This window comes from Eptesicus fuscus, chromosome 24, assembly GCF_027574615.1.
Source record: "Eptesicus fuscus isolate TK198812 chromosome 24, DD_ASM_mEF_20220401, whole genome shotgun sequence".
In the NCBI taxonomy this organism is placed as follows: Eukaryota; Metazoa; Chordata; class Mammalia; order Chiroptera; family Vespertilionidae; genus Eptesicus; species Eptesicus fuscus.
Window position 1 is genome coordinate 14,108,213 of NC_072496.1, and position 487,587 is coordinate 14,595,799.

The following is a 487,587-nucleotide window of genomic DNA, read 5'->3' on the forward strand; positions in this document are numbered from 1 at the left end:
GTGTTGTTGTTCTCACTGTGTAAACGAAAAGGCTGAGGCTCAGAGGGGTTAGGTAACATGCCCAAGTTCACAGCGCTAGTGGCAGGGATAGGATTTGAACTCAGGACCGACTAGGATTAATACCCACGCTCATCCCACTTGGTACACAGCTCCATAATTAGATATGGAGTCACAATGCTCCTGGTAAGGAAAGAAGTCTCTAGCAACACAGGATTTTTTTTTTTTTTTTTAGTCTGAAATGAGAAAATATATTGAAAGCACACAGCCTGACACGCAGTAGGCAATTTATTTATTTATTTATTTATTTATTTATTTATTTATTTATTTATAAATCATTAGCTTACATCCTGGAACATACAAAGATCTTCTGTAGGGCTTTAAACGGGGACAGCTATTACGTCTTTAAAAATAGCAACACTCACGTGGCTCCCTAGTAAGTCAGTTGGCCAAATTAAAAATAGATTCTAAACATAGCAAGAGCAGAAATTCAATCTACGGTACCAAGTCATGGCAAGCAGGGACAGTGGTTGCAACAAAGAAAGGAGAGCGTGCAAACCCTGATGGGCATTTGTATAAAACCATTCACCTCCCTTTCACATTGCGTCTATCCCTTCTCTACAGCCGAAGACACACAGATACACGCGCGTATACACATGCAAATAAGCAAGCGAGGTTATTTTTGTTCGTAGAGGCATCACTTAGAAACCCGTCAATGTCGAGGCTTCAGCATTTCCTAACACATACTGGATAAGCTACAGCAACATGCATTTCCTCCAGATCTTTAGGTGGAGGGGAGGGGATAAAGTTTAAAATGTCTGGGGTGCCGATGCACACATGGCTAGACCGTAGATGGCTAGAAAGGATGGGGACAGAAGCTACCTTCATGATGACTCCCTCTGTGCCCCCTACATTCACAGCGGCAGGCTTAGAAAGTTGGGTTAACGTGCTGGCCCGCCATTTGAAACTGGGGTGGCGGGGGGTGGGGGGGGGGGGGTGGGCTGGCTTGCCAGAGAAAAACTCCGGTCCCTGCGTGAGGGCCCCCTCCCCAGAGCTTTCAGGAGAGAGCATGGAGCTTTGCCTCTCTTTGGGTCCCCTACTTTACAGATGTCCGGGGCACGCAGTTAGTTTTCTCTCGTCTGCTAGGGAGCTCCAGCTGTGGGTGTGATCACTGAGGGAGGAAGCCATGGAATCTGCATCCTTACATCACAGCATCTTGCCGGGCCGACATGGCTCAGTGGCTGAGCGTCAACCTATAAACCAGGAGGTAAGGGTTCGATTCCTGGTCAGGGTATATGCCCAGGTGGCGGGCTCAATCCCCAGTGTGGGATGTGCAGGAGGCAGCCAATCAATGATTCTCTTTCATCATTGATGTTTCTATCTCTCTAGCCCTCTCCCTTCCTCTCTGAAATCAATAAAAAAATTTTAAAAAAAAAAATCACAGCATCTTATTTCACAAACATGAGGAAGATCATGATAGATGGATGTGTATTATAACTTGAACTAATGACTCACTGCATCAAGCAACCCTTTCCGTAAAAATACAAATGTAAGAACAGATGCCTCTGATGTGGAGAAAAGGGAACCCCAGGCCCCTACTGATGAGAATGCAGACTGGTGCAGCCATTATGGAAAACAGTATGGAGTTTCCTCAAAAAATTAATATGGAACTGCCATTTGACCCAGTGATCCCACTTCTAGGAATATATCCTAAGAAATCTGAAGCACCGATCAGAAAGAATGTATGTACCCCTATGTTCATAGCAGCACAATTTACAATAACTAAGATCTGGAAACAGCCCAAGTGCCCATCAGTAGACGACTGGATGAAAAAGCTGTGGTACATTTATACCATGGAATTCTATGCAGCAGTAAAAAAAGAAGAATCTCTTACCCTTTGAGACAACCTGGAGGGACCTGGAGAATATCATGCTAAGTGAAATAAGCCAGTCAGAGAAAGACAAGTATCCCATGATCGCATTCATATGTGGAATCTAAGAAACAAAATAAACTGGTGAATTGAGAGCGGAATCTCAGAGGGAAGGTGGGGGAGGGTGGGAGAGGGTGAGAGGTAATCAATCAAAGACCTTGAAAGTATGTATGCATAACCCATGGACATAGACAATAGGGTGGTGAAGGCCTGGGGTGAGGGGTGGGGGCCTGGAGGAGGGGGAGAGAGAGAGAGAGAGAGAGAGAGAGAGAGAGAGAGAGAGAGAGAGAGAGAGAGAGGAGCCAGTCAGGGAGGCAGTTCTAGAGAATCGGGCAGCAATAGATTATTTGCTGTTGTGGCATAACCACGACGGTGAGGAATTTAGAAATAAACAAACAAACACAGCAGATACCTCTGGGGAATGAATGTTTGGGGAGCTGAAATAAAACAACCTAGTGAATGGGTTTAGTCAAAATACTTAAAGATTCATTACAAATGGGTGTAACCCACCACTTAGGAGAAGACCCCATTGGCTTAATGCAATGACACCCTTCTATGGTGTTCTGGATAACTGGGAATTGATCACATACTGTAGCTACAAACCACTGTTGGGTACGCTGTGGTATGGTAAGGGATGAGCATGCACTGTGCATCATTTGAAGGAGAAAGTAGCTTTGGGGGGTGAGTGTTTCAGTTCTGTGGGTCAATCATTTAGTAAACATAAGGACAAAACAGCCCCCAAACCAAGGCTTGTAGCTTAAAACGACCAGCTCTAAAAGCATGTCGGGCCGAAGAGAGCAGCTTTCCTGTTTGCGGACTCCCCACTGTGCCCGGCAGGCTGTCCCTCATTCATACTTTATACATACTTCATAAATATTTTCTGAAGGCTGGGTGAGTGTTCTTTCTCCGCCAATGGGGAGGGCGGCTAAAATGAACAAGACTCCCACCCCCCTGGAGTCAGCAGCTGCCTTCCTTTTATTAGGATTGTGAATGAGTAAGAAGAAATGAGAGGGGCTAGAGAACTAGTTATACCCTTTACCAGCTAACCAGCTTTCTCTTGGCTTGCCCCTCCCCCACCCCTGTGCATAGCAGACTTTCCCTTTCTATCCAAGCCTTCCTAAAAATAACTTCCTTTCTCACCTCTCCTGTCACCAGGATTCACCCCCCACCCCCGCCCCGCCCAATCTCACACCTTCCCTTCTTAAAAATACAGCTGACCTGAAAAACAAGGAAGTGTAACAGAAACCCAGCAAAACCTGTGAAGATGTTTTTAATCTTTGTCCATTTGTACTGTTTTATTTAGTGACGAGAGTCCCAGTGCACGAAATTTGTGCAAGGGGAGGGGTCCCCTCAGCCCAGCCTGCACCGCTCCAATCCGGGACCCTTTGCAGCCGGGCATGGCTGTCTGAGCCTCAGGCCTGTCCCAGGCAGCGGCAGCCACCATCCGAGGCCTGCCTGAGCCTCAGGCAGTCGCTGTGGCTTTGTCCAGAAGGATGTCCAGATGGTCATCCTAATTAGCATATTACCCTTTTATTAGTGTAGATGTTCTCTGTGGCGGAAGGGGTTACCGATCCGTGGTCTAGGGAGGCTACTGGGTAATGTGAAACTGGATCAAGGAATTAGCTTCCAATTCACAAGAATGTTTAGTCTCAACTGATTGTCCTTCACAAGCATTTTTTGAGGGTAAGTGGCCATGATCACAGGCCAGGCCTACAGCATCAAGGTGAGGCCCAGCCCTGAGCTATTCTCTCAATTCTAAAGCTGCAAAGGGTATTGGAATCACCTATAACACAAGATAATAGGACAAATTTACTTTTCAGTATCTGTTTGGTGATAATAGATGGCAATTAAAAAAAAAATCCATATGCAGTACATCTATAACTATCTATTTATTTATCCCCTAGGCTATTTTTCTTTTATTCTGTATGAGCCACATGGACTAGCATTGATCTGTGTAAACTCTGGGAAGGAAAATGACTGATGTACTAGCAGGAATGGCAGGGTGAAGGAAGAGCCACAGGTACCAGGCACACTCTCTTAAACCATCTCAGAGAGAGTCAAGAATCATTGAGCAGCCGAAGCCGGTTTGGCTCAGTGGATAGAGCGTCGGCCTGTGGACTCAAGGGTCCCGGGTTCGATTCCGGTCAAGGGCATGTGCCTTGGTTGCGGGCACATCCCCAGTGGGGGGTGTGCAGGAGGCAGCTGATCGATGTTTCTCTCTCATCGATGTTTCTGACTCTCTGTCCCTCTCCCTTCCTCTCTGTAAAAAATCAATAATATATATATATATATAATCATTGAGCAAAAAAGAAGAAATAAAGAGAAAGAACTCATGGACACAGACAACAGTGTGGTGATTTCGGGGGCCAGGGGTGGCGGCGGAGGAGGGTACAGGGGAGATAAAAGGTGATGGAAAGAGAAAAGAATCAGGAACCACATCTGTAAAGGTTTTCTAAGACTCCAGGATGTTCATTACATCCCCATTTTGTTAATTTTATTGTCCTGTCTCTTTAGGTCACAGTGAAACCCTGAACATTTAAAAAGTGCTCTAGCCCTAGCTGGTTTGGCTCAGTGGATAGATCGTCGGCCTGTGGACTGAAGGGTTCGATTCCGGTCAAGGGCATATGAAGGGTTTCAGGCTCACTCCCCAGTAGGGGGCGTGCAGGAGGCAGCAGATCAATGATTCTCATCATTGATGTTTCTATCTCTCTCTCCCTCTCCCTTCCTCTCTGCAATCAATAAAAATGTATTTTAAAAAATGCTCTATAATGTTATGAACCAATATCACCCCAATACATTCAATTAACAAATGCTCACGGGGTAGCAAGGAAAGTGGAGCTAGACAGATTGGGATGCCCCAGCCCCTTTCACATCCCCTCCTCACCCCATTGGCTGGACAATGCCCCCTTTGGGAGACAGGGGAGCAGGTTGAGACCCTGGGGTTCGGTACAGGGTATCCAGGGTTAGATTCTGAGGCAGACCCTCAGGAGAGGGTTTGGGGGACACAGCAGGAGAAAAGCCAGCTTTTCTGTCAGAGAAGAAACTTGGGGATGTTAAGTCTTGGTTTCTTCACCTTTAATATGGGGATTATATTAGTATTCTTCTCATAGGGTTATTGTGATGACGAAGTAAGAGTCAGTAGAACATGGCAAATGCTCCTAATATTGTCAGTATTGGTCTTAGAGCCATTAGTCACACACCCTTAGACCAAAGAAATTAAATCAGGCCGAAAGTCAAGGGAGAAGTCTAGATTGCCTTCATGTGTCAATTGGTTAATCTTCTCCTTATCTCCATGTAACCTCTATGTAACCTCATATGGGGAAACTGAGGTTAGACAGAAGAAATAACATGTTCAAAGTCATATAGCTAATGAGTATTGGAATAAGGTTCAATAATGGGTCCATTTACTTCCTAAGACTAATTTGCTTGGTCCTTCTATAAGGGTTATCTCCTAATGTCAATGTTAACATAAATGAAACTTCATTTCAAAGATTTCTTTCTGGAGCCAGAACTAAAAAATCATTCCAAACCCTTCCACACTTTTCCTCTATTCCCCACAACTTAAGGAGGAATGGGCTACGTGAGTAATCGTAAACATTTATTCAGTCTCTGGATCAGCTCCTGCTCTTCACCTGCCTGGTCTTATTTTCTTCCAGTATTTTTTCAGACAAGTTCTCTATCCCTTTCTCCCTTTCTGCCTCTTCTGGCACACCTGCTATTCTAATGTTGTTACATTTCACATGGTCCCACAGCTCCCTTAAGCTGTCCTCCTGTTTTATAATTTTTTTTGTTTTGTTCTCTGATTGATTTTTTTCAATCCCTGTCTTCTGATTCACTGATTCAATCCTCAGCTTCCCCTAATCTGCTGTGTATTCCTTCCAATGTATTCTTTATTTGTGTTATGTCATTCTTTATTTCCTACTGTTCTTTTTTCATAGTTATTATATATTTTTTTCATGCTGTTCAGCATCTTTACCATCATTACTCTGAACTCTGTTTCAGATAAATTTCTTATCTCTGCTTGATTCATCTCGTCTTCTAGATAAGTCTCTTTTTCTTTCATTTGAGGGTTGTTCCTTTGTCTCCTCGTTTTGGCTGTCTGTTTGGGTTTGTGCCTATGTATTAGGTAGACCCTCTACAACTCTCAATCTCTAGTGCAGGACAGTGTCAAACGATATTTCTAATTAGATCAGGCAAAGACTCAAAGCCTCCAGAGACTGCCTCTGCCTACAGACTAATAGGATTCCAACTTGAATGGCTCCAGGCAATTGTCCTCAAGTGTAGTGAGAGTTTTTTTTTTGACAGGGTGGGAGGGTTACTTCTGCCTGGAGGCTAATTGTTATTTATAGTCTTTGAAGTAGCCTCAGGGCAAGGTGTTTTCCAATAGGGTGTGTTGACTTAACTTCCTCCCAGGCAAGGCAAATGTCTGTGTGGGAAAGATGTCCTCCACTGTGTGAGGGAATGACTCAGTCCATGAAACTTGGGGTGTCTGCTTTCTGAGCTCTTTCCCCCAAGTCTCCAGTCCTGGCTTCTGCTCTCACATCTCCAGTCCACTTCACCCTCCCTCTCCCGGAGCACAAGGTGGGTGGCTCCACAGGGAATTTTGTGCGTTGGTCCTTTAAGAGGGTGCCTGAATTTCCAGCCCTCCTTCCCTGGCAGACAGCAACCCCACTGCTTTTCACAGCCAGATGTTAAGTGGGTACCCTTCTGAGTTCTGGTGCTCTCTGCAGGGGGGCCCAGCTTGGGGATTAGATCCCAGAGTTCTCAGTGGCAACCTCTCACAGCTGAGATATCTCTCCAGGACTTCAGTTGCTCTCTGTGGGCACCTGGCCAGCACTTTTGAGCCTCTGCCCCTCCTACCCATCTCTATGTGGTCTCCACTTTCGGTCCTCGGTTATCAGGGTTCTCTCCGGCGAGTTTTCTGTTAATTATTCAGGAAGTTTTCCTGTGTTTTAGTTGTAATTCCAGTTTGTTCCTGGGAGCATATCCGTGTAGCATCCACTAACTCTGCCGCTATTTTTAATCCTCCTGGTCTTATTTTCAATGAGTGAAGAACAGAGACTCACCAAATTTGCTTAGCAATGAGCGTCCCTGAAAATGCACCTTACGACAGGAAATGTTTAAGTTATAAATTAAACAATGACTTGCCTTGGTGATGTGTTTTTAAGAGAAACAGAAAGAAACATGCTTTTGAGAGAAATAGGGCCAGGAGTGTGATTTTCCAAATGCTTTAAAGAGTTCTGGTTTCACCCAGCCAGCGTGGTTCAGTGGTTGAGCATCGACCTATGAACCAGGGGGTCAAGGTTTGATTCCTGGTCAGGGCACATGCCCAGGTTGCAGGCTTGATCCCCAGTGTGAGGCGTGCAGGAGGCAGCCAATCAATGATTCTCTCTTATCATTGATATTTCTCTCTCTCCCTTCCTCTCTGAGATCAATAAAAAAAATATATAAAAAAAAAAAGTTGTGGTTTCACTAAGATTTACTTATAAGCTGCCCACAGAGCTGCGGTCCCAGCTTCCTGTTCTGGGCCTCCCTGCAAAGTCCAAAGGAGCTCTGGCACTGAAAACGCTCTTGTCCAGGGCCAGGAACTTAACACAATTCTCCCTTATGATGACAGGACGGAACCTGCTGGAAGGCAGGCAGGCAAGAGAAGGGGAGCAGATCAGGGAGTTCCTCCTCCTCTCCTGCCAAGCAAAAGCCAGGCCTGTAGGTTAACTATTTTTCTGGGCAGATAAGGACAACGTGCATGCCATTATCTGGTTCCCTTCAAGTCCCTAAGGGACCCTGCCAGTTGTTTTGGATGATATTTTGAAGTAAAAAAAAAAAAAAAAAGTAGGGAGGAAGATGACTAATCTCCCCCAGAATTTTTGTCCTTAGCCTTCTTCTAGAAATATTCAGGTTGCTAAATGGAATGGAACAATGATCCTAATATATAAAAACCCTGGGTCGTAACGACCAGTAACGACCGGAGGCTGACCAACTGGAAGCCAGTGCTGGCCCCGCCCCCAAGCAAGCAGTAAGGGACAATCAGGCAGGCAGGCAGAGGGGTTAGGGGTGATCAGGTAGGCAGACCAGCAGTTAGGGGCGATCAGGTAGGCAGACGGCCCCTTGCAGGGCTGGCCCCGCCCCCCAGCAAAGAAAGAGGGAGGCCCAGGCCAGCCAAGCCATTGCATCCCAGCCTGTCGCCTGCAGAGGGAGGCCACTGGTGGCAGGGGAGGAGGGGCAGCACTGCACAGATGGCAAGCAGTGGCAGCGGTGGGGGCGGGGCCAGCTGCCTGCAGCCCGGGGAAGGAAAGCCCCGATAGGCCCTGATCTCAGGCCAGGCCAAGGGAGCCTACCTGAGGTCCTGGATTGTGAGAGGATGCAGGCCAGGCTGAGGGGACCCCCCCCCCCCCCCCTGCCCTGAGTGCACGAATTTTCGTGCACCGGGCCTCTAGTATATTTATAAAGGAGCAGTGTTAAAAAAGAAAACAGAAAAAAAGTAGCAGCGTAGCACTAGAACCAGGATACGAGTATCAGCTTCCTAAGGACTGAAAGAGAGAATGTAACAAAGGACTTAGAAAAGTTCTATTATTATAACTGCAAGGAAACCACGCCGGTGTTCTGTTTGATTCCCATAAGGTTTCCCTTTTGAGATCACAGGGTAAAGCTACTGCATTATGGGTAGGGGTAGCATCTTCCTCAAAGGGAAGACACTTCATATTGAGTGTCCAGGGAAGGGATGTATCCTCAGTTAGGAAACTGGGTCTAGAGCTCAAGGAATCTAGATATGCTTAAAGGCCACTCCTGCTGGGTAAGGTTTAAGAAATGGCAAGGTGGAAGCCAGGGAGGGACCACAAAGTGAAAATGGTGAACTCCATCATGTAAAGTAGACCGTGTTATTACCGTACCCGAAATAATTCAGTTTTATTTTTTATATATTTTATTGATTTTTTTATGGAGAGGAAGGGAGGGGGATAGTTAGAAACATCGATGAGAGAGAAACATCGATTAGTTGCATCCTGCGCACCCCCCACTGGGGATGTGCCCACAACCAAGGTACATGCCCTTGACCGGAATCGAACCTGGGACCCTTCAGTCCGCAGGCCGACGCTCTATCCAACTGAGCCAAACCCGCCAGGGCAATTCACTGTTTTAACTTGTTAGTCCCACCTTCTTGCGTCTATAAAATCTTCCATTTTGTAAACTCATCAGAGCTTCCTTCTAGTTACCAGATGGGATGCTGCTGGATTCATGAACTGTTTAATAAAACCAATTAGGTCTTCAAATTTACTCGGTTGAATTTTGTTTTTAACAAAACGAAGTCATTACAAATCTATGTGAGAGGCTGTATGACATGAATACAGGAGGACAGGGAAAGAGGTTGTTGACAGGGAAAGCTTCAAATAGTCCCTGACCTTCAGGAGGTCACTGACAACCAGGAGGGAACAACATGTGTGACTGTGGGATGGTGACTGTTGGGAGAGGAGAGAGAAGGGAAAGGCATTCCAGAAAAAGGGAACTGCAAACAGCACGTGAGAAGGCACAGAGGGTAGGCAGTAAACCTGAGGCCAGAGCCCTTCATTATCTGTAAGGCAAGAGGGACTCTTTAAAAACAAATAACTAGACCAGAATGACTATGAAAGTTAAATAGAAACGTTAATGATTACTTTCTCACATTTTGGGGTGTTATGCATTTACTGTACGCAATTGTGTTCACGTTACATAAATATCTACCTTCTAATATGAGCCATTTTGTGATTTCGTCATTTATATTCAGTTTCAAAGAGAATGCTGGTCACAGCACCATATGAGAATATCTTCTATATAAAAAACTTACTTTTACTAAAGAATAATAGTTTGCTGTAGGGTTTAGTGAGAGATTACAGAAACAGAATCAATAAAAGGGGCGTAAAAACTTAAAATCATTGAATACTAATAACTTGCATTTGGTAGGCCTCTTAAAATATAGTCAACAGTTCAGAAACTGTTTTTATAGAACAGCATCATTTAAATTAGTACAAATATGCACTTATGATCATCTCAGTTTTACATATATTCGTTTGACCCTCATCATTAGGCAAATTATCCAAAAAAAACCCCACTTTTAAAGAGAACATGTTTTTTATATAGTGAACGTATCCTTAAAAATGGGACCAAAACTGAACACCACGCTCCAGCTGCAAAGCTTCAGCAAAGCGGGATCTAAAAACTTTCCAGTCGCTGGAGGTCAGGTCCCATTTCACAACCAAGCACATCCTCACATGCGTAACCATCCTCACGACACGGGCACGCTTCGGTTGCTATGAGAACCCTCTATTTTGTATCAGAAATTGCAGCCCTGACGACGCAATGCTTGCGCCTTCTCACACGTGTTTCTGCAGCCATGCCCCTCTCCGGGTCACAGCAGCTTCGTGGCTCTGTTTTCCTCCCGCACCGCCCGTTTCCGTTCAGCCCCGGTTCCGGCTGCGCTGCCGCCGGCCTGGGAGCGGGCGGCGGGCCCGGGACGGGAGCAAACGAGGGGGCGGGAGGCGGGGGAGCTCGGCCACCCCTCGGAGCCGGGCGCTGCACCCAGCTCTCCTGCGTTTTAAAATCTGCAGTAAAAATAAAATCGAGCCACACCACGTCGTCCCAACAGGAGGGGAGGGGAGAGCTGTGAGGTCTCCAAATGGGTCGGAAACCAGGGAACGGAGACGCGCGGAACTTGATTAACATGAACGAGGGCTCGGGCCGCGGGCGGCGGACGGGACTTCAGGTCTCGCGGGAGCTGGAGGGTCGGGGCGGGAAGGGGGGGCGCGCGCTCGGAGCCTCCCCTCCCCTCCCCCCACCCCCCCGCGCCCGGGGTCTTCGCCCCTCGGGGTTCCGAGGCCCCGACCCTTCAGGCCCGACTCGCCGCGGGGCACGAAGGGGGCAAGGACGCCGCGTCCTCGGGCGGCGACGGGCGTCTCCCGGGCGACGGGCTCCACACAAGATGGCGGACGAGAAAGAAAAGGAAGGCACAGGTAGGCCGCCCTCGCCGCCACCGCGACCCGGCCGAGGGAGGCGCCGGGTGGGGCCGGGCCACCCCCGGCCTGAGGCTCCCGCCGCTGGAGCGGGGGACTGTGGAAGGGCCGCCTGCGGGGGACGCCGCCCTCCCGGCTCCCGCCGCGGTCCTCGCCGCGCCCGGCCCCGCCCCGTCCTCGCCCCGCCCGTGCGGCCTCCTCCTCCTCCCTCTCGGGCCTCCCGCCCCCTTTCCTCGGCCTCCCCCTGGGGACCGAGGCTCGGTGGCTGCGCGGGTTACGGCCTAGGCGCCGGGCGGGGAGGGCCTCAATGGCGTCCTTGCTCGCGGCTGCGGGGACCCGCCTCCAGACCCTCGCCCGGGCTCTCGGGGCCGCAGGCGCCTCCCCGGCCGCTGCCCGGGCTGTGGGCCCCTGGCCGGCCCGGGGGGAGACGGGTCTGCGCCGACAGCTGGCGGGTCCTCTCCGGCCGCCCCGCCCGACCCGGGCGACGGCTTCCGCGGCCACCATTTTGGCTCCTGGACGGGGACATGGGGGGGACGGCCCCGAGGTCACAGGGTCCCCTCCGCGCCGCCAGCCTCCGGCCTCCGAAATGTCTGCTCGCGGCCGGCGCTGCGCCACCGGCTGGTGTGTCTTTTAACACAAACACACGACACAGTTTTAAGAAAGACGAAGAGCTAACGGGGCGGGGACGCGCACGAGCGCTGTGCGCGGGCCACGGCCACGGCCACGGCCACGGCCACGGCCACGGGGATCCCCGGCGGTGGAAGGATGGGCTGCGGGCTCGTGGCCACGGGCACCGGAGGGTTGGCGTGTGGAGGGAGAAGCGATGATCCACGTTTATTTGCATTCAGCAGTATGCTTGCAGACCTGGTCCTTGGTTGCCGTCCTGTTCCTCAAAAATAATAGACTGTTTATATTTGGTCGTTGTCAGACTTGCTGCAAAAGTTACATAAAAAAAGATAAATATTTTAGAAAGTAAAAAATATACTCTGCATTTGTTTCCTTTCTTGAGTGCTTACACCACACCATTTTTTCCTAGCATGGAACTAAGTGTTTCAGGTTGACAACTAATCTTTACAAGTGAAAACACCAGTTCTGAGAGTCATTTGTCAAGGCGATCACAGAAGAATCAGCGGAGAAACACGTGAGATTGAGCCAAAGATCTAGCAATTGATAACAGGCTGTTCTTTTTTAAAATGGTACCGTTAGCCTGAAAAGTCAGAATTGTTTTATACATGTTACCTTTCCTAAAATGTCCTTATGATTTTATTGTGCTGCTTTAAAGTATTACATCCTAATACAATTATATATATTTTAGATTAATTTTAAACTTCCCAGAAAACCAAATGACTTAATTTTTATTAAGTTCTTACTCATACAAACGGAAAAATTAAGTAAACAGTGGAATTTAAAAAAAAGATTTGATTAGGTCAGCATGAGAAAATGTGCTGGATTAAGCTGCACATACAAATTTTTTCTTTACCTTTTAAAAAATAAAAAAAATTGAAAGCTTTCCTGATTTTTCAGTTTTCAAAAATAGTTTTCTATTTAAAATAAAGTCAGAGGAGGAAGCAAGTCTGTATAAGAAGGACTATTAAAAAGCCTGTGCCAAAACCGGTTTGGCTCAATGGATAGAGCATCGGTCTGCGGACTGAAGGGTCCCAGGTTCGATTCCGGTCAAGGGCATGTACATTGGCTGCGGGCACATCCTTGGTGGGGGGTGTGCAGGAGGCAGCTAGTCGATGATTCTCTCTCATCGATGTTTCTAGCTCTCTCTCCCTCTCCCTTCCTCTCTGTAAAAATTCAATAAAAAAAAAAAAAAGCTGAGTTGTCAGGTGGGCACAAGATTTAATTAATGTATGATCACTTATTAAAAAGCTGAGTTGTCAGGTGGGCGCAAGATTTAATTAATGTATGATCACTTAGTAAGTTATGTCTAATCACTGGGGTGTACACCTAAAACTAATATAATAATGTATGTCAACTGTAATTGAAAAATAAAAGATGATTTTAAAAAGAGGTGGATATCATTCATTCAGTTGGTACAGCTATAATACCTATCAGATGGAAGGAATTTTGGAGGATACAAAGGTGAAAAAAAGTCTCTTCTCCCAAGGAGGGTGAGATCCCTAAGGAAAATAAGACGTGAGAAATGAAAGGGAACAGTTAACTGGGCTGAGCAGCCTGTGTGCCAGATGCTGTGCCAGATGTGTGACGTCCCCTCCTGGTTTGTGAAAACCAGTCAGCGTCCCTGGAAGCTGATCAGAAATGAAGGCTCTCAGTAGCCCTGAATCAGAGTCTGCATTTTAAGAGATCTTCAAGTGATTCACATTAAAGTGTGAGAAGCACTGTTACATGTTATATCTCACTTATTCCTAACAATATTATAGTTTACTACTAGAGGCCCAGTGCATGAAATTCGTGCATGGCGGGGGGGGGGGGGGGGGGGCGTGTCCCTCAGCCCAGCCTGCACCCTCTCCAATCTGGGACCCCTTGAGGGATGTCCGACTGCCCATTTAGGCCTGATCCTGATCCTGATTGCACTTAACCACTTCTGCTTGCCAGCCTGATCACCCCCTAACCACTCCCCTGCCAGCCTGATTGATGCCTAACTGTTCCCCTCCCTGCCTTTTTGCCCCAAACTGCCCTCCCCTGCAGGCCTGGTCGCCCCCAACTTCCCTCCTCTGCCAGCTTGGTCACCCCTAACTGCCCTCCCCTGCAGGCTTGATTGCCCCCAACTGCCCTCCCTTGCAGGCCTGGTCCCTCCCAACTGCCCTCCCCTGCTGGCCTGGTCTCTCCCAACTGCCCTCCCCTGCTGGCCATCTTGTGGTGGCCATCTTGTGTCCACATGGAGGCAGGATCTTTGACCATATGGGGGCAGCCATCTTGTGTGTTGGAGTGATGGTCAATTTGCATATTACTCTTTTATTAGATAGCATAGAGGCCTGGTGCACGGGTGGGGGCCGGCTGGTTTGCCCTGAAGGGTGTCCTGGATCAGGGTGGGAGTTCCCTTGTGGCGTGGGGCGGCCTGGGCGAGGGGCCTGTGGTGGTTTGCAGGCTGGCCACGACCCCTGGTGACCCAAGCGGAGGCCCTGGTATCTGGGGTTTATTTATCTTATATAATTGAAACTTTGTAGCCTGGAGTGGAGCCAAGCCTTCTACTCCCTTCGTGGCGGCAGCCATTTCTGGTGGGATTTATGTATCTTCTATAATTGAAACTTTGTAGCCTTAAGTGGAGGCCTGGGCCGGCCAGGGTGTACGGAAAGCTTGGCTTCCTCCATTGCCAGGGGCAACCCAAGCCTTCCTCCTGCTCTCTCCAGCTCCAACATTTCTGTTTGGATTTATGTATCTTCTATCATTGAAACTTTGTAGCCTTGAGTGGAGGCCTAGGCCGGCAAGGGCAGGCAGAAAGCTTGGCGTCCTCCATTGCCGGGGAAACCCAAGCCTCCCTCCTGCTCTCTGTGGCCGTAGCCATCTTGGTTGGGTTTATTTGCATATTCGCTCCTGATTGGCTGGTGGGCGTGGCTGGTGGGTGTAGCAGAGTGATGGTTAATTTGCATATTACTCTTTTATTAGATAGGATAATGCAATTTGAAGAGCATGATGAAATGAAGGTGTGTTGTCTGAGGATAAACTAGGGCAGTGATGGGCAACGTTTTGAGCTTGGTTTGTCAAACTTAGCCAAAAAACTGAGCATAACTCGGGTAGTGTGTCACTTTGAGGAAAAAAAACATTATTTCGCAAATGTTTCATCCTCAGGAGCAGCAAATGTTTCATCCTTGGCATGCGGCTGCCTCAGCGGCCGCGTGTCATCAGAAATGGCTACGTGTGTCAGTGCTGACACGTGTGTCAGTGCTGACACGTGTGTCATAGGTTCGCCATCACTGAACTAGGGACTCATTTATGATATCTTTGTACGGTCATGGACATTCCATTCCTATATTTGATTTTCAGCTCTGAAGATTTAGAATTACATGTAACCAATTAATCATAATTGTCAGGTTTTGGGATTCACTCAAGCTAACTAAACTCATGAACAGGGATGTGCAAACCTGAGTAATGATTTATTAATGTAAATAGGGTATGTTGATACACTGACCAGAAAGCTGATCTCTGCAATGTAATATGAAGTTTTGGGGAGGGTGAATTTATATTGCAAAATTTGCTTGTTGAGCATGAACTCACACAAAAGAAAGGTTAATTTTGGAGGATATATACATGACCCTATATGATCCGGAGGGTGGGGGCCATTTTCTGATCAGTGATGAATTAGATCATTTGAATTAACCCTTTGCACTCGCTTGCTTTTTTCTCGATTCCTTTATTCTAATGCTAACCGTGTTGAGTCACACTCGACATCTGAGTGCAAAAGGTTAATTAATGTGTTTATGTTTTAACCAAAGCATTATTTGCTGTTTCCCAAAAATCTACTCTATTCCTAAAGTATATGAAACTATTTTTAGGGTTTCCCCCCTTCTTTGTTTACAGATAAGCTATATGCTTCTATTTCATGTCGCTCAACAAACATGTTTTTGAGAGCCAAATATTCACTGGCCTGTCTTTAAAAAGCAATTACAAAAGTCCTTTTTATAGAAATAATGTTTTATTTTTTTATTTTTTATTTTTTTTTTAAATTTCTTTATTGATTAAGGTGTCACATATTTGTCCTCATCCCCCCATTCCCATCCCACCCCTCTCCCCACGCATGCCCCAATCCCCTGTTGAACTTAACCGTTGGATAGGCTTATATGCATGTATACAGGTCCTTTGGTTGAACTCTCCCCCTCCCCCCACCCTTCCCCTCCCCTCCCCTATCCTCCCTCTGAGGCCCGATAGTCCGATCGATGCCTCCTTGCTTCTGGTTCTGTTCTTGTTCCTCAGTCTATGTTGTTCATCATTTCCCCTAGATGAGCGAGATCATATGTCACTAGATATATACTAATAAGAACTGAATGTGAGACGAGCAATAATAGTTATGCTGACAGGCAAATGAATCAATCTGTAGCGAGCTTCCCCCTGGACCAACAGTTCTTTTGAGACCCAATTTCAATGTCCAGTAGTTCCTTATGTGTACATGTCAGCACGGACCCCTCAGCTCTGGATGGTGGACAAATGGTGGTAATGGAGGTCCGACTCCCTCTGGTTTGGTCTCAGCCGAACCCAGGGGCACGGCGTCACCCGGACTAAGGGGCACGTGGCCTCACCCATACCCAAGGGGCACGTGGTCTCACCCGGGCCTGGGACCCAGCCTCACCCGGATGGATCCAGGGGCGCACGGCCTCACCCGGACCCAGGATCTGGCTTCACCCGTACCCAGGGACGCTTGGCCTCTCCCAGACCCAGGGGCACGTGGCCTCACCAGGGCCTAGGTGCACGAGGCCTCATCCGGATCCAGGGACGCATGGTCTCACCCGGACCCAGGGACGCTTGGCCTCTCCCAGACCCAGGGCCACTTGGGCTCACCCGGGCCTAGGTGCACACGGCCTCACCCGGATCCAGGGACACATGGTCTCACCCGGACCCAGGGACGCTTGGCCTCTCCCAGACCCAGGGCCACTTGGGCTCACCCGGGCCTAGGTGCACGAGGCCTCACCCGGATCCAGGGACACATGGTCTCACCCGGACCCAGGGACGCTTGGCCTCTCCCAGACCCAGGGCCACTTGGGCTCACCCGGGCCTAGGTGCACGAGGCCTCACCCGGATCCAGGGACACATGGTCTCACCCGGATCCAGGGACACTTGGCCTCTCCCAGACCCAGGGCCACTTGGGCTCACCCGGGCCTAGGTGCACGAGGCCTCACCCGGATCCTGGGACACATGGTCTCACCCGGACCCAGGGACGCTTGGCCACTCCCAGACCCAGGGCCACTTGGGCTCACCCGGGCCTAGGTGCACTAGGCCTCATCCGGATCCAGGGAGGCATGGTCTCACCCGGACCCAGGGACGCTTGGCCTCTCCCAGACCCAGGGGCACGTGGCCTCACCCGGGCCTAGGTGCACGAGGCCTCATCCGGATCCTGGGACACATGGTCGCGCCCGGACCCAGGGACGCTTGGCCTCTCCCAGATCCAGGGCCACTTGGGCTCACCCGGGTCTAGGTGCACGCGGCCTCACCCGGATCCAGGGACACATGGTCTCACCCGGACCCAGGGACGCTTGGCCTCTCAGACCCTGGGGCACGTGACCTCACCCATGCCTAGGTGCACGAGGTCTCACCCGGATCCAGGGACACACAGTCTCACCCGGACCCAGGGACGCCTGGCCTCCCCCAGACCCAGGGGCACGTGGCCTCACCCGGGCCTAGGCGCACAAGGCCTCACCCGGATCCAGGGACACACGGTCTCACCCGGACCCAGGGACGCCTGGCCTCCCCCAGACCCAGGGGCACGTGGCCTCACCCGGGCCTAGGCGCACGAGGCCTCACCCGGATCCAGGGACACACGGTCTCACCCGGACCCAGGGACGCCTGGCCTCCCCCAGACCCAGGGGCACGCGGCCCCACCCGGGCCTAGGTGCACGAGGCCCCACCCGGATCCAGGGACACATGGTCTCGCCCGGACCTAGGGGTGCATGGCCTCTCTCAGACCCAGGGGCACGTGGCCTCACCTGAACCTAGGTGCACGAAGCCACCCGGACCCAGGGGCGCGTTACCTCTCTCAGACCCCTGGTCGCGTGGTCTCACCCGGATCCAGGGGCTCACGGCCTCACCCGTACTCGGGACCCAGCCTTACCCGGATCCAGGGGTCCACGGCCTCACCCGGACCCAGGGTTCAGATTCGCCCGGACCCAGGGGCACATGGCCTCACCCGAACCCGGAATCCAGCTTCACCTGGACCCAGGGGCGTGTGGCCTCACCCAAACCCAGGGGCGTGAGGCCTCACCTAGACCCAGAGGCGTGTGACCACATCTGAGCCCAGAGGCTCGCAGGCTCGCCTGGACTCGGGTCTCAGCGGGGTTTCGTCTTCTTGATCCCAATTCCTGTTGGTCAATTCCCTCTCAGCAATTCCTTCGGTCATTTTCTCAGAGCTCCAGGGCGGCTGCCGCAGAACTCGTTGGGCGGCGGGCTCGGCAAGGCTCCGGTGTGCCCGGTGCCCGGCGGTGGGCTGGTCCGGTGTCGCTGCGTCGGCCCTTGGGTCTGCAACGGTGGCCAGTCGCTGAGCGTGCGCACCTGGCCACTTCGGGGCATTGAGATTCTTGAAGGACTCGGAGGTCAGCAAGCATGGAGTCTCCCACCCCATGTCTCCCAGGGGCTCGTCTGTCCGTGCTCGGCAGCGAGGGGAGCCGTCCCCTCAGCCGGAGACCGCCGGGGGAACTGCGCCGAGCACGTTCCAGGCCACCATTGTGTCGCCTGAGCCATAGTTCTTAAAGTGTGGACTTTGGGTCACCGGCATCAGCATCATCCTGCGTACCCCTCTCTTTTATTCTAGTTGTAGAGCATCTGCTCAGCCAGCCCCCCGGTCTTTCTGGCTGGTGTCTGCTCTGCTCTCCCGTCGTAGTCTCAATATTGTTGTGGTAGGCAACGATCAGGCTGCCGCCCTATGTCTCCATCTTGGTCCTCCTTTGTACAGTTAAGTCTTGATTGTTGTTGGTGTCACTGGGAGGAATTGTCCTCCAGGCCAATTGGCCATGAGGACCCTCTTTGTCCATATAGGAAGAGTTGCTGTGCAGGAGACATGTTTGTGGGCCGGGTCTTGATGCAGCAATGCCTTGGCGCTCACTGAGTCTGCCTCTAGAATGCCTCCCTTATGCAAGTGATTGAAATCTGGTGTCATCTCCCACCAACCACTAGATGCCCTCGTTTCTGGGTCTCCAATGCAGTGTGGGTCAGCCACTACCTGAGGCATTCAGCAGGAAAAAGCTTCTGCTCAGCTTGGCTGGGGCGGAGCTACAGGGTGGAGCCTACAACCTTGGCTTCCTGTCAGCCCCGCCCTATGAGGCTCCTGTGTCTGTGTCCCTCTGTATTCCTTGCAAACACCTCTGAGAGAAACGCGCCCTGGAGTTTCGCCCATTGCCAAACAGTCCAGTCCCTCCCCTAATGAATCTGGACTCCCAGATTCTCGCCTGGAACTGGGTTTCAGTGCAGTTGGAACTGGGTCTCAGCGCAGTCTGGCGTCCCTGTCTCCTTCCCAGCAGGGCCACCCAGTGGCGCAGGCAAAAGTCCGTCCTCTGCGCACCTTCCAGTGCGCGCGTCTGGGGCCGCCGCTTCTCTGTGCCTCCGCCACCACAGCCCAAATTCATTCCCCCAGCGTGCGCCTGGCTTCCCAGGGTTTCGCCAGGAACTGGGGTTCAGTGCAGTCGGAACTGGGGTTCAGCACGGTCCTGAGCTTATGTCTCCTTCCCGCTAGGGCAGTTCAGTGGCGCAGGCAACAGTCCGTCCTTTGCGCCCCTTCCCGTGCGCGCCTCTGGAGCTCTGCCTTCCCCCGCCCGCTCCTCTGTGCCTGCGCCCCACAGCCCAGATTCATTCCCCCAGCCTGCGCCTGGCTTCCCAGGGTTTCGCCCGGAACTGGCGCTCAGTGCAGTCGGAGCCGGTGCTTAGCGCACTCCGGAGCCTTTATCTCCTTCCTGCCAGTGAACGCCGGCCAGGCCGTCAGCCGCCCCCTCCTCTCCGGCTCCATCCTCCCCGCAGGCGCGCGCGCTCGTGTCTCCGCCAGTTTCTCCATACCTCAGGCTTTTACGGCTCCCCCGACTGTCCCCGTGGCCTTCTCCTTCCCCCCAGCTGTGGGCATTTCAGTCCGCCAGCTCTCCTGTGGTTCTGGACGATGTCCGTTCTGACCTCTAGTTGTGCCTTTGAAATTGTTGTGCCCGGCTGCAGGTTAGGTGTTTCACCTATGCCGCCATCTTGGTTTCTCCCCTAGAAATAATGTTTTAAATAGTTCCTCTTTAATCTTAAGGGTTTTTTTGGTTTGTTCAATTTATTTATTTTATTTTTAATATATTTTATTGATTTTTTTACAGAGAGGAAGGGAGAGGGATAGAGAGTTAGAAACATCAATGAGAGAGAAACATCGATCAGCTGCCTCCTGCACACCCCCGACCTGGGATGTGCCCGCAACCAAGATACATGCCCTTGACCGGAATCGAACCCGGGACCCTTGAGTCCGCAGGCCGACGCTCTATCCACTGAGCCAAACCGATTTCGGCTAATTTATTTATTTAATATATTTTATTGATTTTTTTTACAGAGAGGAAGGGTTAGGGATAGAGAGTTAGAAACATCAATGAGAGAGAAACATCTATCAGCTGCCTCCTGCACACCCCTACTGGGAATGAGCCCACAACCAAGGTACATGCCCTTGACCGGAATTGAACTTGGGATCCTTCAGTCCGAAGGCCGGCGCTCTATCCACTGAGCCAAACTGGTTAGGGCTATTTATTTATTTTTTAAAGCTGAAAGGAGGATTAAATCTTTGAGTAACCATCATATCCACCTTTTCTTCAACATTTAGGGATTAATCTTAATGAAAATATTGAGAATACAGGGGTGGGCAGAAGTAAGTTACAGTTGTGACATTCTTTTGAGTTAATAAAGCTATTGTAATAATCATAACTTGCATGTCTTTTTCCATATGAATAAGCATAAACCTACTTTTGCCCACCCCAGTATTGATTAGAAAAAGTTAAGTCTATGGCAAGGGCTCTTATGTTCTATTTATAAAATTTTTCTATAAGATTGTGTTTATTGAAGTTGCTAATCTTACTTGTAGTATTTTTGTGCTTTAACATTGTATAATTTAATTTGTCTTAGATTAAAAAATGTTTAAATGGAAAATCAGTGCAGATTCTTTGGATCTTTACATCTTATTTTATTGGTTCTGTCTCCTAGAGAATTTTATTATAGGACTGGAAGGATCTTCTGTTTGTAATTCAAATCATCCCTAGGAAACAAACTGCTTAGAAATAAAATTCTAACTTTTGGCAGTCCTGTGAGTTTTGGAAGATAAGTCAGTTTTTTAGTAAGCCTCAAATACTCAAAGCTCTCTTTAGGATTTACTATTTTTGTTTGTACTAAAATATTCTTTGTTACTTTGCATGCTTTGATAACATTGCTTGGTAAAGTTCCTCCAATATAATTATTAACTCCTAGATGGAAAAGGTTTTGCAGGTTTATCATCATAATTATTATTATTATTATTATTTTAAAAAAATATATTTTATTGATTTTTTACAGAGAGGGATAGAGAGCCAGAAACATTAATGAGAGAGAAGCATCAATCAGCTGCCTCCTACACACCCCCTACTGGGGATGTGCCCGCAACCAAGGTACATGCCCTTGACCGGAATCGAACCTGGGACCCTCAGTCCCCAGGCTGACGCTCTATCCAATGAGCCAAACCAGCCAGGGCAATTGTTATTATTATTTCTCTATAATCATGCCACTTCCCTCAAAACCTAACATTTGGAAATCTAAGATAAAGAAAAACACAGAAATTACTGGTGAATATTACTTTTTAAAAAAGGGAACTGTTGATAGTACAGAATATGGTATGGAATAGTAGAAAAAGTGAGCTCTTGAGTAAGACCTGAATTTGAATTCTAGCTTTTCCAGCCTCTATCTGATCTTAGCCAAGATTGTTAACCTAAGGAACCTCAGGTCCTTCAAATGTAAATTGGGAATGATTGTATGTATTCATAATGTTGTTGTAGTGGGGACAGTGTCTTTTTATTCATGTTTCTATCCTCAGTACCTGCCACAATGCCTGACACTAAAGGAATGCTGAATAAATAGGAAGGGAAGTGCTTGGTACATTTAGGGAACAGCTCTTAGTAAATGTGTGACATGGAATATAAGGAGTAAGAAAAACTTAAATCCAAGTCTTACCAACTATTGATCACATATGATGCATTTGTACATATATTTGGGGCCATTTCACAAGTTTTGTCCCTGTTTTAGACTGATAAGTCTCTAGGTAGAGACTAACTGAGGAAGAAAACTAGCTTATTGAAATCTAACTTACTTCCTCTAATTCAGAATTAATAAAGTTTGGAGAAAAACTGGATTTAAATTTATCTTTGATTAATGTATAAAAATTTGTCAAAAATTCTTTATTTAAAAAATCAAATGGACAATGTATTAGTTACTATAAAAAGAAGTGTTGGTGAAGATGTGGGGAAATGGGCACCCTTGTATATTGTTGATGGGAATATAAAATGGTACAGCTTGCTCTGGGTGGTGTGGCTCAGTTGGTTGAAGCGTTGTCCTGTACATCAAAAGGTGGTGGGTTCCATTCCCAGTCAGGGCACATACCCAGGTTTCCAGTTCCATCTTTGGTTGGGACCCATTCGGAGGCGGCTGATTGATGTTTTTTCTTTTTCTTTTTCTTTTTCTCCTTCTAAAATCCTATATAACTCTATATAATAAAGAGCTAATATGCAAATGGTCATCACACGTTCATGCCATAAGGGCTCAGACACTCAACACTGGTGAGAGAGGAATGGGGACCAGCCAGGCACAAATGAGCTCGCCAGAGAGGAATGGGGACCATTCAGGCACAAATGAGCTCACAAGAGAGGAATGGGGACCAGCCAGGCTGTGGCCCGGTAGAGGGACAAGCCACCTGCCCTGCGGTTCTGGGTGCCAGCGCCTGCGACTATGGCCCGGGACAGGGACAAGCAGCCCTGCCCACGGTCCAGGGTGCCAACGGCTGCACCTGCGCCTGCGGCCCTGCAGAGGGACAAGCTGCCTATCTCGCGGCTGCATCTGTGGCTGCCGGCTGGCAGAGGGACAAGCCGCCCACCCTGTGCTCCCTGCGCCTGCAGAGGTGGTTAGGGGTGATCAGGTAGGCAGAGGTGGTTAGGGGTGATCAGGTAGGCAGAGGTGGTTAGGGGCAATCAGGCAGGCAGAGGTGGTTAGGGGCGATCAGGTAGGCAGAGGTGGTTAGGGGCAATCAGGTAGGCAGAGGTGGTTAGGGGCAATCAGGTAGGCAGAGGTGGTTAGGGGTGATCAGGTAGGCAGAGGTGGTTAGGGGTGATCAGGCAGGCAGAGGTGGTTAGGAGCGATCAGGTAGGCAGAGGTGGTTAGGGGCGATCAGGTAGGCAGAGGTGGTTAGGGGCAATCAGGCAGGCAGAGGTGGTTAGGGGCGATCAGGTAGGCAGAGGTGGTTAGGGGTGATCAGGCAGGCAGAGGTGGTTAGGGGCGATCAGGTAGGCAGAGGTGGTTAGGGGTGATCAGGTAGGCAGAGGTGGTTAGGAGCGATCAGGTAGGCAGAGGTAGTTAGGGGCGATCAGGTAGGCAGAGGTGGTTAGGAGCAATCAGGCAGGCAGAGGTGGTTAGGGGCGATCAGGCAGGCAGAGGTGGTTAGGAGTGATCAGGCAGGCAGAGGTGGTTAGGGGCGATCAGGTAGGCAGAGGTGGTTAGGGGTGATCAGGTAGGCAGAGGTGGTTAGGGGTGATCAGGCAGGCAGAGGTGGTTAGGGGTGATCAGGCAGGCAGAGGTGGTTAGGGGTGATCAGGCAGGCAGAGGTGGTTAGGAGCGATCAGGCAGGCAGGCAGCTAGCGGTCCTGGATTGCGAGAGGCAGTCAGACATCCTCTGAGGGGTCCCGGATTGGAGAGGGTGCAGGCTGAGCTGACGGACCCCCCCTGTCCCCTTCGTGCATGGGGCCTCTAGTCAATAAATAAAATGGTGCAGCTGCTATAAAAAATAGTATGGCAGTTCCTGAAAAAAAAAAAAAAAAAGATTGAATTACTATATGATTCAGCAATTCCACATCTGGGTTTATACCCAAAATAATTGAAAGCAGGAACTAGGAATAGTTAATTGTATATCCAACGTTCATAACAGCATTATTCATAATGACCAAAAGGTGGAAACAACTCAAGTGTCCACCAGTGGATGAATAAACAAAATGTATTATACACATACAACGAAATATTATTTAGCTTTAGAAAGGAAGGAAATTCTGACGTGCTACCACAAGGATGAATCTTGAAATTATGCTAAGTGAATTTAACCATTCACAAAAAGACAAGTACTATATAATTTCACTTATTTGAAGTACCTGGAGTAATCAGACTCAGGAACAGAAAGTAGAATGGCAGTTGCCAGGGGAAGGGGAAAAGGGAAGTTGTTATTTAATAAGTGTAGCGTTGAGGTTTTGCAAGATGAAAGAGTTCTGAAAATATTGGTTGCACAACAATGTGAATGTACTTAACACTAGTGAACTGTACACTTAAAATGGTTAAGATGGTTAATTTTTAAAAATATATATTTTTACTGATTTCAGAGAGGAAGGGAGAGGAAGAGAGGAATAGAAACATCAATGATGAAGGAGAATCATTGATCGGCTGCCTCCTGCATGCCCCCAATTGGGGATTGAGCCCGCAACCTGGGCATGTGTCCTTGACCAGAATTGAACCAGGGACCCTTCAGTCCACAGGCTGACGCTCTATCCACTGAGCCAAACCAGATAGGGCATGATGGTTAATTTTTTATATATTTATCACAATTTTAAAAAATCAAATGGAAATGTTGAGCACACCCAAAATGAAAAAAAAAAAACACACAAAAAACACAAAACATGGCTGGTTTGACTCAGTGGATAGTGCTGACTGAAGGGTCCTGGGTTTGATTCCTGTCTAGGGTACATGTCCAGATTTCGGGCTCGATCCCCAGTATGGGACATGCAGGAGGCAGCCAATCAATGATTCTCTCTCATCATTGATGTTTCTATCTCTCCCTTCCTCTCTGAAATCAATAAAAATATATTTTAAAAAATTGGTATAGTGTTTTTAGAAGGCAATTTGGAAATTACTATTTAAAAAGATATTCACATGCTGTGATTCTTTAATATACTGCTGGTTATTTTATCTTTAGAAGTATATTACTGAATGTAATAAAATAATTTATTTTTTAAATGCAGCAATAAATTTGAAGTCTAAAGACCAGTGCTTGAATTTGGACACTGCTTCCCCCCTCCAATTTTACCTGGGCATCTCATTTAATTCCTCTGAACAGTGGGAGAGAGAAGGGAATTTGTGTGATGTTTTTCTCATAATTAAACAGGTATGGAATTTGGGGAGGAAGACCACAGAGGTAAAATGCTATTTTCTTCACATCATATCACAGGTACATATGATCAATATAATTTATATCACTGTTGATGTTGACCTGGATCACCTGCCTGGGAGTTTTGTCAGGATTCTCCAGTGTAATGTTACTCTTTCTCTCCCTTTTCCATACTGGACTCTGGGAAGGAAGTCATTATGTAGAGCCACACAGAAGGAATGGGAGTTTGCTCTGCCTTCTTGAGGACAGAGAATCTACATAAATTATTTGGAATTCTTCTGCACAGATTTGTTTCCTGTCTCCTGTTTGTTTACTCAGTCATTTCTTTATGTCAGTGCAGACTTGTGGATGTTAATTTATACTTAGAATTATAATTATAATTTAATGCTCCTTTTTGTTGTTCAGATTGTTACAGCTCTAGCCAGTGGGAGCTCTTTCCGTGGTTTCTGTGGCTGTTTGACATAGGCCCAATCAATGTGTGGGCAAATATTGGAAGGTTCTTAATTAGGACTTAATCTTACTGTCCTGAACTGATTCTGGATGGCTTTTAGCTCTGCCCGTTGGCTCTGGGTTCCACCCTCTGTGTCCCGCTCCTTTTTATGAGAGAGAGTACATGTTTTCAACTAAGCAATTTTCTAAACCTGTTTACTACCAATAGAATTTTTGGGAGTCCAGTTGTTTCGTTTTATTTTTTTTTTATTTTGTGCTGTCTTTATCTTCTTTCAGTCCATTCTGGAGCTGCAGATATAATTCTCTTAAAATCTTCATGTGTGTCTTATGAATCTTAATGTCTACTGGACAAAAGCCACATTTATTTGAGATAAGCCATTCTCTACTTTGGGCTTCTACTGACATAACAGAGGTATTAGGCTTCTTTTGAAGCCTTCTTGTTTGATTGAAAGTATTTCTGAGACACATCCTTAAACTCCTAAGAAGTTCTTTTGCTAGTTTGTGTGGTGCCTGAGATGCTAGATTTGATCTTTCTGAGGTCTTAACAAAGGATTTTATAGACATATATATACTTTGTTTCATGTTTAAGCTGTGTTTTTCTGCCAGTGCTTTAAATTTGATTTTGCCCAGAAGCCATTTCTTATCTTAGCATCTGTTGCCATCTGGAGAGGCAGGTAACTTCATAACTAGCAATTCATGGCTCCTTTTTTTTTTTTTTATATATATACTTTATTGATCTTTTACAGAGAGGAAGGGAGAGGGACAGAGAGCTAGAAACATCGATGAGAGAGAAACATGGATCAGCTGCCTCCTGCACACCTCCTGCTGGGGATGTGCCCGCAACCAAGGTACATGCCCTTGACCAGAATCGAACCTGGGACCTTTCAGTCTGCAGGCCGACACTCTATCCACTGAGCCAGACCAGTTAGGGCCTTTTTTTTTTTTTTAAAAAAAAAATATTTTATTGATTTTTTTACAGAGAGGAAGGGAGAGGGATAGAGAGCCAGAAACATTGATGAGAGAGAAACATCGACCAGCTGCCTCCTGCACACCCCCCACCGGGGATGTGCCCGCAACCAATGTACATGCCCCCGACCAGAATCGAACCTGGGACCCCTCAGTCCACAGACCGATGCTCTATCCACTGAGCCAAACCAGTTTCGGCTCATGGCTCCTTTTTGTTTAAGTTTTTCCTTTAGGCGATCTTTCTCCTCCATCCTATATAATAAGAGCCTAGGATGTGTCTGGTCATCGAGTCAGCCGTTCAACCAAAGTGTAATCCTCTCTAATAAAAGGGTAATATGCAAATTAACCATTACTCCGCTATATAAGCCATGCCTACCAGCCAAGCCACGCCCACCAGCCAATCAGGGTGAGTATGCAAATTAATCCCAGCCAAGATGGCTACTAGAAGGGAGGCTTGGTTTCCCCGACAACAGAGGAAGCCAAGCTTTCCACACACTCTGGTGGGCCCAGGCCTCCACTCAAGGATACAAAGTTTCAATTATAGAAGGTAAACAAATCCAAGTGGCAGCCATAGATCCAGCAGGAGGCTTGGCTCCGCTCCAGGCTACAAAGTTTCAATTGTAGAAGGTAAATAAATTCCAGATACCAGGGCCTCTGCTTGGGTCGTCAGGGGCTTGTCTAGCCTGCAAACCACCACAGGCCCCTTGCTCAGGCCTCTCCACGCCCCAAGGGAACCCCACCCTGATCCAGGACACCCTTCAGGGCAAACCAGCTGGCCCCCACCCGTGCACCAGGCCTCTATCCTCCTATCTAATAAAAGAGTAATATGCAGATTGACCATCAATCCAACACACTATATGGCTGCCCCCATGTGGTCAAAGATCCTGCCCCCATGTGGACACAAGATGGCCACCACAAGATGGCCAGCAGGGGAGGGCAGTTGGGAGGCACCAGGCCTGCAAGGGAGGGCAGTTGGAGGCAATCAACCCTGCAGGGGATGGCAGTTAGGGGTGACAAGGCCGGCAGAGGAGGGAAGTTGGGGGCAAACAGGCTGGCAGGGGAGCAGTTAGACATCAATCAGGTTGGCATGGGAGTGGTTAGGGGGTGATCAGGCTGGCAGGCAGAAGCGATTTAGGGGCAATCAGGAAGGCAGGCAGGCTAGCAGTTGGGAGCCAGCAGTCTTGGATTGTGAGAGGGCAGTCGGACATCCCTCGAGGGGTCCCAGATTAGAGATGGTGCAGGCTGGGCTGAGGGACACCCCCCCTCTGTGCACGAATTTCGTGCACCGGGCCTCTAGTCTATACTAATAAAAGAGAAACATGCAAATTAACCATCACTCCGCTACGCCCACCAGCCACTCAGGAGGGAATATGCAAATTAGAAGGACAAAGATGCTGGCTGCCCGGCTGCCCAGCTGCTCCAGGCACAGGAGTGGGGCAGGATGCCTGCTATGAGAGGGAGGGCGGGGGCCTAAGGGATCTACAGGAGTGGCACTCCAGGTGCAGCAAAGATGAAGACTCCAGACTCTGGCCTGAGTGTGCAGAGAAGACAGCAGACTCTGGCCAGAGTCTGCAGCGAAGACGAAGAAGGCAGACTCTGGCCGGATGCTGCAGCAAAGACGGCAGATTCCGGCTGGATTGAAGGCCTGGGTCCCGGGTGCCAGCAGAAAACTGGTGCTGGGAGCCAAGGGAAGGAAGGCCCATTGCATGAATCTCTTCATGCAATGGGCCTCTAGTATGATAATGATATGCTAAGGCTGCTCAACTGCTCGCTGTGACATGCACTGACCACCAGGGGGCAGATGCTTCGACCAGTAGGTTAACTTGCTGCTGGGTTCCGGCTGATCCGGACTGAGCGATATGGGCTGGACATGCCCTGGAGCCCTTCTGTGGTCCCTCCCCAGTTGGCCAACTTCCCATATCCCTTCCCGGCCCCAGTTGTGCACCGGTGGGGTCCCTGGGCCTGGCCTGTGCCCTCTTGCAATCCGGAACCCCTTGGGGGATGTCGGAGAGCCGGGTTTGGCCTGATCCTGCAGACCAGGTCGAGGGACCCCACTGGTGCACAAATTCATGCACCGGGCCTCTAGTTTTATTAAGTGCAGCCAGAAGGAACCAAGGTGCACCTTTAGTAGTTTTCCTAGAAAATTTTTTATCTAGACCATTTAGTTTATCATGAATATTTAATATTATTAATATTATAATGTTAATATTAATGTTAATATTATTTATTGTTAATATTATTTCTTCTGCTATTCATAAAAAGGACCCCCCTTCACAGTTTGCAGTGTGATTTTCCTCACTTTCCGTAACCTACAGCATACTCAAAGGCCAGCACTTCCTGACTAAATCCTCTCCCACATTTTTTGGCATTTGTTATGGCAGCATCTCACTTTCAGGTACCAAAATTCTGTATTATCTATTATTACTATGATCTAAGTGGTATTCTGTCACTTTTGCCATGTTCCTGCCTTTAAGAATTTAATAGTCTAGTGAGTGTTTATTAGTGCCTACAGGTTCTAAGTATTGGGTTAGACCAACTCCTGTTGTTCATTTGGTATTTACAGTCCTGAAAGGAACTGCTACCCCACTTGAAGCTTACAAAGATCAACTAACTTGTCAATATTTCACCAGAGGACCCAGATTTGAATCTAAATTTGGGTAAGAAGACAGGAACCTGGGCCTTAGGTAAAAGAGGGGAAATATCCTATAAGATTATTGTCTTTGTATTTAAATGTGAATTTTCTTCAGCATACTTATATTCAGCTGTTTGACTTCTGTTTCATATGCAGACATCTCCGGTTATTTTATTTTCTGTGTTCCCTTCTTTATATAGTATGACCTTCTTTACCTGTCCTTTCTCTTCCTCCTGACTTTCTTCTCACTACTTTGTATGAGTCCTTTGGTGCTTGAGGCTTATTCTCATGTAAATAAATTTCTTTACAAATACTTTTTTTTTTATTGTCTAAAGTTTTACATATGTTCCCTTCCCCCCACCCCCCCATTGACAGCTCCCCCACCCCAACCATTCCCACCCTGGGCAAGCCCCCACTGCCCCAATGTCTGTGTCCTTTGGTTATGCTAATATGCATGCATACAAGTCCTTTGTTTGCTCTCTAACACCCCCATCTCCCCTGCCATTTGTCTCTGGATCTATTTTTGTTCATCAAATTATGTTGATCATTATATTCCACATATGAGTGAGATCATGTGGTATTTATCTTTCTCCGACTGGCTTATTTCGCTTAGCATAATGCTCTCCACTTCCATCCATGTTGTTGCAAATGGTAAAAGTTCCTTCTTTTTTATAGTGGTGTAGTATTCCATTGTGTAGGTGTACCACAGTTTTTTAATCCACTCATCTGCTGATGAGTAATCCTACTTCTAGGACTATATCCCAAGAAACCAGAAACACCAATCAGAATGGATATATGCACCCCTATGTTCATAGCAGCACAATTCACCATAGCTAAGATTTGGAAACAGCCTAAGTGCCCATCAGCAGATGAGTGGACAAATAATCTTTTCATATAACATCCCTCTCCTCCCTTTTTCTTAACTTAATCTCCGCTTTCTCTTGGCCTACCACTTCTTTTGGTGCAATTTCTGAGTAAGGACTCTTCATTCTCCCATGTCTTTTTGCTTTCAAGTAGAAGTTGAATCAGCCCACTTCAAATTCCAAATTATTGCTCTTTCATTCTTACATAAAAATTCTTCCTTTGAAATTTGTTCTTCTTCACCGTTTCTCTTTATTACTGTCTCCCTTTTGCTTACTGTTTGCTGATCAAAGCCTTTGGCATTTCTTTCCATTTCTGTCCATTCCAAATTCCACCATCATTCTGGATGACTTCACTGACTAGGTAGGCCATTCATCCAACACAGTAGTTTCATAATTCTTTATTCTTTTCAACTTCAGTGATCTTCATTTCCATTATTTTTTAACATCTTATTCTCATATCTAGATCCTGTGAGGCACTTTGAAATCCTGACTCTTTTTTACTATCAACTGACCACACTCTCCCAGATTTCCAGTGGTGTTCTGTTTCCTTACATAAAATACCTGCTGTTGGACCTTATCAAGTCTCTGGTTTCTGCACTCCTTCTATCTCTCCCCCTCCCAATTTATCAACCAAATAAAACAGATAGTGGCTAATGTAAGTAGAAAAGGAATTTATTAGAAGTTAGTAGGGAGCTCACAGAATCAACAGGGAATCTGGAGAATGAACTTGGACAACACAACTAGCAAAAACCAAGGAGGTTGTATGGCTGAGGTCATGCTACAAGGACAGTTTGGTTAATCTTCTACTGCTGTGCTGAAACTGGACAACCAGTGGGTCCAGGCTGCCTGTCACTATTTAAGCCAATTAAGCAGAGACAGGGTTGAGTCATATATGAGTGTTTATTCCAGTACTGCCGGCAGTATGGGAGAACAGCAGGTCATCCACCAAAATCTGTTCTGCACCCTCCATAAGCAGCTGCTTATATTGGGTAGGAGAAAGGTTACATGGGAAAGTAGGCAAAAGGAAAAAAATGGGAATAATGGTTACTGAGAGATTACAGGCAATGTGGGCTTGGGGCAGGCCATCCTTATTTGGGCAACAATGTTGTTAACCTTTCTGTGATAATAGGCAGTTCTTGGATGAGAATGGACCCCATTCCAAGGTTGACTCCCAGGTCCAAGGTTGACTCCCAGGTCCAAGATTGACTCCCAGGTCCCGGGGGTGTACAACTGCCAGCCAGGTTTGAATGTGCTTTCTATTTTTTAAAAAAATATGTTTTTATGTATTTCAGAGAGGAAGGGAGAGGGAGAGAGAGATAGAAACATCAATGATGAGAGAGAATCGTTGACCGGCTGCTTCCTGCACACGCCCCACCCTGGGGATTGAGCCCGCAACCCAGGCATGAAAACTGATAAAGAAATGCCAAGGAATTGAACCGTTGGTGCCTGGTTCATAGATCGACACTCACCCACTGAGCCATGGAGGGTGAATGTGCTTTTTTTAATCAGAATAAAACAATCATGGTTAACAGAGCATGAATAATATTTCTTACAACTAATAGTCCCCAATATTCTTTTTCTGTCCCTAACAGTACTACTGCCCTTGAACCACTGTTAACTAAATTCTTGCTGTTATTGCTTTTTCCATCCCCATATGTAATTCAAAAACTGTCCCTACTTTTTTGTATTAGCTCCTTAAAATTCAAAATCCTGCACAAGAATATTGATTGGCTGCGCCTGGGTCACATTCCTATTCCTTTACTACCTGAAGACGGAGAGGGAAGATCTAGCCCTTTTGGCTTTTTTAGTGAGATGACATTGTATTCTGTTAATACAATAGGAATTCCCTCAAAATAGGAAGTATTTGGATCCTGGTTGCCAAAAAAACAAAGAAGGGAAAGGAGAGGAAGAGGAGGGGAAAGAGCAGAAGGAGAAGGAGGTGGAAGTTGAGAGGTGGAGGGGGAAGAGGAAGAGGAGAAGGCAGAGGCATCCATCAATGTCTACTTTAGTCTCCTACTGGCTTGGGGTGGGGAGGAACTTTGCTTAAAACTGATCTAACTTCAACCTCCTTATTCTCATTAGAGGATCTTGCTTTGTTTTCTTAAAAATGGTAAACATTAGACCTGAACTCCCTCAGCTTGTTGCCTCTACCTTTAAACATATCTTCAACACTCCTTTCCTACGCCCCTTAGTTATTTTAGTAGAAGAGCGTTCCTTTTCTCATTTGTATTCATGAACTCATCTACTTTTTTCTTCTCCAGAACTTACTGTCATTAATTAAGCCTTTCATCTTTTTAGTTAAGAGTATTTATTAATATCACCTTTATGCCAGACATTGTTCAATGCCAGATATATAAAAATGAACTTGATATAGATGTGAAGGACTTAGTATTTAGTGGGGAAAAACAGACACAAGTACGTAATTGATTGCAGTGCAATGATTTGATCACAATGAAAATTACTTATGTAATTTTTTTAATATCTTCTTTTCTATTAGAATGTCAGCACATCAGTTTTGTTCTCTACTGTGCCTTCACTGTCTACTAGTATATCATAGGTGTTCAATGAATATTATTTCATGAATGAAGAGAAGTGATGTGTAAGCATCGATGACGAGTACTTGGCCTAGTCTAGAGAAGGAGAAGGAAGATGGGTGTCTGTGTGAGTGGAGATCAAAAGAGTGGCTTAAAGACTTACATGTTTGCCCAGCCAGCGTGGCTCAGTGGTTGAGTGTTGAGCTATGAACCAAGAGGTTACGGTTTGATTCCTAGTCAGGGCACATGCCCGGGTGGCGGGCTCGATCTCCAGTGTTGGGCGTGCAGGAGGCAGCAGATCCATGATTCTCTCTCATCACTGATGTTTCTATCTCTCTCTCCTGCTCCCTTCCACTCTGAAACCAATAAAAGTATTTAAAACAAAAAAAAGCAGGGAAAAAATGGGAGAGGACCAGCTTGAGAGAGGAGCAGGAACAAAGGTAGGGAATGGAGGAGAGGTGGATGGTTTGGGCAGTTAAAATAGTTATTAACAGTTAACATCTATTTAATATTTACATACATATTGTAAGTATTTATATATATTTTCTCATTTAATACTTACAATATTCTGTGTTCAAGGCTTTATTCTCATTTTAGAAAAGTATGTTTGAACTTTAGGGAAACTGAATAGCTTGCCCAAGCCCACTTAAGTCTATAAAGGTTAGAGTAGGGATTTGTTTGGGGTTGTTTCTGACTGCAAAGCCTGATGTTCTTTAACACTACCCTAATTAATGTAGTGATTACCAAACTTGGCCCCTCATCAAATCCCCTGAGGTACTTTGTAAAAATACTGGTTCCTGGCTGTATTCAGGATACTGAATCAAGTTAATATAAAGGATATCATTTGAAAGAGTACACTTAAGAGTTAATATCTAGTAAACACTCATAAGAAAGAACACAATAAATGCGTTCTTAATGTTTAACACAAAAAATACTCCTAAGATTCTTATTTTATCAACATTGATAAACCTTTAATCAGTATACAACATATTTTAAATATACATGATCGTCTGAAATGTGGCATCTTTTGTAGTAAAAGTGTGCTTGTTAACTAGTATTTCTGGTATTATTTCACCATCTGATCATCATGTAAAGTGCTTATTTTCACATATGGTCATTTCATTTTTGCTAAATGGGCACTCTATAAAAAATAACATTTTCTAGAACACCTGCTAACATGACATTTCAGTGAAAATAAATATATTATTGCTAATATTTTCCTCCAAGCTTGGCAAAATTTCATAAAACTTACTGAAAACCTACATATTAATTTTAGCTTCATTTAATTTTTGAGATATTATTTCTGATTTTGAATTAGATGTAATCATCCTAGCTCATAAAGAGGGAATATGCAAATTGACCATCACACTGTCACAAAGATGGCGGTGCCCATAGCGGAGGCGGGTTTCTGTAACACAAGATGGCTGCTCCCACAGCAGAGGCTGAGTTCCAGTAACAAGCCTTAAGGAGCAATCAGCAGGGACCTGAGGCTGTGTGGCGCTGGGTCGGGGCATGGGACCTGAGCCTGCACCCCCTGCCCAGTGGGGCTTGACAGGGGGCTTCAGGCCACGCCCCCTAGCCCTGGAGTCAGGCTGGGGACCCCAGGTCGCAACCCCCACCCGGCAGGGCTTGATGGGGGACCTTAGGCCGCACCCCCCGCCCTGGCACCGGGCCAGGGAACCTGAGGCTGTGCCCCCTGCCCTGATGCTGGGCCAGGAGACCTCAGGCTGCTCCCCCTGTCCTGGGCCCGGTGACCTCAGGCCATGCCCCCGTCCCGGTGCTGGGCCGGAGGACCTGAGGGTGTGCTGGGGGACCTGAGGCTGCGCCCCCCACCGGTGGGGCTTGATGAGGGACCTGAGGCTGCACTCTCCCTCCCCCCTCCCCCGCCTGGCGCCAGGCCAGGGGACCTGAGGCTCTGCCCCCTACTTGGCAGGGCTTGACGGGGATGGGGCTGGCCGGGTCTGGGTCTCATACGATTTTGAGGCACCGTGAGTGGGAGGGGACTTGACTCTGAGTCCCATGGCACTCTCCGGCCTCTGACAGGAGGAAGGTTTTCACATACATTTTACTAATTTTCTTTCATCTCTGACACTTCTATTATAGAGAAAGGGCAAATAGCAATATTAAAATATTTCCTCTAATTAATCCTCTTTTAATGTGCACAAATTTCGTTCACTGTGCCACTAGTGAATTAAATAGAATTACTTGGATTACCAACCAACCAGTTTCTCATATATACCAAGGGTATAGTTTAAACATGTTCTGTAGCAAGACATTATTTCCAGAGTACAATGATGAATTATGGCTTTATTTACATTTCTGTATTTTTAAAAAATATTTTTATTGATTTCAGAGAGGAAGGGAAAGAGAGAGAGGTAGGCTGCTCCCCCGCATGCCCCACACTGGGTATAGAGCTCACAACCTGGACATGTGCCCTAACAAACCCTGACCTCCTAGTTCATAGGTCAGTGTTCAACCACTGAGCCAATCAGGCCAGGCTTTACACTTCTATTGACATGACTAATCAAGAGTTAAGGTTAAGTAAGATTTTTGCCTGGTGAAGGGGAACTGAGTATGGATCTTTAAAAAACATTTTTAAGATCTCAGTAAACATATTTTTTCATTTGTGGTGGCCATAGTCAATACAATGCTTTTTAAAACAAAAGTGATTAGTCCTTACAGTAGAGAAGAATAAACCAAACCCTGGTCCATGACCACATAAGCATGTTTCAGAGGGGTTTTTCCTTTAGTTGAGAGGGCTAAATGACATCTAAATTCTCTTTCATCTTGAGATTCTGTGGTTTTTAATTGATTTTATTTCTGCACTGACCTAAGTTTGACATTAGCCAAACACTTCATGGAAGTTTCTAAAAATTTGTATAACATCTTAATTTGTTGTGTGTTAATAACTAATGAAGATATATGGATTCCAGTTAGTACTTTTGCGGCAAAATGGCACCATAATGTTACTGGCGATTGGACCTAGGTTCAGCAACCTCGGTACTTGAGCTCTGGCTAAGAAAGAATTCAGAGCCAAGACTCAAATACAAGTAAAAGTTTATTTAGAAAGTCACAGAGTGCCAGGCTGGAGTGACTCAGTTTGCTGAGCGTCATCCCATGCACCGGAAATTGCTGGTTGGATTACCAATCAGGGTACATGCCTGGGTTGTGTGTTTGACCCCCAGTTGGGGAGTGTACAGAAGGACACTGATTGGTTTTTCTCTCTCACTTCAGTGTCTCTCTCTCTGTCTCTCTCAGCATGCCCTTGGGTGAAGATTAAAAAAAAATAAATAATTAAAGTTAAAAAAAAAAGGCACAGAGGTAGAGGAAGTGAGCTGTGGAAGAAGTGAGCCAGCTGGGCTTTGTGGGCTCAGGAAATAAGTTACAGAGGCAAAAAAATGGGCCTTTGGAATTTAGGAGAAAGCAAGCAAGATGTACACGCCTGGGGGGAAGGAGAGGGCAAAAGGCGAGGGGCACACTCCAGAGAGAAAGAGCATACTGAGTCCTCCATCCTGAGGGGTTTTATTTGCCCTCTAAAGGCTGAGGGAGATCTTAGGGAAAGTCCCAGGGGAGGATCTCAATGGAATATTCATCTGTTTTCCAGGTGTTGTTCTTTTGGGATTGTGGTTCCTACTTATCGGTTGGTGCTAGGTTAGGAGGTCATCAGTCATCACAGCTGGTCCTAAAGTCAGCCATGGCATGTGTGGTGCCACCTCTCCCCCCCTCTCCTTACCCCCTCTGTTAGCCTTGCTGCCTTTCTGGGCCTGGAGCTGAAACACAACTGAGGCATGGTTTGACCAGAACTCTGTCAATAGACCGGAGACTTTATTCCTACGGTTATTTGATGTGGGTCAGAACCTCATTGTCTTGAGGGATTAATGCTTAAGGGAGTGGTCATGCAGGAGCTTGCATGGAAGTCCTTTGAGGCTATTCTCCGGCTCCTGTGTTTCTCCTCTACGGGAGTCTACCACGTGACTAGCGACATGCCAGGGGAGGAAAGTCGGGGGAGGGTCTGAACATCGATATGAAAGTCAGGGTGTCTAAACCTCCAGACCAGCAGTATCCTAGGGGAGGAAAGGTCATCTTGGGGGTGAGGTCCTTGTTTTCCCAGTTGTGCCCATTGCTAGGCACCCGGGGCTTTCCATCCTGGTGATATTCCTTCCATCCTGGTGATATTCCATACCAGGCCTATTGCTCTTGCTCTGCTCATGTCTGTCTGTCTACTACTGTACCAATTTATACAAATATATTGAGAAGCACAGAATTTTTTTACTCAGTGATTATTCATTTGTTCACATACATTTTATTCTAATGAATATATAGGCTAAAAATATATTTCTTAAAACAATAATTTCCTTAGGTACTGCATTTGTTATATCCTATATAATAATAGACAAATATGCAAATTGACCATACCTCCGACACATCCACAAGCCACGCCCACAAGCCACGCCCACCATCCAATCAGAGCGAGTATGCAAATTAACCCAAACCAAGATGGCTACAGCCACAGGGAGCAAGGTTTCCTAGGTAACAGAGGAAGCCAAGCTTTCTGCCAGCCGTTGCAGGCCTAAGCCTCCACTCAAGATACAAAGTTTCAATTATAGAAGGTAAACAAATTCAAACAAATGGTGGAAGAATGGAGCTTGAGAGAGCAGGCCAGGGTTGCCGCCAGCAACAGGGGAAGCAAAGCTTTCCACACTCCCTGGCCAGGCCCACCCGCTTAAGGCAACAAAGTTTCAATTATAACCCCAACACAAATGCCTGCGGGCCTCGGAGGGAGCCCCAGGCTTGGCTCTGCTCCAGGCTACAAAGTTTCAATTGTAGAAGGAAAATAAATTCCAGATACCAGGGCCTCTGCTTGCATTGCCAGAGGGCGTGGCCTGCCTGCAAACCACCACAGGCCCCTCACTCAGGCCGACCCACGCCCCAAGGGTACCCCACCCTGATCAGGGACACCCTTCAGGGCAAACCAGCTGTCCTGCCCCCATGTGGACACAGGATGGCCACCACAAGATGGCCAGCAGGAGAGGGCAGTTGGGAGGCACCTGGCCTGCAAGGGAGGGCAGTTGGAGGTGATCAACCCTGCAGGAGAGGGCAGTTAGGGGTGACCAGGCCGGCAGAGGAGGGAAGTTGGGGGCAAACAGGCTGGCAGCAGAGTGGTTATGGGGTGATCAGGCTGGCAGGCAGAAGCGGTTAGGGGCAATCAGGAAGGCAGGCAGGCAAGCAGTTGGGAGCCAGCAGTCCTGGATTGTGAGAGGGATGTCCGACTGCCCGTTTAGGCCCGATCCCAGGGATCGGGCCTAAACGGGCAGTCGGACATCCCTTGAGGGGTCCCAGATTGGAGAGGGTACAGGCTGGGCTGAGGGACAACCCCTCTCCGTGCACGAATTTCGTGCACCGGGCCTCTAGTAGTCTAATAATCCTCAAGATTTTCTTCTATATAAAAGTTATTTTTTCATGAGATATTTTAAAATCAGAGGCATTGTTTCAGGTGTTGTTTTGAAATGTTGATTTGAGCAGTGTAAGTTGCCAAATATTTTTGCAACCACTAATATCCATTATTTAGACATCATGCAGAGACAATTGTTATAGTTTTACTTTCATTTAAATTTGAATAGTTTAAATATATTTTTATGACAATAAAAATTTCTAAAGCTTATTAATCTGTCACATGAAAATATTAATAGTTTAATATAACTTTCTGACATGTTATGTATCATGGTATTTTAGCCATGCTTTGGCAAGAATATACACAGTCAGTCTGACTATAATTTTCATGAAAAGGGCAAGAAGGGGAAAGTGATGTTTTAGTTTGGGTTTGGCTTGCTGGTTGGCTTTACTATCTGGAACCTTGGATAATAGTGTTCAGAATGAGTATTAGAATTGTTAAACCCATTTTATTGTGTAATATGTATGCCCTTTAATTTTATAACCAACAACACATTTTAATTAGGATGCAGTGTATTACCATTTTTTAAGTGCAGTTCAGTGACATAAAGTACACATTGTTGTGCAACCATTGCCACCATCTATTTTCAGAACTTTTTCATCATCCCAAACAGAAACTTTGTACCCATTAGATAGTAACTCCCAAACCCCACTCCTGGCAACTTTTTTTTCTCTATGAGTTTGACTATAAATGGATACCTGTAATGGATTTAAGCAGTACTTAACCTTCTGTGTCTGGCTTATTTCACTTAATGTCTTGAAGACATTCATTCATTTTGTAGCATGCATCAGAATTTAAATTCTTTTTAAGGCTGAGAAGTATTCCATGCAATGTATATACAGCATTTTGTTTATCCATTCATCCATATATGGACCTTTGGGTTGTTTCCACTTTTTGGCTACTGTGAATAATGCTGTTGTGAGCATTGGTATGCAAATATCTGCTCGAGTTCCTGATTTCAACTCTTTTGGGTGTTCATCCAGAAGTGGACTTTCTGGGTCATTTGGTAATTTGATGTTTAACTTTTTGAGGAACTGCTGTACTGTTTTCCAAGGATGATGCTATTATTATCACCATTTAAGTTGAGGAAACAGGCACAGAGAAACTCAGCCACTTGCCCAAGATCTCACCGCTAGTATGTAGAAGAGCCAAGTTTGAGCCTAGATGTCTAGCTCCAGGGCTAGTGCTCTTAATCAGATTACTGTACCTACTATCTCTGTTGTATCAGTTTTAGCAATAATGGACATTATGCCCTCCTAATTGGGGAAGATTGGCTGATATCAATCTTTTGAGAATTGGACTATATCAAACCAATATTTTATTCCTAATACTAGAGGCCCGATGCATGAAGATTCATGCCAGAATGGGCCTTCCTTCCCGTGGCTGCCAGCACCATCTTCGCTCTGGCCCGGAGCTGCCTTTCTGCCTTCCCATGCTGCCCAGAAGCCCGGAGCTGCTGGGGCGGTGCAGAACACCTGCGTTGTTGCCACGGTGATGACGCAAGCATCCCTGCCTGCCCCCAGCCCCTCGGCGCCTGCATATGCAAATTAACCCGCCATCTTTGTTGGGTTAATTTGCATACTACTGATTGGCTGGTGGGCGTTGCAAACATACGGTCGATTTGCATCTTTCTCTTAGTGTAGATTTCCCTTTTGGGGTTGATTTTTTACATGACTAAATTGTTATAATTTGTACTCTTAAAAGTTTTCTAGAACAGTTCTAGATAATTATACAGGAAAGTCCCTTTCTTTCCTAGTTATTTGAGTGTTTTATCATAAAAAAATGTTGAATTTTGTCAAATACTTTTTCTTTGTCAATTGATAGGACCCTGGTTTGTTTTTTTTCCTATATTTTATTAATGTGGTGTGTTACATTGATTGATTTTTATGCATTCTTGGGATTAATCTCATTTGGTCATGTTGTATAATCCCTTTTATATATGGCTGGATTTGATAATACTATTTTGTTGAGGATTTTTGTGTCTATATTCATAAGGGATATTGGTTATAGTTTTCTTCTGATATCTTTTTTTTTTTTTTTTTTTGTAACATTGACCTTATCATATGCATTGGGAAGTATTTCCTCCTCTTCAATTTTGGATGAGTTTGTAAAGGATTCAGTTAATTCTTTAATCTATACACTTTAGATGTGGCACCATATACTATATGTTTGCATCTTAAATTTATGATTAGGAGCATACGTCACAAAAATACATTCAACAATAAACAAATGGAGACATGTTCTGCACTGTGATATGTAACTTGCACTTTCAATATTGGAAAAGTAGAATAGAAGGCACGTAAAGAAGTCTGATGAGATTGCTTTTCTCAATATATTGATTAATTGCAGGATAGATAAGGATCTGTTGTTAAGCTATTTTATAGCAATTTTTACCCTTTGAGTATAGGTACATTAACAAATGATGGAAGGGCATGAAATAATGGCAATATATTATCATATACAGTAGTATTTTGGAAATTTTTACTCTCTATCCTATACTAAGACTTTTTGAGAATATTTCTACCACACAGGTTTTCTGGTCAATAGTTAAGTAACTTGGCTTTGGAAAGGTAAGATTGGGAATTATCATAGAGTTGAGAAAATTTTGGCTATTAATACTTTAAAACATTATTTCGCTACAAAAATTTTAAGCAAACATTTCAGATTGAAATCCTTTGGCAGGAAAATAAATGTCTGGAAACCTACCCTTAATTTATTAATGTGCTTCCAAATAAAATGTTTATTTTACAGGGACACATTTGATTTAAAGCCAGTATATGTATTGGTTTCTTTACACATGAAAACTTATTGAAGACATTAAGTGAGGAATTACTGTGCTAAGGTAAACTTAGAAATTCATCTTTCACTTTAATCAAGTCATAATAAATTTTAGATGGCTCAGCCATTATGGCCCAGGGGTTGATCTGACCCATGCACCAGGAGTTTGCTAGTAACCCAGGGGTGGGGGCCCATGCAGGAGGCAGCTAATCAATGTTGAGGTCTCTCCCTCATCCATGTTTCTATCTCTTTCTTCCTCTCAGTTCCTTTCTCTCTAAAATCAATAAAAACTTTAAAATAAAGAAAAATTAAGTTTTAAATAAAATAAATTTTGGATGGATCAGAGTAAATATATTTTTTAATTGTAGAAGAAAAAAGAATTGACTATTCATCAAACATTCAGAAAAAGGATGATTTTTGTCCCTCCTTCTTGTTCTTTTAAAGAATAAGTTTCTTTTTCTTCTCTCTCTCCTGTTTTTTAAAAAATAAATGCAAGTTGTAATGTGTTCTTCCCACAACCCATTGAATTGTCTTGCATATACACGGGGGGACGTATATTCTGTATTTAGACAAAAATGAAACATTAGAATAATTCCCCTCTAAAGAAGTTTTGGGTAAAATGAACATCATTTGTACTTGACTTAGGAATGTGACACTAGCACAGTATAAGAAAGTGTACCATAGCTTTGCGGTAGGCTGCCTTGGGGTGGTTTTCTATCAGCATCAGTGGAAATATTCACAACTGCAATCGAGAGTTGGACTGAGTACCCTCTGATATTCCTGCTAAGATTCTAACTCAGGAACAGCTGAGTGGAGAATTGCACAGGGCAGAGTAGGAGGGGAGGGGCGTGGAACTTCCACGATACTCCTCCAGGACCTCCACTTGTTCACCAACCCAGGATATGTTTCTAAACTTTATAAGAAATCTCAACAGCTGTGACTACCTAAGAATGAAAGATAATGGACTTTAAAGATGTTCTTAAATTTAAAAAGCAGATATCAGCTTTGTGCAATGGCAGTGTTCTAACCAGTGTGATCATCCCCAGGTACTATCATGAGTAATAGGAACCTTTCCAGTGCCTCACACAAATTCAGATGTATTCAACTCATTGTATTTCAGTTAGGTAAGAAGACAATACACAAGGGTGCATTGTGCAAGATTGATCATTGAATAATAATTATAATAATGAAAAATCAGAAACCTAAATGCCTACAATTTGGTGTTTTGTTAAATAAATTATGATAAAGCTCTAATACAATGCCAGTCACTAAAATCTACACTAATAAAAAAGAAAGATGCAAATTGACCGTACCTTCGCTATGCTCACCAGCCAATCAGGAGTGAGTATGCTAATTAACCTAACAAAGATGGTGGGTTAATTTGCATACATAGGCGCCGAGCAGCCAGGGGTGGGGCAGGACGCAGGCATTCTGCACTGTCCCAGCAGCTCCAGGCCTCTGGGCATCATGGGAAGGCAGAAAGGTGGCTTCCACTGGAGTGAAGACGGTGCCGGCAGCCAGGGGAAGGAAGGCTCATTCTTGCATGAATCTTCGTGCATCGGGCCTCTAGTGATAATATAATATTTTTTGAGAGTGAAAGACGCTCACAGTTTATTGTTGAAAAATTGGATTACAAAAAGACAACGAGTAGTTAACTCTGTGGTAGGATTTGAAATGATCTTTACTGAATCTAAACTCTAACATATCCTTTTCTTCCTCCAGTAATCATGATAATCAGAAAGGGTATAGGACCATTTTTATTTTAGAAAAACTAATCCAAACTGACCTGGAAAATTATTTGCACTTAGTATGACACAAGATTAAGTATTTAAAAAAAATCTTTATTCTTGAAAGTATTACATGCCCTGGCCAGTTTGGTTTAGTGGATAGAGCGTCAGCCTTTGGATCAAAAGATCCTGGTTTCGATTCCTGTCAAGGGCATGTACCTCAGTTGCAGGCTCCTCCCCGGCCTGGCCCTTGGTCAGGGCATGTGCAGAAGGCACCAATTGATGTGTTTCTCTCACATTGATATTTCGATGTCTTTCCCTCCTCCACTCACTATAAGGATCAGTTGGAAAGGTATCCTCAGGTGAGGATTAAAAATAAATTATTATATATGTCCCCCATTGACCCCTTCCAGCCTACTGGTTAAATCTTTATTATTTAAAGAGCGCAAAAAATTTAAGAAAAAAATGGAGGAACTTATGGAGAACATGAACAGATAATATATAACAAAATAGAGGTGATAAACAAACCTATGGATCATTATTCAGATTCATTTGTAATCAAAGAAGTGTAGATTAAAATGAGATGACATTTACTTTTACTGTTAAATCAGCAAAAGTTGTTCACTGCCTGTAAGAAAAATTAATATCAATAATTGTAGTATATTCCTTTGGTACTATTAAAAATGGAAGATTATGGAGATGATGTTGCAGCCTGGAAAAAACATAACATTTGAGTGAAATAATTAGGAATTAAAGTATTTAAACTAGTTAGGTGGAGTAGGGAATGAGAGAGCAGGATCCCTCAAGTGAGAAAAATCTGTGTTCAGTCCAATTCTGCCGCTTAGTAATTCTCTAATTTTGGGCCAGTGTATGAACCTCTCTGAGCTTCGATTTTTTCTTCTTCTAAAAATGAGATGCTTACCTCTCTGATTGTAAATGTAGACATAGCACCTGACCAGAATCTGATATAGTGTTCATTCAGTAAGTTTTTGTTGAATGAATGAATGTGGTTACTAAGTGCTATATATAGCAGGTGTGTATGAAGAAAGATTAGAGGAAAATACAGGAAAATGATGGTGCTTATGTAGGGTAAAGGGAATATGAGTTAAATGACATTTTCCCCTATTTTCTATAATTTATGATATTTATAATTAAAATAATTATTAAACTCTTACTTTTTAAGATCTTTTTCTTTTGGGTGTCCTATTGTACTTACTATCTGAACAACAAATCTTGAGACTTGATTGCATTTAAAATATATTTCCCACACCTTGGTGTCAACCTCAACCCCTTTCTTTCTCTCTGCACCTTATATCAAACCTATCAGCAAGTCTTGTGGCTCTGCCTTTAGAATATACACTGAGTGGCCAGATTATTATGATCTCTGAATGCATAATAATCTGGCCACTCAGTGTATATCCTATATAATAAAAGGTTAATATGCAAATTGTCCCCTCGACCAGGAGTTCAACCAGCAGGCAGGCCGGCCAACCGCCCATGTCCCCTCCCCCTGGCCAGGCTGGCTGGACCCCACCCATGTACAAATTCATGCACCGGGCTTCTAATATATATATATATATATATATATATATATATATATATATATATATACACACACACACACACACACACACACATATGCCCCAAGTGGCCAGATTATTATGTGTTCAGAGATTATGCGTTCAGTGTATATCTGAAATCCTACCATTTCTCACCATTTCCACTGCTACCATTCTGGTAAAAGTCACCATCATTCTCTCACCTGGAATTGCAATAGCCTCCTACCTGGTCTCTTTGACTCCACCCTTGTTCCTTTCCAGATTTTTAGAGAGAGAGGAAGGGAAAGGGAGAGAGAGAAACATTGATTTGCTGCCTCCTGCATAACCCCTACCAGGGATGGAGCCCACAAGCCAGGCATATCCCCTGACTGGGAATTTAACTGGTAATCTTTCAGTGCACGGGGCAGTGCTCACCAACTAGTCACACCAGCCCAGGCTCTAGTATATTCTTTTTTTTTTTTTTTAATGTATTTTATTGCTTTTTTACAGAGAGGAAGGGGGAGGGATAGAGAGTTAGAAACATCGATGAGAGAGAAACATCGATCAGCTGCCTCCTGCACACTCCCCACTGGGGATGTGCCTGCAACCAAGGTACATGCCCTTGACCGGAATCGAACCTGGGACCCTTCAGTCCACAGACCAATGCTCTATCCACTGAGCCAAACCAGTTAGGGCTCTAGTATATTCTTAACACAATAGCCAAAGCAAATATAAGCCAGGCCATATCACATCACTTCCTAGAAACCTGTAGTGATTTCTCATCTCATTGAAAGTAAAAGACAAAATCCTTAATGTAGCCCCTGTGTAGAATCTGTCCTCCACCCCAAAACTCATCTTTTCTGACCTTATTTCTTGCCATTCTGCTTTTCTGTTCTCTCTGCCTAAAAATTATTCTTGCAGTAATTTATTTATAGGGCTCTTTCCCCTCCTTTGGTTTGCATAGACGTCAACTTATGAAGTAGGCCTTCCCAAGCCATCATACCACCCTTCCCTCCACCCACACACCTAGCACTCTTCACATCCCTTCCCTGCTTTGTTTTTCCAGCACCATTGGACTTACTTTAAATCTTTTACCAAATATGTGTAAGCTTATGTATCTCCCCCAATAAAAAAATCCCAGGGAGCCCTAGCCGGTTTGGCTCAGTGGATAGAGCGTCAGCCTGTGGATCAATAGGTTCCGGGTTCGATTCTGGTCAAGGGCACATACCGTGGTTGCAGGCTTCCCTGTCTGGGCCCTGGTTGGGGTGTGCGTGGGAAGCAACCAATTGATGTGTTTATCTCATATCAATATTTCTCTCTCCCTTCCCCTCTCTCTTCCATTCTCTCTGAAATCAATGGAAAAATATCCTCGGGTAAGGATTAAAAGAAAAAAATCTCACAGAGGCAGAGATTTTTGTCTGTTTTGTTCCTTGCTATAACCTGAACACCTAGAATAGTGTCTAGTACGTAGTAGGCACTCCATAAATATTTATTAATTAAATTACTTTTTAATTGTCTCAAAACCAGTTGTTGCTTTTGTATGCTTCCCATCCCCCAACTTTAGCCCTCCTCAAGTGTAGGAAAAGCAAGGCAGATGAGCAACTAGTGCACCCCAATCAATATCAGTGGCACTGAATCCTTGGCCTCTCAGGCTGCTGCTTGAGATAGAGGGTAGGCTGTGTGGGAAATGTTCTATATCTTTATCTGGGTGGTGGCTCCATGGCTCCATGACTAAGTACTTGTGTAAAAACTCATGAAGCTGTGCATTTAAGATTAATGCACGTTTGGTACTAAAAAGGTCTAAAAAAGTTTGTTCCCTTCTTTGAGATCGCCTGAGGAAGTTAAACACGCTAAGTGACAGATTAAGATGATTAGGAAGGAGTTCTGCATATTCTTTCTTACTGAGAATTTCTAGTTTATTGAAAATTTTCTGTTGAATTCAAAATTAAAGTAAAATAATTTTTATTTCCTTTGTCTTTTACAGAGATAGTAGTAGCAGACTTGCAAAGAAAAATCAAAGAGGCTTTTGAAGTGTTTGACCATGAGCTGAATAATACAGTGGATGTGAGGTTTGGAAATATTTTCTTTGTTCTTATTCTAAATTACTGATATAACTCATAAAATAGAAGAAGGCTCTTTTTTCTTTTTCTTTCTTTTTTTTTTTAACATTCCTTGGATTTATCATGCTATTTTAAGTATTTATGTTGCGGTGCCCTGTAAAAGGTCTTTTGCTAACTACTGCTTCAGATCCATGCTGTTTCTTATTCTTTATGGTCTGGTGAAAAGAATATATCTGCACTGCCTGTTCCAAACTAATTCTGTGAGTTAGAGAAACTACTGTAGCTTTAGTGCTAGACACAAAGTTGGCATTCAGTAAATATTTGTTGAGTGAATGAATAGAATTTTATTTTAAAACTAGAAGCCCAATGCACGAAGATTAGTGCAAGAACAGGCCTTCCTTTCCCTGGCTGCCGGCACCCCCTTTCTGCTCGGGAGCCGCCTCTTTCCGCTCCGGTCCCGCTTTCCCATGCTGCCCATAGGCCCCGCCGTGGCCGCTTGGTGCCTGTGTATGCAAATTAACCCACCATCTTTGGTTAATTTGCATACTCACTCCTGATTGGCTGGTGGGCGTCACAAAGGTATGGCCAATTTGCATCTTTCTCTTTTATTCGTGTAGATGAGTAGGTATGTATTACCAAGCCGTGAATGGGAAATTACACTGATTAATAATGCTTAAGGAGGGAAACACGTCCCAAGTAAAATAACAAAAAGAAGCAAAAACAAAAGAACGTAAAATGATGAGAGAAAGACATGAATACCAGTAGATCTAGAATGGAGGACAGGAAACAAAGAGTAGTTTGAGACCAGAAAAAAATAAAGGCAGAAGGCAGCAGAGACATCCATGGGTGTAATAGAAGTTGTAGGATCCATGCCCCCATTCTGTGTTCCTTCCCCTTACTCTGCTTTGCACACATTGAAAGATTTAATGGAAACTGTTACCACAGTGGATAGAGAGGAGGTCAGGTGGTGTCTCCGCATTGTTTTAGAAGGAAACTCAAGGATAGTGAACTTTCTGTTTGGGCAGCAAGCAGCCATTTGGCAGTGCTGAGTTTGGAATTATTTAGACCTTTCACAACAATGAAAAATGTTTCAGTCAATTGATTTAGTAAATGTTAGGGTTGCCGAAGGAGGCCTGCATGGGGCCAAAAGTGGTAAGGGATTATAAATTAGCTAGGCCATCTGGAGACCAGATGGGCTGAGCCCCCAAATGGCGCCAGCACCTAGGGGTGGGGGAGGCAGAGGTTTTCAAGGACTCCAGGCTTTTTCGGGCTCAGTGGTTGAGGGTTGGCCTATGAATCTGGTGTTCATGGTTCAATTCCAGGTCAGGGCACATAACCCAGATTGCAGGCTCAATCCCCAGTGTGGGGTGTGTGGGAGGCAGCCAGTCAATGATTCTCTCTCATCGTTGATATTTTTATCTCTCCCTCTCCCTTCCTCTCTGAAATCAATAAAAAAAAATATATATTTTTTTAAAATAGGGAATTTGGCAGAGACATGAGGGGATGCATGTACAGGGAGGAAAGACCAAGTGAGGACACTGAGAAGATGGCCGTCTGCAAACCAAGGAGAGAGGTCTCAGAAAAACCAACCTTGCCAACACCATGATCCTGGAGTTCAGCCTCCAGACTGAGAACATAAATGCTGTTCAGTCTGGTATTTTACTCTGGTAGCCCTGGCAAACTAATAGTGAGGATCATGATGATGGTGGTGGTGCTTTCTCATAAAGTTAGCTCATATGTGTACTTACTTCTGTGTGTGTGTGCTTTCTCCCGCTTGATTGTGCATTCCATGGTTAGAGCAGGGACCTTGTCTGTCTAATTCTTGACAGTAACCTCAGTCAGTGCCTAAGGAGTGCCTGAGCCATAGGAGATCCAGGGTTCTTCATTTGGGGGCTGCAAACTCTAGCACATAGGACAGTGCAAGAAATAATAATGTAACAAGTTAGAACCAGAGGGTTTGCTGAAAGCATATTTTAGTAGCAGAAAAATGACTGTCACTTCCTTAGAGGGATATTTGGAAAAAGAGGCTTTTTTTTTTTTTTTTTTAAATAGTTCTGCAAATAAGGAGATTTAGCCATTATTTGAACTTCATTTCATGGCTTTGTCAAAATAAGATTAATCTGTGAAAAATGCCTTCCTTGAGGGCAAGGTTTTCTCTGTGTTTTCTGCTCTACTATAAGTGGTTCTAGGCACATAGTAGTGTGCAATAAATATTTATTAAATGAATGAAAATAATTTCACATCTTTTTTCCTTCTTAAGAATTTTTAAATTGCTTTTAATAGTCTCTCATCCTTAGCCCAATGTCAGTTATTCCACAGAGGGTAAAATACTTTGCCTGTTCTTTTCTCCTTAGAATTGCATCAGTTGTCTTGAATCAGGTCTTCACTTTTTGATGTTTTGACCTTAGATTGCCCTTAAACTGAAGTCTCACAACCTAGCTCAATGGCACTGGCTCCCCCTTGTGTCAGAAACGCGGTACCACACACACTGAAGGCTGGCTTGCCAAGAATCAACCTGCCCCTCCCATCCCCCTCAAACATTTTAAATGGCCCAAATGCTATACATAAATCAAATGGTGATGTCACTCTTGGGCAACCTTATTGTGCCTCATTTGTTGTGAAATGATTTGTCTCCATGTTTAGTACTGTCTGTATACTCCAAGTACAGAAACAAATTCTTAATATTTAACCACAAAGGCTTTTGGAGTTAGTTTGTAGTTCATACCAAGAATTAATGGCCTGATCTTTTTCTGGCCTCTGTTTTTTCTTGCCCTGCTCCTTTTTCCGTAGCTGACTTTTGGGAGCCTTACTACGCCTCAGTTAGCTGTATGGTTCTCCCAGAATGGCCAGGTTCCCAGCTCCATCCAGAGGCCATCTGGAGTTCTTCAGGGCCCACCTGACCCCTCTGCTGCGTTCCCAGGTCTGGACACAAAGTTGCAGAGTGAAAGGAGCTCACAGGTTCACCATATTCTGTCCTCCGGGCGTGTTTCAGGACATGAGAGCAGGAGAGCCTGAGTCATCTGTGTTCCTGCTCTAATTTCCCTTTCCTCTCCTCCCAGGGACTCTGTGCAGGAACTTGGGAGGCCTCCTGAAAGAAATGCACTCATTCCATTGCCTTTTGAGGAAGGAGCACATTTGAGAAGAACGGCCTGTTAGTGTTTAAACATCGCCTCCCTTCCTCTACCTCTGTCCTTGGTTCATGTTCTTCTTAGTCACCCTCTACTTGGCCTTGACTGGGCAGGGCCATCAGCCAGCCTTCTTGGGCCAGAGGTCACTCTGACCGTTTGGCTGGGAACTGCTCATCTTTTGAGAGCCTGAGCCCAGTGCTCAGTACAAGTCAGTCATGCAGCCCGGCTCTCAGCCTGTGGCAGCAGGAGCAGTTCACAGCGCTGCCTTCCTCATTGTTCCACCATCTCTCCTCATACTTCTTATTTCCTGCAAGGAACAGAAGACCCTTAGCAGCCTCATCTCAGCTCATACTGCGTGGATTTTAATCTATTCAGTGTTCCCAAGTTTCCAATTTCAGTTCCACAGTGCGGAGTAAACAGGTGTAACTCACTGTGAAACTGAAGGTTAAGGCATCCTTGATAATCAACATTGCAAGCCAAAGTGGTAAAAATAGTATAACACAAAAAAGCCAGTTGTTTTATAAGTAGTTTATAAAAGGCAGGATTTCTTTTATTATTCCTTATTACTTTGGTTTTGATTGTTGAGACTGAAATGTGCTTATGTGTATTTTTTTAATAAACACTTTTTCATAAAAAAATTTCAAACTTCTAGACAAATAGAAAGAATGGTGTACCAAACTGCTATGCACTTTCACCTAGATTCCCCAGTTCTCAACCTTTTGCCAAGTGAGCTCTTGCTTGCATGGACTCACTCTCTGTCTCTCTGTATATACAGGGTGTCCTAAAAATTGTATACCCACACTTTGAATAATTATAAAGGAAGTGTTTATAAAAATACATTTTATTTTCAAAATTGAGCTATCAGCTGTTAAAGTGTGTGTACATTTTTTGGGACACGCTGTATGTGCACATATATGCATTTTATTATTTAATGATTCTTTTCATTTTGCTGGACTATTTGAGTAAGTTGCAGACATTGTGACCTTTTTCCAGAAATACTCCAGTATATATTTTCTTTTAAAAGAAATGTTTTTATTGATTTTTAGAGAGAGAGGGGAAGGGAGAGGGATAGAGAGATAGAAACATCAATGAGAGAGAAACATCACTGATTGCCTCCTGCATGCCCCTACCGGGGATTGAGCCTGCAAGCTGGGCATGTGCCCTGACCGGGAATCGAACCAATGACCTCTGGGTTCATAGATTGATGCTCAACCACTGAGCCACACCAGCTGGGCCAGTGTATATTTTCTGAGAACAAGAGCATTCTCTTACATAAGCCACCAGTTTTGTGTGTATTTTTAAAGGTAATCTTAGAATCAGAGCATTGGGGGAGACTTATTTAAGAGTCATTTGCTCATTCCTTTGCTTCTTGCAGATAAATTCTTTGACAGAACAAAATTGATATTTTCCAAGGGTGATAAACAGGGGCCAGGTCTGTAACATAAGTGTGTGAATGAGAAGGTATAGGACAGTTCTCGTGACATGTATGCGCCATATAAACACACCAACACTATGCAAACAAAACCTTCTCTGAGGGCCAGGTCTGTCCCTTGTGTTAGGGTCTTTTCCGCAGCTAGGGTTCAGGAATCGAGAAGGGCTGTGCATAAATGAATAAAGAGACTAGAGAAGAAATATAAATTTGGGAGGCATGGGGGAGCTGGGGAAGCTCCACTTTCTAATGAAGTGGGCTCTCCAAATGTCCAGACCCACGGCTTTTATTTGCTGGAAAACACATTGGCCCTTTAGGAATGCAAACAGGTAAAGTTGCAGATCTTCAGCCATGCTGAAGCCCCAAGGTCCATCAGCCTTCTGATGAACTTCTTGCATAATTATGACCTGCTGGAATTTGCCACCAGCATATCCCCCTTTTTGATTTAATAAATTTAACAAGAATGTATGCCATTTGCAGAGCTCGGGTCCTTTTAAGATTTTTAAATTCAATGGAAAGAATTGAGTTCTTTCATGTCCTTTTAAATTGCTGCCAGGCATCAAAGGAATCAGTCTGTAGTAAGCTCCTTTCTGGGCCAACAGTTCTTTGAGTCCCCTTTCCAGTCACTGTCCCCTGTGACATGACAGCAATGATATCCCAATTCTGGATAGTGGACAAACAGTGAGCAATGGCAATGCAGTTCTGACCTTTGGCTTTGTCCCAGGCAACCTGCAGCGATGCACAGCTGCTGACTGCTAACATGGCAAGGTGTCTTTACTATCTCCCATCTCTGGACTGTTTCTCCTCTTTTTCCTCAGCATGTTGCTTGGGGCCACCGCCATCTGTGGCTGGAGTAGTCTGGTCAGTTCTTCTCTCGGATCCATTGTTGCAGAAATCCACACGGCTTGGAGGAGTTTTTTGGAAATATATAAGCATATTCTTGACCAAAGGTTAATAAAGAGACCTTTCTATAAACTAGACTTGGGATCTTTTCATTCTGCCCAAACCATTTTCCTTTAGCTTATTCTTACACCATGGGTGTCTTGCCATCAGCATTACAAGTGAAAAAATTTTTAAGTAAGGCTTAATGTAGTTTATTTACAGGAGATTACTCCACTATCCCCCCTTTTTTGTTTTAATACATTTCAGAGGCTTTTGGAAATCCTGCAAAGCAGTCTTGATAACTTTTAATTTAATTCTTAGCACAGAAGTATGACTGACCTGAATTCATTGTGTGATAAGTAGCTTTTACTATGAGATGAACCATCAGTAAAAAATTAGTTGAGGCGGAAGATGGGGCCGGACGCTGTGGCTCAGATGTCATGTGGCCTGTGTTTTGGACCATGTGTGGCCTTCATGGTCGGGGCTGTGGGCTACCACCTGGAATGGTTCATCCGGGGAGGAGGAGAAGAGCATCAGAGCGTCGGGAGGACTGAAAGTTGGATGAACTGCTAGGCAAGGACCACACCCAGTGGTGAGCCTTAAGGACAAGCTGGAATTTGCTCCTAAAGCTGTCCTGAACAGAAACCGCCCGGAGAAGAATTAATAGAGGACACAGGGCCATATGGGTCCCTCCATAGGCTGTGACTGGTCCTGCCACCATGTTGACCCAGCTCCAGAATCCACATCTAATTTGCATTGTTGCTTATTCTGGCCCCTCGGGCACCACCCAGCCACACACATACTGGGAGCTCTCCTACAGTCAGGCACACGGACACACTAGAAGCTGAGGGGCCAGTGAAGAGGAAGGCCCTGGAGGGTTCTGGCCTGCAGGCTGCATCTGCTGTATGGTGGGCACAACTGCCCCGGCTTCTGGGCGCACTTCTGGGAGTAGCGTTATGAAGTGAACCTGGGCTGTCAGTCCCTGCGGGGAGGCAGTTTGGCCTCAAGCTCAAGTGCATGGGGGTGGGGTGTTGCCTTAAGAGAGATACTACATGTCTAGTTCCTGTTTGCATGGGAAGAATTCAGAAATCTCCCTGGTTCCTCCCCTCATTTGCCCAGTCCTTTGTGCTTGCTCTTGCTGAAATCTTGTCCTACCAGCTCAGGAAAGGGGGGGACTCACTGGGGAAGGGCTGTTCTTGGCAGCCCAGGCTGTTCACTTGGGGTAGGCGAATTTCCTTGAAAATAGTCACCATCTTTCATCCCCCATCACTGTATAGTGCAAAACTTGATTACAGTGGCATCTGAGAACCATATTGATCTAATTCTAACTTCCAAATGGTGTGTGGGGTCTCCTTAGGAGTTACACAAGTGCAAGCATTTCAGGATTTCAGGATGGGATAACATTGGCCTTTAACTAAGGACTCCAGGGTCCTGGAGGCTTTGTTTTGCTAGTGTGGTTGCACTGGGTCCTGGAGGTGGGAGTCCTGGAGGCCAGGTTCCCAGAGGCTTTTCTGTCATGGTGATAAGAGGCTTATTGGACCTTTCAGAATCTAAATTAGAATAGACCAGGGTGCTTGACAGTTGCTATCAAATTTTCCAATTTCACACACACACTTTTCCCTATAAAAATAATCGATGTAGTTAGAACATTTGGTAGGGATTTTAAAAAAGGGCTCTAGGACAACTCCCAGGGCTCTAATACAACTAAAACGCTAACATTTTGTTAAGTTTTTAACAATTTCCCTATTGTTGGAGGACATTTAGGTGGTTTCTGGTTGCTCACCAGTATAAATAGTGCAATGAATATCTTTTTTTTAATATATTTTATTGATCTTTTACAGAGAGGAAGAGAGAGGATAGAGAGTTAGAAACATCGATGAGAGAGAAACATCGATCAGCTGCCTCCTGCACACCCCCCACTGGGGATGTGCCCGCAACCAAGGTACATGCCCTTGACTGGAATCGAACCCGGGACCCCTCAGTCCGCAGGCTGACGCTCTATCCACTGAGCCAAACTGGTTAGGGCAGGATGAGCAGTTTTAAGGGTCTCAACACATAATATAAAATATCTTTCCTAAAGAGCTGTAGAAGATTATACTAAAAGCTACCACTTAAGATGCCGCAGGGCCCTGGCTGGTGTGGCTCAGTGGGTTGGAGCATCAACCCGTACACAGAAAGGTCATAGTTTCGATTCCCAGTTAAGGCATATATCCAGATTTTGGGTTTGATCCACACAAAGGAGGCAGCCGATGGATGTCTCTCTCACACTGATGTTTCTCTCGCCCTCTCTCTAAAATCAATAAAAACACCCTTGATGAGTGTTAAAAAAAAAAAAAATTAGTTAATGATCCAGGAATGGGTTCCTGCCTAGTACAACTAAGTTCCCCTGAATATTCACTTATTTCAATTTGCTAATTTAAATCAGTCTGAAATAAAGCTTATTTTCTAACTTTACTTATCCTTGGGTATGGACAGTAAATGACATTAATTACATTTCTGCTATTAGTCTTTGGGTATACCCATATAAGCTTTGTTTAGGGAGGCAAAATGTAAATTACTTACTTTTCTTTTTGAGGCCTAATATGTTAACTTTTAATTACAGTTTATAAATATTTGAAGGAAACCTCCCTTTATTTCCTCCCAGAGTAATTTCTAGGCTACATTTAGGGAGCTTCTTTTAAAACCTTTTTCTTTTAAACTGAGAAACACACTTGGTTGATATTCAGATGCTGGCTCATGCTACCATGACTATATTTCAAGTGACTCTCTTTTTATTTATGCTGACTGATTAATGATCAGATTTAATGCTTGAATAATAACCTTCAGTTTACCCTGTAAATATTAGCTGAAGAGATTTTAAAAATTTAAAATTTCTCCTTTTTATTAAGCTTAAAATTTACTTTTAAACAGTATTCTTTTTGGTTAGTGCTCATTTGCATACACAGAGAGGGATTTTGTGAGGTCTTAGTAACTATTTTAGAGGACTTTACTAGAATTAATTGTTTAACACTTCGGCTTCTCATATAACTGAAATTATATGACACCTTGATTATATTTTAAAAATGTTAATTTATTAAGTAATTAAAGTAGGCATCTTTATTGAAAAAGCAAAGTAAGCAAACTTACACTTTTGACCTATGAAGTATAAATCCCATCCCATCCCCCCATCCTATCTGAAAGCAGGCTGCCTGAGGGCTATTGCTTGCTTTTGTTTTTAAAATTCCGCTGCTGAAGAAATATTTAGCAACTTTGCCTTGCCTCCCTTAGAGGTTAAAATCCTCATAACATTTAAAATATATGTATATAAATAAAATAAAATATATTTATTAATTTCTATTTGATAAAGCTTTCCACATGATTTCAAGTATATTAGATCAGCCTATTTCAAAATTATTTCTTTTAAGAAGAGAGAATAAATTCTTGAACCACTCCAAGGCCCTTGGGGTGTCCTAAAATCATCTCTCGGTTAAATTCTTGAAATTTAACTTGGAAAGATCATCAAATATATATCAAAGATTATATTATATACTTTTTATAATTATTCTAAAAGATATCAATTAAATTTAAACTGGTTTTTATATTAAAAATTTGGTTAAGACCATAGAATTAATCCTCTTTTTTAATTAGACCTAGGTTGAAATTTTACCATATGTAGTACTAAAATATATTTTGAACTATTAAATTCTCCAGAGAAAATACAAGAATTATTTTCTCAAAATAAATTTCTATACTTTATGTATTTTGTTATCACAACTATATGATTTCTCCTAAATTAATTTGAACTTTAAACTCTTAGAAGCCTCAAATTTTAGCTGGCAAGTTAAATACTTAACATTTCTCAGATTAATAATAACTTCACATTTTTAGAATATATTTCAAAAATAAAATACAAGACATATTTAATTAAATAGATTCAATTCTGTCCTCTAGATTTTTATATGAGGCAAACTCAGATTAACATTTCAGTATTATGTCATTTCAAAATACCTAGATATTTAATACATTTTATTTAATTCAGCAAACTCCAAAGTTTTAAGTTGCCAACGGCTTTGGAAGCAGCCTGGTCTATTTAAATGTAAAATCGCTACATTCTTTCTTTAGAAGTTGCTGCCAGCGGGAAACTAGCCCCCTCCATTAACAGTGTGCAGCCAGTCTTCACCTGGGCTACTGGACCTTCATTATCAATATACCTATAGTTATTACTGAAAAGCTCTACCACAAATCCTTTACTTTAGTTATATTTACTTATCTATGTTTTAATAAGTTTGAGACTTTAAAGCCAATTATTATTATCCAAGGCATTTACTTTGGCAAATTCTGTAACAGAGATAATTTACTGACTTTGAGGAATGCGGTCTATTATTATTAAAAAAACTACCTTTAATTATGGAAATACCAATCTTATTGCCTAAACTCAGCTATATTTTTTCTTTTGGGTCATTTTTGATATATATATTTTTTTTTTTTTTTGAGAAAAACAGTCTCTGTAAAGAGATTAAACTTAGTTGAAGAAGCCAACCAAGATCGGACAGGGTGTGTCATTTTTCTTAAGCCAGTCTTTTTCTCTTCACAAGTACAGAAATCCCAGACACATCCCTTAAAATTCTGCAAAATTTTACTGGGATAAAAAACATGGAGGAAATGAGACTTTTCTAATAGTACTCTCGGGAGTGGGCATCCATGTTACAGGATCACCACGTGTCTCCCCACCCCCACATCCTGTTTCTTCTGGGGAAATGCAGTATAAATGGTCTGGGCGCCCAGGTGGTTTCTTTTCCCAATTAAACTAAAGGCATGCTTAATATACTAACAATAAACAAATTAATATATTACAGTTCTTTTCCTGAATCTTTTCCTATTCCGCTCTTCATAGCATTGACTGGCCTTTAAAGTTATTTTAGCTAAAATCTGCCTGTCCCAAGGCATCCTATGGTAATTTTTAAACAAAGCAGAACAAGACCCCACATAGTTAAAGATGACAACGGCACTCTTTTTCCTTGAGCCTGATTTAAGAAAGTACTTTTGGCATTTGAATTTCTTTATCCTTGAGCATGGAAGCTAAAAATTTACAATGATATTTTTGCCTTTTGGTTGAATCCTTCCCCATTATGGCCTGGCTTAAAACAAAAGACGTTCCTGCCCACTCTGGATCTCGAATTCCAAAGTTTGGTACGGGCTTTATGCGCAGTGAATCTCCCCACCGAATTTACCGGTGAACCCCACCTTTACTGGTGATTAACTTCTTCGCTCTGGTGAATCTTCTTCTCCAGTTGTCCCTCGTTGAGGCGCCAGAAATGCTAGGGTCTTTTCCGCAGCTAGGGTTCAGGAATCTGGAGAAGGGCTGCGAGTAAATGAATAAAGAGACTAGAGAAGAAATATAAATTTGGGAGGCAGTGGGGAGCCAGGGGAGACTCCACTTTCTAGTGAATGTCTAGACCCACGGCTTTTTATTTGCTGGAAAACACTTTGGCCCTTTAGGAATGCAAACAGGTAAAGTTTGATAAACAGGAAAAGATTATCAGGTTAGAGGAAATGCCTACAGCTATTGCAGATATTCAGCCCTGCTGAAGCCCCAAGGTCCATCAGCTTTCTGATGAACTTCTTGCATAATTATGACCTGCTGGAATTTGCCACCAGCACCTTGGACCATCACTTTGTGACCCCTGGATCTCTCTTCAAGGCTCCCATGGGGTGGAATTTCCAGATCTCTCTTTAGAAGCACCTGTTACAGTCAAGAATTCTCCTTTAAGTCTAATTAAATTCTCAGCTGAGATTTATGCGAGTCAGCAGTGTGCAGTGGTTAAAAATACGGATTCCACCTGCCTGTGTTTGAATCCTTTCCTCTTTTTACTAACATCTTGGGGAAATTACCTAACTTTTCCTCATCTGTAAAATAATAAAAATAGTACCTACCACACAGAGCTAATGTGAGGATTAAGTGGATATGAATATTTAAAGCACTTTAAAACAGACAGAGCCTGTAAGACTTAATAAAAACTTGCTATCTCTGTATTCTATTACTATTAACCCGACAGCCTGGAGGTATTTTTTCTCACCTCCGGACAGTTCATGATCATGGTATCAGGGACATGAGTGAGATGTGAAGATTGTTCTTTCTAGAAGTCTTAGGGGAGATGTCTGCTCCTAAGCCAGAAAGCTAATTAACCTGCTGTTCTCACCTTCGAGCGACTTCGTTTCTGTCTCATCCCCTGTTCTACTTGTCCCTCCTGTCAGACTCTCCACAGCTCCCGAGATTCCCCTCGTCCCGTGGAGGCTGCTGCTTGAATATGTTGGCTATAAGTGACTCGGAGCAAGTTACCTAACTATTTCTCATCTGTAAAAGGAGGTTTAGAGTGTATGTTCTAAGACTCTTGACCACTTTCCCCCCAGAGAGATCGGAACCATCATCAGGTCGCTGGGATGCTGCCCTAACGAAGGAGAGCTGCATGATCTGATTGCAGAGGTGAGTGGCCGGGCAAGGTTTGTCAGCAGACTCTGTGCGACTCCGGCTCCTTGTTATTGAGAACATTTTCACCTGAAAGTAAAAATGCCCTACGCCGAGACCGGTTTGGCTCAGTGGATAGAGCGTCGGTCTGCGGACTGAAGAGTCCCAGGTTCGATTCCGGTCAAGGGCATGTGCCTTGGTTGTGGGCACATCCCCAGCGGGGGATGTGCAGGAGGCAGCTGATCGATGTTTCTCTCTCATCGATGTTTCTAACTCTCTATCCCTCTCTCTTCCTCTCTGTAAAAAATCAATAAAATATATTAAAAAAAAAAAAAAAGAAAAAAAAAAAAAAAAAAAAAATGCCCTAAACTGATAAACGGCTCAGTGAAAGCATGAGGGCAGCTATGTGAGTTATCCAAGCAGCAGGATCTGAAAGAATTAATAGCAGATCTGAGAAAATGGCTATAACTAAGTAACGCAATGGATCAAGTGAGAGCCCACTTTAGGTAGTGTATTCTCTAACATTAGTTGAAAAAAGGCCAGTAGCCACAGGGACTGACTATATACAGAAAGGGTATTGACAGATGACAGGAGCATTCTAAATAAAGTCAGTTCAAAGGGGATAGGTAGAAGCAGAAGTAGAGACTAAGGAATTTATATTATTTTGGAAATGGGGACAAAAGGGGCCACATGCTAACCTGACAGCTCAGGGAAGGCCTGCATGGCGGTCTTGCAAACTCAGAGACCTAAAGTTACCACAAAGGATGGTCTGAACTGAAAGCAGTTATGGTGGGTAGTTACGTCCTAGGCCGGTACCTTCACTGACAAGGTCAACCTTTACCTTAACTGAGCCTATCTGTCTTTTTGCATCTACAATAATGTATCCTTGAAATGTCTGGGTAACTTGTAACTTCCCTTTTTCTGGACCCCTTGGGGCACAACCTAATGTGCCTGGGTGCCAGACAGATACCACAAATTCCTTCATTGTTATCATGTTAATTGTTGACTGTTGGCTATCCTACACCATCTAAGTATGTGCCTATCATTTTACTTTTTATCCAATCCCAGAGGTCCCCCCCACCCTGCTTTGCTTTCTCCCGCCTCTCTAGTCATCAGTGGATTTCATGTAACCCACCTACGTCCCTCCTTTGATTGTAGTGTATAAAATAGATGAAAACCTGCCATTCTCCGAGCACTATCCCAATCCGTTGAGGTTCTGCTTCCCTGCAATTGTTGACAGTTTGGCTCAAATAAACTCACAAAAGTTCTTTACAGGTGTGAATGTTTTTACGTTAACAGAAAAAAAACTAGCTTTCAGAACAAGTAATAAACAATAAAATAATGACTACTGTGCATTGACCAAACAGTCTAAGAATTAAAAATAACTGATTATTTGCAAGAGTGTAGACGAAGGATAGACTTATCTCGTGCAGCTGTACTGAGCAGCCCAGGCCAGAGCTCCATGCCTGTTCGGTTTTCCAGAAAAGTGTCTGATCTCATTTCAAGTGCAGCTTTCAGTTCAACAAAGCAGAGCCCGAAAGGAAAATCGCTGCTGGGCAACCACCCGGAGAAGAGTGTTTTTCAGAAATGCCCTGCTGGTTTGGCTCAGTGGATAGAGCGTTGGCCTGCTGACTGAAGGGTCCTGGGTTCAAGTCTGGTCAAGGGCGCATGCCTGCGTTGCGGGTTCCATCCCCAGTGGGGGCCGTGCAGGAGGCAGCCAATCAGTGATTCTCTCTCACCATTGATGTTTCTATCTCTCTGTCCCCCTCTCCCTTCCTCTGAGATCAATAAAAATATATTTAAAAAAAGGAAAAAAAAGAAATGCTCATCTAGGTGTGTGGGTTTTGGTGGAAGCTAAGGGCAGCTAAGAGAATAAGAGGAAAAGAGAAGGAAGTGGGATTTTATTCCCTTATTCCTCGCACCTAGCACAGTACTTACTTGCTTAACGGGTTACAGAAGAGAAGCAGTTGTGGCTGGATGAGTAGCTTAATCTCTATCAGTTTCTCCATAAGTTTGCTTTGAAGGTGAGTGAAGTGATGTATAAGAAGACATGTTTTGAGTCCTCAAGCACGATATAAAGTTAAGAAATGGAAGATTAGAAAAATGATTCTTTTGCCCGCATGCCAGTACCTTGGTAACTAAAAAGCACTACCGATTTTTCATTAGCATTTTATTAAAAATATTCAATAAAGCAGGAAATCTTTACATTGTTTTTCCATTGTGGGATCCAATGAAGCTATTCTTAGTTTTTGGCTACACATCTGTTTTTGCACCTAAGAGTATATTTCCTGGGCTCCCTCTTCAGCGTTACTGGCCTTATATGCGACCTCAGCTTCTGTGGTTACACCACTCTGCCTGGCTTCCATTACTTGGGGGCGGGAATGGGGCTGCTGGCCAGTCATTCCATGGATATTACCTCGCCCAGATGTGTGTGCGCCTGTTCTAGTTGGCCGTGGCCTGCAGAGGGCCACCCCAGAACTTCTCAGGGTTCCCGTGCCTTTCTCACCAGCACATTCCGCATGTCCTTGGTGGGGGTGAGTCCTCTGAACCCTCCCATGGAACATCATTCTCTGCTGTGTTTCCTGATTCATAATATACCCATTCCAGCCAGCCCCCTTTTCTCAGCTCAGCATTTCGACTTCTCTCAGGCTGGTCACCACTTATTCCAGGTGTCTAAGGAGCCACCCTCTCCTGTCATCCTTGCCAGGGTGTTAGGTCCTGTGTCCTGAGAATGTGCCCAAAGCCAATGAATTCTTGCTGATCCAGTCTTCTATTCCAGCACCTTTGACAAACTTTCAGCCAATATCAGGGGCACTCCTCAGCTCCTCCTCGTTCATGCTAGCTAATTCTTTGGGCTGTTTCAGTGTATAGTCTCTTCCCTCCATTATCAGTCCCACACTTCCCCAGCCTGATGGCTATTCTAGGGTTTAAGCCAAGTATTCTGTGTCCCTGCTAGGGGAGGAGAGGGGGCAGTTCCTGAGGGTACTGTGGCCAGGCCAGGGACATGTTCTGCAGCACAGTGTGCTGCCTCCTATCAGGGAAGGGTGGGTGCAAGCCAGCGTGTCCGGGGTCTCTACGCGGATGTTTCCATCCCATGTTTCAGTGTGCCAGGGTTTTGTGGCCAGGGCCCTGACCTCAAATACCGGTCTTGGCTGTGCAGTTCTAACTTCCATGCCTTTTTTAAAAAATATATCTTTATTGATTTCAGAGAGGAAGGAAGAGGGAGAGAGAAATAGAAACATCAATGATGAGAGACAATCATTGATTGGCTGCCTCCTGCACACCCCCTACTGGAGATCGAGCCTGCAACCTGGGCATATGCCCTGGGCCGGAATCGAACCTGGGACCCTTCAGTCTGCAGGCTGATGCTCTATCCACTGAGCCAAACTGGCTAGGGCATAACTTTCATGCCTTTTATTTGTGGATGTCAAACTGTGGCCCACAGGCCAAATCCTCCCCACAGCCTGTTTTGTACAGCATGCTAAGAACTGTTTTTACATTTTTAATGGGTCGGAAATACTCTCAACAATAAAAATAAATGAAAAAAAAAAAAAAAAGTGCAGAGGTTGACCACCCTGTTTTATATGTTGCGGAGTCTGCTCTTTCACCGCCGTTGGTAAGGGCTTCTTTGTAAGCCATCAAAGAGGCTCCCAGGCTTTCACATGCAGTTTGCAACCGCTTGGCAATGGCCCTCAGTTCCTGCTTATTCTGCAGGGCATCAGTGCAGCTACAGTCACCTCGCCTGTTCGTAGGCCGTGTTCTCCCCATCTTTCAAATGCCTGAATCCTGGCCCCTGCAAAGGCATTTCTCTTCACTGGGATTTCCCAGGTCACCTCTGGTTAACTCTTTAGCGGTGAACTGCCTGAGACTGTCCCCAACACCACAGCATCCTTCCTTTTGCCTGCTTGGCAGAGTGACCCTGTCTCAGAGCTCCATCTAATCACCTGTCTCCTCCGGCCACTGCTGGCACCACTTGTGATACTTTGGGTGCTGAGAAGCAACAGTGAGCATTAGGTGGTCAAAGGTTCATTGTGGAAAACACCAGTGAGGGGAACATCAGCCAGGGGAGGCCAGGAGAGCCATCAGAACCCAGTACAGGTCTGACGCCTGTGAAAGAGGGAAGGAAAGGGGGGAGGGAGGAAGGGAGGAAGGGCTTTAGACTGAGCAACTCCAGGAAACAAAGCAGTGGGGGATTCTCAGTCCAAACTTGGCCATCAGAGGAGTCCGCCTCCTCAGGATGGCACTTACTTCAGTATCCCCACCACTCAGTTACTGGCTGGGAGCAGCACAGGACTAGGGTGGCCTTGGCATAGACCTGATGGCTAGAGACAGCATGTAATGACGGTCCTGCGGTTGGAGGTCTGAGGTGGGTTTTCATGGCTGCCGCAGTTGTCGTCTGGGAGAGCCGTAATGTGAGCCAGGGGTGGAATGTCCAGTAGGATATGGCCAGAGAGTTGGCTGCCCCGGATTTCCTACCTCTGAGCTCACCATGGCCTGCCTCTCGTGTTCAGGAATGGAACCGAGAAGAAAGCTGCTTAGGGATGAAATGAAAGCCCTCATCAGGGCCAAGCAGCGGGCATGGGAGAGTGAGCCGAAGCATTACCAGCCAGGTAGGTCAGTGACGGATCAGAACGGGGCCAGGCTTATCCTGGAATTCGGTCCTGGGGTAAAGAGATGACTCGATAGCAGGGACGATGGTGCTAGTGTTGTCCTCAACATATCTGTCTCCTTAGGCAAACAGCTTTCCTGCACGTCTGGCATTGTGGAAGGTGGGAGAAGGGACTAGATCCCCCTGATTTGTGTCATGTTAAATGATAGAGTTAAAGAAGTGTAGACCTGAGGTACTTGGGGATTATCTGGTATTGGCTACCAGCCATTACTTCAGAATAGAAATAGGTGAAGTTGGGCTGGGGTGGGGGTTGGGAGGAATGTGTTGTACAGAGAATACACTGAGTGAGTTGTTTCATTGTAGTTGGAAGAAAATAATAAATGGTGCTAAAGTGTGATCAACAGCAGGGAAATCGATAACAGTGGTTTTTCCTCTCTCACATAAATGTACAACATTTATAAGTAAATACATTTCATAGTTTTATAGAAAGTTCAACCATGACTAATACAAATTAAACTAATACAAATTTTTATTTTAAATATTTTATTGTATAAGTAACATTCACATTACAGAAAACTTTTAAATAGAGAATAATATCCTTTCCAATGATCCATCACCTTAACATAATCACTGTTAGTATATAGTGTACTTCCATGTAATTTTTCTGTACATGTTTTTAACATGACTAATTTTATAGTACAATGCAGTATGTACAATTCTGAACCTTGCTTTTTTCATCTAATTATAACAAAACCATGTTATTACAGACTTTTCATTATTAAAAAATACATTCCAATTAATTAAAATTGGGCAAGAAAAAAGTAAGGGAATGATCCCTGTGGTAGCTATCATTCGGACACAACCGGAATATTTTACTTTTTTAAAACTCAAAATTACATCAAAACAATTCTTCCACAGTTATCTAATTTTTAAAAACGAACATTTCAAGAAGGAAACCCTATCATACAACAACATGGATGAGCCTTGCAGATATGCTATGTGAAATATGCTAGTCGCAAAAAAGGCATATATGTCATGATTCCATTTACATAGGCGGACTCTTAGAAACAAAGTCTTGCTGTTGAAGATGCATTGAGTTCGGATACAGTTGCTTAATAAAGTGTAAAAATGAACAGTGATATTTAAAAATTAACATGTTGTTATATATGTGATATTGAGTATATCTGTGGACTAATACATTTATATATTCAACTTGACCACAATTCCTTTAGGGCAGTGATGGGCAACCTTTTGAGCTTGGTGTGTCAAACTTCGCCAAAACACTGAGCATAACTCGGGTAGTGTGTCACTTTGAGGAAAAAACATTATTTCGCAAATGTTTCATCCTCAAGAGCAGCAAATGTTTCATCCTTGGCTTGCGGCCGCCTCAGCAGCCGTGTGTCATCAGAAATGGCTACGCGTGTCAGTGCTGACACGCGTGTCATAGGTTCGCCATCACTGCTTTAGGGATTTTCTCATTAGGGAGAATGAAGATAACTCTTTATTCATCACTCTATTCAGATCTGTATTGTGTTAATCACCATGGCTTCCTTGCCTAAACCAAATCGCAACCCAGGATGAAGCTTTCCTCCCATCTATTGCAACAGTTTGAAACATTTGCTTTTGGGATAGATGGATGGAAGAGGACCGTAGTGGTGACCATGGCTCCAACACTTGTTGCCCCTGTCAAATAGGAGCGGACACCCCTGGGGGTAGGAGGGACGCTCATGCCCAGGTGGAGAGAAGCTGACACTGACGGGTGTGAGATACTTGGTGTAGTGGAGCCCCTCAAGACCCCCTGCCACTCCTAGAGGATAAAATGGGGAAATTCATGGCTCAATGGCCACTGATGCCCCCATGGCTCCAGATTGTAGAGACTCACAGTTGGAAGGGAGGGACCTTTATCAATGACCTGGTTTAGCCACCTGTTAATTCTTGGAATCTGATGGTCTAGCCCAGAGATGGTTCAGTCATTTTTAAAATATGCTTCCAATAATAAGAAAGGGACTTAAAACCCCAAAGAATCTCATATCCTAATTTTTGCACAACAGCCTCTGGAATGTTTGGAGTAAGTTATTTTTCTAAAATAGGCAGATTTACAATTTTCATATGATAGTTTGGACAAATGTCAATGAATTTTTATTATTATATCCAAGGTAGAGAAATATTTTTTAAATTGTATTTGTGGTTTGTTTTGAAACATGATTTATGTTAAGATTTTTATATGTGGTATTTAGAGTTTTACTTGAAATATCTTATGGTTTTCATATTCCTACTACAAATAGTTAATTCATTTGCATATCTTATTTGGTGACCTGGAACTTGTTGAAATGGAGGTGCTTTATACACCATCTTAACTGCTGATCTGATCTTGCTTTCGTGAAGCATGAAATAGTTCAGTGTGTTGACTGATCGTCGTGTCACTGGGGAGAAATGAATTTCCACTGTGTGTTTTATTGCACCTGTTCGGTGAGTTCAGCATTAGAATAAATAAGGCTTTAATGAGGAAAGAGATGGCCTGCTGATTTCCCTGTGGGAATGGGAGCAAAGAGCTCTGGGCTGTGGTCCCACCAAAACACCAGCGCCGGTGAGGACCAGGACAGGCACTTCACCTCCCTGTGCCTGGATACCCTCAGACGCAAAATAGAGGAAGAACATTGACCTTTACCAAAGGAGAGTGCGAAGCAGTATTTGCCTCATGCTTTGACACTTAGATAAGGTATATTTTAAAATCCCACAACATTTACATAATTACTGAGACTCTTCCATACTGGGCAAGAGGATGCAGAAAGTCTTGTGGAAGCTGGAGCAGTGGCTTTTCCTCAGGGCGCTACTCGCATAATTCTTAGGAGCAGGAGAAGTCGTGTTGGTGTGTCAGGGCCTTGGTCTCCAGGGGAACATCTGCTCACACTGTTAAGATGAATTCACTATAAATGGTATGTGGAGGCTACACTGGGGGATCTTCCTGCAAAGAGGTTTTAATACATTTGCATTCATAAATGCTGGCTATGTTACTTTCCCATCATTACCTCCTTTTCAGCACATTAGCCCTTTTCTTAGGTGAAACAAACTAGATTTGCCTCATACATGTTTGCAATAGCACGATATATTTGCTTTGTTTGTTTTTGCCTTTTGAAGAGAAGGGATGTGTTTGGTGGCTGCCTGTCACTCTCCTCTTGTCATTCCAAAGAGGCAGGCAGGGAAACAGCGGAGGCGGAGTCCTCACTGCTAATGCACATACCCTGTCCACTAGGCAGGGGTCCAGGGGCGAGGGACGGGCTGGTAGATATGCCCAGCAATTGAATACATTCTCACCACATTCCATGCTGCACTGTATGGTTGGGAGGCAGAAACAGTTAGGTCTGTATGGTGAGCCAAGGAGGATGTGTGTGAAATTTTAGCACCAGAAATTGATTCTTTCAGGAAGAGGTGTCATTGCATGATATAGAACCAAAAGTGTGTGCACCATTGACAGAAATAATGATCATAGTAGACTCTCAAGGTTCATGAAGCACCTTCATGTCATCGCATGTAAACTTCACAACAACTCTGTCAGGTATCACTGTTCTCTATTACAAACAAGGACACGAAGCTAGAGCATGAATTTAATCAGAGTATTTTAAACTAGTCTTGGCCTAACATGGTGACTACACTGTTGTATTTTCCTATGAAGAAGGCAACATCTCTTTTTAAAGACCCTAAGCCGTATCAAAGTGAAGTGGTTTTCCCAGCCTGACTTGGCTGTAAGTGAAGAAATGGCAATGAATTTCTGGTCTTGGAACTTGTCTGCTGTAAGTTAGGGAATCTTTCTTGACTTCATTTCATTATAAGTTGGTTAATTGAGTTTTCTGCTGAGAAAGTAGGTCTGAAATGCATCATTTTGTCTCAACTCTGTAAAATCAGTTCTAAATTTGGACTATCTGCTTTGGTAATCTCCAGTAGATGAGTAAGGAATTATGCTTGATGACAGTGATTCAGAGTCTTTGGATTAAAATGTGCCATGCATAGTTAGTAAGTAAATATATCTCACAGCTCCAGAGGTCAGGAGTCTGAGGTCAAGGTGTCGGCAGGCTTGGTCCTGCCATGAGGGGAGGACCTGTTCCAGGCCTTTCTCCTGGCTTGTGCATGACTGTCTCTATGTTCACGTGGTGCTCTTCCTATGTACATGCCTGTGTGTCCACATTTCCCCTTTTTATAAGGCTGCCAGCCATAGCGGTTTAGGCCCTACCCCAGTGACCTCATTTTAATTTGATTACCTCTGCAAGTACCCTATCTCCAAACAGGTACATAGAACTTCAACCTATGGATTTTGGGAGGACACAATTCAACCCCAAGTACTCCCTCTTACTCTGCATCTCTCTATCTTTATCACTATCTCTATGTGCTTACTATATGTGTATATATACATATTTGTGTCTTTATATATATGGTTCAGTATTTGATATATTTCTATTAAATCTTAAAGGCATTGCAATACATGGGATTTAAATAATTATTGAGCCATCACTGGATAACAAACATTTCTAGAAAATAGTATATTTGTATTATCTTACTAATGACCTCATAAATTATTCTGTACCAGAAATAATAGAACCATGTCTTATCCTTCCATATCTTACACTGCTTCCAGATTCTCGGAAGGGCTATTCTACTCTGCTCCTTGTTTCTCTTCTGTGATAGAGGAATAGACCATCTTTTAAAATGCCTTTTAGATAAACTAATGGAATTCAAATAAAGCATGGAGTTTAGTAAATAATTATGTATCAGCTAGAGGCCCGGTGCATGATATTCATGCACTTGGGAGGTGGGGGGCCCTCAGCCTGGCCTGCACCCTCTTGCAGGCCAGGACCCCTTAGGGGATGTCTGCTGCCAGCTTAGGCCTGATGCCCCCAGGAATCGGGCCTGGCCTAAGCTGGCAGTCAGACATCTCTCTCACAGTCCGGGACCTCTTGGGGGATGTCTGCTGCCAGCTTAGGCCTGATGCCCCCGGGAATTGGGCCTAAGCTGGCAGTCAGACATCCCTCTCGCAGTCCGGGACCTCTTGCTTCTTACCACCTGCCTGCAGCGGAGGCAGGAGAGGCTCCTGCCACCGCTGCTGCGCTCGCCAGCCGTGAGCCGGCTGAGCAGCGCTTCCCATGGGGGAGCGCACTGACCACCAGGGGGCAGCTCTTATGTTGAACATCTGCCCCTTGGTGGTCAGTGCACATCATAGCAACTGATCGTTCTGCCATTTGGTCGATTTGCCTATTAGCCTTTTGTTATATAGGACATTGATTCATTAGTTGTGACAATGAACCAACTATAGTTTTATGTACTACTAGTAGCCCTGTGCACGAATCCATGCACCAGTATCTCTCTGTAGGGCCTGGCCACTCCACGCCTGCTGCCCAGAGGCTCTCTGTGGCCCAAAAGCCCATCATGGCCGGGCACGGAATGCTTGTGTCATCGCCACGGCAACAAAGCAAGTATTTTGCCAGGCCGCTCACGCTGCCTGCTCTCAGTGGCTACCCCTCCCCCCCCCCCGGGACTGGGGGACTCCTGTGGGGTTGAGAGGACTGGGCACTGCCATCTTGTGGCTATGGGCGCTGCCATTTGTGTGACAGTGATGGTTAATTTGCATATTATCCTTTTATTAGATAGGACTAGTGGCCTGGTGCATGAAATTCTGGGGGTGTCCCTCAGCCCGGCCTGTACCCTCTCCAATCTGGGACTCCTCAGGGGATGTCTGACTGCTGGTTTAGGCCCAATCCCTGTGAGCAGGGCGACCCAAGTCACGCAAGCCTCCCACGCTCTCAGGCCAGATCTGTGGCCACCGCCCATAGGCCCCTCCTTCAGCGGCCGACCAGGGCTGGCGGGAAGCTTGGGACATCCCTCTCGCAATCTGGGACTGCTGGCTCCTAACCACTCACCTGCCCGTCTACCTGATTGTCCCTAACCACTCTGCCTGCTGGCCTGCTCGCCCCCAACTGCCCCCCCCCCCGCCAGCCTGCTCGCCCCCAACTGCCCCTCCTGTTGGCCAACTCATCCCCAACTGCCCCCCCTGCCAGCATGCTTGTCCCGACCTGCCCGCCCTGCCAGCCTGATTGCCCCCAATGGCCCCCTCCCACCGGCCTGATCACCCACAACTTCCCTCCTCTCTTGGCCCCTAACTGCCTCTACCTTGGCCCTGCCACCATGGCTTTCTCCAGAAGAACATCTGGAAGGTCTCCTGGAAGGTCTCCCAGTCTAATTAGCATATTACCCTTTTATTAGTATAGATAGAGGCCTGGTGCATGGGTGGGAGCTGGCTGGTTTGCCCTGAAGGGTGTCCCAGATCAGGGTGAGGGTTCCCTTGGGGGCGGGGCGGCCTGGGGCAGTTTGCCAGCCAGCTACGCCCCATGGGGTGGGGGTCCATGCTGGGGGTGTGTGGCCAGCCTGGGTGAGGGGCTGAGGGCCGTTTTCAGGCTGGCCACACCCCCTTTAGGGTGGAGGTCCCCACTGGGGTGCCTGGCCAGCCTGGGTGAGAGGCTGATGGCTGTTTGCAGGCTGGCCATGCCCCCCAGTGGGGACCCTCACCCTATGGGGGTGTGGCCAGCCTGGGTGAGGGGCTGTGGCCACTGCCATCTTTGTCCCGCTAATTTGCATATTCCCTCCTGATTGGCTGTGGGCGTCATGGAGTGATGGTCAATTATCGTATTTCTCTCTTCCTACCTAATAAAAGTAATATGCTAAATGAACACACCTTCGCCACGCCCAAGCCACGCCCACAAGCCAATCAGGGAGAGTATGCAAATTAACCCAACCAAGATGACAGTTAATTTGCATATCAAGACAGCATAGAAAGAAGCCAAGCACTGCAGAAGGGAGCGAAGCTGCGGAGAAGCAAGCAGGTGGATCGGGGAGAAGGGAGGCAAGCAGGCGGGGCTGGCGGAGAAGGGAGGCAAGCAGGCGGGCCAGTGGAGAGCGCAGCAGGAAGCCCTATTGCAGGAATCTTCCTGCAATGGGCTACTAGTATTAGTATAAATAGTAATGTAAGAGTTGACAATAGGGGAAACTGGGTGGGAGGAATATGGGAAATCTCTATCTCTTTTCTGTAAATCTAAAACTAAAAAGTTTATTTGAACAGTAAAAAACCTTTTATAATACAAAATAGTGTTTGATATATATAAGACAGTCTATTCTACTGTATTTAGAATCATCATATACCTGTTTTATGCCATTGCTTATGTATCTTTTTGTATAAAAAGTAGATAAGATACAGCCTCCAGAGGATAGTGTTCGGTCATAGACAGATTTTCACAATCTGTCCAAGTTGAAGATGAACTTACTTTTCCTTCACTTTGAATTACAAGGCTTTTATTCATTATCCCTCTTTTTAAAAAAGTCAAAGAAAATTTATGCCTCTTCTGCTATCCTGATTGGTTGGAGATCTGCTTTAACTAACTATTTTTGTGCAATTTTGGCTTACACTGATCTCTCAGGCCAGAATGACCCACAGAACGTTCACCCTAGTGTTCAGTGTTCAGTGTTCAGAGCACCAAGGGCTGCCGGAAGTTGTATGGAAGCTGGAGTGGGTGCGAGTGGGGCTTTATTAGACACATGTCATGTGTTCGTGAATTCTCATGGTGGGGGCGTGCTGTAGAGCTGACGTCCATTTGGAAAAACTAAAAACCGTTGGTAGATTGCTGAGGGTGCTGTGAAATAAAGGGGTCTGTCTTTCACAGTTGAGACTATGTGCTCTCGGTGGGTTGTTGGGGGTGGAGGGAAGGAAAGCAAACAAACCATTGCTCTGGAGTAGATTTCTTGAGGAATCAGAATAGAAACTCAACATTTTACTTTAAAAATAATCCCTCCAAAGGTAGTCTCTTGAGATTGACGTTTCATTTTTAAGAAGCTCCTGGGTTTGGGAATCACAGGGTGCGACTCAGTCAAGCACATCAGGGCCATGTGAACATTCATTTGCAAAATGCTCGCCTTGGACCTAGAGGCAGCTGAAGACAATTGTTCGTATGTTGACGGGCTCAGAAATTCTGAAACACATCATTTTGTCATTAGATAGAGGACATATTCTGCCAATAGTGGAATCTGAGGACTCCACTCATACTAGGCGAGAATCTAGGATAAACATTAACAAATAGTTGTCATTCGGAAGACAGTGTGTTCCATGTAGCAGCGGCCTATAGATTTCTTATTTTTGTTCAAAGAATAAATCTGTTAAAAGCTCTTCTGTTGAGTTGGGATTTATGAGCCTTTTAATAGGATTTTTGAAAGGCAGTGGAAAATTTACAGCTCCTGGTAAATAGCCTGACATGAAAGTTAAGATCGATGGAGTTTTGTTCAGCCACACCATCACAGTTGAACCTATGAGCAAGAGTCTTTCTCATTCTCATCTAATAGTGCTGGGCACCAAAAATTCTCTTTCCAGGTGTAGTGTTCTCTTAACTAGTGATGGTAGAACAAAGTTCTGTTGACCATCTAGGTGTTTTTTAAAAAAATATATATTTTTTATTGGTTTCAGAGAGGAAAGGAGAGGGATAGAGAGATAGAATCATCAATGATAAGAATCGTTGATTGGCTGCCTCCTGCACGCCCCCCTCCCCATCACCCCCTGGGGATCAAGCCTGCAACCCAGGCATGTGCCCTTGACCGGAATCGAACCTGGGACTCTTCAGTCTTCAGGCTGATGCTCCATCCATTGAGCCAAACCAGTTAGGGCGACCATCTAGGTGTTTAATAGCTGTTTTACAATGATTAGATACATGGTCATTGAGATTATGATTGGTCCCCTAACCTGGTCCCTTATCCAGTGTTCCTTCTCTCAGGGGAAAACATCACTCCATCTCATTTGTGCAAGTTAGAATCCTAGAAGCTGTCCTTGACTCTTGTCTTTTTTCCTCATCCTTGCCCAACAGGTCCTATTGATTTTACTTCTTGAGTAGTTTTTGACACCATCCACTTCCCTCTCCATGGCCACCAGTCTAACCCAAACCCTTAGATTTATTGCTACAGAAGCCACCTTACCCACAACCAGTGTATTTTTCAGACATACGTCTATGAGACCTTCAGTGATAACAACCAAAGTCACTTTTGTAGACAGTAAGGCCCTGCAAGGTCTGATCCCTGTCACTGCAGCCTCATCTGGAAACATTCTCCTCACTCGCTGTGCTTCAGCCTCCTGGCCTCCAATGCATCACATCACACAGGGTCGTAGTGCATGTAATTTCCTCTTCCTGGGAGTCTCTTCGCTGTGGTCTTTGTCTGATGACCTTCTCCTCATCCTTTATTCATCAGCTCCAGGCTGATTTCCTCACGAATGCCTTTCCTGGTCTCCTGGCTGAGAAAAGTTTCCTTTACTCTAATAGCTCCCTGCCCCTTTACTTCTTTGTGCTTAGATAAACTTTAATTAGACACTCAGCTTTGTTGTTTTTTGATTAATATATGTCCTCACTATCAGAATATAAACTCTGGGAGCAGGGACCATGCCCAAGGATGCTCATTATCAAATCCCCACCACTTGGCACAGTGCTTGGGAAAAGTAGCTGCTCACTGTATTTATTGAATGAATAAGTGACTATTTTTTATTGATTGTTTAGGTAGAGGAAGAAGAACCCACTGGATACATTCGATTTGAAAAATTTCTTCCAGTGATGACCAATATACTACTGGAAAGAAGGTAAGAAAGTAAGTGCAATGGTAAAGTAATGGCTATAATTACATTAATTGCAATTTTTTTTTTCTTCACTTCATATATTATCACCCAGTATTTTTCCCAGGATTGCTTCCTTCTAACTTTTCACTATACTCTGCCAGTTGGTATGTATTTAAAAATATGAATCACTTCAGTATTAATCTAATAAGCAAAGTGTAATTAAGGGGCAAATAAGCTACAAAAAGAATAAGTCAACAACATTCTTATTTTGAATTATAAATGATAAATAAGAATTAACCCTAATTATTTTTCTAGAGAGAGGGTAACATTAGCTTACTGTAGTTGGTTTATTGTAAAAATTTTATTCCCAGATAAGTTGATTTCTATGATGAAAAAATTAATAGGTAATATTAAACATGTCAGTGATTTTGAACTAAGTATTTCCCATGGATGTGGAATGCTTTCAATGTTCATATCTAGAAACCAAAAGAGTTCAATGAGGGAAGCATTATTTTTCTAGTATATTAGCAGTGTTTGTTTTATTTTATGTGATCATTTATTATGTAGAGCCTGAACTAAATACTGTGGTATTTACATCTTTTTTTTTGCATAATTAGATACAGACCAATTCCAGAGGAAGTCCTTCTTCGAGCTTTTGAGGTATATAAGCTCCAGATTTTATATATATTTATCTGAATAATTCATCATGTAGAATTTATTCATCAAACAAAAAATATAACTTCTACTTTCCTCTAGGTATTAGATCCAACTAAACGTGGATTTCTTTCTAAGGAAGAACTGATCAAGTATATGACTGAAGAAGGTAAGAATTATTTATTACATATCTTGTAACACTGACTTATTTAAGTGATTAACAATTTAATAATTATGCAAAAATTCTAGGGGATACTTTAAAATCAATCATTCTGGTTAAAAAGTTATTTACTATTCCTATTATTTTGGTATTGGGATGGTTTCTGTTTAGTAGTAGGTAAGAGGAAAAGGGTATGTTAAGGGGAGATGGATTTTTGCCTTTATAGGACTTCTTTAAAGTATAATGATACTTCTATAAATTGAAGGCATTCCATTCACTTAGAGTATTTCCAGAATAAAAGGTATGCCACCTAGAAAACATGAACTATCGAAAATTTTCAGTTTTTTATGCTCATGGAACCATAGATTCTTGCTTTGAACTTGAACTCTACACACACATAAACACACATAGACACACACATACACACACACACTTATACACAATATCTCTACACCAAATAAGCCAACATATTTCCTGTAGGAATTCTCTCTGCTTAGGCTGGTGTGTCAATTTATTTTTTTCTGACTGTCAGTAGCCTAATGGGCATTCTTTTGGCTATTCTCATATTGGTCATCTCCTCTTCTCTCATGCAAAGTTGTTAGAGTTCTATCTCCTTTGCTCAATCTACTGGTTTTCAGATTGAATCCTGATTCAGAGTTTCTGATCACGTGATACAAAAAAGTACAAGTAATTTTGAGTAGGAAAGACTAGACTGTGTCTCCATATACAACTGGTGTGGCCATTTTGCCTTGAGCCAGTGTAGGTGAGAATACAGGGAAAGAGCTGACACTCAGAGCTGCCACCCAACAACTCTGTGACATTGTTAAAATGACCTGAGGGATTAACCTTGATGGAAATGTGATGACTTTCAAAGCATCAACCTCTTAATCCTAAGAATTAATTTAAGGGAAGTAAATCCTAGATTATATTAGGCAATGTAAGTGTAGTCAAAGTGGCCAAAACAGTTCAATGTCATTTAGTATGGTGTACCTACTAAGAGCAGTGAGAAGTAATGATACTAAAATCTGTTCCCTTTCTTAAGGATATTAAAGTCTTATTGGGGGAAATGAAACTAACTTATAAAAGTTCAAAAATATAAGACAATAGAAAAGATGAGTATCAACCTGGAAAGTTTAAAGAGAAAATAGGTTTCTTAAGATGGTGGAATTGTGTGGGTGAGTTATTGAGAGCAGGGGTGAAATCTTACAGGTTATAGCACCCCCAACATACTAAGTCTTGACAAATATTTGTTAAATGAATGAATGAGTGAGTAGGTGAATAAAGAGTGGGTGAAGGGGCCCAGCCAGTGTGGCTCAGTGATTGAGCATCGACCTATGTGACCTATGAGAAGACAGGGCCAGAGGGGCTTGTTGGCCAACAGTAGGAATGAGTCTAGATAGATTTCCTGGGAGGAGATTTTGGAGGCCTGGGCTCAGGAGTTTAGAATTCATCTTGTGGGCAGAGGAGAAGCATCATAGTGTTTTGAGCAGACGAGTCACACAGTGCAAGAGGGATCGTGGGAAAGTTACTCTGGTGTTGGTAGCTTTGTTAGATGACTAACAAAGAGGTTATATTAGGGAGATCAGTTAGGGGGCGATTTCAGCATTTGAAGGTACCCTAATAAGGTCCTGATCTGGCAGCGGCAATGGGAATGGAAGGAAGATTGATACAATAAGACTGTCTACAGTGGGATCACGGGGCAGGATGAGTGCACGGGACGAAGATGGGAACGGAGTCAAAAGGAACGAGCCCGTGGCCTGGGGGATGGGATTATGTGATGCTACCACTGAAACAGGAAAGTCAAGACCAGACTGCGTTGGCTACAGAGACAATGAAACGTTCAGTGTCCACAGAACATGAATCGTTTGAGAATGTGCATTCTAAATGCCCAGGATGTCATCTGATGAACATAAATACCACTGAATCATGTTCCTACAAGATAGAAGTCCATGTGTGTCAGGCATGTGTATTGTGTCAGACAGTAGTTAGCAGGGAAGATCTCAAAACATTAAAAACACACATGTTGCTACTTATGTTCCAGGCAGTGTTCTAAGTACTATTCAAATAACATTTTAATCCTCATAACCCTATGATAGGTAGTATGATCACCTCCGTTTCTGAGACAGGAAAGCTGAGGCACAGAGAGGTGCAGTGACTTGCCCGAGATCTTAGAGCTAATGAGACAGCTTAGCATTTGAACCCAGGCAGTCTGGCTCCCATCCTTAGTCAGATGCTGCACTTCTCCTTCCCCACCCGAGGAGGCATGGACGGTCTTCTGTCATTTCCTGGAGCGAGGCCTTGTTCTAAGGGGAGGTGTGGTCACTGAGTTCAGGGCCTGGTGTGGGCCTGCTGGCCCTCGGAGTCCAACCCACCACTCGCTGGCTGGACAGGCTGCTGCGTTTCTCTGTGTGCCGCTGTCCTCCACTGTGAGCGGGGGTGGCACTTTGTACTCTCAGGGAGCGGTGGGAGGTTAACTTAGTGAATGCAGATGAACACTAGTTCTCATGAGGTTTATTAGTATTCTCTTAAGCACTTACTGTGCCCATCAAAGTTTATTGGTAGCATATTTAGTATTTAACAATCAGGCATAAGATTTAGAATTTGTCCTTTTGAGCATTTCAGGTAGTCTTTCTTTTTTTTGTTAATCCTCATCTGAGGATATTTCATCCATTGATTTTTAGAGAGAGTAGAAGGGAGGGAGGAAGTAGGGGGGAGAGAGAGAGAGAGAGAAATTTTGATGTGAGAGAGACACATCAGTTGGTTGCTCTCTGGGCTAGGGATCAAACCTGTAACCCAGGTAGATGCCCTTGATTGGAAATCAAACCCTTGTGTGCATAGGCCGATACTCTAACCACTGAGCAGCACTGGCCAGGGCAGGCATTCTTTTTTTCTTATGGATGTAAGCATGATAAAAGAACTCAGCACATTCCCTTGTTTGATAATACCATCATCATTATCATCAAAATCCCCATTTGAATAATTCCTGGATTATTAAATGAATTCCAATTTAGAAAGCATTGTTTGTAGAGGCAGGTGACTTAAGCTCAGAAGGCGGGTGATCCCCAGGCCTAGGTAACTTACCTGTTTGCATAAGACTCTTTACAGGTAGGACTTGTATGCATGCATATAAGCCTAACCAGTGGTCACAGACAATAGGGGGATGGGGGCATGCGTGAGGAAGGGTTTGGGATGGGAATGGGGGGATGAGGACAAATATGTGATACCTTAATCAATAAAGAAATTAATAAAAAAAGAAAACAATACTCTTTACAGGTAAGGTGGCAATTTGGATATTTCTCTATTTTTGTTTAAGATCAGGGAAAAGTTTTTCATAAATAGTCGACAGCCTTTCCAACATTCTTCATGAGTTGGCTTCTCATCTTGGTAAAACCAGTATCCAAGATGGCCCTCAGCCCTCAGCTGTTACCTGAATCCGACTAAAGCTCACAGATTTTCTCTCCACCTTCTGGTTTCATTTGACAGCAACACTGGACGAAACTGTAAGAAACAGAGAGGAATGCTTGGAGCGTCTGCTGCATGGCATCTGCCATTGGGTGCAACTGCCATCACTACGTTGGCCAGACCTGGTTAGGGAATATTCTGAGATGCAATCCTTACAGTTTCAAGTCTCCGTTAGCTGCTCTTCAGCAGTTTTGTAAAGCAATCATTGAATCCTCTTTTCATACTCTTACTAACTAAAAATTAGACTCCCGGGACTCAGGTTACTCCTTGGCAATTTCAATAGTTTTAATTTAAGTGAATAAACAGCCTTATTCATGCTGCCCTGATGGCCTCTGCTATTTTGACTGGAATGATCGATTCCAGGGTTGCTTGAGCTATGACATCTGCAAGGTAAAGTAAGTCCCAACTCTGCCCGGGGTGCAGCAGCATGCTCTCTGAGCCCCTGGACTGTCATGGCAGGTGGCTCTCTGCCCCAGGGAGAGCGACACGATGGGGCTTGTGGGGTCCCGTGGCAGTGAAGCTGGTAGTGGAAAGAGAAAGAAAAGCACCAGAGGGTTGTGAATGATGAATTTCCCTTCTTGTTCCTGCCAGGTGAGCCCTTTTCTCAGGAGGAAATGGAAGAAATGCTGTCTGCTGCAATTGGTCCAGAATCGAATTTCATTCATTACAGGGACTACATAACAATGATGGTGATAGATGAAAATTAAACACTCCAAAGGCTTACTTCCTAATTGAAAGGATAATTTTTAAAAATTGCTTATCTTTGTTCATTTCACATTATATCTTACAATTCCTTAATATGCTAGTTAATCCCTCATGACAACTATTTCAAGATATTCTATTTTTTAAAAGATGATCATAACAATTTAAAACAAGTTTATTTGGTATGTCTTGCATTGTGGAATGACAAATTGCTAATTATTTAAAAACTATTCTTAAAACACTTTAACATTACCCATGGATGGTTGTTAATTTTCTGCAATAAAATCTAGGTTACCGTCCAATGAATTAAGCTGACACAATGGAAAATGCCTGGAATGACCGTAGGTTTGGCATGTAAAGGTCTGGGGAGGGAGCAGCGTGGCCACAAATGGAAACTGAGTAGCATCGTGATGAAAGCTCCTTTTTAGACCCACATGAAGCACTGCAGCAATCTGAATGTGGAAGCGAGGTATGAAAATGAACATTAATAATCAATTCCTAATGAATGCCAATTACGGATTTCATTTGAGATGATAATAACTTAGTGTAAAAATGTAAATGCGCTGATCCAGCATGTCACCATTTGCGGAAGAGCTAAAGGAGCTGAGATAATTGAATCTAGAGAAAAGAAGACTGAATAGAATTCGGTCATGTAAGGAAGTGGCAATTATCTTCTCGTCTTTAGAATGCTCACCTCTTCAGACTCCCTGTCGTGCGCATGCCGCCCTGGATGCTGGGAGGGAGCACGGAGAGCTCAGGCTGTGCAGGAGGTGCGGCTGTGAAAGAGCGGGGCAGTTATCCGAGCACAAGCATCACAGCAGAAACTGCGCGGGATTGCAGGCAAAGGGAGAATCCCGTAAGGAAAATTATTAATCTTCCACAGCCTGTGTGTGCTTTTCCACACACCTCTGAAGACGCTTCCCCACTACATGTGTGTACATACATGTAAGCATTTCATGTTGCCTGTGATCTGCCTGCTAGTACCTGAGACTGTCACTGTGCCTTCATCCAGGGAACATTCACAGTGCTACTGGGTCATGTGTCGGAACTGGCGTTGCAAGGTGAATCACAGTTCAGTGAGGGAGACCTGCAGGTCAGCCAGCAGCCACATGCCGATGGGCACATCCAGGGGCTGTGGACGCACCTAAGAGGACAGCTAACAGCCTGGCGGGAGCTTCCTGGGAGACAGAAGACAGCTGTGAGTGGAGGGCTTCCCAGAACAGGGAGCACTGGACTTAAAGCCAGCCTTTTACTGAGTGGTGGCAGGGCACAGGGCATGTCAGCAGGGCCCGCAAGCCCCAAACTCCCAGAAGTGTCATGAAGCATGGAGCGATCTGGGAGCTGAAAGTACTTCCTCATGTTTGGTGTGTGTGAGATTTGAAAGACGTGCGAGAGAGGAAATTGGAATGGTGAACAGGAGCTGTATCATTAAGGAGATTAGGTTAGCCATGCAGTTAGGGTTTTAGTGTTATTAGAGTTTGGACTTTTTTTTTTGAAGCTCACAGAGAAAGAAAGATTATTTGTTAATAGCACAGAAAGTAGACACGAAGGGTCAAGACTAGGTGGATGGGAAGAGTCAGGCATGAGTGCCAGGTCTCTGGCTTGGACAGTGGGTGAATTACAGTGTCATTCACTTGGGTAAGAAATCCAGGAAGCCAGTCGGGCTTGGTAGGCAAAGTGATGTTTGGCTCTGGATATTGTGAGGTTGAGCTAGTGACACACTCAGGCGAAATCCAGTAATCAGTTGGATTAGTAGGAGGAAAACCTGGCTAGAGACGTGGGTTTGGGAGTTCATATGCGTAAACCAGGCTCGGACTTGGGGCATAGGACAGTGCTGAGCTATTTTCTGAAAGCCCGTTACCCTGTATGGCCCGGTTCTGCCAAAGCAGTAGCCCCAGTCCCTTCATGGTCAAATGGTGACATCTTGTTTTTCTAGGCTGTCTCAGGATTGGGTGCCCCCAGGTCTCCTAGAATTCTTCAGAAGTTCTTGCTGATGTCAAACTTCACACGCTGTTTCAGGAAGGAGTCACAAGGGTTAGCTTTATGGAATACTAGAGGCCCGGTGCAGGAATTCGTGCACGGTGGGTCTGGCCAGCCCACCCCGATGGGGGCCCATTGGGCCAGGCTGGCTGGGGGGAGGGAGGCCGATCGGGGTCCAGATCAGGCTGGTTGGCTGCCGCAGTGCATGTCATAGCCACTGGTCATTCTGTCGTTCTGGTTGCTGGGCTTTTATATATATATAGATGATTAATTTTTCATCTTTGGCACAAATTTGTTGCTTTTTTAAAGGCCATCAAAAAAGTACAACACAGGTGTCCATAGAAATCTCATTTTATCTCCTAGTTGCAGAATAAATGTAGCATATTTGCACAGGGAACATTTTTCTTTGTATGCAGACCATTTCGGTTCATATTTTGTCCCTCTCATTCACCTACTCAGCCCTCAAGATCCAATTTAAGTCAGCATGGCACTGGCCTGGCAGGAGGTTGCTTGGTGCAGAGTTCTCTTATCTTTGTGACCCGATTTCTGCAGAGCCTGCTCTGCCCCAGCTCTGGGGGCCTTGGGAAGGACAGCTGGTTCCCACCCCTCTGGGCAGGGAGCTGCGGGGAGCTGGCAGCCTGGAGACTCTTGCCTCCACCCGGCTTTGCCGGCGACTCACTCTGGGGCAGGTGCTTCCCTCCTGTGCTCCTCTGTCTGGCCCAGCTTTAGTCTTCTCCCTCCTTCCAGAAGCAGTGCTGATATAGTCCCCTTTGCGTGCACCAGACGTCCAAGTGCCAAATGCTAAGGGACAGAAAGAGTGTCGAGAGGGCAGGCTGTGCGATGGTCACGGGCAGGACCGTCTTCCGTGGACCCGACTGTGGTTAGGTCTTTCTCTTCTTCCTGCCGTCCTCCGTCCCCCTTCAGGACTGCTTGCTGCCAGGTAAGAATCTGTGTTTGTGCAGCCAGTTCCTTGTAGAATATCGGGGTCACTACACTGCCCCTGAGGGCAGCTCAAATCCGCAGAGAGCGTCGGGGTGCACATGCCCCACTCGTGCCAGGCGTGGCGGCTGGCTCCTCGCCTGTGCGTTTCGGGAGCGCGCTTACCAGTCACCTGCTTCAGAGGCACCTGGGCGGCTGCTGGTTAAAAGTCCAGACTCCAGACCCTAGACCGTCCCCGGGGTGGGGCCCGGAGCCCCGTTCTCCTCAGGAGTGTTGTGCACACAGCAGTGTGAGAACCACTGTTCAGGACGGCAGTCGAGGGGAAAGGGGGATTTGGAGCTGGGCTCTGCCACTTACTGTCAGTACTGGCACCGACACTGAAGGCTGCGTCTCTGCGCTTAGTTTGTAAAGTGGGAAGAACACCTGCCTTACAGGGCCGGCGTGGAAACTAAATGAGGGAAGAAAAGTGCAAGTTCTTTAACGTGATTATTCGTAGGAAACCAGCTAGGTAAGAAGGGGGAAGGAAGGAGAGATGAAAAGGAAGGAAAGAGGGTGGGGGGTGGGAGGGAGAGACGGAGGCGAGGCTCGCTCTCTGGGGTGGGCAGGCAGCGTGGCAGGGCGGGTAGGTAATAACTGCTTCATCTTGGAATGAGGGCCGTGAGCCGCCTGAGGTAATGGTGGGGAGATGCCGGGGTAGCTACCAGGGTGCTATTAATTACAGACTGTGAAGTCTATTTCTAGATGCGAAACTAGGAGGTGTTTGTCTTTTATAAGAAACTGTGCTAAAACACAGAGCATCACATTTGTCATCTTAACGACTTTTAAAGGTACAGTTGGTGGTGTTAAGTACACTCACATTGTGACTAGGTCTCAGAACGTTTCATCCTGCAGCTCTGAAATGCTGCACCCGGGGAACAAGCCCTCTTCCCCTGCCCCAGCTCCCGGCAGCCTCCACTCCACCTACTCCCGGGAGGCTGGCTTCTCTAGGAGCCTCCAAGTGGAATGACAGTGTCTGCCTCTGTGACTGGCTCATTTCCCTTTGCATGGTGTTGTCAGGGCTCCCGCGTTGTGGCACGTGACAGGAATGCCTTCCTTTGAAGCTGAGTAATACTCCATTGTTGGCGAGACCCCGTGTTGTTTACCCACTCATCATCCATTTGTGGACATTTGGTTTGCTTTACCTCTTGGCTATTGTGACTAATGCTACTAAGAACATGGGAATACATCTTTGAGGCCCTGCTCTCAGTTCTGTTGGATACATACCCCGAAGTGAGATCGCTGCATCTTTCTTCTTTTTAAAAAATTGTCTTCAGTGCTTTAGAGCAGCATGAATTATTCACCAATCACTGGAGCAAACTCTTACTCATTTGTGGAAATGGTGTTTTGTTTTTCTAAACTCACCAGGTTGAAATGTTGAGGCAACTTGCTATTTAGATCGGAGTTAGCCAGACTAGCACGCCTGAAGTTCAGGACAGTTTTACCCGGGGGCTCTGCAGAGCGCCGGGCGGCTCCTGGTGTTGCCAGTAAGTCTTCGGTCCTCAGTCAGAAACCTTGAACCAGCTTCTCACCATTGATCACCAGGTTCCTGACATTCATAAAGGATGGGTTGAGTATCGCCCTTAAGCACAGCTTAAAAAGTGCCAAGGTCTGTTTGTGTTCTGAATACAGTCTTATGTTCCAGGCAGTGTTCTAAGTACTTGCGTGAGACTCTTTACAGGTAACCACCGAGCAGCACTGGCCAGGGCAGGCATTCTTTTACTGTGATAAAACTACCTAGCACAAAGTCCTCGAGTCACCTATCCCCGTTTTTAAATGTTCTGCTAAATGTCTTGGCTCCATTCTAAGCCTGGTCACCAGCTCAAGGCGTGATAGTCACTTAGGCAAAGGTCATTGTTAGTGACAGTAAAGGTACATATATTTTCCAACTAGTATTCTTTTTTTTAAAAAATATATTTTATTGATTTTTCACAGAGAGGAAGGGAGAGGGATAGAGAGCCAGAAACATCGATGAGAGAGAAACATCGATCAGCTGCCTCCTGCACACCCCCCACTGGGGATGTGCACGCAACCACAGTACATGCCCTTGACCGGAATCGAACCTGGGACCCTCCATTCCGCAGGCCGACGCTCTATCCATTGAGCCAAACCGGTTTCGGCAGTATTCTTGATAACTTACAATTTTTTTGTTACTTCTCATCAAATCAAACTAGACTATCATAGTTTTACCTTGTGACATGGCTGACAACACTCATAGAGGAGAATTCAAGCTCACTTCCACTTACAGTATTAGTAGACTCTTCAAGGTTACTTCATAGGAAACTTTTAAAATAGTATTTTTATTGATTTCAGAGAGGAAGGGAGAGGGAGAGAGAGAGAAAAAACATCAATGATGAGAGAGAATCATTGATCGGCTGCCTCCTGCATGCCCCCACTGGAGATCGAGCCCACAAGCTGGGCATGTGCCCTGACTGGGAATTGAACTGTGACCTCCTGGTTCATAGGTCGATGCTCAACTATTGAGCCACGCCAGCAGGCCTGTAGGAAAGTTTTTAAGCCTCTTCTCTGTTTGTGAGGGCCAAACTAGATGACATCTTCGAGATCCTCCACTTAACTGGGTCCCCAGACATTTAGTGATGACCCTGCCCTGAGCCAGGTGACAGTGCGTGGAGTGAAGGCGGGGCAGTTTGGATAGGAGGTACAGCCGTTTGCTCAGTTCTTTAATTTCTCACAAGAAATGCTTCTTGATTTTTTTTAGAAGCATGCATTTTATTTTTTATAATTTCGTGTGTGACAGGTGGGGTTTAAAATTGCATGTGCCCTTACCAGAAGTATAAGCCCCCATGTGACCTGTGTGCTGGTCAAATCTGCTCCAGATAACAGTTTTCTTCCCTTGTTATTTTCTGGCGACGCAGCATTTACATTAGCAATCACACTGCTGTGTTTGTCATGGTGAGTCTATCTTCTTCTCGTGGGAGTGGCAGTGAAGTGTTTGGACTAGATGTAATTAAGTTGTAAATGGATAAAACAGATTTTGAACACCATAGGGCTATAAGAAAAAAGATGATTTAGAATAACTACTTATATAAATAATACAGCAGGAATTTATAAAAATTCTGAATATAATTCTTTGCTAAATAAACACTTTAAAAATCAATGAACACAGTTTATTTTGATATTTAATATATTTAAATTATATATTTTAAAGTAATGTATATTTTAAAATAAGAAACCACTCACACACCTCAGATTCGCAGCTTGTTAGTTCTGTGTTTCTTCCATTTTAAATTTGGTCATTCTACAACACTGCACTGGGAGTTGTAAGTCAGGTAGAAATTTTGTTAATTTCTGCAATAATTAGGGTTAACCAGATAACTTCAGAATTTTCTTAAGCTAGGAATTAGGGCTTCATATGATATATAAAATAGAATTATTTCTAAAGAGTTGTAAATTAACTCCAAAGAAAGGTTGCATTTCCTCCCCCTCTCCTCCCCGAGGGACACACTGGCACTTTATATATACACGGCGCAAAGTACACTCTGTAAGAAAATACACTCTCTGCTGATGTGTACCACCACCACCCTTCAGTACATCCCAGATGAACGACACAGGAAAGGGAACAACCATAAACACAGGGGAGGCGGGAAGGTTAGTGCTCTAGGGGGCACACAGGCAGGGACACACTGCCGGGAGGAGACACAGCCTCTTCTTCCCGGGAAAGAGCAATACGGCGGCGGCACAAGAGAACAGTCACCACAACTAAGCCTGTGAGGCCTTAACCTACACGGTTAAGAGGACAGGAGCGGAGGGGAGAAGGAAGAGAGCAGAGAGAGCTTCCTTTCCTGCTGTAGGCCCGAGGTGGGTCAGTTTATATCCATGGACTCAGAAAGGGGGTCACAGGCAAAAGGTGCTGGGGGGTCAGGTTGGCCAGGCTGGGGCTTGGTTTGCAGCCGACGCGCCACGTCCTGGCATTGATAGAAGAGGACATAGGCTGCCTTGGACTCGATCTGATTCTCCGTCACAGGCGAGACGCTGTTGTATCAAAGTAGTGCCACTGCCCACTGTCCTTGTTGCAGGCGAATGTTGTGTAGTGTCCATCACGCAGGCCGCCATAGTGGTTGGATACGGCTATGAGATGGTATTTGTACCGCTCTGGGGCTGACTCGTCCTGTAGCTTGATGACAAACTCGGAGAAGTCCAGGTCCCGAATAGGAAACTCCACAAGGGTGTCCAGCTTCTCTCGGAGAACTTGGTGTAGGATAAGCGCTTCAGGGGTATACTGAGCGTCTCGGGCAGTGTCCACAGGGCCAGCTTCTTGGTGGCCAGCTGGTGCTGCTTGCAGTTGGGGCAGTACCAGGGGTTCTCCTCCAGGGTCTCCACGGTGGTGAAGAGCTCAGTGCGCTCCTGCAGCCGCACAGGAGCCGCCTTCAGCACGTACCCCTCGCAGTCTTGCTTGACGTAGCCCTCAGCTTCCCCCTCATCGTAGTAACGCTTCTTCATCTCTGGGTCCCAGGCGATGGCGATGTAGGGCTGGGCTTGAGTATCCTTGTTAAAGTTGGAGCGGTCGCTGGTCCCGTTGGAGTTCACCGTTTGCAGGGTGAACAGGTGCTTGCGCCGCGTTCTCTGGGGCCAGTGAGATGGTCCAGGAGAGCTGTCTGCAGGGGCCCGGCTCCCACTAGCGACTCCAGAGCTGGGGCCCAGCCTGCTCCGGCCCAGGGTCTTGGGGGCTGCCCCCAGCCACGTTTCCAGGCTTGGGGATGTTCTTACCACCCTCTCTGTCTTTCCCATCACCATCATCCTCATCATCTGCGCTGGGTCTGGTCACATAGCGTGAGAGGCGGTGCAGCAGAATGTGGTACAGGGCGTCCCAGGAGAGGTCCCGGGGCACAGACACCAGAGCGGGTGTCCGCAGAGCATGAGGCCATAGGAGGAGCACGGGCTGGGGTACGCTCTCGCAGGTAGATGGGGATCACGACGTCCTCCCTGGTGTTCTCCGCGACAGAAGGCCTGCCTGGCACCTCGTAGATGAATATATCGTCCTGATCCAAGATGGTGCTCAGACTCCTCTAGCTGGGAAATCTTATAGAAGCGGTGACTGGACACATCGGCTACCATCATCCTTTCTGGTGAGACACCAGTGTGCTTGGCCAGGACCATGCACAAATCCGAGATCTTGCCTTTCCTGGGGACCACGAGCCAGTGCTGTTCTGGCTTGCGGCGGGGGTCCATGGAGACAAAGAAGACCTCCATGACCCTCTTGTGGCTGACAGGCAGTGGGACACTGAGGTAGCAGAAGGGGTCAAAGGTCACGGACACGTTGCCACAACCAGGGCACACCAGCGGGGACTTGAAGAGTCTGTGGAAAGTGTCCACAATCCCAGAATCGTTCCGCCGTTTGTGGTTCTGCCAGGCCTCCACAGCAACTTCTTGATCAGGCCGCCCAGCAGCATCACACTGCCCCACGTATTCCTTCTTCTTGACACGATTGAGGTCCTCATGCCGCCCATGCAGAAGGAATGACAGCAGCTCCTGCGAGTCATGTGCTGGTAGCCCAGAAACTGGGATGCAAAGTGGCCGACTTTGGTCTTGAACACATTGGGCGATGGAGCGGCGGCGGCCGGGCCAGGCCTGCTCCAGCAGGTCCGCGTAGGCCTCTGCCGTCGCCCTTCGTGCCCAGCGGGTGGCAGAAGTTGCGCTCCTCCAGGTGGCGGTGTTGAGGAAGTACTCGGTGAGCGGGGCCGTTGCTGAGGCGCTGCAGGCTGAGTTCAGGAAGCACGTGCTGCCCAGGGGGGTGAGACCGCAGGTGCCTGGCTGGCCCTGGAATGCCGCCTCCTCCTCCTCCGGCCCGCTGCTCGCAGTGCGGGGCTGCTGGCTGGGCCAGGTACCACCCTTGCTTCGGGTCTCCATGACGACCACCTGCCCAGAGTTGAGGGCAGCGTGTGTTGCACAACCTCTCAAAGGAGTCCTCTGCGTTCTTGACCCAACGCCATGTCTCTTCCTGGGGGCTCACCACGCACTGGTCTTGGGCGATACGCAAAACTAGGTCAGTGGAGTCTGTGTGGCTGGAGTGAGCGGTGTGAGGTGTGTCCATATCACTGTGCTGGGCAAGCAGCAGTTCTACTGGGTACACTTCGGCCTCACAGATGCCACGCAAACCCACAGCCTGGCGTTCAGTGGGCGGTTGGCCATGCTCTAGGCCAGGCGTCCTCACACTACGGCCCGCGGGCCACATGCGGATGTTTTTGCCATTTTGTTTTTTTACTTCAAAATAAGATATGTGGAGTGTGCATAGGAATTTGTTCATAGTTTTTTTTAAACTATAGTCCGGCCCTCCAACTGTCTGAGGGACAGTGAACTGGCCCCCTGTTTAAAAAGTTTGAGGACCCCTGCTCTAGGCCATACCAGCTGACCAGGTGGTTCCAAGCAGTGGTGGGAGCAGCACATAGTCCTCACCTTCCACCAGGCCCTTCCTGAGGTGCCAGTTTACGTTGTCTTCAAAGAGCTTATCATTACTGATACAGCCAGGGATGATGCTGGGTCTCCGTCTTCTACCTGCACGTACACTTCCCACTGTTTGTACCAGTTCCGCTCCACAAGGAGCCTGCGCTTTCTCCCGTCCTGGGAAGGAGGCTTCCGCCAGAGGCAAAAACCTTGCCGCATCACAGACTTTGCTCATCCGAAGACGCCATTTTCTGCTTCAGCTGAAAGGTGGCATTTCTAGGTCCCTGAAGGACATTATCCGAATACCTGGCTACCATCAAGGGCTCGGGTCCTGAGAGCAATGAAGCAGTAGGGAGGCTGAGAGGCAGGCATCAGCACTAACTACCGAGAGAAGTGCAAACGATGGACCCAAAAGGTAGACACCAGGCACAGTCACTAATGGTTGAAAACCGTGCGGAGAGGAGGGTGATCAGGGCTGGATATGGAAGCTGTGAAACCTACAGGCTGCCATGCCCAGGGGGGCCAGCAGGGGGCAGCTTTGGTTTCATGTGCTTGCACATTGCAGAGGTGGCGGTGGGGCCAAGCCTGGGCCAAGGTGTGGAAAGACATGCGTGTGCATTCAGGTACCAAGTGCGGTCAGGCTGTTCACTGGCCCCGGCACGCCGAGACTGAATGCTGCACTCCATCACTGTCTCCTTTAATAACAATAAAATTAAAGGCTGCTCCAGCTCTTGATAACTCGCCTGCAAGTTCTTATCCCACCTCTGGGCTTCTGTTCCATTCGGAGGACCTGGCTTGTTATTTGACAGAAAACATAGGAACCGTTAGACTTGCATATTCTCAGATCTCCCTTGTCAAAGACCACATGGCACCTCGAAGATCCGGGGCCAGAGGTGCAGCTGCCGGCACAGACCCAGCAGGGCTGTCGTCGGGAATTCTGCTCCTGGGAACTGGCACGCTCCTGCCTCCGCGCAGCCCTCTGCCTGCTCAGTCCCCTGGAGGGCCCAGGCTTTGGGGGTTCCCTGGGTACCACGTTAGGCTGGCCAGGCAACGGGGTGATTTTCATTCGAGACAGTTTCCTCCACAGACAGAAGCAGCCCCTGACTCAAGTCAGGGTATGCTCTACCTATTGTTCCTCCTCAGTTTATAGGCAGAAGGTCAAACCGTTAAAAAAATTCCTCATAAGCTCTTAAGGCTCTGTGCTTTGGGGTATGTTTTAAAATTGTGATAAAAAACATGAAGTTTATCATCTTAATAATTTTTAACGGTACAGTTCAGTAGTGTTAAGTATATTCACATTGCTGTGAAACAGATCTCCAGAACTTTTTTATCTTGCAAAACTGAAATTCTGTATGTTCAGTATTCTCTCACTCAGCTGTAACTATCCCCAGTGCGGGGCGTGTAGGAGGCAACCAGTCAATGATTCTCTCTCATTATTGATGTTTCTGTCTTTCTCTCCCTCTCCCTTCCTCTCGGAAATCAATAAAAATATATTAAACAATAACAACAACGTAACACCTTTTGTCCCTGAGCCACCTAAGGCCACAGCACAGGACTGGGGACGTCTTGAAAGTCCTCTGGTCAACATCAGCTCTTCCGAATGATGTTGTTACTGTTGTTTTATGTGAATGGTCCACATTGAATTACTTCGTTTAAGGCCAGCTTCAAGATGATTGGAGTGTAAAAGAGATCGTTAGAGCTGAGTGAGAGAAGAGTGCTGAACATTTTACAAATGTGTGTATTTATGTTTAGAGAGATGTGTTAAAGTGTGTGATTTTTAAACTTCTTTATACTCTTTTTTACTGTAATAAAACTACGCAGCACAAAATATACCATTTTAACCAGTTTTTGGGTACAGTTCAGTGGCATTAAGTACATTAACATTGCTGTGCGACCGTCACCGCCATCCATGTCCAGAGGTTTATCATTCCAAACGAAGCTCTGCACCCCTAACCAACCACTCCCTTTTCTTAAACTGGAAAACCCGTCTTCCTGGGTGTCTCCAGCTCCTCCCTGTGGAACCCCGGCACCGAGCTCAGTGGTTGGCTGGAGGCCCGTGTCTGCCGTTTTTCATGTCAGGCCAGGACTTATTCACGAGGAAATTCATTGGTGCTTCAAGAGCCTGCCTGAGTGTTTGGCAAAATATGGCCTAGTATTTTATTTCTTAAAAGTGTATTAAAGGGAAATTAACTGATTTAAATTGTTAGTTTTAGAAACACTATTGCCCACTTGTGAGCAATGAGGAAGGAAGGGAGTTACTTCTTGGGTCCTCAAGTATGGCTGTTACACCTGGGACGGCAATTCTCCTGGAGACCAGTGACCTGCTCTTAAGTTGAGAAGGTGGTTGGCAGGACCTGGCACAACCAATTCATCTTCCCGCAGTCAGCTGTTTGCCAACTGTGATGTGGGTCTCATTCATTCTTTCACTCTTTCGCCCACTCATTTATTTGTTCATCAGTAAGTTCCTTCCTTGAGTGAGGCACACCGGCCATGGGCAGGGCTTGCTGTCCGTGCGGGAGTGACTTGTGAATGGATAAATCCCAACCCCAATGGCAGTGGCTGCTGGGGGCGTGTAGACATGAAGAAGTGACATCTGAGCTGTGACTTGAAGGATAGCGAGTTTCCAGGCAAGTGGTCAGGGAGGGGGGCTATTTCAGGTAGAGAGAGCATTTGCACAAAACCTGCAGAGCCAGCTGGTGGTGATGTCTCATCCGAGAGGGACAGGTGTCCAAATGGGAAGGAAGTGCCTGGCTGCTGGTGTCTATTTTGTACGTAAATATAAACTCTTACACTTTTCTAAAGCTTTCAGTCACCTGGCTAAGACCTTTCTTTGTCTTAAACTATAGAAATAAAGATTAATGTTGGCAAAGTAGCATAAAAGCTGGTCTTGTAGAAATATTTTATCAACTAAACACACAGATGAGCTGTATACTAAAATCCTGGCTCTATAACTCTTGATCGTGTTCTGTGTGGTTCAGAGTATTTTGCTTTTATCTCCCTTCTTGTGAGTAACGCTTCTGGAGCCAGCAAGGATGTTACCGACAGAATGTCAGTGCCAAAGCCTCTCCTGGCTGCTCGCTGAGCATGGCCGCTTTGCTTCTTTCTTTGCACCGTATTGCGATGATCCCAGAGGTGCCCCGGGTTAAGCAGTCTGTGTTCATCGTGTGGTTCCCAAATCTGGCTTCCTTCCGCTGGAAGTGATAACAGCGAAACTAAAGCGCATTCACTTCTTTTTAAATATGCATCAAATGGGAAACAGTGAGGCAGGCAGATAGCAAAAAGCCACAGGAACGGTCCATGAAGGTTACCAACACTTGAGTCACTTTGAAACCGTGGGGTGGGCCTGCTCTGCTCCGTATTTATATTATACTGGCAACAGAAAGATCTTAGCGTCAAGAATATCCAAGATCTGCTGTGGCAAATAGATGAGAAGGGGATTAGAATGAACTGTGGCACCTATCATGCATTTCTGATATTCAAACTGTAGAGCAGACTCTTCCAGGAAGTCAATGGAAAATCTTGAAGGAAAGAAAAAGGGTCGAGAATAATCTATGGGCAGGTGGGCTGTGCTGTGCTGGTGAAGTCAGGGGAGGTGGTTACGCTGCCTGAATGCCTTTGAGGTTTGCCTTGTAGCTTCCTCTGGAGAACTGGGAGAACGCTTCCGATGACTTTCTAGGGCTTTTAGGAACGAATGAGAAACCCTAAAGGAAGGAAGATGCTACACGCTATAAAATAATGACAATTGTTAGTGGAGTGCTTTGATTTCTAAGAGACACTATATATAGAGAAAATTGTCCCTGCACGGGAGAGCTGGCAAGCTCTCAGCTAGGAAGAGGGGCATGGTTGACTCACGCCATGATAAAGCTAATTTAAAGGACACAAAAAGAGGACTTTATGGGCATGTACACACACACACACACACACACACTCACACACACACACACACAGCCATTTCCGACTGGTGTTCTGTGGAGTGGCTGCTGAGCCCCGCTGTGGCTGTGGGACCAGGGCAGGTGTAATCTGCCTCATTGAAGGACATCCGACATGCACTGCTAGGGCATTTCACTCTATTCACTAGCTCTTTTCTGGCTCAGTGAGAACTTACAGCCTGGGAAGGGCAGGCAGAACACAGGCTACAGGGGGAGAGGAGAGTCAGGGAGGGAGTTACCAGAGCTCTCTTCTCTCTCCCAGGTCTGCCTCCTCTGCATACTCCCTTCTGCCTAGGGACAGGAGAAAAGGGGGTGACACCTTCCCCTCCCTGTCCCTGGCCCATGTCACCTCTCATCACTCCCTGCACCGCCCAGGCTCATGACAGACAGTGTGGCCTTTCTACTTTGGAAAATGAGAATCCTCAGAAGACGGCAGAAATGGACGTAGTAAATGATGGAAATTACTGGGTATCCGGAGAGATGATGCCCCGAGAGAGAAGATTGGGGAGGAGTTGATAGGGTGGAATTGCCTGAGATTCTATAAAGAAATATGCTTATTTTCTGTGGCTTCTGCTCCAAATAAGAGTTTTGTTTCTCACACGGTGCAGTGTGCAGTATAACCCAGTGTTCATCACGGGGACCCCCAGGGGGTGGTCCAGAGGTCCCACAGGCACGATGGAGGGAAGTTGGGATACTGGCACCCTAACCAGAAAGAAGCAGGAAGAAAACAGAAAGAGACTGTCGTGGACAGAATGTGTTCTCCCCAGTTCACATGTTGAAGTGTAACCCCCATGTGATGGTTATGTGCTAAAGTGGGGCCTTTGGGAGGTGATAGGTCATGAGGGGGGCCCTCGTGAACAGGATTTACCTTGAGAAGAAGAGGCCGAGGGTGCCCTTGACCCTTCCACCATGTGAGGACACAAGGAGAAGTCAGCAGTCTGCAACCCGAGAGAGCTCACCGGAACCTGACCTCGCCGGCACCTTGACTTATGACTTCCGGCCTCCAGGACTGTTGTCTCCACTAAACTCCAGCTCCACGAGGGCAGGCCTTCTGTTTGGCCTGCTGCTGTATTCCTAGCATCCAGGACGGCGCCTTGCTTGTCTTCCGCACTCAGTAGTTACTGACTGAATATGGTGAGACACCTCCCTAACCCTAACCCTCCCCAGAAGTATCACTCTAGGGCTAGGCTCACAAACTTGGTTCACACCCTTTCTCTTTCTTCGGAATGATCAACTTTGGACCGAAATCAACTATCAGCTTTGGAATTTAGCATGAAAGGAATTGATGAGGATAAAATGATTAAGGACCGAAATGAGAGCCCAAGAGTGGAAAGTCTTTCTCAGCTTGTGGGCTAACAACCCTCCCCTTAAACTGCAGTAGTGGCCACGCCCACAGATGGAAGTTACCAGTCTGCTGCTGACTGGCAGCCCGCACATGATCAGACGGTCCCCAGGACACCCGTAGATCGTATGCAAATATTGTTTGCATATTCATCAAGCTACCACATGGACAGTGTAAGCTGCTTTAATTATCTTTAAGAAGAAACAGCCGCCTCTGGCACATGCATTCGGCTGCCTCTGTTGGCAACCGACCTGGAAATTATTCCAGAAGACAGATATTAAAGAGGAGTGGAATCTGTTCTGTTCTGCCCTCTGCTTAGCAATTAGAAGTTGCCAGGCTGATTCTGGACTTTCATTTCTGATTCATACTTTTAGACCTGGACATATTTTAGCTATAAAATTAATGAGTGACTCCTGAGGTATAAATAATGAACAAGCTAAATTGCATTTTATGAAAATATAGAAGTCTCATGAAGCATTCCCAAAGAAGTTATGTTGGTTTAATAATTAAGCAACAAGGAATATGGAATAAGAATTTAATTCTCAGCCAGGTAATTGACCTTAATTTTTTGCATTTTGTGCTTAGAGTTAGGGAGTCACTGTTTTCACCCAGGGATATCAATGGAATAAATAAATAAATTGTTGTTTATAGAAGCTCTGGACTTTTAGAAGCCAGTATGTAATTTTTTTCATTCATAAAGTGAGTGGGTTTTGTTAACCTAACCTGAGGTTAGGTTAATCCTCACCTGAGGATGTATGTATGTATGTATGTATGTGTGTGTGTGTATATATTCATATTCCCATTGCTTTTCAGAGAGAGTAGAAGAGGGAGGGAGGGAGAGAGAGAAAAGAGAGAGAATCATTGATGTGAAAGAGATATGTGGACTGGTTGCCTCCTACACGCACCCCTACCGGGGACAGGAAGCGAACCTGCAACCCAGGTACATGCCCTTGACTGGGAATCAAACCCAAGACCCTTTGGTGCAGGGGCTGACACTCTAACCACTGAATGAACAACACTGGCCAAGGTATAAGCTAAATATTGAATTAAAGCTGTCAAATCCATAAATGTGAAGACATGAGAAATCTATCAGTCATCTAATTTATGTATCAATGAATGGTTTGGTTGCATCATTAGAATATTTCGGTCTAATAGAAGGTAAAATTATAGCTAGTTTCTTTAAAGACTAACTCTTTAGGCTGCTAAACCCACAGAATGAAAACCCTTCAAACTACAAGAATTCTAAAAGGCTAAGGTGGACCTGAAAAAGCCACCATTAAAACTAAAATTAGGGAGTACTTTATACACAATTGAATTTTCCAAAGGAAATGATGACAAACTGGATAACAACAACATGAAACCTGTATAGAGGCACTGGAGAGTGGCCCAAAGCAGGCAGAGTCTGGCGGGGATTCAAGGACTCAGAGGGTTGGATGGGGCTTTCCAGTCTGCTGGGCATGGGGATTATAACTCAAGGAGATGGCCAGCTTTTGACTTGAGGTGTTATCACGTGGTGGAATTCAGGGCTGTGACTGGAAAGGGAGGAGGGGAATCCTGTAGAGGAGAGAGCCAAAATGAGGCAACCCCAAAATCCACATTAAATTTCCCTCAAATCCTTGGGTAACAGTTTTGAATTTTGCATACATGGAAGAGTCCAGAGGAAAGAAGCATTTAGAAGCTGAAAGAGTTGAGCAGAGATTTCAACTGCTATCTCTTCAGGGAAGCAGAGCTTGGACCCAAGTTAGAGGGCTCAGCAAACACTTTAGGCTTCCCACGCAAACCCCAGACGTGCCATACGTTAAGGGTAAAGAACAAGTCCCGGAATGAAGGGATTTTTTTGGGTCTAAGGGCAAAACCTAAATAGAACCACCTTTACAAAGCATAAAGCCAAGCCTCACAAGTTCAAAGTGATCAAGCACTAAACACCTTGCTGACCAGTCATGAGAGAACTTGTATCTGCACTTCCATTAATCTAAATAATTTGAAGGTCTGAAAGCACTAGAGTTTTAAAATTACTTAAATTAATGTAAGTGCGGACATGAGTTACCTCATGACTGGTCATCAAGGCGTTAACTGCCTGCTAGAACACAAATCAATACTCCTCAAAGGAAGATAATAGAATCTAGCATTTCTATGCTGTAATAGCCACAATATTCAACATACAGTTAAAATTGGATGTGAAAGAAATAGGAAGATGTGATTCAGAGTCAAGAGAAAAATCAGTTAATAGAAAGTGACCCCCAAATGAGCCAGATGTTGGAATTAGCAGACAAGAAATGTAAAAGTGCTATTATAACTATGTTCAAGGATTTAGAGGAAAAAGAGGTAGAGTCAAGCTGACGTGGCTCAGTGGTTGAGCATTGATCTATGAATTATGAGATCACCATTTCATTTCCGGTTAGGGCACATGACTAGGTTGTGGGCTTAATCTCCATTAGGGGGCATGCAGGAGGCAGCTGATCCATGAGAGAGTCTTAGAAACATCAATGATGAGAGAGAATCATTGGTTGACTGCCTCCTGCACATTCCCCACTGGGGATCAAGCATGTGCCCTGACTGGGAATCGAACCGTGACCTCCTGGTTCATAGGTCGACACTCAACCACTGAGCAACACTGGCTGGGTTATGCTTTTATTTAAAAGTATCTAATATGAAGAATTCACTGGATAGGCTTAAAAGATATTGGAAATAGCAGAAGCAAGGGTGGTGAACTTGAAGGAACAACAGACATTATCCAATCTGAAGACTAGAGAAGTAAAGATTGAAATAATAAACAGGCCTCAGTAACTTACGGGATAATCATAAATTTTCCCAAATTTGGTGAAAAACTTACAGATCAACTTATAGGTCCTAGAAATTCAGCAAACCTTAAGCTGAATAAATACAGAGAGAACTAGATCCAGTAATACAATAATCAAATCGCTGAAAACCAATGGTAAAGAGAAAATCTTCCAAGAATCCAGGGGAAAAAAGGCATTACATAGAGGAGAATTCCCATAAGAATTACTGCTGACCTTCAAGGAAGGCCAGAGGCAGTGAATGGCATCTTTAAAGAGCTGAAAGGAAAATAACTGTCAACCAAGACTTCTACATCCAGTTAAACTAGTCTTCAAACACAAAAGTGAAACAAGGAAGTGACCCAGTTGGAGAGCTGGCTCTTTAGGGGGAAAAGAAGTCCTAGAAATGGTAAAACTGAGTAAAATATAAAAACTACACATTTAATTTTTTCTCATTTCACTGAAAGACAATAGATTGTTTAAAGTAAATTGATAAGGTTATATGGTGGGTTTTATCTTATGTATATATTATCCTATATAATAAAACCCTAATATGCAAATCAACCAAAAGGTGGAACCACCGGTCGCTATGATGCGCCCTGACCACCAGGGGGCAGATGCTCAACACAGGAGCTGCCCCCAGCCCAAAGGTCCCTACCGAAGGAGGGTGGGGTTGGGTGGCTCCAGGCCAGCCAAGGCGGGTGCCAGTGGGGGCCTCCCCCATTACCCCACCGGTTGCCTGGCAGATTGGTCCTGATCACAGGCCAGGCCTAGGTACCCTACAAAAACATGAATTTTGTGCACTGGGCCTTTAGTGTGTGTGTGTGTATATATATATATAACATCAAAATAGCACAAAGGAGGGAGATAAAATAATTACACTGTTGCAAGTTTCTTATGTTTTTGGTTAAGTGGCACCATGCTAACTCTAAGTAGCCCATGATAAATATGCATATTATAAACATTAGGTTGAAAAGGATGAAAGAATACTAAAAAATATTCAGTTAAGAAGGCAGGAAAGGAATGAAAAACAGGGCAAATAGAAAACGGGTACTAGCAACAATGTGAAGCTCAAAACTCGAGTTAAAGCGAAAAAGTCAAACACTGAAAAATACATGTTGCATTGATTTTTTAGCAATAAATTCAAGATTAGGCAAAACTATGGTGATAGAAATCAGAGCAGTACTTGTGTATGAGGGATGGGGTTCTCCTAGGCCCTAGGAAGAGACAGAAATTTCTGGAGTGGTGGAAATGTATACTTTCATTGAGGCTGTGGATTAACTGGGAGTATACCTTTATAAGATTCATATAATTGTATGCTTAAAATGTATGCATTTCTCTGTAAATTTTACATCCACTTTTTAAAAGCCTCAAATCAAAACTCTCTTGCGGGGCCTGCGACTGTGAACTTTGATCAGCAGAGGGCGCTCCGAGCTCACCAAACACGTTTTAGGGACCCAGCCACTTGGGAATGCAAACCAGACAAGCTGTGGGCCTCGGTCTCCAAGGTAGCTTTCCCCGGACACCCCATCTTCCCCAACCCCGGCAGTCCATGTCGCCTGGCCATACGCTGCTTTTCGGCTCAGAAGCAGCGCGTAGCTAATGGCGATGCTATTTCCCGCCACATCTCCCCGGAGTGCAGATGCGGGTGGGATCTGGCGTGGGCTGCCTGGAGGTGTACCTGCCCCCCACCCTGAACCCCAAGGTCTCTTGATGTGATCGCTTTTAAATTGGAAGTAGGAACGCAAAGGAAACTTCCGCACTGTTCTCGACATCTTCATTTTGACCTCCTTTCCTCGCTTTGGTGACTGTAATATTCCCACGCAAGGGTTGTGGAGGGCGGGAGGGTGGGTGGATGGCAGCGCGAGGGAGGCAGGGTGTGTGTGTGTGTGTGTGTGTGTGTGTGCGCGCGCGCGGGGGGGGGGGGGGCGTTGCCCGGGGTTCCAGGTTCCAGCACCCCGGAATTCAGTCTTCTTGTCCCTCCTATCACAGAAGGAAGCCAGTGACAGAAAGGCACCAAACGTCCTTGGCGCCCTCGCCTACCCCAGGCTGGGTCTCTCCGGGCGCCGGGATGCCAGTACACCTCACGTGACCCCCACCCTGGGCCGGTCCTTCCAGAGGCGTCTCGCGGGGTGTTAATTAAAGGTCACAACAAAACGGACCCGCCGGCTCACCAGGAGAAATGCACTCCCGGGAAATGAAAAATGCCTCCCCGGAGCAGCCACGTGTGGAGCCCGGCTAGGCTGGCTTCCTGCGCTCCCGGGCGCTGCGCCTCGGGTGGGTGGGGGGTCCGAGAGGGGGCGATGACTGGCGCTCCCGGGGCTCCGTGAGTCCCAAGGAAGACATGGAAGGACGGGTGCTGAGGGGACCGGCCCGGCAAGGCGAGGCCAAGTCCAGTTCGCACACACCCCTCTCCAGGCCCGCGCCGTCGCTCCGTGCGCCTGCAGCGCGGCGAATCCCTCAGTTTCCCCTGCCCGAGGCTGCCTTCTCGATCCCGGGCTCACCTGTCCCAGCGCTGGGCGACTGGGCGCCTCACAGATAGGGGCTGGGCGGGTGGGGACCCCTGTCCTCGGGCTGGGCGGGTGTCCTTGGGAGGGGGGCCCGTGGCCGGCCGGGGGTCGGTAGGGCCATTCCAGAAAAGGTTTGCAGGGGAGGTCCGGGAGAACAAAGGGCGGGGGGAGGACCCGGCGTGTTTGCGGACTTGTTTGTGACTCAATCCCTTTTTCCCCGGCGTTTCAAAGGCAGAACTGCAAGCCTCGCCAGGAAGAGAAAGAACTTGGGGGCGGGGGAGGCGCGGGCGCATGTCGGTCCAGCCCCGCGGGCTGGGCTCGGCGCGGCCCCTCGGCCCCGGCGCGCGCAGCGGTGTTTCATTAGAGCCCTGGACGCAGGCCACTCACCAGGAACTTCCCCGCAAGGAGCGAGATTTACGACCCCCTCCCCCCGCCGGCTCGCGGCCTCTCAATGTCAGGCAGGAGCGCCGCAACCTAAAATGGAGCCGGGCCGGCGCGGCGGCGGCATCCAGGCGGCAGGCTCCCGGGCGGCGGGGCCGCGGGTCCCCACGCTCCGCGCTGCGCCCGGGCGCACACGCGCGCTCTGACCGCGGACGGCGCCCGGCCCGCCGAGCCGCCCCTTTCCCTGCCCTCGCGCGGCTGTCAGGCGGCGCGGGCCGGCGGATATTGGCTCCCACACGCCGAGGCTCCTCCCCGAGCTGGATCTTTATATTTTGGGAGAATTTCTTTGAACTCAGTTACCGAGCTGCGGGGAAGGAGACGCGTTCCCACAGCCGGCTCGCTGGCGGGGGGCCCGGCGGGGGCTCGCCCACCTTCTCCGCGGCGGCCACGTGCCCCGATTGTGAGGCCCCTTCCCCTCGTGGAGGAACACGGACTTACTCGGCTGCGGGCAATGCCGATGGTCTGGATGTGACCGTGGAAAGCGAACGTGTGGCTGGAGGCGGAGGAGAGGATGAGGGGAAGCAGCCTTTGAAGAAAGGATAAGCCACCCGCTCCAGCCCCTTGTGCAAACCGGTGCTGTTACTTCTGGGGCCCGCTTGCCTTTATGCCCCCTCCCCCAATTCAGGAGCCTCGGCCTGAGGACCAAAAGACAGCCCCCCGCCACCGGGAGACCCCTCTGGGGTGAAGACCTCGTGGATGTAGCGCCGGGGGCCCGTTCGACACTCTCTTCTGGACAAGCCACCATGAATTCGGTAGCTGGGAATAAAGAGAGGCTCGCGGTTTCCACCAGGGGCAAGAAATACGGGGTGAGTTGTGACGGGGACGACGCGGAGGCGCGTGCCCAGACCCACGGCCGCCGGGGTCCCCTTCCCGGGAACCGCGCGGCGCGGCAGGGCGGCTCCGAGCTCTCCTCCGGCTCCGAGGCGCCGCCGCCGCCGCCGCCGCCGGGCGTGCGTGCGCGGAGGCGGGTCTGTCGCGGGGACCCGCACACTCGCCTGGCCCTGGGGATGCTCAGCCCTCGCCCGCCTCCCCTTCCCCGCACCCCTCTAACTTTCGCAGCATTCCTGCACTGAAAGGGAGAGCTGTGCCGAACGGGGTGGTGGTGGGGGGTGGAGGGTGGTTTTCCACGAATTCCCTGCGGCTCCTTGGGACCATTTCCCGGTGCCTTCAGGGTCCAGAGGCTGCACCCCGAATGAATGAATGAATGAAGTCGCAGCCCCCTCCCCTCCCGCCCGCTCCGGGAGAGCGGCTCCCAGGACCCTGCACCAGGGCTCTTGCTGGATGGGTGTCGGGTTCAAAAGCGCGGAGCTCTGAGTCTCTGGGTCCCCCGGCAGAAACCACGGGACCCCCCCGAGCGAGGCATTTCCCCCGCCGGCGCCCGGGGCCGCGGGGCGCTGGGGACTCACTGAAGGAGCCCGAACGCGGCCGATGTGGCCGCCGGGCTCGGCCGGGCCCTCGGTGGCGCGCAGTCCCGGGAGGGCGCCCTGACCCCGGCGTGTCTCCCCGCAGGTGGATGACGTCTGCTCGCCCACCAAGCCCGCGGCGCCCTTCTCCCCGGAGAGCTGGTACCGGAAAGCCTACGAGGAGTCGCGCGCGGGCAGCCGGCCCACCCCCGAGGGCGCGGGCTCGGCGCTCGGCTCGTCGGGGACCCCGTCCCCCGGCTCGGGCACTTCGTCGCCCAGCTCCTTCACGGGCTCCCCGGGCCCCGCCTCCCCGGGCATCGGCACCAGCTCGCCGGGCTCCCTGGGCGGCTCGCCGGGCTTCGGCACCGGCTCCCCCGGCTCGGGCAGCGGCGGCGGCTCCTCCCCCGGCTCGGACCGCGGCGTCTGGTGCGAGAACTGCAACGCCCGCCTGGTGGAGCTGAAGAGGCAGGCGCTGCAGCTGCTGCTCCCCGGGCCCTTCCCCGGCAAGGTGAGCGCGCGGCGGGCGGGGCGGGGGCATGGGGGGCGGGGGGGGGCGGCCCAGGGCGTCCGCGGCCCCGCAGCCCACGGCGCCCGCCCCTCCCGCGGCCACTGCGCGCCCGGCCGCGGCCGGAGGAGCCTCGCACCCGGGGGCGCTGCACGGGTGGGGCAGATGCGGGCCGGTGTCGGGGGCGACCCCGCCCGTCTCTCTCGCTCGGACCCGGTGGGGCGCAGAGCGTGCGGGCTTTCCACGGTTTGGGGCCTCACAGCCCACGGGTGGGGGTGGGGGTGGGGGTGGGGGTTCAAGTGACTTGTCCTGCTGCCCCCCACTCCGTAGAGTCCCTTTGTGATCCCCGCACCTGCCCGCCATCGGGCTGGACCTGCGCGGCGCTGGGCCCGTCTCCCCGGCGCCCGCAAACCTTTGCTGGGGGGTGAGGTGGGGGCAGGCGGGGGACACGCCGGCACCCGCTCCCGGGAGTCTTCCCTTCCGCCGCGCTCCGGGCTGCCGGCCCGCTCATAGGTGTTTCTCCCCACCGCACCCCACCGCACCCCACCGCACCCCGATCCTCCGCAGAAATGCCGGTGGGGGAGGAAAAGCAAGCGGAGTCGGTGCTTCTCCTCGCCTGCCTGCGGCCCTTCCTTCCTCCCAGAATCGCAAAAACATGCACTCCGGCTGGGGGAGGCCGGGTGAGCGCACCCCGGAGCACCGCTACCCCCAGGCCGAGCGCGCGGGGCCCCCGGCCTGGAACACAATGCATCTGCTCGGTGGGTCCGAGCGCGCTCCAAGGACAGTATTGACTCTCGCACTTCAAAGAGCTCTTATCTGCGGTTAGAACATCAGGAACACAGAGCGGATTGCCGGGCGGTGCTGGTAGGGTTTGCTCAATGGCGTTTCTAATTGGCATTTCGGTGACTTGAAACACTGGTTGTGAGTGGTGGGCCCGAGGGGCAAGGGCCTCTGTTTGCCTCACCTGCTTATCCAAACACACGCACCCTGATGGGGTCCTGTGCAAGGGTTAAACCAAGCAAACACCCACACCCACACCCACACCCACACCCACACCCGCTGTAAAGTCCTAACCGGGGGAGATCACCGCCCAGAGGATTGGTTTTATGAATCCCGAACGCACCTCAGGAATCATTAACTCGTGGGTTGTTGTCAGCGTGCCATTTTGGCAGTTTTGGTGATAAAACCCCGAGAATAAACCTCAGGGATCCTAAGACTCCTCTCACTCCTCCGTTTTCACACTGTTGCTTCCCTCACAGGTTTGTTTAAGCTCTTCTGAGCATGTGCCAGTGCTCTCTGATTTCCTAGGCATCCGAGGCGCCGTGGTAAGCCCCGCAGTGAAATAACAGGGACCTACAGGCCTCGTCCACATGGAGCGGATATCCTAACAGAGGACACAGACATGAACCACAACACGCACAATTCGCAACTTACTCTTCTGCCAAGACGCGTGTGGGGTGCTGTGAAAGCGTATAACCAGGACAGACCATGTGATAAATTGGGGAGGACCTTGGCTCTTAAATAGATAACATCTGATATTTGGAAATCTTAATAAGCTGCAGTCTTCCGGACCATTCTAGAACATTCTTGAGGACGCATTTTTAAAAATCTTTATTGTTGAAAATATTACATAGGTCCTCCCCCACTCCCTGTATTAACTTCTTCCAGCCTACTCCCATCTCCCCCACCCCAGGCCCTCAGCACCTCATTGTCTGTGCCCCTGGGGTAGGCATATATGCACACAAGTTCATTGGTTGATCTCTTCCCACCCTCCCTCCCCTGCCTCCCCTCTGAGCCTGTTCATGCTCCTGTAGGACTCATTTCTATAATAGCGTCATGTTTGAGTGCTCTCGTGTGCAAAGGGAAATCAAACTATACCCTTCTCACGCAAATGGAGGGAGGGAAGGAAATCGCTAGGAAGAAGAAACCAATGTTGGGACCCTCCATCTTGTTTTGTGGAGTCATGTGACACAGGAGCGTTTTGGTTTCGTTGAAGCCGCCTGGGAGGTTCATTCCCGGGGTTACAGCAGGCAGCTCAGCATATTCGCCCATTTTGGTTACGGGATGAAATAAGAGGTGCTGGGAAACGGATCATATTGTCACAGGGATGGGTCTGCTACACCTCAGTGCCCTACACCCACGGGGACAGTCACACGGGGTCGCTTTAGGTGCACATGGGAATATCACACAGTGCCTGGAGTTTCATACGTGACATAGCATGATGGAGCATGACCTTGGCACAGGGAGTGCCCAGGACTCCAAGAGAACCAGTGGTGATTTGGATCACCGTATTGTTAGAAACCAGGAGCGGGGCTTCCATGTTAACTGAAAACACCCTGGCTGTCTCCGGGAATAACAATTGTAGTGTTATTTTTCCTTTCGAAAGCATCGGTACCCTCGGATTTTAGGTACAATTTTCATCGCACCTTGAAGTTTGCAACGTTTGAATCAAATAAACGCCGTGTTATCCCGAGCACCACGGGTGGAGGCCCTGGTAACTCGGAGACAAGGCCTTTCTCCTCCCCAGAGCTGGCTCTGCGAGCAAACGGGGGACCCTTGTAGCCCTCAGGAGGAGTCAAGTTCATCAGAACAAGAGCGTCATTGTGGCTCCAGCATGTAGTTCGCCCTCCAGAGTAAGCGCCTGGAAGATAAAGGCATGTTGTGGAGGGGTGATTAGCAAAAATCGTCTTTGTAATTTGCTTTAAGATGCTTAGCTGTATGTGGGGGAATATTTTCTCGTAAATAGAGTATTCAGTATTAAGTGAGGTGGTATTAGAAGTCTCCTGGGCAGGCCGGACCCGCACTTCCAGAACCTTGTTATTTTGGGGGGATTTGGGTTTAGGTCTTTTCTCCAGCACGGATTACGTTTGTGACATTGAGTCCGTCGGTTTTCCTGTGTGTGTTTCACTTTCCCACGGACACACTAAGGAAGGAAATGATTCACAGTTAGAATGTCGTGAAAACGACTTTAGATACGGTTAGAAAGGTGCTTCCATCCTTCAGAGACTATTAGACGAGATTCTGGTTGGTTGGTTTGTGTCTCATGGAACGTAAGATTTTTCTTACGAAACATCTGCTTTCAGTCTCTCATTTCGTCGGTGCCTTTCCCAAACGTCACACCGGCATACGGTTTCTCGAGCGCGGTGCCCTGGAAGGTAGCAGGCCCTGTTGAGTCCCCCAAGTTGTGTCGCTAGGACAGTTGGTTAAGAAGGTCAGGTGAGCTCAGGCTGGTGTGGCTCAGTGGTTGAACATCAACCCATGAACCAGGAGGTCCCCGGTTCGATTTCCCGGTCAGGGCACATGCCCGGGTTGTGGGCTCGATCCCCAGTGGGGGGCGTGCAGGAGGCAGCCGATCCATGATTCTCTCTCATCATGGATGTTTCTATCTCTCTCCCTCTCCCTTCCTCTCTGAAATCAATAAAAATATATTTAAAGAAAGAAGGTGAGATGAAGTGCTGGTGGGCCCAGGCAGGGGGTCTGGCTGGTCTCCGTAGTCAGGTGACCCCACTTCATGGAGGGGGGTAATGTTAACTGAGGCAGGCAGTGGGAGGAGACCCAGATTTGGGGGGAGCTCAGAGCGAAGGAGGTTGCTAACGGATTTGGTGCTGTGCGTAGAGTTTGAGGCAGATTTAGGAAAACACAGATGCTGGGAGGTAGACAGTGACAGCTGAGAGCTCACATGCCCTTAGGAATGCCCTGGATCCAGCCTTTCAGATGGCAGCTTACCCGGCCGAGCCAGGACCCGTGCCTGGTGGCAGACGGTAAAACGCTCGGCTTGGTTTTCACCATCTCGGCCGGTGAAAAAGGACGTCCTGGGTGAGAGCGGTTCTTGTCTAGCGCTGGTAAGTGGAAGTGGTGAGAAAAAAAACAAAGCAATGTGATTTGCAAAGTGTCGGGATTTTAAGGAAAACAGCCCTTTTACCCACTGCCGCGTTTCCATGTGTAAATATAAAACCATTTTATATCCACTGGCAAGCGCGCCCTTCCTGTTTCATACACAGCCGGGGCACCGCGCCAGGAACGGGGGCCAAGGCACGAATCTCCCGTTCTGGGCGATCCGGGATCCTTCCGATCCCAGCCGCGGGGCAGCCCTGCGAAACCTCAGCCCGAAGGAATTCCCCGGAGTAAGCAGAAACGGCCCAGCTTGGCGAGAGGTTATCAGACATCTGTTCATTTCCATATCAATAAAAGAAAATCTTCTTTTATGTGAAAAGAAAAAAAAAAAAAAAAAGAAAGAAAGGTCCAGGAAGACACAGTCCTATCTGATTTGTTCTCAGTCATAGGCTCCGGGGCCATTTATGCCCCAGAAATACCAGGAAGATTAGCCAGACACACGGAGAAGGGTGGCCAGGAGTCACCCAGATGAAAGGAAGGAATGTGTCGCGGCTTTAAAAACACCAAGCGTGGCCTCGAAATAGCCGGGGCCCCGAGTGAGTCTAGACTTGGAGATTGCATCTATATGTTTGCGTTTTCCCAGCTCCAAAACGGGGGATGGAAAAAGAACCCCACTTAAAAGGTCCCCGAGAAGCCATTGTAAGGCACTCTATAAATAGATAGAATAGACTGCCTTCTGAATAGTTATTAACGATGAGACAATTCTAGCTGAAATCCAAGAACACGTGACTATTTTCGGAAAGCTTCCTTCGCATCTTTTCCATCTCAGAAGTATTCGCGGTGAAGGACCAGCTAACAGATGCTATCAGGAATGGAAAAGTCCCGTAGCAATGATCATTCAAAGAAAAATTTCTGAAACATTTGAGGGATTACAAGAACATTCCCTAGGAGAGCCATGTGACAGCAATCTCTTCTTTAAGGCTTAGTGAGCTGTGGAATGATGGCATTGCATTCTACCAGACTTTTAATTGTGCACCAACCAGGTCAATTTTTATAGCGACTTAATTCACTTTGTGAGAATCCCTGGCCCGTAGTAATTTCTCCCACACTCACTGCAGATAGGATTATTGCATTAGAAATGTGATTTTTAAATGGCCGAGGCTAGTCATTTGTCAGCATTTGGAGGGATTAAGTCAATAAAATTTAGGCAACATTATTGTTGCTCTTTGGCATGTCACAGATCGTACTATTCATCAGCGCGTAGTAATGGCGATGGTAATAATGATGATTATAAATGGCTCGCAGTTACCGTCGGTAGGTGCTAGACGCATCACGTCTATGCACACGAGCCTACATAAACCTCAGAGCAAAGTGAAGACAAACCTGATTCCTTTACCCTTGGATTTCCAGGTGATCGAAACGATTTCGGTCACAAAAGGAAGCAGCATTAAAGATGCAAGGAACAGCCCTGACCAGTTTGGCTCAGTGGATAGAGCGTCAGCCTGCGGACTCAAGGGTCCCAGGTTCGATTCCGGTCAAGGGCATGTACCTTGGTTTCGGGCACATCCCCAGTAGGGAGTGTGCAGGAGGCAGCTGATCGATGTTTCTCTCTCATGGATGTTTCTAACTCTCTATCCCTCTCTCTTCCCCTCTGTAAAAAATCAATAAAATATATTTTAAAAAAAGATGCAAGAAACAGAGACACCCCACAAGATGCTTGCACCCCAGTGCCATTGAGGGTCCCCTCACTGCTACTGTAACTGCCCGAGCGGGAAGCTGAGCTGCAGAGAGTATGTTCTGATGCCTCCTCCTGGGCTCACAGATGGTAACTTCACTTCCAAGGTGGGGTGGGGTGGGGTGGGGAAATCGGTGAGTTGTCAAGGTTCTGAGCGGAGCCGTTTTCCCGGCTGGGAGGGAATGGAGGGAAAAGGACCCTCCTCGTAGCGAGCATTCACTCAGCTGCGGCTGCTGTCCGCTCTTCCTGTGCTGACCTTCAGCGGGCCGGCCCAGCAGAGCGGCGGGGCTTCCGGACTCCTGCTCTGTTCTTTCCTGGCCAAGACTGCAAACTGGGGGGGCCCTGAGGGTCCACTCTCCTTTCAGGAACACAACGCTGACTTCCTTTTCACCACGGTCTCCAGTCACAGGCTGAGGATAGCATCTTTTCTTGTTTCTTTGGTCAACCTCCTACCTGGCCTTGCCCTCCAGCAGGGCTGCCCTGGACCATTCATACTGACATGCACAACCAGAAACATCTTAACGGGTGTTCGCAGAGGTGCAGAGGGAGGGAGAACACACCGGCATTCCTAAATTACTCTGGAAATATTTATCAAAATAGTAAATCGGGCCCGGCTGGTGTGGCTCCGTGGTTGAGCGTTGACCTATGAACCAGGAGACCAGGGTTCGATTCCCGGTCAGGGCACAGGCCTGGGTTTTGGCCTAGATCCCCAATGTGGGGCGTGCAGGAGGCAGCTGATCCATGATTCTCTCTCATCATCGATGTTTCTATCTCTCTCTCTCCTCTCCCTTCCTCTCTGAAATCAATAAAAAAACTAAGTAAATAAAAGTAAAAAAAAAAAAAAGGAAGCTCCTACTGAAGTCTGTCCCCCATGAAAGCGTCACCCAGAGCCCTTTTACCACCAAGTTCACGTGGACGCGCCCCTCCCCTGCTTCGCTGGGATGTGAGTGTGGCCATAGCACGTCCCGGAGGTCTTCAGAGTCGAGGGAATAAGCGACAGGACAGAGATGCCAAGACGTGGGGCTGACGGTCATCCTATATAATAAAAGAGTAATATGCAAATTGACCCTAATCTCAGAACAACCAGTCGCTATGATGCACATTGACCAGCAGTGGGCAGATGCTCAACGCAGGAGCTTCCCCCTGGAGGTCATTGTGCTTCCACAGGGGGAGTTACGCTCAGCCACAAGCTGGGCTGATGGCTGCGAGTGCAGAGGTGGTGGCAGAAATCTCTCCCGCCTCTGCAGCAGCGCTAAAGATGTCCAACTGATGGCTTAGGTCCAATCCCTAGGGGAGTGGGCCTAAGCTGGCAGGTAGACATCCACTGAGGGGTCCTGGACTGCGAGAGGATGCAGGCCAGGCTAAGGGATTCATTCCCCTCCCCCCCGCCAAGTGCGTGAATTTTCATGCACTGGACCTCTAGTTTTGTATATTAGCCTGGAGGATAGTTGGCGTTATGATGATGTTGAATCTTTCCCAAGAGCGTGGAGCGTCTTCCCATTTGAACCACTCGACTTTTCAACAATAGGAGAGGTTTTTCTCGTACAGGCTTCGCACACTTTTTGCCCAATTTATTCTTAGGTTTTATGTCTTTTGTTGCTATTACAAATGAGCTCTTCACTTTCATTATCTCTCCTAAATGATAATTGTTTATATATAAGAAGGATAGTGATTTATATATAAATTTTATATCCTATTACCTTATTACATTTTTTTATTTTTTATTTTATTTCTTTATTGATTAAGGTGTCACATATTTGTACCTTATTACATTTTATTCATGTATTCATTAGTTTTTAAAATTGGTACTCAAATTTTTAAGAGAATTTATCTTCTGCAAATAGAGATATCATTACTCTTTTTCTTTGCTGCTTTTATTCCTCTAATGATTTTCTCTTGTTTGTTACATTGATTAATGCTTCCAATACAATGTTAAATGGTAGTGATGTAGGGGTCTGTGTATAGTTTTTCCATGAAGTGAGATACCGGCATACACACACACACACACACACACACACACACACATATGGAAATCACCATCAATTTCTATTTTACGTAGTGTTCTTAATGAGGAATGGCTGTTATATTTTGTCAAATGTCTTTCCGGTATTTAGGGAGATGATCATAAGATTTTTCTCCTATCTATTATTATTGTGAATTATAATTGATTTCCTAATAGTGAACCATCCTTGCATTCCAGTAATAAACCCCACAATGTATTTTTTAAATATGTTGCTGGATTCAGTTTGCTAACATTTTATTTATTGTTTTTGCTTTATTTTTTAAAAAAAAAATATATTTTTATTGATTTCAGAAAGGAAGGGAGAGGGAGGGAGAGATAGAAACCCCAGTGATGAGAGAGAATCATTGATCAGCTGCCTCCTGCACGCCCCACACTGAGGATTGAGCCCACAACCCGGGCAGGTGCCCTTGACTGGAATCGAACCTGGGACCTTTCAGACTGCAGGCCAATGCTCTATCCATTGAGCCAAACTGGTTAGGGCTGTTTTTGCTTTCGTATTCATTTGCTAGTAAGCTCTTTTTACTCCGGCTTATGTGCCCAGCTACAACACTATGCCACATTATAACCAAGCTATAAAAAAAGGCTAACATTCTTCCCCTGACGTCTGTCATCAGAGACAGACAGGGAACCAGAGAGCTCCAGTGCAGTGTACCAGTGCCGGGCTGGAGCTGTGCGGGCTGCAAGGCGAGGCGCCCGCTGCCGGGCAGGGTGAGCAGGAGCGGCCTTGTGAACGGGGACACCCCGACGCGCCAGGCCGAGGGGGTAACAGGCTCACGGCACACAGCGGTCACGCACGCTCCGTGCTCCTGGGAACCTGCGGTGTCTTGTCACCACAGCAAGGTGTTTGCATGGGCGAGTGACAGGCTGGGAAGGAATGTTCCGGAAGGGTCCAAGGCTGAAGGGCCTTGCAGGCTGCCGTCTGGTATTATCCCGTGGCCATGGGCTGGCATTCAAGGGCCTACAGGAAGGGAATGCAGTGATTAGATACGGTCGTGTAGGAGGGATTGCTCTGATGGTGAGAGGGACGGAGTCCCGGTAAGAGGCCCCCTGGCCTGCGTGGACGATGGCGCGGGCCCGAACTAAGGCAGGAGCAGTGGGAGTGAAGGGACAGCGTGGACCTGACCAACCTTGGGCCCGGAAAACCCATGAAGGTGGGAGGGAGGGAGAGGAGGACGACGAGGCCTCCTCCCAGACCTCTGGCTAGGGCCGGCGTGCGGATGGGGCTGCCATTCATTGAATTGGAGAATACAGACAGAGGGTTTTTGTTACTGTGGGTCTGATTTTTTGAGGATGGCTGTGGACAATAAAATTGGGCTGGGCTCTGTAGAGCTTGAGGTGGCATGTTCCAGAGGGGTCCAAGCTGGGGGGGGGGGGCTCTAGGGTGCATGCGGAGCTGGAGATGGGGATCTGGGAGACATCACCCTGAAGAAGGTGGCGAATCCGCAGATGGGTGAGGTCTCCACGGAGCATGTGCAGAGTGGGACAGCAGACACCCGAGCATGGAGCCGGGGACTCACTGACATTGAAGGGACGGGGGGCGGGAGGAGCCAGGAAGGCAGACCTGGGAGAGGCCAGAGAAAGGGGAGGGACGTGGGGACATTGGTGTCAGAGAAACCGAGGGAGGAGAGGGCTTCAGGGCGTAGAGCGATAAAAGGTGTGATCCCTCGGAGGGCCAGGGAGGCGAGGACTGGGGTTTCCATTGAATCCGCAAAGAGGGGGCCACTGGGGGTCTTTGCTAGAACATTCTGGCGCCCTGGGGAAGGACAGGCAATGACAGCGTGCACGGGAGTGGACGGAGAGGGGAGGGCATCGCGGCAGCATAAACTGTGGAGGACGCGGAGAGGTTAAGAGACCCATTTTTTCAGGCTCTTATGACCTTAGAGGTGAAGACTGACTGGGTCAGTCCCCGGGTGCAGACCCAGGCCACCTCACCGAGTGTGCGACTCCGGGAGGCCGCTCAGCCGCTCTGAGTCTGGGGATTCCCGCTATACCCTGGGGGTAGGGACGACACCGCGGCAGGGCTGCTGTGAGACCATATGCAGCCATCACTTCCTGCCTTTATTCCGGTGACGTTGAATTTTATTTTATTTTTTAAATATATTTTTATTGATTTCAGAGGAAGGGAGAGGGAGAGGAAGAGAGAGATAGAGACATCAATGATGAGAGAGAATCATTGATCGGCTGCCTCCTGCACGTCCCACACTGGGGATCGAGCCCCAACCTGACGGGGAATTGAACTGTGACTTCCTGGTTCAACGCTCAACTGCTGAGCCACACAGGCCAGGCCCAATGAAGTTGAGTTTTATTTATTTATTTATTTATTTAATATATATTTTTAATTGATTTTTTACAGAGAGGAAGGGAGGAGGATAGAGAGTTAGAAACATCGATGAGAGAGAAACATCGATCAGCTGCCTCCTGCACACCCCCTACTGGGGATGTGCCCGCAACCAAGGTACATGCCCTTGACCGGAATCGAACCCGGGACCCTTCAGTCCGCAGGCCGACGCTCTATCCACTGGGCCAAACTGGTTAGGGCTGAAGTTGAATTTTAGAAAAGGCCCCCTCCCCTCCCTCTCCTTCCTCTCCCCTTCCTATTGCCACTGCCCTGACACCAAGTGGAAAAACACAGCCAGAGAAAACGCAACCTCCCAGCTCGCCTTTCGTGTCTCTTCACCTGCAAGTGACACCGCATCTCAGACTTGCGTTCATCGGTAGCAGGTGGCTCCCTGGGAAATGGCGGAAAGCTCAGTTGCTGCAAACAGCGACTCCTTTTAGCAGAGCCGCCACGAATGTGGACGGAGGGTCTATCTCAGAGGGAAGTCCCTCCCTAAGCCCTGCCCCTCTCGGCCCTGCGGGGAGCATGGCAGGAGGCATGGCAGGGAGCTCAGCAGGAGGCATCAGCTCTGGGTGAGGGAGAGCAGGCCTCCGTGGCTGCAGCACCAGGAATTTGGGCTTATCTGCCTTCCAATCCAGGGCTATCTTTCCCAGACGGTTTTCTCTGCAGTTATGCTTTGCTGATCCTATCGCATCGATTCCGACCAGAGCCCGTGAGAAGTCTGGAAATAGAGACCCCCTCCCCCACCAAGAAGCATTTCCTGCCCCATCGCAGCTGGCGAGCAGGCTGACCGCTGACCGCTGAGCGCTGAGCGGCGCGGGGAGCTCCGAGCAGCTGGAGGTGGAAAGAGTCGCTATTTTTATGCTGCTATCCGGAGGCTCTGGGCAGAGTGAGTTTTCTGATAAGCAGAACTATGTCTAAACATATCTTAAGTGTGACAGACTAGGTGACTGCCAAGGGCCTTTTAACCCAGCTTTTCTACTGAGTGGAGTTCAAGCTCAGAACTCCAACCGCCAGGAGTTCTCGGGAAAAGTCTTACCTTTCCTTACAGCCTGGTTCTAAAACCTCCGCTTGGTTCTTACACAGAAAACGGCTTTATTTTTAAAGCTCGACCTGCAAAGGCTAACTTCAAGGCCACCTTGCTCCCACAGCAGTGACCGGTGCCAACTTCCAGGCCTTCTCCATCTAACCGGAGCGATGTCTGAGGTTGGTCACGGCTGACTCAGGACTTTTCCCTAAGATAACACAGGAACTCAGAGAATCTGAGCTGCTCCTGGGCCGTCAGTCCGTCTTTTAATCAGCAGTGATGAACGGCTCTGCCTTCCCGTGAACACTCGTCTCTTTATATATTTTTTTTATTTTTAAAAAATATATTTTATTGATTTTTTACAGAGAGGAAGGGAGAGGGATAGAGAGTGAGAAACATCGATGAGAGAGAAACATCCACCAGCTGCCTCCTGCACACCCCCAACCGGGGGATGTGCCCACAACCAAGGTACGTGCCCCTGACCGGAATCGAACCTGGGACCCTCCAGTCCGCAGGCCGACGCTCTATCCACTGAGCCAAACCGGTTTCAGCCGTAATTCCGTCTTTTAATCAGCAGTGATGAATGGCTCTGCCTTCCCGTGAACACTATCGTCTCTTTATTTTTTTTTAATTTTTAAAAAATATATTTTATTGATTTTTTACAGAGAGGAAGGGAGAGAGATAGAGAGCTAGAAACATCGATGAGAGAGAAACATCGACCAGCTGCCTCCTGCACACCCCCTACTGGGGATGTGCCCGCAACCAAGGTACATGCCCTTGACCGGAATCGAACCTGGGACCCTTCAGTCCGCAGGCCGACGCTCTATCCACTGAGCCAAACCGGTTTCGGCACTATCGTCTCTTTATGGCGGTTGCTTTCTTTAGCGCTGGGATCACCACTTCCCCACGCCCCGCGCCACCCAACCGGTGGTTTCAAGCCACATCGAGTGATTTATTAACCGATCAGAAACCACCACCACTACCCCCAGCCAACTCTGTTGAGCTACCTAACCAAATGGTCATACAGAAAACGGACAGTTGAATTCAGGCCAACAACTAGCACCCACCATTGTTGAAGAAAAATAGTCAGCTCTAGCCGGTGTGGCTCAGTGGATAGAGCGCTGGCCTGAGGACCAAAGGGTCCCGGGTTCGATTCCGGTCAAGGGCACGTACCTTGGTTGCAGTGTCTTCCCCGGCCGGGGCCCTCGTCGGGGCTCGTGCAGGAGGCAACCAATCGATGTGTTTCTCTCACATGGATGTTTCTCTCTGTCTTTCCCTCTCTCTCTCACTCTCCCTAAAAATTAATGGAACAATATAGAAAAGAAAAGAAAAAAAAAAGAACAGCCAGCTGCCTGGCTCAGTTGTGTGTCTTTCAAGGAGGACGGCTTGATCTTGGACCCGGCAGCTGAAGAAGTGGCCTCGTGTGTCCTCCCTGAGGCCCCACAGCTGTGAATGTGAGCATCCCTTGTGGCTCGTGGGCTGAGGGGCAGATGGGGGAGGAGAGAAAGGAGAGGAAGAAGATGGCGGGGAGGAGGAGGAGGAAGCAGGAGAGAGGAGAAAGAAACGGAAATAAAGGGGTGCATTGGAGATTGTCTACAATCCCAGATGTTTAGGTTAAAAAGGACTGACCTGACCTAGCCCGTCTGGTTCAGTGGATAGAGCATCGGCCTGCGGACCGAAGGGTCCAGGGTTCGATTCCGGTCCAGGGCTCGATCCTTGGCTCTGGTTGGGAGCACGTGCGGAGGCAACCCAATGATGTGAGAGAGACCCAATGGATGTTTCTCTCTCTCTGTCTCTCCTCCTCCCTTCCACTCTCTCTAAAACTCAATGGGAAAATATCCTAGGGTGAGGATTAATTGAAAAAAAAAAAAAAAAGGAAAGGACTTCCTTATGTAAGACGAGGTGCAGGGGTCCCCAGCACTGATTAGCATGCGGTCTTGGGCTGGGCCCCGCCCCGGGCTTGCGCTTTCTTTCTCTGTTGTAAACCAGGAGGGTGGGAGTCATGGTCTTTAAACTCCTCCAGGCCTGCGTGCGAGTCTCTGAGGCTGCAGAGGAGCCCCGACTTGGTGGAGCCCCATCGTGGCCCCGATTCCAGAGGGGATGCCTCGCGAAGTCCCCAGTGGTCTCTGGCTGAACCAGGCGCCGAAGCAGGTCCATGAGCGGCCAGGTCTGCGGGCCTCGGCCGGCGGGGCGTGTCCCCTGGTTGGCGCATCCGGACGACGGACGATGGTTCTGTCTTTGGAATTTGGGCCATGAATGGACTGACGGGATTCTTCCTGCTTCTTAACACAGCTGTTTACTTTACCGTCCTCTGTTTGTAAGCAGAGGCCGACTTGGGCAAACAAAGGGACAATGGACTTTTAAAAAAAGCAGTTTGGCAAGGAATGCTTGAGAAAATGCATTGCCTTACTTCTCCGACAGCCTAAACTTGGTTTTACATTTAAACAAATGTGCTGCCGTCCAGCGTGGCTCAGTGGTTGAGCATCGACCTATGAACCAGGAGGTCACGGTTCGATTCCCGGTCAGGGCACAGGCCCGGGTTGCGGGCTCGATCCCCAGTGTGGGGCGTGCAGGAGGCAGCTGGTCAATGATTCTCTCTCACTGATGTTTCCATCTCTCTCTCTCCCTCTCCCTTCCTCTCTGAAATCAATAAAAACATCTATATAATAAAAATAAAAATGTGCCATGCTCATTAGGATTTAGAAATAATCTGCGGGGAGTTCCTGTGGGTAGCAATACAGGGACACCAGATCTCCAAGCATTTTATTCCGCATTCCTAAAAAGTCCTCCCTCCGAATTTAACCCCAAGACCTTGTTAGCTCCGCTGTGATTTCTCCTTCCTTTTCCTCCTCCTTCAAGTGTCTGGATGGGGCCCTAATTGCTCAGGCCAATATTGACAGTTCCCGTGCCCGTGACGTGGCTGTGAGAACCCTGTAGCTTTCGATCCTGTGGTCTACCAACGAGTCAGCAAGGTCGATTAAGTTCTTACCGATTTTATTTTTCTTTATCGTCAGCCCAGGTGGCCTCTTAAGCTGTCTGCTTCCTGTGAACGTTCCCCTCCTATCTCAGCGGCAGTCATTTATATTTGTGTCTGAGTGTAAACACAGCTCGGAGCACAGAGAGGAGAAGCAGAGCTTCGCTCGGCCTCGGGCAGCCCAGGGCTCATTAGGAGGACGCACAGAGCAGCAGGGACCCCATTTATTGCCCTCGTTCTTTTACTTTCTTTTTGTACTTGAGAAATAAAATAAGGTAAAAAAATGTTAACGTCTTCCTCAAAGTTCCTCCTCCGAGACAGGCAGGTCCGCACCAGGACGCTTTCTGCCCAAACCCTGCCCTGCCCCTCGCAGCGGCTCAGCCTGCCCCTGCCTCCCCCCCTCCCCCAATAAGGCCATCTGAGCGAATGCTTCTCTATGCAGAGCTCGCTGCTGACCCCATCCTCCTCAAACCCAGTCTCCGCACTGACTTTCAGGGGCGCGCTCTGAGGCCAGCCACCCCGGCTCAGCAGGTCCCGGCAGCCCCGCAAACCCTCCCGTGCTCCCTGGACTGTGTTCTAAGCTGCTCCTCATGGCTCCTGGGCTCTTGCTCCTGAACTTGCTGCTGTCATTCTGGGTGAAATCGCCCAGGAGAGGTCTTTCCTACGCCCGCAGGTGCGCGGTGCAGGCGCCCCAGGGGTAGGAAGCCGGGCGTCGGCGTCCAGGCTCGGGTTTGAGGCATCGGAGGCCGAGCTTCCAGTGGAGGTCAAGGCAGCTCCTAAAGGGGCTGTGAGGCGGGACGGCGACTGTCACACACACACACACACACACACACACACACACACACGGGCCCGGCCGCCCTCTGTCTCACACACACACACACACACACACACACACACGGGCCCGGCCGCCCTCTGTCTCACACACACACACACACACACACACACACACACACACACGGGCCCGGCCGCCCTCTGTCTCACACACACACACACACACACACGGGCACACACACACACACACACACACACACACACACACACACACACACACACGAGCCGGCTGTCACACACACACACACACACACACACACACACACACACGGGCCCGGCCGCCCTCTGTCCAGCCGCCTCTGCGCCTCCTGTGGGGCAGCCGCGGAAGGAAGCTGCTGGCTGCGGCCTGTTTGTGGGGGTCGGCGGTGCTACTTCACTTTGTAAAAAAAAAAATTTAAATTCTTTATTGTTTAAAGTATTACCTAAGTCCCCTTTGCCCCTCATTGACCTCTCCCCAGCCACTCCCCCTCCCCAGCACATGCCCTCGCCCCCCTCCTGTCCGTGCCCATTGGTGTTTAATGTGCTTTTTTAATGGAGTCTCGTGGTTATTGGCGATTCTCCCTCGTGCCTCTCTGTGGTGTCAGGAAGGGGATAGCGATGGTGCGGCGGTGGAGGAGCTGCCCAGGGTCCGGGCACCGGCTCCCCGCTCCCCATCGGGCGCTGAGAGGGTTTCTTCGTGCAGATGGGAGCCCTGGATCTCCTGGACCCTGGGCTGGGCGTGTGGTCATCGGAGTTGTTATTTTATGTTTTGTTTGGTGCTGAGCAGCCAGGAGACAGGAATTGTTTTTTAAATGCACGAATTCGCCAAGAATTTCTGGCCTTTTAACAAAATATATGTTTTTATTTATTTTTTTTTTTTTAGAGAGAGAGGAAGGGAGAGGGATAGAGACAGAAAAAATTGGGGACCTCTTGGTTCATGGGTTGACATTCAGCCACTGAAGCCACACCGGCTGGGCGATTTCTGATCTTTTTTTAAATTAAAAAAAATATATTTGTATTGTTTTCAGAGAAGAAGGGAGAGGGAGAGAGAGAGATAGACACATCAATGATGAGAATCATTGATTGGCTGCCTCCTGCACGCCCCACACTGGGGTTCGAGTCGAGTCCGCAACCCAGGCATGTGCCCTGACCGGGAATTGAACTGTGAACTCGTGGTTCGTAGGTCAATGCTCAACCACTGAGCCACACTGGCCGGGCGATTTCTGGTGTTTTGAAAGGAAAATCTCCTCTCCACTGCTGGGAATGAAAACGCCACTGGGGCTGAAGGAGGGGTGAGGGGCAGGAGGTGATGCCTGGGCTAGGCCTGGGGGTGACACACTGCTGTCCCCCGACACGTCCCCCGTCCCCCGTCCCCTGGAGGAGTGAAATCACAGGGGCCCCGAGCATGAGAGTGGGCTCCCCTGGGGGATGCTGGTCTAGGTATTTATGGACCAGCTAGTGTGCAGGTCCTGAATTCCTTGTTGGCCAATATGTCCTTGTTTTTGCTCAGCTCAATGCAGTTATATTCACTCTGGTCTTGCAGAACAACAGACTGGATGCTTAGAATGGGTCCCAGGGACTCCAGGAGGAAATTTATCATCACTGGTTGGAACTCAGCCGAGAGGGCAAGCGTGAGGCCCCTCACCCAGGCCTGGGCCCCTCAGGTTCAGTCTCCCATCATCTGAGAAGTGGTCCTGCACAGGGGTGAGAGGTGACACGTGGTGAGATGGTGACACGTGGTAAGATGGTGACACGTGGTGAGATGGTGACACGTGGTGAGAAGGTGACACGTGGTGAGAAGGTTACGTGTGGTGAGAAGGTGACACGTGGTGAGAAGGTGACACGTGGTGAGAAGGTGACACGTGGTGAGATGGTGACACGTGGTGAGATGGTGACACGTGGTGAGGAGGTGACACGTGGTGAGAAGGTGACACGTGGTGAGAAGGTGACACGTGGTGAGATGGTGACACGTGGTGAGAAGGTGACACGTGGTGAGGAGGTGACACGTGGTGAGGTGACACGTGGTGAGAAGGTGACATGTGGTGAGATGGTGACACGTGGTGAGATGGTGACACGTGGTGAGAAGGTGACACGTGGTGAGAAGGTGACACGTGGTGAGAAGGTGACACGTGGTGAGAAGGTGACACGTGGTGAGAAGGTGACATGTGGTGAGAAGGTGACACGTGGTGAGAAGGTGACACGTGGTGAGATGGTGACACGTGGTGAGGTGACACGTGGTGAGAAGGTGACACGTGGTGAGAGGTGACACGTGGTGAGAGGTGACACGTGGTGTGATGGTGACATGTGGCCACGTCCAGGAGGGGGTCTGGGAGAAGAAGGGACTCTCTCTCCCGGGGAAGGCTCGGGGCTGCCCCGGAGTTTGAAGTGAGAGGAGACATGCGGCCGCTGGTTTCGGGTCACTCAGTGCAGGGCAGCGAGGAAGAGGGATGGCTTTGCCACCGACGTCCCTGGGGCCATGCTAGGTGTGGAGAGCAACGGCGTGGAGCTCATGGCTCTGGCTCTGAGCGGCCTCTGGTATCTCTTCAGTTGGCTCCTGGACTGGCCAGACGCTCTCTCTGAAGCGTACAGAGGGCAGAATTTAATTTAATTTGTCAGCTTAAACGAGTGCCATTAGTGATTAACCTTGCTCACCACCTTTCCGCCTGGGGAGCTCAGAACGTCCTCTGTGGTCCTCAGCATTTGGTAGGCGTAGGTCAGCACGGGAGGAGCCGGGTGGTGCGGCCTGGCGTGCTTCTGAGGGGGCGCCTGGCGCCGGCCCCTCTGGGTTCTCATCCCTGCTTCGTCGTTTACCGGCTCTGAACGGAGAGAAGGACGGACTGCTTTCTGTCACGGTTTCCTCACTTGTCTAATGCGGTTAATAAGAGTTGCTTCGGGTCCTAACTGGTTTGGCTCAGTGGATGGAGCGTCGGTCTGCGGACTGAAAGGTCCCAGGTTCGATTCCGGTCAAGGGCATGTACCTTGGTTGCGGGCATGTCCCCGGTAGGGGGTGTGCAGGAGGCAGCTGATCCATGTTTCTCACTCATTGATGTTCTAACTCTCTATCCCTCTCCCTTCCTCTCTGTAAAAAATCAATAAGATATATTTTTTTAAAAAAAAAAAAGAGTTGCTTCGACCCAGCCGGTGTGGCTCAGTGGTTGAGCGTCGACCTATGAACCAGGAGGTCACGGTTTGATTCCCGGTCAGGGCACATGCTGGGGTTGTGGGCTTGATCCCAGTAGGGGGCGTGCTGGAGGCAGCCAATCAATGATTCTCTCTCATCATTGATGTTTCTCTCTCTCTCTCCCTCTCCCTTTCTCTCTCTTAAATCAATAAAAAACAAACAAACAAAATAGTAATTGTTGCTTCATAGACATGTCTTGTCTGGCACATAGTAGGTGTTCATTAAATGCTGGTATCCAACTGCCGTCTTGGAGAAAAGCAAAACTTTCAATCTAGATGGTGATGTCTGACTCCAGGATTCACTGGACACAATTAACATTCAGTTTATTCATTTCTCATTCTCTCTCTACCCATTTCTCTATCCATCTACCTGCTCATCTGCTTGCCCAACATTTCTTGGCCTTTACCGTGTAGCACTGTGGCCTCTGGGCTTGGTGCTGGGGACGGAACGATGGTTAACCCACAGCCCTGCCCCCGCGTCCCTCACAGCCTGCTGGGTGGGGTGGGTACAGACACACGATGCTAGTGCAGCTGGGAGCACCCGTTTCAGGAATGCCATGGCTGGGTAGAGATGGCTTCTTAGAAGCAGTGCCTGCAGCCCTAGCCAGTTGGCTCAGTGGGTAGAGTGCTGGCTTATGGACTGAGGGGCCTTGGGTTCGATTCCGGTCAAGGGCATGTACCTCGGTTGCAGGCTGGTCGGGTGGCTTGTGGGAGGCAACCAATCGATGTGTCTCTTTCACATCAATGTTTCTCTCTCTCTCTTCCCCTCCCTTCCACTCTCTCTGAAAAATCCATGGGAGGATATCGTCCGGTGAGAATGAACTGCACCAGCAGAGACCTGTGACTGCTCAGTTGAGTCTCACTGGCGAGTGGAACTGGGGAGTGGAGGCTGGAAAGGCGAGGCTTTCCGGGAATCTCATGCGCAGAGAACGGAAACAGCCCGAGGCCTGCAGACCCCGGGAATGCCAGGCCCCAGGTCTCCAAAGAGGGGAGCCCACTGTGGCGCCTTCACGAGGAGCGACACGCCAATGTCACGTGTGCACCCGTTTGAACAAATGCTGATGCATGTGTACGAGGTAGCAGTACCACCGCTCGTTCACGACTGCCTTAGTCCCGGCAGCCAGAAGGCAGAAGCAGTGCTAGTGTCCGTCATGGGCGAGTGCAGGAACAAGGCCTGGCGGACACGCGGGGAGGGGACACGCCCTCCAGCCTTAAAAAGGAAATCCCGCACACGCTGCCACGTGGATGAGCTTGAGGACGTTATGCTGAGTGCAATTAGCCCGACATAAAGGGGCAAATGCCGTGTGATTCCACTTACAGGAGAGACCCAGAGTTGTGGAATTCATGGAGACAGAATGATGTACAATGGTGGTTGTAGAGGAAGGGGGGTCTGGGGGAGGGGCAGTGGAGAGCAGCTGCTTACATGAGCGAAGAGATTGTTTGGGAAGATGAAAACAGTGCTGAGGCCCGGCCAGTGTGACTCACGGACCACTGAGGTCACAGGGGTCACGGTGTATTTCAACACACACACACACACACACACACACACACACACACACACACACGCGGCAATGCGGACTGTGCCACAAGTCAGTGTTCTAATGGGAGAGAGAGCCCACGGCCTGCGCCCTGGGAAGGTGCTATGCCGTGATCGCTCCTGAAGGGTGACTGTGATGGTATTTGTGGATCTGACCACCAGATCCGTGGTCGGCAAACTGTGGCTCGCGAGCCACCTGCGGCTCTTTGGCCCCTTGAGTGTGGCTCTTCCACAAAATACCACGGCCTGGGCGAGTCTGTTTTGAAGAAGCGGCGTTAGAAGAAGTTTAAGTTTAAAAAAATGTGGCTCTCCAAAGAAATTTCAATCGTTGTCCTGTTGATGTTTGGCTCTGTTGACTAATGAGTTTGCCGACCACTGCCCCAGATGCATCTGAGCACATTATGTGCGACATCACATCTCCTCCTCCTGGGACTTGGGGAGGTTCCTGTCCCCACTTTGCAGGTGAGCAACCCTCTGCCGGGTTGGGTGCCCGGACCAGCATCCTTTTCTTCTTTCTCTGACTCCCCCTCCCCCTCAGAGAAGGAGACCGGCCTTGGCCAGCCAGCAGCCGTCAGCTCCTCTTTTTGATGGTTCCATTTCTACCTGTTTCCTCTTCCTAGATATGTTGCAAGGGAAGAGCCACGAGCCGGGGAGCATGGCTTGACTTAGCGGTGAAATCTTATTCCCGTGCATTTTACCTTAAGGCTTACGCCCTGTGAAACATTGGCATTATTACCATTGTTATTTTTAAAAAAATGTATTGATTGGTTTTTAGAGCGAGGGGCAGGGAGAGAGAGAGAAACATCGATGTGTCGCTCCACCTACTGAAGCATTCACTAGGTGATTCTTTGAATGCGCCCTGAGCGGGAGTGGAACCCAGCGCCTTGGCACGTTGGGACGACAGTCTGAGCTACTCGGCCAGGGCCCGCCGGCGTGACTTCTCAGAAACGATTTGTTGGGGGAGACATGGTGTCCGATCTGTGAGGGTCACTCCAGGATTGGCTGGCGAGTAGAAAGTCCCTTCCCTGGAAGGGGCCCAGGGCAGCTCAGGAAAGATGCAAGGTGTATAAGGTGCAGAAGGTCCTGGCAGGTGTGTCATAGGCCCTGTGTTAGCTTCTCCCCGCAAGACGCTGCTCCCCTCTAGACACCGGATACGCATGGGATCTCGTTCCGCTCTTTCACTCCCAATATAAGGCTCAGGGACACCTGGTGGCTCATCTCCTCCTGTGAGCCGTGCCTTCAACCCCCGAGGAAGGAGCATGGCGGACAGGATGGCCACAGGCGATCCTTCCTGTGACCTTTGTAGGTAACATTGACCTCTGACTAGAACCTGGTGTGATGTACTTTTAACTCTCTGTACTTAAAAAAAAAATATAAATATACACGGAGTGGCCAGATTATTATGATCTCTGAATGCATAATAATCTGGCCACTCGGTGTATTTGTATCTCAAATGGATACCAAAAGTATTCTAGGCTTTTGCTGGAGATCAAACACCTGTTTGCCCTGAGCTTTCTACCAGCCAGTGCAAAGGGGAAAACTGATCAGGTGCACGATTTATAGTATCTTTGATATCAAATAAATGAGGTACTCAAGAGAAGTACACTGAGTGGCCAGATTATTATGCGTTCAGAGATCATCATAATCTGGCCACTCCGTGTATATGTATATATATTTATTTTATTGATTTCAAAGAGGAAGGGAGAGGGGTAGAGAGGTAGAAACATCAACGCTGAGAGAGAATCATTGACCGGCCGCCTCCTGCACACCCCTCACTGGGGATCGAGCCCTCAGCCCAGGCACGTGCCCTGACCGGGAATGGAACTGTGACCTCCTGGCTCACAGGTGGATGCTCAGCCACGGAGCCACGCCCGCCGGGCACTTCTCGGAACAGGTGGTTTGCAGAGAGCTCTGCACACCGTTTGCCAGAACTTCTGCACAGACACACACAGGTGTGGCCTGTTCCCCTGGCTCATGAACAAGGATGGCCCTCTCTTTATCGAGCCCTCATTCCCTCTACGACAACACGGTGTCTTAATAAAAGGGGGGGGGTGCTAAGTTACCCTATTCAGAGCTCTTTTGGGGGGATGGATTGTGGAGTGTGAAAACCACGAAGAAGCTGGGCTACTGTGGGTGCATGTCAGCATGACAGTGCAGACGGGGACAGTGCAGACGGGGACACGGGTGAGTGGCTCATCTGAGCAGCCACTCACCCGTGTGTTTCGGAGCCTGGCGACCTCCCCGGCGACTTCCCGGCCTCCTTGTCTGAACGCCGTCTCTGTGGAGCCCTGGTCCCTCACTGCCTGTGGAACCAGGGGTGGGCCCACTGCCCGTGGTTCTGATTTCACTTGTGGGGTGTGTGTGTGTGTGTGCATGCGTGTGTGTGCACGCACATGGTGTGTGTGTGCATGTGCGTGTGGTGTGTGTGTTTCCCCCTGGCTGTCTCAAGCTGGATGGCGGTGGCGGGGTCTGGGCCTGTGTGTGATTAGTGACACGAGCCTTCCCATGAGGCTAAGAGGAAAGTGCTCTCCTTCACCCCGGAACCTGGTCTTTCCTGTCTCAGGTTTGAGGGCCCCAGGTCCTGGGTCTCCGCTGAGAACATGAGGGCTGGGAGGGGGGCGAAGGGCGTTTTGTTTGGAGAGGAGGTGGAGGAGTTGCAGGAAGAGCTGGCACAGGGCTGGGCTGGGCGTGGCTCCCCTCGGGAGGAGAGGCCTCAGGGGGGCTGGCGGGTGCAGCAGGGAGAGCCTCTGGGGAGTCTTCTTCCCCAGGGAGGCCACGGGGCCACCTCCACCCACCGCCCTGCGGCAGGAGACAGCCGGGCCTCAGACCAGGCCTGGGCCCGCAGCGGCTTAGTCAAGCGATTCCGGAACATTCAGGAAACATTTAGAGCACCTACTAAGCGCCGGGCACTGCGTTAGGAGCTTGGAACTTTCAGGAACAACCCAATGACTGCGTGTGACCTCGGGGTTGTCCTCAGGGGTCTGGGCTGCATTTTAAACAAGAAGACGCGGCCTGAGGCTTCGCTCGCTGTGCAGGACCTGCTCTCAGCCCCTCAGTGCCCGCCTCCGCCTCCGGGCGGGCCTTTGTCAGTCACCCACCCTCGGGGCTGTTTTTGTTGTTTGTTTGTTTGTTAATCCTCGCCTGAGGATATATTATTTTCCATTGACTTATTATAGAGAGAGTGGAAGGGGGGGGAGAGAGAGAGAGAGAGAGAGAGAGAGAGAGAAACAGAAACATGGCTATGAGAGAGACTCATCGATTGGTTGCCTCCTGCACATGCCCCAACCGGGGCTGGAGATGGAACCTGCACCCGAGGTACGTGCCCTTGACTGGGAATCGAACCTGAGACCCTGTGGTGTGCGGGCCGACGCTCTACCCACTGCACCACACCAGCCAGCGCCCCGCGGCGGTCTTTAGCCCAAGTGACTGGATTGGGCCCCCGTGACTTCATTGACTCACTCATTCACTTGTTCGTCCCTCAGGCGCCTGTGAGCCCTCCCGAGTGGACTCGAGACGCAGCCTTTGGTCTGGGGGGGGGGGGCGGTTTTTTTCCCAACTCGTGGGGGACACAGGCAGGTCAACAGACAGGCCCCGCTGAGGGACCGAGGCCACGGGGCAGGCGTGGCGGGCGGGCGGGCGGGGCCGACCCCTCGCCTGAGCCTCACGGACAAGCAGGTGTTTCCCTGGACAACAGGGCGGGGGCGGGGAGGGCCTCCTGCAGACCCGCAGCTGTGGGAGCCGAGGCCTGGAGCACCTGCGGCCACGTGCGTGTGCGTGTGCGTGAGCGTGTGCGTGCGCATGAGCACGTGTGCACGTGCGTGCGTGTGCGCCTGGCCCGGCCGCCGCCTCCCGGCCCGGCACTGCAGCCCGGACACCAGCCGGCGGGGGACAGTCCCGTCGCAGCGTGGACAGCGGACAGCGCTGGAGGGAGGCCACCGGCCGAGACGGTAAGAGACGCTCCCGACGCATTTAAAGGGGCCGCGCGCCTTTGAGACAGCCGGTGTGGCTGGGACTTCGGTTTTCCCGGGGAAATACTGGGTGCCAGGTTCTCCGTTTCTAAGCGTGGCCTCTCCTTGGTGTGCACCTTGACCTTCAGATGCTGGCGGTGGAGGGGGGGCGGGGAGAGGGGGTTTGAGTCTCTTTAAAAACCGAGGGGGTCTGCTCCGCAGGCCCGAGCGCTGCGCCCGTTTTTCTGCCTGAAGTGGGGGGGCCAGTGCGTCGCCGGGTCCCTGTGGACGTGGGAGGAGAGAGCAAACTGGAGGAGCAAGTCACAGAAAGGGTCACGCACTAGCTCTCGCCGGTTGGCTCGGTGGATGGAGTGTGGGCCCGCGGACTGAAGGGTCCCGGGTTCGATTCCGGTCGAGGGCACGTACCTCGGTTGCAGGCTCAATCCCTGGCCCTGGTCAGGTGCGTGCGGGAGGCAGCCAATCCACGTGTCTCCCTCACATCGATGTTTCTCTCTGTCTCTCCCTCTCCCTTCCACTCTCTCCAGAGTGACAGCAGATTCCCTTGTCCACTGGGGTGAGATGGGGCGCGGCCGGCTGCCTCTAACCCCCTCCCTCCCCGCAGCCGGTGGGATGGGGAGAAGCTGAGAGCCTGGTTATGGTGCGGGAGAGGAATTCTCCAGACCTCTCTGGCTCTCTCCACAGCGAAGTTTCTCCTCTTTATCTCTTCCACACACAAATTTCAAACCCTTTTCCCCTTTAAATCACTTTTGTGCTGGTTAACCTCTTCACCCTGATTTTCCCTCCCTTCTTTCTTGCCTCTTTCTAGTAGTTTCCGCTAATGGACCACCTGGCTGACATTGCCCCCGGCTTTGTGGGGCGCAATTAGCGCTCACCCCGAAGGCGGCCTCGCCTGCAGGACACGGTGGGCCCGAGTCCTTTCATCGGAAAGTGGGTTATCGATTAGCGCCGATGCCAATTTACGGCGCAGGCTCTGGCCAGACTCCTCTTGATCTCATTATGGTGTAAATTTTCAAGATGGTATCACAGGAGCTCAGAGAACTCAGGAGAGGAAAATGTAGTAGTAAAGGAAAAAAAAAAACACACAGAAATCCCCGGCCTCAAGAACAGGAATAGTCCTTTTATTACATTATAACCCCGGTAAAAATGACACGGCTCCGTTCCGAAAAGAAACGTGTGTGTGTGTGTGTGTGTGTGTGTGTGTGTGTGCGTGTGTGTGGAGGTGGGTTGGTTGGAGCATGGTGACAGTGGCCACAGGTTTCAAAGTGCTTTCTGGTTTTGCTCTCCTCTTTTGATTTTTTATATATTTTATTGATTTTTTACAGAGAGGAAGGGAGAGGGATAGAGAGTTAGAAACATCGATGAGAGAGAATCATCGACCAGCTGCCTCCTGCACACCCCCCACCAGGGATGTGCCCACAGCCAGGGTACATGCCCTTGACCGGAATCTAACCTGGGACCCTTCAGTCCGCAGGCCGACGCTCTATCCATTGAGCCAAACCGGTTTCGGCTTCTTTTGATTTTTTAAAAGATTGATTTCCCTGGGAAATGATGACTTTAGGGGGAAGATGAGACTTATATTTTCCATGGCAGATCCTTCTACGCTCAGCTCTGTGAGACGGAGGGAGGAGACGGGACCCCTGAGCTGGGCGAGGAGGGAGCCTGGCCAGCCGGCCAGCTGTTGCTAATTCTGAACGTTTGTGTAGCCGTCTTCGTGTGGACATAGTTTGTGTAGGCCAGTGGTCGGCAAACTCATTAGCCAACAGAGCCAAATACCAACAGTACAACGATTGAAATTTCTTCTGAGAGCCAAATTTTTTAAACTTCAACTTCTTCTAACGCCACTTCTTCAAAATAGACTCGCCCAGGCCGTGGTATTTTGTGGAAGAGCCACACTCAAGGGGCCAAAGAGCCGCATGTGGCTCGTGAGCCATGGTTTGCCGACCACTGGTGTAGGCCAAAGTGTTACACAGAAAAGAATAAGAATGTAGCTCGGCTGGTGTGGTTCAATGGTTGAGCGTTGACCTATGAAACTGAAGGTCACGGTTCGACCCCTGGTCAGGGCACATGCCCAGGTTGCAGGCTCGATCCCTGGTGTGGGGTGTGCAGGAGGCAGCTGATCAGTGGTTCTCTCTCATCATTGATGTTTCTCTCTCCCTCTCCTTCCTCTCTGAAATCAATAAACATATACTAAAAAAAAAAAAAAAAAAAAAAAAGAAAAAGAAAAAGAATAAGAATGAGAGGTTTTATTTTTTTTAATAGCTTTATTGAGACAGTTGGCATGCCAAAAAATTCGCCTGGCTTAAATGTACAAGTCAGTGGGTTTTAGCTTATCTCCAGAATTTTGCAGCCATTAGCATCATCTGATTTTAGAATACTTTGTCACTCCAGGAAGAAATGTGTGGCCGTTAGGAGCCAACCCCTCCCTCCACCCCGCACCCCTTCCCACCTCCCCCCGCCCCGCCCTTCCCAGCCACAGGAAACCCCTAATCCACCTTCTGTGTGTGTAGATTTGCCTGCTCTGGACGTTCCATACACACGGAATGTGGCTTTGTGACTGGCCTCTTTCACTTGGAGCCGTGTTTTTAAGGCTCACCACGCGGGTCCGTGGACCAGCCTCCGTTCCTTTTTACCGCCAGGTGGCCTTGCGTTCTGTGGATACAGCACGGCACGTGTCTGCTCATCAGTGGCTGTCTGAGTGGGTACGAAAAATGCTGACATGAACATTTGTGTATCAGTCTTCATGTGGACATAAACTTTTTTGTTTTTTTGTTGTTGTTAATCTTCACCTGAGGATATTTTTCCATTGATTTTTAGAGAGACTGGAAAAGAGAGGAAAAGACGGAGAGAAACATCGATGTGAGAGAAACACATCGATTGGTTGCCTCCTGCACACGCCTGACCAGGGCCCGGGCCAGAGAGGAGCGTGTAACGGAGGAGGTACATGCCCTGGACCGGAATCAAACCCGGGACCCTTCGGTCCACAGGTCAGTGCTCTGTCCACTGAGCCAAACCGTCTTGGGCTGGACATCAGCTTCTTAAAAAATATTTTTATTGATTTCAAAGAGGAAGGGAGAGGGAGATATCATTGACTGGGGATCGAGCCCGCAACCTGGGCCTGTGCCTGGGAATTGAACCATGACCTCCTGGTTCATAGGTCAACGCTCACCCACTGAGCCACGCTGGCCAGGGTGGACATAAGTTTTCATTCCTCATGGGTAGATACTGGCAGTGGAATTTTTAACGTTTTGAGAAATGTCCACATCATTGTCTGAAGTGTCTGCCCCTGTCCGTTCCCACCAGCCGCGGGTGAGGACTCCTGTCCACGCTGCTCTCCGGTAGTGGCTGTTGTCTGTCTGGATTCTGGGCTGCGTGCGCAGCGGTACCGCATTGCCGATTTGACTTGCATTTCACTGATGACTAATGAGGTTGAGCGTCTTTTCATTTGCTTGTTGACCATTCATATGTTTCCTTTGGAGAAATCTTTAATCAAATCCTTTGTCTGTGTTTTTAAAATTGGGCTTTGTTGGTACTGAGCTTGTAGGAGGAGTCTTTTGTTTTTCTTTTAATGAAAAGCTTTATTTTTTTCAGATTTAAAAAAAATATTTGTTAATTACATTGATTGGGGTGGCATTGGTCAACATGAACAAATGGTTTCAGGTGTGGGTTTCTATGTTATAAGATCTGCTTAGCACCATGCGCCCACACCCACAGTAGGAGTCTTCTATGTACTCTGGATAGAAGTCCCTTATCAGATACTAGTGGCCCGGTGAGCGAAATTCGTGCACATTAAAAGGGGATTAATTAGAGGAAATATTTTAATATTGCTATTTGCCCTTTCTCTATAATAGAAGTGACAGAGATGAAAGAAAATTAGTAAAACGTATATGAAAACCTTCCTCCTGTCAAGAGTCTGGGGCGCACCACGGGACCCAGAGTCAAGTCCCTGCCCACCCACATTCACCTCAAAATCGTGTGAGACCCAGACCCGGCCGCCCCTCCCCCATTGGGCTAGATCTAGACCCAGCCAGTCCCACCCTTGTCAAGCCCTGCCAGGCAGGGGATGTAGCCTCAGGTGCCCTGGCCTGGCGCAAGAATGGGGGGCATGGCCTGAGGTCCCCCAGACCAGACTGGGGCAGGGGGCGTGCCTTAAGGTCCTCCATCAAGCCCCGCCAGGTGGGGGACACAGCTTGTGATCCCCTGTCAAGCCCCACTGGGTGGGGGGCATGGCCTGAGGTCCCCCATCAAGGCCTGTGGGCAGGGGGCATGGCCTCAGGTCCCCTGGCCTAGCACTGGGATGGGGGGTGTGGCCTGAGGTCCCCCAGCCTGAACCAAGGGCTGGGGGTGCGGCCTGAGGTCCCTTGTCAAGCCCCATGGGGGTGAGGGAGGGTGTAGCCTCAGGTCCCTGCTGATTGCTCGTTAAGGCTCCTTATGGGAACTTGGCCTCAGCTGTGGGTGCAGCCATCTTTGTGACAGTGATGGTCAATTAGCATATTCCCTCTTTATTAGATAGGATGTGATTGGCCAGTGTTTTCCCTAATCTGTGAGTTATCTTTTCACTTTCTTGATGATGTCATTTGAAAAAAGTTTTATTTTTTGATGAAGTCCAACTTGTTAATTTTTCTTTTATCGCTTTGCTTTTCGTATCGTATCTAAGAAATCGCTGCCTAACCCCAGGCCGTGAAGATTTATTCTTACATGTTCTCCTAAGGGTTTTAGAGTGTCATCTCCGACTTAAGTCTAAGACCCATTTTTGAGCTCCGATCATTCATTTTTCCCTGTAGTAAGACATTGGTCCAGACTCATTCAGGTTTCAACCAGATAGATCTAGAATTCCACTGGATTTTCTTTTCTGCTCTTTATTTTTTAACAAAACATACAGAGTGGCCATTCCACGCTGGGTAGAGTCAAGGTTCCAGAGATTGACGTGAGAGTTGGCCCGCGACAGGCAGGGGCTGGAGACCCTGCCAAGACCTCTAACATCAGCGGAGGGGGGAGCTGTCACAGGCAGCTCGGGGGTGGGAGACGGACTCCAGGCCTTTGGCACGAAGCACAGGAAAGCTCGGCCTCTTGACCAGCGTCGGAGGTGACAAAGCCGACGAGCGTCCGAGGGAGGCCGGGCGGCGGGCACAATTGAGTCATTGTGGCACCAGGGCAGTCGGCCAAGCGAGCTGTCAGAGGCAGACAGCGATCAGGTTGGCTGGGTGCTGTCATGTACTTATCTGATAGAGCTGTCTCTCCATTCCTGCTCGTGGGGTTTTCGTACCCCACCCCTCAGCCTCCTGCACAAGGCGTAGGAGCTTTCTCTTTCTGTGTGATTTTTTTAATCCTCACCCGAGGATATGTTCCCATTGATTGTTAGAGAGAGTAGAAGAGGGAGGGAAAGACAGAGAGAAATATCGATATGAGAGAGACACATCGACTGGTTGCCTCCTGCACGTGTCCCAACCAAGGTACATGCCCTTGACCAGAATCGAACCTGGGACCCTTCGGTCCTCAGGCCGACGCTCTATCCACTGAGCCAAACCGGCCAGGGCCAGGGCAGCTTCTTAAGCTCACCTCTGGTTTTCCTCCCAAGGCCCCCAGGATCAGGGGGGAAGTAGGGAAAGGTGAGATGCTGGGCTTAGTTTTACCCCAAACCAAGACTGGTAACTCAAGCTAGAAGTTGCTAGATGCAATGACCTCAGAGGATGTTGTTCCCTCTGGAGGCACAACTGCAAAAGCAAATTGAGTGGTAGCCTGTCAGGATGAACTTGAGTGCTTTGTAACTTGAGCTCCAGGCCGGGTCTCAAAACGCTTCGGGCGCCTGGCCAGGAACAGCTCAGCCCTACAGCGAATTGAGTGATAATGGAGAGGGATTGTGGCTTGGCCTTGGGTGCTGATCTTGGCATTTGTCCACACACATGTGACTCACCGTGTGCACACACAATACACCGACGGTGTGTGCACGGACTCTCGGGGAAGCTGGTTCATGTTTACTGTTCCTCCATCCGCCGTTTGATTTTAGAATCTTGGGGAAAGGATTGAAAAATCAATTGTATTCATCCCTCCTGCATATAGAGAAGGAAAGAGCCAATATTTAGAACTGTGAGTTTATGCAGCACATTAAAATGGACCATCGGTTCTCATCACAGAACGATGCCCCGTGGTGGACCCTGAGCGGGCAGTTCCTCCTGGGTGCAGATGCAGTGGGCTTTCCAGGGGGCCTGTTATTACACGCTAGAGGCCCAGCGCACGGAATGCATGCACAGGTAGGGTCCCTAGCGGCTGCTGGCTGCTGGCCAGGACCTCCCTTCCTGAGGTTGGCCTGCCGGCCCCGCCCCCGGTCGAACTCCCGGTCGAGGGGACAATTTGCATATTAGGCTTTTATTATATAGGATGGAGTGCCCCTGCCCCTGCCGTCTCCGGGAGCAGAGGCTGTGCCGCGAGGGGCGGATGGTTTTGTGGGTGTCTCCTCCCGCGCCTGCGAGGGTTGCAGCGCAGTTGCCGCTGTTGCAGCAGATGGAGCCACGTTGCTGCACGTGCCCCTGCTTGGCCCCGTCAGCCCGTCTGTTCCCTAAACCTTTCTCTGGGCGTTCGCGTCCCAGTTCGGCGGGAAACCATATGATTCTAGATTGGAACCGAAGACGCTCAAATCCACCGCTAATTTTCAGAGCCAATTTTTGCGAGTACTGCTTCTCTGGGATTATGCTAATCATCCCATTCAGATCCCATCCAGCCCGCATCTCCGAGCGCCTGCTGTGTGCGAGGGCGGCGGAGACCCTGAATGAGACCTCAAGAACAGCGTACTGACAGGAGCGTCTGGACAGCCTCCAGAGAGGCCCGTTGTGTATCTAAACGGAGTCTAAACATCCGTTCCCGGTTGTCTCGCTCCTCTGAACGTCAGCGCTGTTCTCAGCCGGCGGGCGCTGTGGTCTCTCTCTCTCCTTTGCAAAGCCTGGGGCGTGGCACATTGCAGGTCTCATGTCACCGGAGCGGGCAGCCAGCTGGTAGGTTAGCGACCAACGTCAGGAACTCCATTTGCCGCCAGTTTACTTGTACATCTCATGTTTACATTTTTCTCCGAATGGGCCCCCTCCCCCCGAAACTACGCTAGTTTCCTAGGTGATGGCGACAGGGACAAAGTTCCCATCCATAAGTCACGGGCTGAGTTGGGTTGTGGAGATGCTGGCAGCTGCTTCCTTAGCCCCGGGTTAAAGGTCATGCCACTAGCACCTTCCTGAGTGTACTTCCTGCTTTATTTGGGTGTAACTCAGATCAGTGACACAGCCTTAGTCAGTTTCCCCTGGGATGAGGCCACCTCTCGCTGTCTGGGAGGTGAAAGGAATTTCAATAACTTACTGTTGACAGGAGTTGTTTTTAGAGGGTGACCCTGAAGGGTTGAGAGTGGGAGGTCACGGGGTCAGGAGTCGGAACACCTGCGGGTTCTGGTCCCGCCCTCTGCTCCGAGAGTCACGTGGTGGTGATTGACACCTTCAGTTTGGCCTTCTGTAAAGTGGGAGTCTTCATACCTGTTCTTGCTTACCTTTGTGGCAAAAATCAAATACGACAGACCTGGCCGGTTTGGCTCAGTAGATGGAGCGTCGGCCTGCGGACCAAAGGGTCCTGGGTTCGATTCCAGGCAAGGGAACGTATCTTGGTTGCAGGCTCCTCCCCGGCCCGGGCCCTGGGCATGGCTCATGCAGGAGGCAACCAATCGATGTGCTTCTCTCTGTTTTACCCTCTCTTTTCCATTCTTTCTAAAAATCAATGGAAAAATGTCCTCGGGTGAGGATGAACAACAACAACAAAATCAAATGCGATAGGAGAAGTATGTCCTCAATTCCAGCGCCATCCTTATCATCGTCGACACCAAAAGAACGATGATAGAGTTGCACAGAAGGTGCAGTACTTTCCTGCCAGTTGAGTTCTCTAAAATAGAAGAGAACAAGACCTCAGGGTGCCTGGCGGGTGGCTGATGGTGTGGGTGGCTGATGGCGTGGGTGGCTGATGGCGTGGGTGGCTGATGGTGTGTCTCTGTGGTCCCTTGCTCTGGGCCAGCCTGGTCTCCCACAGTCAGCTTTACCTCCGCCCCTGATGCTCCGCCCGCACCTCGCACCATGGTTCCCAAGTGTGTTTTCCAGCACCGGCTCTCCTGGCATCACGGACCGGCTCCCCGCCTCCTCCTCCCACGGGGCGGTGAGCTTCCTGTGAGGTCGCCCACCAGCCTTTCCCAGCTCGGCTCCTGCGTGTGCACTGGGCTCCAGACCAGACGTTTTAAACGTCCACTTGCTCCAGAATCACTTGGAAAACTTGTTAAAACATAGATTGCTGGGCCCCACCACCAGAGCAGGTCTAGGATTGGCCTGAGAACTTGCTTTTCCTTTAAAAATTTATTTTCATGGATTTCAGAGAGGAAGGGAGAGGGAGGGAGGGAGGGAGGGAGGGAGAGGAGAGAGAGAGAGAGAGAGAGAGAGAGAGAGAGAGAGAGAGAAACATCAATGGACCGAGCCTGCCACCCGGGCATGTGCCCTGACTGGGAATCGAACCATGACCTCCTGCCTCCTGGTTCATAGGTCGATGCTCTAGCCCAGTGGTCGGCAAACTCATTAGTCAACAGAGTGGCAAACCGACCACTTGCTCTAGCCAAACTAGACAGCTGTGGTTGAACGGACCTCATATTCTCCCTTGAATCTCTTTTTAGTGCTTCTTCCTTCATTTGAATACTCTCCTTGGCTCATTCTGCCCATCAAAGTCCACCAGTTTACTTGTACATCTGTCCTGTGCATCCATCAGAGAGGCCGCCCTGGCCGGGAAGCGACTGCCGCTCCTCCGGATGGCTGGCTGTGCGCACCCCCTCTTTTGACCGCCCACGAAACTGTACCTTCCATCAGCGCCGCCCAGGTGCTGTGGTTACCTGTATTCCGTCTTATTTCCCCCTTCTGCATGGTAACCTGTTCGTGAGGAACAAAATACTGGGAAAAAAACAGCTTTTGAGATAAGAAACCCGACTTCTGGCTCATCCGTTCTGCATTTAAAGATTCTGGCAAATGCCCGGACGCTCCTGCCGGGCAGGCGTATGTCTTGCCCATTTTGGGATTCTCCGCAGCGCCCGGCTGATTCCTGGATCGTAGCAGGCCCTTCGTACATATTTGTTGAATGAACAACAAGCTGAAATGCTCGAGATGGTGCAGGCCTGAGAAAGACAGCGGCCTCCACGGAGCCGCCTCCCTGGCATGCCTGCAATCCTCTTAAAAACGTGGGCCTCCAGGAGAGCAGTTATTATTTTTAATGAACTGGTGTGTGGCATAGTTTAAACCTATTTATTATCCCTCAGCACTTAGCCTTGAGTAGCCTGCATCAGGCGGGAAGATCAGAGGCGGGGCGGGCCTGCCCATCCCCAGGGCACTACTTTTGCAGAGCGGAGGACTTTGAAGAGCCGGGAAGGCTGATCTTTGATTTTAGAGCAATGTAATTATAGTCACCTTGTTCCTAACAGCACACACTCCCTCTGCAGACATTGCTCGCGGCCAGTGACGGGAAGGTTCGAGAAGCAAGGGAGGAGAGGTATAGGTTGTTTTTGTTTTTAAAACATATTTTTATTGATTTCAGAGAGGAAGGGAGAGGGAGAGAGAGAGAGAGAAACATCAATGGTGAGAGAGAATCATTGATCGGCTGCCTCCTGCACGGCCCACACCAGGGATCAAGCCTGCATCCCAGGCCTGTGCCCTGACCTGGAATCGAATGTGACCTCCTGGTTTGTAGGTCAACACTCAACCACTGAGCCCCATGGCTGGGCGAGGTATTCTTTTTTAAGGATTTATTTTCAGAACTTGATTTTCTTAATATATAAATGTAAATAATGCTCACTGTAAACAAGACAGTACAGAAATAGATACCCAAAGTTAAGTCTCCCCGGGGAAGTATATTTTTATAACTTGAAGTGATATGTAGAGTTTTGACGTTTTAATGCCTCAACCGTAAAAGGAACAAGGCTCACCATACAGACCCTGATGGGCCAGTTTCTCTGGGGTGACCCCCACACGGTTTCCTGATACCCTCCCAGTTTCTAGCTCGCTGCACATCCCCGAATCTCACAGGGGTGTTTCAGCGTCTCCCTACTTCCCTGTGGTTTCCAGCTCACTCAAGCAGATGCCCTCAATCTGGCCCTGGGAAGGAAAAGCTAAGGGATGCCATCATCTTTGGGGATTTCCCCTCCCTTCTCCCCATCCTTCCTTCTCCCAGCAGATGCTGAGTGCTCCCTCCGGGCTGCCTCCCTCGGGCACTGCACCAGGCAGGCGTCAGGGGACAGTGGTGAGCAGAGCAGACCTGGCCTGCCCTTGGGGAGGCTGGGATCCGGGGAGCAGTCAGTGCAGTCTCCGGAGCCAGAGGGCCTGAGTTCGAATCCCAGATCAGGCACTTCCTCGTGGCGCTGGGCCTCAATTTCCTCATCTGTAAAATGGGGATAATGACATTACCTACCTCAAAGGTTATTGTCGGGATTAAAATAAGCAACATGTAAAATGGTGAGAGCAGAGCCCGGGACTTGGTAAGCGCTCACTAAATGTTAGCCATTATTTACAGTTGGGGTGGGGACAGGCATTAAGTGAGGACTAACAAAGAATGAAGTTATAAACCGAGACACGTTCTGCAAAGGAAGGATGAGGGATGCTGAGAGGGTGTCACAGGGGGCCTAATTTAGAGTGGGAGTCAGCAAGCACCTGAGCAGCTGGTGGGGGGCGGGAGGCCTGGGGGGCGGGGAGTGTGAGCTGAGGCTGCAGCCCCAAGCGGGGCGGGGCCCAGGGGCGTCTAGTTCGCCTCATTCATGTTAGCGATGAGGCAACAAAGGCCTAGGATTACTGCTTTTCCCGGGTTAAGACTGGTGACCAGCCACGGCAAGACACACGTGTCCTTACGCCCAGAAACTCCGTCCCTTAGACTTTTACCGCTTTCGGTTCTTATCTGATGCAAATCTAAGTGTCCTCAGCCTTGAGCCTGGTGGGGGCGGTCCTCATACCAGGAGGGGGCAGAGGGGTGGTGACTAGGATATCCCCTGTGCAGGCGCACACAGGCCTCCCCCCACCCCCCCTTCCTCTCACCTCCCCCCTTCCTTCCTGCCTTTCCTCCGGGGGCGTAGGGCTCAGGTGTGTGCTGGGTGGTTGTGGGTAACTAGCTAAATTAGGGGAGAATTCAGGCTGCTCCTTTGTTTCCAGATTTATTTTTTTTTTTTTTTTTTTTTTTTTTTTTTTTAAATTTCTTTATTGATTAAGGTGTCACATATTTGTCCTCATCCCCCCATTCCCATCCCACCCCTCTCCCCACGCATGCCCCAATCCCCTGTTGAACTTAACCGTTGGATAGGCTTATATGCATGCATACAGGTCCTTTGGTTGAACTCTCCCCCTCCCCCCACCCTCTCCCTACCCTCCCCTATCCTCCCTCTGAGGCCCGATAGTCCGATCGATGCCTCCTTGATTCTGGTTCTGTTCTTGTTCCTCAGTCTATGTTGTTCATCATTTCCTCTAGATGAATGAGATCAAATGTCACTAGATATATACTAATAAGAACTGAATGTGAGACGAGCAATAATATTTATGCTGACAGGCAAATGAATCAATCTGTAGCGAGCTTCCCCCTGGACCAACAGTTCTTTTGAGACCCAATTTCGATGTCCAGTAGTTCCTTATGTGTACATGTCAGCACTGACCCCTCAGCTCTGGATGGTGGACAAATGGTGGTAATGGAGGTCCGACTCCCTCTGGTTTGGTCTCGGCCGAACCCAGGGGCACGGCGTCACCTGGACTAAGGGGCACGTGGCCTCACCCATACCCAAGGGGCGCGTGGTCTCACCCGGGCCTGGGACCCAGCCTCACCCGGATGGATCCAGGGGCGCACGGCCTCACCCGGACCCAGGATCTGGCTTCACCCGTACCCAGGGACGCTTGGCCTCTCCCAGACCCAGGGGCACGTGGCCTCACCCGGGCTTAGTTGCACAAGGCCTCACCTGGATCCAGGGACACATGGTCTCACCCAGACCCAGGAACGTTTGGCCACTCCCAGACCCAGGGCCACTTGGGCTCACCCGGGCCTAGGTGCACGAGGCCTCATCCGGATCCAGGGACGCATGGTCTCACCCGGACCCAGGGACGCTTGGCCTCTCCCAGACCCAGGGCCACTTGGGCTCACCCGGGCCTAGGTGCACGAGGCCTCACCCGGATCCAGGGACACATGGTCTCACCCGGACCCAGGGATGCTTGGCCTCCCCCAGACCCAGGGTCACTTGGGCTCACCCGGGCCTAGGTGCACGAGGCCTCACCCGGATCCAGGGACATATGGTCTCACCCGGAACCAGGGACGCTTGGCCTCTCCCAGACCCAGGGCCACTTGGGCTCACCCGGGCCTAGGTGCACGAGGCCTCACCCGGATCCAGGGACACATGGTCTCACCCGGACCCAGGGACGCTTGGCCTCTCCCAGACCCAGGGCCACTTGGGCTCACCCGGGCCTAGGTGCATGAGGCCCCACCCGGATCCAGGGACACATGGTCTCACCCGGACCCAGGGACGCTTGGCCTCTCCCCGACCCAGGGCCACTTGGGCTCACCCGGGCCTAGGTGCACGAGGCCTCACCCGGATCCAGGGACACATGGTCTCACCCGGACCCAGGGATGCTTGGCCTCTCCCAGACCCAGGGCCACTTGGGCTCACCCGGGCCTAGGTGCACGAGGCCTCACCCGGATCCTGGGACACATGGTCTCAGCCGGACCCAGGGACGCTTGGCCTCTCCCAGACCCAGGGCCACTTGGGCTCACCCGGGCCTAGGTGCACGAGGCCTCACCCGGATCCAGGGACACATGGTCTCACCCGGACCCATGGACGCTTGGCCTCTCCCAGACCCAGGGCCACTTGGGCTCACCCGGGCCTAGGTGCACGAGGCCTCACCCGGATCCAGGGACACATGGTCTCACCCGGACCCAGGGACGCTTGGCCTCTCCCCGACCCAGGGCCACTTGGGCTCACCCGGGCCTAGGTGCACGCGGCCTCACCCGGATCCAGGGACACATGGTCTCACCCGGACCCAGGGACGCTTCGCCTCTCCCAGACCCAGGGCTACTTGGGCTCACCCGGGCCTAGGTGCACGAGGCCTCACCCGGATCCAGGGACACATGGTCTCACCCGGACCCAGGGACGCTTGGCCTCTCCCAGACCCAGGGCCATTTGGGCTCACCCGGGCCTAGGTGCACGAGGCCTCACCCGGATCCAGGGACACATGGTCTCACCCGGACCCAGGGACGCTTGGCCTCTCCCAGACCCAGGGCCACTTGGGCTCACCCGGGCCTAGGTGCACGAGGCCTCACCCGGATCCAGGGACACATGGTCTCACCCGGACCCAGGGACGCTTGGCCTCTCCCAGACCCAGGGCCACTTGGGCTCACCCGGGCCTAGGTGCACGAGGCCTCACCCGGATCCAGGGACACATGGTCTCACCCGGACCCAGGGACTCTTGGCCTCTCCCAGACCCAGGGCCACTTGGGTTCACCCGGGCCTAGGTGCACGAGGCCTCACCCGGATCCAGGGACACATGGTCTCACCCGGACCCAGGGACGCTTGGCCTCTCCCCGACCCAGGGCCACTTGGGCTCACCCGGGCCTAGGTGCACGAGGCCTCACCCGGATCCAGGGACACATGGTCTCACCCGGACCCAGGGACGCTTGGCCTCTCCCAGACCCAGGGCCACTTGGGCTCACCCGGGCCTAGGTGCACGAGGCCTCACCCGGATCCTGGGACACATGGTCTCACCTGGACCCAGGGACGCTTGGCCTCTCCCCGACCCAGGGCCACTTGGGCTCACCCGGGCCTAGGTGCACGAGGCCTCACCCAGATCCAGGGACACATGGTCTCAACCGGACCCAGGGACGCTTGGCCTCTCCCAGACCCAGGGCCACTTGGGCTCACCCGGGCCTAGGTGCACGAGGCCTCACCCGGATCCAGGGACACATGGTCTCACCCGGACCCAGGGACGCTTGGCCTCTCCCAGACCCAGGGCCACTTGGGCTCACCCGGGCCTAGGTGCACGCGGCCTCACCCGGATCCAGGGACACATGGTCTCACCCGGACCCAGGGACGCTTGGCCTCTCCCAGACCCAGGGCCACTTGGGCTCACCCGGGCCTAGGTGCACGAGGCCTCACCCGGATCCAGGGACACATGGTCTCACCCGGACCCAGGGACGCTTGGCCTCTCCCCGACCCAGGGCCACTTGGGCTCACCCGGGCCTAGGTGCACGAGGCCTCACCCGGATCCAGGGACACATGGTCTCACCCGGACCCAGGGACGCTTGGCCTCTCCCAGACCCAGGGCCACTTGGGCTCACCCGGGCCTAGGTGCACGAGGCCTCACCCGGATCCAGGGACACATGGTCTCACCCGGACCCAGGGACGCTTGGCCTCTCCCAGACCCAGGGCCACTTGGGCTCACCCGGGCCTAGGTGCACGAGGCCTCACCCGGATCCAGGGACACATGGTCTCACCCGGACCCAGGGACGCTTGGCCTCTCCCAGACCCAGGGCCACTTGGGCTCACCCGGGCCTAGGTGCACGAGGCCTCACCCGGATCCAGGGACACATGGTCTCACCCGGACCCAGGGACGCTTGGCCTCTCCCCGACCCAGGGCCACTTGGGCTCACCCGGGCCTAGGTGCACGAGGCCTCACCCGGATCCAGGGACACATGGTCTCACCCGGACCCAGGGACGCTTGGCCTCTCCCAGACCCAGGGCCACTTGGGCTCACCCGGGCCTAGGTGCACGAGGCCTCACCCGGATCCAGGGACACATGGTCTCACCCGGACCCAGGGACGCTTGGCCTCTCCCAGACCCAGGGCCACTTGGGCTCACCCGGGCCTAGGTGCACGAGGCCTCACCCGGATCCAGGGACACATGGTCTCACCCGGACCCAGGGACGCTTGGCCTCTCCCCGACCCAGGGCCACTTGGGCTCACCCGGGCCTAGGTGCACGAGGCCTCATCCGGATCCAGGATCGCATGGTCTCGCCCGGACCCAGGGACGCTTGGCCTCTCCCAGACCCAGGGGCACGTGGCCTCACCCGGGCCTAGGTGCCCGAGGCCTCACCCGGATCCAGGGACACATGGTCTCACCCGGACCCAGGGACGCTTGGCCTCTCCCAGACCCAGGGCCACTTGGGCTCACCCGGGCCTAGGTGCACGCGGCCTCACCCGGATCCAGGGACACATGGTCTCGCCTGGACCCAGGGGTGTGTGGGCTCTCCCTGACCCAGGGGCGCTTGGCCTCGCCCGGGCACGGGATCCAGCGTCATCCGGGTCCAGGGGCACTTGGCCTCACCCGGACCCGGAGTCCGGCCTCACCTGGACCCAGGGGCATGTGGCCTCACCTAGACCCAGGGACGTGAGGCCTCACTTATACCCAGAGGCGTGTGACCACACCCGAGCCCAGAGGCGCGCAACCCCGCCCGCACCCGGGTCTCAGTGGGGCCCCGTCTTCCCGATCCCAATTCCTGCCGGTCAATCCCCCCTCAGCAATTCCCCTGGCCATCCTTCCGGAGCTCCAGTATGGCTGCTGCAGAACTCGTCGGGTGGCGGCTCGGCGAAGCTCCGGTGCACCCGGTGCATGGCGGTGGGCCAGTCTGGCGTCGCTGTGTCGGCCCTTGGGTCTGCATCGGTGGCCGGTCGCCGAGCATGCGCACCTGGCCGCTTCCGGGGCGTTGAGATTCTTGACGGACTCAGAGGTCAGCAAGCGCGGAGTCTCCCACCCCATGTCTCATAGGGGCTCGTCTGTCCGTGCTTGGCTGCCAGTGGAGCTGTCCCCTCAGCCGGAGACCGCCGGGGGAACTGCGCCGAGCACGTTCCAGGCCGCTGTTGTATCGCCTGAGCCATAGTTCTTTTGTGTCGCCTGAGCTGTAGTTCTTAAAGTGTGGTCTTTGGGTCACCGGCATCAGCATCATCCCACATCCCCCTCTTTTATTCTAGTTGTAGAGCATCTACTCAGCCAGCCCTATGGTGGTCTTGGATGGTGTCTGCTCTGCTCTCTTGTCGTAGTCTCAAAGTTGTTGTGGTAGGCAACAATCAGGCTTCCGCCCTATGCCTCCATCTTGGTCCTCCTTTGTATAGTTAAGTCTTGATTGGTGTTGGTGTCACTGGGGGGGCTCTCTTTGTCTATAAAGGAAGAGTTGCTGTGCAGGAGATACGTTTATGGGCCGGGTCTTGGTGCAGCAAAGCTTTGGCGCTCACTGAATATTCCCGTTGAATGTGTCCCTTATGCACGTGGTTGAAATCTGGTGTCATCTCCCACAGACCACTAGATGCCCTCGTTTCTGGGTCTCCAATGGGGTGTAGATCAGCTACTGCCTTAGGCACTCAGCAAGGATTACAGCAAAAACTGTAGTTTCTTCCTCCTGTCTGAGTGGCCCTGGAGCAGTCCGACTAGAACAGCAGATCATCTGGTCCGCTGCCAGAGGGCAGTCCACCCACATGCATAAGCCGTTGCTTGGGGCGCAGGTGTGCCTGCAAGACTTGCGGGGCAGGTCTTCAAGACGTGCGGGGCGGGTCCCAGGGCGGGGCGGGGTCTCAGGGCGCCAACAGGCCATGGTGTGGCGAGCCTCGATGGCTGTGAGTCTGGTCCTTCTGCCTTCCATGTATCTAAGTCCCCTTGTTCCGCACTCCAGCGCAGCAAACACTGATTGCTGGGCGCACCTCTGCAAGAGTCCCGCCTCTCCCCGCAGGCATCTGGGTCTCCCGGGGTTCGCCAGAAGATGGGTTTCAGGGTGATGGAGAGCTAATCTCCCTTAGGCTTGGAACAAAAGCCCCTTTCCCCCGCCACCAGCCAGACCCACGCACCTCCACACCTCATCCCCTCCGATTTCGCTGGGTGCGAGGCAACAGAACAGCCTTTAACCTCCGCCGCCATCTTTTTCAAACTTCTCAATTTGTACCTCTTAATCCCTTCATTTCAGTCAACTTTACTGAAGTCTAGCGCCGCCGGGAGGTGCACGGAAAGGGCGCCCGGGCCTCCGTCTGGTGCGCGGTGCGCGCGTCCCGCGGAACCAGGCGCGTGAGGGCCGCGCGGCTGGGACGGGCGCTGGGCGGCCGCCGAGCTCCAGGCACCGCCATCGCCGTGTTCCGGACGTCGCCGCCGCGGCGTCCCCCCAATTTATACTTCTTAATCCCTTGAATTAAGTCAACTCTACTGAAGTCTAGCGCCGCCGGGAGGTGCACGGAGAGGGCGCCCGGGCCTCCGTCTGGTGTGCGGGGCACGCGGCCCGCGGCACCAGGTGCGCGGGGGCTGCGCGGCGGGGACGGGTGCTGGGAGGCCGCCGGGCTCCGGGCGCCGCCGCTGTGGCGGCGTCCCCAGCGTCCCGGGCCGGGCGGCCTGCGGGGGCGGCGGAGTTGCGAAAGTGAGTGAGTTTCCCAGGGTTTCGCCCGGAATGGGGTTCAGTGCAATCGGAGCCGGTGCTCAGCGCACTCCGGAGCCTTTATCTCCTTCCTGCCAGTGAACTCCGGCCAGGTCATCAGCCGCCCCCTCCTCTCCGGTTCCATCCTCCCCGCAGGCGCGTGTGCTCGTGTCTCCGCCCGTTTCTCCATACCTCAGGCTTTTACGGCTTCCCCGACTGTCCCCGTGGCCTTCTCCTTCCCCCCAGCTGTGGGCATTTCAGTCCGCCAGCTCTCCTGTGGTTCTGGACGATGTCCGTTCTCACCTCTAGTTGTATTTTTGAAATTGTTGTGCCCGGCTGCAGGTTAGGTGTTTAACCTATGCCGCCATCTTGGTTTCTCCTTTGTTTCCAGATTTAAATAATCTGTTCTATGTGTCTCTTTAGGTATGTCTCATTCCACCCACCCATCTACCCGTCCCTCCCTCCTTCAATCCCTCCCTCCCCCAACTCCTCCCTCCCTCAATCCCCCCCTCACTCCTTCCATTCCTCCTTCCATCCTTCTATCCCTCCATCCCTCCATCCATCTACCCATCCATCCATCCATCCATCCATCCATCCCTCCATCCACTCATCCATCCATCCATCCATCTACTCCTCCATCCATCCATCCCTCCATCCACTCCTCCATCCACTCATCCATCCATCCATCCATCCATCCATCCATCCATCCATCCACTCATCCCTTCATCCACTCATCCCTCCATCCACTCATCCATCCATCCATTCATCCCTCCATCCATCCATCCATCCATCCACCCACCCATTCATTCATCCATCCATCCACCCACCCACCCATCCACCTATTTGTTCATTCACTTATCCATGCAGTCCACAAATAGTTACCGAAGGGCAGCTGTAAGTCACGCATGTGTGCAGGTATTTTTGATAGTCACCTAACCAGGCCTGCTCTCTGCCTGCATGAAGCGTGTACAGCCTATCGGCAGTAACTCCACGGCAGCTTGTCACGTGTCCACACGTCATACGTGCGCTCAGTGTATGGGATTCAACCAAGTAGCGCAGGTGGTCCTGACCTCACCAGGGATGGGCAGTCCTGGCCCACCAGGCTGTTCCTGTACTGGCTTATTGATGCTTAACTTCCAATAGAGGGGCATTGAGACCCCCACACCTCCGATCTCCCCGTCACCGATGCTCAGGGAGGGGCCGGCACAGTGGCCGCAGCCCACGGCCGCCGCCGAGGAGCAGAATGGCAGGAGCCGTCTCTGTACCCCCCTTCTGGTCTCCTGGGCCCGGCTGATCTTGTCTAGAGCCCTGATAATCTCCCAGACAAAACATTTAAATCTTCTGCAGCTCTAGGGACTCTGGGGGAAGGAACAGTGTGGCTGAAATCCTAAATATTTTGGAATATAATTAATGCAAGTGTTGCCCGGCAGATGCTGCTCACCACAGCCGCCACCCCAGGAGAGTGGCCGAGATCCTTGCATATGGAAATGGGCATGTGCACGCATACATTTCTCCAGCCTCCCAGTTCCGTTTCCTCTCCCTTCTGGGGCTACCCTCAGCTTCCCCCCGTCAGTCCCTGCTTGCCTTCACATATATTTTTTTGTCTTTGTTTTTGGAAAAGGAAGAAAATGCTCACTGTCTAACCGACACAGGCTCGGATTATTATTGTTATTTCTCCCAGGGGAACGTGCCTTTTCATAGAAACCAAAGCTTCAGTCCAAAGGAATGACTCTCTTAATTGTTGAATTTCAAATGTGCACAGGGCTGATTTGGGGGGTACCGTATTTTCTGGCGTACAAGACGACTGGGCGTATAGAAGATTTTCCTGGGTTAAAAAGTCGTCTTATACGCCGGAAAATACGGTAATAGGATTTCCCATGCATTATTAAAAAAATATACTTTTATTTCAGGGAGGAAGGCAGAGGGAGAGAGAGAGCTAGGAACATCAATGATGAGAAAAAAATCATTGATCGGCTGCCTCCTGCACGCCCCCTACTGGGGATCGAGCCTGCAACCCTTTACGGGAATCGAACCAGGGACCCTTCAGTCCGCAGGCCGACGCTCTATCCGCTGAGCCACACCGGCCAGGGCTTTCCCATGTGTTTTTGAAATCACAGTGAGTAGGCCTGGCTCTATTGGTGAGACTGTAGTGTCAGGCATTTTCCAAATTGGGTGAAGGTCATTGTGCTACCCTGGCCATCTATTTTGGTGGAAAAGGTAACTAACTGCGTTTTTAAGAAAATGTTTAGTAATCCCACACCATGTGCTCAGTATCGTGTCTATGACAACCCCGAGAAGGGGCATTGCTACCGCATTTTTACCCACGAGGCAGCCGGGTATCAGGGCAGGTAAGGGACCTGCTCGAGGCCACAGGGCTGAGAAGGAGCGCTGGGCGTGGCCCGGGCCGTGGGTCGGGATCCCCGAGTGAAATACGGTCTCCACATCCGCCGCCTCAGCTCCAGAGTTTCGGGTTTAGCACAGGTCAGCTTCCTTCTGAACTAACGTCGTTAGGAGGTGGATAATGCCACGCCGGAAATAAAGCAGTCCTGACCACGGAGAAGGCGCCGTTACCCGCCTCGGGGAAGGGGTTGCTCCTGGGCCGCTGAGTCCTCCGTGTTTCCGGTTGGTGCCATCTGCCTTCTAACGGCGGCCCTGCCCGGGGTGCCTTCCGCCGCGGACTGCTGGAGCTCTGCATTCACACGGTTATTAGCCACCTGGGTAATTGCACCTCGGTGACTCCTAAGACAGCCCCCCAGGGGCAAACGGCCGTAAATGAGCTGTAATTCCAGGCCCAGAGCCCTGCCCGGATGTAGGAGCAGCTCCGCACTCCTCCTCCTCCGAGTCACAGCCTGAGTCATTCTCGCTGTAAAGTGGGAGCAGGCCTCCCTGGTGGGGGAGCGGTGAGGGGCCCCACGCCTCACCCTGCCTGCCGGGCTCCTGCGGGGGTTTTCAGAACGGGGACATTGTCCCACCCTCGGCCGTCTCTCCCCACAGGAGGCAGCTCGACTTCCCGCGGCGCGGGGAGGAGCCCGTGATTTCCTGTTTGGGTTTTCAGGTCGCCCCTGTCTGGGCTGTGGCTGTTTTATAAGCCCACCTGCGGGCGGGAGCCGGCTGGTCTAGGTTTTGTTGGCCGTAGGGCATGGGGGTGACAGAGCAGCATTATGTAGAAATGGCTGGGCAGGCCACATGGACTCAATTATCCCATGTTGAACCACGTGGGCCTGTGCACCCCGCCCCCCTGCGAGCCCTCCCAGGCGGCCGCCACTCACTGTGACACTGGGGCCCGGGAGCGGAGGGCCGGGGAAGCTCACCTGCCACCGCTGGTCCCTCCACGCCGCCCGCATCTTCTCTGCCGACTCACTGTGAGGGCAGGTCTGAGCATCCCTCCCGGAACCAGCTTTGTCCCAAGGCCACGATGGAAACGCATCCCTTTGCACGGAGACCACAGGCAGGCAGGGTTAGGGCAGTGGTCAGCAAACCGCGGCTCACGAGCCACAGGCGGCTCTTTGGCCCCTTGAGTGTGGCTCTTCCACAAAAGACCACGTGCAGGCGCGCACGGACAGTGCGATGGAAACTTCGTGGCCCGTGCGCAGAAGTCGGTTTTCGGCCTGGGCGAGTCTGTTTGGAAGAAGTGGTTCTAACGCCGAGCCACGCTCAGGGGGCCAAAGAGCCGCCTGTGGCTCGCGAGCCGCGGTTTGCCGACCACTGGTTTAGGGGAAGGAGCGTGGGCTGTGAAACCCGCAGCGCCCAGGCCAAGTCCCAGTCTCTGGTCTGAACCTGGGGACTTGACCGGCCTTTCCCGAGCCTCGGGCTCTGCATTGGTGGGTGGGGGGGCGTTCCGGGAAGTGGGTCCGTGCCCAGAGGACAGATGGGCAGGAGGAGGGCTGCTCCATGCATGTTGCCCCCGGATGGTTTCTGACACGGATGCTGAATCCGTAGCCGCGATCCCCTCCCCCTACTTGTCTCCTCGAGTTTCACTCAACAAAACACTCATTGGTCACCCCGTGGTGTTGCAAGACGCGTAACTGACTTTTATCTGGGAAGATGCCCCGCAAGGACTTCAGGTTGTAGCTGACCCCGGGGTGGACACGCCCTATTGGTGGGGGCTGCATTGCTGGGACCCCCATGGGCACCCGGCCAGCAGCGTCCCCTCGTGCAGGTCTCAGAGATCTCCTAGCCTGTTGCACTGAGTCAGGAAGCGGGCTTTTCACAGTGTCTCGTGGTTTCCATGCACTGCCTCCTGCCCTCCCCAAGCCCTCGCCTGCCGCCCACACCGTGACCGTCAGCCTCCAGGTCTTGGCGTGTCTGTCCTGTCGCTTATTCCCTGGACTCTGAAAACCTCCGGGACGTGCTGTGGCCACACTCACATCCCAGCGAAGCAGGGGAGGGGCGCGTCCACGTGAACTTGGTGGCAAAGGGCTCTGGGTGACGCTTTCATTGGGACCTACGTCCGCAGGAGTTTCTTTTTTTAAAAAAAAACTTTTATTTATTTAGTTTTTTTTTTTTTTTTTATGGATGTCAGAGAGGAAGGGAGAGAGAGAGAGAAACATCAACCATGGGAGAGAATCATTGATCGGCTGCCTCCTGCCCTCCCTCCACTGGGGATCGTGCCCGCAACCTGGGCATGTGCCCTGACCGGGGATCGAACTGTGACCTCCTGGCTCATAGGTCAAAGCTCAACCACTGAGCCACGCCGGCCGGGCCGCAGGAGCTTCCTGAACGTAGCGGGGATCGGAGTCCTGTTCCCAGAGGAGGATGAGCCCACGGCTGTTTGAGCCGACGCACCGCTGGCTTCCAGGACCGGCCGTTAGCGGACTCCTCCCACAGACACGGTCTCATTCATTTCACACATCCTCGCAGTCCTGGCCCTGCCCGGACACCGAGAAATGATGTGTGGGGACCTGGAGGGGTCCCCCGAGGGGCCTGGGCAGGAGGGACAGACGGAAGCCACACTGCTGCTCCATGGTGACAGTCACACACACGTGCGCTACCCCAGCGAAGACGCCGTTTGGAACGTCATCCGGGGGCGGGACTAACTTGCAGTCATAGGGAAACGCATCTTTCATGCTCTCAGGAGCTCTTCAGTCCCCCTCGCGGCTCTGCCTCAATCTCCAAGCAAGCAATTCCCCTAAAACGTTAAAGTGTTTATCTTTTTCTTTATTTGCTGAGGTATTTCTTAATTGTTCATTAACCGCCCTGACTGGGGCTGTAAGAGCGAGTTGCTGTGTTTGTTCAGCCGCCTCTGCAAATCCAGGCCTCCCGAGTCCCTTCCAGCACACGGAGTCCTAGCACAGCGGGTCGGTGCACGCCGGGGTGCCAGCGTCTAGTAAAAGGACCGTTGCTATAGCTTATTAGTTTTGCAAATGCAGTTTATCCTCAGCAGAGTATACCAGAGTTATTTCTATAACTCATGGTGGTGATTATCATTAAGGTGTGTGGGAAGAATATTTATTCTTGTTTCTATCGGATCAAGCAGCTGAGGCACAGAAATAACCTGCCTGTTGAATCTTCTCCTAAGAATCTAGGGAAATAGTGCTTGAAGTACATAATAATCCTACCTTATAATAGACAAATATGCAAATTGACCGCACCTTCGCTACACCCAAGCCACGCCCACCAACCAAACCACGCCCACTAACCAATCAGGACGAGTATGCAAATTACCCCAACAAAGATGGTGGCTAATTTGCATATCAAGACAGCATAGAAAGAAGCCAAGAGATGCTGAAGGGAGCAAAGCTGCAGAGAAGCAAGCAAGCAGCGGGGAGGAGAAGGGAGGAGCGGAGGTGAGGCTGGGGGAGAAGGAAGGAGAGCGGGGCGGGCTGGCGGAGAAGGCAGACCGGGGGACAAGGGAGGAGCGGAGGCGGAGCCGGGGGAGAAGGAAGGAGAGCTGGGCGGGCTGGTGGAGAAGGCGGGCCGGGGGACAAGGGAGGAGAGGAGGCGGGGCGGGGTAGAGTGCAGCGGGAAACCCTATTGCAGGATTTTTCCTGCAACGGGAACGCTAGTCTATATATATAAAAGCCTAAGCAACTGAACAACCAAACAACCGGCCGACCGGTCGCTATGACGCGCATGGACCACCAGGGGGCAGATGCTCAACGCAGAAGATGCCCCCTGATGGTCAGTGTACTCCCACAGCCAACCTCCCACGGTCCCTCCTCCCGGCCGGCCCTGATCAGCCCCGATTGGCCCCGATCGTTGACCAGGCTGAGGGTCCCCACCCGAGCACGAATTCATGCACCAGGCCTCTAGTAATAATAATAATAAGCGCAACCAGCAACACCAGTCACGGTAAGAATGATGCGTTTGCAGGCTGCATTTCCACAACTGTCCCCAGCACGTGGGAAAGCACAGAGCCACGTGCCACGTGGCATTGCTGGCGCCCTAGCTGCCCAGTCTTCCAGGGGGCTCTGCCGCCCTCGCTGGTCCGGGGCTAACAGAACAGAGCGGTGCTCGCGGGAACTTTGCCGATTGCGTCTCTGCTGTCCATGTCCGGAGAACGGCGAGCCGCCAGAGTCCTCTTCCTTGTCGCACACTGTGGGCTGCCTCGTGTCCTGAAGTATCCGAGCCCCTCCTCACCCACCAGCTCCCGTGAGGGCTGCGGGCATAACTCTGGGGAAACCTTTTGCTCAGCTGGGGAGAAATGGGGTCACTGGGTGCAGAGGTGGGATGTGAAGCTTGGAACCTTCATCATAGCTACACCCCGTGTGGCCCCATTTTTTCTACTGTTAGCATCCTGGCCCTCCCTCCCCCCACCACTGTCTTTGCACAGAGAATGCGTTTTGTGTGATATGTCTTACATTGATTTTCTCAGTGAGTGGTAAAGCGAAGTGGGACTAGAAGATAATTATTGAATCAAATGATATGTTTTCTATGTGCATTAACGTTTTTTTAAAAAAATAAGATTGCTTTCTTTTTAAAAAACATTTTTATTGATTTCAGAGAGGAAGGGAGAGAGAGAAGATAGAAACATCAATGATGAGAATCATCGATCGGCTGCCTCCTGCATGCCCCCTACTGGGGATTGAGCCCACAACCCAGGCATGTGCCCTTGACCAGAATCGAACCTGGGACCCTTAGTCTGCAGGCTGATGCTCTGTCCCCTGAGCCACACCGGCTAGGGCTGCACTAACGTGTTCTTGACATTAACAGGGCAGCTTCAGACTGTGGAGGAGCGAGAGACAGTGGCTCAGAGCGAGGCCGCAGTGGCTGCCTGGCGGGTGCGACGCCTGGAGGCGGGGCTGGGCAGGAGCTCTCACCGGCTCCCTGCTGCCTTCAGCAGTCACGTGGACGATTTGGGGCGACTCCGGGCAGGCCACCACTGGGGGGGGGCCTCTGCAGCAGGCCACTTCCGCTCCCTCTAGCTTTGCCCTTTAAAGATGAAATATCGTAGATCAGTTCAGAAAAAATTTTAAGTGGAAAATGAAAGTATCTCGATGTTTATAAAAGTTATACATACATGCACATTATAATTATTAATTAAAATGGGTTAAATCTGAAGAGAAAGGAACATTAATTGAGCTATCAGCTGATAAGTGGGTGTACATTTTTTGGGATAATATATATTCCCCAAAATACATACTTTTTATAATGTGTATAAATATATATAACAGGCGTCCTCAAACTACGGCCCACGGGCCACATGCGGGTGTTTTTGCCGTTGTGTTTTTTTACTTCAAAATAAGATATGTGCAGTGTGCATAGGAATTTGTTCATAGTTTTTTTTAAACTATAGTCCAGCCCTCCAACGGTCTGAGGGACAGTGAACTGGCCCCCTGTTTAAAAAGTTTGAGGACCCCTGATATATAACATATAATACCATTAGATATAGCATATAAAACACACATTATAAAGAATGTGGAAAATATAGGAAGAAGCCAGGAATATGAAATCAGTGCAGAGACCACAGAATTCAGGGTGATTTTGACGGGCGGGGGCGGTCACGTCTGAACGAGCATGACGACACCTCAGTGGCGTGTGTTTTGCTGTGGTCTCGGCCCCGCTCCTCCGAGGGAGAAGCGTGTGGCCGGAAGCCTCGCTCGGGCTGCGCAGGGCAGAGTGGGTTCGTGGCTGCTGAGCGAATGGATGAAGAAGCGGATGCATGGAATCAGGCAGGACACATGATTCCATAGGAACCATGATAGATTTCTGGGGCGTCCTGTGCATGACATCATAGGATCCTACGTCACTAGGGTGCGTGCGGGGGCTTTTCTCCCCTCTGTGCCAGGCTACTGGTGTCCACCTCCCACTCCCCGCCTTCCCACAATCCTCCACACACACACATGCACATCCATGCTGCACACCCTCGCCCCTTTTGGTAAAGGAAAGCGTGCACTTCCATCGTGCGTCACATTGGCACACCAGGTGCAGACACTGTGGGGTCTGCTGAGAAATGTGAAGCAAAAAGGAGCTTTCGTGGCCCTGGCCGGGGAGCTCAGTTGGTTAGAACATTGTCCCGATAGACCCAGGCTGCAGGTTCGATTCCCGGTCAGGACACATACAAGAATCAACCAATGAATGCATAAAAAGGTGCAGCTACAAATGATGGTTCTCTCTCTCCCTCTCTCCCTCTCACCAACCAACCAACCAGTCAGTCAATCAGGAGTGTTGGCAAGAGCACTGCCGTGGGGGACTCGCAGGCCTCCTTCCAGCAGGTAGCTGTTCTGCAGACGATTCTGTTAGCTCATGCGGGACCCTCCCGTAGGCGCTCCCTCGCCTCTTCTCCTCTCGGTAGGAACGATGAGGGACATTTCCTTGGCAATTGGAACCAAAGCGATGGATTGGCGGCGGGACGCGGCTTGGCTGGGGGTGAAATAACCAATGATTGCACGTAATTGCAGAACACAGTTTCGAGTTTCGTTAACGGAGCCCCCGGGCTGTAATTCACAGTTCTCTCCGTTCGCACCGGCCTGTGTTCTGTCACCCACAAGCTGCTCCTTTCAGGTGGTTTTCTTAAGGACGTGAACTAAGCAGACGGAGCAGGCTCCTCCGAGGACCAGCCGGCGGCTCCTGCTGGGCTGGTGTCCGTTCCCTGAGGAGGAGGAGGAGGAGGAAGACCTTCCTGCAGGAGGCATTTAGTTCTGTCCTGGGCGCACCTGCTTGTCCTGCGTCTCAGACGGCGCGCTGCCTTGTGCTGGCACCGTAGCTATCAAACGCGTCTGCTTTCCATTCGGCCGGCGCCCGGAGGTGGGCCTCAGCATGCGCCCTGTGGGGGGTGGGGGGGTGGTGCACCCGGCCTGAGGCCTGGGGGCCGGGGAGAGGCGGTGGAGGCTGGAGGAGGCAGCCTCCGTGGCCTCGCCCCACAGACACTGCTCCTCCCGCCCCTCGCCCCTCGCCCCTCGCAGGCACGACAGCCTGTCTCTGGGGGGACCTCGGAGATGGGGTGCCGTCCAGTTCAGTCCTTGGTACATTACACCTGGGGTCCTCCCTCCGGGAAGCCTGTTCTCAGCATCCCGTGTGGGAAGGAAGCGTGTGGCTCGCCTGCGCTGCACAGGCCGCGGAGCGGCGGCCTGGAGCGATGGACGGCTTCTCAGGGTGACATCAACGCGGTGGAGCCGGGACTTGAGATTCGAGGCCTGGAAGGGCCTGCGCCCCCGGCCTGCTGCTCCGGCGATGGGTGCAGACCCTGAGGCTGCTTCCGGGGTTCCTCTCCGTCCACAGCAAGTCCATCGCCCGCTCCCGTCCTGCCCTCTTGACAGACAGTTGTGGCGCTTGGCGTGCGTTCACGGTGAGAGCTCACGCAGGTTTCCCCGCCCCGTCCTGCCGGGTGAGGTGGCCGGCCTTGCCCCGATCCCGTGGAAGGGCGGCCGCCGCGCTGCACCCCGCTCGCCCGCGGGCGTGCATCGGAGTGGGCCGAGGTTTGGGGCCCAGGCGTGCACCTGACGTGACCTTGGGTGAAGGCGCCTGAGGGTGTCGTGGGGCGGGGGGACGAGCCGCCTGGGCGTGCTCCGCCCGCTTTACCTGGTTGCGTCCCTCCCGGTCGCTCTGCAGTGGGGTACCAGCCGCGTAACGAGCATCTGACGACTGCAGCCACGTTCCGTGACTGTGATTACAGCGGGACGCCCGCCATCGCGCGGGTGGTCTGCCCGGAGCCGACGGCGGGAGACGTTAACCCGGTTAGCTTCCAGCTGGAGGAAATAAACAACAGGAACGCGGTGGCAGGCTATGGACGGATGCACCTTTAAACCCAGGGTGGCTTTGCAGGCGGGGGGGAGGAAGGGGGGACCTCAGGTAGCGAGAGCATTCTTTTTTTCAATTAACCTCATTCGATTTTGATTTCCTTCAGGTTCGGAAGCATTTAGGTCAGTCTCAGATCTTTAAGAACGAACCTCTGGAGAGAAAGGAAACGAACCAGGCCCTGATGGGGCTGGGTTACCACAATTAACGCCAGAGACAGGCTCAGGTTGGCTGGGGAGGGGGGAGGGGGAAGGGGGGGATGGAGAGGGGCCATAGGACCCCTTCAGGCTGCCCCTCGCACGCACGGAGAGCGGGGCGGTCGGCCTTTTCTCTCTCTCGCTGTCTGGTTAAGGGAACATGGCTGCTCCGGCGCCTGCTGAGGGCTCCCCATTTCTCAGGCCCCTTCTAGCCTGTGTCTTCTCCTGAGAAGAGGGGTCAGTGGGTTCTCTACCCCCCAGGCGCACCGCTCCCCATTTCTCAGGCCCCTTCTAGCCTGTGTCTTCTCTTCTCCTGAGAAGAGGGGTCAGCGGGTTCTCTACCCCCCAGGCGCACTGGCGGGGTTCAGGGATGGGAGAGCCGCCTGATGCAGGGCCCAGGAGGAGGGAGGGGCTGAGGACGGGGAGGGGCCAGGCCAGGAAGCAGGGCCAGGCCGCTTCCTCTTAGGAGCAAGGCTGTCACTCACTGGGGCCAGGGCCATCAATCACCCGCCAGGTCCCCGTGGCCTCTCATCATCATTAAGAAGCGTTTATGCAGCGTGGATGCCTGTGTGGCCGCTCCGGACCTTCCGACGCCCCCACTCCTCACTCACGTAGATGATGAAGGATGCGGCCCCTCGACCTGGCTGCGGGATTCCCCGAGGGCGGATGGGGCCTGGGTTGCCTCCGGGTGACCGTGGGGGTGGTCATTACGCCTGGAGCACACATTTTTCTAAAGTTTGAAAACGACATGCAGTTTGCTGCTTTCCGTACAGCGAGACTGGAGACTTCCACGGCCCTTCGCACCCCTTCCCGCGACGTTTTTCTCCTTTGTCTGCAGAGGGACCAGAAGCTGAAATTTAAAAAAATATATTTTTATTGATTTCAGAGAGGAAGGGAGAGGAAGAGAGAGAGAAATATCAGTGATGAGAGAGAATCATTGATCCGCTGCCTCCTGCACACCCCACACTGGGGATCGAGGTAACCCCGGCGTGTGCCCTGACCGGGACTCGAACCCTGACCTCCTGGTTCATAGGTCGAGGCTCAACCACTGAGCCTCGCTGGCCGGGCCAGAAGTAGAAATGTTGTTCGCAGGGAAGTCCGTTTCCCAGGGAGGAAGGACACAGAGGTGGGATGTGAACTCGGACCTTATAATTGGGTGGAAACCAGATGAATGGGAGGCCCTGGGAGACAGGTATTCAGTGGCTGAGGGTCCCAGGTACACCTGGGCTTACCGTCCGGCGCCCACCCAGGGCCTCTGAAACTTAGATCCCCGTGTTCTCACACACGTAGCGTCAGGACCGCAGGGGCCACGGCAATGCCCACGCCCAGAACACTGTCCTCTGCCGTTGATCTGTGTCTCCTCACGGTCCGGCGTCCTCCTCCCTGGAGGCGGGCCCATCTGCCCAGGCTGGACAGGGCTCCACGTGGGAAGCCAGACTTGGTGCCCAGGAGCGTCCTTCCCATCTCAGGCTCGGGTTCCCGCGGTTGGGACACGGCGAGTGCCCGTCCGACGCCCACCTCCTGACCTTCTCTGTGAAGCGAAGGAGCGTAAGGAATTCAGACACAGGCGGTCGCCGTACCTTCCTGCATCCACACCAGTGCTCACCTGGGGTCTGAGGCGAAGCACAGCGTGGGATGTGTTTCCTGGCCCAACTCCCCAAAGTGAGTGACCTCTGAGCAGGGCGGACCAGCCACCGAAAGGAAGTTGTGAGAGAGGCCTGTCCCACCTACGACGCGTTTGCTCCCGTTGCCCGGACGACCCCGTTTTGCTGAATTGGCAGATGCTGCCCTGCTTCCTGCTGTCCCCTCTGTACCCGGGGAGGCCCCGCGGATAGGAATCTTGGACGCTGATGCATATGGGTGTACTCTCACATTCTGACCTGGAGGTTAATGCAGAAAATTAGCATTTTTCACTTCTTCCACTTTTAGGTTTGATTTTTGTTTTATCCTTTTCTTCTTTTTTGGGGTGTCTCTGACCTTGAGGTTTTGTTTCAATTGTTCCATCTTTATTTTATTCTTTTCTGAAATTATTGACTTACTAGAGGCCGGGTGCATGGATTTGGGCACGGGTGGGGGGGGGTCCCTCGGCCTGGCCTGCGGGGACGGGCCGAAACTGGCTCTCCGACATCCCCCGAGGGGTCCCAGATTGCGAGAGGGTGGTTCTCGGGTGATGCACTCCGGAATCAGGCTCCCGCCTCTCTTGTTCCGGGTGCGTCATCTGAGAACCACAGCTGCCAAGTCACCACAGCTCGGCAGCTCCTGTGTTGAGCATCTGCCCCCTGGTGGTCAGTGCACGTCATAGCTACCGGTCAGACGGTCAAACAGTTGGCCGGTTGCTTGGGCTTTTATATATATATATATATGGCTTGAGTCCCATTTTCCTGGAATCTTCTAGGCTCCCTCAGAGTTTGTAATTTGCATCACTCTCAATTTCAACCATCCATCTGTGCATCCACCCATCCTCCCATCAATTCATCCATCCATCTGTTCATTCATCTGTCCATCCATCCTTTCATCCATTTATCAGCTCATCCATCCACCCACCCACCCACCCATCCTTTCATCCAGCTCATGTTCATTCAGTGCCTGCTCCGTGCCAGGCACATGCTCACTTGGGGATACGGAAGGTCCCTGGGCCTGGTTCCTGCTCCGAAGAGTCTTCGGTCCTGTGAGGAGGGATCTGGGCCCCGGGGAGCTGGGGTAGCAGAAAGTGCGTCTCTGTGTGTCATCTCTGTATGTGTGTTTCTTCAGAGACTTACATAACCAGTGTCTTTGGCCTCAAAAATAATCTGAAATTGTGCCCTTGTCTTTATCGCTTAGCATGGTGTCACTCGGCATGACCTCATCTTCCTTCCGACCTTCCACATTTGGCGGCGGTGCTGTACGGCCTGCTGTTTCTTTAAGAGAGACTCCTTCTCCTTGAGTTCCGTTTTTATTGGCATGACTTGCTCAAAAATAATAAATAGGACTCGAAACCACCCAGCGTTGCGTTGATATCTTAGGGAGATAAGCCACCATTTCTCTCTCTGAAGCTCCTTGCAAGAGCAGATACATCTGTCACAGAGAGAAGCAGAGAGCGAGCACGCGCTCCTGGCAGGGACACTCGGAGAGACCGACCCCCTCTCTCCCACCCCCACCCCCACCCCCAGTCCGTCCCGCTCCCCCCCCACCCCCCCAGAGCCCCGGAAGAACAAAAGGCAATTCAAGTCACACGATATTTCTCCTGTCGCCACGGCACCAAACTATTAAAAATAAAACTGTCCCTCAAGGCAAAACATTTCATTTATTTTCCTTTGAATGAGTAACTTGTTTATTAAGATGAACTAAGTGGCTAAATCTAGATTGCACGCAGGCAAGAAAATTTGATTTATTGCCGCCTTCCGGAAAACGCGCTCTCTGTTCCGGGGAATCGGCGCTGGACTGTGAATGAAGAAGAACCGGGCCGGGCGCTGGGGCGGGAGCTCAGCGCAGGCCGCCCTGCGAGGGTGGCGCGTCGCCCACGTCTGCCCTGGGCAGGTTGGTCGATCGGGACCAGGTCAGGGAGTTGAGGGGTTTAGTGATCTCCAGGGGGACTCCAGTCCCGCCTCAACTGGAGCGAGAGTTTTCACTTAACCGACGAACATGGGAGTGTTTCCCTTCGCCTGGTGCGCCTTGGAGACCATGTCCCCCGGCGCCCCACCGCGTTCCCAGAGCGCTGGGGCTTCGTGTGTCCTCACCCCGCCCAGTCGCCGCCCTGGGGAGGGCGTTTGTCTCAGCAGGGAGGTCCCATGGCTGCCCACCCGCCTGGGACAGGGGCGTGATGTCTGATCCCCCCTGATGGAGGCCCTGCTTGCTGTGAGCTGATGGAACTAGGCTGGAGACAAAGATGGTTCAACAACAACCACTTACAGCCAGTTTGCCAGTGGAGCAGGGAACCTCGTGTGGAGGAGAGATGGTTTTAGTTCTGACATTTTCTCTCGAAACATGTGGACGAGTGACTCCCACCCTCTTTCTGTAGCTGCAGTTGTTGCATTGTAACATTGCAACCCACGTTACTTCTGATAGGTCGTCTCGGGACACCTCTGGGCCCCCAAGAATCCCGCGGGGTTGCCTGGTCATGATTATGAAGTCCATTTTTCAGAGGAGGAAACCAGCTCCGAGCGGCTTTGTCACAGGCGTAACAGTGAGGACAGCAGCAGCCACCAGTCACGGCACTGCCTCGTGCCTCCTCTGCTCCCCGCCACCCGCCATCAGCTCTGACCGTCACCCGGTTTCACAGACGAGGCCTGGAGCCACAGGGCGGATGAATGAGCTGCCCGGCATTAACCCAGTGGTGGCAGAACGGGGCTTAGGCCAGCGTTCTCTCCAAGATCCATCCCACTTTGGGGACACACTCTGTGGCCATTTGCTGTGTCCCTCTGGTATGGAGAGAGCCCCCCACACAGGCATGACCTGCACGGCGGGCGGAGGGCAGAGGCCCTGCGGGGGCCCCCGGACTCTGAGGCTGTGACGTGAGTCCAGGTCTCTGTGTGTTCATGTCCCCAGAGCATAGCCTTGGCTCCTCAGTGGGGTGCATTCGGCGACCTCAGCTGGTGGGGGGTCACCCCCCATCTGGTTTGCACGAGGTGAGCAGGCACAGGGTCACGTGACACCAGGAGGGACCTCATGGCCCTTTCTGTTCCCTGCTCACCTTTCACCATCTGAGGGCGAGGCGGAGGACAGAGGGGAGCGAGAAGGAGCAGGGGGGCGGGGGCGGGGCTGATGGCTCCCATCTGCCAGGAGCTCTGATGCGACCGATAGAAGAACGGGATGCGGGCCTCCCTTCCCCGTCTCCCGCCTGCGACCGGAGCTCGCGGGGCTGTGTGGGCCGCGCAGGACGGGCGGCTCCAGGGTGGACGGTGTCACTGCGTGTCTCCCACGTGCCCTGCAGCTCGGAGTTTTAATAAACCAGCAGGCGTTGGGTCTGCCGCGGGGGTGGTTCATATTTCCGGACCCACGAGTGAACGCACAGGAGGAGCCCTTTGTACTGGAGCCGGGGGCAGAGTGCGGCGCTCAGGGTTCTTGGCCCGCAGCGGCTGCTGCTCCTCTGGTTCCCCCGAAGCCTTTCCCCGTCCCCGCTGCCTTCCTGACTTTGCCGGTGCCGTGTGCACCGAGCACGTCAAGCTCAGAGGCTCACACGGGCCAAGTAAATGAGGCATGCGGCCCGCGGGCCGCGAGTCTGACGTGCTTGGTGTGCAAGATCCTTCCAGGACTACTGTGCCCCTGGAGGGGGCACTGCCCCGCACTGTTTCCTGGGCCGGCGCCCTTCCCGGCGAGTCGAGAGCATCTCACCCGCCCTCGGTCTCCCTCCGTGTCCCTCTGAGAGGTGGAGGCCCGCCCCACGGGAGGCACACGCCGCGTACCCACCTGTGTGAAAGCAGGTCGCCCGCTGTGTCTTCTCGGTGACGGCTGATTGTCCCGTCGGCTCCACTTTCTGAGCAGATGGGCTGTGGCGGGGAGAGCAGGGCGCCCAGCGGCTGGGCTTCCGAGGACTCAGCGGCTTTAGGGTGGCGGGCGGTGCTCCCACTTTTGCTCCCTGGAGTCTCGGGGCAGCCCCGCCCCGGGGGCTCTGTCATTAGCCTTCACTCTGGCTTTAGAGGGCAAGAACGCAGCAGGACCCGGCCTTCGGGACGCCCTCGCGGGCCCTCCCGGGAGCTCCGCCTCCCCGGGAGCCTCTTGTCCAGGTTCATTGCGGACGGTGGCCTGGCCGTGTGGGGGCTTCGGGGACAGAGGAGGAACGGGGTGCTCCTCCGGAGAGTCACTGCCCTCCCTCGACAGCACAGATGCGCCGTAATAATGACCAGCAATACACGTCGCACTGACGACTGACAAGTGCTCCCATTTGTCCTCACGGTGACCGGGGGTTTGAGGTAAGAATTACGGCTGCGGGACCGTTTCTCACAGATGTGGGAGCTGAGGCTCAGAGAGACTGGGGGACCAGAGGACCGGGCTCACTGTCCTCACATCCTCCGTCCTTCCATCTGTCCTCCCTCCTTCCATCTGTCCTCCCTCCTTCCATCTGTCCTCTGTCCTTCCATCTGTCCTCCCTCCTCCCATCTGTCCTCCGTCCTTCCATCTGTCCTCCGTCCTTCCATCTGTCCTCCCTCCTTCCATCTGTCCTCCGTCCTTCCATCTGTCCTCCCTCCTCCCATCTGTCCTCCGTCCTTCCATCTGTCCTCCCTCCTCCCATCTGTCCTCCGTCCTTCCATCTGTCCTCCGTCCTTCCATCTGTCCTCCGTCCTTCCATCTGTCCTCCCTCCTTCCATCTGTCCTCCGTCCTTCCATCTGTCCTCCGTCCTTCCATCTGTCCTCCGTCCTTCCATCTGTCCTCCCTCCTTCCATCTGTCCTCCGTCCTTCCATCTGTCCTCCGTCCTTCCATCTGTCCTCCGGCGTTGGGTTTGGGAGCCTCGCCCCCCAGCTGGACAGGTAGTTCCACGTGGTGAATGGTGGGTGGTCAGGAAGTGGGCGTGACATTTCAGAGCAATCGGTCATCTGTGACATCAGTTGGAGGACCAGGAGTCCCAGCTGAGCACGGGGATGCAGAGAGCATCCTCCCTGGTCAGCATCCTCCCTGGTCAGCATCCCGGAGGAAGGAGATGTGCGACTGTGTGATGTTCCAGTGAGAGTGTGAGTGTGAGTGTGTGTGAATGTGTATGTGTGAGTGTGTGTCTGTGTGTGTGTGTGTTAATGTGTGAGTGTGAGTGTGTGTGTGTGACTGTGTGTGTGTGTGTGTGTGACTGTGAGTATGTGTGAATGTGTGAGTGACTGTGTGAGTGTGTGTGAATGTGTGTGTGTGTGAGTGTGTGTGTGAATGTGTGACTGAGTGTGTGTGTGTGTGTGAATGTGTGTGTGTGTGTGTGACTGTGAGTATGTGTGAATGTGTGAGTGACTGAGTGTGTGAGTGTGTATGAATATGTGTGTGTGTGTGTGTGTGTGAGTGTGAGTGTGTGTGAATGTGTGAGTGACTGTGTGTGAATGAGTGTGTGCGTGTGTGTATGTGTATGAGTGTGAGTGAGTGAGTGAGTGAGTGTGGTGCGGGCTGTGGGCAAGCTTGAGATGCGTTCTCTGAGACATAAAATACTGTCTTTTGCGAAAAGAGGCAGATGGTGCCGCTGGTTTCCTGAACTCCCAGCAGCACCAGCGTTGTTTCAGAAGCCACAGCATTTCCCAAACAGTGGAAATCCCGAGGGGAGAGGCCGTGGGTTCTGGGACCGGGACGGGCGTGGGCGGGCGTGGGAGGGGACCGCAGCCGGACCGTCTTGTCCTCCGTGGGCGACGCGTTTCACACTCCCCTGTGCTCAGTGTGGTCTCGGGTTCAGCCGGGAAGGACGGGGGTCAGGAGGGACCGGCCCCCGGACCAGCAGCGGCCATAAACCAGCCGTCGGCCAGGACAGCCCCACTGGGCGTGACCTTTGGTGACCGCCCGTCAGCCGGTGTCGGGGAGGCCCGGGATCAGCCACCCGGCAGTGACGTGTGTCTAACAAACCCTCTCGTTCACGGGAAGTTCATTTTCCTCTCCAGTCTTGAAAACTGCGCCGTCTGTCCCCAGATGTTCTCAGAGTCACAGCAGACAGGGAGCTACTGTCGCCACCAAGATGTGTGGGGTCGGACCAATGAGGGAAAAGGGAGAAACGAGCAAACCAACGCCAGCCGCTGCGGAAACAGCCCCGGCCGTGAGGCGCGGCGGTCTCCGTGGGGAGCCCGTGACCCGCGCGGCTCGGAGGTGGCCGCCGACGCGCTCTGAAGTTGGGAGGGAAAAAAGCAATTTTTTCTCATCCTCGTTCTCCTCTTGCTTTCCCGCTTCCCACTTTTCATGTCCATTCACCTTCTCACTTGACCGACCCCGACGACCTGCCCACACAGCACAGGAGGTGAGCGTTAGCGTGGTTCTGAAGCCGCATCGCAGAATGCCTCTCTACCCACTGAGTGCGGGGGCCCGGCGTCCTGGGTTCCAGGTGGCTGTTCTCCGACGAACAGGAACCTGTGATCCTGTCGGGAATGAACATCTGCTTCCCACTGGACTGCCCTCACCTGTGCCAACCCTGGCTTTCCCCCTGCGGGTCCCCCCCAGCGCCCGACGCCTGTGCGGAGGCTGAGGCCAGAGAGGGACCCCCCCGCCCAGCCCCCAGGGACAGGAGGAGTTAGCCGGAGTGTACTTGCTCTTAGCAAAGCACATCTAGCTTTTATTATCCTATATAATAAAAGGCTAATATGCAAATTGACCAAATGGCGGAACGACCAGTCGCTATGACACGCACTGACCACCAGGGGGCAGACGCTCAACTCAGGAGCTGCCCCCTGGTGGTCAGTGCGCTCCCATAGGGGGAGTGCTGCTCAGCCAGAAGCCCTGAGCCGGGCTCATAGCTGGTGAGCACAGTGGCAGTGGTGGAAGCCTCTCCCGCCTCCACAGCAATGCTAAGAATATCCAACTGCTGGACATATCTATCAGTTGGACATCCCCCGACGGCTCCCGGACTGTTGAGAGGGCACAGGCCGGGCTAAGGGACCTCTCCTGAGTGCACTAATTTCGTGCACCAGGGCTCTAGTTATTGATACTATTATTTCAGGACGTAGGATAAAAAGATCCGTAAAACCGAGGGCATCAGACAGCTTTCACGGAACACGCATCGTGCTGGTTTGTTTGTGGGCGAACCGTATGGCCTAGTTTGCCCTAAGACGCGCGAGGGGTTCGGGATCAAGGGAGCAGGCACTTGGCAAACTTGGTTTGCGTTTCACTGAACACATTGTGTTAAAAAAAAAAATAGAACCAGGGTGCTCAGTGGCCCCACAACCTCCGAGTGCGGACCGTGCACAGGACTCTGCTCAGGGATTCATATCCGTCACCTCACGGCATCCTCGCCCCAGGCCCGCAGACGGCGCCTTCGCGCAGGGCAGCCATGGCACGGAGCGCGGGCCCTGGGTACCGGTGGAGGGGAGGGGGAGAGGCGGGCGGAGCGGGGAAGACCTGGAGCCCAGGCGTGGCTCAGCTGGGCCAGTGTTCCTTCCAAAATCCGCCCTCAGGGATGGAGCTGGCATGGGGACCTGACCTGGGATTCCAGAGAGCCAGCTGCACCCTCTCTCTCTCTCTCTCTTTTATTTTGTTTATTATTATGATTATTTTATTAATCCTCACCCGAGGATATTTTTCCATTGATTTTTAGAGAGAGTGGAAGGAAGGGAGAGGGACAGAGAGAGAGAGAGAGAGAGAGAGACAGATCGATGTGAGAGAGACACAGAGAGCGATTGCCTCCTGCACGCCTCCCAGCCTGGGGCCGGGGATCGAGCCTGCAACCGAGGGACCTGCCCTTGACCGGAATCGAACCCGGGACCCTCTAGTCCTCGGGCCGACGCTCTATCCACTGAGCAGAATGGCTAGGGCTGCCCCCTGTCTTCACGGAGCTGGGCACAGTGGGGATGAGGGCCAGGTCCCCCTGACCATCAGGGGCGCGTGTTCTCTCTCGGCCACGGCGGCCGGGAGCCGCAGCCCGTCACGCACGCAGGCGTGTGCGTCTGAGATTGGGAAGGGAAGGCGTGTTGCCGAGTCGTGTGCTGCCTGCAGTGGTCATGCTGACGCCATTCTCATCCATGATGGGTTGACGTTCCTGTTTGCGGTGGGAAAGCCCGGTGGACCGCCCTCTGCCCGGGACGGTGGCCCGAGGAAGCCGGCTGCGTGTTTGTTCACTGAGCACCTCGCAGGCCCGTTCCGCGTCGCTGGTCCGTCTCTCAGGTGGCATTTTCCAGATTCTTGTAACGCAGGCAGCGTGTTCTGAATGAGCTGGAGGGAAGGGCAGGCTGGGAACTCAGTCAGCCTCGGAGTGGGCCAGTCCCGTGTTGTCCTTTAGCGTGTTCGAAGGAAACTGCCCTTCGCGTGCCAGGCGACACGCAGTTCCAGGCGGACAGCATAGCGGGGAGACAGTCGTATGTTTTACACGGTGATCCCCGATGTTTCCTTCCCCCGCGGTATTTGAGAGTCTCTTCCTGAGGGAGGCGATGGCAGTGTGATGGTGGCCGTGCCCCCTCGTCTGCCAGCAGCAGCGGTCACACCCGTGGCAGGTGAGTGTGCGCCGTGCCAGCTCTGGGCTGGGGGCAGAGCGCTGCGGCTCCCGCCTCGTGGGGAAGGACCTGCTGGGGGCGCCTGCAGCCCAGACCCTGCCATCACGTCGGCCGGATCGCAGAGGGAGGCTGACGGGGAGGGAGGCTGACGGGGAGGGAGGCTGACGGGGAGGGAGGCTGACGGGGAGAGAGGCTGACAGGGGAGGGAGGCTCACACTCACAGCCATACACACACACACACTCACAGCCACACACACACACACTCACAGCCACACACACACACTCACACAGCCACACACACACACACACACACACACACACACAGCCACATACACAATCACACACACATAAACAGTCACACATACACACTTACACAGCCACACACACACAGCCACACATAGTCACACACACACTCACAGCCGCACACATACTTACAGTCACACACAGTCACACACACACAGTCACACACACTCAGTCACACACACATACACATATATATACATACACACATTCACAATCAGCCACACTCTCACACTCACAGCCACACTTACACACAGTCACACACACACAGTTACAGTCACACACATACATACACATACACACATTCAGTCACACACACATACACACATATTCATAGTCACACACACACACTCACAGCCACATACGCACACTTGCAGTCACACACAGTCACACACAGCCACACACACATACACACATTCATAGTCACACACATACACACATTCATAGTCACACACATACACACAAGCCACATACACACACACAACACACACAGTCATACACATACACAGTCACACACACACACTTAGTTACACACACTCACACACACATTCATAGTCACCCACACAGTCACACACCCACACACACACACTCACACACACTCACACACAGCCACACACACACTCATACAGCCACACACACACTCATACACACATACACTCACACTCATACACACATACACACACTCTCACACACACAGCCACACACTCACACACACAGTCACATACAGTCACACACACATACACACTCACACTCACAGTCACACACTGACACTGCTGTGATTTGCTCTGGGCTTGATGTTCCTCGTCCTTCTGTTATGACCCTGAGTGACCCCTCTGTTCTCCAGTCCCTCCACCGCTGGGCCCGGGGAGGGGCTCAGCGTGAGGGCCAGCTCATCGCCTCACCAGCAGACGGGGAGAACCGGAGGGGACGTCTGGCTCTCGAGGGTTTTCAGTCACTGGGTCACCTCAGGCGGAGCTCTGCGGCTCCCTTTACGTCTGTCCGGGGTAGAGGTCCCCACGGGAGCACGGGGACCTCGGAATGACCGGGAGAAAGACGGAGACAGGAAACTGACTCGTGGTGGAGGCTGACTGTGCAGCAGGCGGGGCCTGGATGGCGGGAGTGGAGGTGACGGAAGCCGGGGCTGTCTGTCCGCGGCCGCCGCTGAGGTCTGAGTGAGCGGTCTTTGTTCCTCACCCGCGGGTGGGACCCGTCACGCTCCGTGCCCTGAGGTAGCTTGTGGAGTGTCCGCTGAGGGCCAGAGCCCGTGCCCGTGTGCCCTGCGGCTGTGCCAGGATGGGCAGTGCCGGGAGCACGGCCTGCTCTTGTCCTTGCCGGCGGGGACGCGGCCAGGCCGCAGCCCGCTTCCTGTCACCGTGTCGCTGCCTCTCCGCTGACGGCAGGGCTCCGGAAACTCCTCACTCACTTACCTCAGAGGCAGACCTCTGGAAGCTTTGCCGAGCCACTTCGAGCAGCTTTTTGGGTGAATCATGGGTGGATTTACGATTTATAGATGCAGGAAGGACTTAAAGACACAGCCTTACTTCATTTATGTATTTAGATTCACATATGCATGAACTCATATGGTATTTGTCTTTCTCTAAGGGACTGACTTCACTTAGCATAATGCCCTCTAGGTCCACCCATACAGACACAAATGGTACAATTTTGTTCTTTTTTATGGCTGAGTCCTAGTCCATCATATATATGTCCCATCATATATATGTCCACTCGCCTACTGATGGGCTCTGGACTGCTTACATAGCGTGGCTATCCTATTCTAGATAATAAAAGGCTAATATGTAAATCGAATGACCAGCGGAACGACCGGTCGCTATGATGTGCACTGACCACCGGGGGGCAGGCCTAAGCCGTCAGTCAGACATCCCCTAAGGGCTCCCGGACTGCAAGAGGGTGCAGGCCGGGCTGAGAGACCCCCCCCCCCCCCTGCACGAATCTCATGCACCGGGCCTCTAGTTGTACATAATGCTGCAATGAAGATAGGGGTGCGTATATCCTTTCAAATTAGTGTTCTGGGTTTCCTCAGATATACACTGAGTGGCCAGATTATTATGATCTCTGAACGCATAATAATCTGGCCACTCAGTATCTATGTATCTATCTATCTATCTCTATCTATCTATCTATCTATCTATCTATCTATCTATCTATCTATCTATCTATCTATTAGAGGCCTGGTGCATGAATTCGTGCATGGGTGGGGTCTGGCCAGCCTGTCCAGGGGGAGGGGACATGGGTGGTTGGCCGGCCTGCCTGCTGGTTGAACTCCTGGTCGAGGGGACAATTTGATTATTAGCCTTTTATTACATAGGAAGGATATACACTGAGTGGCCAGATTACTATGCGTTCAGAGCTCATAATAATCTGGGCACTCAGTGTACATCCGGAAGTGGAATTGCTAGTGAAAAAGGTAAATTTATTTTATTTTTTAAAAGACAGAAACAAAGATGCGGCCTTGGACATTTGTTCTTCAGATGTGACTTTTGAAAAGACCTGTCAGTGACGTTCCTCCTTTTAAACCTCAGCCCAGCCACTCAGTGCCCGCTGCCCGGGGGGCTCTGCCCTGCAGTCATCGGTGCTCCCAGGATGGGCGTGCCTCGTCCCCGCCACCCTGGTCTTCGGTGGCATCAGCCCAGGCTGCTCTGTGCTGGTGCCCGTCCCCACGCCATGCTGTCTGCTAGCATATCTGAACTCCCCCCACGTGCCTCATAGCTGCTGTCCCGAGTCCGAGTCCCCCCGGCCCCAGGCCACTCCTCTAGGGTTTCCGGGACCCACAGCAGCCACTGAAGGGGGTCTCCAGCCCCGCCCCCAACTCTGGCTGGTTTATAGTCTAATAGGAAGACAGATAGGCATTCGCACTGCCCCCCTCCTCCCCATGGTTGTTGAGGAAGCCATTGTGATCGACAGAAGTCCATGTCCCCAAACTTGTTCCATATCCTGACTATCAAAACGTCATGGGACAAAAACGTGGGCCCTTTGCTGTGACGAGAGGACAAAGGAATTCCACTGTGTGCAGAGCTGTGCGCTGGGTTCTTGGGAGACGTTATAATAATAGATGGTGCATGGAAACCTTGCTTGTCAGTGCAGAACACACACACACACACACACACACACACACACACACACACACCTTAAAGGAGCCGTGCGTCACCGCGTCGACCCTCACGGAGGGCAGACGTGTGGAGGGTCCGAGAGCCAGGGAGCAGCCAGGCTGCCTGGGCCTGAGCGATCTTTTCTGAGTTCCTTCGACGCCTGCCACCGGGCTGCAGCGAGTTTGGGGAAATGTTTACAACTGTAGTTGACGGGGGGAACGTCAAACAAGCGACAATTTAAGGCAGGATGGGCCGATGCAGAGGGAAGAGGCGGACGTGTGGATGGGCGAGCACATGGGTGGGGAGCTGCGCTGCAGGCGGCCGTGTACGGGGCCTGAGGGGCAGGGAGGCAGCTGGCAGGTCCCCGAAGGCTGGGCAGTGGGTTTGGGTTTGATAGGAAAATCAACAGGAACGCCTTCCCTTAGTGACAGGGCGGGCTCCTCGCCCAGCACAGTTAGAACCCACCTTCTAGGGGGAGAAAGGGGTGCGGGGAGGTGTTTATGACCACACGCTACAGGAAGCGTCTCTCTTGCTTTCGCTCCGTGCACCTTCTCATCTTTTCAGAGCTGTCACCGCCGCCCACCGCTGCCCGGCGCCCATTGGCTGCTTCCAGTCCCAGGGAGGCTGGGAGGAGAAGGGAAAACCTCATATATTAGTCCCATCACCACCAGGGCCAGCACCGCCGTGCACATTCAAATGGTTCATTATTCCCTTCGCATCCTGGGGCTCCGAGGCTTACAGCTCAGACACACTGCTTGGTCTTTCTGGGAGGAAAATGCTGGCAGTCTCCCTCCCTCCTTCCCTCCCTCCCCCCTCTCCCTCCCTCCCTCCCTTCCATCCATATATTTTTATTGATTTCAGAGAGGGAGGGAGAGGGAGAGAGAGAGAAACATCAATGATGACAGAGAATCATTGATCGGCTGCCTCCTGCACGCCCCCTACTAGGGATCCAGCCCGCAACCAGGACATGTGCCCTGACCGGGCATCGAACCGTGACCTCCTGGTTCATAGGTCGATACTCAACCGCTGAGCCATGCCGGCCAGGTGGTAGTCTACTTTTATACCCCAAATAACTGAGCGCGTGGACAGAGGCGCTGTGGCTGATGTGGGGACTTGAGCAGTATGACTGGGGGCTCCGGCCTGTGGTGGGGGGCCCTCTGTGGGGCTGCGCTTGGGACTGAGAGCCCGTGGCCATCGCTCATCACCCAGGTGTGAGCACGCTTTCCACCCGCCTGCTGCCGGCCAGGGGGCAGCGTTCTCCTCGAGGGGCCTCAGATCCCTCTAGCCCAGCGGTTCCCAACGTGGGGCACACGCCCACAGGGGGGGGGGGGGCGATTTGATGTTTAAGGGGGGCAATTCGAGAAAGAGTTATTAACAGTGAACGTGCTGCATTTCTTATGGTTCTAGGGACCTCATCTACAGTTTATAAATATATATTACATTGTGACATATATTTATGCATTTCAGTTCTCTATTATATGTTTTGAAACATTGCTATTTTTTTTCCTATCACTTCATATTATTATTATTTTTAAAACAATTTCTTAGTGCTTTCTTCCTCAGCACTGCAGCTGTCCTTTTGTTCACTTTTCTCTTTCATGGATGCCATGTTCTTTGGAAGCTGGTTTAGTCCAAGTTCATGGCCTTTTAGGCTTCCTCCATGTGACTAGGAGCTCACTTTTTTTTTTTTTAATATATTTTATTGATTTTTTTACAGAGAGGAAGGGAGAGGGATAGAGAGTTAAAAACATTGATGAGAGAGAAACATTGATCAGCTGCCTCCTGCACACTCCCCACTGGGGATGTGGCTGCAACCAAGGTACATGCCCTTGACCGGAATCGAACCTGGGACCCTGAGTCTGCAGGCTGATGCTCTATCCACTGAGCCAAACCGGTCAGGGCTCACTTTTTGAATAATAAGAATTATATGTCACAGGAGGGGCATCAGGATGTTAGAGATGCGGAGGTGGGGCGTGGCCAACTAAAGGGTGGGAACCACTGCCCTAGAGTCTCCCGGTGTCCCCAGGACCAGCGGTCGCCAACCTTTCGGACCTCACCGACCACCAGTGGTCCGCGGTGGACCACCGGCTGGCGGCCGCTGCCCACGACTGTTTGAGAAGAGCTTTCCACATTGGAAGGTCCCTCTATTTGGCCAAGGACCGGACTTAGGCTATTTCCTGAACATGGGGACAGTACTGAAAATTCACTCATTTTTAATGATTAGCAAATAAACACGCCTACTTCTCCGTGCACCACCGTTCAAAAACGAAACAGTAATGAGCTTGAAACGGCCGTGTGCCCATCACAGCAGGGGGTCTAGGTTTCCAGGTAACACTTGGTGGTTTTTAGGGTAAGGCCCTCTTGAAAAAAATAAATAAATAAAATCTCTCTTTAAGCTGATTATCCCTCACAGTGGTTCAGACTGAACTTGATTTGTGAATTTGCTTATTTTCTCTTTGTTTTGTTTTGTTCATCCTCACCCGAGGATAGTTTTCCATTGATATTTAGAGGGAGAGTGGAAGAGAGGGGGAGAGACAGAGGGAGAAACATCGATGTGAGAGAGAGACATCGATTGGTTGCCTCCTGCACGCACCCACGGATTGAGCTTGCAACCAGGGTACGTGCCCTTGACCGGAATCAAACCCGCGACCCTTTAGCCCACGAGCCGATGCTCTATGTATTTGCTTATTTTCTCTTTTCTGTTTGAGATATTTTCCAATATTTCTGACATATCTTGTCCCATGGAAATGAAGACAAATTGACCTGTCAATGAAATCAAGTGTAGATTGATCTGTATCCCAAGACGTGGATAGATTTAATACGTTCCATTCTCTCTCCCTTGTGGAAGGCTTTGTGGAGGTTGTGTAACTCTTGGGAACTCCTGTGGGTTACTGTGAGAGAGACGTTTGCCGTCAGGACAGAGGACGTGATCTGGCTGGGGTGGAAGGAGGCCGCGGAGGTGCCTCCGTAACGTGGATGGAGCAAGGTGCGTGCTGATGGCCACACAGGACTCTTGTCTTAGGACAAGGACATACGTCAGCCCCCTGCTCTGTGGACAGAGGTTATTACAGTTCAGCTTAGACACGTGATCTCAGAGCCGACCCGGGAGGGTCACCGTGTCAGCGTCTGTGCAGGGCCAGTCAGAACAACCCTAACGTTAGGTCTGAAGGAGCCTTAACTGGTGTCTATAAATTATACACGGAGACGCGGGAGAAATCCTGCCTCCCTACCTGATAGAAGGTCTGTGTTGAATGCTACCCTCCAAATGTCTATCCGTTTTCAAAATTGTGAAAATTTTCAAATATTTAAATCTATGAGAAATAATGAGCATGGCCCACATAGCCTTCATATATTTAGCATGATACCATATGTGCTTCGGTACACTTTTTTTTTTTTTTAAAGAGAAAGCATTACGAAATTTTTAAAAATATATTTTATTGATTTTTAACAGAGAGGAAGGGAGAGGGATAGAGAGTTAGAAACATCGATGAGAGAGAAATATCGATCAGCTGCCTCCTGCACTCTCCTCGCTGGGTATGTGCCCGCAACCAAGGTACATGCCCTTGACCGCAATCGAACCCAGGACCCTTGAGTCCCCAGGCCGACGCTCCATCCACTGAGCCAAACCAGTCAGGGCTCGATACACTTTAAAAAAATATATTTTTATTGATTTCAGAGAGGAAGGGAGAGGGAGAGAGCGATAGAAACATCAGTGATGAGAGAGAATCATTGATTGGCCTGCCTCCTGCACGCCCCACACTGGGTACGTGCCCTGACCGGGAATTGAACCGTGACCTCCTGGTTCATAGGTTGACACTCAGCCACCGAGCCACGCCGGCCGGGCTGGATACACTTTTTAATGTAATAGAACACTGTCAAAGGTCCCTCCCTTTGCCCATCTTCCCTCGCCCATCCTTCCCTAGAGATCATGGCAATTGGCTTCACCCGTGCATCCACGGACACCTGCAGGGCTTTGTCAGGAGGAGTATTAAAAAGCACCTGGGAGCCCTGACCGGTCTGGCTCAGTGGATAGAGCGCCGGTCTGTGGACTGAAGGGTCCCGGGTTCGATTCCAGTCAAGGGCATGTACCTTGGTTGCGGGCACATCTCCAGTAGGAGGTGTGCAGGAGGCAGCTGATCGGTGTTTCTCTCTCATCGATGTTTCTAACTCTCTCCCCCTCTCCCTTCCTCTCTGTAAAAAGTCAATAAAATATATTTTAAAAAAATCAATAAAAATTAAAACACACACACACACACACACACACACACACCACAGCCAGGTACACTGCTGCGTGTTTTTAAGTCACTCACGGTGGGGGTCGCACCCTCTCCGGGGCCTTGGGAACCCTGCTCGTTTCCGTGGATGACCGTGTCAGGACGGCCCTGCTGATCGATCCTTTAACTGCCGCCGCCTTTCCAGAGAGGGGCCGCAGCGCGATGGGCTCGGCCGCTCCGCTTGTGGCGGACACAGGTGGTTCCCAGTTTTTCTCGATGACAAGTGAAGCCACAGTAAATAGCGTGGCCCGAGACTTGTCACGTGACCCGTCCCACGTGTCCCGCTCACAGAGCACGCTGGCTCACGGGCTGCACGCGACTTGGGCTCTGCGAGCTGGGGTGGCCGGTCGCTCCCGAGAAGTGGCTCCGCCGCCAGGCACAGCCCTCTGCGTTTCCAGACTGACGTCCTCGCCGTCAGATGGCGATGAAAGGGTGTTTCTTCGTTTTCATGGATGTACTTCGCGGATTACTGGTGGGATGGAGCGTTTTTCCATAGGGTTCTCACCCACGGGGTTTTCTCTCCTAAAATCGCGTCCTTAGTCCATTTTCCTCATTGGATGGCCTGCCTTTTTCATATCAGTTATTGTAGTTGAATCTTAGGAGGTTTGAATGCAAGTCCTTGTTGGTTATTGTATCAGGGTTCCCCGAGACCACAGGTTCGGTGATCTCCTGGGGCAGTGGTCGGCAAACTGCGGCGCGTGAGCCACATGAGGCTCGTGAGCCGCGGTTTGCCGCTCTGTTGACTAATGCGTTTGCCGACCACTGGGATAGGGGCTTGATCACAAGGAACAACCACAGCCTGTAATTATCGGAATCGAGAGTCTAGGTCAGTGGTCGGCAAACGCATTAGTCAACAGAGCGGCAAACCGCGGCTCACGAGCCTCAGGTGGCTCGAGAGCCGCCGTTTGCCGACCGCTGACCTTGGGGGCTCACGGCACAGATTCACTTCAGCCAAAGGACACAAAGCGGAAGTAGCCAAGGGCAGAGGGGCCGGGGGTGAGGGCCCGAGGAAGTGAGGTTCGAGCTTCCCAACGCCCTCAAGCACCCAGTTGTGCTCAGTGGGAAATGCGGACCACAGAGACGCTTATGAGGACTCTGGGCCCAAGGCTTTTATTGGGGGCCCGTCACGGAGTCACCCTGCGCCCAGCACACGGCGGGACTCCAGGCTCCCAGAGGGACAGCGGATACTGGGCGTCAGCCGGGATGTTTGTACCAGCAGGTCAGGCGCCGGGCGCCACTCTGACCAGTGCTGGGGGTGGTGGGAACCCCAGTTCCCGGGGCCTGCCACGGCCAGCCCTGCACGCAGACCTTTCTGAGGACGGCAGTCTCAGGTCTGCTCTGTGATTTTTTGTTTGTTTGTTTTTTGGTGGTGGTTGTTATCCTCACTTGAGGATATTTTTTCCATTGATTTTTAGAGAGAGTGGAAGAGAGCGGGAAAGACAGAGAGAAAGAAACATCAATGTGAGAAAAACACATCGATGGGTTGCCTCCTGCATGATCCCTGACCAGGGCCCGGGCTGGGGAGCAGCCTGCAACCGAGGTTCGTGTCTTTGACCGGAATCAAACCCGGGACCCTTTGGTCCACAGGCCGACGCGCCATCCACTGAGCCACACCGGCTAGGGCAGGTCTGCTACGTTAACCCTTTCTACACAGTTACATTCATGTCAGATACCTTCTCCTAATCGGTGTTTATGTTGCCTTTTGTCATAAAGTAGTAATGTCTGTTTTTCTGCAGTGCTTTGTAATTTTAACGCCATGCCAAAACATCCTCGCCGATCCCCTTCGAAAGGTAGCTCCGTATCTTTTCCTCTAATAGATTTCTCCCTCTGTGTATGAGCTATGCAGCAAACTGGTTACCCTCTTAAGTGTAATACTTGGTAGAGTCTTCTTGAAATTTTTTGTAGGTTAAGATGCTATCTTCAGTTACGACTATCTCTTTCTTTTCAATCCTACTCACTGATTTTCCTTGTCATGCTCCTCTACGTAGGCTCTCTGTGCCATGTTGACGGAGAGGAGTGATGGAGGCACCCTTATTAGTTCTAAGTTTTTTAAAGGAAATGTGTCTATCATTTGACCATTACATAAGATGTCTGCTGTGTGATAAATTTTCTCTTATTGAAGTGTGAATACCCACGTCCCGCGTGGTTCAGGGTTCTGGCTCTGGAAGAGGGGCCGAAAAAGACGAGACAAGAAATAATAATTTGGAAATATTGGGGGACCAGGTGGGCGCCCAACTGAAGAGGAAGGACTCCGCTTGGGCTCCGGCCTTGCCATCCTTTTATTCAGTTTGGGATACACCTATAGGCCTTAGGCACTTTCCAGTAACAGGCAGACTATCTTATCAGTAAGGGTTTCCATGACTGTCTGGTAGGGAAGTTGCTTCAGCTACCATTGTCTGGACTAAACAGTGGGTGCACGGCCCTGACCTTTGCCAGAGCTCAAGGTTCACCAGCCTTCCGGGATCCTGGTCCACACCTCTCTGCTAGGGAAGACAATAGGCGGTTTCCCACATTAAAGTAGGACGTTTTTGTCCCAGTTTGCTAATACTTAAACATTTTTATGAATGGGAATTGAATTTTATGAAGTGATTTAAAAACATCTATTGAGGTGATTATACATTTTGTTCTTAATATATTAATGGGGGAGCTACATTGAGACATTTCTCATATTATTTGCATCAAGGATGCTTTGGTTGTTGTTATTATTAAATGCACTGAAATTTTATTTAGGAGTTTCTCATCTCTGTTTATGAGTGAATGTAGCTATAATTTTCTGTTCTTGTACTATGCTCATCTGGTTTGGTTTCAGAGCCACAGCTATTTCGTCAAATGACGTGGGATGATTTCTCTTTTTCTGTTATCTGGAAGAGTTTTCATAAGACTGGATTGATACAGTTGGGCAGAGTTTGCCTGTAAAACTATTTTGACACGGGGATTATTGTTTTGCCAATTTTTGGCCACTAATTTAATTTTAAAAAATGATTAAGGGATAGCTCAGTTTCCCTATTCTTTTTTTTTCTTCTTTATCTTTATTGGTGGCACTATTATAGATGTCCCCATCCCCCATCTCCTCCAGCAACCCCCCTCCCCCTCCCCCTTCCATCTGACCATCATACCCAGATTTAAACAAATTCTGATTATACTCTCCATAAAATGTAAGTCCTGCTTTCCTCCTTTAACATTATAGGCATTTCCTAGGTCCTTAAATATTCACGGAGAAGATGGCTTTTAAAGCGTTTAACAGTGGTTTTATCTATTTTTAGATGTTCATAGGTGACACGTGTCACATACATCAGGTGGTAACACTAGCCGTGCTGGGCACGGAGTAGGCACACAGTCATTCCTGCTGGACATGGCACCCAGAACGAACCAGGCCTTGTAACTTTCCAGAGCAAAGTGTCGCAATTTCCTCATGCTTTCCAGGGTGAGGGCAAAGGCAGTTAGCTCTCTGAAAATTAACAGAGGGGAGGGGGAGCTTTCCTTTTCTGCGAAAGGAAAAATAACATTCTTTTGGAATGATGACTCATTGTTGAAACGCATCCTGTCTAAACAGATGAGCTCAGCCCGGCCCGATTGGCTCAGTGCTTGAGCGTTGACCTGTGAACCAAGAGGTCAGGGTTCGATTCCCGGTCAGGGCACATGCCTGGGTTGTGTGGGCTCAATCCCCAGTGGGGGGCGTGCACGAGACAGCCGATCAATGATTCTCTCTCATCACCGATGTTTCTATCTCTCCTTCTCTCTTCCTCTCTGAAGTCAATAAAAATATATATTAAAAAAATATAAACTGATGAGCTCAGATTTCTAGGTCTGAGCAATTTCTGTCGAAACACTCTTGTAGGCGTTTCTGAAAGTGCACGTAAAGGTGGCAGGCTCTTAGTTCTGAGGGAGGGGGAACCTGGGAGGAAATATTTTTTCCCTTTTGTTGACCGCATTTCACACGGCATAGCACATGCTTTTTCTTGTGTTGGCAGCGGCGGGATCCGCACCAGGCGTCTGACCGGTGGGGTTAGATGGGAGGACCTGGGTTCAGCAGCCTCGGTCCTTGGGTTCTGGCTAGGAAAGAATTCAGAGTAAAGACCCAAACTGTAAGAGAGCATCTACTAGTTGTACCGGTTAATAATGCGGATTTTGTAGTCAAAGAAAACACGGTAATTTCAAGAGAAACATCAAAAGTGCTTTATCCAAAGTAATGTCCATCGCTAGCTACACATTTCCCCCATCTTTCAGGTCATTTGTGGATACCGACCCAATAGAACTTTTCTTGTTTTGAGGCAAACCATTCAGAGACCCAATTTTCCACTTCTTCGTACGTTTTGAAGTGCTGCTCAGAAAGTGCGTGTGCCATCGATCGGAACAAGTGGTAATCTGAAGGAGCAAGGTCTGGTGAATACAGCGGGTGGGTTAATACTTCCCAGGCAAGATCTTTTAATGTGTCTTTAACTGGTTTTGAAGTGTGTGGTGGTGCGTCATCATGAAGCAAAATTACTTTGTCATCTGGCCCATTCTGGTCGTTTTATGATCAAACCGTGGTTCAAATTGACCTGGATGTTCTTTGTCTTTCACATAGAAATCATCACTTTTAAAGCGTTTAAACCAGTGTTCATAAGTATCTTGAGATGGAGCATGTTCACCATAAGCCTCCCGAAGTATATGATAACTTTCAGCAGCACTTTTCTTCAAATAAAGTAATGAATTAAAACTTCCCGCAAATGCTCTTTTTTTGGCATGAAATTTGACATTTTTAAGTGTAAAAATATCTATGATATTAACACCTTCAGAAAATTTGGCATATGAAGTTTTGAAGCTTATTGTCAATACAACAAAATAGCATACATATCAAATCACATATATATCAACATATGTGTTACTCCATCTATTGAAAAAAAATCCACATTATTAACCGGTACACCTAGTCCTATATAATAAAGAGGTAATATGCAAATTAACTCGCACACCATCACAAGATGGCTGTGCCCACAGCAGAGGCAGGGTTCCCGTAATGAGCCATAAAGAGTGATAAGCAGGGACTGGAGGCTGCGTGGTGCTGGGCTGGGGTGGGGGACCTGAGGCTATGCCCCCCGCCCGGCGGGGCTTGACGGGTGACTTCAAGGCGTGCCCCCTGCTGCAGCGCCACGCTGGGGGACCTGAGGCTGCACCCCTCACCTGGTGGGGCTTGATGGGGGACCTGAGGTTGTGCCCTCTGCCCACGGGGCTTGACGGGGGTGGGGCCGGCTGGGTCTGGGTCTCGCGTGATTTCGAGGTGCATGTGGATGGGCGGGGACTTGACTCTGGGTCCCGTGGCACACCCCAGACTCTGACAGGAGGAAGATTTTCATATACATTTTACTAATTTTCTTTCATCTCTGACACTTCTATTATAGAGAAAGGGCAAATAGCAATATTAAAATATTTCCTCCAATTAATTCCCTTTTAATGTGCACGAATTTCATGCACCGAGCCACTAGTATAATAATAAAATTACAATATGCTAATTAGACCTGATGGCTGACCAGTGGAACAACCATCCAGACGACCTTCCAGAAGAAGCCAGGGCTGCGAGGGCCGAGCCCCTTGCACGGATTGGCCCGTGTGGTTCAGTGTTTGAGCGTCGACCTGTGAACCAGGAGGTCAGGGTTCGATTCCTGGTCAGGGCACATGCCTGGGTTGTGTGGGCTCAATCCCCAGTGGGGGGCGTGCACGAGACAGCCGATCAATGATTCTCTCTCATCACCGATGTTTCTATCTCTCCTTCTCTCTTCCTCTCTGAAGTCAATAAAAATGATTTTGTGCACCGGGCCTCTAGTTTATTTAGAACATCACAGAGGGAGAAAAAGTGATTTGTAGAATAAATGGGCTTAGGAAACAAGTTGTAGAGGCAAAGGAAGGGCCTTGGAGCTTAGACGTGAGGAAGGTCAAGGTGACCTGCCTGGGGGGAGGGGTAGGGAGGGGAAAGCAGGTGTGCTCCCCGGAGGGAGAGTGCTGGTCCCCCTCCTCAGGGCATCAGGGGTGGAGATTTCAGGGGATCTCCCAGGGGAGGGTCTCAATAGTCTGTGCATCACCTTCCCAGGGGTGTCCTTTGAGGGTCTCCACAGGCCTGGGTCCCAGGGACCTGGATGTGGCTGCTGAACTTTCATCCCCTAGTTTGCACGGTCACTTCCTTGTCATTCCCGTCACCCACAGGTGTCCCCTGATAGCCACCCTGAGAGGGAAGACAGAGCCCCATCCTCGGGGAGCCTGGCTCCCATCCCACCGCGGGGCAGGACCCACACGTGAGAATAAGCAGCATGCTCGGTCGCCCGGACCCAGTGAACCTTGACCTTCAGGGCCCACGTGCAGGGAAGCGGAGTCTCGGGGTCCCCTGGGGACTGAGCGGGGCTCCTGCCGGGGCCAGTGTGGTGTTGGTCTTGGGGGAGGATCAAGGCGATCAAGGCTCACGCCGCCCTAGCCTGCAGACCTGAGCAGGTAAACACGCGGGACCGTAAAGCACAGAGACTGAAATGAAAGTGTGTCTCGCCGTGATGGGCATCTGGCCCCGCTCCAGATTCCACCTGCTCCGGTGGAGGGAGCGATGGCGTCTCGTTCCAAGCGTCTTCTCTCAGTGTCTGACCCAGGGCCTGGTAACAACGCAGTGCGGGTTGCCAAGGATAACAACGGCAGAGGGGGCGGCCGATGGGAGAGCCGGCAGGGCCCGCAGGTGGGGGGGGCGGGGGAGGAGACCCGCTGCGAGGCGGGGCTGCGGGAGGGCTGCTGACTCACAAGTTCTGCGAGTTACTCCACCTGCCTTTGTCCCCGCTTCCCCCTGTGGGCACCCGCGTGGGCGTTGGCTCAGGGATGGGCCCCTGGCAGAAAAGGCAAAGGCACTGGAATCACAGGTGCCCCTCATTCTGTGCCACAGCAGAGTGTCAGTCACAGTACAGCAACAGCCATCCACGTTGCCAAACCTGTGCCACCCCAGGGGGTGGGGCGTGGTCGGGTGATAGAAGCAGTAATAGATCAGGAGAGAACAGACCTTAAGAAGCCACTCTGCTTATCACTAAAGGAAGAGGCCTTGGCCCAGCTGGCGTGGCTCAGTGGTTGAGCATCGACCTAGGAACCAGGAGGTCACCGTTCAATTCCTAGTCAAGGGCACGTGCCCGGGTTGCAGGCTTGATCCCCAGTAGGGGGCGTGCAGGAGGCAGCGGATCCATGATTCTCATCATGGATGTTTCTCTCTCTCCCTCTCTCTTCCTCTCTGAAATCAATGAAAACATATTTTTAAAAAGCACACGGAAGAGGCGTTGGATTGGATGGGTTCTTAAGCACTTCCTCAGCTCGGTTCCTCTGGCCTGTGTGTCCGCCGTGGTGGGTGTGTCCAGGTGGGGGGACTGGAGGAGCAGAAAGGACAACAGGTGCCCTCAACTGTCCTGTCTCCCGGGCCCCGCGGGGCTGCCCCTGCGTCTCTTCCCCTGGGACAAGGGCTGGCGCTGCCCCTGGAACGGGCAGGGAGTTGGGGTCAGTCTCAGTGACATAAATACCCTCGTCAGAATAGCGGTCTGGGTTCTGGAGAAAAAGGCCCCGCGAGTGAGCACAGTGAGACCGAGGGACGGGAGAAAGCTGCTGGCTGGCGTCGAACCCGGCCACTCACCGCAAACGTCACCTCCTGGGAGCCTGAATAAGCCCCCTGCCATGTTCAGAAACATTTCCCAGTGTCGATAATAACTGGAAAATGATCTTTCAAAAGGATGATTTTTTTTAAATTTAAAATTGATTTCAGAGAGGAAGGGCGAGGGAGAGATAGAAACATCAACGATGAGAGGGAATCATGGATCGGCTGCCTCCTGCACGCCCCACCCTGGGGATTGAGCCCACAACCTGGGCATGTGCCCTGACTGGGAATTGAACCCTGACCTCCTGGTTCGTAGGTCGATGCTCAACCACTGAGCCACGCCAGCCGGGCTCTCTCGAGTTTCCTTGAGGGGGTGGGTAGCTGGAGTACAGCGTTGGGATGGGATGCTGTTGCTCTGCTGTCTGATGGGTGGAAGGACATCCCCCAGCTGCTTTGCTGGGGGGTGGGGCTGGGGGAGGGCCAGGTGAGCCAGGTGAGAAGATGAAATATAAGAACACTGATCGAGTTGACTTGCAAAACTGGCCTCTCCCAGTGGGCTGTGTGCCTGCCCCGTGGAATTCAGGGGGAGCTCTGCCTACAGAACCGGCACCGTGCTAGCTGACCTGTAAGTCTGCCGCGTTCTTGGTGCTTCCTGTCACTCACAGACAGTATGCAATCCAGGCCCGCAGCGAGGGGGTGTGGGGTGTGGGGAGGGCCAGGGCCGCGGCGTGCAGGTTTGTCTCAGCGTTGCTGCCAGCGTCCCGTGTGACCCAAGGCACGTGTCCTAGCCTCTCTGGGACCAGGTGCCCAGGAAAGGCAATGGGTGTTGGCTCTTCCTCGGGCCTGGAGGGAGCCGCCATGGGCACGCGCTGATGCTTCGTGGAGGCGATGCTTTCAGTGAAGGCTTCCGAGAGGCCCTCGGCGATCAGCGCCTGAGCCTGCGCGCTGGTGAGCTGCCACACCGCCCCGGGAATTTCCTCCCTCTGCACGGCAAGGGCGAGGGAGGTCCTCACGTCTGTTACCTTCTGCCACGTGGCTGTCAGGTGGCATCTGCTGTCCCTGCGCAGTGGCCTGGGTGGGAGGGTGCGCCAGCGGAACAGACCCCCGGCCCTGCTGGGGGTGAGCGCCACTTAGGGGGTGGGCATCAGAGGCAGCATTTTTATTCTTATTAAATTTATCGTTTTGCAACGTTTTTGTTTTTCGATTATTAGCTCAGCAGCCAACTTGTCTCCGATTCTCCCTTCTTATAGTCTCTGTGGCACCTGCGTGGCTAGTTGATACTGTAGTTTGAGCTGTTAACCTTTGCATTTCTTTTGTTTTCTTCAGTAAATTATTTATTGATATGATTTATATAACACTTTTTTTCATTGTTTAAGTATTATAAATAGTAGTACGTATGTCTCCTTTTCCCCCCATTGATCCCCCCTCCCGCCTCCCCTACCCCCAGGCACATGCCCTCACCACTCTAGTATCTGTCCCATTGGTTATGCTTATATGCATGCGTGCAAATCATTTGCTTGATCTCTTACCCCCTCTAGCCTCTCCCCCGTCCCCCTGCCTTCCCACTGAAGGTTGACAGTCTGTTCGGTGCTTCTTTGTCTCTGTAGCTTGCATTTCTTGATGGTTTTTCACTTGTAAGAGTCTGTAGTCTGGCAGCCGCCAATCATCTCGGACTCCGCATTCAAACCACCGTTCTTCGCAGCAGCTGGGGGGTCCTCCCCGGGCCCCTGATGAGTGTGGTCCGCATTTTGCAAATACCCTGTCTGGGGCTCCGCATCGCCGCCGATAGGCAGCTTGGTCCGGAGCCGGTATTTGTCTTTGGGGAGCCTGGTTCTCCTCCTGTGTGATAGCTACACCTCAGTGCACAGAAATCGAGATCGCGGAGGGCGAAGGAGCCAGCCCCCCCCCCCCCTCCCCCGGCAAAGCCACTGACAGCCCCGGAGACGAGGGCTGCCAAGTTTGACGGCTGGCCATGGCGTTGCTGTGCGCCCCGTCGTATTTCCTTGCGGGAGAGGCTTGGCTTGCTTCCTTGTTGACTCTGAGGAGACGCGGGGAGGCACAGGGAGGGTCCTTTAAACATCTGCCCGCGCTCCGCTTTTTAATTTCTTTTCCAGGCACCGTCTCTCGTGGGGGGCGGGGGCGGGGGGTGGTGATTTCCTACCGGGAACTCTCGGGAGTCTCCCTCCGGAGGTGAAGTGGAATTTTCAGGAGGATGGGAGCCAGATGCTCATTTCGTGCACAATGAACATCCACAGCAGCGGCACTCCAGCCAGGGATCAGGGTCTGGGCAGGAAGCGCGCCTCGTCCCAGCCACTCACGGGGATGGATGGTGAAGCAGAGCCATGCCTGGCGGGAGGGAAGTGCTGTGAGCATTCTTTCTCCTTCTCCTTCTCCTTCTCCTGTAGCCAGCGTCCATGCGGGCTGCACACAGGGTCATGATGAGGGGACTTCACGAGGCTGCGCAGACCCACAGCCCCGCCTTTGCAGCCCGTAGGCAGGAGGGGCATCGACGGGCAGGCGGTCCTTTATTGACAGCACCGAGCGGGCGGCTTGTGCCCTCGGACGTGCCCCTGCTTCTGACCTGTCCGTTCCCCTGAGTTGCCCGAGGTCACACCTCCAGTTGCTCACTCCAGTCGGGAGAGAAACGGAGCTGGGCCTCGGTCACGTCTCTTGTCGCATCTGCCCACAGAGCTCTAGGTCTGGGGTCTCGGCATTTCGGTGCTTCCTCCCCGCTCCGCAGGCGTGAGGTTGGCGTGTGTGACGAGCTGACGCGCTCTAGTGAGCAGCTCTCAGGGCATCAATCCAGGACTTTCCAGAGACGGGCAGACACGTCCAGCCACGTCTCACAGACACGGCGGAATACTTAGCAGGTCCTGGGACCGAGGCAGGCACGGGCGGAGAGCCAGAGGTGGCCCTGATGCCCCTGTGCCCTGCCTCCTGCCCTCAGGAGCTCGGGGGTAATTGGCCTAGGAGCTGGCAGACCAGGAGGCCCCCTGGCCCTCTTGGGAGACGTGACTGGTAAGACCCATTTCCGAAAAATACGGGGTCATCGTCCCAGAGGATTCTCTTCCTCGAATCAGCGTCAGGCATTGAACCTGTGCCTGCCATCCCCAAAAATTCACTTGGAAAAAAGACGCAGTTCGCGAGCAGACGCCATGGTGCTGAGCGAAGGCGCCGACTCGTTCTTTGTGTCGTCGTGGTGCGGCCACAGTCCGCGTCGCTGCTTCGCTCTCTTCCGCGGGGCTCCCCCTCAGGACCTGTGGCAGCCCCCCCCCCCCCCCCCCCTAGCATTTAGATGATTAAACTCTCAGATGGCGGATTCTAAGCGATCATGCCACTGATTAAAGAATTGTTAAGGCAGATTTATTTCTGCAAACACAAACACATGCACAACTGGGCCCACACTTGGCGAGCCATAGGAGCGCGTTGTTTCTCTCTCTCTCTCTCTCTTTTTAAAATATATTTTATTGATATTTTACAGAGAGGAAGGGAGAGGGATAGAGAGTTAGAAACATCGATGAGAGAGAAACATCGATCAGCTGCCTCCTGCACACCCCCCTATCGGGATGTGCCTGCAACCAAGGTACATGCCCCTGACCGGAATCGAACCTGGGACCCTTGAGTTCGCAGGCCGACGCTCTATCTACTGAGCCAGACCGGTCAGGGCTGTTTCTCTCTTCAGGAGCGTTTCCCTGTCCCTGTGCTGGGGCCGGCGTGCCTGGCGCTCAGGTCGTGAGGCCCATCTCCACGAGCTCTGAGCACGCAGCCTCCGTTCTAGAAAGGGCCTCCGTCCTCCCTGTGTTTCCTTCACTTCCTTCCACTGTCACCGTGTGCTCTGATGTGACAATGTACATAGAGCATGCATTGCATCCGGTGGAGATTTTGATGATTGCGTTCATTATGTTTACCAGTAATCTGACACATGTGCTCGTGGTGCAACACGCATGGTGCTTGCTCCACATTACTGCGCCTTTTTAGGGAGCAAGTAGAGAATTGGGGTGCATTGCTATCCCTTCTCTGTGTCCTGTTAACTTTTATGCAAAGAAGGTGGAAATCACTGCCCTAGGCAGTTTGGCTCAGTGGATAGGACTTCAGTCTGCAGACTGAAGGGTCCCAGGTTCGATTCTGGTCAAGGGCACCTGCCTGGGTTGTGGGCTTGATTCCTAGTAGGGGGCGTGCAGGAGGCAGCCGATCCATGATTCTCTCTCATCATTGATGTTTCTCTCTCTCTCTCTCCCTCTCCCTCTCTGAAATTAATAAAAACGTATTAAAAAAAGAAAAGAAAATGGAAATCACATGTCCTGGTCTCATGCCAGCTGGTTTCTAATGATTGTTCTTTAAAAAAAAAAAAAAAGTCCTGTTATTACTCACTGATCTGATTTTGTATGTCACCGCCCCCCTTCCACTTTACAAATAAATTATATAATAAAAGAATTTATCGAGGTTTCTGGCCACAAAGGCAACCTACCAAATTAAGTTGTATTTATTTGCTTAACCAGTAGTTGGGCAATGAAAAAGTGCCCAGGAGTAAATCTAACAAATGATGCATAAAACCTGTGCGGAGAAAATGATGGGAGGGGGTTTTGGGGGGATGGGAGTAAAAGGTGAAGGGATTAAGAAGTACAAATTAGTTGTTACAGAATAGTCATGGTTCCTCTTGCTGAGTTCCTCTCTCTGTACAAAGATTTTTCAAAAGACCTGAAGAATTCGAAGTGAACGGAGAGCTCACCGGATCTTCATGGCAGGACGAGGGGACGTTGTAAAACGTCAGTTCTCCGCAGAGCGACCTCAGGACTCAGCACAGTCCAGTCAGAACGACAGCCGGCTTTTCGGGAGGAGGACGCGGTGCACTGACTCTCGGATTTATGGGCAGGAATGGGAAGGGATGGGGGATTCCTTATACGCGATAGAGAGTTAGGACAGCGTGGCGTCAGCTCAGGGAGAAGCAGGGACCAGGGGACAGAACAGAGCTGGAAGCAGGTCTCAAGCAAGGAAGCTCCGTGTGTGACAGGCGCACGCGGGTGCGTGGGCGCAGGCAGCTGAGTCACACGTGGTGCCGGACAACGGGGAACCCCACGGGACGGCAGGGTGCGCTCGGGGCCCTCCCCTCAGCACAGACACACGTGATTCCATGTGGATCAGAGCTGGCACCGTGAAAAGCATGCTCTGCCGCGGAGGGAAGAATATAAGAAGGCATTTCTCTGACCTTGGAGATAGCAAATGGCTCTTGGCAGACGACACCAAAAGCATGAACCATGAACTTGAAGACTGAGAAATTTGTATGTAATTAAAAACACCCGTTCATAAAAAAATTATAGAGTAAAAGAACATCCACAAACGTAGAGAAGTTATTTGCAATGTATATAGTGGAAAAAAGATTAGTGTCAGAATATATCAAGAAATACTATAAATAAAAGACATCGTTCAATAGGAAATGGGCAAAGAATGGAGCTTGAGAGAGCAGGCCAGGGTTGCCGCCGGCAACAGGGGAAGCAAAGCTTTTTGCACACCCTGGCCGGGCCCACCCGCTTAAGGCAACAAAGTTTCAATTATAACCCCAACACAAATGGCTGCCGGCCTTGGAGGGAGCCCCAGGCTTGGCTCCGCTCCAGGCTACAAAGTTTCAATTGTAGAAGGAAAATAAATTCCAGATACCAGGGCCTCCGCTTAGGTTGCCAGGGGGCGTGGCCGGCCTGCAAACCACCACAGGCCCCTTGCTCAGGCCGCCCCACACCCCAAGGGAACCCCCACCTGATCTGGGATGCCCTTCAGGGCAAACCAGCTGGCCCCCACCCCTGTACCAGACCTCTATCCTATCTAATAAAAGAGTAATATGCAGATTGATCATCACTGCAACACACAATATAGCTGCCCCATGTGGTCAAAGATCCTGCCCCCATGTGGACACAAGATGGCCACCACAAGATGGCCAGCAGGAGAGGGCAGTTGGGAGGCACCCGGCCTGCAAGGGAGGGCAGTTGAGAGGGACCAAGCCTGCAAGGGAGGGCAGTTGGAGGTGATCAACCCTGCAGGAGAGGGCAGTTAGGGGTGACCAGGCCGGCAGAGGAGGGAAGTTGGGGGCAAACAGGCTGGCAGCAGAGTGGTTAGGGGGTGGCAGGCAGAAGTGGTTAGGGGCAATCAGGAAGGCAGGCAGGCAAGCAGTTGGGAGCCAGCAGTCCTGGATTGTGAGAGGGATGTCCGACTGCCCGTTTATCGGGCCTAAACGGGCAGTCGGACATCCCTCAAGGGTTCCCATATTGGAGAGGGTACAGGCTGGGCTGAGGGACAACCCTCCTCCGTGCACGAATTTCGTGCACCGGGCCTCTAGTACTACAAATAAAAGACATCGTTCAATAGAAAGTGGGCCAAGGACTTCAGCAGGCATTTCAGAGAAAAGGAGACAGGAATGGCTACTAAACACGTGAAAAGGTGCCTGAGCACCGGAGTGTGGGGACTCCCGGTGAAAGCCGTAACGCGGTACCGTTTTATACCAGCCCGATTGGCAAACAGATGAGTCTGACCCTATCAAGTGCTGGCGAGGGATGGGAATTGGGAACTGTCTAACGTGGCGTAACCGTTTTGGAAGGAAACTCGTTTTCACCCGTGTCCTCTGCGTAACGGGCTCCCAGGCCTACCTCGCCAGCCCCTGGCATAGACTCTGGCGGGAGGAGAATGAGTTTTGGAGTCAGACCAGGAATGGAGTCCCCTTTCACCCTCTCCTAGTTGAATGAACTTGACCTGTGACTTTCCGAGTTCCTCTCTCTGTACAACGAGAGCAACCAGGCTGATGTGTGTAATGACCGAAAAGTCTGGCATGGAGCCAACCGCGCTGAATGTCGCTATTTTTATTGCCATCTGACTGAAGGCCAAGTTCCCTGGGGGCCTCGTCTTATCCCCCTGTTACTGCTCGCAGGGCAGGTAGTGGGTGGGTTTGATTGAAATTTGCAAGGTCTCCCCTCATTGGCCACTTCATGCGATGCCCACTTAATTCTTCACCGACCCTCCTGCCGGCCACCTCCGCACCACGGCCCTGCTGTCCCCTCGCTGTGACCTTTTCTGCTCCAGTCGGCCATAGCGCTGACCTTCAGCCAGCAGCGTCCACATTCAGAACCCAGGGGGTTATGGAACAGGGGGCGGGGGGGGGGGGGGAGGGATGTGCTGTTCCTTTATCACCGGGCACCTTTAATGCTTCTTGAATGTTACACTGAACAGAACCGTGTAGAGCAGGGGCTGAGGGAGACCCAGGGGCACCCCGGCGGCCCCCTCTCTCTCCGCGCAGCCGTCTCAGATAAATTTAGTCTTTCCCGACTGTTCCCTGCAAACACCGTTGTGTGTGGTTTCCGCGCTCAGCCGTGAACCAGAACCGCTCCGAGCAGGTACTGCTGGGCCATCTAAATGGGAGCAGAGGGCAGAGGCAGTAAGTCCAGGGGGTTTCAAACCCCGAGGGCTGGCAGATCCTAAGGAACTCTCCAATTCCTCCGGTTTCGGGTGAGAATAGACCGCCTAAACGTTTTGGAGCGGCAGGTGTCTGTGAGTCAGGAGAGACAGACATTTTTCCGAGCTTCCACGGGCGAGCGCAGGAGACCAGCCCCGATGCCGCTTTTCTGTGCATCTTGAGGTCTTCCGTCGGCCCTGGCTTTCTGTTGCTCCACGAAGACCGGGCAGCTCACCCGCGTCACCGTGCAGATCCTTAGAGAGGGGCAGTGGGCCCCGGCCGGGGCGCGCGGGGGTGGAGCGCCGGCCGGATGCGCCCAGGTTGTGGGTTTGGTCCCCGGTCAGGGCGCACACAGGAATCAACCCCCGAGCACGTGGCAAGCCGGCCAGCGTGTGGGAATTTGTCTGTGAGCCCTAGAAAACGGATGCAACGTGGGACGTGCGCTCGGGACATGTTTGCTTTTAGATTATTCGCAAAATCTGGGAGGAGCGTTTTAGGCTTTTTTTTGCAGCCCAGCCCCCCTCTTCCCAGAGGGCACCCCTCCATTGCAGCTGCTGCCTCCTGGATGTTTGTTGGTGGTGCCCTGCAGTCCTCAGCATCCGGGCTCCCCGGGGGGCCCTGGGGCTGCGTGGTGGGGAGTGTGCCGGGCAGAGGCTGAGCCTGGGCTGTAGATCTCTGACCTGCCGGGGCCAAAATGACGCTGTCTCAGATGACCTATTTATAGGGGTTTAATTTAGGAGGGTTTATTTATTTATTTTTTTTTATTTTTTTTTTGAGGGGGAGGCACCCTGCCATTTATGCAAGAGAAGGAAAGCCCACGAAAGCCTGGCAGGTGGCATCCTCTCTCCTTCCTCTCCTAACGCCGCCCCTGCCCTGACAGGCTCAGGCCCTCGCTGGGCAGCACCCTTCAGGGGCCACGGCGCCCGCCTGCAGCCCCGGGGGCACCACGCTGCGGTGATTTGGAGGTAGAGGCGGGGCTTGGAGCAGAACCTGCGAACGTGCGAGTTGGAGGCACCGGTGCTTCTGATAAAATCCCAAGCAGTGGCTGCCTCCCCCCGGCCTGTGCATCTCGACGATAGATTCCTGCCCCTCTCGTGACCTCCTGCACATATTCCCGTCCTGGGCCGGGGTCCCCTTGTTCCCCACGGCCCACGGCCTTTCCCATAGGGCAAAGGTGTAGGAAGGTGGTGGGTGGATTCTTCAGTGCGGGAGCTGGGAACGTGGGCAGGCGGGAAAATGATTTTAAAAGGAAAAAAGGGGGAGGGCGAGAGCAAAAAAGAATTGGTCCCTGCTCTTGAGTGCTATAACCTCCCCGAGTGTCGCCGTAGAAATCAGCCCTCAGATTGCGCCAGGCACACATCCGAGGGGACAATCTGCCTGTATTGTTCGCTCCGCGTCGTCAGCCGCAGGACTCGTGTCCCACGTCATCACCTGCTTCGGGGCAGCGCTCATGTCTTTTCCCGGATTTGCCGCCCACACGCCCCCCTTGCGAGCCACGGGCGTCATTAAGGGCGCTTTTGACTCGACAAAAGGGGCTCCTCATTTTCAGAGCTGCCTTCAGGTCTTTACTTTGCATTCCGACGACCAGCCCCAGTCAGTCGCCTGGACGGAGTGAGAGGCAGCTCCCTGCTCCCTGCGTCTGGCACAGCCAGCGCGTTCCTGAACCACAAATGTCCTTTTCTCTCCGGACGTCCAGGGTGGACAACAGCAGCTGGATAAAGCCTCATCGTTAGAGGGAACGAGGAGACAGAAACGGGTGATGGGAACCCCGTCCTGTCAGAGCCCCTGGCCACCCCCTGCCTTCGCCTTTCACACTGGTTTCCCTGTCTTCCTCTCCTTCCAAGAGGGGACCCCGTGCCTGGGACCCCAGCGCAGGCTCATAGCCACCCCCAGCTCTGCACTGCTCCCTGCTCAGCCCTGCGGAAGCTAGCTGGCCTGTTGGGGAGATTTTGGGTGATGAAGTAGCTCTCCTCCGATCCCTTCTGTTTAGAATCTGGCTTCCTCTTAATCCTGCCCCTTGCAGGAAACCGGGAAGAGTGGTTGAATGCGCCAGTGACCCCACGAATGAGCTCGTGCTGGGGACGGGGAGGCCCAGGACTCTGAGTGGGAGCTGCCTGAGAAGGGCTGGAGTCCTCCTCCTCTTTGTCTCAGGCGCTCATGCTCCTCGAGGGCAGAGCGCATGGGCTTTCCAGGTCACGTGAGACTCAGGTGGGAGAGGCAGTGCCTGCCTTTGATTCCACCTGAAATGTAGGAGGCAGGGCAGCATGGACCTCCATCAAAGCTGGCTGTTCTCATTTATCCCCAAGCAATCAATTCCAACCTCCCAGACGCTTTCTTGTTAGTGTTGCTCCCCTCAGCACTGATGGCAAGTCCTTAGACCACCTGCCTTCTCTTCTCGCCGCCTCGGCAAAGCGGCGGGCCCCGGAGGGCCGGTGGAGAAGCCCGCTGGCTGCGGTGAGTTAGTAGCTGCTGGGGAGTGCCCGGACTTGGGCTGTGGCAGTCTCAGTCCTCTGTAGCCACTCTCTTTACTTGCAATTTTATTATAAAACTAGAGGCCCGATGCACGAAGATTCGTGCAAGAATAGGCCTTCCTTCCCCTGGCTGCCGGCACCACCTTCGCTCTGGCCAGAGCTGCCTTCTGCCTCTCGCCTTGTCGTGTCAATTTGCATATTCCCTCCTTATTGGCTGTGGGCGCCGCCATGTTTGTTGTGGAGTTACGGTCAATTTGCATATTCCTCTTTATTAGATAGGATATGTGTGCAAAAAGTGTTTATAGATAGATAGATATAAAGTTTAAAAAGAAGCAGTAAAACCTGGCCAGTGGGGTTCAGTGGTTGACATCAACCCTGGAACCAAGAGGTTGCTAGTTCGATTCCTGGTCAGGGCACGTGCCAGGGTTGCAGGCTCAATCCCCAGGAGGGGTGTGCAGGAGGCAGCCAATTGATCATGTTCCTCTCTCATCGATGTTTCTATCTTTCTCTCCCTCTCCCTTCCTCTCTCACTAAAAATCAATAAAAACGTATTTTTACAAAGTAGTAGCAAAAAGAACACCCATGTATCCTCCATCAAGCTTAAAAAAAAAAGAGACTATTATATAGTACTGTGAACCCCGGTATACAATGTTCCTTCCCCTCTCTACCCCATCAGAGGTACCTCTTTTCTGAATTTAGTGCCAATCAACTCCTTGATATAAAAATAGGTGTGTGTGAGTGTGTGTGTGTGTTACCACATATTATATACTTAAATATTATTTAGTTTTGCCTCATTTTGAACTTTCTCTGAATGGAATCACACAGTATGCATTTTTCTGCAATATGCTCATTTTGTAGACATTTAAAATTTTTTCTTTGTATTGATTTAGTAACTCAGTTATTTTTCATTGGGATTCATGTTCCTTATAATTTATCTCTAAGGAATCATTGAGTTGTGTGTTTAAGGGGCTTTCTTTGAGAGAGTATTTGGGTTTTATTTTTCCAGGTAGCTGGGGTATGGTAGGAGGAGTTTGAGGGTTTCTCACAACTATATAGATATATTCACAAGTGGGGTATAAATTCTGGCTCCAACCCCCACATTGAGAGGCAGCTTTCATCCCATCCGCTCCACCCAGAGCCTAGTCTGAGAGGTGTGTGTGTCTACACTCTTCTTGGGTGGGGACAGGATTTTTCTACATCACCCACTGCGGGTGTCGGCCTCTGGAGAATCCTGGTTTGTGTCCACTTATATTAGGTAGAAAGCCTGGTATGTAGCATTGAAATAGCAAAGCAGATATTGGTTACCTGTTGTCACTAGCATGTCTCCAAACAAGCCACCACAGAACTCGTTATTAAAATAATGATCATTTCCTCTTGCTCCCTTGTCTGGGACTCAGCCAGGGTCTGCGGTCCCGGCTGGTCCCGCTCAGCTTGGCGCGCCCGCCTGCAGGTCGGCCCAGTCCATTCCACACGTCTCCCGAGTTATTGGAACGTGGCTCTATGTTCAAGGCTGATGGGGAGATTATTATAACCTGCTCTTTGGCTAGAGAGATCACATTCTTATTAAGAGCCTCTGGTCTGAGGGTCCCCGAATGCCTTGTTTCTATTGGCACCTGCCCACAGGGAGAAAGGGACACCGACTTCAGTGCAACTAAGGGATTTCATCGGAAAGTAGCGGCTCCTACCTGTTTCTCCCTCTTTACTTTTCTCACAGCTCCTGGGCTTTGATAATTACCTTTTGAGAAATTAACCCAATCAGACTATTAGAAGTCTTACAAAAGGTAAAAGGAACGATGAGAGGAGGAGACAGCTAGAAATCCCCCCGACAAAGCCCATTTCCTCGCCCCAGATGATTCTCTCTCCCGGCACCATCCCTCCTCCCGCTCCTTCTCAGCGCCGAGCCCATCTGCTCTTCCTGCTCACCTCCCACCTGAAGCCATAATGTTCCACTCGGAGCATCATAATCCTTTCACAGCGGCCGCATGCGATTTCACACACAGCAGAGGGTGACGTCTGTGCAGAGTGAGCAGCGTAACATTAAAACCCTTAGGACAAGGGCCCCATCTCACACGAAGCTTCTCAGCAGCCAGCAGAGGACAGGACAGTGGGCAGCATGCATGGATTCGGGATAACAGAGCATCCGCTTTATCAATCTGTTCGCAAGGTCTCCAGAACACGATCTCCGCCAGAAGTTGTAGCCCACACCAGAGAGTGCTGAGCGAGGTCCCCCGGAGAACGTGGACTCCTGGGAGGAAGGACGTAGGAATGCGTGCCTGAAGAATAGGATTGAGCCCGGCCGGCGTGGCTCAGTGGTTGAGTGTCGACCTAGGAACCAGGAGGTCAAGGTTTGATTCCCAATCAGGGCACATGCCCAGGTTGCGGGCTCCGATCCCCAGTGTGGGGCGTGCAGGAGGCAGCTGATCAGTGATTCTCATCATTGATGTTTCTATCTCCATCTCCCTCTCCCTTCCTCTCTGAAATCAGTAAAAATGTATTTAAAAGAAAGGATAGGACTGGGCCCATCCAAGATGAAGTCTTTCCCTACCACGGTGAGCCCCTGGGCCAGTGTGACTCCTAGAGCAGTGGTCGGCAAACTGCAGCTCGCAAGCCACATGCGGCTCTTTGGCCCCTTGAGTTTTTAGCAAAGGCCAGCTTAGGAGTCCCCTAATTAAGTTAATAACAAGATACCTACCTATTAGTTTAAGTTTAAAAAATTTGGCTCTCAAAAGAAATTTCAATCATTGTATTATTGATATTTGGCTCTGTTGACTAATGAGTTTGCCGACCACTGGTCTAGAGGGACAGCATCCGAAGATGGATGGCAGGGGTCTGAGTGGGTTAGGTAACGAGTGGATGCTAATTTATGCCTCGTTTCCTTGTGTTTTGAGGAGGGAGAACTACAGAACACGTAGAATTAGGTCTGCAAACTCACACGAATTCCCAATAATCCCAATAATTAACAACAAGAATAATCCAAAGGTCTTGATTTCTCACCCAAATACCTATAATCTCCTTGATACTTGATTCCCTGTTTTCAGTTTACTCTTGTTATTTCAGGAAGGAAGTGTGTGTATGTTTTTTTTTTTTAATCAACAAGAGGAGAGTTAATCCAAATAGTTCGACTATTTTTTTCGTATCTGCCTTGCGTATGACACAGGTAACTAAGGTAATGAGCACCATTGCATTTGGTGACACCTGAGACTTGTGCTATCCGGTTATACGTGCCTTATAGCTAAAGGAAAGCTGTTAGAACTGGTGACGGAAAGCTGCTCAGAAGTAAAATGTTTCCCTCGCAATCGCCAGTAGTTTTTGTCATCCTCACCACAAATGATTGATCAAGTCCGGTGACCTTCTTCGTAGAGGGCAGTGATACTGAAGGTTAGTTCATCATAGGTCTGGCTAACGGGTGGGATTTGAAAGCCTCTTCTATTTCTTGAATAGAAAACTCTCATCGGAAAAAAAAAAAAAAAAAAACCCGAGACGTTGTAGAACCCTTCTGTTATCCCCTTCAATTATTATTATTGTGATTTTCTACTCAGCAAGTGTATAGACTTGAAAAAAATCACCTAATAAACATTTATTAGAGGCTGCTTTATGCCTGATAGCAGAAAATTAGCAGGCTCCAGATGCACCACTTTAATTAATTGGTGTCATCAGCAGTGGTATGCAGCTTCATGGGTGGAAATTGCTCACTTAAACTGTGGCTTTGTGGCTCAAATGAGTTTCTGGTCTCCCCTCCCCCTTGAATAATCACACAGTTAGAGCTTGCGTTTCCCTCTCTCATCTCTCTGAATGTGCTTCCTTCTTGTTTTGGAGGGTGGGAGGGGATTTCATTAGAACGGTTTTTATGGAAGGATAGTTTCCAAATCGGCATTTATTCTGCAGGAGAGTTGGGAGTTGATTCCTCGAATTTCCTCAGTTCATTCAGAAGACCGAGAGCTTCGGAGATGTAACAGGTACAGTAGGATGCGTGCCATTCTCCTTCCGGCAAGGGCTCCAGGTCGGGAATACAAGGAGCAGCCCTCTGCCTGGAAGACGCTTTTCCGTTTCTCCTGACTGCATTTACTCATCCTTTAGGTCTCTGAATAGACATCCTTTTCCCTGGGACGTCTTCCCAAACTGTTCCCTCTTCACCCTCAATCCCACTTCCAACTCTGTTAGTGCTCCTTACCCCTGGCTTCGTACGTGATCTAGTCTGTTTTGGAATTTCTCTTTATGGCCTATATTCTCTTTTCCTTGGAACATGAGACTGTGTCTTTGTCACCGTTATATTTTCAGCATCTAACGCAGAACCTGGCCTTCAGTGGGCGCTCGATAAAACCCACGTTGAACGAGTAAATGAGCGCATGAATGAATGGAAGCAGAATCTCTCACACTGAGGTGGTGGGATTTTCTATACTTCATTCATTTCTGCATCCCGAGTGCCTACTTGATGTATTAAGTCATCTATTGCTATGCAATAAACCTCTCCACAACGTAGTGACTTAAAATAATGGTCCTTTGAGAGGTTAACCAAAGAACCTACATGCATTACCTATGGACACAGACAATAGGGTGGCAAAGGCCTGGGGCCAGGTGGGAACCTGGTGGAGGGGGACTATGCGGGGGGGGGGGGGAGAAATGGGGACATCTGTAATACTCTCAACAATAATGATTAAAAAAAATAACGCCACTATAAACATTTGCAAAAAAACCAACAGAAACCAGTCCTTTGTTCAGCCTCGAGTCTGCAGGCTGGCAGTGCCGGCTGGGCTCAGCCGGGCAGTTCTTCTGGTGTCAGTGGGGCTCCCTCCTGGGTCTGCAGTCGGCTTCCAGGCTAGTTGGGGGCCTGTGATTTTTTTTTTTTTTTAATATTCCACAAGGTTAGACAGGCTTGTTCAAGAGGCAGCTGGGCAGGGTTCCCAGGGAGTGAGCACAAGGGTGCAAGTCTCTTGCCCAGGGTCAGCCTGGCACAGCACCACTCCTGCTGAATTTCATGGCCAAAGACATCACAAGGCCAGGCCACGATTAAAGGGAGGGAACGAGACTCCACCTGTTAATGGGGGAGCTGCGCAGGCACTGCAGCGGGCAGGGGTGCAGGGGAGAGAATAACTGAGGACATTCTTTGTGAATAATCGATCACACGTGGCAGAGAGTAAATGCAAAAAAAAAAAAAAAAAAAAAAAAGCTTGAATTGAATTAGATTCGAGACATTAATTTAGCCAAAGTGTGGGAAAAACGTTCGAAGAAGGTGAAGTTTGTCTTTGTTTCCATTCCCCATTTCCTCCTTCTCTACTTCCTGTTACCCTAATACTCAGGCCGTGGCGCTCACTGCGCTACCCGTGCCCAAGTTCTGTTCAACTGACGCGTGCTTATTGGGCACCTGCTGTATTACTGAGCACCTGGTAGAGGCCAGACTCTTTACTGGGGGGAACGTAGTTCTTGTCTTGTAGTAAAAGTGTTTGTCTGAGCAGACGGTAGGAGTGGCATTGGTTACAAAGACGTAGGGTGGAGGAGAACAGGTAACACCGGATCTGTTGAGGGTATGACCTTTAACCTGAGACCGAGTGGAGATGGCCAAGCCAGGAGCATTCATGAGACAGAGAAGGCGGCGTGGAGCGCTGTCCGGGGCGGGGGGGATGTGGGGAAGGGGCCCAGGGAGAAGAGCGTGTGCTGCGCGAGGAGCTGGGCGGGCAGAATGGCTGTTTCCCAGGAGGCAGGACCAGCGGCTGAAGGGTTTTAAATAGAGGAGAGATAGGACCCAATAAACTTCAAGAAACTCTCCCTGGCTGCCGAGGGAATAGATTAGAGGTGCGCCAGGCTAGACAGGAAGTCCATTCCCTCCTCCGCCATCAAACCCCACTCCCCTGCCAGGTGTTGGGGAGAGAGCAGCCCCACTAAATGGAGCTCACACCGCAGTCACTGATAACCTTGGCAGTGGCATTTGTGCGAATCCGTCTGTAACGTGCACTCAGAGTCTGCCTGAGCCGTGCTCGACAGCGGCTCCTCAGCCTTGGTGCGCACGGTGGTGCTTGGAAGCCGAGGGACACAGAGGGACGGAGGGTCACTGCCCAGCACAGAGCCTCCCCTCCATCCTGCCTGGGCTGCCTGCAGGGGAGGGGCCGGGGACCGCTGCTGCCCAAATCCTCCACAGGCCAGGGCCTGCTCTCCTTCACGCCATTGGGTTGTCCACCTTTGTACCCTTTCATGGGGCGTCATTAAAACACACACACACACACACACACACACACACACATATATATATCTCCTATCTAATAAAAGAGTAATATGCAAATTGACCATCACTCGAACACACAATATGGCTGCCCCCATGTGGTCAAAGATCCTGCCCCCATGTGGACACAAGATGGCCACTACAAGATGGCCAGCAGGGGAGGGCAGTTGGGAGGGACCAGACCTGCAAGGGAGGGCAGTTGGAGGCGATCAACCCTGCAGGTGAGGGCAGTTAGGGGTGACCAGGCTGGCAGAGGAGGAAAGTTGGGGGCAAACAGGCTGGCAGGGGAGCAGTTAGGCATCAATTAGGCTGGCAGCGGAGTGGTTAGGGGGTGATCAGGCTGGCAGGCAGAAGCGGTTAGGGGCAATCAGGAAGGCAGGCAGGCAAGCAGTTGGGAGCCAGAAGTCCTGTATTGTGAGAGGGATCCCAGATTGGAAAGGGTGGAGGCTGGGCTGAGGGACACCCCCCCTTCAGTATATATATATATACTAGAGGCCCCGAATTTTGTGCACTGGGCCTCTAGTACACACACACACACACACACACACACACACACACACGCTAGAGGCCCGGTGCACGAAAAACGGGGGCGGGGAGTGTCCCTCAGCCCAGCTTGCACCCTCTCCAATCTGGGACCCCTTGAGGGATGTCCGACTGCCCATTTAGGCCCGATCCCACCGGACATCCCTCTGACAATCCAGGACTGCTGGCTCCCAACTGCTCGCCTGCCTGCCTTCCTGATTGCTCCTAACCGCTACTGCCTGCCAGCCTGATCACCCCCTAACCACTCCCATGCCAGCCTGATTGATGCCTAACTGCTCCCCTGCCAGCCTGTTTGCCCCCAACTTCCCTCCTTTGCCCGCCTGGTCACCCCTAACTGATCTCCTCTCCTGGGTTGATTGCCTCCAACTGCCCTCCCTTGCAGGCCGGGTCCCTCTCAACTGCCTTCCCTTGCAGGCCTGGTCCCTCCCAACTGCCCTCCCCTGCTGGCCATCTTGTGGTGGCCATCTTGTGTCCACATGGGGGCAGGATCTTTGACCACATAGGGGCAGCTATCTTGATCTTGTGTGTTGGAGTGGTGAATCTGCATATTACTCTTTGATTAGATAGGATAAAGGCCTGGTGCACGGGTGGGGACCAGCTGGTTTGCCCTGAAGGGTATCCCGGATCAGGGTGGGGATTCCCTTGGGGTTTGGGGCAGCCTGATCGAGGGGCCTGTGGTGGTTTGCAGGCCAGCCACGCCCCTGGCGACCCAAGCAGAGGCCCTGGTATCTGGGATTTATTTACCTTCTACAATTGAAACTTTGTAGCCTGGAGTGGAGCCAAGCCTGCTGCTCGCTCCGTGGCCGGCAGCTATTTCTGTTTGGATTTGTTTACCTTCTATAATTGAAACTTTGTATCCTTGAGTGGAGGCCTGGGCCCGCCAGAGTGTGTGGAAAACTTGTTGCCGGGGAAACCCAAGTCTCCCTTCTGGTAGCCGTCGTGGTTGGGGTTAATTTGCATACTTGCCCTGATTGACTGGTGGGTGTGGCTTGACTGGTGGGCATGGCTTATGTAGCAGAGTAATGGTTAATTTGCATATTACTCTTTTATTAGAGAGGATATTGATTTTAAAAAGGAAGGGAGAGGGAGAGAGAGATAGAAACATCAACGATGAGAGAGAATCATTGATGGGCTGCCTCCTACACGCCCCACAATGGGGATCGAGCCCACAACCCGGGCATGTGCCCTGACTGGGAATTGAACCGTGACCTCCTGGTTCACAGGTTGATGCTCAACCACTGAGCCACCACGGCTGGGCCATGAGGGTCATTTTCAAAACTCTGCCACTTGTCAACACCTCTTACTACCTCGGGGCGCCTGGTCTCCCGGGCGGAGCGGAGGTCTGCCTTTTGGCTTTGCCTGGTGGGAGCATCTGGAAGCACCGCTTCCCAGGCTCCCTGATGCTTTGGGAATGACTGACAGGTCTCTGTCCATGGAGTGTCTGCAGCTCATGCCCCATCCAGCCCGCCCTGCTCTCAGTGGGTCCCAGGAGCAGGGTGGTACCTGCCCGCTTCTCCAGCGTAATGGACCGTTCACAGCCCTTCCCTGGCCGAGGCTCCACCCCCAGGTGCCCACCGCCTTGCCCGGGCCCCTGAAGTCAGACATTCGGAGTTTTCTTTAAAACCCAGCTCCTGCTTATCAATCGTGTTCAATATCGGGTTACCTGCAGAACGGAGTCATTATCTTTAATGTTTAATAACTGGGCCACACAGATAACACGATAAAATCCGAGAAATGCAATTTAGGGAGGCTTTCGACTCAAGCCTTGTGTGTGTGTGTGTGTGTGTGTGTGTAATCTTCCACAATCCTGTCCCCAGGGCTGAGCGAAACCTCGTTTTCTCTCTGTCTTCTGCGCGGCTGTCCCTTTTGTTTTGTCCTTGTTTCTGCTGGCCATGTCCTGCTGGGCCCCCGTGGGTGCCGCGGTGTGCGAGTTGGGCGCAGGGGCGACTTTGGGGACGGAGGACCCTGAGCGGGTCTGTGCTGCAGGATGGGGTCGGTGGCCACCTCGGAGTCTTGCAGGACTCTTTGCTCTGGATGCAAAGGAGCAGCGCACCCAGGTCTCCTGGGAGAGTTCCCTGAGCCCCCAGGCCTGGGCGGCTCGGGTCCCCAGGGACAGTGTGGCTTTAGAGCAGGTGGACGGCTCTCAGCAGTGAAGAGGTTCTCGGGTGGAAGCCGGCAACGGAGAAGGAAGAGTTCTTTCTATTTTTCTCTTTGGGAACACGCACAGCCTCGCGTTGGTCGCTCTGCTCTGTCTTCTGGGGAGAGCCTCAGGTTGGATTTGCTGGTTAAAACTCGGCGTTCCCGCGGGCAGCGTCCCCTGAGAAATAGGGCAGCCGGACTGCTTTGCGTTCCCCCTTTAAGGAGTGTAGACCATAATGGGGGCCCTGTTTCGGATCCTGAGGGGATGTGGACAGGAAGTCTATGGCCAGGTTCATAAAACACGTAGAGCTTTTCCAGAGAAAGGAGCCATAGAACTGGGAGGCCCCCCCGCCTGGGGCTGGCAACCTCCCACCGAGCCCTGGGCTCCTTTCACTCCCGGCCATAAGGGAGAGGGTCTGTAACAAGCCCCCCTCCCCTCCCCTCCTTTCCCCTCCCCCGCTCCCCTCCTCTCCCCCCCCCCACTCTCTCCTCCAGGAAAGCACCAAAGGCCAGAGTCCAGCTGTGCATGAGCATCCCTTCCACAGTTTAGCTTTCACACCTTTGAAGGAGGAGATGCAGGGGTGGGGAACCTTTCTCTGCCCAGGGCCGTGTGGATATTTGTCACATCATTCGCGGGCCAGACACAATCATCAGCTTAAAAATCAGCCTGCCCTATTTGGCTGGGCCAGACCGAGTGGTTTCTCAGGCCTTATACGGACGGACGTTCCCCACCCCTGGAGTAGCTCTCCTCAATTTTACAACTTTCCCTTTTATGACTTGCTTTATAAAGAGTTGACTTGCCTTCTTCAGCAGTCCAGGCCAACACAGCTTAGCATGGCATCCGGCACACAGTGGCTTTTGCGTTCCCATCGAAACCCTCGGATAGCTCCTCTAGGGCTGTTATGCTGGGAATAGGGACGGGGAAGCTGTTAGAGGTGGAGGAGAGGAAAAGGGCTGAGGACAGTCATTTTTAAAAATATATTTTTATTGTTTTCATAGAGGAAGGGAGAGAGAGAGAGAGAGAACCATCAATGATGAGAGAGAATCACTGATCGGCTGCCTCCTGCATGTCTGGGATCAAAGGGATGGAGCCCACAACCCGGGCATGTGCCCCGACCGGGAATCGAACCGTGACCCCCTGGTTCATAGGTCAGTTCATAGGCCGGGCGAGGCCAGTTCTTGAAGCAGGTGCTCCCCAGGGGGCCAGGCTTGAGTTCCATGGGCCCGCGGTTGTTGACTGCTCTGATGTTTGCTTAAATATATCCCCGTCCTCCACTCGTGGAGAAAGGCCGCAGAGCCTGTGAGCGCACAGTAGGAGGTCACACCCATGAAGACGTGCGTGATGCAGCATAGACGTGGTGCAGACCTCCACGTGGACCACAGAGGGAAGGCTCCCTTTTCCAGCATTAGGTCCAACTGCATCGATTCTAGGGAAATGCTTGCACACGCCATTGGTTTAACATCCTCACTGAATCCATGAGACACGTCAGCAAATGTTCAGTTCAGCCAGCTGCCTAATGGGTGTGTGACGAAACCGGCCCCATCAGCTGCTTGAAGCACGCGGTCACCTGCGGGATAGAGACGCAGGCTCAGCGGGACCGGTGTGAACTGCCCAGTGGCAAAGGGCTGAGGTCAGACCCAAGGGAGGACGGAGAACTCTGACCACAGAGCGTAGCAGCACCTCCCGAAATAGCAAATGTAGCCACGACCCCCCCACCCCTCCACCCCTCGAGCTCTCATCCCAATTTCCCGTTAAGTGGTGCTTTCCGTTCATGTTGAAAAGCACCTGAGCAGGTGTTGACACATTTGGGTGCATGGTGGGCCGTGAAGAAGGAAACGGGGGAACTTTCCAGAAGTTCGGGACATCAGAGATGGTGATTCTATTTAGAGTTGTCTTAAGTCCTTTAAAAAAAAATTTATTGATTTCAGAGAGGGAGGGAGACGGAGAGATAGAAACATCAGTGATAGAGAGAATCATTGATCAGCTGTCTCTTGCACGCCCCCTACTGGGGATCGAGCCTACAACCTGGGCATGACCTACAACCTGGGCACAATTGAACCGTGACCTCCTGGGTCATAGGTTGATGCTCAACCACTGAGCCACGCCAGTGGGGCCACGCAAACATTCATTTCCTGAATATCATCAGCGGAACTTATAACTACGTTTCAGGCCAGAGGGAGGTAGCAATGGTCACAGCCAACAGTCTCAGGCAAACAGAAGGGTCCTCACACGTCCCCGCTGGTCTCAGAAAGCACCCGTGTGTCACTGGTGTTCAGAGCGATGCTGGGACGGCAAGGCCTGGCCGGGCCGGGAGGCGCGGGCACAGCGGACTGGGCGGTGAGCAGAGCTGTCCGCGCAGCGAGAACGCGTGTGTTGGGCGGCGCCTTCGCTCAGGAGGCCAGATGGTGTGTATGTGGTTTCACAACTGTGACTGGGGACCGAGTACCGAGCCTGTGTGTGCTCCTGCCCGGCCCCCTGCCTCCCGCCTGCCTGTAGTGTCACCTCCCTCCCCGAGCTGGGGCTGAACAGCGCACTGTTTTTCTCTTTCCTGATTATTTTTATTGCACCAGGGCCAGCCTCGACCACCCTTAGCCTGCCCAGCGTCCAGCACAGGAAAGGAAATCCTTTCCAGCACATCTGACCAAACGAATGGCTTTCACTTTGCATTTATATTCAATTCGGGGTTTATTATTTTTATTTTTTATGTATTTTTATTGATTGCAGAGAGGAAGGGAGAGGGAGAGAGAGAGAGAAAACATCAGTGATGAGAGAGAATCATTGATGGGCTGCCTCCTGCATGTCCCACACCGGGGATTGAGCCCACAACCCGGGCATGTGCCCTGACCGGGAATCGAACTGTGACCTCGGATTCATAGGTTGACGCTCAACCACTGAGCCTCGCTGGCTGGGCCTGGGTTTGTTTTTCCAAGTTTGGGTCATGGGTTTGATGGATCGTGAGAGGACGAGTTCCCATCCCTTGTCGACTTTCCTCACCCAGATGACCTTCCTCCGTCGGATGGTGTTGTCATAGCAAACGCAAAGTTACTTGGCATGTGATGTGAGAAAACAAAATAACACGATAAAAGTATTACAAAGCAATATTTGCAAAACATCTTAGAATGTTCACAAACACGTTTCATGTAAATAATCTCGCTCGATCTTTACAAGAGTCCTGAGAAGGAATGGAGCAGGCACCCCCACTTTGTAGGAGGAAACTGAGGCACAGAGAGGGTAGGTGGTGTGCCCAAGGTGGCCCAGCTCACACTGGTTAGAGCTGAAGCTGGAGGCCTTATTGTCTGGGTCCCCACCCAGAATGCTTTTCACCATCCCACGGTACCTCCTGGAAAAGAAAATCGAATTACTGTAAATAATGTCAGTGTTATCTATCATTTCGAGCTACTTACCAGGCCATTGTTGTTCTTTATTAATAAGTCACAGTGGCCGAAACCGGTTTGGCTCAGTGGATAGAGCATCGGCCTGCGGACTGAAGGGTCCCGGGTTCGATTCCGGTCAGGGGCATGTACCTTGGTTGCGGGCACATCCCCAGTAGGGGGTGTGCAGGAGGCAGCTGATTGATGTTTCTCTATCATCGATGTTTCTAACTGTCTATCCCTCTCTCTTCCTCTCTGTAAAAAATCAATAAAATATATTTAAAAAAAAAAAATAAGTCACAGTGACCATTTGAACTTTGCAAAATCGTCTTTGATACTCTTTGTCCTTTAGTCACTCTTGAGACAAGTGTCTGCACTTGACCCATTTACAGATGGGTAAAGTGAGTCAGAGATTGAGCGCAGTGGGAGGAGAGACCCTGAGGTGGAGGACTGGGCTCAGGGCCTCTCGACCTGGGTCCCCGCTGTCTCAGCAAGGGAAGTGGAGGCTATCAGACATCAGATGTCGCAAATTCCAACCCAAGAAGCCTTCCGGAGCCTTCTAGTAGTTTTGGTGAAAATACCACATGCTGCTGCCCAGCTGGGATGCTCTGGAATGGCTCCGGGAGGGAGTGTGTCTTATCTTCCCATTTGTGTGCCCAAGGCTTGTGATGTCACAGGAAGTCAGCAGCACTGTGTAGTGGAACCTCTGAAGGCATCAGTGTCTTCTAGTGGGAATTGCAATCCATTGTTTTGCTCAATGGAAGTTTATTTTGTTACTAGAGGCCCGGTGCACGAAATTTGTGCACGGGTGTGTGTGTGTGTCCCTCAGTCCAGCCTGAACCCTCTCAAATCTGGGACAACCCTCTCACAATCCAGGACTGCTGGATCCCAACCGCTCACCTGCCTGCCTGCCTGATTGCCCCAACCGCTTCTGCCTGCCACCCTGATCACCCCCTAACCACTCCCCTGCCAGCTTGATCAACACCTAACTGTTCCCATGCAGGCCCGATTGCCCCTAACTGCCCTCCCCTGCTGGCCTGATCACTCCCAACTGCCCTCCCCTGCCGGCCTGGTCACCCCCAACTGCCCTCCCCTGCTGGCCTGGTCACCCCCAACTGCCCTCCCCTGCTGGCCTGGTCGCCCCCAACTGCCCTCCCCTGCAGGCCTGGTTGCCCCCAACTGCCCTCCCCTGCTAGCCCAGTCACCCCTAACTTTCCTCCCTTGCCAGCCTGGTCATCCCTAACTGCCCTCCCCTGCCAACCTGGTTGTCCCCAACTGTCTTCCCCTGCAGGCCTGGTCCCCCTGCAACTACCCTCCTTTGCCGGCCATCTTGTGACCACATGGGAGTGGCCATCTTGTGTCCACATGGGGGCAGCCATCTTTGTCCAAATGGGGGCGGCCATATTGTGTGTTGGAGTGATGGTCAATTTGCATATTACCTCTTTATTAGATAGGATAATTTCAGATAAAGCCCTTCCCACTTTAAGAAAAGATTTCTCATGTCTTTAGTTCAAGTTCCTTTTTTATAAAAAAAATTTTTATTGATCTCTGAGAGGAAGGGAGAGGGAGAGAGACGGAAACATCAACAATGAGAGAGGACCATTGATCCGCACGCCCCACACCTGCCGCCCTTTCCCTGATAGAGGCACAGATGGACCAGAGTCTCATCGAAACGGCAGTGAGCTGTGCTGGCTCTGAGGTGGCCCGGGACTGTGGCCGCCCCGGCCGCCCCTCCCGTCCCCGTGTTGCCGGAGGTGAGGCGGGCTCCCCGGCGGTGCTGCTCGGGGTGATGAGAGGGATAGGTCTTGGCACTGAGCATGAGCCGGGATCAGCCTGTTTCCTGTCAGCATTGGTTTTCCGTCCCACTTCCATTTCGTGTTGTACATTCCTTTGGGGTCAGCAGCCTTGCCTCCCTATCCCTTTGGAGATAGTCCTGGGTTCTCGTCAGCTGTGTGTTCATATAGACGGAGAGCCAGGCAGGGCAGGAAAGTGGCTGTCCGCCTGGTTATCCTCTGCGGATTGGACTCCATGGGGTTCTAGGACTTGGGCCTGAGCCCAGGGGTCCTGTCGCTCGCTCGCTCGCTCTGTATCGTAGCGTGCAGGCCCTTCTTCACGTACCTGTTGGTCTCTGTTCTCAGAAGCCTGCAGGAGAGCTGCCAGAGGAGAGGAAATACTGTGTTGCTGTTGTCATTGGAGGTGTTTACTGCTGACATGATCTGGTTCAAAGCTGACCAGCCTGTTGGCGAACCACAAAGCTGACTCGGAACTCCAACAATCCCTCATTGAGCTTCCTGCCCTCCGGTGCCTGATTACTTACCAGCAAACACGAGGATTGCAGCTTCCAGACTTGCAACCCTAGTTGAGCTGCGTGGAGAAGTCCTCGGCACTTTAGGATGCTCATACAGTTGACCCAGTTGTTGGTCCCCTTTTTAGACCCTCAGTCTCACTTTTTTTGTTGTTGTTGCTCATTTCTTTCCCACGTGATCTAGGGAGTTTAATCAAGTGGAATAGCAGCGTCAATAAACGTCCGTTTTATGTAGTTCGCCAAAGATGAGGGACTTTGCTTGATCTGCTGTTGTGACTTCCAGCAGCGCTCCTCCAAGCTGTCACTCTCCGTCCTACTTCTTGGGTGCATGCTTAGTGCATCACATCAATCCATCGCTCCTTCACCATCAAGGCCCTGTTTGTTGATGTGTAACCATGGCAGCGGGATTATATCTGTCAGCGTGGTATTATCAGCAGTAGTCAGAAAAACCTAATGTAAATGTACCGTAATGCCAGAGAGAAAGCCAGTGATGTGGGAAAGATAGGGAAGGACTTGTTTTGGAATTATTTCTAAGGCTTGATGGTTGATGGTACACACACGTGTCCAAATGAGTGAAGTCAGAGACGAAAGCGTTCCGTCTGACTCAGCTGTACATCAGACATGGTGTGATCTGGCTGTCGGATTGAAGGAAGGTGTTCTGTGAATTCGGCAACAAAGACGGTGTGAGCCTCCTTCTTGCTCCGCTGTCCGCCCCTTTTATGTGAGAAACACGGAGGGTTTCCCAGCGCATCGGAATCGTGGTCACTTCTTCCAGAATGCGAGGAAGTACGTGGTGCTGAAGCCGGAGGCTTTGTCGTCTGGGTCCCCACCCAGCATGCTTTTCGCCGTCCCAAGGTACTGCCTGGAAAAGAACGAATTATTGTAATTAATGCCAGCGTTATCTGTCATTTTGAGCTACTTAACAGGTTATTGTTGTTCTTTATTAGTAAGTCACAGTGACCATTTGAACTTTGCAAAACCGTCTTGGATACTCTTTGTCCTTTAGTCACTCTTGAGACAAGTGTCTACACTTGACCCATTTTAACAGGCGGGTAAAGTGAGTCAGAGGTTGAGCGCTGTGGGAGGAGAGACCCTGAGGTGGAGGACTGGGCTCAGGGCCTCTTGACCTGGGTCCCCGCTGTCGCAGCAAGGGAAGTGGAGGCTATCAGACATAAGATGTCACAAATTCTACCCGAGAAGCCTTCTGGAGCCTTCTAGTGGTTTTGGTGAAAACACCACGTGCGGGTGCCCAGCTGGGATGCTCGGGAATGGCTCACGTGGTGGTGGAGACGGGGAATGGTTGTCTGTGTGGTGACAGAAAAACAGATTAAACCAAGAGGTTTGAGTTCTGTGCTCAGTTCGGATTCTGACACCTTCAGTGACTGGAGCAAGTCCTCGCCTCATGGACCTGAACTTCCTTGCGCGTAGAAAGACGGTGTCAGGCCCAGTGCTCTAGGAGGTCCCTTCCAGTTCTTGCAATGAACCCGAACACGCAATCACGTGATTTACTTACACAATCTCCGCAGAAGTAAGTTGGGGTTGTGGATTGTTTGCATCTGGGTAATGGCCTGCACCACCAGCTGAAGCTGCAGTGAAGGAGACGTGGGCCCCCCCTCCCCCGCCCTCGTCCCCGTCAATTTGCATATTACTTTTTTATTAGATAGGATAGCGTGTTCTTTATTCATCCATCTGTTGACGGCACTGTCCAGCTTTTTGAGAGAAAAATAGTCACATCTACTGCCTCACAATGAACTCTCTGTTTCATCTTTTGCAGTTGGTCATCAATTCCTTACACTGTCCAGAAACCGCTCTATAATTGTGGACTTTGAAGCTATTCTGTCTTCATTGTTTTTGATTTTTTTTTTACAGTGTCAGATATGATCGACTGTGCTTCTGTTCTGGGACTTCATTTCCTCCTTAGGCTTTCTCTCAGAGCAGTATGACGAGTCCCAGATCAAAGGGTGTATAGGAAGCTCTTAGAAACTGCTCACAGGGACGCAATAAATACTACCTGTTGTTGTTACTTGGGAACACCGAGTGTGCTTCTAGGTTGGAGGCTCCCTACCTCTTTCTTCTCTGTTGGTTTATTTATTCTTTGTGCTCCGTAAGTACCGAGTCTCCCTGGGCTGCAGGCCTTATCCCTCCTCGCTCCTAAATGTGCCCAGAGTGCATTTCCTCTGGAGGTGATGGTTGAAGCTTTAGGGCTGCTCACCTGCACAGACCTCTTCCAGGGCGTAGGACCAGTGCATGCGTGCTCACAGCCGTGTCTTTCCTCGGATGTTCAGAGGCAAGCTGCCTCCCTGCGGGTGGCTAAGACCCCCTCTCTATGCCCCACGTGGCCTCCCTCAGACTTCTCCCGTCGGGGGATCGGAGGAGCTGTGGGCATCTTTGACATCCTGTTGAGCAGAAGTTGAGCTGGAGACACATTTAGTCCCATTCTGGGGGTTCTATTTATGTGGGTCCCAGTCACCTCTGTGTTTAGTTACATTATTGCTGGGGGTCCCCGGGTAGGAACGGCACACCCAGGCCCAGAGGGTGTGTCGTGATAGGAATAGATGGTCTGGTGTTGGGCACGTGAAATTTGAGCAGGGTGGAGGAGAAAGGCACAGAGACAAAAGCTAGACCGAGGAATCCTTTCTAAACGGCCAATTTGAAAAGTCCCAACTGTGCCTGAGGAAGGGGCGGATGTTTCTATTCTCTCTACAAGAACTTACGTTACAAGATTGTGTCATGTGAAGAGAAACATCGAAAGTACACTGACAAGACATGTAGGAAGACTAAACGCACACGTGACAAAGGAGAACACAGATCAATTGGAATATATAAAAGTGAAAAAAACTTGCTTCAAATAATACCATCAAGAATGTGAAAACCAGCCCACAGAACGGGAGGGAACTTTGCAGGTGGTCTGCCTTATACATTTGTAGCCCTCACACATGGATCGCGTGCCGGAATTCCTCAGACGGGATGCGTTCTTCATCCAGGTGGCCGCTCCCTTCATCCCTCTCTTGCAGCCCTTAGCTTAGTGCCTTATGTTGCATGTATGTCTGTTTTTCTTCTTCTTAAATTTCTATTCATTGCCTTGAGAGACAGAGAGGGTGTTGAGTGAGAGAAAGAGATTGACTGACTTGTCGATCCACCTATCCATGCATTCATTGGTTGGTTCTTGTGGGTGCCGTCCCTGGGGATCGAACCTACAACCTTGGTGTATCAGATGATGCTCTAACGGGCTGAGCTACCCACCCAGGGCCTGTGTGTGTTTTAGTATCTACATCTGACTGAGAGCAACCCCAGGCCAGGCCGTGAGCTTGCTCCTGTTAGCATCCCTCGGAGCAGCTGCTCCTCATCTTATCTGCCTGATCCTTGGTCCATTTTTGTCCCTTCCCGGAATGAACGGACCACGGAGTTAGCAGGAGGGATCTTCACCTCACACTGCACCTCCTCTTCTGCAAGGTCTTCCAAGAACAAAGCAAGAGCGAGCGCATGAAGACATTTTTGGAAACTCAAAACTCTGACTGTCGGGTATTACTGTCATCTGTCACCCTGGTAACTATTCAAATTAGTGTCAATTAACTCTTGGCGGCACGCTGAAGATTCCTTATCGTGCGCGCGCGTCAGATGAGGTAATGCGTTTTCCTGGGTGCAGTTGTCACTGGCGAGATTGGCAGCGTTTCATGGCTGTAAACAGAACCATCTCGTGCAGGGGACCGTGACAAAGAGGGAGTCGGACGCCAGAAGCGCGGCGAAAACACGTGCCTCCGTTCCGGCGAGAAGGAACTGTGACCCCGCAAATGAATGCGGGGGCCGCTGGTGAGGGGCCCCGAGACCCTGGTCCCGGCGACGAGCCCGGGCCCCCCTGAAAGCACCTTTTCTCCAGGGATCTTTGTTTAAAAACAGAATTCTTTTTTTTTTTTTTTTTTTTTTTTTTACAGAGAGGAAGGGAGAGGGATAGAAAGCTAGAAACATCGATGAGAGAGAAACATCGATCAGCTGCCTCCTGCACACCCCCCACTGGGGATGTGCCAGCAACCAAGGTACATGCCCTTGACCGGAATCGAACCTGGGACCTTTTAGTCTGAAGGCCGACGCTCTATCCACTGAGCCAAACCAGTTTTGGCTAAAAACAGAATTCTTTAAGTAAATATAATTATCAAGCGAAAAAGATTTCAAATATGCAGAAACACACAGAGTATGATATGGCAAACAAAGCCACCACCGGCATTGAACGAATGCCAGCTTTTGGCCATATCTGCTCTGGATTTTTTTTTTTAAATTTAATTTAATTTAATTTTTTAAAATACATTTTATTGATTTTTTACAGAGAGGAAGGGAGAGAGGATAGAGAGTTAGAAACATTGAAGAGAGAGAAACATCGATCAGCTGCCTCCTGCACACTCCCCTACTGGGGATGTGCCCGCCACCAAGGTACATGCCCTTGACCGGAATCGAACCTGGGACCTTTCAGTCCGCAGGCCGACGCTCTATCCACTGAGCCAAACCGGTTAGGGCAATTTATTTTTTTAAATGAAAAAACCTTTCAAAGATAGTTGAATCGTTTCTTTCCATCCCCAATCCCATTCACCTTTGTCCTCTTCGGAAGTAACTATCACCCGGCCGGTGTGGCTCAGTGGTTGAGCATCCGCCTATGAACCAGGAGGTCACGGTTTGATTCCCGGTCAGGGCACATGCCTGGGTTGCAGGCTCGATCCCCACTGTGGGGCTTGCAGGAGATAGCTGATCAATGATCCTCTCTCATCATTGATGTGTCTATCTCTCTCTCCCTCTCCCTTTCTCTCTGAAGTCAACAAAAATGTATTAAAAAATGTTTAATGGAAGACCGGTGCATGAAATATAGGCTCTTAGGTGTGAAGTTCTCTCTCCAAGTGGCCTACAGATTTGGTCATGACCTTCAGATAGGGAAAGACGTGCAGGGACCAGTGACACAATTTAGGGCCCTTAAGGTAAAACAAAACCAGAGGTCCTAGGAGGAATCGCTCCCACTTCCCTCGATTCGAGCTCAGCTCAGAAAGAGCCACGTGGCGGGGAGGCGAGGGTGCGTCGTCCCTGGGACGGGGTGGCCCTAGCTGGCTGGAGGGTGGTTCTCGCAGGCATCAGTGTGTAGGTTTGTGCCTCACAGAGCTGTGGCTGGGCCCTGTGCTGCTGTCTCTTCCCCTGACAGCAGCTGCCCTGTGCGTCTTGTGGGGGAGTTAGCTTTGCCTGCTCTTTCTGGAAATCCCCCTAAGTCAGAGTCAGCCCAGCTGGATGGAAACAGCGGGGAGGAGGATATAGGTGTGTGAGATTGAGGGCCTCCGGGGTGTGGGCCTGGCGGGGGGCTGGAGGGCTGCACAGCTGGGAAGGCTGTGGGGGGACATGGGTGCTGGGCTTGGAGGCACCCGTGAACCCCTCCGGCCTGTCACTTCTGCGCCTCCCTTCCCACCAGGTAAGGGCTGCTCAGGCATTAGCTTCCGATTGCAGCTCCGCGATGGACCTCGTACCAAGGATGCCACGGACGGCCCGTGTCAGGTTGTTGGAGTTAAAAAATATATTTTAATTTGTTTAGCTCTCCGGGGAAATTATCGGAGCCTACATGCGATAATCAACTTTCACATGAGCTTTCAAAAAAAAACCCTGAAATTATTCGAGCCACAAAATGAGATTTTTAATCTACATGAGTACGGAAGTCGTCCCCCTCCCCCGCCTCCTCCCCCTATTTTTTTGAGAAGAGGGGAGATTAAAAATGTCTAATTCATTCCTCCCCTCCCCCCCAGGACACCATCGTTAGCAACTGTCAGGAAGTGAGCAAATGAAAAAGGTATCGCGTTTATTGCATACGTTTTTTTTTTCTCCTTTTTTATTTGAAACCGAACACTGACTCTTTCTCTGCTCCAGAGAGGTGACGTGCATGTGATAACACATGCTTCGTGGTAAAACGTCTCCAGGTGCCTGTATTATTCGATGATAATCCCCATTAGAGTTACTATTTTCTGGGGGCGGAGTTTCCTTTTGGGAAGATGGGACGTTCTGGAGACGGGCAGTGGTCATGGCTACACAGAGGTGTGAATGTACTTGACCCGCTGAACTGTTCGCGTTAAAAGGGTTGAAATGGTCAGTTCCATGTATGTTTTACCACAATCCAAATTACACTGCCGGGATGTTGGGACTCACTAAGCCCGCAGATTCAGCAGGACACCCGCCGAGATGCGCACTCCACGCGTGACTGTGACGGGACAGGACGGCGCCACCTTGCAGCCCTCCGCCTGTTCACGCCCCGGCCAGGCTGGCTCGTGCGCCAGGAAGATGGCTCAGACCCCGAGCGTTCCGGGTGCCTCTTGGTTACGAAAATCATTCCCCCAGTGAGACTCCTGTTGGCTCAGTGGGAAAATTCTCCCCCTTCCCTCCCTATGAAAGCCCGGCGCAGGGATTTCCAGTTCTGTGCTGAGCTACCACCGACCTCTTTTGTCTTATTTTTCTCTGATAGAATTTCCTTGAAGGAAAAAGAAAAAAAGACATGAACTCTTTCCTACCCCTGCGTTTGTGAAGTAGCAATTCACTTATCTCTTCCATCCCCTGGAAACGGACCCAGACACACAACCACCCAGCCGCGTCTGCGTTGGTTTAGAGGCCGGTTTCTCCGCATCCAGGTGCCGTGGTTGCGCGTTCGTGACTGTGCTGATGTGTGAACCCGTGCGATCTCCAGGGGCTTTTGTCGTGGCTCACGGGACCCGGTGCCACCTCCCAGGAAGCAGGGCCATCTGCATGCACCTGCTTCTGACACGGTCCCTTTAAGAATCCCGGCACCCGCGCGCTGGAGGCCCGGTGATGGATGTCCCGGTCAGGGCGGCATATTGGCTCTGCTGCGCGGGTGATGGACGATGTCTGCGTGTCAGGTGCTTTGGGCTTCCCGTGCTCCCTGCCTGGAATCCCGCCTCGGTGTTGTTTTGTGCTTTGCTGCTCAGCGAGAGGAAAATAAATCCAGGAACCTGCCGGGGAGGGGACGGCCTGTGTGCCGTTCTGCATTCGTCAAGGATCTTAGCGGAGGCCTTCGTGTCCTTGGCTGTGGAAGGAAGGAATAGAATCAAGGTCCCTTCCAGCTCTGGGAATTCTGAGTCCCAGCTCCCTAGTAGCAGGATGAGGGGGTGCTCACTGCCGGACATCGCCTGCCTGGCAAGCCCAGAGGGCTCATTGTCTGCGGGGTTTCAGGGGCTATTCCCACCCCTCGGGCTGGATGATCTGTTTGCTCCCAGCGTGAGGCCAGAGAGCAGCGAGAGGCCGTTTGTTGTGGGCAGCGCTGAGGAAGCAGCCTGACCCCCTGCGGCCTGGAGTGGGGGGGGGAGGTCACGCTCGGAGCATGAGGAAATCGGGCAGGTGCAGCCTGGCCTGCGGATGAAGGCAGAGCCCCTGCCCGAGGGGTTTCGTTTCCCTGACCGTCCAGGAGCGAGACCCATCCAGAGGCCGCTCCTGTCCGCTCCTGTCTGCCTAGTCCCCGTCCCTTTCCTCCACCTCCCGACCCGGGAAGGCACAGCTCACTGGCCTCGGGGGTCACCTGTCACCTTCCTTGCCAGCCGGCAAGGTTTCCAGATGAATGGCGTTAATACCTAAAACCAGAAAACGGCTGGAGTAGAATGGCCCCTGGGACGTAGCTCTCTGTCTCCGGAGGCCCTGAAATAGGGGGCAGGCAGGGAATTCAGCCTTCCAGGCAGGCTAATGCCTCCGGGCACAGGCTCCACGCCGCCCGCCTTCCAGGTTGGAGCAGCGTCAGACCTGGACGCATGGAAAAGCAGAGGCGGGCGGGTCTGCTGTTTCTCTTCGTGGCTCGTGTTGCCTCCGAGATGAGGACTAAGGATGCTGAGAAGTGGCCTGGGAGAGCCTTACTCACGCATATGAGGATTTGACTCTGGGTCAGTCCAGCAAATATTTATTAAGGACTCACAAAAGGCAGGGCACCATAAGGCAAACACAAATCCAGGAATCAATACCCACACTTGTCACCGGGTGCGGGGGAAAGACAATACGAGGATGACTGGCAAATACAGGTGTGAATTCCACTTACTCTCAGCGGGATGAAGGAAGAGGAGGCGCCAGGACAGGGAGGATCCGCCGGCACCCATCAACCCCAGCGTCCCCCGGGGGCGTGGCCCGACCCCTCGCCTGTCGGGCCTGTTTGTTCTGGGAGCTGGACAGGCTGGCAGGACCACGTGACTACCAGCATCTGCTTGACCCGGGGGCTGTGGGTGGTGGCCCAGCGCCGGGACTGTCCGGAGCTCAGGACCGTCCTTTCCGTGACCTTCCGCAGCGGGGACTTTGCTGTGACTCCTCAGGCCGCCTGGCTAAGCCCGGAGGCAGCGAGCACAGTGTGGGGGACTGTCGCCAACGCGTTCGTGTCCCAGGGTGAAAGGTGCTAGAAAACAGTCCGTAAAGGGGGCATCGCTTGTCTCCTCTGCCTGCTGAGGGGTCTGTCCGCCCTGGCCGTTCGCCGCCAGCCTAGGTCAGGTGGGCTCCTGAGATGGGCGCCACCAAGACACGGTGAAGAGGAAAGGGTTGCTCAGTAACGTGGTAGCTTTTACCATCTGAGGTCAGCTAAACCCGTGGTCGGCAAACTGCGGCTCGCGAGCCAACTATGAGGCTCTTTGGCCCCTTGAGTGTGGCTCTTCCACAAAATAGCACGGCCTGGGCGAGTCTATTTTGAAGAAGTGGCGTTAGAAGAAGTTGAAGTTTAAACAATTTGGCTCTCCAAAGAAATGTCAATCGTTGTACTGTTGATATTTGGCTCTGTGGACTAATGAGTTTGCCGACCACTGAGCTAAACCGAGACTGACCAGGGGAAAAGAAGGTTGTATCTTCTTCCTAGACAAAAGGATTCTCTTGTAAACAGGAGGCATTCAGGGCTATTTGGGTCATGAGGGAATGCCCAAGATCCATGAAGAATCGTGCCCTGCAAGAAAGAGCTGGGGGTGGAGGTGGGGCAGGGGTGGGGAGAGAGACACGTGCAGAAGGGAGCCTGCAGTGATTCTTTTACGGGAAGGTGCATTCCGAGGTGTCGGCAGATACCAGGAGAGGACGAGGTTTTGCTTTAGGAGTTAGAAGATCTGGCGGAATCACACTGTTTTCTGCGAGAGATAAGAGCCACGTCAAGGCCTGCACATAGGCCAGTGGGAGGGGTGGGGGTGGGAGAGGTGGGCAGCCAGCGGGAGCTAAAGGTGTGGCTGGCTCTGGAGACTACAAGGTTCTTAGCAAGGATGGGGCGAACTGGCGAGATTTTTTGAGGCCCGAGTTTTGAGTTTCATGTGATCACTGTGCTATTTAGAAAGCAGACCCAGCTCGGCCAGCGTGGCTCAGTGGTTGAGTTCAACCTATGAACCAGGAGGTCACGGTTTGATTCCCGGTCAAGGGCACACGCCTGGGTTGTGGGCTCCATCCCCAGTGGGGGGCATGCAGGAGGCAGCCGGTCAGTGATTCTCTCTCATCACCGATGTTTCTATCTCTCTCTCTCCCTTCCTCTCTGAAAACAATACAAATATATTTTAAAAAAATGAAAAGATAATAGACCCAAGGAGATAAAGTCTGTACCGTCATGGGTATTTTTTCCCCTTAAAGTTATAACTCCCAGGGTGTAAGCAACAGAGAGCAAAACACAAGCTCTATGGTAACACGTCCTGCCTCAGACCCGAGGCACCTCTGTCCTCATGCCTTCATCTGCCGGACTCTCTGACTTGGAGGCTTGTCACAGCTGTCACCGTTTAGTACAAATAACAGCGGGCTGACGAGTGGGTGACAACGGGGCACGGTGCTGGGCCGCCTCTTGCTCAGCATTCCTCACGAAGCCTCCGCCGCTGGCCGCGGGCCAGGCCCGACAAAGAGCCGTGAAAGCGACTTGGCATCAAGTGATTTTTAAGAATTGTTGTTGAGCTCATTTCATGATGACATCCTTCGTGCCTGGCAAAATAATTACTATGCCTTCTCGAAGAATCAAGTAAACATGGATCAGATGCTCTCCCATATACGGGTGCGGCAGAGTCAGCGGCCGCTGAGCCGTGTCTGTGCGTGCGCCTCACGCAACCCCTGTCCTTCCTGCAGGAATGTACCCGCGGACTGGGGAGGGCGGGGATCGGGCTCTTCCACGGGGTCGCCAGAAAAGCATGTCACGGACCCACGCGCGGGAGGTTGTGGGGTGGCGAGATGGTTTACTTGTGGGTTCCCCGTGTCCCGTCTCCGTCCGTCCGTCCCGCCGTGGAAAACGTCCAACCTTGTCTTCATCGGGGCCACAACAAAGGCCCGTGGCCAGGGTTTCTGTTTCCTATTGAAGCTCCGTGCTTTAGAGCCTGCGCCGTCTGCGGCCGGGCTGCTGCTAGACCTCCATGGATGGCCGTGGCTTCTTGGCGGGAGAGAATGTGAACAAAGGGGTGAGTGTGGGGCAAGGAGCAGGAGGGTGGGTGGAGAGAGAGAGAGAGAGAGAGAGAGAGAGGCGGAATTCAACACTTCCAGGCAGGCTAATGCCTCAGAGGTTACAGGCTCCATGCCACCTGACTTCCAGGTTGGAGCAGCGTCAGACCTGGACTCATGTAAAAGTAGAGGCAGGCAGGTCTGCTGTTTCTCTTCTCTTCGTGGTTCATATTGGAGAGAGACACACACACACACACACACACACAGAGAGAGAGAGAGAGAGAGAGAGAGAGAGAGAGAGAGAGAACCTGTAACCGTGGCGTATCAGGATGACGCTCTAACCAACGGAGCTCCCCAACCAGGGCCTGTTATGAACATCTTGGTTAGTGTGGTGCATTTGTCCTAATCGATGAGCCAGCATGGGGACGTTATTATCAACTAAAGTCCATGGTTTACCTTAGGGTGCACTCTTGGTATTATACATTCTGCGAGTATCAGGACATGTATCCACCATCGCAGTACCAGGCAGAATATAGCTTTACTGCCCTAAACCCCTGTGTCCCTCCTACTCATCCCTCCATCCTTTGTGTTTGCTGTCTCCATAGTTTTGTCTTTCTCTGAACATCACGTTGTCGGAATCTTATAGAGTCCTTCTACTACCTTTAAAGTCCAGTATTTCCCCTTTTTTGTTTTTATCAACAGCAAAAATGCACCGTTTTCTTCTCTTTCTGAGGTAAGTTTTTTTTTAATGAAGCTATGTGCCTAAATAAGACCCCCCAGACCCCCCATGATCTCCTCTGCCTGTTCTTACCATTGGCTGGAATGAAGTCAGTAGACTTTTCTCTTGGTTAAGATGTCCTTGCTTAACATAGCACACCTAACTGCTGGCCTATGTAAGAATGTTGCTCCTCTGAGAAAACCAGCAAGAATCTTCTCTGTAGCCTAAGCATCGGATGCTTTCTTGTAAGCCTGCTTTACAAGAGAATTGTGTGCGTTGTGATGGAGAAGCGGAGGCGCTGAAAGAGAAGAGGCCTTGCCCAAGTGAAGGCGTTAGGAGAACAGACAGTGAAAGCCAGCTTCCCGTTCCCACTGGAGATGCCGCAGGATGCAGCCATGAGTGGTCGGGGCCTGGAAGGAGAGACCAGGCCCGTGAGCTCAGCCGTGCAACACAGAGGCTCTGACTCTGGTCCTCACGGATGCTAGTGAGTTCCCGGAAACTCACCGTGAGCTCCTGGCAGCTGTGGGGCCCATGTGGTCCCGCTGGATCGTGAGGGGAACCAGGACGGTAACATTACCGTAGATCTCACCTTCCTCTCACCCTGGAAGCCCAGGAATAAACAAGGCAGACCAGACACGTGACTTTTTTTTTCTTCCTTTTTGCATGAAGGAATTGAACACTAGCATTGATTGATGAGAGAGACGGCGTTCTGAAACCATGTTGTAGTTAACGGGAATAAAGAACGCATCTAGTAACGTAGGCATTTGTACTTCCCCGTTAGTGGTTTCCTGCTGCTTGGGTGGTAACTGTTTACAATGATTGGCGGTATCCAGAGTGTCAAAAAGATGAAAGGTCATAAACATTTTGAAGAGCTTCTTGCCTTTTAACAAGGACGGTATCTCATGTAAAAGGTAATCCAGGCTCCGATGACGGAGGATTCCCGGCGAGTGCACGCCCTCCCGGCTGCCGTCATGCACGTGGGTGTTGTAACCTGGTCAGTCAGTGGCAGCGCAGACAAGTTAGCGGAGCAGCTCTAGCTTGTGGGTCAAAACTCCTTCAGTTCGCTCCAAAGCCACTTACTGATGTCCCATTTGGGTGACCCTGGGCAAGTCACTTGGTTTCTTTCGGTGTCTCTTGTCCTGTCTGTGAAATGGGAATAACCATAGTGACCCGTGGCCCTGACTTGGAACAGACGGGGTAATGCATTCGGACAGTTCTGTGTTCTCCATACACAACTTGAAGTTGTGCAAGTGTCCAGATGGAAAGCGTCTTACCATTAATGTTTACTTATATGGCATATGTATTACTTTGTATATGTCTCTTATTGATGTTTATTACATATATGTACATATCTACACATATATGTGTGTGTCCATGTGTGTGTGTATGTATCTGTGTGTATATAGACCATACATGTGTTTTGTGCTGTACAGTTTTGAGGCCTGTCTTTGCAGGCCTCATTTGACCCTCCCAAAAATCTCAGAGGAGGGATGATCTTATTTTTTTAAGCTGGCTTTCCTTTTTTTCTTTTTTTAAATTGAATTTACGGGGGGTGGCATTGGTTAATAAGATTATATAGGTTTCAGGTGTACAATTCTAAAATGCGGCATCTGTATATTGTGTTGTGTATTCCCCAGCCCAAGCCTCCTTCCATCACCATGGATCCCCACGCTACAGAAGAGGGATGGCTTTGCCTTCATCTTATAAATGTGGCTGGGAGAGGTTATGGTTCCTGAAGCTTGATAACATTATCACGATTTTGAAATATGGGGAAAAGAACGTCATTCTAGATAAAGGTCACAATTTCACGTGCTTTTGTGATAACCAAATTGGGAACAAGTTGGGAAAAGTTACAAAAATCTGATTAACCAAAACCAGGAAGGCTAGCCTTCGGAAGAAGGTCTCTCACGAGTCCTTCTCATTTACCTCGGCGTCTGTGGGGAGAGCGAGCAGTATCTTTCTCTGAACCACAAACATGCCTGTTGGATTAGATTTCTAAGGAAGGTTCTGCTCAGGACAGGGTCCTTCAACAATCTGAAGAAAGGTTCCCAGGGGCCCACTCTCTGTAGAACCACCCAGTCACGTGGTTGGTAATTCTTCTTCCATCTACCCATTTATCCATTCATTTGCTCAAAAGCATTTACTAAGCTCCTACTGTGTGCCTTCGAGGAATACCCAGCTACATGGATGGGCAGGAGCAGACAGTGCACAGTGGGTCTGGATGCTGCACAGACCCAGCTGAGCAGGAAGTACATTTTCGGACCTGGGATAAGCCCCATGTGGTGGGCAGAGTTGCTGGGTGGGGAGTGGGGGCGGAGGGAAGGGGAGTGAAGTCAGGTGAGGACATGTGATCTTCAAGACATTGACTCTTTTTATTTTTTTAAATACATTTTATTGATTTTTTACAGAGAGGAAGAGAGAGGGATAGAGAGGTAGACACATAGATGAGAAAGAAACATCAATCAGTTGCCTCCTGCACACCCCCTACTGGGGATGTGTCCGAAACCAAGGTACATGCCCTTGACCGGAATTGAACCTGGGACCCTTGAGTCCACAGGCCGACGCTCTAGCCACTGAGCCACACTGGTTAGGGCTTGACTCTTCTTCTAGAACCTTGGGGTGGACTCGCTGGCACGAAAAGAATTCTTTCAGGGGGAGCAATAAACAGTGGCGGTGTTTCATACACAACTCCCAAGGTCAGAGAAAAACTCTGCGAGGGGCGGGGAAATCTGCAGAGAGAGACGTTCCTACAGAGGCTGTGGAGGGTAAAAGGAAGCCGAGTGCGCTGGGTTGAGATACGTTCTTTTCTCTCGCTCATCATTTCTCCTGAGCTTGGTGCCCCGGTCACCTGTAACTCCGCCTCGACTCGAGACATCTCCTACTCTGGTCCCTGCACGACCTTTGGCGTGTGCTCCATCCTGAGATACCACCCCCAGGGCCAGGCGGGAGACACGGCCAGGGACTCCGCCCATCACGGTCCTGGTCTTGCCAGCTTAACACGGCGCGGGACCCAAGATACCACGTTCCTAAAAAAGTTGGCATCTGTTGCCCGTGTCCTCACACACACACATCCGAGGCAGGACAATCACGTCTTCCTCGGTATACCCACCGGAATTGGTACTCGGGTTGTAAGTTGAACCACATGAAGTTGCCATTGTTCACCGTTTTCACCTGCAAAATGGCCGTTTCCTATCCTCCAACCTACCGTTGATATCATTTGGGTTGTTCATGGGTGTTTCTGTAGCGGTGGGACAGAGCCCTTTCGTCATCTGTCTCTGAGTCCTTGTCACGGAACAGAGTTCCTGACCCATAATAGACGTGCAGCAAGAAACTCATTAGGAGTGGAAAAGAGGCTGAAAGTTCTCCTGTATATCCTGTTGACTCAACGACAGTGTTTGGGTGGGCCAACTATCCATTCATAGGAAAGGGCATTGAAGGAAATCACCATTACCTAAGTTACACGTCTCTGCATTTATAGGCAGAGCCGGAATACGGATAGACTTCTGAAGTATTTACGGTTTTTAAATACTCAAGGTCCTTCCTTATGGCAAAGTCACGAGTCTTATCGGAAGTCCTTCCAGTCTGGGGGGAGACTCCGGGGTCCAGTGGAGGGAAGGAGTCACTTCCGTCAGGATCAGGCTCCCTGCCCTCAGACCCTGGAAATGGTCAAGACAAGCCGAAGCGTCCATTGCATCGCACCCCCTGGTTCCAGGACTGGGCGCTTCCTCCAGCTCAGCCCCGTGAATGTTGGAGCCGCTTCCCATGGGCCACGTCTGACAGATGAGACAGAGGGAGGGCCGGAGACCGGGAGACCAGGACACAGCCTTTATTGAGGAGAAGACCCTGCCGGCTTCCTTCCAGAGGGAGAAAGAGAGCATGTGCTGGGGTGAAGGCGCCTTTTAAGGGGAGGAAAGGAGGGGATGGGGCTTAGGGCACTCAGCACATGCTGATTGGTGGTCTCATATAAGGCACATAATTAGGGACTTAGGACTTGGGGGCTTAGGGTATTTGGCAGGTGCTGATGGGTGGTTCAGTGCACAGTCCATATAAGGTGCCTGGTTAGGTGCTCAGGAATGTCTATGCTGCAGGTACAGGTTACGTCATACTCCGTCCATCAGTTGGGGGAAGGGAGGATCTATCAAGGTCCGAGGCGGAGCTGTAGGGTGTAGGTCGTGATGGAGGCTTTCCAACCGGCACTGCGTTGTGGGCTTGACCGTGACCTCCGCCTTCTCTGGGGGCTGCCGGGAAACCATTGTGTCTGGTGCTGCTCGCTCGCTTATTAAATGGAGAGAAAAGCGAGGGAGGGAGTCGTGGAAATGCGGGCAGAGCACGTGGGAAACTGGGCCCGACGCGGAGCTGGGCAGGAGCTCAGCCCGCCGCGTGCCCACGCGGAAGAGCAGTTGTGTGACCCTGAAGGGGGAGACGCCTCCGAGGTCTGGGTGAGCTTGGATTTCCTCCCAGTGAGGTGTGGTCTTGGCAGGGCCCGCAGTGCACCGAACGTAACCGACGCGTTCCACACGTGACAGGAGTCATCCACAGCGACACTCGATCCCTTGACTTCATTTTTGCTGCCACAGAGGTGTTCTGGTTGGAAAGAAAACAGGCTGTGAGAACCCTGTTTCCCAGCAGAAATCGCGGTCACACGACTTGTAGGTGGGCCCAGAGGGTTACTTAGCAAAGCAGCAGCGTTGCTGGACAGGGGCCAGTTTGTCCCCCGCACACAGATTCAGTGAACTGGCCTTTTTTCCTTCCCACCCAGGAGGCTATCCTGTCCGCAGCCCAGAGACTCAACGGCTGTCGGATTGACCCCGGGCAGCCAGGCCAGGTTCTGGGCCATTTTCTTTACAATTCCCGCGGCCTCATGATGCTCAGGGATGCTGCCTTCCACGCAGAGGCCAGGGACAGTGGGCACGCGTGCCACGGCTGTGCCGAGGGCTTGGCGCAAGGGCAGGGACCTGGTGAGGATGGAGGCAGCCCGGCTCCCGGGCTCACGTTTCACACAGGAACGAATGCGGGACAACCTTTTGGTTTCCATAGATCTGTCAGGCATTTCTCTGTCCCTAAAAATTATATTCATGTTTTGAAAGATCCATATACTTAACCAACAATTGGGAAACAGCGTGGAACTGGAAGGTGATTTGGCAGTCATCTTTGGGCCCAATTCCAGTCCCGTTCGTCCTTTTGTAGATCAAGACTCAGGCCCAGCCGAAACCGGTTTGGCTCAGTGGATAGAGCGTCGGCCTGCGGACTGAAGGGTCCCAGGTTCGATTCCGGTCAAGGGCATGTACATTGGTTGCGGGCACGTCCCCGGTGCGGGGTGTGCAGGAGGCAGCTGGTCGATGTTTCTCTCTCATCGATGTTTCTAGCTCTCTATCCCTCTCTCTTCCTCTCTGTAAAAAATCAATAAAATATATTAAAAAAAAAAAAAAAAAAAGACTCAGGCCCAGGCTTAGGGGGAGCCTTTCTCCTTGCCTTCCCTTCATCTCTCGGTCTTCATTCCTCCTTCTCTCCCACAGTTTCTCTTCATTTCTCTCCTGTCGGACTCTTTACAGCCTGAAGAAGCAGAAAAATAAAATACTATGGTCACAGCAATGTTGGGACCAGGGACAGAATCAAGTTATGTGAGATCTTGAGTCGTAGACAATCGGAGGGCTTTTCAGAACAAGAATACAGTGTCATCTAACCTTATTGTGATAAAGTCACACAATGGTAACGTTAAGAAAGTGGAGAAAAATAAAAGTCATTCCTAACCAGTTTGGCTCAGTGGATATAGTGTCTGTCTGTGGACTCAAGGGTCCCAGGTTCGATTCTGGTCAAGGGCATGTACCTTGGTTGCGGGCACATCCCCAGTAGGGGGTGTGCAGGAGGCAGCTGATCAATGTTTCTAACTCTCTATCCCTCTCCCTTGCTCTCTGTAAAAAATCAATAAAATATACTAAAAAAAATCAAAATCAAAGAATGTAGACCCATTCGGACCCAACGGAGGGCCCGAAACTTAAGCTTCCATCTCTGGTCAGAATCATTAAGGTTTCTTCCTTTATTCCCCACCCTCTCTCCCCGCCCCCTGCCACACACACAAACCCCACTCACAATCTATGTAAATGGGACAGTTTTGCGGGTTTGAATAAAAAAGCCTTTCTGCATATAGTGGTATCATTTTAGCTGGTCCGAGCACACAGAATTAGTTGTTCAAATTGGTTATTGCATAGATTGTTTTAGTTGCCTTTTCTTTCTTACTTGTTTCCTCCCTTGCGTTCTGGTCTCCCTGCCTCCTCCCAGCTCTTAGCTGTGAGGTTTCCTAGGGTCCACATTTGCAGGATGCAGTAGAGGCTCTTGCCTGGGATCCATGAGTCCCGACCCCCCTGACCCCAGAGGGCTCTGTGGCTCTGGAATGTCGAGAATCCGCTTCACAGCATTTATTGTGAGGGAGCTTGCCTCTGACATCTTTTCTTCTACAGTGTCTGCAAAACATCGACGTGCTTTTAGCCTTTTTTTTTTTTTTCTCTATTAAGTATACTTCCCAGTATCTTTAAGGCACTAGACCAGGGGTGGGGACATCCGGCCCGTGGTACAAGGCCTGCAAAATCACTTGGTCTGGCCCTGCCTAGACATTAGGGGTGAGCTAATTAAGTGTTTGACTCAGTAGAGCAGGCTAGGTTTTAAGCTGATAATTCTGTATGGCCCGAGAATGATGTAAATATCCAAATGGCCCTGGGCAGAAAGTCGGTTCCCCACCCCTGCACCAGACCAATGGGGAAAAAGAGGCTTGTTTGTATTTTTGTGAAGGTGATGCTTTCCGTGATAAAACAGAGCTCATCAGACCTCACGAACTCGTGACTTCCAGAAAGGAGGGACTGTCAGCGATGGTCTCACCCGACTGTGGAGGAATGTCTTTACCCTGGACACGCCAGTCACCGCTCCGCCAGGCTGGAGCGAGGAGTGGCGGGGAGCAGGGCTATCTGGGCCTGTCACAGCCGTCAGGGGAGTGCCGGTGAGGAAAGGCAGGGGGTCCCGGCGAGTGGCCCTGCTGACAGGCTGAGGGGCCCGGGCGTGGCCCACACGGGGACCGGAGACCTGGGCGTCCTCACTTCTGCAACAGCCGTAATGGGGGGCCATTTATGTCCTTTTGGGGTCTCAGGCCTCCCATTTGCAAAAATGAGGGATTATACTAGGACTCAGGGCCCCTTATTGTCCTGGTTTATTTCTTTCAACCGATTATTCTCCTTCATAAATGTATCTCCAAAATAGGCCAAGGCAATGAGAGCCAGCAGTTGTAACTGTACTTTGTAAGGCTGCCTTAGGTGTCTTACAGACATGTTATGTGTTAACTAGGGAGATTCATGCACGGGGGGTGGGTGTCCCTCAGCCCGACCTGCACCCTCTCCAATCTGGGAGCCCTCACCAATCCGGGTGTTTCTGTCTGTCTTTGCAATCATATGAGCGAGTTGTCTGAGACCCCAACCCTGTTTGGTTTGCTGCTCACAGAATAATAGAGGCTTTTTTTTTTTCTTTGCTTCATTGGTGGAGATTTCCTGGAAGTTTTAGGATATCTTCCCTTTAATTTTTCCTAGACACTCTGATTTTACTTATGTCTCTCACCTTTGCTTTCCCTCCATCCCCCACTGCAATAGTAACTTGCTCCAGGCTCACTTTGCTCTAGTGTCTAGGAGATCCGTCTGCCACCAGAACTACGATTCCCAGCATTCCTGGTGCTCCCCACTCTCTGGGCTTCCGCTTCCAGTCCTGGGGCTGCCACCAGAACTACTCCCAGAATTCCTGGTGCTCCCATGCTCTGGGTTTTCCCTTCCTGCTCTGTCTCCGTCCCATGGCCTCCCGCTCTGCAAATCCTCCAAACCTCCAGCTCTCCCTCTCTGCTCTCTGTCTGGCGTCTTGGGGAGCCAAGTTCCCCAAGACGCTCCACTCTCCACTGGCTCTCCCGCTCTGCTCTCTGCCCGGAGCCTGTGTATGCAAATTAACTCACCATCTTTGTTGGGTTAATTTGCATATCCACTCCTGATTGGCTGGTGAGTGTAGTGGAGGTACGGTCAATTTACATGTTTCTCTTTTATTATATAGCATTACCTGTGCATGTTAAGCGTACAGCTCAGTCAAACGCCTGTGATAAGCTCCAAGCCTCTGGCCTTCACGCATGCTGTGTCTGTGATGTGGTTCATGCAGCCCACAGAGTGGCCGGCTGCCGTGACCGCCCCGACCCTGGGCTCCTCCCACCAAGTCCAGGGGTGGGGGAATGCCCCTGGTCGGTTTATAAAGGCCCAGGTGCCACGAGAGAAGGACCTGGCACTTGTGTCGCCGTGACCACTGTCCACCTGGTCCCCACACTCAGGGCCTTGGACATGACGAGGATGGCACCGGGGTTTCTGACAATGCCAGTGGTCTCTCCCGGGTCCGTGGGAAGAGGCGGGGGAGCTGCGCCTGGGACTTAACCGGGGTCTTGCATTCACCTTCCAGTGAGGGCCGTGTCTCCAGCAGCTCTGCGCCAGGTACCGTCTGTGACGTGCTGCATGTTATTACCGTCTTACGATCTGTCAGAGGGCAATTTTGTCCAATTTTCTGTCATTTCACAGTTCTGTGCAAAAGGCACTAAATTGTGGATTAAAATGCAGACATCTGGATATCGCTGGATAAAACCGGCCAAATGCACAGGCCCTCAGAGTGTCAGTCTGTTTGAAAAGCTTGAGCCATTTCTGCATTTTCCCTTTTTTTGGGAGGTGGGGGCAGGAAGGAGGTGGCCCCTGGCCCCTGGTCTATTTCCGATGGCTGGTTCCTCGGGGAGTTTGCAGGGTTTTCACTGACTTCATCCTGGGATTGGGCTCCATCCCGACTCGCCAGGGCCGGGGCTCAGAGAGGCGCTGATCATGAGAGCTGTCAGCCACCAGCTGTCGCTGATGCAGCCCGAGAGGGAAGCAGGCATCGCCATGCTGTGCGTTAGAGGGCAGAGCGGGTTTTTAAAAATATATTCTTATTGCTCTCAGAGAGGAAGGGAGAGGGAGAGAGAGAGAAACATCAATGATGAGAGAGGATCATTGATCGGCTGCCTCCTGCTCACCCCCTACTGGGGATCGAGCCTGCAACTGGCCATATGGCCTGACCGGGAATCGAACCGAGACCTCCTGGTTCATAGGTCGATGCTCAACCACTGAGCTACACTGGCGGGGCCAGAACGGTTTTTATGAATACTTCGTCGTTCTTGGCTGTAGTTGCAAAGCTCCACACTCCCTCCCCCACCCCACGGCTTTCTTGGGATTTGAACCTGAGCAGGTGAGGTGCGTGGAATGAGCTGCAGGCTCACGGGAGCAGCCCTGCGAAGAGTCTGGAGTCCAGACCGTCCACACGGGGTGACACGGTTTAGCCCCGCCCCCTTCCCCCACTGAATGGTTGGAGGCCTTGGTGATGGGCATCACATCCATCCACTCACCATTCACTTCACCTCCCTGAAGTCCTTCCTTCCCGTCTCCACTTCCACTCTCTCCTGTGTGACCTGGAGGTTCATTCGATGACATCACAGTGGACGCTGAGGAGATATTTGCTAAATAAACCGTGGAGTGGTGGGTAAACAATCAAAGTTTATTTCATATCAGGAGCCCGAGATTTCTGCAAGGACACAGTCCTCTCTGGTCCCTGGGCTCCAGCGGGGAGGTCACCTCTTCGAGCACAGACCCCGCCTGGGCAGGCCCGAGGAGGGGTCAGGAGTGGGGGTGCTGGCTTCTCCTGGCAGAGGGGTAGGCTGAGCCCCTCCGGCGGGTGGGTGAGGAGCGAGAGAGCGAGAGCGAAAGCGTAGCTCCGTGAAATTCCTGCTTAGAACTCGAGGCAGACAGCCTGGGACAAGCGTCAGGGACACCGGGGTGTGTGTGTGTGTGTGGGGGCAGGGTGCCAGAGGGGGTCTGACTCAGTCACTCATTCTCCTAATGGTTTCAAGTTCAGGGACAGAAAAGACATGCGCATTAAGTGAGGTGGGGGGACCCCAACAAAGACAGAAAACCTGAGTTGGGACCAGGCGGGATTGGGGTTCTGAAGGAGGGGGCTGGCCACACCCCCGAGGTGACCTGAGACCGCAGATACCTGGGGGACACCCCTCCGAGCAGGAATGGGCAAGGGAGTCGGGGCATCTGCGATAATTCTGAAATAAGCCAGCAGCAAAGGACAAGCATTGATGATCCCACTTCTGCTGGGGTTCCTGGGACAGCCCGCTCATGGGGACAGAGAGCAGGGTGGTGGTGGCCGGCGGCTGGGGGCGGGGCGGGGGGCTGGTGGCTGGTGCAGCGGGTTCCGTTTGGGAAGATAAAGCCGTCTGGACAGGGCGGTGGTGATGTTGCACATCAGCGTGAATGTGCTTAACGCCCCTGAACTGTGCCCTTAAACCTGGTCTCAGATGTCCGACACCGTGTCTGTTTTACCACAATTAAAACAAAGAGATGGGAGCCTGCACTTCTGACCGCTCTAGACCTTTCACTTCGGGGAGGCGGGTGGGGTTTACTAGGGGCTCAGGGGAAGCAGGGCACTTTGGGATTTGAACCCGAGCTCCCTTCCACTCGGGACAGGAAACAGTGTGGGGGGCGGGGCGCTCGGGCGCGGTGGCCTCGGTGGTGGTTAATTTGCAGCGGCAGTGGCAGCGGCACCTTTAAGTTCACCTTGAGTTCTGCGAGGCAGCTTTACCATCTGCATCGACGTATTCCCAGCATCTCTCCGCTGCCTACTCCCTTAATTGCTGTTTTGCTCGCTCCTGATGCCCAGGAATGTCGTTGGAGGTTCCTTCCTGGTCTGAGCTGGTGCTGTCAGTCCCTGCAGCCCGGTGATTAATGGCAGGGTGACCGCCCCTCTGCCGTGGCCTCCCCCCCACCTCCCTCCACCGCAGTGCACCTGGGTCTTTACTGCCCTGCAAGCAGATGTCTCCTCCAAGAGTGAAATTCCTACCACGCAGCCCCTCCTCCCCCAGCACGTAGGTGAGAAGTCGGGGGGCGGGGGGGGGGGGGGGGGGGCGGGGGAGGCACAGGAAGGAAGGGCGGGCGAGCAGCCCTGCAGGAGCCTTCAGAAGAGCCACCCCAGGCCTTCCCAGAGGAATGACCTCTGACCCCGCTGGGCGCAGTGCTCCCCGGGGCACCCACACAGGAGGAGGGTCATCTGGGGGAGGAAAAGGGCCGGGGTGGGGGGGTCACATGATGACAATGTAAATGTCTTTGAACAGACAACCCGAGGGAGGAAGGAGTTGGCGGCGCCGTGCGCAGTGTGGCTGGTGGTCGGTCCTCTAGGGATGGGGACATTTTTGAGCTTCTCTGCGTCCACCTAGGCCACGCGCCTCCCATCATCGCCGTGGTGTCCGCCTCACGGTGACCTGTGGGGAAGGCCTGCCCGCCCCTCCGCCTTTGCAGATGAGCAAACCACAGCGCGGAGCCAGGGCGGAGCTGGACCCAGGCCACGCGTGCGCGGTGTCAGAGCCGGGATTTGAACCCAGATCTGGGTGATTCCAAAGCGTGAGCCTCCAGGCCTAGCCTGGAGCCCCCGGCTAGGTCCAGAGGCCTGCCTGCGGTTCCGGTCAGTCATCCCGGGGAGAGCAGGGGACAGGGCCAGGCGGCCGGCCAGGGCGAGTGCGTGTCCCGCCTGCTCCGGCCTGCGCCTGCCTCTCTCGCCCACGGACACTCTGGCCAGCACCCGGTTTCTGGCTTCTGCTGCCCAGCCGGCCCTTCGGTGCTGAAGGTGGCTGCCTTGCCGCCCAGGCCGGGCCACGGCTTGGTGCCCTCCGTGCACGCCTCTCAACCCACCCGCAGGGCTGGCTGGCCCCTTCCCTTATGGCCTCGCCGGCCCGGCCTCCCACCCTCGTGCATCCGGTTCACCTGTGGCCCAGGGTGCCGCACGGGCCTGCAGGAGGTTGGTTTTCTTAACCTGAAGAATCAGCAGAAGGATCTAGAAGGGGCTGAACAGGGAGGGAGGAGGCTTGGCAAGGGACTCAGAGCTGGAATGTCCTGCTCACCTTCTCCTGGGAAACGGCCCTGCTCTCTAGCTCTGACCTTTATGCTCCAGGCTGCTCCATAGGCAGCCACCGCCCCCCCCCCCCCGCCCCCGGGGAAGGAGGCAGGGAGGACCACGTGGGTCAGTGGGGAGCAGTGAGGGTACGTGGCGAGGCAGAGGCACAGTAGCTGGTGCGCGTTTCCTCCGGGCTGACGGTCGATCTGGACACTTGGTGAAGGTCGTGGCGACCTTGATCAGCTCCGGGAAGGGAGGTGGTTTAATTCTCTGTGAGTGTGGGTCACAGGGGGAGCTGCGCTCTGTCACAATGTCGGGCACCTGGGAGAGCTCCTGGAGGCGCTTGGCGCTTGGTCGCTCGGTGGTTCCCTGCTTTGTCCAGTTCACCGTCTGGGTCCGCGCTGGGTCCCGCCCTCCTCGGGCGCACGCTGCTGGCGCCTTGCAGTTCGTACCTTTTCTTTCCCCAGATGCTCGGGGGGCCACAGAGGCGGCGGTATTCAACTGCGAAGACCAGACCGGCACTTTGCTAAGGAGTCAATTTTAAGTGAAACTGAAACCCAGGCGAGGGTTTTTGGTTCCCTTCCCAGATCCCAGGAATTTATTGCCTCATTAACACTCCCATAAGCAGTTTTAAATGATTCCAGGACAGGCTGGCGCTTGGAATCGCAGGTCATCTTCGTGGCCTCCGGTCTGTTAGCGCGTTCAGGACTGACTTTTGCTTCCAGGGGGCCCCTATGGGGAGAAAGGAGGCAGGAAGACGTGCAGAGAGGAAATGGGGGTGGGCGGGCCTTCTGGTTTAAGTAGAAGGGACTTTAATTGTGTGTGTGTGTGTGTGGCGGGGCGGGGAGCGGGATTTAGAAGTTTTGTAAATGAAGATTGTTAGTCATTTAGCCTGGTGACTTAGATGTACTTGGGAGGAGAGAGAGAGAGAGAGAGAGAGAGAGAGAGAGAGAGAGAGAGAGAGAACAGCCATGTGTCTTTACTGATTTCGATCTGTTTCTACTTTAGGGCCAAGATGGTTTGTAGGTTTAACGATCTATCTCGTAATGCTCTAGAGCAGTGGTCGGCAAACTCATTAGTCAACAGAGCCGAATATCAACAGTACAACGATTGAAATTTCTTTGGAGAGCCAAATTTTTTAAATTTAAACTTCTTCTAACGTCACTTCTTCAAAATAGACTCGCCCAGGCCGTGGTATTTTGGGGCCAAAGCGCCGCATGGGGCTCGCGAGCCGCAGTTTGCAGACCACTGCTCTAGTGTAAGCTCCTTCATGGCTGCTTTTGTGTGTGTGTGTGTGTTGTGTGTGTGTGTTGTGTGTGTGTGGTTTTTCAGATCGTTTATTACTAATGTATTCCAAGTACTTAGAATAGTGACTGGCACATAGGAACACAATTATTGTTTGTTGAGTGAATAAATAAATGACCGTGGAAGTGTGTGTGTGAGTGCGTTTGTGTGTGTAGGTAGGTGCACAGACACGCACAGACAAGAGTAACATCTCACCCGCACGTTACTTATGGAGCAACCTGGAGTGTGGAGAATAGGGAAGCGTTAGAGCCCAGTCCACAGCCTCGTGGAGGTGACACAGCTCAGGCCCAGGTTTCTTTACTCCCCGGAGAGACTTCCCGTCCTCACAGCCGCGCCTGCTTTATGCTGGCCTGGCCCGGAGCAGGTCAGAAATGGCCAGGTGAAGATAGAGATCATCAGAAAGACAAAACCAGCAGTGACAGCCGACAGCCGACAGACAGGAGGAGGGAGGACAGGAAGCAGGCCTGTGCGTCCTGAGGACATGCGACTGTCCCTTTGGCCTTGGACGTGACGTCGTGCGGCATGGATTAAATCAGTGGTGTTCTTAGTAGACACTGAACCATCAGGAGTTTAAAATATGTCTCATCTCTATATATAAAAGCCTAAGCGACCAAAACGACTGAACGACCGGTCGCTATGCTGCACACTGACCACCAGGGGGCAGGCACTCAATGCAGGAGCTGCCCCCTAGTGGTCAGTGCGCTCCTGACCAACTCGTCCCGGGAGTCACCAGCCTGGCGGCAGCCACTCCCTCCCTCAGTAGTCCTGAAGGTCCAATCTCTGGAGAACGGACCAGGCACCGATGGACCTGTGCTGCGGGCACGGTCCCGACAGCACCACTGGCCTCCTGGAAGTCGGCCTTCCCCTCCCTAGCTGCTTCCCCTCCCTAGATGCTCTGCAAGGTAGAAGGGATATAAAAGCAGCTGCCAGGTGGCTCCTGACAACTGTCGTAAACGTCAGCGGGATGGATCCGGATCCTGGGCCGGCAAGGGCATCCCATCGCCCGCCCGGAGGGCCAATTGCATCCTGGCCCTCCCCACCCCCCTGGGACGGCAACAGATGCAGGGCTCACAGCTGGTGAGTGCCGCTGTGGTGCAAGCCTCTCTCAATCAGGACTGACGGGGCGAGAGCCCAGGGAAGGTGCCGCGGGGCCGGGATGAGCGGGGGCGGCAGGCAGTGTTGGACTGCGGGTTTCTGCCTGATCCCCGCCAGTCACCCCGAGGGACCCCCACCCGTGCACGAATTCGTGCACCGGGCCTCTAGTAACTTTGTAAGAAGACAAGGTTACCTCTAACTCTGTAGAAAGAGTCCTTTGGAATGGGGTAAATAGCTGTTTCTTGAAGTACATGTTTCCTTGATCTATACCAGGAGGTAGAAAATGACGGCCAGCAAGCCAAATCCCGCTCGCTGCTTGTTTTTATTAATAAAGTTTTATTGGCAACTTTTGCACTCTTGAAGCAGAGTTGAGTAGTTGCAACAGAGATTCATGGCCCGCAAAGCCAAAAACACAGGGTCGGGCAAAAGTAGGTTTACAGTCGTGAGTACACAAAACACAGTTTATTCTTGTCTTATTGTTTATTAATTATTGCACTAGTTTCCATACGAACAACTGTAACCCCACTTTTGCCCTGCCCTGTATTTATTGTCTGGTCCTTTACAGAAAGGGCTGGCTGATCCCTGATCTAAAAGTTGGGTCTCTCCTGGATGTCCGTTTCTGCTTGTGTGCACATCCGATGCATGTGCACCCATTACCACGTGGTCCGTATACACGCGTGTGTACACGTGCCCATGCCTGGGTGGTCGCAAGCGCAATTACATGTTAACACCACATTCCTTTCACTTGTCAAACGTATGGGAAAGACCTTGGATCAAATTAGCCATCAGCCTTCCCGCTTCATTCCGCTGATGGTATGTGTGACCTCTGACTCAAAGGGCAAAGACATTTGGAGGACGATGGCACCTTAGACACCCCGCTGCACGCTCCCCATCCTCCATGGCTCCTCGAGCACATGTATAGACGGACTCAGAGCTTCTATAGGTGTGAAGGACTCTGTGATCATGTATCCCACACTATGTAGGGTCGTGTGGGATGGTAAGTGGAAGCCAAGCTCAATGGCAAGAAATATGCACCATAAAATGCATCGTATGCATCATAAAATGTAGGATGTATTCCAGGTTGAATTTTGCTTTCAGATGATTCCTGTGGCCCTGGCCACTGACTTAGTGGAGAAGCTTCTGGCTCAGGCGGCGCGCTGGTGGGTTGCTCTGTGCTCATATATCTGTGCCCGTCACATGAGTGTTTGCTTTTCCCATCTCTGACTGCGTCGCACGCCTTGCTCAGCCTCACTCACGTACCGCACTCCATCCTGTTCATTTTCAAGTAAACAAGAGCCAGAATCCACCACGGAAGGCAGGCGTCCCGAGACTAGAGGCTCCTATGGAGAAAACATGTGCGTGGATCGTTAAAGTAAGCGCGAAATCACAGTTGGGGTTTGGGGTGGCGAACCACGTGCCTTTTTAAAAATTAAGATATAATATATTATATTGATTTTTTACAGAGAGGAAAAGAGAGGGATAGAGAGTTAGAAACATCGATGAGAGAGAAACATCGACCAGCTGCCTCCTGTACACCCCCCACTGGGGATGTGCCTGCAACCAAGGTACATGCCCTTGACCGGAATCGAACCTGGGACCCTTCAGTCCACAGACCGACGCTCTATCCACTGAGCCAAACCGGTTTTGGCAAAAAATTAAGATATAATTTATCTGCCACAAAACTGACCCTTGTAAGGTGTAAATTCAGTAGTTTTTAGTATATTTACAACATCCTGCAACCATCTTTTAAAAATACTGGTATACAAGCAGTTGGTTCACTTTTGAGCCACTCCACGTAGTCCCCACGGAAGTGGCTGTTCGAGTTGAACGGAAACCCACACGCGTGTGCTCTGTGGAGATTTTACAGATGCCTGTGTGCCCGGGACTGCTGAGCATGCGTCCTGGAAGTCCTGGGTCCCCTGGGTTTATTTTACACACAAATGGTTCATTCCCGATGGGCGGGGTCAGGGAGCACAGGGCCACTGTCCCAGGCTTAATCCTATCTGGGCCTCGGGGGTTTGATCGGCCCCCACCTGTTTCTGGAATCCTCTTTCCCTCTGTTACAGTGAAGCACGGAGAGCGTCCCAGAGCCTGCCCGGCCGAGTTCTCACTGGGGTCTGTAAGAAGTGGCATGGGACCGGGGACACCCCTGACTTATAAAGGGCGGGTTTCTGCAGGTCCGTCCTGAGCTCGCTCCCACGAGCTTCCGCTGGAGAAGCCAGAACCCGGGGATCTAGAGGAAAGCCCAGGGAGGCGGAGGCTCGTGCGTACACTTGCGTGCACGCCGCGAACGACATGCCCCTCACGGAGAAGCTCCCCCGTCTTTGTGAGTTTCATTTCCCAGCTGGCGGCCGGCCGGGCGGCGCCGCCAGATGGTGGGCGCCGGGCTCCCGGGGCGCCCCTAACTCTGCATGTGGGCACCCTCTCCCTTCCCTCTGGGTTCACACGACGACTCCCCGGATGTTGATTTTCTTTTCCGTTCTGGATTTTCAAATTCTCAGACTGCAAAACGAGCTGGGAAGCAATCCCTTGTTGCCTCTTGCGATGAGCGAGAGTCTGCGCCTGGGCGACCGCTCCAGGTGACGGCTGCAGCACATCCCTAACCTGGCTCCACTTTGGCGGGGGCACCGCATTGCCTCTGAGACCCTGGTGTGTGGTGTGTGGATTGTGTGTGGGTGACATGTGGATTGTGTGTGGGTGGTGTGTAGATTGCGTGTGGGTGGTGTGTGGATTGCGTGTGAGTGGTGTGTGGATTGCGTGTGGGTGACATGTGGATTGTGTCGGTGGTGTGTAGATTGCGTGTGGGTGGTGTGTGGATTGCATGTGGGTGGCGTGTGGATTGCGTGTGGGTGACATGTGGAGTGTGTGTGGTGTGTGGATTGCATGTGGGTGGCATGTGGATTGCGTGTGGGTGGCATGTGGGTGGCGTGGGCATCAGTAGTAGAAAACCGGCCTGGCTGCTTAAGGTTTCCCACACATTTGACTTCTTGCCTGCAGTGCGTTTTTATTTCAAGACCAGCAGCCGTGGGCAGACGGAGTCATTGAAAAGACGGACAGCATCGGGCCAGCTGGTTGGTGTTCGGGAGCCAGGGGCCCACAGAGGCACAGCCCCCGGCGCCTGCGTGTTTTCCCATAGAATCGCCTTTCCGGAAACATGTTGTCGTGTGGTTGAGAGTACTGGTGATGTGGATTAAAACGGGAGACAGCGGTATAGACGGGGAAAGGAAAGAGTAGTCTCTCACCCAAAGGCGACGCCTCAGTCTGTAGTCTCTAGTCACTTTGCCTTTGAACTTTCTTCTGAAGTTGATATTGTTTTTTTGTTTTTTTCTTTCTGTTTTCCCCAAGGACTTGGGGCTCCAGGGGCTAACGGGACCCCTCCACAATTTCTCAGCAATTCAGGGCCGTTTAGGAGGGTTAGAACTCACACTGCAGACCCTGGGGGCCGGGAGCCAGCTGCAGGAGGCCTGCCTGGTAGGCGGAGGGGGAGAGAGACAGTAGTGGGAGAGGGAGGAGGCAGGAACTTAAAGCAGGATTTGGGTTCAAGTTTATTTTGGAAAGAAACCATCATAAACAGACTCCAGGCCTGGGCCTTCACTGTTAGTTTGCTTGGGACTGAATCTGAAACGAAATTCCTTCGTTATCTGCTTGGGCGAGATGAACTGGAAGAAGAGAGTTAATCCATTTCATGTGGGGATCACTTGAGATTTAAGATTGGAGCTGGTTAATGACTTTACTGCATAAAAACTTTAAAAATATTTAGAAAGTTGCATAAAATTTATTTTTTTCCTACCACGACGCGTGCATTCATGAGGCATAATCCCCACTTTTGCCTCTGCTCCGCTAAGGTCATTACTAACCTGCACCCCAGTCTGTGTCCAAAACACCACAACGAGAGCCGGGGTGAAAACGAATATCACATTTTTACAAAGTTCCCACTAAATGCTTAAACTTTAGATTTTTTTTAACTTTTATTTATTTTTATTTTAACTTAAAAAAAAATATTGTTTATTGATTTCAGAGAGGAAGGGAAAGTAGGAGGGAGATAGAAACATCAATGATGAGAGAGGATCATTGATTGGCTGCCTCCTGCCCGCCTTCTACTGGGGATGGAGCCTGCAACCTGGGCCTGTGCCCTGACCGGGAATCTAAGCGTGACCTTCTGGCTCATAGGTCGATGGTCAGCCACTGAGCCACGCCGGCCAGGCAGATTTTTTTTTTTTTTTTTGACACCTGGCAGTAGTTTGGAGGTAAGAGAGGAGTCACCTTTGTGACTGGCATTTAAATGCATGCTTTTCTCTGAGTTGAAAAGGACCTCATTCACGCCAGCATAAGGACCCAGTTTATTATTTTTGCCGGCTGACGTGTCTGACAGGCTGCAAAATCTCAAAGTGAAATAGATGTACTTGCGCAAGACGTTGACTCGTAATTCATGGAATTGCAGCCTCTCCGGTAAAGAAAGGAATCAGCAGAGGTGTGCTTTTTATTTATGTGGCCAAAGCCAGAAAGCACAGAGGAAAGTCTTTGCTCTGCTGTCACAGCTGAAGGTGAGTGTCCAAGAATCCAGAATGCTCCCTGCAGCCGGTCCTCAGGAGCAGGGGTACAGGAAGGCCAGGGGTTTCCTGGGAGTTGGTGGAATTGCCAGGCTTGCTTGGGGTGCCCCTGCCCTGCTTTAGCCAGAACACTGTGCATGGGTCCTTCCTCCTTCCCTCCCTCTCCTTCCTTCCTCTCCCTCTCCCTCCCTCCCTCCTTTCCTCCCTCCCTCCTTCCTTGCTCTCTCCTCTACTCATCTGTTATCTCTCCGGGTGTTGTTTTTCTTGGTGGCTCCTCATCATCTCTGAAGAGACTCGGAGAGCTCAGTCTTCATACTCTTCTCTGCCTACACGCACTCCGTCCTGTGTCATCTCTCCTTGTCCCGGACTTGCCATCCGCTTGGCCCCTGGAATGGACTCTAGCCTGGGCCTTGACCCTGAACTCCAGACTCGATATCGCCCCCCCACCTCCTTTTCAACCACTGCCCTCACACTCATCCCACTCCAGCCTCACTGGCCTCCCTGCTGTTCCTAGTTATGCTAATTGTGCTCCCACCTGGGTGTGTGTGGGTGTCTGTGAGTGTGTGTGTGTGTGTGTGTGTGTGTGATATGTGTGTGTGTGGTGTCTGTGTGTGTGTGTGAGTGGTGTGTGTGTGTGTGTGTGATATGTGTGTGTGTGGTGTCTGTGTGTGTGTGTGTGTGGTGTGTGTGTGTGTGGTGTGTGAAGGTGTGTGTGTCTGTGTGGTGTGTGAGTGTGTGTGTGGTGTGTGTGTATGTGTGTGTGTGAGTGTGTGTGTGTGTGTGCGTGTGTGTGTGTCTCTGTGTATGTGCCTCTCCCCTGCCTGACGTGCTGCCCAGATGCCTGCTGTGTGTGTGGTGTGTCTGTAGGTGTGTGTGTCTGTATGTGTGTGTGTGTGGGCTCATGCCGCAGGCCTGTGTGGAAGTGGCCCTGGCGGAGGCCATCTCTGACGGTGTGGAAAGGGCAGTCCCTACTCCAATCCCCATGGATTTGCTTTTACTCGGTTTCCTCCAGAAGAGAGCTCCGGTTTCCTCCAGAAGAGAGCTCCGGGCCGCAGAGACGTGGCTTTGTTCTCTGCCCCGGGGCCAAGGTGGGGCGCATAGTAGGTGCTCAGTGAGCAGGTGCTGAGTGAGTGCACGGAGTCACCGCGGAAAAGCTAGGCAGGTGCCTTGTAGAACTCCATGCCTTTACGTTTTTAAAAGTAAATTGATTCTTGTTTACGAAGTGAATAAAGTCACAGATGGGTGAGCCTTCCCTCCTCCCTTCAGATTTAAGGCCTTCCAGATGCACCTGGAACTGTGGTAACCGGCTGTGAGGGTGCCAGCGAGCTCGCAGGGGATGCTAATGGCCAGAAATGGTTTCAGTAACAGCATTAGCGGTGCAGCGGTTTTGCTAAAGAGCCACAGTATTTTTTAGAAGGGAAGCTTCAATAATCCCATTTTACTACTTCCTGAAACCTTTGGAAAACACAGTACTCATTAGTGTTGAATTATTCACTAGGAATCCACCCCCAAACCCACCCTGATATTAGTTGTCTGGGGTTAAACGTTTTTAATAATGCCTCGATAATATTGGCTTAATGAATTAAGTTCTAAGAAAATAAATCAGGTTATACTTTTTGCAATAAAAGCAACTAAAACTCTGCTTGTAAGTAATAATGAGGGAAGATCTGGTATTAATCAAACCACTGGCCACAGCTGGGCTCTCTCTGCAGCCCTGAACTCGGTGGAGTTAATATGGAACGTATCCCTATTTGAGGCTTAAAGAACACAATTAGGCAGTCCTTTGAGAACAAGCTTTTTGCAAAAAAAAAAAAAAAAAAAAAGAAAAACCCCCAAAAAAACAAAACAAAAAAAAACGGTGGGGAATTGCACCCGAAACATTCAGAAAATCCTATTTTCAGCATCTCTGTCTTAGAACATTGTAAGAAACTAGGTGGCTAACCTCTTGACCATGTAGCTGGTCCTGGGAAAAAGGTGTTGGCAGTGTATTTTGCATAAATAATTGCCCTTCGCAGTTCCATGAGGGGAGGCAGACGCTGGCCTGGCCCCGTCCGGGTTGGGGGATCCCCGAGTCTGTGCCCGGTGCCCGCCCAGCCTGCGCAGGTGGGGCATCCTGGATGCAGCAGAGAGTCACCCATCTGGCCAGTGGCGGATCCACAGGCATATCTTGCTGCATCAGAATCTCTTTCTTCCTGAAGGAGATTTCTTGAGAGTTTTCTACCAGTTTCAGCAAAAAATACTCCCAACACTTTTTTTCCTAGGAGCAGCTACATGACCAAGAGGCTAGCCATATATATATATACATACATACACACACACACACACACACACACACACACACACTAGAGGCCTGGTGCACAAAATTCGTGCACGGGGTGGGGGGATGTCCCTCAGCCCAGCCTGCACCCTCTCCAATCTGGGATATCTCTCACAATCCAGGACTGCTCGCTCCAAACTGCTCGCCTGCCTGCCTTCCTGATTGCCCCTAATCACTTCTGCCTGCCAGCCTGATCACCCCCTAACCACTCCCCTGCCAGTCTAAATGATGCCTAACTGCTCCCCTGCCAGCCTAATTGCCCCTGCCAGCCTGATTGCCCCTAACTAATCTCCCCTGCCATCCTGATTGCCCCTAACTAACCTCCCCTGCAGGCCTGGTCCCCCCCAAATGCTCTCTCCTTCAGGCCTGGGTCCCCCCCCCAACTGCCCTTCCCTGCAGGCCCGGTTGCCCCCAACTACCCTCCTCTGTGGCCTGGTCACCCCTAACTGCCCTCTCCTGCAGGCTTCATCAATCCCAACTGTCCTCCCTTGCAGGCCTGGTCCCTCCAAACTGCCCTCCCCTGCTGGCCATTTTGTGTGGGCCATCTTATGTCCACATGGGGGCAACCATCTTTGACCAGATGGGGGCAGCCATGTTGTGTGTTGGAGTGATGGTCAATTTGCATATTACTTTTATTAGATAGGATTTTTTTAATGTTCTAAGACAAAGACTTTGAAAATATAATTTCCTAAGTGTTTCAGGTGCAGGTCCCCACCGATTTTTTTGCAAAAGCTTGTTCTCAAAGGACTGCCTAATTGTGTCCTTAGTCTAGCATCACAGGCCACCCTGACCCCCTGGGCCTTCTCGGAGGCCTGCCTGGTGTCCTGGGCCACAGACTGTCTGCCAGTCCTGTAACAGGGTGGGGAACGTCTGGCCCGCGGGCCGTATAAGGCCCGTGGAATCACTTGGTCTGGCCCTGCCAAGGCATGAGGGGCGAGTTAACTAAGTGTTTGACCAAATATAGCAGGCCAGTTGTTAAGTGGATAATTTTGTATGGCCCCTGAATGATGTTATAAATACCCAAATGGCCCTGGCTTTAGCAGATAAATACAACCGTTCTGTCAAATTCCAGGCTCCCATGTGCTAGGATGGCCGGAGGCAGCAGCGAGGACAGTCCTGGTCTCTCACCCCCCACCCCTCCTCCTCTCTCTAATGTGGGCTTGTGGTTAAGCTTCTATAGAAGCATCTAGAAGGAGTCACTCAAAGCAGACGGCTGCAGCTTTTGCTCAGATCCTCAAGGTGTTCTGCAGCTCTCCCTCTCGGGAGGGCCCTCTGCGGGGGGGAAGACGCCACGTCCTGGGCACGTGTGTGGTCATGTGTGGAAATCTCGCCTGCCCGGCAGTCACCCTGGCTGGGGTTCGTGGGGGGGGGGACCTGCGTGGAGGGCGTCTGTCTGATTCTCTGCATTGTGGGGTGTCAACGTGAACCAGGGCTGCCGGGGGGTGTGGCCAAGTCCCGGTGGAGGCCTCGTGACCCTCTGCCCCAGCCTGCCGTCTGCAGGGGCAGAGCTGCTCCCACGAAGCTTTGCCCACGTCCGGAGGGGTGCCCGCAGGCCTGGGGCACCCTGGGCACAGCAGGAAGTCTCTCTCTGGCCAGTGGCTGATGGAGACAGATCTTCCGCATCAGCTGAGACTTCTCCACTGTAGGTCTTTCTGGGAGAGAGAGGGTGGGAAACACTGCGGACCGTCCTTCATGGCTCCCTCCCTCCCTAAACAAACAGACACGTCCCAGACAGACGGTTCGGTCCGCGCCTGCGGACACGCCACGCCTGGGTCTCAGAGTGAGTCTGTCGGGTGTCGCTGCGGCTCCCTCTGCCCCAGGTGTGGGGCGCCGTCTCTAATGTGTCCTGAGGCCATTGTGCCTTCCCCTCCGGCCCGCTGGCCTGGAGCGTGGCTGGCTGTGCTGCCTGCACGTGCATTTTGAGGAACAAGGTCTCTCTGGCCCTCTCCGTAATGGCATCAGGTGACGTCTCCGCTGGGCCTGCTCACCCGGCGCTGGGCTTCCTTCTCCGAGAGGGAACTGTGGAGGCTTGAAGCGACGACCCCAGTCACAGCAGCCTCAGCCCAGCCCTCTCGAACCCGGGCCAAGCGGCAGAGCAGCAAATGCCAGGTCCCAGGCAGCCGCCGAGCCGCGACCCAGATGAAGGGCTCCCTGTGGTCAGGGTCCGGGCCCCACGTCAGCCCTTGTGGCCACCCTCCTGTGAACAGCTGGCACCCTCAGCGGCGCCCGGCTCACCGGCCAGGGCGGGGCATGTGTCTCCAGATGGAGGGAGGGTGGGGGCTGGGAACCAGTCCAGGATCTTAACTCCATCAGCGCATGGGGGTTGAAAGGTCAGGGGTCTGGGCCCACCCATGGTGCACGTATACACTCGCCCACGGCATGGTCATACACACCCACCCACGGCATGGTCATACACACCCACGACATGGTCATAAACACCCACCCGCGGCATGGTCATACACACCCACGACATGGTCATACACACCCACCCACAGCATGGTCATACACACCCACCCACGGCGTGGTCATACACACCCGCCCACGGCGTGGTCATACACACCCGCCCACGGCGTGGTCATACACACCCGCGGCATGGTCATACACACCCGCCCACGGCGTGGTCATACACACCCGCCCACGGCATGGTCATACCCACCCGCGGCATGGTCATACACACCCGCCCACGGTGCACTCATACACACCCGCCCACAGCATGGTCATACCCACCCGCGGCATGGTCATACACACCCGCCCACGGTGCACTCATACACACCCGCCCACGGTGCACTCATACACACCCGCCCACGGTGCACTCATACACACCCGCCCACAGCATGGTCATACCCACCCGCGGCATGGTCATACACACCCACCCACGGCATGGTCATACACACCCACCCACGGCATGGTCATACACACCCACCCACGGCGTGGTCATACACACCCACCCACGGCGTGGTCATACACACCCGCCCACGGTGCACTCATACACACCCGCCCACAGCATGGTCATACCCACCCGCGGCATGGTCATACACACCCACCCACGGCATCGTCATACACACCCACCCACGGCGTGGTCATACACACCCGCCCACGGCATGGTCATACCCACCCGCGGCATGGTCATACACACCCACCCACGGCATGGTCATACACACCCACCCACGGCATGGTCATACACACCCACCCACGGCGTGGTCATACACACCCACCCACGGCGTGGTCATACACACCCGCCCACGGTGCACTCATACACACCCGTCCACAGCATGGTCATACCCACCCGCGGCATGGTCATACACACCCACCCACGGCATGGTCATACACACCCACCCACGGCGTGGTCATACACACCCGCCCACGGCATGGTCATACCCACCCGCGGCATGGTCATACACACCCGCCCACGGTGCACTCATACACACCCGCCCACAGCATGGTCATACCCACCCGCGGCATGGTCATACACACCCACCCACGGCGTGGTCATACACACCCGCCCACGGCATGGTCATACCCACCCGCGGCATGGTCATACACACCCGCCCACGGTGCACTCATACACACCCGCCCACAGCATGGTCATACCCACCCGCGGCATGGTCATACACACCCACCCACGGCGTGGTCATACACACCCGCCCACGGCATGGTCATACCCACCCGCGGCATGGTCATACACACCCGCCCACGGCGTGGTCATACACACCCGCCCACGGCATGGTCATACCCACCCGCGGCATGGTCATACACACCCGCCCACGGAGCACTCATACACACCCGCCCACAGCATGGTCATACCCACCCGCGGCATGGTCATACACACCCACCCACGGCGTGGTCATACACACCCGCCCACGGCATGGTCATACCCACCCGCGGCATGGTCATACACACCCGCCCACGGCATGGTCATACCCACCCGCGGCATGGTCATACACACCCACCCACGGCGTGGTCATACACACCCACCCACGGCATGGTCATACACACCCACCCATGGCGTGGTCATACATACCCACCCACGGCGTGGTCATACACACCCGCCCACGGTGCACTCATACACACCCGCCCACAGCATGGTCATACCCACCCGCGGCATGGTCATACACACCCACCCACGGCATGGTCATACACACCCACCCACGGCGTGGTCATACACACCCGCCCACGGCATGGTCATACCCACCCGCGGCATGGTCATACACACCCACCCACGGCGTGGTCATACACACCCACCCACGGCATGGTCATACACACCCACCCACGGCGTGGTCATACACACCCGCCCACGGTGCACTCATACACACCCGCCCACGGTGCACTCATACACACCCGCCCACAGCATGGTCATACCCACCCGCGGCATGGTCATACACACCCACCCACGGCATGGTCATACACACCCACCCACGGCGTGGTCATACACACCCGCCCACGGCATGGTCATACCCACCCGCGGCATGGTCATACACACCCGCCCACGGTGCACTCATACACACCAGCCCACAGCATGGTCATACCCACCCGCGGCATGGTCATACACACCCACCCACGGCGTGGTCATACACACCCGCCCACGGCATGGTCATACCCACCCGCGGCATGGTCATACACACCCGCCCACGGCGTGGTCATACACACCCGCCCACGGCATGGTCATACCCACCCGCGGCATGGTCATACACACCCGCCCACGGTGCACTCATACACACCCGCCCACAGCATGGTCATACCCACCCGCGGCATGGTCATACACACCCACCCACGGCGTGGTCATACACACCCGCCCACGGCATGGTCATACCCACCCGCGGCATGGTCATACACACCCGCCCACGGTGCACTCATACACACCCGTCCACAGCATGGTCATACCCACCCGCGGCATCGTCATACACACCCACCCACGGCGTGGTCATACACACCCGCCCACGGCATGGTCATACCCACCCGCGGCATGGTCATACACACCCACCCACGGCATGGTCATACACACCCACCCACGGCATGGTCATACACACCCACCCACGGCGTGGTCATACACACCCACCCACGGCGTGGTCATACACACCCGCCCACGGTGCACTCATACACACCCGTCCACAGCATGGTCATACCCACCCGCGGCATGGTCATACACACCCACCCACGGCATGGTCATACACACCCACCCACGGCGTGGTCATACACACCCGCCCACGGCATGGTCATACCCACCCGCGGCATGGTCATACACACCCGCCCACGGTGCACTCATACACACCCGCCCACAGCATGGTCATACCCACCCGCGGCATGGTCATACACACCCACCCACGGCGTGGTCATACACACCCGCCCACGGCATGGTCATACCCACCCGCGGCATGGTCATACACACCCGCCCACGGTGCACTCATACACACCCGCCCACAGCATGGTCATACCCACCCGCGGCGTGGTCATACACACCCACCCACGGCGTGGTCATACACACCCGCCCACGGCATGGTCATACCCACCCGCGGCATGGTCATACACACCCACCCACGGTGCACTCATACACACCCGCCCATGGTGCACTCATACACACCCGCCCACAACATGGTCATACACACCTGCCCACAACATGGTCATACACACCCGCCCACGGTGCACTCATACACACCCGCCCACAACATGGTCATACACACCTGCCCACAACATGGTCATACACACCCGCCCACGGTGCACTCATACACACCCGCCCACGGTGCACTCATACACACCCGCCCACGGTGTGCTCATACACACCCGCCCACAACATGGTCATACACACCCGCCCACAGTGTGCTCATACACACCCACCATGCCCAGCCTGGTTGTCAGTCATAATTGTAGAGTCAAAATAAGAAGAGGTTGTGCTTTGTTGAGTTAGTGTCTCTACATTTAAATGAAACTGAGGTCGATAAGAGCCCGAGTCAGCGTCTGGGTCCCGAACCCCCTCTTTGTCCTGCACAGGGTCCTGTGAGGGGGTGAGCAAGAATCTCTGGGGGGGCGCAGGCCAGGGCTCCAGCCCCAGAGAGTCTGGTCCGGAGGATCGGGGGGGCCCGGGTCTGCCTGTTGTGAGCTTCCCAAGTGACTCAGCTGTGGGGTGGACTCCTCGGAAGCCAGGCCCTGGAGGGGGTGTCAGTGCAACCAGCTCTCCCAGTCGTCCGAGGACACTAAAATCCCCCCCAATCCCACCCCCCGCTCCCCTCCCCCCCACACACGGGACGACTTTAGTCTAAAGCCAAAAGTGATTAAAAAGACCATAAGGAAGATGAGGCTTTTAGATGTGAGAACCCTTTACACTGAAAAGGCATTCACTTCATTCACTCACTCACTCGCTCATTCATTCATTCATTCATTCATTCATTCGACAGATGCTTTCAAGTGCCCACTGTACTCCAGGCACTGCCTGGGGCATCAGGGAGTCAGCGTAAACAGTTCACACTTTGAGGGAGGCAGGCCACGACGAGGCCCCCACTGTGACGTGTTAGCAGGTGACAGTGCTGTCCAGAGAAATAAAGCAGAGCGGGGGTGGGGGGGGTGGGTACAGGGGAGCTTGCAGTTGTACTTGGTGGTCAGGGGCGGCTGCGTCTACGAGGGGGCGGTGGAGCATCACGCAGGAGGAAGAGCGCGTGCAAAGGCCCTGAGGTGGGAGTGAGATTCCCGGGCGACGGAGGAGCAGAAGGCTCTGTGGCGGGAGACCGAGGGCCAGGAGCGAGCAGAGGCGCCGAGGGCAGAGGCCAGCACGGGTTCCGGACGCTGCCGGAGTTGCGTGGGACCCGGGGGGAATGTCGGGATCAGGCGGAAGACTCAAAGGACACCCTGGCTGCTGTCCTGAGTGGCCTCCGGGGGGCAGGAGTCGGGGCTGTCCTTACTATGAGCATTACGGCACGGTTCCTGCCCCCCAGGAATTTGCCTCGATAGTGGAGATACAGCATGCATGCTCTAACTCACCAGGAAGAGTTTGCCAAGTGGTGTGAGTAACTCAGACCAGAGAGGAGCCATGGAAGTCTGGGGGCGTCAGACCTCACGGACAGGCTGGGCCTTACGAGGGGGGGCGAGCGTTTTGTGTTTAGCGGAATGGTTACAGAGCTGACATTCAGTGAACTGTACACGTCTCCAGTGTATGACTTGCTACGTCTGGTCCTATGTACACACACCCATGAAACGAGGGTCACAGTAGTGAACATGCCCATCACCCCACACGTTGTCTTCTGGTTCCTGAGGCGGGATCGGAACTATCGGGGTGGGAGTGTAAGCAAAGGCCCAGCACAGGGACTGCAGGGCTCCCGTGGGACCGAGGGAAGCCACCCTGGCTGTACGGGAAGGTCACGTGAGGACCCCGAGAGAGGCGATGGCGAGACAGCGTGAAGTACGTTACACGGGGCCCGAAACCAGGGCCCAAAACCAGGGGCACAGGGACAGGCCCAGAGGAGCCAGCAGGAGTGTTTGCTTGTGGTGGGATACGTCAGAGCAGAGCTTATCTGCTAAAATTTCATCTTTTAAAAATAATAGCAACAATGTCAAATTTTAGATGCTTTATTTATTTATTTTTTTTGGTAGTAAGTCCAGGAAAACATAGCCAAGTACATTTCTGCAGTATTTCATGCATACAGAATCAATTAACGGAGAAAGAAACATTAGGCAATTTCATAATTGGATAATTAACAGGCTCCTTAATAGCCTTGTACTAATACAGCAACTTGCAGATTGAAAATAAATCCATTTGCCATCTGATGGTACATCGGCGCCGACCCATAAAAAGTACATCTAATCCGGATCGCCTTTAATAATTTAAAGCAAAATTTCAGCGTGCCGTTACTAGGATCGCAGTTAGTGTTTGCTGTTTTTGAAGTCCATGTTCAACTTTGGAGCCACGTTGAAACGTGAACTCTCGAGTTCAGGGAAGCATTTTCAGTGGGCGTCACACACCCACTGTCCCATCCTTAGCTCCCCCTCATCGGGATCGGATCCCAGTTCCCCGCGGCTAAGGGGTGGACGGGGGAGCAAGGTTTTCATGTTGGAAGGTAGGCAGGCCAATGTGAAGTCATCGTTCTCTTTCTCCTCTCCCGGGGAGACGCTGGCAGTGATGGCTCTGAGATTCTCACTGAAACCCTGCAAAGGCCCTTTGGAGCATTATGTACTCCAAACGGAGAACCTAAGAGTCCTCTTCCGTTGAGAAGCATCGTACGGAAGCTCAGATCCATGGAAACGAGCTCTCTTAACCTAGAGGAGAAGGCAAGGAGCCATCCGGTCCCAGCTCAGGAACGCAGGGACCCATTCTTACTTGGGTTCCTTTTAAGAAGACCCCGACTTACCCTAATGCAGGAGGTGGTTAACCAAAGACCAGTTCGAAGGCACTCTTAATTCCAAAAGTGTTTGCTAAGTCCTCCCAGATAATAGGCTCCTGAATAGCTTATGTCAGTAAAGCGACTACAGCACTCCTTGCCGCCATATCATCATCGGTGGTGCTATAGTTATATATACAAGGTGCTGAATCACATACTGAGAAGTATAACATCTACCTAATAAAAGAGTTACATGCTAATTGACTGTACCTTCATGATGCCCACCAGCCAATCAGGAGTGAGTATGCAAATTAACCCAACAAAGCTAGCGGGTAAATTAGTATACACAGGTGCCGAGTGGCTGGGGGTGGAACGCTTGCATCATTGCCATGGCAACGACGCAGGTGTTCTGCACCACCCCAGCCTCTCCGGGCCTCTGGGCAGCATGGGAAAGCGGAAAGGTGGCTTCAGGCTGGAGCGGGAAGGCGGCTCCAGCCAGAGAGAAGTGGTGCCAGCAGCCAGGGAAAGGAAGGCCCATTCTTGCATGAATCTTTGTGCATCGGGCCTCTACTCTATAATAATAAAAGCATAATATGCTAATTAGACAAGACAGCTGAACGACCTTACAGACGTCCTTCTGGACATCCTTCCGGATGAAGCCAGGGCTGCGAGGGTCAGCTGAGGCAGGCGGGGCTGCGAGGGCCGAGCCCCTTGCACGAATTTCGTGCATCGGGCCTCTAGTTGATATTGATTGCTTACCATTTATGTCGCATTTCTTAGAACCAGGATGATGTCACATGTTTTAACACATTTAATCCTCACTTAACCCGATATAGGGGCTGTTGTCAACTTCTAATTTTACACTTAAGGTGACTGAAGCTGGGATAGGTTTTTAAAATATAGATCCTGGTCACACAGCTCCTACGTGACCCAGCAGGGACTCGAACCGCCCATATCCTTAACCAGCAGTCTTCAAAAGAACCATGTTATGCAGCTAGAAAAGATGAGACTTGGACATAAAAATATTTTTTTTCTGTGGTCGTGATAAGAAACCCCTCGCTTGTTCTTTTGAGTAATGCATGAGCTGTTCTTAATCATCTTAAGTTCTAATGAAAAAACAACAACCCTTTTCCTTTGAAGCAGATAAATCTTATCACCTGCGACACTTTCCACGCGTGGCAGTGGCAGCCTGGCCGCTCCTGGCATCCCGCCCGCCTCTGGCTCCCACGGCCTCCCGTGTGGGACCCGTCACTCAAACCCCAGCCTCCCTGGCGTCGTTAACAGGCCCCGTGTCTGCTCGGATCCGAGCAGAATGGCGTAGGCCGGGCACCGACACTCCATTCCGGGTTAATTTGGCTTCCTGTGTAGAACGGCTCTGGTCTGACATTGAACATCCCGTCCTCTCTGATCTCATTACCCAGCGCGCCTTCACATCCAGCCTTTCACCCGCTCGGGGCCTGTCCGCGTGTGATCCTCGTTGCTGGGTGAGTGCTTTGGGCCCACGCACGGAGCAGCCCGGTGACCATGCGGACCCTGGGGCTCCGAGGCGGCTGGGAGGCCAGAGGGAGTTTCCGGGGAAGTTCCGCGTGAACGAGGCAGGTCTGTGAGGTCGGGGCCCGGTGAGTGCTTGCCACCCCTCCGGTTGTGATTTCGGCGGCGGTCAGGTCTCACCCGAGCAAACGCGTTCTGACACGCCCTGGTAGCGTCAACGTGACCACTGGGCGAGCAGCACCGCACGTGGGAAAGACAAGACTCCAGCGTGTCCTGGTCCTGTCTGTCTCTTGGACCTCCCACACCCGTCGAGCACACGTGTGCGTGAGATGTGAAGGTCAGGGGGCCGATGACCCTCGAGGAACCAAATCTTCCTGAGGAAGACGTTACGTCCCCTGGTTGGCATTTCGGACACGAGTTGACCGAAGACGGCCGTTAGACAAGAGGCCCTTCAGCGGCCTGGCAGCCCACACTTTCCTGAAATGCCCGTAAAAGAAGCAGAGGGGCCGGAAACCACCAGGGGCACGTGCTTTGTTCTTTGTGGGGGTCACTGCTCGGGGGGACTGGGGTGCCTGAGCGTTAACCTCATCCATCCCACCTTCCTTCTGAGGGACTTCCCCAGTTTTCTAACCGGCGAAGTGTTTTCTTGACTCCCTCTTCCTGGCAGATGCGGGATACACATAATCTTGTATTAGTTTTGAAAGATGAGAGTGTTTTGAGCACAGACCCTTGCCCTTGAACGTTCAGGATGACTGCGTTGCGCAGGTACCCCAATGGCCCGTTGTCATACGTGCAGATGTAAAAAGCGGGGCTTTAAAGGCCAGGGTTCCGCCTGGCTGGTGTGGCTCAGTTGGCTGGGTGTTGTCCTGCGCACCGAAAGGTGATGGTTCGATTCCCACTCGGGGCACATGCCCAGGTTGCAGGTGTAATCCCCAGCAGGGGGCGTGTAGGAGGCAGCCGGCTGATGTTTTGCTCTCACATCGATGTATCTCTCTCTCTCTCTCTCTTCATCTCCCTCCCTTTCTCTCTTACAATCAATTTTTAAAAATCTTTTAAAAAGCAAGAGGTTCAACTTGTGCCCGGCTTCCCGCCCTTCCCCTTTGCGTGTTTCCTGACGTCACAGGACGAGTCAGCACCAGACAACATGAAGGTCTTTGCAGGCCTCCACCTGGGCAGCATGCGATTCTGGGTGCCCGGTTCGTTCCTCCCGCAGCCCGGGTGCCTGGTGTCAGCTGAGTCGGTGCTGCTCTCCTCTCCGTCTGCTGGGGCCGCTGCGTCCTGTTGTCGGCGTCGGCGTCAGGAACGCTGAGCATGAGCGAGTCACGCATGGTTCTGAGGCTCCTTCTCCCTTTCCTTCCTGCTGTTACCGCTGTGCCCGGCAGCGCCATCCTCAGCCTCCCAGCACTTGGGGAAGGCTGTGTCTGTGCGCCGTTCCTCTTGGACGTTTTGAGTCGCACTAAATGTTTATAACGTGTGCACAAGCCCTGGAAAGGCGTTTTCGTTCCCCGAAGATGGGTCTCTTGCCTCACGGAGGCCTTTTGATGATAAGAACTCCCATAAGGCTTCAGACCAGGGCTGCGTCACGGAGGAACTCCTCTTGGACATCAGTAGGCAGTTGCGCGCTCATTAAAGGGCCAATCTCAGCGTTGCCCCGGACAAGGCAACAGCGGGCTCGTGGCTGGCTGTGGCATCGTTGCTCAGACTGGTAGTCAGCTGTGTTGTCGATGCCTCGGGAGCCGGGAGGGGGGCACCGAGCTCTCTCTCTCTCTCTCTCTCTCTCTCTCTCTCTCTCTCTCTCTCCCTCCCTCCCTCCCTCCCTCCCTCCCTCCCTCCCTCTCTGTGTGTGTGTTGATTGGTCTGTGTTACTTGTTAGCTGTTGCAAAGGGCAGTACGTGCAGTAAAGAAGGCACCGCCTCCAGGGAGAGGAGTCGAAACTCAGAAGAGAGCACAGGCTCCCGGCGGGTGTGCAGGCAGATGTGCCGTCCAGCCGCAGATGCCCGAGTCGCTGCCGCTTCCACCAGGATCTGAGATACACTGCCGTGTGCCGATGGCCCTGGTCGTGTGTCTGCCTCCTTCCTGGGACACTTCAGCCAGTGACTGGGTTAACGAGCATTCTAAGTGAGCCCTCAGAGGCTTCTCGAACCCCATGCCTCGATAGCCTAAGCCGTGGGTTGCGGATTGGCTTTGAATGGTGGTCTCTGATTTCTCCCACCGCAATGGTGGAATGCAGAAGCAGACAAATGAATTATGAAACGACCGAAGGATAAACATCCTGTGGTCATTAAAAACCACACTTTCAAATGACATTTGCTGATAAGATTCTCATTATGTAATGCTATGTGAAGAAAAGCAAGAGGCTCTATCTCGACCCCTATGGGGGTTTAAATAAATTCCTTTTGAACAGATGGCCGTTTCCCAGCTGAATGGGGTGAAAACCTCAGATGTTGGTGCAAAAAAGTTGAGCCTTTGGCTCTTGAAGTGAAATGTTGTGGACTCGTGGCCAAGAAGTCTGGGCGTTGTCCAAGAGTCCTCCTCGGGAAACGGAGGTGACAGTCTGCTCTGGAATGGTCCATAGCGCCCCTGTGGGTCCCACGTGCTCTGAGCTGCCCCTTGAGCCTGTGGACAAAGCACAGGCCTTGAGACGGACACGGCAGGGCAGGTCTCCTTGGTCTGCGTCACTGTCAGCCGGACCTGATCGCCCTTGACCTCCTCTTGCTTCCCACTGTTTCCTGTGACGGTCTTGAGTTTCTGCCTCCGGAGCCACTCCTTGCCGCTGCTGGGTAAAGAGGCCTCCTGATTTATTAATCCGTTAATCAGTGCACGCCGAGGGGCTGTTCAGGGTAGTTAAACAAGATGCTGGGGATTGTAACCAAGATGGATCGTAATTAAGAACGCCCCTCCCACCGCTGAGCTTCCCGCCGCCCAGGTGACCCACGCCACCGCCCTCACCCTCCGCGCATCCAACCCGTGCGGCCCTGATGGGGTTCCCGCCCCCTAGGAGCTGACAGCAGGTTTCAGAAAGGCAGGTTTTCTTCTGGTGTCCTTGAGGGGAGATAGGCCTTGAGAGAAGCCTCATCAATTATTTGCAACAATTGTTGAATCTCAAAAGTTTAGCCAGGCCCCAGATATGGCCCGGTAGCTCTGTCCACGTGGATGGACACGGTGTTCTTCTGTCCCAGTTTCCGTACACGTGGAGATGGGAGGTTCGGACGACAAGGATGGGTGTGACCGATGACAGGTTCCGTGAGGCTCAGGAAGTGGTCCAGGGTCACACAGCGAATTCGTAGCAGAACTGGAGCTAGCCCCCACGTGTTTCGATACCCAGTCAACACACCTAGTGCTCAGGACTCTGTGCAGTCCTGCCTTCCTGGGAAAATTAACCCTTTGCACTCGCTTGCTTTTTTCTCGATTCCTTTATTCTACTCGGGATTTAATTTTTTTAAATACCCCAGATTTTACAAAGCGCAGCAGTAGAATAAAAAACTGGAGTTTCTTTTCATACAAACTTATTTATTTGGATTTTTTTTACATTTCAAATTATTGATACATTCGAAGAGTATAAAAAGAGCTGCTACCGATGCTAACCGTGTCGAGTCACACTCGACATCCGAGTGCAAAAGGTTAAAGCGAAGGAAATGAAAGAAAGCATCCTCAGTGATTTCCTGGTTTCTCTTGGGTAAGGGCTTCCGAGCGAAGGAGTGGTTAACAGTAGTTTTTAGATGAACTTTGTGGGGGAAGTAACTTGGGCTGTTTGTCCAGGAGATAGCTTTCTTCTGATGGATCAGGATATCAGGACCCGGAATCAGGCATGGCCAGCTCGCCACGGGGCAAAGGTCAACAGAGCGATCTGCGAGGGTGGCTGGGCCGCTGGAGCTGGCTGGGTCTCGGGGCCAGAGTCGGTGAGTTTGGTTTTCTCCCAGGGCCACGTGGCATCCGGTGCTCATGAGGCCGAGGCTTTCCCAGAACAGAACCTCTGCTCGGGGTCACAGGCAGCACCTCCATTCGTTACCAGCTTCCCATGGTTCACAGGGGCCGGGGCCACGGGGCACTTGTCCAGAATGGGCGTGCTCAGCCTGCCGCGCCGGGACAGACACCCGTGCCTACTAACGACACGGTGGGGGGACCCAGTGCGGCCGTAGCCCTTCGGGCACAAGGAGGAGAACCTGGAATGTGTTGACTGGCCTGGCACGGAGGGTGCTTAGAAATCTTTAATTTTTAACCAACCCTTAAGTCTCCACTATACAAACCTGCGTTTGTGAAAGGCGCTTGTCAGCTGGAGGCTCTTCTGCCTCATTTCCGTGCCCATGTCTGTGGGATGCCAATCCCATGCTTCGAGTAACTCTAGGACCTAGTGCCGTGGTCGGCAAACCGCGGCTCGCGAGCCCCATGCGGCTCTTTGGCCCCTTGAGTGTGGCTCTTCCACAAAATACCACGGCCTGGGGCGAGTCTATGTTGAAAAAGTGGCGTTCGAAGAAGTTTAAGTTTAAAAAATGTGGCTCTCCAAAGACATGTCAATCGTTGTCCTGTTGATATTTGGCTCTGTGGACTCATGAGTTTGCCGACCCCTGGCCCAGTGGATACCCACCGGCCTCTGAGGCGTGCTCACCAGGCTCTCCTTTGCTCTGCTTGTGCCCACAGGACCCGGCCTTCTCCGCCGTCATCCACGACAAGCTGCAGGTCCCCAACACCACCCGGAAGGCCTGGAATGACAGGGACAACCGCTGTGACGTCTGTGCCACGCACCTGAACCAGCTGAAGCAGGAGGCCGTCCAGATGGTGCTGACCTTGGAACAGGCCGCGGGCAGCGAGCGCGACGACGGCTCCCCCGGCTCGCCGCCCCCCCTGCCCAGCATCCCCGCGCTGGTGGGGTCCCGGCACGTGGGGTCCCGGGACTGGGCCTTCGTGCCCGCCTCCTACGCCTCCTCCAACTACGCGGCCTTCGTCAGCAACAAGCACAGCGGCAAACCCAACGGCCTCGGCGTCGGCAATGGGGCCGAGAAGAAGAGTGTGTCCCCCACCCACCAGGCCAAGGTCAGCCTCCAGATGGCCACCAGCCCCAGCAACGGGAACATCCTCAGCTCCGTGGCCATCCAGGCTCACCAGTACCTGGATGGCACCTGGTCCCTGTCCAGAGCCAACGGGGTCACCCTGTATCCCTACCAGGTGAGTAGCCTCTGAGCAGGGAAGAGCAGGGCTGGTTAGAGCCCGCGCAGAGACGTGGGCCGGCGACACTGCCTTTCTCCGCTCTTGTCCTTCGCGAAACTCCCCGGCTCAGAGCCCGCTGCTTCACGCGGCCCCAGTGGACATGGTTAGACACAGATAAAACACGTGAGAAACCGTGGACCCACGATTACACTGCTCCCACGGTCTACAGTGTCTGCAGGAGGTGTAGACTCCCCTGCCGACCTCTCCCACCTGAGGGCCCAGAACCCTTTGCTGTTTGCAACTCCCCTCGTCGGTGCCGTGGCCGTGAGGTTGCCCATCTGTTTCCGTTTTGGCCATTCTCTTTCCCCAGTTGTTTAAATCAGCACGTGCTCCCGAGGTTTCCTATGGGAATAAGGGAGCAGGTCTTAAACCTGCCCGGGAATCGGAACACATTCTCTTAACTTTTCTTGGCTGAGTTTTCTGTGGGACGAGGGGGTTGGCTTTACCGTATGTGTTCCCGTTGTCCCCCTGCGAAAGCGTTGACCGTCACTGTGGAGTGGAGAGGTGCCCAGGATCATGAAGTGTATCCGTCAGGGAAGGTAAGGGGTGTAACAAATGAGCTCAGGGTATGCGTTCCTCGTATCTCTCTGTTGTATTGGTGTTTGGGGTGGGGGTGGCCTTCCATTGAGATGTAGGGACTCAGGCTCCCCTACCTAACACGCCACCACGTTTCAGGGGCCTCGGAGCCTCCCGCCACATCCCGCACAACCAGCAGGACCTGGGTAGAAGGATGTGCACCAGACCATTTTACGTAGAGCAGCAAAACCCTACACTCCGCGAATCGATGCCTGGCCATGTAAATTAGGACCTATTCCTATAATGGACAGTGCTTATATAATGGAACATGGCGCTACCATTAGACCTCACATTTCAGCGGAATAGATAATGGCACGGGAAATGCACCCAGGATGTGAAGTAGGAAGCAAGGAGGAGGGAGCGGGGAGGGTCTCCCAGGGAGGCTGGTGGCCCGGCCTGGAGGGGTGTCCTTAATGTCCATCTGCAATCCAGTGGCAGGAGGCCAGGCTTCTGGCCCCGCCTTCCCTCCGGGGAGCCGGGGAGCGTCAACCCGTCCATGTGCCCGAGAGAAGCCAGCAGCACGTTGAGTGGGCACAGAGCGTGGTTTCTGTTCCCGGGGCACAGGTACAGGGAAACATGAAATGAGTTCACCGCGGCCGATGAACTTCCTGGTAACTTCTCTTGAGTGCGAGGGGGAATAAAGATCGCTTCTCGTGATTTCTTGCAAAAAAAAAAAAAAAAAAAAATGGGAGCGCCAAAACTGGTTTGGCTCAGTGGATAGAGCGTCGGTCTGCGGACTGAGGGGTCCCAGGTTCGATTCTGGTCAAGGGCATGTACATTGGTTGCGGGCACATCCCCAGCTGGGGGTGTGCAGGAGGCAGCTGGTCGATGTTTCTCTCTCATTGATGATTCTAGCTCTCTATCCCTTCTCCCTTCCTCTCTGTTAAAAATCAATAAAATATATTAAAAAAAATATGGGAGCATAGATCCTTATCTTAAGAAGGACACATTCTTGGACGGCCAGACACTGATTCCTCGGGTGCTTTGTAGCTTACAAAAGACAGCGCACCCAGGATTGTATTAAACCCTAGAACAGGCCTACGAGGGAGGGCGGGGCGGATGCCAGCTTTTCTTTGGAATTTGACGTGGAATGACCTGTGGCCCCCAGTTAGTGACAGAAGCAAGACCAGCTCTCTCCTGCCCAGAGGAAGGGGTTCCCCTACATGGCTGCTCCCGGCGTCCCCAGAGCTGCCTGCTGCCCGCAGCGTATCTGGGGTGGCTCCTTCGCAGACACGCACCCCAAATAAAAGGGCTCCTGTTTTGACCTGCAGGGGCCCGGCTGCCACTTCACTTTCGGGCAGAGCTTTCTGGGCTGTGGGGTTAAGTATAAGGAGGAGCCGGTGGCACCCTGGGTGGCTTCGCGGTCGAGAGCTTGAACTTGACCATCGAGGGCAGGAACAGAAGAGCTTCCCGTTGGCGAATGACATGCCTCTTCCGTTTGCAATTTCAAAACAGGCTGTTTTGAAAATGACAGGAAGTAACCCATGTCTGTGGTAAAATAAAACAAAGTAATATATGAAAAGGTTCAAATAAGACTTTAAAAAATCAACTTCCCCCAGAAATAGATGGTGTGACATTTGGGTCTATTTCCTAAAATTGTGACCATGTCCCATCCTGCGACCTGCTTTTTGCTGGATATACTGGGTGCATTTTCCCACGCCGTTCTCTATGTTGCTAAAATATGATCTAATGTAGCATAATATCCCGCTATGTTAAGTCCTATCCATCCTGTGACTGTGGCCTAATTTATATGACCAGGCACCAATTCGTGGAGTGTAGGGTTTTGCTGCCCTACGTAAAACGGTCTGGTGCACATCCCTCGACCCACGTCGGATTTCCAGCGCGTCTCGGGTTGTGCTTGTCACATGATCCCGTTCCACAGACGACTCCCACTTCCCCCTCCCGGCCCCGAAGCACGGGTAACATGAGCCAGGTGCTGATCAGAAGATGCAGCCGCTGCCCCGCGCCGATGAGCACAGACAGAGGACCTGGAAGTGGCGCTTCTGCGTAAAACATTCCAGGCGCTGGAGGGTTGGTGTGAGCCGGAGGAGTAGCTGGAGATGCTGCTTAAAAGGAAGATCTGGTGGCGGCACATTTCGGTTATTTGGGCAATGATGCTCTCTGCCCCTCCTCTTCGTCTCCAGCTCCGATGAGAAGGAATTTCCTGAGCAATAACAGGTGTTACTGAGCTCTAACCGAGTGCCAGGTGCCATGCTAGGTGTTGGGCCGGAAACTCAGGTTCCTGTCCTGTGGTCCTTAGGAGAGGAGCAGCTGAGCCTCCTAGGATAAGCCAGGGAGGTCAGTACTAAGGTGCAGAGATGCCCAGTCCACTTGGAGGACACACAGAAGGGCTCCCAGTTCAGCCCGCAGGGCAAGGGTGGGCGCTGTGGCCTAAAGCCAGCTACTGAAAGCTTCCCGCCAGCCACCACCTGAGACTGTCCTGGGCCCGTGGTCGGCAAACTGCGGCTCGCGAGCCACATGCGGCTCTTTGGCCCCTGGAGTGTGGCTCTTCCACAAAATACCACGGCCTGGGCGAGTCTATTTTGAAGAAGTGGCGTTAGAAGAAGTTTAAGTTTAAAAAATTTGGCTCTCAAAAGAAATTTCGATCGTTGTGCTGTTGATATTTGGCTCTGTGGACTAATGAGTTTGCCGATCAGTGTCCTGGGCGGATCTGATGGCTTCTGGCCAACCCCAGAGCAGCCCGATTCATGCATTTTCCTGGAGGGGAGGAAGTCTCTCTGGGAGAAAGCGACTCGGTGCCTGGCTGTGAGTCACCGTCCCCGTGGCACGGCTGTCCTCCTGGTGCCCTGCGGCACGGGCTCCGGGCCGGGCCAGACTGAGTGTCTCCTGCTGGACATCTCCCTGCAGTAAATTCTCTGCACTTCGCAGTCTGGCCCGCCTGGCAGAGATGGTTGACTGCTCTGAGGGTGACCTCACTTTTCCTGCTCACCCCACTCCGCCTCCTTCCACACCGAGCAGATGGCCCGCTGGGGCTGTGCCAGGGCCGGACCCGGGCAGAGAGGCTCCCAGGCTCTGTCACTGCTGGGGTGCTGCTCCCCTCTCACAGCCCGGGGCCCGGGAAGCGGGAGGAAAGGACACTGCCCTTCGGCCTTTTAAGGAGGGTGACAACGACCAGGACGGGTTTGTAATAGTGAGCAGGGGGACCTGTGAGCAGGGGAATCTGCGTGGGCGGCGGGAGGTCCCCAGACCCATCAAGCCCCATTACCCACAGCACCGTGCAGCCTTCTGCGATCAGCTCCCGGAGAAAGCTTCCTTCTGTGAGCTTGCAGACGTCTGACACAGTCTGTGTGCCATTGTGAAAGCAGAAAAGGCTCTAGAACCGTGGTCGGCAAACTGCGGCTCTTTGGCCCCTTGAGTGTGGCTCTTCCACAAAATACCACGGCCTGGGCAAGTCTATTTTGAAGAAGTGGCGTAAGAAGAAGTTTAAGTTTAAAAAATTTGGCTCTCAAAAGACATTTCGATCGTTGTACTGTTGATATTTGGCTCTGTTGACTAACAAGTTTGCCGATCACTGCTCTAGAACAAGCATGTCACTCAAAGGCTAACACGGGACAAATAAACAAGGCATGTGGCCCTTGGGCTGCGAGTTTGACACGCTTGCTCTAGAACCTTCATCGACCTCATGAGTTTTGACTGATTAGTTCCTTGTGGTCAGCCATACATTAACTGGATTTGAAGGGCAGCTGCTTTTGCCTGCTTTACGTTCATTACAGTAAATAAACTGCAAGAAAGACTGTACACATAACACTCAGTACCATAGAAGTTTCCAGAATCACAGAATCACAGCATCCCCTCTTGTAGGATGCAGGAGTGGATTCCTCATTCAAGTCCACAGCCCCACCAGTTGTTGAACCTCAGTTTAGTAGCTTAACATCTCAGTCTGTTTTCTCCCTATGAAATCCCTACCTTGTACCATTACTGTGGAGGACAATTAAGAAAAAAATGAAACTGTTTTATGAAGTACTAGAGGCCCGGTGCATGAAATTCATGCACGGGGGCGGGGGGGTGTCCCTCAGCCCAGCCTGCACCCTCTCCAATCTGGGACCCCTCGAGGGATCCCTCTCACAATCCAGGACTGCTGGCTCCCAACTGCTCACCTGCCTGCCTTCCTGATTGCCCCTAACCGCTTCTGCCTGCCAGCCTGATCACCCCCTAACCACTCCCCTGCCAGCCTGATTGATGCCTAACTGCTCCCCTGCCAGCCTGTTTGCCCCTAACTACCCTCCCCTTCAGGCCTGGTCACCCCTAACTGCCCTCCCCTGCAGGCCTGGTCACCCCTAACTGCCCTTCCCTGCAGGCCTGTTCCCCCGCAACTGCTCTCCCCTGCAGGCCCGGTCACCCACAACTGCCCTTCCCTGCAGGCCCGGTCACCCCCAATTTCCCTCCTCTGCCGGTCTGGTCACCCCTAACTGCCCTCCCCTGCAGGCTTGATCACCCCCAATTGCCCTCCCTTGCAGGCCTGGTCCCTCCCAACTGCCCTCCCTTGCTGGCCATCTTGTGGCAGCCATCTTTTGTCCACATGGAGGCAGCCATCTTTGGTCACATGGGGGCAGCCATCTTGTGTGTTGGAGTGATGGTCAATTTGCATATTACTCTTTTATTAGATAGGATAAGGCAAGGATACCGATGTGGATTACCTATTTCAACCCCCTCATTTGCTAGAGGAAGAACCCCGAGGCTGAGAGAGATGAAGTTCCTCTTGTTCAGTTTCCTGAATCTTGGTCTGGTCTCTTCTGCTGGATCACAGACTCACTGAGCACATGGGGCCATTTTATTCTCATGTCCCTTCCAACAGCTAAACGTGTAAAACTGGGTGCTCGTTAAAGAAAGCTTCGGTCTCAGGGAAACACGAAAGGTGTTTCTTATGATGGGCCCTGGATTTTGGGAAATAATTGCAGGCCAAAAAAATCTATTCAGACCCTGAGATTTTTGGTGGAAACCACCAGTTAGTTGGCGCCAAGCTAATCTTTAACCCAAAGTATCCTTGATGATACTCAATAAGTCCTTGGTTGCAATGAATAGAATTTTGATGCCACACTCAATCCAGGGACGTTTGAAAGGGCAGAAGTACTTGGTTTCATAGGGTTTTGATAAGTTGACCTTGTCAAGGAAATTCAAGAAGCTGTTAGATTAATGCATAAGTAACAAATCCAGGATGGGTCGTTCAGTGTGCATTCCTTGAGCGAGGGAAGCGACTTGGGTGAAAATGACCCTGCTTTCTCACCAAGCATCTGTGGGAATCCGTGTCCCAGGAAATGCTAGACTGAACTCTGGCTGAAGTCAGGGTGGGGTTGTCTCTGTTACATCTTTAGGAATGCATGGTGTCTAGACAGCACGGGCATTATGGGAGTTTACACTTCAAGACGTGTGAGCAAGAGGGACGTGGCAGCACCAACCAGGAAGCCACCTGAGTTTGCTAAGCCGTGGGGCCTCCGCAGGACCAGGCCTTGCTCTGCAGAGCTCGGAGGCCTTGGGGGGACATGGTGCTGCCCCTTTATTTAAAAAAATATTTTTATTGATTTCAGAGAGGAAGCGAGAGGGAGAGAGAGGAACATCAGTGATGAGAGAGCATCATTGATTGGCTGCCTCCTGCACGCCCCACACTGGGGATCGAGCCCCCAACCTGGACGTGTGCCCTGATCAGGAATCGAACCGTGACTTCCTGGTTCACAGGTCGACGCTCAACCACTGAGTCACGCCGGCTGGGCAAGTGCTGGCCCTTTTTCTGGAGGACTTCCTAGTGCCGGGGAGACAGGCGAGCCTTAGGGGGCCGGCTCGTGCTCCGGACTCAGAGCCCGTGTTTGTGACGGACTCATGGAGCCCAGAAGCAGCCGATGTCCAAGGCGCCCGGCGCCCTGTGCACTGTCCTGGCTGAGCCACGTGCCGAGGGGAGCCGGGCCAGGTGCTTGCCGTGGGCCAGGAGCGGAGAATTCCCTCCCATTCACGTCCGCTGCTCAGCCGCGTGTCCCCCGAAATACACAGGCGCCCTTCCTCTCCCGGCCCCGGTGTGTCCGCCTGCTGCCCCCTCGGCGCTGCTTCTGCCGGCCAGAGCAGGAGATGCCGCAGTCCGACGGGTCGTGACATCAGAAGGCCTTTTTTTAGCATCCTGGGTTTTGTTTTCTCCTGTTTATAGATGGCCAAGGGAGTTATGTAACCTTATGCTTCACGACAAACCATGGACTCAAGGAAAGGAACCGGTTGTATATTCGGTCGCAGACAGAGGCCTTCTCCAGGAAGTGCCGCTCGCTCCGGTGGAGTTCCAAAGGGCGTGTCACATCCCCGAGGCGGGGCCGCGGTCGGAAGGGCACACACAAACTTCATCAGGAAATGTCAGAAATAGCGTTCATCTGGTCATAGCCCTGGGGTGGTAGGCCGAACAAGGCCCCCCCCAAGACACTCATGTCCTGATCCCCTGCGCATTGTCAAGGGGGTGTTTGGCAGCTGTGACTAAGGTGAGGACTTTGAGATGGGGAGACCATCCTGGGTTATCCAGATGGGTCTGATACAACCAGGAGGGCCCTTAGAAGAGGGCGATCAGAGAGAGGCGGTGTGAGGGTGACAGCAGACAGCAGGAAAGGGCAGGAGGCCACGCTGCTGGCTTTGAGGCTGGAGGACGGGCCAGCAGCCCAGGGGTGAAGGCGGCCTGTCCACCCGGGGTGGGGACCCGCCCTGGGCCGTGTTGATATTGATAACATCATTCGAGGGCCACACAACAGTATCAGCTTACAAAGGAGCTGCTGTATGTGGTCAGACATGGAATTCACGCACCCCGAAGGTCTTGGCAGGGCCAGGCCACGTGAGTTTGCTGGCCTTCCGTGGCCCTTGGCCTGGGCGTTCCCCATCCCTGCTCTAGAAGCTGGAGAAGTCCAAGGAATCGGCGTCTCTCTCGAGCCCCCAGAACCAGCGCTCTGACCCACTTCAGACTTGCGACCTGTAGAACTCGAAGCGTAGGGAACACATTTGCGTGACTTGAAGCGGCAGAGGCTGTGGTGATCCGCCTCAGCCGCCATCGGGACCCAGGCCCCCGGGAGGCATTGGTAGCCGAAAAGCTGGGCAGGAGACGCCGGATGAGGTGTGCGGCCCGAGGAGGTGTGGCCAGGACACGGGCTGTGCGTCCCGCCCGGCGGCTGCACGGCCCTGTGGGTCGGACAGCACATTAGCAAGTCCGGGTATTTCATTTGGGCGCCTCCCCAGAATGACGGCTGACTCACTGCATGGCTGGCTTTCCGTGGTCTCAGACTTCCCAGTTGTCCCAGCATCACAACACGCACGCCGCAGCCCTCTCCACGGTAGCCAGCAATGAGCGTCATGTGAGGGTCATTCTGTGGGAACCACAGAAAGCACTCCCTCCGCGCTGGGAGGGACTTGAACTTGTGCGGAAGGAAGCTCATCCTCCCTGCAGGCCCTTCTGACCTGGTGCATGGTCTTCCCTAGAACCGCCCCCGATCACTCCACCATCGCGAGGATCCGGTACCTGGAAAGCGCTTGGGAAATAGTGGGGTCACTTTTGAAGTTGGTCGGCAGGAGGCAGGCACTGGGGATCTTGGAGTGTGGTAATGGGCACCTTCCCTTGCACACCAGTTACCTGGGAGTGTTAAGAAAATGCCAGTGCCCCTGGCTGGTTTGGCTCAGTGGATAGAGCGTCGGCTTGTGGACTGAAGGGTCCTGGGTTCGATTCCGGTCAGGGGCACATCCCTGGGTTGTGGGCTCGATCCCCAGTGGGGGTCTCTGGGAGGCAGCCGATCAATCATTCTCTCTCATCATTGATGTTTCTATCTCTCTCCCTCTCCCCCTCTCTCTTTGAAATCAATAATAATAATAATAAAAAGAAAATAGCAGTGCCTAAGCCACACCCAGACCTATTCAATCAGAATGTCGGGGGCTGGGGCCCAGGCCTTGGTGTGAGCCGCCAGGGTCCGGGATGACAGCTTTAGAGAGCTGGCCAGAGGAGATTCTCTAGATTGGGGTGGGGAACCTTTTTCCTGCCAAGGGCCACTTGGATATTTGCCACATCACTGTCGGGCCATACAACATTATCAGCTTAAAAATCACCCTGCTCTGTTTGGTCAAACGTTAAATTCACTCACCCCTAACGCCCTGGCAGGGCCAGACCCAGTGGTTTTGTGGGCCTCACACAGCCCGCGGGCCGGACGTCCCCCGGCCCTGCTCGGGATGCAGACTGTCTTTCCCAGTTCCCTCTTGTCTTCCATAGCTTCCCGCCTCCTCTCTCATGTGAGCCATCCTCCCCAGCCCCGGTTTCTTTAGGCAAGACATTTGCGTCCTCTGTAGAGTTGGGGGGAAGAACTAGGGGACCCCCACTGTCCACAGGGGGCTGGCTCAGGGGTGACCCAGCTCCTGCTTCTTTACATGACTAAGTACGCAGAGCTATTTTAGAAAGCCTGAGGCTGATAGTCACCGATGGTTCCACCCACGTCTCCAACGAGGAGGACGCGACGTGGGGTCAGGCCACACACGCTGCTCACGCACCAGGAGTAAAAGCCCAGCTCCCTGCTCCCCGGGGGCCTGCGGCAGGCGTCCTAATGTGATGTGTGCCTGTGTTTTCTCCTGGAAAGTTCCAGCTGCCGTGGAGAGGACAGGAGACAGTGAATGGTGGATGCTTGGCACGTGTCTGACACCGTGACCCTCAGTCCAGTAACTTTGAGTGCCATCTTGCTTTAGTCAACCCAGGTTCACGTGGCTCAGACCCAGAGGCGTCAGGGCCGTCTTTCCAATGTAAGAACCAGTGGGAGAGGCCGTGGGGACAAAGCATGAGACAAAGATGGGCCCAAACCCCTAAAAACGCTCTTGGCAATGCCGCCATCTAGTGAGACAAGCCCTTGCTCCCGGGCACAGGGCCTCTCGGGGCACTAACGGGGTCTGTCTGAGTTGAAATTTATTGGGGGAGCATTGGTTAATGACTTATAGCATCCAGGATCTTACCTAATAAAAGAGAAAAATGCTAATTGACCGCACCTCCGCTACGCCCACAGCCAATCAGAGTGAGTATGCAAATTAACCAAACAAAGATGGTGGTTAATTTGCATACGCAGGTGCAGAGCGGAGTGAAGCCTGCTATGAGGGGAAGTGGGGTGGCGGAGGGAGCTACTCGAGTGGTGCTTCAGACAGAAGTGAGGAAGGGCCGGCTCCTTGCGGCGCGGAGCGGGGAGTGGGGACTTGCTGGCTCCTGGGCGGCCTGGGAGCAGGGACTTGCCGGCTCCCGGGCGGCTGGGAGTGAAGCCAGGGGGGCCTATTCTTTTTTTTTTTTTTTTTTAAACATTTCTTTTTTTTTAATATATTTTATTGATTTTTACAGGGAGGAAGGAAGAGGGATAGAGAGCTAGAAATGTCGATGAGAGAGAAACATCGACCAGCTGCCTCCCGCACACCCGCCACCGGGGATGTGCCCGCAACCAATGTACATGCCCTTGACCGGAATCGAACCTGAGACCTTCCAGTCCGCAGGCCGACGCTCTATCCACTGAGCCAAACCGGTTTCGGCAGGGGGGCCTATTCTTGCACGAATATCGTGCAACGGGCCTCTAGTACATTATAATACGACATCTGCACGCACTATTGTGCGCACCACCCCAGGGGGTCTTCGTGGACCCCAATGATGTGCGTTTAAATCCCGCGTCCCGCCCAGATCCTGCAGAGAGCCCGCCGCCGCCTGAGCAGATCTGCGGTGGAAATAGCAACTTGGGTTGGTGCCGTGGAGGGAACATCCGCTCTGCATGAGAAATCTGGCTCACGTGGCCACATTTAAAAGTGTATGTCTTTATTGAGGTCAGAGAGGAAGGGAGAGGGAGAGAGAGACAGGAACATCCGTGATGAGAGAGAAGCATGGATCGGCTGCCTCCTCCACGCCCCACCCTGGAGATCGAGCCCGCAACCAGGGAATCGAACCCTGACCTCCCAGTTCACAGGTCGACACTCCACCACTGAGCCACGCCGGCTGGGCTCGCTTGGTCACATTTGACCACACAAAACTTCAGTGTCCTCTGCTCTAGTATCGAAGCGTCCCAAGTCGATAGTAAGGTTACTGGGAGGATTAGCCCATTCATTCTAAAATATTTTTTGAGTTCTAAGCACTGGCTTCAAGTGAAGTTACACACACACACACACACACACACACACACACGCAAAATGACATCCCAGACTGAGAAATCCTACAGAATGGGCACCTGGGCTACTTCAGGGTGTAGAGCGTGGCCGTCTGTCCTGCCTGCAGCCGAAGCACGTTTGCAGGTGGGCACACACCCTGGGCAGCGCGCAGACCCCTGACCCGTGGCGGGCAGGCCCAGGAGGCAGCGGCTGCTCCGTGTGCAGCGGTCCCTCCTGATGAGTGAACGCAGCTCCCGAGGCCCCGCCTGCAGCCTGCAGCCCCCGGGGCGTGGAGCCAGCCGGCCGAGATGGGGGTGGCGTGGCTGGTGCCCACAGCCGGGTGCTTTCCGGCGGAGGACAGATTGCACTTTCTCTGGACGGCGACTCTGATGGCGGCAGGTGCCCAGGGAGGCAGCTGCCTGAGGCTGGGGCCCACGCCCTCCCCTCCCTGAGGACACGGCCAGGCTCCCAGGAGGCTCGGGATTGAACGCGGGTCCAGAGACAGATGTGCTGAGGGCCGGAGGGTTGGAGGCGAGGCTGCACTGTGTACAGGAGGTGGGTGAGGGTGAGGTGGGTATAGGAGAGGTGGGCGTGGGTGAGGGTGAGGTGGGTATAGGAGAGGTGGGCGAGGGTGAGGGAGAGGTGGGTATAGGAGAGGTGGGCATGGGTGAGGGAGAGGTGGGTATAGGAGAGGTGGGCGTGGGTGAGGGTGAGGTGGGTATAGGAGAGGCGGGCATGGGAGAGGTGGGCGAGGGTGAGGCCAGGAGGGTAAGAGAGGCTCGGGCAGCTAACTCTTCAGGACCCAGGCCTTTGGGCGCTGTTCCACGTCTTCTCCTCTGCCGCTGCCTGGTCAGTGCCTTGCCGTGGGCAGCAGTGACAGTGCTGTGACCGCCCTGTAGAAGGCCCCCCATTTTCCATCCGCGCAGCAAAGGTCTGGCCAGGCGCTGTCCTAGTCCCTGGGACACAGCTCGTGCTTTCGGCCTGAGTGGGGACTCTGCCTGGGGTCAGAGTGTCGTGGTGTTGGGAGCCAGGGAAGTGCGTCGACTCCTCTCTCCTTTCCTGCGCTGATGTGTGGGCGTGGGGTGCGGGGGGCACCCAGGGGTGTGTGTGCAGGACGGGCGCAGTGACCCCCAGGCCCTTGATGGGGGGCAGAGCTGTGGCCCACTCTGTGGGCGATGGGCTCAGGACTCCTGCTGCCCAGCGGTTGCAGCTACGGAGCACTAACCTTCGACCACCCAGAGCGGAAGAGCCTTGCTGGCCCCGCCCTGCCCCGCAAACACCGCAGGTCACAGGGAGCCCCTGACCTGGCTGTGAGACCTGTGTCCGCCTGCGAACAGCCGCCTTCTTAAAGCTGCCCACTGATGGGGTGAGTGACGAGTGGCTTCATCAGCTTAACCTACGCAGATGTCCCCTCTCCTCAGTCCCTCTGACCTGGGAGGAGGAGTTCAGTTGAAGAAGCTCATTCATCCAGTGTTGTGAGACACCCACCATATGCCAGGTGTCAGGTGTGGGAAGTCAAGATGAGTGCACACAGTCACACGCACACACTCACACATGCACACACTCACATGAACACACACATGCACACACATGCACACACTGACAGTGAACACACACGCACACACACGCACACATTCACACATGCACACAAATTCACACACCTCCACACTCACATGTGCACACACATTCACATGTGCACACACACTCAAGTTTGCACACACACACATGTGCACACATGCTCACACACCCCATACGTGCACACACTCACATGAACACACAAATGCACACTCACACATGCACACACGTGCACACACACTCACATGAGCACACATGCACACACACATGAACACACACATGCACGCACACATTCACATGTGCACACACACAGCTCTCCTGGCTTCACGGGAAAGGTTATAATTTATCCATCTTTATTGCAGGAATTGGCTGACAAAGAGCTATCGCTTACCTTCCATCTACATGAAAAATGGGATTATATTTCAAGCTCAGTGTACATAATTGTGTTTATCCTTTGAAGGGTTGTTCTAATCCCTTGAATATTTGAAGCAGTAAATTACGTTTTGGAGGAATGCTGTAATTACTTAGGGTGTTTAAATTTTTAGAAATTGTCTTTTGTGTTAGTTTTCAAAATCACAGTGACATGTACGCGAGAGTCTGTCACTCACCAATATGACACAGGAGGCACTGCCCACCGCTGGGCGTGCTGGCGCCTCCTGCCTGCAGAGATTCACTGATGTTTACCTTCATGTCATGCTGTTCTTTTCATTTATTTAGTTTTTGATTTACTATCAATTTATTTAGCTTTAGATTGTCTATCATAGCAGTTCTCAAAGTGTGCTTAATGAATGATTAGCGTCCTTAAAATCCTTTCATTGGGTCTATGAGATCAAAATTATTTTTGTTAGGTGGTGGTAAGCTGGATGGTGGTGAGTTGGGTGGTGGTAAGTTGGGTGGTAATAAGTTGGGTGGTGGTAAGTAGGGTGGTGGTAAGTTGGGTGGTGATTTAGGTGGTGATGAGTTGGGTGGTGGTAAGCTGGGTGGTGGTGAGTTGGGTGGTGATTTAGGTGGTGATGAGTTGGGTGGTAGTAAGCTGGGTGGTGGTGAGTTGGGTGGTGATTTAGGTGGTGATGAGTTGGGTGGTGGTGAGTTGGGGGATGGTGAGTTGGGTGGTGGTAAGTTGTGTGGTGGTAAGCTGGGTGGTGATAAGCTGGGTGGTGATGAGTTGGGTGGTGGTGAGTAGGGTAGTGAGTTGGGTGGTGGTAAGCTGGGTAGTGGTAAGTTGGGTGGTGAGTTGGGTGGTGGTGAGTTGGGTGGTGGTGAGTTGGGTGGTGGTAGGTTGGGTGGTGGTGAGTTGGGTGGTGGTAGGTTGGGTGATGGTGAGTTGGGTGGTGGTGAGTTGGGTGGTGGTGAGTTGGTGGTGGTGAGTTGGGTGGTGGTGAGTTGGGTGGTGGTGGTAAGTTGGGTGGTGGTAAGTGAGGTGGTGGTAGGTTGGGTAGTGTAGGTTGGGTGGTGTAGGTTGGGTGGTGATGAGCTGGGTGGTGATGAGTTGGGTGGTGGTAGGTTGGGTGGTGGTGAGTTGGGTGGTGGTAGGTTTGGTGGTGGTAGGCTGGGTAGTGGTGAGTTGGGTGGTGGTAGGTTGGGTGGTGGTGAGTTGGGTGGTGGTGAGTTGGGTGGTGGTAAGTGAGATGGTGGTGAAGGGGACACAATTTAAGGGAAATATGGAATTTCCCTGCTCACTGAGGAGCCAATCAGGTGCAAGTAGACTTTCTTGGAGATGACCACCTGGGAACAAGTCCTAGATCCAATGGTTGATGGAGCCCGTGCCTCTGCCGTGGTGAGAGTATTTACACCTTGGGAATTGGCAGTGCCCCAGATCATGGTTTTGTGTAACACTCGGACATGTTTTATCTTCTTTTTACTGTGTTGACATTTGCTTGGAAGGTTCAAAGGCAACAATGGTGACCCTCCTGGCACGTTTGCACGAATCAGGGCGGCGGCACCAGACCACACGCGTCATCGATTCCTCGTTGTTTTTCTCTTCGCATTAGATGCTTCCTCGGGTATTTGTGGTCCTTGGCTGGCTGATCATGTTTACGCGTGGGGCACGAAATAGCTAACGGAGGAGCCCGGGAGGGTCGTACCTGTAGGGTGACCTGGAGGAGCCATTTAAAACATTCCTTTCGTTCTTTCCTTTGCAGTTGGTCAGATCCCCCCGAAGAAAGGTTAGCTTCCAGTTTTCTGGGAGCAGAGAGGAAAGAGACAGGGAGACCTCAAATTATTATGTGAAGTTTGGCTGCATTGCCGCTTTATGAGTTCCCTTCTCCTAACTTCGCCTAATGGGTTCTAGTCTAGAGACCCTGGGTTTTATCTTCTCAGACTAAACCTTTAGTCCCTGCCAGGTGGGAGGTGGACTCACCTGGAGCAGAGAAAGGGGCCAGAGCTCTAACTGCTTCATAAACAGGATTCCAGCCAGTCCCCTGGGCTCAGCTCCACCGTCACCCCTACTTCCCGAGGGACCTGGTGCCGTCGGTTTTTGAGCCTTCGGGGGGTGTTGAGGTGTAACCTGGGCTGTTCGAAGCTTTGCCCGTCACTAGCTTGAGACTCGTCTTTTTCAGATCTAAGTTACTTAGCACTCACCATCCTGGTTCCAGCATCCAAAACCGTGCTGCGTTTATTTCCTGCCATGTTTTCTTTGGCCAGTGAGCCTGTGTCCTTTTAAAAGCTGCTTATTGTCATCTTATTAGGATTGCAGTAAAGAGCATTGCTAAAGGCCCGTATGTAACCCGCCGTCTCCAGCCAGAAGTGTTCTTTTGATATTTGAAAGGCAGAAATAATACCTCTAAGGTATTTTCTTAGAAGGTGAAATTGCTAATAGTAAGAAGCATTTATTCAGCTCCTACTATTTCTTGAACAAAGATAAAAAAAACTATTATTCATATCTGAGATATTACAGGCCTAATAGAGAAGTAAGCAGTTTTTAGATTTTAACGTTGAGCAGTCACATGTAATCAATATCAGGTTCAGACGCAGTAGATCTGGGCACAGGTATGTGTTGAAGATAAAGTCACTATTGAGGAGTTTTAAGGATGCTCTGGCTTTCTGAGATGGGATTTCCTGTGACCTCGATTTACTTGCGTTGGGCATCTGTAGGCCATTCTCCCCCTCCCCTTCCCTTTTCCAGAAAATGGCTCACACTATGAAATGAAATTAAGAGGTCAGTGAGGTGGTGGTGGAGGGGATGCCATGTGAGGGAAATAGGGAATTTCCCTGCTCACCGAGGAGCTATAGGTGCAAGTAGACTCTCTTGGAGACGACTACCTGGGACAAGTCCTAGATCCAGTGGTCATTGGAGCCCGTGCCTCTGCCGCGGTGGGAGTATTTACACCTTGGGAATTGGCGATGCCAGAGATCATGGTCTATTTTTCTGGAAAACTGGTTTTTAAATCTTTTTTTCAGCCTAGACCTGACTTTGCTCACAGGGTAGCCTGATGAAGCCCCAGAGCTTCGTAATTATGCCATCGTATGTCCGTTACATGACCTTGCATGTACTCACCACACCGAGGCCCAGGGAGGCCAGCTGACACAATGGGCAGACATCACATCCGAGAGGCAGACAACTTGACATTTCGATCCTCCCACGGCGACCTCTAGCTCCGTGACCTCGGGCAGATTCCTCTGAGCCCCAGCTTCGGTTTCTGAATCAGCAGAACCCGAGAAACAGCTTCCACCTCGCAGGATTGTTGTAAAAAGTAACGACTGTGACAGTCTGCCCTCCCGACACCATGCCTGCAGGAAGCTGGCTTTATGGGGAGGGACCTCTGTGGCCTTGTTCTGTATTTCAGCAGAGTTGTGTGACATCTTCGGCTAGGATTCTTATTTTTGTAACAAAAGACTCACGTTACCTTATGTTTATCTGGTCTCCGAAGTTTATGAAGCCACTTAATCAAGAATCTAGGATCTGTACACTTCAGACTCTCCCGAGAGAGTGTAACCTCAAACCTTCCCCCCTCCAGGGCTCAGAATCCCGGAGGAGGAGGCGGCTGGTTGGGGGTCAGTAACTTAAAGCACAGCTAGCATGCGATCCAGCGGCTCTCAGCTGCATCCGGCCGTCAGATAAAAATACTGGGGAAGATATTTACATATTTGGACCAAATCAACTTCACCCACGCTGGCTCATGTCTTGATCTTTCACCTTCAAGCTGTGATCAGAAAGGACTCTAAGGAGCGCTCGTGTTAATTCTGCGTCAGCGCTGGCTGTGGGTTTTGAAGAGAGAATGTTGAGTCGCCAGCACATGGCTCCGTTCCCTGGTGTCCGACGCCCATCCTACACGAGACGCCGTCCTGGTTCCAGGGAATAACCGTGTCTTTGCTGAGGAGCTGGTCTGTCCTCCCCTGCACACAGAGAGGCAGACTCAGGCCTCCCCGCCCACCGCTGGGCCAGGCACCTTCCAATCCGGCTCCAGAACCAACCCCAAGAGGGGTGTGAACTTCCTGTTTGGCTCGTTAGAGCTCTCCTCCAGGTCCTGGTTGCTACACGGTCACATCTATTTTATGAATCGTTTTGTATTTGCCTTTTTATCAATGAGAAATCCTCTTGCACATTGTGCAGCGCGAGGCTCGGTTAAGGAAACGGCCGGATTTCCGTCTGGACGAGAGAAGACGGGGGAGCATGCACCGTGTGCAGGTGTGTGAGAGGCTGTGTTTCGGGAGGGACAGGGGGCAGGAATGTTGCTGCTCCCGAGGACAGAATGGGAGCCCACAGGGAGACTTTCCAGGAACTGATCCACGTGTTCCAAAGTGATTTCTCTCGCGCCTCCATCAAGCACGTTGTGAGGTCCAAAGAGGAAGATCCGCCTCCTGCTCTCCGTTCTTCCTTTCCAGGGAGGCAGTTTTTGCCGACGGCAAAGGAGAACTTTCTAACAGTCGGTTACCCGACAGGGTCTGAGAGCCAACATTATCTTCCCAAGCAGGGAGCTTCCCGTCTCTGCAGGACCCCAAGGGACGGAGCGACCCAGCTCCCTGAATGGGCCCCTGCGTCAGGAGAGGGGCTGGGTCTGTTGACCTCCAAGGTCTGGTCCTCCTCTGCTTCCGTGATTCTCTTTGATGTGGAGGTTTCCACGTTAAACGGGAGGATTAGGTTGTTTCGGAGTAAGTGGGCGTTCCGAGGTGGGGAAGGAGAAGACGGTGAAAATGCCATCGCCGCACACCTGTCTCTCCCCTGGGACCCGGGCTGTTCCCACGGGCACCGTGACCCTTGGGCACTACTGGCAGCGCGTGGCGGCAGCCAGGGCTCCAAGGAACCTGTGGTTACTTCCTTACGGGGAGTCTTACCTGCTGTTGGAGCCACTGTAAGGATGGCTTCAGCCACCCCAGGGAAACGAGGGCAGGAGACAGACACCTGGGCCAGGGCTGAGGCCAACGACCCCAGCCCACGCTTCTTGCTATGGAGACGTCAGGAGGAGGGACTCAGGCTCAGAGCGAGAGCTGGGGTGGGGCCAGGAGAGGGGGCCCGTCACTAGACGAGAGCCAGGCATCACTCCCCACCTTCTGCAGTAACGCCCAGAGGCTGTCTGAGCCATTTGAGAGTGAGGTGCATGAGCCTTAAAAAAAAAAAATACACACACACACACACACACACACACACACACACACACGGTCAAGAACGAGGCCTGGTGCATGAAATTTGTGCGTGGGTACGGTCCCTGGGCCTGGCCTGCGATCAGGGCCATCTTTCCCAGCTGCCTGCAGCCAGCCCCGCCTCACACTGTCCCCCTTCTCCCCCCCCCCGCCCCCGGTTCCTTGTTAGCCATTGGGTGATCCGTGTCTGACGGCAGGGGGAAGGGACCGGGAGGTTGGCTGTTCCTGCCCGCTCGCCGGCCCCACCCCCACCTCAGGTTGCCCTCTGTGTGTGGGGCGACCGTTGGGGCGGGGGCCTTGGCCTGGCGCTGCCCGTGTTCCCGCCACCCACCCCCGGTACCCCATTCACCATCAGGCAGTCAGAGCCTGCTGGCTGGGGAACGGGACCCAGAGGTGGTCAGTGCGCCTCATAGTGACTGGTCCAGCCGTCGTTCTGGTCATTCCACCGTTAAGGTCAATTTGCATATTACCCTTTTATTATATAGGAAGGATGTATTTTTATTGATTTCAGAGAGGAAGGAAGAGGGAGAGGGGGAAACATCGATGATGAGAGAGAATCATCAATCGAATGCCTCCTGCACACCCCCAGTTGGGGATGGAGCCCACAACCTGAACATGTGCCCTGACCGAATCACACTCGTGACCTCCTGGTTCCTGGGTCAACACTCGACCACTGAGCCACGCCGGCCGGGCTGCGTGAGCCTCTGTGCCTGAATACGTCACGTGCATTTCCCAGGAAACAGGATGTTCTTTCGTGTCGTCAGAGCACAGCACCAAATTCAGTAGAATTAACATTGATGGATGACTTGCTCTGACCCGCCATCCACGGTGTATTCCAGTTTTTGCCAGTTGCCCCAATAATGTCCTGTATAGCACTGTTTCCCTTCCAGGGCAGGGTTCTGTGGAGGGTTGGTGACAACTCGTTGTCATGTCTCTTTGTGGAGATCTTTGAACAGTAACATTATTACGGTTAATTGGTCATTTTAGCGGCTTAGTCTAAACCAGGGGTCCTCAAACTACGGCCCGCGGGCCACACGCGGCCCGCCGAGGACATTTATCCGGCCCGCCTGGTGTTTTTGCCGCCGCTGCCTGTCCTGCTTAGCAGCCAATTTAGCAGTGTGCATAGGAATTTGTTCATAGTTTTTTTTAAAACTATGGTCCGGCCCTCCAATGGTCTGAGGGACAGTGAACTGGCCCCCTGTTTAAAAAGTGTGAGGACCCCTGGTCTAAACCTTTAGATAAAACGACTTCTAATCTTAGGCTATATTTAACTCCTTTCGTTCACTTGAAAACCAAGGCTACATTCTTGGAAACCAAATGTCCTCCCATTCCATAGAAGCGCTTTCACACGGCGGGTAGGGACGGGGGTAGAGCGTGGGGTGTGCGTTTTAGACAGGGGTGCCTTTTTATTGGACTCAAAACACACACACACACAGATCAGGGACGTTGGGAATCACCCTCCGGTGACCCTGTTTTCAATCCGCCTTCTTGCCGAGAGGCCTTTTTCCTTCATCCTCGAGGAGAAACAAAGACCATTTTGAGATTCCTTTATTTATTTATTTTGAAACAACACACGCTTAGGAATCTAGGAACAGATAAAAAAGTTTATCTTTACGTCCACGCAGAGCTCTCATCACCTTATCTCCGCACTCTTCCGTGTCTTACGAGTCAGCAGCAGCAGCACGTGTGATAACCGAGCGTTTCTACATGTGCAGTGCTGTGGCAGCTCAGGACGGGGTGCATGCAGCAACTTTGGTCTCCGCCCTTCAGAACAGCTTGCTTCACAGGCATCGACATGCATGTCTAACAGTAATAACACGGCAGGGAAGACATGCGAGACACAACACAGACTCTGAATTGTGGGCCACATTGAACCCCAGAGAAATGGAACAATTTGCCAAAGCTTACTTTTAAAAACACCCAGAGCGATCGTCCCTCCTGTCTGTGGTGTGGCTCAGTGGTTGAGCGTCGACCTATGAACTGGGAGGTTGTGGTTCCATTCCTGGACAGGACACACGCCCAGGTTGCGGGCTCGGTCCCCAGCGGGGGGCTTACGGGAGGCAGCTGAGCGATGATTCGCTCTCATCATTGATGTCTCTCTCCTTCTCTTCCTCTCCCTTTCTCTCTCCGAAATCAATAAAAAACATATTTTTGGTTTACTCCCTCACTTGGCAAATGCCCTATCTGAATGTCTTCTTTAGTCTCCACTCTAGGAAACAGAGGGACGGTGGATATAGAAGATACCAGGTTTTGAAGGTTACAGAAATCTGGCCCCATAGACTCTTTTAAGAAACATTTTTTAAATGAAAAAAAAAATTGGCTTTTCATTTTCCAAGGGTGCAGTTTTATAGAGAAGGGACCGCACGGTGGTCTGTGTGTACGAGGCTGCAGGAGCTCTGATTGGCTGGGAGGGAGGTCAGATGGGTAACTTTCTAACTTACCTCTGATAACTCTTATCATAGCCTTTTTTTTTTTTTCTGCTCTAAGTATTTCTCCTTTCACCTAGTTTAGTTTCCCTTTACCTATTTTGCTATGAATTATTGACAGAAAAAATGGACTTTAGAGGTGACATGATTTTAATATTTTTGAGTGTGTGGTATATGGTTTGTAGATTCTGAGTTTTCAGTGTCTGGCTCATGGTATCTAGTAACTGGTATCTAGTGTATAGCGTTTGCTAGAACGCATGCAGGCTGCCTTGTGGCTCCCTTTATATTTCCGTTGGACAGTGCAATCTAGAAGGAAAGGAAGTGCAAGCCAACACCCCAACTCATTTAGTGAATTTGAGGGTGCATTCCTGTGGAAAGATGAAATCCGGGGAGTTCCCATTTTTATTTATTTTTTTTGGATTTTATTAAGCTTCTTTAATTAAATCTATTGTAAATCTGTTCCAAGGGCTCAGCTGGGAAGAGAATTGGATCTTTTTAAAAAATATATATTTCATTGATTTTTTTTACAGAGAGGAAAGGAGAGGGACAGAGATCTAGAAACATCGATGAGAGAGAAACATCGATCAGCACCCCCCCCCCCCCCCGCCCCCCCACTGGGGATGTGCCCGCAACCAAGGCACAGGCCCCTGAGAATTGGATCTTTTTGTTTGCTTACAAGAATTCTAAGAAAATACTGAACTCATTTATTTTATTTTATTTTATTTTTTAAATATATTTTTTATTGATTTTTTACAGAGAGGAAGGGAAAGGGATAGAGAGCTAGAAACATCCATGAGAGAGAAACATCGATCAGCTGCCTCCTGCAAACTCCCTACTGGGGATGTGCCCGCAACCAATGTACATGCCCTTGACCAGAATCGAACCTGGGACCCTTCAGTCCGCAGACCAACGCTCTATCCCCTGAGCCAGACTGGTTTCGGCGTACTGAACTCATTTAAAAAGTGATTTGTTTTTAAAAGTTTCGGAAAAAGCTCTCCATTTACCGGGACTGGAGGTGTGGTTGATACTGAGTTCTTAAGAGGCTCGAGAACTGTGAGGCGTCTCCAGAACTCTCGGAAAGGACCTCCCGGGCCTCACAGAGAGGCAGCCAGGGAGACATAAGGGCCCTGGGAAGCCACGGATCAGCCATAGGCCCCGAGTTCGCACCTTCCCTCCAGCAAACGAAAACATTGGCAAAGATAAAATTTTTATTCCTAAGCGTCTATAACCGGATTTATGGGTGTAACTTGCTGGGTGTTATTGCCTGCGTAAAGCCATGTAACTGTGCACGTAAAGCATGTTTTTATTAGTTCCGACATAAAGTTTTTATGATAATGGCAAACAAAGGGCCAATTTGGTTGAGCTGAGTTTGTTCTTATGACTCCGCTTCGGAGAGATAAGCAACAGTGCAAATAACAGCAGGCGGCAGGGAGAAGGTCGGGCTCCCAGGCCGGGGCGCCTGGCCCCATGGGCCCCCGAGGTTGGACAGGCTGCCTGGTGGGGAGCCCCCAAAGGCCTGGCCAGAAGGTAGTAGGTGAGGCTGGGGGGAAGGGGACCTTGCCAGTAGCTTTCAAGTCGGTTGTTGAGCAGTTATATACCCAGTTGGTCACTGTGGCGTATTCAAATTTAGTGTCTGAAAAGGCCTGCATAGCTGCTATTGAAAGAACTCCCACATACTGGATTTCAGCTGGAGACTTACAGAGAAAAGAGGTTCAAGGGGCTATTGTGGGCCATCTCCCACTCTGGGAGTTAGACAAAGCACACACAGAACAAAGTTCCTTTAAACGGGGTGCCTTCATCTGAGTCCCTCCTGTCTGCGGCTTGGCAGGCTCGCGGGATGCAGAGCGAGCCCGCGCCTCTCGTTCCCACCACCGCCTTTTCATGTTTGACCCTTGAATGTGGCAAATGATCCCCACGGTGACCTGGATTGGAGGGGAGTTTCTCTAGAATTTGAAGATAAGGCGGCTTTCAGACAAACGGCATTTTTCTTCCCAAACGACTGGTTAAAAGTTGATAGTAACTCTGTAATCCGGAGCAAGTATGATTCCTGAACCAAAAAAATGAAAATTCAGGAGGCAGGATTTGACACATGTAGATCTACGTAGGGAACAATAGCATGAAGTATTTTAAGTTGACTGAGGCTAGAAAATGAAGGATGCGGTTATCATGGATATGCAACAATGAGGACTATCTTAGAAAGCGATCAGCCGAGACAGCAGGCAAGCTGGGACACGCCAGGTTCACGCTGGGCTAAGGTCTGTCTGGGACATTGGTGCAGTGACAGCTTGGCTGGGAGAGAGCTGCGCTGGCCTAGATTGTAGACATGGGAAGCATGTATGCATCAGGTTCATGTTTGAGCAGATTTTTCATCCAGGCATCTGGTATACCTCTCCTTCTCAGTAGAGCTACACGGGAGTCATTCTGGACAGCTGGCTACTTTGATTGATCTGAAAGTTGTCTATAGAAGGAAGGACCTTCCAGAACTTCTAGCAGCCCCACTTTGGGGACACGTCCCCTAGTCTAACCTGACGTTCTTTAGTCTGTGTGTTTCCTCAGGGGGCATGTTTACTGATTTTCAACTGCGTCTTAGTATGTTTGGCAAGTGGTTTCTTAACATTCTTCCCCCCAGGGGAGGGGTAGTCGTTCTTTCTCAGAGACACCGCTGGAGCAGAATTCCTCTCCTAAAGTTTTTATTGATTTTATTGGGATGACACTGGTTAATAAAATGATATAGGGTTCAAGTGTCCAATTCTATAAAACATCGTCTGTATATTGTGTGTTCACCACCCAATGTCAAGTCTCTGTTTATTCCATCCCCGTTTATTCCCCCTTTATCCTCTTCTACCTCCCCCACCCCCTTGCCCTATGACCATCACCATGCTCTTGTTTGTTGGAAGGACAATTCTGGTGTGTGTGTGTGTGTGTGTATACACACGTGTGCTTACTTAGACTCTGGGGGAAAAACAACCGACTAACTCTTAAGCCAACTGTGAAATGAGGGCACGTTGCCCTGCTCTGGCTGACAGTTGACGATCGTGCTGGTGGTAAGCCCCGTAGAAAGTCAAATAGCAGAGTGTCCCCCACTTCCTCTGCGGGGGTCACTCGGAGTAGTCACAGTGCTCCGAAGGCAAGCTTTGTTTCTGCCTTCATGGGACCGACCTTCCAAAATGGAGGTGGCGCTGTCCATGCGGACAAGGGGAGCTGCCCGTCCGGTGTCCTCTCGGCTGGTCTTGAACGTTGGAGCTGTTGGCCACCATGTCTTTCTGAGATGGCCTGGTGGTCGCCACGCCCTGGATCCAGACCTGGCTCTTCCTCCACGTGGAAGTTCCGCAGACGTCACGTTCCTTTGTGTTCAGGGCAGATGCGTGGTTTGGGGAGTTGAGGAAGACGACACACAGACTTCACTGAGATGTTGATGTTGCTCTTTCTTGAGGCTTCTAAGGGGATAATTCCATTTAGGGGACTTGCAACGAGACTGATTCGTTAACACAGTTGAGAGTCTTTTAACTCGGCATCGGATGAATGGCTTTTCAAGTGTGTGTGAAAGACAAGAGTCCCTACAGATCGGTTCTGTTTTCAAGAGCAGACCCCAGGGACGCAAGGTCTGCAACAAAAGGGCAGATATGGAAGGGAGGAAGCCCAGGTCCAACTGTGTTTGAGAATAGAGCGCGCTGGCCGGGGTCCCTGAGGGGGCCGGGCCTGCCAATCTCGCTGGCTCTGGTTTGTCAGGGAGGGGAATCTAGTCAGATTGCTCACAATAAGCTCGTTGGCATTGACTTTGCTGGGCCTGACCCATATTATAAAGTTCTAACGAGTGGAAAGTGTAGCCGAGCTTTGGGAAAAGCCATAGCATGCACAATAGAAGAAAAATCCCAACATCTTAAGTGAACAGAGGAGAAACTTGAGCGGGATCACCAAGTAAAGAAATCAGGACACTGGATGGAATGTTACAGCCACAACAGAAAAAGAAAGTCGAATATTCATTGAGTGAAGACATAATGAGATTATACAATTCCCTGGTGCCAACTCACAGAAAATCCTCGCCTCTTTGCTAATTATGTTCAAAGCAAAGGGGTGCTGAGAGACTATACAGACTTGAAGAAATCTGACAGCAGCAAAATTAATTTCAGAATTCCGTTTTACAACTTACGAGGCCCAAGATTTTAAAATATCCCTAAATTTGAGAATTCAGAGTTCAGGAAGGATTTAAGGACTATCCAAACATTATTAACCTTCTAAAGCATTCTCAGTGTCAATTTTACTAGTGAAATAGGCACTGAAAACACACATATGTAAATAAGTGTATTTCATTAATAATCTGAATTAACCGGGTGAATCGATTTAGAAAACCATCAACTGAGAGTCTCCCCAGGGCTCGGGCTGGTCCTGATCGGGATGAGGACCCAGAGTTGCCCAGTGAGCAGCCCTGCTGAGCTGGTCACTGAATTCTGGATGGTAGGGACGATACGAAGTATTTTTTTTTATTTTATATTTTATTGATTTTTCACAGAGAGAAAGAGAGAGGGATAGAGAGTTAGAAACATCGATGATAGAGAAACATCGATCAGCTGCCTCCTGCACACCCCCTACTGGGGATGTGCCCACAACCAAGGTACATGCCCTTGACCGGAATCGAACCTGGGACCTTTCAGTCCGCAGGCCAACGCTCTATCCACTGAGCCAAACCGGTTTCGGCACGATACGAAGTTTTTAAAAAAATATATTTTTATTGATTTCAAAGAGAGAGAGAGAGAGAGAGACATCAATGATGAGAGAGAATCATTGATCTGCTGGCTCCTGCATGCCCCCCACTGGGGATCAAGCCTGCAACCCGGGCATGTGCCCTGACCGGGAATCGAACCCTGACCTCCTGGTTCATAGGTCCACGCTCAGCCACTGAGCCCTTGGTCTTGAGTCGGAAGCCGTTGTTCTTTGTGGAGAAGGATGCTCGCGAGCGTGTGTATTTAATATCCTTGGTGGCAGAGCCCTGCCTTTGGGAGCTCAGTTGCAGCGAGGTTAATCCACTTTATTCAGGCCCCACAGCTGGCCACTTGGCTAGAACCGAGCCCCTGGCTTACGGACAAACTGCAGGCGCTCTCTCTGCAGTCCAGGGATTTGCAGTCATTTTAGAATTCTGCCCTCGTCCTGCTGCTGGTTTCTAACGTGCATAAGCAAGCCCTGCAATTGGCTGGCTGTGCCACACACGAGGTGTGTGTGATTTTGGACAACTCGCCTCACCCATCCGGGGACGTCTCTTCACGTGGGCACGGTGAACGTTGGCCTAGAACAGTGGTCGGCAAACTCATTAGTCAACAGAGCAACCGAGGAGAATATCAACAGTACAACGATTGAGATTTCTTTTGAGAGCCACATTTTTTAAACACAAACTTCTTCTAATGCCACTTCTTCAACAGACTCGCCCAGGCCGTGGTATTTTGTGGAAGAGCCACACTCAAGGGGCCAAAGAGCCGCATGTGGCTCGCGAGCCGCAGTTTGCCGACCACGGGCCTAGAATGCACCGAAGGACTTTCCCGGCTCCATTCCAAGGTTGTTTTGAAAACTGCGTCTGGATGGTGCAGCATGTGGCGTTTCTGCAGCTGGTAGCTGGGAGAGGAGAGACGTGAGGTCAGTCAAAGCCGGGACCACGGAAGTCCGTGCTCGGCTCCTTGTTCACCGTCGGTGGTCTGTGACAGCGTTGGAGAATGTTGTCTTCTTTGCTGTGTCAGAGTCAAGTCCACACAAATGTTCAATCAGGGACACACTTTAAAGATGATCAGGACTATTTCTACACGCCCCTGCGTTCTATTGGATCGGGACCTTAGGAACCACAGGACCTGTTCAGCTACGACACCCCACTTCTTCCCAGGCAGGCTGGGGAGTCAGGGCTAAGAGAGCCCCTCGTGCTGCCATCCATCAAGCCGGGCCCACACGTGGTCCTCACCCTTCAGGGCAACACTGACCGAGGCCGAAGCGTGGTCCACCCTTTGCTGGGCACTGGGCTCGCACTGGTCGTTCCATTTGCTCCAGCCCGTTTCCAGTCCGACTGTCTGTCCTCTGTGGCTGTGGTTTGGAGCTGCCAGGGCAGAGCAGGATGAATCCTACCCTCTAGAGCCAGGCTCCCTGCAGCCAGGCTCCGTGCTACAGCCTCCTGAAAGGCCGCACGCCGGGGCTGTGTTCTCAGGGCTCCTGCCGCCGGGGCTCCAGCAGCTGCTGGCCTCGCCCTTCTGCCTTATATGGGCTACCACCCCAGCATCCTGAGGGGTGCGTGCCTGTGTATGTGTGCATGCATATGTGTCCATGCATGTGTATGTGTGCGCCTGTGTGCAAATGTGTGGGTGCATGCCTTTGCTTCCCCAGTTTTGCCCAGAATGCAAGGTTGCTTTTGCATCTAGCAAACTGGCCATTCTGCAGACTTGAGGTGGGTCACTCAGAGCCAAGAATTGTCTACAGGTCCCTCTTGACTTTTTCGTAAGAGCGCAATTAAAACAGGAGGAAGTAAGGTGCCTACAAGGAATGCATATTTAAGATTCCAGGCCATAACGCACCGCTGGTTCTCTGGAAAGTTTTCCAAGCGTTAGCCAAGACTTGGGTGAAGGGCTGTGCCGCGTGCCCTGGGAAGGGCCTGCTTCTTAAAGACACATGACGATGTCCGCTCCAGACAAACACAGCCGGCTGAGCAGGGGCGGGCAAGGCCATGCGCCGTGTGAGGACGAACTGCTGCCTCAGCTCCAGGGAACCTGAGGAGCAGCCTCTGAGTCTTACTGTCCCCCCTGTGGAAAACAGTGCCATTCTGCAAGGGTGACCTGACGTAGGTAGGTATCCAGGAATTCCAACGTTCCAAGCCCTTTTCCTCAAAGGTTGGGGGTATTTTTTTTTTTAATGGAAAAGGGAGAGAGTGCTCAGTTTTGTGCCTGGATCTTCAGATTCCTGGGTGCACCTTTATCTTCTAGGCCCTGGGTTCAGAGTTTAGCTGAGACTCCTGCCCAGTTCCAGGGGCTCCAGAGCCGGCAGCGGGCCCTCAGTCTCTGGTTGGCCTCTCCTCTCCCGGGAGCTGGAGGTCTAAGGTCCTTTGTCCAATGTTCCAGAGAATTCCAGCTCCCCCCCTGTGGCTCTCACATGCTCACACTCACGCTGGCTGAGAGGGACAATCGCTGGTCTTCTCTCCCCCCTGGTCAAATCTTTTTACGTAAATTTCTTTTTGTTTTTCTCTCTCTTTTTCTTCCCCTTTCTCCTGTCTCTCTCTGTTTCCCTGGGTCTCTGTGTTTGCCCTTTCTTTCCGCCACTCAGTCACGTGTCTCCCCGCTATACTGAATCACATATATGCTGAAATACGTTATTTTTGTTGAATACAGCTTTATGCACCCTATTCATAGTTTTTTAAATCAGGCAAAAATAACCTGTTTCCTTAAAATCAAACAAACTCCAGCAATCCCAATTCAGTTAAATGAACTTCATTTTTATTTGCATGTATTTGTTAAGTAGTGTATTAATTGATGTGCTTATTCGATATATTCCATATCTAGACTCTAGGCTGTGCTGGTGATACTGAGGTGAGCAAGACCCAGGCAATTGTTTTTTTTTTAAATGTATCTTCATTGTTGAAAGTATGATAGACGTCCCCTTTGTGTGTCTTTCCCTCATTGGCACCCGCCTTCCCCGCCCCCGCCCCTCCCAAGCCTTCGCCACACTCCTGTCTGCGTCCATGAGCCATGCATATATGCATACAAGTTCCCAGTCAATCTCCTCTCCCCGACCCCCCCTTCCCTCTGAAATTCATCAGTCTGTTCATGGTTCTAGATCTCTGGGTCTGTTTTGTTCATTAGATTCCACATATGAGTGGGATCGTGTGATACTTATCTCTCTCTGACTACCCAGACCCTATTGTCACAGGACTGGCCATGGTTAGGACAGGGCTGGCCCTGACTGTCAGTGTGGGGAAGGGTGCTCGGGGCATGCGTTCTTGGGCCCTGGCTCTTGGTTGGGTGTTTGGGGCTGGGAAGCAATGGTAACCTTCCCCGAGTAGAAGAATAGCTCCCGGTAATTCATACAGGACTAATGGGGTTAGTCCTCCAGGCCCTGGGAGTAGCCCCTGGTGTGTTGACCCCGATGTCAAGGGTGGGCTGACACGGGTTGTGATTTCCTCTTGACTACTCAGTCTAAGTCCGCTCAGTTGCAGGTTGAACGTGAGATCAGTTACATCAAGATTCAGACACTTGATTTTATTTTCCTTCGATTGTAAAAGCCACAAAGCACTGGGGTAGAGTGAGCGGTTTGTGCACATTGGGAAGTTAGTCACATGATCGTGTTCTCTGCTCTTTATCCGGTCTTTTGTGGTGGCCCGTGTTCTGACTGGGAGCCAGAGAGGAAGAGCTGCATTGGGGCCGGGTAAACCCAAGGCCAGAAACCACGCTCAGCGGCATGTCCTGTTCCAAGGCTTTCCATACGCGGAGTTGAAGCTATTATCTATAATAATAAAAGCGTAATATGCTAATTAGACCGGACGTCCTTCCAGACGAAGCCAGGGCTGCGAGGGAAGCCCGGGTCCCGGGTGCCGGAGGGAAGCCGGTGCCAGCTGCCGGGGGAAGGAAGGCCTACTCTTGCATGGATTTTGTGCATCGGGCCTCTAGTTTTATAATAATGGTGCCTACTTCATAGGGTTTTTATCAGGATTAAATAAGACAGGACATGTGCAAAGCTCACCTGATGTCGTTCCTCAAAATCATGTCAACTGGACTCATTGTGTCGTTACATGTCATTGAATATGTCACCAAAACCACCCCACAAAACAGCATTGAGGATTAAGTATTTTTAAAAAAATATATTTTATTGGTTTTTTTTTACAGAGAGGAAGGGAAGGGATAGAGAGTTAGAAACATTGATGAGAGAGAAACATCGATCAGCGGCCTCCTGCACACCCCCTACTGGGGATGTGCCCGCAACCAAGGTACATGCCCTTGACCGGAATCAAATCTGGGACCTTTCAGTCCGCAGGCCGACGCTCTATCTACTGAGCCAAACCGGTCAGGGCGAGGATTAAGTATTAAAATTACTGGGATTCAACGTATCTGCCAGGTGAAGTTAAATGCACACGTAGAAATACTGCAGGCTCGATGGCACGGCTTGAGCATTTGTTAAAAGATAACTCTGTGCAAGAATGTTTGAGCCTTGACCTGCCCTCTCGGAACCAAGGAATCTCAGGGCAGAGGCCAGAACGGAAGTGTCAGGGGTCCTGGCTTCACCCTGCAGCTCAGTCCTCTCTGAAGCCTGTGGGCGGCCCTGCCCTTTACCTTCCAGCAGCACAGAGAAGGGAGGGAAACAGCCGCCCGTCGGAGGGGCCTCCTGCCATGGAGCAGTCCCTTCTGTTTGCCAACGCTCATCCCACGGGGCAGACCCAGGTGGGGGTGCGGCTGTAAATCCAGGTGGAGAGAAGGAGGGTCTCCCGGGCCCTCACCAGCCCGGCGTGCGGAATTATCTTTTGCAAGAGGTCACTGAGTCAAATGCTATGGCTGGATAATTTTATGGCTGCTAATAAAATTTATAGCCAAAGCAAGCTGAGATAATAAGGGTAATCAGGCACCCAGCCCTGGGACAGGAGAATCCCGCCTGGGCCCCTTGGTGCTGGCCGGGGGCCGAGCAGCAGGGGGTGTCTGTCTGTCTGTCTGACCCCTCAAGGTCAGTGGCAGAGGCTCCGAGCCCCTGGGAGCTGTGAGGATGGGGCCAGGCCCGGGGGCAAGCTGCAAGTTAGGTGGTCACTGCTGTGCTTCGGGGCAGCAGGCCAAGAGCCACAGGAAAATTATCTGTGGTATTTATTTAATTAAAAAAAAATTTTTAATCTTCACCTGAGGGTATTTTTCCATTGATTTTCAGGAAGAGTGGAAAAGAGAGGGAAAGACAGAGAGAACCCTCGATGTGAGAGAAACACGTCTGCTGGTTGCCTCCTGCACGCTTCCCGACCAGGGCCTGGGGCGGGTCAAGGAGCCTGCAACTGATGTACCTGCCCTTGACCGGAATTGAACCTGGGACCCTTCAGTCTGCAGGCTGATGCTCTATCCACTGAGCCAGACCAGCTAGGGCTCTATCCTATTCAAATGCCTAATAGCAATCAGTGAGCATAAGAAAGGATCAGAATCAACCCAGTTCTGGAATACTGAATTATGGAAAGCAGGTTAATCAGTTGCTTGGCATGACGTGGCTCAGCGTGATGTGGCTCGGCATGACGTGGCTCGGCATGACGTGGCTCGGCGTGATGTGGCTCGGCATGACGTGGCTCGGGTGAGAAGTGGCTCGGGTGTGACGTGGCTTGGTGTGATGTGGCTCTGCGTGACGTGGCTCTGGTGTGGCATGGCTCAGGTGAGACGTGGCTCAGGTGAGACATGGCTCAGGTGTGATGTGGCTCAGGTGTGACGTGGCTCAGGTGTGACTCGGCTCGGTGTGACGTGGCTTGGTGTGACTCTGCTTGGTGTGATGTGGCTCTGTGTGACGTGGCTCTGGTGTGACGTGGCTCAGGTGAGACGTGGCTCAGGTGTGATGTGGCTCAGGTGTGACGTGGCTCAGGTGTGACGTGGTTTGGTGTGATGTGGCTCTGTGTGACGTGGCTCTGGTGTGACGTGGCTCAGGTGTGACGTGGCTCAGGTGTGATGTGGCTTGGTATGATGTGGCTCGGTGTGACTCGGCTCGGTGTGATGTAGGAGCTGGGGCAGCCTGACCTGCCCAGGCTCTGCGGAAAGGAGGGTGTCCGGCTTCCCGACTTCCCAGTGCCCCCCTCTCGAGGGGGCGTTTCTTTCGTTTCTGTGCCAGCGAAGAGAACATAGCATAACTCAGGAAAGGAAGCCTTCGGGCCCCAGAAGGAGTGGTGCCAACGCAAACGCCGTGTGCCGTGCTTGCTAAGGCGGGAGCCCTTTGTGCAAAGTGCAGGCTGCCAGGGCGTGGGGGAACTGGGGGATGGGGGATAGTGAGGGGGGCGGAGCCTGCTTTGTGCCATCATAGCCGGCGCGGACGTGACTCTGGGAGGGGATTGCCGCATCTTCCTGCAGCCAGAGCTAAGACTCCGACAGGGAAGATAAAAACAAGGTGGGGTGCATCTACACCTCGGGACGCTATGCAGCAGCAAAAAAGAAGGAGCTCTTACCCTTTGAGACAGCATGGAGGGACCTGGAGAGTATTACGCTAAGTGAAACAAGCCAGTCAGAGAAAGACAAGTGTCACATGACCTCTCTCATATGTGGAAGATAAAGAACAAAATAAACTGATGAGAAAAATAGATCCAGAGACATAGCAGCATGAAACAGACTGTGGAATCTCAGGGAAAGCAGGGGAGGGTGGGTGGGGAGAGATTAATGGGGGAACTTATATGCATACTAGAGGCCCGGTGCATGAAATTTGTGCACGGGTAGAGTCCCCAGGCCTGGCCGGCCATCAGGGCCAATCGGGGTCTTCCAGCTGCCGGCCAGGGCCTTCCTTCCCCCAGCTGCCGTCTGCTGGCCGAGGCCTTCCTTTGTTCTGCGCTGCCCCCTGGTGGTGAGCGCATAGTGGGTGGTCGAACTCCTGGTAGGTCGAACTCCCGAGGGGACAATTTGCATATTAGCCTTTTATTGTATAGGATAGGCATAGCCCATGGACACAGACAATAGGGTGGTGAGGGCCTGGGGTGGGGGCCTGGGGTGGGGGCAGGCTGGAAGGGGTCCATGGGGAAAGAAAAGGGGCATCTGTAATACTTTCAACAATAAAGATACATTTTTTAAAAAAGAAAGGGCTGCGTATTGTTAAAACGTGGCCTGGAAGCTGCACAGAGCGGGTGTCTTTCTGTGCACATCAGCCTCCCTGTGGCACACGTGGGGCGTCGGTGTGAACAGTGCACTTGGCTTTATCTTTGCTTTGGGAATGCACTTTTTTTAAATCTTTTTTGTTGGCAGACCTGCTTCCCTAGTTTATATCTCACGTGGGCTGTTTGAGAGTGCATCCTAGCGTCCTAAGTGCTCGACAGTCGACAGCGTAGATGCATCCCATGACTATACCGAGGGTCACCTTTTCTGAGGGAACTGAGAGGTGGTTTGTGCACGGGAATATGTATTGAGCACCCACTGTTGGCACAACCACGAGAACATGAAGTAGCGTGTCAGTGATCAGTGACAGTAAAAGAGATGCCCCCAGACAGTGAGACAGTGACTGCTCCGGAGACGCTGACAGCTCAGCGCCGCCGTCAGCAGGGGGTTAGAGGTCAATGGCTCACAGACTGCCATTCGAGATGTGGAAGCAACCTGGGCTTGTAAGAGCCAGACCTCTTTTGTCTTGACTCTGTGGGCAGGCACATGGCCAAACGGAAGATTTTTCTGTTTCTTTGGGGATGAATTTGCAGCTCCTCATACCGAACGATGAGAGCAAACGTGTACGTGGTCGAAGACACGGATCTGGCTTTGTCTGTGAGGTCTGTGAAGAGCAGCCTCCGTGCACACGAGCGATAACTGGGGCTCTCATGCATGCTGAGGGCCCACATGGACAAGCACACATGTGCACAAACATGCACACACACGCACAAGCACACACGTGCAAATACACATGTGCAAACACGCACAAGCACACACATGGGCACACACTTGCACAAACACACGAGCACACACGTGTGCAAAACATGCAAACAACACAGGCACAGACATGTACAGACACACATGTGAAAACACAAATGTACACACACATACATGTGCAAACACACATGTGCACCCTCTCCCTGTGACACGGTGTTTTGAAAATAACAAATACCATTGCTTCGGTGAACTGGTCCCAAGGAGCCGCGTGGAGAGCTAAAGGCAGGTCTGAATCAGAACTAAACCCAGAAAGCCCTGCGCTGAGACATCTGGTCCCCTGTCCCCTGGTCTGTGAGTAGGACCCGCGGTGGGGTCAGCGGCTCCCGGACAGACAGGACACGTGCATCCTCCGAGGAACAGACTTGCCTGCAGAACCTCAGTTTCCACACGTGTTAGCTGGAGGTTTTCGCACCCGAGTCTCCGCAGGGACAGTCGTGGATCTGTCACGTTGTCGTGAGAGAAGACACTGACTCAGAGCGGCCTGAGGAGCAGAGGCCACGCCTCGTCCTCTCTCCACGGGCTCCCGCTGTGGCTCCCGCTGCTGCCGGGCATTTTCTGTCCGTGGATGGGGGAGGCGCCGAGAGCAGCCCCGGGACAGGAAGGGGTCCTGGTTGGCGGGGGGGCGGGGGTTTAGGAGGGGAACTGGACTGAGGGGTGGAGTGCAGAATGGAGATCGTCTCAGAGTTAAACAAACCGGGTCCAGCCCTGGCTCCCCGACTCCCCGTCCCTGGGTACGTGGCCCCATCTTTGTGCCCGTCAGCATCCTCAGGGGGAGATGGTTAAATCTTAGAACCCAGCTTCCACAGGTGACACCACAGGACTGCGTGAGGCTCCGAGGGGCCCGCCCAACCCCCAGTACACGCATGGGCCCCAACGTGGCCTGGGAGCCAGAGGGGGGCCGCTGAGCGGCTGGACAGGGCAGGGAGCTTGGGGGCTGGTCTCCCCACTCTCGGAGCAGCCTGCGCTTTCGGGCCGACATACACCCCGCAGGGCCCGGCCAGAGCTGGCAGCCGACGCTGGCCCCCCGCCACGCTTTGGAAGGGGGTGCGGTTGGGCCACTGGACTGAGGCCGCAGCGCGACATGACAAGCGCAGCCAGGAGAACGCTGCTCCTGGGGAGCGGGGGGCGTGACACCGCGGGTGGGGACAGTGACAGGAACTGGGGTGGGAGTGACCATGGTGGGAACACTCCTCAGACCCTTTCAGGACTGTGGTGTCTGCCCCACGTCACTCAGAGAACCAGCCCCGACGCGGGGAGACTGAGTCACGGTGAGGCCGAGGCGTGTGGCAGCGTCTCACGCATACGTGTTGTATGACGGGGGCTGCAGCTGGTGGCCCCGGGTCTGTTTCCTCCAGAAGCAGGTGGGGTGACCCAGGATCAGCACCTCCTCCTCCTCCTCCGGCCCCCACGCCCAGGGCAGGCCTCATGCTGCTCCCCCATGGACACGGGGCTGTTTGGTGGTGGCGACGGCGTGATGGCCATGTCTTTAGCCCCCCGGTTGTTTCAGGGGTCCCTGCGGGAGAGGGGCAGCTGGTGGAGGGTGGAGGGGAGCCCACAGCAGCGGGCAGCGGAGGCAGCCCAGGGAGAGGTGGCCGGTCCCTGCACTGGGCGGCGCCTCGCTGAGCCCGGGACGTGCTGCGGGCACCGCGGCCTCCGCGGCCTCCGTGGCCTCCGCTCTGCCCTCTCCCATGTGGGTCGGGTTTCCCTGCAGCGCGGAGTGAACGAGAAGAAGAAAGTGTGTGTTGGCAGCGTTTCAGCTGCATAAAGCCGAGGCTTTCCGAGTAAGCGCATGAGTTTAAGCAGAGCCAAGTGTCAGGTCAGTGGGGCTCAGAGTAATGGCTGTTGGGCCGGTAATGAGAAGTGCAAATGCGTTTGTGTTCCAAAGGTCAGCAAATGGGGCTCTCCCCGCCTGCTCCGTCACAAAGTGGAAATTGCCCGCCCCCCCCACTCCCCGCCCCCCCCCCCCCCCAGCCTCCTCGCTTTATTGCACTTGCATTTTCTAGGCAATTAGAAGCATTGTCCACGCAGCCTTTCAGAAGTTGGAGCTGGCTGGAGGCTTTTTTTTTTTTTTTTTTTTAAATCCTCACCCCAGGATATTTTTTCCCATTGATTTCTAGAGAGTGGAAGCGGGGGGTGGGGGGGGGGGTGGGGGGGGGTGGGGGGGGGGAGGAGGCGGAGAGAGAGAGAGCGAAACATTGATGTGAGAGAGACATGATAATTGGTTGCCTCCCCAGGGCTGGGGAACCTGCAGCCAAGGTGCATGCCCTTGACCAGGAACCTAACCCCCAATTCTTTGGCCCACAGGCCGATGCTCTAACCACTGAGCAACCGGCCGGGGCTGTCTGGAGACTTTCTCTTTTAAACTAAAATGTCCCTGTTTTTTGTTTTTTTAAACAATTTTTGCTTTTTACAAGTAGACCCAAGTTTTAAAGTATTTTTTTTTTTTTCTGAAATAGCACCCTAGACGTGCCTGCGTCATTATGACACTTGCCACGGGGTTAGCAGTTTCCTGGAGTAGATTTCTATGCACGTGTCTCATTGCACCGGGAGTATAGTTCTTAGTAGCATATGACGTGGATTTAGGCAAAACAGACCCAGCCCCATCGGCCAGAACTCCTGTTATAAAGGCGACGATTGCAAATACGATGGGAGCCATTGATCTCAATGATCCAGGAGGAAAATGGAAGGATCTAAACCCTCCCCGGGAACCCCCGCTGGAGTTCATGGCGACTCTGTCTATTTTTATGAGCTTTTCGGTCAGCTGCGTGCCGACTGCCTACAGCAAACAACAACAAGCAACGCTCTAATCCCTCATGCCCGGCGTGAGCAGGCTCACGTCTCCCTTAACAAAACGAGGCCTTCTGGGGGCGCTCCTGGTAAGACACTAGCGGGCGCCGGTCGATGCCACTGGCCCGGTCTTGGGCTGCAAACAGTGCGGATAATGGTTCAAACGCAGGGGAGACAGACATAATGGAAACTTCCAGTGTCAGCGGGTGATTTTATTCCATTATTTGGAACCCAAGTGAGGAGGCATCCTGGCTAGAATGCTGGGAAATGGCCTTGGAGGAGCCCTGAGCGCCGTGTGTGCTGTGTGACGGGGGGATGTGCTCTCCCCCCCCTCGCCCCCCATGCTGGCAGGGGCGGTCAGGGCACGTGGCGAGCCCCAGTAATGAGCTCCGTGTCCGTTTCCCCCTCAGATCTCCCAGCTGATGACGGAGACAGGCCGGGAGGGCCTGTCCGAAGCGGCGCTGAATCGCTACAATGCAGACAAGCCGTCCGCCTCGGGGGCCCCGGCCTCGCAGGGCTCCTGCGTGGCCACCGAGACCTCCACGGGCACCTCCGTGGCCGCCTCCTTCTTCGCAAGGTAAGAGAGGTTCCCGGAGCCTCGGTTCTCTCGGATCAGCCCGTCTGCCTGGTTAGCCTCTCACGTGGGCCAGTGCCGATAAAACACTGGGAAGAGTCCTGGCTGGTGCGGCTCAGTAGGTTGGGCGTCCCGGGCACTGAAAGGTGGCTGTTTGATTCCCAGCCAGGGCACAAGCTGGGGTTGTGGGCTTGATCTCCTGCAGAGGGCGTGCACGAGGCAGCCAATCAGATAATCTGATGTTTTACTCTCACATCAATGTTTCACTCGCTCTCTTTCTCCCTTCCTCTCTCTCTAAAAATCTATAAAAATATCTATATCTATAAAAGCCTAAGCGCCGAACGATCGAACAACCGGTTGACCGGTTGCTATGATATGCACTGACCACCAGGGAGCAGATGCTCCATGCAGGAGCTGCCCCCTGGTGGTCAGTTTGCCCCATAGCAGGAGTGCGACTCAGCCAGAAGCCGGGCTCCTAGCTGGTGAGCGCAGGTGCAGTGGCACGAGCCTCTCCCACCTCCGCGGCAGCAGCAGGCGCAGAGGGGCCGGGATGAACGGAAGCAGCACCCGGCCCCAGCTCAGGCTCCTCCCTGGCTGCCTACCGCTTCCTGCACTGCTGCATCCCGAGGCTGAGACCGGCAGTCCGACATCCCCCAAGGGGTCCCGGATTGCGAGAGGGTGCAGGCCAGGCCGAGGGACCCCACCAGTGCACAAATCCGTGCACTGGGCCTCTAGCTAAAAACAAAACACTAGGAATAGTTTGGGGCCATTCTCTGACCTCACCCTTTAAGACGGGACTCTCCACCTCAGCACTGTGGGCATCTTGGGCCAGATCCTTCTGGGTTGTGGGGACCGTCCTGTGCGTCGGAGGGTGAGTAGCAGCCTCCTGGCCTCTGTTCGCTGCATCCCTATGGCACCTTCCCCATCGCACCTGTCCCCTGGGTGCTGAGAACCGCGGTTCTGAGAACCCGTGGCTGTCAGGGTTGCTATTCCGTGGGGTGAGGGCCTTCGTGGGTGCAGCCCTGTGGCCGGCGTGTCCAGATTTATCTTCTCATCACAGAAGGAGCTGCTTAAGCACGAACATTGTATAGATGGGCAGTTTTCGTCCTGCTTGAGGGACCCGCTGGTAGTTACCAAATACCGCCCAGCTAATCTTAGAAACTGAACACACGAGGAACCAAAAAAGAGAAAGGCATTTCAGCCATGTTCTCTGCCTAATTTTAGCAGCTCGGTGGAGACAGGGCCACAGACGGGGGACAGCTGCGAGGCGAGCACGGCAGGGCCGTCTGACCTCAGTCCCCCGATCTTATGAATGAGGAAACTGGGGACCCGCCGCGTGAACCTGGGGGTTCATTCGCAGCAAAGCCCAAGACAGGAACGGATTCCTCTGCTGTTTCTTTATTGGGTACTTGGAACTTACCCTGAGAAAACTTGTCCTGCCTCAGATTTCTAAGCTCCCGAAATTGAAACAAATACGAAACCAGATGACCCCTTGGGTTCCAGTTCCAGGTCTGCCTCAGTTTCCTCGTGTGTCAAGCGAGGAGGACGCCCACTCGTAGGGCTGCTCTGAAGGTTGCGATGAGTGTGGTGTAAAGTGCTATGCAGATGTTAACTCGGAATGGATGTCGCTAGCATGTCCGAAGAGCAATGCTGGATGGCTGTTCTCGTTACCCTCATGAATGGTCACATCGAAAGCGCAGACATGAGGAAGGGGCTCAGGTGGAGAGAGGAGGGTTGGAGGGCTGATCCCCGGGGTTAAGATGCAGGTAAGGCAGCACGTGGGCTTCTTGGAAGACTGGCTTTGAGGTCCTGATTATACTGTGGTGCCGTGTTTATTGTCCTATGAACCATCGGGCCAACTTGAAGGCATGGGAAGTAACAGGAAACATGTATGTGCAGCCCCATCCACGGGGCCCGTCGTGCTAGCTCTGTGTGGACATGGATTCCCGTGTTGTTGGGACCTTTGGACGAGCTCGCTGGGAGGTCATGTCCGTGCCATTCAGGGAGGGAATAGAGAGGTGGAACGGAGCGTGAGGAAACACCACAGCACAGAGGACCCCGGGACCTGGGCAGGCCATCGGAGCCGTCAGCGGGGAGGTGGCTGGAGTGTTGAGGAACCTGGAAGCCACCTCCTGGCAGGCTTAGTGCAGAGAAGGGTCCTCAGTTGCCCCGGGCCAGCACGTCAGAGAGAGGTGGTTGGTTCTGCAGATCACCCGGCCGTGCGGGCAAAGGCTGAGTTACACTGAGTGATGGCAGGGAGATAACTCCCAGGTCAGAACGTGTCGGCTGGGGGGCCCTGCAGGGGAGTTAGCGGTGCGCGGCGACGGGACTCGTGATTTCCGGAGCCCAGCGGCTGTGGTGTGAGCCTGCGCAGCGCTGGACACATCCACAGGGCGGCCCGATCGTCATTTCAACGAGGTGGATGCTGATAGCACTCGGACCTTCATGGCGCAAGGCGATAAAAGTCCACGGATTGTTTAAAGGTTTACAGCGTATAGTTGCAGGGGCCGGGGGAGGTACCATGTGAAAAAAGAATTAATCTTCATATACATACATACATATAGAGAGTTGAGCAAAAGTAGGGTTACAGTTGTGAGTATGTGAAACACGGAGTTTATTCTTGTATTATTATTTATTAACTAGAGGCCCGGTGCACAAAATTCATGCAAGGGGCTCGGCCCTCACAGCCCCGGTTTCGTCCGGAACGTCGTCTGGAAGGTCATTCCCCTGTTCAGCCGTCCAGACTACTTAGCATATTATGCTTTTATTATTATAGATTGTTGTATTATTTTACTTATGAACAACTGTTTGCCCCGCCCTGTATATAACACACACACACATACACACACACACACACACACACACGTACATACATGTATATTCACCCCCCTCACCTCCTGCCCTGCTATTCTTGTCAATCCCTCTGGGCTATGTCACTGCAAGGAGCTAGGCAGCATTCTAACACCCCTGTCCCTGACGGGGCCTAAGCAGAAGATGGAGTGTCTTCTGTCTCACAGTCAAGAGACAGAACCAGGGATGCCTCCTTGGAACCCTCCCCCCCAACCCCCCGCCCAGATCCACGGATACTCGGACCCAGCCACCTCGTGCTGTCAGACGCAGCTGAGTGCGTCCAGGGCTTTCTGTTCCGATGCAGCAGCGCTGTGGGCGGCGGCTTTGGATGCGGGTGAATCTGGATCCGTCGCTGGAGCCCAAACCAGAACCCTTCAGCGGCTGTGGGCTGATGCTGAAGGACAGGGGGGTCCTTCGCACAGGGTTTGGGGACAGGGTCAGCACCCATACCCCAAGCCCGTGCTCACCACTGTCCAATGCTTTCTGCTTGCCTGGGCAGCACCCCGAGTCTGCAGGGCCCTGGCCCCGAGGCTCCAGAGAGGACACGGCCAGCACTCAGGAAGCCGTGCTGGCATCATTTCACATCACCTGGGGGTGACACCGTTTGCCAAATTGGTGGCCAACGTGGCTGACATGTACCGAACACGCAGCATGCGTCCATCACTGAACTAAGCTCTCAATAGGCAAAGGCTCCCCCAATCCTGCGAGGGGGACCCTGTCTTTTCCCTTGTTTGGGGGATAAAGAAGGAAGGGTCCTAAGCTTGAGCTATGGACCCAAAGCCGCACAGCCAGGAAGTGGCAGCATCGGGGGTGGATCCTCGCTCCCTCGCACTCGTGGGCCCTGGTGCTGTTCTGCTCTAGAAGAGATTGAAACACGTGGCCCTGCAGTGGGTCTGAGAGGAGAGATGGAGCAGCAGCCACGACAAGACCCCCATCTGTTGAAGGGGGCAGCTGCCCACTTCTCTCCGAGGTCTGAGCCTTTCTTTTTAAGTGTTTACTTTTCAGAGCTATGGGTAGAAATGCAAATGGACCTTGTTGCATTTCAGAGATTCAGCATCTATAAAATAAGAATTCCAGTTCTGAAAAAGCAATGATGCTGCTGGCCAGGGCTCCCCCAGGTGTGGTCTGTGGTCCGTGGTCTGTGCATGGCAGCCGGGCCGCCGGTGCCTGGTCTGTGACAGGGGTAGAAGTGGAGAGGAGGCATTCAGGAACTTCGGGAGCAAGGTGACAGAGTGACCTTATGTCTGTGGAACCCAAGAATTGAAAAGTGGGGTTGAGCTCTGACTGGTGGGACTCAGTTGCATGGGCTTCGTCCTGGGCTCCGAACGGTTACTGGTTCAATTCCGGGTCAAGGGCATATGCCCAGTTGCGGGCTCCATCCCCAGTAGGGGGTGTGCAGGAGGCAGCCTATAGATGTTCCACTCTCACATTTATGTTTCTCTCTCTCTCTCTCTCTCATCCCCTCTCACTTCTCACTCTCTCTAAAAAAAAAAAAAAAAAAATAAAAAATATATTTTTTAAAACTGGGGCTTATATTTTAGATTTAACTAGAAATTCTCCATCACGGTCTGAGAAGCACTGCTTTAGAAAGCGGTGAAGCCCAGAATTCCCCTTGCCCTCTCCCCCGCCCCCCCAAATTTCTTTATGCCTTTAAATCTCAGCATATTGGTAAAAGACCTTTGCTTCAGGATTACTGTGCCCAGTTATAGGAAAAACACGTTATTTATTTTTTTTTTGGGGGGGGGGAATATAGTAACACTGGCATAGTAAAAATAACACTAAAAATGTTAATAGTAATCCAACAAGGATGTTGACACAATTGGTCATCAAGTTGGTTGACGATCGTGTTGGCTTTGAACTTTTCAAACGAGGGAATGTCCTTTGCGTGGGTCCCATGTTCATCTGAAGTGGTGCATGAAGCAGGTGTGATGCACTTTTCCCATTCGTTGACGGTTAATTTTGCATAAAGATTTCATTGTGTGCTTAGCCTTAAGGACAGGAAGTTGTAGGTCAAGGCGGTGGGGACTTCACTTTTATTTGAAGAGCAGCGAACAGACTCCGGGTTGTGCACAGCATTGCCTTGAACCCTGGTCCACAAGACAAGACACCTCTTTCAGATGATCTCATCGCGTCGCATCGATGCTCTTTCCCAAATAACCATTTCAGTTCATGTTGTTGTTGTTGTAATTCATGGAGCGAATGAGCTTCTGGAGGATTTTAATCTACACGGTTTGAGAAATGGTGAGAACTGCCAACTCTCACATGCGCTTCAAAGAGACGAGTTCGTGTGGGGAAGCGTAGAACCCTGCCCCGCTCTGGAGCTGATGAGCACGCGTGGCTTCAGTCCGGTTTGCAGACACCACTTCTCAGTGGGATGGTGTTTGCTTCTAGCTGTTAGGTTCCGGTCACAACCTTTGTAAGACCATTGCTTTTTATCAAATTCAAGTCACATTTTCCAGTGAAATTATTTAAGGGCATTTTTGAGTATCAATGTTTTTTTTTTTTGTTTTTTTTTTTAAGTTCCCTACATTCTTAAGTGTAAATAAATGCCTTTCAAATCTGCTTCCGTAGGTTTTGGTTCCTTCGGATGACTCGGTTCCTGCAAATGCTCGACTCTTGGTCCTTTTGCTCATTACGTGGTCCGTCACGTTAGTCCGAGCGTCTACCTCTTTCTCTCTTCCTTTCTGTTTTTCAAGAACAGGGTTCTTCTGTGCTTTCTTCTTAAAGACTTTATCTTTTATACATTTTTTTACAGTTGATTAAAAAGACCTCTGTCCTTGGGTTTGGAATTTCTGGGTAGATTTGGTGTTCACCTCGCTAACCGGTTGCTCTGAAATTCACTCTGGGGGACCCATTTGCTGTCCCTCATTTCCTTCCACCAACTCCTTCGGCTCCTTGACTTTGTCCCAAACTCATTGTTCCCTCAGGGATGTTGTTATATTTCTGTCCATCTCGCTCTCTCGTGCGGTTCCTTCCATCTGTGGTTTTTGATGGCTCCTGTGTTACCCGGCGGCCTTCTCCGAGCCCCTGGAGGGCACTGCGACGGACTTGATGGGCATCCCACGGAGACCAGAGGCTGTGGCGGCAGTAAAACCGGGACCCACTCAGGTTCTGGGGTCAGGAGCTCAGCTGAGCCGAGAGGGTTGACTCTGGCCTCTGAGGCCCTTCCTTAGGTCCGGGTGGCTCCATGCCTCACCCCTGGTGGGACCTGTCTTAGTGCCGTGTTCCCACGCGCTGCGGTGCCTACAGGGAAGGTCCCGCCTCCAAGCCATTTCCACCTTCCTGCCGGCAGCCAGCTCAGCGGTGCCCGTCCCACTGGTTACAGCAAAGGCTTTTCTTGTAGAATCTGTTCGGCGAGGGCTTTCTTGAGTCCCTGGCAAGTTAATAACCCTTTGCACTCGCTTGCTTTTTTCTCAAGCTGCTACCGACGCTAACCGTGTCGAGTCACACTCGACATCCGAGTACAAAAGGTTAACACACAGCAGGAGTGCTTGGTTCTGTGCTGGGAGAGTATTAAGTCCAGGAAGGATGCGGAGGGGTGTGGATCTGCTCTCGGTCCTTTGCTGCTTCCATCAGGTACAGTTCCCTCCAGGGAAGCTCACGTCTTCCCGCTATAAACACACCAACGATTAGGACCCGAGAAAAATCCCTGCTGTGCACACCACAGCTGGTCTCAGGCGACCTCGGAGGTGGGAAGCGGAGCGGGTGCGTGAGACCTGACTCTTACCTGCCAGTCCCTGTGGGGAGAGGCAGCGTTTCCGCCCTGTTTTACAGAATGGAAGTCAATTTCTAGCCCCGGGTCGTCATTTGTCATAAATGACGCCTCTGCAAAACAAAACAAAACAAAACAAAACAAAGCACAACAATGGGAGCGCTTTTAGGAGCTCATGTTGTGGGACTTCTCTGAATTGTTATGTTTTTCCTGTTTCTTGTTTCTTTGTCACTGGAGCACATTGTACCTCCCCTGCCCCTTCCCTCGTGCCAGCGTCCCACTCTGACTGGTGTCTGTGGTTCCCTTTGCCCCATCCCCGTCTCCCCGCTCCCCGCCCCCCGCCAGCTCCCGCCCTATCCCAGGCTTCCACTGAAGTGGGGCTTTCCCTGAGCTCCCACGGGACCTCGTGGTCGGGGCCGACATGTAGAATCAGGGGACAAGAGCAACAGTGGAAGGAGCGGGTCGGCGAGTGGGGCTTCCCTGTGGCCACCCCGCTGCTGCCTGGGCCCCGTGCCCCCCTGCCGGGCCCCATCCGTCCAGACGGGCACCCCTTTCTCAGTTGTGCAAAGGTGCAGCCTGGGCTCCAGTTACATCCCTGGTGGCCAGGCAGCGTCGGGCGTGATCTTTGAAGGCCTGAGCGGGAGGCCAGCCCCCACCCTCTGGGGCTCGTGTTTGTTTATTTCTGGCAGGTCACACCTTCACTTTTCCTGGAAAAGACTCCACAGACTTCTCAGAAAACAAGGGGCTCTTTCTCATGTGCATTGGTGAGGCGAACGTGTAGGAATCCTCGTTATTATAGGAGTATAGTTTCGCGGGAACGCACATCAGTCACAGTATGGAAGGAACACGTTGAGAGGCACATGTGTGTTTAGTGCCATCGGATTACAAGGGCCGCCAGAAAGTTTCAGGTGTTTGCAGAACAAAGAGGTAAATCTTTGCCCGGCTTGGTGGTTGAGAGTCGTCCTGTGAACCAGGAGGTCTCGGTTTGATTCCTGGTCAGGGCACATGCCCAGGTTGTGGCTCAATCCCTAATAGGGGGCGTGCAGGAGGCAGCTGATCCATGATTCTCTCTCATTGATGTTTTTTTTTTTCTCTCTCTCTCCTTCTGCCTTCCTCTCTGAAATCAATAAAAATATATTTAAACTAGAGGCCTGGTGCACGAAATTTGTGCACGAGTGTGTGTGTGTGGGGGGGGTGTCCCTCAGCCCAGCCTGTGCACTCTCGCAATCTGGGACCCCTCAGGGGATGTCTAACTGCGGGGCCAGCCCCACCCCCCCGATCACCGCCACCAGTCACCTCCCTCTTGGGGGGCAGATCCTCAACACAGGAGGCAGCTCCTGCATTGAGCGTCTGCCCCTGGTGGTCAGTGTGCATCATAGCAACTGGTTGTTCCGCCCGTCGTTCTGTTGTTCGGTCGATTTGCATATTAGGGTTTTATTATCTAGGATAAGAGGAGGTAAATCCTTGATTGCTTGTGAGAGACAGCCGCACTGCTGAAGGAAAAGTGGCCTAATTCAGTGTCTGCACTATTATCCTTTATGTTGAAAAAGACAAATTCTAAAACTCTCCAGCTAGAGAACCGAGCCCCACGGCCCCCAGGACTATTCGCTTTGGGGCTGTGCAGACCGTAACAGAGCGGCATTCATGGCCGGTCCATGCCATCCTGGCTGGTGATCTGTCCCAGAGAAAATGGCCAGTGTCCGCAGCCCCTCCCCATCTCCCGCCGCAGGGTGTGTGTGTGAAATGGGGCATTTTCTGATTAAACAGGCCCTTTGTCTGCCTGGTGGCTGGCTGGGGTGTTGGCAGTCAGCTCACAACATCTGGGAGTCATTTGCACAGCGTTGCCGCGGCTGGAAACCCAGTTCCTGCCTTGGTGTGGGTGTTTGAAGGCAAAGTGAGCCTGAAGGACCCAGGGATTGCTGTCAGGTATCCCCAGGGCGGGGCGTCTCAGTTCTTCCTGACAGTTTGAACGTCTTCTTGATGATGTGGGTGGGGGTGGGGAAGAGGGTACTGGGCAACACCGAGGGAAAGGCGTGTGGCCTGGGGTGGGATCCGGAGTCTGCCACCGTCACGCTGCCACCGGGCGTCACTGCATCTCTCTGGGCTTCAGTTTCTTCTACTTGGTGTCGAGCACCACGCCTCCTTCCCAGGACTGTGGGAGGGTTAACTGCAAGGTGAGAGCTCTGTGCCAAGTCCATCTAAATCCCACAGCTGATGTGAAGATGGGGCTTCTTGTAAGAAGGAGGGGATCTGCTCTCAGTGGGAAATCCATGAATTCTCAGTGGCGTCTCCCGAGTCGAGGACTTGTCAAGCCTGCCTTTGCAGCATGGTGCCCGGCCTCAGGACACCCTGGGGCCCCTGTGGCCAGGTGCAGATCGAGCATCATGCCTCGAGGACCAAGGCGCCTGCCTACAAGGGGCCCAGAAGACACTCAGCCCTGAGAGCCTCAGCTAGAAAGAGCCAGGCGCCCCTGGTGGTGGGAAACGGTAGCGACCCACACAGAGAGAAACTCCGCCCTCCCCGGTGGGGCTCCCTCGGGCTGCCTGTGCAGTTCTAAACCTCTTGCAAGGCTTCATTTGGTAGCTTTATGCTCTAGAAAACCCCCCACAGGGTCGGGAGGACAGCAGGGGAAAAGGTAGGAGCACCTAAGCATTCTGTACCACCTGGCTTGGTGGTGACTCAGGAGCAGGGAGCTGGAACTCGGCCATGACACTGACCGTGGCCGTGAACCAGAGCAGTAAGCGAAAGAGATGCGAACGGGGGAAACATTCCCCTCCTTTGCTCATAGCCTCTGGGTTTGAATGGGGGCTGAAGAGCGAGAGTGAGGCGGCATGGTGTCCATTCAGACAGAGCACAGAGGGACCGGGTGTTGGCGGAGAGGACGGGTGGGGAGAGGATACAGTTCTACCTACTAGGTCAGTGGTCGGCAAACCGCGGCTCACAAGCCACATGCGGCTCTTTGGCCCCTTGAGTGTTCTAACGCCACTTCTTCAGAATAGACTCGCCCAGGCCGAAAACCGACTTCTGGGCCTGGGCCACGAAGTCTCAATCACACTGTACGTGGTGTTTTGTGGAAGAGCCACCCTCAAGGGGCCAAAGAGCCGCATGTGGCTCGCGAGCCGCGGTTTGCCGACCACGGTACTAGGTATTCTTAAATTGTGGGTCCCAGGCTGCTCTTCCACCACCTACTGCCACGCCTCTATAGCCCGTTTCCTTTCTTCAGTCCTCGCTCACGTAGCAACACTGGCCTACATTTGTTGAGGGTTTCCTTCACTACTCTTAGTTCTTTACAGAAATTTAAACATTAAATCCCCCCCAGCCCCCCGCCCCGGTTGGTCCTCTTACTATCGCGTTGTTTAGATGTGGAAACCACGGTCAGTAGCCAGTCGGTGATGAGCAGCTACTTGAGCTCGGCCGTGGGAGCCCGGGGAACCAGAGTGTAAGCCACAGGGTACGGCCGTTGGTCTCTCTGATCTTGGCCGAAGCCTCAGTGCCTGAGAGAGCCCCTAAGAGACGTCCGTGGAACGAATCAGCAAATGCTCTCGGCGCCCACGCTCTCCCGCCGCCACCCCCCTACGTGGTGGTGGGTGGGTGATCACGTGGTCTCGGCTCGAGGACGGCCAAGGAGACCGGGGGAGGCCGTGGATGCTCAGCAGCCACGGAAGCTGCAGGGAGAACGTTGGTCCAGCTCCGCCTCGTTGGCCTCGTGTCTCTAGTTACTGAACTATCGCTTCCTCTGTTACTCCGAGTGGACGCTGACGGGTTTCCGTGACGTCCAAGGCTTTCTCTACAGTCTGCCCTCCGCCCCCACCCTCTCCCCCTCTTGTTTACTCTGCTCTGGGTACCCCGATCTCCTTGCTTTCCCTCAACAAGTGCCAAGACCATCCACACCCCCTGGGCTTTGCTCTTTCTGTTCCCTCCGCCCTCCCCCAGATAATGCATGGCTCCGCCCTCCTTTTAGACCTCTGCTCAGATGCCACTGACCGGCATGCCTTCTCCGCCCTCCCTGTTTAATAGGACGGCTGTTCCGTGTCTGCACGTCATGACTGTGGTCTTCAGAGTATTCGTTGATTGAATGAGTGAGTGAGTGAGTGAATGAATGAATGAGTCTCAGGCTCACAGGGAGACGGGCAGCTCCGTCTCTGGATTGTTCTCCACTCCAGTTCTTGGAGGAGTTCCCATCTTCGCTCACTCAGTCCGAGCTCCATGCTCGGGATTTAAATTACTCCTCCAGCTCCAGGGCGCTTTGGGGCGATAGCATCATAGGGCAGCACGGGCAAAGACATCGCTGGGAAATGGAGATTCTTGTCAAAGCGTCGGTGCCTCGCCGTCTTTGCACGAGGTTTTGTAAGAGATGGGACCCGTGGTGCTGCCTGGTTCAGCAAACCCGAGAAGGAGTCAAAGCCGAGAGAGGAGCTTGAGTTACAGGGCGAGCACCAAGGCAGCGGGCTCCCCGTCTTTCTTCCCGTCTCGCCGAAAACCGGCCTTGTCCTCCCTTGAACAGACCTCTCTGGGTTCTGTCCCCGCTTTGATTTATTATTTTAATTCTGGAGCTGTCTCAGTGAAGTATGTAAAGCATTTGCGGGTAAAGTCATGTGGAAGACATTATGGGAACGGAAGATGTATTACATGACGTGGGACCGGCGAGAGCGTCGGCCTGCTGGTGAGTCACGTTGTCGATGAGAACACAAATCTGTCCCCGGATGGTCTGGCGGCTGAGGGAGCACTCGGCTCCTCGCTGAGAGCAGGAAGGAGGAGTTCGGGAGCACAGCAGCGATGCTCTGGCTGGGAGTTTGTAGAACAGAAGCGTGAAGGGACCGAGTCGAAGGCTCGGCTGTTTATGCTCCAACGTGTCTGTCACTGAAGGTGGGGTTCTAATCTCGCCTCTAAAATGGAAATCTTGGGGTTTCCTTTGCTTCTACCTGGTTCCTAAGGTGTAGATTTCATGAGAATGGGAACAGTGTGTAACTGACCCCCCCCCCCCCCCACACACACATACACACACACTTAAATCACGCCTGGTGTATGGGACCAGCTCAGTACATGGAAGTTGCAAGAACGGATCAGCCATGCTTGCCAGCTTAGGCCAGCCCTGCTTCTCACAGGGTGAAATGCTTCAAGAAACGAACACTGAGCAGCCATGGGATTGATTGTGCTTGGAAACGTCTACGCTGATTGTGTAGCCTCTGAGTTGTCCTTATCGCCAGTACCGGGGTTCGTGACAAAAATCATTCTGATGCATAAAAAGCGAAAGGAACCCTTTTCCTTTGTTGATTTCAGCACAGATTCCTCGGGACACTCTCTCTGATCCTCACCCCGTTCTGTAGCTCCTGCATCACTGTCATCCGATGCGCCTCTTAGCACCTGGCTGCTTGTTTGTGGAGGACACTGGAGTTTGGGAAACCGGGTTTTAGGAGCCTGGAAACAATGGCCTGTGTCAAACCCAGAGCCTTAAGAGTCCCAGTGTGTCCTTTTAAACCCCAGCAGAGGACAGAAAGGGCCTGGCAGTGGCCGAGAAAGAAAAGCCCTCTGGGCACCTGTGGTGAGAAGGATGTGGTCAGCACCAGACAAGCCACTGTGGATCAACAACAAGCATATCAACCACCCCTGCCATTTATTTCCAGTCTCCTGGCCGCTTCAAAACAACAACAACAACAAAAATAAATGTGGGTCATTTTTCTCAAATGAATTTTCACTTATCATCATCTCGGGCTCTTTGGTGCCCAACCTGACGTGGCGAGGTGGCGTTTGTGGGGAAAGCAGACTCCTTCCGTGTGACCTGACTACCCAGCATTTCAGAGGCACCTTCTGGGGATGAAACGCCTAGCAAACAGTTTTAAGCCCCTATACGCACTCGCACCACGTACAAGTGTTTAAATACCAAAACAAGCCCTTGTTTCCATCCTTGAGGAGCTCCAAGCGTCAGGTTGAACTTGAGAGGGAGTGGAAGAGGGCCAAGGATTGCCTGTGAGGCTGAAAATCTGCCCTGGCCCGAGTCCAGGCCGTTCCCAGAACCTCCCCTCCTCCCCCCACCCCCCGCTGCTCCACAGCCCCTCACACAGCACTGTCTCCAGGTCCCCCCGGAATTCTCCAGGTGGATGGAGGTGGCTGCAGCAGGTCCTGTTGGCCCCCAGGCCCCCATGATTCTCTGCTCATCATCCTCTGAGCAAAGCCCCTCGCTCCCGGGCTCAGCCCTGTGACTGCCCCAGGGTTTTCTCCGGCTGCTGGAGCCCCTGCGCTCACGGGTGGGCCAGGCCAGGGTGCCAGGGGTGTGGTCCTCTTGGGGGCAGGTCCCAAATGAGGCTGACGGGGTTGGGGGAAAAGTACCCCCAGCTTCATTGGCCCTTGGTTGGGATAACACTGAGACAATGTCCACCATGTGTCCCAGGTTTTGTAAGTAGGATTGAGCCTCAATTGCCCACATCAGCTTCATGCCACCCCCTCCGGTGGCATCTTTCCCTTTCTGCCTCATTTTCCCACTCCCCTCCCGCTGCCTGCTGAAATTACCTCCTAATTAAACCTGCTAGCACTCTCATCTTTTCCCAGAGATGTTTTTACAGAAGCCCAGCATAAGATATTGGCAATATATCCTCATCCACCCATCCATCTATCCATCCATCCATCCATCCATCCATCCATCCATCCATCCATCCATCCATCCATCCATCCTCCATCCATCCATCCATCCATCCATCCATCCATCCATCCACCCACCCATCCATTCATCCACCTATCCATCCATCCATCCATCCATCCATCCATCCATCCACCTATCCATCCATCCATCCATCCATCCATCCATCCATCCATCCATCCATTTATCCATCATCCATCCATCCATCCATCCATCCATCCATCCACCCACCCACCCATCCACCCACCCACCCATCCACCCACCCATCCATCCATTTATCCATCCATCCATCCATCCATCCATTCACCCACCCACCCATCCATCCATCCATCCATCCACCCACCCACCCACCCATCCATCTACCCATCCATCCATCCATCCATCCATCCATCCATCCATCCATCCATCCATCCATTTATCCATCCATCCATCCATCCATCCATCCATCCACCCACCCACCCACCCACCCACCCATCCATTTACCCATCCATCCATCCATCCATCCATCCATCCATCCACCCACCCACCCATCCACCCACCCACCCATCTATCCATCCATCCAGCCAGCCATCCAGCCAGCTAGCTGTCCGTCCGTTCCTCCCTCCTCCCTCCTCCCCCCTCCCCTCAGCATTTGGCAAGCCCATACTGTATTCCACACATTATATGAGACACTGAGGATAGCAAGCAGCAGCCACTGCCATCAGGGAGCGCCTAGTCCAACTGCTGGACAGAAGCAACAGGGACGCTCAGGACACACGGCTCCCAGCGCCGCCCTCCCTGAGTCTCCAGGATGCCTGGAAGTTAAAGGTGACTTCCCAGCCCCTGCGATGATCAGAAATTACCTTGGTCACTTGCTTCCTTATTGCCGGTCTCCCCTTCCAGCACGGAAGAGCCAGGGAAAGAGGCACCTGTCCGTCTCGTTCCATCCCCGCATCCTCAGCTCTCAGAACGGGGCTGGAAGGCAGTAACTGCTGGGTGAGCACCTCTCAGAGGCCCGGCGGGGTCTGCCAGGAGCCTTTCTGTCCGCCCTGGAGGAGCCCCCCTGTGTTACCGTAAAGCTAAGCTCCTCTCTGAAGGCAGTGTCTCCAACACCCCCTGACAGCCTGGCTCAGGCAGGAGGGAGAGGAGTCCCCACCCCCCAGGCCACCACGCTGAGGGCAGGGCTTCCTCCCCCGCCCCCCTCCCAGGGAACTAAGGACTTTGCCCAAACGATACCTGAGGTGAGCGCTTTCCTTTAACATAATGGAGGGTGACGTGCTTCCTCAGAGTCTATTGATCCAAATGTGAGCCGCCCCCAAAATGCCTTCAGAGCAGCACACAGACTGGTGCTTGACCAGACAGCCGGGCACCATAGCCCCCAGCCGGCCATCTCACCGAGAGTCAGTACCAAGTGTCACCTGAAAACACTTCCCATCCCTGCGGCTGCCCTGCTGGTGCCCAGGCGGCTGCCTCGGTCCCTCCCTCGCTCACCTCCCTCTTCATCCTGTGCTTCCTGGGTCTCTGCTGTGGGCATGTTTAACCGAACCCTCGGGTCTCTTGGGTAAATTGGAGGGTCTCTTATCATTTACAACTGATGATGTGAGCGTTTTATTTTAGCCTTTGCACCAAAGCTTGAGAAAATACAGCCAGATATCATTCACCTCTAAGCCTCTCCGAGGTCCTGATCGCCCACCACAGCCTCCTAGACGTGTAGTGGGTTTACTACTTGCACCACGTCTCCATTTCCTTTAAGCTGGACCCGTGAGGGACACTGATTTATGGAGCCTAGATCCTGCTTAGTTAGGGGGAGGGAAGCCAAGTGTTGCTAAAGCAAGCGGCAGTAAATTTTAAAATCACTAGTATATATTTTTACACATTCCGGAAAAAAAGTCAACCTTAGTACGTTACTATTGCTATGGGAGCTCATAAATTTAAAAACAACAAGTCTGTATCCTATACACCTGGGACTTCAAAATTACAATCTGTTCATTCCGTGATTCTCCCTTTGCAAAAGGGGAACGGGGGTGGTGGCGTTATGGCTCAAACAGGCTCTCCCATCATAGCTCGAAAATCCAAGCAATGATTCCTCCATGTCTTTTGACTGTTGCTTAAAAAAATTTGGGGGGGGGGGGGGATAAGGAAGTTACTTACCTGAAATGTAGACTCTAAGAATTTGTAGACTCTAAGAATTTTGTGCCATTATTTTCCCCCTCTGACTTTCCTCTTTTCTTACTTGTTCTCTCTCTCTCTCTCTCTCTCTCTCTCTCTCTCTCTCTCTCTCTCTCTCTCTCTCTCTCGTTTTGGATTTTTTATTTTGCACAAATTTCAAAACAAGTCTAGCAGCATCAGAAACAAAACATGGGAAAAGTCTTCTTTACTTTCTCTCTGCGCTGAGCCGTAGCTGCCTCCATGCCCTCAAACAGTCCACCCCAGCAGGCCGGGAAGAATGTGATCCCCACAGAGCTCGCGAGAGCGGGGACATGGTTTCCCCTCCCATCGCTGTGGGGGTGCTTGCCACCTGGCCCTGTGGCTTCTGGGCGCCCCTTTACGAGGTCAGGACCGCGCAGCCCCGGTGGACGGACTCCTGCAGAAGCAATGGCACAACTTCGAGGCCCCATACGCTTTTACGTCTTCCTTGTCTTCTTTGAGAACTACGTTTACTTTTTTTTTTTTTTTTTTGAGAAAGTGCGTAAATCAAGGGGAAGGGGAGGAGATACTTTAATTAGATGATGAAGTCAGCCTTTAACCTTCTGCACTCGGATGTCGAGTGTGACTCGACACAGTTAGCATCGGTAGCAGCTCGTATGTCGAATTGTATTGAATGTATCAATAATTTGAAATATAAAAAAATCCAAATAAATAAGTTTGTATGAAAAGAAACTCCAGTTTTTTATTCTACTGCCGCACTTTGTAAAATCTGGGGTATTGAAAAAATTAAATCCTGAGTAGAATAAAGGAATCGAGAAAAAAGCGAGTGCAAAGGGTTAAAAATAAGTCATAATGGAAGCAGTAGAAATCAGTTTTCACTGCCGTACCACCCAGCCCTCCACACTTAGGTTTCCCGAAGAGAAATGAAGGCCTGTTCCCACAAACACTTGTGCTTGAATGTTCATAGCAATCCTATTTAAAAGGCTAATATGCAAATCAACCGAATGGCACAACACCCGGTCGCTATGACGCACACTGACCACCGGGGGGCAGATGCTCAACGCAGGAGCTGACGCCAGGTGGTCAGTGCGCTCCCACAGGGGGAGCGCCGCTCAGCCAGAAGCCGGGCTCACGGCTGGCAAGAGCGGTGGCTCGCCTCCGTGGCAGCGCTAAGGATGTCTGACCGGGCCTAAGCCACAGTCCACAGTTGGACATCCCCGTAGGGATCTCGGACTGCGAAAGAGTGCAGGCCGGGCTGAAGGACGTACCCCGCCCCCCCTCCGTGCACGAATGTCATACACCGGGCCTCTAGTTTTATTCATAATAACCAAAAACTGGCAACAACTCAAGGGTCCACAGCTGATAAACGGATAAACAAAATGTGGTATATGCATACTGTGGAATGTTACTGAGCGTGTTTGAATTGTTGGTATATGCAACAGCATGGATAAGCCTCGAATAATTATAGCGAGTGAAAGAATCCAGACTCCCCCGCAAAAAACAGAAGACTACATATGTATGATTCCATTTACTTTAAATTATAGGCACTGCAAACTGATCTGTGATGACAGAAAGCATAGCCGTTGAGTAGGAATGGCCGTGAGGGGAAGAGACCAACAACACATGGGCATGAGGAGAACGGGTGTGCCCATTACCTTGTCATGTGTCCATAGACACAGGTGTACACATAGGACAAAACCCATGAAATGGTCTACTTAACTATGCACAGTTGATTCTATATCAGTTATACCGAGGGGTCCTCACACTTTTTAAACAGGGGGCCAGCTCACTGTCCCTCAGACCGTTGGAGGGCCGGACTATAGTTTTTAAAAAAACCTATGAACGAATTCTTATGCACACTGCCAAGTCGGCTGCTAAGCAGGACAGGCAGCGGCGGCAAAAACACCGGGCGGGCCGGATAAATGTCCTCGGCGGGCCGCGTGTGGCCCGCGGGCCGCAGTTTGAGGACCCCCTGATTCTACCTCACTGAAGCGCACCAAACGAGTTTTGTTGGGATTAGAGAAAATGTTTTGCGTTGGGGAGAGAATGGTCTTAGAGAGTAAGTAAAAGGTGGGGATATTTGGAGGGCAAAGTGTTCATCACGGGAACCCATAGAAAAGCGTATTGCACGGAACCTCATTCACATTTTCTCGAGGGATCAGGATAAAGAAGTGCCATGGGGAGTCTCCAAATGTGTGTGCAAAAGGAGCTTCCGTTTGCCGTATCCTGTCATTTCGGACGCTCCATCCTGCTTCCTCCCACCTCCCGCCTCCCTGGCTGCCCCCATGTCATCTGCGGGCTCTGGGGGTTGGAGGTTCCAGCCAGTTCGGCTAGTGAGGGTGTGATTCTGATGGTCACGAGCAACAGGAGCGAGCCCGGGAGAGACGCGAGAACAGGACGGTCCTGAGTTTTCGTGCGGAGACTGATAATCCAGGCTCCGGTCCCGGCAGGCGAAACCGAGGGGAAAGGAGAATGAAATCGCGCCCGCTGCTCGCGCTGGCTGGCGGAGACGCCCCCGTATCCGGCGGCTGCGCTGCATGGCTCATAAAGGCCCAGTCACGTCCCTCAGGGGCCTTTTTCCGAGCGAGGGACCGTTTTGTCACGCAGTTGTGGCACATCGGCTTGCTGTCCCTGGCAGCACAAAGACCCGCAGGCAAGGCGGACCCGACTGCAGAGGCAGCCGCGGGGTCTGGGGTCACCTCTCACCTTAAGAGCACCCTCCAAATGCAGATGCAGGCTCGGCGGCCGGTGGGCACTGGGCACCTGCTGTGTGCCAGGCACCGGCTAGGGCATCTCATTTTACCCCCACAACTGCCAGGCAGGTATTCTCACCTTTTGCAAAAGAATCAGTGGGACACAGAGCCCGGACTCTTCGAGGAACATACATGGCCATTCGGGGTCACACTGCCGCAAGCGACAGGCCGGGGTGCCCAGGACGGGGCCCTCGCTCCGGGCCGCCCTCCTTTGCCTGTGCACGTGTGTGCTGAGAAGGAACAGTACCTTCCAGAACACGCACGCTGCGGGCGTGCTAGGTGACCTGCCGTTTCCCCAGGAGCAGATCCTGAAGCGAGGGTTGCTGTGCGAGAGGTTTGTAGGGATGTGGAACCCAGGGAACTGGGAAGGGCATGCGTGCGTGAGGGAGGCAGGGGGGGGAGGGGAGCCAGAGAGGGCGGCCTTCAGCGTCAGCCCCATCTTGCCGGGACTCCGGGTGAGTCACACCTCAGAGCTGTCCTGAGCTGGGGCTGTTCTAGTCCCTGACCACCTAGTAGGGCTGCAGGAGAGGGCCAGTTGCTGACTGCAGCCAGGGGTCCGTCTCCCACGAGATGCGCATACTGTGACCACCACATACCGGCAGCGTCTCCACCAGCCAGTGCGAGCAGCGGGTAAAGGTATTTCATTCTCTTTCCCCTCTGTTTCCTGTGCTGTTCACCTCCTGCCGGGATTGGAGCTGGATTATCAGTCTCCACATGAAAATATAGGTCCGTCCTGTTCCTGTGTCTCACTCGGGGTCGCTCCTGTTTCTTGTTACCTTCCGAGTCACACCCTCGCCAGATGATTGGCGGTGACCCGATGGAGTGACCGATGGACGGGATGGTCATCTTCCCCGTGGCGGCTTCTCTGGGTGGTGTCAGCTCTGCCCTCCCTCCCGAGCACGGTGGGGCCAGCCGGCCCTGGAGCTGGTGCCTCCGTGGCTGGCTCACTCGGTGCTGCTGTGTTCCCACCCATTCAGGTACCAGCCCCCGGGGCGCTCAGGTCTGCTCTGTGCCAGGCCGCGTGGTACTGAGAACACCAGGTACTCACGCTCTAGCCTTGATGCTTTCATTCAGTCCTGTCCGCCTCGTCGTCTGTCTTGAGTCCGTTTCTGTCTGTTAAGTGAAGAAGAAGATGCCAAGTACTGGGATGCTAAACCACAGCTCTTCATAAGGACTCATCTTGGAAAGAAGGAGTTCACGCGGACGGACCTTCTGGGGGTGCGGCCGATGCCAGGAGCCCGGAGGAGACCTGGGGTTCTCTGTGTGGAGCTGTGGAGCGTCATGCAAACAACCCAGGGCTGTATTCAGCCCGAAGTTTGGTAACTGTTGTTGGATTCGGAATGGGCCACAGTCTATAAAGTGTCGAATCCTCTCTTGCGTACATAGAGCTCGCTACCTTGGGTTTTGATGCCTTCATGCTATGCATTCATTGAGAAATACATTTCTCGGACGTCTACGGATTCCCGATGGTGGGATCTGCTAGGCTTTGGCTAGCCTCGTATTTTTAAAACCAGAAGCACCAGCAGCTAGTAAGTCCTTAAAGCGAGACCAGGCATTCCCAGCCCGGCCTCTGCGAGCGAAGAGGCCTGGTGCTCAGTGTAGCACATCTGTCCGTGAGGGTCGAGCCTCCGTGGCTGTTTCTGGCCACGGCGTTCAGGACAACGTCACGTGGGGGTGGAACCAAAGTGGATGTAGCAGCAGACGGCCCATCACCGTAACAGAACGGGCCGGAGCCCGCAGCTGCCACCCCATCAAGGCGCTCGCTTTCAGGGCGCTCCGCGTCCCCATGGGCCTGGTCATATGGAAGCGATCGGGGCGAAGAGAACCCAGATGTTTCTAAACGTCAGTGAGAACGAGTGGCAAGTCTGAGCCCAGAAACAAGCTGGCCACACCACAAAGGAAATGCATTTCCCACAACCTGTTTCGGCGGAGGCCGCAGAGGGCTTGTCTTTGAATCGCGTTTGCCGTGCAGCGTCCGGTCATCGCTGCCGTGGTGGCCGGACGGGAGGGCGCTGTTCCCTCTCAGACCCGGTTCCCGGGAGGGAGTGCGCCATCAGGGCTTCGTTCCCGTCGCCCTCTCCGTGGCTGACACACGTTTCCACTCCGGGCTGTTCCCTGGGTACGTTACGAGGAGCTGGAAAGGCGTTCACTAACCACCTGGCTAGCCTCGGGCTCGTTACACGGGAGACAGAAATGGTAATGGCTTTTCCATTTTAGACTGGATTATGGAATTCTGTAATCAAGGTTCCTTTTCAAACCCCCAGTTGACTAAAGAGGTAAAATATCCTCGATAGTTCACAGCTGGGAGGAAATGTATCCAACAGAAGACGAAAACGTACATCTCAAATAACAGTTTGTTCCAAGGACATTCCACCTACCAAAGATGCCTTTAAAAAAAAATTTTTTTTTATTGGTTTCAGAGAGGAAGGGAGAGGGAGAGAGAGAGACAGAAACATCAATGATGAGAGAGAAGCATTGATTGGCTGCCTCCTGCACACCCCGTACTGGGGATCCATAGATGCCTTTTACAGTCTGCTTGATATCTTAGGTCAGTGGTCAGCAAACCGCGGCTCGCGAGCCACAGGCGGCTCTTTGGCCTCTTGAGTGTGGCTCTTCCACAAAAGACCACGTGTGGGCATGCACGGACAGTGCGATGGAAACTTCGTGGCCCGTGCGCAGACGTCGGTTTTCGGCCTGGGCGAGTCTATTTTGAAGAAGTGGTTCTAACGCCGAGCCACACTCAAGGGGCCAAAGAGCCGCATGTGGCTCCGCGAGCCGCGGTTTGCCGACCACTGTCTTAGGTGGTTATTGCCAATGCTTTCCGCTGACGGAGTCGTTGCAAGTGGGTTTACCATACGTGGAATCTGTCTTTTCTTGTGTGAGCACTCTCCATCCTCGTCCGGGTGAGATATGTCCATCTGTGCCGGATGGGCTCTCGTGGACGAGGAGAGAAAGGCGTCGGGGTGGCCTGTACGTGCGTTTTGGGCAGCACCCACGTTGGACGGAAGATGCAGTCGGTGCGTGTCTAACAGGGTGAGCCGAGCTGGCCTCGCTCTCGTTCCCCTGAGCGGCCCTCACCTGCTTCCTCCAGCTGGCCACCCGCGCTCTCTCTTCTCTGTGGACTTGGTGGTTCCATCAGCACGTTGTGTTCTCTGGCCCACGGCAGAGGAGCTCCTTCCCAACCCCTGCGCGCACAGTCTGCGGGAGCCTGCCCGCCGCCCGCATCAGTTGAACATGAAGAGTGGAAGGGGTGGGGTGGGGCCTGGCCTCGGAGGAAAATGCCCCCTCACCTCGCCCTGGTCCTGGCTCTGGGTCACAGCCTCCTGGTATCCGTGCGTTTCTGTCTGGTTCGTGTGGGCTTGTTCTTGTAAAAGCGGCTGCTCTGTGTTTGGTGCAAAAATATTCGTAAATGCTATACTATTGCTGTGAGCCGTGGCTTTAACTATCACCACGTCCGTTTGTCCTGGTGAATGCTTTCTGACCTGGGTCCTACCTTGTCTGGAATCAGAATCACAGACGCTGGGGAGAACTGGAGATTCTAGCTAGTCCTCAATGTACATATGATGACACCGAGGCCCAGGGACGTGGAAGAGGTTGAAGTAATTATGCTCATTAAGATAAAAATGCCGCTTGCTTCACGTCTAAGTATGGATATGATAACAGCCTCAGTGTATTTCCATGTGGAAATGGCATCATGCTGAAATTGTGCAAATAAAAACCACAGCGACTTATCACGTGCAAGCACTGCACGGGCCACAGGACTGCCGAGCGCTTGGGATGGGCGGGCTCAGGGGGGCTCCGGCCGCACGCGGTTCGCTCAGGGAAGTGACACTCACACCCACTCGGGGATGCTGGCTAAGAACGCCAGTCGGGCGAAGCAGCACGATCCGCCTGCTCGGTGATTGGGCAGTTTGGTTTTAGTAATGCGATTCTGGGCTCCTTTCTGAGCTTCTACAAGTTTTTTTTTCTTCAACGGGGGTGACACTGGTTAATAAAATGAAACAGGTTTCAGGTGTACAATTCCATCATCCACCAACGGCGTATTGTTTTGTGTTCACCAGCCAAAGTCAAGTCTCCTTCCATCATCATTTATCCCCCGTTTGCCCTCTCCTACCCGCCCCCCCTCCCATTCCCCTCTGGTAATCACCATACTGTTGTCTGAGTCTATAAGGTTGCTTTTTGTTGGTTTACCTTTTTTTCCCCAAAAATATATTTTATTGATTTTTTTACAGAGAGGAAGGGAGAGGGATAGAGAGTCAGAAACATCGATGAGAGAGAAACATCTGATCAGCTGCCTCCTGCACACTCCCCACTGGGGATGTGCCCGCAACCAAGGTACATGCCCTTGACCGGAATCGAACCTGGGACCCTCCAGTCCAGAGGCCGATGCTCTATCCACTGAGCCAAACCGGTTAGGGCTACTTTTTTTTTTAATCTTAATCCCTCATCATTTTTTCACCCAGCCCCCCCCTCCCCCACCCCCCCCACACCTGCAGTCTGCTCTCCGTCTCTAAGCGTCTGGTTCTATATTGTTTGTTCGTGTGTTTGGCTCATTAGATTTCACATGTGAGTGAGGTCATATGGTACTTGTCTTTCTCTGGCTGGCTTATCTCATTAGCATAAATGCTCTCCAGGCCCACCTCTGCCATCACAAAGGGTAAGAGTTCCTCCTTATTCCGCCAAGTATCTCCAAGTTTCACGAGGGAAGAGGCAGTTGTTTTGCTGCACGGGCGCAGAGTCCAGTCCCCCGGTCTTTCCCTTTTGTCCTTCTTCCCGTAACTCACCGTCTCCGCATCCATCAGCGGCTTCATTTGAACCGTTCCGCGCCCCGAGACCTTCCTATTTTCTCCCAAGTAGCACTTGTGCCGGGTGCTTCGAGCATCTCTCGGGAGGCACATCCAAAGGAGGAAGTAAAATACGGCTCCATTTCGGCCTCACCAGCCCCTTCCAAATGCACTCCTGCCTCTCCCTGCACAACGCGCTACGCGAATGGAAGACAGAAATGATGTTTTGGTCCCGCAGGCTCAGAGCAGCGGTGGCCGCGCAGGGAAGCCCTGGCCCCGGGACGCAGTCTTTCCCTTTGAAACGATCCACTGGGAGACTCCGCACAATACACTGTGTCCCCGAGCTGCTGCTCCGGGTGGGGGACACGGAGAGCACCATGGAGGCCTCGGGCAGGGATCTGATCTGCCCCAGAAACTGCCCCAGTTCCCTGTCAGGAGCCCCAGCCGGAGGGAAGGCTGCCCCCTCCCCGAAGCCTTTCTTCTCTCTCCGGGTTGCTCTCCTTTCTATTGTAAGAATTGTGGGAACGCTCTGCAACTGGAAATGACCCTGGGGCCCGGCTTTGTTTTGCGAGGTGGGTAAATGCCTGGATATCTCTACCCTCTGGGTGGAACTGGAGTCTCCGCTTTAGGTTAGAGCAGACTTATTTGGGACAAATGCAGTAGTTCAAGGAGAAATAAGCGCGAGGCAGTATTGTGTGTATGTTTTTTTAAAAATTAATTATTTTATTTTTTATTGATTTCAGAGAGGAAGGAGAGAGAGAGAGAGAGAGAGAGATAGAGAGAGACATCAATGATGAGAGAGCATCATGGATCGGCTGCCTCCTGCACGCCCCACACTGGGGATCGAGCCCACAACCCGGGCATGTGCCCGACTGGGATTCGAGCCCTGACCTCCTGGTGCAAAGGTCGACAGCATTCAACCACTGAGCCGCGCTGGCCGGGCTTGTGTGTATGGTTGTTAAAAGCACCTAAAAATTAAATGCTTGGTCCCCAGGCTGTGCCAGGCAGCCCGTTCCCTCCTCACTGGTCCCTGCTTGGTGCGTCTGCTCCAGGCTGGCTCCCTATCAGGTTTGTATTGGCATCCAAATCTCTTGCCACCACCCCTTGCTTGATTTTAACCGCTTTAAGTATTTCCGAACCCCTGCATGTCTATCCCTCTTTAAAAACTCTACTACAGCCCGGCCGGCGTGGCTCAGTGGTTGAGCATCAACCTATGAACCAGGAGGTCACGGTTTGATTCCCGGTCAGGGCACATGCCACTTTGTCCCCACTGGGGGAGGGCAGGCGGGAGGCAGCCGATCGATGATGCTCTCTCATCATTGATGTTTCCATCTCTATCTCCCTCTCCCTTCCTCTCTGAAATCAATAAAAATATATTTTTTAAAAAGTCAGCTAACCATTAAAAAAAGAATTAGACCTCATTACTTTCTGATTGCAGTTGCAGCTTATGTGGTAAGCAATACTTAAGCTGGTGATGCCGAGGGACATGAGCGGCTCAGCTCACCTTCTTCTCTCACTCATTGAGACGAGCCTGAATGGGTACAGATGGAATGTTCCAGAAGTGAAAGGGCATCCCAGGAGCCATTCTCCCAGGAGTGTGAGGGGTTTGTTCTGCAAGGACCCTGGGCAGCAGGGGTCTTGCTGCTCCTCTCTGGGGGTCCATAAGGACATGGCGGCCAGGCCAGGAAGGGGCGCAGCCATCCAGTGGTACCACCTTCAGTGCATCCTTCCGTCTATACACCTGAAGGGTCCTTCCGCAGTCTCAGCTTCTGCAATTATCTCATCATTTATATTTTACTCTAATTCTAAGACAGGCCCCTTGAAAAATATTTGAAAACAACGTAAGGGTGTAAAGAAAGGAGACACCTATGAGTGAGCTCAGGAGCCTTTTTTCCATGCAGAGATAGATATTTTACAGAATTGGATTCCTGTGCATAGGCAGTAGGGTTGTATCCTGGTTTCTCCTCTAACATTGTCTCTTAAACACTTGCCCGTGTCATTTAACATAAATTAAAAGATAAATACATATGAAGACTGCAGGTTATTTACATTGTGTAGGTACCGTTTTATTTAGCAAATACTCTGTTAAATATTTAGGAGTTTTGCTTTGACAAGTGATGCTGTAGTGAATATCTTTGCCCATAAATCTTTGTGTTCATCTTGGGATATTTTCTTGGTACATAATTCTAGTAGGACCATCATTGGGTCAAAGTGTTTGATATTTTTAAGGCGCTTGACACATAACGACCAAGCAGTATGTGAGCGGCTAATTTCCTGAACCTATACCAGTAGGAAATATTACCTTTGCCAATTTGATAGTTTAACTTCGTGCATTTTACAGTTTGTCCATCTTTTTGCTCATTTGCTTGAAGACTTTTTGTGTCCCCTTTTGTGATTTTGCCATAAGAAGTACTTCTGCTAAAATGTTTCTGTCCTTCATCCATCCCTCCCATTAGGGCATTGGGGTTTTTCCTGGTGGTTTTTCAGAACTCTAAAATTCTGTTATTGTGAAGTGTGAACTGAGTTAGCAAAACATTTTAAATTTTAATGAAGCAACAGTAGTCGGTCTCCTTTTCCATGTAGCCCTGTTATCATTTCCACGCCGTATGCCAGGAGCAGAGCTGTGCATCCTCAAGGGGCTGCATACATGCTTCCTGCTGAGAGGATGATCCATTATCGTAGCACGCCACTGATGCACAGGCTGGTTAGCAGAGCTAAGATGCGAATTTTTAGTCCACTCAGAGTTACAATAGGAAAGTTTTGTGTTTTTTTTTTTTTTTATAATGAGTCATCCCAGAAAAGGAAGACGGAAGAATAAAAATAAATTATATTCATAACTGTGACCAGACATCACAAAGGACAAATGTTACAAATCAACATAAAAGGAAAACTCAGAATTTTAAAAGATGAAGCAATACTTCACGCAAAATATAAATCGAATGATCTCTAAAACTTATTTTAAATCTTTATTTTCTGACCGTATTTTAAAGAGATAAAACATTCCCAGGAGAGTAGAGTTCCTGCATTCCTTTCTCCCATCTCATTCCCCCTTTCTCCCCAGAGGTGGCTATTATTCTGAATACGGTACTTTTCACTCGAGTGCATGTCTTTATATTTTTATGGCATAGGCATGAATCTGTAAGGAATATGGTGTCTTGTTTTTCATTTTTAAACCTTTTTATAAATGGTGTCATGCTATAAGTTTCTTATTGCAGCATTTCTTTTCTCATTTAGTGTCAAGTTTGGGGGCACTGATCCATTTCCATAGTATTTCATCATGTAAATTTCACAACTTATTTATCCACTTTCCCACTGGTGTTCATTCTGATATTTTGCTCTTGCAGATGTCACGGTGATGAGCAATGTTGATTGTGTCCCCTTGTCCACATGTGTAGTTTTCTCTAGGGTAGCAATGGAATTGCTAAGTCATAGCTATGTGCACCTCCTTTTCTAGAAAGTTCCACATTGTTCTCATGGGTTTACGTACCCGAGTCCCCCATGGACATTTAGATTAATAATGCCAGGGACTATTTTGTGAGTGCTTCCTGTGGACAGGAAATGTTCTAAGGGTTTTTACATGTTTCAGCATATTTAATCCTCACCTCATCTATATATATATAAAAAGCCTAAGTGACTGTTCGACCATTCGACCAATGGCTATGACGTGCACTGACCACCAGGGGACAGACGCTCAACACACAGGCATGGAAACATGGAACAAACTGGTGAATCTCAGAGGGAAGGGGGAGGGGAGAGGGCGGCAAGAGATTAACCAAAGATCTCATATGCATACTAGAGGCCTGGTGCACGGATTTGTGCACCGGTGGGGTCCCTGGGCCTGGCCTGTGGAGATCGGGCTGAATCCATGCACCAGGCCTCCAACATCCCCCAAGGGATCCCAGATTGCGAGAGGGTGCAGGCCAGGCCGAGGGACCCCACCGTGCACGAATCCGTGCACTGGGCCTCTAGTCATTTTATAAATGAGGAAACCAAGACACGGTGAACTTGCAGATCTTGCCTAAGGTCAGACAGTGGGCGACAAGGGCCCATTCAACCCAGGCCATGTGGTTCCCAAGCCCCGTCTCTGAACCCTAGACTATGCTCCCGGCATAGAGAGGTGCCACCCAGGCCACATGTATGATGGCACAAAGACAGCAGCCAGTGGCCGACAGGAAACCTCTGGAGAAAGAGGCAGCCTTGCTGGAGTGTTGCTGCTCCGCAGATTAGGAAAAGGCACCAGATGGCGGCTTCTTGTGCTCAATCCACTGAGCAGTGACAGGACCAAGTCCAAACCCAGGCCCGGCGGCAGCAGCAGCAGGGAGCCACATGGCCTCTTTCCCGGCTCCTTCCACTGGTGTGAGCACGAGGGCATGCAGCCCCACCTCCATGCACTTCCATTTCTTCTCCGCTGGGTAGACAGCTGGCAATAGCAAGGTCAAAGGCAGATTTTAGGAGTAGAAACGGTTTCATCTTGTACCTGCACCTTCTAATCGCAGCGCTTTAGTCCCCAGTCTCAGTGCCAAACTTTCAGGATTAATTTGCTGCATCTGGAGGTAACAGGGCACTCTGTCTTCGGACCAGATTCCTTGCCCAAGGGCCCTCATTTCCTAATGAGTAATCGCTGCAATGTTCAGAGAAAACGCCACTGGTCCCATCCTGCGTGAACATTCATCAGACATGACGCAAGCCCAGTCAGGAGAGGTGGCCGTGTGCTTAGCCTGCAAACAAGGGCATGGAATGCACTCTCCGGACCCTATAATTTTCTGGGGTGAGCGCTTCCATCAGGGTTTGGAGCAGCTGATGACGACACTATTCCTGGCCCTCCAGCCCCAGGGATGGGCCAGGCCTGAGTCGGGCTCACAGAGTGGCTGGCTGCAGTCCTGCGTCCACTTGCCTTTTCTCATCCAGGCCCCTTTGGAGAAGGAGAAGGCGGAGGCGGGAGGAAGCCGCCCCAGGGACGCCCCCGCCTGTGCGCCCATCACAGACACGCAGCATCGACAGACTAATTACAGCCGCAGGTGGAGCATTTCCGCCCTCGGCGCTCGGTGTGCAAACAGCCAATTATCTCCATCCTGTGCGCTGGGAAGCACGACTCCAGTGGCTCCTGGGTTACGTTCCGGGGAAGTCCAGCTGGCCACCGCCTTCCCTCTTCTGCTTGGATGGATTGATGGATGGATGGAGGTTGGGATTCCCACTCCTCTTCCATCCCCGCCCGGTTAGTTACTGGTTTTGTGGAGCCTTTCTGACCTGCCTGCAGACCAGCGGCCGGGAACGTCAGGGTCACGTTAGCTCACCTGTGCGCAGCCTTATCCCCTCTACACGTGAGGCCGGTCACTAGACGATGGGGTGGAATATGGAGGGGAATGCGACCTTGTCACACAGGGCTTTAGGGTTGACGGAGTCAGGAAGAGGATGCTAAGGCACTTTGGGGTGACTGGGACTGGGAAAAGAACCGGAAGGCGGTGCGGGGGTGGAGGAGCGGGTGACCCCCATCCCCGCGGCCCTGGCTGGGCCCCTGCTCTCTGTCGCGGCGCATGGAAGAATGAAAACCCCCGACATGGGGACTTGTGACTCGGTTGCAGCTGATGTAACATCTACACTTCCAGGTTCATAGGTCGCTCCCTGGCCCTCTCGTTTGTTTCTGCCGGTGACCTCCGTAGGCTGAGGAAGGCAAGGAAAGGCCTCGGTTAATTGTCGCCCGCGTACGGACAGAGTTTCCTTACGGCAGAGTCAGCTTACCACCGTCTCCTGGATCACGTTGCTCTTAGGTCAGGAGGGAGCAAAGGTGGCCGAGGGCCAAATCCAGCCCAAAGCACCTGAGTTTGTAAATAAGGTTTTGTTGGGACACAGCCACCCCCCCGCCTCCCACCCCACTGTTTGTTTCTGGATGGTGTGGGGCAGCTACGATCCTGGAGGTGAGGAACTGGGCAGAGACCACTCCGCTTACAATGTTTACCCGATCACTCTGCAGAAAGTTGGCCTCCCCCACCCGCTTCGAGAAGACGTCCAGGAATTCCCGTGTGGGAGTTCTTGCAAAGCCCTCTGGCCCCGCAGAGCTGTGCGCGAGAGGGGCGTGCTTTCTGGAAGAAACGCAGGCGTGTGGACAGGTGCCAGCTGCCTTCTCTCCCGTGGCAGGAGCACGCAGCCCCGCGTCCGTGAGGGGGCAGGTCCACGGCTCCTGAGTGAGGCCACCCGCTCTAGAGGGGTTTTGGCCAGCCTGGCCCACGTCTGTTCAACAGACTGTCTTGAACTTCTGCACTCAGAACAGGAGATCTGAAGATGAGGAAGGCAGAAGCAAGCTCTTCTGAGAAGTGGGGGAGGCAGGCATGCAAGCAAATTTTGCAAACAGAAGTGACCCAAGTGCCCGGCCGGTGAGGCTCAGTGGTTGAGCGTCAACCTATGAACCAGGAGGTCACGGTTCGATTCCGGGTCAGGGCACATGCCCCGGTTGCAGGCTCCATCCCCAATAGGGGACATGCAGGAGGCAGCTGATCAATGACTCTCTGTCATCATTGATGTTTCTATCTCTCTCTCCTTCTCCCTTCCTCTCTGAAATCAATAAAAATATATATTTTTACAGAAAGTGACCAAAGTCAAATCTCCCAGTTTGAGTCCCTGTAGACACACAGGAGCGGGGTTGACGGGAGCCCAAGGAGCGCACCCCGCTCTGCGTGGGAGACTGGAGAAGGCCTAACACTGAGGTTCTGGGGTGTCCTCGTTCCTTCCATTCCCATGAGAGGCTCTTCAAGTCCATTCACTGAGGCCACGAAGCCTCCCATGCTGTCTTCCCTGGCACAGCTCAGCAGACACTCAGGAAAACGCATTCTTAGGGGGAGGGGGAGAGACTGCGAGTCCTGAACCCAATTCTCCAGCAAGGTTTGGGGGAGCCGGTTTGGAAGGCTGGGTTGCTGAAACCCGGACTCGCTCTCTGGCTCTGCTTTCTCAGCTCACTTTCCCGACCTGTGGCCAGTCGGCTGAGCCAATAATGTGTTCAGCCAGCAGCCAGCGACCAGCCAGCGTGCTTGACGACAGCGGTCAGTGTAATCTGTTGCGAGAAACCCACCGAGGAAGAAGGAAATTAGTATCCATCGTTCCCTCCAATTAGCCGGAGCTGCTTGAGCCCGCCTCGGCCTGCGGGGAGCCTCCGGGCCTGCCCGTGGCTCCCGGGGAGGCTGAGAGCTCTGTGCTCGGCTTCCCGTGGCATCTGTGGTCTCGTAAGTGCTGGCTGCGTGCTCGGCGTGCTCAGTGGCGCTGTCTCAGAGGACAGGGTCTTCCTGGAGACGGAATGCAGATATTCCAATGATTTCCCATCGCCGCAGGAATTTAACGTGAGGTGTCGTGAAGACGTGAGATTTTGACTGGGAATGGTGGAAGAATTTTGCAAAACTCCAGGAACCGACCTTATCCCTCAGGAATACCATTGAGAGTGGAGTGAGTTACACCAAAATCCGGTCAAATGGGGCCCGGCCGGTGTGGCTCAGTGGTTGAATGTTGACCTAGGAACCAGGAGGTCATGGTTCGATTCCCGGTCATGGCACATGCCCGGGTTGCGGGCTCGATCCCCAGTGTGGGGTGTGCAGGAGGCAGCCCCTCAATGATGATCTCTCTCGTCATTGATGTTTCTATCTGTCTCCCTCTTCCTTCATCCCTGAAATCAATAAAAAAATCTGGTCAAATGCAATGGCTTCCAGACATGTCGAAGGAATGCCGTTACACTGACTTGTGCTTTTTTCTATGTAATATTTTTAAAGAAGTTAACCTCTGAATTGTTTTGAAGTCCAGTTTTGCACGAACATCCTGAAACATGTACCTTGTGCATATGTTACATTAGTGAGTATTTCCGCCAGCAGATCAATGCCACGGGCAGACCCAGCTCTGAAGGAGTAGGAGGAGGTATGGCCACGGCCACGGATTCCTTCAGCGGCATCTTCCCCGTGTCCCCCATGTCCCCACAGCGTGAGAAATGGCAGCCATCACTGAATGGGGGGCTTGCAAGGCCAGTCCCCTCAGATAAGCACTGCACACGTGCCGTCGTGTGTGCTCACAGCGTCCACGTGGGACGCAGAGGCACAGACGGGGAGGCTCGTGGCCGCCGGTCGCTCAGGGCTGGGATTGGAACCCCGGTGGCCTGGCTCCAGTGGCCGCGCTCTCTGTCCCCCTTGTGCCTCCTCTGAGGAATCGGTATGAATGGATGAATGAGTGGAATCTGCTGAGGGAGCAGGCCCTGGGGACCCAGAGGGACAGCTCCTGCCCAGCGTTTATGACCAAGTTGGGGGGGACAAGGCTCGACACAAAACACGTACCCACAAATGGGGCAGAATGGATGAATGCACGCCCGTCAGGTGGGTCACATGACTGCGGGGAGCTTCCCTCTGGCTTCCAGCCACGCTTTCCCAAAGGAACCCTCTCGAAAGGACCCGCGGCACTGCACGCCAGTGCAGGTCACGCCTAGTGATACCAGCTGCTCATTCCTTGTCCTGAGCGCATCACACACATCGCCATGCCCAGGCCTCAGCTCCATGAGGTGGGGACTATTATTCCCATTTCATAGAAGAGGCAACAGAGGCTCACACAGGCTAAGCAACTTGCCGGATCCCACAGCCGAGAAGTGGGCCGTCAGGGCCCATGCAGTGGTGGGTGGGCAGGCCATAAAGCCCGAGGGTTGCCATGGTGTCAGGTGTCCCCCATGGATACACATCAACACTGTGGTGGGCTCATTTCTTCCTGGCCGGTGAGGGCAGCGGGGGGCCAGAGAGCTCAGGAGGGTGACAAGGAACGTGGCGCACTGGAGGTACTTGGACCATCAGGAAGGTCACAGGTCAGTTCCTTTCAGACTTCCTGGGCGATGCAGTCAGTGGTCACAGAGGTTACTCTCGAACAGCTCGTCCTGAGACCTGGGAGTCCAGCATGTTACCCCTCCCCCTAGGTGCACCTCTGGGACCCGTAGTTGTCTGCACGGTGGCCGAAGGGGGAAGAGGAGGTAGAAACAGGGAACTAGGAGTGCAATGTCACTGTTACAGGACACTAGGAGTGCCGTGTGGCTGTTACAGGACACTAGGAGTGCAGTGTGGCTGTTACAGGAAACTAGGAGTGCAGTGTGGCTGTTACAGGAAACTAGGAGTGCAGTGTGGCTGTTACAGGACACTAGGAGTGCAGTGTGTCTGTTACAGGAAACTAGGAGTGCAGTGTGGCTGGTACAGGAAACTAGGAGTTCAGTGTGGCTGTTACAGGACACTAGGAGTGCCGTGTGGCTGTTACAGGACACTAGGAGTGCAGTGTGGCTGTTACAGGACACTAGGAGTGCAGTGTGGCTGTTACAGGACACTAGGAGTGCAGTGTGGCTGTTACAGGAAACTAGGAGTGCCGTGTGGCTGTTACAGGAAACTAGGAGTGCAGTGTGGCTGTTACAGGAAACTAGGAGTGCCGTGTGGCTGTTACAGGACACTAGGAGTGCCGTGTGGCTGTTACAGGACACTAGGAGTGCCGTGTGGCTGTTACAGGACACTAGGAGTGCAGTGTGGCTGTTACAAGAAACTGTGAGTGCAGTGTGACTGTTATAGGAAACTGTGAGTGCAGTGTGGCTGTTACAGGAAACTAGGAGTGCAGTGTGGCTGTTACAGGAAACTAGGAGTGTAGTGTGATGTTACAGGACCTGGAAATGGGCTAGTGTACGACATGCAAACTCCTCAGAGACGAATCCGTTTCACACATTTTCTGCTTGCAGATGTTTTTTCTGTGAGGTTTGTTGTCCAAGGCTTTCCCGTAATGGTTTTGGAAACGATTCATTCCTCAATTAGTGATGTTTTATTGCTGCGTTACCCAGAGCTTTCGAATTCCTTTCTCCCTCCTCCGGAAAACATGCTCAGACTCTGCCACACTGCGTCGTGCCACCCCCGACCTTTCCTTCTGTCCTCGAACTCCTGCCCGTTCCTGCGTCTCTGAGATGAGAGGAGCCCACGGTAATCACAGGAAATACACACCAGGAACGAGAACGCACATCAAATGAATACGCTGGTCTCTGATTCCAGAGCTGCTGCTGCTGACCCAGGGGCCGCGCTGGGCTGTTTAAGAGCCGTGGGGAGTGGGGTCGAGGCTGCAGGAGATGGGGGGCCAGACAGAGTGAGGCGGGTCCACTGACCTGGTGAGCGCGTGTGTGTGCACATGTGTATGCATGCATCGGGCACATGTCTACACACACGGACTTATGTGCACACGTGTATATGCAGGTGGGCATGCAGTGAACACGGGTGTGTGTGCAGATGTGTGTGTGTTTCTTTCTGGACAAGGTGGTGGCATCCGTTGTCCCGGAGACAAGCACCCAAAGCTGTGTGCTAGAGAGGGCACCGATGTCGCATCGAAGGAGCAGGCGGTGGTATGTCATTCTCTCGAGAGTGGGTCCTCATTGCAAAACGTCCGTGCGTCATGTGCCATTTCTATGAAAATCTGAAGAGGGTGGAGAAAAGAATAAGAAAAGAATAAGGAGGCTTTTGCTGGAAAGAAGGGAGCTGTTTGCCAAAGGAGGGAACCAAGCTTAGAAAGTTATTGTTTGGAATTCTTCTATGTTAAAGAAAGGGCGGAAGGGGGTGGGGGAAGGGAGGAGAGAGAGAGAGAGAGAGAGAGAGAGAGAGAGAGAGAGAGAGAGAGAATATGCCCTTGTTACCAAGTTGAGTAACGTTTTAGTTTTTCTTTATTAAACGGTGATAAGTCTGGCAGTAGAGCCGGGCGGATAACAGCTCAGTTATACTCTGTGGTTTGGTTTGGTTCGTTCCTGCGAGCTGTTTGCATCTGGACTGTTGGATTCAGGGAGATATTAAGGATTCAGCAAGTGAGGCTGCTTGCTAAGGTAGTTATTTAAAAATATACATCTTAAAATATATTACATATACATACTATATCCACACACACTAAATACATGTGTGTGTGTTGGTTTGTTTTGTAACCTCAGCTGGGGTAGAGAGAGAAGGGTATCGCCTGGCCAGCATGGCTTAGGGGTTGAGCATCGACCTATGAACCAGGAGGTCATGGTTCGATTCCCAGTCAGGGCACATGCCCGGGTTGCCGGCTCGATCCCCAGTGTGGGGCGTGCAGGAGGCAGCCGATCGGGGATTCTCTCTCATCGTTGATGTTTCTATCTCTCCTCTTCCCGTCCTCTCTGAAATCAATAAAAAAGTATATATTTTTAAAAAGGGTCTGTGCTAGGAGAGTCGTTGCCACCTGGGGTTTGAAGAAGAGACTCCGGCTTCGGCCTGCCTCCTCCTCCCACCAGCGTGGCCCCCGTTCAGCACCAGCACCTGCTTGTCGTGTGGAAACGCTGCCGTAGTTTGTCGGCTGTGCTTCTGAGCTGCGGCGACAGAGACAGGGTCCTCCAGGGAGAATGTCGGGAAGGGGTGGTCTGCCTTCACTTGACATGGCCTGGCTTCTCACCTCAATGAAAAGCAAGCCCTTAACTTGGCTTTAATGTGGGGATTTTGTGGTTCACTTTTCTCTTCGTGTGTGTGTGTGTGTGTGTGTGTGTGTGTGTGTGTGTGTGTCTACAGTTCATTTTTCTTTGGTGGTATCCATTAAGGGGGCCGTATCCATTAAGGGGGGGGGTATCCATTAAGGGGGTGGTAGCCAAATTGATTGGCAGAGCCCTCAGGCATTTTGGGTGTATTATTACTATTCGGATGTACTTTAACCTTCCCTACCTGGAGCAAAAGCCATCGTGGCTTAATCAGGGCTCTCTTTTACTCCAGAATTAAACCATGTTTTTTTGTGGTTACCGTGAGGCGAGGCACAGCGAAGTGACTTTTTCCAGTGACTTTTGTATTAGTCAGATCTTTTAAAACGGCCACACAGACTTGTAAAAACGCATACTTACTTATCCGTGACTGAGTGGCATTGTTGCTGCCCGTGTTTAATGAAAGGGCAACCTAGAGCCCGAATGCAACGCATCCCAAACCCAGTTGCCTTAAACAGTGGAATCCTTTTTACCGTCCACCTGCAGTGTGTGCAGGGTGTGCTCCGTGAGGGGGATAGGATCCAGGCCCCGCTTTTAGGAATCCAAGATCTCATGGGAAAGTCTTAAAGGTGCACAGGGAAACGGATGCACAAGGTAGTCGAGGGATACAGGCCCACTGAGTAGAACTGAAGGGAATTCCATGGGGTCAGAGGAGCTGGAGGTCACGGTGGATTGGAGTGGGGAAGAAATGGGGTTTGACTTAGGTCTTTAGAGAACCAAGAGGATTCGGATGAGCAAAATGCTCCAGGGCACGCAATCTGATTATTCAGAACTGGGGACCCTCGGCCCAGGGCGCGGTGTTGGGGGGTGAGTGTGACTGGAGGGCGCCTGACACCCAGGCTTAGCTGCTGTGGCCGGTGGGGAGTTCTCTGAGGGGTTGTGAGCAGGGAGAGCCGGGCGTTGCTAATGGATTGGGCAGAAGGGGGATGAACGGGGCTGTTGCGATGGTCAAGGCTGCAGTTACTGAGGATCTGGGTCAGGCGGACGTGCACAGAAAGCAATGGATTCGAGTCACGGAGGGAGGATTGGCAAGCGCAGCCAAGCAGTTCACGGAGAAGAGCTCTGTGGTCTGGAGCACTCCACAGTCCTCGTCCGACCCCCTGGAGGACGAGAGGCCTTCCTGGCATATTTGAAATTCCCTGGCTATTGGTGCACAATCTATATATATAAAAGGCTAATATGCAAAGTGTCCCCTTGGGAGTTCGACTCGGAGACCGGGAGTTTGATTGCTCGCTATGACATGTGCTGACCACCAGGGGGTGGCACGGAACATGGCGGGTGACCAGCGGCGGTGGGGCGCTGAGGGAGTGAGGGAAGGAGGAGGCGGGCAGGTGGGGAGGTGGGGAATGTGATCGGCCCTGCTCGCCAGCCAGGCCTAGGGACCCTACCTGTGCACGAATTTCATGCACCGGGCCTCTAGTTTTAAATAATCTGTATGTAACTTTCAGATGCTCATTTCCTTCTGGATTCCCTGGCACAGTTTCATATTCTCTCTCCCCTCCCCCTCTTTCTCGCTCAGAAATATATATGTTTGATTTGATAACTGGCTCAAGAATTTCCAGCTACATTCTGTTCCTCTTCAGCTCCTGGAGATACTTGGGCGGTAGCCAGCGGGAGAGAAAGTGAGAATATAAAAATAAACCCAAAGATTTTGGCTTGATCGACGGGAAGGGTGAAGCCTCCATTAGTGAGACAGAAAAGGCATGAGAAGGGGGAAGACGGGAGTCCAGTTTGGAAATGCGGAGTTGAATTGCCCCTGACATCTGAGAGGTGCCGTCTCGCGGGCGGTTAGACAAATGAGTCTGGCGCGCAGGAAGCAGTCTGGGCTGGGGATATAAATTTGGGCTCATTGGCATAGAGACGGTGTTTAAAACCATGGAACTGAGCAGGGTCACCAAGGTCCCCATCCATCTTAAGGACAAAATAAGATAAACGTGGAGAGAACGGCAATATTTTCTGTTTATTGAGTTCTAACAATGAGCTCATGTCATAACTGAACACACGCATCACAGATAAGCTTCTCTAGAAACTCACGTGTAACGTGGTTGAGCTACGTTAAATAGGTACAGGTTTCTATGTACAGGCAACCCGGGTGCACGTACAGAAGTCATCGGGAACCCCTGGGGCCTGGGCGTCACTGTGGGGTGAGGTCTCTCCTTCTCGCTCCGCTGTCCACGTTTGGGTTATTTTTCTGTTCTCTTACATGCGCCTTGCTCTGCGATTGGTACGTGAAGGTGCAGGAATGGTTGTTTGGCTGAGATGTTGGTAAAAAGCGGTGGCAACCTTACCTACTAGTAACTTGACTCATTGGAGGGCAGCGGACGGTGAAAAGCAACCCTTGACGTTGTTAGATGACTGACCGCTGTACCATGGCATCCAGTTCATCCGGGAGAGGCAAGTGGGGTGCTGACTGTCCCGGAAAGCATGTCAGGGAGGAGCAGCTGTAGACCTGAGGGATTCAGCCAGGAGGAGGTGGAAGGGAGGAAGAGGGGGAGTTATCGTCAGGTATTTGAAAGGGCACAGACTTGTATGTGGCTCTAGACAGAACTAGGATTCACGGGTAAGGATTGCAAATAGATAAATCTCCATTTAAATAGAACTTCCGCGCACCCACTACCCTGTCAGCGGGGTGACCATCAGTCGGGGGCACAACCAGAGGGACTTCCATGGGCCAGGACCTCTCACAGCTCTGCCAGCTTATGAATTCCATGGGTCTCCGTTGGCATATCTTAAAAAAAGATGGGATGGTGTGGGGGAGGTAGGAGAGAGGGTAGGGGGCTAAAGGGTGATGGAGAGAGACTTGGCTTGGAATCATGAAATATTCTCAGTAAAACAGAGCAGAGAGCTAGTCTAATTTCCTCATCCTATCTAATAAAAGGGTAATATGTAAATTAACCATCACTCTGTCACAAAGATGGCGGTGCCCATAGTCACAAGATGGTGACGCCCAGTCCTCTCAGCCCCGCCGGAATCCCCCAGTCCCAGGGGGGCGGCCGCTGAGAGTGTGCAGTGTGAGCATCCTGGCGAATGCTTGCTTTGTCGCCATGGCAACGAGGCAAGCGTTCCGTGTCCGGCCGCGGATGGGCCTCTGGGCCGCGGAGAGCCTCTGGGCAGCAGGCACGGAGCGGCCAGGCCCCGCAGAGAGCTACTGGTGCACGGATTCGTGCGCAGGGCTACTAGTTTTATAGAAAAAGAGAAGACAGGATCCACACAGCAGTTGATCGGGAGGAGGACTTGATTCAAACCTTCTCTTCTTAGTCCCTCTCCAGTGTCTTCCCACAGTTATGTTTATTTCAGATTTGGCAACAACCCCCACAGGAGAAGGACTTGTCATGTGCCAGGCATTGTGCTGGCCGGGCCCTGTGCATACATTTCCTTCTCTAAAATGTCACCTGTCAGCGGTGTCTCTCAGAACCCATGGTGGGCCATTCCCTTTCTTACTGGGAGGGGTTCTCCATCAGCGGTCCCTGGCAAAGCCCTCTCACCAGCCCTGGGTGCCGGGAAGGCCCGCAGCCACCGCTCAGCTGGGGCAGGACCTGTTTGGGTCCTGTTCCCCCATTTCAGTCAGTCTGTCGGGAGAACAGTGGGGTCCTGGGACGTTCTAATACTCCCCTGGGAGTGAGGACAGCACCCATCCCAGCTTCCTATTTGCACTGCTCCCCGGCACGGGCTGGGGGGAGAGGCCCCATCAGTATACAGGCAGACTCTGGACTCCAGCATCACTTAGCGCCCTGGTCCGCGCGCTGTAGAGCAAGCATGTCAAACTCAAAGGCTAACATGGGCCAAATAAGTGAGGCATGTGGCCCGCGGGCCGTGGGTTTGGCATGCTTGCTGTAGACAGAGAGATGCCACGCTCGTCCCAGCTCTCAGATCTTGGACCTTCCCACATGGAGCTAATATTTGAAGAGATTCTTTCTTTCCCTGGAGAGTCAGACCCCCCCCGTCAACTCAACCTGAAGACAAGGAAAGAGGTTTTCTTTGCCATCACGTGAGGGCAGATGTGGCCACGTGCTGGCAGCATGGTGTGCGATGAAGGCAAGCGCTGGCATCGCCGAGCACCAGCCTTGTTTACCTCCCAGAAGCCCCTGGGGCCTGAGGCTGGGGTTTCGCCCGCAGACCCTGGTCCACGTCCTCACCACTCCGAGCGGACTCTGGCGGCGTGCGACAGCGTGTCACCGTGTCACCATCCTCTCTCATCAGCGACACAGTGGCATCCACCACTCGGCGCCCCCTCGGGCCCGGGGGCCCTTTTCTGTCCTCGCTCACGAGGCCCACAGCGAAGGAAGGGACGGAACAAGGGGGCAGGCGTGTGGGTAAGAGGAGCCGCTGTGGGCCACGGTGGGGAAGTGACGGGCCGTTCACTGGGAGAGACGTTTATTTTATTTTTTAAATATATTTTATTGATTTTCTACAGAGAGGAAGGGAGAGGGATAGAGAGCTAGAAACATCGATGAGAGAGAAACATCGACCAGCTGCCTCCTGCACACCCCCTACTGGGGATGTGCCTGCAACCGAGGTACATGCCCTTGACCAGAATCGAACCTGGGACCTTTCAGTCCGCAGGCCGACGCTCTATCCACTGAGCCAAACCGGTTTTGGTGAGACATTTATTTTTAAGTCAGAGCTTCCAGGGAGCGACATCAGAACTGGGCGTCTCCTCGGAGCTGGGTATTCAGAGATCCACACTGTTCTGCACACAAGCCCAGAGGCTGAATATAAGCATCATTAGCCGGGCTCGGGAGCGCGGGAAGACACTGCCCGAGGGCACCTGCTTTCCGCGCCGCTGTATGCCGTCCGCCCCAGCCCCCTGTGGGTGGAGAAGAGAGAACAGCGCCGGGTAGGATGGGCAGGGAAGGGACCAGGGGGACTCACTTCACTGATGGACTATGGAGCCTTAATTACCATCTCATCGCTCTCTTAAAAACATATATTTTTATTGATTGAAGAGAGGAAAGGAGAGGAAGAGATAGAAACATCCATGATGAGAGAGAATCATTGAGTGGCTGCCTCCTGCACGCCCCCTACTGGGGATCGAGCCTGCAACCTGGGCATGTGCCCTTGACCGGAATCGAACCCGGGACCCTTCAGTCCGCAGGCGGAGGCTCTATCCACTGAGCCAAACCCGCTAGGGCGGGCAACGTCCCATGCCTCTTGAGCCTCCTCCCGGGTGGCTCTGATTACCAGCAGAGCTCCCAGCAGTGCTCCCATCAGTTGGGTAGCCTGGAGCGGAGCCAAGCCTGGGACTCCCTCCGAGGCCAGGCCAGCGGCCATTTGTGTTGGCCTGCAGGGGAGGGCAGTTGGAGGTTATCAATCATGCAGGAGAGGGCAGTTAGGGGTGACCAGGCCGGCAGGCAGAAGCAGTTAGGGTCAATCAGGAAGGCAGGCAGGCAAGCAGTTGGGAGCCAGCAGTCTTGGATTGTGAGAGGGCAGTCGGACATCCCTTGAGGGATCCCATATTGGTGAGGGTACAGGCTGGGCTGAGGGACAACCCCCCTCCGTGCACGAATTTCGTGCACCGGGCCTCTAGTGTTGATATAAAAATCTGTAAATCAGATTTCTTCGTCTACCTTTGTACTTTTCCTTACGACTTTTCTCCATTCTAATACCTCTTCTTGACCTGGAGCCCTTCGCTGTAATAATGGCGTTCGGTCAAGGTCACCTTATACCAAGGCGCCTTTTGCGTCTCCCGGCTTTAGTTCTGCTTCCACGCCAGAGGCGTCCACCTTCACGTCTTTTCTCTTTCCCTTTCCCTCTCACCTGGCTGCCTTCCCGCCACGACCCAGTGCCAATCGCCGTGGGCTATCTTTTTACTCGCTCTGGCCGATACTCTGCACCTCACCTGCTAAAGGAGGCGCCGAGGGGTGTCCCACATTCTGCACCTGTGACCTCACACATGCAGACAAGCTGCACGCCTGACGCAGTCACCTGAGCCCTGTTCCCATGGGGCCCACCGACAGGGCATGGAGGGCGCCGCCCGCCGCCGGCACCTGGTCAGACGCTGTAGCTTCTGTAACCGGACGCGGTAGCTTCGCTGATGCATGCGAACTGACCAGTGTCTGCCAGTCCATGTAGCTGCTGGGATGCCCTTCTGGAAGACTGGCTCACAGATTAGCCGGATGGAAATGGGGTAGCACCATGATAACAGGTAGTAGAGCATCCTTCAACGATTGGACATTTTTGGATAATGTTCCAAATCACGGATTTGGAGATCATTCGAGCGATTTGGAACTTTTTGCGTGTGTCTTTAACACAGGATATAGAGTGTCCCCAAAACTGTGTACACAGTCTTTGACTAATTATACAGGCAGTGTTGATTAAAATACATTCCATTTTCAAAGTTGAGCTGCCAGCTGTTGAAGTGTGCACACGTGTTTTGGGGACCCCCCCCCCCCTGGAGTGCGAGTTCAAGGTGACCGGGCCCTGAGTGTGGCTTTTCCTCTCTGGGTTAAGTGGGATGACAAAAGGTAGGCAGACTCTTTAGTAGTTACGTCTGTTTTCCCAAAGGAAACTGAGAAATAAAAATAACACGGACCAAGTATGCACCAACAGATGCATGGATAAACCACATGTGGCTTTCCCCATGAATTGTCCATGAAAAGGAATGAAATTCTGACACAGGCCCCAACATGGGTGAGGCTTGAAGACCTTGTGCTGAGTGACACACGCAGTCACAGAGGGACGGATACTGCACTGCCACGTCCCTGAGGGACCCAGGGGGGCAAATCCATAGACACGGAGGCTTCGCCGGCGTGATGGGGTGGGGGGCCTGGGGAAGAGACAGGGGGAGCTAGTTTAATGGGCACAGTCTCCGTTGGGGAAGAAGAAAGTGCTGGAAGTGGATAGTGCTGATGGTTGCCCAACAGTGTGACTGTTCTTAATGCCACTGAAACACACACCTGAAAAGGGTTAAAGTGGCAGTTTTCATGTTATATATCTACTTTACCATAATTAAAAGTATTTTTAAAAAAATGCTGCCTGTTCAGGTAGCCCTAGGGCGAGCTCTGCAGCGCCCTGTGAACCGTGACGTGTGGAGGCCTTCTCCGTGGGCACAGGGCCTTCGGGGCGAGGCCGTGGCTGGCCCACGGTGACCCTTCCCCTGAGTGACGCTGACGTTTCTCCATCAGGTGGTGAATCAGTGAGTGAAGGAAAGAGGTAAAATCCCCTACCGCCCTGCATCTTGGTCAGCGGTGATTCTGTGTTCCGGTTCAACGGGAGCGTTATTTTTTCAGCACCCTCCTCCCAGCTGTTCTTCCTAAAGATGCTGGCATTTACTCAGGCTTGACCCTTCCGAAAGGAGCTGGGGAGGAACCCGCACACCCTGATTAAAAATAGGAGGCACACGCTTTCTCAAGGGTTAATGCCGGCAAAGTGAAGCAATAGTTGTTTCTAATTTCAGCGCGCATTTTTTAAGGCTCCTGTGTAACCCATTCCTGTTTTAGCCCCTCCATGTAGGCTAACACTGCTTCATTGAGCATTTCTTAAAAATCATTGAGAAACTCCAGAAAAAGATTCCTTCCTTTTTTTTTTTAAATTGATTTTTTACAGAGAGGAAGGGAGAGGGATAGAGTTAGAAACATCGATGAGAGAGAAACATTGATCAGCTGCCTCCTGCACACCTCCTTCTGGGGATGTGCCCACAACCAAGGTACATGTCCTTGACCAGAATTGAACCTGGGACCCTTCAGTCTACAGGCTGACGCTCTATCCACTGAGCCACACCGGTCAGGGCAGATTCCTTCCTTTTTTGTATTTTCTTCTTCTCCTTCTCCTCCTCCTCCTCCTCATCCTCCTCCTCCTCCTCCTCCTCCTCTTCTTTTTTTTTTTTTAATGAGGGTCATACTTGGAGCAAAAGGAGGAAGAAAAGCATCTGTCAGTTGGATAAATCATTTCCAAGAAAGAGGTTTTAGCCAAGTATAAGATTGAGCAGGCCATTCAAGGGGAAAAGGAGAAAAGAACATCACATGTAGTACCACACAAATGGTTTTCATGTAGAACTTGGAAACACATAATTTCCTTCGTAGCATCTCATTTGATGCTCCCCATGGCTCAGCAATGTAGATATCATTGTTTAACAGCCGAAGCATTGGAACGTCAGCTTTCGTAGGTGGCCTGCTCAAGGTCACGCAGGCGTAGGAAGACGACCCGACTCTAGGAGAGTCACGCTCCTGTCCCTAGCACCTGCTGTCCCGACGTGTAAGGCCCAGGCCTGGGGCTGGCGTTGTGTCATGGCGCTGGCTCCCCATTGTCCACCTTCGTGGCTCCATGTCTACGTGAAATGAACCTCTAGTTGCGGAAAATAGAGACCCTGCGTGTTTGGAGTCTGTTGAAGTGTTTCGGCAGTGCCATGTCTTTGCGTGTGTCCTTGTAACCACAATCACGCCTTCCATTTCTGAAATGGCCTTGAACGCCTGAATTTGCGCTTTTAAGGTGAACAGGTGTAAACAGGTGGGTGGCTCATACATAGCCAGGACTTGATCATTTGCGGGGCCCGGGGCAAAAGCGGGCCTCCTGCTCAAAATTTACTAAAAATCGCAAGATGGTGACAGTGCAGTATTAAACCTAGAACGGGGCCTGGACAAGCCGACGTGCAAAAGCTGTGAGCCGCTCTGCAGGTCGCCTCTGCACGGTGCACGGGGGGGCTGGGGGCGGCCTTCCCTCACCTTCCTTTTGTTTGTTTGTTTGTTTCAAATTTTTTATTTTCCCAGCTTTGTTGAGGTATAATTGACAAATTGTAAGATACTCAAAGTGAGCATCGTGATGGTTTGAAATACTGATACATTGTGAAAGGATTCCCATCTGGTTAATCATCACATACATGCCCTCACGTATTTCTTTTTGTGTGTACGTGCGCGCGCGCATGTGTGTGCATGTGTGTGTGTGTGTGTGCGTGTGCGCGCGCTCGCGCACGTGTGTGTGTGTGTGTGTGTAAACATTTAAGTCCTACCCTCTAAGCAAAATTCAATTATACAATAGAGCCGTGGTCGGCAAACTGCGGCTCGCGAGCCACATGCGGCTCTTTGGCCCCTTGAGTGTGGCTCTTCCACAAAATACCACGGCCTGGGCGAGTCTATTTTGAAGAAGTGGCATTAGAAGAAGTTTAAGAATGTGGCTCTCAAAAGAAATTTCAGTCGTTGTACTGTTGATATTTGGCTCTGCTGACTGATGAGTTTGCCGACCACTGCACTAGAGTATTATCATCTCTGGTCACCATGTTAAGGCCTCATTCATCTTATCGCTGCAGGCGTGTCCGCTCCCCCACACTTTTACGGGTTCCATGCCTCTCTCCGTGGCATCGGTGAAGAGTTAAAGGAAAGGTGGTTGGTCGTCCCGAGACCTGAACCCTCTTCTCTAACCCGCAGTTTTCGGTTGGACGTCTGCTTCGTGTCCTCCACGCATGAGAATGTCCTGTTGGTACAGCGCCTTCTCTCTTCGTTGCTCTGCTGGCGACTGTGAGGCTCACGTAGCTTGTAAAGCCCCCCCCCCGGCCACGTGATAAAAAGGAGCAAAAGGCTTCACCCCCACCTCACCTGGGACCACAGTTTTGCCAGCAGATCCCAGGAGGGTCTACACTCCCTGCAAACACTGACCGAACAGACACCGGCCCTCGCAGGCTGGGCGGGCACCAGGGAATGTGAGGGGGGAGGGGCTGGCGGTGGCGCCTGTCACATCTTGGGCTGAGCAGGACCCCAGAGCCCGGTTCCTGAAGGAACAGCCTCCTGGGAGTGATTCCCCCCATTAGCCTGGGAGACCCTGGCGCCTCCTGGTGGGTCCGTGATTGGGGTCAGATCTGGCCCGGAGATCACATCACTCCGCCGTGGCCCTGTCCTCCTCCATCTGCCTTCTGACGGACCGAGACGGGGGCTGGGTGGGCTGTAATGGAGACTTCCAGGAGAGGGAAGCGGTCCAGCTGTAAGAAGATTATTATAATTATCCCCGGGCACCACAGCGGGCGCCCCATTTGCATTTCAGACGCTGAGATCAGAGGGCAGATCGCTAAGAGGTTAATTTTGTGAGGGAGCCCTTAACTACAGAGGCAGGAGCCGGGATGCTGTGCGCCCTGGGCTGGGCGTGCAGCTGGAAGATGCAAAGATCCCGGGAAGATGAAAGCTCCTCTAGGACTCTCCAGCGAGCCGCGCGCTCTTTTATTTGCAAAGGACCGCTCGCCTCCATCTCAGAGGACTCCCCGGGCTCCCGCTCCCCAGAATCCTTGTGGATTTTAGGGACAGGAAAGCAGGTCTTCCTCTCTTACAAGTCACTGCGAGGCAGGGCCAGCTCGTCCCGGCCGCCCCGTTCGGGCAGCTCGACCTCCTCACCGGGGTCCAGGGAAAGGCCAGGTGTTGATCATCGTACGCATGCCCACCATAAAGCAGCCCTTCGGCATTGCAGGCATCTTCTTGGACGAACTCATTGAAACGCAGCCCAGGGAGGACTAATGCATCCTATTCAACCCTCAGGAGCAGGGGAGAGAGAGAGAGAGCCTCTTTTGCTAAATTGCAGTTGCATTCAATTACGAATAGACATGGATTGGGCTCGTGATGCACATGCAGGGAAGATATTTATACCTCCTGGGAGGAAATCTGATGGCTCGTTTTCTTTTCAAATGATCCAGCCGACAATCAGGTCCTGGGGTGGAAACCCACGAGGTGTCCAGCCACACGGGTTGAAATGACTTTTGACAGCCCGCAGGTATCCGCTCAGCCGCTCGCTTCCCAAGGCAGCCAGACTCAGTGCGTTTTAAGTGTATTTTTATTGATGTCAGAGAGGAAGGGAGAGGGAGAGAGGCATAGAAGCATCAATGATGAGAGAGAATCATGGATCGGCTGCCTCCTGCACGCCCCCCACTGGGGATCGAGCCCACAACCCGGGCATGTGCGCTGACTGGGAATCGAACTGCAACCTCCTGGTTCATAGGTCGGTGCTCAACCACTGAGCCACGCCAGTCGGGGCAGACTCAGTGCATTTTAAACACAGGACTGCATCCCTCTCGAAAGATTTGATGGTAGTGTGCGTGAGGCTTGTCATTTTTCAAAGCTAGAAAACGTGTGTCCCATTGCTGAGTCCTCTCTGGCTGGTGGGCGGGCAGCGTCCAGGGTTATCCGAAGGAAGAAGCAAACTGGTTGCTCAGAAGGTCTAACGCGATGTGGCTTAGTTTAACATCCACCAGAGCTCTCTCTCAGACACGGCTGCCGACATCCACATTATTCTGTCCATGCCAATAACAGCTAACATCCGCTGCATGCCTACAACACCCCTGGCCCTGGGCTAAGAACTTCATGCTAACGGTATTATCTAATTTTTACAAAATCATATTGATGGGGAGTCTGTGAATCACCTGGTTTTATAGAAGGAGAGACGGAGGGCAGGGAGGATAACTAACATGTCCCAGAACAGGTCACTCCACGCCAGTGGTCGGCAAACTCATTAGTCAGCAGAGCCAAATATCAACAGTACGACGATTGAAATTTCTTTGGAGAGCCACATTTTTTAAACTTAACCTTCTTCTAACGCCACTTCTTCAAAATAGACTCGCCCAGGCCGTGGCATTTTGTGGAAGAGCCACACTCAAGGGGCCCAAGAGCCGCGTGTGGCTCGCGAGCCGCAGTTTGCCGACCACGGCTCTACGCGATCGCGCTGCGGGTGAACCTCGTTCTTTCTGTGTCCAAACCTCTTACGTGTAACCGCGGCGCTGCCGACGGAGAATTGTGTCGCTCCCTGGGATAGGAATCAGTTTCAGCTTTCCTGCTCGCGGCACTCCGAGGTCGGCCTCTGCCTTCAGATTGAACTTGGCGGGAACGTGGCTGCGATGGAGGTGTGCTCTCTGCAAGGGGTAGACCCAGCACAAAGGGAAGACGGACTGGAGTCGCCATTCCCATCCCAGCCTGAGTATCCCATCCCTGGGGACTTCTGCGTGGTCCCCACACCACCGCTTCCGTCGAACACACCTTATCACACAGTCCTCATTAGTTCGAGCCTGTCACCGGGCGACAGAATAAAAAGCAGGCAGTTTGATATGAGCATCTCATCAAAAGCAGTGCCCATTTTCCATTCATGCTACTTCTGGATTTTTTTTTTTTCTTCCTCAATATTGAGTCCTTGGGAAATGGTGGGTAGGATGAAAACATTGGGGGCATATCTGAGGGCGGTTTTCTGTTACCTCTCGTGTTGTCTGTGAGTCTTTCTCTCAAGAATCCCAAGTCCTTTGTGAGTTCTCAATTTGTAAAATACACTCCCATTGTAGCCGGAGACATAAGCGAGCAAGGAAACGGTGTTTTGAAGTATCTGTAATATTGGCAAATCACTCAGATCCTTGTATTTTTCCATTTTTTACAGAAAATTCGGCCACATGGCCGTCTCTTCCGTAATGAAGAATTCCTCCTCTTTCGTTTTGTTGCTTAGATTGGCATTCGCCCCATGAGAAATCACCGAACAGATTTAATTCTGTTTATTCTTTCTTTTGAGGCAGCGTATTTCTTCTCTGCTAGAATTACCCAAAGAATGAAATGAATTCCAACCAGAGATGGAAGGGCCTAAACATTCAGGTCAAAGCTAACACGTCAGTGGCTTTTTCTGGCGGGTACCCGCATTTTCCCATTTCTCTCCTGGACTGAAGATAACTATATATTGCAATTTCAGAATTACAAGCAGTCCACATTACTGACGGCTGTTGTTTCTTGTTACTCGGATATAACAGCATCTAGTTTCTTTGTCTAGGGCTGTGGTCGGCAAACTGCGGCTCGCGAGCCACATGCGGCTCTTGGGCCCCTTGAGTGTGGCTCTTCCACAAAATACCACGGCCTGGGAGAGTCCATTTTGAAGAAGTGGCGTTAGAAGAAGTTTAAGTTTAAAAAACGTGGCTCTCCAAAGAAATTTCAATCGTTGTACTGTTGATATTTGGCTCTGTTGACTACTGAGTTTGCCGACCACGGGGCTAGGGCATTCTGCTCACGTGCAAGGCAGCTGGATGGGTACAGGTGACCTAAGTCCTGGGCCGGATGCAGTGTGTGGGGCCCTAATTTGGGTCAGGTCGCCAAAGCCAGCCTGGAGCAGTGTCACCAAGCCTGACAGGGGCCACGGCCTCCAGGCGCTCCTTACGGAGGACAGAAAGAGGGGAGCCCTAAACAGCACGAGGGATTGAAAATCCAGGCAACAGAGTTCTGGGTCAGGTCTTACCGCCTGTGTAAACTTGGCTAAGATACTAAGCTTCTCTTTTCTTTAAAAAATTTTTAAAAAATTTATTTCAGAGAGAAAGGGAGAGGGGGAAAGAGATAGAAACATCAATGATGAGAGAGAATCATTGACCAGCTGCCTCCTGCATGCCCCCCACGGGGGGTTGAGCCCAAACCTGGGCATGTGCCCTGACCGGGAATTGAACCATGACCTCCTGGTTCATAGGTTTATTATGCTCAACCACTGAGCCACACTGGCCAGGCCTAAGCTTCTTTGACCTCAGTTTCTCTGAGAATAAAATGGAGATAATGGACCAGGAAATCTCTTAAGTTCCTGCCAAGTTTAAGTTCAAGGATCTCATGCTGTCTGAGGGCAGGCTATAATCGATGCTCTTCCACTCTCTGCATCTGGGGGGGCCAGGGAGGCGGGGAGCAGTCCCATGGAGCCCCCTGAGGACAAGGGCAGAGCCCTGCCAGTCGGGTCCAGGAAATGCCACTTGGCAGCCTTTCTAGGACCTCGATGTGTTTCACTAAAACAGAGTCCGATTCCGATATTCTCTTCGCTTCGGGCGATATCGACAAGCTGTGTGAGCCTTCTTCTGATGGGGAGAGGGAGGGTCCTGGTTCCCAGAATACAGTGCTCTGCTGTCAGCTTTAGGGAGACCCTCCGTTAACCCCAGGTCCTCGTTGTGTGCAGTGAGAACAGTAAGAAAACGGGGCTAAATCGGGCCAAGAAAAAGCCGAGCTGACAATAGTTCCCATGATGTTTCAGAAGAAAAACAAAGGTGCATAACCAGAGCAGAGAAGGCCCCGTGGCCACTGAAGTCTTCAGTTGACTTTGATGCCAAGGGCACTTGCATTGGTCTTTCGCTGGATGCTCAGGTTGCTCCACATCTGACTACTGTGAGTAATGCTGCAGTGAGCTCAGGGTGCCCGTGTCAGATGGGAGCTAGAACTCAGGGTGCCCGAGTCAGATGGGAGTTAGAACTTAGGGTGCCCGTGGAAGATGGGAGCTAGAACTTAGGGTGCCCGTGGCAGATGGGAGTTAGAACTTAGGGTGCCCGTGGCAGATGGGAGTTAGAACTTAGGGTGCCCGTGGCAGATGGGAGCTAGAACTTAGGGTGCCCGTGGTGGATGGGAACTAGAACTTAGGGTTCCCGTGGCAGATGGGAGTTAGAACTTAGGGTGCCCGTGGTGGATGGGAACTAGAACTTAGGGTTCCCGTGGCAGATGGGAGTTAGAACTTAGGGTGCCCGTGGTGGATGGGAACTAGAACTTAGGGTTCCCGTGGCAGATGGGAGTTAGAACTCAGGGTGCCCATGGCAGATGGGAGCTAGAACTTAGGGTGCCTGAGTCAGATGGGAGTTAGAACTTAGGGTGCCTGAGTCAGATGGGAGTTAGAACTTAGGGTGCCTGTGTCAGATGGGAGCTAGAACTCAGGGTGCCCGTGGCAGATGGGAGCTAGAACTTAGGGTGCCCGTGGCAGATGGGAGCTAGAACTTAGGGTGCCCGTGGCAGATGGGAGCTAGAACTTAGGGTGCCCGTGTCAGATGGGAGCTAGAACTTAGGGTGCCCGTGGCGGATGGGAGATAGAACTTAGGGTGCCCGTGGCGGATGGGAGATAGAACTTAGGGTGCCCGTGGCAGATGGGAGCTAGGACTTAGGGTGCACATGGCAGATGGGAGTTAGAACTTAGGGTGCCCATGGCAGATGGGAGTTAGAACTTAGGGTGCCTGAGTCAGATGGGAGTTAGAACTCAGGGTGCCCGTGTCAGATGGGAGTTAGAACTTAGGGTGCCCGTGTCAGATGGGAGTTAGAACTTAGGGTGCCCGAGTCAGATGGGAGCTAGAACTTAGGGTGCCCGTGTCAGATGGGAGCTAGAACTCAGGGTGCCCATGGCAGATGGGAGTTAGAACTTAGGGTGCCCGTGGCAGATGGGAGCTAGAACTTAGGGTGCCCGTGTCAGATGGGAGCTAGAACTTAGGGTGCCCGTGGCGGATGGGAGCTAGGACTTAGGGTGCCCATGGCAGATGGGAGCTAGACATATCGGTGTGATCACTTCGTAAGTTACATAGATGGTGAAGAGCCGCATCGCTGTCCTTTGAGCCCACACTCTGACAGCCACTGCTAACGGACACCCCGCAAGCAGGCGGGAGTTGCAACAATTGTACGTTTGCGTGTAGCTGTAGCACAGCTCCAAATGGGAGAGGCAGAAATTGGACAGAATTAAAAGGATAAATAAATGCATAGTCATCGTGGGGGCTTTAGCACCCGCTCTCAAGAATTGATAGGGCAGGCAGACAAATAAACCAACAGGGGCATAGAGATCTGAGCACCGCCATTCATTCACTCACCGAGTGACGGACACAGGCCACGGAACTCAACATGGCGCAGCGCAGTTCTTCCCCAAGTCCCCCACGTCGACGGGCTTGCTGGCTCAGAATGCAGGTCAAAGGCCTGACTTCATCCAGACTCTGTGTTTTGGACCCAGTTAAGCTAGAGATTAATGACAAAGAAAAAAAAGAAAATATCCAAACCTTTGGAAAGAAAGAAATGTCAGTGGAAATTCGACACTATATTGAAATTAAATGATAACGAAAAGCTGCCCTATCAAGTACTAACTAACTAACGAACCATCCTGCAGTGTGGATTCCTGACTGAGGCACTTGAGATGTTAGCTAACTATCCCCAGAGGGTAAATCATTATTAGTCCACACATATAACCCACTATCTATGCCCAAGGACTGTGTTTTAAAGTAAATTGCTGACAGGGTAACAAGAATGGAGATCATTATAGTAAAGCCCGTGTTTTAGGTGAGATGTCCAATTATTAAATAAAAAATAATGCTTCGATGAAGCTATGGTGAAACACACTTATTCTATACTCATCCATCCAAACCACGCAACCCCCCCCCCCCCATCATGTTCTATTCATCCATCTAAAAAATAATGCAACTGAACGTGTAATTTCCAGGTGATTTCTCAGCATTCAAACATCACTTATGACCTGTCAAGTTTCCATCTTCTTCCACGTCTCTGGGTATCTCTTTCCCATGTGGGAGTCTTCCCGCGAGCAGAGGGAGGTGGGCGGGATGAGAGCCCGGTCGGCCACACGTTAAGTTCTAACGGTTCAGCCCGAAAGCTTTATCGTGATCAGAGACCTCGAGGGCAGCCAGTGATGAATCGGCCTGATGGGAGGTTATCAGTGTTGGCTCCCGGAGCTTAATTAGAAGCCAGTGGAATATTATCATTTGCTCCGCCAGGAAAATCTTCACTTGAGAGGCAGCTGAGTTAAGGAAGAACAGGCTGAACGCAGAGGCTGTGAGCCATGACGGAAATCTGTGTGTCCACCGCGTCTCAGAAAGAGGGAGGGGTGGGCGGGTCCAGCACTTGGCGGTCTTCTCACCAGGCGATGGTTTCTGTGAAGCGCTATCTGATGGCACTCAGTCATCTATGCTGGGCTTCGCGAAAAGCTAGGGTGGATCCCTGGCCGGTGTGGCTCAGTGGGTTGGGCGTCATCCCATGCACCCAAAGGTTGCCGGTTTGATTCCATTCCCGGCCAGAGCACCAAGTGAATAAATTGTCTCTTGAATAAGAGATAGAGAGATATACATATACATATAGATACACATATAGGTATACATATCTATAGAAAAGACTAGAGGCCCGATGCACGAAGATTTGTGCAAGAATGGGCCTTCCTTCCCCTGGCTGCCGGCACCGCCTTCGCTCCAGCCCGGAGCCACCTTTCTGCCTTCCCACGCTGCCCAGAGGCCCGGACCTGCTGGGGCGGTCCGGCTGCTTGGTGCCTGCATATGCAAATTAACCCGCCATCTTTGTTGGGTTGATTTGCATGCTCACTTCTGATTGGCTGGTGGGCGTCGTGAAGGTATGGTCAATTTGCATGTTTCTCTTTTATTAGTGTAGAAGAGTAGATAGTGTGGAATGTCAAGTTTCCTTCCTCTTAGTAATGGAGTCATTAATATTTGACTCCCTTTTAGCCTGGAATCTTCAATAATTTAGTCACTGCCCCTGGGAGAGGCTTGTCCTGCCCATTTTGCCTCTTGTCCTGACCTCCAGGGTTCCGACTCTGAGCGCCCAGGGCAGAGAGGGCAGGAACAAGGCTCGTCTCCCTCTTGCCTGTCCCTTGCCTCCCTGAGCTGCTATACTGACTCCCACTGCCCTGCCCTGCATCAGGTAGTGAATGTGGCTGAAGAAGTGTAGGGGGGTGGAAGCGGGGCGGAGGGCGAGGAAACGAGCAGGTGCCCTTTAAGAGAAGCAGGTTGCCAGACGAGAGTGGCCACTGCCAAGAGAACTTTGCATTTTTGTGCCCGTTTTTATCTCCGTCAGCTATCTTTCCAGCGAGGCCAGCCAGGGCTCAGGTTCCCTTTGCTCGGGGAGAAAGGCGTGTGGAAGCTCCTGACTCGGGGCAGTTCTCAGTCTGCGCCCCGGCAGTGACCCATATTAGAATGTGAGAGAGAACTCAACATGACGGGGTGTGCGTGTGTGTGTGTGTGTGTGTGTGTGTGTGCGCGTGCGCTCACACACATGCGTGCTGGTGGCTGCCTCCCCTGGAGAGGGTCACAACACGTCACATAATCTAGGTTAATTCAACATCATCCGAGTATGACAAAGTTAAATAAATCTGCCCAGACAGATGAAGGGACGCAGCCGAGGCTACACGGTGAGTTTGGAAGTCAGAGCCCCTCCCGCACACCGACTTCCCGCCATGCTCCCTGGGAAGGAAGGGGGAGATTGGCGTCTGATTTTACTGCTTCGGGCCAGGCCAGCCAAGTCGCTGGAGGCACACAGCTGACCCGCAGCAAACAGATACCTGCTGATGTAGTAAATACAGGCGGCCTCACACTACGGCCCGCGGGCCACATGTGGGTGTTTTTGCCGTTTGGTGTTTTTACTTCAAAATAAGATCTGTGCAGTGTGCATAGGAATTTGTTCATAGTTTTTTTTAAACTATAGTCCGGCCCTCCAACGGTCTGAGGGACAGTGAACTGGCCCCCTGTTTAAAAAGTTTGAGGACCCCTGTGTAAAATCTCAGCAACTGAGACGCTTGCACTCACAGGTGTTCTGGATCTCCACTGAGAGGCCAGGGCAGGGGCCAGGCAGGCGGGGCACGGCTCCGGAAATCACCTGGTTCCCGGAAACAGCTCCTCCGTCACGTGGCTTTCAGGTGCACTACCTGCAGGCCTGGGCCCGGGGGCGGAGGACGGGGAAGAAGCTGGCTCGGTTGGGGTTCTGCCTGTGGTTTTCTGGCTGGTAGGATAACGGGTGCCAGGTGAGTGGCGTGGAAGGCGTGCGGGGGTCCCTTCCCTCAGGGGGACGTTTCCTCCTCCGGATTTGGGGGAGCCTCGGCGGGTGGGAGTGTTGCTTTCCTCCCTGCTCCCCGACTCTCCAGCGCACACTGTTTCGGGCTGGGCAGCTGCCTGTCATCCACTGGAATGTAGACTCTCGCTAAGGACATGGGGGGGTCTTAGACTCGTGCCTTAGGCACCCATCCCTCAGCCCAGAGCGGGGACTCCTAGGCATCCCTCCCAGACCTGGGAGCTCAGGATGAAGTTGCTGACTTACCTCCAGAGCCGATGCCGCCAGGGCACCGACCTCACCCCTGGGAGTGTGACTGGCTGAGTCCTGGGAGTGGCAGTTGTCCCTTTAGAAAGTGTTTGATCTGAAGAAATATGCCCGGCCGGCGTGGCTCAGGGGTTGAGCATCGACCGATGAACTAGGAGGTCACGGTTCAATTCCCGGTCAGGGCACATGCCTGGGTTGTGGGCTCGATCCCCAGTGTGGGGTGTGCAGGAGGCAGCCTATCCATGATGCTCTCTCTCATCAGTGATGTCTCTCTCTCTCTCTCTCTCCCTCTTTCTTCCTCTCTGAAGTCAATGAAAATATAAAAAAAAAAGAAATAGTATTGCTCATTTGGCCCACATCCTGGTTCCTAAAGGAGACTCATTTGCAGTAAGTTTAGCTCACATCTGAGGACTGAGTTCTTCAGACACATCCCGGGTTTTCCGCGTTAGAAGAAAGGTGTGACTCTGGGAAGTACCACCTGTCGCACTGTCTGGCCCGCCCACCGGGTTGGAAACGGGGTTTGCGGCGATAACACCCGGCGGGCTACCTGTTAACATGCTCTGTGCCCGGAGCAAACTGGCAGGCGCTGCGTCTCCTCTCGCCAGTAACGTGTCAGAGGCTGACTCCGAGTTCCTCCCAGACTCTCAGGAGAACATCCAAGACGGGGGGTGTGCGTAGTCCTCGGCCTTCACCAGGGCCAGGCCGGCCCCGGGCCAACGCGAGGGTCACCCGGAATTCGAGGGGGAACCCTGCAGAGCTGGGAAGGGGCCGCCGGAGGGAGGGCGAGAGGCTGCGTACGAATGTGGTGAATTCATTGATTGGTGTCTTCCGTGAAGGTCAGGGGGAGGGTCAAGGTGAAGCTCCTTCCCCTCCCCAGCTCTGCTCCTTGCTCTCTGGAGCTCAAAGCCTGCCTCCATCCCCTGGCAACCAGAGGACAGTGTACATGGAGCCAGGACTCCGTGATGTCACAGAGGCAGAAAGGCGGGGGGCGGGGGGTGGGGGGGGACTGGGCACTGCTAATAACCAGAGACGAAGCATCTTCGGTGCTTTATCTCAGCATCCTGGCGATCCTTGGGCTCGGCACCGTTCTCCCCATTTCGCAGATAAAGCACGACCTTAGAGAACTCGAGTCACTTACACAAGGTCGTCGAGTGTCCTGTGCGGCAGAGGGGACCCTAAAACCAGACCGCCTGGCTCTCTCTCTCTTGGCTTTGCCACTGAGTAGTCACCGCGAGGGAAGCTTGGAGCTGCCCTGTGCCTCAGTGTCTCCCCCCGAAGACCGAGGGCAGTAACGCACTTCGCAGCGTTGTGAGGAGGCTAAACCAGCCGGTAGAGGGACAGCCCTGCGCACGGGCCTGGCGCGGCGGGTTGCGGGGGTTGGTCTCAGCTGCGCTGAGAGATGTCCTCTTGCAGTTGGTTTGATACGTCGGCTCTTTGTTACCTGTCGTTCTGTGACTTTATACAAGCAAGTGGAGCAAATTTCCAATGTCTCTCACATCTGAAAAGGGATGATAGTCCTGCCGTGGCCGACAAAGGGATCACGGAGGTGTTTTTTGTTTGTTTTTTGTCTGCAGAGCACTTTTTAAGTGGAGGCTAATTGCTGTCCTGGGCTGGTCTTCAGAATTCCTGTCAAAATTAGACTCTGTAACGTGAAGTATACGCAATTGCAGTTTTGCTAAGAGTAGCCACAACGTTGGAGGCGTACAGCCGTCCACCAGAGGCCTGTCGCCTCACCCGCACGCAGGCGCAGGCCTGTCGAGCCTTCTGCTAAATTTGGCTGCTCACTGTCTGCAGAACCAGCCCGCCTCCGTCGCGCCCACGCTGTGCTTTTCTGGGGTGCTGGCAACTGCCGCCGGCCGCACTCACACCGGCTGGGCGTCGGGGGTCCTCTGAGCATCTGGCCAGCAAGACACCACCTGCGGCAGCAGACCCTTCAGACCACAGACTCCGGGCCCCGCCAGACCCCTCGGCGCTCCTTTCTGTTAGAGTCAGTTTGTCTATTGTTTTTGTTTGTTTGTTTTGTTTTGTTTTTAAATATATTTTATTGATTTTTTACAGAGAGGAAGAGAGAGGGAAAACATCGATGAGAGAGAAACATCGATCAGCTGCCTCTTGCACACCCCCTACTGGGGATGTGCCCGCAACCAAGGTACATGCCCTTGACCGGAATCGAACCTGGGACCCTTGAGTCCGCAGGCCGATGCTCTATCCACTGAGCCAAACCGGTTTCGGCTGTCTATTGTTTTATAACTCCTTAATACCAGAGCTCTTTATGTTATGATTTCTGCCAACTAGAGATTCCGAGTTCCATGAAAAACCAGATAAAACATTCCCACTTCCTGCCCTGGCCGGTGTGGCTTTGGTTGGTTGGGCGTCATCCTTTGCACCGAAAGCTTGCTGGTCCCACTGGGCTGCAGGCTCCGTCCCCGGGAGGGGGCGTGCAGGAGGCAGGTGATCAAGGTGTTGCTCTCACATCGACGTTTCTCTCTCTCCCTCTCCCTTCCGCGCTCTTTAAAAATCAATAAAAACCCACGTATTTTCTTGCATCTTTTCAAGATCAAGGTGGAGTGAGGAGAAGCAGCAACAATTATTCCGGTGCAAGCTCGATGAGGATCAAAGCTGGGCTGGTCTTATTCCTGGTACTCCATGCAAATTTGGTGGAAGGAAGCAGAAAGGAAGGAAGAGAGGGAGGAAGGGAGGGAGGGAGCGAGGGAGGGAGGGAAGAAGGAAGGAAGGAAGGAAGGAAGGAAGGAAAGAAGGAAGGGTGGATCAGTTATGATTATGGACATTATCTAGGTTGGAAGAAAATGCTTCTAGGTCAGGAGAGATAATTGAAATGTCAGCGGGACTAAAGGACCCAGGACGTCAGCCGGTACCAAGTCCTTCCTCGCCATTGGGGGTGTTGCCCGGAAAACGATCTATATTGGTTAGAAAAGCACCTTACAGAGAACTATTTTTAAACCACACATCCTTTTTCCTAATTTGCCTTTTAAAGGTTACATCTAGAATTTCATGTGCCAGGTTTCCTCAGGCTTATACCTCCTTAACACGGGGATTTCATGTCCACTTGGCTGTCTAGGATGTGAATTAAACTCCTAATTTGTATAAAATGCCACGATTTTCGGTAGTGCCGGCCACCCTGTAGATACCACATGTCAAGTTAAGATACTGGATTTCCCCCCAAATGGCATTTACATTCTTTAACAGTGCTTCCTTTCCCCCACGCAGGTCTAACTAAATATTAGAGGTATTTGACCTTTTCTTGAAAAAGAAATGTTTGATGTCCTGACTCTTCTCACAAAAGACCTCTGTTCTCAAATGCGTTCTATGGAGGGGATTCCTCAGTTCTTTAAAGAGAGAAAACCCTCTCTCAAGTCCCCAGACGGAAGATCAAGGGCCTCGCAGGCCCGCTCATCTGAAGCGAGATTGTGGTTCCTGGAAGAAAGCGCGATGCTGACAATGCCCTCCCCCCCCTCCCCCCCTGGCCAGACCAATGGCAATGGGCGTGGAGCTGGGACATGGGGGTTGTAGTCCTGGCTTTGCCGCGGGGCGGCTGTCTTGCCTTGGGAAGGGGTGAGCATCAGTCTCTTCTCCCGTGAGGCTCCCAGAGTTCCCAAGGCCACCCCAGCCACACTGTAGGGTCTGATGCCACATGGCTCCTCGTGGGCCCATCCCAGGGGTACGAGGCGTTTTTCAGAGGGTCTCCTAAGTGGGGTGATGGCCCAGTGCAGGGGCTCCCCGAAGGAAGGAGCCTGGTCCTGCCCGGATCATTTTCTTATCCCCCTCGGGGCCACTGATTTCAGAGCATCCAGTCTTCTCTGCCCACTTAGCAGGTGTGGGCAGGGCCAGGGGGGCAGGGCCAGGGAGCAGGGCAGGGGGTGAGGGGGGCAGGGCCAGGGGGGCAGGGCCAGGGAGCAGGGCAGGGGAGGGCGGGGGGCAGGGCCTGGGTGGGTGGGGTGGAGGGGGTGGGGAGGGGTGCAGGGCCAGGAGGGTAGGGTTTGGCTGTGGGATAGAGGAGGCCCTGGGCCCAGTTTTGTCCAGTAGCTGAGTCCCACCCATGCTCACTCCCCCTCCTCTGGGCATAGCCCTTCATTCTAGAACTTCTTAACTCCTTTCCGCCTTCCTTTCTGTACACTTTCCTCCTTCCTGCTCTCTGCTCTTCTCTTCTCCCTCGTTAACACTGGCGCTGTGTCAGGCTGTTCCCATCCCAGAACGAGGCTAGGAAACCGGGCTACAAAAGGCAATAGGAATCTACAAAGGAAATTGTACGATTTAAATATCTTAAATGGACACATCCCTAACTTTCTACTGAAAGACAAACTGCATAACGACTTACCTTTGGGAAATTAGCCAATAAAACATAGTGTTTTAAAGGGAAAAAGCTATGCCCAGGCTTCCACACGCTTCACAGCTCCAAACAGGGCAGAGGGAAGGTCTTCTCATTAGCAGACTTGGGGTCCATATTTGGGGACAACTGAGGGCTTGAAGATGCAGAGGGCCGAAGACGAGGCGTGTGTACAACTTGAATCACATATTACACTGCCCCGCCTTCGATCATGCTTTTTTTTCTGAACAGCCTAGGTCTTGAGAATAATAACCAAACATACATGTAAAATGTGTGGACTTGGTGGCACCACACGTTGCTTTTTAACCATCTCTGCGTTGTACTTTCGGAATACACATGACTTAGTTTTGTCTCGGTGTCTTTGAATGATTAAGGATTTCCCAATGTTTGGTATTTTCCCTAGGGAAATTCGCAGGTTACTCAGGTCTGATCCTTTTAGAGTTTTAAAAAAATTCTAACTATTTGCTCACCACTAAAGGTTCTTCCTTGCATACGAATACATGCATGTTTATGTAAAATGTATCACTAGACCTTTAGCGTCTTGGGTTTCTTTTCTTTTTAATTAGCACTTGGAATAGTATTTCCTTATAAAGGAACTAAGGAAATAGTCTCTCTCGGGCTCCCTGCCGACACAGTGGGGTCTAATTTCTATGTCCCCCAAGCCATCCCTTGTCACACACCACTCACTGTGCCTGGAGCTAGGAAGGGGGACATAACTGCAGACCACAGCCAAGGAATGGCGTTCATTTAGCCGAAAGCTCCTCCCTGTACTTGGCCATCTTAAATTCTTCCCATAACCTCATAAGCTAATAAGTTCCCAAATCTTCCAGGAAACAGTTCTTAATTCCCTCATCATTTATGCAGTTTTCAATTTGCGCAATAAACGGAGTCTGTCACTTAATCTATGTCACGCTCTTGTCTTTATATGCGAGTTGATTGGTTTTTTCCAAGTCAGTGGGTGGCCGAGGGCACATGCCATTGTTCCACTTTTTGGGGTCCTCTGAGGACCGAGCATTACAGACGAGGGGAGGGGTCTGTGGGACCATCTGAACCAGTGTTTCCCAAAAATAGGGTTCACGGTAAAGCCCCGATTTCCAAGGAAATCCTCAACAGAGAGAACGGATAAAAGTAGAGCGTCTCTGGTTGAAGGGGGATCGCATTTCCTGTGCCACCCAGAGCTCACGGCCTCTCGTTTCCTCCAGACGAGGGAACTCAGACCTGGAGGGAAAATCAGTCGCCCAGCATTTGGGGGGCGAGAGTGGGGGGGTCGCTTTTTGTTGTCTTGCAGCGCCGACATCTCTAGAGGCACCTGTGTGGGGATTGCAGGTAGTTAAGCGGCAATGACTGAGGGGGCGGGGTTCAAGGGCCCAGCACAAGGACACCCCTCTCTATCCCAGGGGGTTGCAGGTTGGCTTCTCTGGAGACGGACACTGAGGTAGAGTTGGCCACTGAGGTGGAGTTGGCCACGCAGAATGTTTATTATTAACACCCATAGGAATGGTGTCAAGACACAGGGTTGCACAGAGGACAATGCCAAAATGCCTAAGGGGCCCCACAAAGCCTCGGCCAACCCACAGGGGCACTCTGGAACATAAAGGGCCCGTTGTGGTGCCTTTCTTGGACTTAATGGCTTTCCTGGGCCCTTGAACCCCCACCACCATCCACCTTTGGATGTGGGCCACCCTGGGAAGGCCATGCTCTTGGGAGAAGTGGCTTTTTGCAGCGGAGGCAAATCCTAAAAGAGCTGACAGCTGGAGGCTGGCTGTCCACAGCTGGGACAACAGGACCTCCCTGGAAGCACGATCTAGAAGGCACATCTGTCTCCTTGTCTCCACTGCAGAGGCCGCTGGGAGTTGTGGTGAGCACAGGGCAGTGGAGAGGAGGATGCTGGAGGCAGTTTCCCAGCCGTCTGCTAGGCCACCCAAGACTTCCCCTGAGGGATTCCCAACCCTCATGCTGAGTGTGATGCTTGCTGAGCAAATGTTTTGACAAAGAGGTCACCCCTCAGATCGCTGCCCCTTTGTGTTTTAAGATGGAATCCCGTGGCTGTTTTTCATTTTCATCCCTGTTTCACCACGTTTAATGGCATTTTCATCTGGGAGGGCTTACTTTGGTACAGTGGCAAAGGCAGCGGTTTATGTGTGGAAGGATTTGGATTCTAGAGCTCATTCTGGAAGTCATTAGCTGTGTGACCTAGGGCAGGTCATTTACCTTTTCTGAGCTGTGATTCCTCAGTTATTCATGGGGGACTTGATACCAAATAAAACACTTTGAAACAAAAACAGTATTTGAAATGCCCCTTAGATAGTGATAAACCCCAGAGTTGTCTTGGGCCCTCTTACTCTAGCACTCATCTAACCATCCTTCACTCATATATTCACTCATCCATCCATCCACCCATCCAACTCATCATCCATCCATCCATCCATCCATCCATCCATCCATCCACTCATCCATCCATCCATCCATCCATCCATCCATCCATCATCCACTCCATCCATCCAACCATCCAACTCATCACCCCTCTATCCATCCACCCATCCATCCATCCACCCCTCCATTCATCCCTCCATCCATCCATCCACTCATCCGTCCATCCATCCATCCATCCATCCATCCATCCATCAATCCATCCAACCATCCATCTACTCTGTCCAACCTTCCATCCACTCCGTCCGTCCATCCATCCATCCATCCATCCATCCATCCATCCATCCAACCATCCATCATTCACTCCATCCATCCATCCATCCATCCATTCATCCATCCATCCATCCATCCATCCATACATCCACCCATCCATCCATTCATCCATCCATCCATCCATCCATCCATCCATCCATCCATCCATCATCCATCATTCAATTATTAGTATGAGTGATTCCTAACTTTTCATTTATAATTGCTCCAAACTTCTTAAGCCAAATCAATGGGAGATTTTGTTTTCTGCTGATTTTGGTGGTCCTCCAGGAGAGGTGGTAAAGCTCTGCTCCCCCTTCATGCAGCCCAGCTCTGTTCAGGACACCTCTTTGCCGCCACTGATGGCAAACGTGCGACCTCTCTGAGCCCCAGACACATCCGCTTATCAGAAACCACCCCCACAATATTGCACATCTCCCGGGCTCACGCCCTCCGGTGCTTCCTTTGCTTTTTGTCCTGTTAACGCTAGGTCAGTTCTTTGCGATTTTTTTCTCTTCATTATCCACTAAGTCCTAACTTTCTAGACCAAGTCTCAGATGTTATAACTTACTTAAATTTTTTGTTAAGTGTATTATGCACACAAAAATAGTATATGGAACATTGAAAGATGCCCAGTTAAAAGCCCACTAACAGAGCAAATGTCCATGTACCAACCACACAGGTTAAGAAATACGCTTGTGGTACATTTAGCTATTTAATCAGTGCATGTTTATTGAGTGCCTACTTTGTGTCCAGAATTCGAGGATGTATAGCACCGACTGAGAGATCATCTTAATTTATGTGGAACAGCTCACCGCCATGTAACGGAGGAGAGAGAGACTGGCGGCTGCTGATCAGTGCGCAGAGGTGCTTGCCGTGAAAAATGCGGCCAACGCGCCTGGGGCCCACCCTGCACCTGGTCCTTGTCCCTGCGCCGTGAGAGTTAGCACGGCTTCCAAGAGGGTGAGACTGCGGACTGAGTTTTCAGGGATGGTTTGTCTGGCGAAGAGGAGCATTCTGGGAGTTTCTCTGGGAGTCATTAGCTGTGAGAACACGCGGCATGTTTGGAAAGCGGCAAGTCTTTCCTTCTTCTAACTCTCATTTAGTTCCTACGATTCTCTCTCCTGTTCATCCCCCGCCCCCCATGTTAGTTGTATTCTGTCCCTCCACCCTCCACAAATGCTGGGTTCTCACAGGTGTCCCCTGAGGGTCTCTTCTCCGTTCCTTCCATTTTTCATTCATCCAGCCGCTCCTTCAACACCGATGACGACATGGGTCTTCACGAACTTCGTCAGAAGTTTGCATCCGACTCACCGGTGGGGCTGGGGAAATGGCAGGGTCTTTGGGGGAGGGTCCGAGGCCCCGTGTTGCCAGGTATTTCTAATGGGGACGATTGGGACCATCGTTGGAGAAACACGTGTAGAGAGGGAGGGCAGGAGGGAACATTCAGGAACGCATCCCAGATGGTCTTGTTCTGCCCACCTTCATAGCTGCCCCTTCCAGCGTGCCTGGTAGTTCTTCCTCCTTCTATGCCCGCCCCCGGTCCCCTCCCGCCCCCTCCCGCAGAGCCCCGTGTGTGCCGTGTCCCTGCTCCATGCCACTCGGGCATAATCTGTGCCTTGCTCTGTCTGTGAGTGTCCCGGGCTGCAGTGCCACAGACAGTGGCGTGTGGCATGCGGAGAGACATGACAGCCACACGAAAGCCCCTGCCTTCCCTCTCTGCCTTCTTCTTTTGGGGGGCTCCTTCCCTGAGGCAAGAAAAAGAAGCAGGACCCCCCCATAGCTGGGGAAGGCATGATCGAGGATGGGGTCAGAGGCACCGGGCTGCCTGCCGACTTGCACTTCCACCGCCGAGAGCATCTGAGTCGTTTCAAGACATGTGAGCTGCGAGACGAGACGTTTTCACTGAAATACACGCGTGTAGATGTTGTTGTCGTGGGGACGTTTGCCTGCATGCGTGTCTACACGTGCTTACTTACAGGGACGCACACGAATCCGGCCTCGGAGTGCCATCGGCTTTGTCTGCCCTGGAAGTGGGTGTGGACGGGAAAGGAAAGATCTGAAACATGCATGTTGCGAGTGTGAGCTGCCGCTCCTGTGCCCAGGGAATTCCTGAGCGTCTGTGGCTAATGGGAGTTTTAGCGAGTGTTTCTGTCTTCGCCGGGCTGTCCTCTCCCTCCCTCTCCCTGGCTCTCCCCCTCCCTCCCTGCCCGCCTCTGCTCTCCCCTCCCTCTCTCCGGAGATAGCAGGCAGGAGAGGGAACTGGCAGGCAGCCTCCTGACCGGACTGGCAGCATCCAGGCGCGCGTCCCCTCCATCCATGAGCTGCTCTTGGAGGGAAAGGCAATGCTGGGGCTACAGCTGAGCTGGACGGGGCAGGTGGCCGGTGCCTCCGGGGGGCCAGGGTCCTGGCTGAGCCGCAGGCGCGAGTGGCAGGAATGTTGCAGCAGGCTCTGCTCTGAGAATTCCCAGACCCCCATGGATTTCGGGATTTCCCAGCCTCTTCTCCTTCCCCTGGGCACTTCCCTGCTTCCTCCTGAGATGGCCCAGACCCGGGAGACGCTGGAGAGGAGCTGTGCGCCGGTGGACGGGGAGGATGGGAGCCTGCTCTTGCCGATGGATGTAGCCAGGATGTCCCGATGATGGACTGGGAAGTGGTGTAAGTAGCGGCTGTACGTGCTCCTGTCGCTGGATGGTCTGTCCTTGTGGCTTTTTTTTTTTTCTTTCTGCTGTAACTTCTCCAGCGAATTTCTTTTTGAGAAAGGTGCAAAGAAAATGTGGTAGAAAGTACTCGAAAGAAGTTAGGAGGGGCCAGATTTTACGAGCTTCCTTCTCGTTCGACTGGCTTGCAGGGAACCCCCAGGTAGGATCTGCCGGCACCCCCCAGGGTCTGACTGCAGCAGGAAGTAAACGAACCGGGGTTTGAGCCGACAGTCGTTGCTATAATCTGACTTTTCCCGAATGGCTCAAACACTCGACCTCATTTTAGAATCAGAGGCGGCTCTCAGACGTGCTCTCTGGACGGGGTCGTAAAGGAAGTTAGCCTGTGGCATTCAGGGGAGGTTCTTTCTGCTGACGTAGAGGAGACCTTTTGGTGAAAACCATTTTTTTTCATGTTAAATGTCGATTATGTCTCTCTCCCCTGTCAGCTCTTGAGACGGGACACTTCCCCCGTTGTGGCATCTAGTGTCTGCTCACCCCTGGGTGCAGGCACTGCGATGTGAAAGCCCCTCTACGCCAGGCACGGGGTTTCCCGCTCTGCTGTGCGAGGGTCTTCATGTGAGCATGTAAACCCACCCCCCCCCCCGGGAGTCAGGGGAAGAAAAACACGCACCAAGTAACTCAGAGGCCAAATTCAGTGTGTGTCACAGGAGAAAGGAACGGCATCGAAAAGGTTAGAAATATAAATGAAACAGTATGATTTGCCTTTTCTTCGAAGCTTGAAGTGAGGTTAGTTTTGTATGGAAAGAGTAACTTACGCTTTCTTGACCGGAAAACGGTCTTTTAAAGGCTACTTTAAAGCTCATACATTATTTAGGTAAGGACATCAACATAGATTGTGGTGTTTTTTTGTTTTTTTTCTAATGACCAGTTGCAACTTTTTCTTTGAGCCTCTGTGCAGTGGTGTTAATGTGAATGCCTGCGTCTGAACACGGGCTCAGGCGTGGGAGCGGGCTTTCGGACAAGGGCACGGCCAAGGGCTTCTCGGGGGGGACCTTGGCCTTGCCTCTCCTTCACATCTCACCCCAGGCAGGGCCTTGCCCCTCCCCCCACCTCCTCCCCGCCCCCATCCTTCCCTCTGAGTCTTGGAAGCTTATGAAAGCCCCCTCTGAAGACTCTGCAGCCCTGCCCAGCCGCACAGAGCCGGTGCTGTACGCCCATGCGCGCACGGCTGCCAAATCTGGCACCGAACGCGCTCAGCGGTTCCTGAATAGGGAAGCAGCGCTCGCTCTCAGCAACCCCTGAGATCCTGTCTGACGCACCGGACCCCAGTGCTCCTCACTTGACCGATTGGCACTTGGACATCATCAGGGGCCGGCCGTGACCCCGAGCACCCGAGGGGCCCAGCGCGAAACCGAACGGAACCCCCAGACGCTTCCAGATCCCTGCTGGCCCAAGACTCCCAGGGCCACGCCTTTTAAAACCTGTCCTTTGTTACCCGGGGGGGGGGGGGAATCTGACACAGAAGACGCACGTCGGCAGCGTCACGTGGGTCTGCGCACGAGGTGGTTGTATCGCGGGGGAAACGCTTTCGACCGCGTGCTGGTTTGTTTTGGCTTCTTGTTTGGGACGGGCTCTGCCGGACTGGGGCATCTGGAAGAGCGGGGCGGGGTGGGGAGTGAAAAACCTGAAGCAGTGCACGCCGGGACCGCGGGAAATGACTCACGAACAGAGTCACACTGAAGAGGAGTAAATCTCTCACGTCCCAGACACCGCCCTGGATGCGGTTCCGTCTGCCGAAGCAGGGGCCGCGGGCAGGCCTCCTGGCCTTGCCGGGACAGAGGTGCTCGCGCACCACGTGGGAGCCGGAGCAAAAGAGGCAGCTTTCCCCGGAAAGATAAGAAAGCCAATGAGAAGCAGTCGTTCGAGTTGCTGCTCACTTCAACAGAGCAAGCCCCTTCCTTCCCTCGTCCCCACCCGTCCTACTCTGCCTCCTCCTCCAGCCCAGCCTGCCTGTCTGAGCCTCCGAAGGGTCCCCGGGAGTGGCTCGTCCCCCGGGACTCTCCTGTGTCCTGTGAAGGCCACGGGGAGCTGCCAAGGGCAGGGCTGGCGTGGAGGGCGGAGAGCGCTTTGTGGCGGTGAATGAGCAAAGGGGCCTCATACGCTGATTCCTGCAGGCAGCCTTTGAGAGGCGGCGATTGGCATCAGTAAAACTGCTGAGCAACGAACAGAACAGAACGGGAGTCAAGGTGAGAGGAGAGGAGAGGGACGGGAGGGAGGCGCCGTCAGTCTCCGGGGTGTGCAAACCAGTTCGGTGAGGCACCCGGAAGCTCATGGGTGAGGCCCGATGGGGAAGGTCAAGGTCGTCGTAGACGCTCAGGGCCCTGCAGGTGGACGGAGCTCCCATTCCGGCCTCACATTCTGTGAAACGCTTGCCCCGTGCCCTGCCGCCCTCGCGTGCCCTCCTGTCCTGCTGGGCTCCCGCTCGCTCTCTGTGTCCGTCCTCATAGCCACTGGTTGGCACCCAGAAGCTGGGAGCTAGGCAAGTTCTCACACCCGCCGAGGCCTTCCCATCCTCAGCTCGGAGGACAGCGCAGATAGGCCCCAGTTTGACATCTGTCACCATTCTCCTCGCCACGAATGCTGTTCCTTCGTCACCATTCTCCTCGCCACGAATGCTGTTCCTCCCTCATGTCGCCTGTGCTCGAGGTTCTGGAGAGTTCTGCTGCAGAGCCAGTTGTGCTGCGTTGACACAATGTACCTCCCTCCCTCCCTTCCTTTATTTTTTAATACATTTTTATTGATTTCAGAGAGGAAGGGAGAGGGAGAGAGAGAAACATCAATGATGAGAGAGGATCATGGATCAGCTGCCTCCTGCTCACCCCACGCTGGGGATCGAGCCCACAACCCAGGCATGTGCCCTGACCAGGAATGGAACCATGACCTCCTGGTTCATAGGTTGATGCTCAACCACGGAGCCACGCCGGCCAGCCACACCCATTATTTCCTTCTTTTTGTTTTCAGTAGAAAGGACTTGCTTGCATCACCTTCTTTAATGCTTCGGTTTGAATGCGCCCATTCTTCCCTTCCCCTCCCCAGCTCTGCCCGTGCAGGGGCTGCAGGCGGGAAGTCCGTGTCTGATACACACGGACCGCAAGGCAGACCCGTGAGAAATGCCTGCACAGGTTTTCCGGGCGGGAGGATGGACTTGCCTCCTCTCCTGGACCGTTTTCCTCCGTGCCTTCCTCTGCGGCCCAGGGAAGACCTGCTGTCCGATCACATCGAAATCAGCAGAACCGATTGGTATTAGGCACGTAGGAGCTATTGATCCGTACGCTACGTAGCTTCTCGAAGCTTCTATTCTTTGCATCAGTACAACGCATGCAAAGCTTACCTCGTGCGATTTTGCGAGAATTAGATGGTCACACACGGACTTAGCTCCGTGCCTGGCTACGGGTCTGTTACTGACAGGTGCTCATGGTCTCCTTCAGCGTGGGCCTGCCTGCCGGACACTCTCGGCCGACCCAGGCCCTAGGTGCGGGGGTGGCGGGGAGACATGTGCTAGAATGGAAAGGGCAGGAATCAAGGCCCAGGTGTTGCAGTCCCAGCTCTGTTAGCAGCCACTTGCGTGACCTTAGGACAATGGCCGCCTTCCCCAGGCTCCAGAAATGGGAACCCGTCCGTTTCCCTAAAGGGGTTGCTCCATCAAGATTCATGCTGGTTCCTCAGCCCGGCCTGTTCTCCTTCCCGCCTGCTCTCGGCGAATTCCTTTCTTCTCTTCTTCTAGGAGAGGTCCCCAGGTCCTCTGCTCCTGGGTCTGTGCCCCCCTCTGCAATTCTGGGACCCCTGCCTGCTTTATTTGAGCCCCCCCCCCTCGCCCCTGACATCAGCGTGCTTGTCCGCCTCTCTCACTAGGCTGCAGTCACCTTGGCCATGACCCCTCTGTCTTGAAGCTCTGCATTTGGTATCAAGACCAGGACCTAGCCCTGGCCAGTTTGGCTCCATGGGTAGAGCATCGGCCCGCGGACTGAAGGGTCCCAGGTTCAATTCCCGGTCAAGGGCACGTGCCCTGGTTGTGGGCTTGATCCTCAGTAAGGGGGCGTGCAGGAGGCAGCTGATCCATGATTCTCTTTCATCATTGATGTTTCTCTCTCTCTCTCCCTCTCCCTTCCTCTCTGGAATCAATAATAAATATATATTTAAAAAAAAAAAAAAAAAGACCAGGACACGGCTCAACAAGCAAGTGCTGAGTGGACACTTGGCTGAGAGAAAGGATGGATGGAGACTGCCCGGCCTCCATCACAGGCCCCGAGCGGGGATGAGATGGGAGAATGTGTGAAAGGCGTTGACGCGTAGCCATACGCCGTGGCCTTTCGTTTGAAGTTCGTGTGAGCACAGCGCACGCTTCATCCCCATGTTTCAGTGGGTTTCTTAGACACTGAGGTTCACAAACTTGGGTGAAACAAAACGATATTCTTTCCTTGCGCTGTCCTGGCGGGATGGGGCCGCTGTTTGTCATAGAAGGGGGACAGGCTTTGCTGGACCCGGGGCTCGGATGTTAGAAACCCTGAGAGCGACAAGACTTTCCTTCCGAAGAAGGAGAGAGGACTGGAAGCAGGGCCTGGGAGGGTCTCTCTGCGACTTCACTTTGGCCCCGGGTGAGCGAGGGACGGCCCGTCCCGCCGAGGGGTGGGAAGGAGCTGGGGGCTCAAGGAGAGATTTTGCGAGAATTAGGTGGTCACACACGGACTGAGCTCCGTGCCTGGCTCTGGGTCTGTTACTGACAGGTGCTCATGGTCTCCTTCAGCAGTGGGCCTGCCTGTCGGACACTCTCGGCCGACCCAGGCCCTAGGTGCGGGGGTGGCGGGGAGACATGTGCTAGAATGGAAAGGGTATTGATCAGCCGCCTGGCCCATTTGGCTCAGTGGATAGAGTGTCGGCCTATCGGACTGAAGGGTCCCAGGTTCAATTCCCGGTCAAGGGCGCGTGCCCGGGTTGCAGGCTTGGTCCCCAATGGGTGGGTGTGCAGGAGGCAGCCGATCAATGATTCTCTCATCATTGATGTCTCTCTCTCTCTCTCCCTCTCCGTTTCTCTCTGAAATCAATAAACATATATTTTGAAGAAATAAAAAAATAAATAAAAGCAGCGGTGGGGAGAGAGGAGGTGCTGGGTCCGGACAGCACATGCGGCCCCCTTTCTGGGCTTCCCGGTGGAGGCGGCCCCTCCAGGGGAGAGCGGGGACCTGGAGCCTGACCAGCCGGGGTGGGGTCCCAGCCTAGACTGGGGCCTTTGCTGTGCTTCTCCCGCCTTCGCTCCGGAGCGATGCTGGAATCTGGTTTCCGGTGAACCAGGCTCTTCTTGGCGTTAGGTCTGTTTTTCCTGCAGAAAATGTCCTTTGCGGGGGGGGGGGGGGGGGGGGGAAGGCATGTTTCACAGCAATAGCCATTCCCAACGGCCGGTCCTGATGCCGAGTCCCCGGATGGCCCGTGGGTGACCGCGGTCACGGCCAAAGGCTTTGTGAACGGGCCGCTCCGTGGGGATGCGTGTGAACACCGTGCACGTGTGTGGGAAAGCCACCGCAGCGCCGTGGCCACCAGAGCGGCGACACGGGGCCTCTCATTGTTCACCCTGCAGGCCCAGCCCCGGCTCCTTCCTCACGCTCCCCTGACCCTCGATGTCTCCGCAAATGAGCCACCTGCTGCACGTTGGGGGTGGGGCGCGGGTGGGGGTAATGAGCCCACAGTCCTGCCCCCCCCATTGGCCGCTCCGAAGGGGGTTGAGGAATCCTGCGCAGCCACAGATCCGAGCTGTCAGCTCATCAGTATGTGAGCTCCTCGCTAGGTAACGAGCTCCCTGACAGCCCGAGCTGTCATCCGCACGTTCTCGTCGGCTGGACACAACGTCCCCGATGCCAGACTGTCCCTGGACACTGGGGACTCGAGCCGGGGTGAGTGGGGAGGGGCGGGCCGGTCGCTCTGACGGTGCTGGCTGCTCTCCAGGCTGCGGTCCCCGCCCTCACCCCCGGCAGGGGCTGTCTCTCCTGGTATTTTGATTCCTCCGTGTAGGCGACATTTTTACAGGATGGCACTCGGAATAGGAAAGGAGTTGCATATATGAATGGAGACGGGGAAAGTAGCTGCTAGCATTTAGCTTTTGGCCACAGTGCCTAAATCTGTACACGTCTCAGTCTCTGTTGTGTTATGTTTAAAACTCTATCAGGCGCTTAATAACAGTCATTTCAGTGGTTTACTGTACATCTAACTTTAAAGGCCCGCAGGTGGACGTTAGGGCAGGAAGCAGATATTTGGGACACAAACATTTATTGAACACCTAATACGTTTCTAATAAGGCACTCTGGACAGTGAATCCAGGAGAGGAGTGATTAAAACATAACCCTACTGTAATGCACGGTGGCAGGGAGGGGGTCGCATGCCGGAAGCTCGGTCTAGAAGGATGAACAGGGAGGTGGCTGGGGGGTAGAACGGCTTAGGGCAGTGGTAGGCAAACTCATTAGTCAACAGAGTCAAATACCAACAGTACAACGATTGAAATTTCTTTTGAGAGCCACATTTTTTAAACTTAAACTTCTTCTAATGCCACTTCTTCAACATAGACTCGCCCAGGCCGTGGTATTTTGTGGAAGAGCCACACTCAAGGGGCTGAAGAGCCGCATGTGGCTCGCGAGCTGTGGTTTGCCGACCACTGGCCTAGGGGAGCTGGCACGAGTCTCTGTTTATGCAGAGAAGCAAGAACGTGTAGGGCATCATGCAATTATATGCCTATTGCATGCACATTAAAACAAAATACTTCTCCAGCGTCTCAAAATAGGCAATGGTTAATAAAATAGATCGCATAGATTAGGATGGTATGATGGTGATGACCAATTGTATCAGATAAGAGTCAACGTTGTGTCACATTTTCACGCTGATTAGAAACGGTGGCTCCTGGGTCAGGCATAGGGAAGGGTGTAGGAATGGACCCCTGCCTGTGTTGAGAGACTTGGTTCTGTGACTAAACGGTGGGCGTCTTATTCTACTCGTTAACTCGTCTTCACTGAATATCCATTCCTACAACTCACTGCCCGAAGAGAGAGATCAGACTATCGAGTCCTCAGAACTGATTTCACTTGGAAATTCAGAAGGAATCGGAAACTGTCCACAGTAAAAGCACAGGACTGAGTAATTCAGTCTTTTTACAGTTGTAATGAATACCTACCTCCTCGTCGGCATTCTGTTAACCGGTTACTTTATTAAGGCGCACACCCCAAGTTCATGATAGTGGGAAAAAAGTACTGACGAGCCTTCTAAAGCACGCAGGGAGGGTGAAATCAGTGTTTTGGATGCTTTTAATAGTAAGTCACAGCGTCACGTTGCTTAGAAAAGCTATAGCATGGTAGAGCTGGGGGAGTCGTCAGGGCTCATATATTTCGATGACTGTTTCACGTCTTTGGAGAAGGGCATTCTGGGTGTGGGAACTGCAGATGTCTGAGAGCAGAGTTGGTGGGAACTCCCACACTCCTGGATCCATCTGGGCATCCAAGTCTTTTCATTCAACAAATGTTCTTAAAGACGTTACAACACGCAGACTAAGTATTTAAGTGAGATACTGCTGTACCCTCCAGGAGCTCACAGGTCCGTGAGGAGGTGAGACGTGCGGTAACGAACATAAATGGAAAGTTATTTTTGAAATGAAGGTTCGGAAATGGGAAATAGCTTCCAAGCAAAATGGATGGCTATGCCTGACATAGGGAATTGGCTGCCTTCACTCGGACTTTGACACCCATATTTGTTTTATGTAAGAAATTTTGAGTCTCCAACAAAGAGAAAAAATTTGGTGAAATTAAGTGTTTGGACTGAACCCCCGTTTTGATTCTGGGGGAAAGCAGAGCAGGGTGACACTGAGTTGTTGAATTGTCATTCTAGTAAGAACGTGTTGTTCAAGCACAAGAACATAATTGATTTAATTACCTTGAAAATATCATTTTGAAAAAATATTTTTTAGAGGATTCAGCCCTAACTGGTTTGGCTCAGTGGATAGATCATCGACCTGCGGACTGAAGGGTCCCAGGTTCGATTCCGGTCAAGGGCATGTACCTTGGTTGCAGGCACATCCCCAGTGGGGGGTGTGCAGGAGGCAGCTGATCGATGTTTCTCTCTCATCGATGTTTCTAACTCTCTATCCCTCTCCCTCGCCATTCCTCTCTGTAAAAAAATCAATAAAACATATATTTTACAAAAAACATTGAGGACTCATTAGGGAATAACACACGTGAGCAGTACCTAAAGGCAGGTCTCCCATCCCACCTGCCCCAGGGGGAAGCTCAGGAACGTGGACTTGGAGCCCCCTCTGGAGGAGAGAGGAAGACCCTCCCTGCTGGCCTGGCAGCAAATGGTTTCTCCCCTAAAGGTCAGAAATGGAAAAAAAGGATCGTCTAATCAAATTGACTTTTGGAATTAACCTTATAAAGCAGAAATCCACAGCCTTTACCTCACGAGAACCCGGGGAGGATGTCTGCTTCATTAGGCAACTTCAAAACATCCCTCCCTGGAAGGCTCGGCAAAGCGAACGCTGGATGCAGACGAACAGCGACATGGAAAAATAATTACAACGAGAACAATAATTATGTTTGTTTTATGAGCAGAGCCTGCAGAACCCCAGGCCACAAAACCTTCTATGGAGTGTCATCACTTAGGAAGCCAATGAACTTCAAAAACAAACAGAGAAATCTGTGTATTTGTTCGCTCGTTCTACAAGTGTTTACTGAGCACCTACTGTGCACCAGGCACCGTTCAAAATGAAAGCCCTGGAGCGGTGTTGGGAAGCATCAGCTCTGACCGCCGCCTTCCCTGAAGGGGCGCTGTGGCGTGAGTGAGTGTGGGCAGGGACGAGGGACGCGGGTGGATCTGGGAACCCTCAGGAGATTAGACTGTGCCACGCCCTCCGACAAAATAAAAGCTGATTGTAGCCCTCGGACAAAATAAAAGCTAGTCACCTTCCCCAGGGATGATGAAGGACTTGTTACTATAACTTGACCGGCTGGTTTTGGGAGATATTTAGAAACGTACCTATATCCAATCTGCCCCAAAGGATAGCCTTGCAGAACCTCCGGGTGGAGGAATCTTAAGCTAACAGCCACCACGTAGACCAGTGATTGTCAACGTTTTTCATCTCACGGCACACGTAAACGGATGACTAAAATTCGGCGGCACACCAAAAAATGTATTCTTTTGCGTATCTGCCATAAAAAAAAAAAAATAGGTATCATTTTGATTCATTCACACTGGACGGCTATTGTTGTGTAGGCTGTTGTCATTTTTACGTTTGACAGTCTAAGGGCAAAGAGGTCAGTGCCCCTGACTACATAGCTTTAAAAAATCTTGCGGCACACTGGTGGGAAATCGCGGGCCTTGACCAATGTTTCCAGACTCTTCTATGGACGGGAAGCGTGTGAGGATCGCAGGGCTGGCCCGTCAGGAAGACGAGCAGCCACCAGAGTTTCTTCTTCCGTGTCAGTGGTTTGGGGCCCCCGGCTCCTCCGACCACCCCTGCTTATTCTGTCAGTACTCGCTGCGGGCAGGCGGTGCTGGGAACACAGTCCGAGGGCAGGCAGACCGGCTCCTGACTTTGTGGCGCTCTCCATGCTGCGAGGAACACAATCCGACGTGTCACTTCATTGCCCATTTCAAGGTCATGATGAGCTCATTCACTCTAAGCCCGTGGACACTCTTCGTTCTGTTGACTTTCTGGGTCTTAGTCGCATTTAACACTGTCGCCCGCTCACCCCATCTTGCCCCTGACTCTCTGGCGCCCCCTTTCAGTCTCCTTGGCGTCCTTCTCTGTTTCTGTCCCCCGGGAGATGTTGAGGTTCCACATGTTCTGTCAGGGGTCACTTTCTGTTACGCTTCTGCTCTGGACCTCCGGGGCCATAGCACCCCCCCCCCCCCCCCCTTCAGAGCCTCGGTGGCCATCTTCGTGCTGAAGACTCTCCAGTCTGCACACCTACCCAGATCGGCGATCCTCACGCTGCAAATGCTCCAAACCAAGATTTATGTCTTCAAAAGAAGTGGGTTTTTCTATGGAGTCAGAGGCGTTTTACAAAAAGTGAAAAATCCTCTCTATTTCGGACCCATTTCTTGGTAATTAGGAGGCACTTCTGTGCATCTTCAAGGGCAGCATCCACTGAGTCTTTGCGTTGGTTGTTGTTAGTGATTTGTTTGACAGAATAGGAGGAAAGCACAGAAATTTAGAGGTAAAGTGTAGCCCCTCTCAATGGAATATCATTCGGAAAGACAAAATGTCTCTGAAATTTTCATAGAAATCAGTGCGAAATAAGATTTAATTTATAAAAACTCAAATCACAAGCAATTTTGTAGAAACATATCCATTGTGTGCGTGTGAGGATCCACACGAGGAGAAGGCGATGGATTGGGTTTGATTGATTATGTGACGTGAAAGGCGATTGATTGGGTTTGATTGATTATGTGACGGGCACAGCTGGTTGGCACCCTCACCAGGGAGCAGGACTTCCTTCTCGCACAATCTGTTCCAAGGAGCCCTGCTGGTACATATATAAATGTTATTTTCCTTATAATAACATTATTTTCCTTATAATATCAGACCTGGGATTTTTTTTAATAAAAAATTTAAAAATATATATTGTTATTGATTTCAGAAAGGAAGGAAAGGGAGATAGAAACATCAGTGATGAGAGAGACTCATTGACCGGCTGCCTCCTGGGGATTGAGCCCGCAGCCCCATCATGTGCCCTGACCGGGAATTGAACCTGTGACCTCCTGGTTCATAGGTCGACGCTCAACCACTGAGCCATGCCGGCCGGGCCAGATCTGGGAATTTTATTCTTAGCCAAGGGTTCAGAGTCAGAGAACTAGTTATAGGTACCAATGTGTGTGAGTCAAGTTGAGATAATAGTCTAAACCCACACTGTAACCATGCTCTCGATTCTGTGAACATGGGTCTCATTTAACTCAGGATCCTAACAAGTCAGAGTAGCCACAGCATAAAATCCCGTTTCACTTACTGTAGATTCCAACTACTGAAAATAACACGCCCCTGGAAGAAACAGTAGCGAAACGCGCAGTTCCACCGGCTCTAGCATCAGAACAGAGTTAGCCAGGAAGCCGGAACCGTCTTCACTCGATTTGGATAAATCTCTCTGTTGCCTACAGTTTCTCTCAGAATAATTAGCTTTCTGTAGAGCTGTGTTTCATCGTTTCAAACACACTTATTAACTACAAGACAAAGAAGTAACCATGAAGGATGTGATAAAGACACTAGTTGAGAGAGATGAATTACTTGAGGGGAATCCACTGAGTTATCTGCTTATTTTTAATTTGCTTATTCTCCCTGCCTTCTCCCTCCCTCCCCAGACCACACACCCACACACACACACACACACACACACACACACTCATACTCATCATGCACAGCCCCAAGCAGCTTAGCCATAGCATTAGAGAGAAAACCATTGTAAGAAAGGGAGTCCATTCTTCGTGCCCAAGTTCATGTCCCGTCACTGGTGGCTGTCTCTGTCCCATGCGACTTCATAGCATCACCGCCCTGCACCTGCAGAAATAGGCAACTAAGCAGGTCGGTTCCACAAAAAGCAAGCTTCAGGTCTTTGTTAGCCAAAGGAGTTGGCCACGGGGTCTCCACAGGCCCCGATTCCTATGGGTTCTACTTCCTTTCACAAGTTATCTTGCCGGAGTAACCAATCGCGCATCTAGACCGTCTGCTTCATGGAGACCACTTCTCCACTGAAAACAAGAGCTGCCTTCTTCCCTCTGCTTCGGGGCTTCTGAACCTGACCGTGAGCGGTGCACTTCGCCGCAGGGTACATTCGCCATGGTTTCCCGCCATCTGCGCGGGCCCCGTCCCAGGTGACCTGGCGGGGCAGTGGGAGGGAACGGAGCTGTGAGCTCCTGTCTCTGTCCCTCTGGTGGGGCTGCTGTGGGCCGGCAGTCTAGCACACTGTCTGGGCCTGGGTCCTCCAGCCCTGCTGCAGGGGGGAGCAGGCACCCCAGCCACCGCTGTGACTGGTCCCTGCAATGCAGAGACCCCATGCAAAGTGCTGTTCTTTGAGACAGCTTAATTATTTCTTCAGGTTTTCATTGTGGTAGATAATTTGTTCAACAAGAAGAGAGTTTGATATGAAAGGGCAGAGAAGAAAAAACTTCCTTTAGCAAGCGAAACCAGCGGTTGTATCCAGTTTTAATTAACCAGGAAGCCCCCAAACCCCAGAGCCTGCCACCCCGCATTGACGACTAATTAGCGCGGCTCTGAAAGAGCTGCAGGCTTTGCGCAGGGCGGTCGGGCGCGAGGCGCTGTCTTCCCTGCCAGCGCCGTCCACCCCTGGCTCCACACCTCGGCGGCCACGTGCTGCCTCCGGCCACGGCGCCTCTCCCAAGTGTGGGGTTTCCCGTCGTTTCCAATGATCCACAGAGGAGAAGAGTGAGAATAAAACGCCGTTTCTCGTAAAAGACATTAAAAGTGAACAACGCAATTGCTTTCCAGTTTCCAATGCTTTTCAAGATGATTTTCTACCAAAGAGCTAAGGAAGATAAGTATGAAGGAAAACTCCTAAGGAATGAGGGGTCACCCTTGGCCTTTAAATGGGCCATCCGTTTATGGCAGGTCATGTGGGTTCCTTTATTTACATTACATTAGCATATATAACTACTAACTCCAGTAGTTTCTAGTTAAATCATTCATATATATAACTAGAAACTACTGAAGTTAGCATCTAAAAGGCAGCATGATGTAATGAAAAGAACATTAGATTCATTAGATTCTTGAAATCGAATTATCTAGAATATGCTTATTCCTTGAAGGAATCTTAATCTTAGTTGGATCGCCCTTGAACTCTAGAGGTTTATATATTCATATATTATGGACAGTGGTTTCTCAGCAGGAAAATCAGGCACTGCTGGCCCATGAGAAATGGGCTTTAATAAAGTGTAGGATTGTCTCTTTCTCCGTCTCTATTTACGGGCAACTGGACTAGCTGGGCTGTGGTTACATGGTTTCGTCAGTTCCATTTCGTAAGACCAGACAGTCCTCACGTACTCGTGTTTAGGAAAGATGCCAGTAATGGCAATGAACTCCCATCACCCGTGTCTAGTCTGGGATGGATTTTTTAAACATATGTTCACCTTTACTTAGTTTTGGCGTCGTAGGTATTCACAATTCTGTTCATTTTTTGTTGTTGTTAATCCTCACCCGGGAATATTTTTCCACTGATTATTAGAGAGCGTGGAAGGGAGGGGGATAGACAGGAAGAGAGAAACATCAATGTGAGAGAGACACATCCATTGGTTGTCTCCTGCACGTGCCCCGACCAGGGTTGGGGATTGAACCTCCAACCGAGGTACGTGCCCTTGACCGGAATTGAACCCCGGGCCCTTCAGTCCGAGGGCCCATGCTCTATCCAGGGACCAAACCGGCGAGGCCGCTGTTAATTTCTGTGTTGAGCCCAGTTGGCCAGGGCATGGCTCCGGAGGAGGTTAAGCTGCCCAGTTTCCTGGGTACCGAGCAGGCGCGGCTGGGCAGACCCGGCCGGGCCATCGAGATCCGCAGATGGCGAGCATCTGGTCAGAGGGATGGATGACCGGCGAGGCCAGTTAGCGCAGGAAAGAGAGCCTGGGGACCTTCGTGCAAACAGGAAGGAAGCCAGCGCGGTCTGTCGAGGCTGGAAGCCCCAGACCCAGGGCTGGGCCCCGGCTGCACAGCAGGGATAAGAGCGGGGGAGGAATTGGGGTGCAGCTGGGTTGACACACCCGGTGCATGACCGCTGGCACCAGGTCAGACAGCAGGCCAGGCTGTGCCCCTCCTGGCATTGCCCAGGGCACCTTCGTCAACACACTTCAAGCAGAATGCCCTGGAGGGGCCCTCAGCCTTGTGTGCTTCCTATGCTTTTTCCTCCCTGATGATCCAGTTCGTTCTCATGAGTGTGTCCAGCGAGTGGGAGCGCATCCCTCCAGGACCCTGACCCCCAGGGAGTAAGGAAGGGGCCTCAGAGGAATACTGACTCGGCCGTAAGGACGAAGCCGATCGCCTCGGAGTCACAAGCTCAAGTGCACGCCCCGTGGCATCAAAGGCAGTTTCCGCGTTGTGCTGTGTTCCCTTACCCTTCCCAGCACGTGAATGAGGCTATGTGTGGGTTAGTGCATCTCCCAGCGACCTTGAACGAGTGGGGGTGCTCGCTCCTAAACGAAGAGAGGTGCTGACGCTCAAGCAAGTCGAGGGCACTGCTGAGGCCCCCGCATCTCAGAAACGGAACCTCCCTGCTCCGGAGGTGTCTTCCTCTAGGTCGTGGCCCGGAATGCGATGTCTTAGCAGCGCGTGGGGCTGCCTTCCTGGCTTTGCCGAGCACACAGACACAGAGCAGGGGCATGAGAAAGGCCGCCCATCGAGTGTGGCACCGGGTCGTCACGTTCTGGGTGAAATTACGGTCCTGAGAGCAGGGGTCCCCAACCTTCTCTTGGGCCCCCGGACCCAGCCCCCCGCAGATGGCATCTCGGCTGCTAGGCAAGGCGCTCCGTCAGGGTCCCTGTGACATAGAAGCCACGAAGGTCAGCCACCGTGTCTGGCGTCCTGCTGCCTGAGGCCTGAGGGCCGCAGAGTTGGGGACAGCAGAGTCCAAGTCCCAGTGTCCTGGGAGAGCTTCCCTGAGCGCAGAGAAGCCGTGGCATCGAAGAGACAAGAGCAGGCACACAGGCCAGAAGCTCAGGCCGCGGGCACGTCCCTTGGAGCTTCGGAGGCAAAGGGCCTGGGCAAGGCATGCATCCTGCCACTCCCAGTGTCACCGGTGTTTCTAAAACCCAGGAATAACAATCGACGTGTTGTCCTTCTGCCTGGCCTTCCGCACCAACGGCCAATTCTTCCATCAGACCCTTATAAAGGGCATTTGACAACATTTCTATTTTCATCCGAGGAGCCGGACTCAGCAAGCATTTCATAGGCACCAGGCTTTATGCAGAGGAGAAGGTTTGCCTTTGAAAAGCTTTTGTAAAAAAAAAAAAAAAAAAATTGGTTTCTGAATGGGCTCCCTTTTCTCCCATGATTCTCCCCTTGAGTCATATTTTCATTTACCCGAAATATTGTCACTCTGTCCGTGGAAAAATCCAGACACACATGGATTGGCAACATCCACCAACAGTGTGGTTTTCAAATACTGCTTAAAAATATATATTTTTTTAACTTAAGCATAGTTGGTATAGAATGTTAGATTGGTTCTGTTGTTTGCAGGTGACAATGTGGTGGTTTGACATTTTTATACCCGGCAGTGTGATCACCGCACTGACTCTGATGACCATTGGTCACCGTGAGAACGCACCACAATGCTTCTCACTACATTTCCCCTCTCCCTTTTCACTCACCCTCTCCTTTCGTGCCTTTGGGCCTGAGTGAGTGCTGTGCCCCCAGACGTCACAGTTCAGGAAAAGCTTTCAGCTCTAACGGGACAGGAAGCTCTTTAGCGGGTGCTGGGCTTCGGGCTGGGGCCTGCAGGCTTCTCCCAGCTCCCCTCCATCTCTGCTGCCGTGGAGCCCGCATAGTTGCCAGGGACTGTTGGTGGCGTGGACCCTTCTTACCTGTGCAATTTAGGGGGAGACTGTCGAACCCAGAGCAATTGCTGGGTGACTCAGGGATGACTTGAGGGATGTGGGTGGCCTGTGGGTGACATAGTTCTTTTGTGAACCCAGTAGATATTGATTGGTTGCCTCCTGAGCAGCTTCCCGCATTCTGCAGGTGCGGGAGAGGCACGAGGTGGGGCCTAGCACTGTGCCGTGGCTGTGGTTGTGGTTGGAGGGTTATCGCCACACAAGGACTCGCTCTGGGTTGGGGTTATAGACACAGAGAAGCCATTTCCCTGCAATTTGCCTTTCTCATCCTCATTCTGGGCATGACCTAGCTCACTCAGCTGAGACATTTTCCCCCTGTGATACGGAGCTATGTTGCTAAGCAACTAGATCGGTAATTGGTAAATGCTTATATGTGATTTGATTTGAGTTACATATAAAAATATGTAACTGCTTTTTTTTTGTCTTTATTACTAGGCAAGTGATTATCATTTGGTTTTATTTTGCCCAAATAAAATAAAATAACCACTTTCATTTAGCAAATTGCATAATAGCACGATGCACTGGAAGGACCCTGGCTCTGGAAGGCAGAAGGCTTACATCCTAACCTCAGGTCTGAGAAGCACTGGTCCTGTGACCATGGATGAACTCGGGGAACGGCCGAGCCTTCATTATCAAAATCTGTCATTTGCAGTCCAAACGCCTCCTCTGCTCACCTCACAGGACCGAGTGAGGATGGACGTCACCATGTGGGGAAAATGCGTTAGGCAGAGTAAAACATGCCAAGGTCGAAGCATGACCGACAGCTTCGGACTACTCCCTCTCGGGACTCGGCGTGTGTGAGTGTAGATCCAAAGTGGATCGATGAAGTGCCGAGCGAGCGAGCGAGCGTATTCTCTGCCATCAACGGGGCACACAGCTCTGGGCAGGTCCGGGAGCCACAGACGAAAGGAAACACGTGGTCGTGACCTTCAGCGAGCGAACAATGCAGTGATGGAGGCCATGCTAATGACCTACAGAAGGGAAGACCACAGAGCAAAGCAGCATCTCACTACGTGTGAAGTCGCAAGGCATAGACTCAAGGCCAATGGCCGTGAGGTTTCAGGGTAACGGCTGGTGGTCCCCGAAGGAGTCCGTGAGGGCAACGGGCACAAGCCCTTGAAGAAGGGGCTCACGTTTGGGAGAAAAATAAAGGGAACTTTGGAGCCATCATCACTCTGGGTTAATGTTAGGCGTTGCAAAAATCAGTCCATTTTCTGATGGCAGCAGTGGCCGGCTGTGGCATCTGCACAGCATTGTTGGAGGTTGCCGGCCTGCCCGGTTTTGCCTCCTCGCAGTAAACATTTTATTTGAAGTCGTGTCATGAATTATTTCCTGCACTAATGAAATGGATCATTTACATAAAAATCAGGAAAAAAAAAAAGACCCAAGACCCATATGCTTTGGGTCTCTGGGGACATGGAAATGACCTTGGTGACAGCCAATTAGAAAATGGAGAGGTGACGGAGGATGCCCTTAGTCCCATTTGGAGAGTTTCCAGAAAGGCCACCGTGCTCCGTGGCAGAGCCAGGACACTGGGAACTAGCGCTGCGTCCAGAGGGAGCCGGGCTGGCGTGTTTTCTTTCCATGTAGACGGACATCTTCCCTGTTTCCAGCTCGGCCCCAGACCACTGCCGCTTGTCACGTGGCCTCCTCCTTTCCCCGTCCGTTGTATTTCCCTCTGCCCCGTGTCACCGACCCCGCGGATTTCCCGGAGCCGCTGCGATCTGTCCCGTCATTGCCCATTATCAGGTCGTCTCAATCCTCAGAGCATTGAAATGCCTTCTAATGGCACGGAGGCCGCGGAGCCCGTGGCGGCCCAGCCGTTGTCACATTAAATCGCAGCCTGGATTGCCTTTTCCGTGCTGACGGTGGCGATTTCTGCCTCCGGGGTCAGGACCCTTTATCTGCAGCAGATGTGGCTGCTCCCCCTGCCTCCTCTGGGGCAGATTTTCAGTTGCTCTCTCTCCAATCAATCGCCTGGTCCAGTCGAGGAGCGCTTGAATGACCTCTTCATTTATATAAAACCTTCCCCACCTCTCAGAGCATCCTACACTGGAACCCGCCCCCCCTCCCTGGGGGCAAGATGAAATGTGCTCAGGACGTGGTTGGCAACACATAGTGCGTTAGAATTTCTCAAAGGAAAGCAAATCCTTTAAGAAATGCCTGTGCCGCCTGCTATTCCTGCCTGTTGCCTACGGAAAGTTCTGTTCCTCGGGAAACTAATCATTCTTAGAAGATCGATAGGTCCATATTTTAGGAATCCCTGACACTAAGGCTGGGAGGCCCCAATGCAGTTCTCATGAGATGCACGTAGGCTGAAGGGCTTTCCGTTGGAACATGTCACAATTCCGAAAATCCAAGGTCAAGTGGTCTGTCACAGGAAATGCCAAAAAATTTAAAAGTCAGAAAATCTCCGTAAGTTCTCCTCCAATCTACGTAGAGACCTAAGACATTTCCCCCAATAAACCAATGAAATTCAACAGATCATTGTTTACCTGATTTGTTTTTTTAGATGTGGATGGATCTGGACAGGGAGAGAAAAAGTTACCCTCCATGGGAAGGTGGTGTCTGAATTCATGTGCCATCACAGTGATGGGTTAGGGTGGCTGTCTCCTGGGGGAGAGGAGGAAGGCTACAGAGACAGAGAGGTAGAACCCAGAGGGAAGAATCAAGTTCAGTAGGTTTTAATTTTATATATATATATATATTTGATTTTTTACAGAGAGGAAAGGAGAGGGATAGAGAGTTAGAAACATCAATGAGAAAGAAACATCGATCAGCTGCCTCCTGCACACCTACTGGGGATGTGCCCGCAACCAGGGTACATGCCCTTGACCGGAATCGAACCTGGGACCTTTCAGTCTGCAGGCCGACGCTCTATCCACTGAGCCAAACCAGTTAGGGCTGTGGTTTTAATTCTTGCCAGGTTCACACCACTGCTCTTCTCCTCGCTGCTTGATCATGCTTAGCATGGCGCCCATTTTTCATCGGTGTTCAGTAAATATTAATTTCATCCTGCTAGAGGAACTATCTTGTTCTTCCTGAAATAAGGCGCAGGGAATGAAATGAAGCTCATGGATGTCTAAAGATGTATGCCGCGATGAATAGCTTTAGGAAAAAATGTGATACTACCCGTGCTAGGAATGAGACAAGTAAATATTGCTTAGAATGGCTTTTGAGATTAATTTTTTGTTGTTTGAAATCTTGGAAAACAACCACTCATTTGTTTTTTTCTCCCTATCAACAAGGAATTGTGAGGCATTAATTACACAAAATGCACCTCTAGCCAGAATGTCTCTACCTTTTCAATTCTCCCCTGACTGCTTCTCCTTTATGTCACTGAATAATACAATTATACATGAGTGATTTCCCGACCTTCACCTTCTCCTATCTGCGTGTCTGAGGTGCTATATAAAGAGAACAGAAGCTGCTGACTTCCAAGAAATTGGAACATATGAAATAGAGATCCAACAGCTGGTTATGAGGATGTCAAAATGAAAACAAATGTTCCTACAGATTATATAGATGGCTATAAAATGTGACTTACTAATTTCTAAATTGTGGAATTCTCCTGATATATATTTTTTATATACATGTTTAAGAAGAACATAATTGTTAAAATATTTTTTTTAATTTTTCAGTTGCAGTGGCCAACATAGTGATTACACAAGAAAATGCTTTTTAAATGTAATGTCAACATAAACTCCTCCATTACTATATTTTCTGCATGGAGGCCAACAGAGGCTTGCCCAAATGGAATAGAAATTCCAGGATCCTTGCAGAATCTCAGCATTGGAAGAGATTTTTGGAATCGTCTGATTTTCCAAATGCATGCTCACTTATCCTGATATTCCATGTAAATGGGTTTTTAGCCACTACTTGGAAACGTCTCGTGACAGAAGGCTCACTATTTCATGAAGCAGATCCATTGCTAATGGTTTGTCCGCGTTTACCAAGATGCCCCTTACCCTTACCCTTACAATTCACCTGCTTATTTTGCTCCCTGTATGGAGACTTTAGGGTGCATTATGAGGCACACAGACCTAGATTCATTCTGGGCTCCACTACTTAGTATTATATACCTTCGAAGTGCTAGCTATTAAGTTCTTCCTGTGTACTAACCACTTTATATGCACTCATTTGATTTTCATAAAAAGTCTACACAAGTGGGTTCTATTTTTGCTGTATCTTGCTATGCAGACATTGAGGCTTGCTGGTAATATTTGTGATAATGATGATGCTGATAGTATTTCTGAATGCCAACTCTGTGCCAGGTGCTGCGCTAGGCCCTTTATATACATTGTAAACATGACCAGAATTTGAGTGACTCGCCTATTATCTGCCTCGTATCTGAAAAGGCTGCATGATGCCGAGACCGGTTTGGCTCAGTGGATAGAGCGTCGGCCTGCGGACTCAAGGGTCCCGGGTTCGATTCCGGTCAAGGGCATGTACCTTGGTTGCGGGCACATCCCCAGTAGGGGGTGTGCAGGAGGCAGCTGATCGATGTTTCTCTCTCATCGATGTTTCTGACTCTCTATCCCTCTCTCTTCCTCTCTGTAAAAAATCAATAAAATATATTTTTGAAAAAGCTGCATGCTCAAAATCAGGTCAGATATGAAAAGGACTCTGAATTTAACTCTTGAAGCCTCATTTCTTTGTCTGGTGAATGGGAGTACTATTATCTTCCTCACACGGTTTCCTGAAATTAAGAAAGTTGGCCTAGGAAATTAACGAGAATTCTTGTTTGAAAAATACTTCCTGTCACATATCATTTATTCACATCTTTAAAAACTCTCTTCCTTCTCCCTTTTCCAGGTTTATATTCCCCAGGCTCCATATCCCTAGATCCTTCAGTCTTGAGTCATTCATTCAACAAATATGTCTGAACTCTGTCCTATCAGAACTTACGTTCTAGTCAGGAAACAGCCACTAAATAGCACACATGATAACTAAATAGTCATCCTATATAATAAAAGCCTAATATGCAAATCGACTGAATGGCGAAATGACCTGCAGAACAACCGGTCGCTGTGACACACACTGACCACCAGGGGGCAGACGCTCAATGCAGGAGCTGCCCCCAGCCTGCAGGCCCCAGGCCAGCCAAGATGGGTGCCAGTGGGGGCCCCTGATCGCCCCACTGGTTGCCCCACAGAGGGAGGCAACCGGTGGCAGCGGCAGGGGCTGGGGCCAGTGAATGGTTGGCGCCAGGCTGGCCAAGGTGGGTGCCAGTGGGGGCCCCCCAGTCACCCTGCCAGTTGCCCCACAGATCGGCCCTGATTGCCGGCCAGGACTAGGGACCCTACCCATGCACGAATTTTATGCACTGAGCCTCTAGTCTATTATGTTAGAAGATATTCAGTGCCATGGTGGTGAGGAGGGGTGGGTAAGGCAAGCAGGACAGGTGAAATTAGGACATTGGGAGTGGGTGGTGTATCATTTACTCTGGCTATGTAACCAGTGACCCCTAAATGTAGTGGCTTGAAGCAGCAGTGATTGCTCATGGTTTCCAGAGTTCAGAAATTCAGACAAGGCATAGTGGGGATGGCTTATCTCTGCCCCATAATGCCTTGGGCCTTAGTCAGAAGATGTGAAGATGGCATCTGGAATCATCTAGAAGCTCATTTACTCATCTGTCGGGTGATTGACCCTGGTGGCCAACTAGAGGCCTCGTGTCTTCTCCATGTTGGCTTTTCCATGTGGCCTGAGCTTCTCCCCACATGGATGCTGGGATCCCAGGGCGAGAGACCCAGGTAGAAGCCATATTACCTTTTATGGCCTAAGCCTGGAGGCTATATATCATCATTCCCTCCATATTCTGTTGGTAAAGGCAGTTTCAAAGTTCCACTTGGGTTCAAGGGGAAGGAAAATGAACCCTACCTCCCACTGGAGAAGGGTCAGTGTTGTATCATGGGAAGAATACGTGGGATGGAATACATCGTGGCACAGCCATCTGGGAAATGCAGTCTGCCATGGCAGGTGGGGTGGGCTCATTGATGAAGGTAACATTTGAGCAATGATTAAAGGGGTAAGAGAGCGATCCATATGCCTATATCTATATGGGGCAGAGCATTCCACGCTGAGGCAAGAGCTGGGCAAAGGCCCTGAGGCAGGAGTGTACCGTGTGCCAGGAGTATTTAGAGGCCAGGATGGCTGGATTAGAGCGATCACAGAAGAGAAGAGCAGGAAGGGTGGTCTGAGAGATATGAGGGAGGATCTATGGGAGGCCTTCTAGGCCTTTGTAAGTACTTTGGCTTTTATTATGAGACGAGAGGCCCGGTGCATGATTAAATCATGCACGTGTAGGGTCCCCTACATGCTTTTGCTTTTGATCGCGGGGGAGCTGGGTGCCTGTCCGCTGGTGCACCAGGCCTTTCAGAAGCCTCCAGTGTGGCAGAGGCTTCTGAAAGGCCTGGTGCTGGAGTGGACAGGCACCCAGCTCCCCCGCTTTTGATTGTCCGCGGCGGGACGTGAGCTCGCTGCCCCAGAGGCCCCTTCTATGCCGCAGCACAGCCATGGCGCAGACGCTGAGCTTGCGCCGCCGCTGGCGATGCGAGCTCAGCGTCCTGCCAGCCCAATCGGCTACCCCGGCCACCCCGAGTCCCGCCCCCCCGCGCCTCCTGGCCAATCGTGGGCATAGCGAAGGTATGGTAAATTTGCATATTTGTCTATTATTAGGTAGGACTAGATGCCGGGTGCATGAATCGTGCATGGGGGGGAGGGCTGTGGAAGATTGCCGCCACCCACCTGGGAAAGGGGCTGTGTCCGCTGCCATCCACCCCAGGTTCCCCATCCTAGCTCAGGGCCCAAAGGCCCCAGCAGGGTCAGGAGAGGAGGCGACGGTCACCGGGCCGGGCGTGGAAGGAATGGTTGCGGTACACCGCCTCTGCTGTAGGCGACTTGCCACCACACAGTTCCCCGCCTCCTCCCCCTCCTCCTTCCCTCGCTGCCGTGCTGCACCGCCACCGCAGCAAGTGGGCAGCCCGCGGGGAAGGGAGAGGACGGGAGTGAGACAAACCCTTGTGTTGAGGGCTGACTTTCAATAGATCACAGCGAGGGAGCTGCTCCGCTACATAGGGAACCCTGACCCAGAAGCAGGTCTCTACGAATGGCTTAGCACCCGGGGCAATGGGGACCGGCGGGCTGGGGGAGGGGCCGTGGGAGGTTGGCTGTGGGAGCACACTGACCACCAGGGGGCAGCTCCTGCATTGAGCTTCTGCCCCCTGGTGGTCAGTGCACATCGTAGCAGCTGGTCGACCGGTCGTTCCGGTCATTCGGGCGTAATGGTCGCGTAGGCTTTTATATATGCGTATAGATGAGAAGCACAGTGGAGGGTCTTGAGCAGTTATGTTTTAAAAGGATCACTCTGGCGCCCTAGCCGGTTTGGCTCAGTGGATAGAGTGTCAACCTGCGGACTGAAGGGTCCCGGGTTTGATTCCAGTCAAGGGCACATGCCTGGGTTGCAGGCTTGATCCCCAGTAGGGGGGAGTGCAGGAGGCAGCTGATCAATGATTCTCTCTCACTATTGATGTTTCTATCTCTCTCTCCCTCTCCCTTCCTCTCTGAAATCAATAAAGAGGTATATATATATTTTTTTAAAGGGTCACTTTGGCTACTGGTTGGAGAATAGACTGGGTGGCAGGGAGGTGACAGAACAAGGAAGGCTACTGTAGTCATCCAGGCAAGAGCGGTTGGGGGCTCAGACCCACATGGTGGCAGTAAAGGTGATGGAGGTGGCTGGGTCATCGGTCTGTTTTGAAGCTAAGAGCCAACACGAGTTCCTGATGGGCTGGATGTGTGGTGCGAGGGAGAGGGGGAGGGGTCGTAGAATTTCTGGGCCATTGTAGGAATGGAATGGCCATTTTCCGAAACGGGGGAGGCGGAGGGCACACAGCTTTGCAGGAAACGGTCAGAAATTCGATTTTAGAGGTGAAAGTTTGAGATGTCTCTTAGTTACCCAAGTGGAATTGCCGAAGAGGTAGTTGAACAAATAAGCATAGAGTTCCAGAGAGAGGTCTACGCTGGAAATGAAAAGTCAGGCACCGTAGGTATAAGGATGTTATTAAGATTGTGATCCCAGAAGAAAACAACGAGAGACTGGGTGTAGCAGGGACGGGACAAGGGCTGAGCCCCGGGGCACACGGCGCTGAGGGCTGGGGAGAAGGAGAGGAAACTGCGAAGGAAGGACCTAAGAAAGCGAGTGGGTCAGGAGGAAGGACGCACTCAGCTCGGAGAGGCCGCGTGAGGTGGGGCTGAGGCCGTCGCACCCAGCGGCCCCGAGGGTCGTGGCGGCCCCGACAAGGGCAGCTTCCGAGGAGCAGTGGGTCGGTGACCTCATTGGAATGAGTTTATAGCGATGGGAGGAGAGCGGGAGAAGCAAGTGCACACACGTTCCGTGAGTTTCCTTGCAAAGATGAGCAAGGAAGCAGAGCAGTAGCTGACTAGAAGAAGAATCAAGAGAAGGATTTGTGTTTTCGCTTTGAAGATGGGAGAAATAACAGCACACGATGCCATTGGAGATGACCTAGTATAGAGTGCAAGTTTACATTGTGGGAGAGAAGAGAGGAGAGGAGAGGAGAGGAGGGGAGGGGTGGGGAAGGGAGAGGGAAGGAGAGGGGCGGGGGGGGGGGAGGGGAGAGAAACCCTGGTGTTATGCCCTTGAGTATGTCCTTCATATGCTTCCGTTTCAAGGATCCTCACCTTCCCCTTGGGCAGGGAGTGTGGGCATGGGTGGGAGAGAGAAGAAAAAGGAAAACAGCAGCAGGCCCCTCTAAGTTGCCTTTCAATAGCATCTTCTTCTCCTCCCTTCTCCTCTCTGTCCCCCCATTTGGACTGGGAACCCCAACTGGTGGGGGAGTGGGAACCACAGCAACCGCCTGGTCCTTTAGCCACTGGACAACGGGGTCCGATTGTGAACGGAGAAGCAGCAGGTGCCGGCGGTAGATCACCGTCCCCCCCTCTTCCTGACTCCCCACGGCACAGGCAGCCGGGCTGGCAGGCGGGCAGGGGCCGCTGAGCGCAGGCCTGGGTGTCGGGACCGCGTGACGCGGACACGCACGTCCATCCGCACGAGTCGCTGTTGGTTCAGGGAGAGAATCTCGGAGAGAATGAAAGCTGCCACGCGGCCGCGACTCGTCCCTGACCAGCTCTGCCCGCCTGTGACTGGAGGAAGGGTGGCAATGAGGTCATGAAAAGAAACGATGCCACATTTTTCTCTCCGCCGACTGGCACGAGGAGTTCTGCGGAAACCTTCCCGTGCCCTTCGTTTTCAGCATCCTTCCACCGCGTGCCCATAGAGTTCCCTGCGTTCGGGATTGGGGCTGTGGGGTGTCATTCCGTCAAGATCTGTTATCCCTCCCATATGCCATCGCTCTCTATTTCACTCTGTGAACCCCATTGTCACTTTTGTGGCTCAGAAAAACTAAGCTATGAAATAGTAATTCTTCGCTCTATCTGTGCAGTGGTACTTTTTTTTTTTTTAAATATATTTTATTGACTTTTTACAGAGAGGAAGAGAGAGGGATAGAGAGTTAGAAACACTGATCAGCTGCCTCCTGCACACCCCCTGCTGGGGATGTGCCCACAACCAAGGTACATGCCCTTGACCGGAATCGAACCTGGGACCCCTCAGTCCACAGGCTGACGCTCTATCCACTGAGCCAAACCGGTTTTGGCTGTGCAGTGGTACTTTTGTAGCCCAGGGGACTGATCAGTCCAAAGCATAACTACTACCCTGGCTGGTTTGGCTCAGTGAATAGAAAGTCAGCCCATAGACTGAAGGGTCCCGGGTTCGATCCCCGTCAAGGGCATTTACCTCAGTTGCAGGCTCAATCCCCAGGCCTGGTTGTGGTGCGTGCAGGAGGCCACCAATCAATGTTTCTCTCTCTCTGTCTCTCCCCCTCCCCTCCACTCTCTCTAAAAATCAATGGAAAAAAATATTCTCGGGTGAGGATTAACAATAGGAGAAAAGCATGCTACTTACTGATACAAAAGCAAAACTAACTTTTCCAGATCACCCCAAAGGGGAGGCCGGGGAGGGAGAGGGAAGGCGCAAACAATGCTGATTTTATCTTTTCGACCCGCCGCTGCCTCGACCTGCGAGGTGACCGCTGGGAACCCCGGGGCGGTGATCAGGTTCTGATCTGCAGATGGAAGTCCTGGCCGTCCATCTGCTTAGGCAGCAGCTCACAATGTGGAATGGCATTTGATAAGGAAATCGGAATTCTTGGAACAAGAGTCTGAAAACACTGAGACCTAATCCAGAAACGAGTATATGATAGTCCGTGAGATGCCTGAGCCTGAGCCTGTTCCCTGGTTTCCTCCCTCTTCCCTGTGCTGAGGCGATGGTGCGGACACAGGGCGTTTGGATGAGGGAAGATGCGGTGGGAAGAACCAGTGCTGGCAGTGACGTGGGCACCTCGCCCCCGCCCTCCCGGCCCCTCGGTGCCCCCTCGCGGGCTCCGGCCCGCTCACCCTCCCCCGTGCCCGCGGGTCGCATTCTGTATGGGGAGACCACCCCGCACAAGCAGCCTGGTTCCAGGCAGCAGCCCCACCCCAGCCCTGCACACATGGCCTCATGTGTTCCGATTTGCTGTTCCGTTTCTAAAACCAGCTGGATCTATTTCCCCACTGCCCCGGGGGGCATGTGTTTCTCTCCCACAGGCACGTACATGGCGTGCCTTGGTAGGCCGCCCCGTGGCCCTTCCTCAGGCCGGCCTGGCTTTTACCAGGCGTCGGAGTTTCTACATCAGGCGAAAGGCCTCTCCCCTGGAGTTCATGCTGGAGAAGTTATGGCGTGGTTAACCTGATAGGAACTGTTTACCCCTAAAGACGCCCGGCCTATTCCCGCTTCAGCCGCGTGTCTGAGGGTAACAGACCATCCTTTGTAAATCTCCATCTCAGATCGGGCACTTTTACGGCTCTCTGCTGCCGTGGACATGATTGGGGAGCCCGTTAGGCCGACTGCGCTGTAGTTCAGGGCGGCTGCGGAGCACAGGGAGGATGGAGAGAGGACGATGAAGCTTCAACAGGAACGAGGAGGTTCTTTAAGGGCGAGAGAAGGAAGTGACGGGACCCGCCTTTCCCCTTACTGTTCGCTTTCTGCGTTTTCCCTGCAGAGCTGCCCAGAAGTTGAATCTGTCTTCTAAGAAGAAGAAGCACCGACCTTCGACGTCCGTGGCCGAGCCCCCGCTCTTCGGCACCAGCTTCAGCGGCATCCTGCAGACCTCCCCGCCCCCCGCCCCGCCCTGCCTGCTGCGGGCCGTCAGCAAGGTGAAGGACACGCCCGGCCTGGGCAAGGTAGGCGCCCCCGCCGTCTCCACTGGCTCAGGGTGAGGGGCTCTGTACTGGGGGGGGAAGGAGGAAACCAGGGCTCCGGTTTATTTGTTTAAAAAAGGAGGTGAGCCCGGCCGGCGTGGCTCAAGGGTTGACCATTGACCTATGAACCAGGAGGTCAGGGTTCCATTGCCGGTCAGGGCACATGCCCGGGTTGCAGGCTGGATCCTCAGTGTGGGGCGTGCAGGAGGCAGCCGGTCCATGATTCTCTCTCATCATTGATGTTTCTCTCTCCCTCTCCCTCTGTCTTCCTCTCTGGAAAAAAAAAAAGAAAAGAAAAGAAAGAAAGAAGGAGGTGGCAGGGAGAAAAGGAGACAGAATGGAATTCATTGGAAGTCCTGTAGAATCTTCTTTGGTTGCATGTACTAACCAGTAAATTCAGACATTCCCATTATTGGTGATCTGATTTTATTTTGGCACAAAAAAAGGGGGTTTCCCTTGTTGGGCAGAATTGTCATCCTTGAAAGAAAAGACACAAAGGCGGCAGGCGGAGGCAGGAGGCCGCGCCAGGCACAGCGCGGGAATGAGGCGCAAGGATGCTTCGTCGATTCGGTGACGCACTCCCAGCTCCTGCCCCGGGCCTGACTCCTGGCGGGGTTTCTGGGGAGCGACCTCAGTCGTCCTGTCCTAGCCAGGAAACGCAGAGTTGAATTGTGACAAAGACTTAGAAAGCGGTGCAGGAGCCCTGTTCGGAGGTGTTGCTCAGCTGCGTTTGGGATAACGGTTTTTCAGTGTCATCTTGACGCCCTCTCGTCTGATGAACGTCTGGGTGAAGCAGCTGTGGCTTAGGCTTCCGTTGGTAAAGAAGCCGAGACGGGGAGAAACCTAGCGAGAGGACGAGGCGGCTGTCACTTCTCGGCTTCCGGCAGGCACGGCGAGTCAGCGCCAGGTCCCGGAGGCACCGGCTTCGTTTGGTTGGGAAACTGGCAGGTCTGGCTGCAGGGAGCTGCAGCCCCGCATTTCGGTCACCGATGCTCTTGCCCCTGGGCCCTCAGACACGGTTGTCCCAGGTTCATGGTCGTCAGTGGCCTCAGCCACGAGGCAGTCCTTCTGGGGTTCACCTGGGGCCCTCTGCCCGCTCCCTTCACGTCGTTCTCCTTTCTCCGCTTCTCCCTTCCCCTCCCGTGGGCCCCACCCCCAGTTTCACCACCCCGTCGGGAAGCCATTAACTTGCTGTCACCTTTCCAACAGGGTCTCACTTCTAAGATCATGTTGAAGAGATTACGCTAACGCTAACGGATGGCTCCAGGGCCTTCTGTCCCCACCTTCCCTCCCATCCCTGACCCCCACCCCTCTCCCTGGAATTCGAACAAGGGGGTCAGGGTGCTGAGCCCGGGGCTGAGCCAGCAGGCTGAGTGTGGCAGCAGGACGAGGACCCAGCACTTGTCCCAAAGTGCTGGGAGGGCACTGGTCCAACCTGATTTCATGATGTCCCCCAGGCAGGGACCGGACACAAGTGTCATTATAAGTAAGACTAGAAGCCCGGTGCACGAAATTCGTGCACAGAGTGGGGTTGTCCCTCAGCCCAGCCTGTACCCTCTCCAATCTGGGACCCCCGGTGGGATCTGGCCTAAACGGGCAGTTGGACATCCCTCTCACAATCCAGGACTGCTGGCTCCCAACTGCTCACCTGCCTGCCTTCCTGATTGCCCCTAACCGCTTCTGCCTGCCAGCCTGATCACCCCCTAACCACTCCGCTGCCAGCCTGGTTGGTGCTTAACTGCTCCCCTGCCAGCCTGTTTTCCCCTAACTTCACTCCTCTGCCGGCCTGGTCACCCCTAACTGCCCTCTCCTGCAGGGTTGATCATCTCCAACTGCCCTCCCTTGCAGGCCAGGTCCCTCTCAACTGCCCTCCCTTGCAGGCCGGGTGCCTCCCAACTGCCCTCTCCTGCTGGCCATCTTGTGGTGGCCATCTTCTGTCCACATGGGGGCAGGATCTTTGACCACATGGGGGCAGATATATTGTGTGTTGGAGTGATGGTCAATCTGCATATTACTCTTTTATTAGATAGGATCAGCAGGTATAAGTAAGATCAACATGTGCATGAATATGACAACCGTCCATAAACTACTGCTTATCAATCATACAGTTATTGCTTTATAATGGAGGCCCGTACCCCTCTCGCTCATTTGCAGCCCGGGGTTTGTTGAGTGGGAGAGAAAGGGGTGACGTTTCCGGCAGGGAAGGCAGGCGGCCCCGGGTTTGTCCAGGGCAGTGTGTCAGGGATGGGGTCATCAGCTGGGGGCACAGAGGAGGTGGGAGGGGTGACTGCTGTCCGAGCAGTGGCCACGTGGCAGCGTCCTGCTGAGCATGGGGGCGGGGCGGGCACTGGGGAAGGAAGTGGCCGTGGAGGGTGTGTGCCCTCGGAAGACCGTAGCTCTGGTCATACCCGTGTTACTTGTGTGTGTGATTGGAACAGGAGGCCAGTAAGCACACCGCCACCCTGCCTCCTGCCCAGAGTGCCTGCTCCTCCTGGTGCCGGAAGGCCTGTGCGCTCCCTCAGCGGTGCCCATTCTCCAGACTCATGCTCTCCTTCCCCAAACCTCACCGTAATCAGGAAGTGAGACTTACCCGTTCTCTTCACCCATCAACTCCCACCAATGTATCTCTGGTGCATAATTTACATATTAATATCTTAAGAAAATACCATGGAGTTTAATATAGGACGTAAGTAGGTGATGCTATCTATATCTTAATAATAAAAGACTAATATGCAAATGGTCATCACACTGTGACAGTGTAACGACCGATCAGCAGGGACCTGAGGCTGTGTGGCACTGGGGCCGGGGCAGGGGACCTGAGGCCTCGTGCCCTCCCCCACCCCCGCCGCCGACCCAGTGCTGGGACGTGAGGCTGCGTCCCCGCCCTGCAGGGTTTGACGGGGGTGGGGCTGGCTGGGTCTTGGTGTTGCCCAATGGGGGTGCGGCTGGCCGGACACTGTTATAGAGAAAGGGCAAATAGCAATATTAAAATATTTCCTCTATTTAATTCCTTTTTAATGTGCACAAATTTTGTGCACTGGGCCACTAGTCCTATCTAATAAAGAGGAAATATGCTAATTGACTGTCACACCCTCACAAAGACGGCAGTGCCCACAGCTAATAAGGAGGGAATATGCTAATTGACTGCCACACCTTCAAAGATGGCGGCGCCCACAGCCACAAGATGGTGGCACCCAATCCCCTCAACCCCGCCGGGGCAGCAGGCGCACGGCACAGCCGGGCCTGCCCCCAGGCGGGTCTGGCCGCTCCACACACCTGTCTCTGGAGTCCCCCAGTCCCCTCAGCCCCCCAGCTGCCCAGGGCCGGCCTGAGGCACAAGCAAGCCTTGTATGTCAGCTGCCCAGCCCCCCAGGGCGGGCCTGAGGTGCAGGTAGCCAGGGCTGGCTGAGGCTTGTGCTGCCGGCAGTGGCAGCAGCAGAGGTGTGATGGGGGTGTCGCCTTCCCCTGCTCGCCGGGTCGCCTCCCGCCCTTGAGGGCTCCTGGACTGTGAGAGGGGGCAGGCCGGGCTGAGGGACACCCCCCCAATCCAGTGCATGAATTTTCATGCACTGGGCCTCTAGTATATACTACATGAATTGGTATGTTTGATGTTGATAAACTTGATTCATTTGCCGAAAGCAACTTAATTATTTAAACCCCAGAGCTGAGGCCTCATGAAGTGGGGGAGGGGAGCAGGCCCAGCCCAACTCCCACCTCATGCCCCAGCCACCCAAGGACTTCCTCAGTGTTAGGGTCACTGAAGGAGGAACACATGAGGCTGAAAGGGGTAAAGAATTATGGATTTACTAGAGGCCCGGTGCATGAATTCGTGCATGGGTGGGGTCCTGCCAGCCAGCCCACCCCGATCGGGGCCAATAGGGCCGGGCCGGCAGGGGGAAGGGGACACAGGAGGTTGGCTGATGGCCCCGCCCCCTGGTCGAACTCCCTGTCGAACTCCCAGTTGAGGGGACAATTTGCACATTAGCCTTTTATTATATAGGATTCAGTCATCTGGGGACCAGATGGGCTGAGCCCCCAAATGGTGCCAGCACCCAGGGGTGGGGAGGCAGAGGTTTTACAGGACTCCAGGCGGGCTTTTCGACGGAGAACTCTCTAGGCGGGTCCGGATCCTGGGAAAGTCAGGAGGGGAAAGATAAAGGTCTGAGCGATGGAATGTGGTCTAAGGAAAGGGAATGTGGGTGGCGAGGTGGTCTAAAGGTCAGTTCCCAGGGGAGGGGCAGCGATTCCATTATTTGGTCAGGCCGAACACTCAGGAAACCTGGCAGGTTTCACAGGTGTGGGAGGGCTTTAATGGGCCCATTGAGAGCTCCCCTCTCATTAAGTAGACAGGAAGACTGAGGCCCAGAGAGGGGAAGTTCTTCCAGTGCCTCCTGAATCAATCCAAGGAGTCCTTAGTTTTCTACTGTCCCACTGGCTGCCCCTGGACACACGAGCCCTTTCAGACTCTGGACTGGAGATAAGCGTGTCCCGGGGCCATGATGACATAAACTAATGTTGGGAACCAGCTGCCTTCACCCAGTGGAGAAGCACACGTGTCCCTTTTCAGTCCTGGTTGGGAGAGAAGGGGCAGGCACAGGCGAGAGCAGACACAGATCTGGGCGCTCCATTCCACCCCTCCCCTGGCTCCTGCTCCCTGCTGTTTCCGGGGAAACTACCCATAGCCACCTTCTGCTTGGAGTCATTGCTGGCCACGGAGCACTTCTCCGCAGCACCTCGAGCAGATCCTGGCTCACAGCGCATATTTATTGAGGACCTACTGTGTGTCAGGCACTGGGGCTGGGCACTAGGCTTGCAATCATGGGCCGATGAGGCAGAATCCCGCTCTTACAACACTTGTAATCTGATGCATTGTTCCAATCAGTCTTAGACATGTCAGCAACCGGTACCAACATGAAGGAGAGTGTGATCTAAGAAGTTGGAATTACAGACTTAAAATAGTCTGCCTAACTTTGAAATTATATAATGAAACTATGGTACCGAGTGGCCCTGTAAAGACACTCATAATGAACTGATAGAGATGATTGGTGGATCAGAGCAGCTTAGTCCCTGTTTATATTTCGTTGATTTGGCTTATATGTAAATGACACTGCTAATCTGTTTGGTAATGTGTCCTTCTCCTAAGTCAGCATCCGCTCGTAGTGAAATTTGTTTGCACAATTAGCTAACATCCTTGTTTAAGGTTCATGTATTAGTGTGTCGCAGCTTAGTGTCAGAGCTCTTCGTCTTGGATGATGCGCTTCTAGAGCAGTTCCCATGATCTGTTCAACTCACTATGTCTGTGACTCGAGCCATACCACGGGTGCATAAATGCTTTTATTGTTTAAAAATTTATTTTTCAATAACAGTTGACATACAGTATTATATTATTTATTATTTTCAGGTGTACAGCACAGTGATTAGACATGTATATACCTTACAAAGTGAACATTACTCCGCCATAAAAAAACGAATGAGCTCCTACTATTCGTGATAGCATGGATGGACCTAGAGGGTATTATGCTAAGTGAAATAAGTCAGGCAGAGAAAGACAAATGCCATATGATCTCGCTTATAGGTGGCATCCTAAAAAAACCAACATGAGTGAACAAACAACCTCGTAGGTGCTTTTAAAGGTCAGAATGGCAATGGCGAAATTGCATGGGTGGTGACAATCTGCGTGGGCGTTGGCTAATTATCTCCCCAGAAGAATATCAGGAAGGAAATGATGTCTTCATAGTAATTCCTTCATAATCTCTAGGAATGCCTTCCCCTAACCCCCAACATGTTTTGGGGTTAAAAGAAAACTCTTGGAGGTGAGTGCCAGCAGCAAGAGGATGGACTGTGGAATTTGGAGAGTTCATTAAACATTGGACGGAGCAAATGTGAAGGGGAATGATGGGAAATCAATCTGGGGACAGGCTGAGGAGGGTTTGCCATCCTTGACTCGTGCAGGGAGTATCCACAGCCGTACTGTGTTCCAGGTACTGCCGTCGGTGTCACCGCAGGGGGCAGCACATAGGGGCTGAGTGGCTACTCGGGCCACATCCCTGCAAAGGGAGAGGAAGGAGGGTGTACCCTGATCTCCATGAACTCTAGGCCCCCATAAATGTTTGCCTGGCGTCAGCCCCAGCCACCACTCCTGGGCTACAAGCGATGTTTCCTTCTCCTCGGTCCTCACTCAGCCTCGTCTGGGCAGCAGCAGAGCATGTGGCAGCCGCTGTGTGGATCCCCGTCACCGCCCATGCCCACCCGTCGGTGCATCCTGAACGGCTTCACCGAGCTTTCTCCTCTGTGGACGGTGTGGCCCAGGCAGGGCACCTGGTGTGATCCTCCGACTTGCGGTTTAGAAGCAGGCGTGCTTGTCTCGCCAGATTATGTCTCAGGAATTAAAGGCTGGACCCATTTGGCTCTGTTCCTCTCAGTCCTGGAGTCCAAGTCATATCTGTCTCTTACTCGGCACTATTTTCAAACCCAGTAGCAGCATAATTTGACCTCTATTCTACCTAATAAAATAGTAATATGCAAATTGACCACACCTTCGCTACACCCAAACCACGCCCACGAGCCAAAGCCACGCCCACCAGCCAATCAGGAGAGAGTATGCAAATTACCCAACAAAGATGGCAGTTTAATTTGCATACACCGAGGGAGGGAGGAGTGAAGACTGAAGACAACTTAGAAGGAAGAGGGAGGAAAAGCGGAAAGCAAGGTGGCTGCCAGAGGGAAAGCCCGGGTGGGGCGGGGCAGAGCAGGGCGGGTGGCAGCAGCTCGTGGGTGCAGGCACAGCGGCCACAATGGCGGCGGCAGCGGCAGCGGCAGCGCATGCGGCCGCAGCGGCCGCTTGCAGGATTCTTCCTGCAAATGGGCTACTAGATAAATGATATGAACATATATTCTCTCTCTCTCTCAATCTCTCTCTCTCTCTCTCTCCCTCCCTCTCTCCCTCTCCCTCTCCCCCTCTCTCTCTCTCACACACACACACTCACACTCGCACACTCACACACTCACACACTCACACACTCACACACTACTTGGCTCATGTCACCAGGTCCTGTATTGTCTATAATTAGTCTATTTCTAAACTTGCTCTTGTTTGGTGTGTAAACTAATAGCATAGAAAAAAACAAAGGCACCTAAAAGCACCACGTGTGCTCTGTAGCAGCGTCTCTGTTCCTTTACAGAGATCCCGACAGTCCCGACAGTTTTTTAGGGTAGAAGTCCTTCAGGTACCGAGCCCTTACCAAACCCCGTGTGGAAAAGGAAGCCAAGAGTCTTGTTCAGTTGACATTCTGATGACGAGAAGGGGAAACCAAGCGCGAGAGACATCTGATTAAGACCTTGACGAGTTGCTAATGTAGCTCTTACTCATACTGAGGAGAGAGTTTCCCGCCTCCGAGCCCACCACGGGCCAGGGTGTACGGTCAGTGTGCACATTATGGAATCCCTCATCCTCATGTCCACCATTCCTCGTCCTGAAGCTGCATCCGAGAGAGCAGGGTAGGCAGATTGATTTCAAGCAGCAGCTATGCAGCAATGGATCCCCTGGTGATGGAGAAGTCTGGGGTCCACGTCTCACTCACCCGTGACCACTCCCCCCTTAACCCTACCAGACCGCTGTACTGATTTTTCGGTAATTTCCAAATCTGCCGCTATACCGCTGTACCTAATTTTTGGTACTTTGCCTAGACCTATTTTCTACAATGTCTCCAAGTTCCATCTTATTCTAACCACTTGTTTGCATGTAACTAACATTTATCTATATCATGTTGATTTTTTCTCTTTAATGCTCAGGAGCCCAGGTATAGGGGACAGTTAGGTTCAGGGCCTCAGGTCTGGTAGGGTTAAATGCACCGATGGGGAAAGTGACTTGTGAGTTCTCTATTTTGGTGTGTGCGAGCGTGCCGAGGGCAAGACTGAAAAACGCACACGTACACATGCATCGGGATAGCAAGCCCGGCCGCGGTGTAAATTAAGTTGTCAGCTGTCCTGGGAAATGACCTCGTGTGACCTTCCCCGGCCTAACGACAGTGGTTCTTCTCTGCGCGCTGTTGGTTTGGGCTGAGACTGCGAAGGCCATGTCGCTCGGGTTCGGGTTTTCTCTCCTTCCTTCCTTCCTTGTGTTGACCCCTCCTCCAACCCGCATCTCCGGAGAAAGGGGACTCAGGGAAATGTTCCCACTCATTCATCTCCGCCGCCTCCTTTTCCCACGGAGGCCGAGGTGTCCGCGCAGTCCCAGCGCCGCCGCCTCCGGCCGCACATGCGCAGTGTGCAGCCGCACCATCCCCAAAATTCCGGGCTCAGAAGTGCACGTGCGGACCCTCCGAGGGCCAAACCCGAATGACCTAAGTCAGGGGGACTTTTTCCTACACCCCCTGCCGCCCTACCAGGAGTTAGCATTCTTCATTCTTGCACACCAAAGGGACGTATTAGAATATTCTCTATTTATTAGTAGGGGCCACTGGACAGGAAGGTCAGGGTAGAACATGCCTCAAGGCCGTGCCCATTCGGTTTTCATTTCAGGGTGACGGCCTTTGGTACTGCTGACTGAATTCTGGGTGTCATTTTCTCTTGTCTGCATTGTTAGGTGGAGAGCTTGAGGGGTGAACAGCACATTTCAGCTTAATTAGATCAGGCTTCTGATCAGATGGCACAGTATTACCTATAAAATATTCGTTTTCTGGCATTCTTTGCCCAGGAAGTCCACACGGAGCAAACGGGATGGGAGCTGGCCGAGCAGGGAGGAGTAATTTGGTCTTGATCCCAGAAAGTTGCCTGCCTGACGTCCCAGGTCCATTAGGGTAGTGTTGGGAGCATGGAAAGAGGAAGGAAGTTTATATCCATTTTCTTTAAAAACATTTTGTTAAAAATTGATTTCCAAGAGGAAAGGAGAGGGAGAGAGAGAGAAACATCAATGACGAGAATCATTGATCGGCTGCCTCCTGCACGCCCCCTATTGGGGGTTGAGCCCGCAACCCGGGCATGTGCCCTGACCAGGAATTGAACCGTGACCTCCTGGTCCACAGGTTGACGCTCAACCACTGAGCCACACCAGCCAGGCTCCATCTGTTTTCTTTATGGCAATTCTGCATCTTCCAGTTCTCTGAACAGCCCCGGCCTGCGTTAGGGCAGGAGCTGGGGTCTCCTGAAATCCTCCTGGTTTATGTTCCAGGGACACTTAGCCTTCCAGACACCAACACCTACAGCCATCAGCTCAAGAGGCATGTGGGCCAGCGAGCTTCCGTTCCTTGCATCCCTGGCGAAATGGCCTTCTCAGTTTCTCTCACGGGTCATAACCTCACTGAGAGCAGGGAGTATGTCCTTTTCATCTTTGTGCCCATCAGTGCCCGCTTACAAAAAGGACATAGCCAATATTGAGTATTTTTACGTAATCCTATGTAGAACTTGTGAAGTCCTGTGTAGGTAGGTGTTCAATGCTGTCTAGGATCCATCCTGCAGGATGGAGCTGTGATGATGAGAGACGAACACTAAGGACATCCAAAGGACAAGACCCCTCGGGCCCTTGGCCCCACTTTCCCCTCGGCATGGGAGCTACCGGAGCAGAGTGCCGCCAGGTGCCGCCTCCTGCTGGCGGACTGGCACACTGGCAAGGAGGAATCTGCTCATTGGTCCTCTTGTCCAATCATCACATTTTGAATACGAGGAAACTGCGGCCCAACAAGATAAACTAACTCGTTATCCCATTTACGTGGGAGCATTTTAAAATTTGAGTATAAAAGATGATCAGTCATGAAGACTTCAGGGCAGAATTTGAATTCTGGGACTTTCAGCCTCAATTCTACTGGCTCAGTTTTTTATTATTTATTTATTTATTCATTCACACAAGGATATTTGAACATTGATTTTTAGAGAGAGTGGAAGAGAGAGGGAAAGACAGAGAGAAACATTGATGTGAGAGAAACACATCGATTGGTTGCCTCCTGCACGAGCCCCAACCAGGGCCCAGGGCCGGGGAGGAGCCTGCAACTGAGGGACGTGCCCTTGACCGGAATCGAACCCGGGACCCTTCGGTCCGCAGGCTGACGCTCTATCCACTGAGCCAAACCGGCTAGGGCTGACTCTGTTTTTTAGACATTAAGTGGCGATGGTAGGCATGTGTGTGGGGGGGGTGGGGGGTGGGGAAGGCACATGTGCAGAGAGAGGAATAAGGAGGTGATTTTTATAAGGGCCTTATAAAGCCTAGAAACCTTTATCATAATTGGAGGATAGGTCTGGGGCCTCCCTGAACACCTGTAATCCCTCATTAGCATCCTGAATTATGGAATGAAAACATGAGATAAAACGAGGGAATTCTCTCTGGAATAAATGCCACTTTCTCAATTAACCAAAGGGCAATAAGATGGATTATAATGCCAGAATAGGGCTTTTGATCATTCTTTGTCCAAGAAAACCCACATTTTAGTCAGTTCAGCACAATTAGACAATTACTGATACCAAGAGAAGGGGAATAGTAGGTATATTTTAAGCTAACATTTCTAGCATCTTATCTTTCTGTGTCTTTCTCTTGCTAATGGCTGAAAGGGAAGTTAATCATGATTTGCTGTAATTATCCCATTAAAATGGGATTGATAGTCATTTTTGTAAAGAATGGTGAGTCCAAACTGCTGAGTTAATTAGAAAGTTTTCCTTTGTGCCTCAGATTAGAAAATGCTCCTCTTGCCTAGTGAGAGGCTTGTATAACAAAACATTTGAATTCCTTTCTCATGCTTCGTGGAACTGAACTGCATCATTACGGAGGGGGAGTCATTCTGATACCTTATTAAAAGCAAAATATAATTTTCTTTAGATTGGTAAATGGTTTCTGATTTAAAAATCCTCTGGCTTCTCAGATCCGTAATATAAGACCCTCTGTGTTCGCTCAAATTGCTGTACAAGTCCTCCAGTTCTGTTCTGTACTACTGTCTTAGTCTGCTCCAGCTGCTATAACAAAAATACCATAGATCGCGTGACTGAAGCAACAGAAACGTATCTCTCACAGTTCTGGAGACTGGGACATTTAAGGTCAAGGTGATGGCAGACCTGGTGCCTGGTGAGGGATCTCTTCCTGGTTGGACCAGGGTCATCTTCTTGCTGCACCTCACATAGTAGAGAGGAGAGATGGGGAGGGGAAAGGGAGAGAGAGAAAGCCAGCTCCCCCGGCTCTTCTTATCAGGGCACTAATCCCAGTGTGCGGGCCCCACCCTCCTGACCTAATTATCTCCCAAAGTCCTCATCTCCTAATGCCATCACCTTGAGGGTGAGAATTTCAACATATACCTTTGAGAGGGGCACAGTGACACAGTCCACAATGCTGACCTCGAAACCCCAGCATTGGGTTAGAGTAGTTGATTTTCCAGATAAAAGAACCAGAAATAGAACCATTATAGTAGCCGTTAGTGCCAGAGACAAAAGTCCTTTCAAGTCCCCCCCGCCCCCCCAGGTTCCCTTGGTCCTCTCAGTGCCCTATACCAGTGGTCGGCAAACTCATTCGTCAACAGAGTCAAATATCAACCGTACAACGATTGACATTTCTTTGGAGAGCCCAATTTTTTAACCTTAAACTTCTTCAAACGCCACTTCTTCAAAGTAGACTCGCCCAGGCCATGGTATTTTGTGGAAGAGCCACACTCAAGGGGCCAAAGAGCCGCATGTGGCTCGCGAGCCGCAGTTTGCCGACCACGGCCCTATACCACAGATAGAAGTTTCGTCCACATGTAGTTCGGTTGAGATCTCTCTGCCACCAACAGTGAGCACTTGGTGGATCCTTTCGTGGGCACTCTACCAGCTGTAGCTCATCAGGGATTTTTTTTCTTGCTGAAGCAAGCCAGTGATGATAAATCTGGCCTCTGTTTCCCGGCGCGAGCTTCCTAGGCTGGTAAGTTCTGTTCTCTTCTTCAGGAGTGTGAGCTCACAGAGGCCTGCCCCCTGCTGTGGGAAGAGGTGTGCTTATCTGCCCCATCCCAGGTGGCCCAGCTGACTGCCGGGGCCGTGCAGTAAATGCTTAGCACCCCCCCCCCCCCGACACACACACACACACATACCCTACCCCTAGAACACAGCTACCTGTCCTGCATTTGAGACCGCGTCTGTGTCTGAAGACCTGCAGCAGTTCAGGCTGGGGAGGAAGGCAGAGGATTGAGACTATGCAGTGAGCTTGGTTCAGCTGGTACTGACGGAGTAGCTGCTGGGGGTCAGGCACGGTCCTGGAAAGGCTGGGGGGAGGGGGGAGGGGGAGAGAGAGAGAGAAAACAATTGTGGAGGCTGGCAAATCCAAACTCCGCAGGGTAAGCCAGCACATGGGGCCCCAGGGGAAGGTTACAGTTCAAGTACAAAGGCAGCTGCTGACACAGTTTCCTCTTCTTCCAGGTCAGTCTTTCGTTTTTTACTAAGACCTCAACTGATTAGACGAGGCCCACCACATTATGGAGGGCAATCTGCTTCCCTCAAAGTCTATTGCTTTCAATGTTAATTTTATCTAAAAAACAAACAAACAAACAAACAAACAAACAAAAACCCCACCTTCACAGAAACATCTAGAATTATGTTTGACCGAATATTGGGGGACCTGGACCCAGCCAAACTGACACGCAAACTTAACCGTCACACCAGGTGAGGGAATGGACAGAAGGGACCAGGACCTGGGTCTCCTCTGCTGCTCTGATGATGCTTCAAACCTGGATAAGGCCTTGCTGCTCACACCCCCTTTCACCTGGATCATCTCCCTGGATCTTGAATACCCACCTGAGGGGTGGGCATGGGGAGGGAGGGGGAGTGGTAGGCCCCGCTGAAAGGTGAGGGCACTGAGATTCAGAGAGGGCAAGAGAGTTCTCAGAGGTGGCACAGCTTTTCCGAGTGGGCGGCGAGACCCTACGTTTTTGTAGGTTATACAGCATATATTGGCCCTTTCCCATGCCAGGCACTGGTCGGAGTGCATCACGCACATCACCCTGTTAAATCCTCTTTCCCGCTCTGTGGGAAGGGTCTGTGGCAGTCTCCCCCATTTGACATCTGAAGGAGCCGAAAGAGGTTTAAGGCATCTCCCCAAGTCATCCCTGGTCCGTGGTGGAGCGGGGACACGGACCCCGGTTCCGGACACATGCCCACGGCGCCGTCGCTCTGCACACTTCCTGTGTACGTTGCTGGTGTCAGAAAGGGCCGGGAGCACTGGCCCTGGCTGCGTTTGTCGGCGGCGGACAGGGAGCCGAGGCTACGGCCGGGCTGTCCTCCTCGGCTGCCGGAGAGCTTGGCCGTTGTCCTCCCCGTGTTGTCTTACCGTGTGCCATTGTGTAGTTTTAGCCCTTGTCCTAAAAGCGATCACGCGGCGAATCGCCGTTTGTGGCTTCATGTTTCCGTGTAGTAAGCAAAGCAGTGAAGGCAAATCAATACCCAAGAAGGTTTTGAAGTCCAAAACAAACCCCCCCAAAAATCCTAATTTCCACGAGAGACACAGCCAGGGACGGTCAGCCCCGTTCCAGAGCAGTGGCCGCCCGGGCCCAGGCGAGGTGGAGACAGGCCGCTGGAGCTTGAGATCGAATCCCATCCTGGACCACACTGAGCCATGGGGTCACTGGGAATTCTGTGTCTGCAACCAGACCGTGACAATGGGCATGTTTGCATTTCAGCTCTGGCTTAAAGGAGTCCGTCTGTGAGCGCTAACTGCGCCGTGGGCGGAGGGTGTGGCGCGGGGAGAGGCAGTCCTCTCTGGGCCGCCATGCCTGCGCTCCCGGGCTGGCCTCTCATCATGGACCACAGTATCCCCCTGCCCACACCCACCCGCTCTTCCAGATCTGCCTCAACGCCCACTTGTGTCCACATGCCGTATCTACCCCAGACCGGCTCCCTCACTTCTCTGATGTTTGTACGATGCAGAACCGATTCTTTCATGACCCACTTACTGCTTCATGCAGCATTGCTGTCATGTTTTATGGGTGCTCAATCCCCAGTGTGGGGCGTGCAGGAGGCAGCTGATCTCTCTCCCTCTCCCTTCCTCTCTGAAATCAATAGAAATATATATATATACTAGAGGCTTGGTGCATGTAAACTCATGCACTGGAGGGGGGTCCCTCAGCCCGGCCTGCTTCCTCTCACAGTCTGGGAGCCCTCAGGGGCGGTAGGCGACGCCCCATCACACCTCTGCTGCTGCCACTGCTGGCAGTGCAAGCCTCGGCCTGCCCTGGTTACCTGAGCCTCGGGGCTGAGGGGACTGGGCGCCACCATCTTGTGGCTGTGGGCACCGCCATCTTTGAGGGCGTGGCAGTCAATTAGCATATTCCCTCCTTATTGGCTGTGGGTGCCGCCATCTTTGAGGGCATGAGGGTCAATTAGCATATTCCCTCTTTGTTAGATAGGATTTTTAAAAGAATTTGAATCCCATTCACGGGGGCTCCATCCTCATGACATAATGACCTCCCAAACGCCCCACCACCTAACACCATCACCTCTGGGGGCTAGGATTTCAGTGTATGAATGTGGAGGGGATGCAGGCAAAGTGGGGACTCTAAATATGTCTCTCCCGGGTGACGGAGGGCTCCGGCGGCCATGCTGGGGGAAGCGGGCCTGAGCCATGAGGGTGGCGGGAGGCCTCTCCTGTGGGCCCGGGGAGCTCAGCCCTGTGGATGCTCCAACCAGGCCAGGCAGGGCCTGAGGTTGCCGTGACTCGTGGGTGGGGACGCGTTAAGTGGGTCTTAGCGAGATGGCTGTGGGGGATGTGAGTCCATGTTGAGGACCTGAGGAGAAGCAGCACGGGTGAAATACGGGTGCATTTGCCTAAGGGTCCAAACTGAGGCCCATCTCAGAGACTCCCATCCAACCCAAGACGAGCATTTAGTCCGCAGCTCTCCACGGTCAAGGGGCACGTGGTGATGCGGAGGGAAGTGATGGCAGCTATTCCAGGACCCCGGTTGCCGACAACCTTGGACTTCAAGGATGAGCAATCCACCTTGGATACTCACGGCCGTTGATTCATAGAAAACCGGGGTCTGGGATAGAGAAGAGCAGCATGGAGCTGCCCCGGCCTGGATGCAGGCCCAGCAGGACTGAGCCTGGATCAGGCCAAGGCTGCCCTGCCTCCACTCCAACCCAGTGACCCCTCGCTCTGCCAGCCACCACACAGCTTCCCCTTCAGGACAAGCCGCTCAGTGGACACGCCACTCAGTGGACACGCCACTCAGTGGGCACGCCACTCAGTGGACACGCCATTCAGTGGGCACGCCACTCAGTGGACACGCCACTCAGTGGACACGCCATTCAGTGGGCACGCCTCTCAGTGGACACGCCACTCAGTGGGCACGCCATTCAGTGTACACACCACTCAGTGGGCACGCCATTCAGTGTACACACCACTCAGTGGGCACGCCACTCAGTGTACACACCACTCAGTGTACACACCACTCAGTGGGCACGCCACTCAGTGGACACGCCACTCAATGGATATGCCACTCAGTGGACACGCCACTCAGTGGACACGCCTCTCAGTGGACACGCCTCTCAGTGGACACGCCACTCAGTGGACACGCCTCTCAGTGGACACGCCATTCAGTGGGCACGCCACTCAGTGGACACGCCACTCAGTGGGCACGCCACTCAGTGGACACGCCACTCAGTGGACACGCCACTCAGTGGACACGCCACTCAGTGGGCACGCCACTCAGTGGACATGCCACTCAGTAGACACACCACTCAGTGGACACGCCTCTCAGTGGACACGCCACTCAGTGGGCACACCTCTCAGTGGACACACCACTCAGTGGACACACCACTCAGTGGACACGCCACTCTGGACACTCGAAATTACTCGGCGCAGGGCTGTGTAGCTGCTGCCCGCCCTCCGGCCCTGCCCCCTGACTGCCCCTTGGACGCCCGTGACCATTTGCCAGTCCTACAGGGAGGCCCCGCCTCCTCCCACTTCCAGCCTCTGTTCCTCCTCCCCCTCCCATCTTCCTCCTTCACTCTTACCTTCTTCAGGCTTGACTTTGGGTGTGATTCCCTCAGGACGTCCCCCCGAGGCCCCCGCTGCCCCCGGCCCCGTGCAAGGGCCCCCCTCCCCTCCTCCCCCCCCCCCCCCATGTGCTGTGCTGAGCTGAGCTTGGCCTCCTCAGGGAGAGGTGTTACCCGGCCTGCCCTTCCAGAACATTCCGTGTGGATAGTTTCCATCACTGTTGACCTGCATAACAATGTTAACCCTCGGGCAAGACTCTTCTATTTGCAAAGCACAGCGTGTGAGTGTCCCTTGGAGACCTCAGCGTCTCGGGAGGAGGTGATGAGGTGGGGGAGTCTGTGCCTTCGCCGCCAGGTGATGGAGCATCGTTGGCGATGCGCTCAGACCTGTGACAGGAGTCGAGGCAGATGCATGTCAGGTCCCATGAGGGAAGCAGCTCCTCGTTACCCTCCCACACTGGAAGCCACGTGTGTTCTCAGCTCCGTGGGCTGCAGGCGCGTCCGCCACGTGTGTTCTCAGCTCCGTGGGCTGCAGGCGCGTCCGCCACGTGTGTTCTCACAGCTCCGTGGGCTGCAGGTGCGTCCACCACGTGTGTTCTCACAGCTCCGTGGGCTGCAGGTGCGTCCACCACGTGTGTTCTCAGCTCCGTGGGCTGCAGGCGCGTCGCATTGACATCAGACGTGAGGGATTCTGGTTTCCCTGCCTGATGGACGGCGAGTCACAGGGGTGTTGATTTTTTTGGGGTCGTCTGCTTTTTGCAATCGGTATCGTCGACATTGTGGCTCCCGATGGAGGTTTGGATGCCGTGTCATGTGCCCTTGGCAGACCAGGCCCTCCCGCCTCCCTCCTGCTCGTGTGCCCTTGACTCTGCCAGGGACGCTCATCTCTCCGTCATGCGGGCCTGGAAAATTGCGGCTCCCCCCTCGAGGCCCGGCTCCCGTGTCCCCTGCCCCCTCCGCCCCCTCCTGCACACACCGCGCACCCCTGCAGACCGTGAGCTGAGGGCAGGGGCTGGGACCCACTGTGTTGGTGTGGATTCATGTGGACACAGACCCTCACTCACTCTGCCCACGGAGACCGCTGTCTGCCGTTTCCCCTCCTGTAGGCCCGAGGCCGAGAGGCAGCCTTCCCTTCTCTGAGGGCGGGAGGGGCGGGTGAGCTGGGCGGGTGCTGCCCGCACAAGGCCAGCTGTTCCAGTTCTTCCCCAGGAGAGGAAAGTGTAGCTGCCGGTGCTCCTTCCTTTCAATTCCGCCATGACATTTGCTGTAAGGCTCCGAGATCACAGGATGTTAATCTGCTTTATTATAGTCTGTTGTTCGTTACCGTATTTTCCGGTGAATAAGATGACTGGGCGTATAAGATTTTCCTGGGTTAAAAAGTCGTCTTATATGCCGGAAAATAGGGTATAGGAGAAGAAGCAAGAGGGATCTTGGGTTTTGTGCTGCTTCCTCGGGGCACAGGGGCTTAAAGCATCTCACGGGCTTCGTGGAGGTTCTGTGGATCACTGCTTTTCTGGGAAAGGGGAACGCAAGCCATCAGCCCCGCCCCCCCTTGCCCAGGGAATCCATCAGTCACCCCCCTGCCCAGAGAACCAGGGAATCTGTCAGCCCCTCCCCGCACCTGCCCAGGGAATCTGTCAGGTGCGCCCTCCCCCCCCCCCCCGGCCCAGGGGAACCAGGGAACCCGTCAGTCCCCCTGCCCAGGGAACCCGTCAGTCCCCCTGCCCAGGGAACCCGTCAGTCCCCCTGCCCAGGGAATCCGTCAGTCCCCCCACTGCCCAGGGAACCAGGGAACCTGTCAGTCCCCCTGCCCAGGGAATCTGAAGTGCATCTCAGTCTGTTACTTGGCCGCAGGTGGGCTGTCTCCCCTGAAGGCATCTTGCCTCCAGCACCCGGCTCCCTCCCACCGCACCCCCACTCCCTGTCCCTCAGGGTTTTCTTCAGACAGTGGGACCCGTGCCGAGACCCCGTCTCCACCCAGGTAGCCTCTCCAGACCCCTCTGTGCCCGGGAGAGAATCAGTTCTGGACTTTGGAGTCTCACCTTGAACATCACAGCCCTTAGGGGTGTCGGGGATGGTGCAGGCCACACCCATCTGGTCCCGTGGGAGGCCTGGTGGGCGCAGCCAGCGCGGATGCGACAAACAGAGGGTGGCCCCTGCCCTTTAGGAGAAACCAAAGCACCCCAGGGAGGGCGAGAGCTGCCCCCGGCCAGTGGCCAGGTGCCAGGGAGCTGGCACCTTCTCAACTCCTGGTGGCTGTTTATCAGGAGGGGCACCAGGCAGACGGGGCGGGGGGCGGTGCTGAACCCCACGACACCACGCTGTTCCAGCTTGAGCTTGGCCCAATAACACCGAGAAGCAATGGTGTGGGCACCAGCGGACAGGCAGTCGTGGGGAGCAGCCTGGGCCGCTGCAGACACAGGGGGAGCCACAGAGGGAGCAGCCTGGGGGACCCTTAGGTGTGTGTAGCTTCTCTTCCTGGGAGAAGAGCGGACCTGGAACGACAAAGGCGGCGTCATCCTCACGCACACACCCAGACGTTGGTGACCGGGCTGTATCGCTGAGTCACGCAGCGTCACTGCGGAGAGGACCACTCGACCTGTCCTCTGGAATTCTAACTCAGCGGTGACATTTTTTTTTTTCTTTCTTTTTTTTTTTTTTTTAATGAATCTTTATTGTTCAGATTACAATTGTTTCTCCTTTTTCCCCACATATCTCCCCACCACCCAGTTCCTACCCCCTCTCTTCCCTTACCTCCCCCCGCTGCTGTCCTTATCCATAGGTGTATGATTTTTGTCCAGTCTCTTCCCATACTCCCCACACAGACACCCCTTTCCCCCTGAGAATTATCAATCCACTCCCATTCTATGCCTGATTCTATTAAGTTCACCAGTTTATTCTGTTCCTCAGATTTTTAATTCACTTGACTTTTAGATTCACTTGTTGATAGATATGTATTTGTTGTTCATAATTTTTATCTTTCTTCTTCTTTTTCCTCTTTTTAAAGAATACCTTTCAGCATTTCATATAATGCTGGTTTGGTGGTGATGAACTCCTTTAGCTTTTTCTTATCTGTGAAGCTCTTTATCTGCCCTTCAATTCTGAATGATAACTTTGCTGGGTAGAGTAGTCTTGGTTGTAGGTTCCTGCTATTCATCACTTTGAATATTTCTTGCCACTCCCGTCTGGCCTGCATGGTTTCTGTTGAGAAATTAGCTGATAATCGTATGGGAGCTCCCTTGTAGGTAACTAACTGTTTTTCTCTTGCTGCTTGTAAGATTCTCTCTTTGTCTTTTGCTCTTGGCATTTTAATTATGATGTGTCTTGGTGTGGTCCTCTTTGGATTCCTTTTGTTTGGGGTTCTGTGCGCTTCCTGGACTTGTAAGTCTATTTCTTTCATCAGGTGGGGGAAGTTTTCGTTCATTATTTCTTCAAATAGGTTTTCAGCATCTTGCTCTCTCTCTTCTTCTGGTACCCCCATAATTCTGATGTTGGTACGCTTGAAGTTGTCCCAGAGGCTTCTTACACTATCTTCAACTTTCTGAATTCTCTTCTCTTCATGCTTCTCTGAAGGAGTGTCCTTGGCCTCTTTGTATTCCAAATCTTTGAGTTGATTCTTGCAATCCTCTAATCTGCTTTTGGGTCTCTGTATAATATTTTTTATCTCAGTCAGTGTATGTTTAATTTCTAGTTGGTCCTCATGGAATTTATCAGCCTTTTCCATGAAATTCTTGAAAAACCTTATAACCGTGGTTTTGAACTCTATGTCCAGTCGCTTGTTCTCCTCCATTTCTTTGGTTTGTGATCTGTTTCCTTGCCTTCTCATATTCTCTGCTTCCCTAAGTTGGTAGGGTAGTTTTGTGTACTAGGTGTCCTATTGGTTCAACGGGTCAGCCTCCCAGTTACTTGAGGTGGACACTCTTGGTGTACCCTTGTGTACTGTGTGTCCCCCAGCAGGAGCTATAGCAAGGGCTAGTTTTCTCCTCCTTTGCTTGGGCGGTTTTGGAGCAGTCTGACTGGAGCTGCAGTTGGTTAAGCTGCCACAGAACAGGCCATTTATATGTAAAAGCCGCTGTGTGGAGCCGGGCGGGTTTGTAGAATGTGCGGAGCGGGGCCTCAGGGCGGGGCCTCAGGGCTGGGCGGGGTCTCAGGGCGTCACTAGGCTGGGACGTGGCCAACGGCGATGGCTGCCGTCAGCCATCTCTGCCTTTCCACGTTTCCAAGTCCCTGCGCCCCACGCTCCAGCGCAGTAAACAATGATTGCTGGGCGCACCACTGCAAAAAAGTCACTCTCACTTTCCGACCCGATGGCCGAGAGTCCAGCTTCTCCCCGTAGGTGCCTGGGTCCCCCGAGTGTCCCCAGAAACTGGATTTCAGAGTGATCGGGAGCTTGTCTCCCTGCGGGTTGAAGAAAAGCCGCGCACCCAGCCTCCCGCCGCCGGCCCGATTCGTGTGCCTCCGTACCTCAGCTTTTCAGCGATTGTGCTTCTTTCTCTTCTTAGTTGTAAATCTTCCACTCAGCCAGCTTTCCCGTGGTTCTGGGTGGTAGACGTTTTTGTCTTTTAGTTGTATTTTTGAAATTGTTGTGTCTCAGCGGTGACATTTGAGTCCCCGCTAAGGGGATAGCATTCCTATTCTGATGTAATGAGGACAGTAGCTAATAAGAGTAGTTAGCACATATTATTGTGTATTGAATGCTCTTCTGAGTGCTTTATATACATAACTCATTTACACACCAATACATTACATAATCAACTCATTTACATACATTAACTCGTCTACATATATCATACACACAGTACACTCACATAAACTCATTTGCATACATAATATATTTGCAGACTGTCTTAGTCCATTCAGGCTGCTATGACAGAACTCCATAGACTGGGGCTTAAACTGCAAACATTTATTTCCCACAGTCTAGAGGCCGGAAGCCCAAGATCAAGGTGGCGGCCGATCCGGTGTCTGGCGAGGAGCCACTTCCCGGTTCCAGGCAGTTTTCTTGTTCCCAGGTCCTCACTGTGGGGAGGCTGAGGGAGCTCTGTGGGGTGGGATCTCTGTTAAAGGGCACGGATGCCATTCAGGAGGGCCCCACCTTCATGACCTAATCAACTCCCACAGGCTGCACCCCAAATACCATCACATTGGGGAGTAGGTTTCAACATGGGAATTTTGGGAAGGTTACAAACATTCAGTCCACAAGACATGCATTAACTCATTTACATACATAGCCATGTACATGCACTAACTCATTTACATACATAGCCATGTACATGCACTAACTCATTTACATACATAGCCATGTACATGCACTAACTCATTTACATACATAGCCATGTACATGCATTAACTCATTAAGTCACCTGATGAGACACTGAGGCACAGAGTTACATGCCTGAGGTTAAGCAGGTCACCTCTAGCTCCAGAGTCTGAGCTGCTGGCCGCTGGTGGACGGCCTGCATCCCGACCTCCGCCTTCCGTACCCTGAGCCCTCCACGCAGGAGCTGGGTCTGGTGATGCCTGCTCTCACGTGATGCCCGTGGTGCTGCCCCGCCCCTTCAACTGGCATCACATCCCCTGGGCGAGAGCTGCGGGCGGGCGAGGCCTGGCTGCAGGAAGGCGGACGCAGGGACAGGGCTGCCTCGGCTCGGCGCCCGCCCATCAGGCATCCACGGAGGCTTTTCCACAGAAACCCAGGCCTCCAGGTGCACACGGGGCCCCGCCCATCCCGGCCGCCGTCAGAGGCCAGGGACCAGGGACCGCCCTCCTTTCCAGAGTAACATTGGAAAGGACAGCATTTGCATTCCCACCGTTTTGGGGAGCTCACGGTGGTGGAAGACTAAATCACTAATTCAGATGTCAGTGTCAGGACAGGTGCTGTCGGTGGGTCCGAGGGCACAGGACATTCTGGGCTCTGACGGGGCCTTGCCCATCACTTGTACATCGTTCCTCGTCCGTGTGCTCCTGTTCGGGGAGGAATTAGGGCGTGGCACGGTGCCGCCAGGTATTATCAGGCCTCCGGAACGTACCCACGTGGAACAGAGGTGCCTGCCTCTGCCCAGCGGGTCCTCCTTCGAGGGCACCCCTAGCTCGTTCCTGGCGATAACGCGTACGTGTCCCACAGGAGGCCTGAGCCCTGCGGCCGTCACACCAGCCCCGGGCCCACGTGGAGCAGTTCCGTTTGGCCGTGGTACCGCTCTGCTCTTCGGTCCAGCCTTCACCTGCTTTCCGCCACATCCGCCTGCCACCTCCTACCCCCAAATAGTTTCCACTGTTCACTTTCCCTCCTCCTGGTGCTGCAGGTTAATGGCAAGTTCAACGATAATTGCGCTCATTGTACAAAATCTCTTCTGGAATAAGGCGGAATGTGAAAGAAAGCGGGAATGCGTGGATAAATGCCAAATACAACTGCTGATGCTGACATTTAAAAAGGGGGGGCAGGCAGAAAGGAATGAAGGGCAAAAGTATTTACTTCTCTTCCTCTCCTTCCTCCAAAGCAAAGCGCTCTGTTACCCCACCCCGGTTTCTGACCCTGCCTTCTCGAGCCAAGAGCGCGGGGTCCAGCTCGGAATGGCAGCGGCACCCCCCCAGATCCGGTTCCCCGAGTGGCCAGCCCCCCCCCCAGCCAGGGCACAGGGTCAGGCGCAGCCACCGGTGATTAATCAGGTGGCTCCTGAATTAGGACACAGCCAACGTGATTGTCTCTGCAGACCAGACCCGTAAAGGCCAGCAATTAGCATTTCCCCGGAGACCTTTCAGATGCGGCAGGAACTGAACTGACAGGAGACCTTCCAGATGCAGCGGGAACTGGCGTGGCAGGCCCTCCCTGCTGCTGACTCAGTCCTCCCTCCCAGGAGTTCCCGCAGAGGTCAGCCCTGGTGGGTTTTCAGGAGCTGTTTCACGGCTTCTGATCCGGCCACCCTTTCCGTGCCCAGTGGGGGGCAGAGCTGAACCCCAGAGTCCCACCTTCCCAAACGGTGACGTGGCAGACGTGCCTTCTCCAGCCACCATTCCCCCTCGGAGCGCCCGTCCCTCCTCCTGTCCCAGGAGCTGCGGAGTAGGGCCGTGGGAGAGAGGCAGTGGCATGAAGTAACCCATCCCATCCCCACCGAAGCTGACCATTTACGGGGTGACCAGTGGCAGGAAGACACGCTGTCCTCACGGGGAGGTTTGGTTGGTTGCGGGGAGGGGGAGCTTTCTCACATTCTTCAAACCAAACCATGCCGATAAAACGGACAAACCGTCTCCCTCGCTGCGCGGGTCCCCTTAGCTGACCTCTGCAAACTTGGGGTGTTGTGTAGCTGGGTCTCAGGACAACACATCTCTTCCTTTATTTTTTAAAATATATTTTATTGATTTTTTTACAGAGAGGAAGGGAGAGGGATAGAGAGTGAGAAACATCGATCAGCTGCCTCCTGCACACCTCCTACTGGGGATGTGCCCGCAACCAAGGTACATGCTCTTGACCGGAATCGAACTTGGGACCTTTCAGTCTGCAGGCCGACGCTCTGTCCACTGAGCCACACCGGTTAGGGCTCTTCATCGGGGCAGTGTGTCATTGCCTCTGTTCTCTATCATCATTCCCTGTCCCAACATTCTCCTGTAAAGTCAGAGTCTTAGGTTAGAGTGGAAAGGGGAAAGGGGCTCAAGGCCTTATTTAAAAGCCCTAAAAGGCGTGTGAAACATCACATCGCTCGGGGCTCGTCTCTGGCTGTGGGTAAAGGCATCGGAAGGAACGGGGGGCTACCTGAGTGTTTATTGAGCAGCCCGTGGTCTGGACCAGTCGCATCGCCCTCTGCCCTTGGGGGTCACAGGGCTCCTTGAGGGATTGCTTAAAAGGAACCGAGGTCATGGAGAAAGGGGTCCATTTTCTGAGTCCTCTTGCGTGTCCTGACTTATCGCTCGGTGTCAAGCAAGGGTCAAGGGCGTGGGAAATAACAAACAATCGCAAGAGGTTCACGAGCTCCGAGGACCTTAACGCCCATCCAGGCTGTGCGTCTGAATTGGGCTGAACGAGTGGATACGAGAGGAAGACAGTACAAACGGGTTTAAACTGAGACCAAGTTCTGGGATTTCCCTGCTCTGCCAAGGGGAGGGCACAGCTCTTGCCACGTGTGAGATGATGAAGGCGATTGGTTCTGCTCCGCATTCGCTGGACTAAGAGGAGACATTGGTTTAGGTCAGTGGTCGGCAAACTGCGGCTCGCGAGCCACATGCGGCTCGTGAGCCGCGGTTTGCCACTCTGTTGACTAATGAGCTTGCCGACCACGTGTTTAGGTGATCACGAGAGTGTGGTTGGGTGTGAAGAGTCGTCCTTGTAGGCAGTGAATAAACGCTCTTAGGCCACCAGGATGTCACAGATGTCCACAGACTCTGCGGATGTCCACTCTGCAGAGCCTCGTGCTGGGAACTGTTCGGACTTGGGTTTGGACGGAGGATTAGGCAGGTGCCCCCTGAGTTCTCTTTCCTTCTCTCTATATAATTCACCCCACTGTGTATTGACCGCCTTCCAAGTGTCCCACTGGGCCTTAAGGCAAAGGTCCCCATGGTAACAGAATGGGAGCATCCAGCTAGGACCTTTTTGAATAATCAAGAGTTCTTTTTGTCTCTTTTCTGGGCACGTTCTTTTCATGTGACCCTCCCCTAGGAGCTAGAGGGGGACAGATGTCGTCTGGTTCCACTTTCTAGAAGAGAAAGCTGAAATTCACCCATGTCACGTGACCAAGCCACCCATGATTGAAATGGTAGCCTCACTTTTGTGTTTCTTCTACTCATCCCACAGTCAGCCCATCACCAAATTCTGTTCATTTTTTATTTCCCCCCTCCTTGTAGTGTTCCGTGCGTCTTTCTCTCCGTATGCACATTGGTTTCCTATCCTGCCTTCCAGGGGCCAGTCGGCTCCTCCTTGACACCTCCCCTGAGTTTCTGGATCTTGGGAACATGATCCCACATCTGTGCCATGCATCGGTCACCTCCAGTGGGGTGTGGGCACAGCGTGGAGGCGGCATCGGGGTGCTTGTGACAGGAAAGGCTGTGCAGAGGGTTCTGACATGCTGTGCCTTGTCGGCACCTCAATTCCGACTCCCCGCAGCCCTCAGCACTTGCTTCTGGGGTGCGGGCCTCTGCATAGAGCGGGCACACGGCTGTCTGCGCCTGCACTTCTCCGGGGCGATGCAGCCAATGGCCTCAGGGCACCGAGTCAGCGAGCGCTCCAGCTGAAATGGCTTTGTGCTCTCAGAACGAGGACCCATGGGCCTCGCTGCAAAATGGGTATCGGGGCACGTTATTCACCCTCGTTATGTCATGTTCACAGGACTCTGCGGATGTCACCAGGGCTCATTATAAGTAATTTTTAGCCTCTCTAATGTCTAATATTAGTTACGTCTAATATTTTTAAGTGTCTATCATAATAATTTAAAATGTGTCATTAGGATGATAATACTGCCTACCTTTCAACCCGCATTTTCATTGTATGAAAGAACATCGTTGCATTCTATGGTGTTTTGTTTCTGTCCCACCGCCCTCTCCATGTAGATGGGCGGTCCCTGCATGGCAAAGAGGCGTCTTTGTTCACGGGTCCCGTTACTCAGTAGGGTATCGCGTGCCCAGTGTGTGGGACCGTGCGCACTTACCCCCTGGCCCTGTAGGCGCGGTGTCGCTGGCTTATGAGTGATGTGCCCAGCGGTGGGGGTTCACGGTGTTGGGACTGAATGGGGCTCCTGCTCCCCAGTCCCACCTGTGTCTCTCTCACGACACCACGTGGCTTCCACACGTCGTCGTGTCTGAGAGCTCCCCAGCTGTGACAGTCCCGCGATGGAGGAGCAGCTGAGCCAGGCCTCCAGCTGGAGAGAGCCTCTGTCACCCGCCCTCCGGCTCCCTCCCCGATGGAGCTGGTCAGGGGTCACGAGTGCAGCCCCCTCCCCGGTCCTACCCACCGGCCTTCCTCGGGAGGTGCTTGTCCGTCAGCTTTCGCTCTCCTCCCGTTAGGCTCCCTCCACACGGCAAGGAGCAGAATGGCGGAAGCCTTTCTCCCGATGCTAGACAAGCAAGAAGGTCCGTGTGCGCAGTGGCTCCTGGCCTGGGGCCCCTCCTGCCTCCCAGAGGTTGGGATCTTTGGCCGTAGGTCGCCGGGCATCTTTAGTGTGCTTACGGATTCCTTGTGAACCTCTGGATCCGCCCCTTGGCGATCCCTCTCTGCCCTTGGGAGATGAAAGACATTGTTCCTGGTGTGACAGATACCAGGTGCTTGGAAGAGCAGCCTTGCAAAGAGGTACCTGCCCCGAAGGGCTCAGCGTCCCAGGGACAGATCCCCCAGCGCCGTCCCTCTAAGGCCCCGGATTGAGACAGGACGAGCCTGCGCCGGCTTCGGCGTGGAGACTCCCCCAGAGCAACGTTCTCAGGGAACAGCCTTGCCAGCCGGGGACGACCACTGTGGCAGATGCGTGCGCACGAGGCCCAGCCCTCGTGACCTCGATTCGGAAAGGCTGCCAGGCCAAGGGCCTGCGTGTCTGCTCCCGCGGACGGCCCCTCCCACTCCACGCCCGCAGGGGGCTTCGCCCTGGGCAGGCAGGATTCATCTACCTCTTGTCGTCGGGCCCAGAATGTTCCAGAATTCCCGTCACGCTTGGTGGGGGCTCCCGTGGCAGCAGTCACTTTGGGAGACAGAAGGAGGTGGAGGATGTTTTTGTGTTTCAGACACGGAGGGTGTGGGGGCCTGGGGACCCATCTCTCAGTGGCTGGCCTTTCCTGGGGACAGAGGTGCCGCTGGGCGGGGAGGAGTCGCTGGTGTGAGGGTGTGGCCCTGGTCGGGGCCGGACACACGTCTGTCCCCTGAGCTGTTTTCAGGCATGAACTTTACATACTGGCGCTGACCACAGGGGGGCCCGGACCCTCCGGCTCCTCTGTGCCGTCCTGTTCCCAGGACAGTGGGGATGTGCATTGGAATTCCCTCTCGGCATCCATCCTCAGGCGTAACCATAGAGACAGAAGGTGGAGTAGTGGTTGCCAAGGGGCTGGGGGAGGGGACTTGGGAGTCACTACTAACAGGTGTGGAGTTTCTTTGGGGGGGTGGAATATTCTGGAATGGGATAGTCGTGAACATTATATAATATAGTAAATACACTGTATATCTTAAAAAAAAACAAAAAAACATTTCTACCCGGCTGGTGTGGCTCAGTGCTTGAGCGTTGACCTATGAACCGGGAGGTCACAGTTTGATTCCAGGTCAGGGCACAAGCCTAGGTTTCAGGCTTGATCCCCAGTAAGGGGGTGTGCAGGAAGCAGCTGATCCATGATTCTCTCCCATCATTGATGTTTCTCTCTCTCTCTCTCTCCTCTCCCTTCCTCTCTGAAATCAATAAAAAAATATTTTTTTAAAAGTTGTTAACTATAAAAAAACCCCACCAAAACAAACCGTTTCCCTCGCTGGCATTTTCCGGGTCTTTCTGCCCTCCGGCTCCCAGGTAGCCGGTTTCGAGAGCCGTGGCTCAGTAGCGCCTGCATGCTCCGCCTGCCCCTCGCGGTGACTGTTCCAATCAGACGCTGTCAGGTGCTGAGGATGGTGGGAGAAGATTTTAAGTCTACAGCGTTGTTAGCGCTGTCAATACAGTAATTTCACACGTGACCCATCAGGGACAGAGGCTGCCTTCCCAGCCAGTTTTGGTTTTGTGTGACATTTTCCTGGAATGACTTTTGTTGAATTATGCAAATGAGCCGATTGGCCGCAGAGAGACTGCGCCCTGACCTCTCTCCTGCCACCTGCTGCGTCACTTTCCTCCTCAGGATCGCGCCCTGCCCCCACTTGCATGCCCTTGACAGAGGCCAGGACACGCGGTCCAGGCTCAGGGGCTCCATCCCTGCTGGCTGCCGGCGCCCCTGCGGGAGTCTGGACGCCATCCCCCTCCAGGGCCGGCTCTCAGCCCCGATTTCGGAGAGCCCAGCTGGCCCCATTTTTCCCCAATCTGAAAGTGAGAGAATGAAATAATATTTGAGGGAATGAAAGCAGGAACCCGTGGCTCACAGCATAGTTGTCAGTGAGGAGGCCACAGGCGTCCCTGAGCCCCCGAGCTGGGCGGCCTCGGACCTGGCCTGGAGGTACCAGGGCATCCTTTCCGTCCCAGCCCGCACCCGCCGGCACGTGAGTGCATCGTCGCTGGGGTCTTCTCTCTCTCTTTTGTGACCTTATTCCCCCCCCACCCCCCTCCACACACACACACACTCCCAGTGATCATATTTGCCGTCAGTTGTCTGTGTGAGGATTTAGTGACTTTTTTAGGGATAAGTGCTAACCCTGAGGCCCTCCAAAGAGACCTATGACATCAGCCTCTGCGATGGAGAAGTTGCCCTGGTCTCATTGCCACCGTCACGGTCAGAAAGCCCCCTGGCGGCCTCTGAGCCTGCACGCTGCGTGCCTGGGCCTCGGGCGGGCTTCCCCGGGCCCTCCCCGGCCCTCCCTGCCGGTTCCATGGATCCCACACCGTGTATTCCTCTAGACCAGTGGTCGGCAAACTCATTAGTCAACAGAACCAAACATCAACAGGACAACGATTGAAATGTCTTTTGAGAGCCACAGTTTTTAAACTTAAACTTCTTCTAACGCCACTTCTTCAACATAGACTCACCCAGGCCGTGGTATTTTGTGGAAGAGCCACACTCAAGGGGCCAAAGTGCCACATGTGGCTCGAGAGCTGCAGTTTGCTGACCACGGCTCTAGGGCCTAAAGTCTAGGGCCTGGGGAGGGAGGGCCTTGGGAGGGAGGGCCTGGATGGCAGCACCTCTGAGACCCATTTCCACAGGCTCGCCTCCGCCTTCTGCTGTTGGGAGGAAGCACTGTTTGGACAAAGGGGGGTTTGTAGGTATCGCTCCCACCAGACTCTCCTGAGGGGGAGCCGGGGACCTGGCGCTGGGAACTCCTCCGGCTCTGAATGGATGCCTTGTTGGGAGGTTGTTGACACGGGGCAGTTTCTCGCGTCTTTACAGCACGAGGGGCTGCCGCAGCCTCAGGGACACGTTTCCTTGTTGTTCCTCCACGAGCAGCCTCACCGACGCTGTGTACTTTTGCGGGACTGATTTTTGCTTCTCGGCATCACTGATGATGTGATTCGTATCTAAATTTGGTACAAAATTATATACTTGCCCAAATACTTCATCTGCATTTCAGAATTTTGTCTCTGAAAATGTTTTTTTTAAAAAATGATCTAATCCAAACCTCTTAGTTCACAGATTAGAAAACAGAAATCTACATCAGGGTTTCTCCACAGCGGCTCTGTTGGCATTGGGGGCCAGCTAAGTGCTATGGGGGGTGCCTGGTGTGTTGTAGGGTGCCTGGCAGCACCCTGGCTTCTACCCTTTAGATGCCCCCCAAAAATCCCCCAATTGTGAGAACAGTGTCTGCAGACCCTGCCAGATGTTCCCAGGGGAGAGCCCTGGCTTGGGGGTGGACACCCGCTCAGCTCCGAGCTCCTTCCCCTCGTCCAAGTCCCACGTCTCGGTTTCTTGGCCACTTTCTCCTCAGCTGAACCCCGCCCCGATTTGTACAGGGCTCCCTCCTGTCTCTCCTTTAAGTCGGGGTCACTTTCCTCTCGTGGCTGCAGGTTGAGAGGACACCTGTAGCACTCAACACGCGGGCCATGGCAGGTGGTGGACACCCAGGGTTTTGCCACTTCCCGGTGGAGAGGACACGTGTAATTAATTACCAGGGGTTTCCTAGGCGAGAGGGCAGCTCTCCATGGGCCTCTCTGAGCCCCTCCGAGCCTGGTTTCCCCGCGTGCAGGTCGGGATGGAGCCTGGTTACTGAGCTGGGGCCTGGGGAGGGCGGGCTCTAAGCTCCATGGAGCTGTCGGAGGCGACTTTCCTATGGAGACAGGGTTTCATCGGGGCCGTGCCCACCTGCCAAGCAAAATCCACTCGCCTCTCCGAGCCTCTTGCTGAAATGGTGCTAGAAACACCGAAATAGGATCAGGACTTGGGGCTGCAATGACTTGCGGGGAGTCCAGTAGGTTCTAAGAAAGAGCGAGTGAACTGAGGAAGTGCAGGTTCTGGTTGTGCTCCTGGGATTTGTGGTTTTATTCCAAGAAATCGTTGCTGCGGAGCAAAGGCGTTTCTCGACGTGCCCGGCGCTGTTTCCTTCTTGGACTTTGTGAAGAAGCAGCGTTCTCCGTGTCTCTGAGGCATTTCCCGCGCAGCCACCTGGTCACCGTCCACCGGGAAAACCCGATCGGTTGGTTCTGTGAGCTGCATTTTATCGCCATTCACACGGGGACCACCGCGCCCCGTTTTCCACCCCATAAAGGGGGAACATTCTGGAAACTTCTGAACAAAGAAAATTCGTGTTTATCTCCACAGTTGGCATTTCCTAGGGGGGAAAAATAGCAGCTGGTTGAGTAGGAGGGAGCTCACTTTTCACCACTTCCAGCCTGTGTCTGTGAGGGTCTCCTCGGAGGCTGTCTGCTCCGTGACCGGGTGACGGGGGAGGCTCTTGCTCCCTCGGCCGCGTCCCTCGGGTGTGTGTGACGTGGGGACAGAGCTGTGCCAGCCGTCCTGCCCGTGATGCTCGGACACAGTGGCTCTAACAGCTTAAAAGAACTCAGACTTTTACCACGGACGTCATATCATCAGGCCAAAACCCCAGCATCTCCCCCAGTATTTACTTTAAAAATATATATTTTTATTGATTTCAGAGAGGAAGGGAGAAGGAGAGAAAGAGAAACATCAATGATGTGAGACAATCATGGATCGGCTGCCTCCTGCACGCCCCCTACTGGGGATCGAGCCAGCAACCTGGGCATGTGCCCTTGACCAGGAATCAAGCTGTGACCTCCTGGTTCACAGGTCGATGCTCAACCACTGAGCCACGCCGGCCGGGCCCTTCCCACTCCTCCCCGTGCATCCTTCCCTTTGCTGATGGAATATCAGAAGCAGAGTCTCTTCTCCCGCCCCTCCCCCAGCAGCCATGGCTGCACACTGAAGGAAGCCGAGAAAAGAATGCAACCTGAGTATCAGGTGTATCTCAGGGTCCTGCCAGGGAAAGGGCTGTCATCCTCAAATGGGGAATTTAGAGGAGTTTCACGAAGGGGTTGTTCCCAGAAGGGTGGGTAGCCGGGGGCTGGTAACGCCGGTTGCCCGTATCCCCTAGGTCTCAGGCTCAGAGGAGGAGCCGTCTCTCACCCAGAGAAACGGAAGTATCCAGAGACTCGCCTTCCTCCCTCCAGATGTGGTCCGGAAGCCCGCCTCCCCGGGCCAGCAGGATGGCCAAGGGCAGACCGTGCATCTGGAGGGCACGGAGGAAAATTGGCCCAGCATGGATCAGACCAATTCTTTCAAAATAGCCCTCCCACTCGCTGAGACTAAGAGGCACCCCTGCCGCCTCTCTCCATCCCTCTTTGTCCTGATGGGTATAGCCGACACCTCCCACCCCTGCCTCCCCGTCATTTTCCGTCCTGTTTGCTGCCCTCACTCCTTCCTCTGCGCTATAATGACGGCCGGAGAAGCGAGAGGCTATTTCAGATCATCTCTTCCGCTGCTAACAGCACGCGGTTTGTTCTGCCACCGAGTGCTCCTACCGCGAGGGCTCTACTCCGAGCTCATGGCGTCCATTTCCTCCGGGCAGGCCATCTTTCTCGGCAGGCAGCCCTGGCTGGCCAGATTCTGGCTGCGTGGACACGGTGGGCAGTGATGGCTCTGGCCCACTCCCCAGCTGGGTTGCTAAAATGTGGACTCCAACCGTGGGGAGAGAGCAAACGGGACGCCCTTTTGGCCTTTTGGCCTTCTCGAGGAACAGTGAGAAACGGGTTTCTTCAGATGCATTGACACCAGAGAGACCTGCCAGAAGGGTATTCACCAGGCCCTCTGGCCCCTGTTTTCCCCAAGTTCAAACCAAGGGCTATTAATGAGACGTGGCCCTAGAGCCAAATAGCATTGAGTTTCATGCAAATACATCCTTGAGCATTATAATGATAAAGACAGATGATAGATAGATAGATAGATAGATAGATAGATAGATAGATAGATAGAGGTGTGTGTGTGTGTGTGTGTGTGTGTTAAAGAGTGAAGTCAGTTGGCTTAGAGCCATCTATTCTCTTACCTTGACCTCCATTCAGTGAGTGGCTTGTATGGGCAAGTTGGCTGAAGGGGGTTTCAGTCCTGGGGTCATCCGTTCTTATAAGAGTCCATGGCCGCAGACACATCAGTGCCTTGCTCTGTGGTTCAGCCCCTGCAAGTATTGGACTTGGTACATCACCTGAGCTCTCTCTGTGCCTCAGGCATCGAGTCTGTAAATGCGACAGTGAGCACACGTGGCTCATATTCTCCAATGTGAGTGCCGTGAGAAGGCAGGGTTCTTAGGAAAAGACAATAATTTTGGGGGGAAATGCAAGGCAGCAGGAAACGAGGAAGCGCACGTAGGAGATGGGCTGACTCCCTAAAACAGCCCTGGGCTGGGTCTGCAGGGGCGGAGGACCGGCACGGCGGGCTCCACTCACTCAGTGGGTGGCCGGGAGTCGGAGCCGACGCAACCGCACGTGACACAGGCGTGACCATTCATCCAGGCAACCGCTGAGGCTTGGCAAACACGTTATGGCTGTTGGAAGCCAGATCATCATGGATACACGAGAAAGGGTGAAGGCTGCTAACCATCATGCGGCCATGGTGCCACCCTGAGCCCCGCCGTGTGCCTGCTGGGTGATCAGCCATCCTCTTGACGGAGGGCTAACACATGTGGTGACTTTACCGTGCGCCCACCAGGGCGGCAACCTGTCCATTAGCTGCGCAGGAAAGATCTGAAGAACGAACGGAGCAGAACAGTTTTCAAAAGTCTTGTTACAGCCCATCGCGTCAGTAACTTACGATTTTTGAAAACCCCTGAATACAAATTTACACAAGTTTGAGTTGTTTTACAGCTTACCAGGCCATTAATTTAAGTTTTAAAAGTCCCTTAATATCCCTAACCATAGCCTGTGCTTTCTTAAAGGAATGAAATATCTTTCCATAAAGCGCAGCAACACAAGGAAAAGGGGACTCCAGGGAATTCCGGAAAACTTGCCAAAGCACCACAAAGACGTTCGGGGGAGGCCTGTTCTGTGCACGGTTCACCTGCCATGGGTTGGGCTTGATCTCAAGTTCTTGCACGTCCTCTTGCCGGGTCCCCGCCGGGTAGGAAGTCGGTAGACGGGACATGGGCCTGACCTTCACCAGAGCTGGGGCTGGATCCCTTTCTGCTGCTGCTTCCCGTGAGGCCTCAGGGAAGCCGTCTGCTCCCCGGACCTAGTTCTTGCATCACAGTAAAGGGCCTCCTGGGCAGGGCAGCTGGGAGGGGGCGGTTCAGAGGTGAGACCTTAGGAGATGCTTGTTGAATGGAGACCACGTGCAAGAGCTGCCGTTGAGCAGAAGGGCCGGCAGCATTCTCTGCCTCCCCGACGTCCCTCCGCACACCCCGTCCCTCAGAGAGGCCAGAAGTCAGCATGCACTTACCCCCATATCTTTTGTAAATTCAGATACACTCCCTACCCCGACAGTCGGCGTAACGACCCCCTCCGACCCGTCCCCCTAAAAATATAGAAGAGAATTTATACTCTGCAGGCTGCCTTGCAAACATTTCCAACCCCTGATCTAATTGGTCATGGTTATGTCGAGAGCCCTCTTCCTCTTTCTTCATATCTCCATTCATTCTTTCATTTCCCTTTGTAGCCTCATCTAGAACCTTCCCAGGAAAGACCCCGTTTCTCCAAACTTCCACCTCTCCTTTCTGACTCTCAGATCGGAGAGCTGAGCTCCAGCTGGGGTGGCAGCTCTGTCAGGGATGCTGGGTGGGGAGGTGAGGACACGTAGGATGCAGACTGGCCTTCCAAAGCACTGGCAGTTTTACAAATTGGAATATGAGGGGGGTTTTGCCTGGAGCATAACCTCCAACTCTGTGTACCGGCCCCGGCTCAGAGTCTCTCTCAGCTGCCACCCAGACATCCTGGCCCCACCCAGACGTCCCTACCCTAAACTCGACCTTCTGGGGAAAACGCATTACAGTCCCATTTACTCTAGTTTTATAGATGAATGCTTCTTATCACGCACGAGAGTGTATGACATCAGCTCCTGCCGCCTGGACATGGCTGGGGCCCTCTCTAATGCGCCCGGGGCCCTTCACCATCTGGACTGTGTCACAGGTGGGCAGCATCATAATAAGATCTTCTGGTACCGAACCGGCCTTCCCGGTGGGTCTGGGTTACATCAGCGTCCTCACGTTCAATGTCAAAGCTGGAAAAAAGGGCTGGGGGGGGGTTGCCAGTTTCCACCTACCCAACAAAGCACCGTCCTCAGCCCACCCGGTGAGGGCCGCGTGTTTTCAGTGACGGGGTGATTCTGAAATCCTCCCGTCAAATTCAGACATCGTTCCGGACAAACTGTGACCCAGAAGCGGAGGGCCTTCCCCGGAGCAGGGAGCCCACGTCTTCTCATTTGAATAACTGTTTCCCATCCGAAGTAAATATTGACCGCTCTACCCAACCGACATGCTTATTGATTCTAGAAAATGTTAGATCAGAGCGTTAACCGTCGCCCTCACGGCACTCATACACACACGCGCGCACACTGCAGAGCTCGGGGAGCGTCTCTAGGGGAAACATGGTCTGGAAACAATTGTTGGTTTTTTTTTCTCATATTGATTTTTCTGATGAGTATAATTCTATCCAGTCCCAAGTAATTGTTTGTTTGCGGAAAGGAGAAAAGAATCTACAGGACGCGTTGGTTTGGTTTTTACTGTGTGACGTTGACGTGTCCACGACGGTAGGTAGTAAAAGCCGTTGGAGGCAAAAGCTACAGAACCAAATAGCACGGTTGCAGGACTGGGTTCCGTGTAGAAAAGTTTCTTAAACTATTGCTCCTTCCTAAGGTTGACACATCTTGTTTCATTGAGAACTCAAGAGTTCTCCTCAAGCAGATCAGTGCCATAGAGTCAGAAGCCACTTCTGTGTGTTCCTTTAAATATATTTTTACTAGAAGCCCAATACACGAAGATTCGTGCAAGAATGGGCCTTCCTTCCCCTGGCTGCAGGCACTGCCTTCACTCAGGCTGAAGCTGCCTTTCCATCTTCCCACTCTGCCCGGAGGCCCAGAGTGGCTGGGGCGGTGTGGAATGCCTGCATAGTTGCCATAGTGACTATGCAAGCATCCCACCCCTGGCCGCTCGGCACCTGTGTATGCAAATTAACCCACCATCTTTGTTGGGTTAATTTGCATACTCACTCCTGATTGGCTGGTGGGTGTCAGGAAGGTACAGTCAATTTGCATATTACTCTTTTATTAGTGTAGATTGATTTCAGAAAGGAAGGGAGAGGGAGAGAGAGATGTAAGCATCAATGATGAGAGAGAAGCATTGATCGGCTGCCTCCTGCATGCCCCACACAGGGATTGAGCCAGCAATCCGGGGCATGTACCCTGACAGGTAATTGGACCATGACCTCCTGGTTCGTAGGTTGATGCTCAACCACTGAGCCACACCGGCCAGGTGCCACTTTTGTTTTGACAGTGCAAAAAACCTTTCTCCAGCTTCCAGAATCTTTACAATTAATCAGACCGTCGCTTGCCCAGGATAGGACAGCCACGTGAATTGTGTTGTGAGTCACAGTGGGGCTTGAGGGAAAGGCTCCAGGGGGATGAGCCCGTGAACTTCCTGAGAAAGTGTGGCCCAGACCATCAGCAGCAGCTGGGACTCGCTAGGAATGTGGACCCTCAGGCCCACCCAGCCCGCCGCATCTGAACCCTGGGAGGAGCTCCAGCCCCCGGGGTTTCCACAAGTCACTTCAGATTGAGTGGTTTGCTGTCCTGGAATAAGGAAGCACAAGCTTGCCCGGCAGATGGCTCAGTGGTTGAGCGTCAACCTATGAACCAGGAGGTCAGGGCACATGCCCGGGTTGTGGGCTCGATCCCCAGTGCGGGGTGTGCAGGAGGCAGCCGATCAATGATTCTCTCTCATCATTGATGTTTCTTTCTCTCCTTCTCTCTTTCTCTCTGAAAGCAATAAAAATATTAAGAAAGAAGGAAAGGAAGGGAGGAAGGAAGAAAGAAAGAAAGAAAGGAAGGAAGAGGAAGAGGAAGGAGGAAGGAGGGAAGGAGGAAGAGCTTTCCTGTGGGCTTTGTGAGATCAGTTCCCGGGAAGCCCTTGTTACTTGAACCCAATGGGGCTCGAGAGAGCACATCAGAGGGCCAGCTGCCTCGGAAAGGCCACTAAGGGACGAGCTTGCGCTGCTGCTGGCGGGACAGACAGCCAGGCGCTCACGGGGACCGGGCATCAGGCTCAGGGAAGAGGAGTGTCCGGGGGGAGAGGACAGAGATGTGTGTCTGTCAGGCCGCTCCTGCCGCCGCCTGGCCTGTTCCTGCTCAGACAGCAGCCCCGTGGCCCCGTGCGCACACACAGAGCACACATCCTCTCCCGGGGGCCTGGCGCACAGCTGTCTTCCATCTCGAAGGCAAACAGTGTGGCGTGCTTGCTCTCCTGGGTCAGGAGGGTGCCTCGCTGGTCGGCATTTGAATATTCATCGGCGTGCTGAGTGATTCATTATTCTCCCGGCCAGGCCCCGTGGCTGACACCCGCACACAGACTCCTCGCTGCACGGCCGTGTCATCCACACAGGCCCACGGTGCACATGCGGCACACGCGGCCGGCACACTTGTGAACGTTGGGCCGTGAAGTACGAGCTGCACCGGCGTGTCCCCCTGTGGTCACAGCAGCCCCGGGTGGAGAATGCAGGCAGTGCTGGCAGCGCTGCGTTCCAGACGGGAGAGCGTGATCTGGGGCTCAGACACGGGGCCCCCCGGTCACCTTCCTTCTCTGTCCTTCAGGGCCCCCCATTGTCCGGGGGAAGTACAGACTTGAGTTTGGAATAGACGTCTCCCCACAGTCTGACATCCACCTCTTTTTCCAGCTGAATTTCTTCCCCCTCCTCCACCCGCCCCACTCGAGACTCCGTCAGAGGGAAATCACTGAGCAACACTCACCGAGCCCTGACCATGTGCCAGGCTCTTTGCCAAGACTGCCCCGGGCAGCCTCGCTCTCGGAACAGCTCCCAGGAGGCATAGGCCTGCTCCGTCCCCACTTCACAGATGGGGAAACCGAGGGCGGAGAAGCTAGGGAACGGGACCCGAGGCCCCGTGGCTACTTGCGGGTTCCAGCCTCGTGTTTCCCTGCCTTTGCCACACACGCCCCCTGCGCGGGGTGCCCGGGCCCCGCCGGGGTGTCTGGCTACACTGACTCCCTCCCCTTCAGGTCCCTGGAGCCTCTTCCTGGCGCCGCTCCCCTGGTGGGAATGCCAGGTGCAGAGGGCCTAGAGCCCCTCTGTTACACATGGTGGGGGGGGTGTCTTAGCCGATACACAGTGAGCCCCGGGGAGACAACGGCTGGCTGTTAAGCTCTTTATCACCCAGAGTCTTACATGGTGCCTGAAGGAAGGAAGGAAGGGCTAAGGCTCCCGACTCCCGACCTGGGTGTTATTCCTAGAATAGTTCCAGGTGATCAGGAGTCTGGCAGAGGCCCTGGCCAGGCCCTGTCCCTTGGGCAAGTCTCTTCTAGCCTGAGGTTTCCAAGTTCAAGCAGATGAACCGAGCGCCCTGCTCTGATGGGGCAGAGCGCAGGTCCTTGGGGAATACAGGCAGGGCAGTTGGCGGGTCAGCTGGAAGGGGAATTCAACAGCCTGTGAGAGCTGGAGCCCAGGGGCCAGGCTCTGTTGTGGGGACCCGCAGGAAGGGAGAGGGAGAGAGAGAGAGAAGCACCAATGATGAGAGAGAATCATTGATCAGCTGCCTCCTGCAGGCCCCACACTGGGGAGCCAGCCTGCAACCCAGGTTGGGAATCGAGCCGTGACCTCCTGGTTCCTAGGTCAACGCTCAACCACTGCGCCAGGCCAGGATCTTGGAAGCTTTCAGATTCTCAAATGCAGGGTCCGCCTTGCTGATCAGGCGCCTTTCATCGAAGGTGGCCGAAGCCCCTCAGCCAGGAGGCGATGCTCCCATCCAGGCCTCCCCCACGGCCCGCCTCCAGGCACAGGGCTTAGCCTCGCTGGAGTGCAGGCATGGGTCTGAATGTGTGGGTCTCTCCCACCCACATCATATGCACGCCGCAGAAGGCTGCAGTCAATACCCCGTTTATTTGGTGCTGCCTTCCCTGACCGCCATCCGATCCTCCACACGGGCATTCTGGGAAGAAAACGAAGAGAAAGCGCGTCCCCCAGGTAGCCCTTCGTGTTAGAATTCACCAGGCTGCTTTGCACTTGAGTCCTGAGGCCCCAAGGGCTTCTGGCCAAGGCAGAGAGGCGGTCAAGGACATGAGGGTCAAGGACATGAGGGTCAAGGACATGAGAGGCGGCCTGTGGCTTGCCTGTGGCCAGAGGTGGTGGGAGCCTCATTAGCATTTGCGCCTTTAGCCCCAGCTGGCCTCGCCCCCTCTTTTTTCAGCACATTCTTCCCACCCCTTCCAGCCGTATCCCGCCCGCCCAGGCCTCCAGCTGGATGGCAGCAGCGAGCTGGGGGGCGTCCTCTGAGCTTCCAGGCCCGGGTGGAAAGGGAAGGAACCTCAAGTGGAAGTGCCACCAGCTCCGTTTGGTTGTACCCGCAGTCCCGGCGGTTTCTCCACCTCCCACCCTCCTCTCGCCTCGCTTCCCCCCAGCCAAGCTTGGCTCGGGGCACGCTGTGGGCTTTGTGTCTGTTCGATGGACGTGGACAGAGGCCTCTGTGAGGGCGGAGGCGTTGGGAGGAACTGGGAGAAAGAATTGGGGCGACATTGGCCATTGAGCTTTCTTGATCTTGGTGAACGAGAGTGAGAATCTCGAAGGGTAACCGTGGGTCCAGGGATGTGGGACCAAGAAATTCGCGTAACGTCTTCCTCCTCCTTCCCTCCTCCCTCTGCTCCCTCTTTTAGGGTGAGACGGTCATGAGAAGGTGGAGTCCATGGCAGGCTTCCATGCACATTACATTTTAGCTAAGCTGAATTTCAAATTAAACTTCAAATTTTAAAATATTTAAGTTTTAGCTAGATTTTAGCGAGGACTGTTCCAGATCTCAGCCTCTTGGCCCCAAGACCCCTCAGACGCCCCCTCTGGCCTGGAGTGAAGGCTGCAGCGCTGCGGGCTGGAGCCGAGGCCCAGGCTTGGCGTGGGCAGGGCCTCGCAGCTTTCGCCCCAGGGGCGGCCGGTTCAGGCCCTGCTGGGTTTGGTTGGGGGTGGCCTGGGCTTTTCTAGGAGGGTACTCCCCCAACCCCGCATGGAACCCGCCTCCCCAGTGGCCTGTACCCAGCATGCAGTCTGGCCCCTGGCTGGTAGGTCTCGGTGCTGGACCGGGGTCCTGCCCTGGGTCACGTGACCTCTGTCCCGGATGCCCTGGGAACCCAGGCTCATGCTGGCACCTGTGGGTCCTATGTGGGTCCCCTCCGCAGGGAGAACACCACTGTCATCCCATGGGTGATGCATGCATTTAACGGAGCTCATAAGCCTGCAGCATAGAGAGTTGTACGAAGAACGCACGCTGAGGGATGCCTGCCGGGAGAGTACAACCCTCACCGTTCGCTGTCCGCGGCCTTTTCGATTTAGATAACTAGGCTGCTTACTGCGGTGCTTTGCAAAATCCCACGGCGCATGTGAGAGCTGGGGTTTCTGGGCCTCACCTGACAGGGGCACTTGACTTATTCTCAGCGTTCCTGGGTGCTAGTAAGTAGGTCAAAGGCCAGGCGCAGCGGGACAGGGAGAGTCCTGGGCCCAGGGGAAGGGGGCAGGGAGTGAGGAGACACGGAGTGGAGTGTCAGGCTGTTAGCAAGCTGAGGTTTTATATTTGTACTAGAGGCCCGGTGCACGAAATTCGTGCACGGAGGGGGTTGTCCCTCAGCCCAGCCTGTACCCTCTCCAATATGGGACCCCTTGAGGGCAGTCAGACATCCCTCTTACAATCCAGGACTGCTGGCTCCCAACTGCTTGCCTGCCTGCCTTCCTGATTGCCCCTAACCGCTTCTGCCTGCCAGCCTGATCACCCCCCAACCACTCCGCTGCCAGCCTGTTTGCCCCCAACTTCCCTCCTCTGCCGGCCTGGTCACCCCTAACTGCCCTCTCCTGCAGGGTTGATCACCTCCAACTGCCCTCCCTTGCAGGCCTGGTCCCTCTCAACTGCCCTCCCTTGCAGGCAGGGTGCCTCCCAACTGCCCTCCCTTGCAGGCCGGGTGCCTCCCAACTGCCCTCTCCTGCTGGCCATCTTGTGATGGCCATCTTATGTCCACATGGGGGCAGGATCTTTGACCACATGGGGGCAGCTATATTGTGTGTTGCAGTGATGATCAATCTGCATATTACTCTTTTATTAGATAGGATAGAGGCCTGATACAGGGGTGGGGGCCAGCTCGTTTGCCCTGAAGGGCATCCTGGATCAGGTGGGGGTTCCCTTTGGGGTGTGGGGAGGCCTGAGCGAGGGGCCTGTGGTGGTTTGCAGGCTGGCCACGCCCCCTGGCAACCCAAGCGGAGGCCCTGGTATCTGGAATTTACTTTCCTTCTACAATTGAAACTTTGTAGCCTGGAGCGGAGCCAAGCCTGGGGCTCCCTCTGAGGCCGGCAGCCATTTGTGTTGGGGTTATAATTGAAACTTTGTTGCCTTAAGCGGGTGGGCACGGCCAGGGTGTGCGGAAAGCTTTGCTTCCCCTGTTGCCGGCGGCAACCCTGGCCTGCTCTCTCAAGCTCCATTCTGCCGCCATTTGTTTGAATTTGTTTACCTTCTATAATTGAAACTTTGTAGCTTGAGTGGAGGCTTAGGCCTGGCCAGGGCAGGCGGAAAGCTTGGCTTCCTCTGTTACCTAGGAAACCTTGCTCTCTGTGGCTGTAGCCATCTTGGTTTGGGTTAATTTGCATACTCGCTCTGATTGGATGGTGGGCGTGGCTTGTGGGTGTGTCGGAGGTATGGTCAATTTGCATATCTGTCTATTATTAGATAGTATTTATAATATATTTATAACAAAGTGGGCTGCAAAAAAGACAACTTTCCCTTGGTCCTGCGTGTGTCAAGCCCACAGCGTCTCTGTGGTGACACACTTCCTGCGTGTTTGCTGATGACAGATCCATTAGAGCTTCCGTTGCTACACGTGCGTGGGTTTTGGTGGTAAATGGCCCTTTGTTAACAGTCAGCACCCGAATCCAGCCCGAGCACCTCTGAAAGGATTCTGGTTTTTAAGAAGTACCCACATGCTGCCGACTCAAAAACTCTTCCCATGCTGTTTTGTCCTTTGAATGGGGATCTCAAGGGATGAAATAACCGCAGAAACCACAGACTAACCACGGGGACTTTTTCTAGCTATGTTCTCCGATTATCACTTACCCAAGATTCACCAAAAAAGAATCCAAAAATGTCCGGCCGATGTGGCTCAGTGGTTGAGCATCGACCTAGGAACCAGGAGGTCATGGTTCGATTCCCTGTTAGGGCACATGCTTGGGTTGTGGGCTTGATCCCTAGTAGGGGCGTGTGCAGGAGGCAGGCGATCAATGATTCTCTCTCACCATTGATGTTTTTCTCCCTCTCTCCCTCCCTCCCTCTCTTCCTTCTTCTCTGAAATCAATGAAAAATATTAAAAAAAAAAAAAGAAGAAGAAGAAGCAAAAGAGAGTGAGGGTGGAAGTGGGGAGACCTGGGCTTGAATCTGTGAAACCCTGGAGGCCCAGGCCAGCGTGGAACCTGTGTTGGCTCCATACTCTATGGTGAGATAACAGTGTCCCTCCCCAGGTCTCTCCTCTGGGCATAGCGACTAAGAATCTAGGGATCGGGTGTCCTGACCTCCTAGGTCCAAGTGGGGAGGGGAGAGCCGGGGTCATGTTAGATTCCTGAGGACATGGGCATGATGGGAACTATTACTGACCCGGGACTACTTTATGCCAAGCACTGAGCAGATAATTTGCTTAATAACCATGGGAATCCTTCCATATTGGGATTATTATTCCCATTTTAGTGATGAGGAAACTGTTAAAATAAAACAGTCATTGTCGCATAGCCAGTAAGTAAGACCAGATCTGTCTGACTTCAGTGTTCCTGATCTTTCCAGTGCTCATACCCTCAATAATTGTAATAATTTCACAATGTATGTTATACATTTAAATATTTAAAGGTGCTAAGAATTTACATTATAAAATTTAATAAGCATTATTATCTTTATTACAGGACTAGAGGCCCGGTGCACGAAATTCGTGCACGGGGTGGGGTGTCCCTCAGCCCAGCCTGCACCCTCTCCAATCTGGAACCCCTTGAGGGATGTCCTACTGCCTGTTTAGGCCCAATCCCAGTGTAATCGGGCCTAAACGGGCAGTCAGACATCCCTCTCACAATCCAGGACTGCTGGCTCCCAACTGCTTGCCTGCCTGCCAGCCTGATCACCCCCTAACCATTCCTATGCCAGCCTGATTGATGTCTAACTACTCCCCTGCCAGCCTGTTTGCCCCCAACTTCCCTCCTATGTCGGCCTGGTCACCCCTAACTGCCCTCCCCTGCAGGGTTGATCGCCTCCAACTGCCCTCCCTTGCAGGCCTGGTCCCTCTCAACTGCCCTCCCTTGCAGGCTGGGTGCCTCCCAACTGCCCTCCCCTGCTGGCCGTCTTGTAGTGGCCATCTTGTGTCCACATGGGGGCAGGATCTTTGACCACATGGGTGCAACTATATTGTGTGTTGGAGTGATGGTCAATCTGCATATTACTCTTTTATTAGAGGCCTGGTACATGGGTGGGGGCCAGCTGGTTTGCCCTGAAGGGTGTCCTGGATAAGGGTGGGGGTTCCCTTGGGGTGTGGGGCAGCCTGGGTGAAGGGCATGTGGTGGTTTGCAGGCCGGTCATGCCCCCTGGTGACCCAAGAGGAGGCCCTGGTATCTGGAATTTATTTACCTTCTACAATTGAAACTTTGTAGCCTGGAGTGGAGCCAAACTGTGTGGCCGGCAGCCATTTCTGTTTGGATTTGTTTACCTTCTATAATTGAAACTTCGTAGCCTTGAGTGGAGGCTTAGGCCGGCCAGGGCAGAGGAAAGCTTGGCTTCTTCTATCGCCTTGGAAACCCAAGCCTCCCTCCTAATTTCTCCGTGGCTGTAGCCATCTTGGTTGGGCTAATTTGCATACTTGCTCTGATTGGCTGGTGGGTGTGGCTGGTGGGTGTAGCAGAGTTAGGGTCAATTTGCATATTACTCTTTTATTAGGTAGGATATATTTACCAAGTGCCCGCTGTGTACAGGCACTGCTGTTGGGGGTCACAGGCATCCGCCCTTTCAGGGGTTGCAACCACCCCACTGAGCAGCCTGTTGCTAGGACTAGTTTGTAGATGGGGCCTGCAGGGGCCACGTTCTCTGTCCACAGAGGCACATCAATAGAGGGACAGGCAGCCCTGGCCGGTTTGGCTCAGTAGATAGAGCGTCGGCCTGTGGTCTGAAGGGTCCCGAGTTCGATTCCGGTCGAGGGCATGTACCTTGGTGGGGGCTCGCTCAGGAGGCAACCAATCAATGTGTTTCTCTTACATCGATGTTTCTCGCTCTCTTCCACTCTCTAAAAAATCAATGGAAAAATATCCTTGGTTGAGGATTAATAACAACAACAAAAAACCCCCAAAATAGGGGGCCAGGCAGAACTCAAACCCCAGCAATCCGTCTCCAGAGCGTGTGCCCCAAGCTCCAGGCCATACTCCACACGGTCCAGGGAGGGCGCTGACATCCAGAGCCTTTAATAATGAAGGGGGTCCCCAGGGATGCCTCAGGACCCCAGGTTCCGCCTCCCTCCCGCCCCAGCTTGCTGCACCTGAGCATGCGTTTCACCAGCTCCTTAATCAGCTCCCCAGCCCTGAGCGAGAGCGAGGCCTGTCCGACAGGCGGCTGTCAGGATCCGGCCTCTGCTGACAGCCCGGCCCGGACGCCTGTCTCGTCTCACAGGCTGTGCCGCCTGCTAATTGCGGGGGCGGGGGGGGGGGGGGAGCTGCTGCCATGCCGCGCCTCTGGCAGGGCCTTCCCTGGCTTTGTCCTCGCTCCGCGCCTCAGTCCCTGCTGGCGACAGGCTCCTGCTGACGAGGCACTTTGGGGAGTCTCCGTCCCCCCACTCCCCGAGCGCTTCTGTCTGGAGAACATCTCATTACCCGGCTCCGTTACTGGCCACACTGAGCTTCCTTGTGCCGCCGCTGTCACCGTCCCCAGCATCTCCCTCTCGGAGGGCCTCGCGGCTCATGACTGGCTGCCTGGGACCACACTAGGCCACCCACTGGCACCCCTGAGAGCCAGCGTCCCCAGCGCAGGGACAGCCCTCCGGCTCCTCCAGGAGGTTCACCCCGGCCCCGCCCCGGGAGAGGATGCTCTGGTCCTGCTGGGCTGGGCTCGACCCGGACACTCCCTGCAGGGGAGCCGGTCCCGGCCCCCCACCGCCCCTGCACCTCTGCCAGGCAGCGGGCTGTGGACCAGCCTCCGAGGTGCCCCGAGCTCAGCCTCCTGAGCCTCCAAGGAGGGGTGCAGGTAGCGATTGTAGTGATGATCCCTAACACGGCTGTTGGGGAGCCCCGTGGAGGCAGTCCTCGGTACATGTGAGGTTTGTGGAACTGTTAGAGACGGTATGGCGCTGGTGCCCAGGGCTGATTGACAGGTGGTGATTTGTCAGCAGAGCAGACACTGCCCCAGACTAGGCCCGGGGTCTCACCCCACCCCACCCCCACCCCCACCCCCAAACTCGGTGCTGGATCCCCCCACTCTGCATTCCTGCAGTGACTACAGCCCCATGACCTTTGAATAGGTCACGTCGGGTTAGTACTGTGTTCTATGCAAAGAAATTCAATCCAGTTTGGTTTTGCTCTGTAACTAACAGCTCCAGTGTGCCTGGCGTCTTTGGGGTCCCGGCAGGTGCAGATCTGCGATTCTTTTTCCCCCCTTTATTGAGGTATTACAAATGTGTCCTTATCCCCCTATTGTCCCCCCATCCCCCACTCATGCCCTCACCCCCGGCCCCTGGTGTCTGTGTCCATTGGTTAGGCTTATATGCATGCATAAAAGTCCTTTGGTTGATCTCTCCCCCTTAGCCCCGCCCTCCCCTGCTGGATCTGCGATTCTTACGGGTAACTGTGTCTTCCTGCGACACTGACCTTGCAAATGTGTTCACAAGCGCCCGAAGTCACCTCGGGAGCAGGCCTGCTGGCCTCCCTCCCATGCTTGGGGGTGGGCCCTCCAAGGTCATTGCTACGGGGATATGGTTCTTGCGGTCTCCTGGAAAACTTCTGGAAACTTTCAGTCCCACGGAACCATCAAGGTCTTCCTTCAGAGAAAGTGACTTCAGATCATGGCTCGAGATGTTATTAGGAAAGTATTTAAACCTTTGCCTTTTATAAAACCCGATTTTAGTTTGCTTCTCTCTCCTATCAGGTGAGGCGGGCACATTGGGCAAGTTACAGGGGGCCGGGGCGGTCTTATTCGGGGTTCCCGTGTGCCCATGGTGGGCCAGCAGTGGAGTCGTACGTTGTATCAGGAGAGGAAGGCGCTCTTTAAGCCAGGCCTGGGAATGGCCCGTCGTCCCTGGCCGTGTGGGTTAGACATGGGCACGTCACTAAATCTTTTCCGGCAGCTCTGTCGGACGGTCCTCAAGCACAGGACGGGGAGGGCTGCGAACTTCTTGGTTGATCAGAAAAGCGAGGGTGCTGAGAAGAGCGTACATGGAGGGGTGTGTTTCACGTCCCAGCCTCCCCAGCCATCCTGTGCGGAATGGTGGGAGAATTCCCCGGGAGTGACGGATGGGCCCTGAGCAGACGCTGTGCCCACCCTCATCACCTGATCAGACAGAAAAGAAAGGAGTCGAGTAAGGGAAGAGCTCACGTCCCTTTTTGATGCTCAGATCCGATTTCACGTGGATTCCTCGCCTTTACAAATATGCCAGCAAGCTATAGCCTTTGATTTAATCATCGGGGAGGCGGGGATACTCTGCTCTCTGCTGCCGTGGATGTGTGTGTTCATTAAATAATTCTTTTACTTTAATTTTTAAAATTAAGCTTAGGAGAAAGGCTTCTGATATCAGTAACTTGATAGAGAAAGGAATACGAATTCCCTCCCTCTTCCCCTCCCCCCTCCCCATCCCTCCCCCCTCCCTGCCTCCCCCTTTCTTTCCTTCCTTCTTAGAATAATATTTTACATTTGTATGCTGCTTTACTTGTCTATTTGTTTCTTTCTTTTCAAAATATATTTTTATTGACTTCAGAGAGGAAGGAAAGGAAGAGAAAGATAGAAACATCAATGATGAGAGGGAATCATGGATCGGCTGCCTCCTGCACGCCCCCCACGGGGGATCGAGCCTGAAACCCAGGCATGTGCCCTGACGGGGAATCGAACCGTGACCTCCTGGTTCATAGGTTGATGCTCAACCACTGAGCCACGCCGGCCGGGCTCTCTAATTGTTTCTTCAGAAACGTCCTTCAAGGGAGGTGGCACAACAGGCCCGTTCTGGGGATAAGGACACCGAGGCCCACGCCTTAGATGGCGGCCACTCAATGGTGGCAAAGTCTGGATTCGAACCCAGTCTCCTGGCTTCCTCTTCACGGCAGTGCCGTTATACCCGGAGCCTGTAAGAAAGGAGATCCGCTCGTTAGATACAGTGGGCCCTTTTCATGGCCCTCCACAGTTTTCTCTCAAGAGCTGAATCGCCCCCAAAATGCCTAGAGCCAGGGAAGGCCTCCTGGCCCGCACTGAGGGCCGCAGGGCGCTGCGTCTCCGCTCGCTCTCGGCTGCCATCAGGCAGGGCCTGGGACGCCAGGGCTCTCCCATCGGAGGCAGAGTCTCCCGTGAGCCACAGGATGCCGGCATTCCCGGGCGCACACCCACCGTGAGGGCACCAGCCTCCCGTCGCCGCCCGGCCCCATGGGAGGAAGCCGGCCCTGGACGGGCGTCCGTGGCGTCCGTGGCGAACGGGCTCTGCAGGGCAGTTGCTCTGTCCCAGCAGGTGGAGGACTCCCCAGGACGAGGAGTCCCTCTGGCGGCCTCAGTGTTCTGCTCTCCCCACCACGCCTCTGGCTGGTGCGTTCTGATGACACTTCTTTTGGGCCCTGACTTGCCTTGGAGACACGTTTCAGGAACTCACTAGACTTGGGAAGCTTAAAGGTGGTCCTCGGACTGCTGGGATGGAGGCAGACATGTGCCAAATGTTAGGTGATCTGACCTCGCCTTGACCAGTTTCTACTAAGCTGATGGTTAAAAAATCGCTGAACTTTGCCTGGCTGGCGTGGCTCAGTGGTTGAGTGTCAACCTATGAACCAGGAGGTCACGGTTCGGTTCCCGGTCAGGGCACATGCCTGGGTTGTGGGCTCGATCCCCAGGGCGGGCGTGCAGGAGGCAGCTGATCAGTGATTCTCTCTCATCATTGATCTTTCTCTCTCTCTCTCTCTCTCTCTCTCTCTCTCTCTCTCTCCCCTCTCCTCCCTCTCCCTTTCTCTCTTTGAAATGAATGAAAACATATTTTAAAAAAATCGGTGAACTTAGACATCAGTAAAGGAATTGAAAGACGGTAGTGGTTCCTTTCCTCTGCAGCCTCTGGCCTCGTGGGGAAAACTCATCCTCGCTGACATGCTGTCCTCGAGCAGCTATTGTGGCCGAGACCCTGGCCAGGGAGCCGTCATTGTTCCGAGTGTGTCCGTCGGGGCCTCACTGCGGGGCCCACAAAGGAGTGTAAGCAAAGCGCGTGCGTGAGGACAGCTGGGCGGCCTCCTCCCTCCGCCTCCCGTCTCTGTGGTCTGTCAATCCGTGAGGGGCCCTGCGAATGGTCAGGTTTGCCCAGGCGCTCAGTCAGCCTCCCGCTGGGCAGACGGGCGATGAAGAGCCCCCGCTGGGCAGCTCTGGGCAGAGAGGCGAGGGAGAGCCCCCCGGGGTCTGCACCGGGGCTTCATGCTGTGACACGGGGCAGACAGGGCTCTCCGTCCCGGGGATCATGTGTGGTGACAACAGTGTGGGGCCCATGCCACAGTCACGCCCTGAGGCTGGGGGGCCGTGGGCTTTGCCTCTACATGGATGGTGTGTGTGTGTGTGCGTGTGTGTGTGTGTGTGTGCATGCGTGCGTGCGTGTGTGTGTGTGCAGTTCAGGCCCTGCCTCTCCCTCTCGGCGAGTGTCCACAAATCCTTGTCCCTCTGTCCCGCCCCGCCATCCCGGAGATGGATGAGCAGGGCACCAAGACAGCGGTTGCCCAGAGCAACAGCTGCCGGCCCCGCCCATGGGGTGATTAGGTACAGGAGGTGAAGTGAGGTCCCAGCAGAGAGAGCTTGGCTAGAGGTGCTCATCTGCTCACAAGTCGGGGTGCCAGGCCCTCCCGCCCCCCAGCTCGCTGTGCCCCCTTCAGCTCTCTGGGTCCTGCCATTGGGGGGGACACGGTGGCCCTCCCTCGGTGCTGGGAGCGGCTGTGCCTGTGAGCACTGCAGGGCGGCTCCCCGGAGGCCAGGGAGGAAGGGTGAAGCAGGGATTGCCAGGACCTACTGGGTTTGCGACAGAAGCAAGAACTCTTGGTTTTGTTGTTGTTAATCCTCACCCGAGGATATTCCCCCATTGGTTTTTAGGGAGAGGGGAAGAGGGAGGAAAGACAGAGAGAAACATGGATGTGAGAGAAACACACTGATTGGTTGCCTCTTGCACGCGCCCTGACCAGGGCCCGAGTCAGGGAGGAGCCTGCAACCCAGGTGCCCTTGACCGGAATCGAACCCGGGCCCCTTCAGTCTGCAGGCCGACGCTCTGTCCACTGAGCCACACCGGCCAGGGCTGGGAGGCCTTTCTCGGTCACAGTGGTATCTCCCGAGCACTTTAATCACCGAGGATGGGGCAGGAGGGTGCTGGATTAAAAGGAAATGACACAACGAAGTGAAGCAGAAAACCCCAGTTTCCTTCCTGTAAGGGGGAAAAAAAAATCTCCATTTATCTAAGTGAATTGCAAAGTAAAGAACGGAGCGCGCATTTCCCCCAGCCCAGAGTTCAGCGGGTTGTAGAGAGCCTGCATCGACGTGGCCGGTGGTGACTGGGACCCTCCACCCCTCCGTCCGCAGAGATGGCTTGCGGGCCCGGCCTCATTAAGATGCAGGAGATCCCTCCCCGACAGAGGACTCGCTGACCCAGGCCTCTCTCCTGCTTCCCCGCGCAGCCCCACCCTGGCGTAGCTCACTCAGTCGGCACCCACAGATTGCACGTGGGACTGTGCGGTGGACGGGCAGTGGCCATGCGCCTCCATCAGTTCTCCTGGCGCTGCCTCCGCCCGGCCGGCGTGTACGATCAGGGGCCCGGCTGGAGGTGTGCTGCCCGCTTAGCAAGCCGGGCGCCAGACACCTCCCCAAAGTCGCAGCTGGAAGATGAGCTCTTCAGCACACGTGCTGTGTAGCGGGCGCAAATCGATGGAGCGGAATGGACCTGAACTAGGACTAGAGACATTCACAGTGAACTAGGAAATGGCCAGAGTGGGCGGTGGACAGCTGTGGGGGCCGCTGTCCTGTAGAGGGACGTGGGGCCACCAGGAGCCTCGTAAGGCCCCGCGCCGATGCCCAGCTCTGTCTGCGGGGATCCCCCCCCCCCCCCCGTTGGGATTCATGGCACCCAGAGTCCAGGACAGGGAGTTCCACAGCCTCATCGTTGACTCTGAGATTGGAAAAGGCCAGCGTATTGTGGTTCAGCGGGAGCACGCCTGGGGGGAGGAGGACGAGGGGGAGGAAGAGGTCACCCCCTGGGTGCCCCCCACCCCCGTACTCAGCATCTCCCATGCCACTTCCTGTCATTCTCGCCACAGTCCCGTGAGATGGGCATTGCTCTTCCTATTCTACAGGCGAGAAACCAGGCCCGGAGCAGAGCAGCCGTGTGGGAGGCCGCGGGGGGCACCGTGGAGGAGTGTGAGCCTGGGGACAGGCCTGGCCTTCCCATCCGCAGGTTCAGCGCTTTGGGACACGCTCAGGGACCTGTGTTTTCTCACCTGTACAATCTGGACCAGAATCTGTAGGGAATAAAAGCCACCCCCCGGCTGAGGGGGATGAAGAGGGAGCCCGGGGATGACAGCGCCCACGCTCACACTAGACCCTCAGGAAACGGCAGGTGTCAGTGTGTGACCTCCCAGTGGGAGGACCAAGATTTGGACCCTGGAAGGTGGGCCTCACCCCAACATTGTGCTCCGTCCACCGTGGCCCCGGCCTCGGGACCCTCCCCCGAGTACCGTTCTTCTGGGATGGGGACAAGGACAGCGGGGCACCGGGCCGGGCATCTGACAGCCCGGTGCTCTGGGCACGCGCTACGTTTCAGCTTTATACTCTGCCCGTTAGTTCCTGTACCTCAGCGGACAGGCCTGCAGTGGGCAGGAGGTGGCCTCCCTCGTTACGCGCATATAGAGTCTTCTCTGAGCTCTCCCGTGCATTTGAAATATTTCATTTAAAAATTTACAAGCTCCCTCCCCACTGAAATTGCATCAGCCCTGACCCGTGATGAGATGAAGACGGCAAGACACAGAGTTTAACCATAACTCTGCCCAGGCTCAGCACGGGCCACATCATGCCATAGAAATGGCCTGTCTGCCCTGCCACGTCATGTACCGCGTGACTTTGCACCCCTCACGCCTAGGCCGGTGCCTGGTGTCCCAATTTCTCCTTCAGGGACGTAAGCACAGGTGACCAAGGGTGCCTCAGCCAGTCTCTAAACTGACACGTACGACCCAAGGTACTTACTTAATATTGACCGAGCATAAATTACACAGGAGACAGACATGCAATGCACGAATCACACACGGTTTATTTACAGAGTCCTGGTGGTTTCCAGACCTCGGCAGGCCACCCGGGGATCCGCGCCGACAGACACACACACTGGACGTTGGACGTTGCAGCTGCGGCTCGGCATCTTGCTTGAGGCCTCAGTTTCCGGCTCACTGTCTGGACTCACAGTCCACGGCAGAGCTTGGGCAGATTGCAGGAAGGGGGGTGGAGAGTGACCGTCTGTGGAGGAGCAGAACAAGCCTCTCTGATCTTCCTCTGGTGCTTCCTCTTTTTATGTGCCTAGATGGGCGTCTTCAGTGTGTCTTATCAGCGGGTCCCAGGAGCCTTGCATATCTGGTTTTACATATGGGGAACAGATCACTTTACTTTTTTTTTCTGCATACAGGCCACTCAGGGGTGTTTAATCAACCTGTTTACATTACATTTAATACTTCTTAACATCATATTTTAATATCACACTGTAATTCCACACTTTGATACTTATTCTATATTATTCTTATCATTATTACTATAACACCTGGCACATAGCAGAGGCTCATCGCCGTTGGACTGAACTAGCAACATAGCAGCGAAGAGCTGGTCAGGGCGTCATTGCTGTCCCGGGCCCAGGACGGAGTCTCCAGAGCTGCGTGTGAGGCCTCAGCTCGACTCCGCTCAGCTCAGGGCCCAGGGCAGGCGGTCCTTTCTGTAGGCACCACGTTCGGCCATGGGGGGGGGGGGGGGGGGTGCTGGTCATGAGCCCCGGAGACGTCCGTGCGCCGTTCCCAGGGGCGGGTCAGCGTCCCACGGAGATGTGCTTTTGGGCCCCGAAGAGCCGCCTTCCATGCGCTCACTCAATGGGATCCCAGATAGCAGCTCACACGGATCCCTCCTCCCGCTCCCTGGAACACACTTCGGACGCTGGCGGGAAGCCGGCCACGGCACGGCCGTTAATGACGACACTAATAACGTGGGTTTTTCTCCGAGAGTCCCGGCGAGCGGAGGCGAGGAGTGAATCACGCAGCTAACTTTCATGTCGGGGCTCCTTGATCTGTGGGCTTCGGGGGACGGCACCAGCCCGAGAGGCGGCAGTCGGGGCCACCTTTTCATCCACGTAATTGGGCCGCCGGGGTGCCGCTCATTCCCCCTTTATGTGAACAGGAAGGCCGGAACCTGCTGTGCCGCTTCTGTAATGAAGCCAGGGGCACCCGGAATAGCCCACCGGGTCATCACAAACACCCCCGTTTCCCCACAGCCCGGAGGCTCGTGCTGCGGCTTCACTGGAGGGATTAAGATCCTCGTTGATCACGTGACGGTCCCATGCACGTTCCATCCGACTCAATCCCGTCTGTCCCGTCCCGTCCCCCGACAGGTGAAGGTCATGCTGCGCATCTGCTCCACGCTGGCCCGCGACACCGCCGAGTCCAGCTCCTTCTTGAAGGTGGACCCTCGGAAGAAGCAGGTCACCCTGTACGACCCCCTGGCGTGCGGGGGTCAGAGCGCCTTCCAGAAGAGAGGCAGCCAGGTGCCCCCCAAGATGTTCGCCTTTGACGCGGTTTTCCCACAGGACGCTTCTCAGGTGGGTGCGGACCCCCCCCCACCTCTCCCCCGACCTCTCCTCTCCCCTCCCCCGCCCCCCCCCGGGGCCAGGCAGTGCTCAGTCAGGTCCGGAGCTGTTGCTCATTCTCTGGGACCCATGCCTGGAGGTGGCGCCCAGAGCACCCGCAGGACTAGTCCCTCCGCCCCCGGAAGCCGGTTTGGGCTCCATTGCACAGTCCATTTGAGTAACTGGAGTTCTACGGTGGGCAGGGCCACCGTGCCAGGATGTCACCAAGACAGAGCCCTGGGAGGAGGAGGGGCCAGCCAGCCGTGGGTGCCACCAGGAAGCGGGTGGTAGTGGAGAGAACTGGACGTTTCAGGACCACGACCTGGAGATGTAGGCAGCTGCCTATGAGGACCCCACTCCCGCCCCCACCTCTGGGTGGGGGTGTGTAAGAGGGAAAGAGCATTTCCGGGAGATGGGTTAGATTTAGGCAGGATCCTAGAAGGCCGGTCTTTAGTCCTGATGGGGAACTGGAGCGCAGGCAGGGAAACTGAGGCTGACATGTAATGCAGTCCTGTGGCCTGGGTCCGTGGAGTGGATGGGGAGCGGGGAGAAGAGAGGGTAGGGATTGCTGTTGAACCAGTCAGCTACTGCTGCGTTACGAACCCCCCTAAAATTCAGTGGCTTAAGCAATAAGCGTTTACTATTGCTCCTGAGTGGATGGGTCAGCTGAGCGTCCCCTGCTCCCCGCTCGGCTCACTTCTGGTCTGTGATCAGCTCTGCTGACCTAGGCTGGATGCCACCACATGATTGGGGGTTGGCCGCTTAGGGGGCTTCTAGAATGGCCATGGCTGGCCCCCTGGTCTCTCTCCACACCATCTCTCATCAACCAGGAGTGATCTTGGACTTACTCTTATGGCCACGGCATGGCCCAAGCATGCAGCCCTTAGGCCCAGGTTCAGAATGGAAGCAGCGTCTCTTGTGCCCTGTCCCATTGGCCCAGGTCCGAGGGGTGGGGAAGAGACCCCGCCTCCTGATTGGAGGGGCTGCAAAGTCACATTGCAAGGGGCATGCACACACGGGCAGGTCGGGAATTGTGGCCATTTTGTTTATCGGCTCTGACTGTAAGCTTGGGAGCTCAGGGTGCCAAGATTCCCGGACCCACGCTCCTGGAGCCCATCCCGGCAGGAGCAGATGTCTGATGGGAGATTAGCTGCACCATCGGGGGCAGTTCCTGTGCAATGAGTTGGAGCAACTGAACCTTCTCATAGACACTGTAGCCCAGGCTGTAGGTATGCAGTGGCCTGCTTAGCCTGCATTTTCACAGCAGACACCTGCGCCTTCCAGATAAATACTTTTCAACACTTACACTGAGTGGCCAAATTATCATGATCTCTGAGTGCATAATAATCTGGCCACTCAGTGTATATCCTATATAATAAAAGGCTAATATGCAAATTGTCCCCTTGACCAGGAGTTCGACCAGCAGGCAGGCCGGCCAACCACCCATGTCCCCTCCCCCTGGCCAGGCTGGCCAGACCCACCCATGCACAAATTCATGCACCGGGCCTCTAACATATATATATATATATATATATATATATATATATACACACACACACACACACACACACACACACACATACATATACATATACATACATACACTGAGGGGCCCTGAGCGGCCCGGACAGCCATGGATTGTGCTTTCTCTCATCTCTAAGGACATTAGCTGTTATTAAACAAAATACTTTAAATATTTTTGTATTGATTTCAGAGAGAGGGAGATGGAGGGAGAAACATCAGTGATGACAGAGAATCATGGATCGGCTGCCTCTTCCAGGCCCCCTACTGGGGATCCAGCCTGCAACCCGGGCACGCGCCCTGACCAGGAATTGAACTGTGACCTCCTGGTTCAAGGGTCAATGCTGAACCCCTGAGCCACAGCAGCCGGGCAGGACACCAGCCTCTTGACGCTAAGCAGCGACAGAACCTTCTTGCTCCTGTTGCCTTTATGAGGCATCCTATGTCCTTAAGTGGCCGTGGCTGTCGCCAGCTGCCTGCGGCGGGCCAGCCCCCGCTGGCCTGGCTTCGCGGCGGTGACCTAGTCCCTCTGGGCTGCCACACCACACGGCACAGACCGGGCGGCTTATAACAGCAGAAATGCGTTTCTCACGGTCTGGAGGCTGAAGTCCGAGGTCGGAGTGTCTGGCAGGACCCCCTTCCTAGTTCACAAAGAGCCCAGAGCCTGGGGGCTCCTCTCCGCATCCCGTTCACGAGGCCCCGCCCCGTGACCTCATGGCCTCCCGGATTGCCCGCCTCCTGACAGCATTGCTAGGTGATGGAGGGGACAGACGCAGGCAATGGGGAGGGTGGAGAGGGCTCCCCTGTGGGAGAGCAGGGCTGCCTGGGGCCTGGGCCCTCCCCGCTCTGGGCTCAGCAGGGCCGCCCGCGTCTCCGGGCCCCAGGATAGCAGCCGGTGCCCCCAGGGGCCGCTGGCGGCTCCTAACAAACTGCAGACGGACAGTCACTCGCCACACTTCTCCGTGGGCACGGGCAGGGCCTCGGCCCGTCCTGTGCGGGAGGCCTCTCCTGCCTCCTCGGTGGCGCGGGTGGCTCGCGGATGGCACTGTGGCCCGCACGCAGCCTGCACTCTCCCTGCGGCCCCGCGTCCGTGCAGCTGACTTTAGAGATGGGTAGGGGGGCCTCCCCGCCTCCAACCTCTGTCTCCCACTGTGTCCAAGGACGGCAGCGTTCGCTCAGCCCCTGGCAAATTCCATCGAGATTCTGCAGCCCCAGCTCGCGTGTCCAGGCCCGGGGGTATGATGGATCCTGGGGTCCCCCCCCCCCACGTCAGCCCCGTCCTGCCCTCCTCCCCTGGGCGGTGCCCAGCAGAGCTGCTCTGGCGACACCGGGACCACCCACGGTGGCTGGGAGTGGTTTTCCCGTTTCGGTCCAAGAGAGAGGTGCTTTCTGAATACCGGGTTCTCTGTGCGGCGGCGACCTGGCGCTGAAGAGCCCGTTCATGGCGGGGCCGCGGTTCCCCGGTGCCACCGGGCGGCCGTGGCGCTGACCGCAGAGTGGCCTTTGGTTCGCACAGCCTCCGGATGCTTCCAGAGCCCTGGCTCCGCGCTGGGGTGGAGAGGACGGCAGCGGGCACAGCGGACCGCTGTTCCCGGCCGCCGCGAGCTCGGCCCGGCCAGGGCGTGTCCCAGAGCGCCTTGTGGTCCCCAGAACGGACCGAGGCCTTAGGGGTGACAGGGCGTGGCCAGGAGTGTTAGTGGGCAATGCACACGGTCCTCAGGAGCCTGCCCCCTCTGCCCCCGCCCACCCCTCCCCACGTCAGGAGTTAGCGTGTTTCATTTGTGGAGGAATTGTGTACGTTGACTGTATCGGTGCAGAAAGAAAGAAAAGGCTGAGAAGAAAGAGTGAGGAAGAGGAAGGAGATGGGGAGAGAATGACGGTGGTTCTCAAGGTCACCCTCCTGAAGTGGTGGCTCACCCTTCCCCTCTGAAAGGCTGGCCCGGGTTATAAGGGTGTGTGTGCCTGTGTGCGTGCGTGTGTGAGCGTGCGTGTGTGTGCCTGTGTGCGTGTGTGTGTGCGTGTGTGCGTGTGTGTCTGTGTGTGTGTGTGTGTGTGTGTAAGGAAGGATCTCGTTAGCAGAGAGCAAATGGGAAGTTTAAATGCCTCGTCCGGAGGCCAGAATAGCGGCCGGGCCGGGCGTGAGGTCCGTGAAGGCTCCCGTGTCCCCTCCGCGGCTCTGCCTGGTGAGCAGACAGCGCTGGGATGTCCCGGGAGGAGCAGGGGGGCTCGGGGTGACTGCGTGTGACGCCGGCGGGATGGGCGGGGGGTACCGAGGGGCGGTGAGAGCCCCGTCCGGGGGGCGCCGTGACCCCGAGCCCAGGAAAGCCGGCTCCTCCGTGTCCGTCAGTGAGGCCCACTCACCGCGTTCTCCTCTCGTGTCCGCAGGCGGAGGTGTGCGCTGGGACCGTGGCGGAGGTGATCCAGTCCGTGGTCAACGGGGCGGACGGCTGCGTGTTCTGCTTCGGCCACGCCAAGCTGGGTCAGTGAGGCTCTACCCCAACCACCCCCCCCTACGCTGCTCCCGGGCTCCCTTCCCCCCGCGCCTCCCTCTCCTCGTCCCGGCCCTCCGGCGAGAGGAGAGGCTGTCCCCTGAGGTGCTGAATTAGATGACACAATGGGCATCCCTGCTTCTGAGATGAGATTTCCATTCTGAGTGGGAACCATCATCCAGGGAAGCCCTCAAGTTCCGGAGATGAGCAGGGAGCCGTGGGGTGGTTCCCATGGGGTCCAGGTCAGGGTCACGCCCAGCAAGCCTACAGGACAACATACCCCCTGAGCAGGGGCTTCTGGGAAGCACAAGGCCCCCCCCCGCCCCCCGGGAGGATTTGGGTTGGAGATGGAGCCGACGTAATGGTCAGAGGAGCAGCTCCCAGCAGAGCCCAGGCCACGCTGCACCGTCGGCGGTTCTGTGGCCTCGCTTCCCCACCTCCAGCCCAGCCCAACCCGCCGGGCACCTGGGAGGGAGGCAGCTGGACACTTCAAGGGCCCCGCCCCCACCCCCACCCATGGCCGCCTGCACACAGCCCCCCGCTCAGGCTGGGCGAGCGAGTGAGACGTGTCCCTCAGCCGAGACGAGACGCCGCCAGAGGCCCTGGCGCTGGAGGGCAGGTCCAGCGGGAACAGAGAGCCCCTTCCCCCCTCCCTCCCTCCTCTTCTCCATCTCTGATCAGAGCCGTGGCCGGCCTTAATGGGTTTTGCTCGTGCGGTGAAGAGACCCACAGCATTGAACTTGAGGGGGTGTAAAGTGCAAGCGGGGTGGGGAGATAACGCACCGAATAGCGATGAGCCCCTGCCTCCCACTCCGGGTAAGACCGTGCAGAGCTGGGGGCGTGTGGCATTGGGGTCCTCCTGGGAGGTACCTGGTGACTCAGTCGCGTCCTTTGCCTGGGATCTGCGGTCTTACTGTAGCCCTTTCATCAGGAGCGCCAGGAAGCGGCCTTGGGTCATTGTCGGCAAACGCTGCGTGTCGCGCTTACTGTCATCCCCTCTCCCCTCCCTCCCGCCGCCTCGGCACCCACTCCTGAGGCTGGGGTGCCGCCTGGACACTCACACGCCATCTCCCCTCCTCCCCCCCCCCAGGCAAGTCCTACACGATGATCGGGAGAGACGACTCCACGCAGAGCCTGGGCATCATCCCCTGCGCCATCGCCTGGCTCTTCAAGCTCATCAACGAGCGCAAGGAGAAGACCGGCGCCCGCTTCTCCGTGCGGGTCTCGGCCGTGGAGGTGTGGGGCCGGGAGGAGAGCCTGCGGGACCTGCTGGCCGAGGTGGCCACGGGCAGCCTGCAGGACGGCCAGTCCCCGGGCGTGTACCTGTGCGAGGACCCCATCTGCGGCACGCAGGTGACTGACGGCTCGGGGCCCGGGGCTCCCGGTGGCTCGGCCCACCTCCGAGGCTGGGGCCCCCCAGGCTGACCCCCGGGCACGGGAACCGGGCGGCTCACGCGTGTTTACGCCCACGTGGCCTGGAAGGTCACGGCCATCAGCGGCGGGGCCGTCTGCCCGCCCCACCTAAATATTTGTGCCTCGGATGTCATTGACAGCGAGCAGGACTCACCACAGGGGTAGCATTTGGAGGAAATTGAATTTCCATCCTTTAACCCCTTCTTGGGGGTGGGGGGAGGAAAAAAGTGCAATCTTTCTTTTGTTTAAAACAAACGGGAATATTTGCTGCTGTGCACACACGGCCGCGGCCACCACGGGGCTGCTGACGGCTCTGTGACCGCCTTCCAGCCTGGCTCGCAGCCGGGTCCGTCCTGCTGCAGGAAACACGCGTGAGCGTGAGCGCTGTCCGGTTAGAACCGCGATGTAAGTGTGGCACCGCGGGAGTCAGGAGAAGCTGCCGTGCCCTGGCTGGCGGCCACGCCCGTGCCCAGTGCTTCTCTCCTGCTGCTCGGCGGTGAAGGCACAAGGAGGGGCAGCCGGCTCACGCCAGGCATCCCTTCTCCAGGCTCCAGCAGCGGGCTCTCTGGCCTCGGCCTCCCCGCTGCAGGCGTTCAGGGAGGGATAGGACCCCCCTTTTCACACCCGACAGAGTTCTCCCCCTGCGCAGAGGAGTCCTCCATCCCCAAGCTCTTCGGGACTCACAAGGCCCCACAGGGACCTTCCTAGCCTCACCTCTCACACTCCCCTCCCGCCGCTCCTGATAAATTACCAAAAAGCGGTGCCCGCACACGTCAGGGGCGTATCCATCGCTGGGGATCTTGTTAAAAACGCAGACGCTGGCTCAGCAGGTCTGGGCGGGGGCCTTGACGATGCATTTCCCGCCGGCTTCCCAAGGAGGCCCACACTTTCAGCAGCAAAGCTCCGAGGCACCGCCGCTGCCCCCGCTGACCCCGGGCCTCTGCACGCTCTGTTCCTTGTGCACGGAGCTGCCTCCTCCCCTTCGGCTCTTCATCTGGCCAACTCCTCACCCTTCAGGTCTCAGCTAGCTGTCGCTTCTTCCGGGAAGCCCTCTCAGATGCTCCTCCTGTCACTAGAACACGCGTAGCAGGTGTATTGGGATTGGCAACTCACACAGGGTGGGCACCATGTCTGACCAGGATGGGCCGTTCATAGTTGTAACAGACGCATCCCACACCGTGTGGATGGGGAAGCTAGTTAGGACACAAAGCAGTTGGTCGGGGAAACGTTCGTGCAGTGGTTCTCACACTTCGTCAGAGCCACCTGGGGGGCTTGTTAACACAGACCCCTGCGCTCCGCCTCAGCCTCCCCGAGTCAGTGGTCCTTGGACGGAGCTTCCAAGTGCGGGTTTCTAGCGAGTTCCCAGGGGCTGCTGGGGCTGGTCGAGGGACCCATTTTGAGGACCAGCCTTCTGTAGCGTAGGACATGCTCAGGTGGTACCTACACGGCACCTACGATGGAGACCAGGCCCTCCCCCCTGCCCACCCCCCACTCCTACTCCAAGAATTATCTACACCCTCAACGATGCTGCGGGGTCCGCCCACTTCTGCGTTAATGCAGGTCCCCGGAGGTGAAGGTGCGGGTTCACTGACGGTGAAGGGAGAGAGACCAACATGCTCTTTATGTCCACTCTTCCTGTTGAAAAATCTTCAAGAGTCTTTGGCTTAGCTTGTGGCCACACTGAGTACAAAACAACGAACACAACAGAATCTCTTGGAAGTCTGAGGATTTTTATGGTCTCAGATTCCCAGTATCAGCCCTCACAGTTCAGAGTTGTAGGGACAGTCAGGAACATTTCCAGAATTTGTACGGACCCTAGAACATCTTCCTGCCGTCCCATGTCTTTGGAAAAGTCAGAAATAGTGAATTTCCTTCTCTCTCCCCGGAAAGGGCGCGCCGTGTTCTGTGGAAGGTTTCCTGTGCTTGCCCGGGGATGCCGAGGGTTCAGCCATGTTGCTCACGACGCTTTCTCTGGCCCATTAATGTGGGTGCCATGCACATGGATGGAGTGACGACAGATAAAAATAGGCGTCCCTTGAATAACACGGAGGAGGCATCCGAGCATCCTGGTCTTTGACACTCACGTCTTCCTTATAGCCATGCCAGGAAATGTGGTCTAGCATCGGCTTTAATTAAATCTCTGGGGAAAACGGGGAGCCGAGCTAAGCTAACCCAGTTCTTCCACTTCTTTGGGGCGCCGTGAGGTCAATCAGAGAAGTGGAGTCACACTTCGCAGCCCGCCTGCCTGCAGCCATCCCACCTGTGAGATCAGACGCAGGCCGCGCCCCGGGGTTTTTAGGTGAACGGACAGCCCGCGTGCTGGTGGGCCGTCCTCCGGGGCCTTCTGCTCCCACTCAGATACACCCATTTGCTTTTTTATTTATTTTTTATATTTGTATTGATTTCAGAGAGGAAGGGAGAGGGAAAGAGAGAGAGAAACATCAATGATGAGAGAGAATCATTGATGAGCTGCCTCCTGCACGCCCCACTACTGGGGATTGAGCCCACAACCCGGGCATGTGCCCTTTACTGGTCTTGAACCTGGGACCCTTCAGTCCACAGGCTGATGCTCTATCCACTGAGCCAAACCAGCTAGGGCTGCTTTTTAAAAATATATGTATTTTTTAATTGATTTTTAGAAAGGAAGGAGAGGGAGCGAGAGAGAGAACCATTGATCGGCTGCCTCCTGCACGCCCCCACTGGGATCGAGCCTGCAACCTGGGCATGTGCCCTGACCGGGAATCGAACGGTGACCTCCTGGTTCGCAGGTCGACGGTTGGGCCATCCATTTGCTTTGCACACCTGCGGTTTACAGATGCGACTTCAATTGTAAAACGGGGGGAAATACATGCCCTCCAGTAAGTGAGTCGTCAGCAGTGAATGAATGAAGCTGAGAGCCGCGCGTGCGTGTAGGGCCGTGTCCTGGAAGGACGTGGGGCCCTGGAGGGGCACGCAGCCTTGCCGTGCTGAGCGGACAGCCGGGGGAGGGCAGGCCAGCCCCCCCGGACGGGCGTCAGCCCTCGCTTGTGTCTTCCAGCTGCAGAACCAGAGCGAGCTGCGGGCGCCCACGGCCGAGAAGGCCGCCTTCTTCCTGGACGCCGCCCTGGCCGCGCGCCGGGGCCACCGGCAGGACTGCGACGAGGACGACCTGCGCAACTCGCACATGCTCTTCACGCTGCACATCTACCAGTACCGCATGGAGAAGAGCGGCAAGGGCGGCAGTAAGTCCCTCCCCCCGCCACCCTCCCCGCGCCCCCACCAGCCTCGCCGCGAAGCCCTCCCCAGGCGGCCGTGACCTGGTCCACGTGGGCGGGTTTCCCAGCCGGGCGCCCCCTCGCCCCCACGTGTGATTCAAGATCGCTGTCGAGTCCGGGCTGACGTTCACCTTTGCCCTGGCCGAGGGGGAAGGGTGCTCTGGTGAAGATAATTTGTGAGTGTCAGTGCCGTGGGCGTGGGGGAGAACAGATAAAAAGGCCAAACAGCTGCTTCGTGGCATCGTTTTGTTCCTAATCCTTGCAGGCACTCACCGTAAAAGACCAGCTTCTATCCACCAGGGCACCTGGCAGTGTGATTAGTCCTTAGCTGGAGTCCGCTGTGTGGGCCCGAAAGGAAGCAGGTTCTGCTTTTTTTAAAAAATATATATTTTATTGATTTTTTTTACAGAGAGGAAGGGAGAGGGAGAGAGTCAGAAACATCGATGAGAGAGAAACATCGATCAGCTGCCTCCTGCACACCCCCCTACTGGGGATGTGCCCGCAACCAAGGTACATGCCCTTGACCGGAATCGAACCTGGGACCCTTGAGTCTGCAGGCCGACGCTCTATCCACTGAGCCAAACCGGCTAGGGCAGGTTCTGCTTTTTAAGTGGCCTGTGGATCAGGCGGTGGAGTAGCCAAGCGGACTCTGGCTGCCTCCCTCCCCAGGCTCCCCCATCGGCGGGGGTTCCCTGTCAGCCCATCGCAGTCCCTGTGGCAGCTGCACGGCCAGGCCCTCCGGGCTGTCTGCAGCGCGCGCTGACCGTGGGCCGCGCTCTGGCCTTGACTGCCAGGCGTGTCTGTCCAGGCTCCCCGGCTGGTGCCAGCCCTTCGCCGAGTTCCTCAGCTGGGACCTGGGACCAGGGCAGGTGTGGGCGCGGCGGGGCTGCCGGGCAGCGGCTCTCCCCGTCTCTCAGTGCCCGCCTCTGCGGGGCTTTCACACCACGGCGGCGGGGCCCGGGGCTCTCGGAAGGATTGTCACAAGGATGCTTGATGCCCGTGGCCCCCTGAGGAGAGGAACCCTGGGGGCTGGAAACTGCGAGCTAATGGACTGACACGGAGGGAGGCCATCAACTGGCCTGGTTGGAGGTGGAGCCTGGAACTAAGACAGCCCCCTGGGATCTGGGGGTGGGCCCCCCAACTTCTCACAAGTCTCCTTGTTGCCCGGAGTCTTGCAGGCCAGGATCCTGGAGGTGGCTCTAGGCCAGGCGTCCTCAAACCACGGCCCGCGGGCCACATGCGGGTGTTTTTGCCGTTTTGTTTTCTTACTTCAAACTAAGGTATGTGCAGTGTGCATAGGAATTTGTTCATAGTTTTTTTTAAACTATAGTCCGGCCCTCCAACGGTCTGAGGGACAGTGAACTGGCCCCCTGTTTAAAAAGTTTGAGGACCCCTGCCCTAGAGTCTAGGGGGTGCCTGCTGCCCCCACGTGGGAGCTCTTCCCTCTCCCATCTCAGCGCCTCCGTTGACCTAGGCCAGTGGTCGGCAAACTCACTAATCAACAGAGCCAAATATCAACAGTACGACGATTGAAATTTCTTTTGAGAGCCAAATTTTTTAAACTTAAACTTCTTCTAACGCCCACTTCTTCAAAATAGACTCGCCCAGGCCGTGGTATTCTGTGGAAGAGCCACACTCAAGGGGCCAAAGAGCCGCATGTGGCTCACGAACCACAGTTTGCCGACCACGGACCTAGTCGTTCCTCCTTTGTTCCTGCTCCTTGGCGGTGGTTTTAATTCCGCTTTCATGAGGCATAGTTTATACGCAGTGACACCCTTGCTGTGTGTCCTTGGGTGAGTTTGGGGAAATCTGTGCGGTTGTGTGACCAGCACCGCTATTGAGATCTAGAGCGAAGCCCCCACATCCAGTTTCCTGGGGACCCTGCAGTCCGCCCCTGTGCGGCCTAGGCAACTCGGATCGGATAGTTTTCCTCAATCCAGAAGATCAGACAAGTGGAACCATGTGTCTCCTGGGTGGCCTTGGGGTCTGGTCCTTTCATGTAGCTTTTGGGATCCATCCACGTTGTTGCCTGTACGAGTCGTCCGCTTATTCTTCTTGCTGCCACTCACGCAGCTTTGACGGGGCCTGAAGTCGTGTCCTGGACCCCTGTCCCCGGGCCTGAAGTCTCAGCGTGGGCCTGACCTGGGCTGGAGTCCCGTTCCCTGAGGCTGGCTCCATGGCTCTGACCCTCAGCCGCGGCCCCCTGCGCTGGCCCTCCCTGTCATGCCCTGGGCACCGGGGAGGCGGGCCATCGGGGTCTCTCTTGGCAACCAGCGTGGGGGTGGTGGTGGGCATTATATGGGGTAAACGGGAATCTCTCAGGGAAATGGGTCCTCAAGGAGCTCACACCACGTACACCAGGCGTGCGGAACCTCTCCTGCCCAGGGCCATGTGGGTATTTATAACGTTTCTCGGGCCATACGCCGTTATCAGCTTAGACATCAGCCTGCTGTATTTGGTCAGGCGTTGAATTCACGCACCCCTAATGCCTTGGCAGGGCCAGGCCAGATGAATTTGCAGCCTTATATGGCCCACAGGCCAGATGTTTCCCACCCCGATGCACAGCAACCTTCTTCTTTTTAATATATATTTTTATTGTTTTCAGAGAGGAAGAGAGAGGGAGAGAGAGAGATAGAAACATCCGTGATGAGAGAGGATCATGGATTGGCTGCCCCCTGCTCGCCCCACACTGGGGATCAAGCCCACAACCCGGGCATTGAACCGGGGACCCGTCAGTCCGCAGGCCGACCCTCTGTCCACTGAGCCAGCCCGGCTAGGGCTAGAATAACTTTCTTAAAGAAGGAAACGACGAGGATTAGGAGAGAGGTGAGAGGGCCCAGACCTTCACATCAGGACAGAGTTTCCCTGACAACCGGGAGCCGCCGGAAGTCCTGCCCTCCACGCCGTCTGTGGCCGGTGTCTCGGCCGCGCGCACGTGGGAGTCTGAGAAGTGGTTATTTACTCTTTTAAGCTGTTAATAATAATAATAATAATAATAATAATAATAGGCAGAGCCTGCAGCGAATCCGGGTCCTCCCAGCAAAGGGTGCCTCGCCGGAGGCCTGAATCTCGGGCCAGTGGCTGCACAGGCGCCGAGGGGAGCGCCGGGGAGGCGGCCCTCGGGGGGCACAGACCTCGCTGCGGCAGCTCTGCTCTGGCTCCTCACTCCGTGCCTCCTGGTTCTGCTCTCCGTTCGGAATCGGAAAGTAGGGAGGACTCTTGAAAGCAGAGAAGCCGCTAACGAGACTGTTTCAGCCGTAAGAACTTAAAACTCGGCCTCCACGGAAGGGCCGGCTCGGACATTCCCTAACCCGACAGTACTTAACCCACCCTGGGTGCCGGCCAAATATTTAACCTCTCCCTCGTCTTGTTCCTATTGCTACGCTGTGGGCGCGAATTGCTCTTAAATCATCAATTCAGGGTAAAGAGAAAGGCACGTGCCGTTAATGGCTCCCCACACTTCTTCGGTGTCCCTCACCGTCTGCAGAGGAGCGCCAGGAAGGGCGGGGGCCAGGCGCACGTGGGGTGAGCCCCGAGCCCCCGGAGGTGCCCCTGCCGGCCACGCGCCTGGCTGCAGGGAAGGGGGGTCAGGCCAGAATGCACGCCCCCAGCCCACGGCTCGCTTGGCGCCTGTGCATTCAAATCTGTGTAACCTGTAATGAGGAGGTTCGGAGTGTTTTCAACATGGACATGTTGTTTACTTGTGTGTAGGGAATAACCCCTGTGGGCCTGGCATTCAGACTCAATGAAGGGGGCGTTGATTAACTCGCCACCTGCCCGGAGGCAGAGAGCAGCGGGTCGCGGTCCGCTGGCCCTGGGGAGCGGAGATGACGGGTTCAAAGAGGTCTCCGGGGCTGGAGCTAAGCACCCGTGAGCACGCGCCTGAGTCTTATACACACGTGTGGGTGTTATACACGCACAGATCCACACTGAAGTAGACAGACTGACGTGTGCTAAACGTGTCCAGTCAGGATGGGAAGGGAAGTTCCATGTGGGCGTGTCACTGCTCTGCACGTGCACTAGGTCACGCTTAGAATATTCCCCTGGTTTACAGAGTCCGCGGCGCATTAGTGGGACCGACTCTTCACCCGGCACGGAGACCCCCCGCCCCGCTTTGCTAATCTGTCCAGGCTGCGGACCCCCTGGGAAGTCCAGCTCTGGAGAAGGGACCCTAAGCAGCCGCCCTGTGCTGTATTGTGGACAATGAGTGACTTCCTCTGTCGTCCAGTTGAGCTGCGTTTCCGAGAGAGAGAGACCGGCCCGTCACCTGTGATTCAGAGACACACCCGTCTGCAGCGCAGCCAGGCGTCACTCAGTAATTGAGGGACTTAGTTTAAAGAGGGAAATCATGCAAAATGGTCCGTGCATGTCATCAACATGTTATTGCAACGTACGGCACACGCACGCGCCTCCGTCCTCGGTCTTCCGATCCGGGGCGGGGCCTCCTCTCTGAGGTGCTTTTTCAGATTGAGGCCCTGCCTCTCATATACACATTCATGTTCACCGTCTGGTCTGTGCTTCACATTTCTTCTAAGTGACTCAGGAGCTTCAAGTGCCCTGTGCAGCCCACTGGAGAGACTTGCTCTAGATTCCTAACATGTTTTCCACTCTGTAATTTTCCATTCACACCTATTTAGCATCTTTTTCTAAAAAAAAAAATAAAAAAAAAAACACTCATTTTTATCACATCTTTCCAAAGCACTGGATTTAGTTTAGAAACATTAGTCTTTACATAATCTTGTTACTGCTTTACATAATACATGATTATATTTTGCTAGAGGCCCGATGCATGAAATTCGTGCACTCGGGAGGGTCCCTCAGCCTGGCCCGCACCCTCTCGCAGTCTGGGAGCCCTCGGAGGATGTCCAACTGATGTCCGCGGGCAGCGGGCCTAAGCCAGCAGTCAGACATCCCCAGCACTGCCACGGAGCCGGGAGAGGCTCCTACCACCACGGATGTGCTCACCAGCCATGAGCCCGGCTTCTGGCTGAGCGGCGCTCCCCCTGTGGGAGCGCACTGACCACCAGGGGGCAGCTCCTGCATTGAGCGTCTGCCCCCTGGTAGTCAGTGTGCATCATAGCAACCGGTTGTTCCACCGTTGAGCTGAAATTGGCCCTCTGACATCCCCCAAGGGATCCTGGATTGCAAGAGGATGCAGGCCAGGCCGAGGGACCCCACCAGTGCACAATCGGGGTAGGGAGGGACCCGGGAGGTTGGCCAGCTGGGGAGGAACTGCAGGAGGGCTCCAGGGCATGTCTGGCCCATCTTGCTTAGTCCTGATCGGCCAGACCCCAGCAGTAAACTAACCTACTGGTCGGAATGTCTACTCCCTGGTGGTCACTGCACGTCATAGCGACTGGTGAACCGGTTGATTGTCTGCCCCCAGGTGGTCAGTGCATGTCATAGCGAGCGTTGAGTGGCCTTAGCATATCATTAGCATATTGTGCTTTGATTGGTTGAATGGCCGACCGGCCAACAGGACACTTAGCATGTTAGGCTTTTATTATATAGGATCTCTAATGCCAAGTGAAAGAGGCATGATTAGATTGAGGGAGAAGCCCAGCTGACCTAGAGCTCATTTGTGGGGAGAAAAAGTGCACATGCTCAGTAGGAGACACAGCCTCGGCGTGTGTGGTCGCTGTGGAGAGCGCTGGTGCACCTGGCCAGGTGACAAGGTGGGGGTTCCCGAACTTTGCTGCCATGAGAATCGCGTGGAGAGCTGTTCAGTGACTCCCAGTGCCCGGGTCACACTCCATCAGTCACATTGGAAGGCGTGGAGTGGGCGCCAGGCATCCGGGTTATTATTATTATTATATTTTTAATAAAGAGGCTAAGACTCCATGTCTAATTATAATAGCACTTCTTTTAAAAAAATATTTTTATTGATTTTAGAGAGGAAGGGAGGGGGCAGAGGAAAGGAGAGGCAGAGAGAGAGAGAAACATTAATGATGAGAGATTCATGGATCGGCTGCCTCCTGCACGCCCCACACTGGGGATCGAGCCCACAACCCAGGCATGTGCCCTGACCCAGAATCGAACCGTGACCTCCTGGTTCACAGGTCGAAGCTCAACCAGAGCCACGCCGGCCAGGCCATATGTGTTATTCTTCAAGGTTCCCAGGTGATGCCAAAGGGCAGCAAAAGTTGAAACCACTGGGTTAGGGGAGGGAGGTGAAGCGTTCCATGCTTCATAGATAGCTCGGGCTTCCGCCTTACACTCAGCACTCAACGTCTATGCGACCTCAGGCCGTTTACGTAACAGCTGGCACCTCGGCTTCCTCATCTGTGCACGGGAGCCGGTTCTGGCATTCCCGGTCCTTGTCGGAATGGAGTGATGGCAGGAGAACTTAGCGTTTCCTGGCACCTGCAGGCGGTCGGTGAGCACCGGGGACAGTGGCTGGGGGTGGGCAGGGTTGTATGTTGCTCTGTGGGGCGAGTACACCTGTGAGGAGTTTGGTTCGGCCAAAGTCGACTTAAAATATCTGTATTGGATGATAGACAGGATTCCTCAGGGCAGACTGAGCCATGTTCCTTTAGCCCTGCACCTGTGGCCCCCAAATCGCGCAAGTCTCCGAGGAACCTGCTGTGAGGCGTCACCGTTTCATTCGTGGCTCCCAGAGCTGCCCTCTGGGCCACCTACAGTGACGTGATCCTGCTCCCAGCCCACGGCCGTGTCCCTTCCAGCTGAAAGGCGCTGTGAGATTCAGAATTCTGCGACCACGACCCTCCCACGGGCGGAGCAGCGCCGCTTTCCGCCGTCTGCCCGGCCTCTCCGTCCGAGCCCTGCAGGTGTGGTGACGGGCGTTTTGTGACGTCCCGCAGCACAGCCACACGGCGCCTTTGTTCTCTGCTGTTTTACGACCTGCACCTCACGCACTCGGTTGCATCACCTCAGACGGCCTGAAAGTCCAAATTGGCCCGGCTTTGCCCTTTAATCTGCGGTGCACGTGGAATATCCGAGTCCTCCTGTCTGCAGACTAGTAATTACGCTGCAAAACGGATGCTGTTTTGCTTCAAAAATAACTATTTTCCTTGCACAGTGCCGCGACCTGACCTTGCAGGACAGGAAACGGGATGAAAGAGAAGGAGCACAGGGCATCCTCTCTTTTAAGGATGTTTTGCTGGACATACTGGGAGGCAAACAAAGCATCCCGCCCTGAGTGTGAGGCGTTCTGTGCCGTGGACGCGCCAGGTAACGAGAGCCGGGAAGGAGCGCGCCTGCGGCCAGCCTTCACCTCCCTCGCCTTCTGGGCAGGAGAGGTGGAAACTGAGGGTGGAGTGGGGAGAGCCGAGGTTAGGGCCAGGACCCAGGTTCCCGGTGATCTCGCCTGCAGCATGAACCCTCACGCTCCACGTCAGCGCCGTCATGTGGCTCCGCCTGCAGCTCGGCGGATGCCCAGACACGGCCCCGTGCCCGGCACGTCCACCAGGACCCAGACAGCCACACCCACCCCTGCGTCGGCTTTCTCTACCGAGCCCGGTCCGCCGTGCCCCCACCGGCCGGGTGCCCACAGAAAGCTCCCGTGGCTCCCTCTGCCGTGTCCCTGCCACACAGAAGGGGGAAGGCGGGGGAACCAGGAAGCTGCGGGGGTGGGCGAGGTGCGAGGTGTGAGCTGGGCACCTGGGCGGGTGGGGATGCCGAGGCCTGGGGAGCGAGAGGGGGGAGGTCGGGTGTATAATCTGGTGAGATTTGTTGTACGTGGGCACCCAGAAACCAGCACCACAATCTATAGAGGGCACATGCTCATCACCCCAAAAGTTCCGGGACCTTTGCGATCACTCCCTCCAGCTCCCCTCCCTCCTCCCTGCCACCCGCAGGCACCACTGACGGCTTTAGTTCCTCTACGTTCGTTTTCATTCCCAGGATCCTACACAAATGGGGTCTAATCTGGGCTGTCCTCGGTGTGTTTCGGCACTTCGCACACTTGCTGGGAGATGGGGTCATTCTGTGGCACGTGTGTGTCCCTGGTTCAGTCACGTATGTCTCTGAGGGGCAGCCCACCGTCCGGGCGGACGGGCCACCCTTTGCCTGCCCACCTGTGGGTGGGCGTTGGCGCGGTTTCACGCGTTGGCTCGGAGAGGCGGTGTCCGGTCCTGGGCCTTCACCCGGGCCTGAAGCACAAGTGCTCACGGGCAAGTTTCTTAACTTTCCTAAGCGTCTGTGTTCTCACTGACGAAGAGGACGGGGGTGTTGGCTTCCGGTCTTACCACGGGAACCGCAGGAGGCCGTCTGTGCCGTGCCTGGCGCGCGGCGGACGCTCAGCTGACACGTGGGCTCTTGCTCCTCGGCGCCGGCTTTGCCGCTGCCTGGTGTGACCCTGAGTTAGAACCCGGTGACCCCGAGCTCCGGTCGGAGCCTCTGTGATGGTCCCGCCTGGTCGTTCAGGTTCCAACTGGATCCGTTTCAGGACCCTGCTGCCCACCGACACACCGTTCTCCTTCTAGGCATTTCCGTGCCGCAGTCCCACCCGGTCCCCCCACAGGCATTCCCCGTTCGTTCACAGGAGAATCGGGAGATGGTAGAAGGTCGGCGACGTGTGCCGGACGGAATTTAAGGGAGCCATGGCGTTGGTCGCCCGGCGTGATTTTGTTGGGGTTTCCCACTAGACCAGTGGTCGGCAAACCGCGGCTCATGAGCCACGTGCGGCTCTTTGGCCCCTTGAGCGTGGCTCTTCCACAAAATACCACGTGCGGGCGCGCACGTACATTGCGATTGAAACTTCGTGGCCCGTGCGCAGAAGTCGGTTTTCGGCCTGGGCGAGTCTATTTTGAAGAAGTGGCGTTAGAACACTCAAGGGGCCAAGGAGCCGCACGTGGCTCGCGAGCCGCGGTTTGCCGACCACTGCACTAGACCATGAATGTCAACCTTTCGCTTTCTCTTCTCTTTTTCCCCTCGGACTCCCCGAGGAGCTACCTGAAGGACAGGTGAGTGTCTGCCAGACCCTAACCCCTTCCCTTGTCCTCTCTCCCCGACAGTGTCCGGGGGCCGCAGCCGCCTGCACCTCATCGACCTGGGCAGCTGCGTGAAAGCGCTCAGCAAGAACCGGGACGGCGGCGCGGGGCTGTGCCTGTCCCTGTCCGCGCTGGGCAACGTCATCCTGGCCCTCGTCAACGGCAGCAAGCACGTCCCCTACAAGTAAGCTGGCTCCGCGCGGAGGGCGGGCGGGGACCGCGTGTTAGTTCAGGGCCAGAAACCCGTCTTCGCTGACAGCCGTGGGGTGCGTGACCCTCCAACGTCAGAAACGACGGAAATGCTGGCATCTACCCCGTCCTGGCTCAGGAAACAGGGAATCCTCTCAGCTGAGGTCTCCAGTCACCGCTGCCCTTGGGGGCACCGTGCCCGTTGTACGGACGCACCTCCTTCGTGGTGATGAGAGCAGGGGCTGGCGACGGGCTGGCCCGTCCCTTAGGACGAGGGCTGCCAGATTTAACCAATGACACTGCTGGCTGCCACGTTAAATTTCAGATGAACAGCCAATCGCTGTTAGTATAATTGTGCCGCCCAGAGTTGCATGAGGTATGTGGGAATCCTGTGTTTTATCTAAAAAGCCGACGGAGCAGAGCTTATAAAATCGTCTTGTGCAAATGCGTTTCCCACGATCAGGGTTCCTCCCCTCTTTCTGAGCGTAAACGGGGGTGCAGCTGTACCTCTGACCTAAAGCTCACGGGCGTGTCTCGGGGTGAGGTAATGCGTGGGGAAGGTTTTTGTGGAGTTTAGAGCACTGTGACCTGTGGCCAGCAAGACTAATCGCGGTGCGCCGTCCTCGTCTGCTCAAACGGAAATTCCACCTGCTGACGCGGCTGCCATGAGGGTTAAGCAAACATACATGGGATCATGGTTTCAGTCTGTGAAATCCTCAGACTGGGAGTTACTGATGTGTGGGCGGGAGGAGGTCAGCCAGGCAGCGTATGCCACGGGGACTGAGACGCGGGTCCATGCTCCAGTCCTCTCGCGCCTCTGCCCTCGGGGGATGCCAGCAGTGCCTCACTCTCCACCAGGATCGCGTGGACGGGCGGCAGGAGCTTAACCGGCAACTTCGATTCTTAAATTTGGAGTCCTGCTTGGATAAACCTGGACATGGTTTCCCCAGCCCTTTTCTATGAGAACAAATTCAAGTTGAAGGTTTATGAAGTTTTATCCAATATTATTTCTACAGTTGAATATGCTCAACTTGTGAGAGAGAGAGAGAGAGAGAGAGAGAGAGAGAGAGAGAGAGAGAGAGGGAGGGAGAAAGAGAGAGAAGGAGGAGGAGGAGGAGGAGGAGGTGGAGGAAGAGGAAGGGAGGGAGGGAGGGAGGGAGGGAGGAAGGAAGGAAGGAAGGAAAGGAAGAGGGAGGAAAGGAAAAAGGAAGGAGGAAGGAAGGAAAGGAGGGAGGGAGGAAGGAGGAAGGAAGGAAGGAAGGAAGGAAGGAAGGAAGGAAGGAAGAGGGAGGGAAGGAAGGAGGAAGGAAGGAAAGGAGGGAGGGAGGGAGGAAAGAGGAAGGAAGGAAGGAAGGAAGGAAGAAGGGAGGAAGGAAGGAAGGAAGGAAGGAAGAAGGGAGGAAGGGAGGAAGGAAGGAGGGAGGGAGGAAGGAAAGAAGGAGGGAGGGAAGGAAGGAAGGAGGGAGGGAGGAATGAGGAAGGAAGGAAGGGAGGAGGAAGGAGGGAAGGAAGGGAGGAAGGAAGGAAGAAGGGAGGAAGGAAGGAAAGAAGGGAGGGAGGGAGGAGGAAGGGAGGGAGGAAAAGGAAGTGCTGTTTTGGTACTGTCAGGGTGGAGACCTTGGAAAGAGAGTTATTGACCCTAGTTGGTTTCCATGTCCATGAAAATGGGAACGTGTCTATTACTGCAGTAACTTAAATGATAATAATGCAGATAAAATTCAAAATACCACCCTGTGAGGTCGCCGATTAAGTGTTTCACTCCTTTCTCTCCCCCGTTGTTTCTGCAGAGTGACATGCTTTTATGATTTCAGTGAGTATTTGTGGACTGGATGCTGGGCAGGATGGATGGCTCTGAGCCTATGCAGTCGCTTTTGCTTTAGATGAAGGGACTTCCTTTTGGTGAGAGTCGGGCTTCATTATAAACAAACAGGGAAACAGGAAGAACTGTCTTTAGCCCGGCCGGCACGGTTCGGTAGCTGAGCCCCGACCTTTGAACCAGGAGGTCAGGGTTCGATTCCTGGTCAGGGTCAGGGCACATGCCCAGGTTGTGGGCTCCATCCCCAGTGGGAGGCGTGCAGGAGGCAGCCGATCGATGATTCTCATCATTGATGTTTCTCTCTCTCGCTCCCGCTCCCTTCCTCTCTGAAATCAATATATATATATATGTTGTTCTTTAGCTAGTTCAAGTAGTTCCAGGTTTCTGGTTCACTTAAACACATTTCGCACCAGCCAGCCACCGCGACCAGCCCCGTCCCTGGGGAGGGCCGAGAAGTGTGAGGCTCCGTTCTGGGCAGGCGTCTGTCTGGCTCGCGCCTGCGCTCTGGCTCGGAGGGAGGGGGATCACAGCGTTCCCACGCCTGAAGCAGGGCGGGCTTGGCCTGACTGCCGTGGTGAGCGGACACGGCCACCGCGCTGGCCCAGCCACCAGGCCTCCTGGGGAACCTCGCGGGCCGCCCGTGGCCCGACGCTCTGCCGTGGCCCAGAGCCAGCCCGGTGTGTGCACAGGGGTTAGTCAGCGAGGAACTGCCCTCTGCAGAGGCACAGGAAGACAAGGCGGGATCTCCTCAAACCCCCAGCCCGTCCGTGGCGGTCACACAGCTCTGCCTTCCGGAGCGGCAGAGATTGGCGGTTCCGAGCCCAGGCTGCCGTCTGCTGGGCCGGTCCAGCTCTGAGGACTGTCCTCTGCCCAGCGTGGGAGGGTGCTCAGCCCGAGGGGGGCCCGGATTTCTTCCATCTGTTCCGTTGGGCTCTACAGCCACGTTATGCAGCATCCGGAACACCGCCAAGGTGCAGGCAGCTCTTAGAGGGGAGTTTCCTGGTAGCTGCTGCTCACTCACAGGAGAAGAGCAGAAAGCCAGGCTCCAGCTCTGTGACCTGCCCCACCCTCCACCATCCAGGAAGACCCACTCCCTCTCCCCTGTCACCCTGCAGCTCTGTGACCCACCCCCACCCTCCACCACCCAGGAAGACCCACTCCCTCTCCCCTGTCGCCCTGCAGCTCTGTGACGCCCCCACCCTCCACAGCACCCAGGAAGACCCACTCCCTCTCCCCTGTCACCCTGCAGCTCTGTGCGAAACCGCGTCATGTGCTTGCTTCTGGGAATTAACGGGAATCCGCCCAGAGGGCACATAGCTGTCCCTTCTCTTCATCCCGGGACCAGACTCTGTGGTGTGAGCAGGACGGGAAGCGAGGTGGATGCCTTAGCTGTCCTGGTGGCGCCCCCTCCCGCCCCCTGGCACTTTGGGTGCCCTGGGTGGTGCTGACTTTGCAGATGACCCCGCCTTTGTAGATGACAGATGCAGGTTCCCAGCGTGGCCATCGCACCTCCCAGGCCTGCTGGCCAGTCCGAGCGCCATGCATCGGCCCTGCATGGTGAGACCCTTCAGAAGAGCATTCGGAGGCAGGAGACCACCCGGGGCTCCCACCCCTAGTCGGTCCTGCACCGACAGGCTGCACAGGTGCCCTGAACTGGGGGGGCCCTGTCTGGGGGAATCTGCTGTAGTCCTGAGCGGCTTGGGGTGCATTTGCACGTTCCCTCCATCGCTCATTACCGCCATTTGCTGTTCCTCCCGCCTCTTGGCACTGAGGTCACAGGCGTCTCCCCATTAGGTTAGAAAACTAAGCTGAGGCAATAAAAGCAATTCCCACCCCCACGGCCAGCACTGGAGCCGGTCCCCGGCGGGGCCGCCCACAGAGCTGTCCGTCACAGAGCTGTCCGTCACAGAGCTGTCCGTCACAGAGCTGTCCGTCACAGAGCTGTCCATCAGAGCTGTCCGTCACAGAGCTGTCCGTCACAGAGCTGTCCATCAGAGCTGTCCGTCACAGAGCTGTCCATCAGAGCTGTCCATCAGAGCTGTCCATCACAGAGCTGTCCATCACAGAGCTGTCCATCAGAGCTGTCCGTCACAGAGCTGTCCGTCACAGAGCTGTCCATCAGAGCTGTCCGTCACAGAGCTGTCCGTCACAGAGCTGTCTGTCACAGAGCTGTCCGTCGCAGAGCTGTTCGTCACAGAGCTGTCCGTCACAGAGCTGTCAGTCACAGAGCTGTCCATCAGAGCTGTCCGTCACAGAGCTGTCCGTCACAGAGCTGTCTGTCACAGAGCTGTCCGTCGCAGAGCTGTCCGTCACAGAGCTGTCAGTCACAGAGCTGTCCATCAGAGCTGTCCGTCACAGAGCTGTCCGTCACAGAGCTGTCCATCAGAGCTGTCCGTCACAGAGCTGTCCGTCACAGAGCTGTCCATCAGAGCTGTCCGTCACAGAGCTGTCCGTCACAGAGCTGTCTGTCACAGAGCTGTCCATCAGAGCTGTCCATCACAGAGCTGTCCGTCACAGAGCTGTCCGTCACAGAGCTGTCCATCACAGAGCTGTCCATCAGAGCTGTCCGTCACAGAGCTGTCCGTTACAGAGCTGTCCATCACAGAGCTGTCCATCACAGAGCTGTCCATCAGAGCTGTCCGTCACAGAGCTGTCCGTCACAGAGCTGTCCGTCACAGAGCTGTCCATCAGAGCTGTCCGTCACAGAGCTGTCCGTCACAGAGCTGTCCATCACAGAGCTGTCCGTCACAGAGCTGTCCGTCACAGAGCTGTCCGTCACAGAGCTGTCCATCAGAGCTGTCCGTCACAGAGCTGTCCGTCACAGAGCTGTCCGTCACAGAGCTGTCCATCAGAGCTGTCAGTCACAGAGCTGTCCGTCACAGAGCTGTCCGTCACAGAGCTGTCCGTCACAGAGCTGTCCATCAGAGCTGTCCGTCACAGAGCTGTCTGTCACAGAGCTGTCCATCACAGAGCTGTCCGTCACAGAGCTGTCCGTCACAGAGCTGTCCATCACAGAGCTGTCCGTCACAGAGCTGTCTGTCACAGAGCTGTCTGTCACAGAGCTGTCCGTCACAGAGCTGTCCATCACAGAGCTGTCCATCAGAGCTGTCCGTCACAGAGCTGTCCGTCACAGAGCTGTCCGTCACAGAGCTGTCCATCAGAGCTGTCCGTCACAGAGCTGTCCGTGCCAGACCAGCTGTGGCTCACGTCCTACCCCTGCCGTCTGCACAGACTTGGAAAGTTGGTTGTTGTAATCCTCACCCGAGGATATTTTTCCTTTGAGCTTTAGAGAGAGTGGAAGGGAGGGGGAGACACAGAGAGAAACATCGGTGCGAGAGAGACATCGATTGGTTGCTTCCTGCACGCGCCCCGACCAGGGTGGGGTATCGAGTGCAACCGAAGTACGTGCCCTTGACCGGAATCGAACCCAGACCCGGACCCTTCAGTCTGTGGGCTGAGGCTCTATCCACTGAGCCACACCGGCCAGGGCAGACGGCTGGACATTTTCACCACCACCCGGCTCTCTCACAAAGGGGTTTGGTCCCGTGGGGAGGTTGTCTTTGGGGGACAGACCCCGAGGAAGCACCTGGAGCCGTGAAACAGCCCCTCCATTGGCGACTGCTGTGCCCGGGGGCGGGTGCATGGCACACCGTCTGTGTGCTCCTCTGCCGGCCAGACGCTCACACGCTGATTCTGAGCAACAGGCGTTTCCCACGTCCGCCCGCGTGGAGCAGCGGGTCACGGAGGCTCCATCCCTCCGTGACCCCGAGTGCTGCGTCCGCCCCCCGGGTCACGGCTGGGCACGCAGCCCCTGGGGGGGGCGCCCAGCGCCTCCTGCACGGCGGGGCCTGTGGCTGAGACCAGAGCTGGTCCTGTTGGTTGGGGTCCGTCGCTGACGTCCTGCTGCCCCTTCTCTGTGCGGCCAGCCTCCCGGGAGGGGCGGGTGGAGCCCGGGCTGTGCTGTCAGCCCTGGTGAGCGGTCGGGAGCCAAGGTCGGGAGCCAAGGTCGGGAGCCAAGGTCACTGCTGGGAATGTCGCCGCCTCGGAGCCCAGCCGTTCATCCACACCAGCCAGCAGCCTGGAGACTCAAATTCGAGGCGGCGATTGTGGAGAAATGACCGTGTTAAAATAGAGGCGGCTCTTTAAAGGTCACCCCTCACCTCTCGGTGTGGGCAGTGCAGGCAGGACCGGCGGGTCTGGGGGCTGCAGAGCGAGCAGCTCTGAAGAAGCACACATTCCCGTCCTCGCTCGGAGAGGGGCTTTCTCCCGCGGCCGGTTATTATCATTTTTACAATTTTTATTGATTGATTTTTAGAGAGAGAGAGAGGAAGGGAGAGAGAAACACTGATTTGTTGAGCCACTTATTTATTTTTTTATATTTTTTATTGATTTCAGAGAGGAAGGAAGAGGGTGAGAGAGATAGAAACATCAATGATGGGAGAGAATCTTGATCGGCTGCCTCTTGCACGCCCCCTACTGGGGATGGAGCCCGCAAACCAGGCATGTGTCCTGACCGGGGGATTCAAATTGTGCCTTTCTGGTCCATAGGTCGACACTCAACCACTGAGCCACACTGGCCAGGCTGTGCCACTTACTTTTCTGCAGTCATTGGTTGCCTTTTGCAGTCATTGGTTGCCTCTGGTATGTGCCCTGACTGGGGATCGAACCCGAAACCTTGGCATGTAGGAACAATGCGCTAACCAATGGACTACCTGGCCAGGGTCCTGGCAGCCAGTGAGGGAGGGAGGGAGAGGAGCTCATGGTTGGTGTCAGCCTCACCTTGAAGGTGTGCGCCCCCAGCTCCCGTGGGCGTGGAGGTGTGCGCCCCCGGCTCCCGTGGGCGTGGAGCTGTGTGCCCCCGGCTCCCGTGGGCGTGGAGGTGTGTGCCCGTGGGCGTGGAGCTGTGTGCCCCCGGCTCCCGTGGGCGTGGAGGTGTGTGTCCCCGGCTCCCGTGGGCGTGGAGGTGTGTGCCCCCGGCTCCCGTGGGCGTGGAGCTGTGTGCCCCCGGCTCCCGTGGGCGTGGAGGTGTGTGCCCCCGGCTCCCGTGGGCGTGGAGCTGTGTGCCCCCGGCTCCCGCGGGCGTGGAGGTGTGTGCCCCCGGCTCCCGCGGGCGTGGAGGTGTGTGCCCCCGGCTCCCGCGGGCGTGGAGGTGTGTGCCCCCGGCTCCCGCGGGCGTGGAGGTGTGTGCCCCCGGCTCCCGCGGGCGTGGAGGTGTGTGCCCCCGGCTCCCGTGGGCGTGGAGGTGTGTGTCCCTGGCTCCTGTGGGCGTGGAGCTATGTGTGCCCCCGGCTCCCATGGGCGTGGAGGTGTGTGCCCCCGGCTCCCGTGGGCGTGAAGGTGTGTGTCCCCGGCTCCCGTGGGCGTGGAGGTGTGTGCCCCCGGCTCCCGTGGGCGTGGAGGTGTGTGCCCCCGGCTCCCGTGGGCGTGTAGGTGTGTGCCCCCGGCTCCCGTGGGCGTGGAGGTGTGTGCCCCCGGCTCCCGTGGGCGTGGAGGTGCGCACTCCCCGGCTCCCGTGGGCGTGGAGCTGTGTGCCTCAGGACCCGAATGTGTGTCATTTATGCTTAACACGGAATCAAATAGATATTTTCCAGGAAAAATGCAAAGGAATATCCGTGCATCTGATTTACATAAGACGGCAGGTAATGGAGAGAGCTCTGTGTAAGGCGTGTGTGTGTGTGTGTGTGTGTGTGTGTGTGTGTGTGTGCGTGTGTGTGATGTGAGACACACACCCACACACATAGGTGTATTTAGCAACCTTTACATGCACACGGATGCTGTATTATCTCCCGACTTACAGGGAGAACATCAATTTAGAACTATTCGCACAAACTCCGGGTCCCAGTTTGTAGCATTCCCCGTTTAGAAATAAAACAACCAACGTCTCCGGTTGCCAAGCAACGGCCGCAATGCTAATTCTCAGCGTCGCTGCTTCAAACACACTCATCTCCATCATTTTAAGGCCGTAAGGCCGCGGAGAAGGCGGGTCCGGGCCATCGCCGGGACACAGAAATCCCCGTTGCAGGAGGTTCAGCGTCCGTCCCTCCCTTCACGCCGCTGCCTCCATGCGCCTCCTGTCCAGGGCCATCTCCACGTTTAATCACGGAAAATCCCAGAGGCTGGTCTTGCTTTCCTGAGAGCTGAGGCCACGAGTGGACTCTGGGGCATGAAGCCACCACGTCCCCGGGGGGATGGGCCGTCGGGGACCCCGCTGGGGTCGCGACCCTGGTCCCTCGCTGCTGGGTGGACAGGCAGACTCCACACGCCACCCTTTCTGTTCCGAGAGCCGTGCTCCGGCCCCTGAACGGGGAGCCGGCTGCTGGGCCCGCTCACCACCTCTCGGCAGCACCGCAGTGTGCACCGTTCTGTGTCTCCTGCGGCCGGTCCCTCGTGGCTCATGGGCCTTCGTTTTGGGGACAGAGACCTCCTCGCTGGCCTTTAGCTTTTCAAGGTTTTCCCCCTGGATGTTCAGTCTCCGAGACTACCAAACACTTCTCTGCAGGCTCTGACCCAGTCCACAAACAGAGACAGGAGTCTGATTGGGACGCGAACCCCCGTCTGCTTGGTCCTGGCCGGGGAAGGGGGGTCCCCGCCTGTCCCTCCGCAGCGAGGACCCCGGGACTCAGGGATGGGCAGGGCGTGTCCGCAGAGCAGTCACTCACCCAGAGTCTCGGGGCGCAAGTGGTGGAATGTGTGTGACCGGCAGGGAGACAGACAGACAGACAGACACCCCAGGCTGTCCGTGCCCAGGGTCACCTTCCCAGCCCCCAGGGGAGAAGAGACTAACGGGCAGGAGGAAGAGGGGGCCTTTTTCCCGTGCCGTCCAGGGGAGGGCTCCTGGTTTATAGACTCGCTGGGTCGTAGGGAGGAGGACTTCACCCCCAATATCACCGCCCGGCGCTCACCTGGCTCCGGGCGGTTCGCACGGCGCACCGGTGAGCTCAGGGCGCTGTTTCCCGCTGACCGTGAGCATCACCGGAAGCGCTCACGGTCATGGCTCCCTCCCGGGGCAGGAGCTGTTCTGAGTTCTTGACGGGCCTTTAATTTACTCAACACCGTGGGTCCTGTGCTGCTCGTCCTCGTGTTACAGATGGGGAAACCGAGGCAGGGGGTGAGGGCTTGTCCACACGGACACAGCCAGGAGGTGACAGCGCTTCGCTGTCCCCCGTGTGTCTCCGCGTCCTCCCGCGGCGTCTGCCGTGCCGTGGTGTGCGGGCAGCATCTGCTGACATACACGAGGCAAGGCCAGGGCCACACGGACCTGCAGACCTTCTCTGTGGCTGAAGGCGGAGGGCCACGGGGCGGGGCCGGCTGTGGCCCGGGGGACGTTCAGGGACGCGAACCCCCGTCTGCTTTGTCTCCCCGTCTCCCATCTTCTGTGATGGCTGAGCTGGCGGTTGCTGGGCACCGGCAGCGAGGAAAGTGGAATAGGGAAGACACAGGAGGAGAAAACACCTGCCTTTCAGAACCTACGCCACTCGCCGGGGCTGAATCAGAAATACCGATAAGGCCCGGCCGCGTGGCTCGGGGGTTGAGCGTCGACCTATGAACCAGGAGGTGGCGGTTCGATTCCCGGTCAGGGCACGTGCCAGGTTGCGGGCTCCATCCCCAGTGTGGAGCGAGCAGGAGGCAGCCGATCCATGATGTTTCTCTCTCTCTCTCCCTCTCCCTTCCTCTCTGACATCAGTAAAAACATATAAAAAGAGATGCTAAGTGAGAAAATTACCATCGCTGAGGCTCTCTGCTCAGAGCCTGTGTGCAGGGCCCGGAGCCGGTGGGAGGCAGGACGTGGCTCCCGCGTTCAGGGGCTCTCGGGGGGGCCCAACAGGCTGAACCTCACCTTCTGGGCACCCCCAGGGCCGATCTCAGCCACTCTCAGCTAGTTCCTGAGTCTCTTCTTCTTTCTTAATCTCTGTCCTCTTCCTCACCTCAGAGCCTGGGAGTCTGTGGGGACCTTTCAGCACCCCTCTCCCCCCCCCCCCCCCCGCCGGTTGGTGGGAAAAAGTGCAGGCGCTCCGGGCTCCCCTGGGCGCGGCGGCAGCCCTGCCTCGCTGGGTGGGCTCAGCCGGAAGGCTGGCCATTCCCACAGCCTCCTGATAAGACGGGGTTCAGCGCCCCCTCCCTGCGCAGTGTCCCGCAGGCTCCGGAGGCATTCCTGAGGGAGAGACTTGCCAGGGGAGCAGAGGTCATCGCCCGGTCTGTGTCTTGACGTTTGGCCGAGAACGAGGACGTTAGGGAGGGGTGGGCGGGAGGTGAGCGAGACGGCAGGGCTGTCAGAGGTGAGACAGCAAACATCTGCCCGCCCAGGAGCCGGCTCCCCGAGCACGGATAAGACAGCCGTCTATCGCCGGGACGGGAGGGGGTCTCGGGCTGGGCTCCCACAGAATACGTGAGCAGCTGGTGGCTTGGCCCTGGCCTGTGTGCTCAGTGGTTAGAGCGTCAGCCCTCGACTGAAGGGTCTCGGGTTCGATTCCGGTCAAGGGCAGGGACCTCCGTTGCAGGCTTGATCCTCGGCCCTGGTCGGGGCTCGTGTGCGAGGCAACCCATCGATGTGTCTCTCTCACATGGATGTTCCTCTCCGTCTCCCCGCTCCCCTCCACTCTCTCTAAAAGTCAGTGGGAAAGGACTGGGGTGAGGTGAGGATTAGCTCCTAAAAGAGGCGATGGCAACGGGACGGAGGCGCTGACCCTGAGCCCAGACGGGGTCCCGCTGCGAACCCTCGTCGCTAGACTCGCTTCCCGGCGTCCCCGTCCCCACCAGCTGAGTCAGAGTGGCCGTCCGACCTCCTCTCGCTCAGGAACGCCGTGGGGACGACGTGTGTGGCCGCCCCTTAAAGCCACGAGCCTCCGAGGCAGGGATGCTGGGTTTCACGGTTTCGGGACGGTGACCCAGGCTGCCCGCGCGTCCTGTCTATCTGCGCCCGGACCCTCCGAGCGCCGTCTGCTTGGCCACGTGGACGGAGGTCCGTCCTGGAGGTGGAGGGCCAGGCGGTTCTCACCGGGGACTCTGCCTGCTGGGCAGACACCAGGGAACAGGACCCCCCTGAGTTCCGTGTCTGAGCAGAGAAGTCACGGGTTTCCAGGATGTGAGTGGCCCGCCCACAGCCTCCCCCAGCGAGGCCGCCCACGGGGCAGAGTGAGCGATGGGGGCAGACGCTGCTGCACCCCCAGTCGTATCTGCGTACCCCGCAGACTAGCGCTCGATTCAAGTATTCGAAGATACGACTTTTTTCGTGATTTGGCCTTGAAGTGCTAACCAAGCACTCCGGGCTCAGCAGGCAGGCAAGTCCGGCTCTGACGCTCTGGGCCGAGCGGGGCGTGGGAAAGGGCTCTCTTTCCCGCTGATTTTCAAGGCTGACAGCCTTGGGGATACATTTCACCTTGTGCTTCAGCCCCACGTGACACAGGCGTGTGACACAGGCGTCTAACTCCACCATCCGTGGGGCGCGGTGCCGGTCCGATCAGCCAGCGGCCTGGCTGGGGCGTGTGAGCGGCTGGTTGGTTACAAGTGTGGCAGGGGATGGCCAGTGTGTCGGGAACGAATGTGAGAGGCACACAGCGGAAGGCCTGTGCTCTTTACCGATTTGGTCATTCACTCGCTCATTCACTCAAAAACACTGCTCGGTCGCCTGCCGTGTGCTGAAGGCCTGGGGGTGGGACGGAGAGTGACGCAGTCTGTTCCACTCTCGGAGGACTTGCTGTCTCGTGGAGACGCAGCCATGACACTCAAGCCTGGTGACGCCTGGTGACGCCTGCTGACGCCTGGTGACGCCTGGTGACAGGTGCGCACCAGGGCTGCCCACCCCGAGGACAGACGGCCCAGGGAAGGCTGAAGGAGTCAGCGGTGGCAGCCATGGCCGGCTGCACAGAGCTGCTGATTCTGACCCCTCTCTTCCCCTCCGCTCCTGCCCCCTCCTCCCTCCTGCTCCCTCCTCCCTCCTGCTCCCTCCTCCCTCCTGCCCCCTCCTCCCTCCTCCCTCCTCCCTCCTGCTCCCTCCTCCCTCCCGCTCCCTCCCCCCTCCTGCTCCCTCCTCCCTCCTGCTCCCTCCTCCTCCCCCCTCCTGCTCCCTCCTCCCTCCTCCCTCCTCCCTCCTCCTCCCTCCTCCCCCCTACTCCCTCCTCCCTCCTGCTCCCTACTCCCTCCTGCTCCCTCCTCCTCCTCCCTCCTGCCCCCTCCTCCCTCCTGCTCCCTCCTCCCTCCTCCCCCTCCTCCCTCCTCCCTCCTGCCCCCTCCTCCCTCCTCCTCCCTCCTGCCCCCTCCTCCCTCCTCCTCCCTCCTGCCCACTCCTCCCTCCTGCTCCCTCCTCCCTCCTGCTCCCTCCTCCCCCTCCTCCCTCCTCCTCCCTCCTGCCCCCTCCTCCTTCCTCCCTCCTGCCCACTCCTCCCTCCTGCTCCCTCCTCCCCCTCCTCCCTCCTCCCTCCTGCTCCCTCCTCCCCCTCCTCCCTCCTCCTCCCTCCTGCCCCCTCCTCCTTCCTCCCTCCTGCCCACTCCTCCCTCCTGCTCCCTCCTCCCCCTCCTCCCTCCTCCCTCCTGCTCCCTCCTCCCCCTCCTCCCTCCTCCTCCCTCCTGCCCCCTCCTCCTTCCTCCCTCCTGCTCCCTCCTCCCCCTCCTCCCTCCTCCTCCCTCCTGCCCCCTGCCCCCTCCTCCCTCCTGCTCCCTTCTCCCTCCTCGCTCCTGCTCCATCCTCGCTCTTGGTGTTTTCCAAACGCCCACAGTCCATCCTTGAACCACTGAGCCCTTCACAGCTGGTCTGCCATTGGCTAGGATGATGTAGCTACTGGGCCAAGTGCAAGTCCGAGTCCGTGTTATCTTGGACGATAACGAGTCATCGTATCACAAGTCGTGTTGCTACCAGACGAGAACAGCCACGGGGGGCGGGAGGGAGGGCATTGGGGAGGCCGGGGTCCGGGCCCCCGCGGGGCTCCGGGCCGCTCCAGGAGAGCCTGCCAGGCACAGCGATGCCTCCGAGGGGCCGGCACGTACAGATGAGTCGGGGCTTAATTCATTAGAAAACCGCCTGGGACGCTAACAGAGCGTTGGTGGGAGCATCCAGCCGTAAACTCTCACCTGCTCCACCGCTGGGTCGGGCTCAGTTGAGCATTAATAGATTTTGGGGGCCATGCAAATGAGGTGATAACCCATTTCACGTGTCACTGCACAGTTTTCACACGGCCATACTCGGGCCGCAGCCACTGCCTGGCGTGCCTAGTAATCCTCTAACCGAAGCCGAGCCGGGTTTCAGTCTGACTGCGGAGAACTGAAGAAATGGAGACGCTGCTGGGGGTCGGGGTGCCAGTTTGAAGAGCCAGGGGCCGTCAGAGACTTTACGATAGTCGCTCCTTTGGGGCGACTACTCCAACCATCGCTGGTTACTATTGTTTGTCCTCATCCCTCTTCCTCCTCCCTCCTCGCTCCTGCCCCCTCCTCCCTCCTGCTCCCTCCTCCCTCCTGCCCCCTCCTCCCTCCTGCTCCCTCCTCCTCCCTCTTCCCTCCTGCTCCCTCCTTCCTCCTGGGTCGGGCTCAATTGAGCATTAATAGATTTTGGGGGCCATGCAAATGAGGGAGGGAGGAGGGGGCAGGAGCGAGGAGGGACAAATATGCAAATTGACCATACCTCTGACACACCCACAAGCCACGCCCACCATCCTTACCAGTGAGGTCGGTCAGAATTGTCGGGGTTTCCCGGTTGGAGTGAAGGAAGGGGTCGGAGGCCCCGTTACACGCATGTGTCTCCTGGCTGTGCCCTGACATGAGTGTTGCCCTTCCCTTCAGAGCCCTTCCCCGGGGCTCATTTCTCCCAGGAACCCCGCCCTCCCCAGCACGAATCCCCTGGCGAGGACTCACTGCAATTGTCCTGTGTGTTGCAAGCATTTTAAAGCTCGCTGCCTGCTCTCTTCCCTGCGGGAGAGCGGGGGAAGCCCCGTAGCCACGTCTGCTGCTGTTTCTTTGGGGCGAAGCAGAGAATATTGTGGTTTCCCGCCCTCCGCAGGGCCGCCAGGATGCCCTTCTAAAATGCACATCCATGTCCCCCCTCCTAACACCCCGCAGGGGCGTGGTGCTGGTCACAGGACAGGGTTCCACCCCTTCCAGGGCCCGGGAAGCGCTTCAGAATGTAGGCCGCACCCACCGTCGGGCCACAGAGACGGTGCCCAGCCCCCTGCCCCCTCGCCCTCTCACACCCTCGTGCTGGAAGGAGAGGCCACTCACTCTGATCGCCGTGGGCTGCTCATCGTGTCCTGTAGTGCTGGCTGCCAAGAACACGCTCCCCCCGGGCGGTCCTGATCCCCCCGTGAGTGAGCATCCTCCACTCCTCTCACGTGTGTTCGTTGTGAAACGGGTCATAGATACAGACAGGGAAACACCGCCGCTGCCCCGCGCAGAGGTAACCGATGGACTGCCTGCGTGCCCACCCCCAGGTGAGCGCGGGGACACCTCAGAGCCTGTGAGGCCCTGTGGCTCCGCCTTCCCCACGGGCTCCCGCCGATTGTGTGCTTACCGTCCCCGGGCCGGCTTTCCAGTTTTACCCCCTAAACCTGTGCCCCCAAAATACAGTGTTTAGTTTTGTCTGTTTGGGGCCTTTAGGTCAATGGAATCACACTCCCTTCCCCGCCCTCCTGTAACTTACGTTTTAAAACCAGTATTTCATTTCTGACACCCAGTTGGATGTTTATTAATTCTCATTGTAGGAAGATTATCACACGGCACTTGTCCTTCTGCTGACGCATTGCTAAGAGATTTTAAAAAATTGATCGTTGAATTTTCTGGAGCCCGTTTCTGCATCTAATGAGACGGCCACGTGGTTTCGCTCCTTCGGTCCTTCAATGCGGCGGATTGCATTAATCGGTTTTCTAATACTAAAAGCCCTCGCATTCCTCCTGCTTACTAGCATTTTCACGGCTTCTTTCAAACATGGCCTCCTCTTCGAAGCCGTGCCTGGTCTCCTTGCTCCCTGCTGGTTGTCCGCTCCAGGAAAGTCACTTCCGGCTCTCACCCGTGTCGTTCTGTGGGTGTTATTGTTGCCACTGACGTCGTGTTTCATTTATCTGTTCACCCACTTTCTCTCCCGCAATACGGGCTCCTCGGGGTGAGGACAGAGGCGTTTTCCTCCGGTCCCGTGTTACCTGCATGGATTTGACTTGAACCCGCCTGCTCTGACCTCGCCTCCTTAGTAGCAGACGGGAGTCAGACAGCCGCCTTCACCTTCGTGATGGCGGCCTCAGACCCGGAGGCACCATGGGGCCACGAGACCTGCTCTGTGGCTATCAGAACCCCCTCTCCACTGTGACCATCGAATTCTGCAAAAGGAAATCTCCCTGCCTGGCTTCTTGCTGGAATCATGGGAACCATCTGGGCCCCTGCTTGACAATTTCCTTTGGAAAGGGCAAATGGCCACTTTTAAAAATCATACAATCTGACTTCCCCGCACCAAAACTCTTTTCTTCACCAAGGTCACTCATGTGACCTGTAATCCTATCCTATCTAATAATAGACGAATATGCAAATTGACCATACCTCTGACACACCCACAGCCACGCCCACAAGCCACGCCCACCATCCAATCAGAGTGAGTATGCAAATTAACCCAAACCAAGATGGCTGCAGCCACAGAGAGCAAGGTTTCCTAGGTAACAGAGGAAGCCAAGCTTTCCGCCTGCCCTTGCCAAGCCTAAGCCTCCACTCAAGCTACAAAGTTTCAATTATAGAAGGTAAACAAATTCAAACAAATGGCGGCAGAATGGAGCTTGAGAGAGCAGGCCAGGGTTGCCGCCGGCAACAGGGGAAGCAAAGCTTTCCGCACACCCTGGCCGTGCCCACCTGCTTAAGGCAACAAAGTTTCAATTGTAACCCCAACACAAATGGCTGCCGGCCTCGGAGGGAGCCCTAGGCTTGGCTCCACTCCAGGCTACAAAGTTTCAATTGTAGAAGGAAAATAAATCCCAGATACCAGGGCCTCGCTTGGGTTGCCAGGGGGCATGGCCGGCCTGCAAACCACCACAGGCCCCTCGCTCAGGCTGCCCCACGCCCCAAGGGAACCCCCACCTGATCTGGGATGCCCTTCAGGGCAAACCAGCTGGCCCCCACCCCTGTACCAGGCCTCTATCCTATCTAATAAGAGTAATATGCAGATTGATCATCACTGCAACACACAATATAGCTGCCCCCATGTGGTCAAAGATCCTGCCCCCATGTGGACACAAGATGGCCATCACAAGATGGCCAGCAGGAGAGGGCAGTTGGGAGGCACCTGGCCTGCAAGGGAGGGCAGTTGAGAGGGACCAAGCCTGCAAGGGAGGGCAGTTGGAGGTGATCAACCCTGCAGGAGAGGGCAGTTAGGGGTGACCAGGCCGGCAGAGGAGGGAAGTTGGGGGCAAACAGGCTGGCAGCAGAGTGGTTTAGGGGGTGATCAGGCTGGCAGGCAGAAGCGGTTAGGGGCAATCAGGAAGGCAGGCAGGCAAGCAGTTGGGAGCCAGCAGTCCTGGATTGTGAGAGGGATGTCCGACTGCCCGTTTAGGCCCGATCCCTCCAGGATCAGGCCTAAACGGGCAGTCAGACATCCCTCAAGGGGTCCCATATTGGAGAGGGTACATGCTGAGCTGAGGGACAACCCCCCTCCGTGCACAAATTTCGTGCACCGGGCCTCTAGTCCTAATATATAAAAACCCTGGGCCCGTCACATCTGCAACGACTGAAGACTCAACCTCATGCCCAGGCTGCCTGCAGCAGGCGCTGGTGGGTGGGGACTTGTGGCAGCAGAGACGGGGATGGGGGAGGCGGGGCCGGCACTCACACTCTCTCACAACCGCACTCACGCACAGACACACACAGTGCCCACCAGCTCACAGCCTTTTCTCCCTTTCTTTCCCGCCCTCCCAGATCGCTCTGGGATCCTCTCTCAGAATGAGGAAACAAAACAGACTGGGCCTGAAGAGGCCTGGATGGAAGGGAGGGCAGACAGAGGGTGGAGCGGCCCCCCCTGGCCCCACCCCCTCCTCCCAGCCGGGAAAGAGGTAGAGGGACACAGGGAGGCAGGGAGGCCTGGAGGACTGCTGAGAAAAACAAAGACAGAGCCTGGGCGAGATCAGGCCGGCAGGGGAGCACAGTTGGGGGCAACCAACCAGGCCAGCGGGGGAGGGCAGTTGGGGGTGAGATCAGGCTGGCAGGGGAGGGCAGTTAGGGGTGATCAGGCAGGCAGAGGCAGTTGGGGGCGAGATCAGGCCAGCAGGGGAGGGCAGTTGGGGGCGAGATTAGGCCGGCAGGGGAGGGAAATTAGGGGTGATCAGGCAGGCAGGCAGAGGCAGTTAGGGGCTATCAGACAGGCAGGCAGGTGAGTGGTTAGGAGCCAGCGGTCCCAGATTGCAAGAGGGATGTCCGATTGGAGAGGGTGCAGGCTGGGCTGAGGGGAACACCCCCCCACCCCCCACATGAATTTCGTGCACCAGGCCTCTAGTTTGTAAATAAAAATAGCCATGTGATTGTTCCTCTAAAAGCCTTTCCGATGGAGTCGGCATCTCCCTGTGGCATTCAGTCCTCTGCTTAGGGACCCACTTCACAGGTCTTGGGGCCAGTGCAGCGTTCAAACGCAGCCAGTGTGTGAGGCGAGGGCCTTGCTGGGTGTGGCCTCCCTCCTCGGCAGGGCGCGGGCAGGGCCGCTCAGCGAGGCCTGTTCCCTTCTGTCACTGACGGCTTTTCTCTGCTGCGGGTGCCCGGGATCCACACCGGTTCTTCCTCATAGTCTCTCTGGTTTGCTAGTTATTGGGTGTCCCAATTTCTCCTTCAGGGACGTAAGCACAGGTGACCAAGGGTGCCTCAGCCAGTCTCTAAACTGACACGTACGACCCAAGGCACTTACTTAATATTGACCGAGCATAAATTACACAGGAGCAGACATGCAATGCACGAATCACTCACGGTTTATTTACAGAGTCCTGGTGGTTTCCAGACCTCGGCAGGCCACCTGGGGATCCGCGCCGACAGACACACACACTGGACGTTGGACGTTGCAGCTGCGGCTCGGCGTCTTGCTTGAGGCCTCAGTTTCCGGCTCACTGTCTGGACTCACAGTCCACGGCAGAGCTTGGGCAGATTGCAGGAAGGGGGGTGGAGAGTGACTGTCTGTGGAGGAGCAGAGCAGCCTCTCTGATCTTCCTCTGGTGCTTCCTCTTTTTATGTGCCTAGATGGGCGTCTTCAGTGTGTCTTATCAGCGGGTCCCAGGAGCCTTGCATATCTGGTTTTACATATGGGGAACAGATCATTTTATCTATTTTCTACATACAGGCCACTCAGGGGTGTTTAATCAACCTGTTTACATTACATTCAATACTTCTTAACATCATATTTTAATATCACACTGTAATTTCACATTTTGATACTTATTCTATATTATTCTTATCATTATTACTATAACATTGGGTCTGGAAAGCAAATCTAGTTTCTGTGTTTCCAGCCTGGCCAGAAGCAGAAATGGGTCACTCCTGATGGTATTTTTTTTGTTTGTTTAATGTATTTTACATCTTAATTTATTTAACCATGCCCATCAGCTTCCTGCTGTGTACCCGTAACCCATGTAGGACCGTCTTGTGCCGCCCTGTGGCTCGGCTGGGTCTTTGTCCAGGTGCCGGCGTCTCTGTGCGTTTATTTTCCTCGGGGTGTTCGCTCCTCCTCGGGCGTGTACGTGTGTGGGTTCTGAGACCCGGTGAACAGGGTTTATCTTCGTCTTCCCATTTGCTTCTCCCTGCTGCCTGGCATCTCCAGCCGCTGAGGATAATCTGCATTACGGTCTCGGCCTGAAATATTCCGGACCACCCAGACACTGAGAATTAAAGCTACAGACCCGAATTAATCTGGCCTGTGGTTCCTACTCTCGAGATCATTTCTTTCTTTTTTTGCTCAGGGCTGAATTCCCAGACAGTTGTGTCTTGTAGACGGGAGCGTGGGGAGTGGTTGTGGAGGGGAATTTTCTCTTAAAATTCTCACGTTGGGCAGGCTTTGGGCTCTGTCTTCCTGTTTTCCATGCCCTTTAAGGCTCCATGAAATTAAGCCGAATGTTACCTGGGTTGGCAAATGTCTCCAGGGTCAGAGCACGCCTCCCTGCTCTGCTGGCTTCTCTGAGTTGCCAATTCATTTATTTTTTGGCCATGAAAGTCCTTACTCTTTTACAAGCCCAGCAATGCATTTAATAAGATTTGTGAGAAGATTTTACCCGCAATGTTTTTTTTTGTTTGTTTTTAACATATTTCTTTATTGATTTCAGAGAGGAAGGGAGAGGGGTAGAGAGATAGAAACATCAATGATGAGAGAGAATCATCGATCGGCTGCCTCCTGCACGCCCCCTATTGGGGATCGAGCCCACAACCCAGGCATGTGCCCTTGGCCGGAATCAAACCTGGGACCCTTCAGTCCACAGGCCTACGCTCTATCCACTGAGCCAAACCGGCTAGGGCAATTTTACCCACAATGTTTAATTGTACTTGGTGCTTGAAGGACTTGTTAGCTAAGGAGTCTACTGTTTTGCTTTTTGCTACTTTTCTGTACTCATCTCTATTCCAAGTTATAACTAAGAGAACCACGTAATTTACAATCCAAACCTGGACACTTTTGAGAGTGAAAAGTGGTCATCAACATTATTAATTTTCTGACAAACCCATTTATATTAGTAGACTTATAAAATAGTTCTGTTCAAAAATTACCTTCAAAAATAAAATTTCTTTCTTTCTTTTTTTTTTTTTTTGTTAATCCTCACCCGAGGATATTTTTCCATTGACTTTTAGAGAGAGTGGAAGGGAGGGAGGCAGAGAGAGAAACATCGATGTGAGAGAGACACATCATTGGTTGCCTCCTGCATGCACCCTAAACTGTGGCCTGGGACTGAGCCTGCACCCGAGGTACATGCCCTTGGCCAGAATCAAACCGGACGCTTTGGTCCGCGGGCCGACGCTCTATTCACTGAGCAAACTGGCGAGGGCAATAAAATAACTTCTTACAAAAAAATCCATGTGCATCGAAGTAAAACAATTAAAAATTCCTTAGTATTGTTTGTTGGAACATTAAAACAAAATAAGTAGAATAATTTTTTCTTGAGACGCCTTTGTGTGTGTGGTCATTATTTTCACCATACCTGTACCCAGTGCGTGTTAATGATATTTTCCTTAAGAAGAATTCTTTCTAGCATTGTCTTAGAGCCTCCGCATTGTTCTTCTTTGTGTACCTAAGTGCCTACCTGTGTATTTGTGTATATGTATGTGCGGGTGTGTTAGCATATGAAACGATCCACTTCTCCTGGTAGAATTAGCGTAGTCTGGTTGAAAATGATTTAGCATTTATGTGCGCCACAACCAGACGAAGTTCATTTCAGTGGAACACGTTTCTCAGTTCGTGAGACTGTTATGCGTTAAAGTCTCCAAAGACCAGCCCGGCTGGCGTGGCTCAGTGGTTGCGCGTCAACCTATGAACCAGGAGGTCACGGTTCGATTCCCGGTCATGTGCGTGCAGGAGGCAGCTGGTCAATGATTCTCTCTCATCGTTGATGTTTCTCTCTCTCTCTCTCCCTTCCTCTCTGAAATCAATAAAAACATATTTTTAAAAAAGATTCAAAGATCTTCCCCCAAGTCAATGTCAGGAGCACAGTCGTAGAATTTCAAAAGTAACCCTTTTCTCCGCTGGGTTTGTGTCTGGCCCTCGCTCACTGCCTCCCGCCTCTGCAGGGTGCAGGGTAGTTCTCCCTCGCGGCAGTTCTGTTCTATTTAATCACTGCGGCTCGGCTCAGTACTGGCATCGGAGGCGGACGTGTTTGTGTTTGACTTCATTACGGGTTTGCAACTTCTTTGGAACGAAATGGAATCAAAATTTAGCTGGTTTCCGACACTCCGGTACTTTTCTGTAGGACGCTCAGGCAGAAATATGTCCTAAAGTGAAAGCTGTCTGGCTTGGTTGACGGCTTCCTTCTCTGTGAAAAAAAGCTAAAAAAAAAAAAGTTAACTGTCATCTGTCGGGTTTTAATTTTGTATCATTTAAACTGGTTTGAAAGCCTCAAATATTTCTCATACCCAACTGGTGACAGACAGCGAGAGACCTGCTCTCCCCCCGAGTGGCGTGGTTTCTGTGCCACATAAGCTTCGCCACGGAACTTCTGTAGCTCAGTTGCTCTAACTCCGTGTAAAGGGTGCGGGTTTGGACGACAGCTTGTATTTCTCGGGGCAGAAATAGAGCTGCGTTTCAGCAGTTACACGGATCGCGTGTGCGGTAACCAACTCCAAGTGCGTTCAGCACAAGTTCCTTCATTTGGTGGGAATGCTGTGTCCTAAAGTGTGAATGTGTCCACTGCTCATCTGCACGTGCTGCTAAATGAGACCGTGAGAGAGACAGTGAGGGTCTGCTTACGTCTCCCATCTTATTTGTTTAAGTCAGCAGAATAACACATTATTTTTAAAAATGGAAGAGTCAGGACGAAAGACATCGGACAGGATGCAGTATAACAGGCATACACTCAGCCTTTTCGGGGCAAACAGGACCTATGCCTAGACCCGTGGTCGGCAAACTGCGGCTCGCGAGCCACATGCGGCTCTTTGGCCCCTGGAGTGTGGCTCTTCCACAAAATACCACGGCCTGGGCAAGTCTATGTTGAAGAAGTGGCGTTAGAAGAAGTTTAAGTTTAAAAAATTGGGCTCTCCAAAGAAATTTCAGTCGTTGTGCTGTTGATGTTTGGCTCTGTTGACGAATGAGTTTGCCGACCACTGGCCTAGACTGACTGCAAGCCCTCTGCAGCCTGGCCAGCGCTCCTTTGTGCTTGTGACCCCGGGGCTCGCGGGGCAGCGGGCCCGCCTGTCGCCGAGGTCCCTCACCGCCTGTTGGGTGGCCACCCGCGTGGCATGCGTGCTAAGGCGAAGGCCAGGATGGGCGCCTCTGGTTTTGTCATGAGACCCTCCCAGGCCCCACCTCGCGGGGCGCGGCTTCCTCTGCTTGGACCTGTTGCCTTTCGGACCATCTTTTCTTCACGCCAAGGGACTGAGCGGGACCCCACAAACTGGCCGACAGCCCGCGGGACCCACACACCCCGCGGAAACCCAGCGGTTTGCACTGAAGACCCCCGGACCCACGTGGTCTCAGGGCGAGGACCGCCGGTCATCGCAGATGGCCCTGACTGACGGCCAGCACTGACACACATGTTGCCGGTTCTGCCTCCTCCTCTTGGGGGACCGTGGTGGCACATGTGCCTGATGGGGCCTGGAGGGACCCTCGGAGTGAGTGTCCCCTGTGACCTGTCCTTGAAGACTGTGGGCTGTGCACCAGGTGGCTGTGCGTGTCCTCTGGACACTCAGGGAGGCCGAAGGGGTGCCCGTATGTAGGGGAGACCGAGCAGGCTCAAGACTCGTCCTCGTCCAGTGGACGGACGGTGACGCCACGTGTGCTCGGCTCAGCCCTCTCTAGTGGGTAAAGAACCAGTAGCTGGTGCCCACCGTGGCCAGAGCGCTGGGCCCCGCGTGCCGGTGTCTCAGCAGGCTGGCCGCAGGTGTCCTGGGCCTCAGGAGGCCACTGGTGGTCCTTCAGGTGAACAACAGGAAGTGAACGGGAAGGAGGTAGGAGGGAGGGTGCCGAGTGCCACTCAGGAGCCAGAGACGATGTCAAGTTCGTGACTTCATCCCACCTCCCGTCTGTCTGCGTTTCCTTTCCATTCTTTCTCCCTCCCCCTCTCCTGTCCCTCCTGATGGCCAGCGGGAGGGGGCAGGGGCCTGGGGCTGGGGCTCAGGGCTGGGAACTCCTGCCCGGCATCTCGTCTCGGAGAGGCTCCAAGACACGCCCTGGCAGTTGACAGGTAGAGTGGCTGGAAACTGGGGCGGTTCCTTCGTTGTGACCTTGGCGACCTCCACAGAGGCCTCTCCTCCAGGGAGAAGCAGGACCCGGCGGAGGGGCTGTCCGTGGTGCTGAAGCAGGGGCCGCCCTGGTGGCTCGGGGCCCAGCGCTGGTTCCTTCTGCAGGAGGCCCCACCTTCTCCCTCCAAGCCCTTCACCTCCTTCCTGGAGGAGTGGACTCAGCCCTGTCAGGAAGGGAGTAGCCTTTTTCTTGTGAGATCACCTGGCCCCACGGCAGCCTGACCTCTTACATCAGTCACGGCAGCCTGACCTCTTACATCAGTCACGGCAGCCTGCACAGCTCAGCGACTGCCCCTTGGGAAGGAGGCGAGTTCTGTTGGGTGTTGTGGGGAGCTCAAGCAGATAAAGGGTCTCCCTCCAGCCTTGGGTCCCGCGTGTGGGAGACCCCCCCCCCCGGGGGGCAGAAGACAGGACTTCCCGGTAACGTAGTCTCGAGGCCTGGGTGTTCTCCAACAGGGAGGGACAGTGACCGTGGGGCACCTCCAGCCTCAAGGCGTCTTTCCTTAGCGTGGGCTGCGGTTTGAGCCCTGGCTGGTTTGCTCAGTGGTTAGCGCGCCGGCCCTCGGACTGAAGGGTCGCAGGCTCCATTCCGGTCAAGGGCACATACCTTAGATGCAGGCTTGATCCCCAGCCCCAGTTGGGGTGTGTGCAGGAGGCAACCAATCGATGTGTCTCTCACATCGATGTTTCTCTCTTTCTGTCTCTCCCCCTCTCTCTAAAAATCAATGGGAAGATAGATCCTCGGGTGAGGATTAACCAGCACAACAAAAAGTCATTCTGAAAACTGTGCGCGCTTAGGGTGGGAGGGAGGAGGAATGTGTGCGGATAAAGCGTGGCTGTTTGAAAGAGCGGCACCTCCTCCTGCCCCCAGTGTCCCTGCTCGGGGCCCCTCCCGCCCTGCCCAGCCAGGACGCTCCCCAGCCCCCGAGTCTCCCAGTCCCTCCCCCGCCCGGCCCTGCGCCCGGGTTCCCCTCCTCTGGCCTCGCTCTTGGTGCAAAGGTGCCGACCGAGTTTGTGCGGATTGTTGACCTGGAAGCTCTTTGAACCGTTTTATTTTCCCACAAAGACGCCGAGTTAAACCTGCCGTTTGCGCCTTCCATCCCCTGCCCCGTCCCACACCCTCGTCCCCCACGTCGTCGTCCGAGTTAAAGGGTCGGTGTGATGAGGGGGGAACCGCAGCCTTATTGCCACCATTTTTCACTCCCGGGAAGATGCGTCTGGAGTCCGAGGCCCAGGTGCACGCCTCTGCCGGCGGCTTCTCGGCTTCCCGGAAGGGGAGCTGAGCTGCTGGTTGCCAAGCAACGCACGTCCCTGGCTTCTTCCCACAACGTGGACTTAAAAACCGTCCTGATGGCTCATGAGTGGGGATCACGTGGGAGACACAGGGCAAACGGTGTGCTCGGACGACATCACTCCGTTCTTTCCTGTCCTCGGTGTCTCTTCCTGAGCACGTACGGGGTCCCGTGGGCAAAGCGCACCACTTACGGGCTCGTCACGAGAAGCTCCATAGGACGGCCGCGCCTTGTCACCTGCAGAGCTCGTGTGGCAAACCTGCCGACTCGCGAAGACGCATGTGTAACCCTGAATCGCGACGCGTGTCACTGAGGCTGAGCTGCCGATGGGCATGGTCCCGGCCGGGCTGCAGGGGGCCTCGCTCTGCCCTCGCACCCCCTTCGGCCTGGGACAAGCGTCCTCTCACGGTCTGTGCAGTGGGGCCCGCGTTCTGCATTTGTGAGCTTTCCGTTGGCTATTTCACTGTTTAAACTGCCCCCCCCCCTGCCCCAGGAGGCCTGCGGTGCCATCCAGAGTTCCCTCGTGCAAGAAGGCTGGGCGTGCCCTCCGGAGGAAGTCCATGGTGACTCGGGCTCCTCCGTTCGCCGTTGGTATGAATTTAATGTTCACGAACCAGCAATGTGGTGCCTCCGGGAAGAGGAAGAGGGTTCATGGGTCTGGGGTCAGGCTGGTCGGGAAAGCCTGACGTTACATCTAAAGTGCATGATGGTCCCGGCCGGGTGGCTCAGATGGTTGGAGCGTCGTCCTGTACACCAAAAGGTGGTGGGTTCGATCCCCGGTCCGGATACGTGGGGGAGGCAATCGACCGATGTTTCTTTCTCACGTCAATAAAAACATAATCCTCAGGTGAGGGTTAAAAAGTAGTAATACATTTAAAGGTAAAGTGCATGATGAAGCTATGGGAAAGTGGCTGGCGGCATTTGTCGGCTCCCAAGACGAGGACTGGTTAAGTGCAGTGGGCAGGGTCGCTGGGAGCTGAAGGCCACAGGAATGTCCGGTCCTGTTGCCCAGGGTCAGGAGGGTTACGCCCTCCTCAGCCAGTGTTTCATTATAAGGAAATGAGTGCTTATAATTCATTCTTTGTAAGAAATACCCATTCAATACGGTGTCTTGAAACAGAAACACATATGCAACCAGGTTACGTATTGACCTCCTGACCCCCTGTGACCCAGGCCTCCGGGACCCCACCCGTGTGTTTCCCGGGAGCAGCCGTGCCGTGTGCACTGATTCAGTGCTAACAGAACTGCTGTCATGAGAACTAAGAACTGGCTGTATGTGCGCACAGCTGAACCCCATGGGCGCCGTCTCCACCCCCCCCCCGCCCCCCGCCCCGGAGGACCCGCCACGGCTTGGCCATGTGTGCGGAGCCTGTCTGCCCGGTGTTTGCAGGCAGGCCTGCTCCTCCTCCACACGCCGTACGTTCGCTGAGTCTGGGCTGCTGTGACAACTACCACAGACGGGGTGGCTTCAACCACAGGAGTTTATTTCGCAGTCGGGGGTTTGGGTCCTAGACCAAGGCACCGCAGATTCGGGGTCTGGAGAGCCCCCACCTCGTGGTTCCTGGACGGCGTCTTGTTGCCATAACCTCACGTGGTGGGAGGGGTGAGGGGGCTTCTGGGGCCTCGTTTGCAAGGGCACTAACCAGTTCATGGGGGCCCCACCCTCCTGACCTAATCACCTCCCAAAGGCCCGCCTCCTAACACCATCACGTGAATTTGGGGAGGACACGCATTCAGCCCCTCTCCTTCCCCACTCTGTCACTGGTTGTTTTGCTTGAAAGGAAACCCTGGTATATTTTTTAAATTGCCCTGGAACTGAGCCCGAGTGAGCCCAGCAGCCCCAAACTGGCACCTGAATTGGTCCCAGATGGAAAGGAAAAACGACTGTCCTCACACCCGTCTCTCCTCCCCGAAGGCCGATGCAGGTCACGTGAGACATGTCTTCCCATCTCCCAGGTCTGATCTCTGAGAACAGTGGCCTGCGTGTCACACTGAGTCAGCCTAGCGGGCCCGTCCCCCTCAGGGAGCTGTGCAGGGGGCTGACAGGGCACAGCGGGGAGGACAAACCCCTCACCTGACGGTGTGAACACACACAGGGGTGTGAGCATACACGGGTATGAGCTGAGCGTGCACGGGTGTGAGCACACACGGGTGTGAGCTGAGCGTGCACAGGGTGTGAGATGAGCGTGCACGGGTGTGAGCACACACGGGTGTGAGCTGAGCGCGCACAGGGCGCCTGGGAAGTGGGCTGCCTCCCGAGGTGAGATGAGGTGGCGGCAGCTGAGCAGACATGTGGCTGGAGGTGTGAGCCGCCCTCTAGAAGCCGGGCAGGGAGGAGCTGGGACAAGAACAGGGATGGAACCCGGAGCCTCCTCCAGGTCCATGTTTAAAGATCCTGGAAACGTGTACACGCCTGGGCCTCCTCCTCACGGCTCAGGGCCTGGCCCCCTCAGCCCCGCAGAGTCCACAGAGGAGGTTTTTCCAGGAAGTTCTGTGTTCCGTTGCTGACTGGGTGATCGGGCTGTGTCTGTGTGCCGCCACTTTTAGGAACAGGAATTCCTTTATCACACTCTGTGCAAATATGAGTTACGCGACAATAGCCAGAAGCTGGGTGCGGATCCTTGGCAAAGGGGCCTTTGCGTGTTTTATAAACACCCGGATCTTCAATGCAAGTTCCCAGCTGGGGGGCTGCCTTTGTGGCAGGGGTGTTCCATGTGCAGGGGTGTCCTATGTGCAGGGAGGGGTGTTCCGTGTGCAGGGGTGTCCTGTGTGCAGGAAGGGGTGTCCCATGGGCAGGGGTGTCCTGTGTGCAGGGAAGGGTGGCCTGTGAGCAGGGAGGGTGGCCCGTGAGCAGAAACGCGCGGAAAGGGCCATGTGTGCAGCCAGCGGTGGCATCACGGGTCGCAGCCGTCCTCCCTCTGTCCCCAGGCCTCTGTGCAGTGCCATCTGGGCACAGACAGGGTGCCATGTCGGCCAGACGCCGGGGCCAGGGTAGGCGCTTGCATGAGCTCTGTCTGTCCTGGGGGTGAGGATCTCGCTCGGCTGCCAAGTGCGAGGAGCCGCGTGCTAGAGTGAGCCGATGGGTCCGCCGTGAAAACCCACTGCCCACGGCCGTGGCCTGCAGAGGCCGAGCCCGGGCGGCGCCCGCTCACGCCCCCCGTGCCCGCAGGGACAGCAAGCTCACCATGCTGCTGCGCGAGTCCCTGGGGAACGTCAACTGCCGCACCACCATGATCGCGCACATCTCGGCCGCCGCCGGCAGCTACGCCGAGACCCTGTCCACCATCCAGATCGCCTCCCGGGTCCTGAGGATGAAGAAGAAGAAAACGAAGGTAGGGAGCTCGCGGGGTGGGGTGCGGGGTGTGGGAGCCGCTGAGAAAAAGCCAGCTCAGCGGTCTCCCCATCCCCGAGGTTCAGGGGTGGGGGGCGGGGAGGTGGGGGCTGGCTCATCCTCCACCTGGGGCAGGAGCCTCCACCTGGGGCAGGAGCGTCCACCGGGGGCAGGAGCGTCCACCCGGGGCAGGTGCCTCCACCTGGGGCAGGAGCGTCCACCGGGGGCAGGAGCGTCCACCTGGGGCAGGAGCGTCCATCACTTCCGGGCCCCACAGCTGGTGCCTTTTGGGGTCATCCAGCCTGGACCCCTGACCGGAGTGCTGTCCCCTTTGCACGTCCACGTGGGAGGGACGGAAGGATTCACGCACAGTGGCTCCCACCGGCCTTGGTCCCACGTAGACCAAGACCGTGCCCCGTGTCCCTCAGTGGCTGGCCCCGAGGACTGCTCACCCCTCGCTCGGGCGGCCCTCCCGCTGCCTGTCCCGGGGGCCTTTCCAGGCTGCTGGGCCCTGCCCCGTGCGGTCGGGGTGGCTGGTTGGTGCTCAGAGTCCGCTACACACCACTGGGCTCACCTGGCGAGCAGAGGCCACGCCAGGCCAGCGGGGGCGCGAGACGACCGTGTGGGGAAGTAGCCGATGGCGGTCGCTCGGATCCAGGGCCGGCTGGTGACTGGGCTTTCCCGTCCTTTCTGTAGCTTTTCATAAATAACAGAAAGCACGTCCTTCCAACCCGCGTTTCGTGGGACAAGGGGCCACAGAGACCTGGGGGCCAAGTCAGTGACCCCTCCGCCCCGAGGAGCTCAGCCCGGCCCGGCTGGTCACCCCTCAGGAGCGGACTCTGTCCCGTGGGCCACGCAGGGGCTGCCCTGGCACATGAGGTGCACTGGCCTGGCACAGCCAACAACTGCCCACATGCAGGGCAGCAGGGGTCACTGAGCAGCTTCCTGAGGGTCCCTGGGGGTCCCCCTGGGTGGCTTCCCGGGGGCTCCTGGGTAGGTCCCGGGGCCTCCTGGGTAGGTCCCTGGGGGTCCCTGGGGCAGCCCCGCTGACTGTCCTCTCGCCCACAGTACACGTCAAGCTCGTCGGGGGGAGAGAGCTCCTGTGAGGAAGGCAGGATGCGCAGGCCCACACAGCTGCGGCCCTTCCAGGCCAGGGCCGCCGTGGACCCCGACTTCCCCGTCCCGCAGCTGTCCAGCGACCCCGACTACTCCTCCAGCAGCGAGCAGTCCTGCGACACGGTCATCTACATCGGGCCCAGCGGCACGGCGCTCTCCGACAAGGAGCTCACGGACAACGAGGGCCCCCCCGACTTCGTGCCCATCGTGCCGGCCCTGCAGAAGCCCAGGGGTGACAGCCGGCCCCCCGAGGCCGGGGCGGCCGCGGCCCGCAAGCCCGAGAGGGACTGCCTCAAGTGCAACACGTTCGCGGAGCTGCAGGAGCGGCTGGACTGCATCGACGGCCGCGAGGAGCCCGGCGCCTTCCCGTTCCAGGAGCTGCCTGCCCAGGGCGGGGCGGAGCAGGCGGGCAAGGGCCCCCCGCCGGGCCCCGCGGCCGGGGCCGGCCTCTGTGAGTCCGACAAGGAAGACGCGGGGTCGGAGGGCCAGCTGGCCGACAGGGGAGGCGCCGACGCCCCGGCCTCCGGGATGCCCAGGGGTCACTCGCCTGTCCCGGCCGCCGCCCCCGCCTCGCCCCGGAGCATCCCCGGTGGCGGCGGCCAGCAGGGCGCCTCCCAGCTCGTGCGCAGCCCCAGCCTGCAGAGCAGCCGAGAAAGCCTGGCCTCCTGCGTGTTCGTGGAGGGCAAGCCCCGGCCCCTGGGCTCCCCGCGGCTGGGCGTCGCCAGCCTGTCCAAGACGGCCGAGTACCGGCCCGCCGGCTCGCCCTCGCAGCGGTGCAAAGTCCACACCCAGAAGGGCGTCCTGCCGGGCCCCGCGCCCCCGCCCGCCCTGAGCACGGACTCGGGCGTGGTGTCCGGCGAGGCCCCGCCGCCCGAGGTGCGCACCCCCCCGGTGGGCATGAGCCCCCGGGTCCTGAAGAAGTCGCTGTCTGCCGGGAGCCAGGGCCGCCCCCGCAGCCCCTCCGATGACACGCGCCAGGCGGCGGCCTCCCCGGGCTCCAAGGGGGTCGTGAGCACCACCACGGTGACGGTGCAGCAGCCGCTGGAGCTGAACGGCGAGGACGAGCTGGTGTTCACGCTGGTGGAGGAGCTGACCCTCAGCGGGGCCCTGGGCGGCCGCCCCGCCAGCATCATCAGCTTCAACAGCGACTGCTCGGTGCAGGCTCTGGCCTCGGGCTCGCGGCCCGTCAGCATCATCGGCAGCGTCAGCGAGGACCTGGAGCGCTGCCCGGGCGCGGCCCCCGCCTCCGAGGTCAGCGTCACGCAGTTCCTGCCCCTCCCGACGCTGGGCCTGGAGGAGAAGGGCCGGGAGGCGGGCAGCCGACGGTCCTCCATCAGCTCCTGGCTGAGCGAGACCAGTGCGGGCAGCGACGGCGAGCAGTCCTGCCACAGCTTCGTCGCGCAGACCTGCTTCGGGCACGGGGAGGCGCTGGCGGACCCTCCGGCCTCGGAGCTCGTGGGCAGCGTCCAGAATGCCGCCGTGTGCCGCCGAGAGAAGCCCAGGGCGGGCCCCGAGGGCGTGCTCATCCTGCCGGAGCTGGGGGAGGACTGTCTCCCCAAAGCCGCCGCCCCCCACGGCTGCAAGGTCTCCGCCCTGGGCAAGGCCATGGTCACCATCTCCAACACGGCACACCTGGGCGGCGGCGGCGGGGGGTGCGTCCCCATGAAGACCAACATCACGGTCTACCCCTGCATCGCCCTGAGCCCCCGGCGCGGCCCGGAGCCCGAGGCGGCCGGCGCCTCCGTCCCCAAAGCAGCCCCGGCCCAGGAGAGCAAGGAGGCCGGCGCGAAGAAGGAGATGACGTTCGAGGACCCGTGGCTGCGACGCGAGGAGGAGGCCCAGAAAGAGACGGCGCGTCCCAGGGAGGACGGAGCGCGGTCCGAGGCGGCCACCGGCCCCGCACAGCCCGAGGCGGGAGCCGAGCGGGACCAGCCCAGGCAGACGAGCCCCCGCCGCAGGCTGAGCGGCGAGGTGGCCGCCTCCCCCGGGACCGACAGCGTCAGGAGGGTCGTGGACGGCTGTGAGACGGCCCAGCCCAGCGGGGCCGCCCAGAGCCCCGTGCACCCCAGCAGGAGCCTCAAGTCCAGCAGCCTGCCCCGGGCGTTCCAGAGAGGCAGCCGGCAGGAGCTCGACGGCCTCTGCTACCGCTGCGCCCCCGAGACCAACGGCGTCGCTCTGGGCGGCCCGGCCTCCCGGGCGGCCCTGGAGAGGAAGGCGGCGTCGCCCAAGCACAGCGTCCTGGCTCGGCCCAAGGGCACCCCGCCGCTGCCCCCCGTCCGCAAGTCCAGCTTGGACCAGAAGAACCGGGCCAGCCCCCAGCACAGCGCCTGCAGCAGCGGCACCAGCAGCCCCTCGAGCGCGCCCACGCCCTTCCCGGCCGGCTTCCCCGACGAGCCGGGCGGCGGCAGGCTGAGCGCCAGCAGCAGCAGCAAGCTCTTCAGCGCCAAGCTCGAGCAGCTGGCCAGCAGGACCAACTCCCTGGGCCGGGCCACCGCCGGCCACTACGAGTGCCTCTCGCTGGAGCGGGCCGAGAGCCTGGCCTCCGTGAGCGCGCGGCTGCAGGCGGGCAAGGACGGCACCGTGCCCCGCGCCGGCCGGAGCCTGGGCCGCGGCGCCGCCGGGGCCTCGCCCGCCAACCCCGGCCCCCCGCCCTCGGCCGGGGCCTCGCCCAAGGCCGGCCAGTCCAAGATCTCGGCCGTGGGCAAGCTGCTGCTGGCCAGCCCCAAAGCGCGCAGCCTGTCCACGCCGCCCACCAAGACGCTCAGCTTCTCCACCAAGTCCCTGCCGCAGTCCGTGGGCCAGAGCTGCGCCCCGGCCGCGGGCGGGAGGCACATGTCCTGGTCCACGCAGTCGCTGAGCCGCAGCCGGGGCGCGGGGCTGGCCGCCAAGCTGCCGCTGCGGGCGGTGAACGGGCGCATCTCGGAGCTGCTCCAGGGCGGCGCGGGGCCCAGGGCCGTGCCGTCGCGGGCCGGGCCCGAGGAGGAGCGCGCCGGGGTCCCCGAGGACAAGCTGGCGGCCGGGCCCCTGCTGCCCTCGCCCTACAGCAAGGTCACGCCGCCCCGGAAGCCGCACCGCTGCAGCAGCGGCCACGGCAGCGACAACAGCAGCGTGCTGAGCGGGGAGCTGCCGCCCGCCATGGGCAAGACGGCGCTCTTCTACCACAGCGGGGGCAGCAGCGGCTACGAGAGCATGATGCGCGACAGCGAGGCCACGGGCAGCGCGTCCTCCGCCCAGGACTCCATGAGCGAGAACAGCAGCTCCGTGGGCGGGAGGTGCCGGAGCCTCAAGACCCCAAAGAAACGCTCCAATTCAGGTAGGCACCGGGCCCCAGTGCTCAGGGGACCAGGGGGTGAGGGTGCCCAGGCCGGTGGCACTGACACCCAGTCTCTCCGTCCCTAAGCCTGTCCCCTGCCGGCCGCACCCGGGACAGCATGGGGGGCTCACTGTGAATCAGACCTACTGCTGGGGCGTGAGGCGGCCTCCAGGCTGTGCCTGCCCTTGGTCAGCAGCCTGGTGCAAGGCGGGACCTGGGGCACCCAGCGGTGCCCCCACACTCACCCCTGTGGGCACAGGCTGCCTGTCCCTCCTCGGCTCCCCCACCCAGCGCCCAGGCCCAGGAATGGGGCTGCTGGAGCCCCCAGGGGCAGTCGGAGCAGCTGCCCTCTGACCTGGTGGCTGCGGAAGCCGATGTGGGGCCGGTGGCCCCGAGGCTCTGGGCCTGGGGTGAAGCACCGTGTCATTGCGAGTGCAGCCCCAGTGGTCAGATCACTGCGTGGCGTCGGCCACGTGGCCGTGGGCCCTGAGCGTGGTGGAGTGCTCTGTAGGCCTAATGTAGGAGCTTGAATCCGCCGATGCATTGCGTTCTTTCAACACCTTTTACTTGTTTTCGAGACTGCATTGGGGGTTTGGGTTGTGGGGAGCCAGGAAAGCTGTGCGGTGACGGCTCTGCGGCGGCCTGCTCGGACGCTGTCCTCGGAGGGTCTGGTGAGGTTGGGCCGTGAAGGAAACTGAGAAATAAACCGCCAGCGAGGCACCCGGGCCCCGGAGGCGGGGCAGCTGCCGCAGGTCCCCCTCAGACGGGTGTGGCCGCGGCGAGGCCTCCCTCGGCTGAGGTGGCCTCGTCTCGCTTAGTCGTCATCATTATTCAGAGAAATGCCAGCGTCGGACACCAGGAATGGGGCTGCTGGAGCCCCCAGGGAGCAGTTGGAGCAGCTAACCTGGTGGCTGCGGAAGCCGATGTGGGGCCGGTGGAATCCAAAGCAGCTTCCTTAAGAGAAGCCATGACCCTCCTTGAAGGCGGTGCCTGGCCAGCCGGCAGGGTGTTCCAGTCCGAGGTGTGGGGCCGCGAGGAGCCGGCTCGGGGTCTGGAGAATGTTCGTGCTCTGGCGACCGAGGGAAGGGAGCTAGAACGGGGTCGCCAGCCGGTGGTCCGCGGTCCGCTGTGGTCCGTGAGGTCCGAAAGGCTGGCGACAGGAAGGTGAGCTGGAAGGCCGCGCTGGGCAGAGCTGAGCTCCGAGCTGTGCACGCGGAGGAGGAGGCCAGTGCGCCCCTCGCGGCTCAGCGTCCTGCAGACGCTGGGGGGGGGGGGGGGGGAGTGCGGCGGGGCTGGTGCTGCTGGCCGCGGGCGGGGCCGCGTGGACACGGAGCCCACAGCAGGAGGCTTGGGTATTGCGGGGTGACCTCAGGGCGTAGCGTTCCTCTCTGGCTCCCATGTTCTCAGGTAAGAAGTAGAGCGAGGGGCGTGGGCACAGCCCGGTCTCTGAGGCCACAGGCACGAGGGGAAGCCCGCTGGTGCGGCATAACTTCCTTCCCTCAGACGACCCGTCACCCGTGAGATTGGGTCAGTTGTTAGGGAGTGACCGGGCCTCCGCTTTTTGGGAGCGTGGTGACGGGAAGTTCCAGGCGTGGAGGGGGAGGGGCAGCGCAGGGGACGCCACTGTGAGAAGCCTGCCATCCACCTGGAGAGGAGGGACAGTGGTGAACCGCGCCCTGCTGAGTCCGAGGGGAAGGGAGGGTCCAGAGCCCCAGCAGAAGCTGCGGGACTGAGCTGGGCCTGAGGCTACGCAGGCAGAGCAGGGGTAGGGGGTGGGGGGGAGGGTAGGGGAGCCCTGGACCCTGGAGGCCGAGGCAGCGAGGGGATCACAAGGTCAGGCAGCCAGAGCGTGGCCTGGGGGCCAGAGCGAGGTGAAAGCAGCGGGTTCTCACTGGGTGAAGGACGGAAATAAGACGTAAACCCACGTCGGGGTGCGCCCTGAACACACAGCAGCTCTAAGAGTCACTGTCGTCACGCCCCTTGGCGACGGGATGCATCCGAGAACGCGTTGTCAGGGGTTCTGTTGTGCGAGCATCACGGGGCGCGTGCACTTCCCAAGCCTGTGGCTCCTGGGCCACGAGCCTGCGCGACGTGTGATGCAGGAACACCGGGTTCAACCCGCACAGGAGCCAGTGGTGCCGCCAGAGACGGGAACACGCGCCGTGTGAGGCTGCTGCGCGCTTTAGGAGAGAGTCCACTCTGACATGCTGGAGAGCACAGATAGTGAGCACGTTCGCAGGAGCCTGGCGTGGGACGTTCTGCATGTGAGTGCATGTGCTGTGCTTCATGCGACAGGCAGCGCGTAGGCTGTGCACACCAGCGTCACCACACGCGTGAGGATGCGTTCCCTGCCATGTGCGGCATCACCGGGCGTTTTCAGCGCCACCGTTGTAGTCTCCTCTTCGGCCCTGAGGAGACGGTGGCCCCGCCTCCCCTCCCGCGTGGGAACGCCCTCCCGCAGCAGGACCGCAGCCCCGGGGCGCCGTGGGGCTGGCTCGCGGGCAGTGCGACCAGACGGACGCCTTCCGTCCTCTCACCTCTGACCTCTGTGGTTCCTTCCATCGCTGGGGCGTCATGCTTTCGGTTCATGTCTTCCTAGCCCCACACCTGAGTCGGAGGGAAGACAGAGGGAGGGAGCTGAGGGGGGGGCTCTCGGGCCAGGACGGACGAGCGCTGTGAGGCCTCGCGCTCCCGACGTTTGAACAAGAGGCCACGTTTTCAGACTCCGTGTGGCACTTCGGCCTGGACTCTGGTGTTGAACATGTCAGACTTCTCCGGGGGCTGCCGTGCTGCAGGGGAGAGCGGCTGGGAGTGGTTGGGGCCCCTCGGTGCGTGTGGTCAGCGGCCCAGGCTGCAGGGCTCAGTCCCTGTTGGGGGCGGGCTTTCTCAGGTCAAATCGGGGCCATTTCAGGCAGCGACAGCTCGCGGGCAGTTAGTGACCAGCCTGCACGCCTCTCCCTACCTGCCCTCTGTCCTGGGCGCGTGCTGGGCTGACGAGCAGGAACCCGGCAGCAGGAGGCTGGTTCAGGCTGCGGCTGGGAGCCCCAAACCAGTGGCGGCTGAGCTGCTTCCCCCTGACCTTCTGGCAACTGGAAGGAAGTGGTCGTTGGCAGACACTGAGATCTGTAGCGGGGGTGGCGCGTGCAGTAAGCCCGAGCAGTCACATCCGTGCGGGACCCAGACCCAGGCCTGTGGCCATGCTCTCCCGGGAGGGTGCAGCCTGTGGGCCTGGTCCCGCCTTCCGGCACTCGCACTTCCTGGGGTCTGAGCAGGGTCCCTGCCCCCCTCCCCCCCACACACACCCTACGCTAGGCTCTCCGTACCTGTGGGGGAGGCGAGAGGGCAGGGAGCCCCACAGGGGTTGGCGGGGGAGGAAAGTTCGTTGTCGGAATGGATTTGCTGGTGACCAAATCCAAACGCTCAGAAAGTCGTAGACACCCGCTCACTATGCCCTTATGTTCAGTGTGATTTGGTACTAGAGGCCCGGTGCACGGATCTCGGGGGGGGGGGGGGGTCCCTCAGCCCAACTGTGTCCTCTCACAGTCCAGGAGCCCTCGGGCATCCTTAGCGCGGCGGCACTGCCTGGCTTCTGGCTGAGCGGCACTCCCCCTGTGGGAGCGCACTGACCACCAGGAGGCAGCTCCTGTGTTGAGCGTCTTCCCCCTGGTGGTCAGTGTGCGTCATATCAACCGGTCATTCCACCATTCAGTCAATTTGCATATTAGCCTTTTATTCTATAGGACTAGAAGCCCGATGCACGAAGACTCGTGCCAGAATGGGCCTTCCTTTCCCTGGCTGCCGGCACCGCCTTCCCATGCTGCCCAGAGGCCCGGAGCGGCCGGGGGAGGGGCGGAATGCCTGCATCGTCACCATGGCAATGACGCAGGCATCCCACCCCACCCCCGGCTGCTCAGCGCCTGCATATGCAACTTAACCTGCCATCTTTGTTGGGTTAATTTGCATACTCACTCCTGATTGGCTGGTGGGGATAGTGAAGGTATGGTCAATTAGCATGTTACTCTTTTGTTAGGTAGAAGATAGGATTAGTTTCAGGTGGTTAGACACTTACATAACTTACGAAGTGGTCCCCCGACATTCCAGGGCCACCTGCAGCACACACAGTTCTTGCAGCCGATTGCCTGTGAGTGACTGCTCCCCACTGTACCTGGCCTCCCTGGGCTACTGTGTCACTGCACGTGCACTCCTAGCTCCTCTGCTGTGCTCACTCGCCCCGATGTGATCGTCATCAGCAGCAGAGTGTTGCGACCAGGCGCCAGGCCTCTGACCCCGAGGACGACCCCGTGTGGCCTCACTGTAGCCCGTCCCGCCGGGTGCCCAGCGGGCTGTGCTGAGGCGAATGTGGGTGTGTGCGCAGCTCAGGTGGGGCTGGAGGTGGTTCTGCGTTGAGGCAGGGCGCCCCGAGCCTCGGGAGGTAAAGCCCGCCCGTTTAAGGGGGTCACTGCTGAGGCGCTCAATGAGGGGCGCTGAGGGGTGTCAGACTCACCTCTGCCGCAGGCTCCGGGCCCGGCCCCACCGCGTGCATCACAGGAAATCTGTTTAAAAGATGGAAATTAAAAAAGATGAACTTTGGGCTCAACCCCTTCAGGTTCCCAGAGACGGAGGCTCATCCCCGCGCTGTCCCTGGACACGCCCTCGCCCGCGAGGAAGCCGGCCCCCGGCGCAGGGCTCCGCTGGGTGGACGGGCCCCTGCGCAGCGCCCAGAGGGGCCTCGGGGAGCCTTTCGAGATTAAAGTCTACGAGATCGACGACGTGGAGCGGCTGCAGCGGCGGCGGGGGGGCAGCGGCAAGGTGAGTGCCTCCTCCCACACGGGGTCGGGGGTCCCCCCCACGGCAGGTCCCTGGGGCAGGGATGGGGCAGCACCCCGAGGGGGGCTCAGGCCCAGGGAGACTCCCCAGCCGGCTTCCCGGTGGGTGGGGCTCGGTCAGAACACAGGACCCGGGAGGGTTCCACGTTTCCCGTCTAAACCTCTTCAAGGCTCCAGGGCTGGGAGTCCGTGGTGTTGGGGGCTTATCTGGCTCCAGCTCACATTGCAGCTGCTTTACATGTAGCAGGTGCCTGTGGCGGCCTTGCCCGGGGGGGGGTGTCTGAGCTGAGAGTGGGCTGGGGTGGCCCCAGTGCCCCACATTCCCCGTGACCTGTCCTTTCCTTGTCCCCACTCACTTCTCCCCGCCTCTCCCCCACCTCCCGCCTCTCCCCCCACCTGGCCAGGAGGGCGTGGGCTTCAACGCGAAGCTGAGGACCCTGGAGCGCCGCCAGCAGAGGATCGCCGAGGTCCGGGCCAAGTACGAGTGGCTGATGCAGGAGCTGGAGGCGACCAAGCAGCACCTGATGCTGGACCCGGACCAGTGGCTCAGCGAGTGTAAGGCCCGGGGCCGCTGATGTGATCACCACCAGCAGAGTGCTGCTGGGCCTCCCGGCCTCTGACCCCTAGAACGAGCCTGTGTGACCTCACTGTAGCCGGGGTCGCCGCCGAACAGCCTGGCCCCTGAGCTGGGGGGGGGGCCGAAGTCTGTGTCCGAATCCCAGGGCCTCGGTGCCCGTCACACCGAGCGCACATGCCCACTCCCAGGGAGCGGGGGGCCTGGGGCGGGGGCAGCGGGAGGGGTGTGAGCATTGCTCTTGCAAGGTGACTGCTCTGGGTCTCAGTCCAGAGCCCCTGCAATGAGCTTTCCCTGCTGGAAGGTCACCCACTCTGGGCTGCATGGCACGCCTGCTCCTGGCCACGGCAGCACGCGGTGTCTAGCCGGAAACTGAGCAGGATTCCCAGGCTCTGCGCAGGGTAGACCGGTCCTGGGCGAGCCTGCAGGCTGAGCGAGAACAGTAACACGCCGCGGTATTGCCACTCGGCGGGAAGCCCGGGATGGGTGACCGCCTAGAGCAAGTCTGTCTTTGAGAGACGGATTCCCTGGTCTCTTATGTGTTTGTTCCTCACCGTTCCCTTTACCGCAAAACAAAGCCATAATCTGGTCCCGAACGGCTGCCCTGATGGGGACCCGATGCGGGAAGACAGCGTGCGGGGCAAAAGCGTCTGCCCTTACAGCTCCTTCCCGTGGCCTCCCAGCTCCGCCCCAGCCCTCAGCCCCGCGCCTCGCCCTGCCCGGTGGGGAAAGCACAGCGGGCAGAGGGTGGCCCCGAGGCTGAGGGAGAATGGGTAGAACGGTGGTGGGGGAGCAGCAAGGGCCAGAGCCCTTCCTCACCTGCGGCACGCGAGGCGGGGCCCACGGGAGGGGACGAGTGCAGGGCTCCGACCAGGCGTGCAGGGCCCTGTCCCACCAGCCTCTCTCCCCGCAGTCGACCTGGAGCAGGTGTGGGAGCTGGATTCCCTGGAGCACCTGGAGGCGCTCGAGTGCGTGACGGAGCGCCTGGAGAGCCGCGTCAACTTCTGCAAGGCCCACCTCATGATGATCACCTGCTTCGACATCACCTCCCGGCGCCGGTGAACCAACGCCGCCCCTGACCCCGGCCCAGGGACCCACAGCCAGGCCCACGCTCCAGGCCCCCGGGACCCATAGCCAGGCCCCAGGCCCACACTCTAGGCTCCTGGGACCCACAGCCAGGCCCACACTCCAGGCCCCCAGGACCCACAGCAGGCCCACACTCCAGGCCCCCGGGACCCATAGCAGGCCCACACTCCAGGCCCCCGGGACACAAAGCCAGGCTCCCGGGACCCATAGCCAGGCCCCAGGCCCACGCTCTAGGCTCCTGGGACCCGCAGCCAGGCCCACGCTCCAGGCCTCAGGCCCACGCTCTAGGCTCCTGGGACCCGCAGCCAGGCCCACGCTCCAGGCCCCAGGCCCCCGGGACCCGCAGCCAGGCCCACGCTCCAGGCCCCCAGGACCCACAGCAGGCCCACACTCCAGGCCCCCGGGACCCGCAGCCAGGCCCACACTCCAGGCCCCGTGCAGGCGGCGCTGAGACCACGGAATGAGGATGAAGGTTGGTGGCAAGTCTGCGTGACGTTGAGCAGTGCTGTTTCAGCAGGAGAGGTGCAAACACCGGACACGCGTGCGAGGAGAGGACGGTGGGAGGCCAAGGGAAGTGGAAGCCCCGTGAGACTGGAAAAGCACTTTGAGGAACTTTCTAGAACTTGTCTGTCCATCAGAACCGCTGGTAAAAGAGACCTCCCTCGTGCCCTGGTTTGGTGAGGATGGCGGGTGGACGTGGGTTGCCGTTGGAAAGCCGAGCCGCCGCCGGATCGCTACCCAGACGACTGATTAAGTGCCTTGCAAATCTTCACCGTCACCCAGACGTTCCCGTCCCCTTCGTGTGCGCAGACGGTGGCGGTCAACACGCAAACAGCGGAACCAGCGAGCCGCCCGGGGCTGCTCCCCGCTCGCTGCGCCGGGTGCTGCGCCCGATTCCTGGCTGTGTTTCTGAGTCACTGTGTGTGTAGAGCTGTTTCCTCGTCGGTGTTGCTCATGAATAAATGTTAACCGTCTCTCACGGCTCTTCTGCTGCGGCCGCCCCAGCCGCACGTGGAGGCCCCACGGAGGTGCAGCGGCAGGGGGTCCGGGCGGGCGCCCGAGCTGGAGAGGCCGAGAGGACTCGGCGGTCTCTAAGGGGCGGGGCCTCTGCCGCAGGCCCGGTGTCCTGTGGGCGGGTGCTGGTTCGTAGTGTCCCTCCAAGTCCTCCTGCGCATTCAGGTTCCACTACCCAGTCGTCCGGGGGTTCAGGGCCCTGCAGCACGTTGCATTTTCACTCCAAAGACTCTGGACTGGAAGCTTGAAGCAATACCAGAGCCATCGCTTCTGTGCTCGAGGTTCGTGCGTGGATTAAAGCAGGGATTCTGCCGAGCTCCGAGACCTCCCAGGCGTGGATGCGCTCGGGGTGCCAGCCGTGCCGCTTTGGACTCACGGGTGGGGAACGCCCGGCCCGCGGGCCATACGTCATGTGGGTCATGTGGTCTGGCCCTGCCGAGGCATGAGGGGTGAGTGAGTTAAACACGTGACCAAGTAGAGCAGGCTGATTTTTAAGTTGATACTTGTGCATGGCCCACAGATGATGTGATAAATATCCAGATGATCGGAAAAAAGGTTCCACACCTCTGCTTGAGAGCAAGAAGGGCCTGGGGGCGGCACACACGTTCTGTCCAGAGTGCTGCTCAGATATAGGCGGCCCCGGTCCCCTGGGGCCCACCGCCCCTCCCCGGAAGGCCCGGGCGACCGAGCGGTTCCCGTCACACCTGTGAGCACAGCCCTTTGTGCCGACGGACAGACAGGGCTCGGCTCCGGGGACGCTGAACCGTGTTCTCGGATGAAGATGCTCACCCTGCCACACGCCGTGAGGTCATTATTGTACCCATTGTAGTGGAGGAAACCGAGGCCAGGGCGTGGGGGCCTGTCCATGAACACCAGACCTCCCACCCCCCGCCCCTGCCCTCGCCCGGGGAGGTGCCCGGGGTTTTACAGAAAGGAGTGCCCTCCAGCTCAGCGTATCCAGGAGCCCGCTTCCCGCTCCGCAGTCCCCTCACCGCCCGCGGCCCGGGCCCGGGAACAAGGGCCTGTGCGCTCCTCGTCCGTGTGCCTCGGGTACAGGTGCCCAGCAGCTCAGCCCAGCGCGGCCGTAGGAGCCGGGACCCGAGCTCTCAGTCCCCCACCTTCCTGCTGGGACAGGACAGCGGCCGGCCGTTGGTGGAAGGTTACTCCGAACGGACCCTTCCCCTCCAGGTGGGACTGGAGGTGGTTCTGCGTTGGGGTGTCCCAGGCGCCCCCCGGCCTCCCCACCCGCAGGCTCTGCCCACCTGGGCTCGCACTGCTGTGAACCGGCCTGTTTGACAGCGACATCCTGGAAGCGTCTGGGCCCCGGGGACCCCGACCTGGGTTTGAGCTTCCCCGTGGCACCCCTCCGGCGGCGCCTGTGTGGGGTGCCGACGGCGGCGAGGAGCCTGGTCTCTGCCGGGAACAGAGCCTGAGCAGCAGTCGGTGTCCCTGGCCTTGCCCCGGGCACATCCCGGGCCCCTCGCTGGGCAGACGCCTCAGGGGCCGGGCGCCTCGCCTGCAGGGTCACCGGGTAGAAACGGCACAGACTTCGCTCACCCAGGGGCGTGGCCGCGCTGCCTATGCCACACCTGGCCCGGCCCGTCTGTGGCCTCCGCGGGGGCAGAAGGGTTGCGTGACGCCAGGAGCTGCCTTCCATGGGCCTCGCTGTCCCCCGACACCGCACGTGGGCCGACCCTCAGCACGCAGCGGGAGCGGGAGCAGCAGGCGGAGGCCGTCATCAGCGCTGCTACACCTCAGGGCACGCGACCGCCTCGGAGGGTCCTGTGAACACGGACGGAACACGGACTCTGGGCTGCGATGGGGTCCCCGGCCCCACCTGTGCGTCGGCCACACAGAAGCCGGTCGGTCCTCAGGCCGAGGAGCAGGGCTGGGGCAGCGGCTGGGGCTGGGGCTGGGGCTGCTGCAGTGACCAGCGCGAGACGGCCCGCCTCCCCTCGGTCTTAGCGACAGAGAACCGCGAAGGCAGAGGGTGTCATCACCCACGCGTGGACTTGAATGAGCATCACCCATCACATGGACTTGAATGAGCGCTCAGAGGCAGAGCCTGGATTCCTTGCCTGACATCTGCCCCCCCCCCCCCTCCCAGCCCCCATAGTTTAGGGTGAAGAGGAAGCATCAGCAGAACAAGCCGGGGTCCCAGAGCGGGAGCGATGCTGTCGCCTGGGAGTGAGGCCATGCGTTCGAGATGGTGTTCCGTGCGGTGGGCGACGCCGCTTTCTCCCGGGAAGTCTGTCCCGCCTGCGAGTGCGTGTCTGATCTGGCCCTTGAATGCCCCCCGGGCCCCGGGGAAGCTGCCGCTCACTTTGGTCTCCTCCAGGTTGGACACGGCCCGCTGTCATCATCTCCGGCTGCTATTCCGAGCGCGGGGCCTTGTGTGAAGGCCGAGGTCGGCCCCATGCTGACAGGCTGGGCGGGGACCAGGCGCAGCCGAGCGTGGGGACCGGAGGCAGGAATAGGGTCGTTGTCACATCAGCTGGAGCCGAAAGGCTGTGCTCCTGGCAGGTGGCCCTGCCCACGGGCCCACACCGCGCAGGGCGGCGGCTCCGGCATCGGATACGCAGGCACCTGTGCTGGTTCTGGTTCCGTCACGCTGAGCGAGAAGCCCTCCTTTGGGCTTCGATCCTCATGCTGGTCTGGGCTGGTCCACCCTCACTTTTCTCCGGGTTCGACGTGAAGCGGCCGTCGGCCGGGGCAGCTGTCTGTCTGTCGTGGGCCCCCTGACCCCTCGCTTCCCAAAGACCGAGGTAGTGAATGTTCCTAAGTCCCTTGTTCTGAAAGGGATCTGAGCCCGTGAGAGACGTGGCTGAAGAGTTCTCCTCCCACCGAGACCAGACGGTTCGTGGATTCGCTGGCCGCTCTTCCTGCTGGACACTGGCCCATCCTCGAGCTCGTCCGGAGGGGTTTCCTCACTGTTCAAGGCCACGCGTTTTAGTCCCGAAACTGCGCCAGGAAGAAACGCGTAGAAAGTTTTGTCCACGACCAGCCGAAGCTGGATAAACTGTCTACGTACACCCCTGTTCCCGGAGCTGCCCACGGCGGAGGGTGCATCTCAACAAGCCGCACGGAGCCCCGTCTGCCTGAGAGAGGCCGGCCCTGCCCACGGAGCCTCATCAACCTGAGAGAAGCGGGTCCTGCCCCACGGAGCCCCATCAACCTGAGAGAGGCGGGTCTTGCCCCACGGAGCCCCATCTGCCGAGAGTGTGCCCTGCCCCATGGAGCCTCATCTACCTGAGAGAGGCGGGTCCTGCCCCACGGAGCCCCGTCTGCTGAGGGCTGGCCCTGCCCCACAGAGCCCCATCTGCCGAGAGCGTGCCCTGCCAGGGCAGGGAAGGGTCTGGCGTGGGGGATGGGCAGCGCAGGAGGTGGAAGTAGTTTCTTTGCGTTGTCATATCTCTTCCTCCTCCTCCAGCAAATCCGTCAACACCCATAAAAACCCATACATTGCATCGCTCGGCAGTCTTCCTGACAAACACACATTTTTTCTATTACAAACTGCTTATCATTTCCCGTAAAAACACGGTTCCAATCCAGGAGACGTGCTTCCCATTCTAACTCATCTTCTCCAAAACAAGTTCTTTGGAAATTCTTAGACGCTGGTTTAATCCGCCTCTAAACAAACACATCCTGCCTTTGGGTGGCCAGGCTCAGAACCGGAGGGTGTCACGGTGGGGGGCATGGTGCAGCCGGAGGCGGTCAAGCCTTCCTTGCACGAAGCCGACGTCCCCCACGCAGAGCCGTCCGTGCCCACGCGGAGGGGTGAGCGCGGAGGCCCCGGCATGCGCCCCTCTCCCGTGTGGGCGTAGAAATGACCTTCGCAGCGAAAGAGGCTCGTTTTTTGCATCCCCCATTCTGCTAACCGACCCCCCGTCGTCACCTCCGATTAAAGAGGCTGTAATTCACTTGTACGTCAGGATGTGGCTCTGGGGCATCGCTGTTTTACTCCTTCTTTGTGCCTCCGCATCCCCGTGCGTGTGGTGGGCCCGCCGGGGCTGTCCCCGCCCTCTGGCGAGTCGGGGGCCAGGGGAGGAGTGAGAAATAACTAAGCCAGGGGAACAGGATTAGGGCCCAGTCCCGCCAGCACAAAGCTCAGCTCAAGGCCTGAGCTGCTTCTACGTGAGAGCTAATGGGGAAGAGGTACCTTCATTCTGAGCGGCTTGGAAATCTGCCTCCGTGGGCCTGGGGGGAGAGGACTCGGCTGGCTCGAGGCTGAAATCTGAAAAACAATGGAAAACAATGGCAGACAGAGTTAGGTCTCTGTGTCCCCCCAAACCTCCCCCCCCCCACCCCGCCCCCTGGTGCTCCGAGGGGGTTGGGAAAGCAACAGAGATCCTCACCTTGTGGCACCGCCTTTTCCTGGAGAAACCACAGCACCTGAGTGAGTCTTACAACCCGGAGAGCGTGAGGGTCTGGGCCCCTCCCCGGGCTGGAGCGGGAGGGCTGGGCCGGGCTCACTGCAGAGGCCGGTGCGCAGGAGGGAAGCCTCGCGCCGGGGTGAGACACCTGCTGTGCAGCTGGACAGGCCGCTGGGCTGTGCTGGGCCTCGGGCTCCCCATGCAGGGCCGGGGTCCTGAGAGCTGCCCTCTGGGGTCGTGTGGAGAGAAAGGGGGTAAGGATGGGTAACAGGCTTTGAGGAAGTGAGAGCTGCGGCGGGAGCCGGGGGAACCGGTTAGAGACGAAGCATGAGGTCA

The 487,587-nt window shown here is 53.3% G+C and overlaps 2 protein-coding genes, 1 long non-coding RNA gene and 1 pseudogene across 4 annotated transcripts; 2 read left to right on the forward strand and 2 right to left on the reverse strand.

The window, feature by feature from the left end:
• The first annotated feature begins 10,725 nt into the window (after positions 1-10,725).
• Positions 10,726-77,027, forward strand: EFCAB2 (EF-hand calcium binding domain 2). Its single transcript, XM_054713083.1, has 7 exons — positions 10,726-10,908; positions 45,832-45,916; positions 57,737-57,809; positions 71,973-72,052; positions 72,646-72,688; positions 72,785-72,851; positions 76,896-77,027. The coding sequence occupies exons 1-7, from the start codon at positions 10,878-10,880 to the stop codon at positions 77,009-77,011; spliced, it is 495 nt and encodes a 164-aa protein (XP_054569058.1). The 5' UTR covers positions 10,726-10,877; the 3' UTR covers positions 77,012-77,027.
• Positions 77,028-83,785: 6,758 nt separating this feature from the next.
• LOC103301088 (ubiquitin carboxyl-terminal hydrolase 11-like) lies at positions 83,786-86,582 on the reverse strand (annotated as a pseudogene).
• Positions 86,583-97,679: 11,097 nt separating this feature from the next.
• Positions 97,680-481,957, forward strand: KIF26B (kinesin family member 26B). Its single transcript, XM_054713017.1, has 15 exons — positions 97,680-98,168; positions 98,872-99,273; positions 247,062-247,586; positions 283,686-283,852; positions 373,402-373,582; positions 425,595-425,801; positions 429,735-429,828; positions 430,929-431,191; positions 434,289-434,472; positions 443,481-443,640; positions 470,788-470,950; positions 472,018-475,378; positions 479,985-480,187; positions 480,609-480,759; positions 481,692-481,957. The coding sequence occupies exons 1-15, from the start codon at positions 98,106-98,108 to the stop codon at positions 481,838-481,840; spliced, it is 6,273 nt and encodes a 2,090-aa protein (XP_054568992.1). The 5' UTR covers positions 97,680-98,105; the 3' UTR covers positions 481,841-481,957.
• On the reverse strand, positions 320,169-337,861 carry LOC114228483 (uncharacterized). 2 transcript variants are annotated; one of them, XR_003614625.2, is made up of 4 exons: positions 336,962-337,108; positions 336,454-336,646; positions 333,730-333,871; positions 320,169-320,658 (listed from the first exon to the last, which is right to left on the reverse strand). It is a non-coding gene; the product is annotated as an uncharacterized LOC114228483 (long non-coding RNA). The 2 variants fall into 2 exon arrangements; XR_008555358.1 differs by lacking the exons at positions 336,454-336,646; positions 336,962-337,108 and adding an exon at positions 337,509-337,861.
• Positions 481,958-487,587: the final 5,630 nt, after the last annotated feature.

What these genes read in the sequence shown, in the direction of transcription:
- EFCAB2 (XM_054713083.1), top strand. Translation starts at nt 10,878, where the DNA reads ATGGCGGACGAGAAAGAAAAGGAAGGCACAG. An exon ending in GAAAGAAAAGGAAGGCACAG is followed by an intron (nt 10,909 to 45,831) that starts GTAGGCCGCCCT and finishes TGTCTTTTACAG; the next exon opens with AGATAGTAGTAGCAGACTTG. An exon ending in CAAGTATATGACTGAAGAAG is followed by an intron (nt 72,852 to 76,895) that starts GTAAGAATTATT and finishes TGTTCCTGCCAG; the next exon opens with GTGAGCCCTTTTCTCAGGAG.
- KIF26B (XM_054713017.1), top strand. Translation starts at nt 98,106, where the DNA reads ATGAATTCGGTAGCTGGGAATAAAGAGAGGCTCGCGGTTTCCACCAGG. An exon ending in ACACGCCCGGCCTGGGCAAG is followed by an intron (nt 373,583 to 425,594) that starts GTAGGCGCCCCC and finishes GTCCCCCGACAG; the next exon opens with GTGAAGGTCATGCTGCGCAT. An exon ending in GGCGGGGGGGCAGCGGCAAG is followed by an intron (nt 480,188 to 480,608) that starts GTGAGTGCCTCC and finishes CCACCTGGCCAG; the next exon opens with GAGGGCGTGGGCTTCAACGC.